The 576716-nt window shown below is 40.7% G+C and overlaps 21 protein-coding genes, 1 long non-coding RNA gene and 1 other non-coding gene across 37 annotated transcripts; 12 read left to right on the top strand and 11 right to left on the bottom strand.

Annotated features, from left to right (window-relative positions):
• Nucleotides 1–73366: 73366 nt before the first annotated feature.
• On the bottom strand, nt 73367–110651 carry LOC115789555 (uncharacterized). Its single transcript, XR_004020706.1, has 3 exons — nt 110590–110651; nt 97524–97743; nt 73367–74329 (listed from the first exon to the last, which is right to left on the bottom strand). It is a non-coding gene; the product is annotated as an uncharacterized LOC115789555 (long non-coding RNA).
• Nucleotides 110537–119121, top strand: tbx3a (T-box transcription factor 3a). Of its 2 annotated transcripts, none has more exons than XM_030743023.1 (7): nt 110537–111644; nt 112657–112924; nt 113348–113494; nt 114496–114572; nt 114895–115052; nt 115615–116258; nt 117320–119121. In XM_030743023.1, exons 1-7 carry the CDS (start codon nt 111253–111255, stop codon nt 117764–117766), a joined length of 2133 nt encoding a protein of 710 aa, XP_030598883.1. In that variant the 5' UTR covers nt 110537–111252; the 3' UTR covers nt 117767–119121. The 2 variants fall into 2 exon arrangements, with proteins under 2 accessions (XP_030598883.1, XP_030598882.1); XM_030743022.1 differs by having other exon boundaries at nt 112657–112939.
• A 24029-nt stretch (nt 119122–143150) lies between these two features.
• Nucleotides 143151–162731, top strand: tbx5a (T-box transcription factor 5a). Of its 2 annotated transcripts, none has more exons than XM_030742648.1 (9): nt 143151–143547; nt 144240–144411; nt 145255–145349; nt 146760–146879; nt 147577–147724; nt 153304–153456; nt 156428–156519; nt 157973–158205; nt 159522–162731. In XM_030742648.1, the coding sequence occupies exons 2-9, from the start codon at nt 144268–144270 to the stop codon at nt 160112–160114; spliced, it is 1578 nt and encodes a 525-aa protein (XP_030598508.1). In that variant the 5' UTR covers nt 143151–143547; nt 144240–144267; the 3' UTR covers nt 160115–162731. The 2 variants fall into 2 exon arrangements, with proteins under 2 accessions (XP_030598508.1, XP_030598507.1); XM_030742647.1 differs by having other exon boundaries at nt 143534–143547; nt 144243–144411.
• Nucleotides 162732–196160: 33429 nt separating this feature from the next.
• ddx54 (DEAD (Asp-Glu-Ala-Asp) box polypeptide 54) lies at nt 196161–204064 on the bottom strand. The gene is made up of 20 exons (XM_030742583.1): nt 203811–204064; nt 202815–202941; nt 202628–202698; nt 202344–202532; nt 202179–202228; nt 202040–202081; nt 201855–201950; nt 201640–201761; nt 200431–200492; nt 199993–200124; nt 199660–199870; nt 199407–199538; nt 199041–199262; nt 198860–198933; nt 198567–198767; nt 197463–197611; nt 197258–197371; nt 197059–197169; nt 196851–196942; nt 196161–196701 (listed from the first exon to the last, which is right to left on the bottom strand). Exons 1-20 carry the CDS (start codon nt 203925–203927, stop codon nt 196460–196462), a joined length of 2556 nt encoding a protein of 851 aa, XP_030598443.1. The 5' UTR covers nt 203928–204064; the 3' UTR covers nt 196161–196459.
• trnac-gca (transfer RNA cysteine (anticodon GCA)) lies at nt 203566–203637 on the bottom strand. The gene has a single exon. It is a non-coding gene; the product is annotated as a tRNA-Cys (tRNA).
• A 19757-nt stretch (nt 204065–223821) lies between the features above and the next one.
• Nucleotides 223822–240123, top strand: rab14l (RAB14, member RAS oncogene family, like). 2 transcript variants are annotated; one of them, XM_030742334.1, is made up of 8 exons: nt 223822–223941; nt 231599–231657; nt 232564–232617; nt 233283–233460; nt 234911–234977; nt 237548–237635; nt 238045–238075; nt 238224–240123. In XM_030742334.1, exons 2-8 carry the CDS (start codon nt 231606–231608, stop codon nt 238399–238401), a joined length of 648 nt encoding a protein of 215 aa, XP_030598194.1. In that variant the 5' UTR covers nt 223822–223941; nt 231599–231605; the 3' UTR covers nt 238402–240123. The 2 variants fall into 2 exon arrangements, with proteins under 2 accessions (XP_030598194.1, XP_030598193.1); XM_030742333.1 differs by lacking the exon at nt 223822–223941 and adding an exon at nt 224272–224339.
• A 667-nt stretch (nt 240124–240790) lies between these two features.
• On the bottom strand, nt 240791–274242 carry abl1 (c-abl oncogene 1, non-receptor tyrosine kinase). 2 transcript variants are annotated; one of them, XM_030742488.1, is made up of 12 exons: nt 273707–274242; nt 272800–273154; nt 250284–250448; nt 248932–249227; nt 246587–246859; nt 246268–246352; nt 245979–246156; nt 245503–245687; nt 245200–245352; nt 245014–245103; nt 244765–244887; nt 240791–244085 (listed from the first exon to the last, which is right to left on the bottom strand). In XM_030742488.1, the coding sequence occupies exons 2-12, from the start codon at nt 272924–272926 to the stop codon at nt 242434–242436; spliced, it is 3327 nt and encodes a 1108-aa protein (XP_030598348.1). In that variant the 5' UTR covers nt 272927–273154; nt 273707–274242; the 3' UTR covers nt 240791–242433. The 2 variants fall into 2 exon arrangements, with proteins under 2 accessions (XP_030598348.1, XP_030598349.1); XM_030742489.1 differs by lacking the exons at nt 272800–273154; nt 273707–274242 and adding an exon at nt 254074–254688.
• A 1578-nt stretch (nt 274243–275820) lies between these two features.
• exosc2 (exosome component 2) lies at nt 275821–279723 on the bottom strand. Its single transcript, XM_030742782.1, has 9 exons — nt 279578–279723; nt 279126–279227; nt 278948–278993; nt 278746–278835; nt 278584–278649; nt 278423–278491; nt 278135–278311; nt 276645–276773; nt 275821–276225 (listed from the first exon to the last, which is right to left on the bottom strand). Exons 1-9 carry the CDS (start codon nt 279697–279699, stop codon nt 276145–276147), a joined length of 882 nt encoding a protein of 293 aa, XP_030598642.1. The 5' UTR covers nt 279700–279723; the 3' UTR covers nt 275821–276144.
• A 1952-nt stretch (nt 279724–281675) lies between these two features.
• Nucleotides 281676–320706, top strand: ric1 (RIC1 homolog, RAB6A GEF complex partner 1). The gene is made up of 27 exons (XM_030742835.1): nt 281676–281816; nt 289962–290069; nt 302184–302263; nt 304657–304764; nt 308351–308496; nt 308690–308826; nt 311407–311498; nt 312073–312161; nt 312796–312940; nt 313026–313074; nt 313166–313339; nt 313446–313658; nt 313853–313891; nt 314314–314424; nt 314752–314841; nt 314953–315113; nt 315313–315451; nt 315531–315647; nt 315848–316255; nt 316746–317057; nt 317231–317389; nt 317991–318127; nt 318250–318530; nt 318680–318892; nt 318975–319152; nt 319243–319431; nt 319519–320706. Exons 1-27 carry the CDS (start codon nt 281676–281678, stop codon nt 319832–319834), a joined length of 4332 nt encoding a protein of 1443 aa, XP_030598695.1. The 3' UTR covers nt 319835–320706.
• Nucleotides 320707–323131: 2425 nt separating this feature from the next.
• On the bottom strand, nt 323132–342033 carry ermp1 (endoplasmic reticulum metallopeptidase 1). The gene is made up of 15 exons (XM_030742923.1): nt 341759–342033; nt 339744–340048; nt 337920–338047; nt 337652–337757; nt 337137–337283; nt 335918–336010; nt 333773–333985; nt 333102–333322; nt 331611–331785; nt 330487–330677; nt 330070–330222; nt 328053–328255; nt 327834–327949; nt 327424–327587; nt 323132–326790 (listed from the first exon to the last, which is right to left on the bottom strand). The coding sequence occupies exons 1-15, from the start codon at nt 342031–342033 to the stop codon at nt 326614–326616; spliced, it is 2667 nt and encodes an 888-aa protein (XP_030598783.1). The 3' UTR covers nt 323132–326613.
• A 5424-nt stretch (nt 342034–347457) lies between these two features.
• Nucleotides 347458–351335, top strand: oaz1b (ornithine decarboxylase antizyme 1b). The gene is given in 6 exon segments (XM_030742320.1): nt 347458–347660; nt 349977–350028; nt 350030–350116; nt 350217–350389; nt 350764–350849; nt 351014–351335. Coding segments are annotated over 6 exon segments (657 nt in total). The 5' UTR covers nt 347458–347532; the 3' UTR covers nt 351145–351335.
• Nucleotides 351336–360223: 8888 nt separating this feature from the next.
• uhrf2 (ubiquitin like with PHD and ring finger domains 2) lies at nt 360224–396559 on the bottom strand. 3 transcript variants are annotated; one of them, XM_030742323.1, is made up of 16 exons: nt 396208–396341; nt 390464–390586; nt 388567–388950; nt 385599–385918; nt 374751–374969; nt 374039–374148; nt 372642–372828; nt 371206–371329; nt 366994–367308; nt 366775–366881; nt 366360–366522; nt 365944–366081; nt 365577–365811; nt 365191–365339; nt 364784–364882; nt 360224–363383 (listed from the first exon to the last, which is right to left on the bottom strand). In XM_030742323.1, the coding sequence occupies exons 3-16, from the start codon at nt 388948–388950 to the stop codon at nt 363237–363239; spliced, it is 2697 nt and encodes an 898-aa protein (XP_030598183.1). In that variant the 5' UTR covers nt 390464–390586; nt 396208–396341; the 3' UTR covers nt 360224–363236. The 3 variants fall into 3 exon arrangements, with proteins under 3 accessions (XP_030598183.1, XP_030598181.1, XP_030598182.1); XM_030742322.1 differs by lacking the exon at nt 390464–390586 and having other exon boundaries at nt 363237–363383; nt 366994–367098; nt 367201–367308; nt 396208–396360; XM_030742321.1 differs by lacking the exon at nt 390464–390586 and having other exon boundaries at nt 396208–396559.
• Nucleotides 396560–399739: 3180 nt separating this feature from the next.
• Nucleotides 399740–413947, top strand: brd10 (bromodomain containing 10). Of its 2 annotated transcripts, none has more exons than XM_030742545.1 (10): nt 399740–400222; nt 400728–401421; nt 401806–402006; nt 402125–403755; nt 403845–403906; nt 404094–404183; nt 404327–404442; nt 406036–406250; nt 406380–408407; nt 411316–413947. In XM_030742545.1, exons 2-10 carry the CDS (start codon nt 400739–400741, stop codon nt 413286–413288), a joined length of 6999 nt encoding a protein of 2332 aa, XP_030598405.1. In that variant the 5' UTR covers nt 399740–400222; nt 400728–400738; the 3' UTR covers nt 413289–413947. The 2 variants fall into 2 exon arrangements, with proteins under 2 accessions (XP_030598405.1, XP_030598406.1); XM_030742546.1 differs by having other exon boundaries at nt 399778–399804.
• Nucleotides 413841–417314, bottom strand: mlana (melan-A). Its single transcript, XM_030742547.1, has 5 exons — nt 417168–417314; nt 416297–416389; nt 416059–416155; nt 414818–414925; nt 413841–414281 (listed from the first exon to the last, which is right to left on the bottom strand). The coding sequence occupies exons 2-5, from the start codon at nt 416383–416385 to the stop codon at nt 414213–414215; spliced, it is 363 nt and encodes a 120-aa protein (XP_030598407.1). The 5' UTR covers nt 416386–416389; nt 417168–417314; the 3' UTR covers nt 413841–414212.
• A 2109-nt stretch (nt 417315–419423) lies between these two features.
• LOC115789206 (nipped-B-like protein) lies at nt 419424–441645 on the top strand. Of its 3 annotated transcripts, none has more exons than XM_030742504.1 (46): nt 419424–419552; nt 420787–420933; nt 421161–421326; nt 421592–421722; nt 423934–424042; nt 424132–424280; nt 424499–424629; nt 424717–424807; nt 424944–425471; nt 425575–427098; nt 427863–428039; nt 428265–428336; nt 428433–428522; nt 428606–428709; nt 428820–428906; nt 428991–429222; nt 430168–430319; nt 430421–430501; nt 430616–430716; nt 430816–430945; nt 431071–431153; nt 431318–431450; nt 431541–431684; nt 431784–431870; nt 431967–432184; nt 432280–432382; nt 432471–432569; nt 432781–432927; nt 433209–433343; nt 433436–433534; nt 433649–433702; nt 433792–433900; nt 434003–434139; nt 434251–434391; nt 434480–434573; nt 435870–436024; nt 436331–436421; nt 436565–436738; nt 436876–437066; nt 437553–437660; nt 437938–438138; nt 438283–438429; nt 438563–438924; nt 439029–439203; nt 439428–439616; nt 440747–441645. In XM_030742504.1, the coding sequence occupies exons 2-46, from the start codon at nt 420870–420872 to the stop codon at nt 441104–441106; spliced, it is 8055 nt and encodes a 2684-aa protein (XP_030598364.1). In that variant the 5' UTR covers nt 419424–419552; nt 420787–420869; the 3' UTR covers nt 441107–441645. The 3 variants fall into 3 exon arrangements, with proteins under 3 accessions (XP_030598364.1, XP_030598365.1, XP_030598363.1); XM_030742505.1 differs by having other exon boundaries at nt 421592–421692; nt 440747–441106; XM_030742503.1 differs by having other exon boundaries at nt 419533–419666; nt 440747–441106.
• A 686-nt stretch (nt 441646–442331) lies between these two features.
• On the top strand, nt 442332–456080 carry nup155 (nucleoporin 155). 4 transcript variants are annotated; one of them, XM_030743120.1, is made up of 34 exons: nt 442332–442404; nt 442716–442882; nt 444710–444847; nt 444953–445049; nt 445220–445290; nt 445366–445458; nt 445888–446151; nt 446243–446316; nt 446438–446529; nt 446652–446749; nt 446836–447003; nt 447093–447193; nt 447430–447600; nt 447688–447798; nt 448001–448095; nt 448182–448267; nt 448445–448586; nt 448749–448815; nt 448927–449042; nt 449418–449515; nt 449622–449755; nt 449902–450093; nt 450327–450465; nt 450549–450684; nt 450786–450939; nt 451022–451126; nt 451825–451979; nt 452207–452336; nt 452431–452544; nt 452691–452811; nt 452923–453033; nt 453372–453508; nt 453608–453714; nt 454912–455050. In XM_030743120.1, exons 2-34 carry the CDS (start codon nt 442741–442743, stop codon nt 455048–455050), a joined length of 4098 nt encoding a protein of 1365 aa, XP_030598980.1. In that variant the 5' UTR covers nt 442332–442404; nt 442716–442740. The 4 variants fall into 4 exon arrangements, with proteins under 4 accessions (XP_030598980.1, XP_030598983.1, XP_030598982.1 ...); XM_030743123.1 differs by having other exon boundaries at nt 442338–442369; XM_030743122.1 differs by having other exon boundaries at nt 442351–442489.
• Nucleotides 456081–456745: 665 nt separating this feature from the next.
• ora5 (olfactory receptor class A related 5) lies at nt 456746–457879 on the bottom strand. Its single transcript, XM_030743163.1, has one exon. The coding sequence runs from the start codon at nt 457877–457879 to the stop codon at nt 456746–456748; it is 1134 nt and encodes a 377-aa protein (XP_030599023.1).
• A 1669-nt stretch (nt 457880–459548) lies between these two features.
• Nucleotides 459549–471950, top strand: LOC115789257 (probable palmitoyltransferase ZDHHC8). Of its 2 annotated transcripts, XM_030742585.1 has the most exons (11): nt 459549–459823; nt 466012–466133; nt 466230–466387; nt 466907–467079; nt 467188–467290; nt 468918–469009; nt 469095–469218; nt 469317–469431; nt 470002–470114; nt 470207–470594; nt 471360–471950. In XM_030742585.1, exons 1-11 carry the CDS (start codon nt 459720–459722, stop codon nt 471509–471511), a joined length of 1644 nt encoding a protein of 547 aa, XP_030598445.1. In that variant the 5' UTR covers nt 459549–459719; the 3' UTR covers nt 471512–471950. The 2 variants fall into 2 exon arrangements, with proteins under 2 accessions (XP_030598445.1, XP_030598444.1); XM_030742584.1 differs by having other exon boundaries at nt 470207–471950.
• Nucleotides 471951–487181: 15231 nt separating this feature from the next.
• On the top strand, nt 487182–513915 carry arvcfa (ARVCF delta catenin family member a). The gene is made up of 16 exons (XM_030743327.1): nt 487182–487337; nt 500597–500773; nt 501398–502014; nt 503802–504280; nt 504367–504550; nt 504651–504768; nt 505441–505606; nt 506538–506555; nt 506697–506768; nt 507559–507686; nt 508651–508801; nt 508880–509072; nt 509354–509465; nt 509790–509877; nt 511083–511162; nt 513018–513915. The coding sequence occupies exons 1-16, from the start codon at nt 487317–487319 to the stop codon at nt 513108–513110; spliced, it is 2697 nt and encodes an 898-aa protein (XP_030599187.1). The 5' UTR covers nt 487182–487316; the 3' UTR covers nt 513111–513915.
• A 1783-nt stretch (nt 513916–515698) lies between these two features.
• On the top strand, nt 515699–517397 carry LOC115789677 (bone morphogenetic protein 10-like). The gene is made up of 2 exons (XM_030743190.1): nt 515699–516026; nt 516349–517397. The coding sequence occupies exons 1-2, from the start codon at nt 515699–515701 to the stop codon at nt 517395–517397; spliced, it is 1377 nt and encodes a 458-aa protein (XP_030599050.1).
• Nucleotides 517398–527201: 9804 nt separating this feature from the next.
• Nucleotides 527202–535807, top strand: smad4a (SMAD family member 4a). The gene is made up of 11 exons (XM_030742079.1): nt 527202–527534; nt 530803–531093; nt 531201–531375; nt 532171–532200; nt 532274–532477; nt 533219–533326; nt 533786–533836; nt 533941–534124; nt 534263–534431; nt 534688–534826; nt 535532–535807. Exons 2-11 carry the CDS (start codon nt 530854–530856, stop codon nt 535717–535719), a joined length of 1488 nt encoding a protein of 495 aa, XP_030597939.1. The 5' UTR covers nt 527202–527534; nt 530803–530853; the 3' UTR covers nt 535720–535807.
• A 5537-nt stretch (nt 535808–541344) lies between these two features.
• rfx3 (regulatory factor X, 3 (influences HLA class II expression)) lies at nt 541345–556993 on the bottom strand. 2 transcript variants are annotated; one of them, XM_030742077.1, is made up of 17 exons: nt 556894–556993; nt 551017–551129; nt 550809–550897; nt 549388–549646; nt 547125–547199; nt 546650–546831; nt 546393–546512; nt 546171–546295; nt 545935–546050; nt 544733–544848; nt 544401–544555; nt 544192–544289; nt 543448–543597; nt 543134–543342; nt 542862–543013; nt 542599–542643; nt 541345–542457 (listed from the first exon to the last, which is right to left on the bottom strand). In XM_030742077.1, the coding sequence occupies exons 2-17, from the start codon at nt 551122–551124 to the stop codon at nt 542177–542179; spliced, it is 2280 nt and encodes a 759-aa protein (XP_030597937.1). In that variant the 5' UTR covers nt 551125–551129; nt 556894–556993; the 3' UTR covers nt 541345–542176. The 2 variants fall into 2 exon arrangements, with proteins under 2 accessions (XP_030597937.1, XP_030597938.1); XM_030742078.1 differs by lacking the exon at nt 547125–547199.
• A 3244-nt stretch (nt 556994–560237) lies between these two features.
• On the bottom strand, nt 560238–574892 carry glis3 (GLIS family zinc finger 3). Its single transcript, XM_030743127.1, has 10 exons — nt 574771–574892; nt 573860–574325; nt 573140–573314; nt 571903–573052; nt 565288–565449; nt 565072–565182; nt 563716–563857; nt 563450–563522; nt 561663–561820; nt 560238–560895 (listed from the first exon to the last, which is right to left on the bottom strand). The coding sequence occupies exons 2-10, from the start codon at nt 574224–574226 to the stop codon at nt 560774–560776; spliced, it is 2460 nt and encodes an 819-aa protein (XP_030598987.1). The 5' UTR covers nt 574227–574325; nt 574771–574892; the 3' UTR covers nt 560238–560773.
• Nucleotides 574893–576716: the final 1824 nt, after the last annotated feature.

The following is a 576716-nucleotide window of genomic DNA, read 5'->3' as shown; positions in this document are numbered from 1 at the left end:
GCTTGAAAAAAGGGAGCGAATCACGCAATCACAGGGTAAATCAACAGGTGGCTTACTGCTTTCATCAGAAAGATTTAGGTGAGATCACACACAAATGACATAGAAAAGAATACACAGCTGAATATCTGTTTCATGTATTCAAGTTGCTGATACCTGAGGCTACAACGCTGAAATCTAAACACAAATCACCACAGTGGTGATTAAATGTTTAGAAGAGGAAGTGAGAAAATAGATGAGAGGCCTCGGCTTAAAACCTCAACACCGCCCCCACCCAAGACGATCAGCATGAACAATTAAAGGCCCTTGATTGCTGCTTGCGGCTTGTGTGCGGACCTCCCTTTTCCGTGAATTAAGCCTGTCCAGTTTTGCCACTTGCATGCATGTGCAAACACACATTCAGATACACACGCTCTAATGTGGTGCTGTTTACTGTAATTAGTATCAGTTCATTTACAGCCCGGTGACCCATGTTGACCTGCTGGATCTGGGTCAACAGGGACAACCAGCGCCACAGTGGAGATGGGTGGGGTTCAAGGTAAGGCAGGCTGTCCCTGTGTGGGACTGCATTGTCCTGTCTGTCTGTGAGCAGGAGGAGTGGAGGATGGATGTCTGGTGTTGAAGGAAAATGCACATGATAATGTCTCTGTGTGCACAAGTGTGCGTGCAGGTACGTGTCTGTCTCTAGCAGTATCTGTCGACAGATGACGACAGTCAAAAAGCATGGTGTGTGTCTAGGTGTTTCAGCACACGTGTGCAGCTTGGTGACTGTGTGCATGTGTGTGTGTGAGCTTGCTCCTCATTGTGCTGGACTTCAGAGGCCCAAGCGTCTCCTGCTTCCTCTCGGAGGCAGTGGGTTAAAAATAATGTGGTGTGCAATGAGCGGCGGGGAGTAAGGCGCAGACAGCAAGGAGCCAGAGCGTCACACATACACACACAGTCACTCACACACACGCTCAGTCGCAGCAGCGTTGCTACGTATATGGATTTTTTTCCTCTTTTATGGATATCTCAGTCACTGACTTAATATCCCCATAAATGTTAGCATACACAAACAGAAATAGATGGTCATCCATTTACTCACACTTCATCCGATTCCCTTCTTCCAGAATAGATAAAAAACAGATTGAACATCTGTCTCACCTTTTACTTTTCACTTAACCCTTCCGCCTTTCTGAGATTAGGATGAAAACCATCCTGTAATTACAGTGATATAGAGTGGATAGCACAAGGACTGTAAATACAGTTTTATTCAATACAATCTTTATTAAGAGAGCATCCAGATCATTGATTTAGCACAGCTTCAACAGCAGATAACCTTGTAACGCACTGGAGCTCATCCTTAATGGGCTGAGGTTCTAGCTTACATTCAAGGTTATTTGATAATTCAGTGGGTTCAAACCAGTCCTCGATCAGAAAATCGGAACGTGAGGTGGCACTCGTTAGTAACTGATTAAACCTCTGACAATAATGTGGCATGTGCTGATTTGTATTGGCTACTGAAAAGCAAGGGAAGAAGATACTGATGACTCACAGGTACTTGAGTGGGAGCTTGCAACCTCTCCCACTCTCCCACATCTTCCTCCTCTACCCCTCCCTCTATTGCGTGAGGAAGCTAGGGCAGCTGCAGTCTTTCTCCACCCCAAGATAAGACTGACTCCGACCGGCCTCGCAAACCTCCTGTCATCTGTCTACTCTCCTTATCAGCTGGCCTGTGCAGCACAGTGGTGTTGACGCTCTAATTAAACCCATGCGGCCTCACCTGCCCCTCCCACTCCGCCTCCACCACTTTTAATCGATAGCATCGAAGAAAGTTCACTACAGTACTGTGAAAAGCTTTTTCTGAATAGTAAGAAAACATTAAAATGTTTCCATTCATGGACTATGATATGCTTTATGACAAAATTGCCATTTCTCACTGTAACTGGATCTGTACTATATGGTACACTGCACTATACAGAATGAGACAATAGACCACTCTGTGACTGAGAAATGCATGACTGTAAGACACAAACTACCAATAGCATCATAAATATAAAATACAATAAGGACAGTAAGATCCATTAACTGCTGTTTCTACTCTGTGAGCAGTTTGTACCCTTAAATCAGTGGTTGGTCAGTGTTGTGTCACAACAACAAAGATCCTGTCTTACTGGAGTTGTTTTATCCTAAGGTTTGAATATGTCCATATGTTTTCCAGCAATGTTGACTTGCTCACAAACTCCAGACTAGACTTGCTCACCCATTAAGGGAAAATAAATGTGTGGTTGTTAAAATTTTACATTAAAAATGTCTGCTTTAATACTGCAAACAAAGTCTACCTTTGTTTCTGTATTTATATTTCTAAAATATTGCTGGTCTGAAACCTTATTGCAGTAAGAAGTGCCTTTTGTCAGTTCTGGTTAATTGCTATGATGGTGTCGCCTTATCTGATTAAAGTGTTTGCAAAGTGGGAGTATTGTAAAAACAGATCTCTTGACACACATCTTTGACAAATTTATATTGTTCTTACTCAGTAAAAAGTATATCATGTGTTTTCACACATTTCTGTGTTCTTATCAGTGTCTTTGACCCACAACAATTTAGATCGCCTAGGTAGACAAAATCAATGCTTACTGGAAAGACGGGACAGTCTTAACCAACCAGGTTTTATGGGTCCAACTATTCAGATTGCCTATTTCGTCTCCATTCACTCTATCAGCAACACCATGTGTGTGATAAGGAGACGCTGATAGAGTTCTAGGGAGATTCTTGAGCAAAGAGTTGCACATAAATGGTATACTCATAAATGTTTATGGCTCTCCATTAAAGTTAGATGTAGAATGTTGAATAGATGTTGATATGTCACTCACTGATAGCGGAGCCTCTCAGCTGATTTATGGCCATCCTTGAAATTGCCTTAGTGACGCCTGGAGAGGATGACTAACCAACTCAGGTAGGGTCAACAAGCTCAGAGAGCGAGATAAGAGAGAGTGAAGCAAAGACAGAGACAAAGGCAGAGACACAGACACAGAGGCGAGCTCTTGGGTTTCTACGAGAAGAATGAGGGTCACTTCACGTAAACATGGCAGACATCTCTTGATCTGCCCCGGAGATACAAGACCAGAAGCAAACAATTTTAACTGATAATGCTGTTGTTTATCCTGGGCCGAGATAAGCAAAATGAAAGTTAATATTTAACATTTTCATATAAATTCAGTTTTTTTCCTAAAATGCCATATTAGCTGTTCATTCAGAAGTATGATTCAGTAGGTCCACACAAGCAACAAATACTGATATGGCTCTTATCCAGCTGGATATCATTACACAGAGAGTGACCATCTTTTCCACTCTTTCTCTCTCCCAGTTGAAATGTCAGGCCTCTGTGTCATTTGTCTCAATCAGCTGCCATTGTTTCCATTTGGCCTGTACACCCATTCAATACTGAAACCAGCAGCTCCTAGTTCAAAGATTAAAACATGCACGCAAATGCAAACAGAGCCCATCAGCAGCACACCATCATGTCTTGCAGCCACACATCCCGCCATAATGCCATTTAGAATAATAGCACTGTGAGCAAATAGCAGTTAACTGTGTTAACGTCTGAATCTGGCCCGCCATGCTTATGCGAGCATCTGTCATCTTTATCAATAAGCAGAAGGTCTGACATGAATCCAATTTGCTCCTTGAAACCTCTTGTCCCTATGTCATCTCCATTAATATACAAACACATACAGACACTGACAATAATGTCACAGGTGCTGGTTCTGTCCTCTGACCTCAAAAGTGTGTGTATTTGCAGAGATGGAGTTCCTCTTCTCCCGATTAAGGCATGCTGGATCTCGTCAGTGTGCCCCCAGCTGAACCCTGACCATAAAAAAACAACACTAATTTTGGGGAGGTGTGTTCGATTTTTTTTCTCCTTTTTTTTTTTGAGGGGGGGTGCTTTAGCAGTTGAGATGGAGGAGCCGGGCCTTCCTCCTGACCTTCTTGACCTGCTAGTTGGCTTGGACAAAGGAAGCCTTTCCCTTTTAATTCTGCCCAGGGAGCGTTATATAGGACCTGACCCCGTGCTCCTCTTAACCTTTTGGACCTCCGGCCTGATGTCCATGATTTAGGGCAAATTTCATTACATGCTTTCTCCGGATGAGACTGTTGGCTAAGAGGATGTGGCACTGCAACAACTCAGCCTGATTAAAATGTCAGGTAGGGCAGACAGCTGAGATGGCATGTTCAGCTTGCATGAAAGAAAAGCCCGTGTGTGATCTTACTGATACATGATTGGTAAACTCTTTATAATATTGTGGTAAACACAATAAAACCAGTGCAGTCCCAGACCTTTTTGTCAGCTGTGCAAAAATTAAATTGTAAAAAAAATAAATAAATAGGAAACAAAAAAAGAAAAGAAAAGCTGTAGTGGATCTAATTTAGTGGATCAGTTCTTGAATCTGCCAAATACCCATTCATCTTGTGGCAAATATATGTAACCTGAGCTGCTGCCCGTGAGTGATAGCCATCATGTTCTCTACAAACAACCTAGCTGGGGAAGTTGTGAGGCTGTAACAAGCAGTACAGCATGCCAACACCATGGTGGCCAAAAGATGAGTGAGGAGCATAAGAAAGGAAAGACTCTTGAGAATAGCTGCCACGATAGGCGCCTGGGCCTGTGTGCTGTCTACCTGTCTCTCTTCCTAACTGCCATGTTCTTGTCAGTGTTGACACCCTGTCAGCCCCACCTAGCCAGGGCCCTGTGGGTAGCAGGGAAGCAGCTGAGGTAGAGGTACACAAAGCAGGCAGCCTTAATGGGACTGACTGGGCTGGGCTCTATTGGAGCCAGCCTTCGAGACGCAGACAATAGCGGGGCCCGAGGCCGGGGCCAGAAACCTGAAGCCTCGGCTTGGTATTTTAAGAGGCCTGAGTGGCTCTGGAGCCAGTTGTCAATCAATAGGTGCACACAATCAGGCAAAAACAAGACTTGAAATGATAGAAAAATTGAGACAACGACAGAGGACAGAAAATATTGATGGATATTTTTGTTTCCCCCCTCTTTTTCATTGAGTCAGCCTTAAGACTCACATTTAAGTATTTTCACCCAAACACACACACACACACACACACACACACACACACACACACACACACACACACACACACACACACACACACACACACACACACACACACCTACACACACACACGCCATGAAAACACACACAAATGCACCGCTAGTCTTTTCAGGCCAAGGTTGTTGCTTACAGACTGTTGTCTTCATTGTCTAAAGTGCCTCAAGAAGGGGTGGGGTGGAGGAATTGTGTGTGGGTGTGGGTGTTTGTGTGTTTGTGCGTGCGGGGGGTTTATCAATGCACAATATAATGCTTTCACTATTCTAGGCCACTGTTGTTGGAGTGTGTTGGTGTATGTGTGTGTATGTTTCTGCGTATGCGTGTGTGGGAGAGAGAGAGAGAGACAACAACTGCGCTCCCTCCTCCTTTCACAAACACTTGCATCATTATGTCAGAAAGGAAAGGCCCAGTCTCCTTTTCGCTCCTCACTTCTGACACCTTGCAGACATCTGGCAAAGGGTTTGATGATGCCACTCTTGAAAGCCAGGGCCTGCCTCTAGGCTATAGAATGACAGAGTGGACTGTAATAACCCATGCAAATAAGTGAATACCTCTATGTACGTGTTACAGTAGCGGAGAAAGGCTCTCCTGCGTCTCTCTCATTTGTCTGTCCCTCTTTATGGCTCCCCTTTTGAAGCTGTTCTACCTGTCCACCAGATGCCCTCAGTGTGTTCCCCATGACTACAAGTCCCTTTTCAGTTTCTGTGCGTTTGCTTAACCCTTCCCAGTGCCTCTTGAATTTTTTCTCATTCTCAATAAAACAATTGTCTTACTTAAGACAGCAGGAGTGAAGTTACAGATTATATTTACTCTCATTTCTATAATGTAACAAAGTGCAAAATATTGCAAGTGTGCTAAATAACATTTTAGTTTGCCTGTACAGCACTGATTGTTAGTCTTAATTTTACCTTTACTAATGTTATTTTATCTTTAGTGTTGCACTTTGTTAACTACAAAGTGGCAACCACAACATTGTAAAACAAAGGTACATCGTCACTGCAGCAAGAACAAGTTTGTCTGCAGCCCCTATATCCAGGCAGGTGGACTAATTTATCAGACTCTCTGTAATGAATACATGTGTAAATATAAACTTTTACTAGCACAAAGAGGCTAAATTCATTGATCAGCTTTGCTAATAAAGTGAAAATGGCTGTAAAGAAAAGTGAGACCTACGAGAGAAAATGTATGAGGTGCACAATGAATGTCAGTGGTCACATTTCTTGGGTTGAACAGCAAATGACTGATGAGCATACTACTACTACTACTACCCATGTGCAATTCAAGATGTCAACAAAGCAGTGATCTACAGTATATCCTAGCACTTCTTACCTATATAATCATATCTACCACATTGATCGCGTGTATCAAAATCAGGGTCTCCAGGCTCACATATCATTTTAGGTTCTTAATAAATTTTGGCTCAATCAGTTGTAGCTGTGGTCTGTATAGTGACAAGCGGCAAACCTTCACAGCACCTGCAAACTAACAAGCTAGCTAGCAAAGAATTCAACATGATAAGCTGAAGGTGAAAACAATTCGCACTACCAAATGCATGCACTTAACAAGTGTAAAGAGAGGCCTGTGTACCCTGAAACCATGGGACAATGTCTGTAGTCTGTAGAACAAACTTTGTGACATTATTTCAATGTTTGAATCCACCTACTATCAAAGACAGGGAAAAGAGGCTTTAGAAAGTTGCTAAACTGAAAAGAGGCTTGCAGCTACGTTTACAGCTAAACTACAAAGATTATTCCACAGAACTCTGTTCTGGGACCAAGTCTATTTACATTATGCAGTACATGCTTACCTTAGGTAGTGTTATAAGATGGCATAGCATACATTATCATTGCTACGCAGATGATACCCAACTTTATCCACCCATGAAGCCAAATGACATATACCATTTAGTTAAAACACAGCCATGTTGTAAAGACCTACATCACTTCTGTTTTGCTGCTCCTAAATTCAGACCAAATGGAGGTTAGTGTACTTGGTGTCTAACCAGATATTTACTCTAGATGGCATTACCTTGGAATCCAGTAACACTGACCAGGATATGTCCTTCAATGCACATATTAAACAAATATGTATCTATTCAGTAGCTCTAAAATTAGAAACATCCTGTCTCGGAGTGATGCTGAAAAGCTGGTTCATGCATCTATTACCTCTAGGTTGGACTATTGTAATTTATTGTTATCAGGTTGTTCTAAGAGCTCCTTGAAAAGCAGGGATCCAAAATGCTGCAGCGAGAGTTCAGACAGGGACTAGAGAGAAATATTTCTAACAGTTAGAGCTGGATCAGGTAACACTCCCTTAGCTACATTGCAATAGGCCTGGGCTGCTGGGGGCTTCCCATGATGCACTGAGAGTTTCTTCATCACTCACCTCTTTTTTACTCTCCGTGTGTTTATACACTATTATTGCATTGAATCATTAGTAATTCATTTTTAACTCTTGCTCTCTTCCACAACATGTCTGTTGTCCTTTTTCCCTTCCCTCACCATATAAGCCATGCTCTGCCTATGTCCATATGGCTATGCTTTATGTAAGGGTCCCATGTAGATATGTTTGGGTGTTTAACACCTCCACATGAGTGCATCCATGAGGCCAAACGTTATCAACATTGTGAAGCTGAATTTGAGTGCACAATGGTCAAGTGCTTTTATGAATCCAGAAGTGAACAACTTCCATTTTTTTATAACGAACCTACTATTATTCAAAACCAAAAAAAAAAAGGCCATGAAAATTACTTCTAGTTTTTACACAGTACATCAAACAGCAACTACAAAGTTTTCTGCCTGTGCTAATGTGTGTGCGCGTACATGCGTGTGTGTGCCTGCTTTGGAGTTTTAGAAAAAAAGGAGCAGCAAACCTGTGTGAATGAAAAAAATTATGATACAGACAAAATCAGTTTATTATCCCCTGCTTGCTCTAATGATAACAAATGAAGCCTTTAAAAATCAGCCTCCGTTGTCAATGCTGTATTCGCATTTGAGGCACCTCCCTGCCAGTCATCCGTAACACACAATGGGATTAGCTGGTGGTGGGTAGGGGAGACTGGGGGCAATTGTAACTTTTTTTTTTTTGCTCCTTCATAAATCACAGATTATGTGAAATCCACTATTTATCTTTTGAGAAAAGCAACATATATAGTGTGTGCACTAACTGATGGTACAATTGATATATTTTCCACTAATAAGGATAAGACTATAATATTCATTTTAATGCAAGAGGTCAAACTGTTGCCCACTTGGTGCATTCATAACAGTAGATGGGAGTGATTGCAACACTGAAAAAATACCTCATACTAGCCCACAAAATCTCAAACAGAAAAATCTTCAAACTAATCACATTGCTGTGGTTGTATCTAATAATGCAACTTAAAAATGGTTAGCCTGCATACTTTCAAGTTTGTTTAGCTGTCTAGGTATCGTAAGCTGTGCATTCAAGGTAAAAATCAATTTTTTTTTCCCCATTTTTCCAGAGGACTAGACAACTATTCTAGTAGTAACTAGATTTTAATTATTTGAATTAAGTTAAAGTACATTTAATCAAATACAAATATTGTTCATGATTGTTGGGGGGTTTCTCTAATATTGTAGGGTTTTTAAACCACTTTAAGGTGACTGTTGTTGTGAATTGGCACTATATAAATTGAATTGAATCGATTAAAATTGAATTGAATTGAATTTTTAAAAACTTGCGAATGTAGCCTATGGCTGTGAAATGGAGAAACAGTTTGGTTCAAAATAGTCTGGCCATATCACATTGATCAAATAAGGTCCTGAAGATGTTTTTTCAGAATCTTTCCAATTTGAGCACACATAATAACCTGGATCACCGAGGGTCTCAGGATGAATGGAGGATCTGAGTATCACAGCAATTTGATGTTTCCAGGTACCACATACCATCTTAAGCCAAATGAAAACTGTCACAAGCTAAACAGGTGATGATGCAACAAATTGAAAATAAAGCGTTCACTGTTTGTGTGACCCTTTGGATTGTTAGAGGGCCTCCATTTAGAAGAAATATCAGAATAAACTTGAACTTGATGGACAATAAAGTCATCCATGTCCATCAGGCCTTTAAGGTAACTGAGAGAGCCTGTGTTTGGAAGTCCATACTGACAAACTCTCAAGCCAAGTTTCAGCAATGTGGTTACTGTATGTCCTCCTGAAGTAGCCGTGCTTAATTCATTTTGATCTCACACTTCTTCCTTCTCCTACCACAGCTAAACTCTCTCTATCCTCCCAAGGGATAAACCCTCAAATGACAAAAGAATAAACCTTATGAAAGCCCAGACCACATCTTTAAACCCATAACCTTTGATGAAAAAAAAAAAAGATCTATGATCTGGCAGGGAGCCCAAGAGTCATCCAACCTTGATAGATATTCATGCATGTCACTGAGGAAGTTAAAAACTTGCACTGAGTGGTGTCATGTGTTGCTATGGCTATGTTGCGTGAGGTTTATGCTCACTTCCAGAGGACCATGGACAACAGTGGAAAAGAAACAAGCTCCACTCTGATAGGGAACGTTTCTGAGTTCAACAGCTTTATCCAGCAGCAGGCAAATTTTGCATTGGGAAGCCATAATTTAAAACTGCAGCCCAGGCCTTACCATAAACACCCTGCTGACTGTTAGGCCACATCACTGCAGTGCTGCTTCTAAGAACACGTGCAGCTAAGCACCTCATTCAGCTATATGACATTCGTGGAGAGGCAAAGATCCTTACAGGTGACAAAAAAAATTAGCAAATGGTTTACTGTCAGCAAATTACAAGTGGATACTTAAGCAGAAATGGCCTTGTGGACATGACATTGCCAAAAACCTTTTCACCCACACTGATTTCTATCAGCAATGGAACAATTTGACTTCATGACGAGTCCACAATGGTGAAAGAAACTTGCAGCAAAGGACTTAAAAACTGTCAAGATTATAATTCTTGCTAATAAAAATAAAAAGTCAGCAAAACAAATGAACAAGTCTTGAGTTGGTGTCTGTAAGGTTTTAGAATTCAAGATATTTTAGTTATTTAAGCTTTAGTAGGAATATAATTAGTACTTTTTTTTTTACATATAGTTACTATTAGCAATTTTAATGCAAGGATTTAGTCACCATAAGAAAATGGAAGCATTTTTATGGAAGCACTTTCTATATCAGTTAAGCAATAATGGAAAGATGGAAACAAACAGTAATAATATGGGAAAAGCAAGTTATTACCTCTTAATTACCAAAGTAATATCCAAGTAATGATCTTGTATCAATAGGGGTGACAGCTGAGTAATATTAAATTGAAATTCATGGTAGCTTGTAAATGGACTAGTTCTTATATTAAGCTTTTCTACGCTACTTGAGCACTCGAAGCACTTTCTATATTCTATATATTTATGTAGTTGGTTACTGAACGGGCCAGAAACTGGGAGTAATAATGTGGAAATAAACATATGCCTTTGAGGCAAAACCAATAAGTAACAATACCATAACCTGCTAACAACATAAAGGTAATATTTGTGCATCCTATTTTCTATATAGCTATAAATGCTGAATGATGGTCTAACTTTAAATCACAGTTCAGTAAAGATTTATTGATGTGCAAAAATACAAGTTGCTGTGAATTGAATGGAATTGAAGAGCAAAAAACATTATATGTCCTGTAAAAGGAGGAAAAACAGCTGGAAAACTGAATTCTTTTATTTTATTATAGCACCTACATTGACTGTCATTCTGGAGCTCAGCTAAATATGTAAGCTATCAGGAGATTGGTCAAAATATCCCATCAAGAGTCAGTTGAGCTGGGTGTCCAAGATTACAAACACTAGTTCTGACTGGAGTGTTGCAGCTCTCTCTGCCAGTGAGATGCAGATTAGAAGTGACCGGTGGTACCATCAGAGAGCGGCGCCTTCCACGTGTTTGTCAGTGAAACATGCATCCAGACACATCTGCAAGCAGTTGACTGGGTCTTTTCCTGCTGCACTTTTCCTGAGAGATCTGGAAGGGTGACACGCCGATGTTGACCTTATTGTGCCCCACCTGTCACTTAACCTTCATGTTAGATGTCAGCTCCCCTGCCACTGTCATTCAACTGCCCCGGCACTGACACGAAACACGGTGCTTGCACTGCTCAAAGTTGTGACCTCGAACTTAGGGAGATAAAGAGAAACAGTCACAGCGCAGCCAACAAGCTTTTAAAATATTGTCATCTAAGCGAAAAACAATTTTTTTTATATGTTCAAATGAATTCATTTGTGTAAGAAATGTCAAATAATAGGCAACTACATCAGGAAAAAAACAACAACTTGCATTTAGTATTGAATTAGGAGCTCCAGGTTCACCTCTGCTTTGGGCAGTTACCCTTCTGTATGTCCATGTCTACCAAAATAACACTGACTCATAAAGATCAATGAGAAAACATGAAAACAACCAATTTCTCACCCAAAGTGGTTATGATCTTCAGCCTTTGAACCAGGAATAGTGCCTGTGATAAACTGTTTCAAAAGTTTACATTTTCTTTGCCTCAGGAGCCTTAGAAACGCAAGCTTGTGTGGTATAAATCTGTCAGGGCTGCAAAGTTGAGCTTATACAGAGTCTTGATTTACACATTCCAGATGGGAGATTGGACTGTGGTGAAGCACTGGAGCATCACACACACCCTGTTCCATCCACTGCCTTGCTCTCCTTTGATGAAGATCCCTCAGGTCTTGGTGGTGAACATTATGATCCTCCCAGCAAATAAACAAAAGCAAAATAAAATTAAAAGTTGGCTTTTGGGGAGGTACAGCAGAAGCAATGAAAAACATTTGTACTATTTGGGTTAGACACTTCATCTTATAAAGAAAAGTCTTGAGCATGTGAAAGCTGGAGCATATGTCGGAGTCGGAATATATGAATATTCCTCATCAATAAGGCCTTGTTGATGATGTATTCAGACATTTCTCCATGTGCAAGTTCTCCTGTGGGAACTTGCACATTAAAAAAAAAATAGAGAAACAAAGGACTTACAGAACAGAAAAGAAGTCTTGTATTGAGTCATGTGTGTCTGCAAGTCCTTATGTGGTGTAGCCAGCACACTTTGTTCCCTAAAGGCTTAGCTGGGGGTGCGTAAACAGTGATCCTATGGTGCTGGGCGGAACGATTCAGTGTCAGGGAAAAGGTCAGCTATCGCTGTTCAGCTCCATCAGGTCAAAGAAAAACACAAAAAGAGAAGGAAAGAGCAGGCTAAAGTGGTGAGGGCCCAGAGAATATGTTTCCAATAGGCCCTCGTCAGGCTGTGTTAGCATCTGCATCCAACACGTGCACCCCAGGAATCATGACCCTCCACTTCCCCTTCCCTTGCTCTCCCCAGTGGGCAAAGCAGCCCTGCAAGGTCACCATAGAGCTAAATGGGTAGAGGAAGGCACAATATAAACTGACTCCTAGGAAGCACCTTCCCCTAAACAACCCCCACAACACACTCCGACACACATACACACACACACACACACACCCTGGACATTTCTAGAGAGGGAGGACTACAGAGGTCCTACCCCATGCCTCCCAGGGTCACTGTCAGCCTGCAAAATCACACCAGCGCCTCAAGTATCAGGCTTGAGGGAGAGGAGCAAATGAGCTTGGGGTGAAGTCCAAATGGCATTGCATCTGCGAAGCAGGTTGAAATATAAAAGAGAGTTTTGGGCTGAAATTGAGCAAAATTGTGCCACTTTTGTAGCACACTATCACTGGAGGCACTCTGTTGATCACACTGTAGACTATGGTACTGTCGACCATGATCATTGTACACATAGGCAGAGCATGGCTTAAATAAAGTCAGACCACAGAGACCTTTATGTTGTCTTTATCTTCTGTGTAAGCCCATCAGTTTCTATTATGGCTTATAATGCCATACGTGACTTGTGCTGCCACAGGTAAAGATCATTTCCAAAGCACTGTCGTTGGAAATTATCTAACCAAAAAAGGTAAGTAAAAGTTTACTGTATATTAAACTGTATATATGACTTAATATATATGCATAGTAATGATGGGTAAATGTGTTTATGGTGTAATCCTTGAGTAAAATAAAATCCTTGTACAATCCTTGTACAAAATAAAAGCCAAAAATGTGCTACAATAAACAGATAAATAGAAAAAACTCACACATGTATCCATTATCCCAGCAAGGCCCATCGACCAGGGATGGAAAGTGGACCTGGCGTATTGGTGTTATAGTGAGACTTTATTGATTATAAGTAACAGATGACTGAATGGCAGCAGTGTTTACATTTCAGAATATGTAGGATGATAATTTTTACTTTATCCCAAGAGAAATATTAGAAATATTCATAGAAAAATGTCCAGCTTGGTAATTAAAGTGTTAAATTTGAAAAAAAACTTTACTCATCCCCTTGTATTTCTAATATTACTATTTTTTTTTTAAATATTCTATTCTTTATTCAAGTCTCGGACCACATTCAGTAAAATATATAAAAATATCACCTCTTTTTTACCAAAAAATTAAGAGGTTACATGCTCAGCCAAAAAACAGATCTTTCCGCCTGACAGAGGAAAAATAATCATTAATTAAGAAGGATAATCTAATTTAATTAGTTCTTTTGTTTGTGAAAGGAACAGATAAGGGCTGATCAAAATATGTGGATGTTCTTTCCAATGCATAACCATGAAAATAACAGGAGGGGCTGGAGGAGGGGGAAGAGGATAAAGAGAAAGGAAAAACATCCCTGGTTAATTTAAATACAGTCTTATTAGTCTAATGACCAGAGTCTGTGATCACTACTCATCACCATTAATGCCACAACTCTCTCCTACTCTGATTGCCCAAGGCTTAGCTTTTTCCCCTTAGCCCACATTCGGCTGAGGAACCAACGCGTTTTCCCTTCCGCTACACATGAAATGTGACATGAGGACACTAATGTATGTGGAAAAGGGACGGAAAGCAGGGATGTGAGACACTCTGCACTCCTCCTTTCCTCTTATAATGATATGACGTGCCGCACGGAAACCCAAAAACTCCTCTCCTTTTAAAAGCCATCAGCTCTGAGGCATGTTTCTATTAAGAACACTCCTAAATGTTATAATAGGTGGCCCTAACGAGCTTTGGCCTCGCTCTCCTATCTGCCTTCCTCAACTACCATATTGGCTTCATGCTGATGCTTATCAAAATGATGAATGCAGCATTAAGTTCAAATGAGTTGGAAGATTGGGAAAGGGGGAAAAGTCATGTTTATCATTGCATGATTTGGTCCTGTTTTCTGCTTCACATTGCACAAAGACTGCTTGTTATTTTAACCACGTGTTTTTATCAGCAATTGTGTAATAAGACTATAATAGACAAAAAACATGTTAGCCCTATGTGAATACTTGGGGAAATTGAGGGAAAAGAATCAATTTAGTGAGAGGCAGAACACAAAGGAGCAGAAAAACAATGTGATTAGTTTGAAAAATGAAGATGCTGGGTTTACAAAAGTGAATCGCTGTCCCTTCTTTGACCTTGCACACTGGCTTATCAGCTCCATTTCTACTGATCATTCTAAGTATTTTGAACATTTCAAAGAATAGTCTCATTATGACAGAATACTGGAAACAGATCCACTGCTCTAATATCATAGAAAGTATTGCTAGTGTAATATTTTATTACAAGAGATTGCCTTGCCAACTGCTTTATAACTCTTATATAGCCAATATGAAAGAGGTGTTGTCAAGGGCAAAAACCGCAGTGAAAGAAATCCTTGGTTATTATTACAACAAAGAGTCATGAAACAAAAATCATTGCTCTTTGAGGAATTCTTTAATGTCATTTGCTCACATATCTGCGTCTCATGACAGAATAAACAGGCCACCAAACATTAGGTGAAAGCATGAAAGTCACACGTCTAATGCCCTGCATCACCAGGCGTAATTCCACTCTGCCAGACAAAGTGGCACAGCTGGCAGAGAAAAGAGCAAGCAGAAAGCAGGCAGCGTGTTAAATGACCCAAGGATGTGAACAACCTTGGTGACTGGGGAAGGCCAGCACTAATTAACGCTGTGCAACAATGTTGGCTGTCAGGGATTGTCACAGGGGCACAATCCGTACATTCTCCCCCGTGGATGTCCTCGTCCCTCCCCTGCTACTACCCCAATCAAGACCCTCGGGAGGACTGTTCACCCCCTCTCACGCCAGCATTGACCCCGTGCATAATAATGAGGGGTATGTTTGTGGGAGAAAACAACTGACCCAAACTGTGTCATTTAGATGTTAGCCCTCTAACACCGGATCATTATTGCTGTCGCTTCACTTTGCCACCACTTCCTCAATGATTCAGCGTTTTACTTTTGGAAATTCACACCTGGAAAAATCTCATAATGTGAAACTAAAATATTAAAATATACATTATCTTTAGCATGAAATATACTATACAATAAGTGTAACAGGGTGGCCCACATTTCTGGCTTCTCAGAAAAATACAGAGAGGGTGGGCTAATCTCGCCTCAGCATGGATGTTGGAAGTGAGAACAGTACTTGCAGCCAAACATGAGTGTCAATCATTTATTAGGATTGTGACATGCTGCATCAAAAATGTTGACACAGTATTGCAGTATCAACACGCTTCATCCTTTTGCACATGGTTTAGCATTCCCACAACACCAGAGTACTAAGAAATTAATATTCATCATTGACAATTTATGGATTCATTTATCACCCACATCTTATTTGTTTCCTTTAATCGGCCCTGGGGGTCTGACTATGGCCTTGGCTTGCCACCAGTGGTGGAGCTTTATTCCTCTTCACACAGGCCTAGTGTTAACGCCGCTGGCCAAGTTCACAGATTTGACTGACTGTGGACTTAATGCTGCTTGCCTTGTTTTCAGCACTTGTCCCTCCAGATTTGCCACCCTGGCTGCACAATTTCCTCCAATTCTAATTATTCATCAGCTCGTTATGTCTGTGCCTGGGCGCCTCCCCTAATTAGAGGTGACGCAGGGTTTGGTCCCAGGCTAGCCTCAAGTGAGGGAACCAGTTCAGAACCAGTCCACGGCGTGTGCTCATGGAGGACTGGGTAACTGCCAGCCTCTCCAAGTGCATGAGGGAAAGGGCCTGTCTTGACAGTGTGATGTGACGTGCCTTTACACAGTTTCTCTCTCTCTCTCTCATACATCACACTATTAGCATAACCTTTAGATATTTATAGACAGCCTAAAACAATGAAAATTCTTTGCCTCGGTGGTGTTACGTTTTGCTGGTGTAGTGTGATTTTTTTGGTTTTTGTTGTTGTTGATCTGTTATTGTGCTGTGAAGCTGAGATAGTGAGGCGAGGCCGCTGAGAACAGTGTCAGTGGGCAGGGCAGATGAGCGTGAATTATTAAATCATTGTTCCCTAATTAACATGAGGCTTAGATACAAAATAGCCTTTCGAGCTGAAAATGACGGAACCATCACGTTCACGTAAGAGCAAAATATATTCTGATGCTTCTCAGTATCAGTTGTGTTTGCATGTACAGTCTTAGACTGGACTGGACGTGTAAACATTATCCTACAGCTACTGAACACTGAGACCTTTTCAGCTACAGCGGCTTTTATGCAGGTTTGTGACGGCCCTTTGGGTTAGGACATTCAGCTGTTACAGAACACACTTAATAAAGCCTATCCATTTATTACACAAATTATTAGTCCTTTTGTGCTGATTGGTTTTCCCAGCAGCAGCAACACAAAAGGCTGAAGCTAACCTTCAAACTCTTAGTCACCTTGGCTTAATTGACACTTAAACCAAAGGAAAAAAAAAAAACCCCTATGACAATAGAATTAATTATGCCATCTCTATGAGTGTCCTTCTGGTTGCCTCAGGTTTCTGTGTGACCCTGTGTTTTATGTGTGTTTCTCTGTGTGTGCATTACTTTTCTGGCACATTAGCAGATCTGCTACCACTGTTGAGTGTCATTCTCCATCTTTTTCCCACCTACCCCCCCTCCTCATCTTCTCAGTCTACCCTGGCCTAAAGTGAAAGAGTGAAAACCCTGGCACTGATTGGAGAAATCTGCTCAGCATACAGGTTAAGTCTGCAAGTAGGTACATGGTTGCAGAGGTGTGTGTAACACGGATATCCATACAGTAAACTGGCACAGACTTATGCGTGTTTGTCCTCTAATGCACAAAGTCACACATTTACTGTATGAACACAGTAGTGCTAATTAAAGCCCTCAGTGTGAGCAGAGAAATATGTAATCCTGACATTTAGTCAAGGGAGATTTGGGGAGATGAGGAGAAATTCTAGCGCTCGGCTCGAGCTGGGCCTGGGGCAGACTGGCAGACAAAAGGACAGCGGCAGGCACTGAGGCTGGGATAGGGAGCGGCGGAAAGGTCATCTCCGTGAAAAGGCTAACGTGTCAGTGCTTTTGTTCCTGGCCCTCAGAACATATGTTTGGCCCTCCTCCACGGCTGGCCCTGCTATCAGGATGAAATCTAACCCCCAGCCCCCCAAACGCAAGAACAAAATGCACACACACACACACACACACACACACACACACACACACACACACACACACACACACACACACACACACGTTCACATAGTGGACAGTGGTAATGTTACTATACCACAGTTGTTTAGGGTAAATGGATGTAAGTTGGTTGAAGGTGTTATCTTACCACTCTCAGTGCTGGAAAGCAACACCAGTCAGGAACACCTGTCTGCTTCTGTGCTCAGAAATCAAGATAAGCAAGAGGTGACAAAAGAGGAAAAGTGAACAAGTGTATTAGAGAGCAATACACTGATTGAAAAAAAAAATTAGTTTGGGAACATCCACACACACACATGTAAACACAGATAAAGTCATCACCAATGGACAGAAAGAGATGAGCAATTCTACTCTTCTGGCAGTATGTAGATAGAAAGCGTGCTAACTTCGCCGTCCAGGTGAGCAAGTGACAGATTCAGATGTGAGTATAATAAAACCCAAAGATCAGTAGGCACCAGGGTGAATACTGATCTTACATTTACAGTACCAGTGTACATGAATTAAATTGGCCTTGGTGTGTGAATACAATTGTTCATTGCTGTGGTAATGCTGGTCATTAGTGTTGGGTGTAACACATTAGTAATGTGTTGCACTATTGTACACATTTTTCAATAACATGATGACATATTACTGTACTAAATTCAGTAATTACATTATAGTTACTGTTGTGCCATTACTCACGTTACAATGGTTATTCAGTTATCGACACTGGGTGGATAGAAAAAGAAAAAAAAAATCAAGCAATCATACATTTTTCTTCCTGCATGCTTGCTACAATCAGCTGATTTCAGTTTGCATGCAGGAGGCGGAAACTGGTGGGGTGGTCTACGACTTCTGAGCAGTCAAGATATGGACATTATTTTTATTTTTATTGCACAAAAGGACAAGAGCAAAATGGTGAAATGCAAACTGCATCCAGGACAGAAACAGCTGCGTTATACTGATAGCAAAACTTCATCTCTTTGCAACCATCTGCACAGACATCATGCTAACACAAAGGTAGCAAAAAATCTAGAGTAATGTTAGAGCTGAATGCATGCTGACCACAGCTCAGCAGCTTCAACAGTCAGTCATGAGCAGTCAGGTTTGCAGCAATGAAGCCTCCGTTTCTACCTTTACTTGTTTCTACAGTAGCAATCACTTTGAGGTCTCTTTGGGCCGGTGTTCATGTGTAAGTACTAAAAGGAAGATCATATGTATGTCCTCATTAGAATGGGGATATGCAGTATTGTAGCCTAAGGTTTATATAGTTAACTGATAAATATGTGACGATTATTGTATGTAACACAAAAGTAATGTAACAAGTAGTGTAAGAAATTACTTTCTCTGGCAAATAATTAAGTAACATAGTGAATTACTTTTAAGAAAAATAATGAGCAATATGTGATTAACATTACTTTTTTTGAGTAACGACCCCGACACTGCTGGTCTTATCACATGCTATAGTATCTTCTTCCTGTGATGTAGGCCTTATCAAATGTTTTGACTTTTGTGCTTGAGGCCATTCTATAAAAACATTGTTGAGGGTAATTTTAGAGATACAGTGTGTGCTTGCTGGGTAACATTAAACTGAGTTTGACATAACTTAAATAGAAACAGAAATGATCACAAATACAATCAGTCAGTCCTTACAGGTACGTTTACAGGGTTCTGTCCCAATGCTGTAAATGTTGTATATGTCATAGGAGTTTGTATTGTGTTTGAGTTTGGGACTCATGTTTATTATTGAGGGTTTTTTTTTTATTATTTCTGCTTGGGGTATACTGTTGTTCTACTGGTTAAAGATTGTGATGCTGTTGGCTGTGTTTTCGATTCCTGTTTTGACGTCTTTATCATTATAATAATGTTGTACTTGAGTTTTTTAGTTCGAGTTCTGGACTGTGTTTCATTTCTGTGGAATTTTGGGTGCTTTCTTGTTTGTGTAATTCTATAAGGGTTACCCTATCTGTTCCTCTCTCTGCCTTTGCTCTCCTGTTTTCCCTTTTATGTTGTTTAGCATTTGTCATTGTGTATCAGCCCAGTTGTCTCTTGTTTATTTCTGGTTTTACTTTGAAAGATGGTTTTCTTTATGATTTGTGTTAGTTTTACTTCCTTCTTCATGATTGTCCTGACTGTCTTCACCTGTGCCTTGTTGCCCTCCTGGTTGTCATCCCCAATCAGTCCTGAGTGTATAAATAGCCCTGTCTTCCCTTTATCTTCGTCTAATTGGCTGTTGTGCTGCTTGTTTCCGCTCAAACACGGTGCCTCCCTGTTTGTTTTTTGTTTGTTTGTTTTGTTTGTGCCTTTTGGGTTTGTTTATCTTTTTCTGGACTTTGATCATCATCTTTTATATAAAGATTACTTTTTGCTTTATTCCATGCTTTTTGAACCAATAGGAGGGGTGACTACATTTCCAGTGAGAAATTCAGAAGTGAAAGTTTCAAAAAACATTTTGTGTTGTTCATAAAGTGTGTGTTCATATTTTACAGCCTTTTTTGTTGCTTAACATGAACAATGAAAAGTAATAATGTTCAGAGAACCAGGTTATAATTCTTTTTATTGGTAAGATAGCAAGGTCATTTCATGGTCAAGTATCATGCACCAGGTTTCAAGGGCTCTGACCAGAGCCTATCTTGACCTCCCTGGAGTCTCTCCTTTCATACATTTTTTTTTCCCATCTGTTGGTCTAAGGGGGCTTACACAATACCTGTTTGAAGCAGTAATTATCATGTGACAGTGTGAAAAATATACAGGATGGTTACCTGCACAACCGAAGTATGGAATATGTGTTAGTGACTGTCATGTACAAAGTGATGTGAGACAAATGAATCCCCTTATATGTGGATGGGGCTTAAGATTAATTAGACCTTTTCAATACAGACGATAATTGAATTAACACTGAATCTTAAAATAAGGCAATATTACCATAAAATCAGATTTATACAGTGGATTGGCTGCATACCTGATGGTTATCATTTACTGTGAGATTTACATCCATATTGCACGGTATTTTAAATTCAGTGTTAATTCAATTATCAGTGTCAGCACCCGGCTTTCCATCATAAAACAATGCAAAGTAACTAAATCTTGACCGAGAGTTAATCATTGTCTTGTTTAAATATCTTCCTGTGCCGATCACATCACACCAAATATCATCAGACTGACAACCTGGCACAGGTTGTTGCGAGAAATTCATTTCCTGTGAGTGCATACATAATGAACACATGTTGATATAAGCAGTGTTGCCTACTGACGATTGTCAAACATAATAGATACTTGTATTTTACTTCCACATTTTATAGAACCACGCAGGACTAGGAGTGGCTGCAAGCAAAACAGAGATGGACTAAGAGATGCTCTTGAAAGCTATGTTAGAGAGACAGACCAGAGAGAGGCACTGCAAGCAAGTACATTAACTTTAAGTCAGCTGCTGTTTTCCTAAAGTGCTCTTTAGAGACATTTAAAGCACTTTTGGGGTCCCTCTTGTGGTCACTAGGGCCCTACGTATCTGTTCAGTATCTATATTTGGTCTTGACCTCACTGGATTCCTCAATCATCCCTCCCAGTCACCTTCACACACATGAAGCACCCACAGTAAGCATACTTGAGTGTCATTTTGAGGCCAAAATGACACAAACATCTCTGTGTACTGTCTATGTCATGAAGAAAAAGTAACAGCAGAACGTGAATCTGAAAGCCACTGCCACTTCAAGAGTGTAGATTGTTACAAGATCACCAAAGTGGATCCAACATTCAATACCGATATAAAGTTTTGCCTACATATCCCCTTTCACCACCCTTCTCCCTTTGTCGCTCCTTTGCACCATTTGCATGTGCCAAGCACGATGACCTGCTTTTGCATAAAGGCTTTGCTGGCAGATTGGATTGGTCAACAAATCCAACTCCTAACCACTGGCTGGTGGTCAGCAAGTATACCTGTCAGACAATAATGAGTAATAATGAGAGGGGCATTAATGGTCAGTGATGTGGTATAAATACGCCTTTGAATTTTCAGCTTCTAGTTGTGTGTCTGCATTTTCATTTTGTGTGTCTAAGGCCTCGCTTTTGGTGCCATCTGGGTCATTTTCCTTGCAAATCCAGAAAAATCAGAGCTGTAAAAAAAACAACGCTAAAAAGGGGATAAATAAATAAATGATGGTGCAGGGACAGTGGAGTGCAATTGCAAACGGCAGCAGTAGATGCTAAAGGGATGAAGAGAAAAGAGAGCGAGAGAGAGAAAGTGATTAGGCAACAGAAGCGCTGGTGATAGGCCTCTTTTCACGGTCTCTGTGGACCCTGGAGATGAGCCTGAGAGGGGGGTAGGCAGCCGACATGGCAGCCTCTCAACCTGCATCAGGCTGTCGTCGACTGTGATGTCCACCCAAGAGACCAAAGTATGCTGTCTGTGTGAGAGAACCGACTCATAAAAGCTCATATTGCAGAGATGGTTTGTGTTCTCTTCTACTTAAAAGCTGTCAGTGATAAAGCTCAGTTGGTGGCAACTTTGGAGAAAAATGGAAAAAAGTAGGAAAAGAAGAGTTAAAGTACGAGAGAGAAAATGTTCGAGTTCTCCTTCATTCAGGCTCACCTTGACTTTGTCAAGCAATTACAGAGGGTGTATGTGCTCATTTGTATATATGTAAAGAGTTGAAAATGGTGCTTAAAGTGACCATGGGTGTGTGCATTAATTTTCAGAACATGCTGCTGCCTCAGTGCTGTGTGCTGACCAAAGGAGCTGTCTCACAATCAGGGCGTGAAATGCTAAAGAGCTTCCAGCCAACACGCCTGCATGGTGTTTTCTCCCCACTACTGTTCATTTGACATTTAGTAAATCATTACTGCAGTTGTGCCCTCGAGGGACACTCTCACACGGACACACATGCATTAAAAATACACCCTGCGTGGACATGCACACTTACATTCACCCTTGATGATAACTGTTTATTAACAAGTTAGGTGACCTGATTTCATTCTGTTGCCAAATAATGCCATCCGAAGGTGTGTGATTAAAGCTCCTGGAGCATACTGTCGGTTTATAAATCAAATTGTGAAAATGGGATGATATAAGTATATGAAAAAATTTTATATGTAAAATCTTAAATATCTCACCCACCATTTGTGTAAATATCCTGGCATTCCCCGCCAATATACCATGCATGCAAAGTCTAACTCCTCTTGTGGTGTCTTATAATGGATGAAAGCCAATGCTGCATTTGGAACATCTCACAAAAGTTTTTTTGGGCCGCTCAGTCGTGCACAATTCAAAAACATGGCCAAGCAAAATGAGGAACAATGTTGCTGATATAAAGAGGTAGAACTTTAAAATGGTGGAGCACAAGGCAGTTGGAATGATACACACTGATTTGGCTGCCATTGTCTGTTTAAATTATTTTCTCATAAAAAAAAAAAATCTGGCTAGCACCTCCTCCTCAATGACATCATGCACGTCGTAAAAGCATGACTGCTCGAGGAGTAACGTGTAATCTGTCATGTCTTTCAGTAATAGATGGCAAGATTTTATAAGTCTGCTATTGCCTAATGTGACACAGTGATGATCATTACAGATAAAAGAATCGTCTTGTCTGAACACAGCATGTGTGCCTAAAAAGAGACATCAACTATTATTTGATCTTCTTTTGCAAACGGTGTTCAGCCGATGTGGACAGGCAGGCGCTGGTGGTCTTTCACACATTACAGAAGAGTGCCAAACTTGCTCCAAGCTCGCTAATCATTGCTGTGTAGGGGAGGAGAGGGGGGTCAAAGATGATAAAACCCCAACTGATGGCCACACATCTTTCTGCTTGCCTCTCCTCTTCCCAGCCTCACGCTGTCAGCAGTTGACAAACAATTAATAGAGAACATTTTGAGCCATTGACATGTCATTAAGAAATGTCTCACACTTTAAATGTTTGCTTGAATCTAGAGTACAGGATTAAAATACTGATATTGGGGGGGGGTCACCCACTTAATGTTTGCACACTATAAAAGTAATGTCCTAATTTTATAAGATTCTCGTGCAGTCATATCCTAATAGAGCTATCTTATCGTCTCTTAAAGTAGGCTCTACCCTCAATTTATCAACAGCTCTCTCTTAATTGCTGCAATAAAGATCACCACCCTCTTAATTAATGCAAATGGACCATACAAGCATCAAGTCTTGCAAATAATCCTTTGCTTTTGTCATTACATTGTTTTATAGAAGTGCTTTAAGCCCATTGTCTGTATGATAAGCTAATAAAGAGCTCCTAATGTCTTGTTTTGCACTAACAGCGCACATCCTCCTTTTAATCCATAAGCTCTTAAGGCAGCCATAACTGGCCTATTCATGTCAGGCCAGAATGAAACCAGTAAAGGGTACTGAGGCAGCCTTTACAGTCCATACAGATTCACACACACTTAATATCAAGGAGTGAAGAGCAGAGAATTGAGTGTGTGTGGATGAGAGCAATACCCACCATCAAATAAAGATGAAGATGGGGGAGCAAGACATTTTAATGTTGGCCTTGAGAGCCTTGAGTGGGCAAAGACGTGGAATCGATATCATAGGAAAACATAATATATACCCTGTAGTTCAATTAAAGGGCAACGTACACTTTGAAAATACAAGAAGGGTTCTATATTATGAAAATATGAAAATGACGCTTCACTTTTCCAATGCTTTTGAGAAATGGAGAACAAGACAAATACAAATGGCTTTACGCTGTCCTATATTTTCTTCATGCAAAGGTCTTTTCTTTTTTTTTTTTTTGTCTTGCAGCATTTTTGAGACGTATTTGAACAAAGTCTTTGAAGATGTGATACAGTCAGCTCTAAGTAATGCATGGTCCACCTTGATGCTAGCCCAAGCAGACTGCCCCAACACCTCATCATCACTTTTGCTCAGATAAAAAAACTAAGACGATGCCGGCGGATGAGTTTCCTATCGTCTTCTCAGTGACAGCGAACACGCTTGTTATCTGTAGGTTTTCCTTGCCCTGTCCAACACATAAGGTTATCTGGACCGGATAAAGAAGAAAAACATAGCGGTGTCCATTTTCTAGCCCCAAAGGCAAGATGAAGAAACACGCTGAAGTATGGACCCAAGAGGGGAGACACTATGACTTACAGATAGAGGAGTTATTGCCCTCACCCTCAGGGAATATATGAGTATGTGTTGTGTATGAGTGCGATTGTTGTGTTTGGCTGTCTCCACTGTGGTGGAACTAACCTGGGATAGGGGACGGTGCAAATGGACTAAAAGAGGGGAGGGGTCAGGGGCAGATGAATAAAGGAACATGGATAAAGAATAGACAAGAGGATCATTAATATTATTAAGGCAAGAGCTGGGAAGGCATTGTTGTCAGTGCCTCAAGCCTTTGGTCATTTTCTCAAAAAAAGATCAGAAATGAAACAACACAGAGGATAGACACTGGCTTTTCTAGGTGTTTACCTATCATAGACATGTTACATATCCACTACGTTTACCTCAAGGGCAGAATGATGAGAAATAGAAAAAAGAAAAAAAGAAGATTCCCAGAAGATCTGTGTCAGTGCATCCCTTCCTCCTCCTCTGGGGATCGTTTTGGCTTTCACAAGAAATAGTCATGTTAACCAAACTCAGCTTTGTTTGTGATTTTACAGGAGTTTGTTCACGCTAACGAAAAACAAGTCAGTGTCAGTGGGTTAGTCTACTCTCCAACAGCCTTTAAATATAATGGGACAACATATATAGATATATATGGTATCCAGATGAAGTGGGCTTGGGACTTTAACGACCCCTGGATTTTTTCTACATAATCATGCTATTAGATTGAGTGTCTGGCAGCATGAAATGTAGTTTCTCTGTTGGTCTCTTTTTTATCTAACAAACAAAACATCTCAAAAATGATAACATTCTCATCATCCCTTTGTGTGCTTAGTCTTAGTACAACGGTGGACACGGTCAGTGTCGTGCCTCCTAAATATCTGTAATTAGCATTGTTATCGTGAGCATGTTTGGAAAATGACATCAACCATTAGGTTGTATGCACTTGGTTGAAGCAAAGTTGATGAGACTGCAACATAAAGGACTGAGTTTCCTGTTATGTTTAATAATTGTAGATTGTTTCCAGATGCGACATCTGCCAATCTCTCTTCTTAGCCTGTCATATTTAAGCAGAGGTAGGAATCTGGATTCTGACTCAGCACATTGGGAATGGTACCATTCAATTCAATTCAATTTTATTTATATATTATAATTTTATTTATATATATTTATATATCGCAACAAACAGTCGCCTCAAGGTTTATTGAAAGGCAGATAAAAGATAACAGAGAATGAATGTGGACCTTGGGACCTAGGTCTGACTGCAGAAGCACTGTGGGAGAGGAGAGGCAGGATTAGCTGAGGCCAAGGTAAGTATGAGCAGTTCTTTGAATTGTGCTCATCAGATTATGATGTCTTAATTGCAGGTATTCATGACAGATGATTTGAACTGGTTGCTGGAAAGTGAACATTTTTGCCAGCTGCCAAGAGGAATGATGGTGGAGAGTTATTGCGGTGTCCTTCTCCTCGCAGATTTGAGATTTCAGACAGATTCAGAAGTAAGCAGCTCGTGGTGAGCAACAAATTCCTCAAAGTATCAGCGGTTGATTCATTGGGGATTGATGGCTTTGTGCCTTTCATGCATTCATCATACACTGTAATCAACTTTATCCCTATACATGGATTTGTTTTCACCAACATTGAGATTTAATTGATCTCCTCTCATTTAGAGTAATATTTTCACTTCTGCTTAAAAATGGAAGAACCATATTTAGAAGAGATGAACAAAACAGTACCTGCAAGTTGATTTGAAACCATCGTGGCATTTTCTTCTGTCTGGCCCAGTTTACTGGGTAGTACATGTCTTTTCGTCCCATTTTATGGGCTACAAATGACTGTTCCAGAAAGTCAGACCAACATTATTTCCAGTTCCTACTTAGCTGTTAATGAGCCTACATATGGCTACTCAGAATGCATCATCTGGTTTTTATTTGTTCCAATAATGTGCAAAAATTTACTCATTTTGTTTTAAGTACAATAATTGCACAGCAAGAATGGAAGCTTTATGAGCCATCCATCCATATATTTATTCTCTTCCACTTATCCAGTTCAGGACAAGCAGAATTCTAGAAAATACTATATTATGGCAGTTTGGCTTTGAACTGATTTTCCAAGGAAATACTGAATAAATGCTGCTCTGCTTGAATGCATGCACAACAGGAAAACACTATAGGGGGATTAATGCTGCAAATTTCAGCAGCAAATGTTCTTTAAAAATCAAATGGGGAAATGGATTCATAAGCCTCTAATCCTTTTCAGTATCAGTGCACAGATTTGAAAACTTATATTTGGAGAAACTGCACAGAACATTGTTTTCATGTGCAATCCATTTATAAGATTTTCTTTGATCTACTCAAAGTAATCCATCATCATTTAAAGAGTACAGGTTGCCTGCATTAATTTCTAAAATGAAAGAAAGATGGGATATAAATGATGATTTAACTTAAGGTAGCTTCACAACCACAATTTTCCCCTGAAAACTAACATGAAGTCAGTTCAAAGGTTCCTGAGGAGCAAGCTACATGATGTCTTGATACGATTTAATGTAATACATATCACAACATGTTTCACATAAACCACTATGAAATACTTTGATTTTATGTGCTGTAAACTGCTGTTTTCAGCTCTTCTTGTTTTGTATATCAGTTTACTTTAAGATAGTACTTTTTGCTATTGTTTTGTCAATAGCAGAGTCGATATATGCACTCACCTTGGGGAATGTGGAGAGTAAATGCAGTAAATAGGGGGAAGCCCTTTGCAATAAGTCAATTGTCAATTGAGCAACTCAGACATGGATTCACTGGACAGCTTCATTAAAAAATGATCTCAAGGTGGAAACTTCAGTGATACGCATGTAATCATACAGCTCCTGTAACTTGTGCCAGAATCATACATTTATGCAACCACACATTCTCATATCCAGTCATGTGTGTACACAACATAAATACAGAAAGTAAAGCAATGCATGTGCATTTGCATATACAAATAGGCACAAAGACTCTAACACAGAGAGTCTAAGCAGAGGAAGACATGCCATCCCAATATTAATTTTTCATAACATCATGCTCAATACAAAATGCAATAAGTGTTTCTTGTAAGATGACTCCCAGGCACTTATAGCACTTGAGTATGCAGCAACCTTCTCCTCAGAGGTCCAGCCTGCATGTTTGTCTGGCTTACTTTGTCTGTAGCAATGTGAACTATGTATCAGTGTTTGGTAAGATCCTGTTTTCCCTGTTTTGCTTTAATGACAGCATGCATGTGAGCTGCAAGCTTGTGCAAACCCTGATAACCCATTTTATCTGAGCATGATTCAACAATGTTTGAAAGACCTTCTTGTGATGTCAGAGAGATTTCTCAGTCTTCAGTCTTCAAGATAGGATCATTAGATTGCTGCAGTATGAATCCTTCTTCACAAATGTGCAAACAAGTATGTGCATCATACCACTGAAGAAGGCCTGAATATTCAAACCAGCATGTTATAATGTGGATTTGTGGATCATCCATTGTCTGAGCTTTTTTAAAGTCCCAGAACAAAATATTCTGAATATCCCAATTTGAAAATCCCTGAAATAATGGCTATTGTCCCCAGAGACTAAGTTATGGTGATAGGTTCCTCAACTGCTTCTTCTGTCGCTTGGTTTCTCCATTGAACAGTAGTTTGACACTAGCACATCCTATTAAAAAAAGCATAATTTTAACAATATTTTTGCTGTCATTCACAACTTAGACAATTCTGTAACTGTAACACTTCCCATGATTTGATGCAAGCAAAGCTTCTTTAATTTAGTATGATCTTTGACTTCTGCTAAGAAACTAGAGGAACAGCCACATTTAGAGGAGGTGACCAATACAATAGTTGCAAGTTTATTTGCTTGAACAATCCTCTGAGCACATCAGAAATGTATCGGCATTTATGAAGCAAAATTGAGTCACTGTGATCTTCCAAATCCTTTATAAGCAGATTCCAGGCACTGAAGAGGAACAGCGTTAATCTTGTTGTGAAGTACCATGATACACAAAAAGATGTAATTCTGGTCTTTTCATCATTCATCCAGAAACATCCATCAATTCTGAACATATCAGCTTACTCTGACCTAGGCATGCCTTCTGCATAGATACATACAGTTTTAATATTCTTAAAAACCTCCACTGACCTCCACCTATCTTTAATTGTGGTTGCAACAGTAACCACCCTCACAGCTATCTGTGAGAGGTGACTGCAGGATTCAACTTCAGAAGACCAAAAGATAGAGGTGATTACAATGACAAATGAGTGGGAAAATATTGCTGTAAGTGCACATGGCACATCTGGTGATTTTGTGATGACAAAATGGAACACCACAATACATGGATACATATCAGAAACTCTGAATGAACACAGGGAGCACAGAGACTGACAATAAATATAAGAATAACTGTTTATGTAACTGCTGCTGTTCAAAATGACTGATTTTTTTTTTCATTTGAAAAACCTTTTACACTTTTATGAACTATTTAGAAAAATTCTATTAAATACTGAGCTGACAAATGTCACATTTAGAGGTAAAACAAGGTGAAACTGTTCAGAAGAAGTACAGTTGATTTCTGGTATTTTTACTCAAGTGCGGACCAAAATTAAATTATTTTTCAGAGCTCCACCTAAGGCGTCAGTCAGAGACACCCTGGCATCCTCTGGTTGCAAGAGAAAATTTTGTATTTACTGACTGGTTGGTGAGTGGTTCCTGGAGGATGCTGACCACTGCTGGGTGAAATCAGTCACAAAGATGGTGCTGCACCAAAAATGTCCTCATGATTGCTTTGGTCACTATCAGATTTCTACAGATAGCTGTGAGGGTGGTGACTGTTGGAACCAAAATTACAGAGGTGCAAGTTAGTGCAGTTTATTAGAATGTTAAAACTTTGACTGTATGATACTGATTTGCCTACAAATACTCACTAAGTAACCACCAAACGGTAGAGAAACTTGAAGAAGTGCCTGCCATCCATCCATCCATTTTCTTCTGCTTAACTGGGGCTGGGTTGTGGGAGCAGCAGCCTAAGCAGAGAAGCACAGACCTCCCTCTCCCCAGCCACCTCCTCCAGCTCATCCAGGGGGACCTCAAGTCATTCCAAGGCCAGCCGAGAGATATAATCTCTCCAGCATGTCCTGGGTCTGTCCCGGGGCCTCCTCCTGGTAGGACATGCCGGGAGGATGCCTCCTGGGCACCTCACCCAAGAGGTGCCCAGGAGGCATCCTAATCAGATGTCCAAACCACCTCAATGTTCGATGTGGAGGAGCAGCGGCTCTGCTCTGAGTCCCTCCTGAATGGCTGCACTCTTCACCCTATCTCTAAGGGAGAGGCCAGCCACCCTTCGGAGGGAGCTCATTTCTGTTGCTTGTATTTGCGATCTCAGTCTTTCGGTCACTACCCAAAGCTCATGACCATACAGTACGTGAGGGCAGGGACGTAGATTGCCTGGTAAATAGACAACTTTGCTTTCACTCTCAGCTCCCTCTTCACCACAACAGACCGGTGCAGCATCCGCATCACTGCAGATGCAACCCCAATTCTCATGCCAGCCACTTCACACTCGACTGCAAACCATTCCACTGGGAGATGGAGGCCACCACCTGATGAAGCCAACAGGACAGCATCATTCGCAAAAAAGTAGAAATGAGATTCTGTTCCCTTGTTGCATTTTACATAGGGGTCTTTTGCATAGCTCTTTAAGCTGGGGCTTAAATTTTGCAGCAACTGCCAGAAAGCTCCAACAACAACTTGCAACCAGTCGGAGAATACTGATTTTTCCCATCAACCACTGCTTGCCAAGCAGTTGCCAAAAAGTCTATAGACCTGTGTGTCTGGGGCCTAAGATAGGTAAATTGTTTAACTCTGAATACATACAAATTAAAGCAAGCTGGAAAAACCTAAATAAGCTAGAACTAGCAAAAACAAGGCCTTATATAAAGAATGAAAAAATGATAGAAGTCCAATAAAGGGTTGAAAAAAACTTGTATGAAAAGCCCTTTGCAATTTGCTGCTGCCCTGTCCTTTCCTCTGCTGTTCTCCACTGGCATGCTGCCACTGCTGCTGAGGGGAAACAAAAAACAAGCCATCAATTGGAAGTCTAACAATATCCTCACAATTCCTGACCTAACCTTCATTTTCTTCTCTCACACGCTGTCTGAATAGCTGTCCCCCAGCTGTCTACCACATGTGTAGCTTGCCTGAGTAGGTATCACTTACCGTGCTGGTTTCTCATAATGTTCAGCTTCACGTTGGTTTCCTAACAGCCCCTAGCTATGTGTGGCTGCACCACTCACTCTGCTGCCCTGACTACTGCTTGGTGGTTTGTTGGTTAGAGGAATAGAAAGCTTAAAGGCGTATCGGTGAAGGTTTCTCTCATTCCCACCCTTTCCTTGACTATACAGCAAAAGATTTGTAAGCTAGCCCTGTGCCACCAACCTGCCAGGGTCCCCCCAGTTTTTTATTCAGTTTACCCTATCCTGTCTATTCCTGCCTCGGACCCACACCTTTTCTTGTGGGAGAGGTACATGTGGTTTAGCTTCTTTCTTATTTTTAAACTAAACCCAGACTTACACCAGCTGGGCATCTATGGTGGAGACCAAAGATGAGCCAGTATTCTTATCTGCTGGTGGTATTAGGGCCATTTGCTCTGTTTATCTGCCTCAAGTGCTTGAAACATTTTTAACAAAGATTGATTCAGCCATTCCACTCTGCCATTTCCTACAGGGTGATATGAAGTCATGGACAAGATGAACATTTGTGTCATCCACTTGATGGAGCCTACAAATCTTCAGGTAGTGCCTTGTGGAGACAGGCAAATCATTCAGTTTGCTATGCGAATTGGTAAACTGCCTTCTTAACTGTAGTCAGGGTCCTTGCCACTGGGACAAAATTAAGCTTCTCGAGCAGTTAATCCAGGCCAAAGTAGTCCTTTCCCAAAGGAAAGGACTACTTTGGCCAGCCCAGGCTCACATGATATTGACCCGGGACTGTGTTTACTCCCTTCAGGCTAGCCAAACATATTTCTTGTCACATTCATAAAGAGGAAAAACATCCTTCACAATGAAATCTCCGCGGTTATCAGTCTTGAGTCTCTTGATCTCAAAGTCCATCGACCTACATAAAGGAATATTTAGGCCAATGGCTGCCTTTAGCTTCACAAAATCAGCCCTGTTGCATCAAAGTGACTTGTGAACCAGTATCATATAGTCTAATGAGTGCAAAACCTACTACGAACACTGCTGCATTAACAGCAGTCTCCAATAAGAGCTGCAGCAGCCCTTTGTCCCTCAGTATGGCCTGACCCTACTGTGTTGACCTTAGTAGCGTGACTGTTTGGTTTTAAACCTGTTGGTGTCGAGGATAAAAATTTGGCAGTGTGACCAGGATGATTACAGTGCCTGCAAAAGAAAGTAACTCTGAAACCCACGTGTTGAGAGGATAAGATTCGGCATTGAGTTGTTCGTCATTGATTTGGGGATATATGGAAGACTCTGGTTTCAGCTCCTCCACTTTCATGTTAAGTTCATCTGTAGTCTTTCATATCCCACACAATTCTACTCTTTATTTCCTTTTCTCCAGGCTGTGTTCTGTCACCCCCAGAACAGCACAGGTTATCTCAGACAACCAGCTCAAAACTATCATAACATTTCCTGACCCACCACTCAGTTTTCACTAATTGCACTTTGTCTGAATAGCTCCCACCAGATCTCCAACTCATATTTGCCTGGGCAGGTCTAATTTTCAAAATTTGTTTCTTGAAGTGTTTCAAGTTGGCTTTGTGGCTGCTCCATTTACTGTCGCCTCATCTGTTTGCTCTCTCCTGGCGTCTTCTTCCTTTGTTTTTTGTGTCTCTCAACTGTCACCTAAGCAGGTGTGACCAAATCCCAGACAAAAATCCAACTAAAATTCAACACCGTAAATGCAAAAAACTATATATATATATATATATATATATATATATATATATATACAAATGCAAACTATAAAAGACTCTGCAACCCAAAATAAAGATGCCAATAACAGGTCACAGTTCCATACAAGAGTGCAACATTTCTTTCTCAACTAACCTCACGTAATTCCTCTTTGCAATTAGCTTTCTGGCTAATTGGCATTAGTGCACAGGAATCTCAGCAATCTGAGGATTTGCATGAGTCAGCTGTATGTTTGGGAAGGCCTTGAGAGAAGAAGGACATTGACATGCAAATGATTGTCTTGAACTTTATTGAGCGGGTACATTTAAGTTAATTTGCCGTTGGGAGTGGCTAATGGAAGTAGGCTACTCCAGTAACTCTTAAGGAGTCAATCCACCTGATTTAGAGGAAGCAAGTATATAGATCCCTTGATTGACAGAGCTGTTACTGTGTGTGTGACATAACTGATGGACAAAGGGAAAGAGGAATCGAGGGAGGGCTTTTGGGAGGCCCACAACTGGTCTTCCAGTTCCTGCAGCAAACCAGGATCCACTCATATACAGTATTTTCCAGATGTTAGCGTTATACTGGCGGGAGAAGCAGTCAAGTATTGTTTAAAGGCCTTTAGGGTGGATCATAAATGTTGCACGGGAGACCTTATGAAAAATGCAATACATGCCCCTTAGCTAAAACAGAGTACTGATGGGCCCTTGGGAATGAAGTATGCTGGTGTAGGATCGTGCTACAATCACATTCATAACAAAAAAAAGACGTTTTACAGTGATGACATTAGAAATTGTTAACCTGAGTAACCAGATGCATGATGGAACTTAAAAGATGATGGAGTAAGTGAATTTGTTATGAAGATGCATTTGTTGCCGCAAGTCATAATTTCAGGGGTAAGTCGTGTTAATAATGTGCCACTGTGTATTGTTTAGCTTTAAGTAAATTTTAATACAAGATGATTACAACATTACAACCCACCATACTTGAGATAAATTGAATAGCTGAGAGTCTTATGCGCTCTCCTAAAGCTCCTTTTGGTGAGCTTACATGATGTTGCATCAATGTTTGAGTATCTCTCTAAGAGTGTGTATAAATGTGTATGTGTGTGTTTGGGGGCAAATGTATTTTTTTTAATGTGCTTGTCTGATGATACTCAAACATGCCCATCTAAGTGTGTGTTTGTGTGTGTGCGCGCGTGCCTGTTTGCCCTTATACAGATGTGTGTGAACGACCCAGCAGAGGAGCTAAAAGTAAAGCGTCAGGCCATAATTGGGTTACAGGGACCAGTGATGGATTAAAGCACGGCTAGGGAGACGCTGCAGCAACATTAGGGTGTCTGAGATGTCAGGGGCAGAGCGCTCTCATTAATCGCCTTGGCCCTTACATTACTGCATTAGTTGTATTAGCAGCTTGGAGTCGGCAAGCACTTTGGGATTTCTCGCTGAGGCAGGCCACATTCCTCTCTTTCCCTTCTGGTTACTACGCAAAAGTGGGCAAGGCCTGTCACTTTCCTGAAAAGAAAGATGGGAAGAAGGAAGGAACTTTCAAACAAGACAGGAAGGCCCATTCATTTTATTTAAACTTTTTTTTATGTTGAGCAAGGTGTCATGAATGTAAACTGGTTGTACACATTTGTCACGTTTTGTTATAAAGAATGACTGTAAAGTCTAGAGTGCAAAGTTTCTCTTAAAACTTGCAAGGTAATTTGCAGGGAGCACACACACACACACACACACACACACACACACCACACACATCTCAATAATCTAATAATCCTTCTGTGTGAAAATTGATTTTTAGGAGCCTGTTCCGTGACCTCGAGCCCCTACTGCTACCATCACAACCATACTCCTTTCAATTGGAGTACATATATTTACACTGTAGCTGTTATTAATAAGCAGAAATTGATTTTGCTGAGTCCTAAAAACATTACACAGGCAGTCAGGGTAGCATTGGTGACTGTGCCTTGCCGGAGGTTGGAGTCGTGGGTGGAGTTTTTGAATCTCAGTGATGGAGAAGAATGGGTGGAATATAGGCCATGTGGGAAACATAGATGATGATGCATCTTAACATTGGTGATCCTGAATGTTCAACCTCTGTTCACTCCCTCTTTGTGAAATAAGAGTGTCATTACTCACCCACCAAACCACCAGCAGCATCCCCAGACCTGCCCCCCCCCTAAAGGCTAAAGTACGTGACTTAATCACAACTGAAGTGTAGCTGATTGCCTCAGAGCTGCTGGTGGCCTAAGCAAAACCCATACAGTCCATGCAACCAGCTTGTCTGATCATATTACTCTTCAGCCACACTTCTGTTTTGACATCAGCATTCATGAAAAGGATCAGTACACACAAATTCTAAAACCCCCCTTTTTTTTTTCTCTTTTTTTGTTACTCACCTACTTTTTTTGTGTGTGTTTAATAGAGTAGTTTGATGGGAATGTGTTCGTTCCTCACTCAGAGGTCCAGAACTTGAGAGTTTGACCAGGTGGTGCAAGTAAAGGGAGGGAGGCAATGTGGCTTTATTTATAAAAATGTTTTTTAGATTTATGCTTGAACCTAAGATTATTTCCAAAAGTGTATTAACCTCCAAATGTACTGAGCCTGAAAAACCTTGATTAAGCAGATTCTAAGAATTGCAACTTTTGCACCTGGGATCATTAAATCTCAAATCAGTGTAGCATGATAGGTTTAGTGGGATGTCCCCCCATTTACTGCCTCCTCAAATGACCATTTATTTAGGAAAAAACATGAACCAAAAAGAAAACTAATCATTTAGATGATGAGATCATGATGATGGTAGCAGTGACTGAAGCTATTTTCACTGCCTATCAGTGGATAGGTGTGAATACTTTTTAATGGAAATCTTAATAAAACAGTTTACGTTTTAATAAAAATTGAATCTTTGCAGGAGTAGAAAAGACCAATCATATCATTTTCTCAAGGAAGAATGAATAGTGAGAAGCTGAAGGGCAGCATGTGTAAGGAGATGGGCATAGGAAGGATTGTTATAGGATCACATTTGCACTGAGTACAATTTCACTTGGGTGCTTGGGTACCTGATCTGTGCAAAGAAACACTGGACCACCTTGCTATTGTTCTTTGCACTTATATGCGAATGCGCATGCACACTCGTGCACCATGACTGCACACATACACACAGGTATCTGTTTGACTTGCGAGAGCCACTGTTCACATGGAAGGAGTTGTCCTGCTGCTCCAGGACAAAGTATTAGCTTTCCCCTGAGGGAGAGTTCTAATTAGGTAATTGACTGATGTATAAAGCAGGTGCATGTATCTGTTACAGCCGGCTCAACCTGTTCATTATTAAACAGTGACCCTCTCCAACACTCGTGCCAAAGGCTTCAGTGCAGCAGAGAAAGTGGCCAAGAAGAGCTTTCACAGGGATCAGCATACTCGTAATTACACTTGGTGGTTACCTGAGTCTTACCTTTTTACTGTTGCATGTTGAACGAGAAACTTAGCGCATTGCCGCAATGCTGTCATTACAAAAGACGAATAGGGTAGAAAAAGTTGAAACAAAAGTTCAATTTGAAGGGAACAAATTGTTTCAGTTAACTGTCCGGGAAATCAATACAGTTTTGTTTTGTGGGAAATGCATGATCACTAAATTGCCAAAAATAGCATCATGACAGGCCACAAAACACTTCATCCTTCCCACATTTGTACATTGACCAACAAATGAAACTTGAGCTACATTTGGCCAGAAAGGAGAATGGAGTGCCAGGAGGCAGCACTTCATTCTGACACTTTGACATCAGTGAAATATATAAAGTATTGGGTTACTGTTAGGCTCATAGGCAAGTTTATTCACATCATGAGCCCCAGCGATTGAGATATGGATTGATAGCGGAGACAGGAATTGATTCACCGTGTGCGTGCGTGCGTGCGTGTGTGTGTGTGTGTGCGTCCACTTATGACAGAACATCCAAAGTGTGAGGTTGGTTGATCCATTTTAATTCAGCAAGTTACATGTCATTTTTTGGTTGCAAGTAAAACCTGCATGATGGGGGTCAAAAGCTTTTGAATGAACACTTTCTTGATTGGGTATGATTTGGACTCTAGCCAGCTAACGAAGTATATATATATATATATATTAGGGCTGGGACTTTAACGCGTTAATTTCGATTAATTAATTACGGGGAAATTAACGCGTTAAAAATTTTTACGCATTTTAATCGCACTTTGCACCGTGGAACGTTTCTCAGTGCACGAGTTCCCGGCATACAGATTATATCGACGCACAATGTCCAAATTAGGGGCCGCATCCTGCGAAGGACCCGGCCCACGTCTTTCGCAGCCCACGAACACCACAAAGGCCGGAAGTGAGCGGCTAGCCTTCATATCAGCTGCCGTCACCTCTGCGTAGCTCATGTCGCCTAGCAACCGTGAGTGCGAAGCACAGCTGTGTAAAAACAGCTGTTAAACGGAGAACGAACTTTTTCTCCTTTTTGTGGATTAATTTTAAGTCTTTAATTCAAAATAAGCTGTTAAAACAAGCATAACGCATTTCAACATCAAGGAATACAGCTGAGAGAATGATTAATTTCCAACTATAACAAGTGAGACATTAATGTTGAATAAAACTATCCAGTTATGATGCTGAACTTTAATTTCAGGTGTTTGCTTATCACAGGAGCACTTCCACCCTTCGTTGGTCTGTGTAGTAGACTGGTGGGAAAATAAACAAAATTTTGAAGTTTAAGCTTATGTATATTGACTCATTCATCAACCAAACTTAAATTAATATTTATCATGTCAACTATTGAAATGCGATTAAAATGCGATTAATTTCGATTAATTAAGCTTGTAATTAATTCGATAAAATTTTTTAATCGAGTCCCACCCCTTATATATATATATATATATATATATATATATATATATATATATATATTGTGGAAATGATGACAAATCACTGGAAATATATGTGGGGGGTTAGGGTTCAACAGGAGGAGGACTACTGCTGTCATGATTTTTTTTGCCAAATCAAAATTGATCTTTGTTCTCAAAACAAGCCTTGGCTTTGTCTTTCTTTCTCTCTACACATTGTCTGTGTAAATGAATAAACAACTTAGAAAAAAAAAAAAACTCTATTATGGTTCAATCAATTTTGTTTTGTTTTTTAATAAAGCAAAAGGAAATGTTAGATATTGGCCATTTAAAAAAAAAATATACATCTATTAAGGAGAACAGTCATAGGAAAACTGTGATAATTGTGTTTATGATAGGAGTAGTGATGTAGAAGGAGTTGGCAGCCAAACAAACAAACCTACAGACACAGATTTTGTTTAATAAATATAATCTCTGAATTAAAACTATAAGATTAAACATTTTAATTAGGGGTTTGCTCTTGTGCCAGAGAATTTCTTCATTGTTGTATTGTTTTTTTATTTGTTTGTTTGTTTGTTTTTAATCACATGAAAGTTTAAAGCAGTCACCAGTATGGAGATTTTTGCGTTATGGTCAAACCTCATTCTAAATCTCGTCCACATTCATCACATGATCAACACCAGCCTTAAACAAATGTTCCCACAGAAGATTGAAATGATGATTACATTTTTTGTTTTTATTATCAGAGTTTGACTCTACATGCTCTGTGGGCCTAAATGTTTTGAGCATCCTAGCACCTCCTGGAGTATTTTGGAAAAATATGGAGAAGCCAGAGGAGAATGTGGGTAACACAGCTAAATGGTCAGAAAGCCTGACAGCTTCACTCTGGATGGTAAAATGAGATTAAATACAACCGTCAAAACAACCAGAACAATCTGCTACAGTCAGGACACTAAAACCTAGATCCCATTAATTATCACATCACAGCACAGCGTTCAAACCCAGTCAAAATAATGCACTTTATTTGACTTACCCAGCACCAGCCACATGTGTAAAATATAACAACTGTAGATGGAAGGAGGGTTGACTGCCAATAGTTCAGCATCATACACTGCTCAAAAAATTTGAGTATAACATCAAGTCAATTATTATTGATGTGGTCAGTTAAGTAGCAGATGGGGTTGATAATCAGTTTCAGCTGCTTTGTTGTTAATGAAATTAACAACAGGTGCACTAGAAAGGCAACAATGAGACAACCTCCAAAACAGGAATGGTTTTACAGGTGGACGATACTGGCATTTTTCCCTCTTCATGTTTTCTGACAGTTTCTTTTCACTAGTTTTCATTTGGCTAAGGTCAGTGTCACTACTGCTAGCGTGAGGCGATATCTGAACCCTGCAGAGGTTGCACAGATAGCCCAACTCCTCCAGGATGGCACATCAATATGTGCCATTGCAAGAAGGTCTCAAGAGCAATGGAAGGAGATTCCAGGAGACAGGCAGTTACTCTAGGGCTGTAGAGTGTTCTTAACCCAAAGGCAAACTTCTTTGGTGAGCAACAAAAAAATCCTTTGTGTGGAAAAAAAAATGCTGCTTTGCTGAAGGATTCTGCTGAATTGTGGTTCACTAACTGTTCACTTACCAGAGCCAAACAGTAGAGTCTGTATTTCTTATCGGCCGACTGATTCCTGATTCCTTCTGCCTGAGGACCTTGAAGTGCTTTTACACTTTGATTAAGTTTTTATTTATTTAGCATCAGACCCGTCGCTATGGGCGGGCCCTAGGGGGCCGTGCCCGCCCACTGATACGCTTGGGCCCGCCCTGGCCCGCCAACCAGCCAGATCACTAATCAAGCTAATAATAGTGGTGCCCCCCCTGTTGGATTTCATAAGCCCCCCCTTAAGACTGAGATCTGGCGACGGCACTGTTTAGCATATTGAATTAAACACTTGTTAAAGTTTTCTTTACTTATACTCAGTAAAGGCATATCATGTTAGTGTGCCCTAAACTCTGTGGCATGAAAGGTGCACATCACCCAATGCTTGAAACTCATGACATACCTAAAATACAAAGTACATCTGGAAAATGCAGGAAAATCAGGTAAAAAAAAAACAAAAAAAAACACATAATAACCTCTTGGCACTACTTCTCTCATAATCCTGCCTGTGGCTGTTGAGCCGGGATTCGTTTTGGAGCCACAGGGAATGTTTATTTCCATACAATCCCTAATCTGATCTAGCCTAATCTAATCCCATCTACAGTGATCACTGACAGGGATCACCTTCTTACACATCCGGCCACACCAGTGCTTCTGCCCCGCTGCGCTGCCTCAGATGACTGAAAGGGTTCTGTTTTGATATTTTAATTTGATTGCAGCTCAGTCAAAACAGAAAAATAAACATTTTGAACTTGAGGGTAAAGTATTGTCTTTTCTTTCTTGGTATATTCAATGGCATTCGGTTTTCAGATTGTGGCTTAATTTGCAATGAAGTAAAATATTAAAAACAAACAATATATCAGAAATATATCAAAGCATCTGTGCCTTATGACTGCACGATGCACTGTTGTCTCGAAAAACCTCTTTGCATCTAATACAATCAGTGTGATACAGCAAGTAAAATGATCACTTTCAGCCTTCTTTGCACTAATCCACATTTTTCATTCATTTTACAAATATGACTTACTTACTGTGTGCTAGATAGTCTGGTGAAGTGCCCATAGTTTTTGTTCCTAGATCCAATCATAAAGGCTTAGCAAATATAATATTCATTAGATAGATGCAGCCACTCTTGACCACAACTGATCAACATCTGGTATAAAACCAGGATTGAGCTTGATTGCAATTCTCAAAACAGTAAATAAAACCCTTGTTTGGGCAGCACTCTAAGAGGCTTTTACTTGACAGGCAAGGTATACCTATAATCCATTCAAGCCTGTCTTTGGTTGGCCAAAATTAAAATGTGATTTTTGCAAGGTTGACATTCTACTTTTTTGGGCTTTTATAATTTATGAGTATAGATTTTTCTAAGCAGTGCTAAACTTGTAGTGGAAAAATAACAGCCTGAAGATGGTAATGCCTGTCAATCATTTGATCAAGCAAATTAGACATTTTACAAAGATTTTCTCAACAAAAATATGAGGATCACATTTTTGTTTTTTTTAAAGAAACAGCTACACAGATATCTCTGACTTTTTCCCTCAGTAAATTGCAGCAACTGTGCCGATACTCCACTTGGCTATTTTAACTTCTTCTTCAGCATCAAGTTGATTTATGGTTGTAAGTGCAATGTCAGATATTACAAAGATTACCACAAAATGACATGAAAAACAGACATTCATATGAACATTTCCCTAAGGGTGCACTCTAATGAACCTTTAACATTTTATCCATCCTCAGGTCAAAATTTGGATCTATAATAAAACAATAGCAATGGTAATGGCATTCCCATGTGCCTATTGTCCATATGAATATTAGGCTACAGGCTCAACTAAAGTAGTGAACATGGAGCACTTGCTACTCAGACTTGAAGCTACTACTTGCTACTGGGAGACTAGAAGCATGTGACACTCAGAGACCACAGAATGTTAATGAAATTTAGCAACTTTCAGTGGCAAAAATTAAAAAAAAAAAAAAAAAGTTGGCAACAAAAATGTAAGTTTTAGTAAATCATGATCATTAATCAATACATTTTCACAAGTCTCTAGCATCACCATATCACTGAGTAAAAACATACATGTAAAACATACTCCTGCTGTTTATTGTCAGCATGTTTATTTTGTAGGAACTATATTTAATTGTATCCAAGCAAGTAAGTGCATTGAAATGTGCCAGCTTGGCCCATTCAATACATAACGTTGCTGGCTTCATCAGTTTGTTAAAGTGACACCTTTCACACTTTTATGAATTATTACTTTTTTGACTTTGCAAAATATTTGACAGTCTGTCAAGTGACTTTTATTAACATATAAATTTTTGATATTTGCAAAATTATGAGTATATCAGATCTGATGTTGTAATGATTGCCATTGGGATTTTTATGAAAAAGTGACCAGGTTGCAATTTATAGAAGAACATGACAAGTTCAGATGTCATCAGCTTAGCAGAAAGGAGGGCATGTCTGAAAGGCCCTGGATCAACAGCATTTCTATCAACATTTTAAAAATTGGTATGTTAACGGGTACTAACCACGAGACACCAAAAACCTCCTTGCAATTGTTCTGGTCATTATCAGATTGCTAGGGTCATCTGTAGTTTGCACAGAAGATGGCAACTTGTCTGCAAACACTCGCGAACTACTAGCCGAGCATGCGTGCATCGCAAACTGGAAATGGAGAATGTTCACCTTCAATGTAAAAGTTATGCCTCCGTGCTGCTAAGACGTGAAAAGACAAAACGTTTACCTTGAAGGCAAGTTTGTGTCGCATTTTTCACAGTCTGATCACTCCTTGGAGAGTAGCTGGCAAGTGTTTGCAGACAAGTCAACACAGCAATCTGCTAGCAACCAAAGCACTTGCAAGGAGATTTACACCAACCGGTCAGGGAATAAACATTTTCCTCTAGAAACTGGTGCTTGCCAGATGGTTGTGGATCAGACTCTAGGCCTTTGTGACAGGGGCCTTTTTCACTTGACCTGATATTGTCACAACTCCGCAACTTCATGACTGCAAAAAATCAATACCAAAAGCTGTGCATACACCTGAGAAATTGTGACACTTTGTAGCAATGAAAATATTATTTGCACAGTTTAAATTGGGGCATGCAGAAAGCTGACATGCATACTTACACACTATATCTATATGAAAAACATATAAACATAAAAAAATGGGTAACACTTCAAATTGCTGGGATACAGAAAGCAGATCACTTGTGCAGGAAATTAACAATTTCCCAACAATAAACTCTGTGAAGCAAAGTTTCTACACTGGAATAATGCTAAGCTACATTAAATAAAAATTTCAACAAATTATTTATTAATAATTTTCAAATGATTTGTTTAAAATGCATATTAATGTTTTGTAAATGATTAAATAATCATTAACTAAAGGTTTTTAAATGCCTTAAAAGTGTTATTAAATATTAAATATTCCTTGACTACTAAGTCATGTTTTGTAGTTTTCTGATGGACTTTATCCTTATCTAAGAATTTTTTAAAACCACTGCACCGCTTTCTAACAGTTCACCGGTTTCTGTTTCACATCAGATAAAAAGAAGTCCTTAAAATTCTCAACAACTCACCTCTATCCTTTCTGAATGTGACCTTTGGCTTTTTAGAAATTCTGCACTCCCTTTAACCCAGTCATAGCCCCTTACCCTTGGAATCACCATGCCCTATCCCTTGAAGATAAAGAGATAGAGCTTCTTTTACTACTTCCTCCCACTTTTAAATACCCGCCTGCACACACTGAGAGGACTGTAAAAGTGAAAAAAAGTTCAAATAAAAATCATTTTTATTAGATGGTAGGAAAAAAATGCCAGAAAAAGCCTTCTGTCTGTGAGTTTTGTAAAATTTGGACTTGACCACAGTGCACCCCCCACCCCACCCCCCTTTTTCTTACTCTGCAAAGATAGTGTCTGCAAGGACACACAACAGCGATACAGTATTGTTAAATGGTAAATGGACTGGTACTTACATAGGGCTTTTCTATTGTAACTGAGCACTCAGACCACTTTTTACTACAAGACACATTCACCTATTCACGCACACATTCATACAGTGCTCTTTTTTTTTTTTTTAACTCACCCACCAGAGACTAGAGGGAGATTGTGTTTTATGTTGCATTGGTCTATCTGTCTGTTAGCAGGATAAAATTATGAAAACATTTTGAAAATTTCTGGAGTTGTTGGGGGTGGTTTTGGTGGTGATCTGGATCACAATCTGGACCCAGGATTTTGTAAAAGGATTCTTTACCATTGTGAGATAGGAACAATATCACATATTTGCATCTAACCTTGTAAGGATACGTCAGAATCCTCTAAAAAGAATTAGGGTGCAACATGACCACAAGTTCTGTCATATAGCAAATGATCTTATGATCCAGACAGCTGAAAATTATAGGGTCAAAAAAACGTTACTCCTGTAGAGTAAGAAATAAAGATGGTGACATGCAGCTAACACCAAAGTATAGCTGAACCTGATGGAGTATTCCAACATTGGGTGGTATCTATTGTAGAGTGGCATCAGCACATAGAAAATTTGGGGTGGGCAAGGTCTGCGCTCTACTGAGTGCCCTTCTACTTTTATGCTGTTAATTATCATGCACACAGTCACATTTGGATGGATACATCCAGGGCATTTGGGGTTCTTTAGCTTGTCTGAAGACATTTCAACATGCAAGCCACAGCCACCCATTATCTATTACTAAAGACAACGAGACGTACTCAGAAATCTGATATGATGACATAAATCTGATGATGTTTGATGACTTGTAAAAAAAATATTAAAATGTGGGATTCCAAAATTCATTAATTTCCCTATAATTTATGATGCAGACCTGATTTTGTATTTGTCAGTTTCCTTCTTAGTCATTTCCCATCATAAAATAATGAAAAATGTAGTTCAGTTCTGACGTGCTGCTAAGGATTTCATTTCTTCTTCTCAGATCTAAGCTGCAACGGATTTTTGCCAGGAGAGTCATAAAGTCATCCTCACAAAGAGAAAAAAGACACCCCTCTCAGTGATTAAAACAATAAATCTGATTGGCTTTTCCTTCTTCATTTTTACAAGGAGTCTATGATGTGTGGGAGCTAGTGGGTATATAAGATCCAGCTTATTTTATTCCTCTCCCCAGGTGTGCCTAGGCAGCATGTGAAACCTGAGAGTAGATTAAAGTGCCAATCCCAGAGAGGAAAAATGCTTTTAGGAACTTTTAAAACCGTGTTTAACGGTGTGTTTTTAGTGCCTCCTAAAACCAACACACCGCACCACATGGCCAAGAAGGCAAGATGGAGCATCCTACAGTGTGAGAGAAAGGCAAGAGAGAAAGGAGGAGAAAAGGAGGGTTTTTTTTTTTTTACTTTTCAAAGTAACAAAGACTGCACTCATTTTAAGGAATACCTAATGCCGTGCTTAAGCATTAACTGACTTTAAATTTGAATACCTGTTTGGTTAAACACGTGTGGGTAAAATGTGATCCTTACTCTTATAGGTAGTCCTGGTTTCAATAGCCCTTTCTGCTATTGTTACTGTGGAAGAATATGAATTAAGTTAGTATTAAATGAATTAATACTACAGCCACAGTAGCTTAATTTGAATGTAGTGAACGTACGTGTGTTAGCACAATGCAGAAATCCCACCAAATACAGAAAAGCACATTACAATAATACACAAATCAGATAACCCAAGATCATTTAGTTCTTAGTTTGAATTAACCTGACTGCAGTAATTGTTTTAGTTTGATCATTATGCTTGCCTGCATTACGGATCGTTGTCGTACTTGATGGTGGAGCTCAAGCGAAACAGTGCCGAAGTACCTACTTATGTAAAGTTAAAGCAGCTGTCGTCAAGCCTGTCTCAGTCTGCAGTAGCATGCCACAACGAGCAGCAGGACCCTATTGCAGATAAACCATTGCTAGGCAATGAAGATCTTCTGGACAACAGCTTCCACTCTCATCAATGCAGCTAAAGAGTGCAACCAGTTTCTCTCCAGTTATTGTGCAAGCTAACCTGGCTAGCAAGCTACATTGGCTCACAGTAGAAAAGACACTGTCAGCAACAAACACTACCAGTTCACACCCCACTGAGCGGGTTAGAAGGCAAACTAACTGTACTTGAGTTTTTCCACTTTATACGTACCCCATACATAACCCACTACAAATCAGACAAACATGTTATACATTTTAACTATGTTTACATGACAGCACTGATCACTAGTTATTTTTCAAATTAAGTTTTTTGCTGTTCAAAAAGAGCTCAAGACATTATGTAAGACTGGTACAAATTGTATAAAAAGAACTGAAATGCTTGTAAACTGCAGAAATAAAATAGTTTTGCTTTTTTTTCAGTTACTTTGATCATGTGGAGGTAGGCACCATAGATTGGACAAAGCAAGCATTGTGATAAGACTGCTTTTTTTATTTTTATTTTTCCAAACTGTTCCTTTTAAGTGTAGACAGAGACATGTCTGAATAGTTTACTGGATGCTGTGTTGTCAAGAAACAATAGCCCTTGGTAGGGCCTCCCAAGAGTCGGTGTCAGGGAAGGTGCCAGCTGACTGATTCACAGACCTCGAGAAATGGTTAAGTAAGAGCTGCACCACCAGACTTGGAAAAAGGAAAATGGGGCTCCCTCCTGGAGCCAGGCCTGGGAGAGGAGCTTACTGGTAAGTGTCTTGTGGTCAAGCCTAAGTCATCAGGCTTGGCCAGGACAACTGGAAATATTACATGGATCTGTGTGGACCCACCACATGCAGGGAAAAGCACTGGAGTTCGGTGTTGTATGAAGTGGGTAGCAAGCAAAGGCTGTGTGTCCTCCCTGAGGAGTGTTTCTGACACATCCTCTGTGGAGCTTGCTGAGTTAGATAAGAAGCTCCTTGGCAGCAAGGCACCAAGTTGTTTAAAGGTCTGAGGTGATCGCAGACCAAAGTGGTTCCAGTTGATTAAAAGGTGGACTGAAGAGTCAGCCTCCCCGGGAGAGAGTCTGGGGTAGGGCACAGAGCTCACTGGATTACAGAAAATCTAACACATAAATAGAAAAAAAGAAGTTCTATTAACATTTCTTCATCACCAGTGTAACAATATCAGTGACCTTTACATTTCTGCACAGCAGCCAAAGGGGATTTTAATCACGTGACTATTCTATCATTAACTTAATAATGATAAGTGATATGAAGCTTACTGTTATTAGACTTTTAGCAAGAAGCAAATATTTATGACTCAGATACGCCACTAACATTTCTAACATGTATAAGCTGTAAACTGTGTTTTGTAATGGCTTTTGATTATAGTCCACTGCATGAGACGCAGCATGGTGAACAGAAGATAGAAAAGATTAGTCACTTGTTTTCTAACGCTGTTACAAAACCAAAACATCTGCCATCCAGCAGCTAAAACTCATTGGAACTGCTGAACACAAGTCAACATTTTTCCAAGAAATGTTGAAAAGGACCTGTTTATTGAAAAGTTCTTAGAAAAAAACAAAATGTTTTGTTTAAAATTTTCAGATGGACAGTGTTTTCTTGGTGATATCGCACTGCAGTAATTTAATAATACCTTCTAGAAACGCTGTTGACGAAAGTGTTTACTATGTTCTAAGTCACCAATATTAGCAGAACTATAACTCTGTTTTGAAGCAACATTCAAAGACAGGGTTTTGATTTTTAACAGGTCTTTCAGCATCAGACAGTCTTACCAATGTTGCCATGTAGCCATGGTTGATCAAGCCCCTGCTTGTGTCCAGGTATCACTATGCCACCCACAGCTCACCTCTCCTATTCCACACTCACCTTGAAGTGACTTGAGTGGCCCTTTGCCCACTCAGCTCAGTGATGTCCAGCATGTTACAGTATCCTGGCATTTCCAATGCTGGCCAGAAGAGGTGGTTCATAAAGGGCCTGATAAGGCAGCTGTCAGGCAATGGACTTTGTAAGGGTGAGTGTTTCCCTTGTTCCTACAGAGAACTCAAGTGGAAGCTGTTATGTTTGTCTAGAATGAGGTCCCTATACTTACCTGAGTTATGGTGCCTCTTCTACCAGCTTGAGGGGTATGGTCAAATCACTCCCAGATCCCCCTTTTCTCTCAGGCTTTCTTGATCAGGTGGGGGGAACCACATCTGGCCCATTCCTTGCTATGCGTCCTATGCCTCTCAGTCCTTTTATAAACTGTGAACTTCTTGGAGAGCATGCTGCACTGTTCTATGACTGGTCCCCTGCTTTCTTCTATGGCCACTTTGAGCAGCTGTCTCATGCTCTTCAGTGTGTGCCTGAGCTGGTGCAGCTTGCTCTAATTTGCAGTTCATAGCGTACAGGCTTTGTGGTTCTTTTATCTCCAGCAAAAACCTCTCAACCAGTGATGATGATGGTAGTCTTTGTCTGCATCGGCTTCATCCTTGACTGTTGCTTTCATCAGCATCTTGGTCAAACTGGATCTACTTCTTCATATTGTGAGCTTGGGGTTGCTTGAACCAACAGTTTTCTGTTGCTCTGTGTGGGTTTAAGACTTGTCTCACATGAAGGTTCACAGTACCGTAGGACTACTCGAGGTCTAGATCATCCTGCTCACCATGGATCATTCCTGAGAGCTGCAACATATTTTATCTTGGCCTTACTGATCTTAAGGTCCTGTGGGTCCTTGCATATCTTGCCACAAACATTTTCCATACTCCTAAATTGTTAGACATTTACAGTCAGATTCATGTGCATCACTGAGGCTGTTTTTTTTTCTGTAGGTTTGTGGATGTTTGCTCTTATGTCTTCTTCTGAAAAGATGTGGGTCTGGCTTCTAACCCTTGCTGCCATATTGCTATCTCTCCAGCTGTCAGTACTCTTTTCTTGGTTTGTTCCTAGTGGCTGTTTATTCTAGAAGAAGCTTTAAACATAGAGAATTTGGATGCAGTTAGACACAGGTGAAAAGCACACCTTAAAGAATATGACATTTGCATATTGGCTTTCTAAAATGTCTAACCATCTGTTGCGCTACAGAGGTTGTGTGCAGGGGATCATTTCTATAATCATCACCTCAGGAAAACACAGATACAAGGACAAGAATTTCCATGATTTATCATTTGCAGTGGTGAAACCTTCAGTGAAGTGTTGACTGATGCTGAGGCAAAAAAAAAAATAATTTAGAACTTCCTGTTGTCATTTCTTGCTCATTAAAACCTGAAAAACTGTAAGAAAAAAGTGTTTGTTTTTTAAATAAAAGACACACAGATACCCATTTTCTTCTCTCTAGTCTCCTGTCTGACTATGTTCTTGATGAGGGTACTTTTGACCTCCTTATACCTGTGCTTGTAAAAGCAGCCACAGGGGGTCCCAACAAGGGAAGAAATGTAAGCCATGTGACACAAGACAGTACCTATAAATATGTCCAAGATCACAGGGGCACTTTATACAGGGGTGGGCAGACAGCTTTTTTACCAGCGCGTCTACAACATCTTAAAAAGTTTCTGTCGTGTCATATGAAACCAATAAAAAACATATACTTCCTTCCCAGCAAGGAAAAGCCTCACAACCTACCACAACCTAGCCTCGGCTAATCTGCCAGACCACTCCTTTTTTCTTTATTCTTCAGTATTTTGGTACTGTTTGGTACTGAGAAACAGTTTATACCTTTCCTACATTTTCCCATGCCCTTCAAATGCCACATTGTACTTTCTTTCTGTCCCTGTGAACTCTTTTCATGGAAACAAAGGAGGCTACTGTACATGTGTGGCTGTTTGAGAGGATTAAGGTAAAAAGTAGTGGCAACACTTTTTCACTTACAGACTAAATAATCCATTTGTGGCACAGACACACAAATGCTCTCTACACACAAAGGTAGTCTGACGTCTGTCATAGCAATAAAGTGATATGACGGAAGAATTAGAAGTCATGCAAGACATAACAAACCTCTGCAGTGATCCTATATAGTCACCTATCACAACTTCCCATAACACATGCAGGCATGCACAGGCACATAGTGCATTGTTCCTGCCTATGTCTACATACACAAATGATGTAACTATGCGAAGTTCGACTGCAATGGTGACATTAAAAAAGCCACAGTCAATTAGGGCACCTCTGAGGGCTCCACACAGGTCACAATGATGTCAACATACATGTAGCTCTTCAAAGTTGCAAAAATATTCTTGAGTCAATGATTTTGAGATCAGAGGTCCGTTGCTCCTGGTTCTTGTCACCATCAGCAGTCCTTGACTCCATAATAATTTAAATATTCAAACTACGATGCTATGATGACCTATTTTATATTTATACTTCTTTGTCATACATACCCTGTTTGCACAACAGGTTGTCGGATCACACTGAAGCTGAATAAAATTTCTACAGTCAGATGAGATTAAGGTTATGTCAGTATTTATACAAGGAAATAATTTCATGTATAAATATTTGTTAACAATACAGTGCAAAAGGTCTAGCTGATTGTGGTAAGTTTTCACATGCTTAAGTGGTTAAACACATGTAACAGGAAATAAAAAATAAAGCAGCGGGGCCAGGATGACGGTAAAAGTACAAACCACTCCTGATGTATCACTGACATGGACAGCAGTGGATTGAAGATCCTCTCTCTGTGTCTCTCTTTGGGACAATGAAACTCTTTAATCAGGCCATGGCCTGCTAATGAACGGAGGCGGGTAGACAGCCTGGGGAGAGGAGAGGCAAAGAGGAAGGCAATTTCTGGAAATGATTACAGACTCATTTCCTTGTTTATCCTGCCTTTGAAAATAGAAAGAAAGACCCCCTGCCCTCCACCCCCACAAGTCCTCCACTTATTGTGTCACAGTCCCCGCTCCTCTCCACTCCCACCAACAGCATCCATCTGCATCCCTCATTGGTCCACCCTTAATCACTCTCACTCACACTCCACACTCTTTCACTTTTGCTCCTGTGCTTTTCAGATTTGTTTCACTCTTTCAATAAACTATTTTCTTCGTTCATCCATCCTTTCTTCCCATTTCTCTTGTTTCCCTTTTCCTTGCACTGTGCTCTATTGTGGAACTAAGGGTCCCACTTGTAAACAATTTCCCTACAAGATCAAGCTGGGTCCCGTCCCTTTTTATATTGGGGCTCTGGCCTGCCCTGGCCCTTGTCTGCTTCAAGTGTGCGAACTGGCTAGGACTGAAGCTAATGGCTGGAAATCTCTAACTAACCTCTCCAACAGCTGTTTCCAGAGTCTCCTATTTATTGTGCTTGCTTTTACCCATGTGTCCCAGTGCTCCCCTCCTACCCCACTCCATCGGCCTTTTGCACTCCCCTTCTCTGCCAAAGTGTAGGAGGGCACTGGTTGATCAGGCGAATAGCCCTCTAGGAATTTCTCCAAAATTTGCTTTTTTCCCCCCAACGAGTGGCTCAAGGCCGGAAGAAAATGAAGGAAGTAGAGTGGGAGGGAAAATGAAGCTCTAAAGCTCCCTTTTCCCCTTTATTTCTCCCTTTCTATTCTCTCCTTTCAGTAAAAAAGAGGAATAAGAAAAGACCCTCCATTGGACATGTCTTTCATTTTGAAACACAGGTTCAAAGGCACTGGAAAATTTGGGCCCTTTGTGAGAGTTCGAGGGTAATGATGAGAGGGGATGAACGACATCCAATTCCAAACAGCTTCCTGGCCTGCATAGAATCTCTCCAAGCCCTTGCCTGTAGAGCGGAGGCCTAATCCACACAAATCTACACTAGCTCGAGAAAAGCTGTTTCCAGTCTTCAAGTGGGTGGAAGTACTACTGGAGTGGAGGCTGCTGGCTGACTGCTGAGTCCTGGTGGCTGCCTGTTTGGCTTTCAAGCAAACACATAAATGGAAGGTCAACAGCTCCTCTGTAAGATAATGGGTACAATCATTAACGCAACAATGAATTATCACGGAACATTAACACAATTCCTGTGTTGAGGGTTAAAAAGGAAGCCAAACAACAGTCTTGAAATCTGCCACAACAAAAAAATTTCTAATAAATAATGAATCACAAAACAGAAAAATGATGCATCTTTGCAGTATATTAGTATATTCAGACTAATTAAACTCCTAATATGAATTAAGTCTGAAACATTTTATATGAAAATACATTTTAAATTTGTGTGATTTTTTTTAATAATACTCTACAAACTCTAATCTGTGTTCAAAAATATTATGAGTCTATTTGTTCATCAACTGACACACTGCCATCCTCAGACACTGAAATGCCCTGGGGAGATAGGTGACAGCCTCCCATCAAGCCACATCATGCCCTCTTTGTGCTAGTAACACATTTAATCTGACCTGGCAAGTACAGTAAGCATTTAACCTAAGATTACATTAGCTGACATTGGAGGCCAACTGGCATAAGGGGAAGTTAAGGTACAGCGATGGTAGTGCATTGGCAGTCCGTTGGCAGCTATGGACTCTCTGTCTATATGCAGAGAGGAAAGTTATAGCATACAAATAGCTGAAGTGAAATTAAGTGTTAGAGACAATAAAAAATGTCCACTGCAGCCACTGTCTGTACCTTTCAAACTACATTTTTTAATCTTTAATGTTTTTTTGATTCACTCATTTCCCCGTTCTGGACCACTTCCTCAACCAATCAGCATTCAACCGACACAGCGTCATCCATGTCAAGCAACTGCAGTTAGGATTTTGGAGGACTGCACAAAGGAGCATGTTTGAACATTCACAGAAATCACAGTACTGTCATGTGAGCAGAGACAGGGAAAACAGAACAAACTTTTCTTTAAAATTTCCTATTTATCAAAACCTGCCACCAGTCTGATTCATACAGGCTCTGACGCACGCTTATGCACACACTCATGCACACAATATATTTGCAAATCATCTGCACAAACTGTGCATATTCATGTGCACACACATACAAACTTATATGCATGTTTCCATATGAGCTACAACAATAAAGTAGCATCTGCCACCTACATAACATAAATACTAAAAAAACAACTTGCAAATGTGTAAATATGTACAAGCACACACACTCACACACACACACACTACCCCTGTGTTGTCATACTGATGGTGGTCACAGGGGATGAGGACTGATGAGCAAGATCTTGGCCGACATGCCCTGAAAGAAAGGATTTGTTGTCCTCCTTCATCACACCTACCTCTTTTTTTACACTTGGCTTCTTTTACTCTTTTCATTCCTTGCTTCAGCCCTCTTTCCATTTTTCTTTCACCTTGCTGAGCACATATTTCAGTGCCGCAGGACCCTTAAAAATCCCCCTCCCTCCCCCACCTTTCACCCACCCATCAAACTTGGGCACCAGCTCACGATGCCATCCTGTTGCCACCTACAAAACACAAACAAAACCTCCTTCCTTCATCTGTCCTCAAACAAAGAGCCCACCCTCTCTTTTTTTTTTTTTTTTTGCACTGTCAGTCCTGTCCAGCTTTTCACTAACAATTAGCTGTGACGGGCTTCGCACTCATCAACTGTCGTGAGTTTAGCACCCAGTCATGAGGGGCCGTGACAGATCAAGCTAAGGCACCCTGACACCACTGGTGTGAAAGAAGATTCTAATTCTGGATAATTAGCTGACGAGAGCATGTAAGAGGACAGGGGGAGGAGTGGGGAGAGAGGAGGCATGGGGTGGGTGGGGGAGCTGAGGCGAAGTGGCAGTGCGTCGTAAGCACTTTCTGTCAACTTACTGTTGATCTCTGTTCTCGCTGTCGCTCATCCAGCCGTCCATTTCTATGTCTGCTTCTTTTCTCTCCCCTTCACCTGACCTCATTTGCATGTCTTCCTAAAACCAGTGTCTTATAGTATTTCATGTGATGCTCAGTACTTTATCGTAACAGATCCCCATGTAATCATAATTCATAGTTTTCTTCAATGTGTGAAGACTGAGTTCATTTTTGATTAAATCTTAGAAAATAATTATAGCATTCTGAAGGTTTTCTTATATAAAAATGAATGTGAACACTTGGATGGAGCCTACATATAGTAGCACTTTGGCAAACACTGACCAAGTACAGTTATAGCTGCACAATAATTAAAACATTTGTGTTCATTTGTTGTCTGTTTTCATTTCATTTTTCAAATCAGCCTGTGTTTTATCCCAGATAAAATAAGATTTACTTTTTCCAAGTTTATGCTGCTCTAAAACTGTTAATTCCTGTGCTGCACTCACTCTAAATCTGGCTACCAAGATGAATAACCTTGTTATTTGCTTGTGGCATATTATCACTTAGAAAATCTGAAAGCAAATGTCCTATTTCTTGTCTAGCAGTTACTGTAGCTGAGCAAATAGCACAGATTATACCAAAAATAAATAAAAATGATGGTCCATTAGGTCAGAAATCAATTACCGCAACAAACTCGTCACAAGGTTGGATCTGTTTAATGTATGAGGTTGTACAGTACTTACCTAATTTAAGAACCTGCTAACCTGATGATTTTTTATTATGATATTTAAAACCTTAGGATTCAAAGAGGACATACTTTCTTGTTTACATTACATGCTGTCTGTATATATTTGCCTGCACTAGCTACGTGTGCAGGCAAATATATACATATGTGGTGAATGAGAAAAAAAATGCACATGCTTGCATATATGCCTCCTCAATGCCCTTACATACTGGAACCACACAAACAAGCATGTATGTGCACTCTCTCCCTCTCTTTCACTGTCTCTCTATCGCTCTCTCTCACATACACACACACACACACACACACACACACACACACACACACACACACATTGCCAAAGAGCCTAGTTATCTTGGAGGGAATCTTGACGTAACGTTGGCCTAATGCGGAGTGACATTTGTGATGTCAGATTCTTTGCACTACCGGCTGGGTAGTTAATGGCTATTAGAGGCTGTGCAGACACTCTGATTGGTGTAGGAAGACAGTTTGACCCAATGTGTGTGTTTGTGTGTGCATCACTGACACCTTCATGCAATGGTTGAAACAGTGACCCAAGCAAACCAGACGTGGATCATATCTGTGCATTTATCCCAAACTTTGAAACTCTAGCTCGCATGCACGTGCCTGACCATATTCTCAAACATCATCTCACTCTCGCTCTCTGGCCATATCAACACATTTACTGCGTTAACCATCCATGAACATCTACATATCAGACCATGACCCAAACAGTTAAGCCCAGCACCGGGGCCTCTGTGTGCAGCATGTGGAGTGGGCCCATCCAACCATGGTCAAGGTGGGCCCCAACTACTACGCTTGAGCCAGACACAATGGGTAGGACTGATGATTTTGAAATGATATCTATTACTGTTAGTGACAGCAGTCCCAGACAGTATGATTTGATGCTCCCAGAGACTGACAAGCTGAGCAGAGTGACACTGATGGCTGTGGGCACAAATCAGAATCGCTTTACCGCATCGGCAGCGCCCCAGCGTCGCTACGCTCTCCCTAACCCCAGCGCCAACCCTCTGCCCTCTGCTACCTTCTCAAACTGTGGGTGAGAAGTGCAGAGAAAAATCCAGAAAGGTGGGGAGGCAAGAGGAACAAACAAAGTATGTATCGCAGGGAAGAAAAACAAGCTGAATATTAGTATTAAATGACAAAGAAGTGCAAAAATTGAAAAAAAAAACAAAAACTGAAGAATCAGTACATCTGAGCAATAGCATTTACAGGTTCTGACATTTTTCATTTCTTTGTCCTATAAGTGACAAATGACACTGTTTTTGGAGAAAGAATTAAAAAAAAATGTTATTGGGGAGAGATGAGAACAAGATAAAGAGCAAGAAGGAAGAAAGCAAAAGGGAGGCAAAACAGAACTGTCAAGCTGTGGAGCAAACTTGCTTAATGCTTTAAAAATGAGCCATGCTACTGGAATGGATTCCCCTGTGGACTGGGGAAAAAAAGCTTGTTAATCTAAGATGTGTTGACATTTCTTTGGCTCAAAGCACTTCCATTTCCACCTATAATTGAAAACATCTTAAAAAGCAAAGAAAATTGATCTCCTCTAGCCTTACATATCCACCCAGAAATCAATTTAAAAGTTTGTAAAGTGAAGCCCACAGCTTTCCTGATTATAGGGATTTTATCTAAAAAGAAAAAAAAAGTGCCATTTGGTTGCAGTAGAAGGTCAGAGAAGCATTCGCTGATCATGCTATGTGTTACACACAGCTTACTTGCTAGCACTGCAAGAAGCTCTAAAGACTAATCATAAGTAATAAACAATTAATGTGCACATAAGCAAGAACACTAAATGCCCGTCCATGCTAACACCAAAAAACAAGCACACAAACACTGGTGCACGTGGACAGAAATGGTGAGCGGGCAGTGTGTATCTGTGTGTCAGACACACATTGCAGCATCTGAACACCAGCATGTGGCTCCTCAGACGGCGAAGGGAAATGTAGTAGTGCCCACTCAGCTGAAAGGCCTCTGGCCACCATGCCAGCACAATCTCTTCAGCACTTCGGGACCCCCGTCGCTCGCTGCATCTCCCTTTCCCTTTCTCCCTCTCGCCTCTCCCCCAACCCGCGTTTATTTCTGTCAGCTTCCATATTCTTGTCTTCACAGCGCGTTTGCCCGTACTCACAAGACATTTCTAGTCCGTGCAGACGAGGCGCTGCCGACGACTGTAGGGACCCCTGGTAAGATGGTAAACAGGCACACCAGCTTCTGCAGGCAGGCTCCCCAGTTGTACACAGGGCCTGGGGACACGTTGGAGTCAGACATTCCTCTTATCCTTATTCTCTACAGGGACGATCAGTAGGCCTGTTAAGGTCCTGGTGTGACACCGCCTGTCCCACAAGATACACCAACATAGGCAACCGGCTCTTCCCCTGCAGTCCTACGGCCTCCATATGCACACATCACTGCAATGAGGGTCCTTCAGTGAAGGCCCCAGCTTTCCTGATTTCAGGGATATTATCTGAAAAGATTGTTGCCAGTGGATAGCAACAAAAGGTCATAGCAGCATTCACCGATCATGACCATGATAAACACAATATGATCAGAGAGCAGCATTTGTGGACTGAGAACCTGCAACCCATTAAAAGTAAATATGTGTTTAAACATTTGAAGGATGCAACATTCAGCGTTCTGCAACCAATGTGCAGATTGTGCTTTGTTTTGAAAGAACTGAGTGAAAACACAGCATGGTGCAAAATAAACATAATATCTGGCACAAACTAATAAGAGAGTCAAACTGCCCCATCCTATACACAGGTTATCATGACTCAACATGAAGAAGTTTTTCCTAGCATTCATAATTTAAAAATTGAATACAGACTGGATCATCCTTTATTAAGTTTTGAACACAATCCTAGTCAGAAGGCCTGCCTCAGCATGAATTAATTGTTATTCTTTGACATGAGCAAACCAATCACATTTAACTGTCTAATGGAGAGAGGAATTCTTGCTACAATTCAGAGTTCTTACAGTAACTCCACAGCCTCAGCTTGGGGTTGTCATGACCTAACTGTGCTGTTGCTAATTAGAAAAGACCTGAATCACTGAGTTCAAGGTACAAAGAGGGAGAAAGCATAATGAACATATGATTCATACGGGAGTAAAAGAAAGGGAATGCAGGGAAGAGGGCAGCGATAAAAGGAAGGTGGAATGGGTTTCATGAAAACAAGAAAGACTGTAAAACCATGAGAAAATCACCATCAAATCTTAAATCATTTTTTTCCCATCGTGCCCCTTCAGTGGGCTTTTCAAGAGTCCCAGTTTCATTTATACAGCTTCCTGACAGCCGTCTTTTGGACGAACTGCCCTTTAATGAGATGAGCAAGAAGGAGGGCTTCAAGAATTGATAGCCGTCATTCTTGTAGGTTGCCTCCTGCTCCTGCCTCTGTACACCAGTTAGCGGTGGTAAAGACCATATATCATGATCAACCTCAGTACACCGATTTACAATGCTGACCCTCGGCATGCCCTTATAGCTGAGACAGTTGTCTCAGTGGTGGAACAAACCTCCACTAGATACCAGAGACTGACTGTTAATGTCCTTCATTTGGCTTTATGTAGCATGATTATGGATATGAAAGATGCAAAAATCAAAAATTGGCAGTGAGATGGACTATTTATTATGTTTAATTAAACATAAAGAATTTCATCCTCCAGAATTTAGTCCTCCACAAACATTTTCATATGTTTCTAAAATTTTATAAAAATTTTACATAATTTAGCATTACAAATCTAAAATTTAACAATAAGTACAACTGCAATTTTTACTGAGCTAAGTAGAGTGAGTTCACTACTAGAGTCCAAAATCACCGCCGGTGGGCTGCTCCAGAAGGAGAACTGGACTCAGGTGACAACTTGTGTCTTTCCTTCCATAAGGCCAAAACGTGGACCTTCATAGCCTCCCCACAGCCAGTGTTTTCTGGCAGGTCATAAAAGATAATTGTGTTGCCTGGGCTTTTTAAGGGTTAGCCAACGAGTGCTCCGGGGTGGCCAAGAGGACTTAATGTGCGCTTACCATGACACAGAGACAGTGAGGCTCTATGTCTACACCAAATAGACAGATAAGACATCAATCTGCAACATCTCTCCAATTTTAGGAAAGAAGGGTAGGAAGGATGAAAGGAGGAGGAGAGGAGCTTTTTGATTGTTCGTTTGGAGCATACACCATAACTATCCACTAAAGATGTGTGTGTGTGGGAATGTGTTTCTGTGTGTGTGTGTGGGCCATGACAGACCCAGACCCAGCAATCTACAGGGAGTCGTTGCCCTGTAGCCCCAACCCTGCTATAACTTCATTAGGTGTAGGTAATGGCACCGTAGTCCAGGAGCTCATAACGTGGAGCCAGAGGCCCATCGGCTACCCGCCAGCCCAGCCCACACAGATACTCCACTGGTATTTCTTTGCCTAATCTATGGCTATATGGGCAGAAGTATTGTTTACTGAGGAGCCTGTGTAACTTAATATGATATTGTTGCTGGAAAGTTGAAATAACTCACATTTTTGAACAACAGAGAAATTGCATAAGTTGATTCTCTCTATAAGTCTGCTGTGAAACGTGAATAAAGGCTAAGAGCAAATGACAGAAAAAGTAATTGATTTTTAAAGTCTTCACAAATCCATTTCTTTCACACCACTGATGCAATAAAGCTGGTCCAAATGCAGTCCAAATTCTGCTGACAGCTAGGTTGTGGTTACTGCTTTGTTGCAGTCTATGAGAGAATGAGCAAAAAAATGTGCTGCTTCTTCAAAAATAATATATTAAACTCCAGGATAAAGCAACATAATCTTAAAATGTTGCACCCTAAGGTGTAACAATCGATTACAAGTGGAAAGGATTAAATTACATTATGCCATTGTCTGTAACCTATTGTTTTGTAAGTTGTCACTCACCCTTGGTGATCTGCCAGCTGGAACCAATGCCAGAAAAGAAGAAAGCGTTTCAGTATAACAGGGGTGCATTTATATAAGTCACAGGGTCACTTAGATCAGTAGATCATACAGAGACATAAAATGTTTTCCTCCCATTTATAAACTCTCCATTTTTTCCAGTGCATTTAGAGGCAAGAAGCTAAATCAAAATTAGCTTAGCAGCAATAAGTGAAACTAAAACTCAATTTAAATTTCAAACTATATAATATGTAATGTCTTAAATGGGTCCAAAATAAAAGATATTCAGTGTAGACCAAGGACTGACAGGGCTACCATCAACTACATTTTAGTGTGTGTATTGAAAGGCATGCCTTATTTGAATAACCAGCCTGGTCATACACAGCAACACACACACACACACACACACACACACACACACACACACACACACACACACACACACACACACACACACACACACACACAGACTGATTGTGAAGGAGCGCCTAGTTTATTTATTTGCCATGTGTCTGAACTTCCCTGTCTTGATGTTGTTGTGTTGTAAGTGAGTCAGAAAGGGGCCCCTAATTAAATCACGGGCTCTCCTGTTGGATTGAGACTATCCCGTAGATCTATGGTAATACGCAGCCCGGGGTGGAGGACAATTCCATTAGTGTTAGACAGGGGCTGCGGCTGATAGCGCTACAGATAGGGTCCCTTCCTTACTACAATACCTCTTGGCTGACTGGCCGTTTTCCTGTTTAGCCTCAAGTTTTATAGTGCTAATCAGCAGTGGTTGCCTAAATCAGAGTACATCTTCCCCTTGCACTTGAGTGCTAGACATATGAAGTAATGTCAACGGGCTCTAAGTACCTAGCTCTCGAGGGCACCGGAAACAAGGGGGCTAAGGGGCCACTGAAAGACATCAGCACCATCTCTTTATGAGAAGAGCCGATGTGCTGCTGCTAGGCAGTTGTGTTTCTTTATTGTTACACAAAACATGTGCCATTTAAACAGATTTTAAGCTTCTTCCATGCCATTTCATGCTGATTTGTTCCCACTGTGACAAGATCCCCCTAAATTGCCAACATTGACGAGAAAAAATATTCTGGCACATTGGCAGTGCTGGTTGAGGCAGTAGTGCACACGGCCTTCTGTCATAGGGTCAAGAGTCTGGACCATGGTCCTGGCTTCCACTGCTGATGAAATAATATGATGTCCTCTCTGTATGACAGAGGGAACCAGCAGAAAAGTAGCTTGAGAGGACGTTTTCATGGAGTGATGATCTTATTGTGTTCCTTTGCAAAACTCAAATAATTACACATTGTAGTTGATTTATCACTTTTTTCTGCATGGTGGTGGATCATTTGTACTATTTTTGGTGCCCTTACATTTGGTTTTACCTCCCAGTACACTATCTACCTCCCAGTAGATTATCTGGCTAAAGTGTTGTCTTGTTTACATCTGTTTTGAATTTCTTGCCCTGACTTTCAAACAGCACCATGTTCCCACATCCCAGAATCCACATTGGTGACTATTATAAAGAATAGACATGACGGCTAAGCCGGTGACCTATTTTGAAAGCCAAATTGTTCCTTTTAATTTATTTGTCAACATTCAGTCAGTGTAAAACATGCACAGACTCAACTGTATATGCAATTTTGAACCACTGCTTATATGTATTTAGCTAATCTTCACAAAGTTAGGCCACATGAGAGAAAAAAATCGGACAAGCTTTGCTAAAGCCTGTGATGAAAGCCCGCTACTTTTGTTTTTATTGTCCACTCTCCACCAGGCAGAGTGTTGTGGGAACTCTAGAGAGTTGTGGCTGCTGTTTGATCATGCTATAGAAGTCTGACCTGTCACTAAGTGGTGGCAAACATGGCCCACACACAGAGTGGCGAGGGTCTATGCATTCATATGTGTGCATGTGTTTCCCACACACAATGCCACATACCTCACTAGAGCAGACAGGTCACAACGTGTCAGGGTGTTGAGGATTCATAATGGCCATTTAGCCTTCAACAGCTAATATCAGCGCTGCTGATTTACAAGGAATTGAGTTGTTCAGTCTCTGAGCTCAGGAGCTGCTTCCACAACACCTGTTTGATATTAGCTGGTGTGAACACCCAGCACAAAAAAGTACAAATGCATACAATGATTTATGAAAAATAATAATAAAACAAACAAAAAAGTTTCATACATTTTCACAGTACCAGACTTCATACCAGCATATAAGATACACCCAAACATGTGGCAGCATGGCAATGGCTCTGGTAACCAGCTGTTTGCAGCCAGGAAGAGTGACAAGAGACCGCAGGGAGCCACTGAAACTCCAGGGACTATGACAGAGGCATGATGACAAGTGATGACGACGCCCTCCCTCATGCATGTGTCCCTAAACTGCATAGGACAGCACCCTCAGCAACAAGAAACAGGGAGCTCACGCACCATGCTAAGCTAATAGCCATGATATGCGCTGCTGAAGTCAGCTCTGATAGAGGGTCTGCCTGTGATCACTGCTGATAGGCGAACAATGAGACTCGTAGATGTCGGATTGCATATAACAAAATGGCAACTCGTCTCTTGAATAGTGTCTGAATTCTGCAGTGAAGACTGGAAAAGAAATGTTAAAGAAACTCCTGAGTTTAGAAAACAATTGGCAGTTTTTTAAGGTTACAATAAATACATTTACTGTACATCTTACATCCTAAAGAAAGTGGTCTCCATCCTGACAGTTTAACAAGGTTTCAGAAACAATAAATGCATATCACAGTTATTTGCACTGCACGTGTGTCTATATTACTTATATAAAATACTAAGACTAAGTAAGAGGCAAAAACTAAGTCCAGAGAGTTCCTTGGTGGGACTAACGATGAAGTTGAACTGTTACTGAAAATAACAGAGAAGCGTAAGGCAATCATGGTGTCACAAACCATAAATTAAGTCTTTGGTGGCAGAGTGGTACCAGAAACATAATCTATCACCAGAGAAAATTATGGCAATGGGTAAGGAATACCCAAAAATGCAGTGACTTAGCTAAAATGTTTGGTTTAAATTTTGTGACTGATCAAACTCAACCAGGATTGTTTCCAAATGCCTCTGTTTATGCCTCTCCGGCCTTTTGAAGCTCTTGTTTGGGGTTTTCCAAAAATCTCCTTTCTCGGACACAAATGCTGTAGTAAAGTAAAGCACAACCTTAATAAAACTTCAACTTCTGCAACTGCAAGTTCCGACCTCAAATTCACCCACAAAAAGTTCTGGAAATATCAATCAAGTGCTAATGGAGACCGTGTTTGGTGTTTGTTAAATCTATTTGTTGCAGAGCCATTGTGCAAACAACACGCGCGTGAAGGTTTGACTAGACACACATGTACAAAAACTCAATTTTGGCTCTTCAAGCTTAGAGTCTTTACACACAAACATGCACATACTTACGTGCCCCTGTGAACCAACTGGAGACCAGAGAGACATTGACATGACCCAGATAATAGGCCCAAAGTCTTGCCTCCACAATTTGATCAATTTGCAGTTTCCTCACAATTGCAGGCACCGCGCTGTCCCCCGCAGCTACTGCGTAGCCCCCACCCCACCCCACCCCGACACACACACTCAACCATGCAGACACATCACTGCTCGCCACAGCAAGATGCTCTGCTTTTCTCCCCTTTTCCCCCCCAAATCACCGCTAAGCCTGCCTGATGCCTGCTGCTTGGACACAAATGTGCTCTTGCTCCTGTCATCTCTAAGCAAGCACAGACAGGAGGGAAAAAGGCTGACAGTTTGTCTTGTACCATATGCCACGTGGCAGCAAAGCCCAACTGATATGGCCAGAGTTTGGGCCACAGCCAAGGGCTCTTTTTTTTTTATCTATTTTATTTTGTTCTTTCTTGCATGTGCTGGCGTCTTGGGAGAAAATGTGAAATAAGAAGAATCACTGTCTGGCTATCACAAGGCTGGATTTAGTGTCCAAATAAGTTCAAAAATCAATTTGGGTGGGTTTTTTTTTTTTAGCATTATTTCAAACAATACTACTGCAAGAGCCTCTTCCTTGCTCATGCAAAAGCTGCCATGCAGAGGAAACTCCCCAAAAGAAAAATAAGATGTCTTATTGTCATTATCCCTTCCTTCCTCTCCTTGCCTCAAGAGATGTTAGTCTTCAGCCTCTCAATCATGAATTCACTTACACACAGGACCGGGACTGGAATTTGAGCAACACTGCCAGTGTGTGGTATGCTTGGTGAAAGCAAATTTGTTACTGGTGGTGTTTTTGACCCTTGAGGTAGCCTTGTGTCAATCATTATCCTCAGAGCAGAGAGGTAGGTCAGAAACCCTCCAGCTACCTGCAGATTGCAGAAAAGTAAAGTTCCTGCTCACAACCCTACAAGAAATATATCTGTGAGAGTGTCTGTGAATGTTGCTCGCTTGGTCAGAAAATATGATTATGATATCCTGCTTTTTTGAGGAAGAGAGCAAAGTATTATTCAGAAGTAACATGAATGCAGCAGGTATGTAGGTAATCTTTTTTTTTTCATTTCTTATCTGATAACATTAAAGATTCCTAGACAATTTTTTTTTTCTTTCCAAACAACAAAAAACAAAAAGACGTGAACTGGAACAGAGAAATGTTGCTGTCACAACATGTTTTGCAATGGAAAGCCTTCACTATTTTCTTTCTTACTATGTAGTTATTAAAAGAACAAACACCAAAGATATGCAGCAGCAGTGACCACTTTTGACACTGGATTAATTTTTTTCTCATGTTTTCTTCTTCAACATTTTTGTAATTTTATAACTTGTTTTGTGTGACAGTAATAGAAGCACAAGCACAGTTAATGTACCGGCATTTGTCTGTTTAACAGAGTGTAGGGGTACTTCTATGGCAGCAACTTTAATAACATTTTATCACATCATGTAATCACACAAAAACATATATCTCCAGAATGTAAACTATAACCAGTCGATTTTTCAGACCGCAGTGCTTCCATGCAGCTCCGTGCTTTAGTGTGAAGTGGCTGTCAGTCATCGCCTCTGTGATGTGTCACTCTTTGAAGCGGCAAAGCCTCAAACTGGGACAAAATGGTCACCATTTTCGCTCCGATGGTTCCTTTCCCGCCTTCGTCGGGGCTGTTGTGAGAAGGTGAAAAGCAGGAGTTGATGAAAGAAATGACAGGTGAGTGACAGATGCCTTGAGAAACAAGAAGTGGGAGGGGTGGGAGAGGATAGAGGCGTGCTAGCCAGCGAGGAATAGTGCCACAGGTGAAAAGATGCCAGAGTAGTAAGACTGACGCACCTTGATGGCGCTGGCAGGCAGAGGTGACACAGGTGAGGGGCAGCTTTGAGGAAGCTTGTAGGCTCCTCACAGCTGCTTCTCTTTGCGCCTGTCAGACAGATGCACAGAGGAGCACCCTTACACTGGAGACAACGCAATCATGTGTGATTATTTGCGCAAATATGCTCACACACAGAGTTTCACAAATCGAGGCTCACACAGAATTCTTGCACAGCAATAAGGAAAGTTAAACATGTCAGTTTATCACAAGGCTCTCCACAAACCAAACTTTTTTTTTTTGTCTGAAGACATTACTGTGTGTGACCTTTTAGCGCACACATTAGATAATTAACCTCAAACAGATTAATTGGCCACTGACCTGATTCTACTGTTTCTTTATTTCCTTTACTCACTCCTTATTTCCACTGTTACTCCCACAAGTTCATAGCAGGTGCCTTCATAACAAGTCACTGACTGTGTCACCCTCTCCTTCCTTTTTAAATCTCTGTTTCCCTCTCCTTCGACACATAAATTGTAATTAAATTTGATATTCAGTTAACTCCAGATATTCTCAACATTAAGCACTTTTTCACTGCTTTCAAATGAATCCACTAATGTGGAGCCTGCAGATGACCCTGATGTGACCATTATGTTGCATGAATATAGCACTTCCTCTCACTAAACTTTCTTTCCTTTCGCTGACCTGTAATAACATATGCTATAACATAGCAACATACTAGATCTAGCAGAACTGGGGAAAAATAAAGGTAAGGCAGCTTAATATTTAAAAATAAATGCACACATTCATTTTTGTTGCCAACATTCAGATTTTTCATTTCTGCACTTGAAAATTCAAATATTACCTTTTGTTTTAATTATTGTCCCAAAGGTATTAATAGGGTGACTGAAATTCAACAGCTTCAACTGTACCAGCCAATTATTACATCAGTCATCAATGATTTAATAAGTTACAGAAAAAAAAAATTTAATGAATGGCCCTGCATCAACAATAGAAGACATCTGAACAGCATCTAAAAACAATAATGCTTTCATTTTCAGCGCAGACGAAATATGAATTAATCAGAAGTGTGATATTTTATTCAGGGGCCCTCAGTGCCGAGCGAGGCACCCATCTGTCTCTCATCTCGCTAGTCAACCATGTCATGTGGGACCTAAGTGAAAGAGAAAGAGAGCCTCTCTGATTGCCTGCCACCCAGCTCTTTGCTGCTGTTCAGTGTCACTGCCACTCACTTGCAGTTCTGATGTGTTCGTTCCTCTCCACCTCCATTACCGTCACTCTTGGTCGACGTGCTTGCAAATGGAAAGGCATACAGACTTTCAAAATAGAGAAAAGGGGAAACGCTTCATTTATGTTTTAGGTGTACATGGACACTTGAAAGGCAGAACAAGAGTGATATTCTGCCTTTACGTGGGCTTGCATTAACAAATAAGTTTCTGAATTTCAGCTTTGAATTGTTATTCTGGTACCCTGAGGATCCAGTGTACAACTTGCATCCTGCAGTTATCCAAGCGAGCTTGCTTAGGCCCCAACATCGATGAATGGAGATGTTTCAAGCAGGCTGAGAGACGAGGTGCATAAGAGGTCAGCATTCTAAAGGGGTGACCAATTGGATCATGACCCATGAGGGACAGATATGGGCAAGGGATTTAGCCTCAAAGGTCACGCCGAGGTCAAGGAGTGTCTTGCATTCCAGTCTCATAATCCTTTCCCTGCCGTCTGGAACGCTGGCCTTCACTGCTCTACACATGCATGCCCACACACACATAAATGCGTACAGCTCTCACTCTGCTCTAAGTAGCTGTGCCCTGTGCACATCCAAGCACAGGTTGTGGTGAGAGATTGGATAAAGAGACTTAAAATAAACGTCCTCCAAGTCTAGAGAAAGCATTGGCTGTGGGTGCCGTCCCCACTCAATTCCCTGACCTTACACTTATCCGCCCACCTCCTACTGGGCCATCGAGTTTCCCCCATGCTGAGACACCAGCGCGCCGGGGATGTAGGTAATTTGTCAGGGCGACCTAACCCCCACTTTTCATGCTTGTGTGTGTCAGCAGACAAGCATGTGTATGCACCAGGGGCTTTCTCTAGGAATCTCCCAGGCTATGTCGCCAGTCCAGGCAGTCCCAGACAAGTCAGTGTCAATGGCTGCGTAAGCACTGATCATACTAGTAGCCATATTTTGAAACTTGGAGCAACCTGACCACGGCAATCTGAGCCATACATCAGTCTGAAGTGACATGCATGCCACCCAAAACTGTGCAGCATTTGTGCCCCCTTCCCTGAACACTTTTACGTTACATCCACACAGGGTACACATACCCCAGATGATTCTGTAAACTGAACCTGTCGACATTTACTCTGCAAATCCCACCACACACACAAAGCACACAAACATGGTGACAGAATTGCTCCATCTGTGGCTTGGACCTCATGAAGCACTGCAGTTTGTGTGTAGCAAAGAACACCAAGCATCAGCCTCCTACTGTTTGTGTTGGACTAGCTCTCCTGCTGGGCCTTCAGTAGTACCCCCCCCCACCCCCCCCCCCCCCCCCCCCCCCCCCCCCTCACTTCCTATCCCACTACACTATACCAAACAGAGCCAAATAAAACACAGTCTAACATAATGTAGCAGCATGTCAGTGGTGGGCCCTGGAGCAAGAGTGAAACTTGAGCCACTCTGTACCAGCCATTAGGACAAGAGTTAAAGCAGCTACGATTTCGTCCAAGCCATTCAGCCCTTATGCTGTCCACTGCAAGGTCTGTGTGTGTGTGTGTGTGTGTGTGTGTGTGTGTGTGTGTGTGTGTGTGTGTGTGCGCGCGGGCGCGCACGCTAGCAGCAGATTGAATGATGTATCCTGTGTGACTGTGGTGTGCTCAGTGGGTCAGAGTGAAGTCCCAGCAGGGGACTACTGCTCCCTTGGCCCTCTGGCCACTGCACTTCATCAATCTCTCCAATAGGAAAGGCCTGCCGCTGGATCCCAAGACTTTTACATACATGTTGTAGTTCACACAAAGACAAAGCAAAAGCAGGCGAATCAAAGCAAAGGCAAAAACAAGTATCCCAGGAATATAATTTAGTTTTTTAAAATAAAGCAAATAATTAGGGTGTGTATTTTGTGACATTTACAGAAAGGCTTTTATTCAGTGGTCCTTCTGACCAATAACTATCAACCTGCCATCCTATAAGCATTTATTCACTGGTTACTTAATAGAAACAAAGCAAAATTCAAATGTTTTCACGGCGTTAAATCTTTTATCTTCTTTTCAGCAGGGAAATGTTTTGTTTGATGGTTTTGAAAGATTTTTGGTCATTTCAAGCATATTTGTATCAAAATTGAATATTTTACATTTCTGACCTACAGTATGCCGTGTTAATTCTTCCACGGTCAGTAGGAGCTTATGTAGTACCTGAAAGTTGTGTTGGAGTAGAATTCTGGCACTGGATCCCATAATTGGCTGAAATGACATTGATGAGGTGAGAGATGATGAATGCTGTATTCAGGCCTAACTCTTCTCACAGTAAGATATACGTTTGACTGCTTGAGCCACTGGCAAAATCCCAGTCATGTTATGTCGCACATGATGCTAATGGAACAAATTAAAAAGACTTATGATACACTGAAATTGTCGTCTGGATAAGTTCTTATCACTTACGAGCATTGCTCTAGCCGGTGGAATCCTGTTGGGATCTCTGTGGAGACGGGGTTAAAAGGAAGCATGAGCACACACACAGGCGCATGTAAAAGCACACAATCTGGCACAGATCCTGGCTTCAGATGTGGGTTGAGTGCACAGATTGAGGGAAGGTGAGACATAGCAAACCTGTTCTTGTGTTGCTGATGACTGTAAAACCTGTTGGGAATTTCTCATGGCTAAGCAGGAAACACGGATCTCCTCTCACTCCTCCACTGAATTCTTTGCATCCTATCTGAAAGCCTAAATGTGAATCAGACTTGCCTGCCATGCAATATATGCAACTGCTATTTTTGTCAAGTAAGAGGAGGCAAACTAAGCTGTGTTTCTATTTTAAAAAAGGGAGAGATTAGGTTTTCAGTTTACAGTTGAACATAACATGACCCGGAGACATTCTGAAGAAAAGTATGCAGACATCATTCATCTATTTCAGCTAAGCAAGCTTTTAAAAGTTGAATCATTGCTTTGTCAACTCAAGAGGAAGCCGTGAAACTAAAGAAAGGAAGAATGAATGAGCAAAACAGAACACAAGCCAGAGCGGGTGAGGAGAGTTGGTTTACAGTGCAATCAGCATTAAGGAAATTGGTTTGCACTAGCGGTGCAAGTGGAGAGAGGTGATTGATGCTAAGTTAGGCTAGCAGGAAGGAAGTGGAGAAATTAGCGGCAGGCCAGGGCACTGAGAGCTGTCAACTACTTCCTGGTCAATCTGAGGTGTGAGGTATGCGTCCACTGCCAGCCATAATGTACCATTTGTGCAGATCAAGAGTCATACACAGGCAGGAAAATACTTTGTGTACATCCAAACACAATGGGCAGGCATTTTGCATGAAGCATTTAAAGAACTGCATAACATACACCCATGCATGCCTCTCTTTTTTTTGTAACATTTTTTTAAGTGTTTTAAATTATAAAGTTACCACATGACCCCCTTTTCTTGATCTCAGCTCACTTGCCTCTGCAGACAAGCCTTCAACAACACATCACAACAACACAGCGCAGTCTCCGGGGCACTGTGTCAAAACTTGGCTCTGTGCATGCCAACAGTGTAGCCATGTCAAGCCCCTGACAATAGCGGTAGTAGCATACATGCAGCGTAATTAAGCAAGGCAACAGAGGACAGGCACAGAAGAGGAGAAGACACAAAGATGCCCTTGATACTTGGGTGTCGCACTGACAGCATTTCCTCTGACAGCTTCATCTCGTAGGCCACCACAGAGGCCCTTACGTCTTCTGACATGTGCTTTAGTCATTCCTGCCTCGATTCTCTGTTCCCTCAATGCGACGGGAAAGAATGGATAGTCAGAGGGAGAGTTGGAGATGGGTGGAAGGATATTATAGCGGTCAGTGGAGGTTCATATCAAAGGTCAAAAAAAGGAATCGGTGAATACACCTCATTCAAAAATAATTTGAAAGTGTGAAAATTAAGATTAATGAAATAGTTCTCTATGTTATGTATTCTCATGTATGTTTTTTCAAAGGAGTGGTAATGTTTTTGAAGTTGGGACAACTGTATCAATGTCTTTCACAGAATAAAGCTAACACAGCAGAGCAAGAACACACTGTTAACATAGTTTTCAAGCTGGCAGAAAGAAGCTGACGAAGAATAAACATTCTTTGAGGCATCCTAGAAATTGTTAATGTCGCTGATGCACCAAAAATGATCAACATAGGCTCTGGTTATACCACAGTAAAGCACACTTGGGGGAAATAATTAAATGAAAGAAACCTAATATGTATTTATTTGTCAGAATGATATTGTGTTGCATTAGAATAAGAATTTGGGTCAGCTCACCCAAATTACAAACATGCAAACATACTCATTTCCCCTAAGTGGTTCCTAGCCAGATGCAGACAGATTTGCTTTGATCTGCTCAAGCTGTAAGATGTGGAAGTTAAGGTCAGTGAATATATGTAATGCTCAAGAAAAAAATAAGGAAACATTTAAATCACACATGGGATCTGGATGAATGAAATGTTCAAGATGAAAATCTTTACCGACTCACGTTGTGTAACAACAACAGTGGAAACCAAACTCATCAACCCTTTGAGTGCTGGATTCAAAAATCACACCGAAAATCAGAGTTAAAAATCTATATTTGCGTGCGCACACAGCATCAGTGTGGGGGCAGATCTCAGAACCCAGCAACGTGAAACTGAAGCTATTTTCATGCCAGGCTCAATTTTTGTAATTTAGGTAAATTGATCTTTTACAGAAATAAAGTAGTTTGAGAGAGGCAGAGTGAATGCAACACAATAAATACAAAATTCCTATTTTATAGAAGCCCATCTTTTACAAAGCACTCCGTTTCTCTCAGGCAAGATTGAGTAATGCCCCTTTCCTCCCTTTCACCCTCTTATCCCTCCACTGCCCCTCCTGTTTTTCAGTGACTTGCCGGCTTGATTTATCTGATGGAAGGAATTCTGCGCAGAGCTGTGGCTCTAGTGGTATCCCTATACTGTAACCTTTTCCCCTCACCAGATGTTCCGCTCTCAAAACACGGTAATGTTCACCCTCAAATCCTCATATAAACATATCAAGTGGTCGCTACATGCTTACCCGAGCCATGGCCGAAAGAAGTGACAGGGACGGTGACACGATCTTTTGGGGATTGGAGGGCAGAGAAGGAGGGAAAGGGAAAGAGAAGCAGACAGACATAGAGACGAAGATGTCAGACATATGCTCACGCCAGCTGATGACACCGGGATGACCTGGAGGGGTAAGAGGAGATAGGGGGCACAAATGGGCTGATAACTCCCACAAATGTTGTAACGGTTGATACTTTGAGTTCAACAGTTTGCTGGGATCTGAGCGCCTGAACTGATTTATTGTATCCTACCTTTTTACACAGAATTTTCCTTGCATTACCTTTTTTTTTTTACGTGCTTTTTGATTCAGTGCTGAAGGGTCCGGCAAGAGGCAAAGAAGGCTTTTAATGGACCTGCTGTAAAACCAGCTTTTATTAGGAACAAGAGCTTGACATGCTGGAAAGTTATTACAATAAATATGTAAATGAATGAAAAGAATATACACAAGTCCCATTTCAACAAATTGTGCTTGTGTTATGTTTTAAAACTCATAATACTATATTGTATCTTCCAAAAATGGACACAAATCAAATTTTGGCTTAAAAACCAATCAGGGGCCTCATTCTTTCTCATTTTTTCTGAATCCAAAGCTGTTGTGACTTGCAGGTAAATATGCAGTTACCCACTAGATGTGGCATAGGCGGTAAGTTGCTTTTGCAAGGCAAGGTATCGATCAATAAAACGGATGCTAAAAATTATGCCAAAATAAAATTTCAAGTCTTGTGTTAGATTCTGCTCTTTAATTTGGTTGCACCATGTTGCATCTACTTGAATAAGATTTTAAAGAAATGGTTACAGGTAAGATAGGGGATGGGTAAGGTAGAGATATAAAGAGACAGAGAGAGATGATGACGATGATGGCAACCCTGATGATAATGATGGGGGGGGTATGCTATGTCAAGACCCCGACAGCTTTGACCGCCTCAGCCAATATTTGTCACTTTCAGCCTGCATGAATTCTTGATTTGATGTGCCTTAATTGATTCAGCTCTGCCCGGCACTGTCTGTCTGCCCTCCCCGCTCCACCAGAAGCTGGTTCCCCTTTTCTTTCGAGCTTCATATTTCGCTATATATCTATATTGCAAAGGATGGGAAGTCTAAGCGGTGAATAGATTGGAGGATGAGGGGGAGTGTGTGTTGATGCTGCCCTACCTGTGACCCCTTCCATGACACAGTGAGCCCCAAATGGCAGACAAGATGGAGGATCAAGTGCTTCAAAGTAAGTCAGGCAAAGTTAAAACCCAACAGGCCCCTTAGATGATAAACGAGTTTTGTAGCAGGAAAAAGCCATCATGTAGCTAGCATGACACCTGGGCTTTGGAGCACAGGCCCAACACATGTCACATCACGTAGCAAAGAGAGGAAAGGGGAGGAAGAAGACATGAGTCATTCCTGAGCTCAGACTGAACTTCTGGTGTAGGCCTGTGCTTGTGTCAGTGTTGCACTAGTAGTAAATTTTCAAGATTTAGTAGTAGGATTTGTCCTGAATATACGGGTTCTTTGCATCCAATAAGAACAAATTTTTGTGGCACTTTTAACAGATTTTCTTCTAATTCAGTTACCAGATTTCAAATTGTCAGTTTCCAGGTATTTTGCTCCCAGATTAGCTCAATGTGCCCTGTTTCCATGGTGTTCAGACCAAGGTTAGCCATTTCCAGTTTCCCTCGCTATGTGCATTTTTTCAGTGCTACATTGTTGTGTGGCACTTTTACCTTGGTTATTCTTGAATGCCAAAACACAGACAAATTGATTTCCTCTTCCCTCATTGTATTGGCAGAAGTATGCAGGGTTTGAGGGGTTCTCACTAGGAGCAATGCCTTCCTCTTTCCCTAGCCTTGGACCAAATGAATAGTAAGACAGCGAGAGGGACCAACAAAATAACCTGCTTCGTTAACACCTGTGCATGTGGTGGTGGAAACAGACTTTCTCAATGACAAACAAGAACAAATCTTCACAGTAAAGTATAAAAACTCTGTAAAACTGCTTTTGAGCAGTGGGGATGATTACTTGGCACACTTACAAAAACTTAGTGTAAGCACATAATATAAGACATCACCCACCTATGCATGTGTTGAAAGCTTATAAGCTCCCCATAAATCCCTTTTGAACATAGTGAAGCCTGTGTAGATGAGAGCTCCACAGTATATGCTGAAACACAACTGAAACTGCTTTCATGAAGTTTTTTTTTTTTTTTTTTACAGAAAGCATAATACTACTTTACTTGCAGGTTCATGTTCAGTTCAATTCACATAATATGAGATCAGTTTGATTTCAAGCTAGATTTTCCTATTGCATGATGAGGTGTGGATAGAACAGAGCGACCTGTAGTAACAGAACGACAAGGACTTTCTTTACAATAAAGCACAGAAGGACCTGTCAGCTCGAGATTTAGATGAATACTTGATTGCTTTTAAAGTGGCGTCACTGATATCCTGTCATGATGTTAAGTCTTCTTTGAGGGGGTGGTAAAAGCCTGAGAAAAACTTCTTTCAGGCAAAGATCAGGAAGGTGTAATCACATAGGAACAAGTTGCAGTTTTATTAAAAAGGGCATCTTGTGCTCCCACCACACTCCACTCCACTCCCCACACATTATGTTAGTGTGCTGATGTCACATTGATTATGCTGATCGTAAACTGCCTTTGTTTGTCCCTCGCCTCCTCCCGTCAGTCATCCATCTGCAGAAGTCACACTAAAAGCCATCTTTTGCATGTTTTTTGCATTTTTAGGTCTGGCTGCAGATACGCCAAGTCCCTCTGGAGGCCAAGGCGACTCCCCTTTTTTCTTTGCACACCAGTATATTAATTGCTTTTTAATGTTTCCCTTCTCTCCTGAAAGTTGTTGCATTCTAACAAATCAACAACAATAAGGTTCTTTTTGCTGTTGCAGGCCACAGCCAAGACTAAAAGGATATAGAGTCACTGAATAATCCATGCAGGATGCATTGGAATGAAGGCTTTAAGATGGTAACAGAGGAGTTCTAACAGGAGGCCATTTGGCTTTCTTTCTGTTTTGTCCCAAGTGTCCTCTGCTCCCAGCTGTGTGCATGTCAGAGAATGGGACTGTGGTGCGAGCAAGGATGGGAAGATGTAATACTGATCCAGCTAATCCAGCTAACCCAATGAAGCATTGTGACATGCTTCATCCCTCTGTAGCCATAACTTCAGGCAAAATTAGAGTTTTTAGCATTCATTATTAATCAACACAGTAATAAGGAATGCTTTGCATAGCCTTTTAGATGAAGTTTAACAATCCATTATGCCTGAATCTCAAGAAAACACATTGCAGGATTTTGGTTGTGAGCTAAAACATTTTGAAACACAGATGTTGCAGCCAAAAAAGTAAAGTTTTATTTAAAAAAAAATGCATGTGGTAGCCACGTACAGAAAGATTTATAGCAACGCATTAGATTTTATTGTTTATTACTGAAATTAGTCATTGTTTTTTTGACAGAAACAGTAACTCCCCAAAATATTGGGGAAATTGCTGAGACGAAAAGTCTAACAACAAATGACGTACTAATATGAATTTGCTGCAAGTTTAACCACCCTCTCTACACAGTAGCCTGCAGCAGAAACAAGAGCTCTCGCTGCTTAAGCTGCTAAACTACAGCCTGCCACTGCCAGTAACATGATTCTTACTCATAGCATATAGGGGAAGCAAAGATGGAGTAATTGGATGCACTTAAAGTTAGAGAGGTCTTAAACAAACTACAAAATTGGTAGATTTACTCGAAATAATGTTAGTACACATTCAGCCACATCTGTGATTTTGCTTAAGATTTCAGGTCCTACTTTACCAAATTAGCTAGCTGAATTTTATTGGCCTATAACAGATTACAATACCAACATATTGGCCTAAATTTAAATAATTAAAAATGATGATGATAACAGTCAGACAAGTTTAATGAAAATTACTGATGATTTCTTGGCTGAGAACGGGAACTCTGCCCATTGTATTCTTTTGTACTGACACGTTATATGCATACAGTAACTTCCACAGTAGATATGCTTATCCATCTAACTATGTGATTGTGATATCTCTGGGCCTTTGTTTGGAAAGTACAAGTTTGCATACACACACCCAAGCAGCTACTCTGCATTGAGCAAGGAATGCACAGGGTGCAAGGGGGGTCATCAGCAAGTGTTTGGAGCTTGAGTTACAGGGCCAGCATCTGCCATCCGGCCATCAGGCCCTCATATCCATCACTGGCCGATGGCGTGGTGCAGCCCAGCGTTTGTAAAAACACCCAGAGGAAATGGAGTCTCTGAGCCAGACAAGAATAAAATTAGCTTGATGACTAAGTTCCTCCTCAGGTCCCAGTGGGAATAGAACTCTGCCATTTGTTTTCATTACTTCCCTTGGCTGTAGAAGGGGGACGACGTGCATGTGACTGTGTTTGTGTGCACGTATGTTTGGACTAGAAGGTGTTTGTCTGTGTCTGCTTCCAACCCTGCAAAAAAAAAAAAAAGAAAAAAAAAATCATTGCACAAAAATAAGCATTCAGCCGCGTGTGGGTTTAATGAAACGTATACGGTTGTAAACGCACCACTTTGATATCAAACCTCAGTCCATGTATAATATTTGTGCTCGGTCCTTGGAGGTGACATTACTGTTTGGACTTGTTCCACCAACCCTCATGGCATACAATATTGGCTTTGGCCACTTTATTGCATTTGCCTCAGAATATCTAATAAACACGCAAAGGTTATAAAAATTGATTTGCTCGCAAATGTGTTTTCATTCATTACCAATGCTATGACCTAAGTCAAGTTTTGCTGAACTAAATGTACATCCAGCTTACTTTGGGTGGCGCCTTTATTGCTAAAAAGCAAAAACATAATCAATTCAGGGCAAAGTTAAAGTTATGAAATTGATAGAAAAATGGCTCCTTTCCTTTCACTCTGCTTTCTGCTTTCCATTTCATTTTACTCTGCTTTCTCTGCAGTGGATCATGTGCACATAATTAATTAGGCTTTGAAAGATTACTTAGTATGCATGAAACAAATAATGAGACTGTTCTCCTCATGCAATATAACGAAGATCACCAAAGCAGATAAAGAGCAAATTAAAGTAAGGTAACGAGCAAAATGAAACAATGTACGTTAAAGTCATAGGGATGCGCTGAATCATAAGTAGACATATGTACAGATTTTCTCATAAACATCATATTTTCTGATAATGCAGACTCTCTTTATATATTAGCCACTTTGCCCATTAAAGCTTTAATTGGCAGCAATGTGCTATTTCAGTGCATGCTCACACTGCAGAATAACTGGCCTTCTTTGTTCTAAATAGGCACAAAATCAAAATGCAGCAAAGAAGTAAAAAAAAAGCCCTTTTCCTATTTGTGCTGAAGAAACAGTGTTGCATACTTCACTGTGAGAGCACCTCTAAACTTTACCTAATCCACTGCTTTCTTACACTCTCTTTTACACATATGCACACACACATACACACCTACTCTCTCTTTCTTGCTCTCTCTCTCTCTCACACACACACACACACCTCAGATTAGTTCCAGCTTTTACCCAGGGTGCCTGTTAGAGTTGAAGTGAAGACATCTTGTACTTCTTTAAAGCATGTAGCATTAACACCTTTGCCCCCTGTGTAAACTCTGAGTGCTGACCCGCAGCGGTGAGTGAGAAGCGCACAGCTCTTTGGGATGCAGCAGTGTGTAACCCTTAGATCTGTGTGCAAATGTTGCAACCACCACAGAGACTCACACTTTTTTCAGTCAATGCTCTGTAGGAAGGAAGGAATCAGGAAAGGGAATATTGGGGGTGAAGGAGAGAATGAAAGTGTGTGTGTGTGTGTGTGTGTGTGTGTGTGTGTGTGTGTGTGTGTGTGTGTGTGTGTGTGTGTGTGTGTGTGTGTTCTGAGAGAGGAGCTGACAAAACAGGCCAATAGGTTGGCAAGTCAGAGGCCTTGAACCTGACGTGTGAACAGGGAGATCCGCTCACACATTTGCCCTGTAATGTTTTCATCCATTTCTGTGATTTCATGTTGGATTATTTAAAGATCAGTCCAACTAAACGACAAAAATAAATCAAATCTCTGTTAAAAACAATCTTTATTTTATTTGCATATTTGGTAATATTAACAATAACAAAGGCAATTAGCTTTTTTCTTTTCCCTTTATTACCCACAAATGATACAAACAATGTCTTGCTAGATTTATTCTGTTTCAGTATAACTGCACAACTATAATAGTCCTAAAAAACAAACAAAAAAAATCCAAAAAATGTCAGGAGTCTCCTTGATAAACACGCACTGAAAAAAACACTTGCTTGTCTGCTATAGTCTGCAGCTGACATTTAATGCTAGCATCCTGAGTGAGAGAGTGGGAGAAGTTGGTGGTTGGTAGTAGTAAAGCATATGAATATTTGGTAAGATGTATGCATATTCTGAGTTATATTAAGAGTTATACCCTAATTTTTTCACAAATTCTGGATCCCACTGAAATTAATGTGGAAATTTTACAAATTAAGTATATCTCTCTTAAAAATTGACATTTGAAACCATTAAATTAGCATTTAACGAGCATTTTAAAATAACCAACAAAATACGAAAATTGTGTTGAATTCATTTTTTTTAATACATATAAAAATTAGTTTTTACAAGGACTAATCTTGACTGATTGCATAATAAAAGTACTCTTATTAGAAAGGGCCAAGCAGAAAATTTTGGTGCTCCTGAAAAACAGAAACTTGGCTTTCCAGAAGCCATGTAATAGTATCCTTTATGAATCACTTATTTGGGGGCATATGTGGTTTTAACTGGGCGGCTACTCTATGCTGACAGTGAAAATGACCACAGAAAACCACCTAAATTCTACTCTAGGTGGTCAAAAAATAAATAAAAGAAGATATATCTAAACCTGTTAAACAAAGCAAATCTACATAGAGGTCATTTTTGATATCTTTCTTTCTTTTTGTAATGTCTTTTAAATAAATTATTTATTTCTATCACTTCCATTCTAATGTGAGAAAACAACAACTAACAACTAACTGCTGCTTTTGCCAGCACACGTGTAGTATTTTGAGACTTAAATAGAAATGAACATACAAGTGGACACACAAAGGAAAAAAGGAGACAACGCAGATCACGGAAGAATTACCCAACATCCCAGAGCCATTGTTGTTGAAAAGGGGAAGTGATTTTCTCTAATGTATATCTGTGTTGTGTCCTTGTCCTGCCTTAGCTGGTCTGGACAGAAACAGTTAGGGGGTCCTGCAAAATGTGGGTCATGGCGAGTGTGTGTGTGCATGTATGTCAGACGCCAACAGAAAAAAAGAGAGAGAGAGAGGGAAAGAGAGTTTGCTGGTGACAAGGAAGCCAAATAAAGGGAAGAAAAGCTCCATTTCCTCAGCTAAATGTACCCCTGGGAGGCGTAAGGGAGGGACAGAGAAAAAGAAAGGTTATGAACCGACAACCCTCTTGAAAGGCTCCAGATTTACAACTACCAAGCCCTAAGAGCTCTGCCATGCTTACTTCTACAGCCAGTTAAAACAAATTGCAGCCGTGTTTCAATCACCCACATCCTTTCCTTGCTCATCTGCTCAGGCTGGGCTTTTGGCTGCAGAGGTATTTCTGTCTCAATTACTCCTGAATAAATCCTTTCCTCTAGTGAGGCAATCTTCGTCCACTGGAAAGTCCCCACATGCTGTACATGCACCCACAGTCTCTAGCTCCAAGTACTTTGTCTGCTCACTTTTGCTCTTCCTATGTTATCACAGATTTGGACCTGGAAGGGCTTCAAAATGCTGAAAAGGTTTTGCTCCTAGAAGCTGTCATCATTTTTGATGTTGTTTACTTTTATTTTGTCATGATTGTGAAAAAAATTGAATGTTGAAAACTAACGGGTTTGCTTTATGGGAAAAATAATATTATCTGCTTCCTTTTGTTGCTCTTTGTCTCAAAAGAAAAAAAACAAAAGAAAGACAAAGAAAAGAAAAGAAAAAAGCAGCTCCTACAAAACATGCAATGAGTACCAGGCTGAGTGGAATTCCTAAACTGCAGTGTGGGGGCACGGAAGAATGCACATAAAACAAATGTATACTCCCTGTGTTGTATGTCTGATTGCAAGTTGTGGTAGAAATCTTTCGTAACCTGATACGCTGTTTGATTTGGGTTGAAATGAGAAAGAGCAACATCAGGGAGAAGGAGCGGGGTGGGGGTAGAAGATGGTTGGGGGCAGGTATGGGGTCATAAGAGTGTCTTTTTCATGTTGCAGATTAAAAGCAGATGTTGGTGGGATTACACCACCGGTGTCATCACTCACCCCACAGCTCCACCTCCATTCATACGCGCAGTAGACATGCGCACAGACGCGCACAAGGAGGCAAGAGGAGTTTCACAGTCCTGCAAGCCATCCATGAAGCAAAGGGGTAAGCGAGGAGCAGCGGTGACTGATGTGATGTCACCGCTAAACGATCCTATTCTGAAGAAAACTGAGTTGTATGAGAATATATTGAGCGTGGAAGTCTGATTTTTGAACACTGTTTTCAGAACACGTTTTTTTCCACTGAAAATCGAATCCTTCAAATGAATCAGTCAAATCAATTCAAAAACATAAACAAATGAGATAAAAGATGATACTGACGGTGCCTTGAGGGGCTACTGTAATGCATTTATTGTAAGCCAGCTGCAGGAATGTGATGTACATGGAAGTGTTTAGCTACCGAATACTGACTTATTGCTTCATGAAAGTTAATCTTAATCTACAGTTGTAGGTTTTTTTCTGTCTTCTTTGCTGGTAGATCAGTTTGAAGCATTGCCAAGGAAGAATGGATTTCATTACAGCTCTGACAAAGCATGGAAAAGTTAAAGCCATTTTTATTCCTTAGGGAGGACCTTGTCTGGCTTGAAAGGGGGAAATCTAGCTCATGAATGAAGGATTCACTTCACTGAACCGAATACTCAGTGGGTCAGTTTTTGAATGAAAGGATCTAAGTGAATCAAACACTTGCTTTCCTGTCACTGATCCAAACACCAAAGGGAAGAGTGCATGTGCAGCTGAAGGAAACCGATTTTCTAAAATCCTGAGCCAATGGAAAACGTTTGATGAAGTGGTTAGCACCTGTACCTTTAAGATTTGCATGGCAATCAAAATAAAAATTAAAAAATCAAACTTAACTTTTGGAGCCCTCTGATGATTATATATTACACTTGTGGTAACTTTAACACTGCTAGCTCATCCCTCACTCACGCTGTTAACTCTTTAGAGAGATCCACCCCCACCACTGACCTCAGCGCCATGCACCTCTCAGGGCCTTGAAGTGGTCCTGGTCTGGATGATAAACGATGTGACTGAGGAACTGCTGTCTACACAGAGCTTATTGGAGTACCTCTGAAGGCTGATGTAATGGGTCTAATCTTGTGAGGACTGCTCCCATGTGTTCAAATATGTGTACATGTGAAATTTTACAAATGCACAAATGTGTATATAATACAGGCAGGGTTTGTAAAGTCTTAGCTGTGTGATGTCAGTGGCAGAGTCATGTATTCTGGTGCGGCTGCAGAGGACAGGAGCCTAGAGGCTCCATAAGAGATAACAGTAAGGAGAAACAGCTGAAAGTCACAGTGCTTATTGTTCCTGACAGAAACCACACTGAGGCTGTGAGCATAGTCACAGCTGCTGAGAATAAAACCACATCACTATATTGGTTTGTTATTTTGACCACTGTAACTGTCTAGTGACGCCTGGCAGCCTTGTTCCTGTCAGGGTCAGAGGTCTTGAGTGGATGTCAGAGGTAACTGGGGATCAACTGTGACTGTAGGCGTTCATAAAAGAAATTGTGGATATATGAATGGTTTTCTTGGAAGAGATGTATTCATTGTTAAAGAGCAAGGGTTGGAGACCACTTTGCAGAGGAAACAAAATAGAGATACGCATTAAAATCTCAATACAATTTGAAAATATTTTCAATCTTAAACAAGATTAACACGATGGCTTCACAAATATGTGGAAACTGCAGAATTCTAGAGTGGTACTGTCATTAGGAACATATGAAAGGCAAAACCAGAAGAAAAAAAATGCCTGATTTTTAAAATTCAATGGGAAATTTATTCAGAATTGCAAGGACACTTTTCATTAAAAAAAAAAAAAAAAAAAAAAAACAACAATCTGTGTTATTCTGAAAAATAAATCCTTCAAAAAGCCTTCAAAAAATGTTCACCTGCAAGAAGTAGAAAGGGCTATATGATTTCAAGTAAGGTATACAGGAAAGGTGTCTAATTTATGAATTTTATATGCCGAATTATGTCAACTACAGAACGAGCACTGACAGTGACAGTCAACACAGTTATAGCAACACTGTCTGCATGACTTCAAGAAACTAGCATCTTCCTATAGTTCCCAAACCAAAACCTAAAAACCTAGAGCAATTTAAAGAGGCAGGTGATACTTTACTTCCATGAAATCAAACTATCAGGTAAATGATAGTATTTCTCAGTATGCCTCAAATACTTGTTTGTTTGATATAATCAAAACATTCTTAGCAGAATTTGATAATAACTTATTTTGTAAACTCTTCACAGAAGAAGAAGATAATTGGTGTTGACCATTTCCAAGTAAGAGTTATTCTTTAACCGCATTAATGTTAACATGTTAATGTTGACATTAAGGCAAAGTTAATTGCGGTTAAAGAAATTGAGACATGCAGTAAAGGCTTTAATTTTCAGTGTCGGAGTGTGTGTTTAAAGTTTAAAAAGTACAAAGAAGAAACAGAATCTCATAAAGAAAAACATAAAAATGAAAATCTGTGTGTGTGTGTGTGTGTGCTGAGATCACTGTAGACAGTTAAGATTCCAGCCAGTGTCTGAAGGTAGGAAGACATTTAGAGGTGCTGATGTTGAAGAGACAGGCCAGTGGAGATTAAAGAACTTAAGATAGACAGTCATTCAAGGCAGTTCAAAGTGGACTTTAAAGAAAGGCTGTCTGAAGCACCAACCACCACACCACTTAAAAGATACAGAAGTGATCACATAATATTGCTGATACATCTTTAATCATCAGTTTTATATTGGATTGTTTTGTTATCATTTTTCTTTTTTTTTTTCTTTTCTTTCTTTCTTATCATTTTCAGAAATTTTTGACAACCAACAAAGACAGAGCTTCTCACATGTATAGCCATGAGACCGATACAAACCTGTGTTGCTGTACCTCTTTAACTCTTTATTTTCATTGGCAGATGTCAAAGCCCTTCAGCTAACTAGATTGCTAACTTAACCGTACAACATTAGAAGAATAATAGGTACAAGACCACAACATTATGAGAATGAAGGACAAACAAAATGCTGCTTATCATAACCTATATTTAGTTTCAAAGTGTAGCTCTGAGCTCCTTATCTGCTCCACTACATGGTAACTGCATGCAAGCCTCGAGTGCTTTCTGAGAACAGCCCTAGAGCCCCGAGAGCCTGCTCTTCAGCGACTGTCTCCAAGCTCTTGACCCAGCCGTACAGCGTGTAGATACGATGGCAGCTGACGCACAACAACAAAATTCATTTTTGAAAAACTACTTCTGAAAAGTCCACACAAAGTGTTTTGTTCTGTTTTTGAAGTGGTTTGTTGCAGGAGCCACTGATATTTGGATGAGAGTTTCTTTTTTTATTTTAATTACGTTATGAAGCACAATAAACACAGCTAAAAAAAAAAAAAAAAAAAAAAAACATACAGGAAGTGATTAACAAAATGTACACACAACTGAAAACAGGAGCCAGGATCTGATAAGTAGACACTAAAAGGATGCATCTGTATTAGCACCTCCGAGAGATATGATCCCACTGTGTCATTTCAGGGTTGAATAACAGGAAACCCTACTCTTAATGCAAATCCACCAATTATGTTCAGGTTTGCATCACTGATGTATCCCATGATGCAACATGCAAGAATCATGTATGATACTCTAAGCCTATGATCAAAAGCAAAAGGGATGGTTACCTTTTCTTATGCAGCCTATCACAAGTAGGAGATGCTATTTACTCTACAGTGTAAATGTATTCATTGTATTCTTGTGTTTTTCATTCTAATAGATTTCTTTTTCTGTTTTTGGAAAACAGAGTTGTTTCTTTCTATGAGATAAAAGCCTTATTTTGCATTTTGTGAACAATGGTTAGCTGTCACTACATTCATGCAATTATCATTGACAGTTAAAACTATTCTAGTTTCACGCTAGTAATGATTTGTGCCCTAGCTTCCTGTCCTAATAGCAATTACTGCTGCAGCAAAATGCAGCTAAAGGCTGTATTTTCATGTGTAATTTCTCTTCATTGCCTTGACCTACACCGGTATCTTGGATTTATATCCCAAATCTGCTCCCTCTGACCCACAATCAGCCTTAATTAAATCAGGAAGACATACAGTCTTTGTTGCATTTCTATATGTCTGTGTGGGTCTGTGTGCATGTACACATGCATGCATGTATGTTTTTCCACATTCTATCCCTCCCCTCTTTTCTTTTTAGGTGCTCCACGTTACTTTTCAGCAATTGAAATCAAGGTAATGACTGGGCAAGGAAAAGGAATGTTCTTTCAATAGATAATTAGGGAGATTGGTTTACCAGGGCCACTCAAAGCCTTTTCAAATGCAGGGCTGAAGCCAGGCCTTGTTGTCGGGTGAGCCCAAAAGACTCCCAAGAGAGGCATTCGCCTTGGCTTCATTTCTCAGAGCAGGTGCCTGGCAGGTAGTCAATGGAGACGACCAGCCGAGATATATAAGAGACCCATCCCCCTGTACAAGGGGTCAACATCACAGGTCAGGGGTCATGAGCAGAGGTCACAAGGTCAATGTTTAGCGCACAGGACTGGCCAGATGACTGGAAATGCATCTTGAGCGGCCACCTATCAGTTGTATGACTGTGTATGACTGTGAAGGAAATGAAGATGCACATGTTGTTGATTGACAGGTACCATTTATTTAATCTCTGTGCATGTGACTTTAATTTAACCACAATCAAAATTATAGACTGCATTTTTATAGTACTTTTTCTATTCTAATCAACAGTTGAATACACATTTTAGCACAAGCACATTCACCCATAAATTTATGTAGCACTCTTTTATTTCTGTACTGTGTATATTGGGGGAGGCTCCATTGTGTAGTAACACCTTTGCTGAACAAAGGCTCACTGGTTCAAGCCCAGGAGGACACAGATTACTGGGATGTCAGGAAGGGCATCTGACATAAAAATCTGTGCCAAATTAAAATAAATCAAATCTACCCACTGTGGCAACCCCTTATAAATAGCAGAGCATGGGAGTATGTGAAAGAAGCACATACACCACATTGCCAAAATTATTCACTCACCCATCCAAATCATTGAATTCAGGTGTTCCAATCACTTCTATGGCCACAGGTGTATAAAGCCAAGCACCTAGGCATGCTATGAGAATTTGTGAAAGAATGGGTCACTCTCAGGAGTTCAGTAAATTCCAGCAAAGTACCGTGATAGGATGCCACCTGTGCAACAAGTCCATCGCTACTAAACTTTCCACTGTCAGCTGTTAGTGGTATTATAACAAAGTGGAAGCAATTGGGAATGACAACAACTCAGCCACTAAGTGGTAGACCACATAAAATCAGAGAGTGGGGTCAGCAAATACTGAGGTGCATAGTGCACAGAGGTCACCAACTTTCTGCAGAGTCAATCGCTACAGACCTCCAAATGTCATGTGACCTTCAGATTAGCTCAAGAACAGTGCGTAGAGAGCTTCATGTAATGGGGTTCCATGGCCAAGCAGCATTATCCAAGCCTTACATCACCAAGCACAATGCAATGCGTTGGTTGCAGTGGTGTAAAGCACACCGCAACTGGACTCTAGAGCAGTGGAGATGTGTTCTTTGGAGGGACGAATCACACGTCCCCATCTGACTGATGGATGAGTCTGGGTTTGGCAGTTGCCAGGAGAACGGTACTTGTCTGACTGCATTGTGCCAGGTGTAAAGTTTGGTGGCGAGGGGATTATGATGTGGGGTTGTTTTTCAGGAGTTGGCTCAGCCCCTTAGTTCCAGTGAAAGGAACTCTTAATGCTTCAGCATACCAAGACATTGTGGACAGTTTCATGCTGACATGGATGAGTGTCTTTGCCTTGTGTGGTACACCCCAGCCTCTATCAATCTTGTGCTTAGAGCTTGTTCCTGTGCTGCCATGATTAATGCCTCTGCTCTGTCTTTCAGCCCATCTTTGTCCAGCCATTGGTAGGATTTTTCAGTATCAGCCGCTTCTTCTATCTGCCGTGCGGAGGCCTGTCCTTCCTTGATGGTTCCTATTCTGTCTCCTCTTTTTTCTCGGCTTTCTGCTGCCTGAGGTATTCACTAAGCACATAATCAGTTGCGGCAATCTTCCTGATGTATTCATGGGTCTTGTTTTATCCAGGATAGTGGTTCTGACACTCAGTAGTCCCTGGCCTCCTTCCTTCCACTTAGCGTACCGTCTCAGAGTGCCAAATTTGGGATGGAACCCTCCATGCATGTTAAGGAGCTTGCCTGTCTTTATATCAGTGGCTTCTAGCTCCTGGTTTGGCCAGCTTTTTATCCCAGCAGGGTATCTGATAACTGTCAGGGCATAGAATCTTGTTCTTCCTATTCAGCTGACTCCTCAGGACTTGCCTTGCTCTCTGCAGGTACTTGGCAGTTGCAGCTTTCCTAGCAGCCTCTTCATGGTTCCTATTTGCCTGTGGGATTCCAAGGTACTTATAGCTGTCCTCAATATCTGCAATGTTGCCTTCTGGTAGTGTAATCCCCTCAGTTCTGACTACATTCCCTCTCTTTGTTACCATCTGACCACACTTCTTCAGTCTGAATGAAACTGACTGAAATACATCAGTGAATCAATGTCTCGTGCGCTCCTGGCATACAGTTTGTGTTATCCATGTAGAGGAGGTGGATGATTCCGTAGTCAGTATCCGTAACCAGTCTCTTTAATGATCTGGCTGAGGGGGTTCAAGCCTATGCAGAACAGCTGTGGGGACCAAGCATCTCCTTGGTAAGTCCCTCACTTGATGGTGACTTGTGCAATTGGCTTGAAGTTGGCCCCTAGTGTTGTTTTCCACATCCCCACAGAATTTCTGATGAAGGCTCTTAGGGTCCTGTTGATCTTGTACAGCTATAGGCATTCCAGGATCCATGCTTGGAACATTCAGTCATAGCCTTTCTTATAATCAATCCAGGCAATGCACAGGTTGGTCAGTCTGGTCTTACAATCTCAAGTGACTGCTCTATCTACCAGTAGCTAGTCTTTTTGCTCCTCTGTTGTTACTGCCAATTCCTTTCTGGGCCCCGCTCATGTATTGAGCCATGTGCCTGTTCATCTTAGCCACTATGATTCCTGACAGGAGCTTCCATGTTGTTCTCATATTGTTCCCCTGCTACTAGAGAGTACACCAAAGAAATAGAAGCCAGGAGGATAAACCAAATGTTCTCCAGTGAACCATCTGAGGTGTACTAAGAAATTTGTGCTTTCCAAAGCATACAGTAAATGCTTCATTTAAAAATAATTCAGCAAAATATATTTAATTCATTTGTGCATCATAGCTTTTTTAATTAGTTAGTTTTTTATTATTAATACTTATCTATGTACAGATAGACAGACAGACAGACAGACAGACAGACAGATAGATAGATAGATAGATAGATAGATAGATAGATAGATAGATAGATAGATAGATAGATAGATAGATAGATAGATAGATAGATAGATAGATAGATAGATAGATAGATAGATAGGGGTGATGTGCATCCTAATCATTCTAATTTCTAATTAAATTGCAACATGGGAAAGTAATCCGTCATTACCCGTAGGCTACTATTGATAAGGTCTCAGATACCATGGCTTCACACATAAGGGATCAGCCCTCCACCTTCATACTTCTCTCAGCTGCAATCTCTGGATTCTGGCCACCTTGTGATCTTGGGCTGCACCCCAAAGGAAACACTATATAAATGTCAATGTACTGACTACTGTCACAGCCATAAAGGGGGAAGCACAGGAGATTTTCTTTCTCTCACTCTAGTGGTGGTTCCTGGAAATACAGCTGTGATTTAGGGACAGCTCTTCTTACATAGCAGTGGATGTGAGCTTCTGTGACACGAAACTGAAACTGTGGTGAGTTGGCAAAATGTGCACACTCAATCTTTGCTGGTTGTTCATGCACCCTCAACACATGTAAGGGAATGGTTAAACTACTGTGGGATACACAGACATATCCCAGCTCAACCTCTATCTGACATATAGACATTGTTGAGGTATCTACAACCAGTTCTCCATTAGCATTTGTGGAAATAAGAAAGCAACATATCCAATATGAATGTCAATTTCTCTCTCTCCAATCAAATAGAAAGCCTGTGAGGTAAATATCTATTTTCTTACAGCCTGGCTGTTTACAACGGGGGAGAGTGGCTATATAAAATGTGTGTGGCAATTGAAGAAATTTTTTATCGGGAATCGGCTTGGCCAGCATATGCTGGATATAGGAAACCCATAGCATCAGTGGCTTCATATTGGCTCCAGAGGTCAAAGGCTAGGGAAGGTCAAAGGTGTCATCCTCCTTTCTCATCATGAAGTGCATTAACATCTTCTCCCTGTCCCATTTTATCCAGATGGCTAACCAGTCCAGCGGACAGATGCCCCATTTTCAAATATCCTAGGGATCCAAAACGGACCATCGAGAATAAATACGGCTGCATATTTAGGACATCATATTTCAAACGAATATGGATATGGATGTGAGTGGATGAAGACCGCTTGCACCCAAACTGTGTTAACTAGATTTTAGCTGATTCTCGGTATGGTTGCAACAGGTTGCTCTGTTCAAATTGTGTTTAAATTGTATAACTTTTCTTACATTTAAAGTTTTTGGGGTAAAGAAGAACACATGGAAAAAAGAAATGTATTAGGTAAAAGAAACTGGAAACTTAGCTAGGATCTCATAAAGAAAAATGCAAGTCAGATGTGCTAAATATCACCAGTATCACACAAAAAAGACTTGGTATTTATTTTTTCCAGGAATAAACCAAAAATAAACATAAAAAACACTCTTTAGATGTTTCCAGTATCATTATATGGTGAGAAAATGTCAGCTGTTTTCAGGTCTGATTAAAATCAAAACATGCAGACCAGATTGCTGCTGTTTTTAATAAACAATCACTAAATGTTCAGAGAAAAAATGCAGAAACCTTAACAGGAGGTAGTGACCTCACTTGTGTGCTTAAGTAATTAAATCACAGGGCCTTGGAGGGCATATGCATTCTTCCACTTTTGCGTGAATATGTCACATGATAGCCAAACCCACATGATTAATGCTGTAGAGACATCCGGTTTGGTGATTTTAAAACTGCCAGAACAAATGATTGCATAATCTTTCTCCAAATTTCTCAAAGTTACTCTGCCATCAAAACTCCTCATTCAGTGTCTCTCTTCAACCAATCAGCACAGCTCACAAACACATGACCCCGCCCTTCAGCGCGAGTCATTATTTTTACAGCACCAAAACCCTTCCAGGCATGCCTACAGTCAAACGAATGGAGTCACTCCAAGCCAAATAGACTAGGGCACCCTGCCGAGAGCTTTGGACTGACCCTCATGCAGCTTCTCACAGATACACACACATTCGTGTTTATAGAGAGAGGCTGTGACTAGTACACACTTTCTCTCACACACACCCTAACACACGCACACAAACATATAAGGCAGCTATCCTGCCCAGAGACCTCTGACTTGAACCTGCTGCTCTCACTCAGCAACACATAAATCACTGGGCTCTCAGCAGCACTGCTGGCCCTCAGTGCCATGCTGAACTTGACTCCACAGGAATAAAAGTCTGTAACTAGATACAAAAACTAATCCAGACCAGAGACAATTGCTGGCACACTGAGGCCCTGGAGGTGCTGATACCCCATCTGATGATATGCTGTCTCTGTTATGGGACCTATGACTTCTGACTTCTGGAGCCCTGCTCAGTGCTACTGGTCAGAGACAAAGAGATGAGAAGAATGAGTGAGGGCATGAGGGCATGAGGGCAAGAGGACAATTAAGATATAACCATCCCAACCCAGGTCATCCTCGGTCTTGGAGAGACCATTTGCTTGTTTAAATATCCTTTCTTCTCAGTTCTCGCAGGTACAATGAAGAAGTTACATAGCTGAAGGACTATAAAGCTCATTTCACCCCTCTTTTATTTTTATATTCATTTATGCCACTGCACCTGCACCTTTTTAGATGTATAAATTAGATTTTGCATTTTATACTAATTTGACTACTTTTTAATACATTTACCGAACAGGGTTATTTAGCTGCTTTGCAGTTACTGCAGAAGAAAAAGAAAAAGTTCTAAAATACTATCTATAATACCACGTGCTGTAAACAAGCCAACACTAAAATTACCTCTACATGAACCAGCTATTGCTATCTAAAATACTACTATCTACAATAATAATTCAATAATGATAATAATAATAATACAATAATAATACATATTACATAATACAATTACACTAAAAGAGGCTACTGTAGATTCTGACTGGTACTGTATATATTATATATTTCACTGAAGTCGGGAATGATTCAACTATACCACATACACACACACACACACACACACACACACACACACACACACACACACACACACACACACACACGCACACACTTTTTTATTTTATTATTAGTTAATGTGAAACTTTATGAAATCAAAGCATCAACAACACAATATACTGTCTTATCTGGGCGTTACCTAAATAAATGCTGGGAATGAGCATGTGAATAATCCAAAATACTCACAATTTTTAAGAAAAGTGAAAGTAGGTAAGAAGTTTATGGCGCCTTTGTTGTGGGTCAGTGAGATGAATGAGGCTATAATAAAATGCAAAGCTTCATTTGGGCCTTTCCGTTTCCTTTTGTTTTCCTGTTTGTCTAGTTACGCAACTGACAAGAAAGTACAGCAAAGCCCTAACAACACCCTGCTGTAAATAATCTAGGAGCCAGTCCAGTAATGCGGCTACCTCCCACACCACTCCCAAACTGTCTGCAGTGCTCCTACAGTACTCTGTAAGCCACCATCTCATCCCCCAGTTACAGCAACAGACCTAACTCAAGCTAGTAATACAGGAATGTCTCTGTCCACTTCTGTCATGATAGAGTGGCCACTGTTTAACTCAGATAACATCAGGCACCGGGGCCTGCACAGCCACAGGGCTCCAAGACACACTTTTATGACTTAAGTATCTGGGACTGATATCTACAACAATCAGTGCAATACACCCTCATCACATACTTAGACAGATAGTCACACACTCTCTGTCTTTCCAACAGATAAACACACACGTAACTTCAAAGGACAATTCCTTGACTAATATTCGTTTTCTGAAAATTTACTCTAACATTAACCATAATTCTTACTTGCCTAACCTTAATTCTAGCCTTGAAACATGTTGTTGTCTTACATTTTAAAGGTTTGAATGATGAAAACTTGCAAACTTGTAAGTTAAACCATAACATAATTTTTTTTATAATCCTAATATTGGTTGTTTTTGTTCATCTTATTATGAACGACTAGTCTGTAATGCCACATCACTAGGAAACTGATATTCACTGACTATACCAGCAACAATAATGCATATGTGTGGCATACATTAGTCAGGTTACAGGTTTTTGTTTGTTTGTTTGTTTGTTTTTTGATATGTAATGACTGTAATGAGGTTTCCAGATGCATGATATGATAGGGGTCGTTCACTTGTAACTGTAGCATTCGAAAAGGGACAGAACCAAAGTTAGAATGAAATGATTAATTGATGAGTATTTGTGGGAAAAGGACTTCATCATAAAAAGTGTTTTAATGATGGGGTGGAGAGCGCTGTCTAAAATGTCAGTCTAAAACCTTCAATAGGCGTTTAACTGGGTTGAGATCTGGTGATAACTCCCCTCTGCATGTGTGTCCATGCATAGTAATGGCTCAAGTTTTTGAAATTGTTGTAGTGAAATAATTTTTCAGTTTAGTAAACTGCCTTCGATGGTTCAGCTGGATTTACTTGCATTTGTTTGATACTTTGCACTGCAAATGGTAACTCAAAAATGTACTTTTCACAAACTAAAGCACTCCTAAAGCTATACTATAAATTGTGTTGTAAATCTGATGCATCCAGTTAATAAAACCCACCTAAACCACTGCTGTCACTTCTGTCAGCTAACTGAGACACCACAGAGAGCTTTTACTCCTCTTTGACCTAAGAAACGGTGGTGTGTGCCATTTGATGGACAGGCCTACTTCACTCTTTCACAATGATGGTCAGTCAAACAAACAAAAAGAGGGATGAGATGAGTTTCTCAGGGGAGTGAGGATAATAAAATCAGAGTGTCTGTGTGTCCTGAGAGGGGGCAATATTTGATGCTCTAACAAAATGAAGGTCTTTGGCGGCCCAGCCCTGCAGTCTTTTAGCTAAAGCAAGCAGATTTCTTTGAAGCCTGGCCACCCCAGCTGAAGAGCCATTACTCCCAGGTTTTTCTATACATTAACCATGCTACAGCCGCACAAGTGCATTACAGACAGCCGCCCCAGCAGGACCCAATTGTACTCCCTCTTGTTAAGTATTACCCCAACAGAGCTTTTGATTTTATTTTCATTTTTTCTCTCCACATGCCGCTTATCCTCCTCCCCGCCCCCGATCAGATTAGGATCGATTGCTGCGTAGCAGAGCTTGCCCAGACATAAGGACCAGAACAACGCTACAGCGTGATTGTGCTCCTCAGGCCCCGCCTTGGAGACTATTCAGGCGACTAAATAGAATGATTTGCCCTTAGATGTCAAATTTCCTCCGAGACAAGGATGTCAATACCAATTAGATTGTCTGCAGTTGCTGTAGTTACGCCAGCCTGCCCCACACACCATTGCCGCCACCCCAACATCTTTCCCTCTAAAGATACACTCGTGCTCTTTTAACATCTCTCTCACATCTCTCCCTCTTTTTTTTTTTTTTGTAAGCAGAGTGGTGGTCTCGGCACCAAGCCTTTAGCCTCAAATCAGTTTTATGACTGGCGCTGTGCAGACATTAGGCTAACTCCATTAGCCTCTTGGAGATGGCCTGAGGGGATACTGAGGGGCCAAGGATGGGACTGGGTAAGGGTGTGTGCATGCGTGTGTGTGTGTGTGGGTGGGTGGGCGCATTTAGCAAGAGGGTGAAGGGGTAACATTGTCTTACAGAGTCTTCTGGCATCTCCTTAAAGGTCACTGTCTGCTAGTCAGAGGAGGCAAAAGCCCACTGATGCAAGAACATAAACAAGAAAGAGAAGTGGGCAGAAAATGGATTAATGAACAAATGTAATTAGGAGAAAGGGTGGATGGAGAGAGTGGGAGAGAGGACTCTGTCTCCACTTAGCATCATGGCTCCTGCAGGCGCTTAAGTGCTAACATGACAAACAGATGTGGCATTGGCTGGCCAGACACAGGACAAGACACTCGAATACACAGAGAGGTACACAAATATATCTTTGCATGTACAAAGACACATACTGTGGCTTACTCACTATCTCTTTTCTAATTCTCTAAAAATGAACGCACAAAAATCAGAAACACTATGATGTAATTTTCTCCAATTGTTGCAATTATTCATTAGAAAATAAAGACACGAAACACAAGTTCACAACAAGTTCAAGGATGTCCGTGTGAGCAAGATGTTAAACGGCAGTGCAAAGATTAATTTATGCAGAACTGCTTCACAATATCATATCAGGGATTAAAACTACACTAGAATCAACTTTTAATGACATTTTTCAGAACTTTGATCAGTCGATCTAGTGATAAGTTCTCTGTGTATTTTCCTCATCTGTCAACGATTTATTCATGTGTCTGTGTGATGATGTCATCTTGTCAAGATTTCACCTTAAAACTGTTGCTGGTATACTTTCAGGAGCAGAAAATGTTAATGTACTGTTAGTGTACTGATACAGACTGATGAACAGCAGTTTTTACATCCAATATTTGGCATCACTGAGTCAGTAATATGTGTTAATGTTCTTCTGTTTAGTTTGCATGGTGTTTGCCACAGTAATATGAAACCTTGTACTTTGTTTTATGGGTTTTCAATTATTATCAACTGTCCCAGTAACTAATGCAATTTACTAATTAACTAAATCGGAATCGTTCAAGAACGCATTCAAAACATTCTGCTCTTTTTTGAGCTTTATTCTGTTACTCGGGGGACATTTTTGAGAGCATGTGAAAATAAAATTACATTTAAGTCCATAATCAGAATGAAAATTTTCTTCTTCTTAAACCACTGGCTGAAATGTTTGAGATATGCAGGAAATATGTATTCTCAGTGTAAACACTGAAAATTTTTGTTCACTTTAATGTAAAAAAAAATTCATTGTGCACAATCAGCAGGCACATTCAAACTAATATAAAACATAACCAAATGCCCTTCTTTCAGTACTAAGCCCCCCCTTTCCCCCTCTTTTCTGAGGTCACAGCTCTATACAATCAATTGAGGAATGGAAACACGGCTTGCATTTTGAAGTTGGTTTAACCTTGCAGTGACACCTATTGCGCATGGTTTGAAATGGTTGAGAAGAATAGTTTCCGCATGCTGGATTCTGCAATTAGGCAGCACATCTGCTCCAGCAGCAGCAGCAGCAGCAGAAGCAGCACCCTAGCATCCCCCAAAACTTGAATTTTGGCATTTGCTGAGCTTGCTGTTGGTTGTCAGCCAACACAAACTGTTTCCACTACATAACTGCGAATAATTTTATGAGATGGATTTCAACTGGACAATTAGATGGATTTCAGCTGTGAATATTTCAAAGGCACCATGCATTTCCAATCTATAAGGAAAGTGACAGATTAAGGAGCGGGAGAAACACAGATGCAAGTCACAAAGCAGGAAGCGCACGGGGCTCAGCAAAACGACGAGTCAAAGAGGGGTAAACAGAAGGAACGATGAAAGAAGGGGAGGAGAGACAGTGACAGCCATGAGACAGAAATTTACAACCAAATCATCAGTTAACCACTCCAATCATAATGGATCAAGCCATTAAATTTGCATTTTTTTTTCTAAACAACCCTCAGACTGACACTGACTACAGATCATTAGCTTGTATTGATGGCTGATGCAACTGCACAGGCCGAAAGTCTGAGAAGTTCACTGTTTGTCAGTTCATTCGGCACATATAATCAGGAGCAAAGCAAATGCCTTCCCTCTCAATTTACGCATGTCTCATTAAATGCAGTCCAGTTATTTCAAGTTACAAGACTAATGCCTTTTGCTCTCAAGTTGGCATGTTTACTTTGGTCTTGTTTTTCTTGTGCTGAATAGGCACAGAATGTGACCATTAAATATATTGCTGATGGAGAGACAAGGGGAGGGAAACATCAATATTAAAGGGAAATGGAGTTACTGCGTGACAAGCTATCCCTGCTGACATCATCACCAGGTCAGATTTTTTTTTTTTTTTAAATGCAGTGAATTCACATTTCAAAATCAGAAATGGGTTAATAGTCAAGGTTAATTCATCTAAATAAACCTTTAATAAATGTAATCAATAAGATTTTAAGATTCTTGACTTTTGCTGTATTTACTTTTTCTCTGTTTGTTAAGTTGAAATTTAAAATGTAAGAATGTGATTTAACGGGATTGACTCCACTGAAGCACTGGGATATCAAACTGTTTGGAAAACTGGAAAAACACACACACACATATTTGCTTTCCCATTATCTGTGTAATTAGCATCTATGTAATGAAAAGAATATGTGAAACAAAAGGACCTTTGGACATGGCATACTCCATAAAACCCTACTTTCAGCACCTCTGAAATTAAACCTAAAGTCCCCCCAGAGGGGCTATTAGATGACAAATCCTTGCTATTGACCAGGTTCTGCCCTCTGCTTTCTCATGAGTGACGTCCAAACCTCTTTGATGTCCCTCACCACAACAACACCAGCTCCACTTCCTTTTCTCGAAAAGAACAAAATGTGAGTCGCAACTTTTAGGCGATGCGAAAAGAGCAGGAGAAGGTTAAAGGGGGAAAGGGGACTCACAACATTCAAAGTAAGCCAGATGTGGAGAAGGGCGCTTGCCGTGGACCTGCATTAATGAAGGCAGAGATCCATCTAAGAGTGCTGATAGGCAACAGGATGCTGTGTGATAGGCCACTGCGCATACACTCACTCACCTGGTCACATGTGCTAGCAATAAGTTAGGCTTGCTGCCACTCCGGTCAGTCAAACAGATGGAATTGGGGTGAGATTTTTTTTCATTAAGATGAGAAATAAAAGCGTATGAGAGAAAAAGCACACACTGCTCAACAAAAGAGCTGATTTACATTTTATGTTGGCAGAAATAAGAATAGAAAATATATTGAACTTATACTGCGTGCCCTAAAATAGTTGTTTTTTTTCATTGATGTGGCACAACTTTTTATATTATAATAACTTTTACATGAGAATAATAAACGACTGTGTCTACTTATTTTATCTGGGCAATGATACTTTGAGTTCACAATTGTATAAATACATTTTTTATTCCTTTGGCAAATTAAAACAAAAAACAATGCTTCTTTAAGTAATAAAAACTTCTATAATACAACACAACTATGTTAAAGTGCAGCAAATAATTTATCCTAATATCAATCAAGCATACATTTAGTGTGTACTGTGTGCCATTAAGTTTCATTACCACAATGGTCATAACTATTTTGTGTTTTTGTTTTTTTTTCCATTTTTTCTTTTTTTTTTTTTTTTGGTTGAATAAAACAATGATGTAGTTCAAGGTTAATCTCTCACTTAATTTACCATGACTGCCTTTTAAGTCGTAATGCTATTTTCATGGATATTAATTTTGCTAATTTAAGAGCAAGTAAAAATTATGTCCAATTATAGCAAAATAAATGTTCAATTTCAGCAAAAATGGACTGATGTCAGTAGCCTGACATCATGGAAATGCAGTGAAACATAGCTTACAGAGCAGTTATATATATATATATATATATATATATATATATATATATATATATATATATATATATATAAATTACAGAACATTTTCTTTGTTATTCTTAGCATTATTTACAAAATTCAGCAATATTACGCATAATGAATGACTTATGGGGGAAGCCTACTCTCATATATCTGTCTGGGTGACTCATGAGTGTCTCCTTTTCTTTAAAACATCAGAGATTACGCTGAGGTTCAACTTTTCAAGAAGGAGTTTTAAAGAAGGGGATTACTGCACTGGTATTGCTAGAAGATTTTGTGTGTTTTGCTATATCATTTGATCATATCACCAAAGATAGCAGTTCATTTCAACGGTACTTAGGGTAATTAGGCATATGCATACAGAAGATATAGTATGTATACCCTCATGTGACTCACATCTCTGTCACAGCAGTATCCCTCCAGGGCATTCAGCAGAGCATGCACAACATACAGTATGTCAAAGATCTCCACAATTTTAACTGTAAGGTTTGTTTTTTTTAAAGTAAAGAAGTAACTGTTTGCATATATTAGCATTTCAAAAAGACAGCAGAAAGTGCTGCATGATAGGAGAAGGAGAGAAGAAAGGAATGAGGGAGAGAGCAAAGAGTGAATAAAAATGTAAAGATTGCACGGAGCGCTAATACTTGAACTATACATGAACCCCTAAACCCCAGCTTCCACATGACAAAATGTATTCTTCATCGTTACACACGACCACAAAGCGCTTGCAGCCATCATGCAGGAATGCTAGGATAAGATGTTTATAGGTTTTAAAAGTAAATATTTCCTTCCCAGGTAGAGCAAGTGAAGCAAATGGTTTTTACTCAGTATTTTAACATTCTTTTTTTGGAGGGGGGGATAAAAACATATATAACTGCAGATTAAAATCTTGGTTGACACTACCTCAGCATGAAATGCACACTGTTGAAACATTTAGTGATCGTCTACAAATTTGACAGCACTGTGGTGTGTAACTACACTGTTGGTTTTCTGATTTCTCATCACCTGCCCTCAGAACTGTGGTAATGATAACCACAGTTGCATAGCTACGTTGGTATTTAAGAAGCCTAATGCTGTGTTTGTTTTCCTATGTGCTCTCTCAGAGGTGCTCTCAACCCAGCGAGAGTGCTGTGATTGGTGTGTTTTTGTCTGTGTACATGTTTGGAGGCACTCCCTCTCTTAAGCTGGGCAGGCCTTTTTCTCCCTCTCCGTGTGTCTGTCTCCCTGCTTCATTCAGTAACTCACTTTCGCTCACTCACTCTTTTCTTTCCCTTTTTACTTCCCCTCTTTATGTCTGCTTGTTTCCTCCTCCTCCTCCTCTTTCTTTCTTCTGCCCTTTCTCCTCCCACAGGGGCTGTATGCATTCCTGCCAAGAGGGGCGGAGGTGTCTGTGATCCGGGCTCGATAAGGACCAGACCTTGCCTCCATGCTACCCTCCCTCGTGTTCACCCTGGCCCTCACCCCCTCCCTGGGAAAATGGGTGTACCCTCCTCCCTGGCAGGGTACCGACTCCCCTTTGAGTGTGCTGCCATGGCTGGCAGCAGAGACTTAACATGATTTGTTTGTCTGCTGCTGTGTGTTTGCACCAAGCCCTAGCACCAACCTCCATTACTCCTGTCAGAGATCCAAAGGGCTGGTTAGCTGGTACAGATCAGAAGTGAGGCCGCCAGAGGCTGGATGTAGAGGGTTAAAGGGGTGTTAAAGAGGCTGAGGTAAGGACGGTTAGAGACGTACAGGGGTTTAAAAAGTCTGGAATATAATTCACATAATGGGAACATTCAGCATTTTTAAAGCAAGTCAAGCTGCAGCTGGCTGAAAGATAAAAAGAAAACAAGCGAACACACATTCACATACAGACACACACTATTTCACTAATCGCTCAGGTTTTTGTCCACAAGGATTGAGGGGTTTGTCATTCTTGTTCTTTTTTTTTTTTTCCTGGTGTTTTGTAATTGGCTCTCTTCCTGGTGCACTGGGAGACAGCAGGCACAGCAGCGGCTGCCCAGTCGGCCCATTGATCTTTCATCAGCCCATAGAGTTAAAGTTGAAGGCAGGAGGGAAAGGCTGGAGAGGCAGTCCCTCTTTTTATGGCAGCCCGCTGGAGCCTGCCTCAGATTGTTCCCTGTTTCCTCAAATTGTTTTTCATTTAGTCAGGGTGCAGCGCTGTGCCGCTCTGAAGAGGTGAGGTGGAGTGTCACAGACATTTAGGGGAGCACGTAACAGCTACAGTCTGGGTAGGTGGATACAGTAGTATAGCACAACTTGATGGCTTTGCTAATAGAATTTTAGCTTCTATGTGTGTGTTGGAGTTTTTGGATTTGTGTGCTACTTTAAGCATGAGATTTCCTCTGTATGAAAATGGCCTAGACGCTGAAGGTCTTTGTAGCAGATGATAACTTCATAGCCTAATAAGTGATTATTATGAGATGTCTATTCAACTATCTTTGACTCTTTAATCTTATCAAGTTGTAATTCATATTTTACATTAAAGGCATCAGGTCTAGAGGTCTAAAGCAGCAACAATCGTAGATGACAAACTGCAGTGCCACTAATTTAGTGGGAGATTTATTATATTAAACTGTTTCACTTGATAATATTTCTATTAGCCAAAAGTATTTTATATTATGAACTATAAGAGGTCTTAACAACAACTCAAATTTCCCTTGAGGGGCTAAAATTACCTTGATCAATTTGCATGAAAGCCATGGTAGTGGTCAAGTCATCCACGTGACATCCAATCAGAGGGTCTAATCAGTGTGTGGGTGTGGTCCGTTGTATCCCCAACAGTATTCCATTGATCTGAGCTCCAGCGCTGAGCTGCAGCAGTCATGTAGGCCCTAAATTGGTCATCTAACTGATATGTGATACTGGGATCCTTCTTCAAGGAAGCTCCACAGGGATCTGATCAGAGGGAGAGAGAGGGGGGGGGGGGAAGAGAGAGAGAGAGGTGGGGGGTGAGTGAGAAAGAGAGAGAGACTTCAGACCAGCAGATCAATTTTCACTGGACTTTGAATATTTCATGGAGTCTTGCAACAGATACAAGGATAGACTAAATAACAACAACCCCATACCATCACAAACATTGTGTAATCTTAACAAAAAAAAAGTGAGAATAAATATGATCTTTTTAATCCTTTATGAACGACCAAAAAGGTTTGGACCTCAGTTGTTGCTTCACACCACAGAAAACGCCCTAATGAAAGAACTAACAAACAAACAAAAAAAATGAACTGCGTTAATAAATTCTGGTGAAAGGAAATTTATTGCAAAGCTCAAAAAAGATCTCTGTGAGGAGATGATGCCCAGACACAGAGACACGCATACGCACACGGCCCCTTCACCCAAAGGGCCGAGTTAGGGGAATCATGTCTGGATTATGTTTCTAGGCCCAGCAAACATGTGGCTGATATAAGGCTCAGATACTGACTCAGCCCTGGTCCTAAAAGTCGACACAAAAGACAACCTTAAAAAGCCTGTAATATAGATTTAACAGATATGCCTGTGTTTATACATAAATGTATTTATCTTGTGTGTGAGTGTGTGTGTGTGTGTGTTTCTGCGCGCGTGTGCGCGCGCGCATGTATTTGATTGATACGTCCGCTTAATTCTATCTAAATTGTGCAAGATCATAACGTGAATGTCTGATCACTAAAGAAAAACTTAAATTACATGCTGCGTAAAACAGACAGTAAATCCATCAGGAGTCTCAGCAGTAACGATGCAAAGGGGGCAACACACTCTTAGAGCAATAACCCACACCTGACCCCTAAACCTTCACGCATAGAAAGGATGTTGTTTCACCAACTGTCTTCAAGTACTTTCCTCTCAGAAAGACAGCAGTGAAACCAGAGCTTGTCAGGCTCTGTATTTGTTTATTAAGTATTCTACTGGACTGGCTTACTCCCAAGATGGCTGTAACTGAGAGATTTGTTCATGTAGACATTAGGGCTGGCTATCAGTGGTGAATTATTTATTGCAAAAAATCTTCCTTTCCTTGACGGATGAGGGAATATGTAGGACTGCTCACTGACTCGGCCTTGTATTAACAAGAAGGATGAAAACACTGTTAAGCACTGTACACTGATGCTGAATTTGGGGGGGGTGAGAAAAATCTTTGCTTCCAGGAAAATAACTAAAATATTCACAGGTAAACTGCAGTAATATAAATACAAATAAATGAACATATTTACCACTGCTTATTGGATGTTCAGTTTAAAAAGGGAGATTTAACATGTATTTTAATAACTAAATTTCCCTACTGTTTAAATTAATATTTCTATTTTAAGCAATTAAACCTTATCTGACCTGCTATATGTTATTTGTGTGTGTGTGTGTGTGTGTGTGTGTGTGTGTGTGTGTGTGTGTGTGTGTGTGTGTGTGTGTGTGTGCATTCTTTTTTTCAGCTCTTTGTTTCAAAACTCCCTCAAACTGTCACTCTGCCACTGCCTCACTAAACTTTTGATTGTTGTGTATTTTTACAAAATACAAGTATGATCAACATCAGCATGTACTCTCTATTTCCACCAACAAGACCATCAGGAATTCCACAGGGCACAAAATATCCACTCAGTGGAATCAGTTTATTTAATAAATGCAAGCCAAAAAAACAAGACACAAGTCTTTGTGTGAGAAGAAATTCTGTTACTATTGACATCTCCCTTGCCAAATTTAAATCACAAATGATTTGTTCAAATCAGACTAAATTACATTTTGGTCATTTTTTCTGCCCCTTTATTATGCTAGTTCTAGTAGGCTGCAGCAGTGAAAGAAAAAGGGCAGAGGGGTCTGGCAATTGTCATTCAATGGCCGAGCCATTTTGGAAATCACCCTTCTCTTTTTGTTCCTGCTGCCTCCTGCTCTCTATTTCCTTATGGCGCACTAGATGGAAGGCTTCCCTTTATAATTTCCAAGATCCACGTACGCCGCCAGTCCCCCTCTTTCTTAGAGAAACAGGCACATATAAAATGACTGAATGAATGAGTCAATCTTCCAAGCAAAAAAGGCGTAAAAAGCTTGCAGTTCAGCTGACAACAGGGTAAGTATAAAGCTGTTTAAGAAAATAAAAGCAATATTTTTCAAGGGCAGTTTCCAGAGAGGCACCTTTTAGTCCTAAATCAAGTGATGTTCAGGTAAGAGTGCTGGGAGAAAAAAAATCTTTTAAGGGGATAAAATTCGGTTTAATATGGGATTTGTAAGCTTCAAGCCTAATTTGAATAAAATCACCGTGGCCCTATGACCCAGGGATATCTAAGCATTCTCACGTTGCCCTACAAAGAGCCACTAAAAGGGATCCATGACCTATTTTGAGTCTTGGCCCATATTTCAAGAATAAACACCAGTGAGCCAGCAGCTTCACTGGAAAAAAAAAAAAAAAGCAAGAAAAAGACTAGAAGGGAAAAGGTGCAGTGCCACAAAGATTAAAAACAAAACAAACACAAAGAAAACCAACAACCGTACAAACGATAACTCTGAACAAAATCCACGCTAGTAATGGAATAGCTGAACATGTGCGTGTTGACAGTGCGATGATGTCTTGAGCAATTGCAGACTTGCTTTAAAATGACCCAAATGTTAAGGTTTTAATTTGAAAAAAAGAAGAAAAAAAAAAAGTCATGCATAACCATGTCAGACATCCAAGCTGCCAGTCTCACACCGAAGGGAAAATATTATCACCAAAAGGGAATAAAAGTCACTGGCATCACCACTGAATACAAAGTGACCACTTTATGCAGCAGAATGTGTGTGTGTGTGTGTGTGTGTGTGCGTGCGTGCGTGCGTGCGCGCGTGTTGAAGTGTGGGTGGCTGTGTGTTTGCTTTTGCAAATGAGAGGCTTTTGAGGAGTTTTAACCCTCTGTGTAAGAATGTCAAACAGGATAAAGTTTTTAAATTGTGTGACTTCTACCTTGACCTTGTTGTAAAGCGAAGTATCAATCCACAAATAGCTTCTATTTTTCACACCTAAATCAAAGCACTTGAAATCTGGCATACACACCGTGTGCATGCCAGATTGCACACAGTAATCCTTATCACAGTCTTTGTGCAATCAGACATGAGATGATGAGATGTGGTGGGAGGGATGATATAAAGCAGAAAATGTAAGCATCTTGCAAGGTGCCTGAAAGGACTGTAGAAGGAATTGAAAATCCAGATGTGAATCTGTTCCTGATGTGATGTGCTTCTGTTGTGGTGAAGTGACCAAACTGGATGTTTTAGGAGTGGACACTACTGTGGGAAAATGAATGAAGGGAGTATCTTAAGGCTACTTTAACATGTTCAAACAATAGTCACTGTAGCAGAGTCTCGAAACCTATAACAAGAGTAAGACAGCAGGTAAAACAGAGGTAGAAAACAATACCCACGTGGGTGTAGCCCATGTCTTTATAGCCTATTAATAATTATTGATATTATTAAAATTATGCATTATGTTGGTCACTTAAACACTGGAGTTATCATTTTGAAATGAGGTGTGTTTTAATATATTTTTTTAATTATCAAAACATATTACATAAAAAATATTTATGCAACATATCTAGACCAAAGTATGCTGCAGAATATCTCGTTATCTTTTCTAGTAATCAGCAGTCCCCACTGGGGGACAAACCTGCAGACATGACATCAAATGATCATCAGTATTTATATGACCAGGAAATGTCCAGAGAAATGTGTTTGGAAACGACTGAAAAATGATGACCAAGCGCTGCTTGGCCGGACGCGTCTTGCCTTTAGCGTGGAGTTAGTTTGTGCGCCAGGCGCCAAGGAGAATAATCTGTTTACAATGTGTGCGTTGATGGCCATTTTTTATGATGTTGTTTAATCCACAGTGGAGTAAAGGGTGGGCTGTCTAGCAGAGCCCCAGACAAACTGGCTCCAGTGGCCATCTCTGTAGCCTATAGGCTTCTCTATTTGAGCCGAGAGACAGGTGTAAATCTCTCCTGCGATCTTTACTCTGCACTCTGCGCGACACTCACCTGAAGGTAAATAAATGGTTTATGACCAAGTAAATGAACCACCTCTCCTGCTTTGTGGGCTTGTACACAGAAAAAGAACAGCTTCGGGGTAGATGTCATTGTCATGAACTGAGCTGAAAAAGGAAAATGGAAAATGCGACATAGATCCTGGCAGGGGTGGGGGGGTGTATTAATATATCGATTTATCTATCGGGACTGGAAAAAGGTTTTATTTATTTAATTTTCATAATTTTACCATAAGAAAACTTTCAAAAGCTTTCACACGTTTTCAGAAAATTAAGAAACACAGTTCAGTTTGCAGAAGCTTCAAAGCAGAAACTTTTTAATGAAATCAAAAGTATCTAAAGCAGAGTGGTGGTCATGTAGAGCTGATATAACTGTAACCCATAAATAAATAACAGCTATCATGCAGCCTTTCGAATCCAGATGACGTGGTTAGTTCAGTTTAGCTGACTAGTAGCACTATATTTATATTTATTGGTGTTTGACTATCTCCGTGTGAAAACTCTTAAGACACAATTATTCTAAATGGATTGATGCTCAAAGTGATCTCAGTGTCCCAGGATCACTTTGCTGTGCTGTCATTGGCACCCTACGTCACCCAAAACGCGTGCGTGCGTGCGTGTGTGTGTGTGTGTGTGTAGTGAGAGAGACAGAGCTAGAGAGGGAGAGAGCAAGAGAGAGAGAGAGAGAGGAAAGCTATTATACCAAAGTTCTGCAAAGTAGGTCTGTGCCATTCTTGATTAGGGATTGTTTCCAAAAGATGGTTGCAGACATGAGATAATGAGGTCCTGTGATAACGCGGGCCTCCTTTAAGTTTTTCCCATGAAACGAGACTGTCGCCAGTCCACAAAACGACACTGTGCATCGGCACCACGCTACTCACTTCTCATTTGTCGAGCACAAAAGCTGATCCACCCCAAATCCGCACTAACAAACCAGGGACCGGGAGCAAATCATATAATGTTCAATCGTATTCACTTCTCCACTAATTAACTGGAATCCCACCTTATTCTTAAATACAGTGACCAATTAAACCGCCGTGTTTGCCAAAGGTCTCTGGGGCCACAGTCGGTCGCCAGGAACATTTGTGAAGGTCTGCGGCTTCACTATAGGCAATGGATCTTATTAGGTGAATGACCTCAGCGAGGAAAGGTTACAGGTTTTTTTCACCGTCGTCGTTGGAAGACTAAGATGTTTCCTAATCGGATTTTAATTGCTTGGTTGAGTGGGTGATTCTGTGTCCCCTCGGTGTCCGCAATGGGATGAGTTTGATGTTTGTATTTCTGAAAATGTGAAAGCGTGAGCGCGGGGTATCAGAGGAAAACACCGAAACTGAATTTATAATCAGTATTATTTTTAATTTAATACAAACTCGTGACGTTATATGGAGAGGTGAAATCAGCAGGTGTAACCAGAATCTGGTGAAAGTGATGCAGTTGTAACGGTTTCTGCACAGAGCCGTGAAGCTTTCATTCTAACACGCTCTCTGTCTACTTCACAGTGAGATCCAGTACCCTAACATATAGTTATAAAGACGGACGTGACCACAATGACCATCAATCCAACACATACACCACTAAAGGGGGGCACAGTCACATTTTTTTGCCCCGGCAAATGTGCTATTTTTGCAGAAGTTGCGCGTACTCAGCCTGCTCCGCGCTTATTAGAGGTCACTGTAGACTTCTATAAGTTAAGCCAAGCAGGTTTAGCTTACGTTCAAATACTCCCCCTCATTACCCCAAAAATGTCTTTATACAAAACATCTGTGGGGACTTCAATAAATGAAAGCACGGCTCCAAACCGCATCCTACTTATTTTAGATTTTCATGTGGTTTTCGTGTATTGTCTAACTCAGTAAATACGGCCAGTCTCATATTTCAAATGTCACAATTCTCTGACGACGTGCAATTTGAACATGAAAAAGCGCAAAGGCAAACAGCTAGTAAAAAGAAAAAGGAAAACGTTGACTCTGAACCTTCTGAGTCACTTTTACCTTCGAGTAGATCTAAAGATCTACTCGAAGTTTGCTATATATATATATATATATATATATATATATATATATATATATATATATATATATATATATATATATATATACACGTAAAGCAAAGTTGCCTTTTCAGTTCCTAACTTTGCATACTTTGTACACATATAGATTAGTGTGCAACAAGCCAGATAAACTTGTTGATTCGCAACACACCACAAAACGAAGAGGTAACTTAATTTGTTGTCAATTTAAGCATATGGCAAGTTTTCAAATCGCTAAAATGATCCAGTTAATTTATAATTGTGTGAGAAATAAGTACTAGTTAGTGATTATCCGCACATCCACAATTTTTAAAAAAAGCTTTGCATTTGCCAAAATTTCGGGGAAAAAAAAAAGTTTCCTACTTCTAAATAATATAAAGAATTTCGGGATGCGCAAGCAAAATATGAACGTAATTTCCATGTGTATGTTGCTGTCTGTTGTTGATTTCTCAGAACAGAAAACGTTTTAACAGCAAGCAGCTTAATACAAGACTTCTTGTACCCAGAGGAGGTTTCCGCAAACATTTACAAGGCATTATAGTTTCAGAAGTTACTGCAGAGATGCATCCAACGCACAGAGAAGCATGTGGGACATTCAATTGACTCCACTTTGCCGCCGTTTGAGCTTGCCGCATACACTTCGAATTTTTGTTCTCGCTACTGACAAAACCGTTAATTCACCCAGAAATGGGAGGTCAAGTTTCAGCAATAGCAGAAAAAAAAAAGTGGGCGACAGCTTACAGGAACATTTGTGTCAGACCGCAAAGGTTTCTGCGCACAAAGAGCTCCAATGTGCCCTGGGCTTTCCCAAAATATCCGTCGAGCGTTATTATGACACTTGTTGCTTTTATCTATATGCTTGAAAAATGGGAAGTCGACACTGAGTTAACTCAGCTCATTTTTTAGCAGGTGTGTTCATAAAGAAGAATATAATAAAATTAATACATTCTGTGAACTGATCTGGTTATTTTCATTTCAGTTTTGAGGCGTTTGAGTGCACACTTAAACATTGCATTTGCTGTGTTTTAAATAAACCTTGGATTGTTTTACATAAAGTGCAAATTAAAAGGCATCTTTTTATTTGGGTCTTGACAGTTCTTGACTGATATCATTATGTACCTCATAAAACCTGCACATTTTAGTACTATATGAAAATACCTAAGTTTAAAAAAAAATCTGTAAAAACAAACGCTTGTTACACAACCCTGTTTCTGACTCTCTTCTTTTGAATAAAACAAAAACCTAATGGGATGAGCTACAGCGAAATCCGCTCTGAAAAGGGTGGATTATTGGCTCAGGCCTGCACAAAGCACCTGTGGGGAGTGGCTGGAGAAACCTTCTCAAAATAACTCACAAAACTTATCCCAGCAGGTTCCAGCAAAGTTCAACAGGAAATATGACAGACCACCTGAGGCACAAATCCAAGAAGACCTGGTTTGCCTTGAGGGTACTTGCACCTAAGATAGTTTTATAAGGTCATTCAGGGATGGGGTGTACTGCTGTTTATGTAGCATAACTGGGCTGCAAATTTTTTACTGCATTTAAGCAGCTCCCTTTAAGTCAAACTCACAGCCTTGATGTGGTCTGTCTCTGAGCCTGAAGCCTCTTTATTTCTTATTGAATGTCTATCACAGTACTTACCATGGATTTACTTAAAGATTGGTATTGCACTTGATCCATTTACCTCAATCACCATTCTTGGTAAGCAAATATCTGATTGTGGGACCAAAAGACATAAAAGACATGTATTCAACCATCCCGTCAGTGGAAATCAGTGCTGGTTTCTTTTACCAAGCCTTCCAGACTGCATGGCACTTGCTTTTCCGCCTATGGTTTTCCATTTCAAAGCCCTGTGTCTCCATGTAAATACAAAAACACAGTAATCCAATCTGACCCCATTGCAAATTTTCCAGAAACTATTGGGGGGTAGTGGGGTTGACATGAGCCACACACTTATCCCACTTAACCTCTAGAGAGAAGCCACCCTAACCCCTTAGTCCAAGATTCCCTTGGTGGAAGAATGCACTGCTTTATACCACTCTACTCTTAAAAGCACTGTGTCTTGAGGTTGCATTCAATGGCAAAACCTTATAACTTTGCGAGACCATAAACCCAAAGCAGCAGAAAGTGGATGCCAATGGTGGGGAAGCTAAATGGACAGCAGACACCAACATCAGGGCCCTCCCTGGCCACCGTTCCACGCAGACCCAAACACTTCTTGATACAAACCCAAAATAGTCCCTAACCATTGCATTTCATGAACATAGCAGGCGTGTATTTATACTGTGCTAACTTGATGACAAATAACCTGAGGAATTTTCTGTTCCCCATTTACCATTGTTTGCTTTTTAGCATGCAAAACTAGTTCCAGTAAGATTCCCTGTGCTCAGGATACAAAGGGAAAGATGCTTATCTCCCACGTTGGCGAGTGGTGGCACGTAAGGCAAGCTGAAGACTTTTGACACATGGTCCACATCTGAGGCATTTGCCATGAGTATCTTGATCACACAGCGTGTAGCTACAGAGAAAGCCCGACGGCTGTTTATGGGGTTGAGCAGACAAATCCCCTGCATTATGCTCTACAGGTGATGCATGCCACTGGACTGGTTTGTTCTAATAGTGCTGTGTACATTGCACTCTCAAAATGCATCTGTCAGTCCTTACTCTTCATCTGCAGCAACAGGAATAATGGGCATGCTTGGTTTATGTAAATAGGAACCATTTCACAAACTTTCTGTGGGCTTCTTTGGGAAATGCAAACAATTTTAAACAAAACATAAACTCTTGTGATTTCTTGATCTAAACATGATTATACTGAAATGCTTGTACGTATAGTTCCACAATATCTAAACCAGTTACAGTGATTTCATTGCTTTCATGTAATCAATAAATGTATCAATTATTCAGGGATATTCTTTTATACTTTGTGTCAGTTTTTTTTCCATCCTGGAGGCCCTTAAGCATCACAAATGTCATGCTTAGATTATGAATATAAAGTTAGGTATGCTTTTTTCATCTTTCAATTGCTCCCTCCGTAACTCTGTGGCAATAAGTTAAAAGTTATGAGCCTGCCTCATTGCTGATGAACAGCCTTAACCAAAGCAGCAAATGTCTCCCTAAAAAGAACCATTTTCCTTAGTCAGTCTGTAGTCAATGTTTTGCCATCAATAAGCACATCCCCTAATTAACTAAAATAGTATTTCATCAATACCCATAACGGGCCAGCGCAGGAATTGATGGGAGCAAGGGTTGACTTGACAAAAAAATGATTGACAGGGACAGTTCATCAACAGGTAAAGAGCTTATCAATCTTCAAGCCAATTGACAAAAACATTTGTGTTATTCTGAGTAGCACAATTTACAGTCTGCACTCTTTTGGGGCAGTATGGTCTCAGTTAATCAATTTTAGCCCCACCTAAATGTTTGAGGTAAATGGTTTGCATTTAGAAAGTCATTAAGCTGTTAACTGAACATCTCCCCCCTTCCACTTCATGTTGGGGTGTACGTAATGAAGTTTGGGGTCATTATACTCATTGAATATACTAATCTTATGATGTTTCCTTTTCCTATCATGTTCTGTTAGGGCCGATGATTCTCACCAGACAATCTCCTCTATCCAGGAGTGGTGCCACTGAGTCTGTCCTTGCTTATCATTAACAATCTGCAAATAAACAGGACAGCATACATTACATCACTTGCAGCTCCATGATCAATTCCAGGAATGTCTTTGAAGCTTTGCTTAATGAACCTACACAGTGTAGCTGTTCTGTGTAGTTAAGGCATGAACGCTTCATAACCCATGACCTCAGTGCAGGTTTTTTTTTTTTCCTCCTTGATAATATTTCAAGGCTTAAAAAGAAAGTTAAATACAAATGAAATATATCAATAAAAAGCACATAGAGGTTGTAGGGTTTTTTTCCCACTTGCTTTTGTCACTAAATTCGAGCATCTTATGTCATATTGTTCAAGGATTATTTGTGTAAACTGCGTGGACAGTACGGCAGCTATCCCTGTACTGCCTAAAAAAAATCAGCCACCCACCCACATGGAGTGAGAAATTTTAGAGGCTGTCCAGTCAAATATACTACCCCTTTTGATTTTGATATGCATGATCTCTGTAGAAAAGGGAAGCGCTGACAAAGTTGGCTTCATCAATCAGTTGTGTCAGCTCAGACCTTTTTATAGCCTTCTGAAGTCCCTGAGAGCCCTAACCCTGTAAAAGTTTATATGTATTGACCATTCTCTACTTGCTTAGCTAATGAAGGCAGCTTGGCCACATAGCCTGGAAGGCTGCCACAGTGTCAACACTGTTTCCTATTTGATGACACCTTACACTAAATTGAAATGTGCTGCTAATGGGGGTGAGTGTTTAAAGAAGAATAAGCCCCAGTAATTGACACAGACCTGACCTCTCTTAAACAAAGAGATGAGTGCAAGGTCTCATATAGGTCAAAGCAGCACCTTAATGCTGGATATTGATCACACAGTGTAAAGGTTTAAGCTACTGACTTTGGCCACTGGTGTTCTGTAAGATTTTCATTCAGTCAGATGTTGCTGTAGCATATCAATAGTGGTGCATTTGTTTACTATAGCAAATCGATAACAAAGAACATTTGCATGCAGGCCACTCCACTATACACACACGCATGCAGTATCTACGCGGCCAAGAGGAGCAGGTTTCTAAGACAGCGCCCAGCGATACCTGTGATGAAGAGGACATCTCACCGACAATAAAAAAAAAACCTGCAAAACATGTGCGCAGTGGTCTCCCACTGATAGTTGCAAGCATGAGCAGTGCTGAATAAATATTCCATTTAAGTTCATGTTGGCTCCCAGAATAAGCCCCTAAGCGGTTGTTTTCAATACAATGCAAGCTTCCAAAAATTCTAACAACCAGTGTGGAACAAGCACGTTGCACGTTATGGCAATTTTCAGAATTGTGGTTGCAGAATCATCTTGAACGGAACTGTCATAATTCAATATATTCCTGTTGATTTTTTTTTTTTTTTTTTTTTTTGCAAGGATTTGCTCTGTCCCTCAAGGACTCTCAGACACACGCGGTCCCCGCCTGGATCCATGGAGACAGACAAATGACTGAGAATTGATGGTCAATGTTTGCCCAAGGCTGCTGACTGGCCACTGCGCTCTAGTTTACTTGTGAATTAGTGGTTAAATTGCATTTTAGAGAGCACTAGCATGGCTTTGTCTTGGGTTCACGTCGACGCTGTGCAGAAAAACTGTGTCATTTATCCAACTAATGCGTGGCTTCTAATTGGTGTTTTAAAGCATCTTATAATTATATCAGCATTGTTCATAGGTACACACGGCTAAAACACATAACCGGTGTGGGACTGCACCTCAGGCTGTAGTGGTTATGGAAAATAGATCATGACAGCTTATACGGGTATAACAGGAACAACACTGGCTCGCATATCTTCCAAAAAAAAATAAAAAATACCCTTGCATAATCAATGACACCTAGTTGGTTATCCAGAGTGAGCAACTGTCACTTTACAGAAGCAGGCTATAACGGAATTGTTTCCCAGAGGCAGCTGTGCCGGGAAAGTGTGCTATATTTAACAAGAGAATTGATTGGTAGGCTATGATTCAAAACATAGACGTTTTGTTGGGGAAGTGATAATGCAGTAGCACAAGAGAACACATCCTCACCGAACTCTGCTCCTCTGGCTGTTTGCGCGCAAAGTTGTGATACAGGATGAGCCTCAGCGAAGGTGAACTTGGCTATAAAATGCCATTTCAAGTCGAAATGAAAATATCCACAAGTCAGAGACTTGGGGGATTCACTGGGTCATCAATATAATGTATAAACATTTCCACACTGCATGCACAGCACACTTCTCTCTCACTGAGTCAAATCCAAACATAGCTTGATGAGGAAAAGTGGGACTGAAGATCTAACTGTGGAGTGTATAATATCTAGGAAGTCAATAAAGGAAAAATATGAATACATCTCACACCCACAAGCATTCAAAATAAAAAAAAAACAAAATAAATAGCCGAAGAAACTATTTCAACCTAAAATAAAAATTAGCGAAAGCTTCACAGGCGTCAAAATATGCACCTAACATTACATTACATGCAGGAGCTTATCGTAGATCGCTTCATGCTTCACCCGGTCATATTTTCCTGAACTTTGATTTCAAAGGAGGTCGTTACTGGAAATGCTCCGCTGTTTTCCGGTGCTGATAAATCTGTGCGCGCAGATGTAAACTGCGAAGTGAAAGATTGAATTGTTATATTAAATTATGACACAATTCTAATAATAAATCAATATAATAGCCTTCGTGATGTTCCGAACACTATAACACGACAGGGGATGGGACAGAGAAGGAATTCAGCAGCGCAACACAACAACTCTCCGACAAAGCGAGCCGGTCTCCCGGCTTGGCTTGTCTGCTCTCTCTCCCTTTCGCTGGGTCTCACAGACCGACCAATAGCGCAAGTTCTGTAACGATGTTGACATATTCACACAACACTGGCTGAGGCAGGGTGGTGTTTCACGGCAAAGCCCTTTTTAGTTTCCAAACACCTTTTTATAAGTCTGAAGTCTGTCCCCTCCACCCGACCTGTTAGAACCACGCCTACGCAGCCACACAATTGGTCCGAAAGCGTCAAAGAGCCAATCAAACCGAGCGCTGCTACTCTCTGTTGCACACACATCCATACAGCATGAAGCCCTATGGGCCACAGAGGCGCTAGGAAAATCACGGAGCTGGGACCTTACCACCTCTCTCTCTCTCTGGCCGTCAGCGGACTCCTTTCTTTTGCACACGTCTTTCTCTGAAATGTGTGTGTGCGTGAAAGAGAGAGGAGGAATAAAGTGTGTGTGTGCGTGTGAGGGTACATGTCCGGAGCAAGTAAAGGCAGGGGGATTATTCGGCGCTATCGAAATATTTCAACACGTCGCTTTCGCTGCAGGACTGAAGCCAATAAGAAGGAACCCATTTTAACAGGAATGCCGATATTGTAAACAGCAGCAGAAGAGAAGGAATGCGCCGCAGTCAATTAAGCGACTCACCTCACTTGGTTTAATTCGACTAATGTTCGAAAGACACAGAAAGTTGTCCGCTGCGCGTTAACCTCCGAAGAAAATCGGCCTGGCAGCACTCTTGAAGATTAATGGAGAACACTTCTACATTTCACTTTGCGGACTTTTGACCAAAATTCAGCAAATGACTGCAGAGATTTCCCGGCAACTTGGGAAAAAATAGTGGATGCTTGTTCCTGTCGAGTTCAAGGAGGAATTTCCAACGCTTTCCAACTCCAGATTCATTTTTACTTTTTTTTTATTTTGTCATTATTTGCTGCTGTCATACGCAAGCCTCGCTGTTATAAGAAATATTGTTTTCCATTCAACCAGTCGTCTACATTTGTTGCCTGCTCTTGGATGAACTTCCTGATGAGAGATCCAGTTATACAAGGATCAAGTATGGCATATCATCCGTTTATACCTCACCGGGGTCCGGAATTTGCCATGAGTGCAATGCTGGGTCACCAGCCTCCTTTCTTCCCGGCCCTGGCTCTTCCTCCCAGCGGCTCCCTCTCTCTGCCGGGCGCCCTGGGAAAGCCGATCATGGACCAACTGATGGGAGCCGCGGAGACCGGCCTCCACTTCTCCTCGCTAGGGCACCAGGCTGCTGCCGCCCACCTCAGGCCTTTGAAGACTTTGGAGCCTGAGGAGGAGGTGGAAGACGACCCAAAAGTTCACTTGGAAGCCAAGGAGCTTTGGGAACTCTTCCACAAGAAGGGTACTGAGATGGTCATCACAAAATCCGGAAGGTGAAATATATTTGTGTATTAATCCAAATATTGTTTTAAAATGCAGAATCCTGTTGTGCGTGATCAAAATTCGTGATGTTATGTCGTTAGCCTATAGATATAGAGATCATTTCTACAGTTACTTTAGCCTTTACGTTTCTCTAACTTGTAATGGTTACACTTTCATTACAGCATAAATACGCCACAAATAAAACGCTAAAACGACCTTTTTTCATTATGAAATACAAACGCAGCTATCAGCTAGCTCTCTAAAGATGTGTATTTTTCGCTTGATAGAAAAAAGAGAGCCAACCTGGAGCTACAGAGCGAGTTTTCGTGTTCACACAGCCTGCAGAGACAGTTTACTTAGATGTCTTTATTGGTGGGAAATAGCCTACACTAAGCTAAAAGAAAGGGGATTATGCATGCAGCTCATGAATTATTAATATTAAACCTTGTAGTTCATTAGTTTTCACTTCAAAGATCTATACACAGTTTATGATATATTTTTCCCCCACTACCATTTTTATCTAAACTTTTTTGTCAGAATGCTCTGTCAAAATATCTCATACAGCGCTGTCTAAATTAATTTGATCATTATAGTAATCTTATTTTTGTGTGTGTGTGTGTGTGTGTGTGTGTGTGTGTGTGTGTGTGTGTGTGTGTGTGTGTGTGTGTGTGTGTGTGTGTGTGTGTGTGTGTGTAGGCCTTTCGTGGCATTAAGAATCAAGGCACCATTTATTTAGCGTTTGTCTCACATTCATTTTGAGAGCATATAGATATAATGTATTTATTTACCTCACACAGTTGCACACTTTTTCGGCTGCGTTATCGTTAGCACATTCATTAATAACACGCTGTTACGTTACACAATATGTTATAGCGATATAATACACTTCTTAACATGTAAAGATTGGATTATATATTTAATATACGTGTATATATATATTTTTTTTTTTTTTTTTGGATATTTTACCCAGTGATTTATTTTCCAAAACACTCATACTCATATTTTGTTTTTGTTCTGTTACAGGCGGATGTTCCCTCCTTTCAAAGTGAGGTGCACTGGTCTGGACAAGAAGGCAAAGTATATACTCTTGATGGATATAGTTGCAGCCGACGACTGCAGGTACAAATTTCACAACTCCCGCTGGATGGTGGCAGGAAAGGCCGACCCCGAAATGCCAAAGAGGATGTACATTCACCCGGACAGTCCGGCTACTGGTGAACAGTGGATGTCAAAAGTCGTCAATTTTCACAAGCTCAAGCTGACAAATAACATCTCTGACAAGCATGGATTTGTAAGTTCAACTAATGTATGTCAATTTTCCTATTTATCAACTTACCGTTTTAGTAAACACATGTCGTCATGATTTAAAATTGATTGTTTAGTTTTATTTTATCTAAGTACACTTTGTGTGTTTTTATTAACCCCTAAAAGACTCGTTTACAAAAATAAAATTCACAGATGTCCTTACGTTGAAATATGTTTTTAGAGTTACATGTTTATAATTATTTCAAATATTAAGCTTGACACTCAAACCCGCAGTAGTGCAGGTATATCTGAGTTTGTCTATTTTTTGTGAATGAAACTGTAAAATAACGCTTATATTTTAGCAGAATAGACCCCAGAACATAACACAGAATAAATTGTGTCCAGATCTTTTGCGTTATGTTCTTTTTTTTTTTTTTTAATTTATCATTTTTGTGACTGTGTGTTGCAGACCATTCTTAACTCGATGCACAAATATCAGCCTCGGTTTCACATTGTGAGGGCCAACGATATTCTCAAACTCCCGTACAGTACCTTCAGGACTTACGTTTTTCCTGAAACGGATTTCATTGCTGTGACAGCTTATCAAAATGACAAGGTAAGCAAAATGAATGCTAAGAAGACTAAGCTTATATTCTGAATATGTTCTCAAATATAGCCTTCCTTGCCGTCCGGACGCGCTTTCCTTTCTGCTCTGTACCTTTTTGTTGTCATAAAATATGAAAGACGTCATATTTGTTTGAGGCTGGGAGCTTGGAGTATCATAGCGTGGGCCGGGGGTGGGGGAGGTGGGGGGGGGGGGGGGGGTGGTTGCGGCTAAGTGCCACATTCACCAGCCTGTGGTAGAAAAGTCATAATTCAGAGGAATGTTGTACAGGTTATCTTTCTTTTATTTAATCACGTGGAAAGGATTTGGCACAGGCCCAGACTCCCATTCTCTCCCTCTGCGTCTTCGCATTTGTGTGTGTGTGTGTGTGTGTGTGTGTGTGTGTGTGTGTGTGTGTGTGTGTGTGTGTGTGTGTGTGTGTGTGTGTGTGCGTGTGTGTGTGTGTGTGTGTGTGTGTGTGTAAAGCCTGGGGTATGAGAAATGGGGGAAAGAAGAGGAGCGAGGAAACGTAAAGAAGGGGGGAAAGAGGGGGCATTGTAGCAGACCCTGGTGCGTGGTAGCCTTTTATTTTCTGTAAGGAAAAGTAAAATAAAATCAGAATCATCTCAGTGGCTCTTTAAAATAGCTGGAAACCCATGGCACCACATCTGCCCTCCCATCTGCAGTTCTAACACTGCCAGCTGGAGAGGAAGTGGTGAGTGAATAAAGTTTTGCGAAAAATCACAAACAACGCTGCATACTTCACACTCATGGAGAAACGTGCCAATATGAGGACTCGTGCGTTCTTTGTCTGCTTGCATCTTTTGTTTATGGTGTATTTTATCTCCAAAACCAAAAATAAGTCACTGAAAACTTTGGCCTCTGGAACCAGTAATCATTGTATCTTGTAAAGCTGGAAAAATGACTGGCTTACACTGACACTGAATGAGGACGTTTGTGGATGTTTCATTTCCCATTTTATTGTTATTTACACATAATTTCAATTATTTCAGATAACGCAGCTGAAAATCGACCATAATCCATTTGCTAAAGGATTCCGTGATACGGGCAATGGGAGACGGGAAAAGAGGTAAGCAAGAAGGAAAACGTGGATTGCTAATAAAAAAATTAATTAATTAAAAAAAAAGACTTACTTAAGATCTAGGCTACATGTAGAGATACAGTTATCTTGCTGGATTAAACTTGCGTCCAAGCTTCCACATTAACCGCAGGGAGTCTGGCTCCTCACAAGATTATACTAGATCTGTGGACTAATTTCAAAGTTATCCGTCGTTTGTATTAAAATTAGTCTCAATGAGCTTCTGCACTGTTACTTTTACTGCTGATATTGTTTTTTTTTTAACCTGACAACAGTGGCTACCACCTATAATAACCTGGCTACTTGTGCACAGGAAACAGCTGGCTCTGCAATCCATGCGTTCATACGAGGAGCAGCAGAAAAAGGAAAACGGGGCTTCAGACGACTCCTCTGGAGAGCAGCCTCCTTTTAAGTGTTTCGGCCAGGCCTCGTCCCCTGCCGTGTCTACAGTGGGCCCCCCACACCTGAAAGGTAGGCTGACAGACCCCACCGCTAGTCACAGCTCCGATCACAAGTCATGTGTCAACTCGTAAAATTTCCACTATGGCGAGACTTTTGCAGGGAAGCCGAATATAATGTGCTCAATTAACTTTGTGAAGGCAAGCTATGAATGAATAGCTGATCATTTGCATGAGGAAAACTGATAGAAAAATCATCTGCAATGACTGTCTCATTTAGATTAATACTGAACACTGTTAAAAAAGAATAGCCTCATCATAGCTGATGGCACAGTATTGTGTCCAGAGACAACTCATCAGTCTTGTACATCTGTTTTGGAGTAATTTGCAAAAAATACATTAAAATACTCAAAAAAGAAAAAAAATCCACTTGTTAATGTGCACCTTCAAATATTATTGGAAACAATGCAAATAAACGTCATCAGTCTTCTCACTGTGCAATAAATGTCCTGAATGTTTGTTTTCTATTCGACCTCTGAGGGTCAGCTGTAGTATCTCAGATAGTAGGAGTTATTATTGTAATGATGCGCCGATGTGCGAAAGGGTAACTGATATCCTACTCCTCCTACTTACAGACTTCTGCGACAGCGATGAGGACAGCGACGACGAGAGCAAAGATGGACACAATAAAGATGGTCCGGACTCCAGCAAGATTTCCACCACTACAGAGGACGGGAAGGATCATGAGGCGAGTCCAGCTAAGGGGCATCCATTCAGTAATAGTGACTCTACTAGCAGGATCCGCGAAAGCGGTCCCAGGACTGAAAAAAGCCAGGCAGACTCACGACAGAGCCCCATAACTGTTATCTCCAGTACCACCCGCTCTGGGGAAGAACTCAAGAGCCCGAACCAGGACCATCCCAAAACGGACGAATGTAGGTCAATAAGCAAGGACAGTTTCATGCCTTTGACTGTTCAGACCGACAGCGCGCACATAGGCCACAGCCACTTGCATAATTTTGGATTTCCTACAGGCCTAACAGGACAACAGTTTTTTAATCACCTAGGGAGTGCGCACCCGTTTCTCTTGCACCCCAGTCAGTTCAACATGGGAGGCGCATTCACAAACATGGCCGCAGGCATGGGACCACTATTGACAGCCGTGTCCACGGGAGGGGTGAGCACCATGGACACAGCTAGTATGGCATCGCCTCCGCAAAGCCTGACGGGGGCTCCAGGTCTGCCCTTTCATCTGCAGCAACATGTCTTGGCATCACAGGTAAAACCCGTTTTCTCTGGCCTAGGCCTTCCGCCAGCTTTGCGCAAACACGTGATCGGCTTTTTAGTGCAGCCGACTAGGCCCGTGTCCCAGATTTAATAAGATAACAGTATACCTTTAATGCTCATAAGTTAACAGCCTATGCGTATTTTAAACACGACGTGAGAAAGTGTGTGTGTGTGTGTGTGTGTGTGTGTGTGTGTGTGTGTGTGTGTGTGTGTGTGTGTGTGTGTGTGTGTGTGTGTGTGTGTGTGTGTGTGTGTGTGTGTATTGTTCTTGCGGGGGTTTGTTTATTTTGTTTTAAGGCCAAATAGGCTAATATTCAAAGTGAAGTCATGCAGCTGTATTTTGACTGCGCACGGTGTTGTAGGCACGGTTTTACTAGATTTCACTTGGGTTTGTTGTTGTGCACTTACTACTGGTTAAGGAAAGCTGGCTTTCAGAGACGAGGCAACCTTGCAAAAACTTTTTTTTTCTTTTTGTTATTTCTTCTGTTAGTTTTGTTATAAAGTCATTAATTCTGTGTTTAAGAGCCGCGATGGGGAGTAATGAAATACCTCATGGCTCACATTGGGAACGATTATTATGTTTTAATAGACAACAAAGTGTCTTTTTTCCCCCATTTGGTGTCAATGCAAGCCTTATAGCTTAGTTAATGGAAGCACGAGGCAACCGGGATTTTCGATTGCATTATTAATTCTTAAACAAGCACAAAACGTGTTTGTGCGGTACATCGTAAAGCTGTGCAGCTGAATATTCTGTCAGCACTAAAGATTTGTGAAAACTCTGCGTAAACGGACGCTCAGAAGCCACGACAATCTGTGCGCGTCAAATCTTCGTTTTGGACCAGTGAAAGTAAAATCCTGGAGCAATACGTGAAAAGTAGGCTACGTGTTTTAAACTTAGGGAAAGGGGGCAGAATGAAAGAAGAGAATTCAAATACATCTCTCAAGCATTTTTGCCCTTTAGGGCACGTATTGTTTTATTCTGTTAGAAGTTTTGAATGGTGTGATCCGCGGTGTGATATGTGGCTCACTCTCAGTTTCTCCATTTACCCACAGGGCATTGCCATGTCACCCTTTGGCAATTTATTCCCTTATCCGTACACATACATGGCAGCAGCCGCGGCAGCCTCGTCCGCTGCCTCCTCCACGGTGCACCGGCACCCCTTCCTGAACGCAGTGCGCCCCCGACTCAGGTACAGCCCCTACTCTCTCCCCATGACGGTACCGGACAGCACGCTGCTCACCACTGCTATGCCCTCCATGGCCAGCGGCGGGGCCGAGTTGAAAGGGGAAGGCATTGTACCGGCGAGCCCCGTGTCTGCTGTCACCCTGGATTCCACATCGGAGGTGACCAGTCATTCGTCCACAATATCCTCCGGATCGGTCTCCATGTCCCCAAAAACTTGCACGGAGAAAGACGCAGCCAACGAGCTTCAGAGCATTCAGCGCCTGGTCAGTGGACTCGACTCAAATCAAGACAGGCCACGGAGCGGCTCCCCTTAGGATTTTTGTGTGTGTGTCCTGAAAAGTGAAACGTATTGAAGGTGATGACAGCATTGACAAGGACACCCTCGTAGATTGATGCAGGTTTTAAAAGAAAAGCTCAAACCGTGAACTGTTGGACGTTTTCGTTTCTGAAATGCACTTTGTTTAATAACCATCAGATATGTATATTTCTTTCTATCTCTCTCGCTCTCTTTTTTTTTTTTTGTTAAATTAAACATCACTCGTATCCTATCATTTGAATACCGTACAAGTATTGAAACTGAAGCGCTGGCATGGGTGTGACTTACAGATTTAGGAGAAGTTGCTGCTGTGTCCTGTCTCCTAACTTTATTGTACACGGGGGAAATGTGTTTTTAATATGCACTCTGAATTGATTTGACTTATCTGAATTCACTACCGTTTGACCTACCTTTGAAAGACTGCTGTATTTTGTTGAACGCTATTAATTCATTGAAAACGTTGCATGCCCTCTAAAACCAAACGGAATGTCATTTCAACACTAAAAAGGTAAACGAAAAGTAGTGGAAAATATTCCATTTTGAATATAATTAACACGCATTCATTTAATTTTCTTTTCAATTAGGTTATGAACTGTAAAAAAAGAAATAAATAAAACTAAATTAGTTTTTCTTTATGCCTTTTTTGACATGAGAACAGGCCTGTTCTGAAATGACTGGTGACAAAAGTGTGGCCCAGACATGCAGGCAAAGGGAAGCAGGAATTTAAAGTAAATCTAGAAAAAGAAAAAGAAAAAGAAAGAAAAATGAAAGGTGGTCTTGATCATCGGTGTAAATAGGAATATATAAAATATTTATGTAATTATTTCATATTGTTATTGCTTGTAAATACAACTGAGTAGTTTGTTTCTAGGGATCTGTTCTTAATTTATTGTCGATATACCTGTGTAAAGATAGTTTGTGGGCTATTATCCTTTTGTTGCCATCTGCATTTATACCCCATTTAAAATATGGACTTTGACCCTTCCCAAATATCCACTGAGCTAGTTATTCACACTCATGTGCCATTGTATTTTCACTTGTCCCCGTGTGTGAAGTCCTACTGTTTAAGGCGAATGAAAAAGCGACAACGCACTGCACCAATGGCTTGAAAAAATATTATTTTTTGGAGAAGGGTTTTTTTTAAAGTGCTGTTGAAGTGTGAAAAAAAGTGGACAATCTTTCTGTTATTAACATACGTTGAGAATCTGATCGTAAAAGTGCCGCATACTCGAAAATATGAAGGTTTCTTTTGTGTTTCTTAAGTTGTCAGTGGGTTATGTTGTATTGGAGTTATGTCTAGTTTACAACATCGACATCGTGTTCTTGAAAGTTTCAATAAAATATTGAAATGCCTTTTTTTTTTTTTTAGTCTGTCTCTCACCTCATCCTATGTAACCGATTTAAACTACAAATTGGAATCTTTATCAATTTAAATTCACATGCCGACCTACAGAAGGCTGGGATTGTGCGTAAACGCCCCAAAACATGCTGCCACCACTTCGTGAAGTGAGTGTAGTCTCTGCCCACTTTAGGAACTTTAGGAAACTCGTGTGGCGATAATGGTCCAGGTTGTGTTCAAAAATTCCATTTAACATAAATCGAAAAGTTAAGACCCCCACAAACCCTTCCAGTTCAGGCATCATTACCTGAGATCGCTACCTGGATAAGAGGCCGCACATAATAATTGATCGCTTTTTCTTTTTCTTTTTTTTTTTTTTTTTTTATGTGGGTCTCGCGTGGTGTCAATTGCAAGGTAGGACCAATACATATATACTGTGAGTTAAAGTTATTGTGGAAATCCACGGGAAAGGTGGCGGTGTTTCAAAAAAAAATCCTGAAATTATTTGCAAGTCATATCCAGCATGGATATTGTGTTTTCAGGACGATAATTCTTTGGATTTGACATCTCATCTTGAAAAAGTCAAATTTGGCTTCTTGAAATTGTAAAGGTCCGCTGGTGAGTTTCGCAGTAAAAAGGACAGCATGAGAGCGTCAGCCACAGGAAGCTGACACGGACGAGGCGGCGTGGTGTACTGAAGGAGTGTTACTTTGGGACAGAGACTAAGACTACGACATCCCCTGATTACCCTCTCTATTGCACCTCGTGCCATGAGTTTATCAGCGCCGTATCTCTATTTGTATATTGTCTGGTTAATATGTAGCAAACCTGGCGCTAGTGAATAGGTGTAGACATGATACAAACTGTCTCAATTGGTCTGTCTTATTGCTCACCTGGCGCCTTCGATTGGCATATCTTTCTTTTTATTGCACGGAAGGCGACAATGCGTCTGTAATCGTACCAAGATACGACGCCCCCAAGCGGCTACAGCGCAGGTTTATTAACCGCACACCAGACCAAATGACAAATCCTGGGTGAGAGCTCTCTGAGGGGCCAGCGATAAAGTGATAACGATTGTTTGACTTGGTCATACAGCCACTGTAATTTCAATAATTTGTGACATTTAATAGCTAATAAAGGACTGTGTAATGACTTTGTTTAACACAACAAAAGTAGCGCACAAACAAATTCAAATGAAAGTTGGCGTGGCTGTGCGTTAGATAGCCTGATCTCACGTGGAAGACCACAGATCCTGTAAGGGACAACAAATATTGTCAATTGTAAGGGACATATAACAATACAACGATATAAAATCTAACAATATAACATATAACAAGAACAGATGCGCCGCATGTAACGCACTATTTGCGGCTTATTTATATGTAGATCAAAATTAATATTTTATAATAATAATAATTTATCAACTAAGATTTTTTGGTCTCTTTTTGACTCCAACCCCTAAAGGATTGGTGATTCTGGTTTCCACTCACCATTGTTAAGTTTTTTGTGTTTTTTTTAATCAGTGAATTAGGCTACACAATGAAGGTTATATCAGGAACTCATGGAATTTGAATATTTCATGCATCAAAATCTGATTTGTGATTTAAGTGTTCCCTTATTTTTTATTTTAATTATTTAATTATTTTTGTATCGGTGTATATCATTTTACACAAAGTCCTGCATGCACCCTCAACTTCTAACAGTTTGGCACCGGAAGACGACGTTTCCTACAGTTGCCTTTAGTCAAGATGCTTAACAGGTCGCGTTTATGTACGGATCAGTTGTGCCATCTAGTGGCAATAAATCAGGAGTCGCTTGAAAATCTTCACTGATATTTGTTAACTTCAGCTTGTTTGTTTCTCATACAACTAAATCCTTTTTTCCACTCACTTGAGCTCCAAAGCACTGATTTCTTCTTTATGTATGAAACGGTACATATTAGTAGTCATATCGCAAAAATAGCCCAAATGTTGTGCAGCTCAAAAAGGAAGCACTAGAAACAGTTTCAACTTGATGAAACAAACCAAAGATTAAAAAGTAACTAATACTGAAACATTTAAAGACACTTTTAATGACTTTAGAAGCATGATTAAACTGTTACTGCTCATCTCAAAGTACATTAAATGACAGTCTTACAGGTAATGGAGCATCCATCACCATCCCGCTTATGTGAAAACACATGCTTAAACTGAACTAATGTTTTTGGGGTTATTTTTTCTTCTTTTTTTAAAGCAATAAGAATTACAAGTATGCGTTTCAGCATTTAAAATTTCAGCCTATGTCTGTGCTTATGACTGATGCTAAACTCTTTGCTTTTTATATAATGTTTGATTAATTAATTTTTATCCTGCAGTAAATCTTTTACATCATGTTTAGATTAGTACATTTCACAATATCAGTGTAATCATTAGTGATAATCAGTACTATAAATAGCACAGTACTATAAATTTGCACAGTAAAGGTTTAAAACTACACATTAACCAGGCTTACAGAATGAAAACTGAATATTTAAATATACAAATATTTGTTCAGCAGTGAGTGGCCCAGTCACACTGCAGTCTAGCTCGTGGCTGACTCGACGTTATTTGAGAACAATGATAACTCTTAAATCTTCCCATTGTTGGATGTCATTTACAGTATAAACCTTTATACTTTTAGTTTTCTTTTAAAAGCCCCAGCAGTCTGTTATATTGTTCTCAATGCAATCCTGCTGCTGGCCAGCAGAAAAGACATACACTGTATATGATATTCCTGGGAGATCTTTTATACTATTTACACACATTTAACAGAAAGAAGGGGGTCTGCTTAGATTTAGACACCTTTCTGTTGAGAATAGATTCTTGCCATTTCACACATACCCTTCTACATGCATTTATGGGTGTATGTGCACAAAGACCTTCTATGTAAGCTTGTCTCTGAAAAAATATTGACATCCATAAGTCAAAATTCTGGGTTGTTATCTCGAAATTTCGACTTAATAACTCAAAAGTTCAAGTTATTTTCTCAAGTCCAAGTTATTTTTTCAGAAGATTGAGTTAGTGAGTTGAAATTTCAAAACAATAACCCTAAATTCTGACTTATGGATGACAAAAAAAAAATAGTTTTTGTTTGTTTGTTTCAGCAGTGGAAATCAGCTTCAATGCTTTTCTTTTTTTTTTTTCAAACACTGAACAGTGTTACTGTAGTATGAAGCACAAAATCCCATCAATCCTCTATACACTTGATGTACCTTACAACAAATTAGTTACATTTGATACACTTGTTTGTCAGAATGAGCATCATGTTATTGAATCTACATACAGTCACCCTGCTGCACGTCACTCTCAAAGCACCTCAAATGGTCTGAGAGATTTGGGGAAATTCTTTGAATTTAATGGCCTGCAATGCTACAGGGAAAAAAGGGAAGATCTCAGTTTTCCTGTCATATGAAAATCGTTTTTAAAATGTTGCTTCTTCTAAATTTTCCTAAATATGGGCACATCGGTGCCTTTTCTTTTTCAGTCTTTGTTTAGGAGCATGAAGGTTATTTTTCATAGTTTCACTTTTCTTTCATGAGGTGGCACTGCACTCTAGTGTCCAAGGAACATTACTACAGTTATAGTTTTGATAAAAGCAAAATAACTCTGTTGATTCATGCAATACATGGTTTCATATAAAATGTAGTACATGTGATATAACTAATGAATAGAAAATATTCTAGAAGGTCTGTATCTGGGCATGTAAGTTGTTGCCTGAAGAAAAAAATAGTACTGTGTGCCAGGCCTAAACAAATATTCAACATAAAACGATACTGGAACGTTTCAGAGCAGTTGTTGGATGAAAGCCTGACTACCTGCCTGATTGCTTGTTTAAAAGGAACAAGCCTGGGAGGAGTCCGTTGGACTTTTGTTGTGAGAAGGTGTTGCTCAAAATATCACCTCTGAGGATTAAGTTGCATTGATCAGAGACTTTTGCAGATCTCTAACATGCCTACCTGTCAGTCAATGAAATTCTTCATTTCTTTTGCTGTCAGCCCCGATTCTACTCCGTCACAATGTATCACCCTGGGGCTGTGGAGGTGTGTCATGGCTCGCTCGAGAACATGATAGCGCAGGAATCTGTAGCTGAATCAGTTCGGATCGTTTTACATAATGTAGAAGGTAACTTTTTTTCTCAGATAATACCAGCAGCTGTGCCATGTTGGACTTTATTTCAGTGAAAACTGAGATTCAGAAGTAGTTTCCTTCCTTCCACTAAAAAAAAAAAAAAAAAAAAAATCATCAGGAATATAATATATTACCAGGCTCTAACGCTTTTCTTAATGCAAAACAATACTTGGATTAATTCATCACAGTCACGTGTGCAGTTCACAGAAAAGGTAAAACTAAACCTTAATAGTAGTTAATGTGCATTTTGTTGGATCCCATAACTTCTTGTTGCCTCTCAATCCACTGTATTTGTTTATAATTTGTGAGCTGATGTGTCTAAAAGATAAACATAAGGATGCATACAAACATTTCAATGTATAATTCGTGCATGCTAATAAATGTGGTAGAGGCTAAGCCAATGCTTTAAGCCACTGAGGTGCGACACATGGGCTAACCTAATTGACGCACAGATTATGGTGCCTGATGAATCAAAGTCTGAGTCATACTTGCCAGTTGAACACTTCGTCCATTTATTTTTATCCACAATCATCAGTGTCCATTAAACTTGCACAGGTTTCCAAAAACACTTGAAACATCAACACCTGTAAGTCTCAAAGGTCCTTGCAGCTGCAGTGGTCAAAAACTGTTTCTCCTTCCGGGTGGAACACCTGACCAAACAAACAAAGCCCCTACCATATATAGTCAGGCCCACCAAATACCCTGTGATAGAATAGAATGCCTTTATTGTCATTATACAGGATGTACAATGAGATTGGATGCGTGATACCCAGTAAATACATATTCTACTTCTACAAATGTATTCAAATAAACTGAAGAAAACTGTTGTACTGTTTTGTCTGTAACCTGCCAAGAGACTGCAGATGCAAATTAGCTTTAAGCTAACTCTGGTACAATGCATCATTTATGTTAATATTGTGCATGGTCAATGAGAAAATACAACATGCCAGAACTGCTAGTCCTGGATTTTCACATATTTTACAACACACAGATATGCAATATTATGTATATGTATTATTTCCGTTTTCCTCAACAAATAAATTGCAAATAATAGTTTCATTTGTTTGATTTGATTTATCCCATCCTACTCCTGTGATGTTTTTATGTAGAAAAATGGAAAAATTAAAACTTTTTCTTGCAGATCCTGATTAATAACATCTTGGACAAAACCTTTTGTATCCTGTTGTAGGTATGACATCTGTAAACCCTAAAAGTAGCCAGATCAATAGGAAAACCAGGCCACATGTGTGGTACTGTATGTCGTGTGAGGCATGATACATTGTTTGCACGTGCAAACCCACTGCCGCTCTGTTGTCTTTTACTAAATGGGTTCTTTACATGCTTTTCACTCATTCGAGTTTCTCAAACCGAGCCCAAATCCAGCCACAGAATCCCTCCTTCGAAGAGAAGCCGTTTAATCTCCACCATCAGATGGAAGTTTAAATGAGCTGTGGGGAACAGGAGAAGACAGAAAACTCTCCTTTCACAGGCCTAATAGTCTCCACCGTCAGCAGCACTTCATACACAACCACTGGCTGGCAGATTAAAAAGAAGGTTCACCACACACGGAGACACACACAGACACACACAGACACGCACAGGCGCACACGCCAATAAATATGGGAGTGGAGTCACAGTAAATGCACAAGTCCCCATCAAAATATATGGAGTAAATGCACACACTAAAGTATTTACACAGATATGTACATTTACACATGATGACCTTCTAATGATCAATGCAGCTATCCACCCTCACACACACACACACACACACACACACACACACACACACACACACACACACGCATGCATGCACTTCAGTTTTGTTGAATGTAGGTGGCTGCGTGATTGCAGCTTTGTTCGTCGCACAGTCACTTCATCTTTGTAAATTGATATCACATTTCCAAGTTCCCCTTTTTTTTAAGATTTCTGCTTGCCTCATCCATTCACCCATCATCTATCTATAAGATGACGGCTATGACACGGAAAACATGCAACTTCTTAAAACAGCCACATCTATTATGAATGGTAACACTAGTTATCGCTTGCATTTGAATGCCAGTGGAATCCTTTGTAGGCTAACCATCCAGCTCGCTTTACTCTGGCAGTGCAGTGAATCAGTAACAACTCACACGATCTTTGGGTATAGCTGCAAAACCTTGAAAAGTGGGAGTTATGTAGTACAACAGTGAACATATATGTATATATTAAATTAAAGGGAAAATGTTTCAGAGGCTGAAACCATGAAATTTTGATTATTTTCCAGCTGAATCATGATATGTCAAGTTTTGATGAATTTAGCTAACTTGAGCACACAGACTGCCCCCTGATATCTCTGCATTCACTGTGTTTATTCCCACCATCAGTAAACAGCAGTGTGTCAGTTCCATTAGAACCCGCACATACCCAAGCTATCACAAAACCACACCTATCTTTGATAGATTTTTGGTCATGTTCAAGTCTGCCTCATTTGTCCGTTTCTAGTTTTACCCTCAAATAAACAAAACCATTGGCCAATCAACTGCTATTAACGTCTGTTCCTGCGCTTAAGTGTTGAAAGCTAAAACCCACACACACTATATAATGATGTTGTCAAACATATGGCCTGTGGGCCCACTGAAGGGTCCAGTCCAGCTCTCCAGATTGCTTTGCAAAGTGTCATATTAACGGAGAAGTCCATAATAATTAAAATTTTCAATAAAATGTACTGCCATGCCACAGCTTTACTGCAAATGGTGGAAATGTATCTAAAGTTCAACACATTTCTAGATCTTAAAAAGTTGTTTGAATCACAAGATAAGTACTATTGTTCTTGAGTTTCTAAAATTCTCTATATGTGAAGGTTTTTTATGTTTTGTTTTAGTTTTGTTTAGTTTGTTTACTTTCTGGAAATTGTAATGCACATGTAAGACACATATTGTTTCAATTGCACTTAGTTTTCTTAAGACTTCACCATCTGTTCATCGCCTGTTGTGTAAACGGGTGGTTCATTAATGAATGCATTCAGAATTTTCCCCTTATTTCTACAAAGGAAATGTTTTATGGTTTCTTTCAGGTTTTATTAATTTGGGCCACATATCATATTGGACTATATGTAGCAATTGAACTAACACCCATTATTTAGACCAACTCTAATTAAAGGTGAGCCTTAGCATTTTATTTCATGCTGAATGTGCAAAGCCTGAAAGAAAACCATGCGTGACTACTCTACTGGTCCGGCCTGTATATTCTATTGTATGATCTTGTAGCACTTTGAAATGAAGTGATGGTGTAACCCACAGTTACCTCATACTGTTTTTGTTTTTTGGCATTTTTTTTTTGCCCACACAGTTGCCTCAGGGCGTATCATTGAAAACCACATCACAGAGAAATCTTTCAGACATGAAAGCCCTTGATGTCATTTGAGGGCTAACACACTGAACAAAAACAGGAACACCCAGCACAACTCCCTGTAATGATTTACGACTGTAAACATACATTCATCTTTCTTAATGGATTGTGAGTGTGATCTGAGCACACTGGTAGCCAGAAATGTGTCACAGGTAACCTAGAAATAAATTACAAACACTTTAAAGGTGTGACAATGTTATGGTGAATATCTGAGTAAGTTCTAAAACCAAATAAAATGAGCCGCTTACTTCATTAAGGTTAAATGACATTTGCTGTGATGATTTCAGTAGTAAACATGTTAAAATTATCTAATATAAATAATGACTATTTTGTCAACCCATTCATCAATCCAAATTTCCTACTGCTACCTTTGTGGCACCATAACACCATCACTTCACTATGCCCGCTGCTTGCATCTGAGTTACTAAGCCACTAGAGTGCGCTATTACATGCATGTAAACATTATTATAGAATAGAATAGGATGCCTTTATTTGTCATTATATAGAATGTACAATGAGATTGGAGACTATTCTGAGGGTATTTGCAGATGGAACTGCTGCAGACAGTTGCAAGGTTTTATTTAACAGCTAAACTTTTAAGGATTGTGATGAACTGCTTCCACAAATTACTTATTATAATTTGCAGTTTTCCGTTTGCTTTTTCTATGACTGCATGTTTGTTTCTGATGCATTTTTTTGCTGTCGTTACTTCAATTTTTTCCGTCATTTTATTCTAGTCTTGTTTGCAAAAATGTGTTTCTCTTGTAACAACTTTTTATGGTTTAGTTTGTATTTTACTTTTGCTAGGATGCGTGCCATCGTGTATTTTACAAGACCAAAACACCACACCTATAGTGGCACTGTTCCTTCTTTGTAATTGTAACATTTTTAAATCTATGTTCCTGCACCTATAAAAAGCAAAAACCACACCATATTTAAATTTGGCCACTCGTTTGATGTAGTCTCCCTCTTTGCAGCAATACCCTGCTCCCAGTGTCCCTCCCACACTTGGAACATTCCCTGGAAGTCCTGTTTTGTGAAAATTCAAAGACCATTTGCCATGCATGCTCAATCTCATCCACATGTTATAATAGCAACTCTTGAATTTCACTTTAGTGAGGAAGGTGAGGTTGCAGGGACTCGAACCTGCAAAATAAAGAATCATGAGAATTGGTAAGAATCACGATTGTGTGGGCACAACAAAAAATCCTGCAGGTTTTCAACACACTGTGGAAGGGCAAATTCTTATGATGGAGCACCCAAATGCAACTCCATAAAAATTCAGCCTCTTTTTATTGAATTTTCTCTGCCTAAAGCCATTACTGGGTGTTGACAGTCTGTCCCCTGGAAGTTGCATTCCCTTTGCAAAGCCCCATGAACATTAAACAAAACAAGGAGAATGCTGCTAGTCACGCTCCTGACCTGATCTAACCCACTTTCTGTGGTCTTGGAGACTTGGAGCTCTTGCACTGTAAAGTCAGCTGTTTGGTTTCTTGGACAGAGCTGTGAACACAACACTCATCACCAGTGATCCTTGACATGAAGGTTGGATCATCACAAGTCTGTTGACAGAGATCCACACAGACTTCTGTTTCTACTTCATTCTGCAACAGCGTAACATGGGTCCTGATGTTGATAATGTGGAACCTCAACTTGCAAAACTTAATTCAGGCACCTGTTGCATGTGCGTGACCATGTGTCATATACCATGAAATTGTGTGTTCAACAGTAAAAGTCATGGTATTTTTGTGTTCTCATCTTCCTTATAACAATATTTTTTTGTGGGCTGTTGGACTTTCTCTTATCACGCTGTAATGGAGGTCTTGCAACTCTTGTTATAGGCAGTTAATTGGGTGACTGTATGCATGCAGCATAAGGGAATTCTAGTGCTAAACAGCAAAAGGCCTAAGCATTAAGAATGGGTGATACAAAACTGAGTGTAAACACAGTATACATTATGTGTAAGAATAATGTGGTGAGAGATGGTGGAGGAATAACATAAAATGGACAGCTGTATTTGTACGAGCTACAGTAGATGATTAGGCTGTAGGCCTGTCTATCCTACAAGTTAAAAGTGAGTTGAGAATGAGTCTGTTCTGCCATGCCTCCATAAAGTTTAACATGCTTCCAGTACACACTTGGATTCTTTGTCAGCACTGCCAACACATCCATTACCTATAAAGATGGAAGGTTTAAAAAAAAAAAAAAAAAAAAAGCTTGTACTGTCTTTGCACAAAGCCTGATTCCCACTCTGTGCTCCCATCTCTGTCTCACTATCTCCCAAGGGATTTCAGGGCTTTCTCCAAACACAAGCTCTCTGCTCCACTTAACCAACAGCTGTTTCAGTATGTAAACAATGGAACTCCCATATAGTCCAATGCTCTCTTACTGCACTCACAAAAATGCCACATAGAAACACACATAAGTACTGGGAAGCTCCTGAAAAACTGGAAAATAAAAAAAATATGAAGCTGCTGCTCCATTTTTAAAGGAATAACCACCCATAAATATCAAATCCAGAGCTACAGTTCATGCTAGCTAATAATCCAATTAAATACCTGCACATAAAAGTGGATATCTGCTGAGCAGCACAAAAGCACTGTTCTACTGTATATCGTTGATGCACAGACATGGTCTAGATGAAACCGTCACTATATGTCACGGCTGGGTGCTGCAGGCAGGGCAGAGAGGACCTCAAAGAAGGATGTGAGGTGAGAGCTGATTTCTACTTAACTTTTATTGAAAATAAACACGAAGGAACAAAGCTGGACAGGGGCCAGCTACACGAAGACTAAATACTTGAAAACTAGATACTCGAAACTCAAAACACACAGCATAGCCATTATCCTAAATGTACAATGAGCAGACAATAAATACACAAGGGCTAATGAGGGGAGTAACAACAGGTGGGATGACAGCTGACCACAATTACACAGACGAGTCAGGGGAAGCAAAACTAAACACAACGCACATGAGACTATCAAAATAAAACAGGAAGTGCCCAAACCTAATACACACACAGACCTAACACAGAAAACCTGACAGAGGGCATCAAACATAACACAAAGAAACAACAGGAAGGGAAACTAAACACAGAACACCTAAACAACAAACTGAGAAACTAAACTATAAGAAACACAACCAGAAAAATTACAACAAAACAAAACTACACAAAAAAGAACTCAACCCCCTGGGCCACCAGCCCACAACCATGACACTATAAGGAAATCTATGAGTCATCACAGAGCAAAAGATCTGTGCCGAATCACAGATTTCTTTCTAGTGACTGCTTCTGTGACATGCTTCTACGGTCTGATCACCAGAGCCCAGCTTAAATCACTAGACATAATAAAGAAAGGCAGACACTCATTTATAGATGTTATAGAAGAAGTCACAGTTGAAGGTGTAAAGAGTGAAATTCAAGACATGAGAGTAAGAAAATTGTCAACAGATCTGCAAAACAGGATTGTGTCCATACACAATAACTTGTCAGCTATTGAAAGTGCCCAAAAGCACAGGAGCCCCAGTCATTTTCAAATATGTTTAAGGCTTATCAAGCCAAACAGAGTAATTGGAGACTATGGGCCTCAACCAGACCTTTGTGGATACAGATGAACCTTAAAGAAGAACAACCACAACAATCACAAGCTCAAGAATACTTATGATTGACCCTACACCAAAAGGTGCTGAATATGTACGTGAATGGGATATTTTGGTCATTCATTTCTTATTTGTTGTGAAATATTGTGTGTAAAGTGATGAGGGACAGTGAATTTAATCCAATTTAAGATAATTCAGACACATAACCTAATGTGGAAAACTTCAAAGGATGTGAAAACTACACTGCATATCTGGATGGGGGGGGGGGGGGGGGGGGGTACCAACCCAAGAAACACTGAATAGATATAAGTAAGAATAGGATTCATTCAATATCAGCAAATTTAGGATCCAAATACTATGCAGTCAAAAAAGTTTTTACAAGACAGTTGCCAAAGAAGAAGTAACTCAATAAAACACCACAAATCTTTCATGACAGCTTTTGGAGGGGCCCTGGAATATGGAACATTACTGGATACAAGGCAGGGTGATATATCAAGTAAATTCCCAAGAATATTTACTGTTTCCTCAGGAGACACCATAGGGGTCGGGTGCAGTGTGTGTCAGGCAGTGACCAAGAGCGGAGGCCCTGGCAGACCAATCCCTGACTATCAAGGCTGGCGACTGGGACATGGAATGTCACCTCTCTGGTGGGGAAGAAGTCTGAGCTATCAGATTGAGAAATACCAGCTAGATACACTGCCTGGCCAAAAAAAAGTTGCTACCTGGATTTAACTAAGCAAATAGGTACAAGCCTCCTATTGGATAATTACTGCATGGGTAATTATCTTTCAGCTGGCAACAAGTTATTTAACCCCAACTGGTGCAATGAGTTGCTTTTCATTTCTTAATCAACCATGATGAAAGACACATCATGTGATCGTGGAAAAGATGTCAGTCTGTTTGAGAAGGGTCAAATCATTGGCATGCATCAAGCAGAGAAAACATCTAAGGAGATTGCAGAAACTACTAAAATTGGGTTAAGAACTGTCCAACGCATTATTAAAAACTGGAAGGATAGCAGAGACCCATTGTCTTCAAGGAAGAAATGTGGCTGGAAAAAAATCCTGAAAGTTTGGTGAAATCAAATCGAAGAAAAACAACAGTAGCACTCAGGCTATGTTTAATAGTGAAAGTAAGAGCATTTCCACAATGCAAAGGGAACTCAAGGGATTGGGACTGAACAGCTGTGTAGCCTTAAGAAAACTACTAATCAGTGAGGCTAACCAGAAAAAAAGACTTCATTTTGCTAGGGAGCATAAAGATTGGACTCTGGAGCAATGGAAGAAGGTCATGTGGTCTGATGAGTCCAGATTTACCCTGTTCCAGAGTGATGGGGCATCAGGGTAAGAAGAGAGGCAGGTGAAGTGATGCACTCATCATGCCTAGTGTCTTTAAGCCTGTGGGGGCAGTGGTATGATCTGGGGTTGATGCAGTTGGTCAGATCTAGGTTCAAAGAATGAGGTCAGCTGACTACCTGAATATACTGAATGACCAGGTTATTCCATCAATGGATTTTTTCTTCCCTGATGGCACAGGCATATTCCAAGATGACAATGCCAGGATTCATCGGGCTCGAATTGTGAAAGAGTGGTTCTGAGAGCATGAGACATCATTTTCACACATGGATTGGCCACCACAGAGTCCAGACCTCAACCCCATTGAGAATCTTTCAGATGTGTTGGAGAAGGCTTTGCACAGTGGTCAGAATCTGCCATCATCACTGCAAGATCTGGATGGAAATAAATCTTGTGACACTGCAGAAGCTTATCGAAACAATGCTACAGTGAATGCATGCCGTAATCAAAGCTAAAGGTGGTCCGACGAAATATTAGTGTGTGACCTTTTTCTTGGCCAGGCAGTGTATATTCAGGCTCACCTCAACACATAGCCTGGGCTCTGGAACCAGTCTCCTGGAGAGGGACTGGACTCTGGTTCGTTTTGGTGTTATCCTCGGTGAGAGGTGTCAGTCTGGGGGTGCAGTCATATGTTCTGGACACTCAAATGAAGAAACGAGCTGAGCTGTCAGCTGATAACTACCTGGTGGTGAGTTAGATCGGGTAGTGGGGGAGGATACTGGACAGACCTGGTGCACCTAAACATATAAAACATAGTGGGAGTGCACTGGGAATGCCTGTCAGAGGCCCCTATCTGCATGATCTTCAACTCCCATCTCCAGCAGAACTTTGACAGCATTCCAAGAGAGGCTGAGAGCATTGAGTCCAAATGGACCATGTTTCATACCTCCATTGTTGAGGTCGCTGCATGGAATTGAGGCTGCAATGTGGTTGGTGCCAGTCATGGTGGTAATCCCTGAACCAGAGGGTGGACCCCAGAGGTGAAGGGAGTCATCAAGCTGAAGAAGGAGTCCTATCAGGCTTGGTTAGGGTTAGCCTGTGGAACTATGGAGGCAGCTGACGAGTACCAGCAGGCCAAGCTGAACGCGACTTGGACAGTGGCCAAAGCAAAAGCTCAGGTACAGGAGGAGTTTGGTGAGGCCATGGAAAAAGACTTTCAGCCTGTCTTGAAGCTCTTGGGTGAGGTGTTCTGGGGATGTCTTATTGGGAGGAGCCCCCTGAGCAGACCCAGGACATGCTGGAGAGATCATATCTCTTGGCTGACCTGGGAACACCTCAGTGTTCACCTGGATACGCTGGACGAGGTGGCTGGGGAGAGGAAGGTCTGGGTTTCTCTGCTTAGACCCCACAATAATAATTAAAATCTAGATACTAAAAGAGCACAGCAAAGTAATGATTGAGGAGAAAAAAGTATTTTGCAAGTGGTTCTCCACAAGGAGACAAATTATACTGTAAGCACCTTTTAGCAACATACTATATGCCATTGCCTGGGGAACATACGATAGATAGATAGATAGATAGATAGATAGATAGATAGATAGATAGATAGATAGATAGATAGATAGATAGATAGATAGATAGATAGATAGATAGATAGATAGATAGATAGATAGATAGATAGATAGATGTGGGATTAGAAAAAATCTAAAATAAATTCAAACTTGTACACAAAATTCATGTTTTTCTAAAGTCAATAAAGATGTATGCAGTGATAAGAGCATACCATATGTATTAAAGGTACTGCGCTGCAGTGGTTTGAATCATATCTTTCTAACTGACTCATGTAAATGTTCACGTAAATGGGAAGTCTTCTTCACACACTAAAGTTAATCATGGAGTTCCACAGGGTTCTGTGTTAGAACCAATTCAATTTACACTACACATGCTTCCTTAAGGAAGTATTATTAGAAAGCATTTGCATACATTTTCATTGTTATGCAGACGATACCCAACTTTATCTGTCCATGAAAGCCAGATGGCACACACAATTAGTTAAATTGCAGGATTGTCTTAAAGACATAAAAGCCTGGATGACCTCTAATTTCCTGCTTCTAAAATCAGATAAATCTGAAGTTCTTGTACTCGGCCCTACAAATCTTAGAAACATGGTGTCTAACCAGATACCTACTCTGGATGGTATTACCTTGGCTTCCAGTAACACTGTGAGAAATCTTGGAGTCATTTGACTAGGATACAGTACCAGTGTGTCTAAACTTTTGACTGGTACTGTATGTCATTCAACATTAAACAAATATGTAGGACTACTTTTTTGCATTTGCACAGTATCTCTAAAATGTGAAACATCCTGTCTCAGCATGATGCTTCAAAGCTATTTCATACATTTATTACTTCTAGGCTGAACTATTGTAATTCATTATTATCAGGCTGTCCTAAAAGCTCCTTGAAAAGCCTTCAGCTGATCCAAAATGCTGCAGTGAGAGTACTGACAGGGACTAGAAAGAGAGTATATTTCTCCCATATTGACTTCTCTTCATTGGTTCCTGGTTAAATCCAGAATTAAGCTTAAAATCTTTCTTCTCACATACAAGGTCTTAAATAATCAGGCCCCATCTAGTCTTAAAGACCCCATTGTTCTGTCTCACCTCTATAGAGCATTTCACTCTCATACTGCTGGCTTACTTGTGGTTCCTAAGATACTTAAAAGTAGAATGGGAGGCAGAGCCTTCAGCTTTCAGGCACCTCTTCTGTGGAACCAGCTCCCAGTTTGGATTCAGGAGACATACACCCTCTCTACTTTTAAGATTAGGCTTAAAACTTTCCTGTTTGATCAAGCTTAAAGTTGGGGCTGGATTAGGTGATGGTGAATCCTCCCTTAGTCATGCTACAATAGGCCTAGGCTGCTGGAGGCTTCCCGAGATGCCATGTTTCTTCTTCACTCATCTCTTTTCACTCTCTGTGCTTATACATCACTCTGCATTTAATCATTAGTTATAATAAATCTCTGGCTCTCTTCCACAGTGTCTCTTTTGTCCTGTCTCCCTCACCTCACCATCCCATTAGCATAAAAATATCTTGTGATTCTAGTATTAGCCTCATATTATACAGGATTCTTCCAAAAGAAGAAACGAGTTGGCTTTGTGCTCCCTGCAGGTAACACCAACTCCACTCTACTAATAATGAATCATCAGACTTAAAAAAAAAAAAAAGACTCCAAACTCATGCTTTTGCATCCACACCCTGCTACAGTTTACAATACAGTTTACACCCTGCTACAGTTTACAATAAGTGACAAAAAAGATGAATTTCACCATAAACCCATCAGTATCATCATCTTCTTCTTTTTCTTCTTCTTCTCCTCCTCCTCTTTAATAGGTTTTAGGTGCTTTACCACCCCCCTCTGGAAAGAATGGTTACATAAGATTAAATTCCCACATTAAGTTTGATTAGTATAAAAAATGAATAAATACAAATAAATAAGTAAATAAATAAATAAATAAGAAAATAGCCCTGTTCTATATGCCCCCTATAATTCCAGCTTTGTTTTTAAGCTGTCATATTTTCTGACATAGTTCTGTCTTCTGTTGCTTTGATATTGTGACCTGTCTTTGTGCTGCATTTAGAATACACTCCTGATCAAAATCTTAAGACCAGTTAAAAAAATTGCAAGAATTTGCCTTTTGCACTATTGGATCTTAAGAAGGTTCTAAGTAGAGCTTCACAATGCTAAAAGAAGAAATCGGCGCAAGAGACAAAAACTTTTGAGCAGGGAATTTATTGAAAACTGCACAAACTTGAATAATCAGGCCCCATCTAGTAAATAATCTTGAATAATCAGGCCCCACCATTCTTTCCAGAGGGGGGTGGTAAATCATGTTTGAGTGTAACTCCCTCATGATCCCTCATGACTGAGGGCCCTCGTCTGTGTGGTAATGACTGGGTTTTTCAACAGGACAATGCTGCAGCTCACAATGCCCGCCTGACAAAGGACTTCTTCCAGGAGAATAACATCACTCTTTTGGACCATCCTGCATGTTCCCCTGATCTAAATCTGATTGAGAACATTTGGGGATGGATGGCAAGTGAAGATTACAAAAATGGACATCAGTTCCAGTCAGCGGATGCCCTTCGTGAAGCCATCTTCAACACTTGGAGCAACGTTCCCACTAGCCTCCTGGAAACAATGGCATCAAGCATGCCTAAACGATTGTTTGAAGTGATCAGCAAGAATGGTGGAGCTACTCATTACTGAGTCCTTTTTTTGACACTTTGATTTCTGTTTTGAGGGGGTTTGGGGTTTTTTTGAGCTATGGTCTTAAACTTTTGATCAGCTGAAAAAATCATGTTTGAGTGTAAATGCAGTTTTCAATAAATTCCCTGCTCAAAAGTTTTTGTCTCTTGCGCCGATTTCTTCTTTTAGCATTGTGAAGCTCTACTTAGAACCTTCTTAAGATCCAATAGTGCAAAAGGCAAATTCTTGCAATTTTTTAACTGGTCTTAAGATTTTGATCAGGAGTGTATGTATGCAGTATGTGGAGTGAATAACTAAGGTGCGTGTAGAGTCTATTATTATTATTATTATTATTATTATTATTATTATTATTATTATCCCTCTTGTGAGCTTGAAAATAACTTCCCAGGATTTCAGACCATTCTTGGACATTCCAATGGTTCAAATCGGGCGAAGGAAGTACCCAATACACAACTTGTGGATATGACAGTCATAATTTGTGCATTTGAATGTGTCAGAATTGAAGGTGCTTTGACCTCACTGAAGTGAGACATGATGGCCAACAGGCCTCCAGGTTTGTTAGTACATCCATGTTGGAGCAGACCACCCTACACGACTCCTATTCTCATTACCTCAGATTTGTAGGCTGTTGGATGCCTGTGTCTGGCCTGGCGATAGTATGTCAGTATTTAAATATACGTGTGTGTGTGTGTGTGTGTGTGTGTGTGTGTGTGTGTGTGTGTGTGTGTGTGTGTGTGTGTGTGTGTGTGTGTGTGTGTGTGCGTGTTCAGAATGTTTTTTTGTTTGTTTTTTTTTCTGGCATACTGTCAAAAATCTTGGTAACTCAGAATTAATGCAGTATAATACGAACCAGGTTTGAGGATACAATTTAAACCACAGCTGCAGATGGACTGTGTATTTACTGATTTGTTTACACACTAGCTTTGTGGCTATAAAACCTTAAGGCTTTTGTTTATTGTGCTTTTTTTTTTTTTTTTTTTTTCTTAATGTGAACTGAGAAAATGCCAACATGTTAAGAATGTGAATAGCTATCAATTATAAACAGAAAACAAAAACAGAAAACATTCTTTGAATGTACAAAGCCAGCCATATCATCAAACACACTGGCTAATAACTAATTCTACAAATACAAATTAGTTTGTGCTACAGTTTCCCATTATACTCTTATCATAAGCCAAAAATAAAACTCTAGAAGTAAGTAAGAGTAGCCTTCAGTCTGTTCTGATGCAGCACTTAAAATGGAATTGATCACAATTTAAAATATTTGTATACTAACCACATCGATAAGTACATATTTGATTAAATATAGAATGAGTTTCAAACAGGTGAAGTTTATATTATTCATTTCCTAACATGTTATTTGGCCTGTTGCAAACTATTGCTGTTAAATTAAATATTGCAATCATGAAGTTACATACATCTGGTATTTTTAGTACTTGAACTTCATAGTAAGCTACACTCAAAGGCCACCTTACTTAGTAGATTGCTGGGAACATTCCTCTGAGATTTTGGTCCGTATTGACATGATAGCATCACACAGTTGCTGCAGATTTGTTGTCGGATCATCTATGATGTGAATCTCCTGTTCCACAACATCCCAAAGGTGTTCCACTGAATTGAGATTTGTTGACTGTGGAGGCCAATTGAGTACAGTGAAGTCATGGTCATGTTCAGGAAACCAGGCTGAGATGATCTGAGCTTTGTGACATAACGCACTATCCTGCAGGAAACAGCCATCAGAAGATGGGAACACTGTGTGACTCCATGATGGTGAACTCATTAAAAGATCACTAGGGGGCAGCAGAATACATGACATGAAGTACAGCAGCTCCAGACGCGCTCACAAGATTACTGACCACCCTACACGTGAAGATGAACTAGATCCAGATGTGTTGCAATCGATTTAATTCCACTTACTTTATTCTAAATTATTTCCATTATTTGGTCTACCGGTCAATCTTTACTTGTTTTGTTATATATGGTAAATTTAAAGGGGTTTTGCAAAAGTTAAACTCACATTCAGTCTGTTTCTGGGAAACATTCGCATTAAAAAAAAGAAAAAGAAAATCTTCGTTCTCCAAGGTCTGAATACAGTCTGCTACACCGCTGTGCCTATGGGGGGAGGAGGACGACGACGACTGTTGATCAGGAAGTTGGAATGTGGGTCCCTGTGTGTGATGTGATTGTTAGCAGAAATGTGTCAGCCCCAAGCTCACCGCCACCATCCCACCACCACTCCTGTGCACGCAGCTCTGCTCAGGTTGTAAAAGTAGAGCTCTGTACGTGAACATGCATGCCTTCACATAGACACATACACAATATACCGCTCAGCCCAGCGTTGCCATGGAGGCTCAGATACCTTATCTTCGCTCCTTCTAGTGGAACAAGGGTAAACTCATTCACGAGGTCGACGGTGAGGAGGGGGAGTGGATAACGAGGCGGCCAAAAAAGACTGTGAGCGGGTGGCAGACCACAGGCCCATGTGTGGCTATGGAGAGTGAAACCATAGTGGATTAGGCAGGAGTTTATAACGCTTCATCTTTATATAGAGAAACTGAAAGATATGGGAGGCTAGTGGTGGCTGAGTGAGAACGTGGACGTTACTCAGCAGCAAATGAGGCATCAATCGGTCACTCTGAGAACCCAATCAGCAGTTCTGTCATGAGTTTTGCTGTTGTGAAGTTTTTCATCACGGTGCTGCTGCAGCTCAGTGCTTCTAGTGTTTAAGGTTTGGTACTGATGTAAAACTCTCAGATTTCAAGCAACGGTTTTAGAGGGTTTGGAAAGTGAGAAGAAAAAAAAAACATGCATTCTTCTTCATTATCATCAAGTAATATTTTCTCATTTCATGCTCCAATTTGCTCGGAATAAACAAACAGCTGAGTGAGGAGGGTTACTAAATCTGAGAGGTGATATTGCGTTGTTCATGTTTGGTCACAAATTGCTCATAAAAGCCACTTTGTGCGTGTGTGAGGCCTGTTAAATCTGCAGATAGGGAAGCTTGTATAAACTTATGTGTTGATATTCTAACTGAACGTGAAATAGCGCGTGTGTCAGCAGATTCATCATTGTGTAATTACATCTAAACTACTGCTCCGTTAGCACTTGGAAAAGATCGAGTCTAAAACATGAAAACTCTGCAACTTTTGTTTCCCTCCTGTCCCTCTTCCCACTCTCCTCTCCTCCTGGCTCAGCCTCATGATAGCCAAACTGTGGATGGGTTTTCAGCCACAAACCTCACAGATGGTTTTTGGTGCTGTGCATCTGGGCAGCTCTTTTCCGTGATTCAGGAGTTCCTGGTTGGACTAGTGGTTAGCCACACCAGCTCTTTCACCTGCCTGTCTGCCTAAATGGCTCTAAACAAGTGGCAACATCAGATCACACACTCAGCAACTTTGGACAGTCTGAAGTGTGTGTGTGTGTGTGTGTGTGTGTGTGTGTGTGTGTGTGTGTGTGTGTGTGTGTGTGTGTGTGTGTGTGTGTGTGTGTGTGTGTGTGTGTAAGTCTAATTTTTTGGCACTCTGTCGTTTACACCTGGAAAAGTGGGATTTGTAGTTTTTAAAGAGTTTTTTTTTGTTTTGTTTTGGGGTTTTTTACTGCGCGCACTTCGCTTGGTCGCCGGCAGTGTAATAATTTTCTTTAAGATATAATGTTAAAGGTCTTTATGGACTCTAAAACGTCCGCATTTAGAGTCTACAAGAAGGGTAGTGCCAGCATTTAGATGGCATTGGTCGGTATATTGTTGCTTGCATTTCTTTCAAGCTATATTAAGAGTTTATGTTTCAGAGTAAATACTAATTAGCCAGCATGGTCACGCAGAACGCTGAGATATATTTCTTTAGAAGTAAGCAGAGGCTTGTTTTTTTTAGTTTTATAGTATCCACTAACAAGCTTTGGGAGTAGCTCAAAAGATCCTCTGTCCTGTATTATCATTAGCTGTTATACTTTCACCGTTTGTTTGTGTTTCTCTTGGTGAATAATACTTTTATCTTCCTCTTCTTTTCAGGTGTTTTCTTTTCAGGTCGTGCTTAAAAAAGTACACATGCAATTTCAGTCTTATTAAATTCATTGCAGCAATTTAGAGTTTTGAATTCACTAAGTTTATTTTAAAGTGACGATTAGGCTCTCTAAATAATGCGGGTTGCTAATTGGAATATTTTGGTCCATATGCATTTAATATGCAGCGTTTGTCTAAATTGTCGGATGAGTAAGAAAATGTTGCACATTTCATAATGTAAGTAAATAAGTGCCTTTTATTTAGCACATTTACAACCAGACTTCTTTACAGTAATAAATAAAAACTATTAGTTTTGCAATTAGTTTGTGGTTAACTCTTCAGTGGTTAACAAGAAACTCTAAACTCGCCTTTTATCAGATCTCAAGCTGAGCCATTTTACCAAACTAACCAATATGGTTGAAAGTGACATTCTTATTCTCAATTCTGCTAATATGCTCACATTTACTACAATATTAATGCAACAATATGATTTTTTATGTTATTTTAAACGAAATAATACAAAACAAATTATTTAATTTATTTATTTGATGTTAATAAATTGTATCATTTTAAGGACTGCTTTTTCCTTAAACTATTTTGTGTAAGCAGCGTGGGGGCTTAGGCTGTTTTATTTGTGCAGAAAGTCACGACCAGCCGGACTTTAACTCATGTGAGAGGCTATTTTTAAAAAGACAAGCGAGTTTTCCTTTATTCTGGGTGTTAGTGAGTGGGATACGAATAAATGAAGACTGTTTAAACACATTCGAAAACATTCAGCCTAATTTTTATTTCTGTAGGCTAAAAAAAAAAACCTTTACATCTGCGTTGTTGTTTGACAGCGCTGCTTTGAACTTAAAAGTCACGTTTTGCTTGCTTTGCTGACCAATTAGTTATTGAATCGATTACCAGGTGCTCACCGGTCCTTCCGGGAACGAGTTTTACTGTTTCAGAAGGAACCTAAAACGTGAGAGAACAACTTTTCTTTCCCTTCTCTTTCACAAAGACTTTAATTTCGCATCTTATTTGCCTGCAGCTCCAGCGTGAGTACCTGTTATTTCAGATGAGCGCCCATGAAAAAACTACAGAGTACTTTTTACAGGATGAAATGAATACATTAACACTGCTGAGTTGCATACCTGAAGACTGAACTTTTATTTCTAATTTCTTTAAGGAATTTTAAGGATAGCAACAGCACGTAGAGTTCACACAACGTTTCACCGTGGAAGAGGCCAATAATTCATTTCTCTATTATTATAATTTATTATTTTTATTTTTTTACTTTGTTTTTAGTTACTTCACTCTGCTCACATGTGGTTTGGAACCCCCTGGTATTTTGCAGAGTATCTCTTCTGTTTGACGGTTGAATAAATTGCCCTCTTTAACATTTATCTTTTATGCAGTAACGCTGCACAATAGTCCTATTTGCACTGACAACAGTGTCAGTGTGTAATATAAAACTGCTATAAAGTATACAGGACACAGCCGCCTGGTTGTCAGTTCTGTCTGTAGCTGTTTGTGTGCACACCCGCTGCGTAAAGGACACTTATACCTTTCGACTCAGCAAATAATTTCAACTTTAGGGGAAAATGTGCGAGAGCTTCCCAGAATATATATATATATATATATATATATATATATATATATATATATATATATATATATATATATATATATATATATATATATATATATATATATATATATATTTTATATTCGTTTTCTCTACTGCAGTTGTTTCTTTAAAATGCAAACACTTGGCCCAACCCATCTGAAGAAAGCCTAGCTTCACAAAACGTACCCAGATATTCAAATCTGAAAACTGGAAATTATTATTAACACCCCCCACCCCCACCCCCCACACACCCAGTCCCAAGGAAAATGTTACACAATAACTACGACACAGGGTTACGTACCAAAAATATATATCTTTTTAATTTTATCTTAAGACAAAGACTTACCAAATCTGTCACTTTCTACGAAAATTCAAATAAATAAATCAAAATAAGGGAAGGTGAACTCTGTAGGTCTACGTTCCACCTTTTATAACAAAATCAGGTTAATGATGTTTATGGGTTCCAAGAAATATCGCTCCAAAAGCCTCTGTGATAACTGCTAAAGTAGTGCAAATACTGACAACTTTTTATGGCAATAGCTCCAGCGGTCTCCGTGTAAAACACTGACTGGTGGGGAAAGTCACCCTGGGGGCGACTACGTAATGAGATATCAGCCTAAAATGCAAATGAGACATTTAAGTGGGCACACTGCAAAAAATGACGAGTTTGGCAAGTTGTAGGTTGTCATACTGCTCCCGTGTTTCTCTGAAATTAAGTGTTGTCCTTTAAGGCCGAGTTAAATCCGATGATCCGATAATATTCGCAGAAAAACTTCCTGCGCTAAATTCATAGTTAAAAGTTACTATTTCGGCAGTGCAAGTTTATGATGTTCTTGCAAAAGTCAAGATAAAGTCAGACAAATACGCCTGAGCGGTGATGTACGGATGTACTGTGTTGTATATGCATGGAGCTTTACAGTTGGATCCAATTCAGAAAAAAAAATCTGCTGCTTTTTGTGATCTGCACTGCTGGAATCTGCGCGTAACCCGCTGCGGTGTGCACGGTAAACCTGTGTGCAGCCAAGGGCCTAAAGATAGACTTCCTCAAGTCCAACACACACACACAAACACACACACACACGCACACGCACACACACACGGATGAATGCATTCCAAATGTAGATTTATTTATTTTATTTTTATTCATTTATTTATTTTGCTTCAGCTCTACGAACCCAGTTTTGTTCTGTTCCTTGTTCTTGTTAGATAAATAGTTGTGTAGTAAAACAATGGTTTGAAAAAATTGGGTGACAATTCGCTCCTTCAGTTGATATTGCTAATTGCCCAGACACCAGTCCAAGTAAAGACAAAACATAGCCTCTAATCCTTTTATTAATGAACTGTAATAATAAACAAAGGCAACCTGTTGGTCTATATCTGATTCACGCATGACTGAGTGATCCGCTTGATGAACTTGATTCTATTGTGTGAAAGCTACGACTCCGGAGAAGAAGAGGTTTTCGCTTAAAGGCGCACGAACTATCAATATCAAATGAATTAGAGACTGGGATCATGAAGAGGTTTGGAGGGGATAAATAAGAAGAACTGGGGTGGGGACCAGTAGGAATTATTGCTGGGGATATAAACCAATGCAATTTCTGCAAAGGCAACACCCCCCCTACCCATCCTCCTCCCTCATAGCCCCACACCAGCACTTCTACGTAGCGGACTCAGTTTCCGCTTCGCACGGTTGGTCATTGATGCGCAGTGAATGGCTGGAGAGGGAGCGCGCACGAAAGAGAGGGAGACGTAGAACTGACACACCAGAGGCTGGAAGAGAGAGGAGGGAAGGAGGAGGTGACGGACCTGCTCCACTGGGAATAGGCTACAGCTTACTGCTAAGTGCCATCGGCACAGTAGACTCACAAAACGTACTTGCACTGTAAAATGCACAATAAGGCACCGTGCAGCGCCTGATAGCTCTCACCGAGCTCCGCGAGGATCTGCGTGGTTTGACTCCGCTTGTAGGAACTAAGGGAAAGGGGGAAAGGGATTCATGGGGAGTTTGTGCAGCTTCATCGAGTAAAACGCCTGGATTATCCGATTTTGGACGTGGCACTGGACGTTTTAAAAGCGAGACAGCGTTTCTCTGTTGGGCCAGCTGTAGCGTGCGACGTGTTTTTGTTTTTAGGTAAGCTGATCCTGATCCGAAGCGACTGCGTGTGCCCGCTGTGACTGCATTTCATAACGCGTCAGCATCGTAGTAAAAGTTACACCAAGCTGCAGGAGTCGCAGCTCTCTGCAGAAGTGACACCGTCTGAATGCAGATGATTGTGTTTTGCTTTTTTTCTGTGCTTTATTTTGCTGTGGTCATCGCATCACATGTCAATAAAGCTCATGTTTTTTTTTTAGTTTGGGGGACATGAAGGGGAAATACTGTTTCCTAAGCGGGAGGGCCTGCTTCAGTGTGCCGCATCATTCTCGCAATAAAAGTCCTCATAGTTGTAATGTTGTAAATTCTGAAGTTATTCTCCTTCGAATAACATCTGCTGACTGAAATAGATTTGTAGCAAAGGTGATGCACTGGGTTTATTGTTAGCAGTATTATTCTAGCCTCTGATATTAAACTGCTTCCAAATGAAGTTTTTAACATATTAATATGTCATGATTTCATTTCTGAGCAGACCTGTCGCCTGCGAAAAGGTGTTTTCTTTTTTCATTTGAAAAAATAATAATAACTGTGGAGACACAGTGCAAATGAATCGTATTTGTGTCTGCAAGTTTATGTTAAGATAATGCAATGAAAGTCGGTCTTCAGTCATTCAGTTAGTAGAGAAGGTCGAGGTCCACACACACACTGACATCTCTGTTTCCGTCTCCCAGCAGCGACGTAGTTTTCGGAGCTCCGGTCATGGCGGACCAAGAGGAGACTTTTGTCCTCCAAAACTCACCAGGTGGCTCGGATTCCAGGGAATTACAGAGTGAAAATAAATCAGAGAAGCAGAACGGGACCTCAAGCAAATCCCCGTCATCACAGACAACATACATTCAGCAGGTCAGTGCCGGCGTGTAGGCCTCACTCTCACCGCTTCAGACTGCAAGCCGCTGACTTCGGGGGTCACTTTTACCAATTTGCTAGGGGGGGAAAAAACAGTCTACAAAATTTTCCCCATGCAGAAGCAGGTAGATACCTTGTTGTTATGGCGTTAAAATGTAAACAATGACTTAAAGGTCATGTCTGCATAGTGGATGGAGCAATTCTACTAATTTGGATTTTTCCAACGTGTAAATTTAGTCTGTATGGAGATAGAAATATGATTGGATCTGATATTTAGAGCATTAGTGACGTTATTTCCCATAAAATGACTTCAGAAAATGTATTTGTGAAACGAAACAACTTCAGTAAAATCTCAGCAAATTTGCAGTTTCTGTTAGATGAGAGCATGACTGCGTTAGTTTACGTTCGTGCAAATGCAGCATTGCAATTAATTCTGTGCGGGTTTGTGTTAATTGTCACTCACGAGCTCTGAACATAGAAAATATTGTTTGCAGTTTCGATTTGCATGCCAAGGGCGCAGCAAGTTTAAGACTAGAGTATTATGGCTTATCTTAAATTGCTAATTCACAACCATAGCGTGCCCTGCATTATTTATAGCTTAGCTTTGGGCGTACAACAACTCAGTTGTCCAAAATATTTGCATGCTGTTTGAAACTTACAAAAGAAATAATGTTGTAATCAAACACTGGCGTTTATAATTATGTCAGCTGAAATTAGATATTTTTTGACAGCCTTTGAGCTCAGAAGGCCTTAAAAGCGTGTGGACCTGTGCATGACACCTCTGCCCACAGTGCAACTTTTCCAGGAGCCATACGCACTAAATTGTGTTTTATTTCGAAGGGAATGGAGGGAATTAAGGTCTACCTGCACGAAAGGGAACTATGGATGAAGTTTCACGAGGTGGGAACGGAGATGATCATAACCAAAGCGGGACGGTAGGAGCGTTATTATTGTTATTATCATGATTAGAAAGAGTTCAGCAGAACTAATGGGTTCATTGACTGTGTGTCTGCTTCTTGATAAGGCTTTTAGTTTATACGCATTTTTATCCGGGCCGGTTTTCGAGCTTAAATATAAACTATAAGCCAGACTGGAATTTTCTCGTGTCGGGATCTGGAAACATACGGTGCGCAGAACCACAGAGAAAACACAAACGCATCTGGTGGACGCTTTAGTGTTCTGCAACACTGCCGGGCCACATTTTAGTCTGGGTGGCCTTGTTAGGAAATGCAAGACCGCGGGTCAGCCCGGCCGTGAGAGCAAACGTGCAAAACGCGCCCTCTTGAGTAAAATGTTACCGATTGTTTCTTTGCTGTCAAATGAATAAAGATATTTCGGAGCAGGTCTGCCATTTGCGACGTTTTCCCTGTATCTGCTGCAGGTGTGTGTATAATTGCATGCAGGCACTTCTTGTGATCCAACACGTGCGCGACAACATGTTGCGCAGGGACTGCGTGTGTGAACGTGCCCTGCTGTCAGCTCCGCAGTCGCCCTCAGACTGTATCCTGTCAAATCAGCTCATGTTGGTTGAGTGTGAACTTTCATATATGCCCGATGACTCTTTATGTCCAATAGCCTTGGAGGACACATGTAAAAGCTGTTATAAATGAGGAATATTTATAACTGAACATAGCTACATTTCGATGTGCTCTCCAGCGCGGGCAGAAGGCAGTTGTTTTCTCACAGCTGCAAAAAGTCTCCATTATATTCCCGTCAATCATTTCACTCCTGTTTTTGGCAAGAGATGATATTACACAGCATCCATCCTCGTCCGTTAGCCCTTCCCTTTGACTCGTGGGACAACTTAGGCTTACTCCCCGTCTGTGTATGTGTGTGTTTTCTGCAATGTGACAGCTACCAAATATCCAGATGATTTACTAGAGGGATCTTGAAAAAAAAAAAAAAAAAAAGGCCTGGAACATATTGAAAAACATTTTATAATGGCCCCTCTCAGATCCAACGCCCTGCCTTGAAAGTAAGATTTTCCTTTCCAAACCAAACAAGGGTATTTCTATTTAAAATCCTCTCAAGTAACCTTCCTGTATGTAATACAGGAATATGTAATATTTACTTTTAGTTTGCACAGTAAGGAGATAATGCCACAAGCTTTATTATGAAAGCATTTTGCGTCTGATAGACGATGGTACCCGCTAAAAATAAATAAATAAAAAGAAGCAACAGCTGGATGTGAGTGTTAGTGTTTTCTTCTGATCTTTTCTCTTGTGTGTGTGTGTGTGTGTGTGTGTGTGTGTGTGTGTGTGTGTGTATGTGTGTGTGTGTGTGTGTGTGTGTGTGTGTGTGTGTGTGTGTGTGTGTGTGTGTTGCTCTTTTTTCGTCCTTTACAGGAGAATGTTCCCCAGCTTCAAAGTGAAGGTCACGGGATTAAATCCCAAAACGAAATATATTCTACTTATGGATGTGGTTCCGGCGGACGATCATCGATACAAATTCGCCGACAATAAATGGTATGAAAAAACACAACCCTGCGACGCTTCTTTGAAACTACTTGCCTTGCAAACGGATACTTTTACGCACTGACGAAAATGCGGAAAATTGTTTTTTGTTTGTTTTTTTTTTTTGTTGGTTGGAGGAGGGGGGGGGTGTCACAGCTACTCTCTCTGGAGTTCACTGCAACAAGGAATGTTATATTGTTGGTGATGGACGGGGATCGGAAGTGAGCATATTATTTCCGGGAGAATTATGAGCTGTGTATTTTCTAATAGTTGCCAAGAAATGAAGTCAGCAGGCAGAAATGTTTCTGTCTCTGTGCTGAGTTTTCGGCGTTGAATGCAGGGGGATAGACTTTCCTAAACCTACACCACTCCACGTGTGCACCGCATCAAAGTTGTCTTTCACTCGGTTATTTTTCTACCGTCGATCTCCGAGCTTTGGGCAGAAATTTCTTCCTTTAATATTGATAATCACATCGCCAGTGATGCCGCAAAGCACGCCCTAAATTTGCGCTATATGTGCCATACTATGCACCTTAACCGTCCCACTAACTGAGGGGTTTTGTTCTGTTTGTATATGTTTAATTTTTTATTCGCATTCCTTGTGCGTATTTCTGGATATTAGGGTCGACTCAGTTGCGGCCAGCAACCTTAGTCTTAGTCCAGCAAGTTTGTAAGCGTGTGACTGTGTTGCTGTGTTGCTGTGTATCAGGTCTGTGACTGGGAAAGCAGAGCCTGCCATGCCCGGGAGACTCTACGTTCACCCGGACTCTCCCGCCACGGGGGCGCACTGGATGAGGCAGCTTGTGTCCTTTCAGAAGCTGAAATTGACCAACAACCACCTGGACCCGTTCGGACACGTAGGTGCCTGCCTATCATCAATACTATTTAACCACACGTCTTTGACTCAGTGATTGCTAAACTGGTGCTGCTCTGACACCAATCCCGAGAATCCACTAAGGCCCGATGTGTTGCAAAATGGCACTTTGGATGAGTGTTTATCTGCGGGTCTCTGCGTTGCTCCAGCGAGATTATTATTATTATTATTATTATTATTATTAGTAGTAGTAGTAGTAGTAGTAGTAGTATTGACTTAGTGAAAGTAAAGATTTCAGGCAGATTTTAAATTGATTCAAGTTAATACCCCCTCCTAGTCATATTTTTTTAAAGACAAAGAGCGAGAAAGGCCATCTATTTTTTACTTAAAAATTAACATAAGTTTATCTGTTAAATGTGCATTAAAACCTAAACATAATCTTTCAGTTTTTCTTTCATTCTTGCAACAGTGGGTCCTTAACCTTATGACGCTGTACTGTAAAGACCTATTTTATTATACAGCTCCACTCAAAAGTTTGAGTGTCCAATCTTTTGACTGGTACTGTATGTAAAGTATATCCTTTGAAAAAATTATTGTTAAATCCCAGAAAGTATTTTATAGTTTTAAACTATATATATGTTTTTGTTGTTTTGTCCCTTCTTTCAGTTTTTCAGCAACATTGTAGATGTAATTGAAGTTGCAGGTGCTGTTATTGCAAAGGGAAATGTACTGGAAAATTACGTTTTTGGCATTAAACTGCTACTAAATAGTAAGTAATGAAATTCATTTTTACCATTTGTTCTAGTGCTAAATTCTGATGCTGAAAACATCACAAAATTAAATGAGAGAAATTAAAAATTCATGGTGTTGGATTAGCTGCAAATATTAAAATAATGATAATAATAATAAGCCTAATATACTTAAAACATACAAAAATCAAGAAATATAAAGGCAACCCTGACCCATATAAACTTTTGTCCAGAATAAATAACACAATTAAATACAAAGTGGAATCTCTTTAGACTACAACACATTTGTGATGGTTTTTTGTTTTTACTACTAAATATAATGACATAAAGGTTATGTACTAAAGTGTATTTGATCTTTAGAGAAATCCTTGGTTTAACAAAGGATGGGATTTCAGTTAACTCTTTTTACCCTGCCATCATTATATAATTTGATATAATATCCATATTATAATGTTTGCCATAAAAGTGTCCTGCAACATACTTTTTGTAGCACAGGTTTATTATAGCACCCCCTAGGTGCATTAGCTGTGGACCTCCTGGAAGTAAGCTTGCATGAGTAGAAGAGATCAACTGGGAACTTTTTTTAGGAAAAAGGAAAAGGGCAATTCCACCACCTACCAGCTCCTTCGCCCCTCGCAGCAATGAGGGGCTGTATGGTACCTATTTCCTAGCCTTAACTCCTCATTATTCTAAACTCACTATCTGGCCCCAGGCTTTTGTGAGTCCTGTCTTACCTAAAACAGAAAGCATAAACATCACTTACTTCATCAACAAATGGGCCTGTTGGCGGCAGGTTTTCATGAAGAAAGGTATCTTGATGGGTACATTTAGGCCTAATTAGATGTCTTGCTCTAGAAACAGAGCAGTCACACAGTTAGTTTTCTTACTAACAGGCTTAGCCATTAAAAGAAAATACAATTGTAAAGTTGGCAGAGGAAACATCAACAGCTGCTTTGTTTTCACGAGAAAACATTTAAAAGCAAGCCGTGTTTTTTTGGTTCTGCTTTTAGAGACGTTTAACTGCACAATGTTCAATTCTGTACAGATTAGAAAATATGTGGCAGATTTCTGACTGCATACTGCTAATTATTGAATGCACTGTTGCTATTATCCTATAATGGTCTATATGCTTCTGCATTCACTTATTGCATTGGTTTCAGTGTGACAATGAATCAAAGTGAAGCTGGTTTCAGCTTTCAAAGTTACCCAAGGAAAAAATGCATATGAATTTCAGCACACACACACACACACACACACAAGCCACTATCTGTCCACATGGCACCTAAAGGAATTGTTGCCTTGCCAAAGCCCAGCTGGTGAGATGAAACTGAGTCTCGGGTGGAATGTGAGCAGCATTGTAAATTTTGAGAAAAAGTGCATTTTTGATTGGTTGCAGTGGTTCCTGGCTCGCCCTCTTTCGTGCTGGGAGAGAGCACCATGGGATTCATAACTGAAACACTGGTTGCCGGCCAGAAATACACTCCATCAGCTTGTTGGTCCAGCTGGTTGAAATAACTTGTAGATGATTTAGAATTACTAGCAGCGAGACATGAGACCAAAACATATTGCTGATGCAGATTTGACCAGTTCAGGACTGGCCTAAAGCAGAAGCTTTCTTCTAGAAATGTCTGTAAAACATACACGTCAGCAGACTGTGCAGGACTGAGCTCAGCTCAGGACTGCTGGAAATGAGTGCAAAAGGATGTGGTGCCTTTGTCTTTATGCAAGGTTAATGGTGCTGTTTTTGTTTTTTGATTGTTTTATATCCTATTGAACCCTATTGTGTTAGATTGGAGCGCAACTCTGACTTATAAAACAAAACTGTAACAGCAAACTTTTTAGTGAGAATCATGAAAGAGGTAGCAGAGAAGCAGCTTTGTAAATGGTATGAAAATAACCTTGTTGATTTGCTGTTTTATTAACAGTCATGTAGAAATATTGTAAAGAATAGTGGGTTGAAATGAGCAGAAGGATCTTTTGTATACACATGGCATTTTTATGATATTTTACATATTCATCATATAGTGTTGAGGTAAACGTCCATTTTACTGTGTGTTTTATTTCATTGGTAAATGCATTGCAGTTATAGTGTAGTTAGGTAATGCATGTTAAATATGCTTGTATTGTTGAAAAGGTTTTAATTTACCATTGTAAAGAGACATTTATTAATCATAGTGTTCTGATTTTGTGAGGCAGCTAAGTACATATACTCATCAACTTTAGTTAAGTATGATTTAAAGCAGGGTTACCGTTTTGGCTGCCTATTAGGTTTTTAGTTTCCATTATATTTATTGTTCTTCATTAAACTTCCCAAATTTGTATGAAAGGTTTTATTATCATCATATTATTTTGCATATACCACATATAGCAATATCACTGGCAAGCGTCATTGTGTTGTAAGCAATTTTATTTGTAATTCAAGTATCTTAAGGTTAACACCACTGTAACTTTGCTTCAACAAATTGTAGTACTCTATTCTTTGTTATTCATATTCATTGCTAAATATTCAAATCTATTGCACAACAGTACTAGTTTGGTAGAAAACCAACAGAATTAAGTGGGGTTATTTCTGTATTTGAATTCCTGCGTAGTTTGTTTTTGTTTCATGCAGTCTGTAGTTTTTTGCTTTGATCTCCATCTAAACTCCCAGAATATTTCTCAGCGTTATTCATCTTACCCATCAGTTTGCTCCTCCGCTCGTCTCCCTGTCTTCCCACACATGTTTTGGCCAGGCGGGTGGAGTGTGAGGATCACACTGTTTATATTTGAATGGCAGTGTGCGATGAGCAATAGATGGTGGTGTACAAAGGCTGCTAATCCTGAAGCTCGGGGAAACTCTCTGATGTGGAGGAACTTGAAAGTAAAGGGCAGCAGCCCGGGACCCAAAGTGATCCCTCACTATCATTAAATGCGATCATCCAGAGGCTGACGGGGAGGGGGGACAGAGATACAGGGAACCAGGCAGGGCAATGACTGGGCCACGGAGACGAGGCATATGCTGGGGCCCCAGTGGGTGGTCTATAGCTAACCCCCCCTTGCTACCACAACCTCTCCTAATAGCACAAATGCTGGACTTTGGGAACCCACAGTTAGTGGACCATGCTATTTTTCCAGAATGAAATGTGTATTTAGATATCCATGCAACTTCTAATATCTCTTGATGACAGACATTTTTAGCCTCTTAAACCATGCAGGGTGCTGAATGACATGCTTGCATCAGTGGACTAGTTGTTGTGGTTTGTTCCTATCTTGGGCATATCTGCAAACTAACAATTAAGTCAGTAATGAATGCGTGCATGAGATAATGTGTCGCTTACCCTACTTTTTCTTTGCACTGTTTACATAGTTTTGAATGGTTGTTGGTTTTTTTTTTGTTTTGTTTTTTCATGTGCATACTGGTAAAACCGCAATATGGGAAAAATCCACTTAAATATTAAAATGTTGGCATTTAAAAACAAAATGCTGCACCTGCTTATCTAACCAAAGTGCTACTTCAAACAAATCCTGACTGATGTTTTCTGCATGGAGTCTCTTACTTCCATTAAATAGTTTGCATGTACAAGGAGCATGGTAGGCAGCTGAAACACACTTTTACTCAGCTCCTGCCCATTACAAAAACCTATTCCACCATGAAATGAGATCAAGTTCAACTGGGAATTAATAATGGATGACTATTGTATTATCTATGTAGGTCTCTATGGTTCACTTGGCTCTGAGAAAAGATTCTGGGTTATGTCTGTGTAATACTGCAAGATTCCCCCATAGGTACTGGAGGTCAGGGCAGTCCCTCGGTTCTTCTCATGCTAGCAGTGAAAGGCAGGTTAAAAAACAATTTTTCAGATAAAATATAGGGGGAATGCCTATAGGACAGAAAGGCAGGGGTAGGTCAGTGAAAAAACACTGCAAAGAAAAAAATGTCTTATGTCAGATGGATTTGATGAAAATAAAAATAAAAGTAAGTAAAAACATTTCTACAAGGTTTGTGGCCTTGACTAACTTTTTATAATACCTCAAAAGAGAGGTTTAAAACTCATTCTTTCCATTGGTAGTAGTCCTCACAAACTGGTTTAGTAAGATTAGGGGAAATATGGAAAGAGGGCATGTATATGTCAATCTCATGCATTTATCGGTGTGACTGTCATGAGAGCTGCGGCTTGACTGTAACTTGGTAAATCAGTCTCAGTGCACTAATAATTGCATGAAGCAATAATGTTATATAATAAGTTTTTAATAAGGGGGAGTAGAACAATTTAAATCTTTATTCTATTTAAAATAGAAGAAATATTTATGTGACTATGCTGTGAAAATATGAATGCACATGACCCAATTTTATTTCAAATATCTATAAAAAAAAATTAAAAAAAAGGTAAAACTAAAACTTTCATTACAATTTGAAGTGCAGTAAAAGTTATACTTTGGCCAAACAATTATTTTTCAGAAACCGGAGCTCAGCTGAGACTTTTTGCGAGAAAATGTATTCCATTAGTAAGTAGTCAGGCCCTAACTGCCTGAATTTATAAAACTATTCTCATAAAATCAACTTTATGCGTTGAATGACTAACCTCCTTTTATTTTGGGGAAGTATGCACGACAGTGCATTAGTGAAGAAAGTCCTGAACTTTTGCAGACTGGCCTATCAGCCTGTAGGCTTTATACCAGCTTGTTGCTCATGCCTAAAAATTACTGAGGCCTTGAAAAAAGAAATGTTTTTTAAAGCATTAAAAATAGAGTTGGGTGCTTTTCCACTAAAGGAAATTCTTATTCTTAAATGACTCAAAAACGGGACTGGTAGGGTTTATCTCGTTTTGTTTTATTTTATTTTTAGAAGTGGTGTCAAATATGTGTCAGTAACGCTACTTTTTCTTTATTCTAGATCATCCTAAATTCCATGCACAAGTACCAACCGAGGATTCACATTGTGAAAGCGGATGAAAATAATGGTTTTGGCTCCAAAAACACGGCCTTCTGCACTCACGTCTTCCCGGAAACGGCTTTCATTGCGGTTACATCCTATCAGAACCATAAGGTAAATCCTCGGGGTAGTTTTTGGTGTTTGTTTTTGTGAAATAGGCGATTTTAAGTTTACGGTGTATTTTATGGGGGTGGTTTAATTCCACAATGTCTCAAACGGAGAGAGAAAAATCTGATGTACAAACAGAACCTGTTGTTGAGAGCCTGTTGCGCTCTCAAAATGCTGCCGGTGCGAATGCAGAAATGTGCAATTTCTCACTGAAGCTATTTTTTAAAAACTATGATTTCACACAAAAAAATATGGATTCAAATTAATTTTGGCAGTTGTCAGTGCAGCTCTTGGTCGTCTGTCTGGTTAAAGGAGAGAAAAATAGTTCTCAGAGTTTAAATTTTTTTTCACTGTCAGCTGAAAAATCGCTGATATCACATTCAGCCGCTGGCAGAAGAAGGGAAAACTTCAGATACCTGACTAGACGACGTTTGACCTTAAGCGACTTTTTTCTTTTTTTTTTTTCTTTTTTTTTTACCGACTCAAAGCACTTCGTAGAATTAGACAAGTTGCAAATAAACGGACAGAAAACTGTGGAATTACTTTATTATTAAGGGCTTTATTATAGAGCGACATAAACCCTTATTTGCCGATTCGAAATAGTTTTAATAATTACTTTTTTTTTTTTTTGGTGTTTTATTTTGAGTCTATTTCAGTGCAGTGGAGCCAGCTAAACTCGGGCACTTCTTCAGCTATACAAAGAGCCTATCGCTGCTTTATTTAAAAGCTTTCCTCAATGCGCATATACAGATGCAAAAAAAATAAAACAAAAAAAAAAGGTTGCAGCCTACAAACGTGGAATATTTAATTTGCGTGTACCCGCACAAAGGAAAATCCAGTATTAGATTTTACATATGCTATTCAAACTTCAAGTTCACTTTTCATTTGTTTTCTGAGTTTCTTTCCCTCAGTTAACGACGGAGCTTTAATTAACGTTATTGAGTTGTAAATTAAACTTCTTGCCGTGTTTTATTAGAAGCAGAAAACCTTGGAATCACCCTTGTTTTTTCACGTATTCGCAATCTGGAAACTTATAACATGAGATTAGAATTGAAGCTCTGATTTCTTGCGCCGCACAGCCTCGTAGTCTTTTTTTTAGTTGCTCTTGCGTGTTAAGACGTGTGAAAGAAGCAGAAATAAATTTAAAAAAATTCACTATTTACTCTGTCCACATTTCTTGACGGGGGTAGAGGGTGGGGGATCTTGGGAATACAAATATCTGCAAACAGCATATGTTTAACATCCTTTAACCATGCAGGCCTATATGTTTTTAGTTTGGGGAATATGGGAGAAAGGGGCGAAAGCTCATAATGTCCCCGTAGCCAATCCAGAGGTCTCTGAGCTTCTTGGAACAGGAAGCACAAATGACCAACATTCTGTAGAAACCATTCATTATTTTCAAGCCTGTTACTGGGGGCTGACATCGTAACTCCGGGCTAATTATTGGGGCTTTCCAGACCTGCAGAAAAAAAAAAAGTGGGGGGGTGGGGGGGTGGCATTTCGGATTTCCAGGCGTTTTTTTTTTTTTTTTTTTTAAAACCACAACTGTCTAATCAAACAGTTTTAAGTCTGCCAAAGGAGTACGTGCTGCAGGCATGTGTCCAATTCACCTGTTAGACTCTCAGCTAATGAAATGGTCAGAGTCTCTGGTTTCAGCTCTTTCCTGTCGCTGCTGTAATTAAAGCATTTTTTTTTCAAACTGGGGATTCTGAAGTGGTATGTTTTCTTAAGATTTTTTTGTCCAGTTGGAAAGATGAATTAAGACCAGCTTATATGGCTTATTTTTTTTAATAATCTCATTTGAACTACTTCACTTCATTTTGCATCTGGAAATGAGTTTATGTCGGCCTCAGTTATTTTAATGAGCATAGTTTGGACACAGCCTAGTCAAAACTGTAGTCTTTGAAGAGAATGAAATTTGACTGATTAAGTCTAGTCCCAAATTATTTTCAGACACATTTATAATCTCTGCTTTCTTTTTGTTTTGTTTTGTTTTCAATCTACTAAGTCTAATCAGAACAAAACCTTCTGCAGAATATCCTAAACTCAGAATATGTCTTTGGAACTGGTCATTTTTTTGTCTAGGACTTTTTCTGGAAGACACGCAGAGGGTGAAATAGACTCTGAACCTTTAATGCCAAACTTTTCAAATGATGAGACAATATATAAATGATCTGACAGATGGCTCGTATTAACAAGAAGCTAGCAAAGTGTCACATGAGAGATTTTACAAGGTTTGGTGAAAGTGTCAGCCAGCGTGCAGACAAACTTCCAGTCTTGTCAGAAAGCTGGAAGCACACGAGAGCTGCCAACTAATTACCTGCCAGAAATGAGAGGGATATCCCTGGATTGGGTTTAACCTCTCTGGGATCAACTTGCTGTTTATGGGTGGCTCTGAAAATAATTTCTGCCCCTGTTTGTTTGGTATTGATAGAGACATTTTTACCAAAACATAATATCATAAAATAAGTCCTATGATTTGCATCTGTCATGCATGAGCCAACTATCTCCTAAGCTAGACGTCATCTAATGTAACATCATAAATTATGCAATGAAAAATGATTTATTTAGACATGTTTTTATTGAACTATTGCACTCAGGAACTCAGCTCAGAAAATATCTTAGGTTTCTGGAAATATGATCTGTTATTTCACTCTCGGGCAGTTTTCGAACACTTACATGCATCCAAAAAAAACTTAGAGTCACGGTTTTTTTGGGTTTTTTTTTTCCAAAAATATGTTTAATATTGTCATCATAAAATCCCTGAGCTGAAGAAGACTTGTCTTGTCTGACAGTCTGGCACATAGTGAAATGTTGCATATAAATAGCTGTTATTTCGGTGCGTGTGTGCTGACTGTAATTGGGTGCTGTGCAGTGTTTTAAAATACAGCTGACAATGAAATGACATAACCAGCACAATGAATGATTCTTATTGCACAACGTATGTTACCGACACTGTGTGTGTTTGCTCTTTCAGATAACCCAGCTGAAGATTGAGAACAACCCGTTTGCAAAAGGTTTCCGTGGTAGCGATGATATGGAATTGCACCGGATGTCCAGAATGCAAAGGTAAATGGAGAAAAAAATCCAAATGCATGTTATTCGTGCCTTTTTGTTTTTTTTAATGGATCCTGGGCTCTGACATATGGAAATACCGACACGTACTAAATATTGTGAAATGAGTAGATAAATGTTACCTCAATTAGGCAGGGATTACTGACATCCTGGTCACACTGTCACTTAACGAGCCCCACTTTAATCCTTCAATCACCCAAATGCAAACCAGTCGTATGTGTTATTTTCAGTGAGTGTTATTTTCAATGATGTAAGTGTAGTTCTTGATAATCAGCCAGTTTTCATGCTGAAGACTTTTATGGCTGATCTGGCAGAACCTCTGAAACACGACTGTAACATCTCTCTTCCATTTTCTACCAGGATGTTCCAACTGCTTGTGTGTGTGTGTGTGTGTGTGTGTGTGTGTGTGTGTGTGTGTGTGTGTGTGTGTGTGTGTGTGTGTGTGTGTGTGTGTGTGTGTGTGTGTGTGTGTGTGCATTTGTGCTGAACTGGTGGTATCTCTTGGTCAGGCAGCCAAGGCACTACACGACCACATTGATCTCTCCCCTCCCTCCCTCTATTATTCAGTCCAGATGAGGAATGGAGCATGAGTCCATACTGCGTGGAAAACACTTTTTCAAAGGAGAAAATCTGGTTTTGAAAAACCCATCCCCCTTTGGGCAACCAGTTCAAACACTATGTGAATTCAAATGGAAAAAAGAAAAAAAATCCCAAATCAGACCAAACAGGAAACGCTGATTGTCTTTTCCATAATGTGTTAAAAGAATACATCCTTTGTTTAAAAAAAAAAAAAACTTTACTCTTGAATGCAGAATAATGTTCTCCATGATCAAGTACCTCAGATTAATGTCACAATTAATGTTACAGCAAAACAGAAGTCGTTTTTTTAAAAAATTGCGTGCTTGATCGAACTGGACACACGTTAAGTTACTTTAAGTAGGTGCGTTCCACAAGCTAATATAACGTTTCGAGTGAAATGCATTTCAGCTATCAAAACTTGTAAATGTATAGAAGTTGGTGAGAGTCCAAACCACACTATCAATCTTTCATGTCTTTGTCCAATCCTGCAGAGTACAGTAAGCAATGCACGTCTGCTCTTGGTTACAGTATTAAGGGGAGAGCTTATTGCGAAACCAGGTCACTTTTTCAACTGAATCTACCCCTGAAATCAAAGAACCAGAAGTAACAAAATGATCCATTGATGGATCCTGAGGATTAATAGGAGTGAAATACATCCTGGCATTTTGGACTGAATGTTTTTCCCCAGAGAAGTTTTTCTCTGTGTGTCCTAAGTGGAAGTAAATCACTGATGGTGATCTTGGTTGACTGTCTTTGAGAAATGATCTTATGATGAAATGTGCAGAATTAAAATAGTTCAGTTTTGCTGATAGCAAATTATAGTTGAAGATAATAACTAACAACTGTGATTCTTTGTGTGTGCACATAGTACCAAGGAGTATCCAGTAGTGCCTCGCAGTACAGTGCGGCAGAGAGTGGGCTCCAGCCAGAGTCCATTTAGTGGGGAGGTCCAGGGCCTGGCCACACCAAGCAGCCTGAGCTCCCAGTACTCCCAGTGTGAAAATGGTGTCACGAGCACCTCACAGGACATGCTGCCTCAGTCGGGTTCCTACCCCCTGCCTCATGAGCATGGCCAAGAGTACCACTGTATCAAGAGGAAAGGTATGAGACTCTAAAACTAGAACATATAAAACATGTCAGGTGTTTTAACTGAGACGTTTTAACATTTCATAAAAAATACCGTCTCATTTTGAATTTGATGGCAGCAACACATCTGGAAAAAGCTGTGATGGGACAACAAAATGTTGGAAATGTAAGTGGTGCTTAAAAGAAACAGCTGGAAGAACATCTAATTAGTTTAATTGGCAACAGGTCAGTAACATGATTGGGTGCAAAAAGAACATCATGGAAGGGCAGAGATTCTGAGAAGTAAAGATGGGCTGAGTTCACCAATATGCATGAAACTGCATCTACAAATTGTGGAACAATTTCGGAATAATGTTCCTCAATGTAAAATTGGAAAGACTTTGAATGTCTCATCATCTACAGTCCATAATATCATCAAAGGTCTGGAGAAATTTCTGTGCAATGGAACAAGGCCTGTGATCTTGAGGCCTTCAGGCGGCACTGCATTAGAAACAGGCATGATTCTGTCATGGAAATCAACGCATGGGCTCAGGAACAGAAATCACTGTTTGTGAACTCAGTTCACTGTACCACCCAAAGTTAAAGCTCTATCACGGAAAGAAGTAGCCAGATGTGAACATGATCCAGGAACACCACTGTCTTCTCTGAGCCAAAACTCATTTAAAATGGACTGAGGCAAAGTGGCAAACTGTTCTGTGGTCAGATGAATCCAAATTTGAAATTGTTTTTGGAAAACATGGATACTTCATTCTCTGGACTAAAGAGGAGAGAGACCTTCTGGCTTGTTATCAGTGCTCAGTTCCATAGCCTGCATCTCTCATGGTACAGGGGTGCATTAGTGCCTGTGAAACTGGCAACTTGCGCATCTGAAAAGGCACCATCAGTGCTGAAAGGTATATACAGGTTTTAGAGCAACATATGCTCCCAACCAGATGACGTCTTTTTCAGGGAAGGCCTTGCATATTTGAGCAAAGCAATGCTAAACCACATACTGCATCTATTACAAGAGCATGGCTTCATAGTAGAAGAGTCTGGGTGCTGCAGGTGCCTGCCTGCAGTCCAGAGCTTTCACCAACAGAAACCATTTGATGCATCATGAAATGAAAAATGTAACAAAGAAGACTCAGGACTCTTGAGCAGCTGGAATCCTCCATCAAACACAGCTTGTTGAAATGAGAGTAATTTCATTATTAGTAGGAAGGTGTTCAAGTACCAAAAACATTTAAAAAAACAATACTCCATTATTCCAGTGTTTGATGATAGGCTTTCACATTTAGTATTGTCCATCTCTTGATTAACACTGTTATTCACCTTTGTAATTCCACCTGCAGTGGATGATGACTGTCACTCAGGAGATCACAGCTACAAGAAAGCATATCTGGAGAGCTCGTCCAGCGAGGAGGACCATTACTACCGCCCTGTTGGCTACGCTCAGAGCCTCAGTCTCTCCGGTGGGCCCTACCGCAGTGAGTCTAGCCAGCGGCAGGCCTGTATGTATGCCAGTGCCTCACAAAGCGCTGAGCCTGTTCCCAGTTTGGAAGACATCAGCTGCAACACTTGGGCCAGTGTATCACCCTATGGTAGCTGTTCTGTCACCACCATGCAGCCCATGGATCGACTGCCCTACCAACACTTCTCTGCTCACTTCACTTCAGGGTCTCTGGTGTCCAGACTAGGTGGAGTGGGAGGCCACGCCTCTCCACAGCTGGGTGACGGCCACCATGCAGCTATGTACCAGAGCTCCATGACCCATCAGACTCTGGGCCGCCAGTGCAGTCCTGGGGCTGGGATCCAATCGCCAACAGCTGGTCTGCAGGGAAATGAGTACCTGTATACACATGGCATACCACGTACACTATCACCACACCAGTACCACTCTGTACATAGTGTAAGCATCATGCCAGAGTGGAGTGAGAACAGCTAAAAGAGTTTTTTTTTTCCCCCCTCACTCATTTAATACAAAAGAATAAAAGGAAAAACACAAAGAAGGACCAAAACAAGGCAGGGTTTAGATGAATTTATATTTATATTTTTTTAAGAGGTCTTGCTGTTCATCTTAATGAGACCAGCGTTGGTTCACAGCGGATGTCCATAGGATGGTGCTGACTAGAAGAGAAGGCATCTTATCACTTAACTTGTTGTGACAGCATGTGCACTTAAAAACAAACAAACTTCAGTAAAGAGGAGCTGGACAAGAACAGACGCAAAGACTGCTGAAGAGCAGAGAACACAGACACCGAAAAGAAGGTCAGAAATGCTTCAGATGCACGAGGTCCGCAGGTTGACTGTGTCCTCATGCAGTGGTGCTTTGTTTTGGATGTCCGCATTTTAAGTCAGACCATTAAATGTGTTTGCAACCACAAGTACAAAGCTCTTTTTTGTACTATGTCATGAATTTGTGTAAAAAAAAGCAAAAAAAAAAAAAAGGACGCTTGTTTTCTGTTATATTAGCCCAAGTTCTCTTTTTTTAATAGTTTTTGTAGTTAACAAGTTACTTTATAAAATGGCTATAACTTAAACCATGAATAAGCAAGTGTGAGCCTTTGTTGTAGCTCTTTGGTGAATTTGCTTACTCTTAAATCTGTCAGAAGGGGTTTCTTTTTTGTTTTGTTTTTTTGTTTTTGTTATTGCATACTTACATGCACTTCAAAAATGTTATATTAATTTAATGATGTGAAGCACGATAGTAAAAATGTTCATTTGTGCCCAGAATTTTCAGCCAGACACTCAAGTGCAGCGGTGTTACAACCAAGCAGTAACACCAAAAACACAATGACACTGACAATGTCGAGAAAAGAAGCGGAATCACATTTACCCTCAGGTAATGAACTAAGATTTAATCAGGTACTTTATACAATTTTGATGCACAGCACTCCAGTGTAGAGAATTCAAGAAAAGCCCTTAAAAAATCTTTGCATCCACACTGCCCAGTGCCATATATTCACACTAACAGTACAAACCGCACTCACAAATGTATCAACATTATACTGCCCTGTTTTTCCCATGCAGCATGATGGGGCAGAAAAAACTAGCAAAATAAAGAATAATGATAAGTAAACCAAAATGACTATCTGAACTTAAAGCTCTTCTATCTACATTCTGTATCAATATCCACTAATAGATATACATTTTTGTTAAGGATAAATGATGGCTATTTAAGGGAATTATCAGTTATCAGGTGACCCCAAATGCAACCCCATGTAAATATTGCTCACAGGATCATTTTTCAGTCATGCTGTGCATTTGTGGCCTTTTTGTGGAGTTCTTCTTGCCCCAAACTCATGAATACATAACCTCACAACAAAAGAATGGGATACTTTCTCCTTCGAATGTGTTACTGGAATAGTAATATCATTACTGATACAATTAAAATGTTCCTCTGGACCTGCACACTGTTATAACTGCGCAGATTTTATTTGCAGCTTTCAGTAAAATTGATTTTAGTTATAACCCCTATTTCAGACAATAGGGCTGACAGTCTACTATCAAGAAAGAATGTGCAAAGCCTCTTTTCTGTACTCCAATCACACAATATTAAAGTGGAAGTCATTCCACTAGGAAAAAAAATGCAAAAGCATAAAAACCTTAATTGTGTTCGTGTGTCTTCTATATGTCAAAACATACTTTTTTACTTTCATTTGCATTTTCAAGAAAAAGAAAAATGTTTCTCCCATCAAGTTACCCATTTGCTACCTTACACTCAAGAATGGCTCATTCTTTAGCACTTTGTCATGCTGCCAAACTCTTGCCGCAGCTCATGTGGAGCGTACACGTGGGAAAAAAAGTGCTCATTATTTATTTGGATTGTAGAACAGTTACTTTGAGTAAGTAACAGTATACAGAAAATTAGATCAGTTGATGGTAAACTGCTGTGCCTCATTCACATCAGAATTACTTTAATATGTGGAAATGTACTGCAGTAAGTACTGTAACATCAGAAAACCATCAAGTTGCCTGTTCTCCACCTTCCTGACATAAAAGCCCTGCAATTTTGAAAGAATATTTTTGTTTGTTTCAAATTTTGATTGTGTGTTTTATGCACAGTCGGGCACATTTATCTGGTACCCGGTGAATATGTGCGCTCGCTAATGTTTTGTATTAATCCTCAACGTGGCACTTCTATGACAATCACACAGGTAAAGTAGCAGTTAGACATCAAATGGAATGTAAATCTGAGAATGCAGACAAAATTTACTTGATTTCATTACAAAGCAAATGTCAGTTTCATCATACAAACGAGTGTATGTTAGAGGTCTGTTTCACATGTGGACAAAGGCTAATTTTTAAATTCTTGTAGTCAATAGAATGTTATTTGTCAATAGTATTTATTTAACAACTATGTAAATCAGCTTGCTCCTGCATGTATCAAAGATAAATGGTTCAATTTCTTTTTATAGCCGGCTTTTTATGATTGTATAGGATTTTCTAATCATACTTCTATAGGAAACGGAAGATTACTATACAGCTGTCAAAAAGTATCAAACCAAGAATGAAAACATGAAAATGTGGATATCTTTGTAAATAAACATGTACATAACAGAATACCTGCAATAAATTAAAAAAAAAATGAGAATGTTGCTTAATTGTGTTTCTATTAATTGGTTGTTGTTGTTTTTTTCCCACTGGCCACTTTATTAGGTACAAATTACTAGTACTGGGTTAGACATGCTTTTGCCTTCAAAACTGAAGTCTTTGTTAATTCAACAAGGTGCTCAGAGATGTTGGTCCATATTGACACAACAGCATCACACAGATGCTGCAGATTTGTCAGCTGCACATCCATGTTGTGAGTCACTACATCCCAAAAGTGCCCTATTGGATTGCGATCTGGTGACTGTGGAGGACATTTGAGTACAGTGAACTCATTGTCATGTTCCAGAAAGCACTTTGAGATTATCTGAGTTTTGTGACATGGCACCTTATCCTTCTGGAAGGCTGTGGTGTTTAAACGATGGTCAATTGGTACTAAGGTGCCCAAAATGTGCCAAGAAAATATCCCCCACACCACTACACCACCAGCACCAACCTGAACCAATGATACAAGGCAGGATGGATCCATGCTTTCATGCTGTTGCCAAATTATGACCCTACCAGCCAAATGATGCAGCAGAATTTGAGACTCGTTAGACCAGCCAAAAATTTTCCAATCTTCTGTTGTCTAGTTTTGGCTCATGTGAATTGTAGCCTCCGTTTGATGTTCTCAGCTGACAGTATTGGGTTTCTGCTGCTGTAGTCCATCTGCTCCAAGGTTCAACATGATGTGCATTCTATTTTTTGGACTATTCTCTGTAAACCTTAGAGATGATTGTATGGGAAAATGCTAGTGAGCAGACCAGCCCGGCTGATAACAACCACATTTAAAATCACTTAAATCACCTTTCTTCCCAATTCATTGCTCAGTTTGAACTTCAGCAGGTTGTCTTAGCCATGTCTACATACCTAAATGCATTGAGTTGCTGCCATGTGACTGGTTGATTAGATATTGGAGTTAATGAACAGTTGAACAGAAACTAATAAAATGGGGGTTTTCAAAAGAAAAATCCGCATGATTTGTATCATCTAATTATATGGAAAAATGGCTCCTTAATGTCAAAGTCACCACTCATTCTATACACTGGGTGGTACAGTGGTGCAGTGGATATCGCTTCCACAGGATGAAGGCTCCTGGTTAGCTGGGGCCTTTCTGTGTAGAGTGTGCATGTTCTCCCTGGCCTTCTCCCTCAGACCCACAGGTGATTCTAAATAGCTTAAAGTTTAAATCAAATGCTGTATGAATGTTTGGCTAAATGTAACCTGAGCATTTTTAGTGGTCAGTAAGACTAGAAAAGTGCTATATAAATGCTAGTTCATTTCCATATAATTTTATATGCACAGTATAGATATATAGCCTATTCAATAAAAATATAATATCTGTGGTATTTTATCTTTTTTTTCCCGGGGGGATTGCTCTTTCACTTACTGATTATATTTTATTTCAGTCAATGTAAATGGGTTTCCTCCATGTGCGTTTTCTGCAATTTTTTTGGTGTCTTGTTGACACAGAAATGATGACAAAATTGTGCAGAGATATGCATACATATCTATGAAAACCTCCACAGAAAAGGGTATATTAACATATGCTTTAATGGCTTAAGAGGGAGATAGGTAGCTTCACTATTTTGTCTCTGTCAAATAAAACAGAAAGACACCCCACCCCCACCCCACCCCCTCAAAAAAAATGGGGGAAAAAAACAGTTTATTGTGTGGAGATTATTATCAAGCAACCAGATTGGCTGATCCAACTCCAGCAAAGATAGGGCTTTGAAAAATTTATGCAAATTTGTGAAGTATTCCCAACATTATACTATTATCACTAAACACAAGTTATCGCTGATTTTGATAGGGAGGTCATTTCCTTTGCAGATTTCGTCATAAAGTACTGAACTTTTTTTAACCTGACAGAGAAAAGTCAAAGGGTCAGCTGATTGCATTACATCCTGAGGGGAACGTGAATGCCTGCAACAAATGTCACAGCAAATAATTCTGATAAAATAGAAATATGGACTTCTTGGTGATAGTAAAGCAAAAGTGACACATTAATATATATTGTTTATCAGCTTTGAAAGTCTAGACCTTCTGATAATGCCAAAGGGAAAAAAAAATGTCAGAAGATGACTGATGTGGTTTGGGACACTGCTGACAAATATAGTCATTAAAATTCATTATGATGGAATATATTGTATGGTATTCACAGTAGAAATTCATCCAATAGTTGTAAAGGCATTTGATAAATGTCTGGTTAAAGTCAAAGGATCACCAAAGTCAACAGACATTTTGAGACTACACAAACGTTTTCGTAGCTGTCAAAGATATTACCCTCTTCTTTTTGTGTCCTCGGTGCAGAAACTGGAGACTGCTGTAGTTTTTTTTGTACTCTTGTTTAAACATATTTTTCAGCTGTAACTGCAGAGTAGACACAGTCACACAAAAAAGAAAGTTTTCACAGTCTTGTGAAAAACTCTCACTGCACCTTTACTGCTTCCATAAGAATAATCAAATGCACTTGATTAACGGATCATCAGCAAGTGTGAGCACCTCTATAAAAGTAGAAGTTTTGTCAGTTTGCTGGTCTGCAGTATTGAGGTGTGTGTTAACACAGTGCCACAATCTTCACAGTGATGGACATCCCAGTAAATTCACCCCAAGGTCAGACTGTGCGATGCGTAGAGAAATAGCATAAAACCCAAGAGTTACTTATTAGAGCCTTCAGGCCTCTGTTATCATGTTAAATGTTAAAGTTCATGACAGTACAATTAGAAAAAGAAGGAGCAAGTGTGGTGAAGCCCCTGAGATCTGAGGACAGGGCGTCATTCATCGTTTGGAAGGGTTGCTGGGAGAAAGCCTCTTCTCTCTAAAAAGAGCATGGCAGTAGGACTGGGTTTGCAAAGTTACATCTAAACAAACCACAAGACATCTGGAACAATGTCCGTTGGACAGACAAGACCAAAATGAATGTTTGGCCTTAATGCAAAGTGCCACAGTTGGCAAAAACCAAACACAGGATCTCAGCAAAAACACCTCACACCAACTTTGGGCTTGTTTTGCAGCAACAGGACTTGGGCATCTTGCAGTCATTGAGTTGACCATGAACTCTTGTGTATACCAAAGTATTCTAGAGTCAAATGCAAGACCATTTGTCCAAAAGCTAAAGCTTGGGATATTCAGCAGGACAATTATCCCAAGCACAGCAGCAAATCTACAGGCTGAAATGGCTGGAAAAGAAAAGAGTCAGGATGCTGTAATGGCCCAGTCAGACCTCAACCTGACTGAAAACCTGTGGCAAGACCTTAGCTGTGCAGAAACAAATGCCCACAAACTTTAATGAACTGAAGCAACGTTGCAAAGACGAGTGGGACATCTCACCTTATCCCTAGCATCCTCCTCTGTCACACCAACCCTCTGCATATCCTACTTCACCATGGATCCATGAATCTTCTCTGTGGTCTTCATCTTTTCCTCCTGCCTGGCAGCTCTATCTTCAACATCCTTTGTCCAATATATTCATTATCCAAACCATCTCAACCTCTTTTCGCTAACTTTGTCTCCAAACCGCTCAACTTGATATACTCATTGCTAATTCTGTCCATTGTGCTTGCTCCCAATGAAAATTTTAACATCACCTGTGCCACCTCCGGAGGTGGCCTGGATCCAGGTCAGCCTCCTGTATTTTTTCTAGTTCCACCAACTCCAAACCATAAATCATAGTAGGTCTCACTGGCATCTTGTAAACCTTTCCTTTCACTATCCCCTGACACTTGTTTCCACCCGCTCCATTTTACTCTTTAATGGTAGTTCTTTGTTGGGAATTGTATTAGATTTTAATCTTCATTTTGGTGGTTTAGGAAAATTTTTATTGTTTTATTTATTTATGGCATTCATATATGCATTTTAGTAGCTGGACTTTGAACAGGGCATGATCTCATGATAAGTTTTTGGGATGCAGTTCTTATTGCATAACAGGAGACTTGCAGGCCACAACTAGCATGTATCCCAGTAGAATGGATCTGACTCATAATTAACTACTGATGTGACACAACCCAACAACGCTTCCAAATCTGTGATACACAGGAGATACACAGTTTGTTAACAAAAGTGTGCATGACAGCGAGCCATCGTGCACAATCCCCAGACTCTGGAAGTGGCTCAACTAGGTGGAATGCAGTCATTTTTAACATTAAGCATTACATATGTGTCAAAACATTTGCTGTGACAAGGGCCTTTTTGGGAACATTGCTATTTTAGCCCTAAAAGAAAGCTGAACTGCTTACATTAAGAGAAAGTGAACATGAATGTGGAAGTGAACGTGAACAAATGAGACAGGTCACTTGTGAAAATGAAATGTTTACAGGAAACTAGAAAATGCCAAACCTCACAAAGTTCCATCACTTTACTCTCTTTATCCCTTTCTTTCTTTGCTCTATTTGTCTTTGTAACTGTCTCTACCCATCCCTCTGCCTCTTCATCTCCTTTAACTCCCTCTGATCCTGTTCCCAATCCCTCTAACTACCCAACCACTCTCTCCACAACCCCATGGCCAAACACACTGACCTAGACTCCCAGCCTCCTTTGATGTGAGTGATGTGACCCCTGTGCTCCAGCTGCCCCTACACAGTCAGTCTTATCCTCTCGGAGAGCCAGCACAGCCCACGGAGAGGGCCAGTCATTAACCCCATACAACCCAGGCCTCTCCTCCACCGCTTAAACACATGATGTATCGCAACACCCACCCCCACCCCCCCCCCACCCCCACCCAGATTCACCCAAACATGCATGTGTGGGCGAGGACCGATGATGCAACAGGCTCTTTAAACATTTAAAGAACAGGTCAGCTTTTCAAAGGGAGGAGTTGGAACCTTTGGCCACTGCTTCAGTTATCATCGTCAGCAGTTGAAAGTCTGGAGATATGTCAGGAGGAAAACAAATGAACGTCTAATGAATGGAAAGCCTGGATAATAAATGAAACTTCGTACTGGAAAATCACTGGTTTATTTGGATTATGAGTGTATAGCTTTGCCATACTGTGACTGACAGGGTTAGATAGGATGAAAAGAAACAATGCTTTTATGCTGATTCAATATGATGAAATGAAGATGATGTAAAGAGCATTCATGATGAGATGTATTTATTTTAATACCATCACAATTAAATAAGTGCAAGTACCTTAAAACATCACTGAATTCCTACTCAAGTATCTTTCAGTTGACCCTACATCATTTTGTTACTTCTGCAGAGAGAAAATTAAAACAAGTCATCTCAGAGTAATGATGAGTCATGGCCTCGGTCAACCTTAAAACTTAAACCTAAACAAATCACAGTCTGGGTGCCACACATGACAAAGGAGAAGAGTGCAAGAACAAGAGCATTCCTAGGAGCAGAGAAACGAGGGATAGGAGGGGGGGGATTACTTTATTAAGATGTACTGAAACACAGATAACCACAGATGGATGAGCACCTCGCACAAAGAGGGTTTTCAGAGAACTAAATCCATCTCGTGCAGGAGTTGCAAACATCTGTCTGAAAAGTCAAACTGAGGCAACTTTTTGTCTTTTCTTAGAAAGTGCAGCTCCCCTTTTGAAAACCTTTAGACATCTGTAGACATCCATGTCTAAAAGAAGTCTAAATGAACAAAAAGAGAAGGGGACAAAGGAACTAGCTTAAGCTTTCCACCTCTCTGTACAATTCTAATAAAGATGAACCCATGTAGGCTTCAGTCAACAGAGCATCTGGACCATCCACTTAAGGAGTAAATGCTAATATTGTTCTTTCTGGAAAATAAAACAGTCTAGCACATATACCCTGGCACATTGCCAGGACAGATATTTATACCTAGGTGGAGGTTTGCGGTGGGGTAGTAGTTGTGGTCAGTCTGGAGCTAGCAGAGTCCTCCATCAGATAACACGTTTTCTGGTTCATGTTAAGATGTTCAGTATATCAACAAAGATATGCATCACCGTAATGTGAAATTTGCATCTGTGCACAACAGCCATTTTTGCCTTAATAGTCAGATGAGACAAGTCCTGGCAACCAAGCGCTGACATGGGAGAACAGACCCTTCCATCTCCCACCATTCAGTCTTTCAGCACCACTCCTGGCCAGAATCCTGGGGAGAGCCCGGAGGTGAATGGGGAGGGCTGGGAGCGTCCTCCAAGGGAGGCAGACAGGGATGTTGCAGTGTTGAAAGGGTGAGAACCAGAGAGTGTCTTGGAGCCAGAGAGCAGTCCAAAAGCTGTTAAGCTGTGTCCATGCACTAGTGGGAAACTTCCAACGTGCAATTTTGCACATCACTAAACAAACGCCTGCCTGTGTCTAAGCTGTCCTAGAATCACCCACCAAGTCACAACTCTTTGTAAACAATAAAAATGGCAGCTTCCGTGTGTGATAAAGCGCAACATTGTGAAAGATTTGTTTTCTGATGTTCTCAGTTTTGGCACATAAACTGGATTCTGATTATGGTGGTTTCAAATCCGCTGGTTCATGCCTTTGTATAGATATAAAGTCCTCAGAGTCTAGTTGGTATCAATAACCAACCCTCAACTTTTTTAATGCAGTTGTAAAACAATAATCAACTGATTTAACAAAAATATGTAGCAAGCCAATACTTCTTGGCACATATGTATAGATTTTTGTTGCCTTTTCCAGTGGTTTTTTTTTTTTGTGTGTGTGTGTGTGTGTGTTTGTGTGTGTGTGTGTGTGTGTGTGTGTGTGTGTGTGTGTGCAATATATATATATATATATATATATATATATATATATATATATATATATATATATATATATATATATATATATATATATATATATATATATATATATATTATATATAATATATATATATATATATATATATATATATATATATATATATACTTCAGATTTAGCCTTAAAAACATTTGTCATTTATTTATATTACCTATTAATCTATTTTCATGTGTATCCAAATAGTTGTTATTTCCAAAAGAACATTGTTAATAATTTGTTGGCAATATTACCTTACTATTTCCAGTAAATTTACAAGGCCATTACACCACTGGAGGCCATTTATTATACTCAAGTCAGTTCATTACTCAAGATAATTTACCACTATGAGTTATATGGAAAAGACTGGATGGTCATCTCTGACATCTAGAAAGCCTCAGCATTCCTGTGTTTTGTCAATATAATCAACACATTTCATGGCAGTTGAAGTATCACCCATGACACCAGATGACAGGATCAGTAAGTTAAAAAAAAAAAAACAACTCTGAAATGGAAAGGACTCGTTTCTAATAGGTTTGTGACCAATATATTAAAAAAGGAAAGATAGAAAGTCAGAAAGGAAATAGGACAGAATTGTCTTGATACACTTTCATTTTTCAAGAAGCAGATTATGATACTTTTGAAAAAAAAAATGGTTTAATGGTTTAATATTGAGCAACCCTTTGTGAATCTAGGGCCAAATCAATTTATAGTAGCTGATGAGCAGTCTTTTCATGTCAGATAAAATATGACTTTGCAACAAATCCAATCCCAAAAGCCTGTGGAAATCAGTGAAATATTGCTGTACCACCCATGATATCCAGTATTGCATAAAGAACACATTATTGTTTCATCAAACAAGAACTATTCACTGCCCTGCAACAATGGTATTTTTTTTATTTAACCAACCTCATCTCTCCATTGATGATAACAAAGACTGGGTGAAATATTATCACATCATTTACGCTGTAAGGCCATCATATGAGATTTGAATGAATGGATAACACTGCAGAAGTTCCATCCATCCCCATCATAGGGAGACCAGGCTGGGTAGATTATGAGTGTTTCATTGTCAAAAGTGGGCCCAACTGAAAAATGGCCTCCAGCTGTCTCATCATTAGAGCTGATAAGGCACAAGGTCCAGGCTCCCTGCATGCCTCTTTCAGTCTGTGGGAATTACAGGTAGAGGCTTTAGGTACTGGCAAGTGGGAAACAGCCTATTCTCTCACCCACCTGGAGCATTGTTTCTCCATATGGAACACATTTAGACTTGTGTCAGTCTCTGAGAGCTTGGGAATCCTGGTTTGTTTCTTTCCAGTCATTTCAATCCATTTTGTCCTGGGAAAATCGTTAGAATGCATATCCATATTGCAAAACAAATACAACTAGTATTTACGATTTTTTTAAACGACATAAAATATTCTAGTCTTCTGACAGACAGTCATCTGGATTGTGCATTTTAAAAACTTAAAATTTCCATAAAATAAAGCATCTCACTTTAAAGAATAATTGCAGCATGTCACAAATTATGGCTCATTTCACAGGGTTGGCCATCAACTGGCAAAAATAAACTTATTGTCAAAAACTGTCTCAAGGTATGTGACATGGAGGGAGTTAACACACAAGGCTTACTAAATGCAACATCATTTAGTCCAACAGGGCACGAAAAACATCACATTATAGCTAAATATTTTGCAGGAAAAGGCAAACGCATACAGTAACGTTGATACCCACATTGTCCATTCTCATACAACCCATGTGCCTACTATACTGGCTGCAGCTGGGCATGAATACAGTTTTCCCTTGCAATAAAGGATCGTTGTTAGGGATTTAAGTGGGCTGGTGATCCATAGTGTTCTGGCACCTTCAGTTAATGAGCAATTAAATGTGATGGAGAGGTTAATGCATATTACTATCAAATAAGTTTCCTCCAGTGAAGGCATGGATACTTGCACAGTAATAAGAAAATAATGACATCCTAGGGTTTGCTTACACCACAGATCGCTTTTTTATTTTCAACCCTGTGATATGTTCGTGGTGTAGATGTAAATAAAGTTGTGGTTACAGAACTCAGCATCTAGCTAGCAGAGGATTAAGCTTAAATAGAGTAACTTCTTTTTTTTTCAGGTAATTTCAGATGCAACTTTTCAAGCAGTTCGACATATCAGCAAACACATTTTCATACAGCTGGTCACACAATGTGTCTACTAGCTAATGTACATTTGTTGTATTTCCCAAGGAGAGATGATCACAGAGAGATGGGGAATGATGTAAGAAAGACAGGACAAGAAAGGAAGATCAGAGATTATTTTCAAGGGTAAGGACTGCTCTACAAGTACAATTTTATAAACTGGAAATGTAAATCTTACATGTAATGTCTTAATTCATTTTAGGGTATTTAAATCAGATATCAGATCTATACATGATGTGCTGCTGAATTATTATTTATGAAACATATAGAAAAACATATTGATGTATACCAAAATACTAGGCAGTTTATAGAGCACACTAAATGGGTTAGTTTGCAATACTGTGGTGAAATTTACAGTGATGCAGTATGTTGAACTGATACAGAACAGGTCGTGGTTCATGGTCAGTGTTTGGTTATATCAAGAGTAGCAGATATTAATTTATATACAAGGTGATATCCTGATTAGATCCAATCACCAAATTCCCCACTCGGCCTGCTAGCAGTCCTTGTCCTTCCAAGTTCAGGTCCTCTAAGACAAGCTTGGGAGCTTGAGGATCCTGCACAGTATCTTAGCTGCTCCCAGGACTGCGCTATTCTGGACAGAGATCTCAGATGTCATTCCTTTTATCTGCTGGAGCCACTTCCCCAGTTTCGGGGTCACTGCCCAGAGTGTTCCAATTACCATGGGGACCACTGTTGCCTTCACCTTCCACATCATCTCTAGATCTCAGCCCTTGGTGTTTGTTAAGCTTCTCATGTTCCTTCTTCCTGATGTTGCTATCGCTTGGTATTGCTACAGCTATCATTACAGCCTTCTTCATCTGCTTGTTCACTACTACTATATCCTGTTGGTTAAGCAACACTAGTTTGTTCGTCTGTATCTGGAAGTCCCACAGGATCATAGCTCAGTCATTCTCAACCACCAATTTTGACCTCAGGACTTCCAGGCTGTTACCATCCGACTACACTTTTCCAGTCCGAATGACATTCCGATGTTGTTGCAGTAGATCCCAGTGGTGTGGATCAGGGAATCGATGTCTTGTTCACTCCTGTCATACAGCTTGATGTCGTCCATGTAGAGGAGGTGGCTGATGTTTGTTCCATTCCGTAGCTGGTCTCTGTAGCCAGTCTTCTTGATGATCTGGCTGAGGGGGTTCAGGCCTATGTAGAACAGCAGTGAGGACAGAGCATCACTTTGGTAAATCCTGCACTTGATGGTGACTTGTGCAACTGGCTTGAAGTTGGCCTCTACTGTTGTTCTCCACATCCCCTTTGACATCCCGATGAAGGCTCTTAGGGTCCTGTTGGTCTTGTACAGTTCAAGGTATTCTAGGGTCCATTTGTGTGGCATTGAGGCATTGAGGACTTGCTCTTTCCTCTCAGGACAATTCACCCATCTTTGGTCCTCATCTTTCATCCAGCTCTCACCTGTACCTGCAAGCAACTGCTAGCATTTAGCAGTGGGTACCCGCTGGAACACTGTTTCAGCAGAGAGGCTAAACCAGGTAAGGCTAGCCAGTGGGTCTGAAACCTTAGGTGAGTTAGGGCTTGTCTTTCCATGCATGTGAAGACTGGATACAGTGGACTGTGTGGCAGGAACCACCAGATTGGTTCAATGAGCAGAAAGGTAACATGGTGTGGAGTGCATTGAGGGCACAGTGTGATGCAGAAGACACTGTTGGTCATCTACTGCATCCTGCTCTACTCTCAGCTATCTTGAGTCTGTCTTGCCTCTGGATCAGGACAAGAGCAGGAGGATGACAATGGCAAGAAGTGTTGCATTTACCACAGAGGCAGCAAATGGGGATTAAAAATGAACAGACTGTGTTGTTTCACTTTATCCAGTTGAATCAAGTGAAGAAAACTGCCACATTGTAAATGTTTAAATTGATTAGAGATCTTTGTTAAAACAAGGTTTGTGAACACATCACACCTAATTCAGAGGCAGCAGGACACACTGAGTATAAATAATTTGGTCATACAAATCTGTCGATTAACCATAACAGTGACAACCATGTACCACACTCTGGCACGAAAACCCCACCACAGACTCTGTGCTGACAATGGGATACCTCAAGACTGTAGCCATTCATCTATAGGAGTACTCAACAGGGAGCTCCGTAACTGCTGGGAGATCAATACCCTGCCCGCAGAGTAACTGAACCTACGGGTAGTCAGGCAACAGCACTGTCTGACCCCTCTGTGTCTTGAGAGACAGTGTGTCAACATAGCAGGTCAATAAGTCTAGAGGAAACAGTATGGGGCCATCACATTTTGGGACAGTAAGCTGGCTTATCAAGCGTGCCACAGCTTTGTGAAAATGGTTCATTCAAACCGAGTAAATCTGTGAACAGTTTAAATATTGTTATTTTTAGTTTTGGGTTTAATTTTATTATTAGATTTATTACTAAGACAATTATTCATAATCACTTTTTTAGTGGTTACAAATAACTGCTATAAATTCTTTCAAAGTATTATCTTTTATATTGTTAAGATTGGAAATTCATTACAAGGTGACAAGGATGGACTAGTCTTTTATGGGATTGGGCCAATTTTGTTTTGGAAACCAAAAAAAGAACAGACTGGTGCTGAGAATACCAAATACATTGTCCCTCTCTATTAACACCAGCTGAAAATCAATAAATTTTATCCTCCAGAGGCACTCTTAGCTGCTTGTGGCAAGGTATTGATTTCCCTAAATGCAAGTGTCTGCATGTTGCGCTTGGAGAGACAATGTGGCCTGTCTGTGTGCTGTGTACCCCAAAACACCCCTTCCCCTTTTGCTCTTGCTTTAACTCTGTCTCCCTCTCCCACCAGCCAAGCAAAGCAGCCAGCGTAGCACCTCCACAGAGGCCGATGTGTGACTTGATGCCATCAATAAAACCATCATCTGAGATGGACTTTCATCGCGCCCCACACAGTTAGTCAGGCCCTCTGCGATGAATCACCTTGATAGAGGCAGGCCCTTGAGGAGACAAACACTCAATATCTCACCAGTAGGTTTTCTTGGATCCATACCAGTTTGTGTTTCTGTTTTTGTCTGTTTTTCTGCTTTGTATTCCAGGTCTTCAGGGTTCTCGGTTAGTCAGCAGCAACATTCACAAGATGAAAGCGTGCTAGGTTAAAAAGTAGTGTGGTTTCAAAGTGAGCAGTGGAGGAATGACAGGAAGAAGTTGAGTGGAGGGAATGCTCTAAAGTGGCAAAAAAAAAAAAAAATTCATCTGACAGCTACTGAAAAAGAAAACTGAGCTCATCGGGTTGTTAATTCAGTTTGTGGTGTGATTTAGCACTGGTGTAAAACTGAAGACTGAGGTACACTGCAGGACCAGGACTGAGCGCTAATGATTGCCAAGCTTTTGTGTGTCTGTGAATCAGCTGTTCTGCTTTTATCTTATCACTGACAGGTTGTTTGGTTTTTGTAACAGCTTATTATCTATGCATGTGGAAAAGGTCACACATTTGTTAACATGTGTGTGTGTGTGTGTGTGTGTGTGTGTGTGTGTGTGTGTGTGTGTGTGTGTGTGTGTGTGTGTGTGTGTGTGTGTGTGTGTGTGTGTGGAGAGAGAGTCTTCTGTCATATCATGTTGGTGGTCTTTTTCTTTCTCACACTTGAATAACATACTGGCCCGTTGGCTAGATAAATACTTGATCTGATAAATACTAATTTCTTCGATACCTTTATAAGATCAAGCATGAAGTTACTTCTTAAACAATTTTGTAGCATAGATTTACATGTGAACAAATAATCACCCCTTTTGCACCCATTACTAAAATTTCATTTGCATATTGAAAGCACTGGTTGATGGTTAAACATTTGACAGCTGACAGTAACAGTATGGAAGACACCCCATGGTTTCATATCTTAAAGGAGCAGCCTATCAAGACGGATGGCTCTGAAAGGACAATAAATGGCTAAACTCACTGATAGGACAACCGACAGACACCAGCTATGATAAATAGGTCTTTAAGTGCTGCACGCAAACATAACTCTAATCTCTTTGTGTCATTTAGATTATACTTGTTTGGGCTTGGTGATGCATGTACTATGAGTTACCACAAAGTAACTAATGAAAGCTTTTTTGGAAGAAGTCTGAAAAATTATGGGCTGCTGATAAAGAAATCTGATGATTTATGAAGTCTGTTATTGTCATTAAAGTGTAGTGGAAAGTAGAAATTCCCTGTTATGTCTATGAATACACTTACTAGTGTAGTTTATACAATATATTTTTTTTTACCCTCTATTATCTAGACTGTATGTAACCTACTTCTACAGTGTTTGGGCTCTCAGGGAGCGAACTTCTAAACCCGACATTGGCCTAGAATGTAGCTGAGATGGATGAGTGTGTGACAGCACTCTCCTTTTACTCACTCTATGGGAGGCTCACAACGTACTACAAAATGTGTGTGTGTGTGTGTGTGTGTGTGTGTGTGCGTGTGCGTGCGTGCTCACGCTTGTGTGTGTGCACGTGTGTGTATTTGCTGTATAAACTCACCCAGAGCGACCCCGGGCTTGGGGGAGATAAAGACCTCTCCTAAAATGTAAACACTCTCTGAAGTGGCAAGCAGAGCAGCTGTAGTTGCACACACACATTTAGAGAAATGCAGTCCCAATGTCAAGGTTAAGCGATGCACTCTTTCAAGGCTCACTTTCCCTCTTGACCCTCCTTCTTGTTGTTGGATCTGCTCTGGTGATTGGGTGCTGAAACATGGGCCACCTTGACAAAAGAAAAACAGTGACAATGTGTAGAGTGCTAGTGTGAGAGACTAGTGGTGCTGCTGGCCCTCTAGTTTGAGGTTTTGTTTTTTTTGTTTTTTTAAAGTGCTGACAAGCATCTTTTTATTGTAAAATGTGAAACAGAGAAGAAATAATACAGACCTATAAAACGAATACATGTGTATTTTAGTTTTAGGTAAGTTAAGTAAAGAAGTGAACTGTTTGGATATGGCAAGTAACTAAAACTGTTTTATATTTAGTTTTTTGCAGTCCAATATACTGATCAAAAAGCAATTTTCTACTGTTACTGTACAGTCTTTGCTTGCGGATTTTACAAACTATGTCACTGAGAGGAAGTTGGGTGGCTGGATCGCAGATCATGTCGGCTTAGGTCACTAAAAATTGAAAAGGAGGGCAGCCACAAATTTGGGCTCAAAGCATAAATGAGTACTTAAGCACTCATGATATGGCAACAGCTTAACACTCAAAGACTTATGGTTCTAGTTCATTTGAGGTCATGTAGATAAATTACTGTGATTTCTGAAGAGAAAGAAAGAAAGAACTACATATTTCACTCCAATTTCCACAGAGAATTTAGAACTGACTTGAATATATATTGTTTTATACTCAGACGACCCAAATTCAAATCATCTTACATCCTGCAATTAGATCACCAGCAATGATGAAGTCAAATCAAAGTCAAATGATAAAGTTTTAAATGTTATGAAATCATCATAAATCCCTAAAGCTAAAAGTGCACTAAAATAGAACAAATGAACTTGGCAAAACTCCCTTCAAGTGCCGTGCGTGCTATTACTGTGGTGATATTTATGTGTTTAAAGAATAACACTTTACAAGTAGCTAACAAAGCACCTCAAAGTCAATGAGGATGCTATAAAAACCACGAGGGGACTGGGAGAGTTTGCTCGTAATCTTTGCTTGAGTCCATCTTTATTATCTTGGTCAGTGCACAGAAGTGGATCCCGAGATAAAAATACCCCAGCCTGCTTTCCATCAATGTGATGCACTTATCTGACATGTGAAATACATTTAGCAGGAGAAGAGTGTATGTATACAGTACTGTGCAAAAGTCTTGAGCCACCCCTCATTTCTTTATTTTGTGCTTGACTTTCTCTTCATTTTTTAAAGTGGTCTTGAGCAATAGTTGTCAGGTGTTGCAAAGTTTTTCTATGGGCACTGGCTGCTGTTCCACTTTAAATTTGCAGATTACAGCTTGCGATAAATCCCTGCAGCTATTTCTCATTTTCCTAGTGAAATATAAAGAAATAAGGGGTGGCACAAGACTTTTTCACAATATTGTACTCCCAGAAAGAGTGCTGGATCTGTAGAAAAGTTAAAACAAGGATGAAATGCAAAAAACCGTATAGTATATAAACTTGAATAGTCACATGAAGCTGAAGCAAGTCAATCTCCATAAACTGTGAAACTAATCTAAATGAACATTTATAGTCTATACAGTTTCAAATAGCTTTCTTATTTCTTTGTTCTTGTAATAACAGAAACAATAACAATCTGTAATGAATGCAATAAGTACAGTTGCACAATATTATCTTTGTTTTCTTTGGCCTTTCAAGGAATTTGTAACTTCTTGCTGGTGTTTTTCAGCATCACATAGTGCACAAGCTGGCATAGAAACAGTAAGGTCAATGCATGCTTTAGTTCAGGTTTGCAACTAGCAAACACTGTGAAAGGATTAAGGGAATCAACCATCTACAAGACATCAATCCAGCACGGGAAGGGGGGGGGGGGGGGGGGGGGGGGGGGGGGGGGGGGGGGGCATTAGCTGGGTTTCAGAACAAGGTGAGAAATTTCAGCTTACAGTCTACAATACTTCCACTCTAGTAAGCAATTGATTTTGTCCCCAGTTTTCCCAAGCTCTGGACACTTTGCTGCCTTTGGTGTCACTCTTTTGTTCTCCTCTGGGATTTGTGATAAAAGGACACTGCCACTGAACAAGTTACTCAAATGTGTACCAAATCATTCAGGAAAACACCTCCAGAGATGACTGTCCTTGTTTTTTAAACTGAGACAATAGTCCTCTTTGTTTGCTGCAGCATCCCTAAGCTGCTTAAGGATGCAAACACTTGCTTGCCAGTTAAGCACAAAGAGAAAGAGGAAAAGACCGGCAAGCAAATAAGACTGGAGGAGGGCAGATAAAAACGCATGCCCAAGTAGACCTTGTTTGTCTGCTAACACATCAGGAAAAGTCAGTGACATTCATGGAAGAGCAATGATGGGAATCCCAGGAGGCACTGGGACTGGCCACCTCAAACAGAAAAACACGGACATAACCAACATACCAGACAACTTTCAGCAATAAAAGATACTTCAGCTGCATGAGTGTCGCAGTTTTTAGAAGTTTAAATAGTTCATATAAATTAGTGGCGTGGACAGGTGGTTTGTAAAATTCAGTTTAAAGCTTATAACCATCAATATTACATATAACATGCAGAGTTTATTGCAATAGTATGCACTTTAAAAATATATACTTTTATAGTTTTGTGTGGAGTTTGATATTTTTTCCAAGGAAATTTGAATATTTAGATCAGTTTGTAAACTTGCAGACAGAAATGGATTATCATACTCAGTTTATGTATATGAGTGATTTAAAAAAAAATCTTGAGTAAGACAGCATTTTTATGGGTATTGATGTACTCCATTAGAGAAACAATAAAAGTTTTTGGATACATTATCTCAGTTTTCTGGCTGAAAAGAAGATTACAAAGTCCTCCTGTTGGCTACATTGTGCTTTATTGTGTTATACAGTCTTGTGTTTTTCATCACAATGATGTTATTGTGGCATTGGATGGATGACAACCACATGATCATGATGGATACAAGGGGAATACTGAAGTAATCTAATCATTGCAACTGCTGATTCATTGGTTTCCCTGACTGGATGCCAACAATTTATTGCATTTGTGAGTTTGTTATATTCTTATTTTAATTTCTTCTTTAACATTTAGTCGCTTTTATGCACTTTTTTAGAAATTCTCTAGTAGCTGCTTTACTGTATATTTGTGACATATATTTCTGTCCCCTTCCTGTTCTCTCTTGTTTTTAGTTTTGTTTGTTTTTTTTGTTGTTGTACTTGCATGTTCCACATCATCAAACAAATTTTAATATTATACAAAGATAACCCAAGTAAATACAAAATGCAGTTTTTTAATATTTCAGTCATTAAGGACAAAAGTTATCCAAACCTGCTTGGCCCTATGTGAAAAAGTAATTGCACCCTAAACCTGTTTGTGCCACCCTTGGAAGCAAGAACTGCAATCAAGCGTTTGTGATAACTGGCAATGAGTCTGTGGTGGAGGAATTTTGGCCCACTCTTCTTTGCAGAATTGTTTTAATTCAGCCAGAATGTAGGGTTTGGGGGCATGAATGGCCTGTTTAAGGTCATGCCAAAGCATCTCAATTGGATTTAAGTCCAGATTTTAACCTTCTGGGGTTTTTTTTTAGCCATTCAGAGGTGGACGTGCTTGTGGGTTTCAGATCATTGTCCTGCTGCATAGCCCAAGTACACTTGTGCTTCAGGGCACGAACTGATGGCTGGACATTCCCCTTCACGAGTTTCTGGTAGAAAGCAGAATTCATGGTTTCATCAATTACAGCAAGTCGTCCAGGTCCTGAAGCAGCAAAGCAGCCCTAGACGGTCACACTTTTGTCTCGTCAGTCCCCAGAATATTTTCCCAAAAGTTTTTGGCATCATCAAGATGTCTTTTGGCAAATGTGAGATGAGCCTTTGTGTTCTTTTTGGTCAGCAGTTGTTTTCTTGTTGGAACTCTCCCATGGATGCCATTTTTGCCCAGTCTCTTTCTGATTGTTGAATCATGAACTCTGACCTTAACGGAGATAAGTGAGGTCTGCAGTTTTTTTTTAGATGTTGTACTGGGTTCTTTTGGTACTTCCTGGATGAGTCGTCAATGCACTCTTGGAGTAATCTTCGTAAGCCGGCCATTCCTGGGAAGGTTCAGCACTGTTGCAGTTTTTGGATAATGGTTCTCACCATGGTTTGCTGGAAAACTTTCACTTCATGAAAAAAAAAAAAAAATCTAAAACCTAAAAAAATGAAATCATTTAAAAACTGTAATTTGTATTTACTTAGATTATCTTTGTCTAAAAATTACAATTAGTTTGATGATGAAACATGTCAGTGCAACAAATATGCAAAAAAATTAGAAATCAGAAATACTTTTTCATGGCACTGTACATAAAGTTGTTGAGGATCGTTCTAAAGTAAAGAGGGAATAATCCATCACGAGGAACAGATATCAACATTTTTCCGGTCGTGCACAGATGCAAGCAGCAGAATGGCAGAAGGAGTGTTGAGGGCATTAAGAGAGCAGGCAGGCATTCAGACGGGCAGGCGGCAGATAAAGAGGACTTTATTAGTCTCAGCTCATTGTGCCACTCTGATTTCTTTCCACTTTCTAATTGGCCGGCTTCTGTAGGCTTGGCGACCATATTTCACTTTAAAGGGGAAAGCTCCGCAGGTCACGGGAATAAAGGGGCCTGCTTGACAGGTCAGCAGTCTGATGTCTGCAGCGTAGTCTTAGGTCAACGGTCAAACTAACATCAAGATAGGCAGCGGCAGTGTGGCTTGGCTCCTGCACTGAAGACTCTATAAGTAAGTCAGCAGACTCACTGGAATGTTGTATCTCAGCATTTCACCCACAATATTTCTGCAAAAAATACCATATTCAAAAATATAATATTCATCTTTTGCTCCTGTGACTTCTTTGCTCCAAGGAAAATTCATGTCATCTGTAACTTAAGAAGTAATAAAACTGCCAAATTAAGCAACAACAATTGCCAATAACTAGCGCTGTATCCAATTATTGAATTAATGAAGTCAGGATTAAATCACCACTCTCCCGAAATTTGAAACTGTCGATTTTTAACTGCAACTTTCAACAGATTATTATGTCTACCATAGCTCATACTCAGTCTAAAAATATGACATTTAATGAACTAGTGTTCATTCATTTTTACTGCCCCAGCTTTAGTGTTTTTCTGCAGTTATTATCAAAAACTACTTTGCAACCTTAACATTGGAGTTAAAGCAGTACACACACACACACACACACACACATATATATATATATATATATATATATATATATATATATATATATATATATGCAAAACAAATATACATATACATATATATATGCAAAACAAATATACATATACATATATATATGCAAAACAAATATATATATGTTATATTTGTTTTGCGCATTACTCAAACAAATCAAGGCAATAAAATAACAAAAGTAATCCAATTATGAGTAATCCATGAATTGCAGTAGTCGGACGGATTAAGTAACTGACAACAGTCTTTAGGAGGGATTTGCGGTGTGCATCAGATCACACTGGAAACATACCCTACTAACTCAATTAGCATTAAAGTTCAGCTCAAGGAGATGAGTAGTCTAAAAACATGAAATTCACCACGTACATTTGGAAACACAAATACACAAATATACTAATCTGTGTACACACACACACACAAATGGAGGGCAGTCTGCCTGGCACCAGACAACAGTGCATGGCCAAATGAGATGTGTGAGAGCCCCCTGCTGCCAAGAGACGGACAGGAAGAAGAAACATACCCTCTCTAATAGAGACATGACATGCTCGCCGGGGCGGAAACTCAAACAAACGATTAATGGGCCATGGAGCCTTTAGTACGGCAGCAAAATACCCTCCACTGCTCCCCCTCTCTGCAGTCACTTCTTGTTCTGTCCCATGTTGACCAAAGGGGACTGACATTTAAAAACCCAGGCCTCTACCCGCAGGCGACATATTTCTGCCACCCCTTTACTCCATTTCTGCTGAGACTCTTGAGCTGATGTAAGCGGACAACATTTGAAAACATTGTGATTTGAAACAAAGGCATTCTTTAGCTGTAAAGCTATCTGAAGAAGCAAGAGATCTGTCCCTATCAGGACAAGTGCTGCAATCATGTCTTACGGTAAATAGCAGCTCACTGAACGCAGCCTCTAATGATAGTGAAGAAGAAATGAGAGCGACAAAAGACTCTGGGGAATAACAGCCACACAGAAGCAAACATCTCCCGAAATATCCGAGATGACTCTATCTCACAAGTATCATGGAGGCTACTGATGATGCTGGAAATTACACAAACAAACACCTCATTCAAAAAGAACTCGCAAAGAATTTTGTATAAGTTTTAATAGGAATGCAATACACAACTATGAAATGTAACCTGATCTGATTTTGTGGCGGAGTTTCTTCAAACAGTTATTTTAAAGCTGGTCAGCCAAGGCGCCTGAATGAGTCCAGGAAGTAACAGGGTTAGAGTCCATTTTCAAGGGGCTATGGAGGTCCATCCAGTCTAGTAGTTGGTGCTGTCTCCTCCTTCGTCTACCAGTGCATCTCCTCCAAAGCCCCAGCTCAGCAAAGAATTGCTGAAAGAAAGACTGGAAGAAGGGAAGCCCTTATGTTCATGTGTTTTGATTAGCAGGTAATGATCTTTGATCTAATGCGCTGACTGGGAAAGTGCGGCTCCCATTGAAATCCGGTTGATGCTTGGCCGACCCGGAGCCAGTGTCACTTCTCGTTAGGGCCTGCAGCTCCATGACCTCCACGTTGCCAGTCCCAGGCCCCTCCTCGCAGCATGAGCACCCTGCGTAATGATATCAATAGCAGCAGGGGTGCAATGAATACAAATCCGCGTGCAGAATGTTTGGACAAGAATTCGCTCCCAGCCCTCCCCTCCTCCTGCTCACCACCGTTCAACCTCTTTCCCCCCACACAAAGGGCTAGGTTAGGACACAGTGTGGACGGTTGATTTCACACAAAATAGTTACTGCAAGAAGTAAATGACTCTGTCGGTTGGTTATAACAGATTTATAAAATATAAGAAAGAATGTTTTTGGATTCCACCCCCGACATAAAAGTGAACAATGGTGGGCTTAAGAATTAATTCATGAAAATGTGTGTAATTGCACTGGATTGTTTTAATGTAGTCATGCATACAGCTAAACCCATTCATCTGCAAACTATAGGATAATGACTGTTACATGCCTAACTGAAAAAATACAAAACTCAGCTGTCCAAATGCATGAAATAGGACAGCTCATAGAAATTTTCAACTAGAAATAATGTTTTCCTGTTCTGAATACAAGGCATGTTTTTTTTTTTTCCTATGGTGCATAGCTAAAAAAACAAAGCAAAAAAAAATCTGTTATCTGTCCCTAACAGGCTCACAAGTTGCTCTTATTGCCTCACTACAGTAAAATGCAATTTTATTTCTGTATATTGCAGAAAATAAACACCAACTAGCTTGTGGAAAAGGAAAACTCCTGCACAGTTCTAGTTTAAGGCACACTATTCCCTATTGAACACTCTGTGCAGTGTTGGACCTGACATAGCAGCCACCAGATTTCCGCCTCTGTTATTGACAGAGCCAGTTAAAGCAGCCTGACCACCAGTGCCCATAATAAAGGTACGTTCATGGAGCTGGCCAACAAGAACCTCTGTTAAATCAGGGAGGAAAGAACCAATGCATTTCTTTTCTGAATTAACAAGACTGGAAAAGTAATAAAATCCCCTCTACGAGACCTGTTTATTATCAATTACTGCAGCACAATGCAGCCACCTTGTGCACACACATACATGTGCTTTAGCAATGTGCCTTTCTGCACAGACTGCATGCCATGTGCACATGCCCGGTGTTCACAGAGTCTTTCTCTTCTTCTCTCACCCGGTTCATTACCACCGTCTGAACATACCTCTGTCGCACAAAGCTTTTCCGTTGCATTGTTCAGTGTTTCATGTGCTGTGAGATGTAATAGTTTAAAGAACAAGATTTAAGAGTCCATGTTTTTAATTATTAGTTTGGAGAGAGAGATACTGTAAATGAAGAAGAGAAAACATCCCAAAAGGTTCATGAGCAACGCAACATTTATAGAGGTCCTGAAATTCCAGTGTCATGGTTTTACATTTTAACTTCTAAGTTAAAGGAGAGATCAACACAAACCGAGAAGAACAGTTCTCATAAGTAAAGAAATACAACAGCAGGCCTTTTAAATTTTCTTTCATTCTATTTTTGCGCAGCAACATGACAAAAGCAAAAGTCGTTGTTTTGTTTCTGTGCTTTTCTCCATTTTCAAAGACAGGTCCATTCTCTCCCTTCCAAGCCATTCAGGAAAGGAGAGAAGAGCACACGTGAGCATCTTTGACACTCCTTTACCGCTTTTTAAATAAAATGTGGTTTTGATCATCTTTTGCAACGCTGACACGTCCTGAATGATCCACATGCCTCTCCTATGAGAGGCATGCGCCTTGTCAGAGAGCTTTCATAGCCTGTGGTCTGTCATCACTGAGGAAGACACCATGTAAACTCTGTTAATTGCACACACACAAGTGCACACGCTGTCAATATGTGGTGCTAGAGACAAATTAATTACATCTTGTAGAAAGTGAGGTTTGCTGTGCTTTGACTGCATTCTACTTCCTAAAATTCCCCTGTATGAAGACTGTGTTCATTATTAGTATTACTAGTAGTAGTAATGGTAGTAGTTGTAGTAGTAGTAGTAGTATTGGTATTATTGTCAGTATTATTATGGATCTATATTTAAGAGACCACAAAAGACTGGGGCAGACAATGAATAAGTTAAATGTGGTCTGTGTTGAATGATTTATGATGTAATTTATAGTCACCCAGCATGGCATTTATACTGGTGTGAGGAGTCCCATCTCCTCTGACTTAACACTCAGGCTGTCTTTGTCTCAAAAGCTTTTTATTCAAGTACATCTTAAATGCATTAGCATGACTATTACTACAGCAAATTAAAACTTTATGTGTACACGAAGAAGCTTCCTGGGGTCACACATCTTTTGTCATACAGTGTCCAGATTATTTAAGTCGGCAGCTATTTTTTTTGCAGGCATTTGTCTTTTGTTTTGTTTTTTTGGCGTTTCTTACATATGGTGACAATGTACTCAACACATCCTGATTTTTTTTTTTCTTATAACAACTCGTCGTAATGTTTGATAATGTAATGAAAAGAGAAATGGCATCAAAACACATCTGAATGAGAGGTAAGATTAAGATAAATAGCTACATCTGGCTCTCACTTGAAACTCTAAAGGAAGTGAAGATAACCAAAGAGGGTCTGGTTATTCATCAACATCCAGACATGTGCCCATACCCGACTGTAACAGCTTAGAAAAACAGACACAGACAGACAGAAACTCATGCCGTGCATGCTCGACTGCAGCACCTGACTTTGGCCCATTTTTAAAAAACATTAAAGTTTTGTTGTTGAGGAGAAGAAGGGAAAGCGATGAATTGACAGCTGGGCCAGGAGGGCACCTGGTTAATGTCACCTATCATCTAGACCCTTAGTGCCCCACACATCCGCTTGCATCCCTCTCTCTTTTTCTTTCCAGTCTTTTTCTCAAGGGAGCAACTTTTCCTCCAGATCCTGACTGACATAAACCCCAGAGCCTCAGACCCCAAACAGAATCTGCTGCAGACTCTGGGCTGCTTGTCTTCTGTCTACTTCATCTATCTCTTTCTTCCACGACTTCCATCCCGTTAACCCCCCCCCCCCCCCCCCCCCCCCCCCCCCTTTGTTCTTGCAGTCGATCGATGCACCATAACTCAACTGGCCTCTAGTGTTTGATGTCTGAGCTCTGGATATCATTTCAACCATTTTTGCTGAACCAGTGAACTACACTGATAATACCATGTCTCACGAACAGGCACGCAAATGATGTGTGCACGCAAACACACACAGGCACAATATAACCACACTTAATAATAAAAAATATATATATATGGAAGCAATGAGATAAGTTGAGAGAAAAGAAAAAGAGACTGCAGTAAGTCTTCAAACATACAGTGAAAAAACAGCTGAAGTTATGTAAAAAGATTTGCCATTCTGAGCAGTTTGTGGTTCATGGAAGAAACAATAAAAGTGGATGTGCTTTTGTGCTGGTTGTCAGTTGTAAAGCTGCCAGTGAAAAAAAATGTAAACTGAGCTTTACACAATGGATAGCATGAAAAGGAACATAAGCAATAAATTCTTGCCAATCAGAGAAGCAAGGTGTTGTTCATTATGCGTGTGCGCTTTCCACAATACCGACTCAAATTGATGAAGTCACGCGTGTCTCCTCCTCCTCGCTTTAATCAGTTCATCTAGACCAGCCTTTTGAATAAATCCAGAAATGGCAGTTTACCCAAAAAAGACCTGTTTTTAAAATCTGAGATCAAGCTTAAAAGCACTGCAAAGCCTGGAAATGTTGAAAAGTTACAGAAATATGATCACCTGTGCTCACCTCAGCTTTTCCCCTCTAAAATGTTTTTGGTTGTTGTTTGTTTTGGGGTTGGGTTTATATTCAAAGAAAATGTCCACAATTTAAAATATTTTTGGTTTTTTTTTCTATTAGAATTTCAAGATATGTTACTAAACTGTAGTCTGAGCGCACTTACAGTTAAAAAATAAATACAAAGTAAATCTCCAGTAAGATTTTCTCACCTCTGGGTATAACTGGCTCATGGTTTTATTAGCTTTACTAGATTATTGTTAGATTAACTGCAAAGGGATTTTTAGTAAAGAGGTGCTGCTTATCGTGAAATAACTTTTTTTTTTTAATCTTTTTAATGGGCATAGTAATTATTTCTACCAACTATCTTAAAACGCATTTAAGATCCATACTGTGTCACATTATGTCAAGGTAAACTGTCACAACTCTCACTTAAGTATAAGCCAGATTTTGTGTGTATGTTGCAATATGTTGCTATTGGCTCTAAACTTTAACCAGCCAACACTGTTGAATTTACTGTCTGCTATTTAGATACTACCCTCAGCTTTACACCAAGACTTGAAATACTTGTTTCTTTTTATTGTCTACAGTGTATTTTGATTACAGTGCAGCTTAAATGAAAACAATGTTGTGCATGTTTTTTTGTGACTATCCAAATCTATACCACTCTATTCTCAGCTCCCTTGAAGCAGGCTGCAGCAGAGAGAGAGCTCTGACTTGACCTATCATGTCATGAGATAGAGGAGTGTGTTCAGGTGCATTGAACTGGGAGGGAGTGCAGTTGTCATGTTCCCTAACGTGTAGCAGGATGTATTGTGGCAGAAGCAGCAGGGGAGATCCAGAGTCTCTCCTGAACACTCAGAGCCTCATGAAAGAATGATGGTTGATTACCTGCAGGAGATGAGCTACACAGACCCTCCAGAGTCACGGGAGAGCGCGCTGACACTGCTGAGCTCCACTGCTAAAGATGACTGAGAAACATGGAAGGGGAAAAATGAAATAACTAAAAGATGATGTTGAATTTCAGTCAGCAAATTCTGGTGATCACGCAGGGAACCTTTAGCAAACCTTATTACCTGTTTATCTTCAGCACCTGTCACCTCTGCTACCTCACACTAACCTTCTTGCTTTAAAAACAAAATGAAGTTCCATTTTCTTTTATATCCTTCTTCGGATTTCATTGCTAATACACAATTTTGTGCCACAGCCTGGCTTTTTGGGAGAACAAGATCCAGATGCTTTGAGGGCCCCATCAGTTTCCCTCCACAAGCCACTCTGGTTATCGGCAAGTTCACTTCACTTCAAGGAACCACTGACAGCCCAGTTAATTAGCGCCTTTAGCCCTTTTCCCCCAGACACAGACAACACTAAGACACGCACATGTCTGCTAACTCTCGTCCTTGTTCCGCATCTTTAGCCTATTTCTCTGTTTCAGGTTGTATACATGGAACAAAAACAATGTAACTCATCCTATATGCAAAAGAAGTGTAGCACGAACAAGGAAATCAGAGTTTAAAGATAAAAGTTCTTTGTCCCGCAGCACACAGCAACACTTGTGCAATTACTGGATAAAAACTGTGGCATAAGGCAAAGAACAAAAAGCTGACTTTTTCCAAAGCTTTCACCTCAGCCATCATACCAGTGCAGCCACCACAGAACAAAATGTAACCCAAAGTAACCCAAACTGCTTTGTTTGAAAATGAAAGCCATAAGAAGCAGTTCACAGCACAGTGGCATCAGTCCAGGGTCAGTACAGGCCCGTGGCCTCTACCCTCAGCGGAACTGAGTTTCTGACCTGTTGGTCATTTGTCCGAAGTGCAGGTTCAACCCTGGACAGCCTGCAGAGGAGGAGAATCAAGCTGCAGCTTTGATCTGCAGTTGCCATGAATTGGGAGTAATGAAAGTGCCCCTGCTAAATTACAGTGGAGTTCAGAAGACTAATAAATAATCATGTCCAACAGCTACAGGTGACAGAAGCAGACCTATGTCACAGTCTGAGTCTGCTATTACATAGAAAACATGAATTCTGGTGAATCAACACTTCGTTGTCTGTAATCTACTCATTTTTACTTGTTTTTTAGTTCATTAAAACTCTATCAGCACCTTCTTGATGAAGTGATCAAAATAAAATGAGGTCATTTATACAAGAGATTTTAAAAAGCTGGCCACAAGTGTGATCTTCCTGTGTGTTTGAAGTGGTCAGCTGGGGGCGGGACAAATTGTGTTGATTGATAGTTATTCGGCCTATAGGGCCGGCTGGGCTTCCTCCAGGAGGTCATGTCCTGTTGGCCCCTGTCCACTGGACACTTCCACAACATATCCGGGGTCTCGGCCCTCAAAACTGGCTGATGCATACAGCGCGCGCACACACACACACACACACACACGCACACGCACACACACACACACACACACACACACACACACACACAAACACTGTACCCCCTTGGCGCCAAGCTGCAGTGGTGGTCAGGGCCTTGCATGCCATCCAGGGTCTGGTGTGAGAGTGAGGGGGAGTGAGAGATGGGAAAATAGTCTTTAACCAATCACAACCCTAAGTTCTCCTTATGGAAAAGGTTACAGCACTCTTCGTCCCCTCTCCAGGAACTAAAACTGTAATTTTAAGTCATTCTGTCTTTTACATCTTTATTACTCCACACACCAGATGTAAAGAATATAACCTTTTAGCTCTGCACCTGGCTGTACAAATATTAGGCTTCAGGAGACTCTTACAAAACACCCAAACCTGAATACTGTAAATGAATAGTTGGGGCCACTTTTCAAAATATTGTCAGCTTTGAGGGATCCCTGATGAACGGCCTCTCACACAAGCCTTTCCACACTGGACAGTTTCTAAACGTACGATTGTTTTAAACTCACTCACAAACAGAACCAGAACTTAAACCGCAATGGGGGAGGTGGGGGGGTGCAAAAGTGACTTTAAGTCGTCTGAGTCTGACCTCCATCAATGGCAATACCGCCATCTTTTGGTAACTGAGGTAACAACATCAGTGCATGAACGTGTGAATATCTTTTCCTGCGAAACATTAAACACAAAGAAGTAATGATAGAAATTATAAATAAAAACCAGAATTTTAAAAAGTATATTATTCACTGTTTAAAAAATGTATATCAAAATGTATGGTTGATAATATGCAACATTAGAGAGATGGATATTTTAGAAAGTTGTATTTTTCTTTTGTTGCATTTTATTTAATGCATATTAAAATAATGTTAATCACTGTCCATGTGAATAAAATGTATAAAAACTGTTTAAATACAATCAAATAAGTCACACATTTTATAGCTCTACAGCATCAAACATAATTAAGTAGTGATGTGAAAATAATAGAACATGCTTAATGTTCACAAATAAAATTAGAATTGGATAAATATGGATAATAGATATGGTCACTATCTGGAGTGTCCAGCTTCTCAAGAGCGCTGTCTTAACAAACTTTGTCATCTTGTTATCCAGGGTTTGCTTTAAGCGTCCTACTGCTTCAATGTTCAGTGATTATTTTGATTTTCAGTGTTTCTCTGATCCTGTGGAAGACAAATGAAGTGTGGAACCACGGAGAGACAGACAGCTCACAGAGGGTGAAAAGAAAGTCTAGGAAAACATTCCTTAGACAAGGAAAAGAGAGGAGGGTAGAGGAGGGGGAAGGATGGAAAGATGTAGTTATGCTATTCTTCAGTATGTTAAGTCACATGCAAAATCAAACAAGATTTTACAACCTGGATCAGGATGCACGGACATTACATTAACTGAAAGGGATAAGGGAACTTTTATTGTGTTGCAGTTGTACAAATGCACAAACTAACAGAGGTTTAAGAAATCAAATCCACGATGGCTCTTCTGATTTAATGTAGTAACTGAAATACAAGGAAAAAAGCTGCAGGGCCATGGGTCACTTTAGGGAGCCGCGTTCTGTGCCAGAGAAGGGTGGAAGGTGTTGACTAGATGCAAACGAGTTGGCCCCATCGAGAAGCGACAGTGGAGTTGATAACCCACTTTCCACCCACCCAGAGAGGACCTCTTTATAAGGGCTTTCTGACGGGGCCCCAGGCACCTGAACATCCCCAAAAATAACCCTCTCTGAGTCCTAATCCTGCAGGCTGATGAGCTGTGGCTCCATGCCAACTTGTTTCACCATCTACAGCAATGTAATGTTCTTAATTGTGCACATACTAAATGTATGTGTTTGCAGCAGACCTGTGTTGTTAATGTTCAAAGCCCTTTCTTAAACCCTGCCCTTCAGCTGTATATTTAACTAACTTTACAGCATACACACATGCATATATTCCACTTTGGAGCACACACAACTAACCCAACAACCTCTATATTCAGGGTTTGTGGTCAAAGTGACACAAAGTAGAGAGAATGTGGGAAGATGCTGAGGGTAATAAAAAAAAAAAAAGAAAAGAAAAAGTAGTCCAAACCAGGAAAAAGGTTTTGTATACTGGCTGCATTTCACTTTAATAGCACACAGGCAAGCAGTGGAAACACCAGCTTGCAGCTTGCTGTAGATGTAATTGTCCCCGCTGAAAAGCCTCTTTCCTTTCGCAGAGGGTGCATCCAGATTTACAGCTTGTCAGCAGTAACAGATCATAGCAGAGACACAGCTCTGAGGCAGTGACAGATTTTCTTTACATAACAATTGGAAGATCATGATTTGAGACGGCATGGCTTTCCAGAAAGCATGTACTTGGATACTTGATCATTTAAGGAGGGATTCAGCTTAGACAGCTTATGTCATACATCAGTTAATATTTAATGCTTCAAATCCACAGTCACTGACATATTAAAATAATCATCGCTGCAGTGATGACAAATTGTTTTCTTGACATTTCATCTAAATATTTCCAAACAACGATTAATAATCTGAAGATAAGCGGAGGGCATGTCAGACAGTGCACGTGCAGTTTGAAATGCTGCAAGTGTAAACATATTTCTGAAAAGAAGTGCATTTCCTTTCACGGTGCGCTTGCAGTAGGTACCGCTGCAGCACGTTTCTGACCTTTAGCTTGTCACACTTCATCATACTCATTTCAGATTTTAGACATTCAGATTGGTTTGATCGCGATGCCAATCTGGTTTCTATTTGTTTTAGTAAAAGGTTTACAGGCAACACAACCTCAACAGAGCTTTCTATTTTAATTAGGACATTTCTGGCTCGAGACTGCAGTCCTTCCCTTGTGATCAAGCTAATTTTAGGTTCCCTTTAAGCATCTGCATAGCAGGTTGTTCCAAACATCTTCATAGGCTGCCTGTTTCCAAAACAAAGCCACAGCACCGTAATTATAATTTGACAATAAACCAAGCTCACCAGCATTTGACCCAACAACGTCTCAGCTCCACCCAGTCTATAAGGCCAGACTTTAAAGGCTTTATAAAACAAAAACACAACAACAGCAAAATATGCCCCATTGAAGGTATTCATGGTATTCCACGTTTAATGAGTTGTAAGCATTTTTCCTCTATAGAAAAATTCAATTACTGTCAGTTCTGTTGGCCCTGTCATTCCACAAGTGGCCTTTTGCCTTGTAAGCGATAGCCTGAGAAAGGGCAGCAATCTTATCACTGCAGAGAGCACGCAGAGAAGAGAGCCAGACTGCAAGGAAGGCTGCTTGGGAAAGAATGAAACACAACACACACACACACACACACACACACACACATCTGCAAAGAGATAATTACTTTGATAATAGGTTAAGATTAATGAGATAACTGTGTGGAAAAAAATTTAAATATATTGTTCAAATACATCTGCCAGAATCACAAATAAGCAAAGAACGAATCAAATGAGTCAATGTGGAAAATATTAGGCTATTAAATACACCGAAAATAATGATAAAAATAAATATAGGTCTCACTTTATAAAATGTGATATATTTGTAAATTTATAGTATTTTTTAAATTTGTTTCTCTGTTTACTTAGCCTTGTATTATTTCCCAGTTTTTAAATTTATTAATTATTTTCCTCTATGCATTTTTCATTTAGTTCCCTAAACTCATTTATTTCTATATTTTAGTTTTTACATATCTTCTATGCATTTCAAAATATAAATAAATACAGAAGCAACAGAAATATCACTTGATATGAATTAATTAGAGCCTGCATTTATTTTTAATATTATTTGTACACATCTAATGATATTTATTTAGTTTGTTATTTCTTTATTATTTAGTTGGCAGTTTTGGCTTTCCACAAAATAGATTTCCCAAAACCACATCACTTAATTTAGAACATATAAATACATTTCAAATGTTTCAAATCTTTTGTATATGATCAGATTAGAAAATCCAATTAAATAATATGTGAGTACATTTTCACTGTTTGGTCCAGTTTCATAGAAATACGTTTTGTCCTCTTTGTGGGAAAGTCAGACTATTATGCAGCTCTGCTCTGGCTCCAGGATGACTCTTTATTACACAGATTACAGCTGGTGCATCATGACTGTTTGTTGTTGTTGTTGTTTTAAGTTTTTTGTCTATACATTGTCTCCTCAGCTTTGGGATGTTTATTTGAAGTTTGTTAAATCAAAACATAAGTTTGTTAAATTGAATTTATGGGGAGACACGTACAGCGTGTGGATCTTTTGTCTGACTTCAAGTTGATTTTCAGTCCAGAAGCTGTAAATATTTTTAGCTCTTTAAGAGTTTTTGTTGTTTTTCAGAGTTTGCGTTGATTTTTTATTTTTTTTAATTAACCTTTGGTTGTTATGCTATTATTTTATGCTGAAAGTGTATTTTAACTGCCCTTAAAGCACCAACAAGGACAGAAATGCAAAGTTCACTAAAAATGTAAAACCACTTACATATATACATATATATATAAACTATATATAAACTAACATTTGTATCCTACTGTTATATGACTTGCAGTACTCTGATGCTCAGGCTCTTTGTCATATCTCAAGTGGATGCTGTGTTAGTCCTGGGAACTCTAAACAAAGATAAAGCTGCCGTTCCTGATGACCGGAGAGCTGCTATAGCACTAGAGAGTGCCAGAACAGGGAGTGGGAACTTGAGATAGACAAGGTGGGTGAGGGATGGTTTCACAGAGGATGCGGATATGAAGAAAAGGTAGGCTGTGGTTCAGTATCTGTTCATGGGGATTAACTGATATCATAGGCAACATTCTCTCCTTCAGTGCAGATACTTTGGAGACAGACAGTGCAAATTCCTCGTCTGGATGTTATTCTCCACACAGTAAGACATATTCCTGCTTATGGGCGAGTGAGGATTAGCCAGCTTGAATTTTTTTCTGTGTAATGTACTTCATTGTTTAGTTTGTCTGCCTGTACTTCTTGTCAGCTATATTTTTTATAAAATCCCTTAATCAGTGCTTGATTTCTAAACAAAGGGCTGCGAAACTTTAATAACACATTTAATAATTTCGCCCAATGACAGAGGAAAAATAAGCCTTTGTAAGCCTCATTTTAATAGCCCATAATCAGGTTATTTTAAGACAAAAAAATACAGACCGTATTTAAATCAAAAAGTCCCTTTTGTATGCGAGTGCGTGAATTGCTTTTATCCCATGTTACACCTATTATGTGCTGGCAGTGAGTTCACTGAATAAGATTAAGATTAAAATAAGATTAACTCCATGGGGTGTATTTGCATGTTGAACACGTATATGCATGTGTAAGTGTGCGCTCTCCACGTTAGCCCTGTGACAGCCTGGCGACCTGTCCAGGGCGTACCCCGCCTCACGCCCTATGACAGCGATGATAGGCTCCTGGTTTATTTTTATTTTTTTACAAATATAAAATAGACAAATATATTTTTCCTGAAGAGTAAAAATTACAGTTAAATTAAAATGCATTCTGGATCTCTTTAAAATGACTGCACAAATACTGATTCAGTTTTGGTTCATCTGTGAATTAAACAGAAAGCCTTGCTTACTTCACCCTCAGAGTAGCTGATGTGTTTTATGAATGGGTGTCATTTAAAGAGCCCCACTACTAGGAAATATGATTCATGTGCGTAGTGACAGTTGTTTGGACCAAAAATCACCACCAGCTTACAGTCAGTTGTGTTTTATCTTCAGCAGCATTCACACAGACAACTGGAAGCCTCAAGTCTTCGTGTAGGAGCCGGCAGCAATAAATAAATGGATGACTTATTATGGTATGTATGCATATCATCCCAAAACAACAGCAGCACTGTAACTGCATCCAGATGGACTAAGTAGTTTGCTTCCTTCCCTTTCATTTGCGTAGTGCTGCTCTTTCCTGTGAAGCTGCTGTGCATGTGGTCGTGTTTTGCACTCGCCAAGCAGCTGAATGACAGAATTCTCCTTGGTCGGATGACTGACTGTTGCATCTTCTGCAGGAAGTAAATTACATGATGTTTTGAAACGTGGCCAGAAAATACTCGAATGTGATGCTTCTCAGATGTGACAGAACCAGTGTGTTACTGAGGCCTGAGAAACTCAGCTATACGCTATTACTTATCAATATAATCCCAAAGATCGTTGCTTCTTGAAAAGCAACAATTAATGTCTAAAAGCAAACCTATTTCATTTGTTTTAAATCAATCATATATAAAAGGTAGCATTAAATATTAGCAAAAAAAAAAATGCAGATGTCAAAATCCATGCTTCAAATCAAAACTGCATATTATCATTTAGATTTCTTTTATAAATATGTCTAGTAATTTCTGTAATTTCAAGTGTGCTGACAAGTGTGAATATTTTAAGCATTTAAAGTTGCTTTTTCAAAATGTGAATTATTTTGTAGGTACACCTTTGTGTAAGCTTACAAAGTGAATCTGCACAAGCTGTGTCAGTTATCTCATAACATACACATCAAAACTTTTGCCTTTCTTACTGGCTTTCGCGCCCTAAATGTAAGTGACCATAACCACACCACTGTGAGCAAGGTGAAGAGCAAGAGGACAAGATTAAAAATATTTAAAATTAGGTCTACACTCTACAAAAACTAAATAACAATTGTTGAGTTGAGGAATTGAGTTTCCTTAAAAAAAAAAAAGAAAAATCTCCCTCTCTGAGTAAAACTGGAAAAAACAATATAGAATAACACAATATGCACTACTAGTCACTTATTAATGCAAATATCTCATCAACCAACCACAGGGCAGCAACTCCGTGCATTTAGACACGCAGACACGGTCGAGACGACCCGCTGGGAATACAGACAGGAAGGCAAGAGGAGCCCACCTGGTATCACCCAGCACACCGCTTTCAAAGTCCCTTAAATCACCTTTCTTGCCCGTTCTGATATTGAATAGGGCATTTTGACAGTTTGAAGCATACTGAGAATGAAAACTAAGAATATTGCTGCCTCTGATTTTATTTTTCTCTCAAGTGATTGTAAAGTAAATGTAATTTTTCTATCGTACCTCCTATTTTAAGAAAATTTAGGCAAGAGTCAATTCATCAAAGTGCAAATTAAGACAGCACACAATATTTATTAATATCTGTGTTTTACCAATTTGATAAGACACATTTCAGCACTCCAAAACACTTTTTTTTTTTTTAGACTGCCAACATGCTTACAAGCAGAAAATCCAGGTTAGTGGATCATAATTAAACATTCTGTGGCAAATACAGAGTTCAGTAGGCAATCATGATAAAGGTGAAGCGCACCTCTGCAGTTCAGAGACGCACAACTCCTTTAATCCACAAGCACACAAGGCGTCATGAAAAATCTTGGTGGTCTCAGATGATACTGGTACTCATCACCCAGTTCCTCATGATGCCACACCACACCATCAGCCCTCAGTTTTCCCCTCACAGTTTCTTCCTCATCTTGCCCTTCTTTTGGCCACCCCGTCCAAAGCCTGACTTTTTCACTTCTCCGAGCCACTTTTTGTTCTTGGAGCGGAGATTCTTCATCCCTCCGCGCTGCAGGAACTGGTGCTTCTGCGTTTTCTTGCGCTGCTTCAGGATCTGATCCTTAGTTTTCAGCTCGGAGCGCACTCTGCGGTCACCGGTGCTCTGGAACTTTGGACCTTGTCGACCACGGCCACGACCTGGGAGAGGCATGGCACCACAAAAAGGGCTGAGGTTAAAGCAGCTTGCAATTCGAAGAGTGACTAAGTATTTTAAGAGTTGAAATATGTTTAGTTATCTCTTTATCTTAAGCTGGTGGTCTGTATGTAGTGGGCAGATGCTGTCCTACCTCCTGCTGGTTTCCGGCCTCCTCCTCCTGTTTCTCCATCTGATCCAGATCCGGCATCATCAATCTTGTATTTTTTCTTCCACTCCTCATAACTGACATGTTGTCAAGTGATACAACATCTTAACATTGTCAGTGCAATAGAAGAGAATGTAAGTAAGAGCAGTAAAAGCAAACAAGCACACAGAGAAGCATTTTGTTGGAAGGATACAAGTTCTTCTTGTTCTTCTTGTTACTGATAACCTGACCACCATCTGTTTTGATCTTCTTCTTCTGGTCTTCCTTTCCTGTTTCTCTCACAAAACGCTTCCTCTTACGGTCCCTATAAGGGAAAAATAGGGCATTAAATCGCGGCCTTAAATGGCACATTTTCATGGATATTGAGTCAAAGAAACGAGAGAAATTTGTACCATTTCATAATTTTTTTCTGCTGGTTAAACCGATCACCCTCATCTCCCATGAGGTCAAGGACAGCTGAAGAGGCCTGCTGTTCAAAAGCACTGCCCTCTCCACCGAGACTTAACCTGAGGACGCAGAACACATGACGTAACGGGTTAAAACATAAAGTCATTCACGTTTTTGAATGAAACTTTATAAAATTTTTTACTGCCTCACCCTCTCTCAGAGTCAAAGTCTTTAGGTCTGTAAGGGATATAATACTCTTCATCTTTGCCTGATTGCCTTTTTTTCTTGGTCTTTGGTCGCTCTTCCCCATCTTCCTGCTGACCTCTTCTTTTAACTCCTACCACCTCTGAAAACACCCCCTGGTGGAAACATGAATAATTACATGGTACAAAGTGACAAAATATTGGAGAGATGGCACTAATTATATTCTGCTTATATAAATAAACAGAAGGTGATTATTAGACTCAATATTTATATACAGCAGAGTGTATTTATATCAATGTATGATTAAGGGACCATGTCAATGGTCCATCCATCCTCTTCCGCTTATCCTGTTCAGGCTCACGGGGGGGCTGGAGGGCGAGAGGCAGGGTGCACCCTGGACAGGTCCCCAGCCTGTCGCAGGGCCAACACAAAGGGACAGACAACCACCCACTCTTATTCACACCTATGGGCAATTTAGAGTTGCCAATTAACCTAACCCCACTAACTGCATGTCTTTGGACTGTGGGAGGAAACCCCCAAAGACATGGGGAGAACACGCAAACTCAACACAGCAAGAAAGAGACCTGGGCCCAGGTGGAATCAAACCCATGCCTTCTAGATGTTATTCTAACTGTGAGGCAGCAGTGCTAACCACTGCGCCCCCGTGCTGCCCGTCAATGCTCCACTGTCTAAAAAAAAATAAGGGAAGTACTGCACTCATCAGCTCTACTATATAAACGTAGTATACACTGCAGCAGTTCTGTGGATGTAAATTAGATGTTATGGTGAAACTTAAAATGAAAAGATGCATTTTTATGGTGTTATAGGTGCATAAATGCTAAAAATGGGCCATTTTAGCCCATTGGTAAGTGGTTCTTAAGCAGCGTGGAGATTGTCAAGAGGGAGATTTGTGACAGGACAGCAGCAAGAGTGAATGGGACTTAAATTTAGGCATCAATAATTTAACTATGCAAGTATGATATTCCTAATTTTTCATATGCATGAAACTGATCTGAATACCTCAGTTGCACCTACAACAACACAGGCAAAAAAAAAAAGGAAAGCTCTGGCTGCCGATTTTTTTCCTGAACATCCTTAATCCATATTTACCTTTAGATCATTGTCCTCCTTTGCTGTGGTATCAGCCTCGGCACTAGTGGTGGGGTTGACTGGCTGCTGCAGCCTGCTTTCTGCAGCCCGGTCCTCTCTCTGCTTGCTGAATTTGTCCACTAACCGAGTGTCCTTGGAGCGTTTGGCCCGCATCACCTCACTGGCTGGTGTCTTACAACTGGAGTTGATTTCGAAGATGGTCTATATCAAGACAGAATGAGATGTTTTCTTCTTCATTTATTAAAGATTTTACAGGAAAATGCAGCACTAAGAAATGTCTGCATCAAACTCACCGCTTTGGATTTGTAACTTTTGATGGCGTCAACTATTTGAAGGCACTCCAGTTCCCTTTCCTCTAAACCACACCCTGAAATAAAATTAATTGAACTCTGTTACTTAACTGCCATCAGTTCTTCAAAATTCCTGTTCATCATTTCTCTTTTCTTCTTATAGTTTAACTAACTCTGAAGTTACCAAGTACTGGATGGACACCCATGCTGGACAGAACTACATTTTTAATCCGTCTGATGGACTCTGGCGACGGGTTTGGGCGCGACTTGAGATACTGCTTGTAGGCGTTCTCTGAGACACGAAGCAGATTTTGCAGGTCCAGGGAGTTTTCGTGAGCCGTGATCAGATGAGAACTTTCATCATCCAGGATCCTCTGAGGGACTCGACCAAATACGCCATCTGAATCTGGAGCACAAATTTTAAAAAAGTATGCTTAGAAAGTAAACAGCAGTAAATAAAGTATATTAACAACCTCAAATATGCAGCACATCAGCCCAAGCATTCATTTGTCAGTTTAAAGACCTGACAGGCATTCTGCATTGAGTGTACCTTGTGTGTGTTCAGATGCGGCAAACTGAACTGGCCGCCCAAGGAAGAGGTGGAGGTCGTAGACATAAGGCATTTCATCTGGACAAATCATACTGTAGGCTGTGCCGCTTCGGCCAGCTCGTCCCACACGGCCTGATGGGAAAAGACAGGTGATGACCAATGGAAAAAAATAAAAAATACATGGAATGCTGCCCTAATCATTTCAAATGAAAGGGGCTAATTCGTTATATTGATTCTGCTTACAGCCACTCACCAACTCTGTGCAAGAAAAGTTTGGCCTTGGAGGGGAAGTTGTAATTAATGACATTGTCCAGCAGGGGGATGTCTATACCACGAGCTGCGACATCAGTCACAAGAAGCACCATGGCTTTCCGATGCACAAATTTCCCAATGTTGATCTTCCTAGCAGTCTGATCAAGGGCACTGTAGATGTAGGCACACTCTAAACCTTCTGATGATAGCAGCTGGACATCAGAAGAAAATAAAAGTTAACTTTAAATTAAACTTAAAGCCTAAGTTTTAAAAACGATATTGTAACAACAGTATACAAACACATTCACAAATCTATGCTAATTTATCATCTTACCTCCTTTAGGTACTCTACATGGTGTTTGGTGGCAGCAAAGACTACTGTCTGTTCCTGAGGCTTCACTACGTTCCTCAACAGGTGGAGCAGCAGAGCCGGCTTGTCGTCCACACGCAGGTGGAAGAATGACAGCTGAGTGAAGAAAGAAGAAATTACAACATGCTCGAAGCGATGGAAACGTCCAGCAGATGGTAAGGATTTTTGCTCTGAGCTTTAGATTTAAATCATTTCTGGGAAAAGAATATACAGAAAGTTTGAACAACAATTGTCTCAAAACAGAGCGCCTCAGTACAAAGAGCAAGACTGATACAGAGGCTCATCTGCCATAAGTCAACATGTACAGTAAATACAGGAATCCTGTGGTCTAATTTCTCTAATAATACTTAAAAAAAAAAGAAGAAAAAAAGTCACCAAAATGAAACCAAGTTCTCTTTTTACCTTGATCTGGTCACTAAGCTTAGAATCCACATCCAATCGAATCAGTACAGGTTCTGTCAGGCCTGGGGAAAAAAAAAAAAAAAAAATTAGCCTGGACCTCATTAACATCACTGGTGATGCAGTGACTTTCAAACTGTCTGGAAAAATATGGAAACTGAGTCATGAATGTATTTTATGGTGAGTAAATAAGTCACCACTACCTTATAGGGTTGATTTATGAGATTAACTCCCAGGTGTTTAGAAAAAAAAAAAACGTCTTAAATTTTGTCTTCAATCATGAAGGATGCACGCACAACAGAAGTGACATTTGATAAAAGAGATTAGAACACATCACTGGGATTAAAGGAACTACACTACACTGGTTTTAATTATATTTACCTGACAAATTCCAGTTTTTCATGTTAAAAAAAATTAATTAAAAAAATGACAAAAGTTATAAATTACCAATAATTTACATGTTTTACAAAGTTACTTTTGGGGTTCACTTGTCATCTGCAGCTGTCTCAGCCTCTGGTTGCCTAGGTGACCCATCTAATCTATTTACTTTCAGGTGTCAAATAGATATGATTTTGAATTGGACTTTTTGTAGGGAAAATGGAACAAAAGCTTGTGCTAACTTTCATTTCCCTGAAATTAAGTTTATATTATATATATATATATATATATATATATATATATATATATATATATATATATATATATATATATATATATATATATATATATATATATATATTTTTTTTTTTTTTTTTTTTTTTTTCCATGATTAATAAAAACTGAGTGGTGTGGGCCACAAACCGTTTCTCACCTTCTGCCAGCAAGTGAGAAAGAGGACAGAAGAAGATTGAGAACCACATTATTAGAAGACAATTTATGAATTTTCTCTAGTATGCAGAAGATATCAGCTACACTCACTATGAAGCCAGATGAACCAAATCAACTCTGGCTCCAGATCTGAACATTCCTGATTCCCGATCCTCATCTTTGCTCTTTCAGCTCACCTGAAGTATTCAGAGCAGATGAACCAACTTCCCCACTGTTGCCACCTTTCCTCACAAATAACTGGATTGCAGAGTCTCTATTTATAACCTTGTAGGTGGTTTACCTTATAATATAGAGTACCTTAAAACATTGTTGTGACTTAGATGGTAAAAACAAAACTTAACTTAATTCAGTTTAACAGAATAGAATTGAAACTGTTGATCTCACCAGCTCTGGCAAACTCCACCAGCAGTTTAGGCAGAGTTGCAGAGAACAGCAGAGTCTGTCTGGTGTCTGGAAGCCTGCGGATGATCTCCTGAAGCTGCTCAGCAAAACCCATTTCAAACAACCTAAATTCAGGGAAACAAGTCAGAATTCAAATTGTGAACTTCAAGTATGAAAATTTAAAAAAAATTAAATAAAAAAAAAAATGCAGGACTCACCTGTCAGCCTCGTCAAACACCACATACTCCACGCTGTGCAATTTCAGGTTCATCTCCAGGACAACGTGCATGAGACGACCGGGGGTACCGATGATTCTGAAGGACGAGAACGGAGACTGGCACTTCAGCACAACGCCGGACATGGACGAAAATCAACAACAAATTTTTTAAAAATAAACACTCACATGTCAGGATTTTCATGGAGAGCAGCAAACTGATCTTCCATTCTGAAAAACAGCAGAAGCATTTACATCAACAGACCACTGAGAGCCTTAGAAATCAACAGGAAGAACAAATGAACAGGACAGCTAAGCAGTCACACACCTGTCTCCACCAAGGATCAAAGCAGTCTTGAGGCCAGTAAATTTTCCCAGCTATAATACCCGGAACGGAAAAAGGAAAAAAGGCAATATAATGAACACGTCTCATAAAGTAGTTGCCAGCTTCATTTCACACTTTCCACCTAAATGAAGCAGAACTTCAGCTCACCTCTTTTGTGAATTTCATGGTCTGTAGGGCCAACTCTCTGGTGGGAGTCAGAATGAGGGCCCTGGCTCCTGTTTGGGCTTGAGGGGCCTTCAGCTTCTCAAACATGGGAATCAAGAAGGCAGCTGTCTTACCACTGCCGGTCCGAGCCATGGCTACAACATCCTTTCCATCCAAAATCACAGGTATCGTCTGAAGTGGCGAAAAATATAACATGTCATAGATTTCCATCAGAGTTCTATAACACAAATGTTTGAATACGGGATCCTGAAGCAGCACAAACAAACCTTTCTTTGGATGGGAGTAGGAATTTTGTAACCCTTCTTCATGACGCCTTTAAAAACAGGATAACTGAGACCTGAAATCAGACACGATACAATCAAACAATGCAAACAATGTTGCCTCTGGGCGAACAGTGCATCGGGTTTAAGCTCACATGGACAAATACGAGTAAACAAACGGTGGAAAACCTACCCATGGACTGAAACCCTCCAGATTTCTTTTTCTTCTTGTTTTGAGCTCTGACCAGCTCCCTGGTGTCAGGCTCCACATCTGACAAGCACTCCGATGCTGCAGGGAACCGCGGCAGTTTCCGCCCAGGCTGTGAGACAAGTAAAGAAACATGATCATCACTTGTTAGCAACATAACACATGTACTACATGAAGTCCTCAAAATGTGATCAAAACTTTACAGAGTGTGAAAATTTCTATATTTTATTTTGAGAATACAAGTCGTGAATTTGATCTCATCTTATGATCAATTTAGTTAGATGTTGGCATCAACTGCAGTGTCCCTTTTCTGCTAAAGACTGTTTTATGACATTAAAGCACATTTATTGCTATGACATAAGATTGGTTCCTCTAGGAGAAATACCAGAGGTCAGAGGAGAATGGCCAGATTTCTTCGAGCTCATTAGAAGGTAACAGTGGAGGGTAAGATTTACGGAGGTCACTATAACCCAGACATAACATAACGTCGTGGCGGCTGTATCGACAAGTTCGACAAAACTCAAAAAAGTCAACTCTCTTTTCTTAGTTTTCATAATTTTTGCAAGTACATACTAGTTTTTAGTCTGGAGTCCAGTTTGTTTTTTTATATTCACGCCTATTTGCGGGCTTGAGTTTAGTTTAAAGCTAGAGACGAGTGAAACGGGCTTTCTCAATATACCAACAGATAATTAATTAATAACATGAATACAAGAGTAGAAATTATTAAAGCTATTGTAGGGGGCATCCGGATTTGAACCGGAGACCTCTTGATCTGCAGTCAAATGCTCTACCACTGAGCTATACCCCCTCTGCCTTAGACTCACTAAGCAAATCGCTCATTAGCTGAAGTAGCTGCAGCCTCTAAACAGCACCGATCTATATACAAGAATATAAAACACCCGCCTTTACACACAGATAGACGCTCAGATGATTCGGAGACCCAACAGGATGCGTGATAAGCCTATAAGCTTTGTTACTTACTGAATCATCGTCTTTAATTTGAACAGCCAGCTCAAAGTCTCCGTCAGAGTCGGTCTCCGGCTCTCTGCCGGCTGTGTGTCTCTTCTTCTTCGTCAGCTTCTTCTTTCTCTGGGCCATCCTGTAGTTTTAGTGTCCTGGATTTTTTGTTTTTATATTGTGCAGATTTATGGAATACGAAATGGCATCAAATAAGTTTTCAAAACACCCCGTCAAAAAACACAGCAGGCAGACATGTTGAAAAAACACGTGTGAGCTTCATTTTCTCCTTCTACCACTAATAGCAGGAATGTGGCCTGAAACTCAACCCTGCCACCTCCTGTTAGGGAGTATGAATAACACCACTCAGGTCACGACTGCGCGTATTTTACGTTTGCCCTCTGGATCGCACGTTTTAGCGCCTTGCAAGCTTTTTATTTTCTGAGACAATATCTCATTTACTTACTTACAGGATTTAACTACGGTGAATGAGTCCGACTATGTTTCCTAATTTTCCAGAATTCATTTTTTTTCCATCACCCTGAAAGCTGAATTGGATATTTAAAAAAAAAAAAAGGGATTCAGTGTAAAATCTATAAGCTTTTATGAGTAGGAAGTGGAACAGCATTAATCTGAACCCTGATGTGCATATTTCGAGCCCTTTAGGTTAATCTTTAAATGTCTGCACTCAAGATCTCACATTATTATTTGTATATCTTGTCAGATTTCTGTTAAAAGCAACACAACTTTTGCCCCTCTGCCTCTCAGAGTGGTGGAGTAACATGTATTTCTAAATGTCTTCATCTGTTTTAATCACTATATTGTACAAATGGAACCAGACAGAAATGTTGCTTTTCACCTTTTTTGCTACGACACAGATCATGGCCTGCAGCATCCTCACCCATTTGCACCTATTGTTTTAGTATTTCTATATACCTATAAAAGCTGGCACAGATGTCTCACCGATGAGTCATAGTTTGAATCTCTACGATGTATTATTCACAGTCACAGACAGTCCCCGTGTCTCGCAGCTCCAGTGCATCCAGCAAATTCACATTAAGATCGCTAGGGTTGCACATTTTTGCAAATATAATCTCCCTTATCTGACTGATAAAAAAATCAAAGTAACAAAGCTGTTTTTTTGTTTGTTTTTTTTTAACTTAGTGCTGGGTATAGTTTGGCCCCAGGAAACAACTGAAGAGATAAAAATATCCTTTAAGCACATAAAAGAGCAGAGCCCAAATATGCTTTCATTCTGATGACTATATTTTTATATGACTCAAAACTCGTGGAAGACAAATTCTTTCAGTTGCATAACTTTTTATGACTGCACAGCACATTTTGGCAGGCAGAGTCTACCCATCCATGCCACAACTGTCCTATATACACAACTGTAACCCTGAAATATGCTCCAAAACACAGATTTTTAGTCCCTGGCAGAAACACAGGCTCAGGAACAGAATCTCTAAGTTTCAGCCTTAATTATGTGCGGTGCTATATTTAGGATTGTGTCTTTAAACGGCACATTACAAACACTTGGTTAAAATAGCGCTAACATTAACTGCAACAAAAAGTATTTTAATCCTTCCTTATCATGCTATCGGTGATGATATTACTAAACAGAATGCTCCCTCTTCTCTTAAAATGTGCCGTGCCAAAGATGTATGAAACGTCTTCCCTTCAAATCTTTGAAATTTAAATTAATCTTACACAACCAGATGAATAAAGGGAACAAATATGAGATCAAATCTGAGCTCTTTTTTTTTTTTTTGCTTGTGTTCTTATTTTGATTTAGCCTAAAATGTTTTTTTTTTTTGCATAAGTCATTTTGTCAATATTTGTCCCCGGTAGTCTCCTGTAATCCATGCATTCATGCATTTCTTTTTGCACACTGATTTTTACACAAATCAAAATGTCCTTTGTGGTTTCATTAAAATGCAAGTGCAGCTGCTGCTCAAGAAAACAGCTGCCCAAGATATCAAAACCCCGCTGGACTGTAATCACGCTGTTCATTCAGGATCACTATCTTGTCCTTTTCACACCTTTTAATGCATTTCTTTTGTTTTCCTCTCATGGTAATGCACTCTTTATATTAAGTATACAATGAATTAAAACAAAATTAAAAAAATAATAAAAAGCTGTTGGCACATTTTCTACTGGTCGGTGTATCTTCGGTGTAGCTTGGAGCCACATTGTGCCTCTGCTCATAAACTTCACTTGTTCACAGCCAGCCACAGTTGAATTTTTCAAATCACCCAGTGGAAATGTGTCCTTTGGATGATAACACTGACACTAAAATGGCAGCCAAAAACGTGTACTGTGCTGCTTGAAGTCAGTGGGCTGATGTACAGTAAATAAGTCAACACCATGGCAACAGCCTGGAGCTAATGCCATTCATATTCCCCCCATACACAGCCTGACGATGGTGGCCTGGACCCAAATCTGTTCAGGGAGCTGAGAGGGCTGCAGGGGTTTACACACAGGCAATAGGTGCAGCAAGTCGCCAATAGGATTCCGCTTTTGTCCTTATGGGTGATTTAAGTGATAAAGCCTCATGGGATTAAGATATGAAGCTGGCAGCAGTGGGAAAGTTGCGGTGGTTTCAACTAGGCATCCAAATAAACCGGGATTTGGCATCAGCGTGCCTTCAGGTCAGCCTCCAAAGCTCTTGGCAGCATCTTAACTCTCAGTTTTTCCACTTTGTCGAGCCCTCCTGAATCACTGCTTCATCTCCTCGTCATGTGGCTTGGGCAGTTTCTTTTCTGGTATCATTTATTATTCATTAGGTGGGGCTTTTACTGTTTTTGTTGATGTGTATCTTGGGCTACAGAAAAAAAAAAAACAACCTAGAGCAGCATGTTTTAAATTTCCTGCTGGGGACGTGGCTGCATAACACCCCACCTCTCACAAATTTCCCATGATCTCTAAGCGTAACCATAAGATCTTTAAACTGCAAACATATTTTTTGATTGTAGGGGACTTTGCATGGACTCTAAAACCTCTGAAAACTCTGCAGTGTGGATTTTAGTTAGCGCACAAACACACTGGTTTATCAGTCAGCCAGTGACTGAGTGGACATTGAATAAAAGTCATTAAGGAGACAGATGTCAACATGTGTCAGGTTGGATTTTTCTAAAGATGTTTCGGTGTGTGTGGCAGATGCTGCCTCTAAGCCTTGGAGATTGAGGGGAATGCTTAAATTAAGAGATTATTGAGTTTATGGTTTGTAAAGCTCCGCTTTTAAATGGGGGTAGCAGTTAAATATTCTTCCATATCTGTGTCGACTCAATAATTTATCACGGTGCTCTTCAAAAGGCTGGCCGTGGGTTCAGTGGACCTTTTAAAAATAGTCCAAACATCCAATTAGTGTTGCGACTGATGCACTGTAGCATATCAGGCATTCAAATCCCTGCAGCAAGCCTTCAAACACTGGTTTGATTTTTCATGCCAGACGCTGTACATCCAAGGGGCACATTGATCTCAGAAATCTGATAACAGCTCCTCAGATAGTTTTAAATGGCCGTATGGGAGGAAATATCTGCTTTGGAGCTGCGTTTCATAAAAAAAAAAAAAAATTATATCCATGTTGTTAAATGCAAGAATTGCTACAAATGATGACCTACAAAACTGCAGTTTTTGTTACAGCAAATTATTTCAGCACTTAAAAGAAACTTATCATTCCATAATCTTAAAATCAGGCAAGTAGAGCGATGAAAATATGAAGCACAAGTCCTCAAACATTTGGACATGCACTTAAGTTGCATATTTATTTAAAACTGTAGTCCATATTTATACTTATACTACCTATTTATGCTTAATATGCCACCAACCAGCGTGAATCGTGCTGATGTGAATAACTTGGTGAGGTTCTGGGCAGGCAATGCACAGTGAATATAATAGTTCCACCCCCAGTGACAGCAGCAGATGGTGAGAGGGCCCTGGGCTCACCCCCCACCCCCCCAACCCCCCCAACCCCCCCAGCTCCTGGGCAAGAAGACAGAGCAGCCATGCACAAAATATCTGGCCACTGACTGGACCCTGCCACGCTTAGTGCCACAGGCTGATAAGACGCTCAGAGGAGCCGCACTTACATCCTAGAGAAGACTTACAAGTATATTAACCCAGTGCTTTCCCTGGGCCTCCCCCCTCACTTACCCCTCATGACAGAATTTGTAGCCTCTTTGATCAATTAAATAGGAAGTTTCAAAACTTTGCAATGGGGGAAACATAAGACTGGAAAAAATGTGTATTACTATAAAAAAAATCATAACTTTTTAGGTTAATTTCTAAGCATAAAAAATTCATGTCACAGAAGCTGAGCCTTTCAGAAGCTGAGCCGCACAGTGTGGGCATTCTGTGAACGAATGTGTGGGCAAATAGTTCGGCAATATAAGAATAACTTTTCTAAATGTAGGATTTCACAGAATTTAGGCATCATCATCATCATCTATTGTAATATCATTAAAGGATTCACAGCTCAAGGGCCCAAAACCAAGTTTGTGTTTGCATTACATTTCTTGAAACTGCTCCCCCCTTTTCTCAGAACTCTCACTAAACTCCCGCTCTTGTGCTAATATCTCACAATCTGATCAAAACTGTATCATTTATGCTCGAAGCAATAAAGTTCAGTTCAGTTCAGTTTTATTTATATAGCACCAAATCACAACAAACAGTCGCCTGGAGGTGCTTTATATTGTAAGACCCTACAACAATTACAGAGAAAACCCAACAGTCAAAACGACCGCCTATGAGCAAGCACTTGGTGACATTGGGAAGGAAAAAACTCCCTTCTAACAGGAAGAAACCTCCAGCAGAACCAGGCTCAGGGAGGGGCAGTCATCTGCCGTGACCGGTTGGGGCTGAGAGGAGAAAGACAGGACAAAAGACATGCTGTGGAAGAGAGACAGAGATTAATAATAACTAGTGATTAAATGCAGAGTGCGGTATAAACAGAGTAAAAAGAGTTAAATGAAAAATGTGCTGTCATGCGCAAGACCAATCAAAGTAATGACATTACTGAGCATTCATTACATGCTAAATCAAAATCTTTCCAGTTTCGTGCAGCTGTCTTGCAATTCTAAAGAAGCTAAACGCAGCGCCCTCACCTTCCTGGTTCTCCAGCAGCATCAGTATACAGTAGACATCCAAGATTATGGCAGTAACAGAGGATCTCTGCTGTTGTAGGTTGTTCAGGTTGTACTTCTTTCATTCACAAAAGAAAAAGAAACAGAGAACAAATCATATAGTAAATGTTTAAGATTTAGGTGTATGATTTATGTCATGGGACTTACTATATGTCTCACACAGTGTGTTTTTAGTTTTTCCCCATTTTATACACACAAAAAATAGGACCAGGCTCACAGTTCTGAGAAATGAAGCTCGTGTGTCAACTACATAACTCAACTCAACTCTAAGCACAGTTCCATCATTTCCACCCAAATATCCCTCCAAATCCCAGTTTTACAAATCTCTGAATACAAATTGCATCATTTTAGCACACTTTGTTGACCTACCAGCACACTGATCATCAATCTCACTGATGTTGCAAACTCAGTTGGAATAACAGTGCAATCATGTTCCAGGGTATAAAAGAGAGCACTAATGACTGTTATAGGTAAGAGGATGGCACAGCAAGAACACGGAGAAAGAGTGAGAGTAAATGGACTGTTCTTATGTATATGGCACGTTTCTACTCTACATGAGCACTCAAAGCACTTTATATAGCATGTCTCATTCACCCATTCACACACACATTCATAAAAGCACTTTCTATCTAGCATTCCCACTCTGTGCATCAGGAGCAACTTGGGGTTCAGTATCTTAACCAAGGATACTTTGGCACACATACTGGAGCAGCCGGGGATCAAACCACCACTCTTCCGAATACGGATTTTTACATTCTCCAACATCCTTTTGTCCAATGTGTAGTCACGTTTCCAAAACTCTAAACACAGTTAACAAAACTTCAGTCTGTTGTGACCTATATCAGTAATGTAATTCATGTTATTTTTGCACAAAATGCAGTCAACTAACAGGTAGTCGTAACAGGTACAGTTCACAAGTCTATTCCTAGTGATGTTATATCATACAGTAACTGCAGACCACCAGTCCCACTGATAATACATATGTTTTTGTTTGTTTAAAGAAGTCTTCCTACCTCTGGGTGAAGGGTGAAACTCCTAAGTGAAGACCAGGAACATGCCATTGTTGACATGGTCATTGCTGACAATGCTTTTGCTTCAGTGCGTGTATTGTTTTAGTGAAAAGGAATCAGTTTATATTTTGCAAGAGACGTGTAAAATCACTAAATTAGGTCTGGAAAATGTTGAGAATTTGGTGAGAATGGACTGAGGCAAAATAGAAAAGGATCCAGTGGTCTGACAGAGGATGTGAAATTCTTTCTGGAAATCATGGATGCCGCATCATCCGGGCTAAATAGGAAACGGATCATCTAGCTTAGTACCAGAGCACAGTGGAAATGCCAATATCTGGGATGGTAAGAAGGTGCTTTAGAGAACATGAGTAAGAGGAGTTGTTGTTCATTTCAGAAAGGCAATGCAAAAAAAAAAAAACATCCTGTATGTGTTATAATAGCATAACTGCATGAAAGATTCTAGGTGCTAAACCGGGCCACCTGCAGTTCAGACCTGTCAACCATTCAGAACATCTGGCTCATGATGACACAAGAAAGCTGATACAGGAAGCTCTGAACTATTGAGCAGCTGAAATCTTACATAGATACATAGAAAGAATGGGGGAAACATTTTTCTCCTAAAAAATATAGTAATTGGTCTCTTCACACTTAGAGTGTTGGTAAAAGAAGAAGTGATGCAACATAGTGGTAAACATGCCCCGTTTCAACTTTCAAATTCAAACCTTTCATATGTTGTTTTTGTAAAATTTTCACTTAAACGTACCAAAACTTTTTGGAAGCATGATTTTAACTGTTGTAGCATATACATGAACTACTGTTTCATGAGAAACAGGAATAAGGGTTACATTTTAACTTGAAAGGGTCAAGTGGAAAGAATATATTTTCAAAATGCCAAAAAAAAAAAGCACATAAATTCATAAGAACAAGGTGAGCTATTTCAAAGCAATAAAGCAAAATTTTGAAGCGCTTACATACCTCCAGGTGAACCTAAGCCTTTTGCTTAGAGAGCTCCATTGCTGCATAAGGAGAATCCAGCTTTGCTCTGCCTTTAGTGTAAAACTGCAGAGGCACATACATTCGGTCAAAATTTCAATTACTTTTATAATTTGGGTACTAAAAGGCAGCTTGCCTCCTGGGCTCCCACAGTTAATCTTCCAGCCAGTGCCAGCATTAAAGCAATAATCACAGGGCATGTGACAAATACACAAAAACTCTCCCTAAAGGGGAGCGAAAGAGACCCGGGAGGATTTCTCCAACCAGGCAAACTGGTGGTTCCTAAAACGACCTCAGACCTCACTGCTTCTCATGTAGCTTCCAGAGTTTTGTTTTGATTCTGCTGCACATTACCCCCCAGAGTGTCCTTACATGTTGTGATGCAATGTGATCAAACACTGGATTACTGCTCATTAACACAGCAGAGAACCCACGAGGCTGCGGTTAAGACTTAATGGGCATTTTCAGTTTCATCTCTTCTACAATTTTAGGGGAGGGTTATGCGCGACAACAGATGCCCAGAATTAAAGCCCACAGACCAGAATTAACTTTTCATGTATTATTTCCTTCTCCCATCCTTGTTGTTTCTTTTTAGTTACTGCTTGCACAGCCTCAGGCTCAGTTCTTCCACTGGTGTCTTAATTGCAATTTCATCAAGAATTTAAAGCCATGTAGTCTTCCCTATTCTTGTCTCTGTCACTCTAAACTAGCCACCGGCAGGGACTTCAAGGGTATTTTAAGCTGCTATTGTATATCAGGAGCAGCTTGGGGAAGACTTACTTTCATCATTGTACTGCTGGACCTCCTCTTCCCCCCTCGGAGTCTATCCTTCTCTCACTCTCTTTTTCATGGCTTTATCACTCAAAGACTCAAGCAGCTCAGCAGAATGTAAATGAATAAGGGCGGTAAGATGGTGAGAGAAGAAAAAGGTTGGGACTAAAATGGCATGTGCACATCAGCACTGGGACTTTTACAAGGACTGCTCTTTTATTTGCCTTGGTGAGATGTGGAAGAAAAATTTCACATTAAACAGATTCATCAGCCCTGTCCATGACGAATCAGAATCGCAGGGCGTTGAGCTGAGCATGTGTTTAAGTGTGTGCAAGCATGGGCGATGCAATGTTACTTCTACAGTTAGCATAATAACGTGTATTTTCGCCCTTCATATTCCCCCCCAATATTCTCCTTAGGCACACAACTGTCCACATAAACCTTTCTACCTCACTAATGCCTCGCGCAGACACTGCTCGCATTTTTCCCCCCTTCGCTTTGTTTTTCTTTCTCTCCCCCTCTAACAAACAATGACTCATGAATAAAAGCACAAAAAAAGTGAGACAACTCACACGCTGCTGCGCTAATAACAAGAGGCACGTGTGTGTGCGAGTGTGTGCAACACATAACAAAAAGAAGAACTGCGGGACATGATTAACTATTGTTTAATTTCTAAATGTGCACAAGTGAAATTATTGCTTATCAGCATTCCTTTGTGTTGAAAACATATAAACATATGTGGAAAATCTGGATCTGGCACTGCCAATATGTCTTAATATGAATGATAGCAATCATTGGCAGCCATCTATCAGGCCAGACCATATGTAGCTTTGGTTGGGGAGGGAATGAGGGCTTACCACAAAGCCTGCCTTATCCGCTGGTATTACAGTCTCTAAGAAAGGATTTAGTCTTTAATTCTTGATTAGATAGAATTTTCTCCACAGTATGCAAGTGCAGTGATACACCAAGCTCAGATAACCTGCCCAATTGGGAAAGTGTGTTTGCAAGTCCTTTGGCATTGCTCCCTCTCTGAGAGCCACACATGCACATTTAGATACGCATCAACCCTGGACCCCTGCATGCCATCCCATTTAGCGGCTGGGCTTTTAACACATTGTGATAGAACTATTATTAGAAGCAATGGATTATCAATCAGGAATTAATCCTGACTGATGTGCTTGCCCCAACTGGAAAAGGACCACACTCATTGCTTCACTGCTTATCTGTGTGCTCATTTGTTTCTTCAGGAGTTGACATGAGTGATGAGATGGTTATTTTTTTTGCTTTTTTGCGATCAAACCACTACTTCCACCAGCTTTTCTTTCTCAGGACGTGAGGAGATCACTAAGGAAGGCATTCATTCATTCAGTTCATTCACTCAATCATCTTCCTCCTCTTTGTCTCTTTGCCTGACTGGCTGCTGAGCTGACTTGACTGCCTGGATGGTTGGCTCCCTTTCTCACTGGACTCTCACTAGCAGTTCGCTCACACGCTGCGTGAGCTCCGCTGAGGCAGGGGTGGAGAGAGACAGCTGGGCTGCTCAGTGTTTGGAAAGTGGGCTCTTTGCTAGATTTCTCTCTGTGTCTGGTTTGGTGGACTATTAGATGAGAGCAGGGAAAATCTGTGCCTACCTGTCCTTCAGCGCAGACCACTGACTGTCACTACTGTGCTGCATCCATGACTTTACATACCTGGCTGGTGTATGGGTTTGGATTTATCTTGGTTTGGACACTCTGCTTTGCACAAGGTAGGTAGGATTCATTTTGGCATGAAAACATGTGGTGTGTTTTTTAATGTAAAAAGACATATGAGCAGTTTGTGTGTGTATGTGTGGGTCGGGGTGGGGTGGGGTGGGTTGGGGGGTGGTGGTGGTAGGAAGTGCATGCCCTAAGCCCTAATGATATCCCAGATACAATAATCTTCACTTAAAACAGCTTTTTGCAGGCAAAATAATCAATAGATATGTACATATACATATATAGGTATTGATAGATATATGCAGCAGGATTTAATAAATGCAGCAAAAGTATTGTTAACATTAATTTTATGCATCTGCAAAAGATTAAAGTAGCACAAAAGCAGATCTGTAGAAAAACAGGTTGGTCAATATTGAGACCAAAAGCTGAGCAGATCACATTAATATGACGAACAAGTATGTTTGAAGCTCATTCCAGTTAATATAGCTTTGTTCTAGGTGTAATTGACCTGGGAGTTAAAATCTATACACCCAAATAATAGGTAATATCCATAAAAAGGCTAAATGAATTTCCCTGTAGAGCTATAGCAATTGACCTGGCTCAGTTTGGCAATAACCTTTGTGTCAGTGAGTCCCAGGCAAACAGATAATGTTGGCTTCTGAGATGTTGCTTTGCTTTGTTTTATCTGAGTGAGACATAGCCTGATATCGGCTTCAGATGCAGGGGTGAATTCACCTTCTGGGCAGATTCCTGATGTGTTGTTTATTGATATGCATCCATGAAGGGCACAGATAAGTAAAAAATTATATATCCACAATTCCATTATTGCATTTCTAGAGTATAAAACCTCAACATCACACCATTTATCACCTATTGTTTATTATAATGCTTGACAAAGCCATCATCCTCCACTTTCTAATGGGTTTAGGGTGCATTAAAAGATAATTTTGTGCATGTCTTTATATCAGAGCTGCTGAGAAAGGGGAAAATAACTGTGTATAATGAGAGAGAGAGGAAATGTTCTCTACTGCATTTAATCCAAGTTCCTCTTTATTTTTAAAATGATTCTTATAGAAAATCTATGAAGCATATAGCAGTACTATGGCAACAACTGGCTCAGTTTTGAGATGATGACAGATAATAAATGCGGTGTTTGCGTGTGCTTGAAACAAATGAATGAATAAAATTGGATTCGGGTCACAAAAGATTCCGAGTTAATCAACATTTGCAATGCATACTGGGAGAGGACCGTGTGTATTCTCATATAATAAACTGCACTGTATCGTGGGAGCTGAATGTCGTTCTAATATGGCCTCATTATGCTGACAAATGCTCATATGGGGCAGCTTTTTAATGTTTCATGAGTGCTGTGTGTAACATCTCAGCACATTGAACAGTTAAATCAGGTTATTTGCCAGATGTAAATGACCATTTCACTGCTTTCATTTCCACAGCCATTACCTCGCTCTAATGAAATACTGCAGTATTTATGTGAGCTTTCACTACTACCAACAGGGGAATATGACACATTCCCTACAGACTGGCACATGCTCTGTGTCCCTCCAAGGCTTTACATTGATTCCAGCAGATTTCTAAAGTGATTTTTGTAAGAGCATTTGCCTAGGATTAGTTTACTCCTGAAAGCTCCATGAGAGCTTTTGGTGGGCTATTTAACGGAGCAGAGCAGCGAGAGGCTGGCGTCCGCTCTCTGCCCACTCTGAGTCCACAGGCCTGCACAGATAAAGAGAGAGGATTGGTTTCAGCCAAAGCTGATCTTCCATCTTGTGTGTATAGGCTTTTGGAGGTCAGGCGCAGGTGTGTGAGGGGTCTGAATTCATGGACAATCCCTTTAAGCTCCGGTGGATTTGTTCTGGTTAGGCTTAGCCTCACTTTCTTAGAAGAGTTAAACATTTTAGAAGAAAGACAATTACACAGGAAAAGGAGGAAGTTAAAGATGAAAGAGTTCCTTGGGGCACTTTATTCATGCAAGGATATGCTTCCATAAATTCCACTGTATTGCAGTCAATTCAATTTATTTGTATAGCTCAGTATCACACGTGGAGGTTCAAAGGGTTGCACAGGCACAAAAATATACAATAAAACAGAGGGGTCATTTACATATTAAAAAGACATTTAAATAAATAAGCAACAAACCAGAAATACATACATGCACATGGGGGTTTTATATTATGGGGTTTTATATAATACATAAAACCCCATAAAAAACAAACAGAGAAATATGAAATAGAAACAAACTTGGAAGTAGAAGGCCACGATACTGATGCAATCTGCTAGATCGCTAAATGTGGCTGAGCTCATTTGTAGGTGCGGCTCTACAACGATATTATTATCAAGTGGAAACAAGAGTTAAATGCAGAGTTTGCCTCCCTAACATTTTGAGGTAGGTTGTTCCAGAGTTTGGGGGGGGGGCATGAACTGGAAATGCTCCATTCCCAATTTTTCTCTGTGAGGAGTGTTGGGTGCTTAACACTTTGGCAGTGGAGGATGTAAGAGGGCCAGTGGGGATGTAACGTGACAAAGACAAACACTGACAAAACAATCTTAAATGGTCCATTTAAGATTTTCTATACGACTATTTTAAAATCAGCTCTGTAGTATACTGGAAGTCAGTGTGGCTTTGCTAAGGCTGGACTAATGTGCTCTGTGTTACTGATTTTTGTTAATAACCTTGCAGCTGACTTCTGGTTAAGCTCATTCAAATCAGTGCCAGCTTCTCTTTAAGCAATGTAAGCGGTGGTGAAGACAGATCATTTTTACTGGGGTGACCAGGCTTGGACCATTTCTTACACTAAGACAGCACAAAACCTTTTTTTTTTTTAACTTCCACCAAGCAGGTTATGTTTTTGTTAGTATTTGCATGCATGCATGTCATTCTGACTGTGAACACAATAGCTTGAAAAGTTTTGAATGAATTCCTATAAAACCTTGTCGGTGTATAGAGTGGGATCATGTTAACAGTCCATTAAAATTTGGCTCACATCCACCAAGGTATTCAAGGTCAACTTAATGATCTATTGGTCAAAAATTGACAAAAAAAACCCCTCATAAATTAGAAAGTATGATTCTTACAAGTGTGGTGTATATTGTCAACCTATAGAAAATACTGTATAAAGGTTTAAAATATCATGTCACATTTGACCTCTGACCTCTTCCTCAAGGTCAAAATATTGATCTGAAGGTCAAAGTGATAATAATGCCATTATTTCTTACTGCCATTGTTTGTATTGACAACATATAGGCATATAGGGAGTGATATTTGGGGATTCTAAATATCATGTTACTTTGGACCTCTGACCTCACTTTTACATTTCACATCTGCCTTTCTTTCAAATTGACCCCAAAATGTGTTATATCTTTAAATAAAGTATAGTCGAGACAAACAGAATGCTGCTTTTTGTTTTGTTTTTTGTGTTGATGAAAAAAGTATCCAAGAGTTGTTAAAGTTATTCCTTATTAATGGGTGATAAAGTTGAAAAAAACAGTTATTTAAATGGGTCATTGTGCAATGTGAGAATAGCAACTGTAGGGAAAAGGTTACTGGATGTAACTCCTGTATGTGGCCTCCTAACGGGCTTCACCATTGGTCATATGGAGTTTATGCTTTACACAGCGGTGTCTATAGCCACACCTGGCCACCCACTGAGTCTACCCCAGAGTACATGGACCAAACTCATTTTGGAGGCTAATAATGTTTACTCATAAATCTTGCATTCTTAGGTGTCAGCTCAAAATACAAAACTTCTCTTTGTTGTAGCTTCCACTACTTTTAGTCTGTTGAGTGGTACACAAGGAGTGGGGATAGAGTGTAACCATGCAGGAATCTTGGGAGCATGCATCTTTTGAGACAGCATGCTTGAAGTGAAGGATTGCCTTAAAATGAGCTCATTTTCACTGTTAGCATGCTGCAATCTATTGTTACAGCTCCTGTGAAAATAATCGTGAAACTCCTGATGTAGAAAACATCACTATTGCCAACACTGAAGGTAGTTATTAGATTGGAACTTCAGCCATCTGTATTCAGCTTTAAAAATGTCTGGCAGTTATATTTAGTTAATTTTCACACCAACTCAGCAGGCATAGTTTATAATAAACAAATAAACAACAGAAAGAAAAAAAATCAAATGACATGATGCACCAGACGCAGAAGTGTGATACCCAAATGCCCATCATCTAAGCAAGTCCTTTCCATAATAATAACTCTTCTATCTGAACTATTTTTTCTATGGCCTAAATACTGCAGGGAAGCAGACGCAACAAACACTGTATTTATTGTTCTGTGTTTCCCTTGCAGTCCATAGTCTGCAGTGCTATGGCTGTAACATCATCCAGGGCCAGAGGTACGTTGACGTGGGCTGCTCCAACCCAGAGGTCATCACCTGCCCCCACTCTCACAAGGGCTTCAAGCATCGTTTCTGCATCAAGACAGAGAGCAGTGAGTGCTTAATCGTCATCTTCCTTTCTCTTTATCCTCTAATACAGTGAGTTAATGCGCTTGTGTGTGATATGTCTTTGGAGAATATTTATGGAGTAGCAGATTATAAAATCATGATGAATTCGCTCTGGCATACCACTGGACATTGGCATAATCATTTTTAATCATACTTTCATGTAAATGTTCTTTGTTCGCTGATGTGAATATTGTACTTGTCCCAGCACAGAGGATAGTTACATAACTCTGCTTTAGTGTGCTTTGCTGACTAAATTGTAAGTCATTCAATGTTTGATGTTAAGGTAAATTGGGTGTTGATGGTCAAATGAGTACATGCATGGAAGTGTAGACAATCCAGTTTTTTTTTTTCTCTGCTTGACAGCTCAAGAAACTGCTCATGTTGAAAGGGCTGATGAGGCGCCTTTTTCCATTGGCTCCGAGAAACAGCAAGCTCAGACAAGCTCTGACAATAGTCTGACAGACACAGGGTGACAGGCATTTTGTCAGAATCTTGTACCTCTGTCTTGGTTGTAATATGTGGTCCGACAGCCTGTTAATCTTCCTGTGACCCCTGTCCAAAGCAAATCAAACAGATGCTCCTGAAGTTCCATAAAAGTCTTAGATTTTTGGTGCCCATTATCCCCATTTCCCCAAGACATTAACCACCTTAACCCAAAACAAGTCCAGGGTTCCTTCCTCTCACTTATAATTGAAATGCTGTTATTAGAGCTGCATTTACATTTACAGATGTAGCATTTAGAGATCATTTCAATAGCAGACTGACTATTAGCAGAGCTAATCTTTTCATGCTGATCCTGCTGATCAGACATGAGCACTCTGTTTGGATTTAGATAAATAACAACTGCTTCACCATCTGGGGATGCCAGGTTGCTGTTTGTCTTTTAGGAGATGTCCCATGCTAATCAAGAAGGTGATCAGTGAGGAACTGAAAAAACGCTGAAAATGCATTTATGTACAAAGCACTGAAAACGCACATCAATTCATCAACTTATCGGTTCTTAAAAAACTGCCTAGAAACATCCTCGTGGCCAAATGGTTGAGATGCATACCAAATAAAGTACCTGAGTGTGTATGTATATGTATATATATATATATATATATATATATATATATATATATATATATATATATATATATATATATATATGTGTGTGTGTGTGTGTGTGTGTGTGTGTGTGTGTGTGCTAGATTACAGACTGACTCTGATAATGTTTTTATTTAGGACTACAAATTTGCTCTTTATCAGAGGATTTGTTTCTTAGCTGTGTGGACATATCTCGTGGAGATCTCTGTATACACTTGCAGTATTTAGTGCTTGCTTTTGCTGTTTTTTCTCCTGCTGAGCCAAACACCAGCTAATCACTCTTATCTGACTGACTGATTTGTCTCTCCCTTCTGTCCCTCCAGCGGCCCTGGGTATTGTCCTGACAAGTGGTTGTGCTACATCCAGACACTGCCAGCAACAAGAGCTGCCAGGGGTGCGAATCCACTGCTGTGACTCAGACCTATGTAACAGCACCCCCTTCTGGCATCCAAGCACAATCCACTATATCTGTGCACTGCTCACCCTCTTACTGCTAAGGATGTGGTTGTGATGTGAAATCACTCACAAGTGAAACACAACATCAGTGGCCTCTTCTCGAAAGCTGCTCATATGTAGGACTGAATGGATTTTTTGCTCAGCATGGTTTTACTGGTATGCACCTTTAAATTGTAGTCTTCACATTGCTGGGACTCACGTTCAGAGAGGCGGCAAAAATTAGCTTGTAAATAAGTCTGACTGAAATAGTAACGAAGCAGCTTGTAGCCATCAGTGAATTTATGCCCACATCCACTTACAGTACCTTAAATTATGGAATATTATGGAAAACTTGTTGCCATGACAGCATCACATTGTCAGAGCTATAAGGTCATTTCATTCAAAACTAAATCAGTAAAGACACTTTGTATGAGCAAAGCAGAAACACACTGATTTCATTTAAATTCACTTGTACAGGAAGACATTCATTTCCTTCTTCTGTTAAAGAGTCACTATCATTTTTAAGATAATATGTTTGTGTGGTAACCTCTGTGAATTCACAGTCTATTCATATTGAATTGTTTTTTTTTTATTATTATGATTAGTTTGGGAAAGCACACTGCATGTGGTTCTTCTGTGTATGATTGTAAAAAAATATATTGTTCAGTGACAGCATGTAATATTGTGAAAATGTATTAAAATGTTTGATATTTTTCAAAAGAAAACTGACTTGAATTTTGGTAGGTTTTTTTGTATATAGCCTAAACTTCCATCAATTCATTTTCTTCCACTTGCCACATTCACACCTGCAGTCATTCACACCTGTCTTTGGACTGTGGGAGGAAGTTGGAGTACCCAGAGAGAACCCACTGAAGCATGGTGAGAACATGCAAACTCCACAGAAAAAAGGTGGATTCCTACTGTGATGCCACAGTGCTACCCAATGCACCATCGTACTGATCATAACAATCAGAACAAATATTATAAATATAAATATTATAAAAGCAAAACAAAAACAAACTACAACAAAAACTGCAAAACAAAAATCTTTACACAGATTTTTGTTTTGAAAGTGGGTCTTCAACCCACTTTCCTTATGCCAGTTCTCTCTGAATTGAAGGCATTATGCTCATATATATATATATATATATATATATATATATATACACACACACAAGTCAAAAGTTTTGCCACGCTCACCCATTCAGAGAGAGAAGGTAGTCAGAACTGAGGAGACTGCAGAGATTCAAGACAGCTACAAGCTACAAGTACCTTGGAATCCCACAGGCAAATGGGAACCATGAAGAGGCTGCTAGTAAAGCTGCGAGCGCCAAGTATCTGCAGAGAATAAGGCAAGTCCTAAGGAGTCTGTCATGGTGTTGCTGTGTGGCTAATGAAGGTGGACTCAGAATGCAGGACTCAGAGGAAGTATTGAACTTAAAGGTGTTTTATTAAAGGAAGGACAGAGACAATAACCAAGGCTATACAGGGCTGGATGGTGCCAGAACTGAACATAAACAAACTATCAGGCAAGAAGACACACAGCAGGAATACAGTGATGACAATGCAACAAAGAACAGAGAACAACTAGGTAATCAGGCAAGTGGAAACAGCAGGGAACAACAGGTGAAACAAATGAAACCAATAACACAGGAGAAGCAAAACTAAACACAAAGTACAGGGAACACGAGACTGTCAAAATAAAACCAGAAGTAACCCAACATGGTACACTCAGACTTTACACCATGGAGGACTGGCACACAAAGGGAACTACACAGGGGTCAGGAAACAGGGAGACCGACACAAAGAGAAACATAGGCACAGGAGCACAAAGACACGGGAAGACCAGAACACAGGGAAATCAGAATAACCACCAAATAACGATAATAACTATAACCAAAAACAGAATACAAAACTACAACAAAACAGAACTCCACAAAAAGAACACAAAACACTGGGCCGCTGGGCCAGGACCATGACAGAGTCAGCTCAATGGGAAGAAGAAGACCCAGGCAATCAACACTGATCAGCTGATGTTTGCTCCATTCCGTAGTCGATATCCGTATCCAGGCTTCAAAGATTCAGGCCTATGCAGAATAGCAGTCGGGACAGAGCAGCTCCTTGGTAAATCCCACACGTGATGGTGACTTTTGGCTTGAAGTTGTCCTGTAGTGTTGTTCTCCGTATTCCCACTGAGTTCTTGATGAAGTTGGTGTTACGTGTTGCATTCGTCTCCCATATACTCTTCCAGTATTACTCTGTCTCCAGCCTTGGTGGGGGGTGCTGTTCTCATATTGTTCCCCTGCCACTGAGATTACACCTTGGATGGTTCGGTGGAGAACGTCTGCTTTATTATCCTGGGTTCTATCTGGCTGGTATACCTCTTCAGGTGGCTATCCAAGGTTGTGAATCTTTGTTGGCAGTCTCTAAAGCCTCAGGTAGGGACAGCCTGTTTTATGTCTTAGGCACCTCTTTCTTCATCACACCTTTCTGCAACTCAGATACCTGGCTAACTTCCCTCCATGCTACCTTAATCTTAGCCTTTAGTCATCTTTTCCATGGAGGGTACTGCCCCTTGTGGCTGCTGTTCATCTTACAGCCAAGCACCTCAAGGATCACAGTTGCTGTGGTTGATTGGTTTCAGTGATGGTGGAAGTAGGAACTGTCTGTAATGCTGCATTCACATCTTCTAGTAGACTTTCAGAAAATACTTCACGTAGTCTTGGTAGTTGGCCTCAGGGAGGTCCAGGTTTCTAACTTGGCTTGTTACTCAATCTTGGAGTGTGGGGACCTGTTGTCCAGGCTCCCCCTTGCCGTAGCATTTGTGTTACAGCTCATCAAACTTTAGTTGCGATAGCAGTTGCTTCTTTCAGATGTTGAAACACTAGTTGTTTCGATGTCGGTCTGGATGTTGGGTGTCAAAGAATCCATAGGTCCCACATCCTCTTCATGTAACACCTTCCATTGGGATTATATGTGTAGTAGCATTCCAACAGTTCCCCTCTCATGTTCACTTATGCCGTATCATTCCAGTTCCAGTAGCCCACTTATTATCAGTATGGCCAGGTTCCTCAACACCTGACACGGACCTTGTAAATCCAGGCAGTGACATATATATTAGGGAGCAAGTGAACATTTTGTCCATAAACTTGATGTATTAGAAGCAGGACAAATTTAAAATGGGTAAGCGTAAAGATTTGAGTAAGTTTGACAAGGTCCAAATTGTGATGGCTAGACTACTGGATCAGAACATCTCCAAAACTGTAGCTTTTGTGGGGTGTTCCCAGTCTGCAGTGGTCAGTATCTATCAAAAGTGGTCCAAGAAAGGAACAGTGGTGAATCAGCGACAGGGTCATGGGCAACAAAGGCTCACTGATGCACGTCGGGAGGGAAGGCTGGCCCATGTGGTCTGATCCAACAGATGACCTACTGTAGCTCAGATTGCTTAAAAAAAGTTAATGCTGGTTCTAATAGAAAGGTGTTAGAATACACAGTGCATCACAGTTCAGGAATGGTTTGAATATCATGATGATGAATTTGAGGTGTCAACTTGGCCTCCAAATTCCCTAGATTTGAATCCAATTGAGCATCTGTGGGATGTGGTGGATAAACAGGTCAGATGGAGGCCCCACCTCACAACTTACAGGACTTAAGAAAGGACCTGTTACTAACATCTTGGTCCAGATACCACAGCACACCTTCAAGGGTCTAGTTGAGTCTATACCTCAGTGGGTCAGGGCTGTTTTGGTAGCAAGAGGGGGACCAACACAATATTAGTTAGGTGGTCATAATGTTATGCTTGATCAGTGTATGCTGTCTTTGTTAATTTAAAACAGATGTCTTACAGACTTGCAAACTCTGTTGCATGCACAGTATGCATAGGCCTATGTTATGCAATTTCAGGATCATGGGCCTATTAACTGGTAACATTGCCAACAGGTATATGGGTGGAGCACGGTGTCTGACATTTTAAATTAATTTTACTATAAAATATAGCAAGTAACTTTAAAAAAGTTGCTGTTATTGAGTGAAAGATTTCAGCGCTGGGCTAACATCCCAGTGTTTCCAGATCCTAGCAATGCCCCAGGGTGGAGTTCTAGTATTGCTTTATGTTGCAATGGTTCTGTTTTTACTATTCAGACATCTGATGAACAGGTACATTAGAGCATGCTCCACAAGCCTAAAACTCTCAGGTGGCAGATGAAGCTTGCTCAAATTTTAAACTTTGCCTCTTGTAGCAGCTTATGATTTCACCTGAGTGATGATTTAATAACGTGACATGACACTTACTGTGTATTAAGTTGTATACAAGTGTAGTCCATTGCAATAATACACCTGTGAAGGTGGTAACCTTACATGAGGGAGTGCATGTTATTGGTGCACAAGCTGCAAATCGCCGCATACGAGGCTCTTTGTCCCAGAAGCCCATTGTAGAGAGCGGAGGAAACCCTGTGCGTGAGCAGCCATCTTGGATAGGCAGATCATACTTGAGCCAGGATAACCTGCATACCTCCTGTGAACAGCTCAAAGCTCACAAGATTTAATATCTGGTAAGGACAGGAGAAGGGAGGTATTTGACTACATCCACAGAACCTGTGTAATGTGTAATAAACGTAGATAAGTTCATATATAAACGAAGAAACCCTTGGAAGGGTTAAGCTTTCCTGTGTTTGCCAGGAGTCAGCTAGGTGGAAAGCTAACGATGCTAGTTAACATGACTAATGCCAGGCTGGAGTCTGTCGTTAAGTTCAAGAATAAGAGGTGTTACATATTAAGCGGTTAAAAGAAAAAAAATGCTGTTGTTTACGACAAAGGACGTTGGTCTGCTTGGAATAACAAGATAACTCGTTACGTGTGTACCATTAGCTGACTAACTAGCCTGCTAAAGCTATCGCTAGCTTTTGTCAGTTTGGTGTATTTTGGCATTTTTCATGAAATTGGAATCGGGGTAGGTTTGTTTTCTGAGCCTAGTTTTACTAAATAATGCATCTAAATCAGCTGTTTGCGTGCCGATAGAGGCGGGCGACTTGCGTGCTGTGATTTATGGGATTTGTTGTTATCCGTCTGTGTCAGCTAGCAGGTGACTAGCTAATGCAAACTTGGCTGTCAAAACAGCCAAAGTAGGGCCTTAAATTTTTATCATATTTGACATCTAGTTAGCTACTCAAGCCAGTGTCAGGTTTTTATTTCCCTTTCCGCTTTGTTGCAGCACTGTTTTTTTGTGTGATGTGACTAACCTCAGAGATTTTATGATAGCGACGCTGTCATTTATGCCGGTTGTTAAGCTAACGTTAAGCTAGTCACCGTCGGTATGAAACAGGCATTGCGCGTTAGGGTGTCACGTTGAAGTGTTATTCTCGGATACCCTGGTCGGGTTTGTTGATGGATTTGCTCGCCCCTACTAATTCTTTGTTTTTCTGTGGAAGCGACTGTAATACGATTTTTTTTTTCTGTACTGCAGCTCCAATGCTAATTTCTTAGCCACTAGTGCGTTAGCCTCCTGTAGGGTGTCACTTTTGCAAACAGAAGGCATGGGATTTAAAAACTGAAATTGACGACAAAGTTGACCACTAATGTATTAAATTATATTGGAAATTTGGATAGATCTGCCTGTGTCGACATTAAAATTGCTGCATAATTTCTGTTGCTGGTGTAAGTGTACTTCATGTTAGCGTGCTTAATCTCAAATTATTAATGCATTACTTGATATTTTGTGTTGATTTTCCTTGCGCATGTAAACACACAACTCTTTCTCTTCTTTTTTTTGTATTAGTTGTGGTAGCGTCCTTCGTCAAGCTTGTAAATAATAGCGTTGAGGGCTCTTTAGTCACGTGATTTGAATGGTGGATCTGAACATCAGGGTGACGGTGTGACTGTATGATAATGTGTCATGATTTCCTGAAAGCTCATCATCCATTCGCCTCTCTGTGAGGAATGTCTGTTGAGAGGAAGAAAGTCATTGTCCCTGTTTCTCTAGAGAAAGCTTCAGGAAAGGAGAAGTGCTCAGGCTGCAGTCTGGTCACATGGTTTTGACTCGCCTTCTCCTTGATGGATACTCATGGGGTTTATTTCTGTGTCGTGCGTGGAGGTGGGGGGTGTAAAATGAAGTTGAATGTCACAGCCGAGTCACATTTTACTTTTGCTCTTTCTGAGGATTGTGCAAGATCAACTGGCAATGGCAGTGGGGATAGAGAGACCACATGAGGGTCATGTGACAAGAGGAAGCCTAGAAAAAGTCTGTGAAACAGTGTGTTGTGATTTTAAAGGATGGCAATGCTGTGATTGCCTCATGGTCAAATCCAAAAATGAGAATAGTAAATCATGGTGTGGAGCATCAGTGCAATTTTATGCACTGTTTTTACACATGAATTGCACTGTATGGATTAATACAATGGAAAGAAGTAAATGATAGGAAAGATTCAGTTACTTTGGTGTCCTGTCGACTATGTACATGTTTTTTCATGGTGATATCAAACTTGATGTCCATCAGCATGTTTGCTATCATAGCATCCTTCCTTCACAAATCCTTTTACTGCAGTTAGCTAGTTTTTTGTTGTGAGAAAATACCAGAGCACAGGTCAAGTTGCAGAGTTTTTGGAGAACTGTAAGTGTGAGACAAATCTTTTATTGGGCCACCTGCAGAAATATAGTCACAAATTCACTGCTAACCCTGAAAGTTGTTTACATCTCTTGAAAATATGATACTCAGGAACTTTTGCTCTTTTTGATATGAATACGTGTGTAAGGGTTTGTGACCCAGCATTGTTTTTACTGTTTTTTTAACTGTCTCCATTTTTCCATTTATTTCCTTTTTCTATTTCCACTTTTTCTCTCTACACGAGTTTCTAGTGGTTATGTTTAAATTAAGCAGACCAATCAAATTTGGTCACTAAGCTGCAAATGTAGAAGTATGTGTATAACACCAGCACTGGGTTGTGTTATTGCACTGGGATTTCAATTCCTAGGAGCTCCGTTGACTGCAATACATTTTCCTCTGAGCTTTAGATTAGAGAATGATGCTGGTTTAGGTAGGGCTGCTCGATTATGGAAAAAAAATCATAATCACAATTATTTTGGTCGATACTGAAATCACAATCATTTAACACTATTACTCACTGACCTTTTAAACACACTGCATTTATTGCATTTAAAGAACAGTGAAAATAAATATTAGATTCAAAATGAAAAATCCATCCATTCTCTTCCGCTTATCTTGTTCAGGGTCGCGGGGGTGCTGGAGCCTATCCCAGCTGTCATAGGAACCCTGTACAGGTTGCCAGCCTGTCGCAGGGCTAACACAGAGAGACAGACAACCATTCACACTCACATTTACACCTGTGGGCAATTTAGAATCACCAATTAACCTAACACCAGTAACTGCATGTCTTTGGACTGTGGGAGGAAACCCACGCAGACACAGGGAGAACATGCAGACTCTACACAGAAAGGCCCAGGCCAAGGTGGATTAGAACCCAGACCTTCTCAAAGTGAAATGCAGACTATATAAATAAAATACTATTCATCCATCCGTTCTCTTCCGCTTATCGCGGGGGCAGGAACCTAAGCAGAGAAGCCCAGGCTTCCCTCTCCCCAGCCACCTCCTCCAGCTCATCCAGAGGGACCCCATGGCGTTCCCAGGCCAGCCGAGAGATATAATCTCCCTAGCGTGTCCTGGGTCTGCCACGGGGCCTCCTCCCGGTGGGACATGCCCGGAACACCTCACCCAAGAGGCGGCCAGGGGGCATCCTAATTAGATGCCCAAGCCACCTCAACTGGCTCCTTTCAATGTGGAGGAGCAGCGGCTGTACTCTGAGCCCCTCCCGGATGGCCGCACTCCTCACCTCATTTCATTATGGTCACGAGCCCAAAGCTCGTGACCATAGGTGAGGGTAGGAACGTATTTATGTATTGTAAATAAAATACAAAAATCTAAATAAAATGTATAAAATAAATGGCAATATAAATAAGTACATTAAAAATTAAACACAAATAATACATAACTAGAAAGGTAATACCAGTTTTGACTAATAATTAGGGATGTTTTTAGAGACTAATTTCGCAGTCGATTAAACAAGGAGGGAAATAGACTAACCGACTAGTCTAAAACTAAAACACTTGGATATCAAGTTAAATTTTAGGACTGTCAAAAAACAGTCTAATCAAAGGCATTTGAAACTATTAATCACGTTCTTCAATAATGAATCGCACTTTAAATGCTGATTAACTGTGTGGCATCACACATCATGCATTATGAACACTGTACGTTATACTGCAAACAACAAAGAAAACAAACTTAAAATAAATTGATGTTAAATATATGGAAACACGTTACTGCAAACAATGTTTACACATCATTAAAATATGAGAAAATAACTTCAGAAAAACATAAACTGATAATAATAATAAGATACTAAAACAATACAATGTAAACGTCCATCCATTTTCTTCCACTTATCCGGGGCCGGGTCGCGGGGCCACAGCCTGAGCAGTGAAGCCCAGACCTCCCTCTCCCAGCCTCCTCCTCCAGGTTACACTTGATTCAGACTTCATTGCTGTGTCTTTGTAGAGCTACGGCGTAACCTACGTAAGTGGCTGATGTTGTTGCCGGTGTTTATGCTTGTGCAGGTGCATTGCATGTGTTAATTACCTTTAGGTCATGTCCCAATGTTTTACATGTGGTGCAGGCCAACAGAAACATAAAATGCTGGGACTTTTTTCTCTCCTGTTTCCTACTCTTTGCTGTGGTCAGTTTTTTTTTTTTTTTTTAAAGGTCCAAGCACATTTGTCTCTAGTTTTTTTTTCGCTTCTTCGTTCAGACTTGGGGGAAGTAGCCAGAAATGCAGCGAGGGACATTACAGTGTTTCTTGGAAGGTACTTTTCAGGTTATGTTGTAAAAAAACAAAACAAAAAACTAATAAAAATATCAGGCCGAGATTAATAGTTATAGCATTTTTATATATTGATGTAAATGGTTAAGACAACCATTTACAGCACCGAGCATCAATTACAGTTGTAATAATTACGCTAACCGACTAGTACGTCTGGTACCGACTAGTGACAATAGCAATGATTCGTTGTCTAGTTGACTAGTCGTGCAAATCCCTACTAATAATAATAGGAAGAAATAGGACCAAGTTATTTAGACCAAATAAATTTGCACACATTTTAGTGCACTGCTACACTGTACTATACTGACAGATCCTGTACATGTGTTCAAAATTTGTATTCAATTAATTCCAGTCAGTAACTCAATCCAAGAACAGGACCTATTATAGCCCAGAGCAAACAGAAAACATGTTCAGCTTTAGACTAAATCAGAATTATTCAGGCCAACATAGCAAATACTGTTTATACTGGCAGCGCAGCTGAATTTGAACTTTAGCTGGTTGAACAGATTGGTCATGTTGCGGATGGTGCGGATACCACCGTGTAGCAAATCTGCGTTCATTACCTTGCAGTTGTATTCCAGTGTTTTACATGCGGTGCCAGCCACCATAAATAAATAAAATGCTGGTATTTTTTTCCCTCCTGGGTCCTCACGCTTTGATGTGGTCAGTTTTTTTTTTTGGGGTGCAAACATATTTTAATCTTTTTTTTTTTTTTGTCACATCGTTTTTGTGATCATTTGGAGCTCAAATTGAAATTCGATTATTTGCACAGCCCTAGGTTTAGGGCTTTGCAAGTTACAGAGAAACCATTTGTCTGCGGAGTGATTATTCTATTGATTAAGCCTGAATTATTTACTACTCCTATGGCAGTCCTGTACAGCTGCACCTCGACATAATACTGTGAAGCAGTTTCAATTCAGCACAAAGACAAAATATCAAAATGTTATTGAGCAGACTTGGGTGAAAAAATGATTAAGATAATTACTGTAAAATAACTTTTAGAAATATGATGATAAAGCACTTTATATTGTAAGGTAAAGACCTTACGTTACAATGAATATATTGCCATGCAGAGCCAGTCGTGGTTAGCGTTAGAGCTACACTGTGGAGCAGCGTCACGTTAATATGATGCACACAGCATAGAAGGAACAGCCAACAGCAGCACATGCACTAATTTTGGGGGTACTGCAACCATACACAATAGTACATTAACAGTATGAGCAAGACAAAAGACTAAAACTTGAGTGACAGCATTACCGAACATGATACCCCAATAGATACAGTCCAAGGCGCAAAAGGTGAGGACACTGTTGAAAAGAATGGTCTGAGGGCTTTAGTGGTGTGGAGATAATTAGGTTATTTAAAGTCAGACTAAAAGCAGAGTAGCATACACTGCAACCTGCATCGAAAGCATGTTTCCACAAAGGCAGGCAACGCCGTGAATTGTTTTTACCATCTGAAGCCGTGCCATCCTTGCACAGTGCAGAATTAACAGTTTTACCTGGACAGTACAGGACAGTCGCAGACATTTTCTCCCTTACAGTACCACGCCCTACAACAAAATACAAAGAGTCACAATGATTTCACACATGCAGCAGCATACTTTATTGCAAAAGGCATGATGCCAGTAAGCACAGTTGAAAATGTCGGATTTAAGCAGCTGATGAAAGTGATTGACCCTCATTACCAGCTCCCTGGCCATAAGCATTTCTCTCACTTTCCCAACTATACACGGAGTATAGAGACATCTGAACTGATAAATCATATTCAAGTCGCACATCTGATCCATATGTGAGCTTCAATGCCCACTTCATTGAGATAGTACTACACTTCTTGTGCCTTTTTAAAAAGGCACAAGAAGCAGACCCCATTTGCGTGAATAGGTTCAGTTTTGAAAGTTTCTTGAATTTGTATATACACCATGTTTTTTGTTTTTTTGACTGTTTGCTGTGAATTTATTATGCTGAACTTGTGATAGAAAATAAATATTAAAATCAAAACTAGCCTTTTCCCTTCCCTTAGGAGTAAAAAGGAACCTTTAAGCTTGACATAAAGTGATTTTGATTTATGACGTTATGTATCAATATTAGATAAACGGGGAAGAAAGTGATAAATAAACTTTCCCATTTCACCCAGCCCTATTATTAAGTGAATTTTATATAAAAATAATTTAAAAGAAAAAAAAAAAAAACTGACACCCTCATATCTGCTTACTGTGAAGATGAAAAACATCATTATTGAGTTGGCTACTGTTATCTTTATTTTACACCAAAATACAGAGTGAAATGAGTGTATCAGTAATTACTGTTATCAGTATTGGTTTCTATAGATACTATTGATACCATTAATGAATCCCTAGTGGCAATTCTGGTTTGATTGTGAAAATTGAACCATCAGTAATTGCTTGAGTGCTATTTTTAGCTCTGAGCCTATGATAGTGGAGGTACTCTAGTGTATATTTTGTGCCATCAAAATGAGTCAAAATTAGTGTTGTAGTCATAGCCTTTTTCAGACATTATGTATTTGACTTGAGTTGTTTAAAGTGACAGCGTTGTTTCTTTTGGCCAACTTGAGTTTTAGTTCATTGTCACTGAAGTGTTCATGGTGTTTTTGTTTTTTTGTTTTTTTTTTTTTTGCCTTATGCATTGAATGCAGCATTGTCAGCAGCTGATGTGGAGTGAAGCCAGCACATCTTTGAATGTCAAGTTTGCTCCACCGTTTTTGCTAGTGTGTGTGTGTGTGTGTGTGTGTGTGTGTGTGTGTGTGTGTGTGTGTGTGTGTGTGTGTGTGTGTGTGTGTGTGTGTGTGTGTGTGTTTCTCAGATGTTGTTAGATTATTGGTAAGGAATGTAAGTCTGAAAGCACCTTCTCAGAAGTGAGATTGAGACAGGAGGGTAATATGATTCCTTCTGTGGAGTTTTCTTGCTAATAACTGAAGCGCTCTAACTCTGTTAGAAAATGATCCATCACATTACTGGTCTCACCCTTCAATTGTGGTCATAGTTATGAATTTTCTGAAGAACTTTTGTGATTCTCTGTAGTAATGGATATTAGGGAGACTGGCATATACTGTGTTAAACATTTGTCATGTTAATGGCCTTGAGTTTCTGTTTATTTTTTTACGTAATAGACAGTATTTTGCAAAGGTCCTGAGCTATACCTTATTTCTTAGTATTTTGCTTGGAAACTGGGAAACTGACTGTAACATTCAAAGGATTATAATCTACATTTATTGGTGTCTTTTAAGGACAAGTTGCTTTTTTTTTTTCCCTATTAAAAGTTTAAGTGGCTAAACCATCCTTCTGTTCTTCCTCTTTCAGAGCCACAATGGCCACCGCACCGTACAACTATTCCTACATTTTCAAATACATCATTATCGGTAGGTGATCAACACCAACGACCAGCAGTGGGGAGGCTCTCTACATATTCATGGAACTGTTCACAGCCTTTACATGTATTGCACTTCCGATAGATGGTGTCTTTATTGAGATCAGAGCAGACCTTTAATAAATCAGTAGATTTTAGAAGATGTTTACACATAACTGAGTACTTTTAACAAGACTTAGTAATGATAATTGACAGATTGTCGTATGGTTGCTAATCCATAACCCAAAGGTGTCCACTGTAAACCTATACTTAAAATGAACATTTAAGACTGTAGACAGTCTTAAACCAGTCAGCTCAATTTGAAATGTTTTCTAGCTTTTGGCTACGAAACCTCCAAATGGGCACAGTACTGCTTTTACTTGTACTCACCTTTACAGACAAAAATGTGAATTCTAATGTTATAAGGATTAAATTGCTTCAAGCCGAATAGTATGTGGACCATATTGTTTTTTTTTGTTTTGGTCTCACATCTAGAAATGTGTGCCTGAACGTCCACCCACTCTGTGCCACGCCACATTTACAGACACACACACCCACAGCTCCAGCTTGTTTATCCTGCTTTTGAGCATAAAACAAAAAAACAGGAAAGTATTTTTAGACAGTGTTATGTTGCTCATACTTCTGTTTTGTTTACAGTGTGTTTTTTACCACTGGCGAGAAAATGTAAACATTTATTGTCAAAATCTGCAGGATCATATACATCGCATTGCATTGCTCTCTTGTTATCTCTCCATCTCTCTCATTAAGTCCACATGAAATTTTAAGTGTTGTTGCTGACTGTCACAGAGGGTCTGCTACATCATGCATGGGGGCGACACTTCAGGCTTGAATAAGGAACTGTTGTTCTTCTGTTATTTCCTTGCTTGACCTGAGTTTCTCTCCATGTCTCTCTCCACAGGGGACATGGGGGTAGGGAAGTCATGTTTGCTTCACCAGTTCACAGAAAAGAAATGTAAGTGCTGCCCTGCTTTTTGACTCCTTTTCATCTGTGCGTGTGCCTCAGTGCATGTGAGGTTGCCAGGTTTAACTGGAGTGCCTAAATCTCTTTGGATTTCTTTTATACACCAGCGGAAGTCAGCAGCATAGATGTCGAGTGTGAGCTCAACAGTGAGAGTCTCTTCTTCTGTGTATGAGCCAGCTGCAGCCTCCCATTACCATTCAGCTCAGTTGTGTGTAGTGCTACTATTAACAAGCCAGATGCTGTGTTGCTCATTCACTTGTCCACAATCACATCCTGCCTGCACGCTTGCATACATGCACACACAGGAGTAATGAAGAAAAGGTTTTTAGTGCCAGTTTTAAAGAAATTGATACTCCAAGAGTGTTTATCTTTTTAGTTTAGACAAAGTGATGACTTTAATAAAGACTGGGATTAATTATTGATGCAACTGCTGCTGGCTTACAGTAGAAACAAGTTAGCTGCGTGTGACCTATACATATTCAATAATGTATGTTACAATTGGGTACATGTGCTATTAAAGTTCATCACATGAGTGAAGGAAGAAAAACGTGAACACAGACACATGTTTCTGTCTTTTCTATGTTCAGTACATGTAGTAATACAAAAATGTTAGAAATAGCAACAGTAGAATTCAGTGACACAGTTCTTCTCCCCAGTCATGGCAGACTGCCCTCATACTATTGGCGTGGAGTTTGGTACAAGGATAATCGAGGTGAGCGGGCAGAAGATCAAGCTGCAGATCTGGGACACAGCAGGGCAAGAGCGCTTCAGGGCCGTCACCCGCTCCTACTACCGCGGGGCTGCAGGGGCGCTTATGGTCTACGACATCACCAGGTACAGGATGCTTGTTATGTGTTAATGCATGTGGTAGATGCACAGATGCTACACGGTCTCCACCGAAGCCGACACGGTGGACGCCTTAGCCGTCTAGTGCATTGTACAGAAAGAGGAAGCTGAATAAAAGCATGAAAATCTGGTAACTATACCGTTCACCCCAGTAGGCCACCTCCTGAACAACTACCAACAGTTTTTCTTACAGCTTGTGTCCGACCCTCATACCCAAACTGTTAGATGGTATCAGTGGTATGTCAAGCAAACACAGCTGAACATGTGGAATGTCTGTCCAAACTGCAGCCAACTCCAGTATGGCTCCTAGGGCAAAATAAAAGCCAAAGCAGAATGTTTGCTGTGACTGTTCATCTAGCCATACCCATATCTTGTAATTAATTAAAGGATGTGAATTTCATCGCTGTTTGTGTATACATATTTACATGGCCCACACCAGTTTAGAAGCCACTTTGTGCTGGATAAATAATATCTACAATATTTATTCCTCCTGAGATTGTGCATGTTTATATGTTGCCATTAATGTCTGGCTTTTGTGCCCCTTATACTTCATTCTGCTCAGTACTGCTTATACTTAAGCAGTGCTGACTTGTATTGTTATGCTTTATAATAAAACCCATTGTCCTCATATGAGGGGACACATCTTTTTGGTTTTTTTTTTTTTTTTTTTTTTTTTTTAAGTGTGTAATGACTTCGTATTCAAAGAGGAAGCTTAGTTTATATACTTATCAGGTCCAACTAGCCACTGCTATAGAGGTACTTTCAGCTCCACTCTTATTTCCCAAGGGGTCGCCACAGTAGATGGATCCGCATATTTGATTTGGCACAGATTTTACGCTGGATGCTCTTCCTCGCACAACCCTCCCATTTATCCAGGCAGAGAACACTAGCTTGTGACCCCCTGAGGCTGACTTTGTGCCTGGATCTTTTGCGTATAAGGCGAATGTGTTAACCACAGTCTTGGAGAAATTAAAAATGCATCCGAAACGAGAGCTCGGGTCACAGGAGGCTAAGGAACCCGTGCAGAATTATTTGTATCCCATAACTTGCCTAAAAACTCGTGAGCAGGCTTCAGACCATCTTTAACAGGTAGAATTCATTTTTACTTTGGAACCAGCTCCACTTCCTGCCTGGATTAGTTGACTTGATGGTTCAAAATAAAAGTTTGAGGAAGAATGGGGCTGTAACTTAGGTGATGTGGCATTGGAGATGGTAGCTGTATCGTCAGACACAGGAAGCTGCTAATATAAATTAAGTTTATAAGAAAACTAGTATCTTTTCTAGATGTATCCATATCTCCAAGATGATTTCCTCCATAGAGATTGTTGCCTGTCTTATGAGGCAGCTGCTGCCTCTTTTCAGATCATCCTCAGAGATGACAGGATGTTATATCGTTGCTTGTTGTCACAGTAACCTCTGTCCTTCTGATGTCACACAGGAGAAGCACGTACAACCATCTCAGCAGCTGGCTGACTGATGCCAGAAACCTCACCAACCCCAATACTGTGAGTACACACACTGAGATTATTCATTGTCTTAAGCTGGATGGCTCTACACATTTAAAACACATCTTTCAACAGCCTCATCTCTGTGTATATGTTCTTTCTGTGTGGATTTCTCTTCTCTTAATTGCTTTCAGTTATCACTTTGCTCTTTATCCCTCTGTCATCCTCCTGTGAGTCTTTCTGAAGCCACTCAGCCCTGTCCATTTCTTAAATGGGTTTTTCTTGGTAAATAGGATTAGCTTGAAACCTTGCTGCTCTCACTCTGAGGCCTGTGTTCCATCAGGGAAGTGAATTTGTGCAACATGACACTTTCATTTCACATTTGTAGATATCAGAAGCCAAAAGAGATGTTTATTTACATCCAGCCATAATTACACACAGGGTTATGTTATCTATTGCTCATTTTAGTGATGAGCAAAAGTAAAATTTACTAAGCTAATATGAACAGTATTTTAAGTGTTTGTTTTCTTTCTAGCACAGTCCACTCTTAACAACTTCAAAGCATTCTGTTAATCAGGGCCTCGCACTATGAAGTGAATCCACCGTACCAAGACCAGCTTCCACTTATCAGGCTGCACTTACCTCAACATCTGTAATCCTGCTAAACAATCACACAAAGGTGGTTATCAGTATAAATCAGGCCAGAGTTTTCAGTCTAGCTGCGAACACACTGACATAAAAGAAGCAGTGTTTGCCGCAGCAGTCACAAACAGAGAGGGTTACTGGTAGCAGAGCTGCACTGTTTTACTAATAAAGAGCAAAATATAATGTCAGAGAAATCTGAAGTTAAATGCTTGAGAGACACTATTCTGAGCACAGCTTCTGCAGCCAAAGCAGCAGTGTGTGTGTGTGTGTGTGTGTGTGTGTGTGTGTGTGTGTGTGTGTGTGTGTGTGTGTGTGTGAGAAAGAGAGTGAAATATACAGTATGTGTAGGAGTATTAGAAATTGCTGTGTGTGTGTGTGTGTGTGTGTGTGTGTGTGTGTGTGTGTGTGTGTGTGTGTGTGTGTGTGTGTGTGTGTGTGTGTGTGTCTGGTCAGTGAGAGTGTAGAAGTGCTACAGAGCCTATTTAAAGCCAGCAGGGGAGTAATCAAAAAAAAAAAAATGCTGACTTTATCAGATACTGTACTTTTCAATACTTTAGGATAATATTGCTATATTAATGCCTTTAAAAAAATAACACTACTACTAATGTGTAAGCGCTTTGAGTGCTCATATCTGAGTAGAAAAGCGCTATATAAGAACTAGTCCATTTACCATTTACTAATAATAGTATTAAAATGGAAAATTATTTGCATGTATAACACTGCTTGCAGCCATCAGGGCAAAAAAAAAAGCAAGGAATAAAGTTAGTAAGAATTTTTTTTCTTGATGCTTGTCACAGAAAGACAAAATCTTTAGGCAGTCTCTGAAAACGAAACACTTTGTTACCAAGTTTCTCGGGATCATCTAGGAATAAAAATGTTGTTTTCCAGAGAACTGATTGGTCAGTGGGCGGTGATTTCTGTAGCACTTGATATCTTATCTAATATAAACTGCAGCGTAAGTTACCATGGTGATGCACCCTGGGAAGTGACCCCACTTTCTAACATTAAAAAACTGGAGATAAACTGCTGCCTTTACTATGAAGCACATGAAGCACTGCTTCATAGTAAAGGCCTCAGGTTGAGGGAGGTTCAGACTTTATTTATTTTCTGCTGCTTCAAAGGATTTGTTTTCATGTCCCTAAACAATATATACAGCTAACCTGATTATAATTATAACAGATTAGAATAATTATTCTAATATGCTTAGTGTGTTTCATTTGTGGTGTAAAGAGACAAAACAAAAGGGAGGGTTTTGATGGGAGCTTCTAAACTTGTTATTGATGTGTTGATGGAGAGAAGCAGGCAGGTCTGACTCCACTGACAGGTGGTTTCTGATCTTGTTTTCATGTATACCAGGGATGAAGAGAGCCAGATCACAAACAAATTATGTTCAGCGCGCACAGTTCTCTGGGCAGTGATGACTGAATTTTCCGTAAGCAGACAAAACTGCTTTACTAGAGAATATTATTTTTGCTGAAGTATAGTGAAGTGGCCATAGTGGCACTGTTGGTGTAGTCACAGCCACTGCCCCAACTCCCAACATCTGGCTGCTTTGGTTTCAAACACATTTATAAATAAATATATAATCATGATGAGCAACATGTATCATCTTAGTGGGTTTAATTTGATGCTAGATTTATGTGAATATGACAGGTGAGGATACCTGTGACAAATTCTGCTTTAAAACCAAAAATTCAACATGAAAAAAACAAGGATGGTGTGCAGTGAATTAACAGCAGTTTCAGTGGAGTCCCTTTGTCACTCTGTTAGAATCTCATTAAATCTCTAATTACATCGCAGTTGCTAAAGGACCCTGTCGAGCACACGTTCTCTCAATCAATATCTTAAGAGTTAGCTCAGCAGTGTAGTTAAGTCTTCCTGTATTGCCCTTGGCTTTATCTCCTAAAGGATTAGAAAGCAAATTTCTCCCAGAGAAACTGTCCAGGGGATTGTCTCACTCTGCCTTCGTGTGTCTTTACTGTTAGGTGATCATTCTCATAGGAAATAAAGCAGACTTGGAGGCCCAGAGGGATGTTACATATGAGGAAGCGAAGCAGTTTGCTGAGGAGAACGGTGAGCGGGACACCAAACGGTGCATGCTGGGAGGTCGGGCAAAAAGGGTTTTAGTAGGAGGACATTCTTTCCATTTACATCTGTCTTCTAAGACATTTAACACAACTGCAACAAGATAGGATTCATGTGAATCCTAACAATATGTCCAAATACTGACAATAAAAATGTGTTTGATCTTTGTATTCTTTTAGATGGTTTTTTATTTGAACTTGATATAAAAAAGCTAAGATTAACATCCTGTTGTTTACACTGGTGAGATAGTAACTTTTAGGAGTTGGAGAAATGGAAAAAGAACTGAGGAGCGATATTAATTAAAAGACTGGATGAATGATGACTTGGTATTTGAGGTGTGCGAACTCGGCACTGTGTTTTTGTGACTCAGTCATTGTGTCTGTTTTATGTTGAACAGGTCTGTTGTTTTTGGAAGCTAGTGCAAAAACGTAAGTCTGCACAACTTTAGGTTTTCAGTTCCTTCAGAACAAAATCTAATCAGTTGTCTGAATTCTCTGTAACTTACATCTGTGTGTGTGTGTGTGTGTGTGTGTGTCTGTGTGTGTGTGTGTGTGTGTGTGTCCCATCTGTTTTCAGCGGTGAAAATGTTGAGGATGCCTTCCTGGAAGCTGCTAAGAAGATCTACCAGAATATCCAGGATGGCAGCCTGGACCTGAATGCTGCCGAGTCAGGGGTTCAGCATAAGCCCTCGGCCCCTCAGGGCGGCCGGCTAACCAGCGAACCACAGCCCCAGAGGGAAGGCTGCGGCTGCTAATGACCAAGCAAAAAGCCCCTTTGCCCTCCCTTTCTCCCTCTCTGTCTGTCCTGCCCACCCTTCCTCAACCAAACCCCTCCATTCCATCCGCCACCTCTGTGCGTTCATCCCCCGCTGCACCAGGTGCTGCATGAGAGCAGGGCTGCGGTGGGAAGGAGCAGGGGAGGGCCGATATCGACTTGGGCCAGGCTGAGCTGGGCTTTGTGGACTACATCTCCCCCTCCTCTTCTTCCTCTGCGCCTGTCTGTCTCACTCCTCCTCTTTAATCTATCAGTGTATTGTCGTCTCATAACTCTCTCCTTTCACTCCCCACGATCCTCACACCATTCAGCCTAGTTCCCTCCATCATAGTATCGTAGAATCCACCACACATTACACTGGTCACTGACACTTTAGATAGATGTAATGTTCATACGATAATGATAAAGCAAGACTGTTTGTTTTATTGTTTTGTTTTTGTTGGATTTTATAGCTATATGCGAAATGTAAACACTGCATTAAGTTTCATCCACCACCAATTGGATCTAAGTTATATTCCCAAACTTAACTCCGCCTCCCCTGCATGGGTTACAATTCCTGTATTTTATCAGCACATGAAGGCGTGAAATCTAACTCGTGCTTTATTGTTTGGGAGCAGAACACGAGGGTGATGAAGTCATGTATCACGCAGCCACACGGGTAGAGGCTCTTAAGCATGTGTCCACGAATGTGTAGCTGAGTGAGCTTTTTTCCAGCGGGATTCAGACCTGCCTGTGGCTTTTAATTCTGCTTTTGCTGCTTGGCACAGGGTCTTTTGCCAGATGTGGCAACGTTGATATTCTCAGAAGGGAGAAGGGGAAATCTAGGAATTACCCACAAATTCTTGGTGGATTATTCCCCGGCCTCTGAGTTATTACAGGAAGGAATACTGGGTGTTTTCCAGCTTGTCTGTCTTTTGTGTGTTTTGACTAAGTTAAAAATGACACTTTAGCAACAACAACAACAGCCACCCCATGACTCTTCCCATTTTTGATGAAAAGATTTATTTAAATCAGTTTCTTTGCACCAGCCCCCCCCCTCCATATATCTCCCATTTCACACCTAAACTCTCCCTCTCATATTAACAGATTGTCTTTACCAGCATTTTCTTTGTCATTGTTTGTTGCCTTATTCTTATTATTGCTATTACTCTTTAATCTTTGTTTTGCTGCACTTGCTCTTCACACTGCTCTTGAATTCAATCCGATTCAATAAGTCAACTCTTTTAGAATAATTCTCCCATTTTACTGAAGAAAACAAAAAAGTACTTGACATGGTCAGAATTCTTTAAATGGTAAAGCAGTAAGAGCATAGTCCTGACTGAGTGTAAAAATGAACTTGTCACTCCTGTATCTCAATGAATCTGCACTGAAGAGCTGATTTCTTGGTTCATTCGGGCAGTTGGTCCTCTGCCTCCCGTAAAGCAACACCAAGCAGCATGCCCCTTAAAATATGACAAAATTGTGAAAGATCTGTTTCCTTTTTCAAGTAGGAATATTTGTATCATAGCGTTTCCCTGATTTGACAGCTGTATATATTGCTTCTTAACTACTGGTGATGGCCTCGCTACTGTACTTTGAATTTAGAAATTTATTTGGTGGCTCTGCCAATTTCTGTACAGTCAGTGTGCTAGTGGGTTGCCTGTAATTCATGCTTGGGAAATTCTGTAACATAGTTTCTATTAATAAATGTATGTAAAGGACAGATAACTAGACACCCTCCCCCACCACACAGTCTGCACACTACTGAACCTGCCGATCGGTTGAGGGGCGAAGAAACGGATTGAGATGATGTGGAAACTAGTATTTATGTCTGCCTTGATTCCTCTCATTTCTGTACGGAGTGGAGAGTGGGGCACTCTAATGTTTATATTCTGTTTTCTTCTTCCACCCTTCACCGCTCCTCTGTATGGGAGGGGCCTGCATCGCTGTCTTAACTTTTTGGGGACTGGTTTGTTATTGTGGGAAGTGGGCTGGCTGGGTCTTCCCTTTTTTTTTTTTTTTTCTCCCCCCCCCAAAATGTCCCACCTCTTGCAGTTTGAGTGACCACTTCCAGCTTTTGTCTAAGTACAAAACGAAACGTACATATGTATAAATTTTTAAGGAGCTGTGCTAACATTTAAATGCGTTCTTGCGTGTATATGATTTTAAAATGTTGACCTTTTGATTTTAATGAAAAAAAAATACTCTAGACAGAAAAAAATAAATTATACATAACCTGTTGCGGTGTTTTGTTTTTTTTTTAAATCTGATACTGCTATAAAGAAGAGAGAAGAGAGCCTTTAAGGTCACTCTAATAGTTAAGTTACTGTTATGGTTTTCACTGGAGTGAAATGCATACACAAATGCCAACAAAGCACCCGACTAATGTATTTCAAGTAGCACAACTGCTTTGTATTTTATTGCAACAAAAAAATTGCACCAAGGCTAGAGGGAGAAACAAAGAAAACATTTACAAATGAAAGTAAAGTTTGTGTACAAAAAGGTAGTGGTATGGTTGGTAAAGGAACATTTTTTAAAGAGAGGCCAACACTGACAGTACCATGTTGACGTTAAGGCAACTAGCAGTTGATTTTTGTCCTCAGGCAGCGCAGTCAGACCGGGCACACGGGATGAGACGACAACACAAATACTGACAATGTCCAAGAGATGCAGGTGAGGAAAGAGCGCATGAGAAAGTGGAATCTGAGTTATTTCAGTCCATATTGGTCACCTTCTCACATCGTTTGACACAGCAAGTGACAGATCCATAAACATTTCAGTCCAGTGTTTCCCCCAGGAAATACTTTTTTTTTTTTTTTGCTGGGGTGAGAAGGCATCTGAAACAGCATTTAGACCATTCGCACATACGAGGAGGCCTGTCAGAGAAACGCTGTTTCAGTCTGTTACCCCCTCCAAACAGATCAAACAGCGTGCTGCTACTAATGGCTTTTGTGGCATGTAATGAAAGTTTAAACAAACTTGTTTAAAAAAAAAAAAGGTCCAATCTAAGGCCAAAGTAAAAACAGATCCACTGTGCTGCAGGTCGTGAACCCTGGTCCCTCTCCCAGTACAGACTGGAAGTAAAGGGTTTTTGGTATGACAGACACCGAAAACCAAGAAACAGCCATTCTTAACCTCTTGGCACAACATAAAAGCCATGCTTCTGCACTTGTTAAGTGTCAAGAGTAAGAACAGCTCTGCCAATAGTGTTTAAGGCACTAATTGTTACCCGAGTGTGCAGAGATGCAGAGCAGTGAAGGCTAGAGGCTCATCCTGCCTCATTTGCTTCCTCCCATTATTACATTATGGCACATGGTTGCAAATACTGCAGAAAGCATTCATACAAAAACACTGACACAATTTCATCACTCAGCACACAACCAGTCACTGATTGCATATTTAAAAAAAAAAAAAAAAATGTTGGGATGTGTTGGAGTCTTATAAACACTGAACTGAGAAGCTCCTTAATGCTTACATTTAAACATGAAACAAGGCGTTTGTGTTACAAAGGATTACTAGAACAGGATGAGGTTATGCATTTTTGTTTTTGCTCACTGTTGTCAGCATCAATGATTTAAAAAAAAACAAAACAAAACACACCAACAGTGATGGAAACAAATATCACAGGTCTTTTTATAAACTAGTGTCAGTGATAAAGGGGAGAAACCAAAAACATAAGACATGATCATTTCAAAAGTCAACCATGAAAAGTCACGTTGATGAAAGAATTGGCCCCTAGCCTCGCGTTAAGGCCAAATGACAGTGTTTATTCATAGTTAAGGCTTTTCAATGTTGCAAACTGATGGCATGTACATTGTTTCCTTTGATTCAGTCTGTAGTAACCACAGGCTTAAGGTTTCAGAGTGTAGTTTGAACATACTGCTGCTCTCCATTTATCTTTACCCCGGCTCTCCAGCATGAGCTCAGCCTGGGCCACAGTTCATGCACATGCACAGAAAAAAAAAAAAAAAAAAAAGGGTAGTGGAACAAAATTCAATCATTTTTATGTCTTGGTAGTGTAAGATTCTAGGCGCTACCTCTGAACAATGTCACTGATCTCTTTGACAGAGGACAGCAGCTTGCTGAAGTCCTGCTGTGCGCTGGAGCCCCCCGTGGCAGTGGGGCAGATTTGAAGCTCTCGCAAGCTGTTCTCAAGCTTGTTGATGGCCTCGCGAAACGCAAACTTGTTCCTCATCTGCTGGATGGAGTCAACATAGCTCATGCAGTACTTTGACAGGTTCTTGCCAGCCTCCAGCACAGCGCTGTGGCTACCCGTTTGCTCAGAGTTGCGGGAAATGGCTGCGCGGAGCAGTTCGGTGCCCTCCAGCACCATCTCGCGCGTCACAGCTGAGTTTGGAGTGCGCTCGGTGGCCTGGCGGGGTGCAGTCTTGCGGAGGGAGGATCGGGTTCTCGCTAGAGGGGTGAATGCAGTGGGTGAAATCGGATCGCTGGGGGAGGTGAGGGGAGAAGACAAACCTCCTAGGCTCTGGCTGGAGGGGGAGCCGGTCACTGAAGTGGAGGAACTGGAGGTCTTTAACGGTTGAGGTTTAGAGGTGGAACCCAAGGGCAGCTTCTTGGAACCCTCATTCAGGGGTAAGCGGGATTGGTCACTGGGAGTAGCTGTTTGGTGGGGATCTGAGATGGAAGGAAGGCACTTAACTTTGATTTCTGAAGCAGTAGGGGAGGGGAGTTCTTGAGTTGGGCTGCGGGAGACCTTGCCCGTTTTTGGATTAGTGGGTGGTGGAGGTGGGGCTGGCTTGGCTTTCTGTATTTTTGCTCTATCCCTGCCGGAGGAGAACTCTGTGTGCTTGTTTCTGCGAGCCCTGCACTCTTCTCCGGCTGCCCCCATAGGAGGGAACACATTGGGTTTAAGAAGCTCAGCATGCAGAGCACTGGTCTTGGCGCTATCTGGCCCTGGCACACCTGGTCTCTTTACCACCTTAGGCGTCAAAGCCTTGGGACTGGAACCAGGACTGGGATCATTATCTTTGCCTAAGAAGGCAGAGGAAATATCTGGAGATGTGTTCAGACGTGGTGGGGGAGTCAGGGTGCCCATTCGAGGGACATTCTCTCCTTTCTGCTCACTCGCCCTCTTTCGTGGTAGAGCCGGCTTGCCCCCGACGGTGCCCGTGTCAAAGCGGCGCTGGCTCAGATCTCGCGGCAGTGTGACGGATTTACATTCAGTGTTGCCGTCTGAGCCAGTGGGCATACTAGAAGACCAGAGGAAACACTTAGGAAAGGATTCCTCCTCACTAGGTGGAGTTGTTGCTCCCTTGCCTCCTGGGCCAGACACTGCTAGAACTCCCTTCTTTCTGGGGCCTAAAGATCCTGGGTAGTTAGGAGCCCCATTAGTAATACTTCCAGCCCCATTATTGTTAGTACTCAGAAGGCCATGCGTGGCATCATTAATAGCCAATGATGCCCCGTTGTTAAAGCCGTCACTGTCTCGGGGATCTTGAGTAACGCCCCTCCTTTCAAATTGGACATCATCTTTGAAAGAGGAGTGGCGTTTGGGCGGAGTTGGTGCGCTCTTTTTCTTTTTCTTAATGAGGCTGAGAAAGCCACGTGTCTTGTCCTTGTCCTTGGGCAGCAAGCGATCATCCTCATTCAGGTTACTCTCCAGGAGGGGGCGCTCTTTCCTGGGGAGCATGGGTGACGACACAGCCCCCTCTGGTTCCAACAGATCTGTGGAAGAGTATAAAAGAACCAAGGAATGATCAGCAAAGACAATCACACAACTACAATTTTTTTTTTTTTTTTGACAGATTGGGAAAAAAACCCTAAAGAATGGAACCCATAGTTGAAGATGCAAAAATTTTTAAAAAGGAGACTCAGTTGACAAGATTTTCCAGAGCCAAAGATACCTGAGGAACCAATCTCCAACAGTGTGTCCAACAAAGCTTTTTATTTCCTGAGGGTAATGTATTTTCCAGTTGTTTGAAACACAGCGGGGCTGGGGTTAAAAAAAACAACAACAACAACAAAAAAAACAACCTCTAAAATGCTCTCAAGTCCTCACACCTGGGTGTTTTCAGCTGGAAAAAAAAATGCTTTGGTGGAAACAATCCTTAAGTGTATTCTGTGGTTATACCCAAACAATTCAGTAAGCACTTGATCTTGCAGGCTGTTAAATGCTCAGACTGTCTTTACTTAAAATGGAAATCGGTGGTAAAATGCTGCTTCATTTAACCCACAGATCTTAACCTTGTGTGGTATGGTCCTTAATTCTTAGAGATTATCAAGATTAGGAATGTCTCAAGCACTCCAGTATTCATTTTATATGTATACTAAAGTAAATAAATGTAATAGACTATTTAACAACTAGCAATAAAGGCACCAGGCATAATATTCAAGTGCATCTCACCTGGACTTTCTGTATCCTGAAACTCCAGGTTTTTGCGAGGTCTGGTCTTGGTGGGCAGCTCCGGAGCCTGCTGGATGGGGTCTAATGTCTTCTTTCCTTTCTTTCCCAACTCCTTTTCCACCTCTGAAAATACAAATACAAGGAGGTTTGGACATTTTAGCTACAAACAGCAGGCTTGAGTTGTTTTCTGATATAACAGAACAGTTAGCCCAAAGCTAACGGTGTTTTAGAAAGGAAAACAGTGCTGACCATCAGAGATGCTGGATTCCTGGAACATGGTTTCAAAGGCTTGGTGGGTTTCAGCAAAAGTTGGACGTTCTGAAGGGCTCCACCTCCAACCTGACAAAAAGAATAATAAAAAAAAAAAATAAAGTTTTTTCCAAAACAAAAGTGTGTCTTTAATCATACTTTAAAAAGATGCATCGGGGTACTCACAGGCCATCATGAGCTCATAGACCTTCTCGGGGCAGCCCTCTGGTCGATCCATACGATAGTCTTTTTCCAGCAGCTCATAGACCTGGGACAGGTCAATGCCGGGGTAAGGAGACATCCCGTATGTGGCAATCTCCCACAGCAGCACACCAAATGCTGTAGATGTAGGAACAAGACAATCAATAAAAAACACTAAAAGTAAAAGACTACAAATTGAGATCATGTTAGGAATATGTGCAAGATCTAAAGGGGAAAATTAAATGTGTTTCTCATTGTTTAACAGCATTGTAAAAGAATGGAGCTCACCCCAGACGTCGGACTTAATAGAAAACTTGTTGTAAGCAAGACTCTCTGGAGCAGTCCACTTGATAGGGAACTTGGCCCCGGCATGAGCCGTGTAAGTATCTCCAATCATTAGCCTGCTCAGGCCAAAGTCTGCGACCTTCACCAGGTGGTTCTCCCCAACCAGACAGTTACGGGCTGCCAAGTCCCTACAGAAGAGAACACCGATGAGGGGGAGCAATGAATGGGAAGCTATATGGAATTCTCACTATGAACCCAAAAATAAAAGAAACAACAGAACAGCAGTGTGCTTTGTTACAGAATGCCATATTTCAAGCCGAGTCCTGTCAGGCTTAAAAATAAAAATCCAGTTTGGCAAATATGAAAGACATAAATCATGTCATCGCTTCCAAAGGATATGGCAGAACGTGCCAGAACAAACGAGCTTTGCTACAACACAAACTTGTCTGCTCAGGAACGGGGGGGGACTTCAAACTCACCTGTGTATAAAGTTTTTTTTCTCCAGGTACTCCATGGCAGAGGAGATCTGTGTGGCCATGTGTAGCAGCACCACAGCGTTGACCTCCTCTCTGTTGCACTCCCTCAGATAGTCTAGCAGGTTACCGTGGGTCATGAACTCTGTGATGATGTAGAAAGGGGGCTCCCGCGTGCACACGCCTGCCAAGTCCACAAAACAAAACACGTCAATGCTAACGGAAATTTTTGTTTGTTACTTCAGGCACCTTTAAAACAATGAATGTTTTTTTTTTCTTTCTTTAAGTTAAATACCTAACAGCTGAACCAGGTTAGGGTGTTTGATCTCTTTCATAACTGCTGCCTCCTTGAGAAACTCCTCCACCTCCATCGTATCCTCCTACACAGTTTGTGGCAAAAAGGAAACAAAGTGAGGAAAGACAAGGACAACTGGGTGTAGTTGCACCTACACAACACCAGATGGTAGTATTATTCAACCAAATTAAAGCTATAGCTGAGACTGTTCATATGTTATATTAGTAGGTGTCAAAATGTTTCCACCTGGCTAGACGGGTGCTGACATTTGTCTTTCCAACAGATGTCTAATATATGAAAATATTTTGTGTCTCCATACCTTTAGCGTCTTGACAGCCACGGTGAGGTTGTACTTCTTCCAAACACCTTCGTACACCTCGCCATACTGGCCCCCTCCTAGTTTGTGCTTCATGGTAATGTCCGTGCGCTCCATCTCCCACTTGTCATAGTTGGGAGAAACTCCATAGATGGTGGGCTTGTTACGCTTCGGTGCCGGGTAGTGCAGCGTGGTGATGAGGCCGTCGGCCACGGTGGAATGGTGGTGCACCAGCTCGGCCAGTGTGTTGAAACGGCTGTCGGATGAGACGTAAAGCTGGTGGGGGGAGGGGGGAGGAAAAAAAAGGAGATTGTATATTTGAGTGGACGCAGGGGTGAGATCAGATTTTCTTCTTAAAGATTGTAGCCCATTAAAGGCTTGCAAGGCATTTGGTGGACGGAAGGATACTGGTCAGGAAATGGGATTTTCTAGGATCCGAGCCTTTACATAACTCTAAAAATGATTTGCTCCACAATCTGAATTTTGCATTTGTTTACTTCTGAAGAGGCTCTTTGCACAAGATGAAGGCCTGTGGAGGGGGAAAATAAAAAAGGAAAGAAAAAGAACAACCTTGACTGTGGTGAAAAGCCTGCTGAAACCTCAAGAGGACTTAATGGTCAGTTGGCTTAAACCATGACCATTTACCAAATCCAGGAAAAAAGGAGTTTACCAACATGAAAAACTTTTTTTTTTCTAATTCAGAGCAGTGTTAATCACAGAGTCAATGTGCAACAAAATCTGCAGCTTGAGGGAGTGCTGAGGTAATCTCAAATTATTGGCGAAGTCTATCATACCAGACGCTTGACTTGTAGCTCAGTGGGAGGATGGAAAACAATATGCGATGGGGAACCGTGTGTGTGTGTGTGTGTGTGTGTGTGTGTGTGTGTGTGTGTGTGTGTGTATGCATGCTTGCTCGCTCGCTCACTGGGCATGCGAGCCTGTGTTTGTCCATTCGCTTTTCTGTATGTGTGCACATACTTGGCTGCATCTGTACTAATGCATGTCTTAGCATGGGCGTCAGTGTCTGGCCAGGCCTCCCGTCTGCTGGCCATTATGAGAAGCACAGTGGTGGTTAGAGGCATTCTTCTCATAGCTAGCGTTCCTAAAGCTAGTTTACCTCACTCCATCACAAACAGTGGGGTGACACAGCCAAAAGTGGCTTCTGAACTGATATGACATTTGGGGCGGTTAAGAAATTCAGCCACCTACGCGCATCTCTCATGACTGTTCAAATCCGGTAGCCTGCATCTTTAAAGTTCTTAAAGTAAATTTGCTCTTAAGTTGTTACCCAGCCTCAACTCCAAAGGGTTTAAGCAAAAAGTCACAATAGAGTGACCTGTTTTCACAGATAACCATTCTCCAAGTTCAGACACATATAAAACACTTTATCTGCAGATCTTTAGTCTTGAGTTAAATTCCCCTCAAGCGCAAATTAAAACAAAGGTCTCGAATCTTTTTTTTTTTTTTTTTGACTTCAGAGATATTACACATTTAAAACTCAGAAGTAAGACTAGTGTGATAGCGGATTGTGCAAGCAGGAGGTTGTTTAATCCTTTCTTTGTGTCAGTGCAATTATACCTGCAGCACTGCTGCCACTGCTAGCCAATATAAATAATAGGCCTTCTTGTCCCCACTGGTTTTCCATCATTCTTTGACCAGAATGACGGTGGAAATGGTATTAAATTATACAATTGTATGCTGTGTGGTTTTATTATATGCCATTAAAAATATCTGATTTAATTTGACTTGTACGGTGCCCGTAAGGCAAGACAGGAAGGCGGCATTCAGTGCGAGAGTGCATGTGAGTTGATAATGCTGTGAAACTCAAGGAGACACAACAATATGAGCAAAATATGCACAAGTATCTTAAACTAGTATTTCTTATAGATATTTTTCGCAAGAACAACAACCTATAACAATACACTCTTTAAATGAAATTACTTCAGACTCGACAAACAGGCATGGGCTTACTTGTGGCTTGCTGGTGTGTGTGTCTGTGTGTAGCTCTAATTACATAAAAACACTTGAAGTGAGCCTGAGCAGCAAAGCCAACACACAAAGTTTGGAATGAAGACCGCTGCAAGCATACACATTTAGAAAACTGTCATGACCCACTGGCCAATCAGACACCTAGTAAAACAACATGCAGTGTCCCTACAGATAATCCATCCTAGTACCACCCACTGTGAAAGGATGTCAGAAAGCAACCACTCATTCAAACAAACATGCACTTGGATCAGCTGGAAGTGTTTACCTTAAATAAGTTACCACAGTTTTTTTCCTCATCACTGTACAGAAATATTAATAAGAAACAGCGCTTTCTTGTTGTGTGAATATGTGTTGCCCACCTTGCTGTCAGATGCAGTGTTAATCCTGTAATGGTAGACTCTCCCCTCGTACCGCAGAGAAATGGACCTCTGACCGGGGCTGCTCTCACTTTCACGGACCAGAAAGCTCCCGTTGATGCCCGAGCTGAGCAGGTACTCCGCCGCGTTGCGTGACACCGGCCCGTGGTACCAGCTGTGCTTCTCCAGGCTGTTGACTGGGGTGATGTAGTTGGACGGCACCCAACCCTGGCCATTCCTGGTCTGCGCTTCACACCACTCACCGTTGTGGTTGTAACCCAGCACACGCAGCTTCTCTCCTAGTCAACATGTAACATAAAAATACATTAATTAATTGGCTAACACATACTTTATTATTTTTAGCGGCTCCAGCTCATGCTGGTGAGCTTAAGCTACACACATCTGAGGCTGTGTAGTAACAACGCCATATTATTTGTATTGAAAACAAGTTAGCGTTAAACAGATATGATACAAGTTTTGAGTCAGGCATGCAGGAAGTCACATTATCTAACGTCATGTTTCCTCTGATTAGGAAAGGGACTTTTCTTTTTCACCAGTCATTTGATGACCTAAACTCAGGAGTTTTATATCTTATGTTGTAAACACCATAATATGAAAACCTTTAAGAATAAATGGTTCATATAAATATGATCTAGAACTAAGCAATTAACATTAAACACCACAATGAAATCATGATAGCACCCTAATTCACATAATTGTGTTTGGGAATAAACAGCCAAATAAAAATGAGACCTAATCTTTGTCGCATTATAACAAACTGGAAAGTAGTGTCGCACAGGACATTTTCTTGTTTATTCCTGTGCTTATGATTCCTTCTTCCTTCCCCTGTTTGTCTGTGTCTGCAGCATTGTTTTACAATCACTTCAGTGGAAAACGAGCCATGTGTGAGGCCATCGTCAGGAAGTGAGAGAAGGCAGAACGGGAAGGAGACAGGACACAAGTAAGTGGATTCCCAGTAATGTTTAGAACTTGATGAAGACAGCTATCTCCTGCAGAGTAGCTCATTTTGTAAGTCCCTTCCAACTCAAAGCTAATAAATATTTATTGGTTTAGACTGCATACTGACAAGCCTTCTTCTGAAACTGATCTGAGTCATTCTAAACTAGAACTCTTATGTAAAGATTGGGTAATGGTCAGCATATTTTCTCTCCCTGTAGTCCATGTGACCCTGGTGACCCAGGAGTTTAAGGTGCTTAGCCTGTCTGGTTCAACTCCACTTGCATACTTTTTTATGTAAGCCCTCTTCTCTTGCTGTCCGTTTTCTAATTTCCACTATTTGCAAAACTGACCAAAACAAACAAGCAAAGAAAAACAACAACAACCTCCCCCCTCACCTTTGGTAATGCTTAGTGTGTTGTCACCACTGGCCACAAAATCATAGAGGGCAACAAACAGGTTGGGGTCATTCTCGCTGGGTCCAGCCAACAGGTTCTCCTTGGAGTTCCAACGAGCTGCTTCTGTCAGACCCTGACCCTCGATGTCTGGTTTCTGGAGCGCTTCTGGAAGGACAACAACAAGCCGGTCAGAACACATGTATTAAATGAAATATGAGCAAAAAATAAAAAATTAATAATAATTATGCAGTGCTGAGAAGAAACTACAAGTTGTGCGCCGACCCTGTGAAGTATTTTCACACACAAGCTAGATGATTCAGAACTCTCCATTTGTCATTTTATATTTGTCTATATCCCCTTCAGCCATGCTTTGCTTCATCAGTCGTGATCCCACCATGAAATTAGAGTAAAGAGGCCAATCATGTGACCCAAATTGTCCCTCATGTCTCTACAACTTTTCATTTCCTGGATTATCCCTGCTTAGATTGAATTTTCTAAATACGAGGACAATCACCCCCCCCAAAATGTTAGACCATGAGAATACATTTCAGCATGGATCTTTTCTGTGAACGCAAAATGGGTGAATTTCAAGTTCAAAGTAGTTTCACTTAAAATTATGTTACAGATTATAGATAGATTATAATAATGCTAGGGTAGTAAATCTGTCGTGCATCACTTCCCTTTGGTTTGCAACTTTAAACCCTCCACAGCACATATTCCCACATTCCTTGCTTTGCTCTAATTGCTCACTACTCTCACAATTCCTTTTGTTTTGTGCAGAAGTCCTGCGTGGATTACCACATTGTCACAGGTGCAACTGCAGCATTTGTGTGTACTAGTTGTTCTCAGAAATGAGGCCAAATGTTTGACTGAAAGGGTGAATGATTAAGAAAACATCTAATTTGGTAACAGCAGAAAACATATTCTGACTTCTATTTATATTTATGTAGTGATTTAGTAATTTTACGCAACAGTTATGCCTCTAACCCAAGGGAAAAACTGCAGACAAATCAAAAATTGGCTCAACACATTTGATTAATTGCCCCAATGAAAGTGAAATTAGACAATTTTCCACTATTGCATCTATGAAATTCCTGTAACAGAAAAAAGTATCCCATTCCAACACTAACAATAGTCTAAAGGCACTTTCCAGCTTTGGAGGAGGAAGTTAGGGTGGTTCATACAACAAGACAGCTAAATTTCAAGGCAGTAATGTAACCTAAAGGCAAAAATCAATAAAATATTGCTAAGTAGAATTTGGATCATTATAATGTCTATATGCAATTAAAGAGGAAAGTGTTCTTATCCACTTTCTACATCCACATGGACGTAGAAATCCACCTCAACTCAACCGAGGGGGGGGCATTATTATTTACATCCTGTCACGCTGTCTCTAGCATGAGCCGCTGGTCACAGGTTCGTGTTTCCTTTTGCAGATAGATTTGGTTGGATGAAGGTAGAAAATAAAATAGTTCCTACGCCAGAATGTTTTTAGTTTTACAGCAAATATCTCCAAAACTGGACAACTCACACCAAAATGTTGCAGATGGATAAAACAGCACTGCATCCCAGAAGAAAAATACCCAACTGTCCCTTTAAGATCTGTCTGGTTTGAATGAGATCATGGAGTAAAAACATTTTTTTAAAAAAGTACCACAATTTGATTTACTACAGAAATAGAATTGGCTTTGGTGAATCTAAAGCAGAGGGGAGAATAATAATAATAATATGGGAAAGATACCATAACAGTTTGGGGCAAAGAAGTGACTGTTATTCAATAGCAGCACTTCAGCATAGGCTTTAAGGGTGACTGCGTAATGCGCGAGCTTTCTAGTCACAGTTGGAGACGATATGACTTCCAAATTCCTCACAACCTAAATTATTTAAAATATTTAACATACAGCAGTAAACTAATATAACCCTACACAAAGTAATCAGGCCCACAGCTCGTCACATGACACTGTTGACAAGTTCCAGGCAACAATGTATTTGGAGTCTGATGAAACACTTTCACACAGACTCTTCTGGCAAGCTAGGCTCACCAGCCTACTCACACTGAGACAAGAACCAAATGTGCTGCTTCTTTTAGGTAAAGGACCTGACAGCTCAACTGTGACAACACACCAAATTGATTTTTGAGGAAAATACTTTGTCTCTGGTTCTCATACTCTGGTTGGTATGAGAGCTGGTGAGAAACTCACCTAGAACTACTTGTTCTGTCATTTTTCTAAAGTGTAAACCTTTCAAAGGATGGTCAGCCATTCATTCATAACTACAAAGCTTAATTTTAACATAAAAAAAAAAAAAACAGCCCAGATTCAAAGCAGCTAAGACCAGAGATCAAGCAAGATAGGAAAATGAGCCAAATGGGAAAAAAAAAAAAAAAAACTGCAGACAGTTTGGGCTGGTCATAAAGTATGTGGGCAGCAGATCTTAACAGCCCATGCCACACATGCCCACTATACAGGCCACAAATGCTGCAGCTCTATGTGAGAGGGTGACAGCATGCTGACACATGGACCAACACAGAGAGAGGAGGAAAAGAAAAATCATATGAAAATAGGAGGTAAAACAAAGAATGAGAGCAGCCCCCATATCAGACTGCAGCTCTTTCCAGTCATCGAGTGGGAGAAATTACAGCATGTCTTGGCTGCATTACTGAGATGACAGTCGAAATGATTAAAAATGTGAGGAACTCCTGAAGAATTCATAGCTATGACTGTGCTTCTATCAGCAGTAGGAATGCACTGCAAGTTAAATACTGGTGCAAGAAAGAAAACTGTGCTGGTGATTCCACTTATCTTTAACGAGCCAGTTTACAAATGCAACTAACTAGCTGGTGCAACAGCAACCAGAAGTAGTCTTGGTTTAAAAAAAAAAAAAAGTTAGCAAGATGATCACGGGAGAAGCAGGGAACCAGGTGAAAAAGCAGACAATTACACATGGAGGAAACGCCATTAAAACTCTAAGCTGTCAGGACATATTCACAATCTTCCTGCTATTATGTCCATGGAATACAATTATTCCAGCAGTGCTGAATAAATTGCTTTGTTCATGGATCAAAGACAAGCACAGCCTCCCTGAGGCATAATCAGGAGATTTTGCTGTGCCTTTTACAATAAGGTCTAACCATTAGGGAGTCTTTACCAATATCACTTACTTCAGTGGGGGGGTGTACAACTACTATTAACTGTATTAAATCATTTGGTTGTGCAGTCTACAGCACCCAGTGTGTCCTGGATTTCTTTGAAATCCCCTTGTGCTCCATAGATTATCCGGAAATCAACTGTGCATGACGTTAGGAAAAAAGTTAAAAGAAAAAAAAAAAAAAAACCCTTCATTATCTTCTAACTTCATTATGGGAGTACTGAACATTCAAGTGGTGTAATACAACAGAGAAGTTAAAAAAAAAGGAGAGTGCAGACTGAGATTAGATCCCCTCTCCACATAAACGAGAGTTAAGTGGGACATGGCCAGGAGTCAGATTTCCTTGTATTCTCTTCTCAGTCTCTTTTTCCACTTTTTTCCTCTCCAGCTAGCCAGTGTGTCTGGGCTCGCTAACCCTCCCATGAGCTTGATCTCCACTTTCCCCTCCCTATTCTTCACTTTCCAGAACTCAAATGATTGTTGGGCTTTTACACGGTGATCCTTCACCTTTTCTCCTTCCCCTGTGTTCATTAGCCTCTACTTTTTTCTTCATTTCTTATAGCTCCCCTGTGATATTCATCTTTTTCCAAAGTAAACTGTAAAAATAAAGGCCCAAGAGAGAGACAAAACTTGATTTCTTTACCTGGCAAGTAACAGCTGGAGGACGACGACACTACTTTCTTAGATTTACACCCCACCAATTTTAGGCATATCTCCAACATTTTCATTTGCTTTCTTTCCCTTCACGCTGAAAATATTGTCGCTTGTTCAAAAACCAGATGTCCCTCAAACGTTTCTTGTCTACATGTGTCCAACAAAAAAAAGAAGAAAAAAAAAAACCTTAGAAAAGTAGAAACAGCACCAAGTTTTAAAAAATGTATATAGGTTTGCTTTTCCCAGAGTCCTTCCAAATGATATATATCCTCTTTCTCTCCTCACTCCTTTCCGAAACAGAAAGAGTCCGCTGTCCGGCAAAGTCTACCAACTTTTCCTTATGAGCGTCTCCATGTTTTTTTTCCCCCCTCTTTCACTTTAGAGAGCGTTTGGTTACCTCCACTGTTGGACAATTAAAACCAAATAAAAAATTTAAAAATAGCGCAGATTTGGTCCAAAAGACTACTCGACTTGTAGCTTTGTCATTTGAGTAGACAGCAGGGCCGTGGGTGCAGTGCCATTCCTCTCTCCAGTCCCCTGTGTGAGTGTGTATCTGAGGCACAGGACTACTCGTGCTACAGCTGCCAACAAAGAGCCTCTTTCAGGCTCAGCTTGCTGCACTCAATGACATCAGCTGAGCCCTCCCACCTCAAAAGTAGGAGGGAGAGACCACTACCACACACACTCTCCAAGAAGAATACAAACAGCACCCCACCAGCACCCAAAATCCATGCCAACATGTGAGTCAAACGCTCTAATTTCAAACTATGAAAGGAGTTCAGATGGTGTATGCTTCTAAAATATTCCTCCTTTCTTTCTGCTGAAGTCACAGGATAATTACAAGACGCTCCTCCTCAAATGCTCAAATCCCCTCCCCCCTCTTCATCTTTCTGCCATTTGCTCCTCTTCTCAGTTTTCCCTCTCTCTCTCTAGTCTGAAATGTTTACAGGTTGAGGAATCTGTTCTGGAAACAGGTTGTTAAAGGCATAGCTAAAGTGTTCAATCAACAGGGAGAAAAGTATAACTTCTGCCAGTGGTCTCTGGACTTCATACGCCACTCATTCACCACAGGTCATTTGAAAAATGGGAATAAAGCAAGCAACATATCTAAATTAATCAAAATGAGAGCCTGTCACTGGCTCTTGTAGGGTTTTTTTTTCTTTTTAAGAGAAACATGTGTGATTCTGTGGTTTGAGGCAGGGTCTCTCATTTGACCATATCTAGAAGAAAAAAGAATCCTTGGCAGAAGTTGCCGGGATAACTTCACATCTCTCTCTTCTATCGTTTCCCAGATATCTCTGTATTAATCACTCATTCGTAGGTTAAGAAACACTACTGAACTAAATCTACTGAATGAAGTCACATGAAAAAAGTCAAAAATATATTGCCACAGCTGACCAGTGTGTGTGTGTGAAAGCTAGAACGCTAAATATCTTAAAAGATTTCAACCTGCATGTTTATAGTTCTTCTTTTCAACATATAGACCTCAACTCATATCAACTAGCTCAACAGGGAAAAGAAAAACAATTACTATTAAACCTGCACAAGAACAAAAATGTATTATTGAGGCACCCTACATCAAAATCACCATTTATTGTAGAACAGGGAGCGAAAGGAAGAAAAAAAAAAAAAAAAAAAAAAACGATTCTGCTCAACGTGTCCTGCTAATATGTTTTCATCATTCATCATGACGCATCTCATTTCTCACAAGTGAGAAAGATGCATTTATCTGCCTAACATATGGCAAGATCGCTACAAAAGTTTAAACAAGATAAATGCACAAAAACTATTGCAACTTTTGATTAACTTTTTAATCATTTGTACTTTCTATTTTATTTTGTCCAATCACGTTATATGACCTGAGAAGACCTTTGGTCATTACACTGAAGCCTGAAACCACTACAGACACCAGAGCAGCTACTAACTGCTGACTACCCCTGGCAAATATTTTCCACATAAATGACACACATTCTTGACCGTATGTAGGTGACTGAATACAGAGATAGGAAGCCCAGGCATGTGGGTGTTTGCTGACTAGGTGGAGGCCATAATGCACAGGAGGAGTGTCAGGGATACTGTCGACTGTATGTTGTTAAACCCTAATATTTTCACTATTCCATGCAGTCAAAATAAAGTTTTCCCCATGGAAAAGTAAGTAGACCCCATGGATTCAACAGCTTATAGAACCACCTTTAGCAGCAGCAATAACTTGAAGTAATCATTTTCTGCATGACTTTATCAGGTTTACATTGTTTTGGAGGTATTTTGCCCCGCTCTTCTTTAAGTTGCTTTGGAGCGCACAGCGCTCTCAAGGTCCTGCAACAGCATTTCAATCCCATTGAGGTCTGGGCTTTGACTAGACCATTGTAACACGTCTCGTTGCATGACCCAATTTCTGCCAAGCTTTAGCTGTCGGACAGATGGCCCCACATTTCACCCCTCCACCACCGTGCTTGACAGCTGGTAATGAGGTGATGGTGTGCTTGGTTTTTGCCAAACATGGTGCTGTACCAATGCAATTTTGCCATGCTGCCATGTTGTTTTTAGAGGCTTTCTCCTGGCAGGCTTCCAAACAAGCCATACTTGCTCAGTCTCTTTCTACTGTAATTGAACTGTCATGAACATTTAACATGCTAACTGAGGCCTGTAGAGTCAGAGATGTAGATCTTGGGCTTTTTTGCTGTTTCTATGAGTATTGCACAATCTGACCTTCAGGTGAATTTGCTGAATATCCATCCCGGGTAGATTGTGGTATTGTGTTAACACATAGCTGAATGTTCCAGCCCAGCAAACTGCCAACTGGATGCTATTTGCCCTCTCAATTCCTGTGGAAGCATTAAGGGTGTACTTAGTTTTTCATAAGACTGTACAGAGCCCTGTGAAAACTTTCTTCTTCACTTGACTATATGTCAGTGAGACAGACTAAATAAGCCTTTCAGTATAATGTGATTCAGCAACATTATAATATTCAGATACCAAAACGGCAACTGTGGTTTGAAAAGAATAAAAGAAATAAGACTAGGAGGGGGACATGGTGGCGCAGTGGTTAGCACTGCTGCCTCACAGTTAGAATACCATCTGGAAGGCCTGGGTTCGATTCCACCCTCTCTCTGTGTGGAGTTTGCATGTTCTCCCTGTGCTTGCGTGGGTTTCCTCCAGGTACTAAATACACTAAATTGCCCATAAAATTGCGACAGGCTGGTGGCCTGTTCAGGTTGTACCCTGCCTCTCGCCCTATGACATATTTTTTGACCCCCCCCCCCCCCCCCCCCCCCCCGGTGAAGACTAGGAGGATAAGGCTAACTCTGGATTTTAAACAACATGGATATTTCTAAACAACTCTGAGCACTAGACTGATGTTGTGCAAGCTATAATTGGCTAGGTTTATGAGCAAGTTTGCATGTGGCAAAGCACGCTTCAGGTAATGTATAGACTGATGCTGCCAAGGAGAAAGCAAAGAGGTTATTAAAGACCCCCTCAGATAAAAATTGCTTTTAATTTTGTTAACATGTCCACTAAACTTTTTTTTAAAGGCAAGAAATCATACGATTAGCAAAGGAAGGAGTCCACGCTGTGCTTAGCCTTATACTATTAGGGGTTTAATTTTGTAATCAAGTAGAAGACTCTTGTCATCCAACCACACTTGTGCTGTTTCAGCTCAGCGTGAGAGTCTCCACTGCAGGGAGCAGAGGAGGAGATATGCAGGAAGTGAGCATAACATTACTCAGGTCAATGACAACTTATGTTACTGTGTTTGCAATAAAAGTTGTCTATGTCTAAATCATAGACAGCATAACTAATGGACGTAGCCACTGTGACGTCAGCAGTTAGTGAAGTCCCGTTAAAAAGCCTTGAGGTGAGTGTTTCCGCTGTTGCAATCCGGATGTTTTTAAACCGGACGCAACAAGGAAGGGGTGGACCTGATTGTGAAACAGAAGATACCCCACACTTACTGGCTAATGACTTATCAATTAGCATACCCTGGATAATCTTCATTTTCTCACTTATAATTAACAAAATGCGCTCCATGTTTTATTCAGTTTGATCTTAAACTAACCATTAAGCCTAAAGTCATTGGGAAAGGATTTGCTCAGGTCACAGAGGAAGGGGATCTAGGACGATTTTCCCCTGGACTTCTATTTTTTTTCTCCAACCAGAGGAGTTGCCCCTTGTTGGATATTTAAAAAAATAAAATAAAATAAATAAAATATTTATACAGTCTATGGTCCTGCACTGTTTAGTCAATTAAGTTTAGTCCAGTTCGTTTATGTGCGGCTCGCCTATGCAGATGTGAACAGAGTTATCGTGTCTACACGCTAAGTCTGAGCTAAATACCTTTCCATAGCCAGGCATGCTTTGAATTCTGGGATGTGACAGGCTACCACAGACAAGTATACAAACTGCAGCAACTAGCTGCAAAGTGAAATGAATGTTAGGGAGTAAATTCTCCATGTTACCCACTAGTCCAGAACACAGTACCTCCTCTTTGCATTTACTCTTTCCCGCCCCAGGGACACCTGGCTAATAATGAATGTTCGTATGTGGTTTGGAGTGTGAAAGGAAATCAAACAAAGTTCACAAACTCTTCAACTGATTCTGATCAGCGTAAAAGAACTATAGGTGTGAAAATACCCCTAAGTACTTTGTTATGACAGTTTTGTTTAGTATTATTTTTGTTTTAACAGCGCGCACCTGGCCACTGTACACTTTGTTCCAGGCACTGCAGATTTGTTTGATGTCTTTCAACTTTTTCTCGTCCCTGCCCAGCCAGAAAAGCACCCTCTCTTTGTTCCAACTCACCTCCAGATTTACAAATTAAAAAACGGCTTAAAAAAAAAAAAAAAAAAAAGCTTCAAAATACAGAGATATACTTGGTGCCACAGAAAGGATAAAAATGAATGCATGTAACGGTCCAGTGTAAATTGTAGTGATTTTTTAAATTTATTTAAATTTTATTTGACAAGTGTTCTGGAGGCTCCAAAAGTCAGCCAAACTCTGATTGGCTTTTTAAAATTTTAAACTAAGAGGACTCTCACAAAACAAGATATCATGATACTCTCAGTACTTCAACACAATACTGTAATGTCTGTTTGTCTCATTAGTAATTATGGGAATCGCTCAACATGGCAAAGTCTCACTGTTTTTCTAAGCAACACACTCATTCAGTCACATGCCACTAGGCCCTACATCATTGCTTCAGTGCTGGTATGGCAAACATTTGTGTTCCTCTCATGCACCACCCAAAACACCAATTAAGAAGAAATGCAGGCTCCCTCTGACTCTGAGAAAGGCCCATTAACTTACCGCAGTCACAAAGTGTTGGGGCGATGAGGATGAGGGGAAGAGGAGAGGGGCTATAAAAATGGAGGAAAACGGAAAAAAGGTTGCAGATGGAGAAACATGAAGCAAATTGTTTGGAAGTGAGATCATAGGAGAATCATTCGCTCGCGTTTTATAATCTGAACCTAGTATGTTAACAGTTAGCTGACGTACATCCACCCACGAGATGGCTTCTGGCCCTTTATCTCTCTCCCTCTCTTTCTCATGCACCCCCCACCCCCACCCCTTCCTGCTTTCCTTATGCCTTTCTCTAAAACCTGAAGCACAGGATGAGCTCCCTCATAATAAGATTCAAACTGCTTGCGCAGTGGTGTTCAGGTAATGCTGACATGATCCACTCAGATTTTCTGCTGTTGCTTTTCCCAAAATATGCACTGAAAAAGATGCTACGAACATTTTCATATGATGATGTCTGCTAAAGCAGAGAAGGCCGAGATATAACATTAACTCGCCCGATAAATTAAAACAGGAAAAGAGAATGGAAGAAAATGAGGAGCTGATAAGAGAATATAGTCATCTGCCTGTTTTCTTTCCTGCACACATGACAGCACAGACATCAATATATCCAGTGTGTAGAGATTTAGCATAAATGCTTTACATCTACATTATGGAACAAAAACATACACACATTTAAACCATGTAAGCTTTCTTTCTGAGTAAAACAGCATGGGAAGTAGCAATTTTGCATTAATTTTTATTGCCACACAATTTAGCACCCAAGGCGATCCACATCTGTCAAGTGTACTTAAATATCCAACACTCAAGAACCAGGTTTCGTGCATGCATGTGCGTACACATATGTCTGTTTACTCAGGACCTTGTAGAGAATGCAGCCAGAGAGTCGGAGGCATGCAGACCAGCTCGTGAGGTTAGGGGGTTTAGATTTCCTCGTAATTCTCCACAGGGAGAATGGACACTTAAGAAGAAAGCAGTCACTGCTCTAGTTCAAGGTTAAAGTTGTAGAAGTGTGGCTGTAGCTGCAGGTGGTAATAAGTTAACAATGTTGATGGAAGGGAAACTAACCATACAAGTACAGTTGTGTCTCTAGCCTATTTCCCTCTCATTTGATCAGTTAAGAGTACACCAACAGCTCAGTTTTGCAGCAATCTTCAGTACAGACGGTCTGGCAGCTAAACCCAGCCAACCTATTGGAACAGGAATGAAAGAACCATTTTATCATGATGACAGACGCAAAATAGGGCAACTCATATCAGGTGACTAAGCAGAACCTCTGCTCATTTTTCCACATGATGGAGTGTTGTGGCCCGTCCAGCGTGTCCCGGAAAGATGCAAACCTTGCATAAAGGCCATAACTATGCAAACCTGCAGAGAACTGGAACATATGGATGACAGCCTAGAGTTAAAATTTCTTACACTGAGCAAACAAGACAGGCAGGTCGAATATACACAACAATCCATCACTTGTCGCTTTTAAAATGACGACCTAATCATCTGTGTTGAAAATGTCTAGCAGTTAACAGGAGAGAGGAGAGGCCAGGCAAATGGGCTCTACTCAGAAATAGCAACCTATGCCTATATGGGAAGATGGGTGAAGGTGCTAATCTAGTGTTGTTTCAGAAAATAATATCTCAAATTATTCTGTGAGTGCACAGATTAGGAATAGGAAAGCCAAACTTTCAGGAAGTTAAAAGAAAGCTGCAAAGAAAACAGAAAATGTTACATGTGAGTAGATGGATTACAGCGCTACAGAAATGAAAAGAGTGTATTAGCACAAAAACCTATATTACCACTTTTGGGTTTAAATCATTGGGTAACATATAAAGACAACTCTGTGATAACAGAGCTCAGACACACTCTATAAAGTAAAGAAAAAAAGTCTTTGTGCACTCTTTTCCCACTATCAACATTACATGTCTTAGAGACATTATTTAGATGCCTGGGGAAAGACCCATTTGTCTGTATGCCCACTGGAGTAAAAACAGCAACAGATACACAGGCAAGCCACTCGGGCTATGAGACTTTCAGGCTGCAGTGGTGGAAGTGCTTGTGCTCTTCTTAGCGTCTAAGTGGATCCAGATGCAGTGAGCATTGCAGCCCCCCCCCCCCCTCTTAAAGCTCTATGAAGAGGAGCCTACTACAACACAAAGGGACAGGACGGCATACCAGTACTATATAAACTGGACAGGGGAGGGGAAAAAGAAAACAAATCAGACAATGATGAAAGTAGCCAAACAATGCTTATGAGAACAGCGTTTGGCTTATTCTTGCTCAAGTAAAATTACTAACTTGATTTTTTTTTTTTTTTTTTAAGAGACAAACAGAGGCGCACCAACCACATATAAATGCCCTAATGTCAGCTCACGCTGTCCTCATGTCTGTCTTTGATCACATCATCTGCAAGGAGAATTTCTGACCAGAAAAGCCAAACTGTTTACTAAAAGAAAGAGCTGGCACGCTAGGTAGCAGGTTGTCTGCAGAGAAAACAACAGCTGGGGCTGCCTGCTTGGGTATGGAGCTTTGTGTGTGTGTGTGTGTGTGTGTGTGTGTTATGGAACCAGGTGGTGACAAGCTCCCACGCTGCATTCCTACCTCAACTTGGAAGTTCTCTGTAAGCACACCGCTGTTATAAGCACTGTCTGTATGTGCCACGGGGAGATAAGATGGAACGCAAAGAACAAAGATCGCACGTGCTGCACTGCGACAGAGGAGACTGCGAGCATGCGTTCATAAAAGAAGCCGATTCAAGTTTGAGCAATCAGCAAGGAAAATCTAACTTGGCTACGAGAGCTTTAAACAAACACAGATGGTTCGGTAAATACTTATTTTCTAGTCAGAAACAGGGCTTCACGAGCCGAGACTTCATAACACGGTGTTTCTGATGCCGAAGTGAAGTCGAATAACAAAAACCAGGGTGCGAGTCAGTGACTCAACCGGATTGTTTGTCCTAAATCCTCATGCATACACTTTCAATTGTTCTGTTTAAAACATTGTGTGCCCTACGTATATGGAAAAGGCTTTGGTTTAAGCTTTGGTTTGGCCTTGGTGATTTTTTCCTTTCTTTGCTTCCATTTGGATTTTTTATTTATTTATTTTTTTTTTTTTAGGTTAACTTGATTATATGCAAGCATGCATACATATCAATTTGTAGTTCGTTAAAAGGGAACCTATTACATTTTCCCCATATTTTCTTTCATACTGGAGAATTGGATTGGCTCATATGAACTGTGACCAATGTTTCAAATAATGAGGTCAGCATACCTGCAAGAAATCCCTGTGAGCCAAAAGCTTAGGCTGCTCTGCTCACTCCATTTCACAGGTTTTTTTTTTTTTCTACTGCTGGTTCTGCATGATGTTAATGATAATATCATAATCATGTGTTAATATCATAATCACAGAACAGCCAGGTAAAAGGAAAATGGCTTTAAAAAAAAAAACACACAAGGTAGGGGAGCCAAAACAGCTTCTCTCAAAAAGAGGCTAAACTGAGGGGCTGCACCACGACCTAGTTTAAGATGATTTTAAACTGTGAATCATGCAAAGTTACACAAGTAGATTCCAACAATAAAAACATGCAGTCAGAAAAGAACATAATACGTCCCCTTTAAGAATGTGATATACAGCATGATCTGAATGGAAAACAACTTGCAAAACAGAAAGGGGGATCACACCAGTTATTTGAGAGAGGAATGCAAAAGAGGTCGCATTCTTCACTCCACTGCTGTGGCTCGCCCTGTGTTCAACTCTCTCTCTTTTGTTTTGTTTTTTTTTGTTGTTGTTGTTTTTACTGTGTAAAACAGACAGTATTACTCAACACACCCCAGAGCAACATATCACCTACATGTTATTCCCCAAGAAACAGACTGGAGGATGTAGAGGCCTTGGCCAGAACCCATTAATGACATCATCATACTGGTCAGATAGCCGTTACACAATAGGCCTTTTCTGATGGAAAACAATTGGACAGTAAAGAAAGAGCACAGGTAAAAATAACATCAGTCATGACAGCTGAATGAGATTTAGGTGCTTTGTTGCTGGTATTGTGTATACTGATTAGGGCTGCATAAAACTATTATTTTAGTAATCGAGTATTCTATCGATTATTCCAGCGATTAATCGAGTAATCGGATAAGAAATACTTTTTTTTGTTAACAGTTTATCTGCATATTTTAACTTCCGTAATGTAGTTTCTCGCCATGTGAACAAACAGCGGTGAATGGAGCAGCTACAAAGTTCTCTTTTCTTCACCTTAACACTTGCTGATCAGGTGCTTGATGAAGGACCTCCAGCTGTTTCACAGATTTAATGGTGGTTACTAAAAGAAAAAGCTGCTGTTTTGGACGCTGGAAAAACGTTTCCTTTTTCACTACTTAAGCTCACCGTCACAGCTTCGCCTCTTTGCGCTTGCGCAGTTAAAACCGCTGCCTGCTATGAGTGTTTTGAAAAACTAGTGGCTGCGGGAGCCATGGCGCATGTGTGAGTAATGGTGTAATGCTTTGTATTCACAAGCATTCTCGAAAATACGTTTCTACTGCAGGTCTATATTTAGTCACTAATAAGGGATTAAAGTATAAAAAATATTTTGAAGGAGCCCCTCGGTCCTGGGGGGCGGGCCTTCCGGTACCGAACCATCGCTAGTGCTAATGGCCCGCGCTCGCTAGCAAACCAGTTCTGGTAGCTACAGCTGAAGTAAAGACAAAAATAGCAGCTGAAATTCTCAGCGAGCACAACACACACAGACACACAGAGAGTAGTGGAGGCGTGGAAATGCATGTCAGCGACAGTTGCCACCCGTCCCGTAAAGTACGGAACACGGCATGTTACGGAGCCGTATTCCACGGAGTCCCGTAACATACGGGGTTCTGTATTTTACGAGACAGGTGGCAACTCTAGTGATGATCCACTCTGTGTTAAATGAAATCCATCGCAGCGACGGAGAGCTTTTTAGAATTTGTGCTTGTGTATACGTGAGTGATTCACACTCCAGTCCAGTAGGTGGCGGTAATGCAGTTCTATGTTGGTTTGCCAGCCCCCAATAAACCCACAAAAAACGTCAGCACTAATGCTGCTAATGCTAGTGAGGAGCGCCGCTTACACCGAGACAGCTGAGCGCTGAAGAGTTTAAACGAAGCATCGACACAGTAAATTTGTGTCGATAAATTTTTAGAATCGATTTAATCGAGTTAATCGATGAATCGTTGCAGCCCTAATACTGATTAACTAATCACGGCTTAAGACATATCATTAACAGTGGCATCTGCGCTCCTTTCTACAGGCATGTTAAAATATGGAAAAGCCCATTTAAGTCTTTCCTCCATAAGGACGACAATTGACAATCTGTCCTGTGCCCACAATGATGGGTTCTGACACCTCGTCACCTTGCATAGGCAGAGACCACCCTCACTAACTTCTGATGCAAACCCAGTTCTATAAACAGGCCTGAAATATGACAGACCGCTCAGCTCAGAAAAGAGCTTCAAGGGTTACTCCCAGTAGGCTTTCAAGAAGTAAGAGTTAAATCAGGAACAACAATTATTTTTTTTAATAACTTTAAATGAATGCACTTTGTAAGGAAAAATCCAAACAATGTCTACATCACTCACCTCTTGACAATGTGAGCCTGCTCATTAGAAAAGATCTAAAACCGAAACAACTGTGCCGCCTCAGCGCAATAGAGAAAACTACTGAGGCACACTGTACCTTGATTTATACACACAGCTGCTTTGGCTACTGTGGCAACAAAGCAGACTCTTTTCCAGGTGGTCAAGACCTAATGAGAGAGGAAACGCTTACTAATCAGCAATGTGTCATTCAAACAGGGGCAAATGCCTTTGAGATACTCACATTTCCCAACATGGTATGATAATGTGACAAGATCACCAATCAAATACCAAGATTAGGAACTAAACACTAGATAAGAGAAACGTCCATTTAGTTGGAAGTTGCACAAGATCTTTGTGTGGGATTGTGTGCCCATTAATGTGGAGACAGGACCAGCCATGGTGAGGGAAAAGCCACCAGGGGCCTAACAGCTGGCCTGAATGAGCATTACTATGAGGCGCCTGCTCTGTGGGTATGCATGTGGGTACACACACACACACACACACACACACACACACACACACACACACACACACCCCTCCTCCCATCTTCAGGACCCACAGGGATCATGGGAGGAGATTTGGTGTCTAGACTGTATAGATTCCTCGAGTTCCAGCCAAAAAAGAGTCAGTTACCAACTACAAGAGAAATGGACTCACAGCATACATGCTGAATGCAGCTGCTGCGGGAAAATACACATATCAGATGTTGTTATGGTCCACTCTCTAACACAACTTTATGTTTACTAGCTTCTTCATTTGCAAATTTCTTATTTTTATTTGAGCTACTACAAAACCTTTGTAGTAGATCAAGGAACATCAACTGGCCAAAACTGAATTTCTATAAATTTCTATAAATACTCAAGTCTGCATATTTTGCTGGAGAATGCCATCTTCAGCAGTCATGACTATCTATCCTGCTGGAAGTTGCTATATTCTGGACATCTGTGCCACAAAAGGACATCTTCACAACATCTTCAGGCTCCCTTTATCATACATACACACACACTTTGTATGGGAGATAAATTTATTCTCATATTTCATCCTGACTTATCTGAGCCATCTCTTTGTGTTTTCATATTTACAGGGCTGGGGTGGGGGTCATCAACAGAGTATAGATAGAATCGCAATATTTTGAGTGACAATATTGTATCAATACAGGGAGAGCAAACATAAATATCTTATATAAAATGCAAATACAAATGTAACTTTTTAGAGCTTGAACAGTAAAAAATTAATAGCTTTTTCGGTCCTCTAGGTGACACTGTTGGGTTTTTTTGGTGAGGTCAACAGAAATGACAGACGCTGTGCAGGAGGAAGTTAGTAAAACAAAGACAGCGGCATCGGAAAAAGATTCAGGAGAGCGCTGTTTGCAGATTGGATTTGCAAGTAGTGTCAGATGAAAGTAAAATATTCTGGAAATACTACAAAAACAGGAGAGCTCATCTCGCGTGCCACCATCCTGTGACATTAGCCGAGGACCACAAAGCAAACGTTAAAACAGCTCAGCAGAGAAACCAACCAACATTGGATACACTTACCCTGAAAAAGCTACTTCACAATTCAGAGCAAGCTATATATCAACCACCTACTTTATGCATCCACGCAAATCAACAGCTTTTGTTACACACTCAAAATACCCGGGTATGGAACCCAGGCATGTGATACAGTTGGGATGTTTTTATTCCACAGACACAGCTGTACAGAGAAGTGACGTGTAAAGTTGAAGAAAGGCTGAGTACAGCTGAGAGAGTTGCATTAACTTACAACATGTGAACGTCACGGCCTGTATATTCATGTGTCTGTAACAGCTCATTATCTCAGTGAGGACTGGCTGGCTGCTGACTCTCATTCAAAATACCTGTAATACTACAGCAGGCCCCATGTTTGCATTCAGCTCAGTTTTTCAGCTGCATACAACATTTATGACAGTGTTGACAGTGTGTTTCCATGAAAATCCCATTTTCCAGCAATAAAAATGACTGAAATGAGACAAAAAGACTAAAGATGTTACGTTATTAGATGAAACAGATCTTGACAAAGTTTACTTTTGGGGATATAATTTAAAGTTTAAAGGTAATGTCACAATATATCTTCCTGCAACACTTAGCATATCACAAAATGCTTAAAAATCACAATGATATCGTATCTGGAGGAAAGCATCATGATAATATTATACCACGGGGTCTCTGGTGATTCCACCTCTAGTGGCTGGCTTATTAACCCTTTAACACCAAGCCATCGCCGCTGGTGCACCTGTTAACAGAAGTCTGCGAACGGCGGGACATTTGAAACATGTCGTGTCTGCGACAACACAGTCAGTGTTATTAATTTACCCATGATGACATTCTTTCTGTGTTAACTAGGACAGTGTGTTGCTGCAGAACAGAACAGCACAGAACAGAAATCAGCAGAAAAAGACAATCAGACATCATTTCATTTCATTGTGTCCTGAACATACTTTGAAGTTTTGCCAGGCCTGCCTCAGGCATCAAACAATGAAAAAGTGTGGGGTGAAGGAAGTTAATGAGTAGGAAGAAAAGTCCTGCTGTGCCCACGCTGACAAATATCCAAGCAAGTAACAACGTGCAAGAGGTTCATACATTTTCTGCAACCCAACTCATGTGGCTGATGTCCACAGGTTGGCACTGTTCTCTTCTTGTTGCCCACACATGAAATTTTCCTGCAATTACAAATCAACGTCTTTTATAAAATCCTGTTTGCAAAAAAAGAATCGGTATGAACAAAATGGCAGCATTACAAAACACTCTTTTGAAAACCTGTAATGATTAAATACATTATTTCCATTAAAAAAAAAAAAGTTTTGCATTGGCTTTGAAATTGCACTTATGTAATTGTGTTGAGTGCACCCCCTTGTATGTCAATTTTTTTTTTTAACTATACCTGAGACAACATGATGCCATTTTCCTGACAAAACAAATGTTATAGCAAAAGAACCAACTTATATTTAAGCTAGGTGTATTACATCTGTGATAAAAATAAATATATGATGTTAATAAGACTCATTATTCCAGTACTAATTTCAGCTGAATTAACTGTTCTTTCTGCTTCCATTATTGTTGTTTCTTTTATATATTTTCACAACAAATACTGTCTTATCCATGTCATTTTTCATCAAACCAAACACTGGCCCACAGAGAGATTATTAACGCTAACTTTGAAAAATATGCTTATATATGCTTTTAATGTGAAATGGCGTCTGCGTCTCAACTTCACTCCTTAAATAAATGTAACCACCAGAGGGCAAATTTTCCTTTTTATACCACCAACATGTGGGGACTGCAAATATTAAAGTATGGTCAGGTAACATTGTTGCAAGCCTTAAAAAGTTAGAACCTCTTTTCTTTGCACTGTGCAGCCTCCAAAATGTTCACAGCTGTCCTATTTCCATTTTCCCATTTCAGGGAATGAAAACAAAAGAAAATCATCCTTTTGAATCTTTCTATGCAGCAATTTCATGTCTTACAGCCTGCAAGTGGACACACACAGTGGTGCGCTTTAAAGCAGTCACTTGAACATCTAAAAGAGAAGATCTTCAACTAAAGAAAAGCTTATGCTGACACCAACCATGGGCACATGACCTGAAAATCTGGTGAACTACTTTAGAGTACAGACTGCTTATATCTGCACACAGATATAATGGTATGCTGCTGTTTCCGGAAAGCCTCATCTTTTCAAACTGTTGCAACATCTCTTTCTATATAATCTATGAATAACTGAGGATCCTTTCAGGACCCTCTTCTGTGGACCCAGCTCCCAGCTTGGATTCAGGAGAATCCAAGATGGGAGCTTGGATTAGGCTTTTAAGACTAGGCTTAAAACTTTCCTTTTTGATCAAGCTTATAGTTAGGGCTGGATCAGGTGATCCTGAACCTTCCCTTTGTTACGCTTCAATAGGCCTAGGCTGCTGGAGGGTTCCCGCGATGCACTGAGTGTTTCTTCACTCGGTTTTTTCATTTTCTCTGTGTGTTTATACACGACTCTGCATTGCATCGCTAGTTATCATTAATCTCTGGCTCTCTTCCATAGTGTGTCTTTTGTCCTGTCTCCCTCTCCTCACTCCCAACTGGTCGTGGCAGATGACTGCCCCTCCCTGAGCCTGGTTCTGTTGGAAGTTTCTTCCTGTTAAAAAGAGGTTTTTCCTTCCCACTGTCGCCAAGTGCTTGCTCATAGTTTGATTGTTGGGGTTTTTTCCTTATTATTGTAGGGTCTTCACCTCACAGCATAAAGAGTCTTGAGGTGACTGTTGTGACTTGGCGCTATATAACTAAAACTGAAATAAAATGAAATATATCATCAAAATGGCAGTAAAAACCAACAATTGTACATGTCTTCAACCCACTGGCATCAGTCCACCCACGCAAGGTTAAAAAGGCTGAGAGGTGCTCCATTTGCCAAAACACCACCAAATAGTAGCAGGTACAAATAATATTTTACTTCTATAGGAGATTATCTAAGATCGGGTGAATAAACAGCTTATTATAATTAATAGGAATATAACAAAATGCAAAACTGAAAGTAATGTGCTGTTGATGTAATTTTGTATTAAGTTTTGATACTTTTTTTTTTTTTTTCCTTCTAAGAGATGCACTAAATTTAGGTAAATAAGGAGAACAATAATCATGTATAATTTTGGCCATAAAAGTGTAGCCCTACTTTGGAGTAGGAGAACCTGGAGAAAACCCACACATTTACTTAAGTTATTTTATAAATGTGTAATATTGTTTTAGTTGGTTTTGGGGGTGGGATTTAGGTCTTGTTTTTTTATTTTATTTCAGTTTGTTTTGGTTAGCTATAATAACTTTGGTCCAAGTAGATCTGTCATGCTGTATTTAACAGGCCTGTTAACATAGTGCAGCTTGTAATTCAATCATTGAACCATATAGTTGTATGTTAAACTTAAGAGGAAACTCAGCAATCTGAACCACACACCTAGAAAGTAGCTAAAAGTGCAACGGTTCAAGTAAATTCACTACCCTGCTCAGTCCTTACAATTTGTGCAGCACATACCTATACACATTACAGTATGCAAAAGTGCCGAGAACAGAAACAGGTCTTTGCTTGCCCCTTACTGCCTCCATCTCTTTCCCAAGCAGCTGCATGCAGAGGTCTGAACCTGCCTGCTGAGAAGCAGCATGGTTCTGGATATCCTAGTTTTAACTAGTTTGTCTCACCAGGAAGAAAAACACACACACACACAAAAAAAAAAACATAAAATCATGTGTTGATCTTGCCCTCCTCTTTGTACTATGACTCACATCCCCTCTTATGGTCTAACCTGCACATCGCAAGAGGAAAGGGGCAGAAAGGGAAAACAAATACGCCCCGTGTCAATGACCCTTTGCCAAATTTGATCCATTTACCGGCACACACTTTTATTCTGTTTGTGTGACCTTCGATGTCCTGTCCCCCTCTGTGTTATGCAAGCTTTAGTCAGTGGAAAGCAATCCTGCCGAGGCAATCACAGCGCTAAAAGACACATTTGGTAAACCTATCATTTAGCTAGATGTATAATACACATTCAATTCAATGATTAAAAATCATACTATCTTTTTTTTCTGCAGCCCTCCCATTATTTTAAAACTTTTCTTCTACAATGATAATTTCTGTTGACCTCTCTTTCCACTGATGACTTACATAGGGGGTGCATCCATGTAACAGCCAGTATCAATATCAGTAACACAAAAGATAACCACTATAAGATAAAGTGACATTTACAGATGCCAGTGAGGAATGACTTTGCATCAGTACATAAAAGTTCAAAGAAAGCACGATGAGCTGAAAGGGTACTTATGTAGACTTTGTAAAAATGGGAAACGGATAACAAAATAACATCAGTATCAACACTGGTCATCAGCCATATTGTTATTCTGAACCCTGATATCATCCAAGAATTTCACAATCAACATATGGTCTGCTCTTAAAACAGAAATATTTAATGTAGCAATAATTCACCTCGTTTGATTCTAACCCCTCACTGGATATTATTTAAACATAATAAGAAACATTTATAGACATAAATTAAAATTCCTGCTATCATCCATCTCTTATTTTGATCTTGATTAGAGTCCAAGCCTTCCTGTACCTTTGCTACTTTAACTTGAGCTATTCTGGGCAACACATTTGGCCAAAGACGGTTATTCCCCAAGTCAGACTGGTAAATAATAAGCTACCAATGAACCGAAACAAAACACGAAGTAAGAATTACGTCACCACAGAGTTTTACGAGTAATATTTTTAAACTATGGAAGTCTGCTTTTTGCAATCTGAAACGTGATCTGATCGAGCATCAGGAAACGAAAACAAGAGGCTCAAACCAGCAGTAGCAAAGACACAATTGCAGACTGCTTTAAATGGACTAAAAGATATACGTCCCATCAAACACAAAGATGACACATCTAGGTAATAGATCTATCTCGTGTGTGGTGAGGCTCTGCACCAACAGCATGCCAGTCTTACCCAGAGGCAAACGTGGCTCTCAAAGGTGTGGCGGAACAATGCTTTCCTCGTGCAACTTGAGCTCACTCAGACAAGACCATGAAAATTCATCTGCAACCTCTGATAATCCATTAATCATTGAAGTCTATTTACTACCAAACATTCCTGGACTCACCACTCACATGTCAAGATTTGTTTAAACATGTGTTGGGATTTGGAACCATATTTTCCAAGACAACAATATATTGCATAGAACTTTGAAGCACACACCATATAACACCATGCCGCATAAACACAGGAGGAGGCACTGTTGAGCTTGACCACTACAGAAGCTCCTTTACAGTGTAGGCATCCTTTATAGTTTCTGACTGTTCTTCATTCATGTCATCAGTCAAATACAATGTATGGCTTAGGTGCACCTCCCCTGACAAGACAGCTGTGACTCCATGTTGAGACAGAGCAGCAGACTCTGTCATCTTACAAAGTTCATCTATTTCTTTCTGGTGGAAATAGATCCATTAATGCAAGCATTTTTTGAATCTGTGTCTGAAATTATAAAGTCAGAAAAACACTCAGCATGTTGCACCCATTTGAAAAAGATTTTTTAAAGACTGTGTTGAAGGTTTAAAGGTTTTTCTTATGTCCCCAAGAAGCTCAATAATGTGCAACTAAAAGATTATTTTTTTAAACTTACTAGAATATTGCTTCCATCTTTTTTTAAAAAAAAGGAGAGGAAAATATTATTAGAAACATATATGTCTAATAGACTTTAAGCTACCTCTTGTAAAGTGTTGAGTGTAAACTATTCTCCTGTTGAAATCGTAAAATAAATCATGTTAACTGGTTGAACTAGGCTTGCTAGAAAAAAAATAAGTTCAATTGTTATGCGTCTTGATAGGAGCTATGACAGTCAGTAGTAATCAGCTGTCAGACCGAGAGCAAACAGGTACAGATACATCAAACCAACTATAATGTTTCCCTTTGTTAAGTTTTGACACAAAAATGTCTGCCCTTATTACATAATTCATTTTAGCTTAATTTATTTATTAGTCAATTCTATTATAGTCAACATTTTCCTAAAGATGCAGTGGTTGCTCCAGTTTACCATTTTCACTATGTGACTTACTTCGCTGAAACAATGTGTGTCACAGGCAGGGTCAAGCACAACAAAGAGAGTTTTTATTGTGTTTGATTTCAGGCCAATGCCCACACAAGATATTCAAAAAAGCGTAAAATGCACACTTCTCAACAATCAAGACTTCCCCTATCAAGCAAACCTAATATAGTTTGAGAAATCCTTTTGCTGTCAAAGCACTAAGTAACTTGATAAAAATCTAATTATCAACATTTGATCTTACCGTGCACAGCAAAAACATTACAGAAGGGGCTCCCATGGCGTGACGATTCTTTCTTTGTGCCCTTGATGAAGGCCGGTAAACTGGGTCTCCTCTGGTCCCCTACAAGCTTCCCCGGCTGCTGCCCCATAAGGGCAGGGTGCCAGGCCGCAGCCGGGACTCTCCAAGCTGGACTCAGTTGCCCACCAGTAAAGGAGGAGATTGGGAAACAGCAGGAGTCCCTTCCCCTGGCCCAGGCGCTCCTCTCCAGGAGTTGAGGCAATGGAGGTCACCAATGCAAATCAGTGTTGCTCCAGTATGTCTCTGTTTATCATGCATTAATCGAGCCCGAGTGCTTCACAGAACATTTCACAGAAATCTAGAGAAAAATAAAACAAGATTCAGTGATGATTTCATAACACACAAAGAGATATGACCCTAAAGTCACAATAAAATCCTAGAACTAATGTGTTGGGTAGTTTACATGCCAAGTAACACACTGCATGCTAATCTTAACTCATTTAATTTTAATGTGTTTCACTGTGACTATGTTGTCAGGTGCTTCCTTCAATACATAAATCCGTTTTGCCCTGTTGTATTTAAGTTGCACGTCAACTAAATTGCCTCTTGTTTATGGCTCTTCAAATGAAAACCTATATCCATTAAAAACCTAAATATAATTTAAGCTACAGTCATAGCTATCCAAAAACGTTGTTTTGATAAGCAACAAAACACAAGTGGTAGATTTAAAAATGATTCACGAAGAGAAAATGCAAGAAAAGTAGTGAGTATTGACAGCCATAACCTTTAAAAAATTATAATTTAACCATCAGTAACAGACACTGAAGTGAAAGTCCCACATAAAGCAAACTTTGGCTATAGTTACAAACGCTGTAGGGAGTTAAAAAAAAAAGTGTGTACAGAAACTTACACGGTCACAGAAACATTTATATGGCTTGTTAGCTGGTGATCTTAAGCTAATGTTGACGATAGCCATGAATGCTAACCAACGTCTGCTGGTGGTATGCAGCGCCAGACCCTCAAACGCACACCGAGCAGGCAACAGTTGGCTGTCGCTGGCTCGCTGGAAAGGAAACCGCCGACAAGTGCACTTAAACGTCTCACAAAAACATGATTTGGTCACCACGCTTTTAACACTTTGCAGCTGGTCTTTCCAAAGCCACGGTTGGTTTCAAACTTCCGTGTCCACTTTTCCCGTCTTGCGGAGTTTCTTCCCCTGCGGTACCCGGACCAAGAGGCACTTCAATCAAGGCAAATCGAGGCAACTCAGCCGGCCAGAGAGCGACGACTCTTTCTACAAGTCCTTTTCTCTGTTCACAGTCGCCGAGCTCTTCGTTACCGAAGCCTTGATTCTCGTACTTATTCATCGCTTTCACGTGAAAATCTTAGCAGTAAACTTTGGCCGAGTAGTAGTTGTGTAGCTGGGGCCGCCATACTTCCATATGCAAGGTGGTTTACAGAAATATGTGGGTGGGGCGACGTATGACGTCACGTGCGTGCGTGGGCTAGTGTATGGGGACCAGCGCAAAGGCTCTCAAACTGAGAGAGCAACAACGCTGCAGCCACGCAGAGACAGAAAGAGTGCACTCGGGGGGAAAAGCTGACGGTATACAGAGCAAAGCCGGCTTTTCTAGGCTTTGTGGTGAATACAGTTCATTCACGTACACATTCTGCTGGACTTTATCAAAGCCATACAGAACCCACGGCTCAAGAAGTTGAGCTCAGCTAGGCTACACAGTTTTACGCATAAAAAATTTAAGTACATACAATGTAAAGCATTGGCTTTTTGGCATATTAGTCCATCCAAACACTTGATTCTGTGCTTACAGATAAATTATGCAAAATCTAGCCCAACATCCATCTTACCTTTAAACACCTATTAGAATCAGGGGTGCCATGTTATCAGGACCTCTTTAGGGAGTTAACTTATGACTGTATATAAATATATCTTTTACACAATCTATGGGAACTTATTCACATCTCTAACACATAAATTCTTGTGTTGTGCTGTGCTGTCATGATCCATTTTAAAGGAGGTTATAGACATTACAAGCAAAGAGAAGTGACATGACATAAATAAAATTGGTGTAGTTCAAATAAACACCTTTTATCAATATAAACTCTTTCAGAGATGATCAAATGTTGCTTACCCAAGTGTCTTATTAAGCGACCAAGATTTCTAGTAGATGCATCTGTGTGTGAATTGGAAGATCCTAGGTGACATTGTTCTGGAGAGATTTTCAGAAAAACTTGACCTCTGACCTTGACCCAATTATGGAAAAATAAATGTAGTCAGGTGATCTATGGGCACTGGCCATCTTTCATGCAAATTTGGTATGAATTACTCTGGTAGTTTTGCTGTAATATTAACAAATAGATAAGACATACCAAAAACAATACCCTGTTCCCCCTCCAGGGGCAGAGTTAAAAAGGCAATAATGAAAACATTTTTAAAAAGGTAGTTTTCCAATGTTAAATTGTAAGTTCCACTGTGGCTGAGTGGCATTAGTATTTTATTGCTTAATTCTTCCAGCTGAATTATTAGAGCCCTCCCAATATATAATAGTTTAATGGCCAATAAATGAAAATGTAAAAGGTAAAGAAGAGACAGAAGAAACATCTTCAACCATGTTCTGAATGTTGTTGTTGCATAGTTTGACCACCAAAGGTACTCTTGAACATCCCTGTCAGCGAAAAGTGTTTAGAGCGCCACAAACAGCCAGCTGATCCGTTCAGACTCGGGCAGAGTGTAAATGCCTAATCCACAACTTGTTGTGACAGTAAAACAAGATTATTTTTAAACTGCACTGTTATATCATCTTAGTAAGGAGTCATAAATAACTACATGTAAAGTTCAAGAAATCTTTATGTTTCTTGTGTCTGAAAGAGAAGAAAAGTATCGACCGATGTATCAGATTTCTAAAAATCACCCGATATCGGTATCAGTCACGGTCCAATTCTTAAAGATTTCCAGACATGTTTTTTCCTTGTTCACAGACAGACCACACTGACATATAGTCGACATTTATACAAATAACACAAAATTTATTGTAGTTTGCTTAAACATAACAGATTTGATCAAAAGTGATTCACTATTCTTTAATAAAACACAAGAACAGCTGCTCTAATTATTTGTGAATACTGCACACTTTCAAAAAGTTACACATCCTTTATGTCATCTATTTAAAAAAATAATCTTTACTGGTTTTGTGTAATAAAACAGAAAAAACACATTGGACTTTGACAATTTGGATGCAGCTCTGAGAAAAAAATTCAGCCCTCAGATCGGTGGTCGGGTCACATAGCTGCCTGATGCGTTTTTGTTTTGTGACAAGGCTTTCGGGCTCTTTAACCCTCCTGTTCCAAGAGCTTCTGTTGCGTCAACATTACGGTCTCCTCCATCACCTCTGGTTTTAAGATGTCCTTGACCTACAGAGACAACATAAATCAACATAAAGCAAAAATTGTGCCACATGGTGGATAAGCTACTGATATTATATGCTGATATCAGTGCAAGAGCGATGTGTGCGAGAAGCATGGGTGATTGAGTCATTAGTTCCCCACCCCAAAGGGCAATGAAATCAAGTGTGTCTGTTCCACAACGCAAAAACAGCCGAGTCAAAGCTGAGAACTGCACAATAATTTTCCACTAGTGTTGCCCAGGAGCTGGACATTTACAATATGACCACAAGATGGCACAATAACACAGAAAGGTCTTTTTGTATTGCAATTGCTTTGTAATGACATTGTTTACATATGTGTAACAATAAATATTATTTAAAAAAAAATAAAAAAAAGACTGCATATTATTGAAGCTGAATTAATGACATTATAAAGTATGTTTTTACCTGGTGCTGAAGCGAGGATTCATAGCAGTAGAGAACACTAGTGTCATACAAAAGGACCTTGTGTGCAGCCAGAGCCAGCAGGCAGTTTCTCAACCGTGAAATGACCTCTCGATCCGACAGGCTAACAGGCTGAGAGGACGGAGACAAGAGATGCACAAACAAATAAGCTCCGCGTGTACAGCGGAAACCACAAGCATCCGGAGCATGACATATTTGATGTTTTCTAGCAGAATTAGTTTGAAATGAAACAATTCTACATTTAAGCCCTACCTCTCAGCTTTCATTTGATTAGGCTGACATGAACGACAAAAGAACTCTCAGAGATGCAGACAGCCCCTTTTATAGGTGCCAAATCCTGAGGTCTTTCTAATTAGAGAGATCCACCTGGCAAACAAAAATCCTCTAACACTGTGGAAACAAATCCCTTTCGGTCACTGTCAGAAGCCTTCAGCTTGCAAACAGCTCCAGGTGCCTCATGTCATTTCTTCTAACGGTCTCTCAGACTGCAGTTGCCTAAAACCTGCGTTGCTGAAGCGCTTATTCAGCACAGCAAGTGCAGCTCAATCATATTAAGGTGACTAACTCAGTCAAGGATACCCCCACCTTGATGTTGTTCTGGCCATGTTGAATTCTGCAGGCTGAATGACGAACGTTTTTGTGCATTTGGCTGAATCTGCATGCACAAAGCACTGCTGAATACGTCTGCTTCTGTGAGCAGTAAAATCATTAATTAATGGCAGCGTTCCAGTTCCATTGACAGCCATGCATGCCCAAGCCTCTTTCCAAGTTTTAGTTCATCAGTCCATAAAAATTGGTTCCAGAACTCGGATTGATTTTGCAAACTACAACCAGGCCTTTCCATTTTGAAAAAAAAATAGTTCCTTCTGCTGAATGCTTCGCTTCTCAGCATGTTTTCTCTAGTTAGTTTTTCAGTGCACCCCCCAGGATGAAATTGTCAAACTAACTAGTATATTATCAATACTTTGATATTTTTTTGCTTTTTTGGTGCCCTGCTATCTTCTTCATATGCATGGACATGTGCTCACTCCTCTTTCTGATAGACAGGAATAGCTCAATGAATTTTTAGTAGCCAAGTTGTAAATCACTACTTCAAATTGGGAACTCCAATTTGTGTATAGAAAGAACCGCCACACAATTCTTTCTATATTGATATAAACCTACTTACATGAATGTAGTATACAGTGTTTTATTCCAAACTGAATGTATTAAAGCTGAGAGGAAAAAGCAACACATCTCAAAACGGTCTGAAAGGGGCCAACAAAACATAAATGCTACTAAAAAGAAACAGCTGGAGGAACATTTTGAAACTAATTAGGGTAAACGGCAACAGGTCAGTAACAGTAACAGAAAAAAGATGGTGCTCAAAAACATGGATATCAAAATCCAATTTTTAGCCAGAAATTATTAACTCTTCCATTTAAATTAATGTGTGTATTGATCACTAATACAACTGTGAAATACTGTGTTACCTCCAGGCTGGTGTAGAAACCCCCAGCTTCCTCTTCCTGTTGCCCCGGTGTGGGATACAACCACACAAAGCCATTATTCCCCAGAATAATGGATGCACCGCACGGGAGGTTGTGGAAATGTGTTTTCTGCCTCTTGATCAGAGAAGGGGAAAGCTGGACCAGCACTCCTTGACCCAACTGATGATCAGAGGAAGTAGAAGCAGGGTGTTAGGTAAAATGAGGATAACAACTGAGAACAAGTGCTTGAGATGTATCATTGTAGCTAAACTTTCCAGATGTCTAACTTACTTTTCCATACTTTAAACTACGAGTGTGAAGTGACAGGGCTCCATCTGAGAAGACAGACTGTACCTCTGCCTGAAACCAAAGGAAAAGGGCAACACAGATTATATAAATGGGAATAAAATCACTGGGCAGCCAATGAGACATTATAATAAAGTCTGAAGTACACTGATGAGATCTCCCTCCTGAAGATATTCTCTCATGGTGAGCTCATCTTCTGCTGATCTTCTCCTCTATAAAAAAGAATAATAATAAAAAATAAAATATTAAGTTTGCTACTTTGGCCAATGTTGTTTTCTCCCATTAAATCAAATTTTCTATCATCTCACCAGCTCTCCTCCTGGCAGGTTTACAGAAGACAACAAGAGAACAGAGTCCAGCCGGGAGTTTGTCTCTACCTTCCATCTTTTCTGCTGTACCTACATATATTAAAGGATAAAGTCACAGAGACCAAAATGAAAACAGTCTATTGTAATTGTTGACTATTATGATAATGACAGAGGACACGTGAGAAAAGACACTGGGCATTACCTCTGTGATTCTGCCAACAACAACATCTCCAACCTCACCGTTAAACCTGCAATCAGAGAACATACCACATTAGGACTACATAAATCCCGAAAAAGCTGCAGTCCACAATCTAAGCATAAGCACCACACAAGCCCACACAAGTCTCTGACTGTGAATGTTTCAGAGTTCAGTCACTCACCTGGTCTTAAGTGGTCTCACACAGATTAGTTTGTCTACCCTCTGCACCTCTCCGGCGACTGAAGCTGTCAACTTGTCTTCATCAACGTAGGTGCCATGACCCCTGAGGATAGATGGTATATAGCACAGGTTCAGAAAAACATAGCCAAAAAAAAAAAACAAAGAGAAAGTTAAATGTGGCATCCAGGGGTCGCACAAAACAATGTTACAATTTAACTGACTAGAGTCGTCATCAGAAATAGACTTACTGTGTATCAATTTGGAAGGTGCCAAATGAGACAGGCTGACTTTATATTCAAAATCTTTCATAAACTGCTCACCAGGGACTAGCTGTCGCCTGCAGCTGTTTGTTTTTTAATTAGCTTTATAAGCCAGATACCAGAAGAAGAGGACTCGAAGACTAGCGCGCTCCTACGTTTGGTTGCTTTTCCATAGTTAAAAACCAGCGCCTACCTCATGAAACCAGTGTCTGAAGTGATAACATCACCCGGCACGACCAGATCTTTTCGGTCGGGAGCAGAAATTGATAGCGACACAGTTTTTCCAATAGTCGGTAATCTCATATCTGCAGCCATGCTTCTTCATCTGCTTCTTCTTCTCTTCAGTTTTTGGCAGTTTGCGTAACTAATAAGAGTTTTACCGCCACCTACTGACGAATTGTTTTTTGTTTTTTTTGTTTTTATGGCTAAATGTAGTTTTTAAAACCATTTTGTTCAACAACATGTAGAAAGTGTAATATATACTGTAGCCTGCATCTGTGTTATTAGTGAATCATTTGAGAAAACCTACATGCAGTAAGTGTGTATGGGAAAACAAGCAAGAAACTCATAATACTACATAATTCTTCATCATCTTCTTCTTCTCCTCCTTCTTTTGGCTGCACCCTTTAGGGGTCGCCACAGTGGATCATCTGCCTCCATCTCACCCTATCCCTAACATCCTCCTCTGTCACACCAACCCTCTGCATATCCTCCTTCACTACATCTATGAATCTCCTCTGTGGTCTTCCTCTTCCTCTACCTCCATATTCAGCGTCCTTTATCTAATATTTCCACTATCCCTCATCTGCACATGTCTTAACATCTTCAGCTCTGCAACCTCCAGCTCGACCTCCTGTTGTCTTGTCAGTGCCATCATCTCCAAAGCAAACATCAGAGCAGGTCTCACTGTAAACTTTCGCTTTCACTGTTGCTGCTGTCATTTTGTCACCCTGACTCTCATCTCCATCCGCTCCACCCTGTCTGCACTCTCTTCTTCTTCTTTTTTATCCATTGTCCATTGACTCCATGTATTTAAACTCATCTATCTTCACTACCTCTCCTCCTTGCATCTTCACTATTCACATACACGTATTCTGTCTTGCTTCTACTGGCGTTCATTCCTCTTCTCTCCAGAGCATACCTCCACCTCTCCAGGCTCTCTTTTACCTCTTCTCCAATCTCACTGCAGATCATGGTGTCATCTGTGAATATCACAGTCCATGGAGACTCCTGCCTGCTCATCTGTCAGTCTGTTCATCACCACTGTAGACAAGAAGGGGATCAGAGTTGATCCCTGATGTAATCTCTGATGTAACCCCCACTTTTGAATCCCTCTGTCACTCCTACCTCACCACTATCTCAGTGTCTTCATACACGTCCCACACCACACTCACACTTCTCTGCCACTCCTGACTTCCTCATGCAGTACCACAGTTCCTCTCTTGGCACCCTGTCATATGCTTTTTCTAGATCCACAAAAACACAGTGAAACTCCTTCTGACCTTCTCTATACTTCCCCATCACAAGCTCATGCACATATATGCTGATTTTAAAAGAAAATAGCAAATCTAATGTTAATAATGCCTGCTCAGTTAAAGACACTGGTATATGGAAAGCGGTGCTCGTAAAAATCCTCATATTTTATTACATTTGTAGCACAGTTAAAAGCAATTGTTTTCCCCAGTAGTTTCAATTTTCACCACCAGATGTCAGCATCGAGCCAAGCTGCCGTCACCGCCACCTGGGCTCGCATAACGGAGAGGTGACGTCAGATGTCAACAGGACACAAACTTCCCCGTCTCAGCCAATCAGCGTTCAGTCAGACAGACTCTTGGAAAGATGGCGACGGTGAGGCGCAGAGGAGTGAAAACTGGACGCTTTGCAGTTACTAAACGCCGCAGATCCGCACACCGTTAGGACTCGCACGGCACCGGGAGTGGAAGTTAATCGGTCCGCTCGAATCGGAACCCGATGTTTGGCGGCGTATGGTGACGCCCGCGGATCTGCGTGCTGTTGTTTTCGGTTGCACAGTCGCTGCCTCGGACTGCTCATTAGCTTCAAGTTGGAAAGCCATCGCTAGCCCGGGGCTAGCCGTGTAGCTCCGTCGGCTGTTTGGAAGCTGTATGGCACCCTTAGCCGGTGTTAACACTGACTTGTACATACCTTTTATGATATTTTTGTATTTCTGGAGCCGCTCATGAGTCACCTGGATTAAATATTCCACTTCAGGAGGAACAGGGGGCCACAGACGACTTGGCATTGCAGCACCGAGGCGGAGTGAGTTTGCCGTCATGTATTTTCTAACCGGCTGGCCACGGAGGCTGCTTTGTCCGCTGAGGAGCGAAGAGGAGCCCTTCTACATCCAGCCTAGCTCCCAGCGGTTTTACTTCGCTCTGCTGTCAGAGACGCAGCTCAGCGTCTGGTTTAGTCGGGTGAGTAGAGCCTCGGTTCAGTCCTGAAACTCAGCTGACAAAAACAACAACGCTAGCTAAAAATTTCGATCTGGTTTACTCAGTTTTAAAGCTGCTTTTCCAACTCCATCCGCAGTCATATTCATTTCAAACGCATTGCAGTATAGGGCGATAACCTTATTTGCCTCTCCTTCATGTTTTATAAATGTCAATAAACACGGGAAGAAACAATAGTGTCTCTACATGATGAGCAGCGCAAACTACTTTTTTTATTTTTTTTATTTTTTTTTTACCTTGACGTGTTGGCAGTCCTTTCCACGTATACACCTATCAGACGGCAGGTGAACCTGTTACACATCATTATACGTGCATGAGTTGTCATTCATTTCTGAAGTTCAAACAATAATTTGACAGCAAATTGAAGCACATGGACTGATGTTTACCAGATAAACGCTTGAGCAGTTGATTTTAGAGTTCCCAATGTTAAATTGTGTATTTTGATAGATGCACTGGTACTTCTATAACTACAGGTCTCATTTATACAGCGCTTTTACTTGAGGTTGGGGTGCGGGTTCAGTATTTTTGGAGTGGAGAAGTCAGGGATCGATCCACCAACCTTCTGGCTGGAAGACCACCTGAGCCACAGCCACCTCCTGAGCTCTACTTATTTGTATTACACTGAAGGTCAAAGGTTAAGTTATAGTCAACAAAACATTTGTAAGCTCAAGAGAAGGCTGGAGATTTCAGGCTGCTGCAGTTACAAAAAAAAGTCAACAATTATCTCAGCACAGTAATTGAGCTGTTTATTTTGCATGTCACGTCCACAAATGCATCACTCAGTAGAAAGATTTCATAGGGACTTGAAAACAAGTTGCTTTTCTCTGAATAGCATCTGTTTAGCTTGGGAGTGGGTATTTAATTTTTCCAAGGGGCTACATGAGAAACTGGGATGTTGTGGAGGACTACACCAATACGATGAACTCAGTGTTAATTTTATCTCTTTATAACCTTATTGGTGGTTTTAAATTATGGTGAATCATTTCAGTATTTATCAGGAAGGTTATTTTATTTTGTCTTTTACCTATGATTTTTTTTTATTTTTATTTTTTTACACATAAAAGTGTCAACCTGCTGTGATGAAACTGGTTCCATAACAAAACACTGACCTGTTGCAAGCGCATCCAAATCATCTGGCTTAATTGACTCCACTCAGTTCACTGGTCTAGAGCCAAGGGAGCAGTGACTGTGAGGTGCACGGTAACGACATAAACAGGACTGACCAGATGGTGATGTGACATTTAAAATCGAATTTGGAAGGACAAACTGCAGAAATTAACGGTAGGTCAGCAGTTTGTCAAAGAGATGAATGCTTTATTGGCTATCTGTTCTTCGAGAGAAATGCCAAGGAAAACATCGAGGACTTGCTTGAGAAGAAGTAAGGAATGGTTGGGACAGATCATTTAGAAGTCGAATAACGTAAAAAGTAGTGGTGAATTCAGTACAGAAAATTATACATTTTGAGTCACTGCCGGTGGAATTTAGGTGGTGTTTGTGGCTTCCTCATACTAACTAATGTTTCTCTGTTATTTGTTTTCATCTAGCTTTAAGAAAAAAAAATGCAGAGTGTGGTTTCTCTTTCATTTGATTCTAGGTAACTTCTGTACCTTCAAAGATCAGCTTTCGATACCGTGGAAATCCAGAATGGGTTACGACATTTTTGGCATGCCTCCATTTAAGTATTATCATCAAAATGATTCAGAATATTTTGAAATCTGCTGTCTTGGCCTCAGGTCTCTGAGAGTTTTTCCATAGTGACATGGAGAGGAAGCATTTGACTGGTTCTATAATCTGCAGTTGGGTGCATTGTTTACAATAGCCTGTGTTCCAAACACACAGTCTGTATATTATTGAGTTGTGGCAACAATGGATAAGGGTCGCTGTTAATTTCCCGAGACCTGCACAGGATGTGACCTCATTTTGTTTCCCCTCTTTCTTAAGAGCTTTGCCTGTCTGCAAGTGTCCGTGGGCATCCAGGCAAAGGAATGTGGATTAGAGGGACATCTTCCTCTTGATATGCGCTTGTCACACCTACTAAGTCCATTATGTCTTTCAACTTCTCTGTATAGTCTAGGGGTTCTCAGACGCTGGGGTGGACCCCACCAGACCCACTGCCAGAGGGCATGGGCAATCAGGGGAAAAAATAATTTAGATATATTTTTTTGATTTTCTCAGATAAAAGTAGACATTTTTGTTACTCTATATGGACCATCATGCTTACATTCATAATAAAGGTACTTTCAGCTGCTCCCTTATTTTTCCCAAGGGGGTGCTACATCAGATGGATACACTGTGTTTTGATTTAGCACAGTTTTCTGACTGATATAACCCTCCCATTTGTCCAGGCTTGGTACTGGCACAAGGAGTATTCTAACTTGTGACCTTCTGAGCCTGGGGTTTTGTCTCCAGGGATCAGGAATATTTCACATGTAAGGTGAATGTGTTAACCACTACACCACCAAACCGCTCTGTATTTGATGAACCCCTAAATGCCTGAGCCAGGAAAAACTCTAATTTTAGTGGATGATGGTAGAATCTTTCTATAACAGCAATACGTCTTTCTGCACTGATTCCAACTAAAGCCTCATCACATACATGTAATGCTGTAATATGTCAAAAATGAATATTTCTGTTGTGGTTCATGTCAAAACATGACTCATTTCATCAACAGTAGATACTGTCCACATCTGATTTATTATTTTTTGCTTCATGCTTCCTTTCAAAACCCCTTTTTATGTTGCTCGCATGCCTTAAGATGATTGTAAATCTTTCATTTTCCTTCCCCGTTTTCCCATTTCTTTTTGATTATTTTCCCATCAATTTTTCATCCCATCCAATGTTTTAGTTTAAGTGTGTCAGCCTGCCACAGCTGTATATGTTGTATGTGTAGAGCACCATATTTGGAAAAATAATCACTTAATTAGGCTCACATATAATCAAAATTCATTCTGTGTGTGTTATCATTCATCCCCCTGTGGGATTTCTCTCGTTACACCACCTGACTGCATGTAATTGTGGTGGTACATGGGAAATGGAAATGCTGGGGAAGTCACTCACTCGTCCTCTGTAAGCTATTTCAGTTGTAGTTCAGCTAGAACAGTTTGTATGTGTTGTTTATTTGGGAAGTCTCGAAGGCCCATCTTTCTTCTGGTTGCTCTCAGTGTGTTGTGTTGGACGGTAAACCCGCCTTCCTGCAGGGCTGAGTGATGCAGCCATTTTCCAGATATGAAAAATATCCTGAAAAGTGCACCAACTGCATCCTTGATTGATGGTTTAACATTATTTCTGACATTAATTTGTTTTGCTCTTTACATTGAATTCACATTAAGATTGAAGCGTTTCAAATTGTGACGCTGTAAGAAATCCAAACATTCTTAATGTGGTTTTAATTTTTTGTAATTATAGAAATGCTAACAAATTCAGACAGTAGAGGGAACATGAGGGCTCCTATACAGTTCTTAGTAAACTGTTAATTTATGCAGCTGCAGAGAAGGAGCACAATGAGTTTGTAATATTTAATTCATAAACAAATTTGAATTTATATAATGTAGAATAGCTGCCAACAACGGCATACAGTGTGTAGCTAATAGTCTACTTCAATATTTAAAATGCATGGTTTTTAAGAAGATAGTTTTCCATATGCTAGGTCTTTCCAGAGTGTGTCCTAGTAAAGCATGTCACCTTGGTGCTGATCAGCTGTTTGGTTGTAAACATAGACAGTATAAAAGATGGATGATGCCATGTCACGCATTGGTGTTGTTATGAAGCCTTGAGCACGTAGCCACCATGGTGTTTAGAAACCTGACTTGACAAGGGCGAGACCTGACTGAGAAACTGAGGGACACTGCACGCTCATAAGGTAGCAGCTTGTGATTGTCAAGTTGTTATCCAATGTGTGCATATCCTGGATTATCCTACTTTCTGACTCCTACAGGAGATTTATACTTCTGTATTAAATCTCCGCCCATAGGTATGTTGTAAGCCCTTCTGAAACCCTACACTGTAACCTGATGTCCAATTCCCATAAAAATTTTAACTCCATGTAGCATTGATGCAGCTCACACAGGTATACATTTTGGCCTTTTGCGTAGGCTCTACATAGATTCACCGCAGAAGTATAAATAAGCCCATAAACTCATCAGGAAAGTGTTGACTGACTTCTCAGAGCAAGGGAGATTAGGGCCATTTTTCCATAGACTTTTATACAACTGAAAGTATTTTTACAGCCACAGGAGTCGCCCCCTGGTGACCATTAAAATGAATGCAGTTAAAGGCACTTAAGTGTTGGCTTCACTTTTTAAACCCAGAAGCTAAGGCCATATTTTATACTTTCTATGGTCGTAAAGTTGAAATCAATACTAATTTGTGTTCATACGGGCTGTATCTGTAATAAAGGCAGTGTTTTCTTTCTTTTTTCTTTTTCTTTTTTTTTTAAATCAAATGTAGAGGTAAGTCTCACACTGCAAGGATACTTAGAAAGTGCAGGCATCCACCAAGGCCAGTGTTGTATCTCTGGGTTTTTTATTTTTTTTAAGTGATCTGGATCTACACTGAAAATTTGTCCAGGTAGTTTTGTCTAGTTTTGCCAGTTGACTGCCTGATGGCGAATACTGAAAGTAAAGACTAACCTCATTGTAATAGTTTCCTTTAAAATCCAGCGTGTTGGCGTACAAAAACAAAATTAACTATTGCGCTGCCATCATTTTAACTCTTAATTCTATTTAGCTGAGTTTAGCTTGTCTTAATGAGGAGCGAGGTTTCTGTTTCCTTTCTGTTTCCATCTGGTTCAGGTGTCATTGGCATGATTAAATTTTAATTCTATGAAAGCGACACCATACAGTGAGTAGATACCGGCACTAAAGTTGCACAGCTGTTATTACATTACTGCTTTACCTGACCATAGTCAGTGTCCTGTTTTTACTGTAATGGCAAACCTTGCTATATTTCACTGGAAACAAGATCGTTTGGCCTAATTTAAAAGACTCAGAGCCACCATAAGCACTTCAGAAAATGTTTTCAAATGCTTATGGTGCAGTTTGTGTGTATGGAAGGACAGGTTCAACCAATTCAAAGAGGTCATCAGAGTGAAGCCCATTTATAAAAAGCTTGATTACTACTTTCATTGGCAGTGCTGCATGCCAGAAAATAAAATCACTTGGCAGTCATATTTTTGTTGCAAGCCTTAGCATCCATTATTTTTGATGTTTTGTGCTGTTATTGTTGAATGAATGAATTATACTGTGCCAGGTGTTTTGGTCTCAAGAAATGTATTTCACTGTCTTTTACCAGCACTTCTCTTCAGCTGCTGTTTGATAACTTGCAGATTTATTGGTTGAAGTTTCACATTTTTTTAAGCTGTTGGTTAGTGCTTTTTATTTTGCTGCAGACAGAGTAAGATGGGGCAAAATAAGGGCAACAGCCTCAAGAAAACCATTTTGGTTATAAATTTATGTACACACATTATGGGCATGAATTTCATGGTAATTTAGGGCTTTTAATGATCTATTTGAACTGCTCTTTTTTTTTTTTTTTTTTTTTTTTAAAGGGTGGAATGATTGTATAGCACACATCTTTAATGAGTTAAAAAATAAACAAACAAGAATTGGGTACAGAAGTTTAAATTTATTTTGGATTTTCTCTAATCCGCACAGAGTCAAAAGGATACAGATGGCTCAAATATATATATACACACACCCTCTCACTAATATTTGGTTAAATGTTCCTTAGCAAGTTGCACCTCGCCCATATGCTTTTAGTAGCCATCAACAAGCTTATAATTGTGGCTGGATATTTGACCACTCTTCTTGGCAGAGTTCATTTAAGAGTTTATTTAAATTGGTTGGTTTCATTTTTCAGTAGGGTTGAGGTTAGGGCTTTGGGCAGCTTAATGTTTGCCTGCTTTATCCATTCCATAGGTTTTGATGTGTGTTTCGGATCTTTGTCACATTTCAACTGTGAGGTGAAGTTAAAGAATTTGGAGGTAGTTCTTTCTTCATTATTCTATCCAGTTTGTGCAATGTACCAATACCACTGGTAGCAAAACGGCTCCAGAGCATGATGCTACCACTACCATGCTTGATAGCTGGTATAGTGTTCTTAGGTTTGAAAGCCTGACCTTTACTCCTCCAAACATACCTTTTGTCATTGTGGCTAAATAGCTCATTCTTTGTCTCATCTGACTATTGGCCTTGTTTGTGTGGACAGCTGCAAATTTCCGTCAAGCTTGAGGGTGTCGATTTTGGAGCAGGAGCTTCTTTCTTAATTGGCACCCTTTAACTTCATGGTGATGTAAAACTTGTCGCTGGTATTCCAGCAGTTTCCAGTTCATGGTTGAATTGAGCTTTGGTGGTTCCTTAACATCCTAACCAATTTCCTAAAACCTGAGGATCGGGGTCTTCGTCCAGACCTTACATTAGCTAATTAGCTTTCTTGTGTTAAACTCTAAATGCCGTGCCCACTTGCTAATTGAGTTATGGTGAACAGTTAGGCCTGAATTAGGCCTGACTTCTGCCTCGGGTCTTCGTCATTACCAATTATCCCCTGGCAATGACCCTCTGAAGCCCACGCGGTAATGTAACTACACATCCACAAGAATTGTGGATGTGTAGTTACATTTCTCCAGAGGTGCACGTCAGGTTACGTCCTGTGCGTAAGGTTCAGAGGGGATTTCTGGTTATGCATGTAGGACAAACGCAGAACTCTTAATTCAGGCCTTATTTGATAGTTCCTTTTACATATAAACCAGAAGAGTTACACTTACATTATCATGCATTTAACGTGTCCGAAAGCATCGTTTCCTTCCACCAATGGGTTTGCAGAAATCACGTAAAAAGCGTACACAACAAAAACATTATAATCCAGATGTTTTATTGAGCCGATCAGCTGCTTAAAACATTTCCTACGTTCAAATATCCGTCATCACTTTGTCAGCATGACAAGACCTCTCACAGCTCCTGGGATATTATGTTTAATAGGAAGCCCGAAATTGTCCCTTTGAGGTTCCCGCTTCCTGTTCTCTCTGGTCGCCACTTTTCTTTCTGTAACCCCGCAAAATCAAGCGTGAACAGGACCATTGCAAGATTGCGCGTGCATGAAACTGGCCATGTCTGGTGGCAGATTGCAAATTGCTGTGAAATAATACTATAGTGCAGTGATCTAGCAAGAGGAAGTATGAGTCTGGTAGTTGCGATTGGGTGGAGTGTGAGGGGTGCACACCCGCTTGCTAATTGCAGTGATAGAAGAGTTCTTATAGCAAACTGCTGAAATTCTCAGCCTGGCGCAAGATGACCTCAGCATGGCACAGCGCCGGGCGATCAACCGCTGGCTAGAACCCTGGAGTGTGTGCATATATTTGAGGATGTATATATAACTTTGATTTTGTGTGGATTAGAGAAAATTCAAAATAAATTCTAACTTGTGCAATTCTGTTTTTTAAAAATGATGTTTGCTAAACAATCATTCCACCTGGCAAAATAACATTTCAAAGAAACCATTAATAGTCCAAAGTTACCATGAAGTCCATGCTCGTAATGAGTGTATGTAAGTTTACCCACAACTGCAGTCTGTCTGCTTTGCATGATATAAGCAGCCTCTACATGCTTTTGTTTAATCAGTAGGAATATATCTTTCACAGTCCATGGGCCTCACTAGGTAGGAGATTCTTTTGGCATCACTCAGGCATTATAGTCATCCCATTTTTGGAAAAGAATTTCAAATCAAATCTGTTTTTTGTTTTTGCCAAATACCCACCATTTGAGGAAATAAATCATTCTCAACAAATCCCCTTCCAGCACACTGGCTGACAAATATATCCTTATAGATTATCTCTGTCAATCACAACCAGCAGGATTAATAACGCTGCTCTCATAATGTCACATTGGCATTGTTTACTGGGCTGCAGGATTTTTTTTTTTTTTTTTTGGTGATGAATGGGTTTCTGGATATCACAAAGCACATTTTCAGCCATTTTGTTATATTCCATTATAATTACTTGATGCAAGTGCAATGCTGTGTTCTTTTGTAGCTCCTGTTTTAGTTTAAATATTGAATCAGATGATTTTGACCTCCAGAGCTCACTTTCTATCCCATATTTCTGTTTCCCACCCACAGCCCAGTGTTTTGATAGTCAGCTATATTGAGTCTGCAAAGGCGGCGGCTCAGTTTGGCTTCTACCAGAAAGCAGAATGGAAACCAGACGACTCAATGATAGCTGTGGCGGTAAGTACAGCATTTGGCAATGTCAAGTCATATTTGCAATTTGACTGATCAGTTCACATTCTTTACAAAGTTCTGTTAGTGCAAAACACTACAGTGTACTTGTGTACTAACTGCAGAAATGGTTACCTTTTGAGTGCAGTTTTGACTGTGTTCCTCTGGCAAAAGAGTGTCACTTCATAATTGGATTAAACTTCATGACATATTCTTCAGACATTTTATCTTGAAGTGGTACAGAACAGCCATATATCAGAATAATATCCTGGTTAAGCAGAGTTTTGGCTCACAATGAGTCTTTAAGCTTTCTGCACACATAAGCACGACTGGTTCTCATACAGTTAATGCAAAGAGTCTGTGTTGCCGATTTCTTTCTCTTTTTTTTTTAGGCCATTTGATAAACTAAAAAAAGTTAAGTCACCTTTTGATGCAAGATCAAAACCTCTTCAGTGGGCAGAAAAAAAAACTGTTAAAACAAGTGAATTAAAAGGAAAATAATGCTGTGTAAGATTGATAACTGTTGCATCTTAGGGGTGGGCAATATTGCCTCATAATTATATTCTAATATTTCAAGAAAATTTGCATTAATGATTTTTCTGACAAGATAGAAAAAATGAACAATGTTTTATTGATGCTTGCAGGCAGCATCATTTATTAGTGTAAATAAAGGAAGAGCTTTTTTCTTGTTTTCCAGTGAGCTACTTTCATTAGTGACATACTTGCTAATTTGAAGTGAGAATCTATTGAAACAAGGTTCCAGCAGCAGCATTTCACTGCAATAGCAGTGACACAGCATTATATCCAGTAACACAGTGTAAAATGTAGGCACAAAGTAGCATAGGTAGTCTACTGTGGTACAAGTATAACTTTTACCTGATGACTGCTTCACACTTTAGTTTAACAATAACTAAAGTAACTTAACCTTTCAGCAGCCTGCACAATATTGTCACATAATAAAACTGAAAAATATTTTTTTTTATGTGGGATATTGTACCTTGGGTTTAACTTTTTATCCAGCTGCTTCCAGCCGTACTTTTCCACCACGTAACTGTACCAGCAATTTCCATCCACCATTTGTTCTTCCTGCCATATGGAGTGCAGTTGTACTCAATAGTGTGTGTTGTTTGCCTCAAGTGGTGAAACAAATGCATTGTTTCCACCTTTAGTGGGAACAGTTTTCTTGTGTATTTTGCATAATACTAGGATTTGTTGGATGTTTGTTGAAGTAGCTCCCGATTTAGGTACTAAATTGTCATCGAATGCTGACATGTGGCCATTGCTCTGAGGCATGCCTGGATTGTCTTGTTGCACAGACTAGAGAACATAATGCAAGGCATTGCTATAGCAACAATATCATAGTATGACATTTTTATGTCATGTAAAAATTTATACTGGTATTATTGCGGATGATATGAAATTGCACAGCCCTAGTTGCACCACTGCTTAATTTGAGTTCTGGTAACATTTCTGGTAACAAGTAGTTAAAAAGAACAAAAACACACACACACAAATTGACGATATTTGAGTACGTGACCATGCCAAATCACAAGTAAACATCTGTCTGTATTGTGCTATAAAAAAACAAAACAAAAAACTTTAAATGGCTTTGATCCATACAGATGTGCAAAATTCTGTCCTTAGCACAGCAGAATTGAAGCAGCTACATAACCAGGTTCTTTCGTAAAGTGCTACACTTAACTAACCTGGCTCTAACACAACAAACTAATGGTCACGTGGCTTAATATCCCCTTTAATCACCTCTTATTCTCTTCCCCTCTTATTTATCTTTTACCTGGTTACTTTGTGTAACATTAATTACTTTTCTTACCAACAAATCTCATATTTAATAAGCCCACATGATGACTGTTGGGATTTATTACATATGGAGGTTCAGTTGGTGGTTAGATGATGCTTGTAGTTGTAGAATTTTTACATGTTAGCAGGACGAATGCTAAGTGAGGAAAATTAGGCATTCATACACTGATGAGCCTCAGGTACAAGGTGTGCACATGGCAGTGAGAGCAGCTCTGAAACTGTCTGTGAGCTCTCTACATCATGTTGCAGCTTCTCTTTCAATCACACATATATCAGTGTTAGCTATGGTGTGACATTACTGTGAAGTTGTTATATTTAGGGGCTATACAGTAACAATAAATGTAATAATAAGTAAAGGAAAATAACAGTGGATAAAAATAAAGCAGAACCACAACACATTCGACACATTGACTATTTATTAGTAGTCTGGTTATACCAGATATCAACTTAAGCAGGATTTTTAAGATCATGTCTGAAGCTAAACATGTTTTGATTTGTGTCATGTTTGTGTCTTTCAAAAGGCCACAAGCAGCTCCTGGTTTAATGCTGCCAGAGCGAAATGGTCTCTTACAAACAATTTGAACTGTACATGTGCTGCTTCTGGTGTATATACTGCATCGGTTCCAGTGAATCATGAGCAATGAAGCAAAGAAAAGTGAAAGAGCAGATAGTTACAGGCAAAGGTAGCTGAGGGCTCAACATGCTGCCAAGCAAAGGGAATATTGAAGGGACTAATTGTTGAAGAGGAATTGAAAGGATTCAACAATGACGTATCAATGTCTGAGTGCTGTGGTTATACTTTGCTCTTTATCCGTAGTGTCATACTTTGTCCTCTGCTGATTAGGTAGACAGTAAGTCAATCTAAAGTGAAACAGTTGTTCTCTTTCAAAGTGAAACTTTTATCCTTTGTCAAACCAGCCCGGTTGCATTGCACAAAAAAGTCGTTTGTGTTTTCATGAGGGACAACTTTGTAAAAGAGCGGGGTGATTTAAAGCAATAAAAATAATTACTGCGCAAAACTTTCCTTGATAGCAATATAACACATGTTCAATATACAGTCGACCGAACCTATTATATCCATGTTTTGATGCACAACACAAAAGGCCAGTGACAATGAGTTTACTGCTGCACCAAACTAATCATGTGTCTAGAATAGAGTTAGAGTAGGACTGCTTGATTATGGCAAAAATCATAATCATGATTATTTTGGTCAATATTGAAATCACGATTATTTAACAATTGTTCATTGACTTTGTAAATAAGCTGCTTTTTTTGCACTTCAAGAACAGTGAATACCTTGAAATCTAGTGCAGTTCTACAATCTCTTACAAATAAATATTAAATTAAAAAAATACAAAATATATAACAAAATATAAAAAATTATATATAATCACTAGTATATTATACCTGTGTGTGAATTAATGTCTTGTTACATACTGTGCATTCAGGGAAGTAACAGGCCAACATTGCATTTGCTGTGTCCAGTATGTTGATGCACATAAGGGCTGAGCAGTGTTAGTGAATCAGGCTGTTTACCTTATATTCTTACATACATTAAGCAAAAATTTGTGAGGATCAGTATGTGATGGGAGCACTTATTCATCTGGTCTCTGTGTTTATTAGAAGTTATCATCTTGCTCCATTCAAATACCTAACTTGATACCTGAGAAAGAATGCCTACTATAAATACTGTTAGTCATGATTGTTAGCTGAGACAATGTGATAACTGAAGGAAGTGTCAGGTTGAGTAATCGCACAAAAAAGGCACAAGTGCCTATGTCAGCAGATGACTCAACCAGGTTCTAAAGGCCATGTGATCAGCAACACATAGTACGATCGCCAAGATGCAGAACAAAGGAGATGGCATCAAAACAACCCGTAAACAGAGCATTGATTCATTGGGATCATTAGTGTCCGCTCCAAAAATCCACTGCTTTGTGTTTGGGTGTGCTTGTATCCATGCTCACAAGTGTTTAGACTCTGTGAGCAGCCTGAGGTGCAAGAGATTAAACTGCCTAACTTTTTATATGCTTTTATTTTTATCTACCTAGGCATACTCACTGGCCACTTCATTAGTTACACCTTACAAGTACTGGATTGGACCCCTTTTTGCCTTCAGAACTGCCTTAATTCTTCTTGGCATAGTTTATAATAAAGTGCTGGAAACATTCTCAGAGATTTTTGTACATATTGACATGATAGCATATCACATTTGCTACAGATTTGTCAGCTGCACATCCATGATGTGAATCTCCTGTTCCACCACATCCTAAAGGTGCTCCTCTGTCCTCTGACCCACAGAACTGATGCTCACTGAGTATTTTCTCATTTTTGAACCACTCTCTGCAAACCCTAGAGATGGTTGTGTGGGAGCATCTCAACAGATCAGCAGTTTCTAAAATACTGAAACCACCAGCAACCATGCCACATTCAAAGTCCTTTCTTCCTCACTCTGATGCTCAGTCTGAACTTCAACAGGCCATCTCAACCATGTAAACATGCTAAATGCATTGAGTTGCTGCCATGTGACTGGGTGATTATATATTTCCATTAATAAGCGGTTGAACAGGTGTAAAGCAGCTGATGAGTATACTTCTCCATAAAATCTGTCATGAATTATTCTATACGCTATATTGCCAAAAGTATTCACTCACCCATCCAAATCCAGTTCAGGTGTTCCAATCACTTCCATGACCACAGGTGTATAAAATCAAGCACCTAGTCATGCAGACTTCTACAAATATTTGTGAAAAATGGGTCGCTCTCAGGAGCTTCCAATCAAAGGAACTCTTAATGCTTCAGCATACCAAGACAGTTTCATTCTCCCAACTTTGTGGGAACAGTTTGTGGATGGCCCCTTCCTGTTCCAACATGACTGCACACCAGTGCACAAAGCAAGGTCCATAAAGACATGGATGAGCGAGTTTGGTGAGGAACAACTTGACTGGCCTGCACAGAGTCCTGACCTCAAACTGATAGAACACCTTTGGGATGAATTGGAGCAGAGACTGTGAGCCAGGCTTTCTTGTCCAACATCAGTGTCTGACCTCACAAATGCGCTTCTGGAAGAATGGTTAAAAATTCCCATAAACAGACTACTAAACCTTGTGGAAAGCCTTCCCAGAAGACTTGAAGCTGTTATAGCTGCAAAAGCAGGGCTGACATCATATTAACCCTATGGATTAAAGAACTGGATGGCACTCAAGTTCATATGCGTGTGTGAAGGCAGACGAGCAAATACTTTTGGCAATATCATGTAATGTAGCCACTCAAATATGAACAATGTAATATTTCCTGTTTATGTTCTGTGGAGTTTGATACACCTTAGAATACCTTTGCATGTAAGCATTGTCAAGGGCACACCTCTGTTATTCAGAGGTGTGACAGAAGCTGTGCATATTTGTCCCAAAACACCACCTCTAGTCCTTGAATCCATTCTGCAGAATCAGGTGTTAAAGAAGCAGCTCCAGCACACAAATACTTCTGTGATGTACAAAGCAGACACACTCAAGAAAGTTGCCAAATAAAATTATGCTATTTTCTGACTGGCTTTTATATTATATTACACAATATAATATAATATTTACACAATGTAAATATTATAATCTATAATTCCATGTAAAAGTGTGTATAGTGTATAGTATATAGAGTATAGTGTATAGTGTGAATTACTTATTTTTATTTTTATTCTTCTTATTTATATGTGTGTGTGTATATATGGTTGCAGGTACAAAATACATTTCACTGTGCATTGTACTGTGTATAACTGTGCATGTGACAATTAAACACTATCTTATCTTATCTTATTATCTGAGCCAGAAATGTAGTTTTCAGGAGAAAATATGGGGAATATACATGTAATCCCCCCCCCCAAAAAAAATAAATAAATAAAAATTCAAGAAATATTAGCATAATAACGCCATGATCATCACCTCTTCCCACTCTTACTGCTTTCATTCCTTTTGCAGGAATGCCAAATTATACATGAATGAATGCTATGAATGTGTCTAAGAAAACAGTAAGTCAGACTCTGTCCCTGGCTCAGCCTGTCAACACAACAGGGAGCAGGTGCAGAAGTTAAAAACAGCAGGACCCACACACCACTCACTTCCTGGGTTTCCTGACTGGTGAAAACTATTCAGAGTTGTGTTCATTCACTTCATTCATTTGACAAAAATTATGCAACCATAAGATGTGTCATCAAGCCTTGAGTCTTGAGTTTGTATGAAGCATTCACAGGCTATATGGTGTCTTGACAAGCTGCTTATTCACAAAGCCATAAATCCTCACACCTTCATTAGCACTGTAGTGTAATTATGGAGGGAACAGACTTGGATTGGGGAACAACAAAGGCCACCATTGCCCAGGCAGTAATCCTTATTTCAGCTACCAGCTGTTTTCCAGATGTTTGACTGCAGACCTTGAGGCTAACTAAACCATAGCTAGGACTATCTTTAGCTCAGTGTGTGTCTGTGTGTATGAGAGAGAGAGAAATAATTAAAGCAACTGACAGAGCGAGAGGGATGGGCTTCTTCGTGCGGCTCCAGTCAAGAAAGGATGACGTTCTTCAAACACGGGAAATACTTCTTACCATTTAGCTTTTCTCATGTGTGTTTTGGGATCGGTCCGAGGCCAAAGTGTTCCCTCTCTGTTTTTAGTGTCTCACACTGCAGCACTTGGGAAAGTGCTTTCACCAAAATCCTTTTTTCAGTGACCAGGAATGCAGTGCAGTCTTCTATCACACAGATGCTCAACATCCAAATGTATATAACTAGCTTACATTTACTAACACATTGTAAGTGAGAAGAAAAGGGCATGAGGTCAAAAGTAAATTAAATTGTTGTTGTTCATGACAGCCAACGAGGCAAAAGAAGTGTTTGGGTTTTTTTTTTTTTTTTTTTCCCTCCCAAAAAAGGAACTGAATCCTAAAAGTAAAGAGTCAACAGTTTCTGCACTGTTTTGATATTTTGTAAACAAAAGCAGCTTTCAGGCTCATGGGACTGTTAATGTTCAAGTTAAATTTAGTGTTGTGATCATTATTTCAGTTCTGTGGTATTTAGACTTTTATTCTAGTGGATGTGAGGTATGGTTTCCAGTGTTTGTGTGTTAAGGTTTAGCTTAATAATATAAGCATTGCTGTACGTGTACAGCGTATGGGGCAGAGGAATGCAACAAAAACTGAGATCTGTCTTTTTTTTGTATTATTTAAACTGTCAAAAATCATTTCATTCTTTTGATTTTTGTATTCAAAAATCAAAAGAATGAAAAAAGGAAAAGGATTTCATATTTTGTTATGAGACTACTGGTTACGTAAAGGACAAATTATTAAATCTAAGTGCATTCCCATATTTAAACAGTATTACCACCATCCTCTGCTGTGTGTGTTTGCCTCTGTTAATCTGGCACTTTTACTCTTCTGCTCGTTTGTAGTGCACCAGTTTAACCCACAGAGATGAACAAGATTTAACTATCTACCGCACATATTTCCTTACCTCCCATAAAAGGTTCAGTAGTACTTCAAAATAATGGCACGGTACTGAGTGATTTTTGCCTATTGTCGTCACCAATCTTGTAATCAGTTGTCGAGAACATTACGCTGAATCCAGATCAGATATCTAGACTGCCCACAATTCATTTAAGACCGTTAACAGCTGTGCACCTCACTCAAAACCACACTCAGTAAGACTTTACACACTACATTTGGAGATAAACATCACACATCTGTGCTCTGCTTTTGCACTGTATATGCTTGTTTGTAATCCACTCTGAAAGGTATCTAATATCTGTGCATTGTGAGAGGTTGCAGGTTTTTGATTTAATTTTTTTTTTTTAAAGTGCGCTTCATCTTGAGGGAACCGCTGCAGCATATATGCTTTCTGGAGCCTGTTCAGACACGCAGAAGAGAGGCTCATCATGCTTGCTGTGTACATGCTTTCTGCTGACTTGTCACTTTTGCAGGAACAACTTTCAAAGTCTTTCATTCTGCTTGCAATCCTGAACCTAGAGTTACCAGTCAGCTATTTCCCGACTCCTCATTTCAGTTTGTTTGTGTTTTTATACAGCAGCACCAAGTCTCTCCTTTTGATCTTTCTTCTTCTTATTATTTTTTTTAATATCGCGCTAAGTCATATCATAGTGCCAGCTGCAGAAGAGGAAGTGTTAAGTGACAAAAGTGAAACCCTCTCTGGAGGGCTGTAATTTCACTACTATCCATGTTTATTATCTGCTGCCAAGACACCACTGCACTGCAGTAAATCTGGAAATTACTGGTATTTCCTTTGGATGATTCACCTTGTATTTGGCACGTGGTTTACTGTTCACAGCATAGGCACAATAAGATAACAATTCCTTTACTCTGAGGGTTTTTTTGAAGGGAACACCTACTGTAACTTCCCCTGTGCTGGTTCACTGACTGCCTTTGAATTTCAGTGCCTGCTTGTATGTTAGGTTTAAGCTGACAATGACTGGCATCCTGCCTCTTCCTGTAGCATTATCTCTGCATGTGTGAACCCACCAAGAGTCCTAGAAACATGGGATGCATTTCAATTGTGGCTTTTTCCATTCATCTGCAATTCCTTTCATCCTTGTGGTTCACTTATCAGATAGGGCAGGTTGAAATAAAGCTAATCAAAGTCCCATAAACAGATGAATGGCGGTTTCATGTATTATTGTGATCAAACTACAGATGAAGGTCAGGAGATATTAAAATTGGGAGACACTGCTGAAGTTCGTCTTAAGTTGCCAAGTTTTTCTTGCAGCTGAAGCTCCCCCTCCCATCTTTGATATTTCAGTGAGATTCCTCGCAATTTACACACTAGTGTCCCTCACATTTCCATTTTTAAGCCCACATTTTCTTTTTTTATTTCTCGTGGGAAGAAAGCCTTGTTAGTTAGGTTTTTGGTTTTCTTCATGTTACAGCTGGACATGCGCAGCATTTCTCCTTCTCTCCACACTATTTGTTTCTTTTCCTGCTTGATTTGAGCCTTCTCCAGTGCTGCAGAAGGTTTTTCGTAACTGTGCTGCATAACTTTGTTTAAATTTATGGCTGTTGATGATAAAATTATAGCCATTTATAAAAGGCTTTGCCAGAAGTCTGAAAACTGAAGTCGTTTTAAAAATTCCAAACATTTTCTGTTCTTACAATAGCAAATTCAAAGAATTGAGCATCCTTTGCCCAGGAGTGCGCTCTGAGTCTTTGTATTTATATGTAGATCACACAAAGCATGTTGGGCTATTATAACTAACTAGGTCATTGTAATGAGACTACTGTTCATCTAAACTATATATAGTGCTAAAATGAAAATGATGAAGAGGCTCCTTTGTCTTTGCAGCCTCGGTGCACAATGACTTTCCTCAGCAGACTAACAATGAATTCTCCAAGCCTACTCATCCCTCTTTAATTCACTTACACAGTAAATTAGACTCTTGATACACTCTTAAAGGGAAGATCACGCTTATACAGGGGAAATCAAGTGGAGGTGATTCACCGATGTATTATGTTTTTGCAGGGTATTTTGTGATTCAGGTAAACATCTTTTGAGTTTGGTGACTCCATGTGCACACATGCAGCCTTTTACTTTTATTAGTGGTTGATTATTTCATACTATCTAAACATGACAATTTAATCTGTAAAGGTTTATGTTTAATCTAGTTTAATCTAGCATCACTTTCTTCTTTTAAGTCATGGAAAATAATATTTTCATTGTCATCATGGTAAAATGTGGTTCCCTAAGACACATCTGTTGTACGGGTAGCTGCCACAGAGATGGGTTTGAGTATGTTAGCAGGTGTGTATTTGTCTGAGTTCAAGATGGTGCAAGATGCAGTCATGAAACTTTACAGGTGTGTGCAGTTGAGCCTACAATGAAGGCCAAGTTGGAAGTTGTGTGGATGGTGAGCCCAAGAAGTACTGAATAAAAGATGAAGATGTAGGAAGGAAGGTCTAGGGAATACCTTGTGGAGAACTCAGTCACCTTGTGGCTGCTGTGATCCCGTCACCAGAGGATCTCTGTTTTTAGCTCATCCAGCCAAGGAACCAATGAGCTTATGCCACAGCAAGTTTACAAGAATCACTGCTACTCCTACAGTATTGGTTAGAATTGAATTTAAACTTACACATAATGATCACCTAATGAGATCTTCACCCAAACAGTGCTCAATATCAAGGTCATAGTTATTGTTTTATGGGTAAATAGCCTGTGAGCTGTGGTGAATTGTGAGCCAGAAAAGCTACTATGTCAGTGACGGGTTTTAATATGAACCATCAACAAAAATTAGACTATAAATGATACTTTTAACCTCTACTGCTTTTCACATTAAAATCTTGTATATTTGACATATGAAAACAAGTGCCGTGACAAATGAGAGCGTGTAAAACAGAGTTTTTTGATGATATTAATTGCATAAACTTAATGCATTTTGCATTGTTTTTTGCAGTTTTTCTTAATTTTTTTTACCCATCATTAAACTTTTCAAGCTCCAAGTCTGTTGATGAGTTTAACAGGCCTCTGTCTGGCTCTCTAGCCTGTCCTTGACAGTTATCTTTTCTCCTTTTTTGGCTTTTCTTACTGCTGTGGTGATGTGTTAACTCCTACTGACAGCACTGTCACCACGCTAGAACAGTAAAAGGTTACTGTGGTGTACTGCCACAATCTGAGCAAAACCCTGCCCTACACTGAAGCTCAGCTGAGAAGAACATAAACAAAATCATTTTGGTTTAGCTCATTCATATTCTAGCCTCACAGCAGTGTTTGTATGCAAAACCTTGGAGCATTATCGCTGACACTGGAGTCAAAATCAGGTTTCGTGTTATGTTTCAGTCCACTGACTCTCAGTTTCAGTAGTTTTCCTGATAGGGGTGTGTGTGTGTGTGTGTGTGTGTGTGTGTGTGTGTGTGTGTGTGTGTGTGTGTGTGTGTGTGTGCGTGTGCGTGTGCGTGTGCGTGTGTGTGTGAGAGTAATTGTGGGAAAAGCACAGCAATATTATTATGGAAAACAAGGATTGTATTTTATTGTTGTGCCACAGATAGTGAGGTACTCTGCAGATTGGAGCTTTCAGTGTGAATCAGCTGTTTTTAAATGCTAACACAATTTTTTTCTTTTTGAGCCCCATTAAAGTTTAATGTGTAATGTTGGATATTCATTGTTCTACTGTGGCAGTGGTTGTCTTACAAATATGAATAGAAAAATATATATCTAGCATTATTTTTTTTTGGCAGTTAATCCTTGTGACATACTCCTCTGTTCGTCAAATTTACTCTTCCTAAGGCACACGTCACATCAGATGATCTAGTTGCGGCATTTTTATTAAGAAAACCACTATGATTGATGACATTGATTAGAAAGCCCTCTTAACTGGTCTCAGCCAATATCATCCAGTTTCAGTACTGCAGTGATTGCCGTTTGAGACATGTTGATTCAGACGGTTCTGAGAATTTAGAGTAGAAACGAAACACCATGAAGCACTAAAAACCTGTCATAGATTTAACTCTGTCTGTGAAGCTGGATTTAAGAAACAAGTCTTTCCAAAGTACAGAAGTGACCCCTTGGCTGCATTTTAGTTTCCTTGATTTCCACTTAGTTATCGGTTCTGTCACTAGTTAGCAAACACAAACTAATGTAAGTCTATTAGCGGCAACCAGCCAAACTCGTGACGTCACATTCTGTACTGGCACAAGATGGCGCTACACATGCTCTAAAAACTTTAACACTTATTTTTTAAATCCAGCTTCACAGATGGTGTTAAATCTGCAGGACTTCATGGTGTAAATTAACCTTTGTACATGCAGTGTTTTGTGTCTGCTTTAAGCTTCCTCCCTTCCTTGCTTGCTTCTCGATCCTCCCTCTGTCATGTGAGCTTTTGTTTCCCCATCCTTCCTTTATCTGGTCTTCAGAATGTGTTCTGTATTAATTGGTCACCTGATCTGATGGGACATCAAAAGGAGTGGCCAGCTATTGTGGAAACAGCTTCACTGTAATAGCTATGTTGATTCTTACTGCAGCCAGATTATACTGAAACATTACAAGTATTTAAAGTTCCATGTCCATTCATAGAAATGGGCAAAAAGGCTATTTAATCCGATTTTTATCTGTGCTACATTAGAAGCCTGAGCCTGGCAACGACTTCAGTCTTAATCTTGTGTGGTCTCTGTGTTGTTGCCTGAAAAGACACTCAGGGACTTGGTGATGAAGTTCTTTCATCTCATTGTCTCACACTTTTTCCTCATTTTACCTGCCAACATTTACACTTATGATGTTTTAATGACTGTTTGTTTTTTTTTTTTTCTTTTCCCCTCTCTGTTTTCAGACTGCCAAAGGCTACATCCTTTTGTTTGATGTTTTAGGTGGAGGGGATGACAAATGCCTCTATGAGCCCGTCTATCCAAAGTGAGTGTGCCACACACTCAAACTCATATATGCATCCATACATCATGTTTTTAAAGAAATATCAAACCCATCATTTCATAAATGTAATAATTCTCAGTTTCCTCCATCTGTTGGAAAAAAATGCTTTATTCCTTATTACAAAACAAAGCAATAATATGCATATCTTATGCAGCATGAATTTCATTTTGTAGATTATGATCCCCATTAGCTTCAAAGAGGGCAATTAAGCAGTCTGTGCCTGAAGAAGGCCCTACCTTGTGATTGACATTTCACTACAGTATTAGCCAGGTCTGTTTCACATGCAGGATTTATAGTTCCACATTGGTTTTAGTTTGCATAGGCCTTTGGCTACACAGAAAGAGGAATTGTGGGATTTCTATGTGGTTGACACATAAAGGGAAGCAGAGCGCACAACAAATAGGCAGATGCAGGGGGGAAAAATGAAAATCACAAATAATAGCCATCTGCACAGCTATGATGGGTGTTTAGTCAGATTCATTCCTCTTGCCTCTTGTCTGGTTTCCAAACACCAATATGGACAGCTCAGCAACAGGTCTTCAGTAACTAAGGTTTAGAGACTGGTTGGCAACCTCCTTGGCAGATATTTTGGTGAGTGGTTGCTGGCTGTCGCTGTTTGAAATCAGTCACTCAGCAAGCGTGCTGCACCAAAAATCCCCTTGAGATTACTTCGGTCATCTGTGGTTGTCCCTAGTTTGGATGAAAAATGCTGACTTGTCTGTAAACACTCATCAACTAAAAATGTGACGGAAATTGGAATCAGAAAATGTTTTCCTTCAAAGTAAAAGCTGTGACTTGCTGCTGCAACCACCACGGTTCAAAAGGCACAGCTTTTATTTTGAAGGTAAAAAGTCTCCATTGCATTATGTTCTTCAGTTTCACTTCTGCTTAGTGAATAGTTGGAGTGTTTGCAGACAAGTTGTTGTCTTCTGTACAAACTAAGGGGAACTGCAGTACTTGATAGTAACCAAAGCAAGCAAGCGCAAGGAGGTTTTCAGTGCAGCACTGTATATCTCTTTGCAACAAATTTCACCTAGCGACAACAAGCAATCTCCTGCAACCAGTCTGCAACTGGTTAGGTAAAACACCGTTTTCCAGAGTGACGAATGGTTACCAGGAGATCACAGACCTTTCTCTAGGCCTGTGTGACTGGGACCTAAGGGTATTGTTGCTGATCATGTACACCATTACATGGTATTCCCTGATGGAAGTGGCCTCTTTCAGCAGGATAATGCAATTTGCCACAAAGCAAAAATGGTTGAGGAATGGTTTGAGGAGCATGATGAGTTTGAAGTGTTGACTTGAACTCCAAATTCCCCAGACCTCAATCCAATCAAGCATCTGTAGGATGGGCTGGACAAACAAGTTTGATCCATGGAAGTCCCACTTTGCAACTTACAGAACTTAAAGAATCTGCTGCTAACATCTTGGTGCCAGATACCACAGCACACCTTCAGGGGTCTAGTGCACTCCATGGCTTGACGGGTCAGGGCTGTTTTGTCAGTAAAAGGGGGACCAACACACTATTAGGCAGGTGATCATAATGTTATGCTTGGTCAGTGTAACTTACATTCCTATCTATTTTGCTCTCAATCTATAGTGCACAGGTAGCCACTGTTTTAATAACAATTGCTAATTTAATTTTTTTATCATGTCTGTGATGTTTGCAAATATCTCCTAGACTTTGACAGTACAGTGAAAGGTAGTTGTGTAATGTTGTGGGTGTGGTGTCAATATGACTATCAGCACTTCATGTGTGGGGAAGTTAAAGTTGTCCTGAAATAGTTCTAGCAGGTATACAGCAGTTTACTAATAAATCTTGCTCATGACTGCAGTTATATTGTTAAAACAGGAAGCAGCATTTTTAAGACCAAATTATGCTCCACTGTCAAAATGATGTGGATGCACCTCCATTATCCCATAGCTGTTCCTCAGAGGATTTAGGAATATTCAGATATTCAATTTTTTTTTTGCAGGTTAAAAAATCGTCATTTTTTTTGTTATTAAGTGTCGATTAGTGGGACAATATGATAATTTAAGCATTCAAAATCTACAACACAATAAGACATTCAGAAAGTGAAGGGATGTAAATATTTTTTGAGTTCTCTTTGTCTGCTTAGGGATGTTTGCTTTCCTCTTTTCTTTTGCTAATCCTCCCATTGCTGTGCGTCATATGAAGCATTTGTTTGATTGATGGTTGACTCTCAGTGTGTGTACTTCACATTCCTTTACAGCATACCAGCAGCATTTGAGCAAGTCCAGACATATTCAGTGTTCATTGTCAGCTCTATGATTTTACAATTTTAGGATTTCACTGGGTTTATGTCCACGTAAGAAAGACTAAGATGTGTGTTTGGAATGATGTGTTTTCACAGGGGAAGCCCTCGTGTGAAGGTGACCCCAGGTTATAAGGAGGAGCAATGTGCGCCTGCACTCTCTCTAGAAATGAAGAAGCCTGTGGATCTGGAGGCCCCTATCACCAGGTAGACGCTCTCTTGTACTTACTTTTCTTTCTGTTGTGTCTACCTGTCAGCCTCAGCCTCACACAGGCATCAGCTCACTCCCTCTCAGTCTTTGATGTGTCATCAAGCTCACATTTACCCAGGCAAAATCTCCTAAACACACACTGCAGATTTACTCACACTCTGTCTCCATTCAAGTGCTCCCTGTAAACTCTAAGAATGTTTATGACCACCCCTCGTGCCTAGCTTCATCATCATGTATATATTTGCATGTAAACAAATTTTTCTTGAAGCTACAAATATTTGTATGCGTGTAAATGATCTTGTTAATTTAAAACAGTGATTTGAAATGTTGTAAATTAAACACAGACAAGATATTTTCCATTAAAACTTATGCAGTGGAATTGAAATCAATGTTATTTTACCTGAGCTCTAACTATAGTTTTACATTTACAGCATTTTAAAGATTTATACTGTGAACATGTTGTACTTTTCTCTGGCAGTTTATCAGTGGCTATTTAAAGATTTTCCACAATTGTTATTGCTTTTGCAAATGTAGCTCTTTGTGTATCTGTGAAAGCCATTTGGCTCCCTGTATTGGCTTGAAAAAGTCTCTTCTTCTGATGGAAAGACAGTATTGGCAGTGAGAGACAGCTGAGGTGCAAAGAGAAGCGAAAGTCCTCTGTGGATTTTTAATGGCAGAAGCCTTGCAGGGAGGAAATGCATGAAATGGCAGAAATGAAGGGGTGCTGAGAAGGAAGAGTGACTGACAGATGAATGGAGGTGGGCTGATTGATTAAAGCAAAGAAATAACATTTGCCTGGAACCGAACTGATTCAAATCGGCCTCTTCTGTTTTCTGGACGGTTTGTATTGAGATCATCCCAAGGCATTTTGAAGATGTAAATTTTCTGATCACAATCCATCATTATTTTTGTTTCAAGCTGCTCTCGGTTTCAAGTTTGCGTCGATGACTGTTTTCTCTCCAAATGCAGCCTTCCTGTTTTGCCTGTCACATTTTAAAGAGCATAAATGTTTTTATTCCATTAAGTTGTTCTTTCATAATATGAAATGACTTGACGTTCTTTTAAATGGCTCAAACTCGTTTGCACAAATGAAGCGAATAAGGCATTTTTACATGTTTAAATCAATGTGAAGACATCCATTTCCAGTCATTTACCTTTGTCTCTGTGTTAGTTTGAACACTAACAGGGAAAATTACCTAATTACCTCATTTCATCTTCTCAAACATATTTCTTTTTTCTCATGCACAATAGCAAACCTAAAACCTTCAGATATAAACTGTTGGTTAAACAAGTTTAATCTTTAGATCTTCAGTATTTTGTGATGATTTATAGACAAAACACTGAATAAATTAAGAAACTAGTCATCAAATTCAGTGATTAAAAATTGTCTGTAATTTACATAACACAGTCATAACTCAATGATCATTTTTAAAGCACAAATATTATTTCAGAATTGTTGCTGTAAAAGCTTAATACTTAGTATGAGTATTAATAAAGTGGCAACCAATTTGAAGTACTGTGCAAAAGCCATTTATTGAAACGTGCAAAGAAAAATACATTATATAAGGCAAAAACAGAGTTTGTACAATTTTAATCAGCTTGAAAGTCAATATTTGGTGTGACTGCCTTTATCCTTCAACACAGGCTGAACTCTGTTAGGCAGCTTTCTTGTCATTTCTTTAAGTAGTCTTCAGGAATAGTTCTCCAGGCTTCTTGAAGAGCGTTCAAAGCTCTTCTTTAGATGTTGGCTGCCTTTTGTTCCATTCTCTTTCAAGATGATCCCACACTGCTTCATTACTGTTGAGGTCTGGGCTCTGGGGAGGCCAATCCAAGACTGATATTGTTCCACTGTGGGTTTTTTTTTTTGTTCTATCCAGGTATGCTTTTACTGCATTGGCAGTGTGTTTGATCCACCGTGGTATTGCACGGTGGATCAAAATCTTATTGTACTTTTCTGTGCTCATAATTCCAGCAATTTTGACAAGATCCCAACACCACTGTCTGAAATGCAGCCCCAAACCATCACATAGCCTCCGATGTGTTTTACACATGGCTGTAGACACTAACTGTTGTACCTCTCTCTTGACATCCTCCATACATATTGGTGGTGATTTTACCAAAGATTTTCAAATTTGGATTCATCACTCCATCAGACCTGTTGCCATTGATTTTTTTTATTTTTATTTTTTCTCTTTTTTTATTCCAGTCCAGTTCTTGTAGAATTTGGCATACGTCAGCCTGTTCTTCCTGTTTCCCTTCCTTAAGAATGGCTTCCTGGCAGCCACCCTTCCACTGAGACCATTTCTGATGGGGCTTCAGTGAATAGCTGCTTTTCAGTTTTCAGCTAATCCTCTTTTGGAATGACCTTGTTGGTGCAAAAAATACTATTTTATACCTGTCAAACTGTTATCTTTAGGATTTTTTGTTGTTGTTGTAGATTCAACTAAAGAAATTGTGTTTTTTGTTGGCTGCTATTAATAAAGTGCTTAAAGATGCAGTTTAAAATTGGTTCTTTGCTAAGTTGTGTGTGTAGACACACTGGTTCATCCTTTCAGTTAGGTGCCTCTTTCTGCTTAAAATCATAGGTCAGCATTAAGTGGCTTAATGAGCAACAACAACAACAACAAGTCATTCATCTGAAAATGTTCAGGTACACGGACTTGACTGAAAATGAGTGAAAAAGCAGCCAATGTCCAGAGAAAAACTTTGAAAGATCTTAAGGAAGCCTGGAGAACTACTGCTCAAGACCACTTTAAAAATGATTGAACTACTGCAGATCCTCTAACAATAGAACTAGTCTAATGTAATTGTTTTTCTCCTTCATGGTGGTTTGAGATTTATTTGCAGCTTTTAGTCTGTCTTTGTTCCAGCTATCACCCACATATCCCGGATCTTGACGTCTTTTGACATTTAATGAGTGACAAGAACTTTTACTGTTTCTTTTTGTCCGCCTTTTTGTTTTTGTTTGTTGTCTACGTCTTTCGTGGCCCATGTTCATCTGTCGTTTCTCCTCCACTGTCTGTGCTCGACAGAGATTACAGGGTAGTCATCTGAATTAGAGCGCTCTGTTGGCATTTCACAGGCACAGCTTGATTGTGCAGGAGATGAGTGGGTGTCTCCTGCTGCGTGAAGCTGCAGTAAAAGACGTTGCCTCCTCCACAGTGTCAGTCCACTGTGCTTAAACCCTTTGCTTCCCTTCGTTTCTCCAGTTTCTGACTCTTGGATGAAGTGGTTGTGCCATCCACGGTGTTAAACCTCTTACATTTTTTCCAGATACAATGAAGTATTTTACACACACAAACACACTGTTGTTTGCGCCCTTGTGTGTTAGAAGATGGGGAGACTTGGCACTAGCAGCTACATGGCCTCATCACAGCTGCCCAGTAAAACTTTCAGTCTTCACACAGGGCACAGCTGGATGATGAATAGCCCACTGTTTTCTGTCTTGTTATATTGTTTTTACCCTGCCTACCTAGCACCCTCCCTGCTTTCTTTTACTAACTCCTCTTCAGTTTTTTTTTTTCTGTTCCTTTGAATAAAAATGTTATTTTTTATTTTTATTTTTTTACTACTTCCCACTAGCTTGCAGACCCTGCAGGAGGATTTGCTGGTGTGTACTGCAGACGGCTACCTCCATGTGCTACACTGGGATGGGCTAGGCAGCAATGGACGCAAGGCTATCTGTCTTACTACAATCCCCTTCTCACTGGACCTGCAGTCTGCTCGAGGTTAGAAAATCCACGCACTCTGCTAAAAGCCAAGAGAGTAACAGTAAAACAAAATCTGTCAGTCAGTTGCTAATATTAGTGCCCCCCAAAAAATCATATAAATAGCATTAAAACTATATAAATGGCTTACAGTAGCTATTCAGTGTTAAAATGTTTTCTCACAAAAAAAAATTCTCCGCCCTTGTGTATGTAGGTGGTCCTTCTCTTGACCTGGAAGGAGTTTATATCTGTTGTATGGAGTACTGTGTGACCCTGGATGGCTTTGCTGTCGTACTGAGTGATGGACGCCTGGGCTTTATCACCCCACTGAGTAACACCATCACTGCAGATGTAAGGATACTCACAGACACGGACAGGTCATGTTAAAGCGCACACTTTTTTTTTAGTCATTTTACACAACATAGTAATAATCAAGTTGAGACATTTTGTGCAGTTGGCCCTTTGTTTACGGAGATGGTTTGTGTCAGATGTGTTCTCACTACTCAAACTATTCTGTTTGTTTTAAGTGAGGGTGCTGCAGGCAGGCCACATGCCATCCACTCGTCCGCTGTGAATTCTTGAATTCACAGCTCTATTTGCTCTATTTTCACACGGGGAAATTCACATTGCGCAGACCTTTACAGTAGGGACTGGCAGCGGTAAAGACCATTGACTGTCCGAGCCGACTGAATCAGACCTTTGCTTTCTCACATACAGTTCCATTCAGAAAGGCTCAAGGCTGCAGTACATGTGTGAAAACTAAAGGACCTGCACACAGCCTGACACCATCATGATGGGAACACTACAGGCCTGTTTTGTGCAGCAAAATCACTAACGACGTAATGATATCTGTGTTTTGTGAAGATAACCATGCTTTTTTTTTTTTTTTTTTTCCTGCAAATAAATTGAGTGTTCCACTTGGTTTTAGAAGAATAGAAAAACATCTTGTGCTCTCAGCTTATTCCAGGATCTACAGTTAGGGCCATGATTTGTTGGACAGAGACACCATTTTTTTTGTACTTTTGCCTCTGTAGACCACCACAGTGGATTTTAGATCAGACAATCAAAAATGTGATTGAAGTGCAGACTTTCAGGTTTAATTTAAGAGGTTTTACAAAACTTTTATCATAAGTGTTTTGAATTATAGCCATTTTTATCCACATTTCTCGAGAAAACATGGACCTTGCAAAATGCTGTTTCCTCCCTTGAGATGTTCTGCTACTGTAGTCACCTTCATTGCTGCTTGTTTGTGAGTCTTTATGCACTCAATTTTGTCTTCAGTAACTGAAAAGCTGCTCTACTGGATTGAGATCAGGTGACTGACTTGCCCATTGAAGAATATCCCATTTCTTTGCCTTGAGAAACTATTGGGTTTGCGTTGGATCATTATCCATTTGCACTGCGAATGTCTGTCTGATCGGTTTTGCAGCGTTTGGCAGAATCTGAGCAGAGAACACAGCCCTGTGCACTTCACAATCCATCCTGCTGCTTCTATCAGCAGTCACATCATCAGTAAACACTAGTGACGTGGTTCCACTGGCAGCCATACATTCCATCCATTTCCTCCACCATATTTGAAGGATAATGTGAGCTCTTGGATCATGAGCTGTTTCTCTCCTCCTCCATACTTTTCTCTTCCCTCCACACTGGTGCAAGTTCATCTTGGTTTCATCTGCCCAAAGAATTTTTTTCAGAATTTTTTTTTTTAGAAACTCTGATCTGGCTTTCTTGTTCTTGAGTGGAACCAGTGGTCTGCACCTTCTGTATTTCCATTTATGAAGGTGTTTCTTGATTCTAGACTTTAACAATGATACTTTTATCTCACTGACAGTGTTCTTGACTTGGTGACAATATTTTTCTTAACCATGGAAATCATTTTGTCACCATCCACTTCAGTTGTCTTTTGTGGTCTGTGGGGCCTTTTGGTGTTGCCATGCTGGGCGGTGCATTCCTTCTTTTTAAGAAAGTACTAGCCTCCTTCACTTACGTCTCTTTGGGTCTCATATTTAAAAATATAATAAAAAATCTGTAAAATACAAATTCAAGACTGTGAATCAGCTTTAGATATTTTGTCTGCTTCATTTGTCGTGAAGAAGAGAACGGGCCTCACCTGGCCACAGAACTGCTTGTAAATCAATTGGCCAATGAATTTTGAACCTCTGAGCACCTGGGACTGTTTAGGAACTAGAGCCATTTTTATAAACAGTTAAAGCAACATTGAATTAAAGCTTAAAGTCTGCACTTTAATCACATATTGATTGCCTGATTTATAATCTACTTTGGTGGCACACAGAGGCAAAACTACAGAAATTGTCTTCGTCCAACAAATGATCACATTGTGGTCCTAATTGCATGTGTGTTTGTGTGTCTGTAAAAGGAAAAAAAATGTAGAAACAAATGTTACTAATAATGTGCAAAATATAAAGTGGGTGTTTTTTTGTTTGTTTGTTTTTTGTTGTTTTTAAATGAGTTTTTTTTTCATAGTCAATTTGTCCCTGTGTGATTTTAAAATCATATCCTTCATTTTCCCCATGCAGGAGATACATAGAACTACTTCTAGAGAATAATTATCCACGCTAATAATGCAGCATGTTCAAGTAAACACAAAGCTAGAACAAAATGTTTTTAATAATATTGTGGTAATGACTCAGTGCAGAGCTTGCGGCTTTTATTGTTCTTGGCAGGGTGAAAGCAGTAATGACCATCAGGAAAACATTTTCTTACATCTTAGTTTATCATTAATATTTTTGGCTTGAAAATTGATAGTGGGTGATGAGTTTAACATGAAGATATTCATTTCCAGGAATAAATGTCAATTTAAAATCGTGACCAAGCAATCCAATCCAGCAATAATTTGTGTTTGTTCTAGACACACTCTGGCAACAGTTTGCTGTTACTTGGTATTCATGAAGGTTTCATGTGTGTATCCAGCAGTTGCAGGGTGTCTGGGCGGCAGATGTGACTGACGGCACCTGTGTGGCAGTCAACAACAAGTACAGGCTGATGGCCTTTGGCTGCGCCAGGTAAGTCTGTCTGCAACCGTCTCCTTCTCTCACTGTCTGTCTACATCTTTACAGTCGAGTGCTGAAACGCAATCTTGGGTGTATTTGTTGAACGTTTGTGTTACAGAGAGATTGTTCTCAATGTGATGTGTGTCCAGTGTGAGAATCTGTCAGTTTGTGTTTGCTGAGGTTAACTAGTGTGTACTCGTCAGGAACTCCTCATATAGTGCAATAATCCCAGGTTGGCAGGAATTTCTCTCCTTGCTGCGTCCTGCTCTCCGTTTATCATGTTTTAGCCACTGTTTTCTACACTGTTTTGCACTTTGCACCTTTTGAAAAATGAAGTACAGATAAGAGGTTGAAACTTTTTAACTGTACAATGAAAAAAAAATATTTCTTTTAAAAAGGATCCTTGCATATTTGAAAGCAGACTTAAGCAAGATGTCAGCTGGGGGCACCTGTAAACATTTGAGTTTAAGCATCTGTATTTAATCAGTCTCACATGTTGACCTTGTGATGTTGGCGTAGTTATGTGCATTGAGGTGTGCAGACATGATAAGAGTAGTTATTAAAAAGTTGCGGGTTCTCATTACAGCGGCTCAGTGCTGGTGTACATGATAGACACCACAACGGGATCGATGCAGCTCTCCCACAAACTGGAGCTCACTCCAAAACACTATCCAGGTATCCTCATTTGCTCGCAATCCTTCTGTCTTACTTTTTGTCTCCTTTTTTCAACTTATCTTAGCCCTGCTCAGCATCCTCTTTCAGGTAATGTACATTCCTGCAGCTGTCTCTCTATCTGATGTCCTGAATCACATTTGTTGGATTTGTGATCCAAAGCTATAGCTCACCCTAGTGGTTGAACTCTCTTAGAGACCCATCGCTGTTTAAACAATGAAAATGGCTGGTATCTTAATCTTGGTTTATAATGAAGAGCTTAGCATGAAAACATCTTACTTTAGACTACCACAGAGTTTAATCTTGTGCACAAGATTATTTTTGTCTCATACACTATGCTCTTCCTCTATAATTAAAATAACTATTCCTGTAAGATGATCTCATTTTCATTATATGCTACAAACCACGCCCCATCTGAGTTAAGTAATATCATTCTAATTAAAATCCCATTTTTTATTTATTTATTTATTATCTGTGAAGCTATTCATACTTTCATGGATGTATGCATAGCCTTGTTCCTGGGCCACATGTGGCTCAACAGTTTATCGGCCAAATATGGCACAGTTTGAAAGGTATACCATGGATCATGACGACAACTAATACAACAATGACTTCTGTGTGTTCTTTGTCTGTTCAGACATCTACAATAAGACAGGCCCTGTCAAGCTAATCTGCTGGTCACCTGACTACAGCGTTGCCATGGTTACATGGGAGTGTGGCGGCCTGTCGCTGTGGAGCGTCTTTGGGGCTCACCTCATCTGCACTCTGGGAGAGGACTTCATGTGAGTGAAGACACAGATGCAGCCCTACATAATTCATGCAGCTTTGTATGCACATTTGTTTTCATCGTTTGTTTGTTCCTCTTAGACATCGTTCTGATGGTACCAAGAAGGACCCACTTAAGATCAGCTCTATGGTGTGTGTGGAGGGGTTTGTTTGTTTGGTTGTTTGTTTGTTTGTTTGGTTGTTTTTTGTATGCTGAATCTTGTACGTCTGTCCCTTTCTAGAGCTGGGGGGCAGAGGGCTACCACCTATGGGTGCTTCCTAACAAACAGGAGAGGAGAAGACAAGAGGAGCAGCAGGATGTAGAGATGGTTGCACCTCCTACCTCCGCCCCTTTGCAGGCTGGCATACTGCAGTTCCACTTCATTAAGAGTGCCCTCACAGTCAACCCCTGCACGGTGAGAAGAGGAATGGAAACAATGCTACATGCACCAACACACACTCTCTCTCACACACTGTTACTAAGCATTAACCCTTGGTTTACTCATTTCTTGGCTGTTCCAGAGTAACCAGGAGCAGGTGTTACTCCACGGTGAAGATCGTCTCTACCTGACCTGTGGTGACCCCACACAGATCCACAGCAGCTCTGACACACACCCGCGCACACACTTACACCCACATGACGGCAGCCCGCTGCACCCACCCCCCAACCCCGACTCCGCTCTCTCTCAGGGACTCAGCACTTTACTTGGACACAAGCACTGGCACGTGGTCCAGGTAAGGATGCGCATGTTCTTGCTGACCTGTACACTTCCTGTATGTGATCATAATGAATAAATTACTGCACTGAAAACCAAATCCACAGTAGCCTTTTCTGGTTTATGAAAGACAGACACAAATGAGTGGTGTAGCTATATGGATATGAAATTTAGCTCAGTGTCTCTTTTAATTTTATGTTATTTGTTCACTAGATTCACAGCACATACCTAGAGAGCAACTGGCCTATACGGGTAAGTGTATGAATGTGTGTTTTTTTACTTTAATGTAGATCTTACTGATGCTAAATGTGTTGTCTGATAAATAGGCACATGCACTCATATTCCTGTGTTTTTGCAGTGGTAATGTTTACAAAGTAACGTGTGTACATAAGGAGAATTATTGTTATACAAGGTGAAGAAGCTAAATATGAAGTATAGTTAAAAGATGTCCTCTTTTTTTTATTGTGGCTTTGGCTTGGTTGCTCCTGCAGGCCTCTAAAGCTCATTTTATGTGATGTAAAGCTCTGCAAACAAGTTCAACTCGAAAAAAGTCATCGTGCTGATAGCAAAAACCATCAGCTCTGTGTTTCATTTCATGGATTGTTTGTATTCTATGTTAACATTTGAAATTGTTGTATGGTGTATCTTACGGATCTGTGTGTATGTTTGTAAAGTTTGCAGCCATAGACACAGCAGGCCAGTACATGGCTGTAGCAGGGAGGCGAGGCTTTGCACACTACTCCTTATTTACAAGAAAATGGAAGCTGTTTGGGAATATCACTCAGGTATGTTGACACTGGTGATCAATAAACAGTCGGTGACAGACTGTTCAAACCACCTGTGTTATTAACATTAGCAAAAAAAAAACTGTACACCAGAAACTTCATAGCATGGGTTTGCATGGCCAAGCAGCCAGTGTTTATATAGGTGGCCCAGTACTGTTGTTCATATACATATGTATGTATGTACCTGTATAGGTACAGCTTTTCCATGGTGAAATATGTAAAGCCTCTAAAAATTGAGTTGAAAATTCAATTCAAATAAACATTTTGTTGAAAACTGAATTTGTGGCGGAGTAACTGATAAATATGTTCTTGCTTTTTTTTCTACAGGAGCAGAACATGATGGTCACAGGAGGTCTGGCTTGGTGGAATGACTTTGTGGTGGTGGCCTGTTACAATTTTATAGACCAGCAGGAGCAGGTGAGACTGAACTACCTATATACCTTCCCATTGTTTCACAAGTCCTTGTGTTTTTTTGCCATCTAATGTTTCTGTTTGATTTTGATGTCTCCCTCTGTTGTCTCTCTGTAGTTGAGGCTCTATCAACGCTCATCCAACCTGGACAATGCCTTTGCTTCGGTTACTAAGCTACATTCAGACACTCTGCTACTCAATGTCTTCAGAGACATGGTGATACTGTTCAGAGCCGACTGCTCCATCTGCCTTTATAGTATAGAGAGGAAGAATGACAGGTGAGCTTTTATACATGTACAAAATCTTTTAATGTGAAGCTGTCCATGAAGATGTTTAATTATTGCATCACTTTAATCACTGTTTTCCAATCAGGGAGAAAAAGTCTTCTAATTCTTTGCATTGTTTGCTTTGCCATGCATTAGTCTTCTTTCATTAAGGTCATAATTTTGATTTAAATGTTTATGCTTATCATTCCAGTCCCAACCCGACTGCCAGTGTGGAGCTGCTGCAGGAAGTATCAATGTCTCGATACATCCCTCATCCAGCCCTTGTGGTCTCTGTTACTCTTACGTCTGTGCGCACAGAGACGGGGATCACATTGAAAGCCCCGCAGCAGGTAATGCAGGAACACAGTAACACACACCCACTGATCTATAACTACAAGCATTTTAATGCCTCTTGTGTGTCCTTCTCAGGCCTGCATGGCAGAGAGCATTATGTTAAATCTGGCTGGCCAGTTGATCATGCTACAGAGGGACCGTTCAGGACCGCAAGCACGGGAGAAAGACACGGCTGCTGTCAACAAGAAGCTGGTGAGTTCAAACTGATTCTTGGGAACTTATACAGTGTTTTGAATTCTAAAATATTCTATTAATATTGATGTCAGTGTAAACAGAAATCAAACAGTTTTTAGTTAAAAAGACTCTTCCACAAACCTAAGACATGAAAATTGAATAATATTTTAAGTATTGATTAGGAAACACTGTCTAACAGTTTTTCCTTTTACCACTAGCTGCCATTTTGTCCTCCTGTCGTGTTGGCCCAGTGTGTGGAGAATGTGTGGACCACCTGCCGTTCAAACAAGAAAAAGCGGCATTTGCTGGAGGCCCTTTGGTTGTCCTGTGGAGAGGCGGGCATGAAAGTCTGGCTGCCGCTTTTCCCCCGAGACCATCGCAAGCCCCACTCGTTCCTCTCCAGACGCATAATGCTGCCCTTCCACATCAACATCTATCCTTTGGCTGTGCTGTTCGAGGATGCCCTCGTACTGGGGGCAACCAATGAGACCGTGCTCTATGATGGGCTACAGGGATCCTCAGAGCCACTGGAGGCACTGTTTCCATACTGCACCGTAGAGAGGACCTCACAGATCTACCTCCACCACATCCTGAGACAGCTGCTGGTTCGCAACCTGGGTGAACAGGTATTTGGATCATCCTGTCTCAAAATAGCTGCCTATTAAAGGATTTGCTTTGCTTTTACTAGTTTTGTTTACATTCTTTGTATTGAGTAGGTGAAACCCTCCTGATAACACAGTTCCATGGTGTAATCATATTGGCACTCTTTTACTGATATGCGTTTTGAAACAGTCTTACCCTGAGCAAAAACACAAGCTCATATGCAAAATTATTGTCAGATCTAAGTGATGACTTATATCATTCCTGGATGTCATTTCTAGTTGACTGATAAAGTAATTTAAGATAAGGACTATGGGAATATGCTTAAATTAAAAGGTTACAGCCTACACCTTTGTGTTTAGCATTTTAGCATTGTTTTCTTCACCTGCAATTTAATTTTTATTTAGGAAAGGGTCATTCACACAGATTTGTGTGCATTCACTGTTAATAAATGAAGGTCACTGTGAGCACTTACACTGAGTTTGTTCTTTTGTCACTTTACTGTTTCCTCTTAAGGCTTTGATGCTGGCTCAGTCATGTGCCTCCCTCCCCTACTTCCCCCATGTCATGGAGCTGATGGTTCATGTAGTGCTGGAAGAAGAGGCAACATCGCGGGAGCCCATACCCGACCCTCTGCTTCCCACCGTTGCGAAGTTCATCACAGAGTTCCCACTGTTCCTCCAGACCATCGTCCATTGTGCCAGGAAGACAGAGTATGCCCTGTGGAATTACCTGTTTGCAGCCGTGGGAAACCCCAAAGATCTCTTTGAGGAGTGTCTCATGGCTCAAGATCTGGATACAGCAGCCTCCTATCTGATTATACTGCAGGTAGTGAGCAGGATCAGACATTCTGCATGCCCCAGTTCAGTTAACTTTATATCATAATAGCAGGGATTATTAGCATTTTCACCTGTGGAAATATTTAGGAAAGCAAAGTGTAACATGTAAAAGCATGGTACATGTTCTACTGAAGCTTTCTCATTGTCTTGTTTTCCATAAAGAATATGGAGGTTCCAGCAGTGAGCAGACAGCACGCCACTCTTCTCTTCAACACGGCACTCGAGCAGGGCAAGTGGGACCTCTGCCGACACATGATCCGATTTCTCAAAGCCATTGGTTCAGGGGAGATGGAGACTCCGCCCCCAACACCCACTACTCAGGTGAGAACCAATGAAAATGTTACCAAAAAAAAAACACAGCGACTGTATCAATCTGTCTGCCTTCAGGTAAATGAATCTGACTGGGTGAAAACAAGGCTCCATGTAACCTCAGCATGTCTTCCAATTTGTTTTGACTGTGCAAACCTGACAGTACAAGGGAACCAACTATGCATCTGCCCTCTGTGGGGACTAGAAAAGCTGCTGTCTGCAACTTTGCAAGCAACTATGATCTTGGCTCTTGTGTGGATGCAAATAACAATATGTAAAAAGAGTGTTTTGTAATCCATCTGACATGAAAATCATTGCAGCAGCACCATAAGAAATGTGTGTTAATGATGAAACTGCACGAGTGGAAGCTTGTGTCCAATTTGTTGTCACCTGTACATGATCTAGTGAACAACTAGTAAATGCCTTTTACTCAGTGGCATCAAGGCTTTAAAACGGTCTCCCGCTCCTTCTTTAAGTTATTCCATTTTATTGTACAGCTCTTTGTGACAACATGTCCACGAAAAACACCTCATAAATAAACATGAAGCTTCTGCTTTCTCCCCACAACCACTGCACTGTAAACGAGTAACCCTGAACATGTTTCTGTCTTCAGGAACCTAGCTCAACTGGAGGTTTTGAGTTCTTTAGAAATCGCAGCATCAGCTTGTCTCAGTCAGCTGACTCGGTCAACACAGGAAAGTTCAACCTGCAGAAGACCTTCAGTATGCCCTCTGGATCTGCTGCTAAAGGGTACACACACGCATTACTAAGCAGAAAAGTGAATGCTAGTATTGCAAAATGTTCTCTATAGTATCCATTTATCCCCGCCTTTTCTTTAACGCTCCTTTTCCCATGTTGTTTCCTCCTGCCAGTCGGGATGTGGAGTGTGCAGAGAACATGTATATTGACATGATGCTCTGGCGACACGCCCGCCACCTCCTGGAGCAAGTGCGCCTTCGAGATCTGGGATGCTTTTCTGCTCAGCTGGGCTTCGAGCTCATCAGCTGGTTATGTCGCGAACGAAACCGCGTGGCTCGAGTTGATGATTTTGTTACAGCACTGAAGAAACTCCATAAGGATTTTCTCTGGCCGTTCCCCGTTATTCCTGTGGGAAGCCTCAGCTCACCACTGAAGAACGGACGTTGTCGTCCAGGTGAGTGGAGGACGAGAAAATGTACACAAAATCGATGGTTACTTTAAATATTTAAGAGTGGTTGAAGCAAACTCAAAGGAGTCAGTATCTCAGTAGCTTTGGCTTTGTCATTGATAGTAATTCTTGCTGCTTTTTGTTTGTGTTTTTAGTACTGAGCACACGGCTGTTGAAATCACAATCAGCGGACAGCCTGCTGAACAATGACATGGACACGGCACCACCTGAGGCAGCTCCTACCAACCACACCTGGATGGATGGTCTCGGGCAGAGGGCCAAAGACATGGACACAGCCTCATCTGCTCATTCCAACCAACACTCACCACAGACTCATGACGCCTTCCTGTCGCTTCTCACCAACAAAGGTAATAAGAGCGGAATAGTTAGTCTCTCCTGTTGTTTATATCAGCTTAAGCTGACTTCACCTTTCACTTGCTGCCCGCTTAGTCGAAGAGTACAGTATCGGCTCGGCCACAGACCTCACCGAGAACAGCTCAGTGGTGGATGGCGACTGGACGATGGTGGACGAGAACTCCTCCACTTTGAGCCTGAGTCAGGCCGAGCTGGAGCACATCTCCATGGAGCTGGCCAACAAAGGCCCACACAAGTCCCAGGTGCAGCTCAGGTGAGACGCCACTCACTTTCTGATCATTTGGTTCAATTCAATATGAAACCAACACATATATTTAAGCTGCCACCTGTCTGTGTCCATCAGGTATCTCCTCCATGTGTTCATGGAGGCGGGCTGTCTGGAGTGGTGTGTGGTGATTGGGTTGATCCTACGGGATGCAAATGTCATCAAGCAGGTGATCAGCTTCCTGGACAACCCAGAGGTTCCTCCAGAAACCGTGCAGAGTGTCCGAAACGGATTATTAGCAGTCGATGCATGGGCCTCCACAGACTGGTGGGCATAACGACTCCTAACAGAGGTTTTAAATTCTAATGTTTTTATTATTACCATAAATGTTTTGTTTCTGTCTTCTTTCCTTAGCCTGGGTTACAAACCGTTTCTCAACCTGATCCAGCCGCAGCTGCAGCGGCTGATGGACTCGTCGTCTGAGCAGGTCCAGCCCGAAGCGTTCCAGCCAGCCAGCCAGTGCTCCAAGCTCAGTGGCTCTGAAGGTCTGGGAGGAGCCGCGGTACCTCGGGTGGAGGACAGCAGAGGGGTAACGACTCCGCTCGGCCTGGCCTTGCCCTCTCTCGAACCCGCAGGAGTTTTTCCCCGTCCCCCCTCTGAGGACTGTCCTCCCGAACAGACGGAGGAGCAGGGGGAGGAGGAGGGAACCTACGACTGCACCTTGTCCTGAAGCCTCTTCTGGACTTTTAACCTGTGAACCCTTCAAGGGACAAAGAGGAGGAAGCTGCAGCAGTGGCTGACTGGAAATAGACTTAATTTTGTGTGTGCCTGTGTGCGTACGTGCGTGCGTATATGTATGTGTACCTCTCCTGCCGGTTCGTACTTCAGTCAGTATTACCCACTTTTGAGATTTGCCCTTGCTATGCTGAGCTATCAGCCCGACAGGCGCAGAGACATCACAGCACAAGCAGCCCGCTGGTTCCTTTTAGCAGAACTTATTTCACCAAAATCTGCTGTTAGATTAGAGAAGAAGGTCACTTGTGTCAGTTGTTTTCCATTGTAGAGCAGCACATGAAAGCACCGGGGAGAAAGTTCCACTGTTCAGGTTGAGTGATAGAATCAGTTCAAAGGGTTTGTTTCAATTATCGCGCTGCATCGCTGAGAATAATGTAGAACAAAGAGCTCGAGTCATGAACCATTTATGAGACTTACTGAAGTGTGTCTGAGCCTGCAGTAAGTGAAGTGTGCCGTTCTGTGTGCACAAGAGGTGTTTCATACTTTCATACCTCAGTACAATTTTAAAATATTTTGTGATACCTTTTTCTATATTGTAACATTGTACAGGATAACATTATTTTTCTATCAATCAGACCATGTCCCTCTCCAGTCTCCCTGTGACAAAAAGCTCAATGTATGAATTCTGTGTAATTCTTGAAAAGCGTTTGAATTTAAGGTTTCTAAGAAAATGATCTGAGTTGAATCCCACTGTTCTGAGTGCAGACTAGTTTCTTACCACTGATCAGTACCTCTGCTTATCTATTCTTCACACGGCGACACCCCCCCCCCCCCCACACACACACACACACACGCTATTAAAAAAAATAAATAAATCAGATGCTTTATCCAACTTTTTAAACACAAAAAAAAGGGTTTTATGTCTCCTATCATGTGCAAGGCAGATCATTAGTGTGTTATTAAAGCCATTCTACCCAAGATGCATCAGGTGGATCATTTGATTGTCAGCAGTGTTAAGAGCAACACATTAGTATTGTTTTAGATTGAGGGATTGATTGTTGTGCAATAAAAGAGGCGTCGTGTGACGTGACCCTCATCCTCTCATAGCTCATCCAGACCAACCGCGAGACGAGCGAGGAGGACGATCACCGCGTCCGTGCGCTCCCGAGTGGAGCTCTGAATGCGTGTGCTGCATTGTATCTGATCACATGGAGTTGATTTTTATTGTATTAGTCCTCATTATTACTATTATTTATTGGAGTTACAGCTGAGTGATCATTCCTGGTTTGCTTTCTGACTGATAACAAGCTCCTTCCCCCTTCTTTCGTTATCAGCATCATGCATTGGCTCAACCACAAGCACTAAAAACGATGCATCAGTATTATATTGTGCAATGTATTGAAATGTTACTCAGCTTTATTTTTTATGTTCACTACTGCTTATGTTTCCCCCTCCCCTCTCTCTCTCTCCCCCAGCTGTTGCGCATTTCATCTTAGACCAAACTATATTTCATAGGTTTGTTTTTGCTTTGAGTTGCGTGTGTTTGTTTTATGAACTGCCTGTCACTATACACAAAAAGGGCGAGATGACTAAGCCGGCTCAGTGTAAATCTAGTTTGACCCTCCTTCCGCTCTGAACAAGCCTACAGCTTCAGTACGCTGCTCCGCTCCAAGCTTTACTTGAACACGGAAACTTGATGAACCAAAGACTTTACGTCCAGAGGCCTTCTGTTTTTAACCCGTTGCTTCGACTGAAAGCTCGAGTCATTATGCAGAGGGAAGAAAACCTCACTCGCGCACATCCCAGCCCTCTCTCATCAGAAACGTCATTGCTCAAAACTAATGCTAAACGGTATACGAGACAATTTCCTACGGAAATGAATATTTCAGACCTTTTATAGTTTCCTTCTCCGTGGGGGAGGAGCGGTCAGTTGGTCAGGTGTCTCGTCCGCTCAGAGGTGGACAGCAGCTCCCTCCCAGCTGTGTACAGTTTAAAAAGTATTGCTTGTTTCTTCAGAGTTAAGTTTTATTTCTGGGGCAGCAGACATCCTCAATGCAGTGTAAAGATACTCTCTTGTACATTTGCCTTTTCTACTCATGTTTGGTTTTCTACTTCAATTTTTTCCCTTGTACATAAAGACCAATAAATTATTTTTAAAAGGTTAGTCTGCCTCTTTAACCACTTTATTTTTAACCAGGTTATCTTACCTTAGAAGGGTGTCTTTATGTTGCTTAAAGCAACACAGCAGCTGCAGACAAAGCAGTGTCCTGTGTGTGTGTGTGTGTGTGTGTGTGTGTGTGTGTGTGTGTGTGTGTGTGTGTGTGTGTGTGTGTGTGTGGAAAACCACTGTTTAGCTTTAAATGCTTTGGTCAGTAAGCCTGGAAAAGAGCTACTATATTAATTAAGTTTGAAGCCAGGGAAGAGAGCCAGCAAAAAAACAGCCTTATCATTAAGACACGGGGGAATCTGATGGATTATAATTTAGTATGTCATTAAATTAATGTTTAAAAGACAGTTCTGTGTCTTATTCTTTGAGCTGCATCCCTGTGGTGTTTAAGTCTGAGAGCTAGTTAAAAAGTAAACATAACGGATCCATGCTTTCATGTTGTTTGTGCCAAATTCTAACCCCGCCATCTGAAATTGCAACTCCTCAGATCAGGCGATGTTTTTTTCAATCTCCATTGTCTAATTTTGATGAGCCTGTGTGAATTGTAGCTTCAGTTTCCTGTTCTTAGCATACTGGAGCGCCACTCAAGACTGTGGTCCTCCACTGCCGTTACCCATCTGCTTCAAGGTTTGACGTTTGACTGCCACAGATGCAGGCCTCACTGCCCCAGCACTGGCGCTGGATCCTAGTATCGACAATGGGTTGTTTTATGGGCTCCGGCGTGGAAGATGCTTTTGCATTTTCCTCTTACTGACTTGATATCTTGTGGCCTTATAAAATCCAAAGAAGGAGAGAGCTTTATTTCTGTCTTGCTCCTAAAATAAAGGCTGCAACATCACTCTAGGCCAGTGAAGTCTTTTGTCCTCCCCTCACCAACTGGTTGCAGAAGATGACGGCGCCTCCCTGAGCCTGCTTCATGCTGTCATACCTGTTCTCTCTGAAACCCAATCTGCTCTGGAGCAGCACTAAGTTACTATGGTGATATGTCCCAGTAAGACGTGAACCACATTTGTAGAACAGAAAATCCAGGCTTAACCCTGAAGTTACCTGGATAAGATGAAATCCTGCTTCGTAGTATAGGCTGCTGGTCTGATGTGATTTGTTTGTCTAATAAAAATGCAAATATTAACTTAAGAAGCATTTTAATTGCTGTACAAGTGCTAAATTAATTCAAACTTTTTGCATAATGTAAAAATCACCCCCTCCATTGAACAGATGGATAGCCTGTTAAACAGCTCAACAGTCAATAATTCCAACTCAGGAAACAAAGATGCATTTTTAAGAACAGTGAAACAGTTTCAGCTTCAAGGGAGAAACCTAATAGTTATGTGACGATCAGAAGAAAAAAAAAATCAGTCTCGTTTGAACACATCTCGGCTTAACTTTGAAAACAAACATTGAACAGTTACAGGTGTGGGTGAAAGGTCAATTTAAAGGAAACAAAAAACTTAACTTTATATTTTTAAGACATTTGAACACGTTCCATAAGAGTACAGTTAAAGAGTGTCTTTCTCGAACTGATATGGACTTTTTTTTTTTTAAACTTGACTCTTTTGTGTGATAAAGTCCAAAGTGTGAATTCGCACTCGACAACAAAAACGTGCAGTGCTTTGTCAGCCTCTGAGTCTACACTAGCTCACACTATTACATTAGATCCTGTCACAAAGTAAAATTAGACTCACTTATTTCTGAAAAGGAGTGTGTTCTTTTTTTTTGTTATGTAATGCTCACTGACGGCGCTCGCTGTGAGCTTTAGTCTAACAGTGGGAGCACCAGCAGTGTAATGAGCCATTTCACAGCGTCTCCCTGCTCCATCCCACATTTACAGCAGTACCTGCCACCTTCTTATGCTGTCAGTCATCCATTCGATGTAAAAATTGTCACGTTTTTTCGCCACAATTCGAAGTGTTTACCATCTCTTTGCTTTCCTGCGGTCTCTGAAATCAATCGCAATGCTACTGAGCAACACATTTTTAGAAAACAGCTAATAAAGCTTCAACTCCTGCATCGACTATCAAATATAGATCCATCTTCTGTCCTTGAAAAAGAAAAAAAAAAAAAACACTAAGTGGCTTATCTTCAGGAGCCCCTTAAAGGGTGTTACATCAAAGGTCAACATGAGAAGACATCTCTGAGCCCTGATCTCTGTTTACATCAGCAAGGATCGTACAAGTAGGTTTTTTTTTCCCCAAGGTTTTAGTGCAGCGTGCAAATCAAACTGTAGAGACTCATCAGAGGGGTGAGGTGATGCATGTTATCATGAGGTAAATGGCAAAAAAAACCCCAAAAAACTTAGAATAGAAGCAAAAACTCTTTGCAGCAGTCATCTGATAAGTTCATCTGACTGGACAAAAACCAGCACAAGGTCCAAAGTGGGAGCTTTCGCCTGCATCACACTGTCTTTATCAACAGGTGGAGTCAGAGCGCTTCAAGCACGTATTGTTCAAGTTAAGACGAAAGTTAATTCCTTGCTATGAAACCAGCAAAAAGAATCAGCTTTCAGCTTTTTGATCTGACCTGTGAGTGAACATGCACACAAACTCAGCTGCTGAGAAGTAGCTCCAGAACAGCTCCAGGCTGGATTTCTGGATGCTTAATATCAATTTCACAACTTTAAATTGTTTGTGATTTTCAGTTTCGCTCATCCGGTGCATAAAAAGAACGGAGGAAAAAAAAAAAAAAGCATAGTGGGGCCAATCTGTTGAAGGCTGTGACGGATGTTAACAATCAAGGTGCATGAAAATGCTTTACAGTGTGGCACTTGATAGCTTTTAAGACCACTGAGATGTTTATGTTCACAACAGCATTTTGTGCATCTTTGGAAGCAAAACTTTAAGGCCTCCTTTCATTGTGATTTCTCGTTTTGTGGGACTCGAGCTGGGCGGACAACATGGTTCACGATGACCTTTGCTCAGTTAATCAACAAACCGATTCCACCGTTGACTCCATTAAAGGAGTCATAAAGTCAGGAAGTCTGACTTTCGTAAAACACAGGTGTGTAACATTTAAGAGAACAGTATGGATAAATCTGAAAACGGAGGTAGCCCACAGACAAACAGGGTGACGGTTTATAAACCATTAAAATAATCTCTCTTTCCACCATTAGTTAATCTATGTTAGCTTTATCCAGCAGTAGCGTTCAATCTGAAATGTTTATCTCAGTGTTGGTTTGATCACTCTGGAGGTAATGGTGACACTATGTGAAGCTGACTGGCTGGACTGTGGTTGTGGGCTACAGAAAAAAAAAAAATGGAGCTCTGCATGAAATGAGAGGTAAAAACAAACAAACAAAAAATGAGTTCTCCAGCAGCACCAGTGCACCGTTTTACATTCAAGAAAAGGAAAGATCAAAAAGTGGTAAGAGAAGCCCATCCCAGGTCCCCGACATAAATGATCTGACTCACAGTCCAAAACCCAAAAGGTAATTCATTTACTTTCATATACAATAAACAAAAGCAGAGCATCCCATTTGAAAATCTGGGAGCAGCAGAAAAACGACATTGTAGCTCTGCTTCTGTTCATGAAACAAAAGATTCATTTAAACATTCAGTGGTGCTGCTGGAGACAGCTCGGAGCACAGTCAAGTTTTTGTTTTTTTCTTTAAAAAAAAAAAAAAAGTGCAGTTATTACTACAGTAAGAGCAAATCTGACATGGATGCAAAGGTTTGACTGCGGCGCCTCCGTGGAGTCACCCACAAGACTCAGGGGATAGTCTCAAACAATCTCGAACCCCAAATCAAAATCAAACATTTGCATAAACACGTCAGGTGAAACACAGTGCCATATACGGCCAGCTGTTTCCATTTAGCGCAGTCTGCACGCCACGTCGTCCCACAGTTTAAGCAGATGTTACATTCCTCATTAAAACATGTGGCTGCAGAAAATAAAAAAATATATATCAGTGGTCTTAGTAAGGAAGGACAAGCAAGTTCATACTTAACTGGCTGGCTAAATCAAAAAATATCTGCTTATAATATAACAAGTGCAGGTTGATGAAAAGTGACTTTCAAGGTGTCAAAGTTTCCAGTTGAAATTCAGAGGAGGAGAGGAACACCTCCATCAGTGTGTTATTACACCTACAATGCACAGAGTGGTTGGTAGGGGTGTAATTTTTGCAGAGGAAGCCAGAGACACGCTCGGTTTGTCGATGGCCTGAGCGGTTTGCTGATAAAGAGCAGTGGAGGTAGCCATGTGATGTTAGTCATTCAGGAAGAGTGCTGGTGTGAGTGAGGAAGAATGGGGGTGGATGTGCGTGAAAGGAAAAGTGAGTTAAAGCGAGTAAAGCAAAGGCACAATAGACCGAGTAGAGACAAAAACAACAACAACAAAAAGTAACCCCTTCATGTCACTAACCCAGGAGTGAGCAGTGCACTGGGCATCACTGAGTGTGTCTTCCTCCTGGGTTAACTACAGTGCCCACTGACACAGTGATGGGGGTCTCAGGTTGGTTAGGTAGAGCGCACGTGTTTTGTGTGTTACAGTTTGAGTGAAAAGGCAGCAGGGCCGCTCCTCTGTATTGTTCCTTGTAATTTCTTCTATCCCTGTCTCATGGACCCCTGTGGGCCTAAGCTCTCCTCTGCAGCAGCCTCTTGGGATGTGCGACGTCCTCAGTATCGGTACATGTCATAGGTACTGACCCAGAAAGAGGGGAAAGTCCACGTGGGGAACCGGTGGAGGATTTCCTCCAACTGAGCAGTCCTCTGGTCTTTCCCAAAGAAATAATGGGAGGAGATAGCGACTGAGATGATCCCCTCAGGGCCGGATGGGTCTGGGTCTGTGGGAGGCTGACAAACAGAGGGACAGAAATAAAACCAGTGGCAGAACCCAATAAAATTAACAAGGTTTTAAGCTTGATTATGTTGCACGAAGAGTTTGTCTCAGCCATGAGGATGTGCATGGAGTATTCAATGCAAGTAACAGCTCAGTCCCACTACAGTAAAAAGAGGATGAAAACCTCCTCTAGGAACTGACTAGGAAAAATCTGTGGTTTCCCAGTGACTTCCGAGAATAAGGCAATTGCAGAGGTTGCCTAGCGGGAGGCAACCTGTCTCCAAACAGTTAAGGCCTGACTTGGCCCGACTGCAGTCACTCTCAGACTGGCAAAGGTTTGCAAATAATCATCATCTAATTTCTAAACAGAGACAGATCGCCAACATGTTGCAGCAACTATATCACTACTTGGGGGATTTTGGTCTCAAATCTACAAGGTTCTGGCAGGACTCTGAATGTAAGTAGTTAACAGATATGCAATTTTTTACTCTTTTCTTTTTTTTTTTTAAAATAAGTCATTTTAAAAGGACCTCTTTGATAAATGCCACTCCACTCAACATTAAAAAAAAAAAGAGAATGAGCAGCTTAAATAATTCATGTGCAATATGCAAAAATATGAAATGTTAATAAGAACAAAAAGTCAGTACCTGTATTTCAAACCAGAAGGTCCATGTGGGGGCGTCAAGGCCATGCGAATAGAAGATAAAATATTCTCCACTCAGGTCAAACCGAGGCGTCCCGTCACCAAAGGACCAGGTGGAGAGCTTGGCACCTTGATGAGGCATCAGATACAGAGACATGTGGCTCGGGCCTGCGTGAAACAAAAAAAGAGCACACAAGAAAATATTATTCAGTTTGACACACAGTGATACCTACAACTAAAAGCTGCTACTGTGTTTGTTAAAGTCAAAACCCTAAACTCTCAGGTTCTTCACTTTGGGTTTTAAGTTCTAAACACGTGATTACACGTTCTTTAAAAACAGTCATTGAATTTCTGATTTGCACCTGGTACTTCTGTAGATCTCCAAATCTTATCTTTCTATAAACCGCTCCTGACCTTTCACACTGAAAGTCATCTTGATCGTTCCCCAGCCCGTCTCCTCTTTGGACAACAGGCTGAACTCCACTGGAGAGCTTGGAGACACCTCGGGAGCTGGGAGGTACCAGTTCTTCCTGCAAATACACCAAAAAGCATTTGTGAAGTTCAAAGCATGACTCAAAGAAGTGTTTATTATGATACCAGAGGTACCAAAGCTACAAAGGCTGCAGTGCTGACTTGCTGAGGAACTTGACAGGCAGGAACCAGGGGTAACCACAGAAAGGTCGGTCCTCTCTGCAGCGGGTCCGAACGCTTTCGTTGAGCTCAGGGATGTGGGGTGTGATGTGTTGAATGCCTGTGTAGTCAAAGCTGTTTATCCACAGACCCGAGTCTCGGCTCTCCACCTGGCCCTGGAGATTGTGGAATGTCCGCGTTGTATGCTGCAGAGAGAGGAAGTTTAAAAAAAAGTTATTTGATGTAAACCCGTTCTCTTTTTGTTAACATGCCTTGTGTTACAGTTGGAGGAAAATATGAGCATTTCTTCTTTGGTTTTTTCAAAAACATAAGGAGGTAACATAGCAAGGGTATGTGTTGTGAGGAGTGGCACTGTATACCTCTGATGGCAGAAAAGCCTGGAGTTAGTGGATGAGCAGTCTACTAAAAAAGACTGTAGCATTTGTCTTAGGTTCAGACTGAAGCTACAACCAAGCAGGCCACAATTTATGAAGAACCTAAAGTGATACGCAGTGATCAACACTTGTGCTGGGTCAGATTTGGCCCGCAGGCCATGATTTTGACCATAATAAGGTCCATAATTTGTCTGTGACAAGACAATTTCTATAGTTTTGCCTCTGTACGCTACCACGGTGGATTTTTAAAAATCATGCAATCAGTATGTGACTGAAGTGCAAACTTTCAGCTTTCATTTCAAGGGTTCAAGACATTTTTATACATCGTTGCCACTTTTCACAGACTCAAAAGCATGGTGAGGCCTGTTCCCTTGTTATTTTGTGACAAATGAGGCAGACATAATATCAGATGTTGATTCAAAGTGTTGAATTTGTATTTTATAGCTTTTTTACTGTAATTTTAAATATGAGGCCCAAAGAGAAGTCAGTGCAAATGAGGGAGGCCATCTGCAGCACCAAAAGGTCTGAAAGACCACAGAGGACCAACAGAAACCAAGATGAACCGAATGATGGGAGGAGAAAACTGTGGAGAAGGAGAGAAACAGCTCATGAGCCACAGCATAACACATTATCTGCTACCATGGTTGAGGCAATGTTATGTCATGGGCATGTATGGCTGCCAGTGGAACCGGGTCACTAGGGTTTACTGATGGTGTGACTGCTGATAGTAGCAGCAGGATGAACTGTGAAGTGCACAGGGTTGTACTCTCTGCTCAGATTCAGACAAATGCTCAGACAGAGCTTCACAGTGCAAATGGATAATGAACCAAAGGCAAAGAAATGGGATGTTCTTCAATGGCCAAGTCAGTCACCTGATCTGAACCCAACAGAGCAGCTTTTCAGTTACTGAAGACAAAACTGAATGCAGAAAGACTCACAAACAAGCAGCAATGAAAGCGGCTAAAGTAAAGGCCTCACAGAGCATCTCAGGGGAGAAAACAGCACCTGGTAATGTCAATGGGTTTCAGACTTCAGGCAGTCATTGGCTACAAAGGATTTTCATCCAAGTATTAAAAACACTTCTTATATTTAAATTTCTATTAATTTGTCCAAATAGTTTGAGTTTCTGAAAATGGAAAACTTTGTATAAAAATATCTGTAATTCCTAAACAGGTTTTTGTAAACCCACTGAATTAAAGCTGAAAGTCTGCACTTCAAACACATCTTGTTTAATGTAAAATACATTGTGATGGTGTACAGAAGCAAAACTACAAAAATTGTGTCTTTGTCCAACAAATTATCAACCTAACTGCATATATAATAACAGGTCCACATTAAAGCACCTTTAAACTGCTGCAATCACTCATTTAGAAATGGCTTTTCATTTCAAACTGACTCACTCAGACCTCCAAGTTCATTAAATGGATGGAGCAGATCTTGAACTGGGAGGTCCAGGTGAGTTGGTATGGCTTTTAAATTGAATACATTTGCTATTATTATTTAGAACCTGAATTACTAAATAGATGACCAACCAGAAAACATGGAGGATTTCTATTTTTTTCCTCACACATATGTATCATTTCTGTGAACATTTGTGCTTCTGGGTGCGTGTTGTGAATTTCAACCTGCAGGAAAACTCTCTTTGGTCGTGGGCTGTCTGAACTCCCCGAATAAGGAAAGAAGAGGCCACAGGACACCAACAGGAACATGATGATAAAGACAAAGCCAAGACCAGCCAGGATCCACTTCGTGCTCCGCACCAAGTAGATGAAATGTAGCTAAAACAGACGTAAACACGCATTACCGAACAGGAGGAGGAACAGTGGTCATTTGAAAATACAAAAAGGGCAACGCTGATTAAGAAATTAATACATCTTTTGAATAAAATTTACCTGAGATTCTACAACTTCTATCAATTATACAGTTTCCTTTCTTATCTGATATGAGAATAAAAAATGCTGCCAGATTATTGATAACAGTTGTTTAGTCATGCATATTCTGCCTTGTCCACACTATCTAATTCAAAATGTGGGAGTACTCACAAAAAAGGAGGAGAGGAAGATGGTTGCCAGTGTGACTAAGGAGGCCAGCACCACCTCGGGGGGGATCTCTGTGCCACTGCGCCCCATGATGGGAGTGAAAATCTCAAACACCACCCAGATGAGAAACATGAAGTGGACATATGGCAGCGCCAGGCCCAACAGGTAGAGTATGCAGTACTTCACTGAAGCTCCTAGAGGAAAAACTTTGTCAGTCATAACTGAGCCTGCCAAGAGGGACACATACACACTGGAATCTCCCATCTGCCCCACAGCTATGACAGCTCATCTTAAAGAGAAATGTGTTTATACAGTCTTCAAACTGAAACATGCATACGTATGCAAAAAGCCAGACACTACAGCTGAAATGTGTCTCCAGCCCTGTTTTCTTGTAATGCATTCAGCGAGCATTGCATTGTGGTCTGAGAGAAAAATTCCTGGCAAAACCTTTTAACTGACCATTTTCAATCTAAAATGAAGGCAGTTTCAGCGACGGCATGCCTTATTTCCTGCCTACAGTATTTATAGAAACATATTATGCTGAATGCTAAACAAGCAGCCACGTTTGTTTTAGTTTAAAATCCAGCATCGGGCAGCCCAGGAGAAGCATTCCTCCAATCAGGCACTGCTCGGGATTTGCACACTTTGTTTGTGGGAGGCTGTATGGCCTGTCTATCATATACTGTGACTGTCATAGTAGCTCAGCAACAAGGATCCAATGCTGAAAAAGGGATTTGATCACTTGGGCGCAAGAAACACCCCTGTGAACACGTACCATAAGGCTTAAACGTGTTATTTTTCAGGAGACATAAGACAATCTGGCAAGAACAAGTATGCAGAGGGCATCAGTCAAGAAAACAGCCTAATTCTATGATAACACACTGGCATCTAAAAGAGCCTGATAAGGTCATAGTACAAAGAGAACATGCTACCTTGATCTTACTTTTAAGAGAATTATGAAAAGCACATCTATGCATACTCTGCTCCTGTGACTTTAGCTAAAGTATTAATGATTAACCAAAGAGTCCTTAATTTCAACTTCATGTGAAAAAGACACTGCAGTTTCTAGTACCCTATTCTTTATTCGGTCATGGTAAACAAGGCTGACTTTGAGATTAAGTGTTTACCTTTGTGCTTGAATTCTTTTGCCAGCAGCAGTCTGGCAGCCAGAGGGAAAGCCACCATTAGCATGGGCACGTAGGCTGAACACAGGCCGCGCTGGGTCAGCCACACCAGGCTGCAGCACCACAGCAACAAGCTCACATCGAAGTAAAGGTCACCCAGCTCCACCAGGCGGACGCCCTGTGAGGAAAACAAAACAACATACAAGAAATGTGCAAGAGGAGGTGTGTGCTGCTTTGATAAATGAGGATTTAACCTGGAAGTAGTGGAAACCTAATTGTTGTTTTGCAAAAAAAGCTGGATGTCCAGCTCATCATCATCATCATCAACTTTTTGTTGGAAGTTTATTTGGGATATCAGTGCAAATTAATGTTACTAATATGTACATCTGACCCACAGATTAGACAAAAACAATCAGTGCATTCACTTAAATGTGTCAAACTTAACATATTAACTGCAAATAAGTAGCTACCAATGGGTTTTGGTCTACTAGCAAGTTTCAGTTCACTTGGAGGTTAAATGTGAGTGTTGGCAATCAACTCAGCTCTGATGTGGATAAAAAAAAATAAGATGCAGCTTCCACTGTTTTATTCTGAAATTACAACTATAAACTAAAAAGAGGATAAAACCAATGATAAGGACAGCGAGTGTAACCAGAATCCTGAATTATCAATGGCTGAATAGATTGTATAATTTAAGAAGTTTAATTTAAGGACTAATGATTTATGCCCCCTCTGTTGCTGAATCTAGCCATTTTCCTTGGAGAAAATACCATTCGGGATCAGAGTAAGGAAACACGCAGCTCTTTCAATAGAGATGTTGTTTCGCTGAAGCGTTACGTAATCTAGGACAAAGGTTAGTCTGTGTCCTTACTGGAAAATGGCCATAATAAGCTCCAGTTCATATTGTGGTAAGCTGTGGCTCCAGATCTAAACCAATTCACTGCAGCTCTTTCAGCTTTCAATTAATGCTTGTGTTTTCTAAATGTCAGACATACAATATGTGCAGTGAATTGCAACCATCCATTTCTAAAATGAACTCTATAACACTCCCTTTAAAGGATGCAAGAAATGGGTTTTGCTTTTATGGCAGAGACGCTAATGTCTAATAGCTGGAAAAAAAAACCCCATTAAAAACCACAGGGAGAGAAGTTGAATTATTATGTGGCAAATGTTTGTGGACATGTGAGGGACAGATGACCATCTATCTTACATTTCTACAGTTTTCACATTCACAGTTGCACATTATTTTTTCCTATTCAACAACTACAAGTGTTTTAGAAAGAAGCCACGTCTTTGATGGTGTTGATAATGTGATTTCTACCAGGGAATCAAACAATGCTTACAAAGGTTTCATCAGTCCACCTCACATTCACTGTTTCTAATCTGTCCTCTAAAAGGCTTTAAAGCCCACTTCACTGCCACTGTTGCATCCTGCCACACTGTCTGTGCTTGAAATTTACTGGAAGTTCTATATTTAAAACACTACTCACTCACCCCATAATACAGGTTCTTGGCCAGTGTGTGTATGAGGATCATCTTGCCAGTGGCTGCAGCTCCATACAGGCAGACAGAGGCATAGAAATGGTTGTACCAAAACATGGAGTGGCCCAACAGAGTGACAAGCAGAGCCACAATCAGCACCGACAGCAGGGTGACAAACCAACTGAGCAACGCTACACCAGTGGCCCAGGCCAGGTCTCGAACATAGCGCCCACCTTGGAGACAGGCGACAAATGAAGACAAACAATTAGGATTTTATCCATTTCTTCTGCAGATTCACAAAGAGCTCCTCAAAACAATTTAAATTTATCAAAATATACACAGATTGGAACCATTAATATCACTAAAACAAGCATTTTTGTTTATTACACCCTTCTATGTTATTTTGGGCCAAAAGAAACCCTGACATGACACATATCACATTAATCTGTTAAGTGATGATAACCCCAAACAAGCACAACTGGTCCTCTCCCCTTCAAGAACTTGTTGGCCCTGAAGGAGAACCCCTGATTTAAAGGCCTGAACCCACAAATTAGAGTTGGACAAACTTTATCTAACATTTTTCATAAGAAAAAAAAACAAAAGAGAAGAAAAACACATCAGTAATACACATGAAGTGCAGTAAATGCTAAAACACAGATCCACCACAGCAAATGGTGACCTACCCCCATTGCCTGGCAGTGATGCTTTCTTGGCCAGATACAGGAAAGTGGCTGCAGCCACCATGTAGTTGAGAATAGTGCCAACTCGAGCTGGGTAAGCTACCACAATCACTCCTAACAGGTCAAAAAATACCATATTGCCATGACGATACTCTGAGGAATCAGCCAGCTGCTCTGACATTAGCAGGTACTTCAGAACAGCCAGGATGTTGTCACCTGAAAACAGGACGCAATTATAGAGTTAAAGACATACAAAGCTGAAATCTTAGAAAAGCTTCAGCGCATTTAGCGCCATAAATAGTACAGTGTGCATCATCTGGACAGGCCACCATATACAATCTACTTATCCTAACATGCACTGGCAACTGTAGGCAGTAAATGACAACAGAAAAAGAGGAACTAGGATGTTTAGCCAATTGAGGTTTGGAGTTTCCACCATTTGTAACTCTATCCCACAATCAGAGGAAGTACAAGGATTATATGACTGAATATGACCTCACATGACTAAAAGGATCATCCTTTACAGAGCTGACATATCACATGCAGATTACTGATGAGCAGAAAGGCTACACAGAGGTGGTAGCCTGTTGAATGGTACGATACTGGGAAGTTACTCCGCCAAACACACGCAGGTGACTACTGCAACCTCTTACAGTACTACTCTTACAGTGACGATCACATTCTTCTAAACAGTTCTCTAGAAAACACACCTACACTCTTATACTCACAGAAGAGTTTATTCCCATGACAGGGCATGTGGGAGAGGATGATAAAATCTGATATATAAGGATATGACTCTCTCATATTCCACCGGTCTCCTTTATTTGCACTATTACAGAGTGTGTGATGGGGTATACGAGAGTATGATGATGTGTTTGAGTGAGAATGGTAGTGGCAAGTGAAAAAGCTCAGTGGGGAGTGTGTGTGGGAGAGAGAGAGAGAGAGAGAGAGAGAGAGAGAGAGAGAGAGAGAGAGAGAGAGAGAGAGAGAGAGAGCAAGTCTTATTTACAGCTGTACGCCCGTTTACGGTGCACAGTCCTTGCAATTGGCTGCAACTATAAAGTTCAGCTCAGCTCAGAAATCTGATTACATGAAGGATCAGTAAGAGGTTGCTGTGTGTGTGTGTGTGTGTGTGTGTGTGTGTGTGCGTGTGTGTGTGTGTGTGTGTGTGTGTGTGTGTGTGTGTGTGTGTGTGTATGTGTTACTGTAGCAAAGACTGAGTTTCTTTTATCTGTATTACTACCTCCGTGTCTGCACAGTTAACAGCACAAACAAACGGGCAAGACAAAGCTCCATTGTTCTTCTGCCTGGTTGTTTCACTGTGGCCAAAATAACAGAGTGTACAAAATCTTGATCGGGTAGAGTTCACTGTTTGCAGTTCACCCTCAGCTTTCTGTTCTGAATTGCCCTATGACAAACCCAACACTGATGGTAATGATAGGATTAATTTTAAAGGAGTATCTGTAATAAATAATAAAACATTTATATTTCAAATAAAAATCTCTCCAAAAGAGATCCAGCCTATATTTGTTTTTAATGAAAGTGTCTCCCTCGCTCCACATAGACCACAACTAGAGATGTCGATTTTTAAGCAGAGGCAGAAGGGTGTCTTCAAAAGAGCAGAACTGCTGGTAGAGCCTCGCCTTCTGTGCCATTTCCTACTCTCCACCTTACAGCACTGTTCTGCCCCCTTCTTTGCAGACTAAAAATACCTTCTGCCTCCATCTGAAATCTCGCTTTCTCTCTCTAATAATTCATGCCTTTCATGGTGGGTTGCTGCGCATAGAAGAAAAGAAGGGAAACGTCCAGTAGTTGCTGAGGGAGAGAGGAAAGATGCCAACCGAGGCCAAGGTTTTTAGTGGTGTCTGACTGGATTCTTTGCTAAGCAAAGCAAAATAAGTCAGCAACACAGAAGCACAAGGGGCAGTCCGTGGTTGTTGCTATATGTGTGCATTTCCAAGTTCTCAGAAAAATAAGGTCAGGATATTGCTGACTAGACTGGAGGACAAAACACAAATGCATAGCATGTGTTTGCATCTGTAACAGAAAAATGGTGCTGCAGTGACCGCTCTCATATATTTGCAGTGAGATGTGAATAAAAGTGTAATAAATATTTGAGCATGGAAGCATGGGAGGTCAGCTGCTCACCTGCTCTCTGTATCGAGTCTGTCAGGATCCTGTTAGCGGTGTCATACTTGGTGTGGTAGATAAAGCCATTTTCAATGAAAGCCAGATCAATCCCTGTAAAAAAAAAAAAAAACATTACATATACATATATATATATACATATATATATATTATATTATATATATATTATATATATATTATATATATATAGATATATATATATATGATATAATAATATAATATATATATATATATTATAATATTATAATATTATATATATATATATTATATATATTAATATATATATATATATTATAATATATATATATATATTATAATATTATAATATTATATTATATATATATATATATATATATATATATATATATATATATATATATATCTATATATATATATATATATATATATATATTATAATACATAATACAGAAACAGAACATCGCTAACCTAACAGCTCATCCAGCTCGTGATTCATCAGCACAGAAAGGAAAATTATAAGTCTAGCTGTCACTGGATGGGTGTATTAGACAAACTAATAAGTATGAAAATCCACTGAGAAGTCATAACAGTCATCAGATACCAGGGAGACAAAGAGAGAAACAACAAATGACATCCATTTTCTTCCGCTTATCCGATTCAGGGTCACAGGGAGGGCTGGAGCCTATCCCAGCTGCCATAGGGTGAGAGGAAGGGTACACCCTGGACAGGTCACCAGTCTGTCACAGGCCCGACACAGAGAGAGACAGACAACCATTCACAATCACATTTGTACCTATGGGCAATTTAGAATCACCAATTAACCTAATTCCACCAATTTAATGTCTTTGGATTGTGGGAAGAAGCCAGAGTATCCGGAAAGAACCCACACAGACACAGAGTGAACATGCAAACTCCACAATGAAGAACCCTGGCAAAATGGTGGATTCAAACCGAGGAGTGAGGCAACAGTGCTGACTAACGTGCAGTTCTTGTCAAAATGTAAAACTGCCTGTAAAACGGGAAATATGACCTTGAGCACAATTTAGGTGAAGACACATTAGGCGATCATTGCTGGCCAGTACTCTAGGAGGAGTAGTTGTGTCAGGAAGGACATCCTTCCTGACATTACTAACATAAGTATAATAATGTAATCTTTACATATACACCACATTTGACAAAAGAAACCCCCACATTTCCATTATTCATTTCTTTTATGTCGTGTGATGATTGTTGGACTTACCTGGGATATTACCAAAGTCCCTATAGATGCGGAAGTCTGTGTCCGAGGGAATGACACCACTCTGAAAGACCTCCTGGCCGACCACAGAGGCAAAGGGGTGTTTTGCTGCTTGCACGTAGGCTTGGACCAGCCAGGGGTTCTCTGGACCTTTAAGGGAGAAGAGGCTGCTGAAATATTTTAGATACCTGACAGTTAGCCAAGATTCCTACATTTTGTAATGCAGATTCATCATTGTGTAGACAAAGATCCATGATCAAGGCTGTTTATCTCTCTCCTCTTTTGTTTTCACTACTGGCTGCTTTAAGTCTTTTTAATGTATTGTACAAAAGAGTTGTGCCAAGTAAATGTTTGAAGAAATATCTAAATCATTAAGTGCAGAAAGACACTCTAGTTTTTTAACATCAAATAGTCCACTGCTGCATTTTTTTGCATGGTATAGACAGTAGGCTGCACCACAAAAAAGGCATCCTAACACACAAACAAGGATATGTTCTCAAACCTGCATTGTACAGTACCTGTCTGGAAAACAACCTCCTTGCCACCAACACCTGCAGCCTCCAAGTTAATGAAGGCTCGCACCTGCTTGGCCCATGGGTGCTGCGTAATGAAGCCATGACTGGCCTAAAGGTGACAGTGAGACACCAGAGAGACACAAAGAGAGAAACAACAAATGACACAGAGAAAATAATAAAAAACAAAAAGAGATCAAATTAAATCAAAATACAGTGAAGTGCTGTGGAAGGGCTAGTTTGACATCCACAGTTTACCATGTGTTCTTTTTACCTGCAGTACGTTTTCCTCTGCCCCGTTAAACAGGAAGATGACGCCATGGTGAAGCAGAGCTGACTGGTTGGCCAGAGAACGGAGGACTTCCAGCATCACGGCACAGCTCACTGCATCATCACTGGCACCTAAAACAGGGAAACTAGAGTATGTGTGTCATGAATACTAATAGTGGGATTCTAGTTGACTAAAACATTTGTGAGAGGCAACAGAAATTAGTCTTGGCCTGCCACTTAACACCCAGAGGCATGCAATTATGCATCCATAATACCCATGTGTCCTGACCTAGCAGAGTATTCCAAGATAAAAACACAGATGATAGATGAAAACTCTAAAGTATGGACCAGAGGGAGTAAACTCTGTGTGAAGCAACACGTGAAGACTGTGACAAGCTGAATAAAATAATAATAATAATAATAAAAAAAATAACTCCCACTGCTCCTGGTGAGAGAATAAAGAAAAGGGGCAAAAGTGAGAACAATAGAATGGAGCATGGGAACAGGGCATGTGATACAGAAAGATTAGCCAGGTCAGCATTGAGAATACAGCAAAGAAAGGAAAATATGACCCACAGATCCGAGGGCCAAATTCAGACATCATGTGCTCTGGCTTTCTGCACTGAATGTATTCATGAAGTGGGGGTGGGGGCTTGTTCACCCTGTGTCTGGGTACCATTCATTCCCCATACGACAGCAACATATTAATCACCGTCCGTCAGTCACATCATAAGAGTTCAGAAAATGTCACACACCTGTGAGGTTAGCTTTAAACTAAAAAAAAAAAAAAGTACTTTGAATTACCTTATGAGTTCACCTCACTAAATCATGCCTGTCATTATTCTTTTTGTTTTCCTGTTATTTTTTTAGATAAACAAATGCTAAGAATTAAAAAAATAAAATAAAATAATCAAAGGCTTGGCACGCAGCAGTAGACATAAAAATGTTATGTTTATCTTCCTGGTCCACACCTCTTGGATCAATTTCCTTTTACCGGTGAAGTTGTGTGTGGGTGTGTGTGTGTGTGTGTGTGTGTGTGTGTGTGTGTGTGTGTGTGTGTGTGTGTGTGTGTGTGTGTGTGTGTGTGTGTGTGTGTGTGAGAAAAAGAACTGAGAAAACATGCCTACGCAACAGGCACAAGGGTGTGGAGGTAAAAACTGCTGAATTAAAACAAGAATACACAATGACTGCAAAGTGCTACAAATCTAAACAAAGCAAAGGAATCAAAAGTTTATGATTGTTGCTGGGATTTTATCAACACAATGGCATTACTGATTCCATTTATAGGTCAGATTCATTATAGATATATCTGTGTATCTGTCATTAATTCCTGAACACTTTCACATCTGGGAAAAAGCGAAGCTATAGCTACATTTTAAGCATCAAGGCAACTGTTTCGTGATCACAACACAGTGTAGAAAAAAAGGCTTTCATGTCCACGTTCTTGTATGTGTCTCAAGTATGCAAAAGCTTCATGGCAATGACTGTCACTGCTTTGCAATGTGCAACTAGTCAGACAAAAGGGCCGGCATTAGGGGTGGGTGAGTAATCAATAAGCATGAGGCAATTAGATACTGATGGACTGGACACTTTGGACTGGAACCAGTTCTCAGTTCTCATTCCCTGTAATTTTTGTACCCTAATGTTACAAAAAAAAAAAAAAAAATACCAAGTAATTGTCAAAACATGTCACTCTGTGCTACAAATGACAGCAAGTCAAGGTGACCAAAGTCAGTATGATGAGCTCCGTCCTCTGGGGACCATAAACTGTACAAAAGAGCACTTGAGGTGCAACAACAGCTTTTATAAAATGAACAAAGGTCTATACCTGGACTGTTGGCCACTGTGTCAAAGTGGCAGTTGGCGAGCATAAGGTGCTCCGCACCACCCTTAGGCTCCAGCCTAACAGCGATGTTGGTGACACGGTCGTAGAAGCTAGTGAAGCCTCCGAGAAAATCAATGGAGAAGGTACCAGTGGGATGCTGAACATCAATCGTGAGTTGATGAGGGCCTCCAGCGGTCTCAGCCCGGATGTTCTCAATTTGCTTCAACAAGTATCCCACTGTCAGGACCTCATTCTCCTGGCTGCCCACTGGCCGAGGACCAGCACTAGTAATCTGCTCTAAGTGCTGCCTACATTGTGAGGTGAGAGAAAAGCAAAGAAAGAAGAAGAGAGAAAGATAAATAACCTGTCATGTTTATCGTGAAAGGCCACTAAATCACGTCGACTTGTCACAACATCTTAAAGCATCTCATCAATTTAACAGATCAGTGCTGTAATTACAAAGTCTGACTGAATGCTTGTATGCACGTATAGTCAAAGCATTTCGAAAACCTTGAAATATAGTAAATGCATTTCCCGAAGACATGCAAGGGCTTGCTGATAAGGCTGCATTCTCATGCACGTGCTTTTGTGTTTATGAGAGAAAAAACGAAGCTTAAACGTTTTTTGGTGCTGGACAATGAACTGGCTGCTGGCTTTACTGATTTACAAAATATCTGTTCAAGGCCTTTAACCCAAAGGGTAAACAGTGGAAGTCATGGGATTGGAGAACAGTGACATCCCCCCCTACGATGCTTTTACTCTTCTTTTTTTTTTCTTTAAAAGAAAACAGCTACTGCTGTTTGCTTCTGATGTTCAGAAAATGCCCAGTGTTACCTCCAATGCCCACACCAGCTAGTGGAAGTGCTGCAGTGGTAACTGATGCTTACAGCAAATGAACGATCTGCAGTCCAGCTGTTGTATCAATTAGAAACCCATCTCCTGCTCCTTGTGGTTTTCTTCTAGCGACAGCATGGCACCAAATAATTTTTCAGAAATCTATGGTCCTGCTTTCACTCGATTTTTCAATGACCTATTGCAAATCTCAGCGCTCTAATCAGTTCAAATGCAGCCTGTCTCACTCATTTATAGAGCAACGAGCCAAACGACAGCAAATCCAGCTGCCAGGCACTTTCAGCAGCTCAGCTGCAGCCCTGCTGACCTCAGATTCAATTCTGTAATCCCTGCGCTCCTCCTGCTTAGCTGTGAGGCCGACTGGTCTTTTAATCTGGAAATGTTGCAGCTTCTTTTACTGAGACACGATGTGTGATGTTTGCTATAATCCTACTTGCTGTATTTGAAAATTTGATTCTTTTTAAAATTACTGTTTGATAAAATGTCAGTGTTGTGAAATAGGATAGCTACAGATGCTTAGTATCACTGATCATTATGGTGATTTCTCCTTCTTCTCCTAGTTATTACATTTAATCTAACAAATGCCATGTTCCCAAAGGTGACTTTTCTCCCTCCCTCCAAAGGGCCAACAAGCAGAGCCAACAAGATAAGCAGTAACCCATGATGGAGAACTAACTACTGTAAATGTGCATGCAACAGCTATGCTCACATGTTTTAAATCTGCATTTCCCGTTTGATTTCTCAATCCTCTAAATCTCAGTCCTCTAAAACGCTTTGACATATCTTTGCATTGGAAATATACTAAATAAAAAAACAAAGTATGTTGTCTTACCTGAAAAAAATACTACTTTTTGAGCCTCTTACAGCTCTAAAGTGGGGCTTAGGAAACAAACTTGCCCATAATAAAGTTTATGTGCCCAGGGGTGGCTTTAAAAATGCTTTACGCAAGAATAATAGGCTACTTCAGGCTACTTCAGATTAGTCCTTTCCTCTCCTGAGACAAACATCCTATTGACGCCTGTCCACTGTGCTGGTTAGGCTGGATGTGGAGGTGGAAGTGGAGCGGAACAAGCACCCCGGCAGTGGTTAGACAGGTCTGTTGCTCAAACTAGAGGAAAGGTTATCCAACATCTACAGAATAAAACGGGTCTTATCGTAAAACTCACCTGGCTCGCACTGCGTTAAACTCGCCCGTTGGTTTTCCAACGACAAGTTGCTGCAATGACAAATGAACGAGTCCCCACAGCACCAAAATAAACACGGAGACCAGGGAAGCTGCGAGCCCTTCCCGCAGCAGGTAAAGGCTCACTTCGGGCTTCCTCTTCGGCTCACCGTTGTAGCCGTTATTCCCGCACCGGACCTGGTCTCCGCTACTGTCGTGAGCGACATAATGTTGAATCCCAAAGGGTTTTAGTCTCCGGACAGTGGTGTCTCCCTCCATTTGTGAGCTAGCGGTACATCAGCTGCAAGCGTCGCTCTCGGTATTCGCCTTTTTCTCTCTCCCTTCTGCTGGACGACAAACGGATCGCGCCGAGGGACAAACTCGATCGAGAGGGCGGGTGGAGGAGGAAACTCAACCCCAGCCAAGTGTTTGCTTTTTTTGTTGTTTTTTTTTGTGTTTGTTTGTTTGTTTGTTTGTTTTAATTATGTGAATTAAGTTGAATTTCGGTGCTCACTGGGGCATAAAAACTGCATAAACAGAGTAGTCATTCAAATCGGATAAAAGCGATTTAAAATGTTTGCTGACTTTGACCAAAATAAAGTTTAATTATTTTTCCTCTTTGAAATTATGCTTATAATCACCTCCAACTTTGCTGTTGTGAAAATTTTCGACAGCATTCAATTCAGGATTCGTGCCATGTCTCTTAAAATGACTCAAATGAAATTTGGGGCAAAGAACAATAAACGCTGAACTGTGCCTTTAACGCGAACTCAACGATCCCTCCTATGCAAAGTAATGTTTTACATGCCCTTCAGTTAATCCCACATTTATGAGCCTAAACCAGCGGCTTTAGCAGTTAAAGTGGCATGTGATGCAAAATATTAAAGTATAATGTAGTGAAAATTTTTTTTAAATGGCATGATTTTAGTAATTTTCAGAATCAAGATTTTTCTTTCTTTTTCTTTTTAATGCAGCTACATCAGATCGTCATATTATTTATTTTCTATATAATTTCTAATCAGAAATGAAACATACATGACCAGAATAGAGTATTTAACCCACTGTAACAATCTTTTTTTGTTGTTGTTTTGCTGTCATTTTTTATGTGTCTGTAACGATTAATCCACCAGTGTGTGCAAGTTCTTTAATGGAAATTATATTTCTAATGCTAAAATATAATTGTTGTTGCTATCCATGAATATTCAGATTTACTGTTTTAGAAATAAGCAGGAAAAAATAGTAAAACACATTATAGTTTTATTTTATTTTATTTTTTTTTTTATTAAGATTACAAATTACAGTTAGTTACACGGATTCCTGAACAGTTTCTCTAGTGGTTGAATGTTAGGCTTGATTAATTTCTGACTTCTAAGAGAAGTCCAGTGTATTTGTATTTGTAATGTGGGTACAAAAACATGAATTTAGTTCAGTGATTTAGCAATTTTTTAGTCATAAGCAAGTTTTTGACTGATTTCTAAAACATTATTGTTTTTTTGTTTTTATGACAGGTGGTCTAATAAATGTGTTACAAGTTTGCCATAACTGAGTTCAGTATGAGAAAATGAATCGTTTACAGCTTTCTGTTTTGGGATTATTGTCTCACTGTGGTTTTATTTTATTTTATTTTATTTATTTTTGAGGCTGTTACAAAATGCGTTGGAATGTAGTTGAAAGACGACTCACAAACAGAAATTTGATTTTTCTTTTTTCAGCTCAAAACATACACGTGGTTGTGTTGACTCACCTACATGAGAGCATAGCATCTAAATTTGTTGTATACGTGCAATGACAATAAAGATTTATTTATGTATTTATTTATTTATCCAGTCTCCCTGAAGGGAAACCGTGTTGCTTTGTCGCCACTTGGTGGACAACCTGTTAGAAGTTCATTTTTCAACGAGTCCAAACAAAACAAAACAAAACCCCAGTAACAACAGCAACAAAAACTCTTCAGTTATGTTACATTAACTAAGGTGTAAACTAGAATAGCCATTAAGGTTATTTTTCAGCAATCAAGCTTGATGAAGCTTGGATAGAAAATGTTGGGAACCAGATCTAACACCAAACGTCTAAGCAAAATTTTAAAGATGCTACTTTTCACTTAACTCTTCAGGTTATATGCATAGTTAATAGAGCAATCTAGAAAATGGAGCTTAAAGACTGACAAATATTTTCATGACAATAAGATATAATTTAGGGGAAGAAGTAATCAGAAAATGTATCATTCCAACAGAAAATAATACAAAAACACAGCAAATGCTTGGGATAACTTCTTTGTGCACACAGCTGCAACGATATTATTTGCAATATACCACATATAAAGTAGATATGCATCACACCTGAGCAAACTTCCTGGAGTGCTCTTGTTGGACCTGACTAGTTTTTCAATTGATTGTTAAAAATTTACAGTCTATATTACTCATGTAAATGTTTTTAAACACAAATTAACATAGATTTTAAGATCTTCATATGTAAAATCATTCAGAGTAAACATCATGGGACAGGGCCGGCCTGAGGCAACATATGCGGCTGCATAGGGCCCCCTAACCACCAGGGGGGCCCCAAGTTCAACCAAATTTTTCATGAAACTTTTTTTTTTTTTTTTTTAACATCCCAGTTTCTTAAAAGAAAGAAGAAACTATTACAGCACTCCAGAATTGTACAGTTGTAGCAACGCTGATTTAATGAGTAGGCTAGTTGCTGTCTGATTTCCAGCGTCAGTGTCCATCCGGGTAGCTTGGGCAGGAATACGCATCAGCAGAGCTCCAGGTGACTTGATGGTCTGTCAGTGACGGTTGTTTGTGGATGGGGCTACAAAACAGAAATGTCACAGAAAGGACCTTCTCTAGGGTAGAGAAGGGGAAAAAGAGAAGATTAGAGGAAGAAAAAAGGCAAGAAGACAAAGGTATTGTAGCGATTCTCTTAGTTAGAGAGCGTGTTGATGTTGTGGGATTTCGGACTGTTCGGGAGGTTCGTGAAGGCAGCATGGAGAGAGAGAAAAGACCGAGAGCTTGCCTGTGTGTGTGTGTTGCTGTTCCGTTGTTGTAGTTGTGGTTGGCGTGGCTGTGGCCTACAGCAGCCGTTTTTCTGCTAATAAAGACGACCTTTGTTGTGAACATCGCCGACTGTGGAAGTGTGTTTACAACGTTACAGTATGTTTCCATTAGCAATTACTATAGGTTTAGTTGGAAAACAATTCCAAATGTTTGTGTAGTTCGCTAGCTGGCTACGTATGGTCATTATCATATGATAAAGACCAAAAGTCTTATGTTGTTACAACTCTATCAAAAGAGCAAAACATTTTAACCTGTGTCACTGACCTCAGTCTGTTTCTAATTAATATACGATTTGCTTAGATCTTATGGCCATGGTCTTGGGTTTATAACCCAGCATTTTTAGTTTTTGGACTTTCAGTTTTCTATTGTTTAAGATTACTGTTTGATTCCTAGTTTACAGTGTGTTTGAATTTTGTGCGTTTTTCTGGTAATTCCTGGTCGGTTTCTTTCTTTATATCCCCAGGCTTCTTAGTTTAGTTATCTGAGTTCTCTTCTTGGCTGTTGTTTACTTTGTATTTAATCCTGTGTTTCAGTTCTCAGGCTTCTTGTGTTCCCGGGTCTGTTTGATGTTTATTCACCATTTAAGTATATTTAGTCCTGTTCTCAGTTCCTTGTGCTGTAGTTTAAGTCCTTGGCGTTCCTTCCTTTTGTGTCTCGTTACCTGTGTTATGTTCTTGTCCCTCTAGTGTAGGTGTTGTAGTCCGTAAGTGTGCCTACTTTCCTGTGTTGTTTTACTTTAGCAGTCCTTTGTATCACTGTATTCAGTTTTGCTTCCCTTGTCTTGTTAAGATGTGCTCCCTGGTGTGTCCTGTCTCTCCTATTACCTCGTGTGTGTATATATCAAATGTGTCCTCCTGTTCTTTGTCACGTTATCTCACTTAGATAATGAGTTTCCTGGTTGAGAGTTTCCCCATCTATTCCTAGTTGTTGACGTATTAGCTCCAGTTGAGCGTTCCTAGTTTCGTTGTACCTGATGTGCATCCAGCATTAAAGCTGTGTATTTCTGAGTTCATGCTTTTCCTCCTGAGTCCTGCGTTTGGGTTTTTACCCTTACACTGCAGAATTGTGACACTTATAAGTCAGGCCTGTTGAATATTTACAAGGTTCAGTGGACGGGACATGCTAGCTGGGCATATCTTGGCTTTATTCATGCATGCATGTTCAAACATAACTGTGCATTAGTGAGCTGTGGTTTAATCCGACTAGTTCCTTATTCCACAATTCCTGTGGTGACAGCACTTTGTTGTTTTCACACTTTCAATCAGGTTGCATGGCTAGACTAATAGACCTCACTTTCATGCCTCATTCATGATCTTTGGGTGCCACATGTCATTAATTGGTATAGCAGCTTAATAGCATATTTACAGCACTTCAGTATTGGGCTCAGTTGCTGACCACTTGTATTTGATATTATTCCACTGATGCTCAGCAATTCTGTATGCTGAATAATTATTCATATATTACAAATTGTTTATTTACTAGTCTGTAATTAGGTGCATTTGCAAAGAAAATCAAACACCCTAAATCAGATATTTCCCATGCCCTTAGATTGAATATGGCATGCATTGGTACTAGTCCCACTCTCTTCAAAGTCATGGACAAGACATAGTTTTACAATGTGTATCATACTTAAATACACTGTTTTTCAATCGGCTTATGTGCATGGGGCTGAAAGACCAATGCTTCCCAAGAAATTGATATTCAACTTCAACCCTCCAGCATTAATAACTTAGGTGCCAATTAAGTGGAATGGGGGTGGCAAATTAAATCCCATCAAGGCTTGGGCCACCCCTGACATGGGAATACTCTTGCTACAGTTTGGCAATATTTATTTTCCAGAACGCATACTCCAATAGATCAACTGCATTTGTCGGCAAAGCAGCCAAAAAAATTGGAAAATAGGAGCACAGTAACCATATAGTTGTGTGTCTTTGTTCTAAGCGTTTGTCTAGGTGCCTCCAGGCCCAGGAAACACAGACCCCCTCTACTGACGGGTGCTAGCGTCACACAAGCTAAAGGTTATAAACAGGAAGAAATCACGGTTTTAAATGAATTTTCCTGTACTGCGAGGGCACATTGTTATATACCACATTTAATATTTTCCAGTCACAGGTCAGGGCCAGTCAGTTTTCTCATTTATTGATTATGGATCTTTACTACCACCCTAACCTTTTTTTCATTTACTATTTTTAACACGGTTAGCATTAGCTTGTTAATGTAAAGTTTGCTCTTTGTAGCCATAGCTGTTTTAATGCGTTTTCCTCTTTCATAATAAAAGCACCTGTTATTAGTTTATTAGTTGCTAAACAAAAAACAGCGTAGATTTGTGACCTGCAGCTGTTAAAACAGAAATTACTGCTGTATCACATTCATTGTAATTCGCACAAAAAATATTAGATACGTTTGTTATAACAAAAATGATCTATTTCGACTCTCTTAGTGTTGTCAATGTAATCTGAGTCCATGTCAGTTTGGATCATTTTGTCAGTAAACTGAATGCTATTTCTAAATGGTGAAACAAACGAACAAAAACATGAAGGCAGTGTGTTACAGAACACGCAACACACTCACAATTATTTTGATAATCGGAAGTAGTCGTTTTGTGTCATTGTGTGTCACTGACTACCCCCGTTTTTTAGCAGCTCTCAACTCCGTGAGCGATCACTACCGAGCGGAGCGCAGCCGAGAGCAGTCAGGCCGACGTGTCTCTACCCGAGGCCGGATGGTAAAATCCAACCTCCAGCGGATCCTAAACAGTCATTGCTTTGCTCGCGAGAAAGAAGGAAAAAGGCAGCCTCTTAATACTACCATGGCGAATCTGAGTAGTGGTATTTGTGACATGATTGGGAAGTAAGTACAAGCTGAAAATCACCTCGACCGAGCTAACGGCTAATCGCGATGTGGGGGGAGGGGTGGCTAAGCTAACGCAGCTAGCAGCCGACCAGAAAAGCGGAAGTAAATAGTGTAGCGCATGATTACCAAATAGTCTTAGAATTACGCTTTTTAGCAGTTGTCTGACTATTATTAAAAAACTGTCATGTTAGAAGTGCGGACATTTGCTGTGGAACCCTAAAAATGGTTCAAACAGCGTTAGCTAACGTTAGCCGCAGACGTCGTTGAACTTGAGTTGCGTCACTGCAGTTAGTGCGGAGTCAGGCTTTAACAGTTAAAGAAAGTAAAAAGAAAATATATACAGAAAACGTAAACTGACATCCACTGAATTCGTTTGAATGAACCAGGTGTTCATGCGTCAAATGTGACACTGTTAACGCTCAAAGCTCGCCTCCTAAAGGGCGCTGCGCAGTGAGACGAGGAAACAGCGCCGTTCCCGTAAATATCTGGTGCCCCCGGATAAAGAGAGGAAGGGGATGCCACTATTATGCCATTATTATTAATGCGAAAGAAAATAGGCAGGCGAACACGTTTTTGCTCGATTTGCCCTCGTGAGCTGACGAGGTAAATTATTACGCAACTGCCATTTTACTGGAGGTGACGTCGTGACGAGATTACTGTACACAGTGATGGACGCAGCACTGTATATGTGTGCACATAATGCTGTGAACGGAGAGGACGCTCAGTACTCAACATTTTATCGGGTGGCTTTATCGTTTGTTGCCTCATTCCTGAGTCGCAGTCAAGGATGACGAAGATCGTTATAGAAGGCAGTCACAATTTTAATTTGATTAAACTTATAGTTTATTAAAGCGTACATGTATTATAATCGCTCTCTCAGTTCGAGAGTTGTTTTTCTTTGTCTTATTAAGGTGAACTCTTAGTAGAAGTTGATAAAGCAAAAGTCCCAGTTTATTCAAGTCTTGAGCTGCTGGTAATTATAAATGGTACTTTTTATTGGTTGAAGCCATTTTATAGAAAAACAAATAAAATAAAAATTGTAATATATTTTTTCTTAGTTGTGTTGGTTTTGTTGCTGCTTTTGCATTCACACTAAACAAGTAGGGTCTGGATAAAGAAGTGTGTTTTTTTTTTTTTGTTTGTTTGTTTTGTTTTTAAAAGCTTATATTCAGGTCACAGGCTCAGGAGGTAGAGTGGGTTGGAAGGTCGGTGGTTCGATGCCAGGCTCCCCTAGCCTGCATGTTGAAGTATTCTTGAACCCAGAGCTGACCTCGATGCCATCGGAGTGTGTATATTAGGTTAAAAGTTCTTAAGCATAGGAAAAGACACTTAAATGGGTTAATGAGGCTTGTAGTAAGAAAGCTCAGCTATATAAGCATCAGTCCAAATTGTTTTGGATGTTACATTGAAATAAATAAAGGGAAGATAATCTGAGTTTTGTTACTGTATTGTTTGATTGAAAGATTAATCTACTTTCTAAAATTTAATTGTTACACTATCATCTACAACCGGCGGCATACTGTGATCAATACTTTGTTCTTAAAGAACCTTGACCTCTCGGGGGGGGTCACTGTTTGGACTAACCACACTGAAACGGGAGCTCATGAATACAAGTCTACATTTATGCTTCAAACAGCTAACGCTTGCAGCTGATTTCCTCCCACCCTGTCTTCCTGCGTTGGTGCACTGCTCCTTCAGATGCTTTGTAAACATAGTGCCATTGTTGTGGGAACTGAAACTGTAAATGAATTTCAAGGAGCAGTCAGACCTGCTGCTGTAACACACTGTGGATCTGTTCAGCCTCAGGATTTGTTAGCTTAGTTTGTCAGGCAGTATTTATAATTATTTTACAGATAATTAAACAAAAACTTTTTTTTTTAAATCAACATTAGGGTGTTCAAACTCTAAGAATGAGAACTTCCCCTCAGATGAGCATGCACAGTGCTACAGTGGGTATTTGTAGCCCAGGGTGTTAAGGTGTTGACACAGTTAGCAGCTGCTTAGCAGTTCAAACAAAACTGTTACATGTGACTCGTCTGGGTTTTGTTGCCTCTGCTGAGTGATGCAAACATCCTCTATAATTTATTTGGAGGAGTAAGAGCCTGCAGGTAGTCTTGAGTAACACACAATATGAGCTGCTTCACAGATGATGCAGTCACCAGACATTAATTGATACACCTTTACACACAAAGGCCAAGTCTGAGTCTGAATTTGTCTGTGTCAAGTCCCATGACATGTCTGAGCTTGCACTTACACGAAAGATGTCAAAGCGTGCAGTTTTGTGACTGTTTACTTTGTCTGCTCTGCCTGCAGCCTGTCCCTGCACTGTAGTAGTACCCGCGGCCCAGGGCCTCTGTGGTGCTCCTGATGCCCCTCTCCCACCCCTGAAGATCCCAGGTGGGCGAGGGAATGGCACACGGGATCACACTCCTTCAGCTCGACTGCTCTACTCAGTAAGTTGGAAGAAGTGCCTTCTTTGAAGTGTTTTCAGGAGTTAATAATAATAATGTGACTCCATGACTGCTTTTTTTAATGTCTTTATTTAAATTCCAGGACCGAAAGTTGACTGTAATGGAGGAGCCACCAGGGAATGGTCGCCCTGGGATACTCCACTTCCAAAGTCGTCCCACCGTTACCAAGACAATAGAGTGGGATGCTGTCATAAGCAGCAGTGCACTCTATGTGGAGATACCTCTTGACCCTCTTCCTGATGGCAGCAAGGAGAGGTGAGGCCTGATTAGCAGCAATAAACAGAAAAATACCTGCAGGTCTCCAGGAGGGCAGACGTGAGTTGCCTCACGAGAGTACACAGGCAGTTTAACGTTACAATAATATGGTGTACAAATGTTATGATTAAGATGATTGGGTGCTGGCACCTCTGCACACTTTAAACCTTGATCTGATGTTAAATCACATTTTGCTGACTGTGAAACATTGCCGGCGAAGCCAAAAGCTCAGCATGTACAAGAATCAGCTGAACACATCTAATCCTTTGAGGATAAGCTCGAGATTCAGCCAGTGTGTCCATTGTGGTTCAGCCTACTTCTTGTGGGCTTGTTTCCCATTTTCTAACCTAAGCTACCCTCTGTTCTCCCTGCAGTTTCGCAGCTCTCTTGGAGTATGCTGAAGAACATCTGAAAGTTGTTAGCGTGTTTGTCTGCTTTTACAAGAACAGAGATGATCGTGGTATGTGCTAACCTTGTTTTTTTTTTTTTTTTTTGGTTGGTTTTTTTGGGGGGGGGTATTTCCAGCACACCTATTTTGAGTGTCTACTCTGTAATAATATGTTAATTTGGGCTTCTGTGAATCAGTGAATGTTAACATGTTGTCCACCTGCTTCATTCTTCCAGCTAAACTTGTGCGTACCTTCAGTTTCCTGGGCTTTGAGATTGTGAAACCGGGCCATGCCCTCGTCCCACCTCGACCCGACGTTTTCTTCATGGCCTACAACTTTGACAGGGACTCCTCAGATGAGGAGTAACCTACTGGACAACCTCTCCACCCCGTGCTTGCATCTTTTCTTTTCCTCCCCATTGTATGGTTTCCCCATTCAGCCGTGGCTTACTCACATACTGTCTGTTAAACCCTGGGCTGTAGCTCTGTATGCAAATACTCACCTCCCCATGCTTTTTGTGTTTAAGGGAATAAATAAGTTCTGGTTTTCAGCATCTATTCTTAGTGTTTGGGGTTTTGTTTTTGTAGTGTTTTCCATTGAATTGGTGTTAAAAAGGAGGGATTTTCTTTTCTTTTTTTTTTGACTTACAATCATATTGCAGTTGTCATGGCTCTTAAGTTCTCGTCAAATCTTTTCCTTTCATGATTGAGTTGGTGGATTCTTGATTTGTTGAATGAATGTACAAAAAAAGGTCATCAGGTTTACACTCGGGTACTCCAGCTTTCTTTTGATTGGCTAAAAAAAAAAATTTAATATTTAACTTCTCTATAGACATCCATTTTCTTCCACTTATCCTTTTCAGGGTCGTGGAAGGGCTCGAGCCTATCCCAGCTTAAATTCCAAAAAACATTTCAGCTGGACCTGTTTCATTTTGTAACACAGATATCCTTCTAATGTTGTAGATTTGGAAGCTTGACTTTTAAGCCACAGTCCCGATAATTGGTACTTCAGAGCTGGATAATGAATCCATTTGAACTAGAAGTGGAGCGAAAAGATGAAAGCTACTGCATGTGTCTGATCTGAGCACTTCAGTTTTAAGTTAAACATCTTAGGAGCATATTGGTACAATGCGCAAAAGGAAAGTGAATAATCCAAAGTGCTTTTGCTTCTTTCTGCCATGTATATCTGACAATATTGTAAAAGTTTTTGAAGGATGTGTTGTTGTGATTGGATTTTTTTTTTTCTCATAAGCATTCCTTTAACTTTTGTTTTTTTTCCTCATGATAGCGATGAATTTGTTGGTCACCTGCATAGTGGTACCTGTTGTGCTTCTGTGATAATAAAACAATAAAACTGATCATTGGCCTTGTGCATTTGTTCAGCAGCGCATTTAAACTCGTCTGTGTTAATTTTGACGATCTGTCAGTGATCAGATCTGCTCCTGCCTAAAACTCTTGTAGGTCAGATGTAACTGCTGGAGATGCTATAATAATGCTTCTGTATATTTTTTATTATTGCCAGTATTTGACCTAGTCATAATAAAACTAGAACGCAGCATAATGTCATTTGCACTTCACAGCCTGTGCAAACAAATATGGTTACGAAAGCAGTGGGACAGACACTTGGTGTGAAATATGCTTGTACCACCAGGAGGCTCCACGGGACCCTTCACATGATTTTCAGCACCCTTCAGATGGCTCCACAGAGCACCCAAGATTTCCTTGGAATTTGATAGAACGGCCATCAAGTAGTTTGCTTTTCATAAGCTGGGTTTTCTAATATGTATCTGCAGGTCCCTGTCTGTTTGAATGTACCTTACCTTCTCTCATGACTGTTATTGTTCTTCTCCGTTTTCTATTTCTTCTGTAACCTTGTAATGGTGTACTTCCTTGGCCGTGTCACCCTCAGAAAAATAGGCTGTAATCTTAGTGGACTTCCTGGTTAATGATGACTGTTCAGCGGCTGTTTTTAAAGTTGCATGTGTTGCTTTGTTTGAGACGTGCCGTTGCTAAACCCTTCTGAAGGTCACGTCCTTCTCAGCTTTATTTTCATCACAGTACGATGGTGCGATGAACTCGAGTTGACTGCACGTACGCACGCTGCACTGATACCTTGCAGAGGAACCATTTGCATGTTAATAACCGCTCAGTGTGCTGTTTAGTAAAATTAGCTTCAAGGCCATGGACTCCCATGGTACACCCACACAGGTGATTTCACTGCTCTTGATTAACATCATACCTGTAAAGCTCAGATTTGTTTTGTTTTTTGTGGGATTTTTCACTTTAATTCTCTTTCATTTGTGTTCTTCTATTTATAGTGTGAAGATAATGCTCTCCACCATTGTATTTTTTATTTATTTATTTATTTTTTGGAGGTACTCCATGTATAAAAGAAAGCCTATGATTGCATTAAATAGTTCCTCTTCAATATGGCAAAGAAAACACTTTTCAGATTTATTCTGGAAGGAAGAAAAAAAAAATAACCAGGTGTCAGTGATGGTAGCTCATTCAACTCATGATCCATCCTCATTCACAGATTGTTGCCTGTAAAATCCAAATGTCACCTTGACCTTGAGCACAGTTTGGAGAAGACCCATTAAGTGATCACTGTGTGTAAGCTTGATTCAATTCTGACCAACACTCCTGGAGTAGCAGCGATAATGATTTAGCTCTAAGATCAAAAAAACCAGAAATTTCCCCAAAACAGATTTGAATTTGGCAAAAAAAAACAGGCTCAAATGGGAGTAGGAGCTAATTTTCAGATGGCCACTCTTCCTAAACTATTCATCCAATTTTGATTAAACTGGGCTTGTATGAATGGTGATTGTATCGAGTAGTAATGAAAGTTCAAGTCTTATCTGTATTAGAGCTTTTGAACTCTAGTGTGAACTTAGATTTGACCTTCCTAGTAGCAGGAAACCTGTAATTTCCTCTGTTGATACCTGTGAGGACCCGCTCTGTCCTGCCTTCCTTTTGGTCTGTTTGTAGTAGGTCTCTTCTTCAAGCACTGGACGGCTGGTGTGGCTCATTTCCGATCAGTGACACTGGCAACACCTGGGCCCAATGTGCGCCAGTGCTCTATATACAATACCTGTCAAAAGTTTGGACACACTTATGTAAGCGTGTCCAAACTTTTGACTCACAGCTCATTCGATGGGTGGCTTGCCTCCTTGTGACACTTCCTTGGATTTTGTCTTGGTTTCTTGCACTTGACAACATTGCATATATGTGTTCACTCATGCATTTACTAACACTACTGATTGTACTGACTACATACATCAGGGTTAGTTTAAGTTCTGCCTTTGTTCCTTTAGTTTAAAATAAAGTCTTTTAATTAGCAATTGTGTGTGCATCTCCCTTTTTTGTCATGGTCATGCGGCTCAGTTCATGACAATGCCGTACATTGTTAAATAATTAAATAACTTTGGTTGTTGAGATATCCATAGAGAGTCATGGGCTCTACACTCACTGGACATTTTATTAAGTACACCTTGGTACTACTGGGTTGGATCCCCTTTTGCCTTCTCAATTCTTCGTGGCAGAGATTCTGGAAATGCTGGAAACATTCCTCAGAGATTTTGGTCCAGATTGACATAAGAGCATCACACAACTGTTGCAGATTTGTTGGTTGCACAGCCATGATGTGACTCTCCACCACATCCCAAAGGTGCTGCTCTACTGGATTGAGATCTGTGACCGTGGAGGCCATTTCAGTACAGTGAGCTCATTGCCATGTTCAAGAAACCAGTTTGAGGTGATGTTAGCTTTGTGACATGGTGTGTTATCCTGCTGGAAGCAGCCATCAGAAGATGGGCGTAGTGCGTTTATAAAGGGATGGACATGATCAGCAACAACACTCAGGTAGACTGTGGTGTTTAGTTGGTACCAAAGTGTGCCAAGAAAATATCCCTCACGCATTACATCACCACACCAGCCTGAACTCTTTGTGCAAAGCAGGGTGGATCCATGCTTTCATGTTGTTTAAGCCAAACTGGGACCCTACCGACCTAATGTCACAGCAGAAACTGAAACTCATCAGACCAGATAATATTTTTCCAATCTTCTATTGTCCAATTTTGATGAACCTGTGTGAATTGTAGCGTCGGTTTCCTGTTCTTAGCTGACAGGAGTGGCACCAGGTGTGGTCTTCCGCTGCTGCAGCCCATCTGCTTCAACATGTTTCAGAGTTGCTCTTCTGCACACCTTGAACGTAATGACTGGTTATTTGAGTTACTGTTACCTTCCTATCAGCTCAAAGCCGTCTGGCCATTCTCCTTTGACCTCTGATCTCAATGAGGAATTTTCACCCAGAGAACTGAAGCCCACTGGATCTCTTCCTTTTTGGACCATTCTCTGTAAAGTATGAACTTCAGCAGGTTGTCTTGACCATGTCTGCATGCCAAACTGCACTGAGTTGGTGCCATGTGACTGGCTGATTAGATATTTGTGTTAACTAGCAGTTGAACAGGTGTGCCTAAAATAAAGTGGCTAGTGAGTGTAAATAAAGTAGTAGTTTTTTTTGTGAAGTGAGGTGGAATAACTTTGCTATGCTTTTGTCATGGCCGGGGAGGGAACAGGCGAGGAATGGCTGACACGAAGGACTCCAGAAGTCAGCGTAACTTAAAAGGGATTTATTGAAGCAGGGGAAAAACAAAAATACAAAAACCTTGGAAGGGAGGCACAGGGAGACGAAGGGCAGGCGCAGGGACCACAGGAACACACGGACACACAACGTCAACGACGCGACAACAGGCATGGAAAACACAGGACTTAAATACACAAGGGGCTAATGAGGGAAGAGGAAACAGGTGGGAACACAGGTGAGGCAAATGAAACTAATCACACGGGGGGGAAGCAAAACTAGACACGAAGCACAGGGAAATCATACTGACAGAATAAAACAGGAAGTGATAAACCAAGGAACACGCAGACGAGTCACAACACTGGGAACATGACAACATACTGGGGAGGACACACTCAGGAAATAAATTAACACAAAACGCTGGGCCAACGGCCCAGGACATGACAGTACCCCCCCCTCAAAGGCCGGCTCCCGACGGCCAAAACCAGAAACAAAACCAGACAAGGGCGGGAGGCGGGGGACCAGGAGGGAGGGCCCGAAACAAAAACAAAGACAGGGAGCAAAACAGAAATCACAGGGCGTGAACAAAACAAAGCAAACCCGGACAGGAAGAAAACAAAAACACAGGACCAGAACAAAAGGCGACGGCACAAGGCCGGAGAGCTCCAATGTCCAAAACAGGGGGCCGAAACAAGGAACAGTCCAGGAGCTATGACAAAACAAAAAACAGCAGGGGAAAAAACAGTCCACAGTTCAGGGGAGTCAGTGGGAAATCCAAAAACAAAAAACACACAGTTCAGGAGGCCGCAGAGGCCAAGGGGCCACAAAGCAAAATCCCAACGAGGGAGGCCGACCGCGCTCCCAGCGGCGGCGGCGACGAGGACGAGAGGGAATCACTGGAGGCCGACCGCGCTCCCAGCGGCGGCGGCGACGAGGACGAGAGGGAATCACTGGAGGCCGACCGCGCTCCCAGCGGCGGCGGCGACGAGGACGAGAGGGAATCACTGGAGGCCGACCGCGCTCCCCGCGGCGGCGGCGACGAGGACGAGAGGGAATCACTGGAGGCCGACCGCGCTCCCAGCGGCGGCGGCGACGAGGACGAGAGGGAGTCACTGGAGGCCGACCGCGCTCCCAGCGGCGGCGGCGACGAGGACGAGGGGGAGTCACTGGAGGCCGACCGCGCTCCCAGCGGCGGCGGCGACGAGGGGGAGACACTGGAGGCCGACCCCGCTCCCAGCGGCGGCGGCGGAGACGAGGAGAAGACACTGGAGGCCGACCGCGCCCCCAGCGGCGGCGGCGGCGACGACGAAGACACACCAGAGCCGCAACATGCCCGGACTCCCCTGAGCCCAGGGCGGTCAAGGACACAGGAAACTCGGAAGGTCCGAACCGAGCGGGACCCCCTGGCGGCTCGGACTGAGCGGAACACTCCGAAGACTCCGGCGGCTCGGACTGAGCGGAACACTCCGAAGACTCCGGCGGCTCGGACTGAGCGGGACCCCCTGGCGGCTCGGACTGAGCGGAACACTCCGAAGACTCGGACTGAGCGGGACCCCCTGGCGGCTCGGACTGAGCGGGACCCCCTGGCGGCTCGGACTGAGCGGGACACTCTGAGGACTCTGGCGGCTCGGACTGAGCAGGACTCTCCGGCGCGGAGCGCTCGGACTGAGCGGAGACCCCCATCGGCTCGGACTGAGCGGGACCCTCTGGCGCGGAGTGCTCGGACTGAGCGGGACCCCCTGGCTCGGACTGAGCGGAGACCCCCATCGGCTCGGACTGAGCGGGACCCTCTGGCGCGGAGCGCTCGGACTGAGCGGAGACCCCCATCGGCTCGGACTGAGCGGGACCCTCTGGCGCGGAGCGCTCGGACTGAGCGGAGACCCCCATCGGCTCGGACTGAGCGGGACCCCCTGGAACGGACTGAGCGGAGACCCCCATCGGCTCGGACTGAGCGGGGCCCTCTGGCGCGGAGCGCTCGGACTGAGCGGAGACCCCCATCGGCTCGGAATGAGCGGAGACCCCCATCGGCTTGGAGTGAGCTGAGCCCATGGGCTGAACGGGGCCTACATAGTGAGGCACCGGATGCGTAGGCTGGGACCGCGGAACAGGGCACACTGCTGCTTTATTGAGCAGCAGGGGCTGCTCGAGGAATAGCCGAGGTGCAGGGGACTGCGTGGAAGCAGGCCGGGAGACGACTGGCCGCGTGGAAGCAGGCCGGGAGACGACTGGCCGCGTGGAAGCAGGCCGGGAGACGACTGGCCGCGTGGAAGCAGGCCGGGAGACGACTGGCCGCGTGGAAGCAGGCCGGGAGACGACTGGCCGCGTGGAAGCAGGCCGGGAGCGAGAGAGAGCAGACTGCGTGGAAGCAGACCGAGAGCTAGGGAGATCTGGCTGCGTGGAAACAGACCGAGAGCTAGGGAGATCTGGCTGCGTGGAAACAGACCGAGAGCTAGGGAGATCTGGCTGCGTGGAAACAGACCGAGAGCTAGGGAGATCTGGCTGCGTGGAAACAGACCGAGAGCTAGGGAGATCTGGCTGCGTGGAAACAGACCGAGAGCTAGGGAGATCTGGCTGCGTGGAAACAGACCGAGAGCTAGCTAACACTGGGGCCTGAGAGGGAGCTGACACAACTGGAGCTACAGAAGGAGCAGGAGCTGAGGGAACTGGGACCAAAACCGAAGGAACTAAGACAGGGGCTGAGGGAACTGACTGAGAGGGCACTGAAACAGCTGACACTGGGGACCGAGGAAGAGTTACTGGAGCTAGAGCTGACTGAGGGCGAGGGGGAGCGACTGGAGCTAGAGCTGACTGAGGGCGAGGGAGAGCTGCAGGCTGCGTGGGAGCAGACTGAGGGAGAGCCGACTGCGTGGAGACTGACTGAGAGCTAGTGAGAGCTGACTGCGTGGAGACAGACTGAGAGCTAGGGAGAGCTGAGGCTGAGGGAGCTGATGCGGGGAGAGCTGGCTCTGGGGAAGGTGAAGCGGGGAGAGCTACAGAGGCTGACTGAGACTGAGCGGTGGCTGGAGCGACAGCTGACTGAGACTGGGAGGTGGCTGGAGCGACAGCTGACTGAGACTGGGAGGTGGCTGGAGCGACAGCTGACTGAGACTGGGAGGTGGCTGGAGCGACAGCTGACTGAGACTGGGAGGTGGCTGGAGCGACAGCTGACTGAGACTGGGAGGTGGCTGGAGCTACAGCTGACTGAGACTGGGAGGTGGCTGGAGCTACAGCTGACTGAGAGACAGGCTGAAGAGGCACTGTGGACGACACTGAAAACTGCTGTGAAGGCTTGGACCTGGCTGCCCCCACCCGCGGAACAGGAGCGGGCGCAGAGGTCAGCCCGTCCGTGGCTGCCTCCCCCCGCGGAACAGGAACGGGTGCAGAGAGCTTCACAGAGGCTGGCGGAACCTGGGGCTCCTGGAGACGAGCTGGCATCACAGCAGACAGGGGCGAGCGCGACCGGGGGGGAGCGTGACGATGCCGGGTGCGCTGCTTCCTCCGTTTTCTGTTGGAGTGGGAGGCACGATTCTCTGCATCCAGAATGTCCACTAGCAGAGGAGAATCAATGATTTCTACATCTTGCGGCAGCCAACAGAGGTCGGGCTGCGCGACGGTGGAGTGGGAAAAAGTCTCATCACTTGCCGCAATAATATCGAGCCCGGTGGTACTCACGGAGGTGGTGGCCTGTGCGTGAAGCGGTGACAATGTCCGCGGCGTTATACCGCTCGGGTCTCGGGGAGAGGTGAGTGGAATGGAAGATGGCAGGGCCGGAGAGCAAGGCAGTGCCGGTGGCGATGAGGGGCCATGGAGAGGAGGAGACGAGGATAAGCCGTCTGGCTGCAGGAGAGGTGCATTAGTGATGGCTTGAAGAAAAAAATTTGAGTCCCTGCCCTGGACTGGGCGGCCAATATTGTGCAGTTCATATTGTAGGTTCTTTCGGAGCATGATTATTGAATGGGCAAGTGAAGCGGTGTCAGGATGGGTGAGGAGCCAGGTGGAGGACGAAATAAGTCCACAACAGAAAGCTAATTGTATTAACCGGTGGTGACTGGTGGGGGCCTGAACAATTCTCTCGGAGAAATCCTTGAGCTCCTGGATCTTCTCTTCTTGCTCAGAGAGGGTCCTTATATCTGCGGGGTCCATAGTTTGGTCGCGTCGTTCTGTCATGGCCGGGGAGGAAACAGGCGAGGAATGGCTGACACGAAGGACTCCAGAAGTCAGCGTAACTTAAAAGGGATTTATTGAAGCAGGGGAAAAACAAAAATACAAAAACCTTGGAAGGGAGGCACAGGGAGACGAAGGGCAGGCGCAGGGAACACAGGAACACACGGACACACAACGTCAACGACGCGACAACAGGCATGGAAAACACAGGACTTAAATACACAAGGGGCTAATGAGGGAAGAGGAAACAGGTGGGAACACAGGTGAGGCAAATGAAACTAATCACACGGGGGGGAAGCAAAACTAGACACGAAGCACAGGGAAATCATACTGACAGAATAAAACAGGAAGTGATAAACCAAGGAACACGCAGACGAGTCACAACACTGGGAACATGACAACATACTGGGGAGGACACACTCAGGAAATAAATTAACACAAAACGCGGGGCCAACGGCCCAGGACATGACAGCTTTCTAATATGTTGCTCTGTTCAGATCTTTTTCAGATTTTTAAATGGTTGCATAACCAAGGTGAAATATTATTATCATATTAAGCATACATAAAGAGATGAGAAGACATAAGCTTCCAATTTATGATTAAAACTCCTCTAAACAATGTGCGGATATAAAACGTAAAAAAAAAAAGAAAAGAAAAATACAAACTTTTTTTCTTGAATCCAAATATTTAATAGGTACATATCAAGTAATATCATGACATGTATAAAATTTCAGATCACAACATGAAAGCAATGAAACTCCTCCGACTGGCGTTTGCTGCAAATGTTTGAGGTCGCCAACATAAAAATGACTAATGATTAAAATAGAAGCAACTAAAATGGTCAAAAAAATGGTGTACGGACACAGATAATCGTAAGCATTCTAGGAAAACTCAAATGTGACTTCTCAAACTTTTTTTTTCTTCAATAGAGTGCAATAAAAAAACCAAAATAACACAGCACTGAAGCCAAGCGTCCACAAGACGTCTAAAAGTTGTTAGTACTGTAGGTTCACGGAGGGCAGGAGGCAGTGGAGAGAGAGGAGGAGGAGGCAAAGGTCACGGTAGAGAAAGAAAGAAGGGATATCAGCTTGCCAGTCAATGCATGAAGAAATAAATCCGAACAATATTAAGCAACAGTGGAAGTAATGCACATCACAGTTAGCTTCAAAGACCATAGTAGCATTTGTACTTGCATGTTAATAAAAAGAGAAAAAAAAAATCCTGAATGATTGAACAGAAACAAGGACATCACCACAAACAAACAGCCTGCGAATGAAAAGGGGGGGTGGGGGTGGGGGTGTCAGACAGGAAAACAGCATCCACCTCTGATCTGAATGTCAGCAGAGGAGTTAAAAAGAAAAAAAAAACTGCTGAAGCTGCCCTCGTCTCCGCTTTACGCGAAATGTGTCTGTGCCTCGGAGGCTTCTACGCCCTCGACGTGACAGTGCCACCGAAGGGCTACATTTTCCCACAAAGCCAACTCTGATGCACGAGCTGAACGTCAGCGGCTCCAGGTGACCTCTGTCCACAGAGACTGTGCTGCTGCTCTCTCCATGAGGAGTTTGTTTAAAGCTGCTTTCAGACCTGCCAACCCTGGACATTTTAAAGTACCATATCAGCGCTGGAAAAGATGCAAATCTGGCTCACATGCTCACAATTAAAGCAACACTTTTTAATGTATGATGTACAGTACGCAACACTTACAGAGGGCACGGAGGCCTCTGGATTCAGGGTAAACAAAAATATCTGATCAAGGGCAATAGCAGACAAAAAAACAAACAAAGAAAAAACATAAGATAAGTGAGCATGTGGGAGAGGATGCTATGATTAGGTCCAACAGGTTGTGACAGGACTGTTACCATGTGTTACGATGAAGCAGAAGGTATCAAATAAAGACCAAAAAATGTGATAATGACTGGGGAATAATGTGATTTAAGGACAAAAACTATTTTTCCTAAAGATGACTCAGTATTATCCTGGAGGAGGTATTGTTACAGTGTCTCACAGAAGCTAATGATTTATGCAGTGCACTCCAAGTGCTTTTAGTTGTCTAGTTTTAACTAGTCTAATATTAGGGATGGGTCGCTAAATATAAAAACCTGACTTTTTTTTTTTTTTCATTCAAAAAAGTGTCTTTAAAAAAGTACTTTTCCAAAAGGGAGGACAAGAACATCGTGCTGGACACCTCCGGAGCTCTCCACTGACCATTAACAATGAACAATATAAACTAACCAGCTTTATGTGAAGGGCTTCTCGAGTGTCTGAACACCAGTCACTGAAAAAGAAGTGCATCTACCACCTTTTTAAGCATTGCACGGTGTGGCAGGTTAAGTCTTTTATTCCCATTACATCAAAGTATTTCATTAGTTGAATAAAACCAGAACATATGGACTCGATGTGCCAGGACAGTTTTGTCAATGTCATCGGACTTAAGAAGCGGAACCGTGAACCAGAACTATGTTCATAATCATCAGTGAATGATGTGTAACACATCATTTCTGACACTTTGACGTTTTAGTGCTTCTGAAGCAGATTCAACAGTGCATTTGTTCTTGTACGTTTGTTTCTCGCTTATAGAAAGCTGATACCTTGGTAGCCTACTGTACATTGCATTTTATGTTTAGGCACCATTTGCCAGTGGAAGTTACTTTTAAAAAACAGACTCCTGCAATCCTTGGCCCTAATCTGCTCTTGTGTCTTTATAAAGTAAATGGCTTTTCTGACTCCACATAAAATCTAAAGAGGAGACTCACGAGGGCATCTCATTAGTATGTAAAGTTGCAGCTTTGTTGGAACCATAAATTTTCCAGCACTCTAAACAAACTGGAAGCAGTTGCCAATTTCTGTTCCCTGCCAATACAGGGAAAGTTACCCCTGGTGAGACATCTGTTATTCCTATTAGCTCAAGGCAAAGCAATGGCATTATTCCAAGTGACATGAGGAGCAGGATGTTAGCACTTGCTCCTGATTAACCTCCAAAACAAGCCTGCTCCACATGTCGGTAATAAAGTGCTTCATGGGAATAAGACATTGTGTGCTTCGTTTCATCATAAATGCATGTTAATTCTGGAACCTAACAGGTCAATTCTGCTGGCACCTCTCGGTCAAAAAAACCCTACTCACTCCTAGCACTGAGCACTTTTTATTAGTCAGCTCAGAAACAGCTCTGATCGGCTCAGTGTTTTGGTGTAAAGCTGCATGCATGGTACACAAAATGCAAACAGGGTGGCAGGAAACTAAACTCTTAACTGCTGAGCTCACGATGTTGCCGGGGAGAATTTGCACTCAATCAGCATAACGCATGTCAATTAATTGAACCGGTGGACAACACAGTGGAAAGGAAAACTGTTGAGATGGCTAGTGGGAGCATGAGTTTGGGGGCTATTTTTTTTTTTTTTTTTTTGTGCATTTGTTTTTGTGTGCGTTTGTGTGGCAGGAAGGTTAAAAAATGTCCTCGGTTGATTTTCAGGCTGGTGATGCTGATGGAGACGGTCCAAGTTCAACAGATGAGGTCAGTCCCTACTGAGGTTGTTTGTGTATGAATGATTGTATTCATAAATGGCTGTATATGCAATATACATTAGCCAGTGGGTAAGTACATTATGTGTGTGCAATGCATTTTAAAGTGGAGCTCTAGGTACTTGACAGTATACGAGGGTGCACAAAATGGGTGCTTATGTGCGTGTATCCTACTTATAAATGTGATTTTGACCTCATCGGCCCTTGCTGTAGCCGGGAAAGAACTGGTCGAGCAGCATCTGAAGCGTCTTGTTTTGGGTCATAACGTAGTCCTTGCCCAAGTCGTGGCGGCAGGCGGGGCAGGTGTACACCTTTGCCCGAAACGAGCGTTGGAGACAGGTCTAAGGAGAGAGGGACGTAGAGAATAGCAGGATCTTACTATAATGCAAGAAATCTGTGTGTTTGTTTCTTTGTCTGCCAACTCCTACACAATCACAAAATGAACAACTAAACTTAGCACAAAGGCACGCCTTAGGACCCTGATGGTTCTTATCTACATCAAATATTATAAAGTCATCACATTACCTAGCAACCACATGGCAACAGGGTAAAATAACCTGATTTTAGCATTCATGCAACTGTAACACATCATGAAAGCATGGCATAATTGTTATTCCAGGACAATAACATCTAATTTATATCCACAAAACTTCCAGCTATTGGTCCTGGGTGAGGGGCCAGACGAAGAGCAATTCAGATGACCTTTACAAGAGGAAGATCAAGGGAACAGTTTACCCTGCCTGCGACAGGGTTACCAGGGCCCCAACTTGGAGCCAGGCCTGTGGAAGAAGCTTAAGGGAGAGGGCCTGGTGGCTGGGCCTTAGTCTGTGGGGGCCAGGTGGACACAGCCCGAAGAGGAGACATGCACCCGCCCTCCTGTAGACCCACTACCTGCAGGAGGTGCTGTAGGGTTCAGGTGCAGTGTGTGTTGGGCAGCAACCAAGGGCGGCGGCTGTCAAGGAGGTCATCAAGGGTAGCTATTGGGACATGGAATGTGACCTCTCTGGTGGGGAAGGAGCCTGAACTAGTGTGTGTTTCCAATGGTTCCACCGCCTGGGCTCTGGAACTGGGCTCTTGGAGAGGGGCTGGACTCTGTTCCAGTATGAGGTTGCCCTCAATGAGAGGTGGAGGGCTGGGGTGGGTACATTGTCTCCCCTTGGCTTGCTGCCTGTTTGTTGGAGTTTTTAGCAGTGGATGAGATGGTCGTTTCCCTGCACCTTCAGGCCAGTAAACAGTTCCTGGTTGAGCCGACTGATCACCACCTGGTGGCAAGTTGGATCAGGTGGCAAGGGAGGATGCTAGACAGACCCAACGCGCCTAAACATATAGTGAGGATGTGCTGAGAACGTTTGGCAGAGACCCCAGTCCATGAAATCTTCAACTCCCACCTCTGACTGTGAGTCAACTGCTTTCCAGAAGTTCTGTGTTATTATTTTAATGCCTATACTGAGTTCCCTAAATCTTGTCCCCTGCGCGCTCGATATAATAATACTTAAAAAGGCTAAAACTAACACTGAAACTAATAAAAGCTAAACTGAAATGAGGAAACCCACTCTGGAAACTAAGTGAAACAAAACTGAATCAAAAAGAAAAAGGCAAAATTAAGTAAAACTAAAACCTAATAAAACGCAACTATAAGAACTCTGATCGCATCATTTTAATTTCACGGGAAACAACACGAATGGGCCAAACAATACTGTTGCATGGGCACGTGCTAGTTTTAAAAAAAAAAATCCCATACCTTGCAAACATTGTGTGAGCAGATGGTGGTGATGGGCTGGAAGGCCAACTCCTGGCAGCACACACACATGAAGATCTGCTCCATCTTGCGCAGGAAATTCTTCAGAGGAAACGTGAAAGGAATGAAGGTGGGAAGCACAGAAAGAAGAAAGAAACACTAAAGTTGTAACAATTCTGAATTATGGCAGTTTCGCTGCCTTTTTAAGCTGCTTTAATCTACTTTGAGAGCATTACATCTGAAAGCTTCTCCAAGCAAAAACAAAACTGGTCATGAAAAAGAAAAAGGATTTACATCTAAACATTAAGGAGATTCATTTTTAGAGCACATGGAGTGAATTGTTGTGTGGGATAACACATTTTTTTTTAAGCCAGAGATGTGTTTGCGTTGTGGTGTACTAGATTTCATACCGGTCCCTCTTTAAGGTGCTCCATGGCTTCATCCCAGAGTTTCTTGTTGGCTGTGTCCTCTTGGATCAACTGCTGCTGCTGCTCTGACAGCTGGAAGGTCTCCTCTATCTTCACCCGTTTAGAGGGAGGCTCTGCCACTGGTGATGATTCTGCTCAAGAAAAACAAATAAGACTTCAGAAACAGGAGCAGGTATGCTCGGAGAGCAAAAAAAAAACATATTTACAGTCCTGACACCTGGGGCAAAAAAGATCCTAGTGGAGTTTGTACTTTTAAGTATTAATTTCCCAGCTTCAAACCAGTTTCACTGATCACACCGGTCTCACCTGTCCTCTTCTCACAACACCTTGTCTGACTTGCTTTGAATGTCATCTCTAAAAGCACCCACCACTATCTCTTGTTGTCTTCTGCACTCCATTACTTTGTGGCGACTCCTCTTCCACACTGGCCATCGGTTGCTCATCCTCCTCTTCATCCTCGTTCTCCTCTTTCTCCTTGATCTTGCGTTGTCTCCGTGGCCGCCCCCTTCCGGGATAGTGCTTACTGCGGCCGCCCCGACCAGGTCGAGCGCAGGCCTCCTTCTTTGTTTTGTTGGCCATGGCCGACAAGTAGCCTGGGGGGTACTGAAGGCACACAGGAATAGACAAAGACGAATGCAAAGAAAAATGATTTGAAAGTGAGTGTTTTTATAAACAAAGATACACGTGTGTAGGTTCATACTCTTTATTAAGATACGTATCAGATATGTATCTAACCTGAACAGAAAGCCCCAGTTTCTTAATCCTCTCCAGTCCTTCAGGGGTCCAAGGCGCTGGTTCCTGATCATCCCGTCTCAGCAGGTACCTCCACACCAAGTAACCGCACTTCCCAATCTCTGGCCAGTACTTTACCACCTATGAGCCGCCATCAACCACAGCAAATTACATTCAAAAAAGTGAACTGAAGCTTTGAAGCAGCTCTGACTTAAGACAAACGGTTTCTAAGGTAGAAGAAGATGAGGATTTAGAAGACATAGCTAAAATAGGATCCCATATAGCTTGAATGGCAGCTTTTATAATTTCCATGTTTCCCTACGCTTGTATACAACCTGCACTTTATATTGATACTACATTTTATATAGTGTCACTTGCAGTAAGGAGATGTACTTCTGGTGCATAGCATTTGATGATACCTTATAAATACCATCATAGCGGTTTCCTTCCTCTGGAGCATATTTGCTAATACGGCGACCTTTGGAGCTGCGCACCACTCTTACAGGTTTTCCTGCTCGCCAGTTCCTGGACTCGGCTCCATCTTTGTCATTCAGAGGTGCATCGCAGTTTAAGGCCAATGCCCTGCAGGGATCAGCCAAAACAGAATGATTTTTAACAAATGTGAGAATAATAAGAAATGATGGCTGAGAAATTAATCACACACTACAGAAATAATCATATATTCACTTTGTAAAAATCTAGACAATGAATATGAAAGCTTTCTTTAAACTTATGTCAGTTTGTTATTCAATAATCACATTAGACCAGCTTTCATATTAAGATCTTTTAATTTAATTGGGAATGAAGGTGGTACTTCATTTCTCAGTGCCGCACCTATTCATGTGAGTCAAGGTCTGGTCAAAAGAGTGCTCTCCAATCCGTTTGTTTCCTGAGAGATCACGACCCCCACTGCCCGTGTAGGTGAACTCATCTCCCCGGTCCTACCACAGATCCACAGTAACCATAGCATCACAATCGGCAACACTGCACCAAAGGAAAACCTGCACACTTCACAATAAACTAGCAGCGGGTGAGAAACATTATAAGACCCACCACTTCATCCTCAAAGCCCCCAGCCAGCACCAGCGAATAGGAGCCATCGTTACTGCGCCCGTGGATGCCGCCAACATGTGGCCTGTGAACCCCTGCCTCGCTCACCTCAAGGGATAGACGGAGGAAGAAACAGAAGCGTAGGATGAGGATCAAAACTGCATGATTTTCTTTAATCATTATGCACTGTAAAAAATAACCCCAGCTAACCTGAACTCTAAATTTCCAAGTTGTACCAACAGGAATACCAGGGATGGGTCCATAGTGGTTTGAAGGAACAATAGTGCATTCTTTAGTACGCCCCACACAGGCCATACCCTGCAATTACATGAAGAAAGAAGACAAAGATGTGCACAAAAAATACCAAAATGAGTGCAAATGCTTTTGTATTGCATTCCTTTAGGTCATGTAAGAGCAAAGTGGCCATGCACATATCAAATGTATAGTAATCAGCAGTTATATTTTCAGAATGATGAGCATCCCGTTCAGGTAGCACATAAGATTCAGGTTCAAGTCAGAATACAAGACACCTTTTGCAAGGAAAAGCATTTTATTTTAAGGGTTCTAAAACTGTGTTAATAAGAAAAGTCAAGTAAAAATGCTGCATGACTCACAGCGCATAAATGTGCCCAAACACACAATACAGGCTGTTTTCAATTAGTCCACTGAGAAAGGGAGCGTTCTGGTAAAGAAAGGAGTTGTTTTCCATTGGCAGTTCCAGGAAAGTGGCTAAGTCATGCTTAATGGCATTGTTCACATTACACACACCGCGGAGCAGAGCGTCAGAGAGACAGCAAGGCCAGGATGGAAACAAGCCATGAGAAGACTCTGAAGACATTCTGAGGAAAATATTTAGCAGCATGCTTAGAAGAGATTCAAACTGAATAACCAACTAAGTAAACGTGAGTGAGATCTCCCTGTCTCATTTTCTGCTTCAGCAGCGACAAGGCTGCAGCTGATATTTTGCCAAGTAGAAAGTTTGAAATGCGACCTTCTAACACCTTGAAAAAGTGAACAGAAGAGGTTCGCAATCACATTATGATTTTTTTTAAAAAAAGCTAAAAAAAAAAAAAAGAAATGCTTTGACTCAAACCAACTTTACTCTCTAATTCTGACAACTGACCTAAAGGTAGGCAATGCAGTAAGAAATGCAGCTCGATCAGATCATCTAATCTGTGATGTGCAGACGATGTTTGACACACAGTTTATTTTATGTATGATTTCTCATTTACACACTGTAGTTCTACAGCTTGCTTCACTCTCTGCTGCATGCTCACACCTGTGCTGGGACAACAGACAATACTCAGTCACCGTGTTTAATGTTTTTTTTTTTGTTTATTAAATTGTAAAGCAAAGAGGAGAGAGAGAGAGACAGAGAGAGAGAGACAGAGAGAGAGAGAGAGAGAGGGAGGGAGGGAGGGAGAGCACTTAACAATTTTATTAGGCCACCACCCAATGTAAGGTTTATGGCACAGCTGCCCTAAATTAACTGTACTGGTAATTACCAAAGCCAACCATTATTCACAAGCATAATCGGAATGATATTTTTGGTGGTAAAATTTAATTATTGCTGTTATCCATGAGTTTTCAAATTTACTGTTTTACAAAAAAGCAGAAAAAAAACAGTAGATTATTAGTTTTTGATTTAGATGCCAAATTACAGTTATTTACTTGCATTCCTGAAGAGAAAAATCTGTTTAAATGGTTGAATGTTTGATTAATTTCTGACATGTCAAAGTCCAGAAATGAATCAAATTTGGGTATAAAAATGTGAACTCACTTTCACACACACAGGTGGTCTAATAAATTTGTTAATACATTTGTTAAACACTGTATAATTACACAATTGTCCATGGCCAAAAGAATTCTTTAAGATTAAATTGCCATACTAGAACATTTAAAAAAAAAAAAAACAAAATTCAGTCAAATTCATTCTTAACTTTATTTATTGAAGTGTTTTGTGAATTAAGATGTACGACATTCAAAAAGACTAACAGGTAAAAAGACTAATTGACTCATAATAAGAATTGACTAATAGGCAAATATAAAAAAAAGAATCACTTGAATAAACCAGCATGAACAAATGTCACTGATATATGTAGTGAAATCAGAGCACAATAGTTTCAGTTACTCATCAGAGCAGCCACAGAGCAGCCAGCATTCAGAGCGGCGGCAAAGCAGAGAGGAACGTGGAGGAGCAGCGGTAACAGACAACAAATCGTTAATTAGGATTGAGGATTAAGCACTCAACAATTCACTGTCTCCCATTCTTTGCCCAACAAGGTAACCGCAGTGTAGCTGCACCTGTGCTCAGTCACACCAGAGTAAAAATAAGATGATAACCACCTTGTGATTAGTAAATATCAGTGGCTGCTCGGTGATTGGATTTAATGTCTTTTCTGTCAGACTGACTGAACTCACTCTCAGACAGACTGGCAGAGGTTTGCCGATAGACTTCCAATATAGTGCAATTAGCCTGATGAATGTGAATTAATTTGCTTAATGCTAATTTCTGTACATGCAGACTGCAACAGATTTGTGATTTTCACCAGTTTATCTCTGTTAATCGCCATATTATCACAAACAGATTGCATGTAATTGCCAACTTGACCCCATTCAAAATCGCCGACTGATAAGAGACTGACTCCATCTTATTGTCCTTTTTGATGCACCAAAGTGGCTTTGAAGACAATGATGACTGCAGTGGTTGCAGACCTGGTCTCCGTCTTCAAAGCAACCGTTTCAAAAACAAAGAGAGTTCACTGCACACGGTCCCCAGTGTGACTGCAGCATCAGTGACTCAGTCTAACTTGATCGGTTTGATGTGAAAAGTGTGTCTCTTGGTGTAAGAGAGACTTAACTGCAGCTACATAAAAATGAATGCCTTTAACACTAGTCACTTTGCTTTAGTCAGTTATAAAGTGTGTGTCCAAGTTTGGGCTGTAGTGTAGTTGTTGTTGCTGAGAGGGAAAAAGATGGAATAAACTGATAAGTGACTCCAATGATGACTGTACAGGCTGCTGCGCTGTTTATAAGAAAATCATCTGCGTGTTTTATTAACATCAAAACCTGTATGTGGTGCCACCGCTACTACTGCTAATTATCTTACACAGTGATGTCATGCTACGACATATAACTGATTACTGAAAGCCAACATTTATGTTTTAATAATAGCTTAGAGCAGCCCTCTGTGTGTTTAAATCAAATTAAAGTGATGGTAGTTACAATGTGCTGTGTAACCCAAGACTCAAGAGTCTTCATTCTCACACTGCTGTCACTTTGGCACGGAGGTATAAAGCATAATAAATGTGTAACTTCTAATACATTATATCCACCGTTTAGAAAACTTACATTGAGAACATTAAAAGGCCACTTTTGGCTGCTCCTTTATATCCCAAGGGGTCACTGCAGCGGATGGATCTGCATTTTTGATTTGGCACACATTCTGCACCAGAGGCCCTTCTTGATGCAGCTGTCTTATTTATCTGGGCTTAGGACCAGCACTGGGTAAACTAGCTTGTGACCCCCTGAGGCTGTGTTTGTGTCTCCTCAGGTCTCAAACCAGGGATCTTTGGTGTGTAAGGTGAATGTGTTAACCACTACACCATGGAGCCACATTTAGAAGTGCAATAAATCCTTATAAATGCAGTATAATGTCTTGTGAATGTGCTTATAACGTATTTTAGGCATCAGCATCATGGAAAATGTTAGGACAAAACTTTTGATATGAAACAAACAATTTTGTCTCTGATTAAAAATAATACAAAATACACAACAGATAATTACTGACAGTGAACATATAAAAATAAACTGCCCAATGAGTCTTTCATGCAAATGCTTACAGAGAGTCAGGATGTCCGCATGACTGTGAGCCAAATGTCTTCACAAAGTGTTTTGTATCGTTATTCTACTTCTTCTATCTCACCCCTGGCAAAGACCAGCAATATTATAATAATTAAAAAGCAAAAACTAACACTGAAACTAATGAAAACTAAACTTTTTCAAACAATAAAAACTAAACTGAAATAACTGCTTTTGACACAAACTGCTTTTTTCATATTTGTCTTCATGGCCTTTGCTCCTTAAAGGAAATCTGCAGATGAATCATAAGCCTTCCCTCAGGCTTTCTATTAAAATGCACGCTCATTCTTACAGAGCAGCTGTTAGTCCACCTGCTTCTGTGTGTGCTTTAATAACCTTGCCTTTAGGTCTCACCTTTCCCCAGTCTCTTTGACTCTCAGTTGTTGCAGAAGGCATTTTGGCTTTCTTCTTGCTGGCTTTAAGCTTCTCACCTGCCTTGACAACCTCACTGGTGTCGTTCTTACAGGTTGGACAATACCTGAAAAAATAAAAAAGAAACAGTTTCCATCAGTTCTTCCTAAAGGTTTAAACATGTGGCCCAGGGGCCAGAGCAGGGGCTTTACTCTGGCCCCAGTGGCTGGCCTTGCAAAATGAGAAGAGGGCATAAATGCCACAGCCCGACCGATATAGGATTATTAAGACCAATACTGATACTGATACTTGGTGATTTAACATTCTGATATATCAGCTGATATTTTTTTCTTTCAGAGACATGAAACATTAATATTTCCATCACATTTGCTATTTGTAGTTCTTTATGAGGCCTTATTAAGATAATATGGCAATGCTGTTTAAAAATCTTGTTTTACTCTCTGTCCGACTGCTCGAATCAGCTCGTTGTTTGCAACATCAACACTTACAGCATTTTAAAGAATATTTGTCCCGCTTCTCCTTTACTCTTTAAATTGTCATTTATCGGCTGCTATAAATATTAATACTGATATATCGCCAAATAATGCTGGCTGATAATTGACTATCGGTACTTAAGAATGGATAAAGTTAGCAACAGTCAGATAATAATAGAAAACCTATTAAATGGCAGAAAATTAGGTGTTTTTTTTTACTGTTAGAATTGAGAGAAAAGAGTTATGAGAAAAAGACTAGAATTTAACCGCTTTATTTCTTAAAGATTGAGCCCAAGGAACAATGCTAATGGTTTTCTTTTATTTACAATGGCAGCAAACAGAGACATAATTATTAGTTCATGAAATGCAAACAATATCCTTAAACTTCTTTACACTACAAGAAAGAAGAACCATTTTAAAGGTTATTTAAAGGTTATTAGGCCTTAGATTTAGCGGCCTGGCCACTAAAGATACAATTGGGCTGTATATGATATGAATTCTTGGGAATTTCCAGTTTAGCTTCCTTAAAATTTTTTTTCTTATTTTCAATCTTAACAAAATATTAAAAATGTTTCTTTTCAAAGCCATTAATATTGTCTTTTCTCCAAACCAGATACAGTGTTGTCACTGTTTTGCCAATAATCTCGCTGACTTCTTTGCAATACTGTGGGAGCAACAGACAAAACGCAGAACTGTTTTAGAAATGATGCCAAGAAATGGAGGGTGGAGATCAGTTTGGCAGAAAATCTTTCAAAGATTAGATTAACTCCCACCTGTGAGTGCATGGTTTCATTATTATATATTGATTTTACCCTCTTATCACCACTTAATTACTACACTAATACATTTCAGCCCACATTTAAGCAGCACTCATCAGCTTTTTAAAAAAAAAAAAAAAACGACTGCGAGAATCTTGCAGCTAAACGTTGAGCTGCATTCTCTCACCAGTCCTCGTCATCTGGGATGGTGGCCAACGGCGGGTTCAGGCAGTAGATGTGGAACGCCATGTTGCACTCATCACAGAGCAGCTGCATGTGAGCGTCCTGCTTCCCTCCGCACACACAGCAGGAGCAGAAACGACACTCTGCGTCAGGGTCGGCCTTGCAGTGCTTACACTCCGGCCCGCTCTTCCCTGCAGCCAAAACAGGAAGGCAGCATTCATAAATGCAAGCAAATGCATGAACAGCATGACAATATCATGGTATTGCTGCGCTACAAATCTACAAAACCACAGGCGTAGGTTTCATAGGCACATTGGGGGGGTGGGGGGGGGGCATGTTAAGTGGGAGGTGTGGGCGTCCTCCTCCTGGAAATTTTGAGCATCAGACGCACGATTTTCTGGATTATGTTTATTGTGGCAATTGAACACACTGGAATATAACGCCATGAGGCTCTCAGCCTTTCTGTGTTGCTTTTAAATAATTCCTTCCAACTGTTTTTATTTAATCTTATGAATGCTAGGTCAATCCACATGAACACATAATTTACTTTTCTGTCCACTTTATGCCTGGTTCCAGACGTGACTCAGAGCTTCACAAGCTGAGAAGTTTGTTGAAGTAACCCGCCTAAATGAGCATTTGTCACATGTTAAAATCAATCATACATTCATTTATTTTGATTGATGGCTTGCACGTGTTTCAGCCTGATGTCGGTTTTTTTTCCAAACTGGGATCTGTGCTCTGGAAAGATTTTTTAAGAATAATTTTTATGTCAACTGTGCTATTAAAGGCAGATTGAAAAGTTAGGCCTCAGTCACACAGGCCTAGAGACCGGTCAGCGACCCCCTTGGCAACCTCCGGCCGCTGGGAAAAATATGTATGTATTCCAAGACCGGCTGGTGAGTGGTTGAGTGGTGGCAAACCGTCTCCATTGAGCAATACTCATTTTTCCCTAGTGACCAGCAGTTGCCAGGCAGTCTCTAGGCTTATGTGACTGGGGCCTTAGCAAACTAGCAAACTTCTAATCTCAAAAAAAAAAACAGTGACTTACAACCCTCTTATTAGACTTTTCAAGAAAAAAAAAAGCTCTAATGTCAGATCTCCTTTGCTTCTCTGATGACTGACGTAATTGTGCGTGTTTATGAGTGATACAGTGGCTCAATGAGCATCTCTCACAATTTGCTGACCAAGAAAAAAAGATCCACTGTAGAAACATTTTTTCTAAATAATTCCTCTGCTTTTTAAAAATGTTCACTTAGGGAACAAATGTTTGTGCTCTGAATACTGGTAGGCAGAGTGTCCCCTGCAGCAACCCCTAAAGTTTACACCTTTCTTCAGAACCATTAAGGGTGGATTCGGTATTATTTTCATTATGTGTTTGAGTTCATGTGATCTTGTTCATACGTTTAAACTGTCCATCTGCAGCCGAGAGTGCACGCACTCCTGGTTTCTCCACCTGGTAGACTTCATCCAGAAAGTGAACTTTACAATCCCCGATGACATCTCCAGGACCCCTAGATGGAGAGCGTGTGACATGGAGAGATAAAAACAAGAGCACCGCTGAGCGGGTGCCAACGCTGGACTGTTCTGGATTCATAGTAGGGGGGAAGGGGGGAGTGGGGGACAAAGTGCTGTTATAGTAAATTCAGTGAATAAATGTGCAAAGTTTGATGAGTCTAGCTTGAACAATATGCATCTATGGTGTGAATCTGAACATCCTAGGTGAGATTGTTCTCGAGTTCACAAGATTTTCTGAAAACTTGACCTCTGACCTTTACCTTTAGGTCAAGGTTCCCGAGATTGGAACTCATCCAAGATTTTTAGTCGATGCATCTATGGTGTGAATTTGAACATTCTAGGTCACGTCGTTCTCGGGTTACGGCCAACGTTAAAGTTTTTGTGGAACAAACAGACGCCGCTGCCGAGGCTATGACAATACCTCGACTTTTTCTCCAAAACAGCTGAGCTAAAAATAGATCAAAGTTTAAAAAACAAAACAAAGAAAAAAAAACCCGCAAGATTGGCCAAACAGATATTCTGATGAGGAAAATAAAACTAGTAGTCATGCCTTTACACCTGAATGCATCACCCTCCCACCTCAAAGGAAGATGCTCACCCCAGGAGGATATTGACTCTGAGCTCTTTATTAGTGCGGGAGGCTTGGTTGAGGGTCACAATCTCTGCATCGAACCAGAAGCCCCTCTCGTCTGGTGTCTCCATGTTGTAGTTGACCATCACATGCATGCCCACCTGGAGCTGGTCCCACCGCAGCAGCGTCCTGGCACGTGGCCGCACATCCACCGGTCGCATCTCCACCACACCATTCTCTGGGTAGCTGGTACACAGAGGAGAGACAGATTAGGTGCATGAACTCCTCAACTCTATATCAAATCTGCTGCAAATAGTAAATATAGTGCAGCTAAAATAGGCATCTTTTCTTACCAAACCCATGGGTTAAATTAAAACTGTAAACTTATTTCTATATAAACAACATAAGCCATGGAAAGTGCTTACATAGCACACATCACTTGACGTCGATTGTATTCTTATGGTTGCAATACACCTCAGAGAAAAATGTAAAATCCTCAGAAAAAAAGCTGCAATTTGGAGCCTCATATTTGGTATAAACAGATGGATATGCACTCAAAGTATTTAAAAGCGCAATGGGTTAAATCACAGACTGCTCCGCTGATAAGCTTTCTGTGAAAGAACATCGAAGTCTAAGCAAGTCTGCAGAAACCCTCCAAACCTACATCTGTGCATTTTACACAGAGAGCACAAATCCTGATGACACTGCACTATTAATGGCCATTTTGTTACAGAATAAGTGAATTCTGTTTGTTTCTTTCAATGTGAATTTGCCTCTCTTTGTGTCCAATGAGAAAATAATGCTGAAGAAATAAAGTCGTCCCCAAACCGAGCTTTTAGTGTTTAAGCCGCAGGTCTGTGACACCACAGGTCTGCTGGCTTTGTTCCACATTTTTCTATAAAATAAAATCTATTCACATACTTTTTAGCTTTTCAGAGAAACATTTCTATAGGAGACATTTGCCCAGAACGTCTTTCTGAATGGTGATCATAATGGATTCTTACCATCATGACCTCCCAGCACATTAATCTGCACAGAAACTCAATTTAATACAGCACCCTGGGAGCTACAATTGGAATGACATACTTCTTACCACTTAACAACTAGAGCTTTTTTTTTTTTTCAAGTGCTCATGTGTGACTGACAAATTATATATTATACAATTTCAGAGGACCTCCACTGGAGGTGTTGTTTTCAGAAAAGAAAATTTCCATTATTCTCCACAGCAGCGTTATTATATTCTCAGGGCTCATTTAACAAAGTCTTACACTTAACAAAACAAGAAAACTAAAGTGTGGTTAGACCAAGCTTTAGTCATCTATCAGCACAGCACAGTTTCTGGGAAGCTCTCCACCTTTCGCCACAGTCGGCAACAGCAGACAAAAGCAAAGTCATAGTTATGGCAGGATTAGGCAAAATAAAAAATCCACTCAACTTCACGGTTTTGATGAACTAAATTTATCTTCCCAAGCAATATAAACATTTTGTCACTTGTCACATCTAAAACTCGTGGCTACAAATGCAAAGCCTGAAATCTGGTAAGACAGATTCTCTGATTATCACGATCCTGACAAGAATCCAGCTACCTCACAAGGTGATAAACATCTACTAAAATTCTTAAACCTGCCTTTGTGTTAGTTCCAAGTACAAGAAATTTCCACAACCACATTTTTGGAATAAACACAAGCACACTCATTCACTTATATAGCACTTTTCTAGTCCTACTGACCCTTCAAAGCACTTTTCACTATAAGCCACAATTTGAGATGATGTATTATCCTGGTGGAAGCAGCCAGCAGATTATATCCAGCCTTTCATAACGGGATGAATATGGTCAGTAACAATACTCAGGTAGGTTGTGGTGCTTAAACACCCCACCCCACCCCACCAAAGCACTGCCATATAATCTTAGTAAAGACATACACATAACAAATGTTTGGAAAATCTATTTGTTTCATGTTGCTGAAAGAAAAAAAATTGTCCACTATATCACAATTTTAAATCACCAAATCATGGTATCAGTACCAATCTTGAAAATCCTACACCGATCGGACTCTAGATATTAGCTGACAGCTGTGGCACCCAGTGTGGTCTTCTGCTGCTGTAGACCATCTGCATTTAGAGATGCTCTTCTGCTTTGCTGTGGCCTTCCTATCAGCTCAAAACAGTCTGGCCTTTCTCCTCTGATCTGGCATAAACAAGGCATTTTCACCCAGAGAATGGCTGCTCACTGGATATTTTCTCTTTTCAGACCATTTTCTGTAAACTCTAGAGATGGCTGTCTGGGAAAATCCCAGTAGAGCTACAGTTCCAATTTTATTGTGTATCCATCACTGGGTTTATTGCATACAAAGAGATGAATGAGACAAAAACATAATTTATGCATCATTTAAAGCATTGTACTTAGGGGTCAAAGTGGGTCAGAACAATCCAGAACAGCATTTGTGGTGCAGATATCCACAAGTTGTACTTCAGCATCTAGCTAGCCCTAGAGAAGAGGAGTGAGCATAAAGGGAATAATGTTTTTGTTTTGTTCAAGTTCAAGTGGCAGACAATTTCAAATGCAACATTTCAATCAGCTCAACAAATATCAGCAAACACACAAAGTGTTTGTGTGCAGTTTGTCACACTGTGTCTGCTTGCTAAAGGTACAGCTGCTGTATTTCCCAGAATGAGAGATAACTTCACTCAGAGATGGAGAAACGGAGAAAGGAGATGTTTAAAGGACTGCTTTGTGACATTTGATAAATGGGAAATTTAATGCTTACATGTAATGTCCTCATTTCCTAAACCAGATATTGATCTGTTGATCTGTTTCAAATTGTGAAATGTCCTGTAAAACAAACTGAGATACACTAACTTTGTGTTATTCAAAGGTTGCATGAAAATACTGCAGTTTAGTGATCAGGATAAACAGGTCAGCTTGCCATACTGTGGTGAATTTACAGTAAAGCTCTGTGTTGGACTGGTGCACAGCGGCTGTGGTGTTCATGGTCAGAGTTTGGTTACATCCAGTGTAGCAGAGATTAATTTGAATTTAAGCCAATGATGTTTAGTTTCATTCACTGAATTCAACCTTTATATCAACTGTAAACAGTCAAGTATAAATAAATAAGATCTATTGTCTGTTTACATCTTGTTGAATTCTTTTGTGCAAATCCACAAAGAGCAGTAAACCTCAGAGCTGTTTAGATGTGGAGGCAAATTTAAAAAAAAAAAATAAAGTTATTATTCTGATGTACTAATATTATTTTATTATTATATTAAAACAGCATGCGGTTCAGATAGCTTTGCACAAAAATAACTGGTAGAAATGCCTATTATAAAGACCTATTTTTTACTTTCTTACTTTAAGTACATTTCAGAGCCTGTACTTTTTCACTTTTACTCAAGTAAAGAAGTTGAAGCAGTACTTCAAATTTTATTGGAGTATTTTTCAACATAAGTATCTGTACTTCTGCTTAAGTAAAGAATGTCTATACTTTTGCCACCTCTGCTGGCACCGATAACTGTGCCACATTCAGAGTCACTTAAACCACCTCTCTTCCCCATTCTGCTGCTCAGTTAGTCTACATGCCTATGTGTACCTAATGAAGTGGCTAGTGTATGTATACTCTCACACACAGCAATTAATTCACCTTGTATCAATACTAATTCATTACTCAACATGCAAGTCTCTGGACTTCAAACAGCCATTGTCTGCAAAGTTGTATTTACAAAGTATTTAAAATTAGCATTTTATTTAAGATTACATTCAAACATCCAATAACATTTGAGCTCCTGAAAATAGGCAACTGACCATGAAAAGCTGCAGTTATTAAATACAACATTTTTCAACACCCCAACTAAAGCTGAGAATTTGTACTTTAGGCCAAATGGATCATTAAACTGACCATTTAACTGTATATATATATTTTTCCAAGGTGTTTAAGCCTTTCCTTGTAGTGAAAAGCATTTCTGGCCATAAAGCAAAGCCATTAGCACATTCTGTACAATTTTAAATCTCCCTCCTTTGCCAAATGGAGATCTAAAAAAGTGAGAAATGGCTTTTTGTCTAGCAAAGTGAATATAGTGAGGTTAATTGCACAGGTTTTCTGCCTGCCAATCATCATCAAGCTGTACGGATCAGGCTTGACTCAGGATAAACTGACAGCTTGCTTCCTTGCTTGCCAATAGCTGGGATTACGCTTTCAGATGAACAATGTTTTAGCACAGAAGTTTAACTGCACAACGGCCCGCACACTCAGGTCCGCTCACACAGTGGGAGGTCATGTGGGGGGAAGTAGAGCATTGTGTGCATGAGCGAGCAGTCTATGTGTGTGTTTCTCTGGGAAAGCTGAGCCTAAACTGACCACTGACACAGAACCACCAATGGCCTGTTGTGCTCGGGCTAAAAATGACTTGAACGCCCAACACATTACAATTTTATGGTGGAAGAATACGCACTACTTGCTTTACTTACTTCTTGCTTTTTATTTAAACTATTTAAACTGACTAGAGAGGATCTACAGAGACCAAATGTAAGAGCTGTAGCACAACTAGTGTACTCCCAGGAAGAGGAGGCCGGGGCTCATTTCAGGGATTTCCTCTTTTAGGCCCAGGGGATTACTGTGGTTTTAGAAAGAGTAGGGGGTGAATACAAGCAACACAAAAAAACACAGACAAACGCCAACATGCACATGTGGTACAGACACACATACAGGAGAGGAATATCGGCTTTGGAGCACAACGGGACTCGGCATGAGCGGAAAGAGAACAGGGAGCAACAGAAAGCAGAAGCAAAAGTATCATAAGTTGTGACTCTGTCCTGTGCCTGTAAAGATAAACAACAACAAAAAAATAATATGTGTGGACTTTTAGGGACAGACAATCTGATTAACAGTGACGTCAACAGTCTAATACGATTCGGCTTTTTTCATACGCTTGTAAACGGTAGCAGAATTACATCATGGGTGCGCTACAATTAACTTAATGGGAAACATGACTGCACGCAGCCTCAGATGAATTAAAATAAGCCTGCTGTCTTTGCTTTGTGTTATAGGCTTCAGGAAGATCTTGCTATTAGTTTTGTTTGTTTGCGTTTTCTTGCATCAGCCGAGAACATTTATAAAGTTCATTAATACAGACTGAAGATGCTGCACGAATGCAAGCACGTGTAGATTTGTATGAGGGCAGCATGCTTTTGTGTTACATTTATTTTTTTTTTTAGATGCCCAAATTCCTGTTTTGGTTTGGTTTGGTTTCTATTTAGTTTGGTCTCAGACTGTTTTGGGTTGAAAAATCTGGCCAAATAGAAAAAAAGACTAAAGCAGCCTGAAATATGTAACCACATGGTTACATATTTCAGGCTGCGCAAACGTCCATGCAGGGGTCACGCTGACCCTCACAGCTGCAGAAATCATAGGTTCTGTTGCCGTTCCTGATGCACACTGTACAATTACAAACTATTTAAAACCCTGCCTCCTGTTCTGTTTTTATCAGTCTACAGCTCCAAACAAAACATCTTCTAATAAGTCTGAAAACTTGTGGAAAACATTTTTGTTTAGAAATAGAGTACAATGACCCAAAGAGCAGAAAACTGTCTGCATTGTGTTGGACCATTCTGGCGCTGACAACAGCTGCCAGACTTTTTGGCAGTGATTCAGCACAGGCATCAGTACTCCATACAACAGCTCATGGGTAATGGGTGGAGGCTATTCTCTTTATATGTTGCTTTGAAGTCTAATCCAACTCTGTTAGTGTGTTGCAGCCAAATTAATACTATACATTTGGCCTGAATGTCACTCAAACCTTTTCTGGACAACTATCCACCCATCACATAAATAGTAATAAAACTTAAATTGTGATCTGTGTAATATGAAATAGGAAAAGAGCCAATAAAGCAGCCTGTCAGAGCTCATGGTCATACTAAACATGAGCTTAAATTCAGTCATTTTTAGTAAATCACACCACGTAGTAATATGGTGCTCAAAAATCAAACAATAACTGCTCCGTGCAGAAAAGGAAACAGAGAGTGGGTGAGTGAGAACAAGAACTGAAACTAAACGTTGTTTCATCCTTATTTCTTTGGCACTTACTAAACTAGAAATGAAAGGAGATAAAACTTCCTTAGCGATACTCGGGCAGCCCTCGTGCTCAGATAATGGCAGGCTAACCGCCAGCACTTTAGATATTAATAAGCTCTCTTCTTCAGCCTATATGGATCCACACTAATTAGAAGACCCACTTAAGCTTCACTTTAAGTAAAACCTTCCAAAAACACCACTTTAAAAATGTAAATATCAAGTGGGATTAAAAACAAATCTCAATTTCTCACGAGGTGCAGAACTCCTGATAGTAACAGAAACCTTTTTTGACTTGTCACAGCAGGTAAAGTACAGGTGTTATTTTTAAATGCCACTGTAAGTCATTAAGAGTAGGAAGCAAGCCAGGATGCAAAAGAACAGGACACTAAAGCAGAACCACTTCTTTGAGGGGCTGTTTCATATCACCCCGTCCTCGATAATGCCAGTATAAGCTTTCGCGTGATAAAAAAAATAAATAAAAGTGCCATCTCTCAATATCAGTGATATTGTGGCACCATATGTTAATGTTCCCTAGCTCACACAACAATGACACAAGCCCAAACATGTCTGAAAGCGAGAGCAGTGTCATAACAGAAACCCCTTCAGCAGACATATTATTATTACCTTCTGTAAAACTATTTTGCCCTAATTTTGGAGGCCTTGCCCTAAACTCTTATCCAAATACTTTTAGTCACCCCTGAGTTAGCATTCCAGCAAAAATATGTTTTCAATATTAAGAATACTAACTAAATCAAAATCATCAATCGTTTTAAGCATGCTATAAGAGACCGATATTCTGTGATTATCTTTAATATTTCTAAAAATACTTTTTGGTAACCACATTCTAGAACAGACACAAAAAATTTCCATGGTAAACAAATTAGAGAAAGTATATTCTGCACTCTTGTACAAGGTTGTATACAATATAATTTCTATTTCTATTTATCTATTCTATGACAATAAGCCCCATATAATCTAAACTTACAAGGTATTCACATTATATTATACTTATGTGTGTACAGGAATATTACTACATAATGCACCCATAATAAATAATCTGCTGATATCAATGCATTATGTATAGCATCACTATAATCATAATGCAACCAGGTTGTTTACATTTGAGCAATATTGCTGAGCAGTAGGTATGTCTTTAATATTGTTCAATGACGAGTCAGAGTCTGTACTATTTATGGCCATGAGCCATTCCTGACCAACATTGTTCAGCCAATCAGAAGTTGGCATCACAGGCTAATCAATAAGTCTGCAGCCTAGAACTGATGTTACTATAAACAGACTGGCTCTTTACCTAGAAATTTGGACTTCCCCAGTTTCTCACTATCTATCTACTGCCAGCTGTTCAGTGACCTAGGTCAGTTGCTAAATATTTTAAATCCCCACTTTCTCCATTTCAGTTAGTAACAGTCAAGTAGGTATAGCCAATCACACAGCACAATACAATCACATGATGAGGCTAAGCCAATCAGGCATGAGAAAGAGACTGCATCTTATTAGCATATATTATCATTGCATCAGCAGCCTGAAATCCTCCATGTTGCTTACTCTCAACTTCAAATAAATAGACCCAAAGTGTACAAAGGGTACCGAACATCCAGGAATATGAATGTCGCACTGCACATCTTGCCAAAGGTGGAAACAACAAACAAACTGTTAAGTACAACCAGGCCATGAAGGCACATGAAGAGGAGATAGTAGCACAGCTTACATTTGACTTATGCTGTGTCACTACTATTGCACTATAATGTTGCTGCTGGCACCTTGTGGCAATTGATTCACACTTTGAATTACATAGTGCGTCATCAATGACTGTAGCTCACTGGATGGAATAAACCCTACTGCCTGCTAGTTGCAAGCACTGACTGAACTTTCAATATTTTGTTTCTCTAACGTCATAAATATCATTATTGCACAGTTCCTTCTAATATTATGATATAATTTTGAGGCTATATGAACCCTTATTTTATAAGATCAAAAACCTCCTTCAGATGTTTTCTGTAGCTGCTTATGACAATTGAAAGACAACAAGAAAGCCTGCCCACCTGTGAATATCACCTTGTTGTCCCTGCTCACAATTAAAATAATTTTTTTAAAAATTATTTTTAAATGAAAATATAATGTGCAAATAAATAAAATGGGCTCTGTCCAAAAGTTCAAATAAGGCTTCAAATTAAATCAAACAGATTTTTCCCGTCCAAAACAACTGAAAAGTTTACAGACGATTCAGTTCAGGAAGAGGTTTATTATTCAGAATGAACACTAACATTAATGCGAGAAAAAAAAAATAGGAGACAGCTTAGCTGCTCCTATTGTCCTTCACTCATTAGCTAACACCACTGAAATGGCGCCGCTTAGCAAACATCATCCTTGAGCGCTTGTTTCCAACAGGTAAACAAACATTAACAGGTATCAACGGCGCACTAACTCTCTAAAACATACCCAGCCAGAGCTGACGCCACAGCTCCAGGGTGCCAGCGTTTTAAACGCTCACACATTGCAGTGATGCTGCCGTGGAAGGAAAGCTCTGCTTTGCACAGTCTGCATTCAACTTTATTTTGGTTTTCTGTGAAATGCTCCTTTGATAGTCTGTCTCAATTTTCTTTTATTTTCTCCACCCTCCTCTCTGTTCCACCTCTGTTCGCGTTACTTTCTTCTTTGTTAGTATTGTTGTTACTGGCAGACAATGAAGGCAATACTGCCCTCCTGTAGTGTATTGCAGTTACAAAATCACGTGCGTGGTTTTAGAATATGACGTGTTGACATTAAAATTCCACGTCGACTAATTTTTGTAGTCGACGTCATCGATTATGTCGACGAATCGTTGCAGCCCTAGTTTTATGGAGTATCTAGTTGGTCTCTTTGAAATCCTTTTTAAGTGGTTTTCGGCATGGTTTCCTATTATTAACATAAATCTTACTCAGTTTTTCTTAATCTAATAAAATTTTAGCAACTTGTAGAGACTCAATAATGTTTCTTTCAACAGAAGGTTGTTTGAATCAAAGCATGGCTGACACCAGCAAATGCCTCTGAAGAAGAGCGGTAAAAATACTTTTTATTGGTTATGTGGAACGCCTGACTCCAAGCATCTTTTGGAGAAGTCATTAGTGCAGAGGTTTGCTTACTTTTTCCAGCCAGGATTGTGAATTACTCAGGATGTTTAAAAACATGATAAGTACAACTGTGTTGACAGCTTAGCCAGACTGTGTTTGTAATTGTGATTTAGATAAATATCAGCCCACATTTTATGAGTAATTGAGATTTGTCTGTGACGTCTTTAACCATTACGGTCTCCACAGAGAATCTTAAGCATATGCTGGTTTCAGCAAAGATGTAACCATTAAACCATATTTGACAGTCTAACGCACACACACATACACACACCACATCCGTTCAGTGGAGCAGCCGAGAGGAGATTCTCCCAACATCTTGCTCCGTGTTGAATTTTGTGGCTCATTATATTCTGTAGCAATACTGCCCCAAACGTTGCATGCAAAAACATGGCGGTTCATTTCGTAGGGCTGGTTGTCCTTCTCAAGACTGTGCAGGCAGGTGTTTGAGGGGGAGTATGTGCATGCGTAGGAAGGCAGAGGAATCTTACCCACCCTCGACTTTTCTCTGGCAAACGAAATGATGGAAAAAGCCTGGAATGGTGCTTAGGACAGAGCGGTAAATACGCATTTAGGAGGGGGCAAAAGAATATACTGGATAAGCCAGATCTAAAATTGAAAGCTAATAATTTATATGTTTTGCGTTTGTAGCTGTGGATACTGAGCAGCACATTAACTGCGATCATACTCTTAGCTCAGTTGGTGAAGATGCAAATCAAATATTACGGGGACGTTCTGTGTTTAAAGCTGTTGTCATAGGTTTCTCCCTTTCTCTCCCTGTCCTGTCTCTCGCCAATGAAATAATCCAAATGAGGAACATGAGACTAAAGCAAACTAAGTAAACATACAGATATACGATTCATAAGAATAACAATAATATTTTTATAAGTTTGAATGAAAAGGGGAGGAAACAAAATGGTGTGGATTTTTAAATTCTCCCTGCAGGAGCACTCCTGTCCCACTGCAAATGATACAAAACTGAGTCAAAGCCGAATACTGGAGATCTGGGAAATTGGGGGATGCCAAATGGGAATGAAGCCTGCATAAAAGAAAATGCACTGACTGCTCAACAAACCCCGATACCATTTCTCTGGCGTAGCATCCCCCTGACACAAACACATGCACACTACGATAGACATGGCGAGGAGGCTATGTCTCACCGGTGGCATGTTCACAGCAATTACAGACAAAGCTGAAGAAGGCAAGCAAAGAGGTAATGCTCCTGAGAACTCATGAGTTGCCATGGAAACATCGGCTTTTGAATGAATTTGCTGGAAAAGGGGTATGCGAGAGATAGAATCCAAATTGTAGTATCAACTACACAAACCCCCGTTCTCCATCCCCCGGACTGCCAGGAGAAAACAGGCTGCAATTCCCAATGAGCCGTACCTCAGTTAGTGATGCTTGCAGCCACTAGTACTAGACCCACGCACACAGTAGATTTATGTTTGGTGGTGGACGCGACAGCAGCATGAACAAAAATGTTTTTAATATGTGGGATATGAAGCCGTACTTTCTGCTGTGAGGTATGCACACATTTGTGTGCAGCACTGAAAATTCAGATTGTTAACAGGATTTGAGCATCCAGAAGGATTTTTCTTTCACCAGACCAAAATGCCGCCTCACTGATCCACCGGGCTTGTTATCGCTGCTAGGTTGCATCAGCAGAATGGGCCGCTACTTACTCTTCATATTTAATGTGGTAAATTACGTCCTCTTCTCTCTCCTTGCTCTCCGATGCTGCTGTAGAGTCTGTCTGAGAGGTGGAGGCTCCGTTACTCTCCGAGTTTAACACAAGATTAGTCCTGTTACTGTCTGTGGTTTGGCCATGGCCGTGGGCCTGTCCCTGCTCAGCCTCCAGTTTTCCATTAGTCCTTTTTGGGGGTCGGCCCACCTTGCCCTTGGTGGGCGTTATCTGTCCTTTGGGAGCGCGTGTCACATTTTCAATGCAGGCCTCAAACCAGGCACCGATGCTGAGGTCTCTGCAGTCCACCAGCTCATTAATCTGAGGGGAAAAAAAGAGGAAATTAACACCCGGTCTCTTTTGAACCCTGCATGAAAAATAAAATATCCTTTCTGTTTAAGCTTATTTACAGCAAATCATATACACTTCAATACATGTAATGCATAAACTATTAGATTTTTCTAAATTCTTTTCTAACTTGAGCAGCTTGGATTATACAATCCAATGTCAAAGACTAATTTAAAACATGACGGGCAAAACTATAGTATAACAATGCCAAAAATAATATTGTTCTGTTAAAAAAAACAAAAACAAAATCTAACAGATAAAATGTTACGCAGTGGATAAGATAAATGATGCCAAACCTTTCACTGGAAAGAATAACATTATATATTGAAAGACAGAAAAAAAAAAAAAAACACACGCACACAAATCCCTGTGGGGTTTGTGTCAGGAAGTGCATCCAGTGTACAAAATCTGCCAAATCAAACATGTGGAGCTACCTGCTGTGGTGACCTGTTGTGAATAAGGGAGCAGCCAAAAGTAGCTTTCATTGAAAGACAAATATTTCAAAAGTTGAAAGGCCCTTTATGGATATTCTTTGTTGGTTATGTGTTTTTAACTGACACTCAGACACTCGTGTAGCATGGAATCATGGGAGTTTTTTTAAAGTTAGAATGTATATTTACAGCATGTCATTTCGGGCTAAGAAAACAGTCACAAGTAGCAAAGATATGCCGAGCTAATTAACTGAAATTCTTTTAAAGTTGTATGACTCGACTGCTCATTCAGTGCAAATCCAACTGTGGATTAGCCTGGCGCTGTTTTCCGTTGTCAAAACATTTATATGAAAAAGAAGTGCGAACACGCTGAATATTGTATTAATGTCATGGTGTCTCTTTTTTAATCTTATCACCAAGACTACATATTCCTATACTAATCAATAAAATGAATTTCACTTTGATCTGGCAACAACCTAAAGTGATTCCCACGTCTCCTTTTATTAGGCTATGGAAGAGTGTCGAACACACTGACACTAATGTTTAAGTGTAGGCAGTTTAACGTTTCAGTGCTCTAATGTGCGTCTGTCACGTTAGAAATAAACAGCACAGAGCGCGCCACGAGTGGGAAAATAAATATATTAATATGTTGATTTCACCATTCTGTAAGCTTGTGATGATCAGATCTCCAAATTAACTATTTTCTGCAGCATTAGGCCTACTCTCTTGTCTTATTTACAGCACCAGTGTTCCATTGTACTGTTATATTTTTTAGATTCTTCACAGATCTATCATCCATTCCATGTGGTGCTTAATTGATCCATTTTGTGCGGGAGAAGAGCCAACTGACACATCAAATGCCTCCTTTTATGTGCACATACACAGATTTTGAAGCAGAACGCCTGATTTAACAGAGAAAGCTGATAACCAGCGCTGTGAGACCCGTTCTCTCTGACGGGTTTTAGGCTTTGTGAAGCCAGCTAACACAAAGAAAGCCTGGCTATGTTGAACTTACTAAGTCATATAAAACTAATTTCTAGATATGTTAATCTGGAAATGTCAGATATTAAACCTTGGAATTGCCAACCAACAGTCCAGGAAGAGAACAGATTTTAAGTTTAAGGTATCTCAAAAGATCCTGATTCATTAGACATACTATTACCAAAATCACCCTGAAAAAGTAATATCTGTTATAGGCAACTTATAATAAATAGGCTGAAACATACAAACCACTTATACTAATTCTCTGTGTGATGTTCAGTTTTAATGCTTTTGCAAATATTTTCTAAAACTATTTGACAAGTATTCCTGGATTTATTTTCCTGCTACTGTTCCTCTGCCAACACCAAGTCTGTGCTGAATGCTTAGAGACTGTGAATGCATGCGACCTTAAAATCCAGTCAAGTCAGTAGCACAATTTGCAGCTCATCTACTTGATTATTGATTTTCCTGCATGCTGGACAGAACTGCAAGCATCAAACTGAGTCCAGTCCCACACATATAGTTCTCAGCCAGACTCATCCTTACCCAGTGTGGTCTTTCGCTTTCTATTTATAATTTTTAAGCTGGTTAGTGACCCAGTTGTATAAACCTGTTTCTTAAGTATGGTTGCTATCCTGACAAGGTAAGCGGCACATTTGTGTCGCTATATACCAAAAGTAATTAGGGTGTCACACAGTAAGGGAAAAAAAAAAGTAAATCTTGCATCAGTACACTAGAATATGGTGAAGTATGAGCAAGTTTAGGGTAATTTGTACCTGGAATATTATATCTGAGGAGAAATGCTGCAACACAAGACACTGAGGAATGTAATAGGTTACTGCTAGGAAAGAAAAACATTACATATGTAAGGAATATTCAAATTAAATGTTTTAACCTATTTTTCTTATGTTTGCCACTATTAAAAAAGTAGGCTTAATTACATGACTGCAACAGGCCAACATTTAAGGTTTAATATTACGCTGATGTTATCTTTACCATGCTATATGAAGTTTTCAGCAGCAGTGCATTTTATCTCTAATTTGATTTGACAACCATACAAACAGGAGAGCCTGCCCAAGAGTCTCTGGCAGCGAGTTAGCTTATAGGGCATTAAAGGCTGCACAATTTGGCCTAGAGCCAATTAGAACAGCCAGTTAAATACAAAACCATGCAAACAGTTCCAAAATATTTACAACCCCCCATCCTCACCTTGTACATGCCAATTCCTGGGTCGACTAGTGCGTTCCTGCTGGACGTAGGTGACTGAGCGTCCTGTGCAGGGCTGGAGGACTTAAACCCATTTTTGGTTGCGTTACTGGTAACGCTGGCGTCTGGCTTGGTTTCGTTAACAGTGCTGGTACTGAAGCTGCTGTCATTGTCTTTATTGGTGGTTTCCATAGCAGCGGGGGAGACGAGAGCCGAGGAGTTGTGGCTTTCACACTTGGAATCAGGGGGAGAAGCAGAACTACATCCAACACCCGAGGAGTCCTTGGTGGCAGGGCTGTCTGGATGGTCGGTCTGTGAGCGAATCAGCAGCTGAACAATGTCATTGAGACCCACGTTGTAGTCAAACAGTGTCTGGCCATCCTCCATCTAAATGAATACAAATTTAAATGTCACTCTATTACATCTGCCACAGCTGTATATTGTGCTGCAACAAATCATTTTCATTGCCTATAAATAAGCACAAGTTATTAAAGTGTTACTAAGCTAATAAATTTAAAATAATAATAGTTTACCTATTTACTGTAACTAAAACTATTATAAACTATTTTTCTTTTTTTTTTGTTTTATAAATACAATTATTCCAACCACTTACTAAACTGAATGTTAGATGGTTTTTGGGGGGCAACAACTTTATTTCACTTTAATCCCATAATAAACTTCGATCCTTTATTTACTTTCGTTCTAAATTTCTTCCTAAATGGAGATCTGTGTACAATGAAATGAACACTGCTGCACTGCAGAGTGCCCTCAGACAAATACACGAGCCTACTTGTCAAGGACAAATAACACCAGTATACAACACCGAACACAATGAGCAGAAAACACACTGTTACAGAGCTCAAGAGAGAAAATTAAAATACACAGAGCGCTTGCAATACAGTCACGTGCCTTTGGATTTAAAAGCACGCGGTGCTTATGGATGCTGCTTAGGCGTCCTCAGCAACAAAATTTACTCTGTTCTTAAATTGGCCATTTTTTTTTTTTTTTTTTTGGCTACAGATTGAATGTAATTAGCTACACACACAAGTTAAGTGTTTCACTGATTGTTCTGAGTGCAGAAAAACATTTGTAACAGTTAGCACCGATGTCTGCAGATGATGACAATAGAAATATGTGCCGAATCGCGCCTCCGCTCTCTAGTATCCACAGCGGTTTTCTTCAAGAAAAAATAAATAAGACATCTGAATGCATGAATTAAAGTGATAGCAGATGTAGCTGGGGGAAAGAAATGACTTGGTTGCCATGACAACCAAAAGAGAGCACCCCCCCCCCCCCCCCCCCCCCCAGCCCTTCAACCCCCCCTACCCCCCTGACACTGAATCATATATAAAATCACTGTCAGCACCAACCTACTACCAGCACCAGCGCCACCATTATCATCAGCATGGCCCTTACAGGCAATGTAGCCTACGAGCTTCAGCAAATGTTTCTCTCAAAAAGAGACTGGGGGTGGAGGGTGGGGGGGTTGGCAAAGCAAACAAAAAAGATAAGGGCCCATTACAAATCCATATACACGCTTCTACCACATTCGATCTACTGTTAAGTGTATAGTACAGCCACTGCCTTAGGAGTGGAGCTTATGGTGGACACGCCAACTCGTGGCAGAGATCAGCTATTCGTTTCAGCGCTCAACCCCACAAGCCCATTGTGCTGGAGAGACAAGCATGGCCGCCACTTTCTCTCTCTCTCTCGTTTTCGTTATTTGACAATGAGGAGGAGAGCGGTTGGATGCGTAGCAGGCGAGCAGTAGAGGGAGCAAGCGCAATTTCCCCATCCTGCCTGTTTTTCTTTCTTTTTTTTTTTTTTTCCATAGTCTCATGAAATTTAGATCAGAGAATCAGTGGTGCAAATACAGCCATACAGTGGTTGTTATGCTTACCTGTCTATCTTTCTGTGGTAGTCTATCTCAGCACTTCCCTGTCTCCCTGCCTAAGCTCGGTCTTCGATTTAGCCTCAGTAATTGCCTATCGTCCGCTGTCTGTCTGTCTTTTGCGACTTGATACTGCATTAAGCCAAGAAAGGTACACAAACAAACAAACAGAAAGCACCCAAAAACATGCATTAGGACTGCTGGCAAAGCCTGCAGCAGGCAGCCTCACTGCTGACAAGTACGGGGCAGACAGACGGAAAATCACCCAGACAGACAAACAGACAAAGTATGAGAACAACATAGTGCAGAATTGCACTGCACCAAACGCACAAATGATATCTGGGCTGCTTGTACCTGCTTTCCACAGCGACTTCATTACCATCAGTGTGATCAGCCTCTTGCTGCGAGGTGTTACAGTCCTGACTTCAGTCATACTCACATGAATAATCCTCAAAACAAAGAACAAGCAACTAACCCAGCAAGTGTTAGGAAAAGGCTTTATACATTCATGGAGGATGAGATCTATTTGACAGCATGCTGTTACGTTGACTAAGGACATGACATTTTCTTCCCCACAATAACTGCAGCACTATTTAAAAACACATTGCTTCTGATATCTTCATTGTGTGACTCACTGAAATGTCATTTATTGTTCCAGAGGGAGACTTTAGTCACGAGCCTACATCATAGCAAAGCTTTAGATTAACCGGAGACATTTGACTTGAAGCTTTTTTCAAAAGGATTGAACAAATCAAAAATCCTTGGCATGGCAATGTTGAGAGTGAGCGCGTGTGTCTGTGTGTGTGTGTGTGTGTGTGTGCGCGCACGCTTGCCTGTGAGTGTATCGCAATGTCGGGTGGAATAAAATTAACAGCTACGAACAAGGCTAAATTCTCTGCTGAATTTCGACAGCCCTTTCAAAGACTAATAGCTTATCATACCAAAGAAAACACAAAGTATAATGTCAGAAAGAAAATCAAACAAAGATAAGACAAAGACCTGTAGCTGCTGCAAAAACACGCTGAGCATCTGCACTCAATGTACTCGGATTACTCTTCAGATATTAAACCACAATGCCTTTTCTCTATCTGATCTCCTGTTGCGAAACTAATCTGTTTATATTGTTTTGTATGTACACCCAATAATACCTATAAAGGAGCACAAACCTGGGGGTGGGTGGGTGGTTTAGGGATTTGGTAATAATATTGCAGTGCATCTTTCATTTTTCTGCCAGCATGCTGTCACACAGTATCATAATGTATGACTTTAAAGGCTTTTAATGCCGGAATCATTCTGCCATTAAAGTAACCAGGCAACCTGCTTAGTGTTACGATGAAAAGGTGGAATCAAATAAACAGACCAAGAACGCAACGCAGCACCAAACTCTGAAATGACAGTGAGAATAAGGCAGAAATTAGCAGAACGCCCCGCTCCGGCACAATTTTTTTTTCCCTTTTTCTCCACCCACACCCCGCGTTTGCAAGGAGTTGAGCAAAATAGGTCAAATTACCAAAAACAATGACATGGGGTGTGTCTGCTTGCCTGCCACATAAAGGCTTCCATCTTGGATCTTTTATCCTTCAATCCGCCCAGAGCCATCCAATCTTTTTTTTTTCCACCCCACATATTACCTAGAAAGGTGACAAAGGTTACTTCCACTTGCAGCTCTTTTGATAAGCTGGTGATAGCTCCTGAAGCAGCTTTTAATGAGAAAGAAGTGAACAAGGTAACACACGTGGGTGCTGGCTTGCATGGTTTATGTAAATGTGACCACAACTTCAAATACTAAATGATTTACTATAAAGGACCAGTCCTCTTTGACCATATTCATTCAAATTAAATGACTACTGAGTTTGCATACACATAAAAATCTCTTTGCTTCTTGCTCAGTTGATTGCAACTGAATTTTTTCCCTTTTCTCTGTTTTCCAACATTACAAAAACAATCTTTTATCATTATCAGAACACACAATGACTTAAATTGGTCTATACATTAAAAAAACATATTACTCTATTTGGAAGTAACAGCAGGTTTCAATCAGTCTTTGGTTTACAGGACTTACGATGCAGAGTTAAACAGGTAGGACATTTGATCACCAAGCAAGCTAATATTAGTGCCATCAGATGGAGCTGTAAATCTGTGGAAACATGAAAGCCTATAGTTGTAGTTTAACACTTCCCTTTGTATTTGCCCTTTGTCCAGCCTATGTGTTGGAGGAGGGTGTGACTGCGTGCGTTAATGGCTGCAGCAAACGCCGCTTCCCTTGAAATTTTCTATGGAATCTACAACTCAGTAATAACAAAAGAAAACCCATCAACTGAGTAGGCACAACATCAATCCATGTGTAATCAAAGTGTAATCATATCTAGGTCACAGCAAGCGCCTGTGTGAATGGGAGCAAGCCAATAACCACAGCCCGACAACAGGGCAGGAGCAACAGTGGAAGACATCCCGACTCGTTACACATAAAACATGTTGCTGCTTCAGTATTAGAAAAAAGCTTCACACTCGAATCAAATAAGTGCAATGCAAGCCAAGCTCGAAACCACTTAAGAAAAAAGCCAAACCTCCAAGTAAACGTGAAGCCTACTGCAAAATGAGTGTGGGCGCTAAGCAGAAAGGCCGCGTGGCCAGTGGAAGTTGTGTGTGAGCCTGCTTTTGCGAATGTGAGTGACAAGAGACGTTCAAAGTGAAACAGAGACACTAGGAGCGCTCACCAAAATGGAAACAAAGAAAGAAACATCAAAACACTGTGGCAAAGTTGCACGGCTTCTGGCTTAAGACCCTTCCGACTCAAGGGCGAGCATGACTCTGAACTGGTGAGGCAGCGTGAGCAGTGAGCTGGAGGGAAAAACAAGACGCCATTTTGAAAAGAGAATTAGACCGAGTTGCTCTGCTACAAGTCTAAATCCTAACACAGAGCGCAGGCACCACTGTGCATGTAAGGGCACTAGCCAGTGCACGTTGCGTGTCACTGGCTCATTCCATGCATTACTTAACACATGGAAATCCCCCAATCAACACTCCCCACTTGTTTTCCAGTGAAATAAAGGAAGCACAGGATTTTAATACACAGGCCTAGCTTCTGCAGCCACAGCTACGACAGCACATAACAACTGCAATGTAACAGCTCATTAATTGTTCATAAAGCAAATGGAACTTTACTACATTGTATCTACTACCCCTGATTAAATCACACAGTTTAAAGAGGAATAGTTTGCTTTGTGCTTAGTAGCTATTCTGGTGATTTAAAGCTGCAGGATTTTGTGGATTTTAGAAAAAGTGCTTAGAGCACTGAAATGAGTTTACTAGCCAAAGAGGCGCAGAGGTGTAAAACAACTCCTCAACCATCGCTTTTCATCACAATAGTTTGTTATTACTTGATCTGCCATAACAAATGTGCAACCGCGTACTAGGCTGTAAAATCTGCCTACAGTTCTCGAAGTTTCCTTTCACTCTGACATGCAGTACATGCAGCAAAAAAAGACACACACAATAAAATCAACCCATCGTGACGGGTATGACTCAGAATCGAACGCCGGTTATTATTTAATTAGACAAAAAGAAGAAAGTTAGGCTGCTTGAAAATACAGAAGACCATTTTGGCCTGTAATACAGCCTGACACGAGAAAGAAGGAAGCAAGAATGAATGTAAACAAAGTGAGATCAACATATCATGTAGGCTGCTTGTTTCCTCGGGGCTTTTCGGCTGGCTGACTCACACTGTGTTAATATCAGTTTTGTAATGTTATGCTAAAACTCTGTATAAATCAAAGCACCGGTGTCCTGCCAGCAGCAAGCATCCTTTGCCTATTACCGATAGTTACAGCCAGTAATCTTTCACACATTATACACCTTCAGATACCGTGGGGTCATGCCGTTATATTTGGATTCTTTCATGTGTTGTGCACACATATTTGAACCAACACAGAATTATTAAGAGCCTTAACTCACACCTGCAGGACATCAAACACGGGTGATGGATATGGAGTCTCCTAACGCTGTTTGCATCGACTCATTCAACAGCTGCAAAAAAGTGCGCATGCATGTGTGTGTGTGTCTGCGGCAGATCATAAAATGTGCCTGCATGTATTTAGAAAAAAAAAAAGAACCACAGGCTTTGAGGCTGCTAACTGCATGCGACCATCCGCCATGACACACACAGACATGCGCGTCTATCGCAGGGAGCCGATTACAGTTTTCAGGATTGTCTTTGTGTAAAGCTAGTGATGATGATGATGATGATGATGATGAGCTTTTCTTCCATCAATATGAAACAGAGATAAATTGTACACTAAAATCTTGGAAGCCTGCTGGAACACTGCTGGTATCAAATGTAACATATTACAGGAGTGTGACAGGGTTAACCATTTATGTTAAAAAAAAAAGTAAATTCTGCCTTATATTTTCTTTATATAAGCAATGTAAAAAGCCAAGTTAGGCTATGTGTAAAAATTAAATTATATACAGTTTAAATGTTAGATAGTTTACATAAGATATATTACTTATAACAGTATTTAAAAACACACACTATGTGGTTTTAAATACTGGGTTTCTTTAATATTTGACATCTCATGATCTGTAGAAAGCTGTTTACTCTCATTCATTTACTCTTGACTTAATGTACTAAATGTGTCATGGTGCAATTATAATAAAGGATAAGCTCTTAGTAGCTTACGTATAAATTCTTGGACGTTTTAGAAGCTGCACTGTTGAGGTAATCGAGGTGTATAAGGTGTAATAATCCCACTTAAAACAGACTTACAGGTGACCAGTAATACAAAATGTTTACTATCTTCCACCATTAAGCATTGCTCTGTGAACTAAAACGCAGTTTCCTATATATGTCATATTAATTGTGCATATATTAGACTTTTATAGCAGTTAGATAAATACTGAATCACTGCCTTACAAATCAAAATCATATGGCAGTGAAGTAAGGCTCAGAGCTTGGATCCAGTTCTGTGTCTAATGCAAAACATGCCTCTGATCCGTGTGAATCTGCATGTTATAGAGTACAGTACGTGCACAGTGCTGAGCTGTCAGCCCAGAGAAGACGGGCAGGCAGGCATGTTTACACTAGACAGCCCTCACTGTCCTCACTGTACAGTGAGAGTACCGTGGTGACGCCACACTGTAAACACAACTGCACTTGCTTTTAGATGTCAGGGCACGTGTTGTACTTCCTTAAAAACACCACGAGCCGCAAAACGCAACACATACCGAATACAAACCTGAAAAACTACTCCTGTCACGTTACAAACACAGTGCAGATATGCGTGAGTCTATAGGATACTTAAATGAGCAAAAAAATAAAAAAATAAAAAAAATCTAGCTGTTAATCGGGTGCACATCTGTGAGCGAGGTGGGCTGTTTTGTTTGCGCTGCATTGCTTTTGGTCTGCATGTGGAAACAGAGGGCGATGTTCCCTTTTCTCTCGCGCGGCAATGTAAACAAACATGTCGACTGTGGTGGGACATTTGTTGCATGCAGCTCTCTACAGCACCGACCTAAACAATGTGGAAAAGGGGGGAGCCACGCATCCACGCCGTCCCGGAGGATTGCACACGGCGTACCCCGGTCTCTTGCGCAAGAACTACTGGCGAATTCCTATCAAAACAGGAAGCTCGCAAGGGTCCGAAACGGCTACAACACCAGAAGAGGACCGCTCACTCTCCACCGAGCACCTATAACCCTGCTGAGCGTCAAAAACTGACTGTTGCATGACGGAGTGACACAAAAATCGGCTTTACCTGTTTCCCTCGGTAGAAGAGGCGCTGCTGTTGTGGGCTTACATTGAAGATGTCTTGTATTTTCAGGCGCAAAGACTCAATTTTAGTCAATCTAGAAAGATCCTCAACGGTTCGTGTCTCCTTCCCGTCTATAGTACGAACCTGGATCCACATCGTTGCACCGCCGTTTTGCGCCTCAAATAAATAACAGATGAAACGGTGATTTGAGGCAAGATTTTTTTTTTCCCCCAGGGTCAAAGGATAGAAAAATGGTCAATTTTTTAGGGCTCCATTGCGTTTTCCTCTGCAGAGGTAACGTCTGACTGGCTCGCGCAGGAGGTGCCTCACATGAGGTCGCGGCGCCAAGCAAATCTCGCGAAGTAACGTTAAGCAAGCACAATGTGCAGTTAAAGGCGCAGCTCCCCCTTTAATGTAAAAAAAAAAGGGGGGGGGGGGGGACCAGGAAGCATGCATGAATTTGAATTTGACTTCTTATTGTGTACCAAAGAGGTCAGGGTTTCAATAACCCTGTAGGTTTTCTCTACCATGCTTAAATGCGTAATAACGCACAGGGACTCAGCAGTGGCATAAAAGAGCCCTTACAGTACAATACAAGCATTTACCACTGCGCAGTCTTATATGTTTAGGAACTACACACGAGAACTATGTGTTACTATATGTGATGTATGCTTTTCACCCTAAACCGGGACCCTTGCATCAGACCACTCGTGGAAATATACAATACTGTGCAAAAGTCTCGAGCCACCCCTCATTTCTTTATATTTTGTTTTCAAGGAGTCAGACTTTCTTGTAATTTTTTAAGTGGTCTTCAGCAATAATTTCACCAGTCTTGTACTTGACCATGTTCAGAGACAGAGGACTGTTTTTGTAGGTTGTTAAGCCACCAAATACTAACCTATGAATCAAAAATAAAACAAAAAGCACCTAACTCAACAGATGATCCAGTGTTGTGTCTACACATAACAGAAAACTTAGCAAAGAGCCAATTTTAAATTACATCTTTAGGCACTTTGTTACTAGCAGCCTGTCACAAAAACACATCATTTGTTTCCATTTCTTTAGTTGAATCCATGAAAAATGCGAAACATAACACAGCTCGACAGGCATAAAATAGTATTTTTTGAACCAGCAAGGTGATTCCCAAAGAGATATCAGCTGAAATCCTGGCACATCTCAGCATGATGTGCAGTGTGTCCTTAAAAAGTGACAAGTGGAGGACAAAAGAAGAAGTAGCAGGCCTGAAAAACTATCTACAGCAGATGAACAGTATCTGAAAGTCATGTCCTTAAGAAATAAGACCTGAAACAGGACCTGAGAGATGCATCTGGCCCTTCATTTGCTCCATCTACTGTTCACTGAAGCCACAGCAGAAATGGTCAGTGGAAAGGTGGCTGTCAAGAAGACATTCATTCATAAGGGAAACAGGGAGTAAAGGCTGAGGTATGAGAAATTACACAAGAAATGGACTGAAAATCAACAACAATGGGCCTGATGGAGGGATTAATCCAAATTTGAAGTTTTTGATTCAAATGGTCATCAAATTTATGGAGGAGGAGGTCAGCAGAGTGAGTGTCTATAGCCATCTGTAAAACACTGTGGAGGCTCTGAAAAGTTTATGGGTGCATTTCAGCCCAGCCAGTAGTGTTGGAGATGTTGTCAAAACTGTTAGTATTATGAACACAGAAAAGTACAGTCAGACACACAGTGCCAGTGCAGTAAAAAATATGTGGATAGGAAAACACACACACACACACACACACACACACACACACACACACACACACACACACACACACACACACACACACACACACACACACACAATGGAACACTATCAGTCATGGATTGGCCTCCCCAGAGTATTATTGAAGCAGTGTGGGATCACCTTGACAGAGAATGTTACAAAAGGCAGCCAGCATCAGAAGAGCTTTGAATGTCCTTCAAGAAGTCTGTAGAAATATTCCTGAAGACTACTTGCCTAAGAGAGCTCAGGCTGCGATGAAAAATAAAGATGGTAACACCAAATATTGACTTTCAAGCATGTTAGAATTGTACATACAATTTTTCGCCTTGTGTATTTCATTTATGTTTGCGCATTTTTCAATAAACTGCTGGACATATTTCCAATTTTCCTCGTAAAATATAAAGAAATGAGAAGTGACTCAAGACTTTTGCACAGTACTGCAAAATCTTGTCTCTCGCCAAAACGCCTATAACTGTATCATTTTGAGAAAGATGCAGCTGTAGCTCTAACAAGAAAGCAATTTCTCTCTCTCTCTTTTTTTTTTTTTGTGGCCATTTACACATCACTTAATGACAAATGGGATCGAAATACATGCATTATATTGCACAAAAACATACAGGTCACTTAACTATACATAGTATCTCAACCCGGACGCAGCGGGAAGCGAAGCTTTTAGCTGTTACGCTGCACACAGGTGGAAGAAATTTCTTGACCATCTTCAGTATTTCCAGCCTTACAGATAATACTTTTTCGATCTCACTGTTAGATGTAGATCTGGTTTACTAGAGAAAGCAGTATACACAGTTTCTCATTAAGTTCACAATCATTCATTATTATCTGGACTGAAAACCCACCTCTCAGCTGCGCCGAAATCTCAGTACAGCTCGGTCCCCTGGTGGCATAATTGCTTAATTAACAGCTGTCCCAGCTGGAGACCTCCTGTTTTACATAAGGCTATAACTGTTAGATTTGCTCATTTAACTGCGGCTCCATGTCATGTCCTTTGCTTATGCAAACCTATTAATTGTATTATATGTTGTGTTCAATCACTTTTTTTTTTTTAGTAACACATCAGCTCACAAGCTTAATTTGCTAATATCCTGGCTTCAGCACAAGGAGTTTTAGAGCCCTGATATTAAACTGTCAGGAAGACTCTTTTCTTAAACAATATCCAGAAAAATCTAATGTGTTTATAATGTCACCGATTCTTCCTCTTTTCTACGATGGACCACTTATTTTCTACGATGGACACTTATCGCGAAAATAGCCATAACGGGATTTATAAAAATAAAAAGGGTCAGGGCTACCTGAGAGGTTAAGAGAAGGGAAAATTTCAATCTTTTGTCTTAGGCTTGTGACGCTCACCTGTTCTACATTAGTCTCTAGCGACATCTAGCGGCTAAAAGTGAGACGCGTGTTCACGTTGTACATGGCCTTTATATTGTGTCTCATCTAACTCATTGGAAGATGCTTATAAGCGCTTAAGTGATGAATGGACGTTAAACAGTCTCATCCTGCGCACTGCAGCTTTGTGGACTGCTGTAGTTTTATGCGTTTATTAATTTGACGGTGATTGACATAATTATAATAAGCTTAATAATAGGGCACCAAGTGTATGTGTGTGTCGGCTTTTGACCCCCGCCCTCCAAAAAAACCCCAAAACAAACAAACAAAACCAAAACAAACAAAAAAACAAAACAAAAGAAACAAATCAAAACAACGTTTCGGCGTGACACGGAACCTGCTAGCTGCGTCAAGCTGCGCACATTTGCATCAGGGGCACGCAGGGTGGAAGTGAAGTGGACGCTTCAGTAGTCTTCAAGCAGCCCAGAGGAGTCAGTTACTAGCTTTTTGTAAGCTCGCAGCGTTCATAGTATACCTGCCACATGGTGCAAATTTGTCTCCGAAGTGACCGTATACATTTTCACCAGCCACAAAGTAGCTGTCAAGTTCAAAACCTAGCTGAGTTAGCTGGGCAGCTAGTGACAATGAACTGTTGTGCTTTTTGAAACAATCGGCTAATGCTCCACTAGCCGTCTTGCTGTCACTGACATCATTCCGCGCGATGGCGACATGATACGCCCGCTTAACTTTTTACCTGGACATGTAACTGCTGCAGCATTTTACTATGGAGGGCGAACGAAGCAACTGCAGGCCCTAGGTTGGAAACAATAGCAAAGCTAGCCGAGCTAGCGACCCACCGTGGCTGCTAAAGCTTGCTAAAAGCTGTCTTGCCTGGTGCGTCTGTGGAGCCGAGCTGAAAACGGCGAGGTATGTTATTGGAACCAACCAAATTCTGCCTGTGGTCACTTTGTTTTGTTGTTATTTTGCACGTGGTCGGGATGCGAGACGCGATAAGGAAGTGTCCTTTAGATTTTGTTCATGAGCAGCAAACTTTTGTTTGCTTACTGTTTTTTTTTTTTACTTGCTTTGCGCTAATGTGCGTACAGCTAACTTCAAGCTAGCTAGACACTGATGCAGGGAAAGTTTAGAAAATCTGGCATTTAGATTAACTAAGTCAAACCGCTAATTCAACGAGGTAAACACCCCCCGTGTTTTATCATGCCTCTTTAATAATGTGACCTCTGGATTTAAAATAAAAGCAAAGTTAGTTCAGCGATGTTAGACATCAACTTATTTCCAGTACTGATCTTTCTTTTTGGACTGTATAAATGGGTAGTGCGCACTGTATATTTGACCAAGTCTAATTTTCCATCACGGAGTGTTGTATGCAAAAGTGTTGTATGCCATAGGTGACACCTGTTCCCCTCTTCAGGTTCCCGTGCTATGGATCAGGAGGATATGACGGAACAAATCACAGCAGATGTGACGGACCGAGACTCGGCACCTCCGCAGCCCGGCTCTGACATCATCATGTCTTCAAAAAACAAATGGGTGAGCAACAACGACACTCGCCTAGTTTTAACTGAGGAGGGGCTCAGTAATGGCACCTGTGAAGTTGATACTGTGGTAGCATTATGCTGCCCTAGCGACAGTGGAGATCTTACTGCAGAAGGCGACCACCTTGCTCTGAGCAACGATGGTATGTCAGAGTTTTCCAACAGTGACCTCTCACTGCCCGAGGTCTGCATTTCTACCAACAGCAATACGTTTGAGGAGGACATGAACTATGAGGTCCAGCAAGCTTATAGGATATTTACAGGCTTTCTCTTGGATAAGCACAAAGGGATCACCAGCCCATTCCTCTATCCCATTGGCCATCAGGAGGCCCAGCATGGTATCGGAGGGGTCAAGGGCCGGGTGCAGTCACAGCTCAGGCAGTCAATGTGCTTGCGGAGGATGGAAGAGAAGTTTATCAATCAGGAATACGAGACCATAACTGAGTTTGTTGCAGACTTCAGGCTGATGCTGGAGAACTGTTATCGCTACCATGGAGTGGACCACTGGATCTCCAAACAAGCACAAAAGCTGGAAATAATGCTGGAGCAGAAGCTCACGTTGCTGTCCAGGTAAAACTAATATAACTACACAACACATTGCTGCAGAGACAAATCTCCAAACATTACACAGCTGTGGTCATGATCAAACTAAAGGTGTTTTCTGTTACTTGCCTCTCCCAGCCTTTAATTTATATTAACAATAATGATAACAGTGGACTGAGTATGTGTTTAACAGCAAATTATGATGGTTCAGCCATCCTATTTATTATTTATTTGCCTATGAATCAGAAAATGTACTCGTTACCTGTCACAGTTGTCATGCATTTTATATAATTGTGTGGCCCTTTGATTACATTAGTACTGTGTATGCTGGATGTTCATTTGGTAGATCTTTTCGAGCAACTTTATTCATTTTGGTGCTTCTGCTTTTTGTCCCTACATTTGTCAAACTAGGATGCTGCGAGAGAAAACAACCTTGGCAGTTACTTCTAAAGGACGTTTTGGTGTAGAGGAGGAACGGGGCACAGGAGGCACCTCCACAAGGCGGAGATCCACACCTCGTAGCCTTGCTACCATCACTGTTGGTGGACATGAGTCGATCATGGTGCAGACCCTGCGGTTAGAGGAGCAACAGAGAGCCAAGGAGGAGAAGAGGTGAGTGAATTGCTAAAAGAGAAGATTGAAAGTCTCTGTTGTACGTTGATTTTTGTTGCAATTTAGTGCAAAAGTAAAGCAGAATTCAAAACCACAACTATACTTTTTGCATTTGCAGGCAACGAGAGCTTGAGAAGAAAGAGGCAGAAGAAATGTCAGCCAAGGAGGTGGAAGAGTGGGAGCAGAGCTTGCTTTCACTAGCTTTCCCTCAGACTGTCGAAACCCTTTGGGAACTCCCTGCTATCGGGCACTTTCTCTGCTTGGCTCAGACTGCCCTTAACCTCCCCGAGATCATATTTTTTGAGCTGGAACGTTGTTTGCTAATGCCCCGCTGCAGCCTGCTCCTGTCCAAAATCATGTCTTCCCTTCTCTCGCCCCCTCAGAGGAGGGCTACACTGCACCGCCGGCCTGCGCTGCCTTACAAGCGATGGGAGTCAGAACTAAGACAGCGTGTCGTAGGCTGGTATCGAGCCATCGGTGCCTCCCGTGATCAGCCAGATCGCGCTGAAAAGCTGGGACTTTCCCACCAGTTTTTTAGCATCCTAGGGGAGGTTAGCCCTTTGGAGGAGAAACCCTTTCACTTGTTGCCCTTCTATCAGCGAGTATGGCTTCTGAAGGGGCTGTGTGATCATGTGTATGAGACACAGAAGGATGTACAGGATGCTGTGCTCGCCCAGCCCATCCATGAATGTAGGGAGTCTATCTTGGGCTATGACAGCAAAGAGAATGCTTATATACATTTCCCACATTTCTGTGGAGCAGATCTGAGGATCTATCGCCAAAGCCCCAGCACACCCCCAGCATTCCCTTTTCCTTCTGTATGGGTCAAAAGAGTTGACTTTAAGCCAGGTACAGAGGACGAGTCAGATGGAATGCGCGATGAGAGGGATAAAAGTGATGTAGGATGTTATGGAGTCTCCATGGACACTGCAGAGACTGGCGATTTGGGAAAACGGAAAAGCGAGACTTTTGGGGTTTTCAAAAGGGAAAATGAGAAAGGAGAGGAAGATAAAAAAAGGTTTAAGTTGTGGTCGCTTAAGGAGGAGGAGACATCTGAATCGGTGTCTTCTGATGGAGACTCTTGTCGAGACTCTAAACTGGACTTAAAAATACACACAAACTCACTTTCCCTTACACACATCAGTCCAAGTGAAGGAGGTAGTGTAAACATTAATTTGAAGCAGGAGACTTTAGATGTGGAGCAGCAATCAAAGAGAATCACAATAAAACAAGAGCAGGACTTCTTATTGGGTTCAGTTCGCACCATTAAAGCAGAAACACAAGAGCCCTGTCTGAATGTAGGGGAGCACAGCTACACAGGCAGATCTCCTGCTCGTTCTGTGAATCTGGCCTTCCCAACAAAACCCTTGGGACTCAAAATAGAGGGAGGAAGTCTCATTCAGGGACACCAAAGATCTTCCTGTTTTGAATGTTGCAAAAAGAAAACTAGTAACGTTAAATCAGAGGAGCATGGCTTCTGTTGTGGTACATCAGAGCTGGCAGCACAGCTGTCTTCTGAGAGCGCTCAAATCTCAACTGAAGATGCGACGAACTACAAAATCTGGACTAAAAAAAAAAAGCGGAAGAAAAAGCGAGGGGGAGACCAGCTGCTGAGGGTAAAAGGAGAGCACAAGCAGCTGCAGCATGTGGACAGGATGAGACTGTCCCCAGCTGAGGCTGCCAAGTCCACACTGCGGAAAGTTGGCGCAACAATCAAGAGAAAAGACAAGAAGAAGAAACATAAAACAGGTGATAAAAGGCGCGGTACTGATGTCGCTCCTGTGATTTCAGTTAGTATTACATCAAAATCATTTGTGTGTATTAATTATTTTTGACAGGCAAAAAACCTGAATGTTCAAAGAAAATTAAAGATGAACCTTCAGCTGAGCCATCATTCAAGGTAGTCGCGTTTACTGTACACTCTGAACTTATTCCTTTAGCAGCTTAAATGGGACATGTTAAATGAGAAGTTTTTTTTTTCAAATCTTACCTATTTTATATTTTATATTGTTGATTTAAGCCTTGAATTTATTTATTTATTTATTCATTTGATATTTTTCTGTGCCCTTTTTTCTTCTCCTGTATAGTTGGTCTGCACCAGTCTCGAGGAATTACGCGAGCTTATTAGTAAGACTGAAGATGAACTTGATGACCTGGAGAGCACTAAAAAGAGATTGGTAGTTGACTGTGATTGTTCTGTCAAGAATATTTACTCATATGCTCCAGCACCTTCTGTGTTAAGTAGAAGAAAATATTAGTTTCCTCGCATTTCAGTGTTGCTGACTCACCTAAGTTTTCCTTCACATCTTTGAACTCACAGGGTCGATGGTACTATAGGAGGGAAGCAGTGAAAGACCTCCATAGCACGCTAATCAGACTACTAAATGAGCTTTCACCCTGGGAACCCAAACTTGTCAAAGCGCACCAAAGGAACAGGTTTGACGATTATGCAAATATTTTATTAAAACTTCATTCAGGTATATGTAAAACAAGAAACCAGTTTGAGACTATTTGAGTTTTGTGTATTGTTCTGCTGGAAACAGCCATCAGAGGATGGGTATACTGTGGTTATAAAGGGATGAATGCGGTCAGCAATAATATTCAGGCAGGTTGTGGTGTTTAAACAATGCTCACTTGGTACTATGGGTCCCAAAGTATACCAAGAAAATATCCCCCACACCATTACATGACCACCATCAGCCTGACCTGCTGATACAAGGCAGGATGGATACTTGCTTTCATGTTTACACCAAATTCTGACCCAACCATCTAAATATCCCTGCTGAAAACAAGATTTGTCAGATGAGGCAACATTTTTCCAATCATCTGTTGTCTGATTTTGTTGAGCCCGTGTGATTTGTAGCTTCAGTTTCATGTTCTTAACAAACAGGGGTGGTGCCTGGTGTGGTCTTCTGCTGCTGTAGCCCATCTGCTTTAAGGTTTGATCTGTTGTGTGTTCAGAGATGCTCTTCTCCATAGCTTGTTTGTAAGGCTTGGTCATTTGAGTTACTGCTTCCTTTTTTTCAGCTTGAAGCAGTCGAGCCATTGTTTTCTGATTTCTGGTATCAACAAACCATTTTTGCCCAGAGAACTGCTGATCAGTGGATATTTTTCTCTTTTTCTGACCATTCTCTGGAAACCCTAGAGATGGGTGTGTGAGGAAAATCTCAGTAGATCAGCAGTTTCTGAAAAGCCCGTACATCACCAGCAACCATGTTCAAAGTCACTTAAATCACCTTTCTTTCCCATTCTGATGCTCCATTTGAACTTCAGCAGGCCATCATGACCATGTCTGCATGCCTAAATGCTTTGAGTTGCTGCCATGTGATGTGGCTGATTAGACATTTGTTAACATGCAGTTGAAAAGCTGTACCAATACAGTGGCAAATGAGTGTATATTAAAATAATCAAAGTGAATTTAAGGTTTACCATAGTTCAGTTTGCATTGGTTTTATCTTCAGCTTAGGCTGTATTTCTGGTCTTTATCATATTCCTGCTCAGTTTGTGGTCATCTCTCCAACACAAAGCGATAGATAGATAGATAGATAGATAGATAGACTGACTGACTGACTGACTGACTGACTGATTGATTGATTGATTGATTGATTGATTGATAGATTGATTGATTGATTGATACTTTATTAATCCTGAAGGAAATTAGGGCATCCAACAGCTTCACAACTTCACACACACAATAGAATTCATTTTAGAAATAAATAAATAAATAGAATCCATACAATGGATTTATTTATTTATTTTTATTTTTTTAACAACGGATGTAAAAAAAAAAAAAATAAATAAAAAATAATAATAATAATAATAATAAAATTAAATAAAGATTAGACAACCAGTACTAACAATACAGATTAACAACCTATACTAACTATACAAACTATACGATTATACTATACTAGACTATTATACAAACTATACTATGCTGTACATAGTATAGTGACCACTGTTTGCTTAAACAGCTCATTATATTATCGTTACTGAACTCCTGATTTTGTCTTTTTTCTTCTATGTCAGGCTCCGTTTGAAAAAGGAATTTGATGATTTCAAGAAGCACCCAGAGTACAATAACTTTGTGCGCGAGGAGTGCATTTTATCATCATCATCATCAGATGATGATGATGAAGAAGAACAGGACTTCGGGAAGGAGGTGCCTTCACTCTCAGATCATTATGGTAGATCAGAAGAGGAGGACCTGGAGCACAGAGTTCCCAGAGGCCTTTGGAGTGGAGGTAATTAAGCTTGAATCTTAACATTGTAATTTTCATTACTGAAATGCCAACCCATGTAGAAATCCATGTAGACAATAATAAAGCTAATACATTAATACATCGCTGCCATCATCTCTATTTCCTTCTCAGCAAGCACCAGGGAGTTTATGGCTGAGTCTGCTGGAGAAAACACGGTGACATGTGTACCTCCGAACCACCTAAAACACCTTCAAGCAGGCGCAGAGAAAGGCATTGGTCTGCGGCAAAAAGATCAGACTGTAAGCAGCAACATTATTTCTGCCGACTCCAGGCCACAGTCTAGATCTGAACTGATCCCAGCAAATCAATCCAGGGATTCAGCATGGGCAGAAAGGGTGACAACTCATGCTTCAACATCTCCCAGATCCCCTATCCTTCACCCAACTATTGGACTACCTAAGGGCTACACGCCCATCCCCACCCTGCTGGCTAAGAGTGTGGGAAACAAAGTGACCTTAATGAATCGACCTGCTGATTGCCCAGGTGTTAATAGTGGAGATGCACAGAGCAAAAGGTCTTTGGTCTCCCTGCCTACATGTGCAGTAGCTAATGCAAAACTTTCAGAAGCACAAAGTTCTCTATCCGGTTCCCAGCAGAACAAGCAACAGATTCAGGTACAAGGACCACAGCAGACAAAAGCCCCTGAGCAGTCAGAAGTGGCCACTGTGGCGGCAGTTCTTCCTAAATCTCCACAGGGCAAACCAACACAGACCGTACTAAAAAATCCAGTCCAAGTGGTGTACAAGGTACCTGAGGGACTGGGTCACCTTGTAAGGAAAGACAATAGCCCAGTCAAGATCTCAGTTCAGCCTGTCATTGGCCGAGACACTGGGGAGAAGACTGTGCAGCAAATGCTGATTCTGCCTTCTAACCTTCTCGTTCATAAAGCTGAAGCAAAGTCGTTCTCTTTAGATCAACAACAGACTAAGGGCACACAGGCAACAGTTTCCAAAGTGGCCAGCCCTTTTTGTATGTCCACCGATGTGCCTGGGTTCAGGATTCCTGAAAACAGAATTCCAGTTCAGCAAGTGGCCCCCCTAAAAGATGCCAGGACAGTGAAGACCCCTTCTCCTTTGGTTTCACCTTGTTTCCAACAAGGGGCCCTAAACACTGCTGGGTTTAAAGGGGCACAGTTATGCAGTGTCCAATCTAGTGCTCCACAAGATATCACACCAAACACAACCTCCATTACAACAGTTTCAAATGCAGTTTGCACTGAGCCTGGGAAACCTACAGACCTGAAACAAGAGCTTAAGACTGTGTGTATCCGTGACTCACAGTCCATTCTGGTAACAACTAGATGTGGCAACACTGGCATTGTCAAAGTCCAGACATCCTCAGATCAGAATGCACTTGGCTCTATTCCCACCAGTCCAGTCATCACTATCTCACCTCAGTTTAAAGCCTTCCTTCTTGCCAAGGCCTCACAGTCTTCTACTCCTCCTACTCAGACTTCACCTTCTCCTGTTCCAGCAATGACAAGTATCTCAGTGGCTCAAGCCCAGAAGCAGGTTCATCCAGCTTTAAAGACCCCATCCTCTCTCAAAAATACCACGCTTACTCCGACCACTGGTAGCATTCCTATAACAGGCCCACAAAGCCAAACTACAGGCAGTACTGGTGCTTTAAGTCAAGGCCCCAGTACCTCAGCTGGTTCTACAGTTGTGGCAAACATTTCCCAGCCAGTCCAGACAGATGCTACTGGTTCTCATTTTCAAGCTTCTGTAGTGAAAAACAGTGTTGTTGTGCCACCACCAAGTGGCTCTGGAGTTTCCCAAGTTGCCACACAAGCCAGCAAAACTAGTGTGAAACGCACCACTACAGATGAGGGATCCCAAGTTACTAAATTCATCCTGGTTACTCCATCTTCTTCCTCATCCTCAAATGTAGCCACATCCAAGGGAGCACCCTCATCCCCAAAACTGGCTCCTAGTTCAAGAGTCATGTTTGTCAGTCACCCCACAGTGACATCATCAACAACCGTCATGGGAAGCATTCCAGCGCCAGCAATGGCAATGTGTCCTAGTGGACAGGTAGTGGCCACTTCATTATCAAAGGTGGGATTAAGACCAGGAAAACCTGCTAGCAGTATCAGCTTGGAGGCATTGTCCAAGGGCAGAAACATCTCTCTGCCCTCAGGTAATTTTTTTATTGAGATTTTCTTAATCATTTGCTCTGTCTTGTGTTTAATTCAGGTTGTAAATAATTTAAAGTCTGAGTATAAAATGTATCCCATTGTTGCAAAGTAGTGGGAAAAATCCCACAGTATCCAATGTTGGCATATAAGTTAATCAAGAAATGTCACCAGGTTCTCATCATTTCTAAGTATCTGCTGTCAGCCTGAAGCAGGGTTTACCAGAAATCTGCCACACCAAACAAGCAGTTTGTCTTAAAACAGGCAATTCCTTTTTAGCTTGTTCTTAGTTCAAATGCACTGTTGCTAAAACAACCCAGAGATGGCTGGGAGCAGGTGAAAAGATGGTGTTTGGTGATGCTGTTTAAGTTTTTTGAGCAGATGGTTTGATGGTCAGGTATCGGCTCTGAGCCCCTTCTTGGCTGCAGTGGTGATGGAGCCTCCGTGGACTATGATGTTTGCAGATGACATTGTGATGTGTAGTGAGAGTAGGGAGCAGGTGGAAGAGAACCTGGAAAGGTAGAGGTATGCTCTGGAATAAAGCGGAATGAAAGTCAACAGAATGCATGTGGGAATAAGAGTGAGGCAGGTGGATTGGTGAAGATGCAAGGAGTAGAGGTAGTGAAGGTGGGTGTGTTTAAATACCGGGGGTCAACCATCCAAAGCAACAGACAGCGCACTAAGAAGTGAAGAAGAGAGTGCAGGCAGGGTGGACTGGGTGGAGATGAGTGTCAGGGTTGATCTGTGACAAACAGACAGCACAAAGACTGAAAGGGAAGGTTTATAAGTTTGTAGTGACACCTGCTATGATGTATGAGTTTGGAGAATTCACATGTTCACATGTAAAGGGCGGTGTTGACACCATCTAACAAATTTAAAAGGGGCATTTCATAGATCCTATGACTTTTGTTCCACAAAAAATGATCCCTGTGCCACCTTCACCAGAGACATTATCAAATGGTGATTTTTAAACATCTACAAAGAACATTAAATTATAAAAGTAAAATGCAAGGACAACAAATAAATGTTGCAGAAAATAAATAATCTGGTCATTTAGTGTGTGGAGCAGTAAAAAAAAACAAAAACATTTGAATTCCAATTAATTTTATTGCTGGGTGCACTTTCAGTGCTGCTGTTTATTTCTAAGGTGATGGCTGCACATTAGACCTTTGAAACTGGATCCATTTAAACATTAAAGCTTACTGTCCAACAGCCTGATAAGAGACGTGGAAATCGCTTTAGTTTCTCGGCACATCAAAGTGAAATTAATTTGACTGATTGAACAGGTATTCTGTGTGTGTGTTTCGAGTTCTAGTCATTGCAGTTCCAGCAGGGTAAAAGAAACTCAGCAGCAGATTAGAATCAAGTAGAACAACATTTTATGCATTTCCTAAATCACCAAATAAATATGCACTTTACTGTGGCATCATGACATGCAGTTGCGCTTCATTCAGTGGTTGTATTTAGGTATGGGTTAACAAGTTGCACATATAAAATGTATTCCCCCAGCAGAGAATCTATATTGTGCTTAAAACATGCTGTAACTAAAAGACTCAGTGAAAAATGTGGCACTATTTTCTGGAGAACTGGTTTGTCAGTTGGTGTTTATTTCAAACCCGTTGATCTCTAATCTGGAACCTAATCTGCTCCAGAGCAGGTTAGGTTTGCAGCATAAGTCACGATAGTGATTTATCCCAGTAAGAAGTGAGCCACCTTCATTGTACTGAAAACCCAGGGTTAACCCTGAAAGTTACCTGGATAAGCCTAAATTCTACTTCGTAGTATAGGCCCCAGGAGAGAGAAGATTAGAAATGAGCTCAAGGTGACCGGTTTGGAGAAAGAGTTAAAGAGACAAGGCTGACATGATTTGGACGTGTGTAGAGGAGGGAGAGTGGATATACTGGACAAAGGATGCTGAATATGGAGCTGCCAGGTAAGAGGAAAAGAGGAAGACAACAGAAGATTCATGGATGTAGTGAAGGAGGACACACAGTGGGTTGGTTTGAAAGAAGAGTGATGTAATGGATACAGTGAGATTAAGGCAGATGATTCACTGTGGCAACCCTTAAAGGAATGTAGGCAAAAGAAGAGGAGAAGATGGTTTGGTAAATTACTTTCACTGGCTTTTTACTTGTGATTTTGTTAGTGATTACAGTAATTGCACTGCTGTTGTGTTCTCTAGAAAAACATCATGCACTACAATTGAGTTCACTGTCTCAGTCATGCTGCTTTCCCACCTGCGCTCTCTCTCTCTCTCTCTCTCTGTGTGTGTGTGTGTGTGTGTGTGTGTGTGTGTGTGTGTGTGTGTGTGTGTGTGTGTGTGTGTGTGTGTGTGTGTGTGTCCGACAGCATGACTTGTAAGCACCATCTTCACTGTTGTTTTTGGTGGGGAATGCATGCTCCTAAACACATTTAACAATCTGCACACATTGTGTTATTTTAACTTCATATGTGATGGAAATTTTTAAACTGTTGAGCACTGCGCCACAGCCACCTTCCTATTGTGTTTTCCATGGTACAAAGTTTCAGCTTTATTTTAGGAGTCTCAGATGTTTCCTTTAATTTGAAAACAGGCTACTGACTGTAAAGTTTAGTAAAGTTTCAGCTCAGCCTCTCTGCTTTACTGGTGAACTTTATGGAAACCTCTACTGCTCGTCCTTTAGGCAGTCTTGAAATAGCAGAAGGAATTGGTAGTTTTGCAGATAAGGAGAGAGGGTGGGCCAGGTGATGTCCACATTGATGTTGGTCCTCTTCTGCAGCAGTGCTTATGAGCACTCAGTCCACACAGTACAAGTGCTGGGCTGTAATTGTGTGTGGAAATGTTCTGCATTATAAGTCCTTGATTTGTTGGAATCAATAAAAAGGCGTATACCACAAGTTTCTAAAATGTCTTTCTTATCCTTTTTTCACCAGGGGTTCAAATCCAGTTGCCAGGGAAGACAACTATTGGACAGACTGTTGGTGCCCTATCACAGTCTTCTAAGTTCATACCAGGTTCTGTCTCAAGTACACACTGTTCAACAGCCACTACCACTGGACTGGTCCCAGCAACAAGTTTGAATGCCATTACTAGTTCTCCCCAGCTTGCCTCTCATGGGCCTCTCACCACCAGCACTCAGCTCCAAGGTATCCCATCATCTTCCTTGACGTCGCAAACAAGCTGTTCTACATCCATATACACTGCTGCTGCTCAGTCCACAGGCAACATGATAAAGAAGGATGTTAATATTCTGGGAAGTGTACTGCCCATCATCACTCCTGTTCAGACAACTACTGCTGTGGAGAATAGGTCAGTCCGAACTTCGGCACTCACTCTTGATTGTCAGAGGGGTGTCAGTGAGGAAACCACTTCCTCCTCCTCCTCTTCATCTCAGTTTGCTCGCAATAAAACCCAACCCCCTTTCTCCTCTGCACCAACCACTTGTACCCCATTCACCACCTCTGCAAACAGCACAGTCCAGCAGAGAATAGTCATTAACACTTCTACGCCGCTTGCCGCCGGCACACACATTCTCCTCAACAATGCGCGCTTTGTAGTTCCTCCCCAGGGTTTGGCTCCAGGCAGCCACGTCCTTATCATCTCTAGCCCTGCACAACAAGTGCCTCCTGCCAGTCCTACAAGCACTGGAACGTCAGTACCTTCTCAAGGTCCAAGCCATGTCATGGTAGCCCCCCGGGCACCAGTTTTACCCCAACCCCCAGCCAGGCTGCCTGGTGTGCCAGCTGTAAGTTCTCCTTTTGTAGCAAGCACTCCTACTGTTGTTCGACCGTTGCTGGCGACCACTCCTAATGTTATGCCACTAAAACTAACAGGAACACCTGGCCTGGACTCCACATTGTTACCCAGTAAAACAAATGTAGTATCGGCTCTTCCTCGGTTGCCAACTGCGCATGCAGGTAATTTTGCAGTACCTCCAGTAGGTACATCCACTCTGGGGTCACCTGGACCAAGCTTAGACAATGTACCAGTGGTAACCAGTGCCCCTTCTCTTGGTTCAGCACAGGGTACAGTCAGATTAGCTACTGCTACACATGCCCAGGCAAAATGTTTATCAACCATTTCACCTGTAGTAGCAACCCCCTTGCCCAGATTGTCGGCACCTCTGTCATTGCCTGTAGTACCCAGCCCATCAGCTGTTACCCTGCCTAGCCCTGTCGTACCAGTTCCTGCACCCCTCTCCTCAGCTGTAGCACCTGTAATAGCAGACACACCCATTTTGCATGGTTCTCTTCCTGCTCAGCGTGTGATTGCAGTGACAACCCTGGACCTAGGCGTACAGCCTCACCAAACAGCTGTCCGATTTGCAGCACCGACCACTCCTCAACCGCAGGCTTTAATGCATTCAGGATTAGGCGACACATCAATCAAGAAACAGATGTCAGTCATGCAAACAGTGCCTGCTGGCACACGGACACAGGTTTTGCCAACTGTGGCTGTCCCACCAATCGTAAGCGCACTGTCGAGGATGCAGACACTGCCCATTGCTACTGTTCCACCTATCGAAAGCACTGTCAACACCTTTGAAACAGCACCTGTTGAGACTGCGTCTTCATCCAGCACCACTGTAATAATCACTCCAGCTCAAACAATCACATCACTTAAGATGAACAACACCATCCATCCTCCTGTCATACTGACCAATCAATCACTTGGAAAACACTCCCTGCAGACTTCAGCCTTGGGTCTGCATACGAGTGTAACTCCCAAGATTCTCATTAGTCCTGATGGTGCTGTTTTGAGTGCTGTTCAGCAGCAGGTCAGTCCGGCAGAGCTGACTACCCATCCTGAATCTCAGGATGCACTGGTGATTTGTACCAACAGTTCCACTGGAGCACTACAAACACATGATTCCTCTTTAAAGCCTTCACCGGCAGACACAAAGTGAACCAATTAAAGTAGATTGTGAGGGCTCAGACACAACTTTTCAGCTGCTTAGTTTTAGCGGGGTTCATATCTTTTGCTTGTTTTAATCCTGGGGTTGTTTAAAGAACCTCGTTTCCAGATTTAGTTTGACTCCTGACTTAGTAATGCTACATTAGGTTTTATCCTCTGGTTAAATTGTCTTATATAAACCTGCTCAGTCAGACATAATAAAAATGTATACTGTGATGAGTTTCTGGAGGGGACACTACTGAGGTATAGACTCTTGACTTGAGCAATTACAAGTGTTATAACGAAGCGATACAAAAGGAGGGTAGATGATATACATTTCAAGTCGAGCTTTAGCAGTTTTGCATTTCAGTCCCACTATTGTTTACTATTTATCATTACAGCTTGCTCTACTTTTGTCTCTGTTTGGAAAAAAAAAAGAAAAACCCATCAGCATCCAGTCTGTCATGTCCTTTTTTTGACTAGTAACTATTTGAAAGCTGCATTTTACGTTTTAGAAATGAACTAATAGATAAATTTGTACTACATATTTGAGCCCATATAAATGTTTTGAATTTGCATTTATTTATTTTTACCATATAGATTTTTCAAAAAATATTTACTAGGTACATTTTCATTGAACAATTGTGGACGATACTGCATGGAAATAAACAATGCAACTGTCCCAAACAAGTGTCTGCTTCATTATCCTCAGAATTGTGCAATAATGTGTTATTGTTTATTGAAACAAGCTACATTATATCAATTGTGTTAATCCGTGTGAATAATTCTACAAAGTGGTAGATACAGTAGTTTCACCTATATTTCGCTACAAAGCATATTGCTAGGGACATCAGATTATATATTTTCAGACAGCAAGGCGAGTTTGGAGTTGTTCTCCAGTGTTTTCCTTTGCTCTTCCATCTTCAGCCACAGTTTTTCAGGGGGAATAGGGAGGAGGCAGTGGCCCTGAGGAAATCTTCTCGTAGGCCGGAGGTGCATTAGGAACCTGGAGAGGAGTGGAACAAATGCAACAAAATTAAATTGCTACAGTAACACCCCCCCCCCCCCCCCCCCCCCCCCCCAATATTTATGCAGCACTGAAAAGGGAAACCAAAGTTTATTTCCTTTGGAGTGTGTCATTATATAAAATGCAAAATGTATATTTTATGCACATGGCATTCTGTACGATGAAAGACTGCTGCTCTGATGTGTCTTTCACCTTTTCACAGTGCACATATCTCCCCTGGGAATGAAAGATTTTATACCTCCCTCTAGTCTGGTGACATAATCCCTTCAGGCATCCACTGCTTTGGCTTTCACATGCTCTACATTATGTTTCAGAGCTCTGAGGCTTTATTTTAAAAAGTGCTCTCTGTGGAATACTGGTTTGCAAATAATTTAAATATTAGCCCATTGGTAAATGTTTTTAAGGGGGGAAAGAGAGAAGAGGCTTTACCATATCCTATATACAGTACCAGTCAAAACTTGCTGGTACTGTATGTGCTTGCTATTCCTGACACTAAGCCAAGTAAATTTCCTCACCACAGATCGGAAGCTTCCAAAATCAGTAAGAGCCATCTTGTTTTCTGCTGGAGCACCTGCTTCCGAGTACTGGCTTCCTGTGTAACCTGGTGAACCTGATCTGGGGCTCTGCAAGTCACAGAAAGATTTATGAGGATTTGTGGTAAAACAAAATGAGCACATATTGATAGGCTAGTACACGATGGTTACAAATTGAACATATGTTGTTCTTTGAAATACACTATATTGCCAAAAGTATCCACTCACCCATCCATGATAGGATGCTACCTGTGCAACAAGTTGTGAAATTTCTTCACTATTAAATATTCCACCGCAGTTCAGCTACAAACTGGTAGCCTGCTTTGGTAGCAGAGCAGAGTCAGTGGATATTGAGGCACATAGTGCACAGAGATCGCCAACTTTCTGCAGAGTTGTTTGCTACAGACCTCCAACTTCATGTGGCCTTCAGATTAGCTCAAGAAGAGTGTGTGGAGAGCTTCATGAATGGGTTTCCTTGGCAGAGCAGCTGCACCCAAGCCTTACATCACCAAGCACAATGCAAAGTATTGCCACTGGACTCTAGAGCAGTGGAGACATGTTCTCTGGAGTGATGAATCATGTTTCTGGTAATGGATCAAAGGAACTCTTAAAAAAAAAAAAAAAAAAAAAAAGGAACTCTCAATACTTCAGCATACAAAGACTTTTTGGAAAATTTCATGCTCCCAACTTTGTGGGGACAGTTTGAGGATGGCTCCTTCCTGTTCCAACATGACTGCACACCAGTGCACAAAGCAAGGTACCATAAAGAAATGGATGAGCGAGTTTGGTGTGGAAGAACTTGACTGGCCTGCACAGAGTCCTGACCTCAATCTGATAGAGCACCTTTGGGATGAATTTAGGGTGGAGACTGTGAGCCAGGCCTTCTTATCCAACATCAATGTCTGACTTCACAAATGTGCGTCAGGAAGAAGGGTTAAAAAAATTCCCATAAATGCTCCTAAACGTTGTGGAAAGCCTTCCCTGAAAAGTTGAGGCTGTTATACCTGCAAAGGGTTAGCCGACATTATATTAAACCCTATGGATTAAGAATGGGATACCACTCAAATTCATATGGCAGACAAGTGAATACTTTCGGCAATATAATGTAGGCTGAACACAATTTTCATTTTGACATTTTACAGATGTTAAATAATTGCCTTGATAAATTAGAATAATATAAATGATCGCTAATAAAATGCATTGTTAAAGTGTGATGGTCTCACTCTGATTATTTTGTAGCCACTCCTCTTCTTGAAGTACCAACAGCCCAGGATAAGGAGTGCTGCAAGAATGACAACCAGCAGAGCTATGCCCACTGCCCTGTGAGCCACAACACAATTCACATAGAGAAAAGCTTCACTTTGGCACATAGGCTTTATAGTATTCACAACAATCAAAATTTTGCCATGGCAGTAGCTTAATTTATACCATTGATTTTAAGATAACAATAGACACACATACTCCTCAGCTCTGACATTTCCCCGTCTGCTGCTGGCAAAATAAACGTTGAAGTCCCCACGAGGCATCCCGTGTGTACGATTACACAACATTAAGCTGAAAGTGAACAGGAGATCATTTTATAAACAAGAAATGACTTACCATTCAAACCAACTGTAGCCTACATAGCCATAAAATAACAGATACTGGGCATTGTGAGGTCCCAAACTACACTGATATAATCACAGAAGGAGATCTATAAACTGCTACATAGCCTAGACACAGTTAAACATCAGTTGGGCTGTGCACTGTGAAATCATTATTATCTACTTAGACTGCAAGTGGAAATATTACATTGTCTCTGATCTTGTTAGGGTAAGATTGCAATCAGATAGTCCACACTCTTTAATAGCCTGTAATGTAAAGTTAGTATTTTTTAGTACAACTATGTAAAATAACAGAAAATTGTAACTATGTAGGAATTCCAAGCTTGGGATCTTTTTTGTTTTTCTTTTTTTTGTCCCCTCACTGATCACAGTATATGCTGGGGTTGGTCTCATCTCTTCTATTCTCTCCCACTTGGTACTGAGTGATGCTCTCTTACTGAAGAGCACTGCATAGGTTTTAAGAGCACGTCATTACAATTTATATATATGTATATGTAATGAAAATCGGCAGCTACTTAGCTACTAACGAGTTTGAATATTCTACATTTATGCAGGGATGAGCATATAATCATTATCAAGACAGAGCACCTAATTAATATTTCCTGCCCTGGTATTAAAGTCACACCAAATTAAGCTTTTGATCAGTGCAAAAATATTCTACATGTCTTAAAAGGGCTTCTTTTAATAAAAAAAAAAAGTAAGAAAAACAGACCACCGTGCTGCCTTACCAGCTTTGAAAGAAAGGTTTCAGAAAGTAGTTCTTCTGGTCGGGTTGCCTTCTCAGAAAGACTGGTCCACGGAGCTCTGTGTTACTTCAGCTCCCCAAATATCTTACCTCAGTGTGCGGGAGAGCAAAGAGGGGCAGAAACCCCTCATGACCGTCACGGGTTAGAGACTCATGGTTAAACCCATTGAAGCAGAGTAATTACCGTGAAACCCCGCGGCCCTGAACGCAACATTATTATCCACTGTGAAACTGCAGGCGTCAGCTGCTGGCCTTTCATATGACTGTGCGTGCGCGCGCGTGTGCATACGGAGTATATTGTTATTGACAAATATTCTAAGAAAATTATATAGATCTATTGCTACGAACTACTACTACTACAAAAAATTAATTAATACCATACCAGACTAAGTATGTCACAAATGTAAAATAATACCATCAAATTACCACCACGATATATGTATCCATCCATCCAGCATTCACTTCCACTTACACAAGAAACGTAAAAAATAAAATAAAAAATCCTACACAGTTACAGTTATTTGAGTTATTCCCTTTATAAAGCCTGACAAACAGTAAAAACAAACAACAAAAGGAAACAAAATACAAAGTAGTTTCTCATCCCAGTTTCAGTGTTTGGAAGGGGGAATTTTGTCTGGATCATTTCAGCTCCTGCAAAGCAAACAAAACAAAACTTTTAATTTTTATGAGTTCTGTTCATGTATTTTTTTTTTTTTATCTGTTGCAGTGTAAAGATACAGTACTGTGCAAAAGTCTTCCGCCGGCCTCTATTTCTTTATATGTTGCTTCCAGACTTGATTGTGAATTTTTTTTTAAAGTGGTCTTGAGCAACAGTTCTCCAGTTTTCTGAAAAACTTTCAGAAAACTGAAGCCTGGAGAACTTTTCCTGAAGACTACTTAAAGAAATGACAAGAAAGCTGCCTGAGACAGTTCAGGCTGTGTTAAAGAATTAAAGTGGTCTTACCAAATATTGACTTTAAAGCTCATTAGAATTGTACAAACTCTGTTTTTGCCCTATGTACTGTATTTCCATGTATGTTTGCACACGTTTCAATAAACTGTTGGACACATTTCCAATTTTCCTGGTAAAATATAAAGAAATGAGAGACTTTTGCACATTACTGTACACATAAAACTACATGACAATCCTAAGTAGAGCAGTTTAAATCTAAAAGGTAAATTTTTTCCTGGCTTTTAAAACCTTGATCTTTAATTAAAATTTCCCTGAAGAGAAAATGGAACACAAGAGAACTCATTATACAGTAGTTGTTACCATTTTTGATTTGTTTTCATAATTTAAACTGTTGCTAGAATTTTTTATTTTTTTTTTCAGTGAATCAAAATAGAAATTTTTGGATAGTGTGATAGAGAAAGAGAGCGAGCGAGAGAGAGACAGTATGGCAGGAAAAGCTGCTTTAGTCTGGAATAACTTGACTTTTCCTCCACAAGAGGGAGACCAAAACCTGTTTATGACGCTAAGTCTTAATGTGTCTCAAGTCGGGGCTAAACGGTTTACTGTTGGCCTATTAAGTAGTGTGAATAAATGTTTTAATTTACCCACGAGTCCCCAAACCGCTACAGTCCTAATTAGTCTGGGACATGTGGGGAAATTATAAGAGTCCCGGTGAATTTTGTAGCTTTGGGCGAGCTATGCTTGTTTTTAGTAGGAAGCAGTCAGCTGACTGGCTGCTTGTTGTTCACTTGGTAGCTGAATAGATATTTATTTTCTCTCTTTTTTTTTTGGGTGGGGGTGGGGGTGAAGGAAATTATTACAGACTCCCCAGTTAAACAAGCGTTAATGTGGGAAAGATTTTATTATTATTATTATTTTAGCTTTAAACCAATCATTTAAGACTCATATATGCTGAATAGTAGTAGTAATAGTAGTAGTACTTATTGTTATTATCATCAGTGGACATAAATATGTGTATAAATCTTTGAAAAACTGCTGCTGGCAAACCACCACCTCCATGATAGCAGTAAACAAGCAGAAGTTACACAGTGTGTTAGTTTCAGGGATGAAGGAGATGTGTGGGGTAGACTGGATTCTCTCTTTTCCTCCATCTTCCTTCCCCCCCCCCCCCCCCCGAAAATTGACCTGATACTCGTTAACATCGCCTCTAACGAAGCTGTTCTGCCCTCACAACAGATATGTCCGCCGTGAGAAAGACGGGGTATATAAAAAAAAAAAAAAAAAAAAAAACCCAGGCAGGGATTATGTGTCAGCTCTGAGGGAGCTGTTTGAACAGTAGGACGGAGAGGGAGCTAGAGACTCTTCTCCAGCTCCAGCTGCCATCCTACTCCTGCTCCTCCCCCTCCTCCTCCTCCTCTCCACCAGAACCACTTCTCTTTCTCATCACATCCAGAGGTAAATAAGCTAGATTCAACTGTTACAGCCTCTTTTCGGGCAGACTGTTTACCTCCCTCCGCGTTTCCGCTGTCAGACAGCCACCGGGAGCCGTTACCGAAATCAGCGGAGGGGGTAATTTTGATTTGTGATGGGGGGGTCTGTGCTTTGTACCCCTGCCTCCTTGGCGTCGGGTCGGGGTTACGCTTCCTTAGGCAAGTCCGAGGTCCACTTTCAGAGCTGGAGATGCGGCGATGAAGGCCACAGCAAGTGCGAAGTGAAAAATCTAAAGCGACGAGCGATGAAAAGAGCGATATCGAATAAGCAGCACACGGCTAACCCGGGTTTGATGCACTCCCGGTGATGCTAGCTAATGCAAGTTACAGATAAGGCTACACACCTAGCCAGTTAGCATACATTAGCTACATCTTCAGTTGTTGCTAGCCGGCTAACCGCGAGTTCATTTTTGTCACTTTCACAGACGACGTTGGTCCGCTCTTCCTCATAGCAAGCGTCTAAAACAACACAAATAATAACAACAGAGTATTAATGCAGTTATAAGTGTTGTCAAGATGAGCTAATGTCTCTGTTATGTTTTCGGGCAGTCCCGGGGAAATCTTAACTGGCTCTGTTAACAAAAGAAGAATTTGAGACATAATTAGCTAACACTAGGGTTTCATGAATCGTCTTTGGGTTTTGTTTAGTATGTTCCGCGAAACTGAAAGTATAAACACAGACAAGCAAGCGCGAGAGGCCAGAGATACAAAAACAACACACAAACACAATTGCCAGTTTCTTTTTAATCAGTAATTCTATCAGAGCTGTCACCACCCTGGTCTCTTTGCAGAGCCCGACATACGTTTGACATCTAAAATTGTTGATTGCCCGTATGTTTCCGCTCTGGTTGCCTTTTCGACTTGAAGAGCAGGTTGAAATTTCGCAACTGGAATGCATTTCCTCAAGTTGTATATGGATATAAGGGAAATGGTACCAGGGAGCAAGGTGACATTTCCACCAGAGCCTTAAATCAATGCCTGATAAAGGCATGCTCAGGCTTGTTGTAGGGGCCTGTATGATTCTTGTACCTCAGAGATCCAGTTATGTTGGCACTGGAATAATGCCTGCTCATGAGCTGACACCATTTCCAATCCCTATCCCTGAGCAAGTACACATAGTTGCCTGAAAAATATTGGGCCATTTCATAATAGTGAAAAGTCTTGTTACCATTTTTTAATTACATTTTTTTTCTTTGCAGCACTTTGGAGATGTGACATACAGGAAGATTGGTGATATTGAGCAACCTGTGCATTGACACGACCTCTTGACCTCATCTTCAGCATGAATGGTGACATGCCTCATGTTCCCATCACTACTCTTGCTGGAATTGCTAGCCTAACAGACTGTAAGTGCAACATCATCTCTGGAATGCTGTCCACACAGCTTAAACACCAACATTCAAACTAAAATGAGGCAGGACTAACGATTTGTTAAAATCTAAAAAAAAAAAGTGTTACTGACATTACTTCCACATAGAGTGAGCCAGTCGCATGTTTTATAGGTTATAAATCCTTATAAGCTTTTCCCAAAACATTTTTTTTTTCCATGATCTTCTTTTAACTATCCTTTCAGTGTTGAACCAGCTTCCTTTGCCTTCTCCCCTTCCTGCTACCACTGCTAAGAGCCTGCTCTACAATGGAAGGATCTCAGAAGAAGTCAGCAGCCTGCTGGTGTGTCAAGACGAGAGTCTAGTGACTCAGCTAGCGCATAGCCTTAACCAGGTTTCCACCGAACACATGTAAGTATCGCTCATCTTTTATACCTCGCTGCAGTACCAGTTAAGGCGCTTACTCCAAAGTACTTGCCTCTACAAAAAAGCATTTTTAAATTGCAAAGGAACTGTTCCTCAGACAGTGTGTTATTTCACCGTAATGACTGTTTAGCTCAACACTGTAGCTGGGTATTGCTGTTTTAATGCCAGTGTAATCACATTACAATCACTGCCTTTTGGGAATAAGTAGCTTTTTCCGGTAACACGGATTGTTCTTCTGTTTGTTTCCCAGAGAGCTAAAGGACAACTTGGGGAACGATGAACCCGAGGGTGATATGCCAATGCTCCTACAAACCTTGCTGTCCAGGAATCCCAAAATCTTCAGGGACAAAAGTATGCAAACCCCGCACAAGGTTCTGGGTGGTAAGGAGGAGACACTGAGACATTGCTGTTGACTCTGCAGTTGAGCTTGGTGCATGCTTTCTCCCTGCTGGTACCTTAGTTTAGCTAATTATTCACTTGACCATATCTCTTGTCAGATACGCTACTTAAGCTTTGTTTTGCCCTGTGTGATTCTCACACAGCAGTCATTGCCACCGCAGGAGGAAACTGTGGTATCAACATACAGAATAACCATTTTAGTTTGTTGGAGGAAAGTGCAACTATTCACACTATTACTGCTGGATTGCATTGCACTGATTACAGGATCTGAGCCGTCACTGATGTGTTTTTTTTTTTTTTCTGCTGTAAGAACTAACAGGGAGTGACAGGACAAATTTGGGAACCACTGGCAGTTGTGTTGTTGGCTTTTGTGTAAATGTAGGCATAGTTTTAATGGGTGAGCATTGGCATTTACTTTGTTTCAACACAAAAGGTGAGGACAAATGCTAATGCTAAAAACAGATACATGTGTATCTGTACTTTGCACAGGTACACGTGTCTGTAGAAAGTGAAAAACAGCCCCTGTATGGATTTTGAAGTAGTTATCTTATTCGCTCGATCAACAACAATAATGATCCAGTAAGTGTTTGTTTCTAAACTTTTGTCTTTGCCGTGGGATGGCCAGGTTTCAGCTGTCTCGTAACTAACAACAAAAGCAGGGTTATTCTTTGTATAAGTAACTAGCTTGGTAGTTAATTGCACACAGAGTGTTTAAAAGAATTGTATTAAATCAGTTTTTCAGTAGTCACAAGGTGTTTTCTTCCTTTTGTTTGGACAGATTACAGCACTTTTACCACTGTTTATGGTCTTTAAATGAAGTCGCGTTAGCAGAAGCTACTTTCGACTGTTCCTTTATTCACAATACCACAGCAGGTAGCTCTGCGTGTATGACTGGCAGATTTTCATTTTTACTCTGCATGCCTCTCCTGATGCAACCCCAGAGGGATTTATGTCTTCTCCTGGGATCGAACTAGGGATCTTTTGCATGTTAGGCGAATGTGTAAACTACTACACGTAAGTGAAGCTATGTTTTAGGTCTAAATTACAGGATAAAAATGACCTACCTTTAATAGGATTTGAATGTGCAGCACATACTTTCATTAGTTTTTCACAGGGTCAGTTTCTTAAAGAAATGTCTTCACATTCATATCTGTTGATTATTTAAAGTAGGACAGTGTTTTTTGTTTTTTTTTGTGGTTTCAATGGATTGTGGTAGCAGTACAAATCTGGTACAGAGATGTCTCAAAATCTGGATCCCCATTAGAGGATAAACTCTTCTTTGGTACATGTGTGAACCAACCTTTTAAATATGTCTTTGTATTGGTCATACACTCAGATGAAATTAGTATCTGTGTCTCTGATACTCAGGCTTTCTGTATAGCTCTATGTACTGTATTTGTTGGATGTCTTCATTTGGTTAAAAATGTACCACACTCACAGCTCATAAAAATATATAATCAAGGATCATTTAGTACTAATGCATGAGCCTGATAATGTAGATAACTTTCTGCCTCCATACTCCTGCAGACATAAGCTCCATTTTCTTCACTCTGAACGTTACTTTGTAGAAATTTACTTTCAGAGTTTATATAACGCAGCTCCAGCAGTTTAGTACCAAATGCTTTGGCATTGTAAACAAGCTTACATTATAACGCGATTATCCCACCGTTAGTTTTGTGAAACCACGTTTTGTGTAATGCAACCACCATCACTAGATATGCCTTCAAAATGACCACAGACTTCCACACCTTTCCTGCATGGTTAATGGAAAAAGAAGGGCAGGATTGAGTTAGGCTTGCTCTATAAAGTGGTCAGCTTATTTTGCATTGGAAATACTTGCTTTATACCACTATGTAATACAATTCTCTATCCTGTGTATTTGGTCCTGATTCCTTATGCCTCAGTAGTAGAGAAAATATATATTATTATTTTCAAACTTTGTTTTTTTGGGGGGGGGACCAGGATTATGACATTTGTAAATGTAATTACAAACTATGTTCTGTTTTGGAATGCTGAGTTTGAATTATGCTTATTATACACTTATTGTGCTGGAGCAAGAAAAAGCTGTTTTGTAGTGTAATATAGTGAACCCAGTATACTGAGTAGGTAGGCCTGGCTTAGCTGGAGGATTGCACATGATGAGCTCCTTGTTTGTAATGTGTTTCAAATGTGTTTTTTCTCTTTATCTTGTAGGTGTAATGCAGCAGCCAATAGTGCAGCAGTATAAGATTTCTCAGAATCAGGTCCATGGGAGTCCAGCCTCAAACTATCAGCAAACCACTGTCCCTCAGAGCCCCTCCGGGTAAAGCAGTGCCACCTTATCGTCTGACGAGGAAAAGCAGAGGCATGCATTCTTCAGCTAAGAAAGACTTTCTTTTTCCTCATTCGCAGATGCTTTACATCTCCACAGTCTGGTTCAGGTCCTCGGTTCATACCACAGCAGAACAGTCCTATACCTAGTCCCTATACACCCCAGAGTCCCCCGGACTACATGCAATACAATCCGCCCAGTTATTCTCAACACCAACATGCTCAGCAAGGTGAGTAAAAAGAGAAATGTATCAACCAAGCTGCTTGTTGTATCACTTTTAGCAGTGACAGCAAATAGCAAACTTTTGATAGGTTTTGCGTGCATATGTGTACTTAAGCAACAGTGACAGTGCACATCCTTTACAACATTATTAACTTCCCCACACCTTTAAGTGGTGAACGGAACTGCAAAAATCTAACTAGAAATGTCATTTTGTTGTCATTTCAGTTTCTAGTGGCTTGAGAAACATCCATGACAGCAAAGTTTCTGGACAGCTATCAAGTGATTTATCGAATCATAATGCGAGACTGGGCTCAGATGAAGACTACATGAACGTGGCTCACAGACTGGGAAATGAGGTAATGCAGAAACTCAAGATATCCTGAACTAGACCTCAGCTGATAGTGACTGTTAAAAGTAAAGAGAAATGTCTTGTGTTTCAATAGGAGCCTGACTCTCCAATGAAAGCTGCTGCATTTTCAGTTAAATCGCCTCAGTCTGCGTGCTCTCCAGCTGGGAGTGAAGTGGCTGTACAAAGTATGCTGCCTTAGCAACAAGTTAATTTTTTTCATTTTGTGGCTTAAAAAAAAAACACGCCATTATAGAAATCATTCTTTGCCAAGCCTTATTCTCTGGTGATCACATTTCCATCAAATAATTTGTGTTTCTGCAGGGTCTAGGCCTTCTCTTATAATGCAGTCGCCTCCAGCTGATGTGCCACAAGGTGCAGCATCCGACCAACTCCTCACCTCGTCTGACCGCAAAAAGAAACATAAGGAGAGGTGTAAGGAAGAAAACGACCAGATGGAAAAAAATGCCTTGTATGATATAGTTAGTTCTTCACCACAAGACTCTACCAGGCTGACCTTAAAACTGTCCAGAGTAAAGGTTCAAGACATGGATCAATCTGAGGAGCTTCCCTCTGAGGCTCATATGGACTTGGACCATGAAACAGTTATGATAAATAATAATAATAACAATCAGTTGTCAAAGCCTGCCCAGGATGTTTCAAACAAGTTAGAAGCTGAAGATCAAGCAAACTATCAACAGGCTGCTGTGCGGCCAAATACCACTGAGACTGGAGTCACGGGCAGAGTTTCCTTTGATGATACAGAGATAGACACACTTGCAGAGATTGAGAGAATAGAACGCGAGTCAGCCAGTGACCGAGAACGATGGTCTAAAGAAGTCCAGGACAAAGGTGAAAATCTTTGTGTTTGCTTTTGCCCTGTGCCTGTTAGCATTTTTTCAAGCCTTGAGGTTGTTTGTGTAGAGAGGCTAAGTTACAGTGTTGTTTCTTGCAGACAAACCGCTGAAGAAACGGAAGCAAGACTCATATCCCCAGGAGCCCGGGACCGAGTCAAGTGAGGGGCCTGCTGTACATGGGAGCAACAGTGTCAGCAAGATGACACCCAAGAAGACAAATGCTGCAAGTAACGGTGCCAGTCGGCCTGCTTTGATGGTCAGTATTGATCTACAGCAAGCTGGCAGAGTAATAGGACAGCCTGTAGTGGTCTTGGAATCACAACGGTTGTGTGAGGATCATCTACGTCGCCTGAAGTCGAACTCTGATGGAAAGGTCAAAAGAGTTGCTGATGACAGACCTGGTATCATCAAACACCATGCTGACACTCTCCAGAAGTCCGGCTCAGATGGACAACCGGAAATGTATAAACAGAAGCAGGAAAGCCGCCGTGAATCAAAACACAGACATGACGACAAAACTGACAGCAGCAAGGGACACTCAGATGACAGAAAGCCAGACCCCTCACGGCAGAAGCATGACAGGCATTCAAAGTCACGCCACAAAGAGGAAAAGAATCACAACAGCCACCGAATCCTTGAAAGTAGACCTGAGACCCCCAAAGACACGAGCAAGATGGAGCGCTCCAGACATGGAGAAGACAAAGGCAGGGATAGAGACAGACATAAGGATAGAGATAGAGCAAGAGACAAGGACAAAGACAGACACATAGAGAAAGATAGAGATAAGGACAAAGACAGACACATAGAGAAAGATAGAGACAGGGACAAAGACAGGCACATAGAGAAAGACAGAGAGAGGGACAAAGACAAATACACAGAGAAAGAGAGAGACAGGGACAAGGAGAGACACATAGAAAAAGAGAAAGATAGGGACAGGGACAAAGAGAGACACATGGAGAAAGATAGAGGCAGGGACAAAGACAAAGATAGGGACAGGAAACAGAAGATGTTAAAGGAAAACTGTACTCGAAACTCACCTGACCAGCATACTAAACCTGACAGCACCAGATTAAAGCATGATGGAAGCAGAAAATCAGCTGACCCCAATGGTCGACAGAGGACAGGCAATTCCAGCCTTAAAAATCCCCAAAATAAGGAACAAAAGATAAGCGAGGATAGCAGCATTAAGTGCCAAGCTGGAGACAAACGTCAGTCTTTTGAGGCAAAACCTAGCGAATTCCCCTCATACCTGCTGGGTGGCAAGTCGGGAAGTCTGAAGAACTTTGTGATTCCTAAACTGAAACGAGATGGAAAAGATAAGGAGCCCCCAAACAAATTGGTAGAGGGCTGGATTGAACCCCGAGTAAGGCTGGAGAGAGTGTCATTGGTAGACAACTTAAACAAAGGAGCTAAACCTGTTGTTGTGGTTCGGAAACTCAGCATTGATGAGGTAAAAAAGATGATAAAGGAAAGCAGGAATGCACACAGCTCCAGATCCAGGAACTGGTCATTTTGTGAGAGGACAAACAAGCGAAGCCACAGTATGATTAGTAAGAAATCCAAATATGCTGAGGTGGACTCGGGTGATGACCAAGATGAGGATGATGACTCTGACACTGAGTGTGAGTATTGTTGGCTTTTATATTTAAATTCTCTCTCTTGTTTGGGCACAAATACGTAAAAACTGAAATCAGGAGTCTCTGCTCTTGCAGTATTTCATAAATGTTTGTCCTCACAAACAGAAGATTTTGTTGGAAGTGCAGATTGTCAGATTTAATTCAAGGTGTTTAACAAAAGTATTGCATTAACTTTTTAGGAATTATGGCCATTTTTATACATAGTTCCCTATTTTCAGAGGCTCAAAAGTAATTGGACAGTTGAATGACGAGAAGTTTCATGGTGAGGCCAGGTGAGGCCGATTCCATTGTTATTTAATGACAAATGGCTTTTCATTGAAATTCAATATGAGGTCCAAAGAGATGAGTGAGAGACACCATCATTAGGCTGAAAAAAACAAAAAAACCTGTCAGACAGCAAAACTTTAGGAGGGGCCAAATCTATAATCTGGGCTTGAGACTTCAGGACGTCATTGACTGCAAAGAATTTTCATCCAGGTATTAAAAACAGTCCTTATCTATTTATGTTTGTTTTTCCAAGACCTTTTGAACCACAGAAAATGGAGTTAATGCAATATTTTTGCCGAACCCCTTGAATTAAAGCTGAAAGTGTGCACTTCAATCACATCTTGACTGTTTTAGTTAAAGTCAAGTAGTGGTTGTGTACAGAGGCAAAATGACAAAAATTACTAAAATTTCCTAAACCTAAATGTATGTAAAGCAATAACTTGCAATGCAAATACTGTCTGAATTTGTAATTTTTGTTTTAGATGCAAAGAAAAGGAAAAAGAAGGACCACGATAAGACATGGAAGTGTGAAGAGAGAAGAAGTTCTGGAGATCACCGCCGAGGTTTCCATAATGCTCGCCGAGGGTCGGGTAGCCGTCAGCGCGACTGGAGAGATGAAGATTCAGATGAAGACTCTCCCCCACCGAGCCTGAGTGATGGTGAGATTTTTTTTGTGTATACCGGTGCATAATGGGATAATCAAATAATGTGGTGGCCAGTGAAACCTGTGCTACAGTTGTTGTTCAGATTATTGCTATTTAAAATGATTGGTCATTCCAGTCTCTGGGGTGTGTGGAAAACTACATCAATTTCTTCCTCTGCTGACGGCGTGAGGGTTGTGTTGCTGCTGTCACTGATTCGGCTGCTGTTGTGCTTTTGTTTAGTCGCCAGAAAATTGAAGAAAAAGGAGAAACAGAAAAACAGGAAGATTTATGATTCCAAGCTGACACCAGAGGGTATTGACCTGCCACTTTGAAATCATTTATAATTCATTTCATTAAAATCATAAACTGTATTTGTATTAATCAGTTTGATGAAATTAATCTTAACAGAGATGATGGACTCCTCCACATTTAAGAGATTTGCAGCAAATATTGACAGCGTTCTTGAGAATCTTGAAGATGTGGACCTCGCTGCCACAGGTAATTATGGCGTGCTCTACGATTTTCAAACTCTTTGACGAAGTGTTAAATTGAAAAATGCCAACACTGTAACTCTGTGCCAGACGACGATGACGAAATACCTCAAGAGCTCTTGCTTGGAAAGCAGCAGCTGAGCGAGCTAGGCAGCGATTCTGCTAAGATTAAAGCTATGGGCATCTTTAACAAGGTGAGAAAAATATGTTCTTGCAGCGCTAAGTAGTTGGACTCAATTTCACAGCATTTTGTTATTGCAAACAAATCTACAGTATGATGAATGTAACCAATTTTGTTCCACAGTTTTCATCTAGTAAACTGGTGAAGTTTTTGAATATTTTGGAGAGGAACATTCAGGACAGCGTCAAACTTTCTACGCTAATAAATCATGTAAGTTCTCAGCCTGATATTACTTATACTGCGGAGGTTCAAAATGTAACATCTATTTTCTTTTTTTTCAAAACCGAATTGTAGGATAATGATTCCATGGATGAGGAGCGGTTGTGGCGTGACCTCATCATGGAGCGGGTGACCAAGTCTGCCGATGCTTGTTTGACTGTGCTCAACATAATGACATCGCCGCACATGCCAAAGGCAGTTTATATAGAAGATGTGATTGAGAGGGTGTTGCAGTACACCAAGTTCCACCTGCAAAACTCTTTGTACCCTCAGTATGACCCAGTCTACAGAGTGGATCCCCACGGAGGTCAGCCACAGTTTTATTAAGTTCTTCTTAGCTGTTGAACAAGTATTGCAATAATCTCGGTTTCCAGGAGATATTTTTTTGCACTGTGTGTATTTTAGCAAATTGATAAACTGACTGTTTTGGATTTTTTTAGAACCTTTTTAGACCCTAAGCTATCTTTTTACATGTTTGAAAATTGCTTTCTGAATGAAGCAGCATACCAAAACTTCTCCATTTGGATGCAGTCTTCATCCTCAACACAAAAACTGAATCACATTAAAGAAAATAATGTGCAGTGACAGTGTCAGAAGAGGAACTTAGACTATTTTATATGTCAGCCCTTGGCCCTAATCTAATCAGGGTAATTACAATATAAGAAGGTGAGCTTAGGATATTCTATTAATGCACCACACACTGTCAGCATTACTGTGTAATTACAATGTAATAAAGTGAGTTTGGGATACGCTCTAATACAGCCTGCATCCCTAATTTACAGTGTAAAAAGGGAAACATGTTGTTCTTTCCTTTAAAAGAGATTCACCACTTGAGAAATGCTGACTGTATGATTTGTGTGTCCTTTCTTTTAAAATACCTCAAATGTACTCATAACTAAAACATATTTATTGTAATTTGTTTCTCCTTTCCTTTAAAACTGGCAGTTGTTACTCTGTTGTTCTGTACTTACATTTTAAGAATCATTATAATATTTAATATTATATATATTTTAGGTACTGGAAATTACACCTTAAGCTTAGAAAAATAACATGCTGGGAAATTGTGCCATGGGTCACGGGATGTAATACCAACTACTGCTCTAACATCAAGTATTTTATATCAGCTGGTGTTAAGACCCTGTATTTGAATCTAAAAAATGTGTCAGAATATCTGAGACTTTCAAACGTATTCCTTTTGTTTTCTTTAAATATTTTTTCTTATTTACTTATTTATTGGATCTCCCTCACCCAGGTGGCATGCATACTTCAAAGTCCAAGAGAGCCAAATGTTCTACCCACAAACAGAAGGTGGTAGTCTTTCTCTACAACAAAGTGTGTGATATCATCAGCAGCATCTCTGAGCTCCTTGAAATCCAGCTGCTTACTGACACCACAGTTCTCCAGGTGCAGTTCCGAATCTGTCCACATCACTCAGATTTGTGTCCTCATGTCACCTTGACTGTTGAGCTAACTCATATCTGACTGCTTTTGTGCCCATCCTTTAGGTCTCCACGCTTGGTATTACACCGTTTTTTGTGGAGAACGTTAGTGAACTGCAGTTATGTGCCATCACACTAGTGACAGCAGTAAGTTTTGCTTTAGGTGCTTTTGAAATGGATTCAGGTTAGGTTTTTGATGCGGTGCTTCAGTCTATACTGGTGTATTTTGATGAAGTTGTTTTTCATTTTACTCTTCATTAGGTGTTTTCTCGTTACAAGAAGCACAGGCAGCTCATTCTTGAAGAGATTTTCACCTCCCTGGCTCGACTGCCGACTAGTAAACGCAGCCTGAGAAACTTCAGGTAACTACAACCAGAGTAAATATTTGTCCAGTATCAGTTTGTTGAGGCCCCCAGTGCTGTGCAGGAAACATAAGGAAACTAATGTCTCATACTCCTCAGGCTAAACAGCAGTGACTCAGATGGAGAACCTTTGTATATCCAAATGGTCACGGCCCTTGTGCTTCAGCTCATCCAGTGTGTGGTCCACCTTCCTTCTGAGAAAGAGACAGAGGATGAGCACAATAAGAAGGTAACCATCAAGGTTTTAATGGATTTTTAAAAAATCCATATTTGCTTGAAAAACAAACAGGTGTTGTAATGTGTTCTGAAACTGTTTTTATTTATTTATTTATTTTTTTGGTATTTATTTTCTAGGTGGATAAAGATGTCCTTATTACAAACTCTTATGAAACTGCCATGCGGACAGCTCAGAACTTCCTGTCTGTGTTTCTCAAGAAGTAAGTCGTTGTTCCTACTCTGCAACCTGACATGTCTGTGGACTGTGACTCTGACAGTATAATGACAAATAATGTGGAAATAACAGTTCCTGGATCTGTGCACTACTAACTGGTTCAGTGTCCAGAAATATATTACCATTCCGTAAGTACTCTGTATGTTTCAGGTGTGGCAGTAAACAGGGAGAGGAGGACTACAGGCCTCTCTTTGAGAACTTTGTTCATGACCTGCTGTCTACAGTTAACAAGCCTGAGTGGCCTGCAGCGGAGCTGCTCCTCAGTTTACTGGGCCGGTTGTTGGTGAGTGTCATCATTTATCATCTATCCACTAGAAACGTCTGCTGATGTTTGGTTTTATTATGACATTTCTCCTCGTGCCTTGTGCTAAAGGTGCACCAGTTCAGTAACAAGCAGACAGAAATGGCACTCAGGGTCGCATCTCTGGACTACCTTGGCACTGTCGCCTCCCGTCTGCGTAAAGATGCTGTCACTAGTAAGATGGACCAAAAGGCTGTAGATCGCATCCTCAGAGAGGTAGACTATACGGTTATGGAATCAGTTTAACTGATGTAAACAAATAGAGGTGTTGAACTGCTTTTGAGATGCTTTTGGCATTTTTTTTTCTCCTTACAGACTGAAGGCAGCGATGAGATACAGAAACTTCAGAAGGCTTTGCTGGGCTACATAGATGAGAATATTGAAACAGATCCGTCATTGGTGGTGCGTTTTTAATTTGATTTGCATTTTTATTTCATTTAATTTTCAGTTTTGCCCATTTTCTTCCCCCTCACATATCTATGTATTTGTTCCATCCAGTTTGCCAGAAAGTTTTATATTGCCCAGTGGTTCAGGGACATTACAAGCGAGGCAGAAAAAGCAATGAAGTCTCAAAATGAGGACGACGAGGACTTGAGAGGTCGCCATCATTCCAGAGATGTTGACTCGACCGCCGAGATCATGCACAAGGCGGAGGCGAGGAAGAAATTCCTCCGCAAGGTTGTCAAGACGTCATCATCGCATTTCAGTTCTCTGAGGTAAATACTGCTTCACTGCAGATCACTAATTTGCTGCTTTGTTTGAGATTTCCTTTCATTCATTTACTCAACGATATTCTAAACTTTTCTTTCAGAATGAACTCTGACACAGTAGACTATGAGGACTCCTGTCTGATTGTCAGATATCTGGCCTCCATGAGGCCGTTTGCACAGAGCTTTGATATTTATTTATCACAGGTAAGATGAGTAAATTTGCTTAAACATGAGTGAGTGTTTATATTGTGTCAGCTATGGCTAATTTTCTCTCTCAATGGCTTCAATTTAGATCCTGAGAGTGCTGGGGGAGAGCGCCATTGCAGTCAGAACTAAAGCTATGAAGTGTCTCTCTGAAGTAGTGGCTGTAGATCCAAGTATCCTGGCACGGGTAGGTCATTCTGTATTGACTTCTTCTTGGCTCTTGCAGGTTGTCTGACACAGAACGTGCTTCAGCTGTTGTGACTGTGCAAATTTGTCCACAACTAAGCACCAGAGCTGTAAATGCTACCCGGCTGCTCATGGCTGGATGCCACTGGATTGATAGCTGTAGTTCCATCTGTGTCACTGCGCCCGACTAATCTCCCTTATTTATTTTTCAGTTGGATATGCAGCGTGGGGTTCACTGTCGTCTCATGGACAACTCGACCAGCGTGCGAGAGGCAGCTGTGGAGCTTCTTGGCCGTTTTGTGCTAAGTCGACCTGAGCTCATTGAGCAGTATTATGACATGCTCATTGAAAGGATATTGGTAATTTGGAAAATTTCATTTAAAATGCAAAAGTTCAGCTGAGTTTAAAACATCTTTTTTCCTACAGTGTCACCTAAAGATCAAGTGAAGAACTGCAGGAATTTGAGATCTATTTTCTATTATTTTATCATACCCTATCTGTTTGCTGTCATGTTTAATTACCATTTTCAAGTTTATATTTGCACTGGATAAGTAATACTCTCAAATTCAGACCCATAAGTGACAACAAAAGGAAATTAATATTCAATTTGCTATTGAGCTGTTCCATTGTCTTTGCACAGGACACAGGCATCAGTGTGAGAAAACGAGTGATTAAGATCATGAGGGATATTTGTCTAGAGCAGCCAGACTTTCACAAGATCACTGAGATGTGTGTGAAGATGATCCGGAGGGTGAACGACGAAGAAGGGATCAAGGCTGGTGTTTAATTTTATATACATTTTCCAGCTGACGCTCGGTAGCAGCGTTCATATAGAGTTTATGTAACTAAACATTTTGTCCTATGCAGAAACTGGTGAATGAGACATTCCAGAAACTCTGGTTCTCCCCGACACCGAGTCACGACAAAGAAGCCATGACCAGAAAGATCCTGAACATCACAGATGTGGTGTGTATTATTTAGAATTAAGACAAAAAAACATTCTGTACCACTGTTCAAATAGGAAAAAAAATAGTTTTTTGACATTATAATAAACTAACTTGTGTTTTGATTTCATCTCAGGTGTTGGCATGTAAAGACTCAGGCTACGACTGGTTTGAGCAGCTTCTCCAAAATGTTAGTTGACTCTGATGATATCTCAAAGACCGTGTATGTATTATGTTTAGCACTCCCTTTAACTACTGTGTTGGGTGTTATTTGTTTAGCTGCTGAAGGCAGAGGAGGATGCGTCATACAAACCTGCCAGGAAGGCTTGTGTTCAGCTGGTGGACAATCTAGTGGAACATATACTAAAATATGAGGAGTCTCTTGCAGGTAAATGTATTTTGCTTAAAAACAAAACAAAAAAAAAGTAGTTGTGTGTTTGCTTACAGAAGTGTTATTACAAATAATAACCCTTTTGTGTTTGTGTCTCAGACTGTGAGGACAAAGGGGTCAGCTCAGGTCGTCTGGTAGCGTGCATCACCACTCTCTACCTTTTTAGTAAAATCAGGGCACAGTTAATGGTTAAACATGCCATGACCATGCAGCCCTACCTGACCACCAAGTGCAGTGTAAGTAATGTGATAGTTTTGCTTTTTAGCAGTTGTGTGACACAATCGCACACAAACTAAACTTGTACCTGGACAGTGCAGCTGCCATGTGTCTTTGTGCTGTCATCTCAGAGTCAGAATGACTTCATGGTGATATGCAACGTGGCTAAGATCCTGGAGCTGGTCGTGCCTCTGATGGAGCACCCGAGCGAGACTTTCCTCACTACCATTGAAGAAGACCTGATGAAGCTTATCATCAAATACGGCATGACTGTAAGTCCCACTTATCTCGCTGCTCTCATAGATAGCTTTAAAAAAATAAAAACCAGTTGTTCTGATATAACTTTTTTGTGCTTCTCAGGTTGTGCAACACTGTGTGAGCTGTCTTGGTGCTATTGTGAACAAGGTCACACACAACTACAAGTTTGTTTGGGCTTGTTTTAATCGGTACTATGGTAAGGATTTTGTATGTGCGTCATATTTAATAGGTGTGTTTTTTGGGGGGGAAAGCAGGAAACACGTACCTCCCAAAAATGAGAAAACAAGCATTTGTCCCCCATAAAAAAATGAAAGCAGATGAATTATTTAGAAATATTGCTGTACTCTGCAAGGCAACAATGTCTCAAACAGCTAAGGTGTGTTTTTGCTTCTGTAATGAATCTTTTTTACTAGAGATTTTTAAGACTGATACAATTGTAAGAGCCATTTTATTGTTGTATTGTATCTGTTTGCATTGTTATGCATTTGGATGCCAGGGGGCAGTTACCTCGTGAGTTACTGCATTTATACAGGAAGGGGTTCATTCATTCAGGTGTGCCACGGGGGACGCACAACAGTTCTGACTGTATTGTCTGTGGCAGGCGTGTCAGCAGTGACAGTGTTAAGTTAGGCTGCATAACTAATGCTCAGCTGAGGGGCAAGAACTGCATGTTGTTTGTCAAACAATCAAGAAGAAGTGTCGGCAAAGATGTTTGGATTTGTGGGTGCTTGAGCGCACTGCTGTGGAGCGCGTGTCAGAAACCGCTTAGGTAATCTGGCGCTGAGTATCGGCTTATCAGAAAGCTGTTACCCGGATATTTGGTGATATCTTCTTCAGGCACGCAGCACAAACAGATTTTCCTAACATTTGTTATATATAGTTATTTATAAATGGATTTTTAAAATGAACACTCATTTACATTGTGTCCAGCTGTTCTTGGATCAGCTGGTTGTTGTGCTTGCAGCTCCAAATTGTTTTGCCAAAAGTGAAGTTGCGGAGTGCCCTCTGGTGGACAAACTATCCAACATCAACACCCATAATATTGTTAAAGCATGTTTATCCCATCTCCTCCTTTTAAATTTTGATGACCAATTATGAGTTCACAGTGTCGTGATCTCAGTCAGTAGCTACACAGCCTTTTCTTCTGTCACCACAGCATTACATAGGCAATCTGATAACCCACGAGGAGCCGGAAAGGAAAAGGATGAGGCCTGATATCAGGATGTTTTTTTAGCAGTGGGCTCGTTTTTTCAAGTTTAGAAGGGTTGTTGATTGTCTGCAAACTCTTATTAAGGAAATGTTGCATTTCGGGGAATGCAGTTGTTTCACCTTATTATTTAACTTCAGTTTAAAGCTCTTAGTTCTGGACTACTGATTATGCACTGAATATGGTTTCAGTGTCCACGTTTGTTGCAGTATTTCTGAACTCAGAACAAACGTAGCAACTGTCTCTTTACTTTTCACCTGACTGGTGTGTCGTGTCATTTTATAGGCGCTCTAGCAAAACTCAAGACACAACACCAAGAGGACCCCACCAGCTCCACTCTGGCTGCCAACAAACCCACTCTCCTGCGTTCGCTCTTCACTGTGGGGGCTCTGTGTCGACACTTTGATTTTGATCAAGAAGAGTTCAAAGGCGCTAACAAGGTAAACACCAGCACTTTGCTTAAATATTGTAGTGGCTCCGTAACACGTTCACCTAACACGTGAAAGATCCCCATTTCAAGATTGGGAGGAGATACAGATTCCTGGGAGTGTTGCAGCAAGAAGGGTATCCAGCATAAAAATTGGCGCCAAATCAAATATGTGGATCCATCCACTGTGGCAACCCTTTGTGACAAAGGGAGCAGCTAAAAGAAGCATTTACATTGCTTAAATGTTGTGTGAAGGACTACTGCAGGAGCTGATTTGGTGGCTGGGTTTCATTTTCTCTTGTGTCTCTTTGTCTCTTAGATTGTCATCAAGGACAAAGTGTTGGAGCTTCTGCTATACTTCACTACTCATGAAGAGGAGGAGGTCCAGATCAAGGCAATCATAGGTTTAGGTATTTATCTTGCACTTCAGCTAAGCCCCATATAAAAGTAATTGCTGTGTTTATAGTGTAATTTAATTTTTACAGCTTGCTTTTAACTTTGATTTTTGTTTCTCTGTAAATTTGTGTTTAAATAATTTCCTATTTTGTTTTAGGGTTTCAGTTCATCATGCACCCAGAGCTCATGTTTGTGCAGGATGTGAAGGTTCTTTATAACAGCATCCTGTCAGATGAGAACAGCTCAGTCAGTTTGAAGATCCAAGTGCTCAAAAACCTGCAGACATACCTGCAGGAGGAGGACTCTCGAATGCAAGAGGCTGACCGTGAATGTGAGTTTAACAATTCTATCTTATGTCCTTTGTTACTCAGTTGTTAAAGGAGTATCCCTGTACATGCTGTGAAACATCTCAGTCATTTAATGAGGAACATCTGCAGACTGACCAGGCTGATGTTTTTGTTTATTCAGGGAAGAATCAAGCCAAGCAGGAGGATCTCAAGGAAATGGGAGACATCTCATCGGGCATGAGCAGCTCCATAATGCAGATTTACCTGAAGCAGGTGCTGGAGTCCTTCTTCCACTCGCAGTCCACAGTTCGGCACTTTGCCCTGAGTGTCATTACACTGACTCTCAGCCAGGGCCTCATCCATCCTGTACAGGTGTGTTCACAGTCTTATTTCAATATAGCCTGATAAGGATCACACAAGACTTAAAAGATTTATCTTAGATTTTATGAATTTCTGTCTGTGTGAGATTTTTTTTTTTTCCACTTTGAACAATTGAGTGGGCAGTATGGTGGCGTGGTGGTTAACACTGTTGCCTCACACCAAGAAGGTCCTTGGTTCAAAACTACCATCTGGCCGAGGCTTTTCTGTGTGGAGTTTGCATGTTCTCCCTGTTTCTGTGTGGGTTCTCTCTGGGTATACAGTTAGTGGGGTTAGGTGACTCTAAATTTGCCCATAGGGGTGAATGTGAGTGTAAATCTGTGACCAGTTATTTGTCCAGTGTGTGCCCCATGGCAGCTGCCCCCCCCCCCCCCCCCCCCCCCCCCCCCAGCTTATTGGATAAGTGAGAAGAAAATGGATGGATGGATGGATAATTGAACATCACAAGCAATTCACACAACTGCCACAATTGCTTTTCAGTGTGTGCCCTACTTGATCGCAATGGGAACGGACCCGGAGCCAACTATGAAGAACAAGGCCGATCAGCAGCTGGTGGAGATTGACAAAAAATATTCAGGCTTTATCCACGTGAGTGGCTTGTGTTTTATGACAGTCAGAAAAGTGTTTAGAGTTTATTATATTTAGAAAGACTGGACTTTACACTTTATGTTTGGTTTGCTTTATGTAATAAAATACATATAAATATATTTACATCTATTTATGTGCAGCAGTTGTTCTTTTGATCGCAGATATTGAAAGCTGAAAATGTAGGCTTTCTAAAAAAAAAAAAATTGTATTTTAAATGTCATTTCAAATCATTTTTTTCTGCACACATAATGAGTTAATATCACTGTTTTATTTGCAGATGAAGGCTGTAGCAGGGCTGAAGATGTCTTATCAGGTGCAACAGGCCATAAACGGATCCAAAAACGCTGTGATTCGTGGTTTTCGTCACGATGACTCAGACGCAGCTCTCTGCTCTCATCTCTACACCATGGTTCGTGGGAACCGCCAACATAGACGGGCCTTCCTGATTTCCCTGCTCAACCTGTTTGATGACAGCTCAGTAAGTTCACCCCTTTGCTTTGGCATGATTGGCATTTGCCAGGAGACATTTATATTGTGTGCTTGTGTAAAGTTTTGCTCTTGATTAAGGCCGTTCATTAACAGGTTATTAAAAAATGTGCGTTTTTGACTTTGTCCCCTGCAGAAAACAGAGGTGAACATGCTGCTGTTCATAGCAGATAACTTGGCCTACTTCCCTTATCAGACCCAGGAGGAGCCTCTTTTCATCATGCATCATATAGACATTACCCTATCAGTCTCTGGTAGCAACTTGCTCCAGTCATTTAAGGAGGTGAAAAGAGTTGTTTAGCTTTATCAGTTATGCTTTATGCTTAATTGCTGTACATACTTACTTAATGGTTAATTGTTGTACTTCAATACGTCCTCTCTTTTGTCTTTCTCTTTCTTTTTTGTCATCTCTGCAGTGTTTACGGAAAGAACCTGTAAGACATGAAAAGAAGATGAAGACAAATAAGAAGAAGAAGAAGAAGAAACAGCATTCTCGGAGGAGGAAACACAGCTCTGATGATGACGATGACGACGATGATGACGAAAGCAGCAGCAGCAGCAGCAGCAGCACATCCAGCAGCAGTGAGGAGGAGGAGGATGAAGTCCAAAAGCGAAAGGCTTCTGATTCCGACTCTGACCTGGAAGATGAGGATGCAGTGATGGACCGTCTGCCCGAAAACACCAAACCTCTGCTGGAGTTTGCCAGTGCATCACAGGGTATTCTGCTACTGCTGGTGCTCAAACAGCATTTGAAGAATCTGTACGGCTTCTCGGACAGGTAGGCCTCGGAGAAAATGCAAGTTTGCGAATCTTTCACGATCTCTGTGCGAGTCAGTTGTTCTCCTGACGGAAGCTTTATTGAGCATTTTGCTTTTGTTACAGCAAAATCCAGAAGTATTCACCGACAGAGTCTGCCAAAGTGTATGACAAAGCAGTGAACAGGAAATCTAAGGTGCACTTCAACCCTAGTCAGACACTGGATTACCTGAAGAGTGATCTGGCGAACACAGAGCTCAGCTATGAGGCCAAGAAGAACATTGTAAAACAGTATTTGGATGTAAGCTTTCAGTATACTTGTTCTGTCTCAGTTTGGGAATGTGGGGGGTGGGGTGTCCATTAGTGTACAGATATTAGAGTCACATAGTCATGTAACGTGCAGGAAGTTTAACAGCGGTCCCCCGCTGTTCTCCGACAAACTTTTTATCCTTTCATTTATAAAGCTGCATAGAAATGATCACGTCAACAAACTGTTACAGAGTTTTTCTGCTGTTCATGTCTTAGTTCAAGGTTCTGATGGAGCATTTGGATCGGGATGAAGAGGATGAGGACGGTGAAGCAAATGCCAATGCCAGAAACAAAGCCATTACTTCGCTGCTGAGGGGTCCGAAACCCCGAAACCACAACCACAGTAATCACGCAGCTCCAGTGGAGACAGATGATGAGGAGAGCGACGATGAAGATCCCCCTGTGGTAAGAATTAAACAAAAAAATAATTTTTCATATCCTCTGCAATGCTTGAAATGTTTAGTGGTAAGAGTGAGCTACTATAGATGAGCCACTTTCTTTGTTGTGTTGGGGAAAAAGTGTCAGAAAATGACAGACTGACAAACTGATTTGCATCCACACAAATGCATCCACACCGTGACACATCAGACTTTCTTCTAGAAAGAGGGGTTTGTAGTAATGTTAGCACGTACAGTGTTCAGGCACTTTTACAGAGATCAGACAAACATTACAGATACAGAAAAGCTGTACAGTCACAGGACTCGTTGCAGTGCTGTGAAAAACACCACATGATTCAGCAGCTTGTTGAACCACCCATAGCAGCAATAACTTGAAATAATTGTTTTTTTGTATGACTTTATCAGCCTCTCATATATTTATGGAGGAATTTTGACCCCCTCTTCTTTACAGTATTGCTTCAGTTCATTGAGGCATTCCTTTACACTCAGATCTCCTGAGGTCCCACCACAGCATTTCAGTCAGGTTGAGGTCTGGACTTTGACTGGATCATTGCAACACCTTGATTTTTTTTTTCTTTTTGATTTGCTGCTGTGCTTGAGATCATTGTCCTGTTGCATGACCCAGTCTGGGCCAAGCTTTAGCTGTCAGATGGCCTCACATGTGACTCTAGCATACTTTGGTATACAGAGGAGTTCATGATCGACAAGCTGCCCAGGTCCTGTGGCTGCAAAACAAGCCCAAATCATCATCCCTCCACCACTGAGCTTGACAGTGGTGGAGGCATTTGTGCTGAAATGCTGGCTGACACTTACCTTCTTTATTCTTATGGAAGCAGTAAGGGTGTAAGCAGTTGGTTTGTCACAGGGCTGCATAGAGTCCGGTGAAAGCTTTCTTTATCACATGACTGTACTTAAACCCTACGAAGCATAACCAAAGAAAGAATAGATTTCATTCAACACCACTGATATTACAAAGTTGTACCGTACATTTACAGAAATATTGATATACAATAAAAGTGAAGAACGATTTTCAGTGTTGTTTAACAGTGTGTTGTATCTACTCCCCATCCATTTAACAGATCATCCCAACATAAATATTACCTTTTAAGAGTTTCTGACACTGCCTGTTGTTCACAGCGAAAACCAAGGAAAGGTGGAGACTCTGCAGAGGATTCAGGTAACATGAATGAGACAGTAGAGGTAATGGACATCGTAGCCATCTGCTGTCCCAAATACAAAGACAGACCGCAGATTGCCAGGGTTGTCCAGAAGACCAGAAATGGCTACAGTATACACTGGATGACTGGATCTTACTCTGGACCCTGGGCTGTGGCAAAGAAACGGGACGGCCGCAAAAAGGTGCCTTGGGTTGACAATATCAAAGAGTCAGACATTATTTACAAGAAAATCTCTTTGACAAGTGGACAGAAGCTCACGAACAAAATGGCACAGATGTTACGGGCGCTATACGCCACCAAGGAGGGGACTAAGAGTTAATCGAGATTAGGCAAACATCTCTCACAGCTCAACACTATGGATCCAATATGTTAAGTACACAGAAGTGAAACTTTGTTAGATTAATGCCCTTATGGAAGAGAAGTGTTGTAAACATGCCTGTTTAAATACAGACATGTTAGAGAAGAAGAGAAGAAGGAAATGTTTAGGAAAACATTGTGTGGGAGTTCCTTCGCTGTTGTGCAGCAACTTGGTTGTTTGATTTTTACTCCCACTGTATCATAGAACTAAAAACATGTTTATATCTGAACATAATTCTGTAAAAAACAAAGTGAATGTTGGAAATTAGTGTATTGATGATGTTCTTAATAAAGTGTTTTTTGAATTTAAACTAGCACCAGATGGATTTATTCACTTGACCTGAGCTTCAGCAACTCTTAACTTTCTTTTTCTCCTGTTTTAAACATTTTGGTGATTGCCCTCACTCTACAATGGACTATCTTTGATATAATTTATTTATGTTCAGACCAGTGCAGTATCTGTGCCATTATTGTTTTTAATATAGATTTTGATGTTATAAAGCACAGAGCAACAGCAAAGCGCAATCCCCTGCTCTTCTGATGGAATAAATACTGCAATAAATTTTTCTTACATCTTTGTTACTTGTTTGCGCTTTTGTCACCCCCCCCCAGGACACCAGACTGTGTAATGTGCCGTGTTTTTCCCCCTGTGTGTTTAACAAAGATAAATAGCGATGTAGAGAAATTGTTATCTAGCAATGTCTGATCGCAGGCATTCATTTCATAAAGGCACATATGCCCGTGTGACAGAAAGATTAAACTCATCTATCAATGATTCTTAAAGTGTTACAACTTTTGTCAGATTTGAGGAGTCTATATATATATATATATATATATATATATATATATATATATATATATATATATATATATATATATATATATATATATATATATATATTTGTTTGAATGCATAACAAAACAAAAGCTGCTGCAAACCGGAAAATCAGCTGATATGTGTTTGTGTTGGAGGAATTAAAATTTGATAACCTTTACAGAATGAGTTTCTCGTGATTTTGAAGTGATTTGTAATTTTAATAGACCAAATGAAAGTGTAGATTTCAAAACACAAAACAGAATACAATAGGTTTTTCACTAGTGTTATTGGATTTCTGATGGATGGCAGTACAGCGCTTCACTTGGCCACTCTGTGGGGAAATTGAGGAGGCGAAGAAGAAGAAGACGACGCTCCACCGGAAATAACTTTCTCAGACCTGCGCATGAGGTTGGCGGGCTGCTGGTTGTGTTTGTACATTGGGGGTAATTCTTTGATTTTTGGTGCTCAACTGGTCAACACAAGTTGTTAACCAAGTATCTCAGAAACACGCGGAATCTTTTCAGTCTGGTAAAGCAGTGAGCGCACTTTAAAGTACTTCATTACACTCTTAGCTGGCGGTTAGCTTAAATGCTAAATAAAACGCTTTTAGTGGTAGCAGACAGCTAACCGGTGTTCTGTCAGCTTGCTAACCTTAGCTAGCAGTAGATGAAAAACAGTAAAGTTGGGGATTTTTTGTGTATCTCTGGCCAAGTGTTGCAGTCGCTTAATTGTGGTTGAACTGCTTTCTGTGCAGATAAGTGAGCAGTGGTTGCCCAGCCATGCCGTCCGCCCCTGGACCCGGTAGCCCCGCTGCTGCACTCGCCGAAGCCCTGGAGAACTCCTCCCGGCTGATCGACAGACACCTGCAGGATGACCGCTACTTTCCCGACCTGTCAGAGCTGCTCGGCGTCCCCTCACACAGTAAGCCCTAACGACGGCTTCCAAACCGTGTTTGTTTATAGTTCATGCGACACAAGTAATAGAGCAATTATCGCAGCAGGTTTTGAACAAAACTTTCCTCGAGACGATCTGAGCTGCAGTGGCTGCATATGTATGTACGCAAAATAACGGTTTGATGAGTGAATCTGGGAATTGTGGATGTGTTAGGGTGAAGAGAGACAGAGTACTGTGTTGAAAAGCATGAAAAATTTCTAAAAAAAGAGCAACATTTATTGTCACGTACATACAGCGAAATGCAGTCTGTATTTAGCCCATAACATATGCAGTACATATCACAACATGCGTACAGGTGGCAGCTAGAAAGCGCCTGGGGAAAAACTGGGAGGGGGGGATTAAGTGCCTTGCTCAAGGGCCGACAGTAGTACTTGTGAGTGGTGCTAATGAGAAGAGACAGGCGGCAGCACTTCACCCTCACCACCTAAACCTCTAGGCCACCACTTGGGCAAAATTTGAGGGTTGGTTGCTTAAACCTGGTTTGCTTAAATAAAAAAGTTTAACTCAAAACACTTGGCTGTCAGAATTTGTTTTACACTTAAATCGTTATCTTGCAAAAGGTAGGGCTCTTATGCTGATATGGAGCAAATGCATTAGAAAGAATTTCCAATCTGATTTCCCTGAAAAAATTCCAAGGTGATGATACACTTCTTAATAGAAAAACTGCCTAATTTGAACTCTCCGCTGTTATTAGTTTGTTCATGACAGTTTGTGATGAAATTAAGGGCAGTATTTTCTGTGGAGCCATTAAGCTACGCCATTCTAATTCTTCAGAAGAAATATCTGCTACTATGACTTCATGAATATGGAATTTCAGAAGTGTAGCTGAAGTTCATCATCAAATTCTGAGTGCTTGAAAATTTGATAGCATGTCCTGAATTACTATATTTGTAGAAAGAACAGTTTAAAAGAGAGGGAGTTGAAATTTGTAACACAAATTTCCATATAGCATCAAACTACTCACATCAGATGAATGACCTTAAAAATATTAAATGTTGAAATTGGAAAACGCACAAAGTATTTTAATGCAAGTTCATTGTGATATTCCATGAAATAACATCACCTAATAACTTCAATTTGACTCGTCTACTAAGATTTGGTGTCTGGTAGTAACACATCCAATATTTGGGATGGTCTTCTGTCTCACTTTCTCTCAGCCTTCTGCTGAGAATTTTTATTGAATTATTAGTTTTTAGCTTTTATGGTATTTAATTACTCTCTTTGTTTTTGTTTTGCATTTACCATGTACAGCGCTTTGTGACTACTGTCTGTGAAAAGCGCTAAATAAATAAATCTGACTGACTTACTTACTTTCCCAAAATGATTTTTTTAAATTAATATTTTTGTTTATAAGCAGCATCAGTGCCCTCAGTGTATATTCTAATACTTGTGAACTTGACATATTTTGTGATAGAGAGCTTAAATTCCACAATGTGTCTCATACAGTAGGCTAAATTATGCATGAACTATTGTCCCAGTACAATCTTTAGCTACAGAAATAATAAAGTACAAAAAGCTAAAATTGGCAGTTTTCCTATTAGGAAGAGTATCATCATCTTCAAAATTTTCAGGGAAATTAGAGATTGCCATGCTGGAAGCATTTGTCAGTTGATGTGGAATGACCCATTGTCTTGTATATCAGTTATGTAAGTGGATGGATGGATGGATGGATGGATGGAGCAATTGTACCGCCAAGCTTAATTCACAGGGATTTTGTAGTTATGGAACATGTTTGTATATAACATAACAGGGATGCACAAATGCTATAAACAGACTTACTGTTGTTCTTGACAGATATGCCGTCCCTCTCTGGGGTATCAGATATGGACTACCCGCTCCAGGGACCCGGTTTACTCAGTGTACCTAACCTGCCAGAGCTCAGTGCAGTCCGCCGAGTCCCTCTGCCACCTGAGCTGGTGGAGCAGTTCAGCCGTATCCTTTTGGTCATTCAGTGAAAACTAATGCAAGAGAAAATATGTTCATTGCACTTGTTTTTGTTCCCCAAAGAATATGAGTTTCAGCTTAACCATTTTGTAGACATGCAGTTCAACTGCATGATGGGAGTTTTTCCTGAAATCTCTCGAGCGTGGCTCACAATCGACAATGACATCTTCATGTGGAATTACGAAGATGGGTGCGTACCTCTTGAATTATACAGGACTGAGCAACAGTTTAAACATTTGCAAACCACACACACACACTTTGTGCATTGTATTAGTATGCATCTTCTTATTCTGAATTATTATTGATGATAACACCAGGAGTTGAGGCACTTTTCTTTTTTTTCTTTTTTATTCCTTGCAGAGGAGATGTGGCCTATTTTGATGGCCTGATTGAAACTATTTTGGCAGTCGGCCTAGTAAAACCAAAACAAGGTATGTCCAGGCACTCACACAGCATTTGTCATCTTTGTTTGAGTAACGCTTATAAGTTCTGTTTTTTCTTCACAGGGATTTTACAGCCACACATTCACTACCTCTTAGTACTGGCCACTTCTGTGGATGTGGTGATCCTTGGGCTTAGTTTCCCCAAGATCCAAGCTGGTAAGTGAATCCTTAACAAAATTTTAGAATTAGTTTTTAGGCGACAAAAAAATATTTTCCCTTAAACGTTAAAAGGTTAACTGCTCATCGGAGTCCTCTAGCTAATAAGCTGCATTACAAGAAAATATATCGAGCGTTTTTAAAGGCATAAGTTCAGTTTGTCATTATTTACATTGTCAGCTATGTACCAACACCAGATGTGCTGCTGCTCCATAATGATGTCTTATTGTAAATGTGTTGCCCTGCAGCCATGCATGCTGTTCAGAATCACTGTGAGGATACTTATATGGATGTCAGAGTGGTGTGTGGAAAGAAATGAGGGATCGTATTCCACTTTTATTTTTTTGTTTTGTTTTCATTAGTGCTAATATTATCATGATGCACTTATATTGGTTTATATGGGTCATATTTGTCTATCTTCTGTTTCAGGGTTGAATGACAGCATGTCTGGTGGGATGCAGCTGCTACCAGATCCCCTGTTCTCAATCCCCACAGACAACACCTACATCCTGTCCATCACCTCCACCGACCTGGGACGCATTTTTATGGCAGGAAAGGACGGCTGCCTCTATGAGATAGCTTACCAGGCTGAGGCAGGCTGGCTGAGCCAACGCTGCAGAAAGATCAACCACTCTAAGAGCTCTTTGTCCTTCCTTATCCCTTCTGTGCTTCAGTTCTCCTTCTCTGAAGACGGTAAGGAGCAGGTGCACATTTACAGGTGGAGTGAAATATGTCTGTCTGATTAAACTTGACTTGAACATTGTGTTGCTTTGCTGCTCCACAGATCCCATTGTGCAGATTGCAATAGATAACTCCCGTAACACACTCTTCACACGCTCAGAAAAAGGTGTCCTTCAGGTATGACATCTAATGGATATTGAGACACATTTGGTACATGTACATCTGTCTGATCAGCCTTTAAACCAGTAAATGTGACGCAATCACAGTTACAATAATCAAGTATTGGCATATTTTTCAGGTGTATGACCTGGGTGCTGACGGGCAAGGAATGAGTCGTGTGGCAACAATGTCACAGAGTTCCATTGTTGCAGCTGCTGGAAATATTGCCAGGCATGTTTTGGTTTAACAAACATCAAATGTGCTTCTTTATGTGTGTCATTATCTCCTCGGGAGAGAGCATTTTTTTTTTTTCTCTCTGCCTCTTTTTGAAAATCTCCATTTTCAATTTTCAGGACAATAGATCGTTCAGTTTTCAAACCCATCGTACAGATCTCTGTGATTGACCGATCTGAGTCCTCAGATTGCCATCTTCTCGCTGTCACCCACGCAGGTGTGTTACCAAACATGAATCAATATGAGAAGAAATACTTGGATACATGTTGCATATTAGTCTGTACTGATATTGTGTTTCTGCAGGTGTGCGTCTCTACTTCAGCACTACACCTTTTGCTCCTCCACACCAGAAGAATATCGCGGTGCGGCCTAGCTTGCTGGCTTTGGTCCACGTCCGTCTCCCACCAGGGTTTTCTGCCTCCTCTACCCTCCAAAAACCCTCAAAAGTCCATAAGGCACTACACAGCAAAGGTAATAAAGTAAATGGCACTCAGGTACTACATCATTTAGTTTTACATTCAGTCACATGATCCATCTTTAATACGTTTTACATCTTACAGGTGTTCTTCTTATGGCGGCTTCTGAGACAGAGGACAGTGACATTCTGTGGTGCATCAATCATGACTCCTTTCCCTTCAAGAAACCCTTAATGGAGACACAGGTTTGCACACAAGAATCATACTATAAATAAGTGTTAGTTATTCCTTCCTTTGGCACATATAGAAACTGCTTGGTAAGAAAAAAAACAGTTGATGTTTTGTTTTTTAGCTACTGATCAGTATATCTGTCATGTTTGCTGGACCTTAGGCTGTCATTTCTTTTGCCAGGTAATGGTACAAATTAAAACCCAAAAGAAACCTTTTAATATGCCACTTGTTCATTTGTATTGCATTGCAGATGATGTCTAATGTAGATGGACACTCTTGGGCTCTTTGTGCCATTAATGAAGAGCGTCCGGCCAAGATTTTTACTCCTCTGAACAAGGACCAGATCCCCATCACTGATTCTCCTGTGGTGGTCCAGCAGCACAACATCCCTCCACAGAAGTTTGTCCTTCTCTCTGCAAAGGTTAGAATTGCTGGCATGACCCATCATGTAGCTATATAAACTTAATTTTGTTACAGTGTAAAGTCTTTTTTTATTCATCTCATTTAGGGGAGTCACATTTTTCAAAAGCTGCGACCAGTCGACCAGCTCCGTCACCTCCTGGTGAGCTGTGCTGGAGGGGAAAGTGAAGAAATCGAACGCTTCTTCAAGCTCCACCGGGTAAAACGCATGACAATCACTGTAATATTTTATAATCCCTTTCTCATAGCGTGTAGCCTTAAACCTGTGCATGTCACATGCATGGATTTAGTCTGCATGTCACTAGCAGGCAGCTTTTGTCTCACACAGACACCTTCATCTAGTACTCTGCTGTGTTTCTGACATGCAACAAATTTTTGAATTATTACTCTGTTCTGTACAGGAGGAGCAGGCTTGTGCCACAGCATTAATCCTCGCTTGCTCCAGTGCTGCTTGTGACAGAGAAGTTTCACAGTGGGCCACCAGAGCCTTTTTCAGGTCAGATAACAGTTCATATATGTACATATTAACAATTATTCACGCTGCACAAACTAAAGACAGTGCCTTCTTTTTATTATGGTCAGATATGGAGGAGAAGCACAGATGAGATTTCCTGCAGCCATGACGTCTCCCAGTACTGTTGGACCTGTGATGAGTTCTCCAGCACCGGGTAAAAAATGTTTTGTATTGTTTATCTGGAATGTGTTAAGCATAAAGACCAAATATGACACCTGTTATGTTGCACTGTAAGAGCATCATAAAAATACAAAACCACATCTGTACAAGTAAACGGAACAATCATTTTAATGGCTAACTATAATAATCGCATTATCAATCCCCGCTTTAGGTGTTGTACCCCCAGCACTGGGCACACCCTTTGGACCTATGCATTCTGGATCTGCCCCCATCACACCTATGTCAGCTGGCCCTGAGGTGATTTTCTCTGGGAAGCACAATGGCATCTGCATCTACTTTGCACGCATTCTTGGGTTAGTAAATCTTATCATCATTTGTCACATTTTTCTGGGTCACAGCTTAAATACGTGGCCTCCTATTCAAAGCTTTGGATGCTGATGTGTGTTGATGGTGTTTTTAAACCACTGAATCGCATGTCTTCCTCTCCTGTTTTCCTGCTGACTAAACGCTAACAGAAATATTTGGGATGGCAGTCTGGCTGTTGAGAAAACTATCAGCAAAGGAAATCAGACTGTCAGTATTGTAAGTACCATAACATTCCAATTACATTCATTCACAACATGTTAAAATGATGTGTTTTTAGAAGCATGCAGTTAACAATTAACATTAGCTTTTATCTGTTACCCCCTGCAGTTGGAAAGCAGTGTTAATTCATTTGAACTGGAGTCAGTCCTTCTAGAGCTCTGCGGTTTGCAGGAGTTTCTGGATAAAAACTCTCAGTTCAGTCCATCCTCTCTTGGTGCTGCAAGGTAAAGCTCCTTATCTTATTCTTATCTTGGGTCAATTGTATTGATATCTCAGAAGGTTGTTATTCAAGGGAAAGAATCAAATTAAATGACAGAATTAAAGATTGTCCTTCAGTTCAGTGACCACTTACCTGCATGTTTTAGTCTGTGAAGGACAGTTTAGCTCATGTGATTAGGACAGAAATACCAAATAAAGCTGTGTTTAAATGGCAAAAGGCTTCTCAAACATAGTTGTGTGGCTATTGGAAACAGTCCTGTTTAATATTACTCTTTTCATCACTGAGTACTTAATACATGAAACAGGATTTGTAGAAGCTAAGAAATATTCAACATATATCTCTCTTGTATAACATCTGTGCTCCTCCCTGTTATCTTCAGCTCCCCTGCCAACCTGCAGCAAAGGCTGCTGGGATTCATGCGTCCTGATGGAGCCAGCTCTCAGCAGGTTCAGCAGGAACTCCAAAGGAAATATCACAGTGAGTTATGAATAGAGGTTTCCGTTTTCCCTGAATATTTTTTATTAGACTCTATATAAAGGTGGGAAAGGGGAAGTAATGTTTTTTTTGTCATCTCTGTGTCCAGCCAAGGCTCAAGTCTATGAGAAAGTGTCCCTGCAGGGCATCCAGCAGTTAGTGCATCGTTCGTATCAGACTCTGGCCCTTTGGAAGCTCCTTTGTGATCATCAGTTCAGCCTCATTATGTCTGAGCTGCCAAAGGTACATATGTGCACAAATATGCACTGCAAACAGATGCTCATATCCCTGAAGTAAAAGCTGGTATACAGTTCAAGCTCGCCGTTGATCGTGGAGAGCTCCTTTGTCATTCTGCCATTTTTTTTTTTTGTTGTTGTTGTTATTTGCAGGAGTTTCAAGAGCAGATGAAGGGAGCAAGTCTTAAAGATGTTGTGATAAGGGGCAAGGAGTTATCTGGAGCGCTCATCACAGGACTCATTAATGTCTACATCAAAGATAATGCCTCCGTTGATGCTGTCAGCAATCACCTGCGTGACATCTGTCCACTGCTGTACAGCAGCAATGACAGCGTTTGCTCCAAGGTTCATATACACACTCACCTTTTTCTTTCACCACTGTGTTAACTATAGTTACATTTATTGCTGCTTCAGGGGTATCACATTTTTACTTTATTGATGTGTGCATCTTGTTTTCACATTTCTTATAATTCTCAAGGTAATTTTTGAGGCAATGAGGTCTTGTACTAAGAGGTTATTGATTTATCCACATTGATTTGTGTGTCTTAGCACTGAATTTGCTCTTGTCCCCCACTCAGGCTAATGAGTTGCTGCAGAGCTCCAAGCAGGTCCAGAATAAAGCAGATAAAGAGAGAACACTGAGAGAATCTTTACGGCTCTACCAACAGATAAGCCAACACACAGACCTCCCACTTGTTTGCTCCCAGTACAGACAGGGTAAGGACATGCAAGAAATCTCTTTATTTTTTTATACTGTACTGTTAGTATGGTTTGTTTACTAATGCTGCTTAACTCCTCAGTGCGTTTCTACGAGGGAATTCTTGAGTTGTGCCTCACAGCAGCAGAGAAGAAAGATCCCCAGAGGCTAGGGCCCCATTTCTACAAGAATGGAGAACCTGAGCAGGACAGACTGGGACAGCAGGCCTTCCAGGAAAGGTAACGCAGAGAAAAGAAGTCTTAAAGAAATCATCTGCATGAGAAATGTAGTCATCACCATTTTTTTTTTTTTTTTTTAACTTTCCTCTTTAACCCTCCAGACTTTCGTGTTACAAGTGCATCACAGACACCATGCAGGAGCTGGTGAACCAGAGCAAAGCCGCCCCACAGTCTCCCAGTGTCCCTAAACAGCCTGGACCTCCTGTCATGACCTCTGACCCAAACATGCTCAGCAATGAAGAAGCGACAGCTCATGTGAGTAGGCGTTTGTCTCATTTCTTTCCCCTGCACTGTATATGATCTGCATTTATAATAAAAATCTGTTGTTTCCTTGTAGTTTGAGCAGATGCTCGGTCTGGCCCAGAGGTCTCAGGACGAGCTGTTTCACATCGCGCTGTACAACTGGCTGATTCAGGCCGACCTGACTGACAAGCTGCTCGAGGTACTGTGTCCACTTGCTCATAAAATTAGCATTTTAATGAAGCTTGTTTAAGCTTTTTTTTTTTTTTTTTAAATGCAGACATCAGTTTACATTATATTTTCAGCCAGATTTTGTTGTCCCTCACACCAACAGCTAATACATATGGAAGACTGAAACTGCTAAAATCTAAAATAAGAGAATGTGCAAAACATCATTTTAAAAATTAATTTAGGAATGAGTCAGTTTCTAAATATGTCATGCATTTATATTTCTGCTTTCATTTACTTTTGTGAAGCTTCATTTGAAGAAACTATTTTGGGAAATAAAAAGAAAAAAATACTAAATACTGATGGTTTATTAATGAATATATTTCAAAATGGAACATAAGCAATTAGGAGAATTAATACAAACATAAATGATTATTAAAGCAAATTCAAACAGAAAATTGAAATTTTTAATTTGATTATGATTTATTTATGATTTTGGCAGACCTCCTGTGGAAAAAAAATAAAATAAAAACTCCTCTAAATCAAATAAAAATGAATGATAAACAGTTCAAATCTAGCATTTACACTTCACTTTAGAATTTATTTTGCATTGATTCTTGTAGTTCTGTTTTTACACCTCCATAGATTTGTGTGTGTCCAAAACAAGCATTGTCAGTGTGGCTGCGTGTGTTCTGTGTGATAAGTGTGTTTTCTCTGTGCTTTGTGGTCCAGGTGAATTCTCCATACTTGGAAGAACACCTGATGCATATGATCAAGCAGGACCAGAGCAAAGTTCACAACATGGACCTCTTGTGGCGCTACTATGAGAAGAATCGTAACTTTGGCAAAGCAGCCCACGTGCTGGCTCGCCTCGCTGACATGCACAGGTTCGGACACAGCAGCACAACGTCAGCAACACCACATGTAACACATCTGTGTGGAAAATTAACTACCTCCAACACTGACTCCTTCAGCAAAATTAAACATATGTTACATTATGTTTTAAAAAATCCAAACACATCTTAGAAAAATGATATAATGACAATAAAGGCATTCTATTCTATCTGTTCTAAAAAGTACCTTTTTTTTTTTTTTTTGTGCGCTGGTCTTGTAGCACGGAGATCTCTCTGAAGCAGCGTTTGGAGTACATTGCTCGAGCCATCCTGTCTGCTAAGAGTTCGTCCTCTATCTCAGCTCAGGCATCTGATGGAGAGTTCCTCCATGAACTAGAAGAAAAGATGGAGGTACCTAATGCTGTGGCGCTTACCGTGGAAGAAATTGCAGCATGAAATTCAGCATCTGCTCATTCTCTGTTTGTCTGGTTCCCCTGTCTTATAGCTCGTGCGTATCCAAGTGCAGATTCAGGAAACCTTGATCAGACAGTATTCCCATCATCCCTCTGTGAAAAGTGTCATCTCTCAGTTGGACTCAGAGCTAATGGACATCACAAAGGTAACATGCAACAGTAGAACAATGATGAGTGTTTTTATGAGGATTTTATCATCCCAAACCTATTTAACAGTGATGGATAAAGATTTTTATTTTTGCAGTGAATGGGAAATTTATGTAAATTTTGTGTAACTGTCTTTGATGCACAGCTCTATGGAGAATTTGCCGATCATTTCAAATTGTCTGAATGCAAACTGGCCATCATTCACTGTGCGGGACACTCTGACCCGATCCTGGTGCACTCGTTGTGGCAGGAGATCTTGGAGAAAGGTGATCAAAATGTCAACATCCTGCAAAAATACAACCTGGGACCCCCCTTTTTTTTCCCCTGCTTTATGTTTTTGTGTATTATATCTCACTTGCATGTGTTCTGTCTTTCAGAACTGGGAGACACTGTGGCCATGAGTCCAGTGGATAGAATGAGGTCTCTTAATCTGAAACTGGTGTCACTGGGAAAGATTTATGCTGGAACACCACGATATTTCCCTTTGGGTATGCTATAATTAGATTAAGTTTTAGTCTTGTTAAAATTTGCCAGCTTGCTCTTTAAAATGTTGTGAACAGTAATATAATTAGACTTCCCTTTAGCATCGTTTATGTTAGCATGTCTCTGGTGTAAAAGTCTGTAGGGTTGTTTTGGTGCTTGAGGTGATTGCTTAATTATCCTCCTCTTTTAACCAGCGTGTTCAAACTTGTCATGCCTATGGAGGCATTGATTAATTTTATATAAATCACCAGTACTCGCATGTGTACACATAATCAATTACGTACCCGGGAGTGAGCGCGTTGCTGAGTATGCAGTGTTAAGAAGAGTTGTCCTGTGATTTCAGAGTTTCTAGTAAAGTTCCTGGAGCAGGAGGTTTGCCGGCTCAACTGGGATGTGGGATTTGTTACATCCACCATGCAGGAGATTGGAGTACAGTTGCCACGTCTGTTGGAGGTCTATGATCAGCTCTTCAAGACTCGGGTACATGCATCAATTTGTGGTTCTTTAAGCTAAACTTTTGGTCTTTTCAGTGATGACCCCTGTGATCTTGCTTAACTATCCCTTTTGTATTTTTCATAGGATCCTTGCTGGCAACGCCTGAGGAAACCGCTCCATTTAGTGGAGTGTATCCACGTGCTTCTCTCAGGATATGTGGAAGACCCAAGCAGGGTACCAACTTATGACAGGTAATTACTGAGTGTTCATCTGCTGGCCTGTAGTGACTGCTGAAGTGTTAACATTAGCATTAGCCCAAGGTCACCGGTTTATCATTACAACAACTGTCACCATCAGCCAGTGTGTAAGCTGCTTATTTTTTTTTTTAATTTAATTTTTTTTTTTTTAGTGGCAATACACATTCATCAACTTTACTTTAAACGTGTGAGTGTTAGCCAGCTCTCTGAACTTTTGTTCCCTGGACAGATGTTGAATTAAAAAAAAAGAATAAAAGAACACTATTTAAAGCCACTTAAAAGAAAAGAGCAAAAAAAGCTCAGGGAAATAAAGCAAGTGGCATGCAGTGTGAACCATATACAGTTCAAATCATTTATATTAGATAATGTTGGAACATACAGTTTGAGTTTGCACACACAGTTGAAACAGTTAACCCACATGTGCCACAGTCATACAACATGATCAGAACATTCTTGTTACATTTCACTGGGCTCTGCTGCCTACATGCATGTGTAGTTGATACATTGTAATGTAAATACTCCACAGACTATACTCCTCTGCGCAGTAACTAAAAAGCAGGCAGGACATCCTCACGATCACTGTGTGACAAAATTTACGTCACTCAGATCTGAGCAGACGCAGGAAGTATAATCCCAGCTTTACTGTGAAGGCTTTAGATAAAATCTTAAGTTATAATTGTAAATTCTGTCAACACAGGAAGAAAATGCTCGAAAGGCAAAAGAGTAATGTGCATAACATTTTTGTAGGAAGAAATAAAATTTTCTAACTCAAAACTATGCATTGAATGTTCAGGAAGAGGATGCAGTTTCTAGGCAACAGATCATGCCTGTCATCCACTTACGCACTACCGATACCAGCTACCAGCAGGCAGTCAGATACTGGGGACAAACTTCCTTTGACCAAGCTTGATGCTTAGTTTGCACTTTGATCAGATCTCTGTGATTTCTCCAGGTCAGACCTTGCAAAGACAGTATGAAGCATCCCATCTATATCCATCATGCAATTAAAAGTTTCTCCCAGCTTAACTGTGCATCTGTCCTCTGAGAAAGCAAGAGCAGTCAGAGCACCCAATAAGTTTGTTCTGAGATTTAAATTATTGAGTAGAAAGCAGTGAGTCAAGAGCAAGGCACCCAGTGATTGAGTAACATTGGAAAGCTGGTTTAAAGATATATTTCCTATCTTTTTTGCAGACGCCGCTTCACTAACGTGTGTCTTGACAACATCTGCGGTTACCTCGTAGAGCTGCAGTCTCTGAGCCCAAACTCAGCCCTTCAACAAACCATCGGAAACTTCAAGTCGCTGCAGGCAAAGCTGGAGAAACTCCACTGATGATACTCATAATTTTCTACATCAGGATGAGAGTCAGGTGCCTTCTGGATCTTGCCCTGTTGGCCTTAATTGAAAACAGCTGATTTAAAGTGTGTTTACATTATCAGCAAGCACAAGATGATGATGTTTGTATTACAAAGCAGAGTTTGGCTTTTTACCTCCAGTTTGGCTTGCAGCTCGGAAACACAGGTTTTATAACTTATTTGATACATTTTGTTAGTATAAATATTATGCAGAAATACAACCTTGGAAAAAATGACTTTACTTATTTGCATTATGTGCAAACAGCTGTCAGATGTCTAAATATGGAAAGACATATTTTTCATTTAAAACATGAAATCCCCCTTTACAGCTTATTGGTTATATTGGAATATATTGGAGATATTTGATGGTTGATTTTTCAGGTAAAATCCCTCATTTCAGCCATTTCATCACAGGGGAATGAATTTGATCATTCTATTGCCTGCCTGCAAACAGCTTAGTTTTATATGTTGTAATTAATATGTACATAACTTGGCCATAATGTCCTTTCTGTCATTTACATATTTCATTTTCTTTTTATTATTTACAGTGAATGTTTTGTTTGCTTATGTGTTAGATTTAACAGTGACATTGTGTATGAGTGCTTTTCTTGATTGTTTTGAAATGATTTTTTTTTTAAATTCTGGTCTACTTGGAAAGGAAAGAAATAAAGCTCATTTTTAACTAAATAAAACAGCACTTCTGAGACTGTTGGGAAAGCACTACAGAAACTAGGTGTCATCTGTGGAGCAGACACACAGGTGTTCTCCTGGTTGAGGTACAGCTCTGTAAAATTTTATAAATTATCAGCAGAAAGGGGCATTTAATTGCTCTGGTTTGATGTGACACTGTTTACGTAATTATCTTGAAATTAACCCGGCACTCAAGCTTTCTTACAATCATCAGCCCTACAAGGCGGTAATTGCTAAATGTCTCCAATTACCTGTGTGCTGGAGTACACAATTGTTTAATTTTTAGTCTCATGAGAAATAAACTGATTTTGACCTGATGCTAGTTGATTCTTTTGTTGGTATACGTACACATGCTCCAGTGTAGTAAACCATACATCACTTTTGTAAGGGCAGTATCTGAAGTTTTCCATCTTGACAATGTTTTCCTAATTGTTACGCTTTTAAACAACTTTGTTGGCAACACTAAGCCATAGCAAAAGGTTTTGCAGGAGTGTGTAAACATTTTCTGTTTGATTGCTTTAGAAATATGATTGTTTCTCGTATTTTCATAGCTGGGAAACAACTCAAACAACTGAAATCAGCAGAGCTCAATCCAAATAGGTGAAGGCCTCTTGTCAGATTTAATTTTCTTGTCTTTAAATGATAGTCGGGAAGTCTCGAAGATATCACGCTTCTCAAAAGTTTGGAGGTAACTGTGGGCATTGAAAAGCCTTTAAAATATGTTTAAAGTGGATTTGAGTTTCGGCTTCTCACATGCAGTTTGTAAAAATATTCAAAAGCAGAAGAAACTGTACAACAGGCCTCAAATCAACATCTAACAAAAGGTGTGTTTGGACGCATTAGGATCTAGTCTTTAATAGTGTAGCAGAAACAAAAAAAAACTGCAAACCGTGAAGCAGTTTGACATAATGTTTTGGACAGCTGAGCAAAAGAAAGAGTACACTGAGGATCAGAGACCAAGAGAAAGAACTGGATGTCATTTTTATCTTTTGAATGAGCAAGACAGTTTTTTCACTCCGTGCAGGAAGATGTAGGGAATGATGGACATGTAGGAGGCTGCCATATAGCTGGACACCTCCAGTGCCATTGATGAAGTGTGGATGTCGTTAGTAATGTGCAGCAGAAAATGAGTCAGCCAGCAGACCAGCACCACACTGGCTACAGCCACCACGCTCTTGGCCGCTCGCACATGAGTGCTTGAGTTTGGACTGGGCTTAGATGGTATCTGAGAGGACCTTGGAAGATTTGGATGAGCTCCACTGCTGCAGTCTGTATCTTTTTCCTTGTGCTCGGGAGAGCTGTGATGACTGTGACCTGACCGCTTTCGGTTTGGAGAGGAAGGAGCAGGCACACCTTGATAAACATGGTTTGGGGATGTAGAGCCTTTTGAGGTGCCAGAGACGATGCTGACTGATGCATCATCGCGTTTGTTCTCAAGGCTCTTCTTTTTCTCTTTAACTGTCTCCTTGGTTTGATCCAAGTTATGACTCCTTATACGTTGCTGGTTTTGAAGAAGAGTGATGACAATCTGGGCACTGGCGAAAACAATTCCAACAATAGGAAAAACATTAGCCAGGGTTAAATAAATTGCTTCATATGTTTGCCTGGCAGTTTCATTAGGAAAGACATCTACGCAGTCTTCATAGCTGCCATTTGTCCCCTCCACTGAGACAAAGAAGCAGTGTGGGACGCTGAAGACTGCAGCCAACATCCAGCTCCCAGCAAGCATACAGCCCACAAGGCACAGGCTGTCCATCTGCACCGGGGCGCCGCCTCGTTTTAGGGAGCCAACCAGCTTCTGGTGCCAGAAAGCGCTGATGAAGAGGGTTGTGAAGATGCTGCTGGTTTCAGAGAGGCCAGCACAGAAACGAAAAATGGCACAGTAGGTCTCTCCCAGGAACCATCTCCCAGCAAAATCTGCCATGGTGTCGGGCAGGTCCACCAGGTAGTTGGTGATGAGGTTGGAGACGGCCAAGTTGATAAAAAGGATCTCGTTTGTGCGGATGGCGGATTTCTGCCTGGGCAGGGAGCATATAGCCAGCCAGTTGTTTCCCAGGATCCCTGCAATAAACATGAGTGTTCTGATGATGGATCCAGTCAATGTTTTTGCATCCATGGTTTCACAACAACCTTGTCAGCTTTTAGATGAAGGAGGTTGCACAGCCCGTGTATAATCTGGGGAGGATGCTATGATCTTTAGACATTTGTAGAGGAGGGAAACAAGCCCAGCCCATGGAGCCTTCATCATGTAATCCCACTGAGACTGAGGAGTATGTTTCTCATGTCATGCCCTGTCAGGGGAACTTCCCCTGACGAAAAGTAGACTATAGGCACCTTTATCTGACTGCGTAAAACACAAAAAAGCAGTAAATGAGAAGGAGAATGTGAATGATCGCTGAACAAACAGTGAGTCTAAAGGAACTACTCTTCGGTGTGTTGGAAATCATCTCCAAAATGGTCAAATTATCATCTTTGTAGCTGAACTTTGTAATTTTCTCCCTGATATATATATATATATATATATATATATATATATATATATATATATATATATATATATATATATATATATATATATATGATCAGCAGTTATCTTTAGAGAAGGAACATTGTCCTTTTCTTTTAAGAAGTTTCTGCCTCTGTACTTTTGTACTGTAACCTTATGTACTTTTTTCCTTTTTATGAAAGGTAATGTGACAGTAACAGTGAGCTCTGCTTAATATGATTTTGCCCCCTCCACCTCCCACTAATGCTACTGGACTAGAGTACTGTTAACCTTTCAGGGTGCCCAACACCACTGGATGAGATAATGGGTAAGACCAGTATGTAACTTGCTCCATTTACTTGAGTGCTTTACTAAAGTACAGGTTGTACTTTAAGTATTTCTATGTTATGCTAATTTCTGCTTCTACTCCACTATATTTTGGATGCATATATTGCGTTTTGTACATATTTATTTTAAAGCTGATGTCAATTATTAATCTGCAGATAAATTGCATTATTATAGATCAAGCTGCCCCGCAAGTGAGGAAGAAGTAAGTAAGATGATCAGCAGTTACAAAGCTAAAATGATGCACTGTACATGATTCTGAAAAGTGCTGTTCCACAGTATGTGGACTTTTGAGTATATGGCACTTTAAATATAGTTTGATTATACAGCTTGTCCACCATTAAGTAAGAATATAACTTTTACTTAAGTCAAAAGTAGAGATACTTTTTTTCCACTTTACAAAACAATCATCCAAACACAAATATATATTCAAACTCTGACGCAAAACCACTTTTCACATCATCTGTAATGGGACACAGGCCTGCATAGGAGCTTGGAAACAATGCCCATTAACCCCCCCACCCCCACCCCACCCCCCCACACGCGTGGAAACGCCCCTGAATTAAAGCTCCTAAGACAAAACAAGTGATAAAGAATAAATTTCCACAACCTCTTAACTGAAACTTAACGTCAGTGACTAATGAGCTATGAGCAAGTAGGACATTCATTTATTATCAGTGATTAAAACAAACCCTTCACCGATTCGATCTTATTTCAGTGGCATCATTAAGCACTAATATGGGCAGCAGTGGTCATGTGCAACAATTTTTGGTAGAAGTGGAGGAAAAGAAAGAGCTGGTGAGATCACAGCAGGGGGTCTCAGTCAGTGCAGCGTAGCGGTGCTTCACGTCATTCATGAGTAAAAGCACCACCTTTGGGATAGACGAGAGGCGGCATCTGTGCGCTGCTGGCCGCCGGGACAGACCAAACGGGACGGAGGAGTGAGCAGCGGCGCTGCGGGCTTTTCCCTTTCACGCTTTTCTTCCTCTCCCCCTGACTATGATTTTCGTTTCTCAGCGTTTTGCGATTTATGAAGGGCTTTGCAAACAAACGAGCCAGCACTTTTGCGGTGTATTTGCCGTCTCTTTTGTCGGTATGAGACACTGATGAGCGCGGAGAAGACAGGATGCCCGCCAGCGGCGCCGACTCGCTGAAACCCAGCGCCTTCATCCCGGTGTGCACGGCCGCCTGCCTCCTGGTCGGCTCTACCTCCCTGTTCTTCGTCTTCACGTAAGTACGAGGAAGTCACGGGAAACAGGTGACATGCACCGTTGGTTTGCTGCACCGATCATTCATCTGAGCCATCCATTCAGACAGCTGACATCCCTCAGCTATTAAATATCAGCTATATCTGTCCAAGGATTTCAATGTTAAGACTAAAAAAATGTCACACATTTTCCTAGAGTCCTCTCTGACATCCTGAACATTAATAAACTGAATACAGTTCACTCCACTTTTCTTCTTCTTTATAATTTTAATTTTAATTTCAAAGTCACTGTTTAACCCCCTCCGCTTACCAACCAAGCCAAGAAACTGCTAAAAACGAGCAAAATTTCTTCTCCTTTCCACTGTCTTCACTCTGCTGGCAGACCCACCAGGGGCGGCTAACATCTGACCTGGTTGGCTGGCAGTTAGGACTGGTCTGGGTGCCTGCCCAGTGCACCCTGAGGACCCAAGAGTAAGCACAGTTTATGGCATAAGCCATCCACAATCAGCATGTCTGGATGTGTCACTATGACCCATATGTGTCATAAATTTAGCTAAAGGAAATCAAAGAGGCTACTCATCCCGCAAAAGCCCTAAAAATTCACTGCAAGGTTTTTTGTCAAGATGAGACAAACTGAAAGAAAATGTAGTTTTAAATGCAATATTTAGTGAAAGTGTTGGAGATGCTGTTTCAACCCTGCTCCTTTTGGCCGATTTGTGAGGAAATTCAGGCATATTCAAAGCCTGAAAAGAAACATTTGAATATATATCCTATAATACCCCGAGAATCCAATTTAAATGATAAATATATATTTGTGTAATTTGTCCAAACATTTCAAAGCTACGTGAACAGCTACAAAGTAATTAAAATAGCACACTAGTTTTAACATGAAAATGAAAAAAGACTTCTGATATCCATTATTGACTTTCTGAAGGCTCCCACCTCATCGGCTATATGTCAGTCAGCTGACCCCTCGACCTCTGTAGCCATATCTGCCCTAGTTTTTCCTCCATTCTCTGCCTGTACACTGTTTCCACTGGAATCTGACACCAGATTGGGGTATGGGATTAGATTCCTCTGGCTGATGTCATGCCATCCCCCATCTGGGAAAATCAAGTCTGCAATCTTTGAGTTCACAATCGGTTATTTGGAGACAAGTGTCCAAATGAATGGAAATATTTTCTGTAAATGCAAAGGAATAGTTTCACAATTCCTTTTTCTTTTACATTTTCCTGCAAAAAAAATGTACGCCTTTCAGATGTTTTAATTATTCCTGTTTTACAAGAATGTGAAAATTGAATTCTTAGTCTCCTGCTGTATAAATCTGATGTAGGCTGATCAGACCACAACATTAAAACCATCTGCCTAATATTGTTTTGGTCCTTGTGCTGCTAAAAAAGATCTAACTCTTTGGGACATGGATAGCGGACCTTTATGGATATTCTGTGGTGCTGGCACCAGGATGCTGGCAGCTGATCCTTTGCATCTTGTGGGTTGAGGAGTGGGGCTTCTGGTTTGTTTGACTGGGATCTGGAGAGTTTAGAGGCTCGGTCAGTGTCTGGGCTCTTCCTCAAGCCGTTCTTGAGTATTTTTGCAGTGAGTCAGGGCATAGACTGTATATGCAAGATGGACATAGCTGCCATTAGACCCCCCACTGGTTAGTGAAGTCCCTTTGTGAAGCCTCAAGCTGAGCATTTTGGCCATTCCCATCTTGGTGTTTTGGCTAGGATCTAGCTGAGAAACCAAGGGGCATATGGGGGGCACCTTGTCAATCACAATTAGCCCCACCCCAAAGCATATGCAGCTGTATTTAGTTTTTTACACTAATGAGAACCATTGCAAAGTATTCAATACAAGATGTCATAACTAGCAATTAATAAACCAAACTCACCATATATTGAGGGTCATTTCTATACAGTCTTTCTTTTTACAAACTTGCACATTGGCTTTACTTTTCAGAAGCTACATCCTTCTTTTATATATATAGTTTATGGTCAGGTCACATCGTACTGCCGGGTGAGGGTGCTGCTGTTGGAGTGTCATTTCCACGGGTGGGTGGGGTGCTGCTACATATCAAAGCAATATCAACATGAATGTCAGACCCAAAGTTTCCTAGCAGAACATAGCAATGTGATGCTCAATGCTATTCAGTTCACTTGCCAGTGGTTTTTAATGCTGTGGCTGATGAGTGTCATTGTATTATATTTTTTATTATGGAGTTATTAAATCTGGAAGGATTTTTTTATTTTTTTTTGCATTTTTGGCCACAGCGGCTTTTATTGGCAGTGGAGAGAGACAGGAAATGGGGGAAGGATATAGGGGAAGACACGCGGGCAAATTGGCGACGGGCTGGGATTTGAACCCACGCCGCCTGCACCGCAGCGCAGTATATGTATGTGGTCGCCAGCTTCACCACTAAGCCACCCAGGCGCCCCGAGGCCCCCTTTTTTTTTTTTTTTAATATATGAGTTTTGGGGATGTAGAGACACAGGGCTCATAGGCCCGAAACTCTTAAGCATCCCTGTGGGACTCTGTCTATATCCTATGAGAGAAAAAAAGAAGTCAATGACCTCCTGACATGATAGACTGAAAAGAGACTGCTTAATTGGGACTGCAATGCCAGACCAGCAAAACTAGGACACTGCAAGTGATTGAAAATGAGTGCAAGTCAGCTGAAGTGACCTTATAACATAAACACTTTTAATTATCAAATTTCTGCAGAACAGCGATCCACCATTTCTGACCACAGGAACCCTGACTCCCACTGACTCTCTCTTGATCTTTAGATAAAACAGCAAAAATCTCACTGTCTTACTGACCAACAGTGTAACATTTTGTTATTATTTGTGCAGTTTAATATTAATGTCTAAAACACTCTTCTAGCCGTGCGCTTGTACAGTCTGCATGTACCTAAGCAGACTTAAAGGTCACTCATAAAGGGGCACATTTTAAGTGGGCACATTTTCTTTCAGGAATAAATAGCAGAAACTGAGAGTTTTGTGGAATGCCAGTTAAATGGTTGTTTATCCACTTGCATATCTTCCTTGGAAAGCAGAGATGGACAGGTGCCGCACTCTGTTCAGCCCCTCCCTGGTAACACTGAGTCAAAGGGACATCGCTTGTCATCTGCCATAACATCATCATTTGGCTTCTGTGAATCATGGAAACACACAGTAGTTGGTGAATACCAGCCAGCCCGGCCTCACATCCTTACAGTAGTGTACTTTGTGTGTGCTCATATGCATATACACAGTATCATTATTCATGTTTTGTAAGCTTTGAAACCATAACTAGGTGAGATGAAAATTCCTTGTGGAAGTAAATCTTGGTTACCCTGCAGCCATGGCTCCTTTCATCTGCTAATATTCATGCAATTATCGGTGTCAGCAGCTCTCTGTGAGCATTAGCGGTACGAGCAAGCATGCATTCATTTCTGTTTCCAGTGCATGTTTGGGAGTATCAGAGGACGACCTTTAGATCCGCGGCAGCTCCTTTGTCTTCCTTTGCCTGATAAAATTCACCAGTTACTGGTTTCCTGCTTTTGTTCCTCTGACCGTGAACTTTTGTTTGGGTCAGTGTTTAAGGTGTGGTGCATTGTTGAGCACATCCAGCTCACCTACAAAGAGCCCGGACATGAGAAAGACCAGCAGAAATTTCCCTTGTGATTAGTTTCAGTTTGCATAGATGCAGAAGATTTCGCACTGAAATATACTGAAACTAAAAAATGGCTACATTTTCTAAAGTTGGCCCATGACTGACTTTTAAAATACTGCTTTAAAATTTCTTCAGATCTTGCATGTGATGCGCTATATTGTATAGCAGTTGCATATTAAAAAAAGCAGTCAAATGGAGAGTTACAATATACTACTGAAACTACTGAGTTTCTTTTTTAAATGTGAGCCTTTGTTTCAAAGCTTACACGACTCGTCTTATATGGATCACACAAAAAGTCTAATTAAAGTGAAGTGAAGTCCTCCGTCTTATTTGCATGCACGATGGGACGGAGAAAATGTGGATGACACAAATCACAGATCCTGTGGAAAAAGGTTGAGCCCACGACCTTGTGAGCGCATGCCGTGTGGAGAATGTATTCACTAGTGGTATTTTCTATACAGCTATTGTCTCTAGAAATCTGACAGATTATATGACAGTGATGTCATTTATGTAACTGTGGTGGTCACAAAAGGAACTCTGGCCGCCTGCAGTAGTGAAATTGCAGCTTGACCGACTGAGCGGCGTCTGCCGTGCCACTGACCCACTGCAGGGATGAGTGCAGTGTGCAGATTGCAGAGCAGCTTACTGTTCTGTGTGATTTAATAGCGCCCTGTCCAGACTGTTTCATTAGGTGGGGACTGTCTTACCACACTGCGGCGTAATGAAGTGTCCCTCCCTGCGGTCCAGATGGTCTCAGATCAATTGGTGGAGGCTCACCATCCACATTGTAGCCTGGTCCACATCTAGCTTCTCTAGATTAAAGCTTGGTTTGTGTTAATAATTTAACAGTGAACTGTAATTGACAGTGATGATTTCATTATTTAGACTGGTTTAAGCAAGCTTCCCCATTTAAAAGTAAGTAAGAGAGAGAGCAGTGTTGTAACTAACCAGCTTGAGTTACTCAGCTTGATGTAACCCATTAACTATGACAATTTAAGCACATGTCAAACATTTGAGCACATGTCAAACATGACCACATTTAGTGAGAAGAACTTGAACACAAATCCCAAATACTGAGGGGCTGGAGGATCATATTATGCTCCTTAATGTTTTTCTCACATATTGTCATATTTTAAGATTCAAATAATTTCATTCTGCTGGATTTTTTCCACATCTAAAAAGAAATTTTTTTTTTTTTGTCCTGAATATGCCGAACAAAGGCCGTGAAGTTCACTAACAACAACAAGTATTACAGGTACTGGATTTATGTCGTGGTATAGAATATATAGTATCGTGCTGTATGATATATGGTAGGTAGACTGCATATTCTGCACGTTAAGCATCTGATGTGAGGAATCCACAATGAACTGGACTGGCAGAAATTGTCTGTAATCCAAAGAGTTCATAATCCAGGGATTACTGTGTTTGCAGCTGGCATGGCATCAGCAGCCATTCCTCCTGCAGGGTGAGACCCCTCCCCCCCACCGCCCTAAAACCACCCCGGGGATTGGAGCTGCGCTAGGATGAAGCGAAGGACTCTTAATTTTGTAAAAAAAAAAAAAAATTTTTGTAGTGTTTTCGCCTTAAGTCAGGCTTTGTGCCCAACTATGTGCCCCTGAAGTTATTATTAAAATTGTTTAATGTAACCAGTTTTACTTATTTTCCTGATCAGTCCTAGAAGATACACTGTTATAGTGTTTTATTATTGATCTGTACTTATACTGATAAATTACCATGCAGTCCAATAAACTAATGCTCAAACACAGCTAACATAATCCAGTGGATATTAGACTGCCTCTCCCTCTAATCTCATACAGTAGAGAATTATTATTATTAGAATTATTCACAGTTTTAATTAGTTTAGCGCTCAGCGTTAACAACATTTTATACAATTAAATAGATCAAAATTCAAATTATCACTAAATCCACCAAATCTGCTTTCGCCAATTTTACTTCTGGCCATTTGAGTGCTTATTATGGTAATAATAATAATTATTATTACTTTCACATCATTATGCTGGGCTCAGGGATGTTGTGATGGCCATCCTTCTATTTTCTGACTTTTTAAAAAGTAAAGGATTCAAAAGTACTCATCAGACGATTCCGTAATGAAACGCACAGATCGTTCAAACCCTGTTGTGTAACAGGACACGAGGTGCGGAAGGATTCTGCCAGGAGAGACCCCGTCATTTAATCTCTCGTTGTGGGCACTGGTGAGCACACGCGAATACATGCTCATCTGTCGCCGTAAACAATTACTTTTGGGATCCACATGTCTCATCAGAATAAATGGGATCAAGATGATCCTTTAAAATCATTTTTATTTGTTTTTTGTTTTTTATAGCTGTGTTAAACTCAACCTCTAAGTGACAGATACTTGCTGGGCTCATAAACACACCTCTAGTTACAAAAGGAATAGAGAGTTGAATCAACACAAGTGCAGGAAATAGTTGTTTTATGATTTTTATCCTGTGTGTGTGTGTGTGTGTGTGTGTGTGTGTGTGTGTGTGTGTGTGTGTGTGTGTGTGTGTGTGTGTGTGTGTGTGTGTGTATTCAGGTGCCCATGGCTGGCTGTGACCATCTGCCCTGCTGTGCCACCATGCTGTGCCGTCCTTTTCCTTTTTGTGCTGGCCAACTTTACCATGGCAACCTTTATGGATGCTGGTGTGCTCCCAATGGGTTAGTAACCAAAGCGGGGGGGTTATGTTTTCAGCAGAAGAGATCACTGTTTTATTTGTGAGTTTTATTTGAGCAATTCCACACATTGTTCCCCAGCAAGCGAGGATGAAGACAAGGATGATGAGTTCCGAGCGCCGCTGTACAAGAACGTGAACGTGAAGGGCGTCCAGGTGCGGATGAAGTGGTGTGCATCGTGCCATTTCTACAGACCTCCCCGCTGCTCCCACTGCAGCATCTGTGATCACTGTGTGGAGGTGAGTGCATGGAGATGTGGCACCGGAAGTGTCAACTGCTAGTAAGAAAAACAAGATGATTTAAGAGGGAAAACCAAATGCAGCAGTGTAGCAGTGTGTCGGGAGGAAAGTCAATAAAGGGGATTTCTGCAGGGTGAATGATGGCCAGAGGGTGTTGGAGGGAGAGAGAGAGAGAGAGAGATCTCATTAATCAGGTTAATCCTTTCCTCAGATCCTTTGTGGACTCAGTAGAAATAGAATCTGAAAAAAGGTTCAGACAGCATCTATTGAAGAGTATTTATTTACAAAGCACAGCAGGCATTACTGTCCTATAGCTGTCTCTTTAGTTTCTGTTTTCTTGTGCTCTGAGTTTGGTGTCTGTATATTTCTGTTGTCTTGTGCCCCAAATGCTGTGGTGTGGGACATTGACTCATGGTTCATACTTTACAAACAATAAAACACTATTCTGCACTTTACCAGTAAATAAATAAATAACTGATTTTCAGTGCCCCCCCCCCCCCCCCTTCCTCAATCTTTCAGGACTTTGATCATCACTGTCCCTGGGTGAACAACTGCATTGGGAGGCGAAACTACCGCTACTTCTTTCTGTTTCTCTTGTCACTGACTTTTCACATGATTGGTGTCTTCACTTTTGGCCTCATATATGTCCTGCATCACACGGATGAACTCTGGAAGCTGCACTGCACCGTCACGTATCCTTATGTACGCTAGATATGTGTGTGCATCAGTCTTTGTATATTTTGACTGTTTGTCTTACTGATTCTAATTAGAAGCAGTTTTCCTTATCTTTTTTTCCCCAGTTTGGTAGTGATCAGTATATCAGGGCTGTTTCTGATCCCTGTTCTTGGTCTCACTGGATTCCACCTCTATCTGGTTTCCAGAGGACGCACCACCAATGAACAAGTCAGTTTTTTCCATATGTGAAATTACTATCAAGAGCAGTTGAAATGTTGTTACATAGAAATATGTGGATTCATCTTTAGGACCCAACAATTATGTATTGTGCAGCACTGTGCAAAAATCTTGAGCCACTCCTAATTTCTTCATGTTTTGCTTACAAGGAGCCAGACTTTCTTGTAATTCTGGTCTTTATTAGCTAGAGAAAACTAGAAGAAAGAGCAGGGGAAGACATGCAGCAAAGGGCCGCAGAACCCAGGCTGCTGACTTTCAGCCTTGAGGGATACGGTTACCTGCTCACACCATGAGCTAATCTGGTGCCCCAGTTTTGGAATTTCTTAAAGTGGTCCTGAGCAATAGTTCTCCAGGCTTTCTGAAGGTCTTTCCAAATTTTTTCTTTGGCCATTGGCTGCTTTTTCACTCATTTTGAGTCCAGTCCTCGCACCTGACCATTTTCAGAGGTATGTTTCTTTTTTGTTTGTTAAGTCACCCAACACTGATCTATTATTTAAACATAAAAAAGGTACCTAGCTTAAGTGATGAAACAGTATTGTATCTACATATAACTGACTACTTAGGAAAGAAGTAATTTGTGTTACTAGTGGCCTAAAGCAGCACATTATTTGTTCCCATTTCCTTCATCGAATCTATGAAAAATGCCAAAGATAACATAATTTGATAGGCACAAAATAGCATTTTTGCACCAACAAGGCCATTCTCAAAGAGCTATTAACTGAAAATTTGGCATATCTCATGATGTGCAGTGTGTCCTTAAAAAAAAATCATTTGAGAAAACTGGATGAGTGGAGGATGAAAGAAGTGGCAGGCCCAAAAAAACTACCTATAGCAGATGAGCAGCATCAGAAAGTCATGTTCTTAAGAAACAGTCTCAGTGGAAGAAGGGCTGTCATGAAGGGAAACAAGGAGAAAGAGCTAAGGTATGCCAAATTACATAAGAACTTGAACAACTGGCCTTATGGAGTGATTAAGTTAGGTACAGAGGAGCTCAGGAGAGAGATACAACAGTGAGTATCTACAACCATCTGCAAAACATGGTGGAGGCTTTAACATGTTTTGGGGCTGCATTTCAGTCAGTACTGCTGGCATTGGCTTCATTTTTCACACAACAAACACATTGCCACTGCAGTAAAAGCATGCCTGGCCGTGTGCCGCAATGGCACACAATGGAACACTATCAGTAATGGATTGGCCTCCCCAGAGCCTGGACCTCAACATTAGCAGCGAAGCAGTGTGGGATCATTGTGACAGAGAACAAAACAAAAGGCAGCCAACATCCAAAGAAGAGTGTTGAATGTCTTTTAAGAAGCCTCGAGAGCTATTCCTGAAGACTACTTAAAGAAATGACAAGAAAGCTGCCTGAGAGAGTTCAGGCTGTGCTGAAGAATAAAGGTGGTCACACCAAAAATGGACTTTCAAGCTTGTTAGAATTGTACAAACTCTGTTTTTGCTTTATAAATTGTATTTCCATCTATGTTTGCAGATTTAAATAAATTGCTGCACCTATTTCCTATTTTCCTAGCAAAATATAAAGAAATGAGAGGTGACTTTTGCACAGCACTATATGTATTTACATTAAAAAAAAAATCTAATATATCGCTTCATGTTTCCACAGGTAACTGGAAAGTTTCAGGGAGGAGTAAACCCTTTTACACGAGGTTGTTGTAACAACCTGGAACATCTGGTTTGCAGTCCCATTTCTCCAAAGTAAGAAACTTTCTTCATCTTCTGCCTTATAGGAAGCCTTGAAGCTAATTTTGCTTTGCTGTCTCTCATTGTCCTGTGACACCAGGTACACAGCAAGGCCCTGTAAGAAAGCAGTCATCCATATTCAGCCTCCGTTTCTGAGGCCAGAGATTGACAGGCAGATGCCAGTGAAAGTCAGGGGCAATGGGATACAGAGTCTCCAAAATAAGGTATGCATGAACAGTTTAATATTTTCACACACTTGTCAAGTAATATATGATGTATGAGCTATATCTCTCATGTCTCTGGGTCTTTTTTCTTCTGCCAGCAAACCTCAACTGGAGCTGTCGAGCTGTCAGACATCAAACAACCGAAAACTCCACCGCCGCTGCCTCCAAAACCAGACCACGGTCTGTTGAAGAGCCAAGTAGCTGCCATGGATGGTAATTTAAAATGACACATATGCCTATATCCTGTGATAAACATGCATATCTGCATAGTCGGGTGGCCACTTTAGCATTTTTCTAAGATTATAAATTTTGTTTTCATTAAAATCAAGTGAAAATTATATTTGGTAAGAAAAGAAGACACCTTCAGGAGTACATTGTAATATGATACATCGTGGGCACATACTTTTCTTCCTGTGTATACTGTACTGACTACTGCACCAAATTTGTAGTAATCAACACCTAAAAGTAGTTTATTAAATATTGTGTTTCAAAAAAGTACATCTTCTGTTATTGGAAATACTTGTGACCTACTTTTCAAAGATTTACATCTATGTTATCAAACAGTGGGCTTTGGCGTGTGTGCTTTGGAGAGATTATGGAAATCAGAAAGTATTTAGAGACAAACTAATGCATCATTGGTTTTGTTTTTTTCGTGGGATTTGTTGATGATAAAAAAAAAAAACAAACTCTCCTCTAAACCGTCTTTACTCAAAATGTATTTGCAGTTTTATTCCATACATTTTCTGTTGCCTAGCATTAATCATAAGCTGACTTCTTTTTCAGATACAGGACATCATAATAAAACCATCATTCCTGCATCTATTCCTACTGTGCCACAGCTACGACCCATCCTAGAAGCCATATCTAGAGGATCATCACCTGTTCCTCCAGAGCAGGTGACTTTCAGAGTGTATTGCTCAATATATAAGTCCTGGTTTTGATTGGTGTGTGATAGACTTTGCTGTCTGTTTTGTTTTGTTGTGCTTAGTTGCTGAAGACATCAGAGCAGCAAGGGAGCAGCAAAGGTCCTGACCTCCACTCTGAGTCTAAAGGAAGCCCAATGAGAGGCAGCCAACAGGCCAGCCTGCCTGTCCAGCATTCCTTTCAGACCAGCACAGTCTCCAGCTCGCTGCAGTTCAACTCTCTGCCGCTGAACTCACGCTCTCTCACCCTGAAACACACCAGTCGCAGTGGCAGCAAATCCCAGCTGCCTGCCATGCATGCTGACAATCTGGAATCCAGTCCCCTTCCCAGCATCCTCTCCTCTTCCAGCCTGCCGGCCAACCACAGCACCAGCAGCAGCAGCAGCATCTCCTATGATAATCTCAATCCTGCAGACCCTCAGGCCATGGCTCAGAGAGGGGTTCCTCCGGTCAGCTACCCTCATCACTTTATGACCCTGAGCACAGATGGGAACCTGCAGCGGCCACATCCTCGCACATACAGTCCTGTGTTTATGGGTGTCAGCAGACAGTCTCCTCAGCCTCGAGACCCCTCACCTTCTTTACAGGGTCTAACCTCGAGGGATGCCTCACCTTCTTTCCAAGGTTTCATTCAAAGAGTCCCTTCTCCTGCTTTCCAAGGGCTGATGCCAAGAGACCTTGCATCGCAGAGTTTAACATCACGAGACATTCCACCTCCTCTGGTGATGCGAGACATGACCTCTCAAAGTCCTCGAGGTAGCCTTCGGGATCTCATTCCTTCAGACATGACACCTCCAATGTCTGCTGCTGCCCGCTATGATAACTTTTCAAAAACAATCATGGCTTCTATTCAAGAGAGACGGGAACTGGAGGAGCGGGAGAGGATGCTCCGCCGCCAAGCCAGGACCCAGGCACTCTTTGGCCCTGATATGGGGATTTATGACATTCCAAGCAGGAGGAGTTTACCACCGGACAACATTAGACCTCCAAGCTCCCGCGGACCAACTCCCCCAGCCTATGGCTCCAGGGAGTTTCTCATGAGTACAGGCGTTCTAGGTTACAACATTAGGACCTCTCCTCTCTCTAGCGCTTCCACATCTTCTCTCACACACGGTCCCAAAACCTCCAGCTCTCCTCTGCAGAATAGCAGCAGCAGCCTACAAAGCAGGGGCAGGTCTTCCTCTCCTGCCTATTACCCTCCTGAGAGGCAGGCCCCAGGCTTCCCTTCCGCCACATCCACCCTGCCCCGTTTTTCCTCTTCCTCAACCTCCTCTGCCCTCCCGCAACCCTCCTATGGCAACATAAAACGTTCCTCGCTCCCATACTCCAGCGAGGGGAAAGACTCTGTCACTTTGGGAGCCCTGAAATGAAAAATATTTCATGTTTCTGGTGGTGTGAATGACTCATCTATGCAGCGTTAGTCTCAGTCTTCACAGCTCCACAGCTTGTAAATAAGAAGCCATTTGGGACTTCCCTTTGTAGGAGGGTGTGTGACAAACAAATACACCATGATGGATAAACTTAGAAACTATATTCTTGCAAGGTCATGTAAGTTTGAACAAATAAAAAAAAAAACTGTGAATCTCAGGATAGCTGTGCCTCCTCTTACAGACAGAGGGAGCTCTATAAACTCAGTCAAAGCAGAAGAGCTATGTGAAGAATACAGATTAACTTATCTGTTTGTATGTGATTTGATAATGCTTTTGTGAAACAGTGTAATAACACACTTTGCCTCTTCCTGAAAAAAAATCCTTTGTTTAGTAGTATTTTGTAGTTGTTTATATGAATAAACCTATTTTGTAATTTCCACTTCTGTTATTTATTTGTGATTTGAATCGCTATTAAAGCAGGGGTCCAGGGACCACCAGGAGTCTGCAGCCCGTAACAAAGGTTCTCCCAAAATATTTTGCTGTAAATAATAAAATTCTGCTCTAATATTAAAAAAAGTGCAAATAAAGAAAGGGGCTGTTTATGCCTACATGTTTGGGCCAATAGAAACTCTGATGTGAGTGCCACACATCGCGTCACAAGCAAAACAAATGTTTTAGAGCACTTCCAGTAACATCTAAGAGTACAGTATTTTTTTATTTTCTTCCATGTAAGGGGTTTTTACATGTTATAAAAGAAAGTGCCAGCACAGGCTTGCAAGGAGTGTGATAAAATTGAACAAGGCTTATATATTCAAAGTTACCCCACTACTCTAAAATATGAATTGCTACAATGCATATTTGTTTAGCAATGATGGTAGTACAAGTGGATAAAAACAAATTATGAATCAGTAAAGAGTGTAGTAGCGTGTAGTGGCTCCCTACTGCCACTCTCTGCACAAAATTTGTACATGGCACCCTCTAGTGAACAATTTCAGAAGGAGGCATAATGTCATCTAGAGCAGCCAGATCCAGCAGATGATGCTGTTTTGGGTAAAATGCCAGAAAACAGCATGATGTCTATTTCAGGGGCTGCAAGTAATGGGAAAGACCAGAGGAAGCTCTAGCTCAAATGCAGTTTTATTATGTAGTATGAGTCGGCCACATTAAGTTAATTAGAAAGAAAAAGGACAGAGGACTTCATTTCACCTACAAGATCAAAAATGCATCTGTGTGACGTGGTGTTAATGTTTCATGAGCATCGGATGAAGAATCCAGTGACAAATTTTTTTACTATTTTTCTTTTTCTGACAGCTTTAACGGTCCGTTCTTCTGGCTGACCTTCAGCGTCAGGGCGGGCTCATGAGTAATTCAGTGTTTGTGGCAGAAATATTTCTAATAACAAGAACTTTTACTACCTCGAGCCCTGATGGACTATTTTTGTTTAGGCAATAAATGACAAGACTCAACACTCGGAGGCCAAGTTTTCAGGTGAGTTATTGTTGCATTTGACCTTACAGCAGACAGAAGTGCAGATATGACAGTAAGGCTTGAAAGGCCTGGATGATTTACAGTGCTGGCAGGAATTTATAACACTGCTGACAGATCTCTCACCAGACTGGTAAATTCAATTGGATGCAAGAAAAACAAAAAAAAAAAACAAAACAAAACAAAAAAACAGCTCACGCATCGAAGCTTAGTTAAAGACCTGACAACAAAAGACGTGGAACATGATGCAAAAAAAAAAAAAAAAAAAAAAAAAAGAAGCCTCTCTATTACGATGCCAGAGTGCAACAATTAAAATGTAAGCAACATTGTTCGGTAGTCATCAGAGCGCTTGTTATTGCCAAAAGTGTCTAACATGTTTACAGATTACATTACACAGCCTTTTCTGTGAAGACTGTGAAGATGACAGTGAGAAACTCGGAGGGGAAAGATGATGGACAATGTCGGGACCTTAAAAGCAACACAAGAATACGGGAGGAATGTGAATAAGCTGCAAATTATATGAGTCACTGACATCTTGTCAAGTATCTGTGAACCAGTGCTCAATGACACTTTTTAGAAGTGCTTTTTATTTATTTATTTTTTTTATTATTTGCAGTAGCAGGACAAATGTGTGGCAGTAAATGGACCGCAAAACTCAATACAGCAGTCATACAAAACCATAAACAGTCCCAATCAGATCATCCACGTTAAGACATCGGATTCCTCTATAAAAGCCTTTTCAGCTTAAATGTGAAAGGATTGGGTTATTAAATGTCACTTTTTAAAAGTAACATGTACATATATTTTCTCTAAAGCTGTGTTTCCGGTTCATACTTGCTGTTTCCTTGGCTACTAATGTAAGAGCTAGTGGGCAGCACTCTTAGTATGTAAACATAAGCTGGCTATAGGTAAAAAGGGACAACAATTCAGTGAGGATCGGTTGGACACGGAGCATTAGAAACAAATTTAAAAGGTTTCTTGGCAGCAACTGAAAGTATTCAGGGATGTAGACATCGTCAAGGCAACCTGCTGAAGTTCAAACTGAGCATCAGAATGGGGAAAAAGGCAATTTCTGTGTATTTCAGAAACTCTTGTTCCACTGGGATTTTCCCACACAAACGTCTCTAGGATTTACAGAGAATGGTCTGAAAAAGAGAAAATACCCGGTGAGCGGCAGTGCTCTGGGAGAAATTGTTATGCTGATGCCAGAGGTCAGAGGAGAATGGCCAGACTGCTTTGAGCTGAGAGGAAGGAAACAGTAACTCAAATAACCACGCGTTAGAACCAAGGTATGCAGAAGAGCGTCTTTGAATGCAGAACACATCAGACCCATCTTACAGCATCTTGGAGGCTACAGCAGGAGAAGGCCATACTGGAGCCCACTCCTGTCAGCTAAGAACAGCAAACTGAGGCTACAATTTGCACTGGCTCACCAAAATCGAACAATTGGTCTGTTGAGTCTCGATTTCTACGATGACAAAAGCCTAGATCCATCACACCTTGTACCATCAGCTCAGGCTACTGGTGATGGTGGTGTTGTAATGGTGTGGGGGATATTTTCTTGGCACACTTTGGGCCCCGAGCATTGTTTAATCGCCACAGCCTACCTGAGTATCATTCCTGATCGTGCTCGTTCCTTTATGACCACAGTGTTTTCCTTTCAGCAGGATAACAAAACGTCACAAAGCTCAAGCTGGTTTCTTGAACATGACAATGGCCTCCACAGTCACCAGACTTCTTATCGTGGATATGGAGCTGACAAACCTGCAGCACTGTGTGATGCTATCATGTCAACATGGACCAAAATCTCTGAGGAATGTTTCTGGCACCTTATTGAATCTATGCAGTGAGTATTAAGGCAAATTTACAGGCAAAAGGGGGTCCAACCTGGTACTAGTGAGGTGCATCTGATAAAGTTTCTGGTGAGTGTAGATTTTTGTTGGATTATCACAAGATTTTAAAACCACAGTAATTGGGCTGCTGGGTTGTCTGTCCCACTCACCCGATGTAGGCTGTGATGCATAGTTTTGTTGTTTGCCAAATGAAAAGAAAATGCAAAAAAAGAAGAGCATGTTTGGTGGCTGAATTGAGATTTTTACACTCTGGACAGATGTCGTTATGAAAATGTCTCAGAAACAGCGTGGGCAAACATCACTTTCACACAAAACCAGCATTTTTAAAAATAAGACAGCTCAGCGTTTGATGCCACAGGCTTAAAAGGCAGAAAACATTTCTGTTTCTGCTCCATCGAAAATTAAAACAATGGCATCAATCAACACACGAACAAATCCTCACGACAATTTTCACAGTCGGTCAGGTTTTTTTAAGGACGGTTTAATTTAGCGAGGCACTAATGCCTTTTTCTTTTGGTTCAAATGTACATCACAAACACAAAGAAGCATCACAATCCCATTATGACAGCAAAATACACAACACAGTAACAGAAGCCAACACGTTACAGTGCAGCTCTACTTCATGTTTCAATGTTTCATGCATTTTATTTGAAAATATATCCCGATGCATACGTTATTCTTGTCGTGTTCAACTAAGTAGTTGTTGGTCTCAGGTGGGTAATCAGGCTGAAAAACAGTATTACATTGCCCTTTATCATTCTACATTTTTGACTTCTGCTTGGCTTTCTCCTTTAAATGAACTTGCTTATACTGTAGAAATTTCTCACTTTGTGGATATGCATTTGGATTCCGGGATGTTTTTCCTCCTTCTTCCTGTTGTTTTCTTGCCCTCCTCGCAGTCTCCCCACTTCCAGCTTTTTCTAGCTGGGGGTAACGTGATAATGATGGTAATGACAAGGCTGTTGTGCAAAGAGGGATTGCAGGTCGTTGAGTTAGAGGAGTGGATCAAAAGTATTCTGTGTAGACTGTGTTGTCTGAAAAGGCCTCCGTCTTACATCATTCTGTTTTTACCGTCCATTACAAACATGTCTGTCTAATCTACATTGTCTCAGCTTTAATTTCAAAGTGCAAGTATGAAACTATTGCAGCATTGTTACAGTAAAAATTCATCCCCAAATATGCACGCTAATGGATTTCAATGGGATTGCCAACTTGAAACATTCATTAAAGGATTTGTGTGCACAGTCAAAGACTTATTTGTTTCTGCAATTGTTCCTCCTGTCGAGATCGGCCGTGAACGAATGCACAACCCATCCTTTGTATCAAGAACGGAATCAAGTGGGTTTTTGAGCACAGACATACACTTTCGTGCTTCCTTGAATTTCTTATCAATCCTCAGAAATGTTTCCGTCTGATTTTTTTGCACCAGTAAAAGTAGCAGTCAGTTCACTTTTGGTGTCCTGAGCACTGTTTTTGCATTAATCAAAAGAAATACCCTAATAACAGCGATTATTATTCAGTAGTTGAACTGTTGAGCTGCCTCTGGATGATACACTTTTCTGCATTGCTGGCATTCTTTTTGTATACATCTAGATATCCAGCATTGTGGAAAACAAAGCAAATCACTTGAAGGATTAGTGACTCATACTAACCTCTTGACATGAGCTGATTTTTATCCCAATCAATCTCGATGTCGCCTAAATTTTTTATGAAAGTTCTTCAGATGCAGCTGACTGACCTACATTTGTGCCAGTGACTGTGGAGCTGAGGGTGTATCTCCCTCCCTCTCTCTCTCTCTCTTTCACCTCATTGATATGCCTGATCATCAGAGGCATCGCTGAACTGGCTGATTGTCATTTTCAGCTGCAGTGCCACTGATGCATTTCATTTCCTCCCCGGGCTCTCTGTTGGTGTGATTAAGAACTCGCTGCAGTGACACTTGACAAGAAGGATTTGGATTAATAGCAACACTTGCTCTTTTCCTCATCAGACGGGGGCATATATTATAATATTTACATTATTTATAAAATCACTGGGAAGAGATATAATGCAGCTCTGCTGAAGGCAAAGTTGTTTTCTGTGTAGGTGATCCTGACAGGCAGCTATTGCTGTTTCTACAGGCTGCCAACGGGGCGCAGCATTTAGTCAAAGTGGAAGTCAGGACATGAGGTAAAGCTTTGCCATCTATAGACTGAAGACAAACTCTCAGTCTGCCTGGATCCATTCTGGAAGCAGCAGGATTTACACAGATTTTAAGTTCACTCACTGAAAAGACATGTAGTCTGCCCTAAATCTGCAGATCCTCTTTAAACATTTGAATATGAAAATGAAAGCTGACCTTTCTCTTCTGGAGCTGAATCGGTGACCTTTTTCTGGTATTTCCAGTGTTATTATGCGCTCTGGGTGGCACCACCATCTGAAATATGAGCAGCATTCAATACTGCTGGCACCGATTTCCCATTTTTTTTTTTTGTAAACTCTTTATAGATGTTTTGTCTCGGCACTGAAATGAATTAGCCTCAGCTGCACATGCCAGCCTGAACGCAGCAGAGGTGGGTAGTGCGGGGGTTTAATTAGGACAGAATTCTGCATTGACTGTGCCTCTGTGTGGCTGCAGGAAAAGGTTGTGAAATGCCCTGCTGTGCACCAAAGACTGTGTGGGCATTTCATTGCAATTAATGTATCAACATACACAGTGTAATGTAATATGTTTTCTTCTCTGTGGGTGTTTGTCAACAAATCTGTTGTATTGCACTGTACTGTTCACCCTCGGTGTGTGTATAGATAATGGGCAGCAATAATTACATTAATCTCTGCCACACGGTAGAAGCAATTTACTAGCCATTTACTGTGCTTATGAGAAAGAGTTTCATCATCTGCACAGCACCAACAAGCAGCATTATTCAAACTTTAAGCTGGGGTGTGTGTGTGTGTGTGTTTCAAGTGAAATAGTACACACAACAGAACAGGAGTACTGTTTGCTCTTTACTTTAGAAAACATAGTTTCATGTGCATTTTTATGCGAAATGTTTTAGTGCAGGAAATAAATCACAGACTTGAGAAAAGTGACAAAGTGAGAACATTTCCTGGTATAATAGACTCTTTTCCTGTCTTTAACTAATAACTTAACTAATAGAGAGTGTGGAGTGTGGAGACAACAATATTCGAAAATGGTTCATGATGTTTCAGCTATGGCATGTCTACAAAATACTTTGTATTCCACTACAAAGGGCCCTGGCTTTATGAGTTTCAAGGAAAGTCTTTAATCAGTTTACTCTTTAGCAATTCATCAGTTTGTGGAAAAAATAAAATTAAGTGCACTCTTTTATGCCATAATTCTCCAAAGGGGGACTTGTTGGTTAGCCTTTGGGTGTTAAAAGCCACCAAGTGTAGAATTAAAATGTTTCTGATTTGTCACAGTGCAGTGGCAGTGTCGTTGTAAAACAATGCAGCTCACCGCAATCATCTATTTATCTGACCTGAGTGCATACAATGATGCATTTAACATAAGCATGGCTTACCCCAGTTTTCACTGACTTGTCTCCATCCAATCAAAAATGTGTGCCATCAGAGCAAATTGGATAAAAATTTCGGCATACACTGCTGAGTTGCATGTTTACTAACAAGAGTCCAAATGTCCATTCTCCTTCCAGTTGCACTCCATGAATAAAGAAGCATCCCTGGAGCTGAAGAACACAGAAAGTCGTTGTTTTTATTTTATAATAACAATGCAAAACAAGGGTTAGAACAAGGGAGATGGGGCTATTTAAAATCTCATATATGTACTGCAGTTTTTTTTTATTATGATCTGAGATTCACTCCCAGTTTAAGATCAGTGTATCCCTTGGATACTAAAGTAGAGTCACTGAATGCAAAACCACACTGATAACTGAGTCCTTATCCAGATGCACGGTGCAGTTTTCCATCTCCATCCACAGACCCTGAGGGGATACTGTGAGACAGTTTGATGAACGTTAAAATAATGCGGCTGTTATTGCATTAATCAGTGTCATTAAATGAATAAATGTAAGTATAACAGAAGCATCTGCAAAGTACAAAAGGCACATGAATAAATATGACAAGGGGGACACTGAAAAATCAGAATCTAGAACTCAAGTCCATACAATTACCACAATGTATAATTCATGTATAGAATTATATATATGCGTACACCGATCAAGCATAACTGGTGAAGTGAATAACACTTGATTGTCTCTTCATCATGGCACCTGTTAATAGGTGGCATATATTAGGGAGCAAGTGAGCATTTGTCCTCAAAGTTGATGTGTTAGAAGCAGGAAAAATGGGCAGACATAAGGATTTGAGTGACTTTGACAAGGGCCTAATTGTGATGGCTTGGTCAGAGCATCTCCAAAACTGCAGCTCTTGAGGGGGTGTTCCCAGTCTGCAGTGGTCAGTATCTATCAAAGTGGTCCGAGGAAGGAACAGTGGTGAACCAGCGACAGAGTCATGGATGACCAAGGCTCACTGATGCATGTGGGAAGTGAAGGCTGGCCTGTGTGGTTTGATCCAACCGACGAGCTACTGTAGCTGAGATTGCTAAGATGTATGGGGCTGCATAGCTGCAGGCCAGTCAGGGAGTCCGTGGCCAGATGTGTGCACTGCTTACCTGGGAAACACCTGGCACCAGGATACACTATGGGAAAAAGGCAAGCCGGCAGAGGCAGTGTACTTTGATTGTACTTTGACATGTACCACCTACCTAAGGATTGTTGCGGACCATGTACAACCTTTCATGGAAACAGTATTCTGTGATGGCTGTGGCCTCTTTCTGCAAGATAATGCACCCTGCCACAAAGCAAAGATGTTTCCAGAGTTTGAAGAGCACAACAATGAGTCTGAGGTATTGACCCAGCCTCCAACCTCACCAGATCTCAGTCCAATTGAGCATCTGTGGGATGTGCTGGACAAACAAGTCAGATCCATGGAGGCCCCACCTTGCAACTTACAGGACTTAAAGGATCTGTTGCTAACATCTTGGTGCAGATACCACAGCACACCTTCAGGGGTCTAGTGGAGTCCATGGGTTCAACAGGTCATGGCTGTTTTGGCAGCAAAAAGGGGGACCAACATAATATTTGGCAGGTGGTCATAACGTTGTGCTTGATCGGTGTATCTGTGTAAAGCACGTGCATGTTTATTGAAGTCTATGGAAACTGGGGGATAAATGTAATATATTTTTATTTCAGCTACTGTAGCATGGCACAATTATACAACAACCTATAAAAGTATGTTTCTTCAAAGCCCTACTCTTTTTTGTGTAATTTTTCTTTGCATAATATTTAATATAAATATACTGACCAGTCAATAAAAAGTCACAAACTCTAACTTTTCATTGGACAGCCTTTAGCTTTAATGATGGTATACATTCACAATAAGCTGATGCAGTGCTATGAGTTTGTTTCGCCAGGATCTTATATTGATGATGGGAGCTGTTTAACGTCTTCTCTGGTGGTCCCAGGTCCCAGAGACTCTTCACTTTGTGCATGTAGAAAAGCTATTAATTTCACTATTAAAAATAGAGTAAAATTTTTTTTGTCAGTGATGCGATATGACTTCCAAAATGATTGAATAACCTGTTGCCAGCCAAAGTAAATTAATAATTAATTATCCAGTGGAAGGCTTTCACCTATTTGCTTAGTTAAATCCAGGTGGTGACATTTTTTTTTTTTTTGCCAGGGAGCACCTAATTCATAACTACCCCAAACTTAGGGATCAGTATTCTGACCACATTTGTTTTTACATATATTTTAGAAAAATTATTTGCTGGATCTTTGAAATTCACTTTAAATGCTATGATGATGACACCCAAGTTTACATCTATTTAAAGCCAAATGCTACTCTCCTCTCTCTCTACCAGCTGTCTTCAAGCCAACACCATCTGAGTGCCAAACAACTGGCAATATAAATGAGGTTCTTCTCATCAGCTGAAAGAGCACATGTTCCAAAATCTACCCCATCAGGATTTCATTTGATGACGGTCCACTCTTCATTTCCCATAAATTAAAAGTCTTGGTGTCATACTTGACAGAATACTTTCCTTTGATTGTGTCACACCCCATCTTTATCCAATATTCTTGAACTTACCTTCAAAGCCCTGGCTCCCTTGTACCTGTCAGACCTTCCCCATCCTTGTACCTGTTCCCCTGTCCTCATCATGTGCTATTCTCTCTGTAGCTGCACCAGCCCTTCAGTTGTTCTTCAGACTCTGGAGCTTGATTTGAATTTTTCTTGTTGCAACTAAAAGTATCACATAAAGGTATCAAAAGAAAAAATATTATTATATTTTGCTTCTTTAAAAACTGACAAATTGAAAGAACTGTCCTTGAAAATCAGCAGGGATGTCTAAGGTGTATAGAATGTATTTTGTAGTTATACTACAGCTGCAACATCATGGATCATTTCTGAATGTTAATGTCCCCACACCCCCACACTCTAATATTTAATGGCACTCAACAATGTTTACGATCTATTCACTAACTGATAAAAGGCAGAAAAAAAATACACACCAGCTACAACATTTTGCTGATGCCATCAGGGACTCCAATCATGTTTCTTTCAAAATCAAGAAATTCATCTCCGTTTTCAGTCTACCTGGACTCTAGGAAGTGATTTCATTTTGATGCTTTTCTTAAGTATATGATTTATTTCCTGCACCTGAAATCTTTGAGCACCGCCACTTCACGCACTCACTTAAAGTGTAACTAATGCTGTTTTGTCCTTTTTATCAACAGATGTCAGCTGCTGAAGTATCGGCTTCTGCACGTGGATTAGACTCTCTGGGTCAAAACTGTTTTTTTTTTTCTTAGGTCATATCAGTTATCATTTAATCAGGTTATCTCCCCTTTGATGTTTTGCTGTTACTCTCATTATGCTTTGCTGTATTATTGGATGTTTATTTGGTGTTTTTTAAAATTTTTTAAATGAATGACACAGTACATGAATGACACCTGATGATTAAACATGTGGCAAACCCAGCAGAGAAAGGTCTCCAAACATTGAAAATTCCTGCTAGGCGTCCATGGTGGTTGGTGTGCTGGGGCTCACATGGGTGTTAGAGGGTAAATGGTCATTTGGGGTTTGAATTCAGAAAGGCCACTTAAGTGGACAGACTGAGTAATGAGTTCACCGTAGGGGGGTTAATTTAGGCTGATGTTAATGGCTAGAAGTTGAAAGCAATTCAGCAAAAATGAAAGCGCCTGCAGGCAACACATGCTGCCACATTGAAAGATATGTGTATATCAGGTGGGTACAGGCTCTTTGTGCCACAGCAGTTCTTACTGTCATTCAGCAGTGAAGCAGTTTCTCTATTCAGCCTGTAGACAAAATAAAGAAGAAAGTCCTTGAATCAAATTTGTGGTTTAGATTTATTTAATACATGTGCATGTGCAATCTGTTGCAAGTTTAAGCTCTAAAATATGGAAAGAGGCCCAAAGAAAAAGACAGATTGGTTTTGGCACAGCTGGCATTCTGTACCATTAAGCGTAGTAAAGTCAAAGTAATTTCCCAAAATTCACAACCTTGTAAATGTCAATAAATGTCATCAAATTCATTTTAAAAATTAAAAGATCTCATCCATCATAAGCAGTGTCACTCTCTCACACTAACCTAAATTCATCCAGTTGCATCAAATATTAAATCTGGTCACTTATGACTTGAAATAGTCCTGATTATATACTTTTTTAAAAAAAAAACAATTTGGAACAAATTGAGAGGAGGCTTGTCAAGTTTGGACACACTCACCAAAGTGTGTCCAAACTTTTGACTGGTACTGTATACATATATACATATTTTTACATGACTTTACATTACGTGACTATTTTATATTCATTTTATTTAATACATAGTATAAAGATGTAAGATTTCATTGGTATTTGGTTTAAATAAGTTTGTGGCCTTTTTAAAAAATCTATCTCTGTTCATATCTTTGCTTCCAAGGATGCAGACCTTCTTGTAATTTTCATAATTCTCTTGAACAATAGTTCTCCAGGCTTTCTGAAAGTCTATTTAAATTTTCTCTTGACATTGACAACAGCCCAGTCCTTGTACCTGACCATTTTCAAAGGAATTTTTTTTTTTGTGAAGTCACTTAACATTGACTTATAAATCATTCAAGCATAATGCCTGACTTTTTTCCTTTTCTAATATATGACTGTTACTTAAGCATAAAAAAGGCACCTGAATAAAGGCATGAACCAGTGTTGTAGCTACACAGTGCGCAAAAGTCACCAACTTTCTGCAGAGTCAATTGCCACAGACCTCCAACCTTTGGTGGAGGGGGGATTATGGTGTGGGGTTGTTTTCAGGAGTTGGGCTCAACCCCTTAGTTTCAGTTACAGGAACTCTTAATGCTTCTGCATACCAAGACATTATGGACAATTTCATGCACCCAACTTGGGGATGGCTCCTTCCTGTGCCAACATGACTACACACCAGTGCACAAAGCAAGGACCATAAAGACATGGATGAGCGAGTCTGGTGTCGAAGAACTTGACCTGCTTGTACAGAGCCCTGACTTCAACCCAACAGAACACCTTTGGGATGAACTGGAGAGAGACTGTGAGCCAGGCCTTCTTGTCCAACATCAGTGTCTGATCTCACAAATGCACTTCTGGAAGAATGGTCAAAAATTCCCATAAACACACTCCTAAACCCTGTGGAAAACCTTCCCAGAAGAGCTGAAGCTGTTATAGCTGCAAAGGGTGGAGTGACATCATATTAAATCCTACGGATTAAGAACAGGATGTCTCTCAAGTTCAAATTCATGTGAAGGCAGACAAACAAATACTTTTGGCAATATAGGGTATCTACAGCAGATGCACAGCAACTGAAAAGCACATCCTTAAGAAATAGGAAAAAAATTCACCAAAGACCTGACACAAGACCTGAGAAATACATCTGGCCCTTCAGTTGATCCATCTACTGTTCACTGAAACCTTATCAGAAATGGTCTCAGTGGAAGGTTGACTGCGAGGAAGCCATTCATAAGGAAGGTTAATTTGGCCGAGTTGTATCAGCTTAGACTGGAAATCAGTGGCAAAGGGTCGTATGGAGTGATGATTCCAAATATGAAAGATGAGGTTCAAACTGTGGTCAGTATACACGGAGGAGGTCAGGAGGGAGCTGCGTGTCTACAGTCATCTGTGAAACAGTGGAGGCTCTGTCATGTTTTGGGGCTTCATTTCAGCCAGTGGTGTTCTTTTTAAAATTGATGGAATAATGAAAACAGAAAAATACCATCAGACTTTGATCCACCATGCAATACCATCTGGCAGGCATAGGATTGGAAGACGGGATTGCTTTTAGAGATGGAGGCCACTCACATTTTCCCCTCCTCATCTTTTCTCATTTTTCATTAGTTTTGCATTTGGCTAGGGTCAGTCACTACTGGTAGCATGAGGGTATACCTGGACCCTACAGATGTTGCACAGGTAGTCCAACTACTCCAGGATGGCACATCAATATGTGCCATTGCCAGAAGGTTTGCTGTGTCTCCCAGCACAGTCTCAAGAGCATGGAGGGGATTCCAGGAGACAGGCAGTTACTCTAGGAGATCCGGACAGAGCTATAAAAGGTCCTTAACCCCTCAGCAGAACCGGTATCTGCTCTTTGGTGCAAGGAGGAACAGGATGAGGACTGCCAGAGCCCTACAAAATGACCCCCAGCAGGACACTAGTGTGACTGTCTCTGACCAAACAATCAGAAACAGACTTCAAGAGGATAGCCTGAGGGCCTGATGTCCTTTAGTGGGCACAATAGAGCCTGATGGGCATTTACCATAGAATACCAGAATCGCCAGGCCCACCAATGGCACCCTGTGCTCTTCACAGATGACAGTAGGTTCACCCTGATCACATGTGACAGATGTGAAAGGGTCTGGAGAGGCTGTGGAGAATACCCTGCTGCCTGTAACATCATTCAGCACGACCAGCTTGGTGGTGGGTCAGTGACGGTCTGGGGAGGCATATCCATGGAGAGACACACAGACCTGTACAGGCTAGGCAATGGCACCCTGACTGCCATTAGGTATCAGGATGAAATCCTTGGATCCATTGTCAGACCCCACGCTGGTGTAGTGGGTCCAGGGTTCCTCCTGGTGCACAACAAGACCTGGCGTCATGTGGCCAGAGTATGCTGGCAGTTCCTGAAAACTGAAGGAATTGATACTATTGATTGGCCCCAACGCTTGGCTGACCTAAATCCAATAGAACACCGTTGGGACATCATATTTCGGTCCATCTGACACAGCCAGGTTGCACCTCAGACTGTCCAGAAACTCTGTGATGCCCTGGTCCAGATCTGGGAGGAGATCCCCCAGGACACCATCTGTCGTCTCATTAGGAACATGCTGCAATGTTTTCAGCCATGCATACAAGCACGTGGGGCCATACAAACTACCGAGTACCATTTTGAGTTGCTGAAATGAAATTTTGGCAAAATGGACTAGCTTAATTTTTTTACTTTGATATTGGGAGTGTCTTTGAATTCAGCTCTCTGTAGGTTGATAATTTCCATCAAACAGTGTGGCATCCTTTTGTTCCTAACACATTATTTTTTTCCCCATTAAGATACATGTATGATATGTGTTACTATATTTTTTTGGAGCAGTGTAAGGATGATAATGAATCTACCAGAAAAGGCAGGGCAAAAGTATAAATTACAAAAGGTAGTTCACTATTCCATGCACTATAGTGATAAGGCTACTCTGAGGTCTACTGTTGATCCATCGACATTAAGACAGTTATTGTATCCATTTAATAAAACATGTACTTTTTGATCATAAAGGAAGACTTCATTTATAGATCTTCTATGAATGTTTCTTTGCTTTCCCTTTGCATTTTGTTTTAATTTAATAAGTCAAATGTTGGCCTTTGCTGTGACAGAGCCTGAACTGCTTCTCTGTTTAAAAAAAAAAAAAAGATTTACGTTATTTCAAGAATCATCTGATGATCTCTGAAACATTTAAACAAAGGCTCCTTTGGAAGTGCCACATGAAATAATTTCAATTGCTACTCTGCTGATGTGTATATTTTAAATGAAATTGCAGATGACATGTTTTTCACTAACAAAGGATTACATGAAATGAAAAAGAGAACAGGATGATTGCCTTAATGTTAAAAGAAACACACTTCAAAGATGCAGATGTGTTAGATTAAAGAAGGACAAGCTGTAGTCTGTGAAAGACTATGCAATATGAAAGATCAATGATAGCAAGGGGTTCTCTTAAATCAATAAGACAGACAGCTGGAGAGCACTGGTCTGTGGATGATAGCAAATCATTTTTTATGTGAATTACTGCTGTCTCAGTACAAGTGGTCTGGTGGAAAATTGGAAGATGTCCTGGAGAGTTTTTTTTTTCCTTTTCAGCTGAGAAAGTAAGTAAGACAGAGGACTTTATCATGATATAGTCGAGCGGTGGATTATGCCTCAAATCAGCTGTGATACTCACAAAAGACATCTGCAATGAGTAATTCGAAATTTTATGGTGATGACATCTGGAAAAAACCCTCATCTGCTGTTTTTAGTCTTTTTTTGGAGGGTGGGGGTAAACCAAATGATGATGAACTGAACAGGTGCAGAGTGGAGTAGCTTTGCTGGCAGACAGTGATAGGTTGTGAAAAGGGGCTTGATTTGTTTATTTCACTTTTCTGAGCTAATCTTTTAGTTAAGTAATCACGGAGTGTGTTTCTCTGCCCAGTGCTGCATACAGTGTTTAGGCACCTTACCATCCCTCCACTGCTCGCATCTCCTTGGTCCTTGTTATGCTGCACATGGGTGACATAGGACTGAACTAGTGCGGGCTGCTCTGCTCCAGCTGCATCAGCTTGTGAGCCCACAGGGGATGGTGTGTATGTGTGTGTCTATAGTGCACACTTGTAAGTGTGAGTGTATGTGTGTACACGTGTTCCCTTGGACCAGTGCTACCAGAAAATATGGGGACAGCACAAGGATTGCAGGGCTCTGCACTTACCTAAGTCATCCACATGCTCGGCATCACACAGTTGATTCAGCACCTTGCTAAGAGCACACACACACTAACTGCAGTACAGATCAGAGGAGGAGTGCAGTAATGAGAGAGAGCCCCCCCATTCATTCTTGCTCAGAGGGTGTGTGTGTGTGTGTGTGTTTGTGTGTGTGTGTGTGTGTGTTAGGGTGTATGTGAGGGAACGTCTATGTTGAGCAAATGTGTGCATGGTGCGTCTAGTGTGTGTTTGTGAGAGAAAGAGTAATAGAGGCAGAGAGAGTGAGAGCGGGAGGGAGAGAGAGGGAGAGAACGAGCGGACGTGTGTTAGTGCGAGCAGGGAGGAAGGATGGCTGCTCATGTTTGAACTGCCTCAGATGCTCAAAGAGAGTCAAGGCAATATTCAGCAGAGGCAGAGAAACACAAGTCTCACTGGGGGACGCATCTTGTTTATCATTTGTGGGGAAGCAGAAAAGGTTTGGCAATGCCTGCTGAAGTGAAAGAGGTAAGTGTGTTGTGGAATGGCTCTATTTGCTCTGTACCCTCCCTCTTTTTTTTTTTTTTTTTGCCAGTTTTTTTTTCTTCCTGCAGAGAGAGAACTGTAGCAATCCACAGCTTTGCATTCTGCCTCTGTCATGATGAATGAAGGAGGCATCAGTAGCTCCATCTCCTTACCTCTTGCTGGTGGTCGGTGCGGTCTCCTTGTGTGCATGGGAACATGATGCGAAGATCTTCATCAAGTGTGCGCATGTTTGCGTGCGTGCGTGTGCATGTGTACAGATGTTTAGGCAATATTATGACGGGCTCATATTTGATTGCATGAAGAGGAGAGGTTGTTACTCTGGCGGGTGGGTTGGGGGTTGGGGGGGTTGGGGTGGGGGGGGCAATGCTGCACACACTCTGGTAAGTGCATTGCCATGATGTACTGTATCAGTGAGACATTAAATCTGACCATGCAGCATTTAACTATTTGAGGATCAGACTATAATCAGGAGTGAAATCTGGCTTCTAAAGGAAATGTTGACTAAGAATGTCCTCTCTTTCTTTTTTGTCTGGATTGTCATTTTGAATCAGTATTTCTTTTAAACAGAGCAGCGTAGCTACATCAAGCTTTAAACGTGATGCATTGCATAATGGTCCTTCTGCAGGAAACGAGCCTCAAACAAGAGGAGTTTATTAAAGCATCTGTCATCTCAGTGCAATTTGAATTCACAGTGTTCTCTAAATTTGCTTGAGCATCACTGATTCAACAGATAGTAGAGGGCAGATGAGTTGTGACAAAGTTGTGACTAATGTCTTCTGACATCAGCAGGCTGATGTCATGTTTTATTATCCCGTGGAAGCATTACTGTTTCAATCCTGCATTCTGATAAAGACAAGCTGTCTGTTTAAGCAAATTTATCCTCCACTTTGATCGCTCCAGAACGACTTTGACCCTCAGATGTAAATGCAGTCGAGGGTGCTCATTGTTCTTCTTGAAACAGATCTGTGACCAGATTGAATCATGGCTTGTGTCTGTCATGCCCTTGAGCTGGTCACCAAAATCTGAACTTAGTCAGCATTAGATCAGCCTCTGTCTCCCAAAATAAAACCCTGACTGCTGCTGGCCTCAATACTGAGAGTTGATGGGAACAAGATTCTAATCATGTCATTCTGTCTCCTGCACCACTGCACCTAACATCTATATAGTATAACTTATTTTTTTCCCCTTTAAATCTCAGTCGGATTCAGAATCATCATCTTGACCTATTTGGCTCTGTGAGCATACTTAGTGATGGTGCAGTGAGTTATTTAAATGAGCTTTGACTCACAGGGGCCTGGCCTTCCCTGGAGCTTGAATCAGACAGAGACAGCACACAGGGCACTGTCCAGCCTATTAACATCCTCCAAATCCTTAATCAAGCCTTCTGTAGAGGACAGTAGTACCCCTTCTGTCTTTTGGCCAAGCCTTCATTTAATGCTGCCTAACAATATCCAATCAGCCTCCCCCAGACGTGTTCAGGCTAGGATCATCCCCCCGCTGCCAGTTTCTCCTGGGTGACCCTTTCATCTCCTCTCCCCACTGACACATTTTGCACATGGATATGAGGGGCTCTTGTGTTTGGTGAGGTGTTTGAAAGCGAATCAGGCTCTCCTTCACTCTCTCCACACATTCAGTTAGCTGCTCACTGCAGCCTGATTTAATGCAGTGGATTTTAGTTTTCGCCTCTTGTTCACTTTACTGCTGCAGCCTCAGAAAGAGGAAAGCTTGGGGAGATTTAACAGTTTATTTTGTTTTTAATCTCAGCATATTGTGTCTGTGCTGTTGAGTGATCACAGTGAAAATTGATTTAGATTAGTTGGAGGACTTGTTGAAAATGGTTCACTGATGATGCAGTTGAATGATTTTCTTTATTATAAAAGATTTTAATTGTACTCTAATGCTTTGATTTGGGTGCTTTCATTATTGCTTGTATAATTTTAACTCTTCACTCAGAGACCCTTGAAGACTAAAGGATGTATATTAGCCATTTATTACAATAAATAGAGCCATTAATCAAATTTCTGTGGACACACTGAAAGGAATGTGAAGTTTAAAGTCAGCATAAAATGTGTTTACAGTCAAAAAGCTCCTCCGGTTATTTCTCAGACCAAGATGCTCAATAATTAATCCACTCTGCTTAATGAAACCAGTTTTGTTAAATTGGAGGGGAAATTTAACTTCTGCCTGAAATAAACACGATTAAATTATGGAAATATCCACATTTTGTACCAGAGTAGTAGCTTGGCTCAGGGCTCGGATTTCAGAGATGCTAAACTAAGTTTCACTGATTTAAGTAATTAACTGTCTGAGACTCATTCGCTGCCATTCCAGTGCTGCTCTGTTTCGTTAATGGGCCATTCACTAGAAATTCTTACTTAACACAATGTGGATGTTGGAATTTTTTTTCCAACTTAGAATGCAGACCAGTATTACCTGCATGATGTTTGAGCCAGTGGAGCTGATCTGCTAAACTATACCTGAGATGCATACTTAATGCTGAAGAACACAACATTATCCCATCCCCTTCAGTCTGAAAGCGCTGAAGATGGGGCAACATGTTTAAGCTAAAGTGATATACAGATAAAGTATTTGTTTTTTTTTTTACACATTTGTCACTTATATGTTTCAGCTCATCAAACTCATTTTAATATTAGACAAAGATAAATTTCATTAAAAAAATACTGTAACGTTGTAAACACACTTCCACAGTCGGCGATGTTCACAACAAAGGTCGTCTTTATTTGCAGAAAAACGGCTGCTGTAGGCCACAGCCACGCCAACCACAACTACAACAACGGAACAGCAACACACACACACAGGCAAGCTCTCGGTCTTTTCTCTCTCTCCATGCTGCCTTCACGAACCTCCCGAACAGTCCGAAATCCCACAACATCAACACGCTCTCTAACTAAGAGAATCGCTACATTGCCCCCCCTCACTAAATCCCTCGCCCCGAGGGATCCCGTACAAAGTCTCTGAGGTGACCTGGGGGTCTTCTCTGCCTCTGCAGCCCCCTTGTAGACGACACTTGGGGCTGTGTCTGCTGTCCTGCAGCACCCCGCTTTTGATCTGGGATGGGGTGCAAAAGTGGAGGAAGCTGGGGGGCAGTAGAAGGGGGCACAGTCAGTGAGTCTGGGGCTGTGGCTGTTTCATTTCTCAGGGGGGTCGACTGGACCGGGCGCACATCACCCTTATATGGAGCCAGCCTGTCTCTATGAAGGGCCACTCGTCTCCCCCTAGTCGGCAGCTGAACCCTGTACACCACTTCCCCCAGCTTCTCTACCACTACACAAGGCCCCACCCAGTGGCAGTCCAGCTTAGGGCACCGGCCTTTCTTCCTCCTCGGGCTGTACACCCACACAAGGTCACCGGCCCTGAAGTCTTCCCCTTTTACCCTCAAGTCATAATTCCTTTTCTGTCTCATACCCGCTTTCTCCAGCTGATCACGGGCAAAAGCATGGGCCGACTCCAGCCGGTCCTGCAGTCTCCTGGCGTATTCCGGACCCGGTACGACTACCGGAGCGTCCGGAGGCCTCCCCAGTGCCATCTCCGCTGGCGTCCGTAGCTCTCGCCCCAGCATGAGCAGGGCAGGCGTACACAAGGTGGAATCCTGCACGGCGGACCTATACGCCAACAAAACAAGGGGGAGATGCATGTCCCAATCACGCTGGTGCTCTGCAGTGAGGATGGCCAGCTGTTTCGCCAGGGTCCTGTTGAAGCGCTCGACGAGCCCATCACTCTGCGGGTGTAACGGTGTCGTCCGGGTCTTTCGCATCCCTAAGCGCTCACACATGACAGAGAAAACAGCCGACTCAAAGTTCCTTCCCTGGTCACTGTGAATGGTTTCTGCCATCCCGAACCTGGCAAACATGCCCTCCACCAGCCTGTCGACCACCGTCTCCGCCTCCTGGTCGGGTATGGCATATGCCTCCGGCCATTTTGTGAAGTAGTCCATGGCAACTAAGACATAACGATTTCCTCTGTCTGTGCGTGGAAAAGGCCCCATCACGTCCACTGCTACTCTCTCCATCGGGGCTCCCACTGCTAACTGCTGTAGCTGGGCCCGGGACTGGTCTGAGGGACCCTTGTGCGCTGCACAGAGGTCACACCGGCGGCAAAAGTCCTCAACATCCCTCCTGAGCTGCCCCCAGTAGAAACTCTGCCGGAGCCGCCGAAGGGTTTTGGAAACTCCAAAATGCCCCACCCCGGCGGTTCCGTGGGAGGCCTTCAAAACTGCCTCCCTCAGGGCCCTGGGGACCACCACCTGCCACCTCTCCTCCCCCGTAGCTGGCTCCTTCCAGGCTCTCTGCAGCACTCCGTCCTTTACTCGGAGAGCTGAAAATTTCACAAACAGTCCTTTAGTTGCAGGTGAGTATCCAGCCACTCCGCTCCACTGCGGTCTTTGACCAGACTCCACCCATTGTAGCACTGGCCGGAGGTCAACATCCTGCTCCTGTTGCGCTCTCCACTCGAGCGGGTCAATCACCTGTGCCACTCTGCAGGCCAGCTCACCTCCGCTACACCCGGAATCATGCTCTCCCCCAGCCCGGAGCTCCTCCTCCCGGGCTTCCCGCTTTTCGCAGTACCGGCAACCAGCTGGAGCACAGGGGCGGCGGGACATGGCATCTGCGTTGGCGTGGTGAGCCCCCGCTCGGTACTTCACTTCGAAGACGTATGGCGCTAATTCCTCCAGCCAGCGTGCAATCTGCCCCTCTGGCTCCTTAAACGCCATTAGCCACTGCAAGGCTGAATGGTCTGACCGGACAGTGAAGGGCAGGCCACAAAGGTAGTACCTGAAGTGACTTATTGCCCGTACTATGGCCAGGAGCTCCCTTCGCGTCACACAGTAGCGTCGTTCAGCCTTATTAAAGGTTCTGCTGAAGTACGCCACCACTCTCTCCCCCGCTGGCCCCACCTGGCTCAACACTGCCCCCATTCCGACATCGCTGGCATCTGTGTCTAGAATAAACGGCAGACTGGGGTCCGGGGTGGCGAGGGTGGGAGATTCTGTTAGGGCGTTTTTCAGCCGCTCAAAAGCCTGTTCACATCCTGCTGACCAGTCAAAGTCACTATCCTTTTTCTGCAGGCGGAACAGGGGCGCAGCAATACAGGAGAACCCCCTTACAAACCGCCTGTAGTAGGACGCCAGACCAAGGAAGCTCTTTAAGTCCTTCAAGTTTGTGGGGGTTGGCCAGTCCTTCACCGCCTGCACTTTCTCCTCCAGCGTACTGATACCCTCACCCCCGATTTTGTGTCCCAGGAACTCCAGCTCTTTCCTCATAAAGCAGCACTTATCAGGGTGGAGTTTCAGGCCCGCTGCCGCTATCCGCTGTAGAATCTGCCGCAGGGATGCCAGAGCTGCCTCGAAGGAACTTCCGTGGACCAGGATGTCGTCCAAGTAGACCAAACATTCCTGTCGGGGAATATCGGCCAGCACCTTTTCCATCAACCTTTCAAACGTGGCCGGCGCATTGCATAGGCCGAAGCAGAGAACACGGAATTGCCACAGCCCCCTGCCTGTGCTGAAAGCAGTCTTTGGTCTGGCTGCGGGGCTGAGGGGCACTTGCCAATACCCGCTACGCAGGTCCAGCGAGGAGAACCAGGAAGAGCCGGAAACCAAATCCAGGCACTCATCGATGCGGGGCAGCGGGTATGAGTCTTTCTTAGTCACACTGTTCAACGGCCTAAAATCGACACAGAATCTCATTTTGGGGCTCTTCTTCTTTTTAACCATCACAACCCCCGAGGCCCAGGGGCTGTCGGAGGGTTCAATGACGCCAGCCCTGAGCATCTCCCCGATCGCACTATCAGCCGCAGCCTGATGCGCCAGGGGGAGGCGGCGAGGGCGTGACTTCACAGGCCGTGCAGCTCCCGTGTCAATGTCGTGCTGCAGGAGGTGAGTTAAGCCTACCTCGTCTTCTGACAGAGCAAAAATGTCCTTGAACTCCAGCAGCACCTGCCACAGCTCCTCCCGCTGTGGATGATCTAAATCTTGGCAGCTACGTGTCCATATGTCCCTCACTACTGCCAGTCTATCCCCCTCCCCCATTACAGTGTGCTGGTCTGAGGCAGGAGAACCCACCACGGTGGCTAAATCAGGGTCAGGGGACAGGGGTGCAGGGGGGTAGATCGGGGGCGGAAGGTGTGCCTCATGGTGCACCCCCGCTGCTCTCGACTTGGGCGGGTGTAGGTTCGGGGCCTGTGCGGGGCGCACCAGTTCAACCATGGGGCCCCCTGGAAAGGTCAGCGTGTTATTCCCCAGGTCTAAGACACTCTGTGAGGCCCGCAGAAAGTCCAGGCCTAATATGCAAACGTCCTGCACCGCTGCCACCCACACCTCCAAGTTCACTCCCAGGCCCCCCACCTGAATAGGGACCAGTCCTTTTCCCAACATCGGGGCTAACTCACCAGTCACTGTACGCAGTTTTACTGTAGTTGGTTCCAACTGGGTTCCTACCGGCACCACGTCAGGTCTCATCAAGGTCGCAGTGGAGCCAGTGTCGACCAGAGCTGTGCACGGAGCCCCTGCCAGGGTGATGGGGATGTGACAAAAATCCCCTGCACGCGTCCAGCCCACCACCCTCGCGGACTCTGTGCTGTCGTCTGCTTCTGGGGGGAGCTGAGCCCCGCACCCCCAGCTGTACCGTTGGGCTCTGTCCACCGGCGCCCCGGCGGATTGGGACACAGAAGAAGGGGCCTGCGCCGTCCCGCCTACGCAGGCCCTGAGGCGTTTCCCTGAACACCGGCACGGTCTGGGCATCGCACGCTGATGTGGCCCAGCTGTCCGCACGTCCAGCAAACAGGAGGGTCTCGGCGAGGACGAGCACCGCGGCGTGAAGATTGTAGAGACACGCCTCGAACCAGTTCGGTCAATTCGGCCGCCCAAGCTGGCACCCCCTGGCCCGGGGCCTCCGGCACCGCAGCCCTCACCACCGGGTCATACTCGCTATGGTCGCACCCCGCAGAAGCCACCACGGCCTCCCTCTCCAAGGCCATCTCCAGGGCCTCGTGCAGATTGCGGGGGTGGGAAAGTTGAGTCTGGATGCGCAGCTCACCAGGGATAATGGCGCGGATGAACTGGTCTCTGGCCAGCTCGTTCTGCACGTCGATGGGCATGTGGGCATATGCTTTCTTCGCTAGCATCTCAATGTCATTAGCCAAAGCGCGAAGCGGCTCACCCGGTTGTCTCCGTCTACTCGTCAGTTCGGACCGCAGGACAGCAGGCTGGCCACACTGCCCAAACCGCCGCTGCAGAGCACCAACCAGAGCCCTGTAGTCACCCCTCTCCGCTGGGCTAAGCAGCAGCAGGCATGCCAAAGCGTCGTCAGTGAGGCACAAGGCCAGCTGGAGTGCTTTAGTGTCTGTGGACCAGGCCGCAGCATGCGCTAACAGTTCAAATTGAGCATGGAAGGCCTCCCAGTCAGCCTTACCGGAGTACTTGGGGGTTTTCACATTTGCCTGGCAGGGCCGGGCGCCACTATCGCCAAGCACGGGCCCCGCGCTGTTCGGGGCGGGCGTCTCCGCGCCCGCGTATATTACTGCAGTCGATGGGCTAAAGCCAGCGGCGGCCGCCAGGCCTCTGGCAGTCCGTCTGAGGCGGGCCAAACGCTCTCCGGCACTGTCCGCTCCCTCAGGACCCAGCGTGCCCCCAAAGTCACTGTCCATAGCCTCTCTCGTGATCTTCGGGCGGGCCCCGGCCACATCTCGCTGCGCTGCCATAGTTAGCGCAGGCTGTCAACTGAGGTAGCCGAAGCAGGGCTAGCCGACGGTTAGCAGTTTGACTTCTGACACCAATGTAACGTTGTAAACACACTTCCACAGTCGGCGATGTTCACAACAAAGGTCGTCTTTATTTGCAGAAAAACGGCTGCTGTAGGCCACAGCCACGCCAACCACAACTACAACAACGGAACAGCAACACACACACACAGGCAAGCTCTCGGTCTTTTCTCTCTCTCCATGCTGCCTTCACGAACCTCCCGAACAGTCCGAAATCCCACAACATCAACACGCTCTCTAACTAAGAGAATCGCTACAATACAAAATGCAATCAAGTGTTTGTGATAACTGGCCCACTCTTCTTTGCAAAATTGTTTTAATTGAGCCACACTGCTGATGAGTTTCAGATCACTGTTGTGATGCATAATCCAAGTGTGCTTGAGCTTCAGGGCATCAACTGATGGCCGGCAGAGGTGGGAAGTAACGAAGTACAAATACTTCGTTACTGTACTTAAGTAGATTTTTCAGGTATCTGTACTTTACTTAAGTATTTATTTTTCTGACTACTTTTTACTTTTACTCCCTACATTTTTACACAAGTATCTGTACTTTCTACTTCTTACATTTTCAAACAGACTCGTTACTTTTTAACACGTCAGGGAGAAGTTTGCATTTCCGGTCAGTGCGCCGTCAAACATCAAACGATCTGAGCTTAAACGGAGGAATAATAAGACATATAAGACAATCGTACTGGCGTATCCTCCATCATCTGGGCTTATCTCGTACAAAGGGATTAAATACGCAAACCCATATAATTAATGTCTCATTTATAGCGCTATAATCGGGCCGGACCGAGTCCGTAAGTTGCGCTGCGGCACATAAACAGCTTAGCTAGCGCTACAGAAGAGCAGCGAGCATGAAGGGAGTAACGTGTGGCAGGTAAATGCAACGTTTTTAAATGCTCAACAAATATCAGCAAACACACAAAGTGTGTGCAGTTTGTTACACAGCTAGCTAAAAGAAGAGCTGCTGTATTTCAGGGAGAGAAAAGACAGAGAAGTTCACTCAGAGATGGAGAAAGAGGACAGGAGAGGAAGAAGAGAGGTTAGAATTAAAGGTAAGGACTGGAAAATAAACTGAAGTATGCTGACTTTGTGTAATTCAAAGATTCTATGAAAATGCTGCAGTTTAGTGTGTAATAAATAGGTTAGCTTGTTGTACTGTATTTACAGTAAAGCTCTGTGTTGGACTGGAGCACAGTGTTTGTGTTCATGGTCAGAGTTACAGGTTGCATCAGTGCAGCAGAGATGAGTTTGAATCAAAGCTGCTGATGCTGAGATTCATTCACTGAATCCAACATTTCTACAGCCTGTATGCTGTCAGTGTAGGGGATGGAGATCAGCTCAGAGAGCTGTGAAATACTGGGTTACATCTTTGTGAATTCAGTTCATCCACACAGAGCAGTAAACCTCAGAGCAGCAGCAGCAGGTCAGCTGATCACAGTCTGCACACCAAGGTCATTTACTGCAGCTACAATAGAAAGCTGTGATTCTTCTCCCCATGCAGAGCCACTACAGCTGATCTTAGGGTTCCTCCACCTTCTGAATCCCACTGTAACCCCTGAGTATCCTCATGTCTGTGTTTAGGTGGAGGCACAGTCACCCTCTACTATGGAGGACACAGAGAATAGAGCTGTGTTTAAATTCCCTTTAACAGTTTGTGTCCTACATAACAGATTCAAGCTAAGTGCATTCATTAGGATTAAAATTTAGATTGGAATAATGTTTGCATTCTCATGTAATATTATTTTATATTATTACAATAATATATAATGAGGTTCAGTTAGTTTTACACAAAAATAGCAGGTAGAAACGTCCTTCAAAGAACTACTTTTACTTTCTTACTTTGAGTACATTTCAGAGCCTGTACTTTTTTACTTTTACTTAAGTAGAGAAGTTGAACCAGTACTTTGACTTTTACTAAAGTATTTTTTAACATAAGTACTTGTACTTCTACTTAAGTACAGAATGTCAGTACTTTTGCCACCTCTGATGGCCGGACATCACACTACCGCCACCATGTTTGACTGTTGGTATGATGTTCTTTTTATGAAATGCTGTGTTCCGACCTTTCAAAACGTTCAGCTTTTGTCTCGTCAGTCCACAGAATATTTTGCCAAACCTCTTGAGGATCATCAAGATATTTTTTTTTTTTTTGGCAAATGTGAGACAAGACTTTGTGCTCTCTTTGGTCAGCAGCGGTTTTCTCCTTGGAACTCTGCCATAGATGCCATTTTTGCCCAGTCTCTTTCTTTTTGTTGAATCATGAACTCTGACCTTAACTGAGGGAAGTGAGGCCTGCAGTTCTTTAGATGTTGTTCAGGTTCTTTTGTGACCTCTTGGATGAGTCATCGATGAGCTTTTGGAGTAATTTTGATAGGTTCACCACTATTCCAAGTTTTCTCCATGTGTGGATAAAGGCTCTCACTGTGGTTCATTGGAGTCCCAAAGCCTTAGAAATGGATTTGAATGCTTTCCAGACAGACAGATGTCAGTTACTTTGTTTCTCGTCTGTTCTTGAGTTTCTTTAGATCATGGCATGATGTGCTGCTTTTTGAGATCTTTTATCTTATTTCACTTTTTTCACACAGGGTCAGATAGATTTGGATAGCTTTTATTAGCTGATATTAAAATTTCTTTGATGCTCTGAAATGTTTAAGTATGACGAATATGTAAATAACTAGGAAATCAGGAAACAAGCAAATACTTTTACATGACACTGCATCTTTTCTTAGACCTTGAAATCCTCCTAGTAAAATGACTGTCGTTTTTTTTTTTAATATAGAAAGCTAATCTAGCTCCCTGAAGTCAGAACATTTTAAGTTTTCACAAGTGCTGAGAAAGTTGGCTGATAACTTTATCAGTTTGAATAAGGGAAGTAGTTTCTCAATTTTTAACAGGAATTGAGTGTGAAAGTTCAGGAATTGCCTATTACAGCTAAAACAAATGAAAGCACACTCCAGTGCCCATAAGTAAGAAACCAATTATGCATATATCCAGGGATTCTAGATATTTTTGATTAGATTATAAGATGACCGAAATAAGCCAACTGATTTATTTTGCACTCTAGTATGCATGTAGGGCACAGGATCCTTATTGCGGCATCCCCTTTATGTATCTCTGTATTTCTTTTTTTTTTCCTCTTTAGGCATGCTCATGGGCAGAACTGCTCTGAACCAGCTTGAGTCATTGTTTTCCCAGTGGACATTTTACCCAATTAGATTACAGTTCACCAAAAAAAATGCTCACACAGAGATATTCTGTGCTGTTTTTTTCTAGACTTATATTAGTCTAATCTAAAAAAAAGTGAGTATATTTTAATCATGAATTCAGCAGTTTATGTTTTGAATTACATAAATTATATGATAATTGAAGGGAGCTGAGCTCTCAGCGCTGAATCTGCTCACAGCCCAACATTAAGTGCAGCTTCCTTATTATGTGCAACAGCCTTAATGACACAGTATGCTATCATAATGTTTCTTTACTAAATTGTAATTTCCATGTTTACATATTGTAAAAATTATGTACATTGGAGCCTGACCAATGTGAGATTTCTGATTCTTAGGGAATAAAACATATTCTTTCTATGCATGCGGTTACATTGTGGTCAGATGTTTACAGACACTCATCCTGGGCATGAATGTCATGATAATTTAGAACTATTAATGATTGCTTTGAATTGTTAGTTTTCCAGGATGGAATGACTGCACACCATACATCTTTTATGATTAAAAAAAACAATTATTAGGTGCACCAGTTTGAATTGATTTGCGATTTTCTTTAATTCACACAGAGTCAAAACTATACATACAGGTTCAAATATATACATACACTCACTTAAATATTTTAACAAGTGGTGCTGAAGGTTCTACAGTGTAACTTCACATTATTGATGATGATCGCTACAGCTGGTAGTTTCTCTTCACCAGCATAAGACGGACTTGTTTGACAGCACTCACTGGATTGACCAATACTTGGAACAATGGGGAAATCCAAGGAACTCAGTGAAGGTATAAGAAGCAGAATTGTAGTTTTACACAAGCTGAGCTCTTGGAGCCATTTCTAAACAACTGCAGATTCCAAGATCATCAGTTCAAATGAATGTACATAAGTACAGGTCATTCGGATGAGTCAGCACTTTGCCAAGGTCTGGAAGAAGACCCACACTGTCACCCTCACCATGACAGGAAACTGAACCACGGCTTAAACCTGCTATGAACTGGAAACTGCTAGAACACCAGCATCACTCTCCACAGTATAGCGAGTTTTACATCTCCGTGGACTGAGAGGGTGCCGACCAAGAAAGAAGCCCTTGCTGCAAAACTGACACCTTCAAGCCTGACTGAAACTTGTATCTGTCCACGTTTCTCCAGATGCCTTCTGGAGAAACATTTTATGGTCTGACAAGACAAAACTTAAGCTATTTGGTTACAGTAAGGTATTTTTGGAGCAGTAAAAGTGAGGCTTTCAGCCCTATGAACACTGTACCAACTGTCAAACACAGTGGTGATAGCATCCTGCTGCCAGTGGTGCTGGTACGCTGCACAAAGTGGGTGGCATAATGAAGAAGGAGGACTACCTCCAAATTCTTCAACTTCACCTCAGATCAACAGCTAGATGGTTGAAACTTGGATCCGACTAGACAATGAGCCCAAACACACATCAAAACTGGTTTTGAAATGGATAAAGCAGGCTAACATTAAGCTGCTGGAATGGCCTTCCCAAAGCCCCAACCTCAAAATTTATGGACTACCCTTAAAAGTTGGGTCCATGCTACGAAACCAACCAATTTAAATGAACTCTGTCAAGAGAAGTGGTCAAACATAAAGCCAGAAGTATGCTTGAAGCTTGTTGCTTGGGTGTGTGTATATATTTGAGCCTGTATGTATACTTTTAACCCTACATGGATCAGAGAAAATCTCCAGTAAATTCAAACCTGTGCACCAATTCTTGTTTTTGGAAAAAGAACATTTCAAAGAAATCATTAAAAACCCCAAATTACCATGAGATTCATGCCCAAGATGAATGGATGTAAACTTCTGATCACAACTGTAAGCATATGAATATAGATATGCATACATGCATAGAATGTGCTATAGTTGCTATACTGACAAAGGAAAATGATGGGGTCATTGTTCAACATTTCATAATATAGTTAACACCATACAGTCAAGGCACTGTTTGACTCCCCATCTGCTCAGCTGTGTTGATACTCTGCTACATGTACTGGAAGTAATGGAGTTGGAGCTGCTCTGCTGGACAAACTGCTTCATAAAAATTATTCTAAATAACCTTTTCTGGATTATGTTTTGTAAAAAAATAAAAAGTTGTGATATTTCATGTTGGACAGTGCATTCCCCAATAGCACTGATTAACTAATCGGGTTGGGTTTTAATATGCATAATACACACAATCTATGCGATCAGAGACAGTGCTTTACTTGTTTCTTTTTTTATGGTTTAGGAGCAGAGTTCAGAGGGGCCCCCTCCACTGTCTCTACCCCAGGAAGCTAAAGAAGTAACTTTGGATAACCCCTCTGCTAGTGATGAACTGGACACGCCCACTTCCATCGCCTCCGTGATGACCTCGACCAATGAGAGCTCCACAGAAACCGACACCCCACAGCAGACAGACACTGAGGTTAATGACTTTATGGTCACACTTTGCTACCACCTTGTAACTTAATGCAGCTTGTTTAGGTACATTTCGATTGACTGGCAAGTCCACCGACTGTCTATTAGTCACTGGCCACAGAACTGAATCTAGTTAGTTTACATGGATAAAAAGTTATCTTACACACTGCAATCCAACAGTTAAAGTAAAAATCAATTTACTACACCAGGCAATTAAATTTCCAGCAATTGACTCTGCTTCTAAACAGTGGCTGGACCTCAAGCTCTTTCACTGGAGTCCAATCTAAACTCATTTTCAACTAAAGGGAATTCATTATCCTTTGGCAGAAACAAAGAAGTCATTATTTACTGGAGGCTCACCAAGCCAGGGATGTGCTAAAATGATGATGATTGATCATCACTATAAGAAATGGGATGTGCTGTAGAGTTGAAAACAAAATGATTATGACACTGCAGGTAACAGAAACATTTTTGGTCAACTGTAGTACATCCAAACCAAATACCTTCTGATCTGACTGTAAACACACCAATTTGCAGGGATTAAGAGGGAAGAGACAAAACTGGGATTATAAAGATTAACATAGATTCTGATGAGACTGTGATAACAGCTGTGGTGCAACAATTTCTGCAGGAGTCCAAGGCTGTGGAACAAGAGGGTGAAAAGGCCACGGCTGAGAACCAAGAATCCACAGAGATGCAGCAGGAGAACCTGCAGACATCAGCCACACCTGATCTCACATCAACATCAGTGCTTCAAGACAGCACTACCACTGAGGAACCTACTCCCGAAGCAAGCACTCTACCCTCTGAGGCTGTTACGCCAACCACAACAACCATCAGCACCACCACGACAACCCCACAACCACAGCCGGTACTACAGCCTTCTGAGCCTCAGCCAGTTAACCCAGACAGCCAGAGCACAGTGTACACCCTACCTGATGCCTACAGAGGCATTGGGGGTGACCTATGTGTAGGATATGGAAGCTTGTCTCGCATTAACCTCCATGGCTACTGGCCCGCCAAAAACTTCCAGTCGGGGGCTCACTACACCTTACCCTTCCTCAGAGACAGCTACGCCCCTGCAGGCCTGAGCAGCCAGGCAGAACAGGATGGCCACAGTGAACGGGGAGAAAACCCTCTGGACATGAAGACCAACCACCCAGCTGTCACTTACCCGACACTGGGGGGAATCCACCAGTTTAGGCCAATTACCACTATGGAGCTTCTCAGGGAGCCGTCGAGAACCAGGTAAGAGGATGGTGCATTAGATAAAACGTTGTGGATCCCACACTTGTGTCTTCACTGGTGCCTTGAGTTGGGGTCAAATACAGCTCAGTCCTTATGTGGATATTTTGAGAGGAAAAGGCAATTTGTAATATATTCAGTTCAGTTCAATTCCGTTTATTTCATTTCGATCATGTAAACAATATCCAGATGTCATTTGGGAAAAATGAAAAGAGACAAAAAATACTATACTAAATAAAGCAAAAATACACTCCAGTATCACTCCCCTTTTCTCATTCAGTTTACATATTGAAATATATATTTGTAATAGGGTCCTGCTGGTTTGTCAGTCAGTCACTGTACTACAGAGATGAATATTCTGAGTGAAGTAGCAGAGTAGGTTTGATATGAGGTCACTTTATTTAATGTAGTGTGTGTGTGTGTGTGCGTGTGTGTGTGTGCATGTGTCTGTGTGTGTGTGTGTGTGTGTGTGTGTGTGTGTGTGTGTGTAGGAAGGGCTGGTTGGAGGTGAGGGGAAGGAGGTGAAGGAGCAGTTTGGTTTATTGAAATATCAAAAAGGTCCCTGGTAATGAGTTCACCTTTTACAAGCTGACCTTTGACATTCAAAGCAAGCATAAATTCACACCGCAACAGTTTAGTTTTTATAACATGATTAAACAAAAAGGTTATTGTCATGTGGGCAAATTCCTAAAAAAATATGATAAATCTGACTTACAACATAAAATATGAGATATATTTATATCTTTATATTTATATATTTATTTACAGGATATTTTCAGAGATACACCAAATTTGAGACACATATGAAAGATATAAACAGATCTTGAGACATCGCAAATGACACATTAGGAAAAGTGCATTTCCGCAGAACTTTTTACTGCTACAGTAACAGTGTTTGTCAACACCCTGGCAACTGTTAATCATATATAGCATGATAATTGTGTACACACACACACACACATATACTATTTACCTGCAAACATCCAGATTCTGTCTCTGCCCCAGTCCAGAGTCAGCCTGGATAATAGCAAGACAGATGGACAGCAGTTAAGTAGCAGCTGGTATCAATCGTGGATGGCAGCCTGCTGCAAAGTTGATAAATAAGAACGTTACACCTGTTACTGGCTGCCAGAAGCTTTTCCTTAGCTCACACAGACAGACAGAACTGTTTATAAAAGGTACAGCACTATTAAATTTACTGAGGCTAAATCTATTAGACACATTGATTCCACTAAATCTGCTCAATTAAACCTGTTAAATTTAAAAACATTTTTGGCATTTTGGGAAAATTATTTACTTCCTTGATGAGAATGTCCAAAGTACAGATGTCATCCTCATAAACTGTAAGTCTGCAGCCAGGAGATAGTTAGTATATGTGAGCATAAAGACTGAATGTAGAGGAAAACTTCCATTAAAGGCAGAAAAAAAAAATCCTAAATTTTTAAACTTGAGGCTGCCACAAAATAAAAAAAAACAAAAAACAAAAAACACTCCAGACCAGTAAATTGTCTGACATAAAGTATAACCCCTGTGAAGGCATGACTTGTTTTTTTTTTTCTCCAGTGTTATATTTTGCATAGACTAAACCAGTGAGGTTAAACATATTGTTTATTAGACTACAGAGGAAGAGGTAATCAGCTGCTGGTACCGGCTAATTTTTCAGTGCACAGATTGCATTATTAATCTGGACGCTTAACAAGAAAGTGAATAAGTGATACTTGATATATGAGACTTATTTTTTAATCCTGATCCACACATGCATGTATGCGTGTGCATATCTGTCTCTGTAGAAGTGGCTATGATGATGCCTTCATGGCACAGCTGGAGGGGAACCTGAATCCTTTTTTCCAGGCCATGTGCCGGGCGCAGACCCTGCAGGTGCCCCACAAGCGAAGCAGCATGGTCAGCCTGGACAGCATCCGAAGAGACCCGCGCTGGAGAGACCCCAACCTGCATGAGGTGATCTCCATGCTCAGCCACCCAATGGACCCAGTCAAGTCCAATGCAGCTGCCTATCTGCAGCACCTCTGTTATGAGAATGACCGAATCAAGCAGGAGGTCCGCCACCTGAATGGGGTGCCAATCCTGGTGGGACTGTTAGACCATCCTAAAGCAGAAGTCCACCGCAAGGCCTGTGGTGCGCTCCGCAACATATCTTTTGGAAAAGACCACAATAATAAAATGGCCATCAAGAACTGTGACGGAATCCAAGCTTTAGTTAGGCTACTGAGAAAGTCCAGCAGCATGGAGGTCAAAGAGCTGGTGACAGGTACAGCTGAATTTTTCAGTCTTGTGAGGTCCTAAGCTATTTTCTCAACTTTCTTCTTTACTCCTAATTACATTCTTTCACTGCAGGCACTCTGTGGAACCTCTCATCACACGAGCCACTAAAGATGATGGTAATCAACCACGGACTTCAAACGCTGACTGATGAAATCATCATCCCACACTCAGGCTGGAGGAGAGACTTAGCAGACCCCTCCAAACTGCAGAGCGCCGAGTGGACCACAGTCTTCAAGAACACCTCTGGATGTCTGAGGTAACCTTGGCTGCAGTTGTGGCACATGTGGACAAACAGGTGGTAAATGCTTGCTTGTGATGCAGTTTGTGCAGCTGTGCAAACAAAGTTGTTTCTGCAGGAACGTCAGCTCAGACGGGGCGGAGGCTCGACAGAGACTCAGAGAGTGTGAGGGGTTGGTGGCGGCACTCCTTCACGCCCTTCAGTCAGCTGTTCTCAACAAGGACACAGACAACAAGGTTGCTGAAGTTATTACTCTTATTTCAGTTTTAAAAGTAAATAAAAATAAAAATGTAGCTTCTTGTGGTGACCGTTATTTATCAAAGCTGCATAGAAATTTAACCACAGCATGTTTAAAATTTGGTATGATAACTGGTAACACTGGTGACTCCTAATATACAACAATGTAGCTCAATATTTGTCTGAAAATTTGTCTGGTTCTCCCAGACCAGAAGACAAAATCTTTAAGTCCTGGTCATGTTGGCTTATTGCTTGTGCTCATAAGCAAAAAGCAGTAACAGTCATTTAGCCATAGTTTAAAAGGCAAAATAATAATAAAGTTTTAGAGTTTAGGGATGGGTTGTGAGTGTATTTATTTATTGATTTTTAATTTCAGGTGCTGTAAAGCATTTGAAATAGAAAATCCACCAAGAGTCGACTGGTTAAACCTCAAATCTAAGTTAATAGCAGAAACTGCACCTGATTCAGACATTTATTGCAAGTTATCGGCGCAATCAAAGTATGATAGGCTTTTTCAAAGTCCTTGACATTTTCTCAAAATTCTACTTTTCATAAGAAGAACCTAATCTAATTTTTCTGACGAGGCCGCTGAAGCTTTATTCTTTAAAATCAAACTTTCTGCACAGTCTTGTTAAAACTGAAACCATTTGCCATCACTGTCCTTCATTTAGTCGGTGGAGAACTGCGTCTGCATCCTTCGAAACCTATCTTATCATGTTCACAAAGAACTACCAGGAGCCGAGCGATTCCAGGAGCCCCATGGCAATCATCTCATCAGATCCATCGGACATCCGAAGAAGAATGAGCCTGATGCTTTTTCTGGGAAAAGACCCAAAGGTTGGTAAGATACATAAGATTATATGTAGAATTTCATAATCTCTGATTTCCATTTTTCTAGTTGATTCATGCAGTCTTGTAGTGCTGGGATTCACAAGGTAGATTTGACACTGTAAGCCAGGACTTTTCCTGCACTGCTGTGTGCAAGGTGCAGGAAAAGAGCTTAAAGCACTCTCACTAAGCTGAACATCTAAAACATATCCACAGTGATTTTCTGAAGGACTGACAGTTTATGAAAGTCAACTTAAATTCAAAAATGTTTATTCTCTCCTTCCTCCCTTTCCAGTGCCTGACAGACATTTTCTGTACTAATTTTCAGTGGGATACATATTGCTTGTTTACACTTTACAGCTGCAAAATCTTGCAAGACTCTCTGTCAAATTTTCTTTTCTTTTTTTTTTTTTCCGTTCACATTTCTTATCCTCCTTTTATGCCTCTTAGAGCCTGAATATTTCATATTCCTGCGCACGGAGGAGCTGATGATAGATTTCACTTTTGGACTGGAATGCGAGGTTCAGAAATTGGAAATAGTCCGGATACGCTTTGTTACATCAGTTATGCAATTTTTTGCACCATGTAACTGATGCAAGTACCAGGACTGCGAAAGCTGGAACATGATGTGTAACTTATGTACCTAAATAAAAATTAGAAATATAGCTGAGAATTAATAGGCTGCAGCACTCTGTGCAGGAGGAAACAACTTAATGGAGAACCATTAGGGTTTGAGTTAATAATGATTTAAAGCTTTATGGTTCTCAGCAATGCTAAAACTGACAAATACCTCCGTGAGCTAAACATTAATTTAACGAGTTGCTCAGTGTCTTGCTGCACGGAGGAGCCATGTGTTTTCTGCTGATGTGTCCTTTTTGCTGCATAATTACATTGTTCTGACATTGTTCTTTCTTCTTTCCCTTCAAATCGTATTAATCAGAAGAGTGGTTCAATCAAGGTCAGTCTGCTTATTCCTCCAGAATATTCCCATAGCAGTGATATTGTGATACAAGAATCAATTTGCTGACATTATCTCTGTCTGTGCACTGACGAACTGAAAACTGGTGTTTGTGTGCATGTGTGTGTCTGTGATGTGCAGGTTGGAAAAATGGATTTATGGACAGAAAATACAGTACATTGGATTTACCAAAACGTACAGAGCTAATGAAAGGTACACAATAATGTAATATCAGCTTTGCACTGCACTTTAAACGTAACCGACGCAGAGTATGCAGATGTGTGCTTTACATCAGGCTTTATTCTAAATAGCTGAATGTTAACTATATTAAGAAGTACTTCCACGGTTTATTGTTTTTATCAGCCATCAGTATCTGCTTTCTGTGTTACATTAGTTGCTGTGTGAGCATGATTTTGGCATATTTTCAAAGAGAATTCATTTAAATGCACAGCCACACATCAGCACCTGCACCACTTGTGGATAATTTCATTACTAAAACAAAATGGCCTGTCAGCTCAAAGACTGAAGATTTCACCTGGCGTTTGCTCAAAACACTGCATGACCCATGTGTCTTTATGTGGTATTGGATGGGGAAAAAAAAATCACAATTGTACTGTATGCTTAAATACTGTATATATGGGGATCTGGCTGTCATTAGAAAAGAGATCAGAGCAATGCTTATGCCTCCCACGCTGCAGTCGGTGAATGCAAATCAGAATGACAAGCATGTTATGGTTCAGGGTCAGCTTTATTATACTTGTCAGGCGTCTAGCAGCCTCCACTCCCCTGCCTTAGCACGAAAGAAATCTCTGCAGCAGGGAGTCAGCTGGAGTAGTAATTTCCTACCATGCATTTTCATTAAATCGATATATATATTTAGCCACTGACCTACCAACCTGCTGCCCTGAACTGACCTACACAGACAAAAGGCTTAAACATTTTCATATTTACAAGCTAGCTTGCCTTTTATTGCGAGTAATATTTCTCTGATTTTCTGTTCAAGGGTTGGAGCTGCTGTACCAGCCAGAGGTGGTGAGGCTTTACCTCTCTCTTCTCACCTGCAGTCACAACCACAACACTCTGGAGGCAGCTGCAGGAGCGCTGCAGAACCTCGCTGCAGGACACTGGGCTGTGAGTAAATGGAAGAGTTATCTCTTAAACACATGACTACAGGGGGTTGCAATTGTCAAGTTCTTAGCCTTTAAAATAATGCAGTTATAAGGTGACACCTACTTTGATAATACTTTATTTAGATACTGTAACTATGTCTCTGTATTTTTTGCTAAAGAACAGACTTAAAATAAAGTTGTACCCTAAAGAAATACCATAAGGGAATTACACTGGAGGGATTCATTTACCCTCTATTTCAATCACTACAATGCAGAGTCAAACAAGACAACCTCTTCAGGCTCTTTCTTGGGGATATGCAAAGCTTTCTTTGCTTGACTGGTTGGTTTTGTTTTTCAGGCGACATCATTACACGGCTTACTCTCTAGACTGACCTTGTCATCAGCTTCCAAAATAGCTTTTGCAGCTATGTCCCCCGAAGTGGGTCCATAGGTCTTCTAACTAATGTGCTTTGCCAACATATACTGCACCATGAATGTCACAATCAGTTAAGAAGAAGGCTGCTCCCAAACTAAAAGGACTTTTAGTTTGGGAGCTAATCATGTCAAAAGAGAGCAGGCAAAAGTGTACAGCTGGATTCCTTGTACATTTATGTATTTATGTTTATATTTTATCATAGTTCTTTGGTTTCCTTCCCTAACAAGTGAGAGATCCTTGGTTTAATCCCAGCAGGATGCACAGTTCCCTTTGGGGTTGCATCAGGAATGGCATCTGGTGTAAAAACTGCCAAATCAAACATGCGGCACTTCCCGCTGTGGCGACCCCAAAGGGGACCAGCTGAAAGTGGCTTCTTCTTCTAATTTACCTTGTAGTTATAAGATTTGTAGAGGTGGGGATATAAGTGGAAATCTATTAATTTAGGCTGACCAAACAAATACACAAATAACAAATAAATACATAAATAAATAACCAACCCATGCTGACAGCATAAAGACTTCACGCTGCTGTTTTATGTTTCCACCTGAAGTGGTCCAGCTACATCCGGGCGACAGTGAGAAAAGAGAAAGGTCTGCCTCTTCTGGTTGAGCTGCTGCGCTCAGATGTGGACAAAGTTGTGCGAGCCGTGGCGATTGCGCTTCGCAACCTGGCTATGGACAGAAGAAACAAGGACTTAATAGGTACAGGTTTCTAGCTCTGATGAACTTTTGGATCTATATGCACAGCCACGCTAACATTTTTATGGTCTCTCTTTGCAGGAAACTATGCTCTGAGGGACCTTGTTGGTAACCTGCCATGTGGGCAGCAGCATCCAGCAAAGAATCTCGAGGGGGACACAGTGGTGTCCATACTGAACACTATTCATGAGATCATCACAGATAATCCAGAGAATGCACGGCTGCTCATTCAAGGTCATGCGGTGCAGAAGCTGGTGGCCATCAATAAATCAAGGTAAAATTTTCATACTTCATATACATTGTTGAAATATATAAACTAAATAATGAGAATGTCTGATCAAATAACATTTTATTATAGATAAAACAGAAGAAAGATAGTATCACTAGAGTTTTATTGGCTGTAATATCTTCTTAGACTCCTGCCTCAGTGCACCATCTCTTATTACGAGCATCATGTCCCAGGGCATTTAGAGAGGGAGTTTAATCATCGAGATGCTACTGTCTTAGCGATTTCCTCTGCTTTTTTAAACAATATCCAATATGATGCGTTGTCAGCCAATCAGCACGGGAGACAAAGGCAGCGTCCCATGTGCTTCAGACAATATGGGCCTACAAGGACTTGAGAAACACTCTGAACAAGGCCGGCTGGAATAAGAGCCACTTTAAGGTATTTTGTGCCAATTTAAGACAGAGTCAAACACATTTTAACACAGAGTATGATCTTTCAAAGCCTTTTACACCTGGCACTGTATTTTATGCCAAATGGTTATAAGAGAGACCCAAGCAGACCTGTGCGGAATAAAAAAAAAGAAAAAAGAGAGGTTGAGCGAGTATTTTTGGGCTTGATGTAAATGCAGAAAATCAGTGTTTACCGTAAGCTTTAAGCCACTGAGCAGAAGATTTCAGTGTCGTGCCACTTCGTAAAATTAGAACATCACAAAAAAGCAAACCATCTGCCATCCAGTAATATTATGTTTTTCGTCTTTCAAAGCCCACAACTACGGGAGTGCCAAAAAAATCCAAGAGTGGAAAGCAAGGCAGCGATGACATCACCTTGCCTCTCATGGACAAAAATCAAGGTCAGAGAATTACAGCGTGCATTCCTTCCGTGAAATTTTATTAAATCATCATCTAAATGAGAAAAGTGTCCTCTAGCACGGGGAACAAAAAAGCTTTTAAGCATACTGAGGTTCTTCTCATGTCACGGACAAAGACATAAACATTTGCAGTCCCAGACTATATTCTTCTTAAACATAGCCTCAAACCAGCGACGTGCCGCCAAGGTTATCAGTGCGCAGACTCGGCTTATTAGCCTGAACAGTCTCTCCCAGAGGCAGGACAAGCTCGTGCATCGCCAGTCACATTTGATTTCAGAAGGACACCCACTTTCCCACGTCAAGAGCGACCTCTAGCTTCCCCTTAAAACAGGTTTGCTCTCTTCTCTCTCAGGGCTGTCTTATGAAATATAAACACCACTTAAACATCCTTTAGGGGGTGGTGGTGGTGGTGGGGTAATATTCTCAGTGAATTATTCCATTTGCATGTTTCCCTCTCAGCTTTTTGAATTTAAATTAATTAATGTAAATTTGTAGGGTAAAAGGTGCACCCCTTTTTATGAATTACATATACAGTATTTGATACCAACCCCCCCCAACACACACACACACACACACACACACACACACACACACACACACACACACACACACACACACTGCTTTACAGTGCAGGACCTTTGCTTTTTTTATGTTACTGGGAAAGTAACATTCATCCTAGAAGAAGCAGAAAAGGCATTAAAGTCTAGGGCTGTCCCACACTGACTGTGGCTCCCTATCTAATTAATGGTTATATTGCCAGGTCAGATTTTTAGGCTACTCATAAACTCTTATTATTATAATATCATATCTGAGTTTGCCATTATGTTCACTTTAGCGCTCCTAAAACATCAAAGGTGAGATTAAAAAGTAGTGTTTTTGCAATAGTCTCGTCCTTATGAGAGCTGGGAGAGACTCGAGTCCCGTCAGCAACCCTGAATTGGATAAGTGGTAGAAAATGGATGGATGAATGGTATTACTGTAATATTCATTATTTATTGCTCACAAGACCACAAATGGAAATTGTATATAAAGATAGTTACCAAATGGAATCTACAGCTGAAGATGCAAAGTGAAGACGATCAACGATCAGTAACAATTTCTTTTATTCCGTTCATCCTTTTCCAAAGCTCCTCTATGCAATAATCATATTGCTGTACTGCTAATATCATTTCAATTTTCTTTTTCAGATGTATATTCCAGCTTAGAGCCGAATGATAGAATTGGAGATGGAAAGGCACCTGTTGTTGTGGAAAGAGATGCTCTTCAGGTAATCCACCTTTTTAACATTTAACACTGACCTTGTTTAAATATATACCGTACTGCCTGAAGGTCTTGAGTCACCTGACATTTCTTTATATTTTGCTTCCAAGGTCTTTCAAAGGTTTTCTTTAGACATCTGGTTTTTTTTTTTTTTACACTCATTTTCAGTCCAGTCATTGTACTTGATTATATTCAAAAGATTGTTTTTTGTTTTTTTTTTGGTTGTTAAGAAACTGAACACTGACCTACGAATTATTCAAGCATAAAAAAGCAATTAACTCAAAGGATGAACCAGTGTTATGTCTACAGATAACAGACAACTTAGCAAAAAAAACAAAACAATCTTACATTGTATCTTTAGCCTCTTTATTCCTCTTTGTTCCTCTACAACATAACTTCTTCCAACTTCTTTAGTTGAATCTATGAAAAATGCCAAAGATAACACAGTTTGACAGGCATAAAATTGTATTTTTTGCACCAATAAGTTGATTCCCAAAGAGCTATTAGCCAAAATGGTGTGTGGTTGGTCCTTTAAAAGACCCACAGCAGATCTGAAAGTCATGCCCTTATGCAATAGGTAAAAAAAAATCCAGCAAAGACCTGACACGACCTGAGAGATGCATCTGGCCCTTCAGCTGATCCATCTACTGTTCACTGAAGCCTCATCAGAAATGGTCTCAGTGGAAGGGTGGCTGTCAAGAAGTCATTCTTAAGGAAGGGAAACAGGGAGAAAAGGCTGAGGTATGACAGATTACACAAGAACTGGACTGAAAATCAGTGCCAACTGGTCTTATGGGGGGATAAATCCAAATTTGACATAGTTGAAAGCTGGGTTGATACCCTTTGGGAAAAACAGCAGGCTACTGTGCACTTTTACAGGATAAAAGGCTAAATGATTCAATTCAAAACATTATTTAATGCTTTTGTGATGTTATCACTGTTATTCTGTGTTAAGATTTTACTTGTGATGTGTGTTCAACTTTCCATTGTTTGTAGAGCTGAGAACACTGGACTCCTTTAGTTATTAATCATAACAGTCCCACTTTCATTTTTCTGGGTAGCTGTTAAAATGTTTAATATAGCAAGGGAGAGGGGGATATATATATATATAAATCATCATAGTTCAAGAAAGACAAGAAAATAAATTCAGGTTACATGGGCCACACTTATACAGTCCATATTTTACTGTGATAAACTGTTTATGGAGATTACAGCAGGAACACTATATGGCAACAAACCAGCTTACGGCACCATGCAGTAAAGCTTACATTCAGTAGAGCACAGTGCAGTAATTTTTCTTTTACAGTAAGAAAGTTTTTACAGAATCTTAAGCCGCTTTCACACATGCACTTTGGACATTTTAGGAAGAATCAGATCAGGATATTTTATAAACCTGCTCACATGTAGCACACAACCTCAGATGTTCATGCTCCTCGAAATACTGGTTATGCTGTTTGCATAGAGCATGCAGGAAGCTACACATGTGACAATATAAAATATTGTCTGTGCTATTTGAAATCCAATAAAATATATATACTTTTTTTTTTACTAGGGAGCTGACAGATTAAAACCTGCTAATGTTTGATCTCTCTGTGTTGGACATTTGCATTCTCGAGTGCACTTTCTGTCACGTGATGCCTGGAAGGGTTCTGGGCTGCAGTACTTGTGCGAACGGCGCTTTACTGTACCAACTGATCAGAGTCACTACGCTGCAAAAAGAATAACAGTTGGAGTTGAAAACTGACAAATCGAGCTGCCATTTTACTGTAAATGAACAGGGAAACTGCTACGGCATGTAGGATTGAAGTTTGGTTAAAGAATTTCTTTCTTGTGACATGTTTTTCTCATGCAAATCGGCCCAGGCGATAAGTGAAAGAAAGCACTTCATCAGAGCTGGCAGGCCTGCTGTGGGCCTCATGGATAACAAACCTCCACCGCTGGACTCCTGGGTGTAAACGTAACAATCAAACCAGTTAAATCCTGCAGAGACACTTTCCACTGAGGATCCATGGACTTGTGCCATCTGAACATTCTTGTACAGACAAACACATCCACTTAAAAATGATTTCCTTTGTTTACAATAATAATAATGTGCCAAATGTCTACATGTATTCATGTTTATTTGCCAATAGATTTCATGGCTTTTCAGGATGCTGTAGGCATACTGGATTCCTGACACTCACGATGGATTAAGTATGACATATGAAATAGCCCAAATATGCAAACTGCGGTGAATCATGACTCCAAAGAATATGACATGTGCGATTTGTATTTTACTCCTTAGCTACAGTATACTTCTTATTTATCAAGCTATTCAAGTCTAAAACAATGTGGATTTGATGTTGTTCACATCACTGAGTTCTGGGTTTAAGATAGATTCTGATCTAAGTTCATTTTGAAGCAATTTTTGTTCAGTGTTTGAGACATTTAGGATTAGGGCTATCATTGACCTAACCGTCCAATATATTTGGAATTTTGTTCATTCTTAATTAATCTGAGTAGACTGTGGGTTTATTTGCCAATCTCTGTGTCTCTATTCCATTTGTTTCATGATAGGACTAATGGGATTGTACATGTGTAACAAAGGACTGTTAATATTCTAAATTTAGGCATTTATATTGTAACGTTTATTGTAATACTCATGTTATTAATTAAAAGTTATTTATGTGTATTAGCAAATACCAGTAAGCGATCCTACATTCAATACAACTCTGCTTTGCAGTGGTCCTTTTTGCATTGCGATGTTGAATGAAAAATGAAAATAAATTATGTGCATAATTTCTCACTTTTGCTTTTCTTTTTATTTTCCAGACTGAAGTTTGTGTCGTCTTCCATTTTATCAGTGTGCACCTGTTAGATTACACCCCCCTCAGTCGGGCAGATTTCTTCCTGAATGCTTAAACAGCTTTTATTGAAGCACCATTCACACTGTGACACTAATTTATTTACCAAGCATGCCAAAACTGAATGCACATTGTCTGCTTTGCACTCAGTTTGTAATTTCATGACACTCTTTTCTGCAGAACTTTGAACACAACAACAGCAGCACTCCAGGCGATGCTTCAGAAGCCGCCTCAAGACAACATCACACACGATGCAGACGGCATTTGGCTTTGGTGTCCTTTTACCGCGCTTTTGTTGTGTGAGGGAAGTTTGAATAATTTAAGCAAGAAAAGCAAATTTCACATTTTTTGTAGTGTTATTGTATTATACTCAGAATGTGAATCTATGCTTTAGAAATGCTGATCCATGTTAGAACTTTTGCAAGGGCTAATGCTTTGCTGATTTGATGTAAAGTGATTTGGTTAGTCTGTAGCCAGTGCCTAAGAAATGAAAGATTATGGAAACAACCTCATTTATAGGTGACAGGTTTGAATAAACAGATAACAATAAAATGAGTTAAGCCGATGGGTTTCATAAAGAGAGATTTATAGATATTAGTCTTTAAAATATCTCATTAACAGCCTAAAACTGGTAATCTAATGTACATATGTTCAGGAGCAGGGCTGATTTGCAAAGCTACTCACACTGTGGGTACAAAAACCAAATGAAAACATGTACAAATAGGATTATCATTTCACCACCCTTGTGAAAACGTTTAATCTTATTTTGAGACGGTGAATCAAAAATGGAGATACTGAGGCATTTTGTGAAGATTGCAAACCATAAATTAACAATGCTTTTTTTTTTTATATGTAATTGATTCCCTACGTTTAAAAGTTCAGCATAAGCATGACACAAACACAAAGAGAGCACTATTTGAAGGCAGTTTGCTCATAGTCATCTTTAGATCAGTCTCATCAAAGCCTCATCAAGCAGGATGCGCTGAAAAATACTGACAAAGGCTAGAAACAAAGTCTGTTCCAGTATATTTTATTTTAGTTAGATTTGAAAGTACACAATATGTTTCAGTTACCTCTCATTTGTTCAAAAAACAAATTTTTATTTTTTTTGGTTTACTAAAATGTTTTTTCACACTTAATTTTATTCTTTGGTTCAGTTTTAGTTTCTGCTAGTACATTGTCTTTTTTTTTTTTTTTAACAGAAATTTCCATAAATGATGAATGGTAAAATTCAATTAGTGGTTAAAAAATATGGAAAAACATAAAAAAAAATAATACAGAAAATTACTTAATTTTAAAACGGTACATTGTGCTGTATTTTTATGGAATTGTTTTACTGTGAGCTTAAAGTCACTGCAAAGTGTCAGTGTTTAATCAAATGGACATCTAAATCAGACGATATCAGTGGACTTCATTGAAAGTCAAGCTCCTTGTGCAGAGAGAGAGGAGGGCAGACCATGCTTTAGTGACATCTCCAAACATGCACAGCACATTGGTCAGCGCAGCCCTGCCCAGAGAGCCTAACCACAAGATCAACAAGGGCAAAGCAGTTTTCTCTTTGTCCCCAACAGCAACCTGTTGGCCTTAAACAGAGAAACCTTCGGAAAAAGGTTGAACTTTCTGCAGGTGTCTTCTCCAAAGGATCTCATCTTTCTTTCTGATCCCTGCTCTTTTGAATTAAATATTTCCTCCATTCAGCCATGATCACTTCAGTTTTCTCCAACCTTGGGTTTATCTACTTCCTTCTGGTGATCATTCATCTGAGCTCGAGCAGTCCTATCAACCCTACCGAGAACCATCACAGGGCATCAGTTGGTAGTGTCATGGTTGATAATCCACTGCTTGATGCACAGGACTTTCTAAGCCAGTTTCTGTCCACGCTGAACATCACAAAGCTGAGGCCCCAGACCCAGCCACTTGCTGCCCACAAAGAGCCACCAGAGTACATGCTGGAGCTGTACAACCGATTTGCTAATGACCGGACTGCTGTGCCATCAGCTAACATTGTGCGCAGTTTCAACAATGAAGGTACAATCTTCTGTTTTTTGTTTTTTTTTTCTTTTTAGAGCATGACAAATTGACAAATTTAAATATTACCAGTCACATTTTTTCCTTCTTCACACTCTTGTCACATTTAATGTTGTATTCAATAATTTTAATTACTGAATACAACATTAAACATTGGCCTCTATAAGTGGCGACTTATAGAGGCCAATGTGATGTACTGTAAATGCTAATTATTATTGTTTTATTTTTTCTTGACAATTTATGAATATGAATGCCTTAAGTTTGACCACACAAATTCACACGAAAAGTACTGAAGCACACTCTTTTTATCCTTTAATTTCAGATTCCTCCCCCTACAGTATAAGACCCAGTGGTGTAAGGATATATCCCCTGCTGTTTAATATCTCCATACCCCACCACGAGCGCATGACAATAGCTGAACTTCGACTTTTCACTATGGTCCGGAGGGCCCAAAGACCATCTGCTGGCTTTGACTGCAAGGTGACAATCTACAAAGTACATGAGGGTGTTGTCTGGACAAAAGAGGTGGGGAAAGAAGGAAGAAGGAGGGATAAAGAGGAGGTGTCGGAGATGAAGGATCTGGAGGAACTGATGACAAAGCATATTCATGCAAAAGATAATAGCTGGGTGTCATTTGACCTGCCTCATGTGGTTACACTCTGGCGGAAGTCAGGGTGTGCAACTCACAGATTGGAGGTTCACATTGCAAGTATGGGATCAGAGGATGAAGGAGCCACACAAGAGGCCACAGAAGAGGTCGAAACGTTCGTGGACATTGACAGGAGCTTCGAGGGGAAACACAATGCAATGATGATTGTGTTCTCAGATGACCAGAGTAGAGACCACAAACAGGACAAACAAGAACTCACGCAAATGATTAAACATGAGAATGACCTTCCTGAAAACATGGGCAGGGGCCAAGAACCTTTCTGGGAGTATGTTAATCACAACAACGGCCATGCTAAACAGGACAAGCTGGACCAACAGTCTCTCGTGCAACTGCAGTCCAACCTTATCTATGACGCACCTCCTCGAATCCGTCGCAATGTTAAGAGCGAGTCATGCAGAAGAACACCTCTCTCTGTGGATTTTAAAGACATTGGCTGGGATAAATGGATCATCCAGCCTCTGAGCTACGAAGCGTACAAGTGCAATGGTGTATGCAACCCACCTATGACTTCCGAGGTCTCCCCCACCAAACATGCTGTAGTGCAGACACTGCTGAGCATTAAGAGTCCAGAGAGAGCACCGCGTGCCTGCTGTGTGCCCACAAAGTTGGAGCCAATATCACTCCTTTATCATGATAATGGGGCGATCACTTTCAACCACAAGTATGAGGGAATGGTGGTGGCAGAGTGTGGCTGCAGATAGTCCACGAAGTATTACTTATTATTAAAGACTGAATGTGAGCGTGGATGAATCTATCTATCTATCTATCTATCTATCTATCTATCTATCTATCTATCTATCTATCTATCTATCTATCTATCTATCTATCTATCTATCTATCTATCTATCTATCTATCTATCTATCTATCTATCTATCTATCTATCTATCTATCTGAGGTCTCATAGAGGTGTGTAAAAGCACAAGTCTGGACTTAGAAATGAACACTTGATGTAAATTTGCAATTGTGTAAAGGTAAATCAATAATAATAATAATAATCCTTAAACAACTGTAGACTATAAGCCCTTGCTGCAAATCTAATTAACCAGTATTATCCTTTACAGTAGCAGAAAGAAGAGGAAAGAAATGAACGTCTGACAACAAATATCTGAAAGTCAAAGTATAAATTTTGTTAATGTCTCACGCCAAATCATAAGTAAGTCAGAAGGCTAAATAATGTAGGCAACAGCGATGACCTGAATATTTGTGGAATTTGACAGAAATTAAACTTTCAGTGCAGATCCCAGAATGTAGTATATTGAATACCTCCAGCTTATCCCACCTAAATTAATACTTTAAAAAAATCTATATTTATATTTATTTCAAGAATTTATACATATTTTATACACTACATATAGTATAATGTGTTTTTTAAGTTATGAAAAGCCTTATGTGTTATTTGAACAACAATCCTGCCAAAATGCTTTATATGGACATATTCAACTGCAAATTGCTAAATGACATAATTTGCTTCTCTGCCCTGTGGCATGTTGGAGCCAGGGAGATGATTTACAAACTGTGACATTTTTTTTCTCCTATTTACTTGCCATACATGCAGAAAATGTATTTTCGATGGCTTTCAAGCAGGAGAGGATTTTACGGTGTGTTGGAGCTCTTTGGGGCTTCTTGTCTGAAAAATGATATTTCTGTAGCCTAATCGTGCAGTCGACTGCTGTGAAATCATACTCTAAACCAGCCATTCATATCTTGCTTTTTGGCTTTCAACATAAATGTTAATATGGTTGGAAAAAATAAAATATCTAAAAAACAAATATATTCATTGAGCAATTTTTGAGCTTGTGCAACATATTTCATTGTCAGGTAATCACCGCACTCCCCATCCATCAGCCTTAATCCCCGTGCCTCTAGCGCCACATGCCTGGCGGGCCTCACTCTGCCAGAGTGATAAAGAGGTGTCAGAGCCTGGAGTCTTGTAGGCCATCACTCAGGATGAGACGCCACTCCAAGTGGTAGCATTTGTGAGAAGGTGGTGTCAGATTCCTGGTCTCGAGCACCAACATGTTCTAATGACAATTCTGCCATCAGGTTGCCTGCTGCCCTCTGAACCCTCCCACTTCCCTTTTGTGTCACTGGCATGCTTACACCCTTATCAAGGCCAAGGCAACAGTACAAATGGAAAAAATACATGTCACATCATCACCTAGCTTTTGCTGCTAACAGTCGGAAGTAGATAACAATAATGGAATAACGCTGTGGAACTTAATAGGATTCTCACGTAGTGCACAGATTTACATGGACCAAGTGTGCAGGGCAGAGATACTGACAGGCAGTGAATGGATTCATTTATCATTGTGGAACTTGTTTAAAATGGATATGTGGGAAATGTTTTATTTTAATTTTGAATTTAAAAATACTGAGCATTTGACACGTTGAATCTGCGCATCCTATTAAAGTCTGAACTTGTAAACACTTTGAATTTACATGTAAACATGGTTGGGAGCTATTCTGTGAGACACACTATGTTAATTGAAAAGTGAACCTACATTTTCACTACTAGAAGGAAATGTGAAACAATTGGGCCTCATATCCTGCAAAACTCCGCAGTGAAACAGGTTCAGCTTTCTGGAAGAAGTTCACATTGTTGAAATTGATCCCTCATTGTTAATCAGACAACACTTACAGCAGAAATGGACACTTGGTTTTCCCAAGAGACCACATGAGAAACTGGGACTTTTGTGGACAGCCGCACCAGTAATCTTATGAAGAGATAAAATTAACACAGAGCAGATCTGAGTTCAGCTTACTGGTGTGGCCCTCCACAACAGTCTCAGTTTCTCATTTTTTGAGGACTGCTTAGTTTAACGTAGGTGTTTGTCCTTGAATGCATGTCATTTTTTTCCCCCTTAGATCTTAGATTCCTTAGATTTCCCTTAGATCTCTTTAACTTTATTATAGTGTGAACATTCTTCCCTTGAACCTTTTAGTAGCTTTATCATTTTTTTTAAAACCTTTATTTTACCAGGATAAATGTTTGAGAACCAGTTCTCATTTACAACCATGAGCATGTCTTGCATTGCGGCTCTTATGCATGTTTTATTTTGAAGCATAAAGTGTGAGAACAATAGAAGGGCTTCAATAAAGTCATATTTTACATATAAAACTATAATCTCCATAAAATGTTCATTAAATAGGTTATTCTTCTTCCAAGGCAGCAAAACCTATAAAAGGTCAAGCTCACCATGTTGATATTATACCAGTTGCAGATTAAAGGGACAGAGCGTGACATTTGAAAAGCTTTCTTTTCACGATAGAGCATTTCTTTTATGTTTGTTCTCAGTTGCTTTGGTACATTTCTTGGGACCTTTAGGCACTGAACAACCACTTCCCAGAGCAGCTCATTCATACAGCAAAACACTATTAACCTGAGTCTCATCCACTGAGTCACAAAGTTCCTTTGACACTGTATGAACCAGGGTAGTCAAAATACTTATTCTTCATCTTCTAATTTCCTGAGAACCGTGTCCTTCATATATTCACTGGCACTGAATAGCTGCTATTACATTTTTCTGATGATAACTGACTGCTGTTGTGTTTTTAAATTGTATTTCATTCAAAGAAACACTCTTCAAGAGCACATGGTTTTGCATTCTACTAATTATATATATCTTTGTGAGCAAAATGGAAATTTATATCAGTTGAATACTTTAAATGTCCAAAATAATGTAGCACTATTGAGTGATTCATCACATTCAGGATTGTCTATTTATTTGTCAGAATCAAACACAGACATAGGTGGTAGTCATGAGTATGAGTACTGTAAAGCATTTTTATAGAGCTTGAGCACAGCAGAGTTACAGTAATTTGTGGTCTCGGAGGAGCTGCTCAGATAAACATTTAATGAGGACAACAGCCTGCCCATAAGAATTAGAATATGTGGTGGTATAGCAATGCAAGAGATGCAGGAGAGCGCAGAAGATGGAATTAGCTGGAATGTCCACTTCAGTGGAGGTCGACAGCTGTCCTTCTCGTCTTTCTCTTAGTAGAATGATAGGCTTCAAATTGTTTGGAAATGTTGGAAATGTCATTGCTGATATCTCTCCTTCTTGGCATTCTGTTAACACACAGCCGAACGCTCCAGACCAGCAAACTGCCCAAACTTCTGCTCTTATAGAAGTACTCACACTTTCTAATGATCGCTTACAGTTTTTCCTCAATCTCTTTGGTGCAATTCTCACATCAGAAATGTCATTCTCATTATTTTCAATTCAGTTCTCAAATCAGTAACATATTTCCTCAACCATATTAGCCGTTTGTTATCGTTTTTATACACACTGTTATTGCTTCTATGCATGCTTCACTACTGTGCGAATTGTAAGCTCAGTTTCCTGTTCTTAGCTGAGAGGAGTGGCACTCGGTGTGGTCTTCTGTTGTCCTTTTAGAGATGCTCTTCTGCATACCTTGCTTGCTACGAGTGGCTGATTGAGTTACTGCTGCCATCATTTTTGCAGCAGTCTTTCCAAAGTAAGTAAGATTTTAATAAAAGTAAAAAAAACAATAACTCTTACAATGGTGGTGAAAGGGTTTTTATTCATTTATCACAGAGCTGAAGTGATTGACTGGCTTTGCATATTTTGACATATGTGAAAAAAGGTTTTGATTGTTGTGATGTTTTTTGCACAGGTGAGTCTGTGTCATGAAAAATGCTTTAACTGTTTTGAGAACTGCATTAAGAGTGGTGAGAATGGCATTCCTGGTGTGAGAACGGCACCAAAGGGATAGAAAAAAACTGTAATTCCTATAGAAACAATAAAGATGCACTTAGTATTTCACAGGGCTGCATAGAGTGCTGTAAAAACTTTCTTTTTCATGACTGTAAATGAGTTTTTTCTTTTCAGAGTAGAACGCCAAAAGCTGTGCATTTGAGCTCAACATTTTGTAACTACTGCAAAATAGCAGTGTGTCATCCTCAGAACACAAGTGTGACACAGTAGGAATTCAGTGTCCATGAAAACATGCAGAACAAAACTAAAAAATGAGGAACGCTTTTCTAGAACCCACAGGCATTGTGACAAAATAACCAAACATTTTGACCGCTGTGGTTTGCACAATGCCAGAGTAATTTTTCATTTTTGTCCCACTGACTTATTCGCTGAATCAAAACTTTCATTTTGACACATGAATGAAAGGTTTTGACTGAGTTACAGTCTATTGCAGTTTAACTATAGTGCTTTGCTGCATGTCTGAGTTGTTTTAGGAAACATGTCCTCAGAGTTAAGAACTACAAAAATGCTGTGACAAATGTGCCAAACTGGTTGAGAAAAACTGTGTATTCTTTTATGTCTCCATCTTACATTTATCTGAGGTGATGCTTCCCTGATGCAAACTCCTGTAGATTATTGCACTCATAAATAAATAATAATAATAATAAAAAAGGCTTTGTCAGTTACATCAACTATTCTGTATGTGATGACTTACTCAGTGAACAGTGTCTAATCTAGGAGAGTAAAATTCACATGAGGCAAAGCAACTGAGAAAACCTTTTACTGACTCTGGGAAAGAATGCTGCTCTGTAAACAGCGCATAGTAGCTTCATGAAAAGCTCACTGGGAAATATGCATGAGACAGCAGAGTGTAAGAGATATAGTTAGGGGACTAGTCTATTTTACCATTATAATGCCATTAAATTAGAACCAAAAGGGGAAAACTACAACAAAACAATAACAATCATCAAATGAAGAGGCTTCTAGCGCTTTTTTCTACTTACAATTGGTTATGTGAGAAAATCAATGAAGTTTGGCCATGCATTAACAGGTAGAAACTGCTGGCATGCAACAGGAAATAAAAAATAATTTTTTTACTTTATTTATATGTTGAGAAAGTATAGCAGTTCTTGAAAAATAGAAAAAACAGATATTTAAATCTTCCAGTTGATTTGTAATGATGAGTTTCATATCATTATAATTGAAAATAGCAGGAGACATAAAGTAAACGTGAGCAGATGTATTTAAAGGATCTCTCTTTGTAGCCCATTTATTTTAGGCTTTCAGTCCCAGATGATTGTGAGACTTGATTCATTGTCTCCATTTTTACAAATGAACTCTGAGTCCAAAAAATGTAAAACACTTAAAAGTAGAAGGGGGTGTGCTAGTTTAGCTCACAAGTTTAACTCTTTCCTCTCCTCACTATCTAATAGCGAGGACAACCCCCAAACCAAACTTAATTATTACACCAGCCCAGCACTTTGATGAAAAATTAATTGCTAAGTTTCTCCAAAAAAAATCATTTTGGCTTTTTTTTTTTTTTTTTTAAATTTTCACTTTCCCGTCACCCACCAGTCGGTCGCGGCAGATGGCCGTCCCTCCCTGAGCCTGGTTCTGCCGGAGGTTTCTTCCTGTCAACAGGGAGTTTTTCCTCCCCACTGTTGCCAAGCGCTTGCTCATAGGGAATCATCTGATTCTGGGGGTGTGGATTCTTGTAGAAATAAGAATTTAAAAAAAAAAAAAAAAAGCCTATAAAACATCAGATATAATCGTGACCTTGAACAAGTTACCATCCTATTCAAGCGTCACTGAGGAGCAACAATTCTTTTGAAAATTGGCTAAAACTAAAAATTTGACCTTAAATTCAGTGTTCAATACTTAAAATGATGTTACTGTTTTAACATCAATGTGACTGTTTTAAGTCTTAATAAAAAAAAAAAAACAAAAACAAAAAGATTGCTTTTGTTTTGTAATTCTTGTCTTCTATTGTATTGTATTGTGTTTAAAACTGTAGACACTGTTCTTGATGTTCCACAGACTGCACTGAACCTTCATTTGAGAAATATATGAAAACCTTTTCAATTTCTTTGTGGAGGTGAGGTTAGATATCACCCTGTAGTAATGCCACAGCTGCAGTTGAGGAAACACACTTGGAGGCTGGAATTCTCTTCACCCGATGTGCAATTTATTTACAAGTGCTATTTACAAGGAGGGTCGGGATGGTGATATGACCAAAAAAAGAGATACAAAAACTATAGAAAAACAAACTTAAAACTGTTCAAAAGAATTCAAAAAATAACTAAACCAAAGAGGCCCATGGCTACTGGGCTCTAGCCAACACACTAGGCCTACTAGGCCTCCCTCTCTCTTCCTCTCAAGAGCATTAACTCTGGCTTATAAAGCCTAAGCCCTTCCCAGAATAAACCACACAAAAATTCAATTATGTCCCCCAATTAATGATTTTCTACCTATGAGAAAACAACTTTTCAATTACTTCCTTTAAAGCTCTGACACAAAATCATCTAAACATTAGTTGGTTTCCTGTGTACCAAAGACTATTTCACAAGAAAAGAAAAGAAAATTCCCCCCTCTGCATTCTTACTGACATAGTGAGCTCCCAGTCTCCCCTTACTACAAAAAGATTTGGAACCTTCCACATCCTGTTTGGCAGTCCAGATCTCCAAGATGGTGGCAGCATGGAACAGAGCATTCAGCAAACATTTGATAACATTGACATGACTTGACTTGGTGCTAATAAATGGTTTGAATATGTGGGCCCATTGTATTTTATTTTTCTATGACATGGAAATAATGAGAATGATAATGCTAAGAGATAAATGCCAAAAATCTGCATACTAATCAAACTGAAATTAAAGTAAATCAATGAAGAACTGGACCAATGTAGTGTTGGCCTCACATTTACCACTGAACAACCTCTATTTTGCCGGCAAGATGTTATACTATTAGAAGTCATTGCAGTCTGTTGTCGGCCATTAACGCATTTAGTCTTACAAGGCACGGGCCACCCCGTAACACACCCCGTGCCTTTGACCCATCATGCGCCATGCTCTGCCTTTTTCTATCAGTTTAAGCCTTTCCATGCCCTCCTTGTGCAAGGTGTCAATGATCAGCTTTTGGACAACTGTCAAGTCAGCAGTTTTCTCCTTGATTGTGTAGCCTACAGAACTAGACTGAGAGACTATTTAAAGGCCTTTGCAGGTGTTTTGAGTTAATTAGCTGATTAGGGTGTGCAAGGGTGTAGGAATGAGTTTACTATGGGGGGGCATATATCGGAAACCTGACAGATCCGTAAATACTGTGAGCAAAGCGTAAAAAAAAAAAATGCTATTTGATTTTTTACTTTCTTCTTTTTCAAATGCTTTTTGGAAAAATAGTGTTGTGTACACCTATATTATTGCATGTATAATTTACATATGTATATGTTTTTATAATTGTTAGACGTGGGCAAACCACCAAACAAAATGGCTTACTTTGCTTTTGTCAAGCATAATGACCATGTCATTCCAGGGCTGCACGCTTACTTTATCAGGTGGCTGCACTGATACTAGCAAGCTAAATATTTCAGTAGCACAAAAGTAATTTGTTAGCGCACACAAGTGCAAAGTTTGATATGTTTTATTCATCAAAAACATTTAATACTGATCAAAAAGTGAAAAAAAAAAAAAAAACAGCCATTAAAATATGCCTATTCAGTTTGAAACTCTGTTTGGCAAAAAAAAATTTAATCTAATAAATAAAAATGTCAATAAAAATAACCAGAGAAATAAATAAAAGTGATACCTCTCACGTTTAATCAACAAGCTGTGTGTGTCATTGACAACAAAGAGTTCTGTTGCACTTTACAGCCCTGCATTTAATAATTGGCCAAACAGATGCTGGAGCACACAAAGGGTTAAAAAAACAAACAAACACTGGCCTAGGCAAAAGAGCCAAAAATGTTTTTTCCGCCTCTCATTTGCAGCCACAAACTGCTCGCAAATTGACGACTTTTCCAGTAAATATTAGACGAGTGACCATCCCAGGATTAAGAGGACGGAAAAAGGTTTGGTTTCTATATATGAAAGTAAACTGACAACAAGCCATGCTCATGGCAACATTCGCTTTTACCTCATTCAAAAGAATTTCTGACTCCTGGGCAATGACATAACCCTATGTTGCGCCTTCAAAATAAAAGTGTGCGATTTCAAAATCAAGTATTTTTCTCCTCCGCGGTGTACTTTTTGGGTGGGACAAATGCGCCTGTCTCCAATATTGTCTCCTACGCCTATGCCTGCATTTAATCATTAGTTATTAATCTCTGGCTTCTCTTCTCTTCCACATCATGTCCTTTGTCCTGTCTCCCTCCCCTCTTCCCCAAACAGTTGTGGCAGATGGCTGCCCTTCCCTGAGGTTTCTTCCCGTTTCCTGTTAAAAGGGAGTTTTTCCTTCCCACTGCCACTAAGTGCTTGCTCATGGAGGGTCATTTGATTGTTGGGTTTCTCTGTAATAATTACCTTACACTGTAAAGCACCTTGAGGTGACTTTTATGATTTGGAACTGTATTGAATGATACACATTACCTCCAGTAGCGTTAACTGAGTTTTATTAATTAGAAATTTTGACAGCTTCCATTCTACATCATCGACTTTAGTAGCCATCTGTCGACCTCATCAAGTCCCAGTTTGTTATAGATGTATGAAAATAAGCACCTTTCCTGTGTCTAACTACATCAAACATGAAAACATGAAAGCACTTAGCTTTCAAGCTGAATATTGTAAATAAATCAACTTATATTTTATTGCAAAAGCCCTTCTGTGCTGAGGCTTGTGTTGAGTCATATCTATGTTACATTTATCTAAATTCTAATCAGCACTTGTCTTCATTCTTTCATCACAACATTGTTGCAGTGACACAGAATTTGTGACAAACAGGTAAGGAAAACGGGGATTATTGCTTTCAGTGTAAATTTTATTTACTCAGAAGTAACAGTAAACACAGGTTGATGCACCGTCCTTAGGATTGCCATTCGTGTCATACTTGTGCGCATTAAACTTCATCCAACTCCGTTTCTGACACTAGGATCCACATGACAATTGCATCTGTCTATGGGTAAAGAAGGAGGAAGCTTGAGTGGGCTTCTAAGTGTCATTTTTCACAGTAGCTCAGGGTGTGCAGTTTCTTTTAATTCAAAAATCATTCTACAGCTCTGACAGAATAATGGGATCCAGGCTGCAGGTCGGCCCGGTGCCATCCGGCTCTACGTTGATCTTTACAATTCCATCTTCCACCAGCATAGAATATCTGATACACTTATACCATTATCCCCGCTTCTACACAGCCCGTTGTGTCATCTTTAAATACCCACAGGCTACAGGCCACACACGGCATCTTTCAACCACAGAAACAAACCTGTAAATCAGCCCCCAACCTTTAATGAAATTTTCACTTTTGCTGCCCTTTGGCAATAACTTATAGCATGAATAACATTAATAGCATCAGTGAAGAGAAACATACTTTTTTTTTTTTAAATAATTTATTATCTGGTACAGTGTACACGTAGAAGATCCCAGAACTCAGTGAGACTTTGATACTCCAGCAATGAACAGGTTCTCTGTAGCAGTTTAGTCGCTGTTCGCTCTGATATATCAGGTATTATCTGTCTCTGTATGCTGAGCTACGGCAGCGCAGTGATTTTCGCCGTCTTTACTGTAAAATAAACAAACAGCACCGCAGCGACACGCCTGTCGCACCATGCGTGGGCATGCGCAGATTGAGCGTGGTGGGTGGAGATTTTTTTTTGTTTATTTTCGTGGCTAGCTACCCAGTAAAACGCGTTGTTGTTAGCATTTATTTTTTCCCCACACTATCAGTAAAGTAGAATAAGTCAAACATATAAACGAGCGCGACTTTAGCGAGTATTACACAAAAACATTTCGCGAGGTTTTTGGATTTGGGTCCACCATAGAAGAAGGCGTGAAGTTGATGGTTAGCGTGTGTGCTAGCAAGCTAGCCAAAATAACGGTAAGGCAAGCTAGTTAACGCTGCTATCGGCATTTCGTAGATAAAGTAAATATAATCTCCAACCACCAGGAATAAGGCTACAGCGCGGTGATATCACTGTAAGTGCGTATCATTTCCTCTTTGATTTGGTTACTGATTTTAGATTAGCGTTAGCTAACCGCCGCTATTTACGGGCAACCCCAGTGTGAGCTAATGCTAACAGAGGATGAGCTGGGAATCTTATACCCTTCATCAATTATATATTCAGTAAAAGTGGATTAATATGAACACACAGTTGTTAGCAATCGCGCGCAGTGTGGTCCCGGTCAGGTTGGGTTGCATACTGCTGGGGTACTAGTGGTATAGGAAGGTTAAAGTTAGCCGCGTTCATTAGCTAGGGGGTAATTTCATCTCAAATCAGTCAAATCTCAGTCAGATTTTGTTAACATTTTCTGCTCGACCATCTCCGATTTGTTTAAAGATTTTATGCTCCAAAGTTTGGACATATGTAATGATTGCTGTGAAGTTTTAGCTTCATATATCAAATACCTTTCCAGGTGTGTTTTCCAGGGTTTTTTAAAATTTAATTTAATTTAATTTATTTATTTATTTTTTGAGAAATGGTCCGTCCACCCACTATCAACATGTTTTTTCGCACTTTGAAATCTGAGGCAATGTTTGATCATGAATATATCAAAAACTATTAAAGATAAAAGCCAGAAAATTTCACTGGTACATCTTTCTTTCAAAAAAAGAATGGACAAAAAGGACTCAGAAACAATAGCTGTAATTTGGGACAGATATCTAAAAAAAAGCAAAATAGCTGAGTATTCACTTGTTGAAATAGATTATAGTAGATTAAACTTTATTAACCCCTTTGGGAGGTTTCCGGGAAATTAAAGAAACGATAAAAGGAGTCAAGCAGTCTTATAAAGTCCCATATTTGAGTGCACACTTTTTTATTTATATATACACACACACACACACACACACACACACACACATATATATATATATATATATATATATATATATATATATAACAACGTTGCAAAATACAATTACTGACCAGTTCTGAATGGTATATACTTGTATTTCACAATAATGCAAAAAAGACCATGTAGAATACTTTTTAACATGAAATATTTAGTCATAAAAATGAACAAAATGCTATTTTTATTCATCTTTTCATACTAGATTAAGTTGTACTACAAAAACAAAAATATCTAATCCAGATACAACTAAATTGTGGAGTTTCCAGATGGTACGCTAATTATAGCTGAGAAAATAATTTTGTAAAATACATACATTTTTTTCATGTTCGAGACCCGCTTTGTAAGCATGCACATGTTCCTGGTGGAGTCTGAAAATTCCGGTTAAGTTTAAAATATACTAAAGTATAAAAAAACACAACGCAGCATTTTCATATACATTACAATTCTTGCCTGTAGCAGTTACGGCATTGGGGTCTTGTATCGGACTGCCAGTGGCACTCCACAAGGTTTAGGAATGTGTTTATAGAAGTTTCTGATCATTCTTCCAGAAGTGCATTTGTGAGGTCAGACACTGATGTTGCACAAAAAGGCCTGGCTTGCAGTCTTCGGTCTAATTTATCCCAAAGGTGTTCTATCAGGTTGAGGTCAGGACTCAGTGCAGGCCAGTCAAGTTCTTCCACACCAAAATCGTCATGTCTTTATGGAACTTGCTTTGTGCACATATGCACAGTCACGTTAGAACAGGAAGGGGCCATCCCCAAACTGTTCCCATAAAGTTGGGAACATGAAAATGTCCAAAATGTCTTGGTATGCTGAAGCATTAAGAGTTCCTTTCACTGGAACTAAGGGGCCAAGCCCAACTCCTGAAAAACAACCCCACACCATAATTCCCACTTTGTTATAATACCACTAATGGTTGACTGTGGAATATTTTGTAGTGAGTAAATTCCACGACTGAACTTGTTCACTGAGCTTTCGAGAGCATGAAGGCTGCTTCTACAAATGTTTTTAGAAGCAGTCTTCATGCCTAGGTGCTTGGTTTATACACCTGTGGTCATGGAAGTGATTGGCACATCTGAATTCAGTGATTTGGATGGGTGAGTGAATTCTTTTGGCAATACAGTTTATCAACATTATTTTCTCAGTTATAATTAGAGTACCATCTGGAAACTCCAGAATTTTGTTCTATTTGGATTAAACTACTGATACTTTTGTTTTTGCGATACAATCTGATAAAAAGCATTTTCTTCATTTTTGTGATTAAGAATTTCATGTTGAAAAGTATTCTACATGTTTTTGCATTATTGAAAAATTAAACTATACACCATTCAGAAATTGTCACTAGTTGTCTTTTGCAATGTGAACTTTTTTATTAGCATATGCTCAAATATGGGACTTTATAAGACTACTTGAATTTTTCTTTTTTAAATTTTAACTAGAAACTATTCAGACATTTTTGATTAGACCCTGATTCGCACTGACCAGCAGCTGTCACAATTTCGTCAAGCACTTTGTGTTTGATGACAATAAAGGCTTCTCATTCTGATTCTGATTCAGTTTTACAGAGTCCAGTGAAAATTTCAGACTCTTATATTTTAATAGTTTTTGAGATATTCATGTTCAAACATGGCCTCAGAGTTCAAAGTGTGAAAAAACATGCTGGAATTGGGTTGATGGACCACTTTAAAAAATATCTTGGAACTTATTTGATATGTGAAGCTAAAACATCACAGCAATCATTATATACACCAATCAGGCATACCATTATGAACCCTGACAGGTGAAGTCTTCATCATGGCACCTGTTAGTGGGTGGGATATATAAGGGGGCAAGTGAACATTTTGTCCTCAAAGTTGATGTGTTAGAAGCAGGAGAATCACTCATTAGGGCTAAGGCCAGCTACACTTATTGTGAGAATGTGGTAATAGTAAACCGTTAACTGAGTACCCATTAAATCTCCAGAAAATGAATTTATTTTCCTTTTCAGACAACACACAGACTGTATTTGTTGGTGATAAGCAGCCAGTGTTGCTGTGAACATGAATGTGAACTTTAATGCAGTGGTTACAAATTAATTAAGTGCCCTACATTTAACTCAAACATCAACATTGTTGGTAGCACATGTTCGTATGCACATGAAGTATTGGATGAAAGATAAAGAGACAGCCTCGACTGTTCTTCTGTAGAAAGGTTGTGTGGCTCGTACCTCAAGTGTTGTGTCAGTCAGTTCTTGTCCTTCACCTATAGTGATTCACAGATTGATTTTTACTTTATGTACTGTAGCTTGAAATTCTGATTATCTCAGTTTGTACTGAGGACAGTTCTCCTCCTTTAGGTTGCTAAATTTGAGCAACACTGGATCAACAGTAACTTGTCATTTCTTCCGGTAAAGGCAGAGGATACAGCTGGAAAGCCTCCCCAAGGTTGAAACCTAAGGAGCAAGATGTCAATCACAAACACCCCTACAAGTAATGATGCCTGCCTGAGCATTGTGCACAGCCTCATGTGCCACCGTCAGGGAGGAGAGAGTGAAAGCTTTGCCAAGCGGGCTATTGAGAGCCTTGTCAAGAAGCTCAAGGAGAAGAAAGATGAGCTGGATTCCCTTATTACAGCCATCACTACAAATGGAGCTCATCCTAGCAAGTGTGTAACCATACAGCGAACTTTGGATGGACGCTTACAGGTAAAGTAGCAAATTTACACTTCTGTGTTTGTTAGTGTTACTCGCTGTGATTTTAATTTGAAGACCTTTAAGGGGCCTGGCTCATTTGATCCTTCTCTCTGCTTTAGGTGGCGGGCCGTAAAGGTTTTCCTCATGTTGTCTATGCCAGATTATGGCGATGGCCAGATCTACACAAGAATGAGTTAAAACATGTGAAATATTGCCAGTATGCTTTTGATCTTAAGTGTGATAATGTTTGTGTCAACCCATACCACTACGAGAGGGTTGTCTCTCCAGGAATTGGTGAGTAGGTTGTAATGTTTTGAGTTACTAATAAATATAAAGTGGTAATAAATGGTCTTTACTCCTAAACAGGCTGATTGGGTATTGCAGTCACCCCACCGGGCGGGTGGACAGCTTTCAACTTTGTGAATGTGATAACTTGAGAATGATGTGACCTAGGATGTTCAAATTGATTCCATAGATGCATCTACTAAAAAATCTTCTAAATCTTGGTCAAGGTCAGAGGTCAAGTTTCCTGAAAGTCTTGTGAATGTGATAACTCAATAACAATGTCACCTAGGATTTTCAAATTGATACCATCTACTGCAAACCTCAGATGACTTAGTTCTTACCATAATAATGCCAATCACAGAAGGTGACAGCATTCTCACTGATTTATATTTATTATGATTTTAGCGTTTCTTCTTCCTGGTTCTTTGTCATTTTGCTTTTGAATTAATACCATGAATTAAGTCACTAAGGCTAATATGCACCCCATTAAGATCTACTGAGAGCCGGTACGTAAGTGTTCTGGAATATGAACTTCTAGGGGATTTGTGCCACCAAAAGTTTGTGCTGCCAGGAGGCTGAGGGGTAGCACTGGCAGCTCACAGTATTTCTATAAGATTGTTAAGGTTTATTCAAGTTGATTTATTTTTTTTTACATACCCTATTTTCTTTCATATCACATCTTGTGTTTATATATGATTATTTAGTTGAAAAATCCATATTTCTTACCTAATTTTTACTCTGATTATTGAGCCACATAATTGAGTGAAATTGATTCAAATGTCTCACTGTTAAATGTGTTTGCAGACTTATCAGGACTGACCCTTTCAAGTTCAGGTAAACAATTTCTGTTTGCTCAACATAGATTTTATGAATGTTCTTCAGTCCTAACCATGTCTTGTTCTGTTAGGTCCACTGTTAGTAAAGGACGAGTATGACTACGATAACCAGCCATCTCACTCCAGCTCTGAAAACCACCTTCCGACAATCCAGCATCCACCGTCGAGGCCGGGCCCGCAGGAAACATTCAGCAGCCCTGCTCTGCTTCCCCCATCAGAGGGCAGCGGTTCAGCTTCTACTTCTGCTTTCTCGACCATTAGTGCTGGACCCGCAAGTGAGTCACTAAACAGTGTCAACGCCTAGTTTGCAAAATTAAAATAATACAGCTAGAGTAAAAATAATGTGAATCAAAATGTTGTTTTACATGTGGGTTTTGTAAAATTTAAATAAGCATTTTTAGGGCGTTACCTGATGAAAATGAATTTAAATTTGAACACTTATTTGGATTTTTAATGCAGTAAACGTCTGTTTTTTTAATCCTCCCACGCAATTTAAACAGGGAGGATATTGTCATCATACTGTCCGTATAGACTCCAAAACCACAAGGAGTTGAGCCATGAAATTTGGCTTATGTGTTCTGTACTCTTCAAAGATGTGCAACACGATATTCATATTCCTGATTGATTATATAAATTGTGTCTGTTCTAGGATGTGGTTACCAAAAAGTATTTGTAGAAATGCTACAGATAATCCCAGAATATTAATCTCTTGCAGCATACTTAAAATGGTTTTGTTTTAATGAGTATTGTTAACATTGAAAACACATTTTTGCTGGAAAATGTATTGCATCTTTACTAACCCAGGGGTGAGTAAAGGTATTTGGATAAAAGTTTAGACCAAGGTCTCCAAATCAGGCCAAAACAGTTTTGCAGATGGTAACAACATGCGGGCTGTATAGTTATCCTGACTTGACATTTGTTTTATATTTTTATTAATCGCAGGAGGATATCCACATCCGTGATCTGTCTTGTTTTAACTAGTTGTTGATACAGCTGTTTTGAATTCATGTTTACAGATCCTACCCCGAACTGGAGCAGAAACAGCAGCTTCACCCCGGCGGTACCTCAACACCAGAATGGGCATCTACAGCATCATCCGCCCATGCCTCACACAGGGCATTACTGTGAGTGAATATAAAACATGGATAAGTTCTGCACAATTCTAAAGTGAAGCCTGGACAACTTAAATCTGATAAATTTGTTTGTCATTTTCTGAGCTTAAGCCAGTAGAGATTATGTGTTATTAGGATAATTAACCCTGTTAAGAATAGCTGGTGTAGCGGGAAGACATTAGTATTGTACGGAGACACGATGCCAAATAAGTGATGATTTATGTGTGAGTTATTGAAGATATTAGTTTTAATATCTTTAATCTGTGAGTAGAGGTAATTTTATCAGATTTAAAAGTTGATTTGAAAATTAGTAAAAGTATTCTTCAGCATTATATATTTATGAGTGGTGAAATCTGATGATTTTTAGTACATTCTTTGCTCTAGCTTTAGCTGCTGTGTGTTCTGTGCTCATTGCTGAATGAAATATTCCTGCTTAAATACGGGTGTTATGATTTTCAATGTGACTTGCAGGGCCTGTTACCAGTGAAATTGCATTCCAGCCACCCATATCCAACCACCCTGGTTAGTATCAAGTATCTGATCAAAGAAAACTTTCTTTTTTAAAAATCCTTAATTGTGCAATAAGTGAACTCGTTTGACCTCTGGTTGCTTGTTCTGTGTTCCAGCTCCAGAATACTGGTGCTCCATTGCATACTTTGAGATGGATGTCCAAGTTGGGGAGACGTTTAAAGTGCCATCCACATGTCCGATAGTGACTGTGGATGGCTATGTTGATCCATCAGGAGGGGATCGCTTCTGCTTGGGTCAACTGAGCAATGTTCACAGGACAGAGAACATAGAGAGAGCCAGGTACTCTGTCACATGCTTGAAGATATGTCATGATTTTCTTTAGCCAAGAAATTCATTTTAGATTTATGTATGTAGGTGTGAATAGTGATTAACAGAGAAATATGGTTACCATTTCTTTCCTGTCCTTCATCCCCTTAGGCTCCACATTGGCAAAGGTGTGCAGCTAGAGTGCAAAGGTGAAGGAGATGTCTGGGTGCGCTGTTTGAGCGATCACGCAGTGTTTGTGCAGAGCTATTATCTGGACCGAGAGGCTGGACGCGCCCCTGGCGATGCAGTTCACAAGATCTACCCCAGTGCTTACATTAAGGTGCAATGGCAGGATCATACATATACATTGACCACCCCCCCCCCCCCCCCCACACACACACACACACACACACACACACACTCACACTCTCTCTCTCACAAAATCAAGTTATGCTCCGAGCTGAACTAACAATCTCTTAATAGAGAATTTTGACCATATATACACTGAGCTGGTAATGATATGAACCTTGTCAAGTTTACACTGGGTCTCATAATATTTGTAGACACATTTTTAGCATTTGTTTGTCCCCTGCTAGGTGTTTGACTTGCGTCAGTGCCACAGGCAGATGCAGCAGCAGGCAGCGACAGCTCAGGCAGCAGCTGCAGCACAGGCAGCTGCAGTCGCTGGGAATATTCCAGGTCCGGGCTCTGTGGGAGGCATCGCCCCTGCGATCAGTGAGTGCTCTTACTGCTGCTCTTAGCCTTGAACAAGTATATTGTTATGATTACTTGTCATCATCCTCCTCTGTGGGGGTTTGCGTCCATACTAAAGTCTTAAGAGTTTCAAGATGTTGGAATATTCAGCTTTGTGGCCCAAAAACCTTCAGAGCAGCAAAAACAGAAAAAATAAGAAACAGACATACATTCCTTTCTGGAATCTGGGAATTTCCCAGCTTACTTAAAGCAAAGTTTTCCTTACTTTATCTGTTTCTTCAAGCTGTTTTTAAAAATAAAGTTGATGCAGTTGGTGCAGTGGGTAGGCTGAGGCTTTTCTCTGTGAAGTTTGCTTGTTCTTTCTGTGTCCGTCTCCTCTTGGTACAACCATATTAAGCTAAATTGGCCATGGATGAAAGGTAGAATAAGTGCTTGAAGTGTGTAGAATAAAGCATTGTGTGAATAGATGACTTGTAGTCTACAGTGCTTTGAGTAGTCAGTAAGAGTAGAAAAGTGCTATATAAATGAAATCTAGTTAAAATGCAGTACAATATGCAGCCTGATGTGAGTGGGAGATATGAGTATATTAGTAGTACTCTTGCACTAACTGTATCTACTTAGTATGTTCCAAACAGACATAGATTAAGTTGCCTAACATTTCTCTGCTTTGGTTGGCCTCTAGTGCTACATTGATCTAAAAGTTTCCACCTGTAATTTCCCCTGCAGGTTTGTCAGCTGCTGCAGGCATTGGGGTTGATGACCTGCGCAGGCTGTGCATCCTCCGGATGAGCTTTGTGAAGGGCTGGGGGCCAGACTACCCACGGCAAAGCATTAAAGAGACACCCTGTTGGATTGAGATCCATTTACACCGGGCCCTACAACTGCTGGACGAAGTTCTGCACACCATGCCATAGCTGACCCTCAACCGCTTGACTGAGTTAAAACACATAAACTATATTACACAAAACAAAAAAAAAAGAAAGAAAAATAATAATTAAAAAACAAAAGAAATCAGACTCTACTTTTAAGAGGAAAAACTCCAACTATAAGCCTGGAGTGCCAAGGAGGACTGCAAACACAGGGATGTTTGCAGCCAGCAGTATACTCCAAACACACTTCTTTAAAATCCAGTGCTGCAAGCAGTTGCCAGCATACTGAGAGGCTCCAGGTCTGCAGTTTCAGTGACTTCCAAACAGCTGGAGGAACATGTGAGTCATACCGGGAGGACTCGCAGCACAGTGGAAGAGGATGGCCGTGAAAAAGGAAACCACTGTTCCGAGTGTTTACTGACTGAGACAGCATAACATCAAGTGAACACGGCCTGCGCCTCTCAAACCTCAAAGCTGAGGTTACAAGAACACTCAGATATGTTGATGTGAATAGAAGATTTCTTCCTTCAGATATAAGATTATTGGTGTTAATGCAGTGTGAACCAAATTCATCCATTGTCTTTTGTAAATTATTTAGTAAAAATATTTGGCTCCAAAGTATTTAGGTGATTGATCCAGACTCATCCACATCCTAAATGTGATTCAGCTGAGTATACGGCCGGTCCAAGTCCTCCTTATGGTTTTCTGTGGCTTATACAGCTTCATGTGAATGGAGTTATTTCCCCCTCACAGATCAGGACATTAATGTAAAATTATGTTATACATTACCCTATTTCTTGTAAACTGTAATCTTGCTTATTTTACAAGTGCTGACAGTCCTTGTTTGATGTGTTATGATTTATTTTCTCCTTTAGAATATTTTTGTTAATAACAGAGCATTTGAAAGCCCATTTTAGATGAACTCAGCTTCTCTTTCAACACCATAAAACTTCTGTTATTCCACAATCAGTCAAGGCTGTTCTAACATTGAGAAGTAATAGTTTAGACTGAAAAAATTTAAAAACCCAAATTTCATTGAAATTAGATATAAAAACAAAACAACTCACACCTGTGTTAATATATTACTATTTTTTTAAATTAGCTTAGTGTCCTTTAGCACTTTATTAATTTGTCTTCTTTCGTAGTCTCATTTGTGGTTACTTGTATCCATATAATCTTTAGCAAAGCTGAAAAAACGACTTTGCTGAGATCCACGAAAAATGCGGTTTATATGCTATATATCTAAACACTCACCCCCCCCAGGATCGACAGGTGTATTTGATTTGGCTGAATCTTTATTACTTAGAGACACTTTAGGTAGAGTATCACTTTAAGATGGCTCATGACTACCCTATTTTACTTACCTGTTTTAATTTAATGTATTCAAGCGGAGCAACTGAAGAGTGAACTGTGAGAGGAAGTGTAAGCCATAATGATGCCAAAAAAAAGTGAAAGGGTCATTGGACTGTAGTCATTTCAGTATTATGTCGCTTGTACAAGCTTGGTTTTAATTATGTGAACCATTTTAGTTTTGCTCAGCACTATTGATCATAAAGTATTTTTGTTATCTGGAGCTCTGTTTACCTACACCTGTTGCAGTATTTTATACTCTTTTTGCTACTTTTACAGTGATGAACCACCTGTTGATTAAAAATGATTAAATAATGCTGTACAAATTTCAGGAAATGCAATTTCATGCTTTTCTTTACAGTTATGTCATACAATCTGAATACATACAGAGTTTGAATGCTATTGGTGTTTATATGTATGCATATGGTTGAATAAAATTTAATGGGCATTACTGGGTCAGTTGATCAAACTTGTGAAAGAAAAGACGGTGATTTTGAACAAGAAAACGTTTATTACTGCAAAGACAAGTCACAAATTTTAAGAAAACAACACTAAAGCTAGCCTGAGCTGAGATCTGAAATATTCAGAAAAACAAACTACATGTGTCTTTAATAGTTTCTATAATCATCAATACGACACACTAAATGATAATGTCGTAAATATAAAAGCCCCCGAATCGTCCTTTTTTTTTTTAAATGTAAAATACACAATACAAATCATCCTACACACATTGGTTTGCTTTGCCAGTCTTGAAAAATATACATTATATGAAGAAAACGGCACACAAAGGGAAAGTCACATGAAGTTTGTGTGTATATATTATTATCATCAGATACTATACATTTCCAAAAAAAAAAAAAGGAAAAAAGAAAAATCACAAAAGCACTTTAAGCCAACATATCAGATAAAATGTTCACCAAAAGAACAAATCAAATAGTTAAGACACAAATAAATATACCTTTTCTGATTTTGATATATATACATATTTTTGTCTAGGGTGAATCCAAAGAGAAACCTTCCCTAAATGACACTCCCAAATGCTTGTGCTTGCATTAGAGCGTGCTACAGATGGCCACGACTCACTAGACTGTCAAATGGCACTTAGAAATAAAAAGAAAATTACAAATCTCAAAACAGGTCACAGCATTCAGAAAATATTCAACAAAAGAAATCACGATCATGAGGAGAAAAAAAATTCATGAGCGCATTTTACTTACAATTTCTGTCATGGTTCATCAATCAGGTCTGTACAATAAATGCAAAAAAATATACAATGAGTGACTTAGTGTGTGTGTGTGTCAGATCCAGTAAATAATCAAAAGTCCAGTCTGAGGACATGTCTTTATACTTCCTCAGCCTTCTTAGTGGCAGCACCTGTGCAATGAAATCTCTGCTCTGTAGCCCACCAGAGACCCAATAGTCACCAAGGCCAACTGCTCTAGCCAGGGCGAAATTAAAGGCACTGGAGTCTGCTATGGGTCAGTGAAGCTGCTGTATTGTTGAGCTGAAGAGGCAATTCTCAGCTTTCACTCCTATGACGAGTTAAGGAATAGCTTATATCTTTAAAATAGTGTCGTGGTTGGAAATTTGCAAACAGCTGTTACAAAAACAATCTTCTCAAAGACACTCAGAAATAGAGTATAATAGTGTTGGCTGCATTAACATTGGTCTAGTGTTCAGGAAAAGAGGCAGGCTTTGAGATGCAGAAAGCCAAATCAGTATCTGGCACTGTCTGGTCAAAGTAAACTGGGCAAAGAGCTAGAGAGAGGGGAAAAAAACAGTTTCTAGCAGCACATGGCAGGTATGCAACACCAGAAAGCACTTATGATCCTAAAGGAAAACCAGTAAATACATTTTAAGCCATTTTCACTTCAGGCACAAAATACGTTTTTCTTCTCCAGCGTTGGAGTGAATATAATAACGAGAGAGCCGAGATTCATTTAAAACATAATCCAGTTGGACAAAGATAAAAATACCATTGGCAAAAAAAAAGTACCCTGCAAAACCTCATTCCTAACCGTGCGCCCCAGCTCTACAACAAATGGTGCATTTCATTTTTTTCCCCAATTATGTGAACATAGATTTATGTAAGAATCTGCACAATATAAAGAGATCATCTAGGCTTTACCATTTACTGGACATTTTTCATTACTTTCGCTGTTCTCTTGAGTTGCACTCAGTTTAATACTGAGAGTCGTGGGGCAGTGTCTCAGTGTCATAGGCCGATGCACACAAAATGTCTCAGGCCTCTTACTTTTAGCTGCTAATAATGCAATTCACTGGCTTCGTTTTGGAGACTTCTTCCAAGCTGTTCCTACTCATAGTTAAAAAGTTGGATTTGTGTGAGCTTACAATCTGGTCAGTGAGATGTTTTTTTTTTTAAAGCCATCAAGGCAAGCAGGGCTAGAGTTATATGTGGGCAGGGTAAGCAGGGCTAGAGTTATATGTGGCCAGGGCAAGCAGGACTAGTGTTATACGTGTAGCCTAGGTTTAACCGGTGAGGAAGCTGGCTTCAGGAATGCCCCCCCCCCCCCCCCAAGAAAAAAAAACAAACAAAAAAAACAGCTGAACAGGAGAGTCCACTGACCCAGTAGCTTAAAAGACATTTGCATTTTCCCACCCTTCCCTAATTTTAAGCATGTTTTTTGCACAGGCACACAAGACTAAAAACAAAAAGTACCAGTGTACTGCTAGCCTCTAAAGATAATCCCTTAAGGGCTGTAATAACATCTTTTTTTAACCTTAATCAAGCAACATAAAAGACTAAAAAAAAAAAAATAGAAAAGAAAAAAATCCAGCCATTCTGTACAGGCCTGCTCTTTTTTTCAGTGGAAAAATTCAAGAGTTATTAGTCTCATAATAACATATGCATTTGAACAAAAACAAACAAAAAAACCCTCACAATAAATATCAATAAATAAACATTTCTGCAGAGAAATCATACAGAGCATTTCAACAAGCATGAAAAATAAGAACAAATTAATTTTAGTAACAAAATGTTCCTATTTAGAGGATTAATCTCAATATTCTCCACAACATAGAAGGCTATAACAGTTCAAGTATAGATGCAGTCTAAGGAATCAGAAGTTAGTCACCATGCCTTTCCCATTTCACAGTCTATGAACTAATTACAGATGAGCTACCGTAAGAAACATTCACATATAAACAATCAGCTCAACCACATTAAAAAAACAAAACAAAAAACCCCACAACAAATATGTAGTGTATCATTATATATACTATACATATATATATCTATATATATATATCTATATATTTATATCTCTTTGAATATCAGAAAATATCTACTTTTGGTCCACTGTACAAAGATGATCTTTTAACAGGGAACAAAGGATGAAGCATGTCACGGGCTTAAAAATCGAAAGGAACATGTGACAGAGGTGAGAGAAAAGCAATGCAGATTTTCTCTATCGCGTTGAGATTTGTGCAGTACAGTGGTGTGTGTGCAATAAGGTTAGGTGACTGTGCTGCACGTGTCAAAGGGCTGGCACCACTGGTTTGAGGTAGGGTGACTGATGGATGTGTTCCAACGAATACACACAAGCACGCAGACGCACAGGCATAAACACACACTCACACAAACACGCACATAAAAACGCAATGCAGACATAAGCATCCATGTTCAGACACACACGCGCGCGGACTTCACCCAGTAACAAAGGCTAATGCAAGAATAGGCCTCGAGAGGGCAGAGTGAGAACAGGGGCAAGGCTACAGACGACGATTCAGAGAAGTAACAAGCAAAGTAGAGCCGATCCAGAGGAAACAACAGTTGTGTCTGTGCCTGCATCCCTTGGTCTCAACACTGATGAGCCAGCCCAAATCCAGCCACGAGTCACCAGAAAGCCAAATCTGTGGCTTGGACAATGCAGAGGGGCTGTAGGCTCTCTACAGCACACAGTCAGGACTACATGGGCAGCTGCATTTAAAGATAAGGCACTATGATAAAGCCGAGGTACATTAAATCCCTGACATTCCTTCTGCTCTGCAACATGGCACTGTTGGACAGGAAACAACTTCTGTGCAGCCCCAATCGGCTCACTCTCAGTTTCCTCGTGTTAGTTTTTGGTCCACTGCAAACTTAAAGAACTTCATTAAGACAAAAATTGCAAAAACAGGGGAACGTGTCGGGTAAGTTGTTTTCATGATTACAGCTTGTTACATAAACAGCGTTACAGAGCATCTAAAATGAAGAAGGCAAGCATTACGCACAGAGTGCATCGAAAAGCTAACGTTGAAGACTTTTAAAAAAAAAAAAAAAAAAAAAAAAACATTTTTTTTTTCCAACTTTTCTTCTCAATTTAATTCCTATATACAAGAGTAGCAGCAGTGACATCTCTTTAGGGTTTTTTTTTCCTGTAGCTAAAAGCTCTAAGTGTTTATCGGTGGGTGGCTACTAAATCATTTTCAAACGGAACAGAAAAAACCTGCCCCGTGATCCTTAATTGAAAGTCAAATATAAACTGAAAGTTGTACCTTTGTCTTTTGTAGCTACATACAGAAACATTTTGTTCAACCAAAAGTGTATCAGCAGTTGGAATGCATGACAAAAATCATACTAAAATTAGGAGGATTAACTAGAAAATTAAGGAAAAAAGGACACAATGATAGCACCGTGATGTTTTTTTTTGTTTGTTTGTTTTTTTTTTGTTTTTTTAGGTAATATCAATTGAAAGTACAGCAAAACTATGTACAATAGGTAAGGTCTTGAGTCAATCAATGCCTTTGCTCCACTGGGACTAGTGACATGGATTTGAGCTCTGAGACATCAGTAGTTTGAATTTTTCTTCAGGATAAAACCCATCTGTATACACAGACAGAGGGAGAAATGAGAAACATTTAATGGGTCAAATTAGTCCTTTTCCTTCAGGTCCCTTCCATCAGCTGCCGAGCACAGACTTAACGGATGACAGCACATCCAGAATCTAAGCAGTAAGACAAGGACAGCACATCTTGGCCAGTGTATCAGCACTTGATCGCTCCTCCACGGACCCCGCTGGGAGAGGAGAGCACATCCACACTGGTGCAAACAGAGACAATGCGTGAAAAAGGACACAAACATCAAGACTTACAGAGAGAAAGATATGTGGAGAGTAACGGGGCAGACAAGGTCGGCTATGGCCTCAGACCCTCAAACAGAGGCATAGGTGTTGCCTGTGGTGCTGCAGTGGCGGATGGTTGGAGTACCAATAGAAGGGGTAAGGATGTGCTCAGTGTGGTCCTGCGGGGGCTGCGGTAGAGAGTGGAGTACACTTGGCTGGACAACACCCACCACAGGGTGAGACCCATCCTCTAGTGCCCCGACCTGGATCACCTGGATTACCTCGTGCTCCGACTTCTCACGCTTGGCGAGAGGTTCCCCAGACTCCTCTGTGTCCTCCTCTAAGTCACTGTCCATCCCACTTGTTTCATCTAGACAGGAGAAAGCAGCAAGCACATGCATTAAAAAAAAAAAAAGCTTTAGCGAGCTGGAGATGCAAAAATCAACAAAATTTGATGCTATAATAAAATCCCACAATATCTGATGCATATTTTCATGCTCATGTCACATACCTTTATCAATGTTAGTAAGGGATAAGGTGTTGAGACTGTCAAACTGCAAAGGGAGACAAACATCATAAAGATAAGATATAAAGATAAGACATAAAGATATAAAGAGGAGCTGTTGGTGGTTTCTATCTTCTTATTTACAGTTTATCTGTCATTCATTACAATTTATGAAAACGGCACTAAATATGAAATATAATAAAAAAACATAAATAAAATGAGTCCTGTAAGCAGAGAGGGTAAAGGGAAAATGATGCAACATTTTTACTCCCCCATGACACCAATGGGTGTCTCTCCAGTAGCTTGAGCCACGCGGTGTTCCACCAGGTAAAACATGTACTCATCATACAGCAGGCGAATCAGGTGAAAGGAACCAAAACTGGCAGCACTGCGCAGGGTCAGATCCCTGATCACCATAGAGCTGCAGATATGTAAAACAAAGTGTTTTTGTCACTTCAAATCAATGCTGCACACCCTCATACTGTAAGTGTCTCGGAATGCCCCCCCCCCCCCCCTCACACACACACACACACACACACACCTGTAGAAGGACCATTTTAGCAGGAACTGTCGAGCCGCCCTGGGGAAGCTGGGCCGATGCTCGTAGGGCTTCAGGACCTGAGTGACCACATTGTCCAGCCAGGCTGCCCATTGCTCCAGAGAGCTTTGCTGCTGTAATGTGGCCTTGAAGTCCTGCTCCAAGTGCTGAACCATTCCCTCCTCACACTGGCACACCCACGATGCCTGCTCCTATACAGCAGCACAAAGAGAGATATGGGGGTTTTCACTTGTACACTGCCAGTAAATGTCTACTCGTTAACACAACAGATTAAAGGTAAGATCTGCAGTTCTGACCTGTACATTGGCAAAGTCAACACGATTGAGATCGCTCAGCATCTGGTTAATCTGTGATGTGTTTTGCAACACAGCACGTGCCGCCTGAGCCAGGTGGTTCAGAGATGTATATCTGCGCAATGTTTGCGCAAAGGCACTAACAGCGGCAATCTGTTAAAAGAAATAAGAGCTCAGGTGTTATCTACTTTAAGTACACATGCATATGTAGTGTTAAAATGTTAGTCTGTTTGAGGTTTTACATGTTTTTTATGAATAAAGTATAGTAATAAGTACAGGCAAGCTATGAAGCTATTCTCAGCTGCAATTAAAGGAGATCAGCTGACCTCACTGCCAGCCCACTCTAAGAGATGGCTCAGCTGATACCCTTTTATGCATCCTATTGGCAGATCTCACACAGGATAAGCTACTTAAGCTTATTTAGCTTGCCCACAGTTAATATGCATTTGCAAGCCACTTTACAACCCACCTCTATCATACAACATCACCTCCTTCTCATGCTGTATCTCAGTAAAACAATGACATATATGGCTGTTCTGTTCTACACTGAGGTCTTACTGATGGTCTCCCAGTCTCTAGATTTTAATGAATACATACTGAAGGGTGGAGAAAGTAAGCTTTCTAAATATACACGTGAAATGATGTTGGGACCCAAGAAGAGAGCCATACAGCCAAATATAAAATAGCTGCAGTTGGAAATAATCTCTTTTTAACTATGGTAGCCCTGACTGAACTGCAATAACATACCTTGGTCTGGATCATTCTCTGTGGAATGGCATTCATGGCATTAGTAAGCCAACCTTCCAGGCTTTTGGCAAAATTGCGAATGGCTTGAGTCAAGGCACCTGAAAGACGATACAAAAGAGAAAACCGACAACAGTGAGTTAATGATTGAGATTTGATAAACCTTAAGACAACAAACAAGTAAACATGAGTCATGTGCGATTGTGGCTCACTGGGAATGGGTCTCAGGACATCAGGAATAAGGATCTCCACAAGGGCCTGGTACATTAAATGGTCACAGGTGCTCATCCATTTGAGTACAGCCTCGTTTCTGCACAGCACCAATAGCTGTGATTTGGGGAGCCGTGCTTCAATCTCACTTATGCTGCTGCAAAATGAGCAAACCAGAGTTAAAAAAATGTTCAGAATGGCCTAAATTGTCCACAGTTATACTGGTTCACTTATGATATTAATGCTCTACAATTTGTCCTCAGTAAAATACTCTAATTTTACTTAAGAAAAGACACCACATACTGCCAAATATTCATTTTCTGCTTGACCTCACCTGTTTTCTGTGACAGTGGCACCCTCTACAGTGTCAGGGGGAGAATAACGCCAGAATGTCTGCCACAGCTTCTCAATCAGACTGAACTGGAGGTTGACAACCACGTCCAGGATAGCCTGAAACAAAATGATAAAACAAATAGAAAATGCAACAGTTTTGACTGAAACAGCCTTCTTTGTTCCTCTGAAAATAATTCCCTTTGAAAACTGTCACTTTGTCACTTTTTTTTCCGTTGGCTAAAATGGAATTCTATTCCTTTGTACTGACAAGCAGAAATCTCACACATGGACATCTCAACATACCAAAATATTTGTGTGATTATGCACCACTAAGGGCTTGTCAGTACATACATTTTTTGTTTCATTTGTGTATTTTGAAGCCATGGTCAACACTTGTGGATGATCTGATCCCTAGTTTCCTGGTTGCTCTTAGAGTTGTGTTTAAAAACTTGAGGAGAAAATTCTGTTTCAAAATGTCAGTCGCTGGCATTTACAGATCTCTGCCACACCTGACCTTTCCAAAAGTTTCCACACTCTTAATCTAGCCAAACTTTAAATTCACAAGCTTCTTCAAAATTTGCAAAACTTTAGTTCAGTGTTTTTAGTATTAGCAGCTTTTTGTAGGGTGGCTGTGGCTCAGGTGGTTGAGTAAGTCGACTGATCAGTCATCCCTGAACACTCCAGTCTGTGTGTCAAAGTATCCTTGGGCAAGACACTGAACCTCTGAGTTGCCCCTGATGCATCCATCGAAGTGTGAGTGTGTGTGTGAATGTTAGATACATAAAAAGTGCTTGGCATAGAAAAGTGTGTGTGTGTGTGTGATTGGGTGAATGAATGCTCAAAGGTGCTACATAAGTACCAGTCTATTTACCATTTTTCTTGATTAAAAAAAATTGATAAATGACACGAAAAAAAATGGACTCTACTTTGGCAGAGAAAAAGAATCTTAATAGAACATGATTGGAAAAATTGAGGGCCATGTGGAAATAAAGTTAGCCCAGGTGGATAGTTACACAGTTACTAAACAGACATACCGATGATGATGCACCAGTGAAGGCAATAATATTAAATGGGATTACTCAGCCATCTTTTAGCAAAGGAGAGGATCCTGACCCCTGTTTCTTTGTGAGATCAATTTAAGAACCCAGTGTGCGGTGTGTGTGAGACGCTGCATTGAATATAAAAAAAAGCATTTTGTCTAACCTCACAGTGCTCTCTGTAAAGGGACTGGAGAGCTTTCACATCATCTGGGCTGATGCTCTCTGTATTGCTCAGTCCAAGGTCCAGCTCCACAAAGTCAGGGAGTGCCCGTGATGCATCTGTTGGGAATGAAATAGAATAGAATAATCTAAAAAAAACATAAGAGTCAGTGTAAGTCAGTTCATTTGATGTTTTCTTTTTGTTTTATAGACTTTCAGGTAAAGAGGAAAGCAGCTGACCTAGGAATTGCTGGTGGTGCTGGCTCTGTGCAATAACTGTCTGCTCTGCAGCACCAGGATGGTGCTGGCCTCCACCTGAGTAATTCTCCCCAGAGCCACCATCAAACTTCTGCACTGGCTTGAACCTTTAAAAAAAAAAAAAAAAAAAATCACACAGATCACATTAGTATGTGTTAAAACTACAAGTTGCTAATATTGAACTCCAGGCTGTGTATGCTCTACCTCTGTTTCTGCTGAACAGGCTGCTGTCTGAGGGCCATGTACTGCATGTCTTCTTGAAGTCTGTTAAGTGGGGAATCTGGCTTCACACGTATACCATAGTAATGATATTTGGAGTTCCCTCTGCAATACAAACCCCAAAGTTAAAACACATTGACTCACAGTGAAGCGGCAAGCGCATTTCTAATACATTAAAATGTCAACTCTCTAAACTAACAGCTTTTCCTTACTTAAGAAAAAAATAAATAAAAGAAGCTAACCTTGTCCCGAGGCGTCTTGTACGGAGTCCCATGAAGATGGAGCGAATGAGTTTGCCAAAAGAGGCTGCATTTACAGGGTCCAATTTCTGCTCCTGGCAGTGGCGCAGATAATGATTGTAGAGGGTGGATCGTGGCAGACTTACTCCCTCTGCTGTCTCATAGTTGTCCAACAGCCACTGGAGCTACAAGGGTGAGAAAGAGATTTTTTTTTCTTTTTTTAAACTTAAGAGATTCACATGTTGATCCATACAAAAACCTTAAGTCAACAGTTAGTAGATATAATGTTGTTCCATTACTGCTCTGCAAAAGCTTCTATAGCAGCCAGACAGCTTAAAGCAGTAATAATTAAAACCAGCAACAAAAACAGCAGGCACCGCACTGAACTCAAATGTACAGATTTGAGAGAGGCAGCAAGAGAGCAAGTTAAGCAAAAGTTAAGGCTAGATGTGGGCAAGCTTTCATAAAAGCAACTTACATGGCTGTTGAGCAGTGAGCTTCTCTGACTGGATAAACCCTCAGATTTTTGGAGAGTCTCAATCGCCATTTCAATCTGATAAACCACGAAGCACAGGACAACAAAATGTAAGAAGGGAAAATGAAAACAAAAGCAAGAAAAATAAAGAGCTGAACACTTTACTAGGCCACAAGCGAAAATAAAAAGGTAATCTAGGAAAGACCCCAAAGCAAGCACCGCTAAACCCAAGCAGAGCAGGAATACCTGTCATTCAGGAAAACCTCTCTAGATGTATAACACAATGAATTGGTAATACCATAACCAAACTCCAGAGTTACACTGAAAAGCTGGTTCATGCTTTACTGGGAGAGAAGGCATGCACACAGGGCATGAAGGTAACGATTCTCAGAGAGTTCAAAACTTTTTAGTGTGCTTTTCTGCTAAATTTGTGCTGCGTCAGCGTGATTCCATCAGTACATATTAAAGTACAAAACCAATACTTAGCTCAAGTGACGGTGATTGCACAGTATGTACAACTGGTGATTGTCAGGTCATTGCAGTACAAGAACATTTACTTAGAAAGTGAGATACGCGGCGGTTGGAAATGTGACTCTTAAAGGCCCGTTGAAAGCCAATAATTTGTATACGTGAAAGTTTTCATAGGACTCTTTGTAGTTCTGTGAAAAACTAAGTAGACCCATTGATTTCATGATTCAATCTGGGCCGGACAGATGGCCTCACATTTGACTCTAGAATACTTTATTGCACAGAGGAGTTCATGGGCGACTCAGTGCCTGCAAGCTGTCCTGGTCTTGTGGCTGCAAAAAAAAAAAAGCCCAAATCATCACCCTTCCACCACCGTGCTTGACAGTTAGTATGAGGTGTTTATGCTGATAGACTGTGTTAGGTTTTTGCCAAATGTGGTGGTGTGCATTATGGCCAAACATCTCCTCTTTGATACTGTCTGTTCACAGGACATTAGTGAAGAAGTCTTGTGGTGTGTTCAGATCCAGCTTTGTAAACCTAAGCTGTGCTGCCATGTTTTTTTTTCCTTCTTTTTTTAAAGAAAGAAAATACTTAATTCTAGCAACCTTTCCAAACAAGCCATACTTGTTCAGTCTTTTTCTAATTGTAATGTCATGAACTTTAACATTTACTATGCTAAATGAGGCCTGTAGAGTCTGAGAGCTTTTTTTTTTTTACAGTGTCTCTGAGCATTTATGTTCTGACCCCTGGTGAATTTTAAAGGATTGTGACATTGTGTTAAACCACACCTGAATGCTCCAGACCAGCAAACTTCCCAAACATCTGCTTTTACAGGAGGTGCTCACACTTGCTGATGATCAATTAATCAAGTGTAATTAGCAGCACCTGGCTGTTACTTACCTTCTTAATTTATATGGAAGCAATAAGGGTGCACTTAGTTTTTCACAGGGCTCCATAGAGTCCTGTGAAAAACTGAACGCACTTGTTTTTTTTTTATGAGTGGGTATTTTCTTAAATGCACCTTCATGCTATGGTGCAGTTTTTATATATATATATATATATATATATATATATATATATATATATATATATATATATATATATATATATATATATAAAGTCCTGTGGGGAATTCAGATCATCACAGCAAAATAGAAAGGCTGTAGAGCTGTGATTTTTCATAAGTACGCCCTAATTTCCTCTCCTTACTACACCTGACACTTAGATCTCTTCCCTTGCCTTTCTTCTTCCTCAAAGACTGGAAATAGCAGACAGATAAAAATAAGGGATAGAAACAAAGTCCTATATTGCTTAAAAAATATTAAATATTACAGTGAACACTGCTGGTAGAAGTTAGATCAATCCAGAAACTCCCAGCCTACACAGTTCATTACATACATCAGCAACAGATAATGACCAGAGATAGAGCACACTCCACACAATCATGGAGGAGTTGCACACTAAAGTTGTTTTAGAATAATATGGTATAATATGTGTACACATGGAAATTTAGCATACATGATAAAAATTTGAAGTTTAAATTTGGAACCCTGGTTAAGAAACGGCTGCCCTACATTTTGGATCAAACTAGTGCATAGATCAGTAAAGCATGACAGAAACAGAGCATCTATACTAATTGGGAGAGTCTAGGCAAACTATTAGTGGCGCGGATTTTATCAGGGAAAATGTGTAAGTCACGCCAAACTACATAATGCTAGTCAGATCAAGCAACAGACACCCAAATGCCAAGAGGGAAAGGCAGGCTGAGGACCCATACAATTGGTGCTATGCAACTTACAGTAGCTGGTGAAGCTCGTGCGGTCTGGGTTGCAGGGTGGGGTCCAGCACTGTCCATAAGGTAAGCCCCAGAACTGCTGCTGATTACCTGACCCCCCGCCAGACCCATGCTCATTCCTCCAGTGCCCCCTCCTCCATTGTTGGTCATGCCATGTGATGTCACCACAGTGGACACCTGTGATGAGCTGCCCTGTGTGTCAAAGTAGTTCCCTCCACTGTTCTGGCTGTATAGCTGCGGCTCTGAGTAGGAGTAGGTTCTTCTGTTCAGATGAGATGCCAGCAATCAGTCAGCGTGCCAAAACTAAGGATGTAAAGACTACAAAACTGTATAAATGGTACAATTATTTTAACAGACAATTTAAATATAGCCGCTATATTTAAACATAGCTGGTTAGCACTACACACCACCTAATTCGAAATGCTACTCTACTAAAACAAGGTGCCAGCAGCAGTATTATAATGCAGTAGCAATCGCCTAGCATGATTAAGTAAGTAAATAAGTAAAATCTAAGCACAAAAGTAGCCTAGGTAGTGTTTTCCCTGAAATTTTTTTAAATAAAAGTTCAGCATGACTGCGTAACCAGCTGCTTAAAGCCTGCTTTTCTGCCATGTAACCACATCAGAAATCTCCATCCATCATTTCCTCTTCCTGTATTATGGAGTGCAACTAGGGGGTGCAGCTAGTGATGCTTGTTTGAGTCATTTGTTTACTTTTGGGTTGCACATCACCAGCTGCTAGTATCTCTTCCCTGGCAACCTAGTTGTGCTCCATGGTGTGTTTTTGCCTCAAGTGGTGAAACATGTTTGTTGTTTCCACTTTGAGTGGAAAGGTTTTTGTGCATATTTTGCAAAGTACTGTGATGGAGGTTGTAGCTCCCTTTTTAGGTATGGAATCGTCATCGGCGGCTGAGATGTGGCTCTTCCTGTCAGACATGACTGTGCTTTTGTCACTGTTATACACACTAGGGAATGTAAACATGTGGCATTGCTACAGCAACAATATCATGACGTGACATTTTTATATCATAAATATTTGCACCGGCATTATCACAGACAATATGAGATGGCACAGCCCTACTATGGTGTTTTGTTTGTGCCACAAATCAGTCTGCGCTTGTTATTGAATGTGCATTTAACTCCATGCCTTAGACTCAGGAGACGCTTGGACAGCATCGCCACTTAAAAGCCAGGTCTACTTCTGGTCATTTTCAGGTGACTAAGCACCATCAAAGTTTTGGTTGTTTGCACACCACTCAAAAAAGAAAACTAACAAAGAAACATCCACTCCCACTCCCACCAACACCATGTGCGTGTGACATGAATGATGGTGTGAAGAGACCTGAGAGGACAAAGAACAGGCTTCAGAGATGTAGCGTTAATATCTGTGGAGTGGTGTATGAGCAGTCTGGTTAAGTGACTCACATGTTGCCATTGGTGAAGACGCCACTGTTTTCCTCGACATACTGCACCTGTGTTGGGTAAACATGTTGAACCTGTTGAACAGTCTGGGCCTGGAAAGATAAATTGCAAATGTTGTTAATTAATTACCTAGTTTTACTAAACTCCCATATTGAACTAAGTAATACAAACATGCATGAATGTGGACTGGCACCAGACAGGCTAGATGTACCTGCTGCTGGACAGGCACCTGCTGGGTGGAGCCGGTAGGCTGGACAGGCACAGTGGTCTGAAGAGGGACAGTGGAGGTGGAGTCAGCGCCTGCTTCAGGGGTCTGCATGGCGCCTGAATAGGAAAGAAAAAACACAGAATCACTCTAGACCCGACAATCTAACCAGCAAAGCACCTTTTTATAAACCAGTTTACCAAAAGTTTAAAATTAACATAGCACAATGATTTGTACATAATTTAAAACATATATTTAATCTAATATACTGCTGAACCTGAGGAAAGCTATGGTCAAAAATGTGTGCTAATTTTGAATTCGGTGCCAGCGTCACATTTGGAAAAAGTTGCAACCAGGGCATCAAAAGACTCGATAAGTTATGTAAAGATAAAACCTGGTGAATCGTGTCACTTAACTGGCAGCAGGTCTTTAACATGATTAAGTCTAAAAGATTATCTTTGAAAGTGAAAGACTTTATGGACAAATAGTTATAGTTTAGTGCTCATCACTGTAAAATCACAATGAAATTGTGGGGAGCTTCATCATCGTGATAAATGGCTGAATGGGCATGACCTACAGGCCCTCAGCCAACACTGCATTAAAAACAGACATGACTCTGCTGCGGCAATGAAATCACAGACTCATGAAAACTTGTGGAAACAAATGTCTTGAACGCAGTTTGTTGCTATATCCCATAAAGCAAAAGCAAAAAAAAAAAAAAACAAAAAAGAGAGACCCAGAATTATTGCAGCATTTTCTGGACTCGAGCTTACTTAAGATGGATTGAGGCAAAGTGGAAAAACTGTCCTGAGGTCTGACCAGCAAAAACACGAAATTCTTTTTGGATACTGTGAACACTTCGTCCTCTGGAGTAAACCAGAGACGGACCATCCAGCTTGTTAACAGCACACATTTCAAAAGCAAAGCATACCAGTATGGAGGTGTAATGCACATCTATGGAAGAAACGTTTATGCTGTCCAATATGTAAAAAATTAAGAGGAAAATTATGGTGCCATTTAAGAAACCTTTTTACAGAATGGTCTTTGGTTTATTTCGTCAAACAATGCCAAACCACATTATCCATTATAACAACATGGCTATGAGTTCTAAACTGTTAAACTGGCCTGTCTGTAGTCTGGACCGGTCGACTGTATTATCTGGAACATTACAAAAGTAAAAATATGACAAATAATGTTTGAGCAGCTAAAATCCTACATCAAGCAAGAATGGAAAGTCTGCTTGCTTTCTCCTCAAATTTAAGAAAATCTGTCTTTTCAGTTCCTAAACACATCCCAAAAATCATCATATATCATACTGCCCTATTCTCAGTTAAATATGGGGGTTTGAAATATTAGTAATTATCAGTGTAACACAGAGCTAATGCTAGTGTGCTACCAAAGATCAATGAGTAAAAGATAAAACAGGCAAATACTTTTGATGCACTATCCAAGCCACATGATTTGGTTAACTCTGGACATAAAATGTGGGACCTTAGGTATTATCAAAGAGCCTTGTATGTTTTACTGAAATCAATGCTAATAAAACAGCTCTAGACCAATCCTACAGAAACACCTGTTTCTGCCCTCTGGTACTCAATGTGCTGAAAGCCTAATGCTTCAGTGACGCATGGTCTTGTCTCCATGTTCACAGCCATAAACCAAGTTAATATTTAACAAACTCCAAACAGATGCTGCTTCTGATTTCTCCACCAGTCCCCACTTTCACAGGTTTGTTACTTAAGACTTAAATGCATGAATAAGTATTTAAAAAAAAAAAAAAAAACTGTCAAGAACAACTAGCAAATATCTCGTTTTGTGTGGCTTCATTACTAGTAATCAAAGAGCTATATTCTGCATCCTACATTCAAGACTGCATTTATGTACCTATCACTATGACAGGTATTCTGAAAATAAGGACAAGAGGGAGAAGAAACCCTGATGGTGAACCTGTGTTTGTGAGTTAATAATAGTGCGGCTACCCTCGCCTTCATTCCTTCTAGGGAAAGGCCACCTCCTCCCCACCACAGTTTCCATGAACAAGCCTCTCTTGGTTAATTAAGCTGGGTCTCCGAAGAGCTTCAAATCTCTCCAGGGATAGCTTGATCCTTCCCTTTACCTGACACTAGCCCTTCTCCTTAGACAAAAATTATCACTTCATTCTTGTTGGGGTGACTAACCTCGAAGCTGGACAAACAGGGTAGAGCCAATAATACCAGGTGTAATGAAAATGAGAGAAATAGTAAAGCAAAAGGAACATTTGCACTGGAATTTTCTTTTTAACATAAAGATTCATTTGGATTCATAAAACAACGCCTTCTGGTTCAGCATGACAGTTTTTAACATATTTGAGAAGGGGATATTATTCATATATTTTATATTCACTGCCACTGTCAGATGTGTAAATAGGCTGTAGCCAGAAAGCCAACAGTCTGGCTGACAGAAAAGTAAACTACTGTCCAGTTCAAATATTTGCACTCTGCAATTTCCTTAAGACACTGAAAGTTAGGACAATAATCTGACATTATGACAACATGATTACACCTTCACGCATGCTGCAGCACACCAATAACTATGCTGTGGTTTAAAAGCCACTGAACCCAGGCTACCAACCCTATAATTATGCCATACCTCTCAAACTTTAGCTGTTAGTTTACAGATGGGTGACAAATTAAAAGAAAACTCAAGGTGTTTTCTCCTGTGTCTGGCCACCAGAACAGCTTCATCGTGCCTTGACTTTATTCCTGGAAGTTTCTTTCTATCTACTGGAGGTATTTCTCCAAAAGATGTTTTGATGACGGTGGCACAGAGAACTGTCTCACATATCTGTCTGAAATCTACCATGGATGTTCCAATAGACTGAGATCTGGTGGTTGCAGCCCACAGTTAATAATTCACATTATTTTCATACTTGCTCAACTATCTGGTAGACTCTTGTGCTCTGTGCACAGGGCATACTCAACTCCCTTCAGGACAGAAATGTTTCATCATAAGATAAAGGTGATCACTTAGAATAACTTTGTATTGATTTGTAGTGACCTTTCCGTCAATGGGGGCAAGTGGACCCAAACCACGTCAGCAGAATGCCCCCTACAACATAACAAGGGTCACACGTTTAGGATTGTTCTTTAGTCTGTCAACCATCTGTATATGAAGTCTTAGTAAGCAACAGCATAGAGAGTGAAGGTAGGCTTATACCCCACAATGTAGGTGGAAATCTCAAGTACAACTGATCCCACCTAATCGTAGGAAATAGACCCTGCACCACAGCACACTCTTGCTGCCCCACCTTAGCCCACTTCCACACACACACACACACACACACACACACACACACACACCCACACACACACACACACACACACACACACACACACACACACACACACACACACACACACCTCCTGCCACACCATTCAGGCACTCCCTTGTGGCCCACTTAAATGCTGTGCTCCACTGAGCAAGTGCAAGCCCTACAAAGACACAGAGGAACAAAAGCCACCAAGGAGTGCAACATTTTGCTCAGAGTTTTCCCCCCTCTTCACTTTCTCTTGCTAAAGCCACAGGCAACAAATAGTAAAGGAGGAAAGGTTCACAGTCGCAGCTACCAGAAAATACAAAGAACTATAATTTGCCTCTCTAATGATTATGTATGACAAAGTTGGAGTTCTTATGCACTGAGCTAAGACATAAGAGCAGGTGAACAAGGCTGAAAAGTACACCATACTCAAAGTCTCGCTTTCTCTTGCTCTCTTTCACACACAGTACCATGATCAGTGCTCGTACAGCACCTGTGAGATGTAATTGGGAGCTGCAAAAGGGTGGGGGTAAGGGGTATGCAAAGTACCGTGTTTGTTTAGGAGCTGCGTCCTAAGATCGTAACGTAGGAGTTTCTTGTAAGGACAGCTGATTCTGATTTTGATGTGAAATAAAATGCATGAACACGAGGCAAGAATTAAATGTTCAAACACCGCTATGCCAGAAAAAGCACCGCTGGAAAATTAAAAAGCTAATGAACATGGTATAACTCCAAATTTATAACCTTTAAGTGTCCTCCTTTTACATTACTATTGAAAAGCTGCGGCAAATAACAAGCAGCATACTGCAAGCAATGAAAAATGGCTGCATAATTGAATTAAATCACCTCTCTTTAAGTATTGGAAATGCAACAGGATCCAGGCAGCAGGTGGCACGGTAACTATTTCTGCCCTACTGGACTACAGGTAAGTGGTAACATGATCTTATAACTAGCAGTCCCCACATCCTGTTTGTTTGTGTATGTTGGTTGTAATTGTGGTGGGAGGGGTACCTATTTTGAGTGTGTATATGCAAACTATTAAATATATTCAACAGTACCTTGGGCTTTACTGTAGAATGTGTACAAACTGTACAGGTGGTATTTTCACCTTATTGGTATGAATTACTCTGGTGCAGTAAGGCCCGCATGCAAACACATGAGCAATCACGATGAAAAAGCTAGAGATGATCAACAGTTGTAGTTTATTGCTTCTGAATAGCCCTTCTATGGAGGGATGAATACAATAAGGGAAGATGGTAAAGAGCCCTCACCATGCTACAGATGTGCCTTCTTTCCTTCTCAGCACACACATACACACACAAACACACACATATATACACCTGCTCTCTTGCCTAAGGGAATCAGAGGTTGCAGGTGAACAGGTGGACTTGAGAGTAATTGTGATGCAACATCAAGAAACCTACTTTATGAAACAGTAATTGGATTAAGGAATCCTCAAATTGTGTGTGATACATGTGAATGAAATCCAAAACCAGAATAGTTTTACTCAACTCAAAAGCAGCCTGGGAAGAAAAAAAAAATCTCCTTCCTGTACAGTGTTACAATGCAAACAATACACTCAATCCCCTTTCTTTTCTCAATACCCAGGTTGTACACAAAGACGAATATAAAAACACAAAATTGAATTTCTGTCTTTGACACAGACTCAGTAATGCTGCATTATACTGAATGTGCGGATGGGGTGTTTTAACTGTTACCGGTCCATTTACAGAATCAATAATACAAAATGAGTCAAGAAAACATCAAGGTGTTTAAAGGATAATCCGTTAAGTGTTGTTTTCTTCAAAGCTGCCCACTGCAAAACATAGCCATACGTATCAGGCAGCTTATCATTGCCATCTGATGCCACAAAGAGGGCAGATGGAGAGCTAGCGAAGCTATCTTGCTCCCTAAGACAAAAGGGAAAGTAATGGCTTAGCTATTGTCAATAGCAGTAAGTGTGTGGAAAGCTAGCTCACAGCACTTTCCATTGCTAATCGACGCACTGATCCTGTATGACTAAAAAGGAGTTGAACCATCCGAAACACAAACTTGTAATATACCCGTAACATTTACACACACCCACCCCCAAAAAAAAAAACGCAAAAACAAACAAAAAAAAAAAAAAGATACCAACAGGCATTGTCAGAAGGCATCGCTGGCGTTAGCAACAGACACCTGCTCCTGCTCCAGCTGACCAGTTAGCATCACTGACTAGCCGAGACCTATGCTACCATTCAGCATGACAAGTTTAAACAAATAAGTTACGCAGAAAAGTCCCTTTCCAGTCCACCTGAACGCGTCTGGGCCAGTTTTATCCTCACAGAACGCAGTGAGAGGCCACAGCTAGCTCCCGGTAGCGAACAGGACCTCTCACAGCAGTGGGCATTACAGGCAACGTTAGCAAGCAGGCTAACACGTTACAAAGAAACACCCTCGCTAGCAAACTACCCCAGCGATTCTCCGAGCCTTCATTCATCAGCAGGCAAACATAAACCGGAGCGATAATATTTTCTTCATAAAACTACAACGTGATGACCAGAAGAGAACTGTATCCTGGCTAAAAATAGTAAAGAGTTTAAGCAAACCTGAGCTTGTGGACTAGTTGATGAAGATGAGGATGGTGGAGGAGGTGGTAATGATGGAGAGAGAGGTTGTTGTTGGTGGGTTACAGTCGCCAGGACTACGGTGACTATGGCGCTGCCTCACTGGGCAACAGTTGCTATAAAACTCGCCGGCAGCGCGCAACCTTACAGGCAGGTGGGAGGAGATTATAGCGCACCTAAAACTTAATTAGCCTCAAAACCGTCTATATTTTTCTTCACATATAGAGGAGGTTTTAAATTAAAATAAATAAATAAACACACACACACACACACACACACACTATATGGTTACAACTGCTTACTGACTTTCAGGTGCAAAACCGACACCGTAGTCTTTTAATAAAAGTCTTTAATATGTAAGACTGTGTGATGTTCTCATTTTGTTTCTTTCAGCTACATTTTATGAGGATATGAAACTGCGATTTCGGACCTCCATAATAATGCAAATAATGTTACTTCATTACTTAATTTCTGTGTTAAAAGAATAATCAGGCCCGACTGATGGTGATTCCAGCATGGGCTTCTTTTGCAGGCAATTTTGCAATTTGCAACAAATGATTTTGTTATTTGTTTATATTTTGACTAAAGACATAGATTAAGATATGATTAACTGTAATTTTTAATAATCCCAATAGCTATTGTGAAAGCAGGGGTCAAAGGTCTCCTAAAGGCTTAAGTACAAATGGGACAAACTTTAACCATTATGGTCTTTGCCTCAGAAATATCTTCATGTTTTTGTTGACTTTTCTTTCTCACGTGGAATGATTTTAGTTTTCCATAAGGACGAGTTTATTTTCCCCTTCATTATTGCATTTAATCAGGCCCAGAATTCCCCTCTTTCTCAGCTTATTGGATGGGGTAAGCAAGTGCTGGAATATCGTGGGGAATATCATTTAAAATTAAAGCTGAGTGAAAGACTCAATTTATTAACCTGTTACATGCTTCAAGGAGTGATGATTTGTAATCATAATTGTTCACAGTCAGTGCTTAGTATGTGTTATTGACAGCCATTCTTCACTGTTCTCCTTGCTATTTACTGACCACCATTTTGCATTTCTCCCATAATTCTCACTATCTGGTTTTAAATTTAACCCTCTTGCACCTCACTTGCCCCATGGCCTTTGGTTATGGTCTTTCTGACATTTATTTGGTGCAAAAAGACCGTATGTTTAAATTAGTCTTTACTTAGTGCTCAAAAAATTACGGGAAAACATGTACAACTTTTAAGTTTGATTTTTGGTGTGATTTTGAATCCAGCCAAAGGATTGATGATTTTGTCTGACTGCTGTTGTGTCATTTTGTTCACAATTTACACAGTGTAAAGAGTTTCACTCATTTACCAAGATCAGATGTTTGATTTAAGTGTTCCGATTTAAGTGCCTCTTTAAGTATTTTGCAGTATTTTGCTAATACCTGCACAACTTTAAAACTGGGACACGTGAACAAACAAAGACAGCATTGTTAAGAGGCTTCCTACTGTGTAGAAAGCTTAACCAACCACCTGTGTCCACTGCTTTTTTTTTTTCTTCTTCTTTTTTTTGATTTACAGTACTAAACAGATGCTTTTTGGAAAAGCTGTTATTGTTGTTGCTAAGCAACTACTGAAACCCCCATCTGAAGCATGACACTCCTTCTAAAAAATAATTTTCAAGTAAAACAGTTCGTTCTTTCAATTTCAAATAAGAAGAAAGCACTGCTGTGTAGCCAAATGGACCCTTACATGCTTTTTATACTGAGGCACAGCAGCTGGTAGTTAATTATTTCTGTAATTTACATTAGCTTATTGCCTTCATCATTTCCTTGTAATACTTGCCACAAAGCAGTTGCTCTCTTGTTCCCTTTAACTTTTTCTTTATTTGCATAATGCAAATAAATATAGATACAGTTACTAATCTAACAGATACAGCAGATGAGAACAATTACATGAGTTTACTTCTGAATGAGAGTCACAGCTTGCAAAGCTGCTGTTAATTAAATAATCAAGAAAACTGTTTAATGCATTCACTATTCATACTTTTCACATTTCTTTTTGAGAGCCACAAAAAAAAAAACCCCTCAACATCTCTTCTATTTGATTTTTTTTATTATATTGTGAAATTTGTGAAAAAGATCACTGCAGAGTACTGTGGTTTTCACTATGTAAAAGCAAGCACATGTCCTTGTAAATGATCAGTGTGGGAAGTTTTCAAAAAGATGTATCAAGATGTATCTATGACTCTCACAGAACTGATCCACAAGAGTTTGGTGCAGCTTCGCACAGTGTATGAGAAATGACTGACAAGCAAAAGTACTACTAGTACTTCATTTACTTCCTTTTTATTGAACCGTTTCCAGTATAATAATTGCATTTATGTGCCATTGTTTTCGTAAGTTGTCATTAATTCTGTTTCGTGTTCTACATTGTCATGTCAAGGTTATGTTTTAAATTTAAATGCTCATTTTCTTCTAATGTGCATACATGCCGTTTACCTGCAGATGAAAATTAGCCCGTTCATCGAAATCTGTCACATTTACATGACTGACCCAAGCACTCGTGTTAATTACTGTGGATTGTTTCTCAAACAAACAATCCCCAAAACAAAACAATATCAGGGTTTTTGCATGTGTTAGCTGACTTTGAAATCATGTAGGTTGCTGCAGATCATTTTGTCAGATCAGTGTTTTTTTTTTTCTTTTAAAGGAGACTTTAAATTTGCCTTTGTGTGAATTATGAACACATTATACTACGTGTACTTGCTTGTTTGTAAGTACACGTAGTATACTTGCAAACATCTTTGGTCCTTCAAACAACTTTGAAGGACCCTTATGCTTTCAGTTCAACTCAAAACAACAAGAATATATGTTTTTGGATGTCCATTTAATAGTCCAAATCAGTGGTGCAGATGAAAGTGTTTGTGCTTGATGCATACCTGAGACTTTGAAGAAATGTTTGAAGTGATCCACGTAGTTTATCTGAAATAGTAAGGTCACGATATTCACACGTTCCAGCACACAGGCTCATTTACCATTTACTTTTGAAAAGTAAACATAATTTGACTTTTTAAAGAAAAGTAGAAATATGTGAGACAGACTGCTATTATTGTAGCTAAACTTGTGCTGAATACAAAAAGTGCGATCCAGTGCAACAAATAAGGAAACAGGTGACAACTGAAGCGGATATACAGTATGTATATACTGGAATAGCTCTTTATCTCAAGAAGCTTTAATGGTTTCCACAACTTCATTTTCTTACTGTGTGGACACAAACTCCAGCAAAGAAAAAGAGATTCATAAAAAATAATTTTGACAAAAACACAAACATTCAAAATCATCTGTATGGGCACCAACATAAATGTGCCTCATGATCTAGGCACAGAAACACTCATAGCAGATTACTACATTCAAACAACAGATCATAAACATTAAAGTGAAACAGTAAGGGTTTCTTGTTACATTGTTACGCAGCCATGATTCTAAGAAATAACCTTAAGAAATTGTCCCTTGCATACTTTAATTGCAGTGTTCAATATTGTACAAAATACATAAACTACTGGAAGTGCTTATTACTTGTTATACACAAACTGTATTAAAAGTGAAGAATTAGTTAAGCATGAAAATCCTCAAGGCACAGGCATTACTATACATCGATTATTGGGAGCAGAAGCCAGGGTGGTGAGTCAGACAGTACATTTACAGGAATTTAGTCGCAGTTGGGTATAAGAGTCAATTCCTCGATTTGACTGAACTCAGAGAGCTGTTTTACCATCAAATCTTCTTTTCATTTGCTAAAAGAAAGCTGTCTCCAGGTTTCACTGTTATGCATGTGTTCTTCCCCTAAACACAGAGGAGTTCAAAAAGGAAAGGAAGCAACAAGTGAATCTGATCAGCCCTCCGTATAGATGCCAGAGATTTGATTTGTGCATTGGTCCATCACACTGAAGAAATCCCCTCCATGTAATTCTCGATTAGAAGCTAAATCTTGTGCTTGAAGGTGGACCCCAAATCCTGGAAACACACACACACACACACACACACACACACACCACACACACACACACACACACACACACACACACACACACACACACACACACACACAGAAATATAAAGATGCATGCATGTAGAGGTTCTACACCAGTTTTGTTTAAGTTGTATTTTCATTAATTTTGAGAGCTGTTTGAGAACGGTTCACATCATTAGGATTATTGCGAGCTGGGTAGAGGGTGTCATTAAAGGCATGAATGTGCATAAGGTGATAAGCAAATAGAATACAGCATCTTCATTTTCCATTAGAGAACAAGTCACATCAACCTTTCATTCTAACTATACAAAACAGCTCAATTTGAGAATATAGCTTTTATCCTTAAATACTATATTCCAGTAGAAAAGCAGCATTAGATCTAAAAAAGCTGTTTCTGAACACCTTGTAAACAACACTGTGGTTGTCAAGACTGGGAGGGGGAGAGGTAAGATGATATCTATTTAAAGGTACACAAAGTGAAGCTGCCTGATTATGTCTAACTAGAAAAATCACCAGCCACCTGCTACACATCATAAAAATAAAGATAAACTGCATCATTATTGTGCATGTAAGAAAATCCATTTAAACAGATTGTCAAACCGCCCACACATTTGCTAATAGGCTCTTCACATTTGCACACTTTTCAGAAAAAAACAAAAAACAAAAAGACAAACTCCCCTCTGGCAAAACTGTGTTTACATGAACATTTTGACAAACTTGAAGAATAATGTAATTTTAAACCTCTGAGTACCTGGGCTGTGATCTGCCATGTCAGGAGGCTGGCTAACCTGCTTCAAATCACAGTTGTTCTGCAGGGATGTCCCACTGGGAGGATGTGGGAGGCAGGTGGAGGAACTAGGTCCACACTGGTCCCCAGGAAAATGCTGGCAAGGGGAAGGATCAACAAACCTGAAATATTTCACAGTACAATAAATACTCTGCTTGTAGAAATAAGATAATTTTATATATGTTAGCTTAGCTTTTTGATGTAGATGTTGCTTGTATTTTACAAACCGCTTATAAGAACAGAAACAGCTCCTGCTGTCATTGCTTTAACCTTCTTCTTTTTTTAAATTCTCTGCCTGACATAACTCTTGGTCAGTAAAGACACTGTGCCCTCTTTATTTTTTCCTGCTCTGAATTGAAAAGCATGCTAATTGCAATAGAATGCATAATTTCTCCATCTCAGGTTTTTAAGTTATTGAGTTTACGCAGATTAATTTTCTGTGACTGGCAACTCATCTAAGCATGAACATATGTGCTCTATATGCATTTTATTCCATCTATACACTACGATCTATGCAGTAAAAGCTCATTCATACTAACCTCAAACATCACAGTGTAAGCAAAACAGTCTGCCTGAATTTCTCTGAGGGGCATACTTTTTTCTCTTGATCATTATATATTACTTTCAATTAGTAGGGGACAGTAACATATTCACTCAAAAATCAAGGTCATTACTTTCAGAAATACACAATTCTTAATTTCACAAAGATGATTAAAATAGTCAATTTAAATATTATCCAGTGCTCATGGCAGTTTGCTCCCCTGCTTTTAGTTGGGCAAAGTAACACATTAGCATGTCCACTTGCACCTATCAAGTTTATCAAGTGTAAACAGGCCAAAGCTTGCTGACAATCCACAGACTGAGTGGGAACTGAAAGGAATCACAAAAAGTGTACAAAAATGGCAACGAGGATTTTACAATTGATTTAACGTCTAAAAGGTAATTACAGTGCACTTTCTCCTCCCATTCAACCTTAAATTGTATTTTTTGGATTTTATGATTCACTTATTGAATTCCTCAGCTGCTCTTGTCGGTGGCTATAGCATCCATTAATGCTAGTGGTTGAGACCAATGAGGCAAAGCGAGGTTTGCTTTCACAGGCTGAATGTCCACAGCGCGTCCCGCAGCGAATGCTTCGACCCACCGCTGATTTTAGGACAATCAAAGCCAGCGAGGAGCCATGAGCATCTGGCTGCTCGGGACGACACAAATCCTTTATCACATGCATTGAAGTGTATAGATGAAGGGATGTGTTCCTGTGTGTCCACAAGTGAAATGTGTTGCTGGTCATTCTCAACCAAAAAAAAAAAAAAAGCCTCTTCCCCGCCATATGATCCACCCACACACTAAATAATAATAATAATAAAAAAAAAAAAAAAGAACGGCAACAACAAGAACAAAAACCAACTACCCTTTGGACTCCTTCATCAGGGTGGTTTCTTTTAAACTTGAATCCATGACAACCAATGTTTAAGTCGACTGTTTCGCTTAATCAAAAGAGAGAAAAAAAAAAGGTTTGTGAAGCATTTAAATTGGTCATGGTTAGAGTTCTAACTGTGCCAGTGAAAATACAAAGTGAAAAGAAGATACTAATACTGAAGCTGTTTAAATTCCACAGTATTAAAAAAAAAAAAAAAAAAACATGAAAAGGAATTTTTTTTTTATGTGCAATCAGGCTATCCCTGACATTATTTGAACAACATTAAAACATCTAGGTGGAACAATCTAAAAAAAAAAAAAATCTCCAGTACCTGTAATTATCCTGTAAGGAGAACAACAGACCCAGGTGAGGATTGCTGCAGGAGTCTTCTCCCTGTGGAGCAGCTGAGGAACAGGGATGACAGACACTTCAGGGCTGTCCACCACAGCCTAAATCTAATGGATAAACCTATTATGTGCATATGGTTGCAGGGGGATATGCTTATTTATTTATTTATTTATTTTTTGTTAAAACAAGTATTTATGTATTTATTTATCTACAAACAGATTAATGCAAAGAGCCGGCGCTCAGACATACCAGAGTATGACTCATGGGAGGCACCAGGTGATGGGTTCAAGTTGTTGTCTAGCCTTGCCAGAGGAGAGAGGCTTGGCTGCAGAGGATGGATGGTTAAACAGTCTGTCAGGGTGTCCTGGGTCACATCAGCATCAGATTTTATCTATACAAATAAAAAGCAAACATAAATAGTGGTGAATAACATAAAGAGTGATGGTAAAGGCACAGTATTCATATAGCTGTAATATTTAATCTATACTTTAACAGCTGTTAATCATTTAGAATAAACAGAGTATGCTTTTTTTTTTGTTTGTTTGTTTTGCTGTGAAATATTTTGAAATACATGAATCTGGAATCCTAAGCATCTTCATCGGGAATCTGGCCAAGATATGTTGCATGCCACAACGCTTTGCATCTCACATCATCTCTTCAGTAGCTGAGAAAGCCCTTTTAATTGTACTTTGGGCTGAAGCCTGTTTGCAGCCATTATAAACTTACAGAGAAGGAGAAAGAGAAACCAGCTATAAGACCTTCATAAGGGTTGCTATACCATAAATAGGCAGATTCTGCACTTCTTGTTAATGTTAAGCAAACACAAAATGCAGCTGTTCTTGAAAATCACATTTACAACAAAGATTTGTTAATTAACTTCTAAATGAATAAAGTTGAGAATATGCAAGACTTTGTTAAGTGTCACCTTTTTTTAGTAACAACTTATTTTCTTTTGTCTGTATCTATGGAGACAGAAACTTTGGGTGCGAATGAGTATAGCTCACACACACACGCTAAAATCCTGACTGCAACATTTGTGAGCTTTAGAGAGAAACTATATAATGGAGTGGCCTTAGGTGTAAAATACAGGCTGCACAATTACGTGTCGTTTTGTGTAAGGTATGTCAGTGTTAATCTAAGTGCATGCACAAACTGGCACGCCACGTTGCAGGTTATTTTTATCGAACAGCATGCACACCTACATGTAAGTTAATAAAAGTCAAGCTGAAGTAAAGTACATTTGACTGTGTACACTTAAGTTGCAGAATAAACAGAGTGGGATGGAAGACACATCACATACAGTGCCTTGAGCTAATTAAGACAAAAGAAAGCGCAGTTCAATGAAATGCGTAGCACTCATTAACGTGGCCTATTCTGTCTTCATAATTGTACTGTTGACAAAGTGTGGCTGTCCTCTCGCTGTCCTCTCACTTGTGAGGTTCACCCGAGCTCTTTCACAAATCTAGTTTAATCTGTCATTCAGTGATCATTACATTGTGCACTTGGTGCAATGTTTCTGAGTATTATTACTCTGCATCATTTCATAGTGTAAGTAATCTACTGCCAAGAACAACACTCTTTGCAGTGTTATGGAAATGTACTTGCCTTCTTTCGTAAGTGTCGCTCTTTAGTAGAATGGGACTTCATGTGTTTCCTTAAGGAGCTGGGATCAGTGTAACGCTTCGCACAGCCAGGCACCTGGCAAGCATATGGCTTCTATACAACCACATATGAACACATATATAAGCCCACAATGATGCCCACAAAGTACTGAAGTACCACGCATGATTGTACGTGTGTTGCTGCTGGGTTGCCACTCACGGTGTCCAGGTGGGTCCGCTGGTGTTTAGCTCTGTCACTTGAGTTGCTGAAAGCCTTGTGACAACCTGGGTGCTGACAAAGATAAGGTTTCTCCCCCGTGTGGCTACGCAGGTGGATCTTCAGATTTTCTAGCCGAGAGAAAGCCTTGTTGCAGCCTTCAAACTGAAAACACAACAAAAGGACTTGAAGCTGTGTATTTTCACAGTATTTCAAACGGATAAACAGCAAATTGGATCACACTCTTTGTATAGTTGTAATATTGACTCTGTTCATAGTTTTAAATATAATACAACCAAAGTGATATCTGGCAGTACCTACAAAGGTTGTAATTATTTTCTGGATCTGTACTCATGATTCTAATGTTTTGAACATTATACTTGGGTGTTTGGAAAGAGTTAGGATTTAGTGTTGCTGGAGAAAAGGCACATACAACTATACTGTGGACTGTATTTTTGGCACAACTTGTAGGACTTAGTTGGACGCAGTTAGCAAATAATGCAGTCACCCTGCATTTAATATCCTTAGATCCATTAACAAGTCCTCCTTTTCTGTGCTCAAGCTCGAGAATAACAGCAAAAGCTCTTGAAACACTTTGATTACAGTCATAATCCTGGCTTCTCCTTAAAGAGCTGGAATTAATGGAATTACAATTAGTCTTAATGATGTTAAACCACTTTCACTGTAGCTTGTTTGTGCCTTTTTTATTTTCTCTCATGTTTTGTATTACATTATAGCATTAGCTTTCAGCTCTCTTTTTCTTTTGTTTTGTTGTTTACATTTGACACAAATATAAAATCTGAGCTAAATTAATACCTTTGATGCTGGTAAAGCTACCAGCAGGGGTCAGTATTTATACACTCATGAGTCTATTGTTTTTTTCTTGTATGTTTTCAATCTTCTGCGTTGTATCGCCTTGACAGCAGTTGTTGCAACAGAAAAAAGTTTTAAAAAGTACACATTTTAGTAGACTTAAGAGACTGACAGTAAAACTTTAATCTGATGACTAAAATATTTAAGAACTATGCTATAACTGCATCATACACATAATCTTCCACTTGCTCTGTGGTTGGAGTTTCTGGAAAATACTGAAACCCCCGGTAATTCCAACCAAGAAAGCAGCTCTTTTTTCAGTATAATGCGACCACAATGACTTCATTGCGGAAATATGTGACTCATCAAAGCTTTTCTTTGGTAAGGCCAAGACCTTTCTCTCCCTTGTACTGCTCACGGTGGGGGTGGTGGTGGTGGTGGGGGGGTTGTGGTTTGGAATGTCCTTACTAAGCTTCATGGACAAAACACACAGACCATGTCTGATATTGTTATTTTTCCTGCAAGACTAAATTCCTCACATACTGATACTGCTCAGTCATCGCTACCAAAGCCAAATTAATTGCTAATCTTTTTTCATCGTGACAGCTATTTCTCGTCAACATCTTTTCCTCTGGACCTCTAACGAGCAATTAATCTTGAAAATATTTTTCACATCACATTTAACTAAATGATGTTTCCAGCACAGCTATCGTTCCAACTTGCTGTTATGCCAATCCAGTTTTGCATGCTGCATGGAAACATGGAAAATGCGTTTGTTCCAGGTTAACTAAGACTGGTTACAAAGAATTCTTAATTTTTTCTTAAGGCAAATGCACTAAATTGAAAACTTAAAACAGTACAATAAAACAACCAATGAAATACTTTATGTAACCTCTTTCAATGCATGAGAGCAATCTTGGAGCACTCTTTCCAATTCTGATTGTTCCCTCACAAAGGGTTGCACTGGCAAACCAGACCAATCCTAAATACACGTTAGAGAAAAGAATTAACAAAATACCCCTCAACTAAATTGCCACGAGAAAAAACCAGCACAGACAGAGATAAATAGTCTCTCAGAGCCGCAGTGGACAGACAAGTGAGAACCAGCATGCAGCTGAAACCCTGCCAGGACTCCAGGACTATCTGAAGGGAAGGTAACTGTGTAAGTCTCTTTCTCTCTGTCTGCCTTACGAAGCTCTCATAAAGCATAGGGGGCTTTTTAGTCTGTAACAAGGAACATTTGGCCTGAAAAGAAAGCAGTATGGCTCCTCGGTGTTGATGAGTGTTACAGCCAGCTTCTGACAGGTCCTGGCAGGTACTAATGCCCTGGCTGAACAATGACAGCTCCAGTCTGTGCCAGCAGACTCTGCCCAGTGCCCAGTGTTACTCTGAGGTCAATTCACTCTGGAATCCACTATTCCCTGTTTCACAAGTTAGATGTCTACTGCTATCTTGATACTATTGCTGTCTCTGCCATCACTGCTTATAAATTTCAGAGATTCTGCAACTCCCTAGAACCAAAAAATGAAACGGGATATTTACGTCTTGAAAAGGGAAAAAATAAAAAAATTCTATAATAAAATAAACATAATAAAAATAGATAATGATACAAGAGTAATTGGTATCATGTCTAATTTTTTAGCAGAGTCTTGATGTACTGTAATGGAGAAAGATGTCTGACAGCGCCAAAGCAGAGTTAGTTCCCTCCAAACAATTGTAAGAATGGCCCATAAAATGTTGTTAGACCTGAAACCTCATCAGGCGTGCCTTTAGAGACATTAGCAAGGATCAGATTACAAGTGTCTCATATAAGGACATTTAAAGGATCAGGAAGATACTCCATTTTAATCTTTACTCAGTGCAGCTGCATTGATTGATACTGAAGGAAAGCAGACAAAATACATTTTGATCAGTTTTGCTAGAAGCATATGCTACTTGCTTTTTTACTTGCTAAACATTAATATTAATATATTTCAAATTCTGATGAATTAATAAAAAATCTAAACACATTTTAAGGAAAATTAGGTAAGTAATGCAGATTTTTTTCTCCTGTAATCACTTTCAGAGTTGAAGTGGTATTAGAAAACATGCTTCCACAATGTACAAGCGACTCACACCAGAGAACAGGCCATCTCTCTACCACCCGAGGAGCTATGCAATCTGTGCACAGAATATTTAAAAAAAAAAAAAAACAGTTTCAGAAATCAAAATAATCATGGTGCCGTTCATGACTGTGACAATCTGGTGTTTGGGCTCAAAGTACGCTTGTAAAATCTTACATGCTTAAATCACAGAGACACACAAACAGAGTGCATACATTTAACAACGCTTCAGTCATCATTAAACAGACTGTCAGATGACAGGTGCAAGTCTGAGCCTGCCCCGTCTTTACTGTGTAATGAGAGCTACCTTTTTGTTGTCCTGCTGACCTGAGCATTTCAAAAACTTATAAAGCACTCTTTTTTTTTTAAAAATCTGCCACTCATTCCCTGAGAAAAACGGGCCTCTGGATCTATGATGTCAGCGTTCTCTGAATATAAAAGCACTTGTAGCTTTCCTAACTTTTCGCATTCAGTTTTAATATCTAACACTAACCTTATTAATAACCTTTGAATCATATTCTGGTTGATGAACATGTTCATGTAAGCAGAGAAAAAAAGGTTTAGTAATAACGTTTAGTCTTGACCTTAAGTAAAACAGTCTTGTTAAAGCACACGAAGAGCTGCATTTTCCATTTTCACTTTATTCTTAGAATTTCTCTGTGCCAGACTTTGTATCAATTCTGCTTTTAGCAGTAGGTTGTGACCACTAGGTTGAATCATTATTGAATGATTACAGGGAATGCAGACCCATCCGGTGATTGCACCCCCATGGCAACAGACCTGGTTTCAACTAATAAGTGAGTATTTTGGATCAAAAGGTCGTCTGCAGGTATGCAAGCTGTTAAAAATTAACTTGCTGAAAGCAGCGATGTGAAGCGTGTTTGGCCAGTGGTTTGTTAATTACTCAACTTACTTAAGTATTTTCACAGTGAGAGTGAGGAAAAGGCAAAGCAGATAATACAGTTCAAACATTTTATTTTAGCTGTCTGGCTCTAAGTGCAGAAGTGTATCTGACTGTACTTTACTTTGGTGTAAAATTAACTATTTTAACATTTGCCATCAAATTTGGCCCAGACATGTAGTGGTCCAAGATAATAATTTAGTAGCCTGACATTTATGTCTTTTGATGAAACATCTCAACAAATATTATCCAGAGAATGAATTCTCAGTACTTTGGTGAGCCCTTGACTTCAGCTTTTCATTTATCATGTGAAATACTATTTTTGTCTTTAGTCACCCCTCATTTCTTTATATTTTGCTTCCAAGGAGCCAGACTTTCTTGTCACTTAAAACCAATTTACTATTTATTTATCATACAAAAATAAAAAGGCACCTTACTCAAGGGATGAACCAGTGTTGTGTCTAAACATAACAGACAATTGAGCAAAGAGCCAATTTTAAATGGCCTCTTTAGGAACTTTCTTACTACAGTAGCAGTCTGTCACAAAAACATGTAATTTGTTCCCATTTCTTTAGTAAAATCTAAATAAAATGCCAAAGATAACACAGTTATCCTCCACAGTACACAAGTGGAAGATAAAATAAGAAGTGGCAGGCCTAAAAAAAAAAAAAAAAAAAAACTAGCTACAGCAAATGAGCAATATCTTAAAGTCATGTCCTAAGAAATAGGAAAAAATACCAGCAAAGACCTGGCACAGGACCTGAGAGATATCTGGCCCTTCAGTTGATCCATCTATTGTTCACTGAAGCCTCATCAGAAATTCTTATGGAAGGACAACAAGGAGAAAAGGCTGAGGTACACCAAATTGCACAAGAACTGGACTGAAAATCAGTGGCAATGGGTCTTATGGAGTGATTAATCCACATTTTAAATTACTGGTTCAAATCATCATCAGCAATACAGAGGAGTACAGAGGAGGTCAGGAGAGAGGTACAACAGTGAGTGTCTACAGTAAAACAAGGTGGAGTCTCTGTCATGGTTTGGGGCTGCATTTTAGCCAGGTGGTTTTGGGATTTTGCAAAACTTGATGGAATTATCAACGCAGAAAAGGAGATTTAGATTTTGATGTAACCCACAAAACCATTCAAAAAGCATCTGATTGGCTACGGCTTCATTTGTCAGCATGACAATGATCTCAAACATACAGGCAAAGTAGCAAATACTCCAGTATAAACTCCATTTTTGCCTTTTATATCATACTCCCATTTATATTTGCACACGTCTCAATTAATCACTGCATCTGTTTCCAGTTTTCCTATCAAAATATAAAGAAATGTGGGGTGGCTCAAGATGTTTGCGTATTACTGTACTTCATTACTGTACTTCATCCATTGAACAGACTACACAAAACTTGGTATAGATAGGCATATTAGCCATTCTTATTGATCATGAACCTTTTTCCTCTAGCACCACCAGAACATTGACATTTTTGGATATTCACTGGCTTTTATGGTCTCATGAGGATGAATTTTAACTGCTTTGGGGGTTACCTTACCTAATAAGAAAGTCTGCAAAGGGACTATGATACCCATCAACCTCAGCTGTCATTAGCACTCAGTGGCTGTCATTTGTTTTAGCCACAATAACTGGACAATGTTTTTAAGAAACTCGAAGATGTTAACTTTGAAAAGAAGCCTCATACATTCATTTTTGCATTATAATTGTTCTGTTAAAAGCTTTTGAAAAAATAATAGCTGCTTAATATTTACACATCAGCACTGTCATGTTCGCATTTAGCTCAAAGCTCAAAGCACGACTTGTATAAGTTTTAGCAAAGACATTATAACAGAGAGCCATGGTGCTCAAGGAGTCTTAAACTGAAATCTAAGTGAATACAACAAAGGAGTTTAATTTCAGTATAATTTCAATGGGGGAAAGAGCTTATTGAAACTGATAAATGGCAACTGGAAATTCTATCCATGCAGTCTTTATGTTTCCAGATGGCTGCCAAGTTGTGTGACTTGCTTCTAGAAGGAATTTGGTACTGGCATGGCAGTATAAGACTCATAGTCTTGTTTCTACATTTCAAGGTTTGAAAAAAAAAAAAACAACAACCAGAGAATAGAGAAATTATTAAACTGCAACACATCTAACAGAATTACACCATTTATCTTGGACGCACAAATCTTCATCAATAATCAGGCCCATTGATGTATAAAGTCTGTCTCAATAGCCAAACAGCTCCTGACTACAGGGCATCACCTTCCCAGATCCACCGCCAAGTCTGTCAGATGGTGACCTGGCAAACTCTTGGCAGCTGACAGGCAGAGTCGCTACTAGAGGGCTGTAGCGCCATGCCAGATCCTAAGTTCTGTTCTTTGCCTCCTTTGTGCTGATATAATAACTATATAATTGAGTTAACTCCCATGTCAATAATCACAGAATTGCGCTAATTACTTCATGGCTTAAGTTAAGAGAAGAAAGAGGCCATACTTCTGATCTAAACATTGGCTAAAAACTCAGTGCACATGAAGGCTTGAAGCCTTAAAGTCTGAAACTAGACACTGAAAATAACACTCAGAATTGAAACCAGTGAGCCCAGACATTCATTGCATACTTGCTCTGAATGTATTTACTCAGTCTTTTCACTAAATGAGTAAAAAAATGATTCATTTGATTAAAAGGAAGGTGTACTATCTGTGTATTGTTTCAAGGGAGTGCTGCATTTTTTTTATGAAGCAGAGAAAAAAGGTAAAGTACAGAATTTAGTTGCATGAAAAGAGAAATGGCTGCGAGGTATACCGAGCATTTGTTGGGTTTTTCTCCTGAATGGACCCTCATGTGGATAAGAAGCTTGTATCGTGCATTGAACGGCTTGAAGTTGCGTGGACAGCCCGCCCAGTAACATGTGAAATCCTCAGCCTTCCGCTGGTCCACATGTAGCTTTTCTATGTGCCTTACCAACTCCTCCTTTTGGTCATAAACTGCACTGCAGCGTAACCACCTGCAGCAGTGAGCCCCATACTCTTCCAGTTCTCCTTCTTCTTCCTCCAGCATTGGGATCTGGGGTAAAAAACTGACCCCATGCCTAGGGTGAACCGTTGGAACGAGACCCTGTGTGACGGGGTCCTGAGTAAGGGGCTTTTTTTTGCATTGATTTCTGGAGAGGTGAATGTGCTGGTGTGAGTGGTAGGGTGGTGGAGGCCCATGTGGAGGCCCAGGTTCTGGGATAGCAGTCAGCAGAGATGGCTCTAACTGTAGAGGTAGCAGTATTTTGTTGGTGGCTTGGCTGCAGCTGTCTGAGGTCTTCTCCAGCACCCCTTCTTCATCTGGGAGGCACTGCTGTTCCACCACCATGTTAGCCATCTGGATTTCCAGGCTCCTTCCCGCTTCTAGCATCTGCATATTTCCACACTCTGCCTGTGGGGCCAGAGGTTGTGAAGAACCTGCCATGCTGTACAGATGGCTCTGAGGGATGCAGCGGCCTCTCACCCCCAGGAAATGCCCGTAACTGTCAGACTGAACAGGTGAGAGTGTGGGGTGGGATGCTGGAGAGGTATGGGAACCATTGATATACGCTACAAGTGAGGTAGGTGAGGTGCGTATAATGGAGTTAAAGTCGATACCCATGACATCTGACAAAGGCGACATGGAGAGTGCTCTCTTCTTAGCACGAGTCTGTCTGGGGCTTCCAACCTCACCTGCAAAGAGGTATGAGGGCAAGGAGGCAGAAGTGCTTGTGCCGCCAGATATGGTCGTGCCCGACATGGCCGTGCCAGGGGACAGACTGAGCTGCTCGCCGGCCTCGTTGGCTTGAGCAGAGCACTGAGGTAGTCCCAGAGGAGGAAGCACACGGTAACCATATGGCCAGTCATGTCTGCCACTAAACATTGACTGTGTTTCAAACAGACTGAGGGTAGTGGATGCCAGGGATTCTCTGGACAGTAAGGACCTGAAAAAAATGATTGTTATTCACTTGAGCAACACACTTAACTCTTTTATGAGCTCATCAACACATAACATTACTGATATCGCTCACCTGGTGTCAGAGTGGGGAACTGGCACACTATGAGGCTGTGAAGGCGGATGAGGCACTACGGGCCCTGCAGTGTATGGCTGGCCTTTGACAGCCGTCATGGGACTGCTGGTCACTGTTACATTAGCAGCAGCTGCTTGACCAAATACATCCATGGTGGGCCCAGACAGAAAGCAATCTGCTGGACACAAGCCCAGAATTAAATAAGTAAAATATCCACATGGGAAATGCAAGCTAAGCAAAAACAAATATCCACAAATCAGTTTAAAGCATTGCAACACTATCAGGAAAAGTCACTGAAAATAATAATTTAAACTGAAATACTGCCCATTATGTGGGCTATTCTTTTACTAATATTATAAAGTAGACTATTTTCCTCACCAACATGAACAGGTCAGAGACACTGTCTGCTCTGTTAATCACTAATGAGCTCTTCACCTGCCTGCACTTTTCTGTGGAAAACTGCACTTTTAAGCCTTGTGCTTGGTAAATTGTTAGAAAGTATGAGAACAAGACGTCGACTATAAGAACAAAAAAAGTCAATTTTTTTTTTATTTAGGCATGTGCGTTCTCTGATTACATTTAGACAGACTGTGTGCTGAGCTGGGGCACCGGAGTATTGCACTGCTTAAAAGCTAGAAAGTTTCTCTTGCACTTTTCTCACACATGTGAGTTGGTTAGTTATAGTTGAATCGACTTATTTTATTTATTTATTTTTTTTACCTTTAAAGCTGTTAGACAGTCTTGTCTGTATGGTAGTTGTCACTGTTGTGTTTTTAGGATGCTGAGTAGGTGGTTGCTGGTGCGGGGATCCACTCGGCATGGTTGGTTGTTTTCCATTGGTCAACACCTGTCTGTGGAGGCTCAGGTTTGGCAGCACAACATGACTTTCGCACTGTTTCCCAGAGGATAAGGAATGGACGGTCCCTCTTTTCACTTTCTGCATTCTCCCAGAGGAAGAACTAAGGTTGCTCTGCTGAGAAGAGGACACAGGCATCCTGATGGACTGGGATTGGTGTCCTCTGATCATACTTAGTGATGGGGATGCATTGCAAGGGGACACCAGGAGCTGACATCCTTTCCCACTCATGGCTATGGCAGATTTCTCAAAAAGTCTGGAGCTCACAAGGAAGCTGATTCAAGTAGTTGTGTTTGCGTTACACAGAAACTAGTAAACCAAGGCTCACACCTAGGAAATAATCCAAACACAACAAAACATAAAACATATAATATGGGTGCAATAAAATATGGAAATAAAGTCCTTTAAAAGTAAACCAGCAATGCACAGTCTGCGTACTTTGGCACAAAACCACTCAACCATAATCAACTCAGTATTTATTTATTTATTTTTGAATGAGATTAGCATTTTCCCACCTAAAACATAAAAATATATTAACTATGAAGCAGGCTTTATAATGTGTTAATTCAAATAAAAGCATAATGACGTGTTAATGTATTGAGGAGGATCATAACCATAAACAGACAACTTTTAAAAGTAATACTATAGTGTTGTCTGTATCATCTAGTTCTATTTTGAAACCATTTACGCCTCTAAAAAGTACTCAAACTAGTTAAAAACACGACTTTTGCAGTGAAGTTTTTGATCAGCTATTGTTCATGGCGCATTAACTTACCTGTTGTTGTCGCAAGTACTTTTCTCTAAGAGTCATGTCAAGATGAATGGCTCCTCCAGCCCTCCGAGCTGTGACTGTAGTCTGGATAATCACCGGGAGATCAACAGTCGTGTTTCTCTCGGTGGACACAGAGCAGGGCAGTGAAACCTCTGCGGAATCTCTGTGTTTGAACCGCGGCGTCCCAGCTCACCCTGTTTCCAGGAACTTTCCCGATTACTCTTTTGCCCTTGACACGGCATTATATCAGCGACGTCATTGCAAACTGAGCGCACCTTAAGAGTCAATAATTAAAAAAAAAAATTTTTTTTTTTGCAGCCCTTAATGTGTTTGTGCGCGTGCACGCGAGCCACCGTCTTCAGGTGAGCGCACGCACCACCGTGATACCGCATTTTTAATCAGATATTTACAGCGCAGCTCTATTTATGTTAATTTGATACAAAGAAACTATCTGAATCACAAATGTTTCTTTTTGTACTTTAAAAAATAAAAAAAAAAAAACCTTTTCAATCTTTCGTTCCGCAGAAACGTCACCTCGCGCAGTGATTTTTTTTTAAACATGACTCCAGGTAATCTTTGGTGTCAGGTGACAGACTTTGGGGGTAAATCATCAGCTGTGTGTAAGTGAAGGACTGTGAGCCAGCTCAGTGGCCTAGTTTTCCGAAAGTATGTTAGGTGTATTTTTTAAAGGTGATTTATTGATATTTTTATTGCCACTTAAACCGAGATTCTCAAAAAAAAAAAAAAAAAAAAAAACCTTTTCAATCTTTCGTTCCGCAGAAACGTCACCTCGCGCAGTGATTTTTTTTTAAACATGACTCCAGGTAATCTTTGGTGTCAGGTGACAGACTTTGGGGGTAAATCATCAGCTGTGTGTAAGTGAAGGACTGTGAGCCAGCTCAGTGGCCTAGTTTTCCGAAAGTATGTTAGGTGTATTTTTAAAGGTGATTTATTGATATTTTTATTGCCACTTAAACCGAGATTCCCAAAAAAAAAAAAAAAATCTTTATGTCTCTGAAAAGGAGGGAAATTCAATCAAAATTCTTTTCAATGCAATCACTGCAACTCATAACATACTTTGCTCAATCCAAATTGTAGAAATTCTTTCATTTCTCTTTTGCATCGCTGACAGACATCTCCGGTCACGACTAGCTGATTTAATTATAAGTTCTGCTCTGCAAATTCTTTGCTTTGTTGCCATTCAGCACAAGTCACAATTTGTACCTTGCTTGTGACTTCGCGTTACATGGATCTGTTACCTGCTCTGCCCCCCCTTAGGCTTTCCCCCTTTCCTCCTTCTCCTCCTCCTCCAACCCTCCACATTGTTGGGCTCTTTTCTGCTGGCTGCTGGAGTGTTTGCTCTGTGGATCCTGCTCCAGGCTGGCATGGAAACCAGCATGTTTATAGAAGGAGGGCAGGTGGCTGTGTGTGTGTGTTTTTTTTAAGGATTAGATAAATTGAGAAGGGGCTCTACTTCACAATCTGTAGTAATGATGAACTTATTGTTAGGCAGACAGCATGGACTTACTGAAAATACACTTGTAAATACAGCATGCTGACTGAGTGGTGCCTGAATAATTGGAGTCGGCAGTCAGTCACAATCACTGCTGAGAATTCGCGTGGATCAGAATGGTGGACTGTAGCTTTGGGTGTATAAGAGCCATTCATTTCTTATGGTTTACCAGCTTTTCATCGTGTTACCCAAAATAAGCATCAGTTACAGTATGTTGCTCTGCCTTTGGTTTAGTTTTTCATTTTTATCAGATAGTTGAATTAAACTGCATGTGTCAAAACCTTTAAGTCTGTACCAGTGACGCAGATGGCTATGAACGGGCTGATGATGTTGATGAATGAGACTGATCACTTGAGTAGCCTGCCTACATCCAGTGGCTGTCGAATTGCTGCCCTTCAGTCTATAAAGGCAAGCTAGGCCCTCCATTTATTCAGCC

The sequence above is a fragment of the Archocentrus centrarchus genome, chromosome 12 (genome assembly GCF_007364275.1).
Source record: "Archocentrus centrarchus isolate MPI-CPG fArcCen1 chromosome 12, fArcCen1, whole genome shotgun sequence".
Lineage (NCBI taxonomy): Eukaryota > Metazoa > Chordata > Actinopteri > Cichliformes > Cichlidae > Archocentrus > Archocentrus centrarchus.
The sequence above is the reverse complement of the archived record's forward strand: the minus strand, read 5'-3'. Positions and strand labels throughout refer to the sequence as shown.

Coding starts and splice junctions, on each gene's coding strand:
- brd10 (XM_030742545.1), top strand. CDS start 400,739: ATGGATCAGGAGGATATGACGGAACAAATCACAGCAGATGTGACGGAC. Junction 406,251..406,379: donor CAGAGGCCTTTGGAGTGGAG/GTAATTAAGCTT, acceptor TTTCCTTCTCAG/CAAGCACCAGGGAGTTTATG. Junction 408,408..411,315: donor AAACATCTCTCTGCCCTCAG/GTAATTTTTTTA, acceptor TTTTTTCACCAG/GGGTTCAAATCCAGTTGCCA.
- arvcfa (XM_030743327.1), top strand. CDS start 487,317: ATGCCTGCTGAAGTGAAAGAG. Junction 487,338..500,596: donor TGCCTGCTGAAGTGAAAGAG/GTAAGTGTGTTG, acceptor TTTATGGTTTAG/GAGCAGAGTTCAGAGGGGCC. Junction 509,466..509,789: donor GGAATAAGAGCCACTTTAAG/GTATTTTGTGCC, acceptor CGTCTTTCAAAG/CCCACAACTACGGGAGTGCC.
- mlana (XM_030742547.1), bottom strand. CDS start 416,385: ATGTTGTGTAATCGTACACACGGGATGCCTCGTGGGGACTTCAACGTT. Junction 414,926..416,058: donor GTGGCTACAAAATAATCAGA/GTGAGACCATCA, acceptor TGTGACTTGCAG/AGCCCCAGATCAGGTTCACC. Junction 414,282..414,817: donor TTGGAAGCTTCCGATCTGTG/GTGAGGAAATTT, acceptor ACTCCTCTCCAG/GTTCCTAATGCACCTCCGGC.
- glis3 (XM_030743127.1), bottom strand. CDS start 574,226: ATGAGTGGGAAAGGATGTCAGCTCCTGGTGTCCCCTTGCAATGCATCC. Junction 563,523..563,715: donor CTCCCATGAGTCATACTCTG/GTATGTCTGAGC, acceptor CCTGTTCCTCAG/CTGCTCCACAGGGAGAAGAC. Junction 560,896..561,662: donor CATGGCAGATCACAGCCCAG/GTACTCAGAGGT, acceptor GTGTGTTTCCAG/GATTTGGGGTCCACCTTCAA.
- nup155 (XM_030743124.1), top strand. CDS start 442,741: ATGCCGTCCGCCCCTGGACCCGGTAGCCCCGCTGCTGCACTCGCCGAA. Junction 448,587..448,748: donor TACTTTGCACGCATTCTTGG/GTTAGTAAATCT, acceptor AAACGCTAACAG/AAATATTTGGGATGGCAGTC. Junction 451,980..452,206: donor CGCCTCGCTGACATGCACAG/GTTCGGACACAG, acceptor CTGGTCTTGTAG/CACGGAGATCTCTCTGAAGC.
- abl1 (XM_030742488.1), bottom strand. CDS start 272,926: ATGGGGCAGCAGCCGGGGAAGCTTGTAGGGGACCAGAGGAGACCCAGT. Junction 245,104..245,199: donor CTATGAGCTCATGATGGCCT/GTGAGTACCCCG, acceptor TCTTTTTGTCAG/GTTGGAGGTGGAGCCCTTCA. Junction 244,086..244,764: donor TCAGGATACAGAAAGTCCAG/GTGAGATGCACT, acceptor ACTCTTCCACAG/ATCTGTTGGAACCAGAGGGG.
- exosc2 (XM_030742782.1), bottom strand. CDS start 279,699: ATGGCTGCAGATATGAGATTACCGACTATTGGAAAAACTGTGTCGCTA. Junction 278,836..278,947: donor TTGTTGGCAGAATCACAGAG/GTAATGCCCAGT, acceptor TAATATATGTAG/GTACAGCAGAAAAGATGGAA. Junction 276,226..276,644: donor AATCCTCGCTTCAGCACCAG/GTAAAAACATAC, acceptor TTGTCTCTGTAG/GTCAAGGACATCTTAAAACC.
- LOC115789206 (XM_030742504.1), top strand. CDS start 420,870: ATGAATGGTGACATGCCTCATGTTCCCATCACTACTCTTGCTGGAATT. Junction 434,140..434,250: donor ACCTGACCACCAAGTGCAGT/GTAAGTAATGTG, acceptor CTGTCATCTCAG/AGTCAGAATGACTTCATGGT. Junction 434,392..434,479: donor TCATCAAATACGGCATGACT/GTAAGTCCCACT, acceptor TGTGCTTCTCAG/GTTGTGCAACACTGTGTGAG.
- ora5 (XM_030743163.1), bottom strand. CDS start 457,879: ATGGATGCAAAAACATTGACTGGATCCATCATCAGAACACTCATGTTT.
- LOC115789677 (XM_030743190.1), top strand. CDS start 515,699: ATGATCACTTCAGTTTTCTCCAACCTTGGGTTTATCTACTTCCTTCTG. Junction 516,027..516,348: donor GCGCAGTTTCAACAATGAAG/GTACAATCTTCT, acceptor CTTTAATTTCAG/ATTCCTCCCCCTACAGTATA.
- ddx54 (XM_030742583.1), bottom strand. CDS start 203,927: ATGGCCCAGAGAAAGAAGAAGCTGACGAAGAAGAAGAGACACACAGCC. Junction 199,539..199,659: donor ACTTTTCTTGCACAGAGTTG/GTGAGTGGCTGT, acceptor TTTTCCCATCAG/GCCGTGTGGGACGAGCTGGC. Junction 197,170..197,257: donor CAGAAAAAAATTATGAAATG/GTACAAATTTCT, acceptor TTTCCCTTATAG/GGACCGTAAGAGGAAGCGTT.
- rab14l (XM_030742333.1), top strand. Junction 232,618..233,282: donor CCAGTTCACAGAAAAGAAAT/GTAAGTGCTGCC, acceptor TCTTCTCCCCAG/TCATGGCAGACTGCCCTCAT. Junction 238,076..238,223: donor TTGGAAGCTAGTGCAAAAAC/GTAAGTCTGCAC, acceptor ATCTGTTTTCAG/CGGTGAAAATGTTGAGGATG.
- LOC115789257 (XM_030742584.1), top strand. CDS start 459,720: ATGCCCGCCAGCGGCGCCGACTCGCTGAAACCCAGCGCCTTCATCCCG. Junction 469,219..469,316: donor TACAGAGTCTCCAAAATAAG/GTATGCATGAAC, acceptor TTCTTCTGCCAG/CAAACCTCAACTGGAGCTGT. Junction 469,432..470,001: donor CCAAGTAGCTGCCATGGATG/GTAATTTAAAAT, acceptor CTTCTTTTTCAG/ATACAGGACATCATAATAAA.
- smad4a (XM_030742079.1), top strand. CDS start 530,854: ATGTCAATCACAAACACCCCTACAAGTAATGATGCCTGCCTGAGCATT. Junction 531,376..532,170: donor GGTTGTCTCTCCAGGAATTG/GTGAGTAGGTTG, acceptor ATGTGTTTGCAG/ACTTATCAGGACTGACCCTT. Junction 534,432..534,687: donor ACCCCAGTGCTTACATTAAG/GTGCAATGGCAG, acceptor GTCCCCTGCTAG/GTGTTTGACTTGCGTCAGTG.
- tbx5a (XM_030742648.1), top strand. CDS start 144,268: ATGGCGGACCAAGAGGAGACTTTTGTCCTCCAAAACTCACCAGGTGGC. Junction 145,350..146,759: donor ATCATAACCAAAGCGGGACG/GTAGGAGCGTTA, acceptor CGTCCTTTACAG/GAGAATGTTCCCCAGCTTCA. Junction 158,206..159,521: donor CCACTGTATCAAGAGGAAAG/GTATGAGACTCT, acceptor TTCCACCTGCAG/TGGATGATGACTGTCACTCA.
- tbx3a (XM_030743022.1), top strand. CDS start 111,253: ATGAACTTCCTGATGAGAGATCCAGTTATACAAGGATCAAGTATGGCA. Junction 112,940..113,347: donor GATTTGTAAGTTCAACTAAT/GTATGTCAATTT, acceptor TGTGTGTTGCAG/ACCATTCTTAACTCGATGCA. Junction 115,053..115,614: donor GGGCCCCCCACACCTGAAAG/GTAGGCTGACAG, acceptor TCCTACTTACAG/ACTTCTGCGACAGCGATGAG.
- ric1 (XM_030742835.1), top strand. CDS start 281,676: ATGTATTTTCTAACCGGCTGGCCACGGAGGCTGCTTTGTCCGCTGAGG. Junction 317,390..317,990: donor CCCCAACACCCACTACTCAG/GTGAGAACCAAT, acceptor TTCTGTCTTCAG/GAACCTAGCTCAACTGGAGG. Junction 319,153..319,242: donor AAGTCCCAGGTGCAGCTCAG/GTGAGACGCCAC, acceptor TGTGTCCATCAG/GTATCTCCTCCATGTGTTCA.
- rfx3 (XM_030742077.1), bottom strand. CDS start 551,124: ATGCAGACCCCTGAAGCAGGCGCTGACTCCACCTCCACTGTCCCTCTT. Junction 546,832..547,124: donor GCTCACTGCTCAACAGCCAT/GTAAGTTGCTTT, acceptor TCACCCTTGTAG/CTCCAGTGGCTGTTGGACAA. Junction 546,296..546,392: donor CCTGTTCAGCAGAAACAGAG/GTAGAGCATACA, acceptor TTTTTTTTAAAG/GTTCAAGCCAGTGCAGAAGT.
- uhrf2 (XM_030742321.1), bottom strand. CDS start 396,360: ATGTGGATCCAGGTTCGTACTATAGACGGGAAGGAGACACGAACCGTT. Junction 388,951..396,207: donor TCTTCTACCGAGGGAAACAG/GTAAAGCCGATT, acceptor GTATTCATTTAG/ATGGAGGATGGCCAGACACT. Junction 366,882..366,993: donor GGGGCTTTGAGGATGAAGTG/GTGGGTCTTATA, acceptor GATCTGTGGTAG/GACCGGGGAGATGAGTTCAC.
- ermp1 (XM_030742923.1), bottom strand. CDS start 342,033: ATGGAGGGAGACACCACTGTCCGGAGACTAAAACCCTTTGGGATTCAA. Junction 331,786..333,101: donor CCAAGAACCTGTATTATGGG/GTGAGTGAGTAG, acceptor TTTTCCTCACAG/GGCGTCCGCCTGGTGGAGCT. Junction 330,223..330,486: donor TCTTCCTCTCCTCCTTTTTT/GTGAGTACTCCC, acceptor CGTCTGTTTTAG/CTACATTTCATCTACTTGGT.